The sequence below is a fragment of the Meriones unguiculatus genome, chromosome 17 (genome assembly GCF_030254825.1).
Source record: "Meriones unguiculatus strain TT.TT164.6M chromosome 17, Bangor_MerUng_6.1, whole genome shotgun sequence".
NCBI classification, from domain to species: domain Eukaryota; kingdom Metazoa; phylum Chordata; class Mammalia; order Rodentia; family Muridae; genus Meriones; species Meriones unguiculatus.
The window spans coordinates 10,056,086-10,632,801 of record NC_083364.1 but is presented as its reverse complement, the minus strand read 5'-3'; the positions used below and the strand labels follow the sequence as shown (position 1 = coordinate 10,632,801).

At 43.6% G+C, this 576,716-nt stretch overlaps 2 protein-coding genes and 2 long non-coding RNA genes across 13 annotated transcripts; 3 read left to right on the top strand and 1 right to left on the bottom strand.

Annotated features, from left to right (window-relative positions):
• Window positions 1–86,705: 86,705 nt before the first annotated feature.
• LOC132648738 (uncharacterized) lies at window positions 86,706–100,692 on the top strand. Its single transcript, XR_009587126.1, has 4 exons — window positions 86,706–87,068; window positions 98,889–99,002; window positions 99,427–99,677; window positions 100,358–100,692. It is a non-coding gene; the product is annotated as an uncharacterized LOC132648738 (long non-coding RNA).
• Avpr1a (arginine vasopressin receptor 1A) lies at window positions 87,468–92,332 on the top strand. The gene is made up of 2 exons (XM_021664112.2): window positions 87,468–88,687; window positions 91,031–92,332. The coding sequence occupies exons 1-2, from the start codon at window positions 87,703–87,705 to the stop codon at window positions 91,315–91,317; spliced, it is 1,272 nt and encodes a 423-aa protein (XP_021519787.1). The 5' UTR covers window positions 87,468–87,702; the 3' UTR covers window positions 91,318–92,332.
• Window positions 100,693–124,401: 23,709 nt separating the features above from the next.
• Window positions 124,402–156,122, bottom strand: LOC110566284 (uncharacterized). 9 transcript variants are annotated; one of them, XR_009587121.1, is made up of 7 exons: window positions 155,832–156,122; window positions 153,682–153,838; window positions 151,315–151,381; window positions 140,753–140,875; window positions 139,960–140,112; window positions 135,495–135,577; window positions 124,402–129,780 (listed from the first exon to the last, which is right to left on the bottom strand). It is a non-coding gene; the product is annotated as an uncharacterized LOC110566284 (long non-coding RNA). The 9 variants fall into 9 exon arrangements; XR_009587123.1 differs by lacking the exons at window positions 140,753–140,875; window positions 153,682–153,838 and having other exon boundaries at window positions 124,402–127,800; window positions 129,311–129,780; window positions 155,832–156,121; XR_009587124.1 differs by lacking the exon at window positions 153,682–153,838 and having other exon boundaries at window positions 155,832–156,120.
• Window positions 156,123–322,413: 166,291 nt separating this feature from the next.
• Ppm1h (protein phosphatase, Mg2+/Mn2+ dependent 1H) lies at window positions 322,414–576,369 on the top strand. 2 transcript variants are annotated; one of them, XM_021636507.2, is made up of 10 exons: window positions 322,414–323,030; window positions 430,997–431,159; window positions 441,908–442,252; window positions 452,033–452,145; window positions 486,412–486,496; window positions 502,856–502,974; window positions 532,462–532,525; window positions 536,804–536,911; window positions 554,202–554,353; window positions 571,851–576,369. In XM_021636507.2, the coding sequence occupies exons 1-10, from the start codon at window positions 322,786–322,788 to the stop codon at window positions 571,996–571,998; spliced, it is 1,542 nt and encodes a 513-aa protein (XP_021492182.1). In that variant the 5' UTR covers window positions 322,414–322,785; the 3' UTR covers window positions 571,999–576,369. The 2 variants fall into 2 exon arrangements, with proteins under 2 accessions (XP_021492182.1, XP_060226986.1); XM_060371003.1 differs by lacking the exon at window positions 554,202–554,353 and having other exon boundaries at window positions 322,593–323,030.
• Window positions 576,370–576,716: the final 347 nt, after the last annotated feature.

Below are 576,716 nucleotides of genomic sequence, written 5' to 3'. Positions count from 1 at the left end.
GGCCTACTTCTTGTTCTTTTCTGTTCTCTGCCTGCCAGTGCAATGTGACCAACTGTCGTGCTTTAATTGTAAGCCAACATAAACCCTTCTCTCCTTAAACTTACTCTCCTCAGGCATTTTGTCACAGCAACAAGAAAAGCAGCTAATACATCATCCTTGTAAAATATACTCTGGAATTTCTAAAGATAGGCGAGCAGATATTTGATTCTTTATTAAATGTTGCTCTAGGGAGGTTCCTTGTCATTCTCAGCATCAAAAATTAGTCAGAAAGTTCTACTATTTGAGCATAGGAGAGGCCACGTTGCAAGCTAGGCTGGAATGCCCCATGTGTCTCAGCTTAGCCTTGAACACATTATCTCCCTGCTTCAGTCTCCTGAGTGCTGGCATGGAATTCCAGGCTTGCTTCACCTATGCCTACTTCTAAGACCATGAAGGGGTTGGCATCCAGACTAGACATCAGTTGTCACAAGTGGGTCTTGTAGAATAGAATTTACTCAGATTTTCATAGCAAAGGGTAAAGTAAATATGGATTAGAATGTTAAGCCCAATACCATGGGCTCTCAGAGGAAACGTCCTGAGCCTCCTTAAAGCTTGTGGATCAGAATGATGTGTTCCAGCCCTTACTCTGAGACTCCAGCACATTACGGAGCCTTTTATGGCAGCTTCCCCATCTTTAAGACAGAGTTAGTGAAAGTAGCTGCTTAGCAGGTATTAAGTAAAAGAAGGCCAGTGAACATGCAAACGGCTTTACCTAATCTGTGCTGGATATAGCTGAAGGGATTAGCCAATGGAGCTAATGCTATCAACATTATTATCTAAATTTTATTGCAAGAATACACAAGTTCAGCAGTTTTGGTAGAAAGTACGTCACATGCCGAATATCAAAGAAGTCACGGAGATAGAAAGACCTGGAAGGAACAGGAGCTCCACAAGGAGAGCAACAGAACCAAAAAATCTGGGTGCAGGATTCTTTTCTGAGACTGATACTCCACACAAGGACCATGTATGGAGATAACTTAAAACCCCTGCACAGCAGTAGCCCATGGCAGCTCAGTGTCCAAAAGGGTTCCCCAATAATAAGAAGAGGAATCGTCTCTGACATGAACTCATGGGCTGGTTCTTTGATCACCTCCACGTGAGAGGGGAGCAGCCTTACCAGTCCACAGAGGAAGACAAAGAAGCTAGTCCTGATGAGACCTGATAGACTAGGGTCAGATGGAAGGGGAGGAGGACCTCCCCTATCAGTGGACTGGGGGAGGGGAATAGGAGAGGAAGAAGGAGGGAGGGTGGGATTGGGAGGGGATGGGAGAGGGGGTTGCATCTGGGATAGAAAGTGAATAAACTAATTAATACAAATAAATACAAAAAAAGGAAGAAGTCACAGTCTCTCATAGAGATAGTGATATTGAATCAGAGTTAATAGCTGTGTATCTTAAGAAAAATCATAGTAACAATCCCAGCTCAAATGTATGAAGAAAAGGTTATGGGTACCATGAAAGGCATCACACAAAATGAAAGATTAATTTTATTCCCTTACGTCAAGTACTAGACCTTAGATTTGTTTTGTTCCACTAGGTCGTATCATGTGTCCAAGGTGACATTTTGTTGTAAGACTTAGTTTGCAATATGCTTTAATGGGAGGGTGATCCTGGAGAAACATTTATTGACCTAACCAAGGTTGACAACATTCTTAAAAATTGTATCACACGGAATTTCATTATTTGTCTCGTTAAAGTGACCTTGAATGTTAATGATAATGTCCATTTTAATGAAGAGGTTATTTCCTTTGTAAACCAACACATGCTTCAAAAATGCAGACTAAATATAATTTTACAGTGTTTGCCTCTGGGCAGCTGAGGAATTGATGCTTCTAGACTTTCTGTTGAGATGAGAATGACTGGGTTTTTCACTGTGGATAGGGGAAAATTTGCAGTGAGTGCTTTCATAAGACGATGAGCAGGTACTGAGTGAAAGCACTGAGCATTATGTGATGTACTGCCAACGAACAGGCCAACTTATCCAGATGTCCGAATGAAGGCAGAGTTCACACTGGACACTTTGGCAATGTGGTATCGGAGCGCCTGCATTCTGGTGAAGCAGATGACTTAAAAAGTACTTGATAGAACTGATATGAAAAGCTAAAGCACAAACAAACAGAAGGATATTTCACCCTTTTTGATGCTCCACGTTGCTCACCTCATGGAAACAATCATCCTTTCTATTCCGAGTCTGCTGATTGCAAGTAAATTTATCTTAAAAGCCTGATATATGACTCTCATTAAGAAGTTTTAAATTATCACAAAGAAAAAAGGATGGTGATTTAAAATATATTCAGGTTATTAACAATTAATCAAGTAAATCCAACTTACTATTTTACGTCCTGATGAAATATTCATGAATGCCCCGTTTAGATTGAGAAGGATGTCACCAAAATGTTCCCAAAGAAAATAAGACGTCTGAAAATTAACCCTGCTTAGGAATAAGCTTTTGTTAAAGCGCATGAGCTTCACCGAGTCCCTGAGCATCAAGAGCTTTGTACTCTAAGTATATTAAAATCTTAAAGAAAGTGCAGCAAGTACTGAAAAGTAAAAGGCCATATAGGTAAAAAATATTATGTTGAGTGATATAAGATAAAATAATTAGTATCTAGTTTGTTTAGGAAGTCAAGTACATTGGAGAACAATTTAAATACTACTCATTAAGTATAAGATCTACTAATTATAGCATAAGATAGTTGGTTGATATTTATCCAGTTTGGGTAATAGAGACAAAAGCAAGAAGAAAAATAAAGGAAAAGAGCCTCTAAGAGACTGTGAAAGGCCATTAAGTGTGCAGAGGAGAATACTTAAAGAGAAAGGAGCCAAGACATCCTGAAATACGATGACAAATACAATGTTGTTTACTTAAGAATGTCAATAGAGTATATAGGGAAATGAAAAGGTATATACCTTAGACACATTGTAATTCAGTTATCAAGACAAAGAGGATCTTTAACATCACCATCAAAGAAAAGTGATTTCACACAGAAAGGCTAGTCAGTTCACTGTGTAGGAGGTGTATGACACATTCAAAGTTCTTGAAGATGAAACTGTTCACATAAAATTCTATGTCCAGCAAAATCACCCTTCGGAAATGGAGGAAAATTACAAAATCTTTATATTTTAAACAAAGGAAAATCTTTTATCGTTGACTGTTCCCACCGGAAATACCAAAAGACTCTTTCAGGCTGACATTAAAGGACATTAAGTAGTACCTTAATTGCTTACCTACGTATAAAAAGTGTTGTGGTCAAGGTACTCCCATAGGTAAAGATATGCTTATCTAAGCACATTTCTGTGAAAACCATGAATGTTTTAAAAGACAACTACAAGCCCGGCATGATGGTACATTCCTGTAGTCCTTCTATTCAGGAGACAGAGGCAGGGGGATTATGCATCTAAGACCAGCCTGGGCAACACAGTGACATCCTGTCTAAACAGCACAAACCCTAAAAGTTGTAGTAATTATTAAAATACGATTCAGCTCACCTGACGATAGACAGTTAAACCTGCCTGAAAATAAGGAATGTGAAGCATGTGGATGAGGGATCATTTGAATGATGGAGTGTGAAATAGGAAATAAGAAAATAGGTGTTAGAGTGGGAGCGACCAATAGCATAATACGCTATTATGCTCTGCTTCCTTCTGACATCCACTCTTATAACAAATATTGAGTTTCTCAGGTTTAAATCACATGTCAAGTACTGGGGCCCGGCAGTAAGCGCTGACACAATCCTGTTCTGAAGGGGTAATTGTGACAAATCATGGAGTTTCGAATATATAACAAATACCTTAACAGAAGACAAAAGTGTCATGATTGCACAGGGTAGGTGTATCTGCCCAGAACAGGGGATGAGAGAACCAGTGGCATGTGGGTGGGGACCAATGACATTATATTTGAGAGAAGAAAATAGGTGTTAGAGTGGGAGCGACCAAAGTTGAGGTTGGGAAGATGGAGACAGAACGCGTAAATGGTATAACAAGTCGTGCATGAGCGTAGTTTTAATTTTTATTAGATTCATCTCATTTTATGTGATTTGCCTATGCGCACGCATTTCTGTCTACTAAGTGTACACGTGGTGCCCAAAGAGCTCAGAATAAGGTATGGGAGTCCCTGGACCTGGAGTTATGGATGGTTATGAAGCAGCATGAGGGTACTAAGAACTGAACCTAGGTGGTCTACAAGAGGAACAGGTGCTCTTAACCACGGAGTCATCTTTCAAGCTTCAAGAAAATTATTTTTGATCCTGTTGTCAATAGGCTGCTGTAGACCAGTTGCAAAAAAAAAAAAATATCTTGACATAAAATCAAAATTGTAATTTAGAAATATATTCAGAGAAAGAAGTAGCAGAAAGAAGCCCAGCTATGAGATTTGGAGGATGAATCAATAGTCCGCTAGAGAAAGAATGGCTTTCCGACCCAACACAGCGCTGGGAGAGGAATGCTAGAATCTCATAAAATGCTTAGAATAAAGAAGGGGCAGGAAGTCACTACAGTCTTTGAAGATATATTCTTGAAGTAGAATATGATAAAAACCCCATCCCACCCCTCTCCTTCTTGGCTTATAATATTAAAGATTTTGTTCCACAAGACCCTATAGTGTTGGGCCCCTTTGACCAAGGCTCCAAACAATAAGATTACCTGATCTTGGACTACAACTTCCAGAGCATAAGCCAAAATAACCTTTTGTTTTTATAAGTCAGTTATCTTGGCTATTTCCTAAGAGTATGAGAAGTTGACTGATGTATGTTCCTATCATTTTTATTTACATGTCACTGAAGAAGAGTATGAATATTACTACCTTATGAGAAAATGTGGTTGATTTCACTGTGCTGTGACAATGAGTAATGCAAACGCCATTTAATAACAAAACTGATGATCATGAGGTGCCCAGAAGAGATTTTCAGAATGAATATATGTTTGCCATCCAGAATATAGTAACAGTAATCAAAGTCAGGGGCTGAATGTGATTGTCCTAAAACATAATAACAAAATGAGAAGAGCTAGGACCAGCTCAGAGAAACACAAACATGAAAACCAGAAAACCAGATGCAGCAGCCTGTGTGATGTCTTAGAAGCCACGTGGCCCCATTGAGCCTGTCAGGAGCCTTGGAGATACACAGGGAGAGAATTTTCAGGAATCAATATGCCACCCTATCATTGTTGGCTAGCCAGGTACTCAAATTGTGCCATCTTTTGAAAACATGACCAAAGGATCAGTACAGATACTTTCCTTACAATGGACAGGTATAGGAAAGGAGTAGAGGAAGTGGAGAGATGTGAGGGGTACAGGATGATCACAGCTGCAACACTGTAGGTGGAAGTCAGTAGACACTGAACTGTGGAGTCTGTGGAGACTGGGAGATTGCCCAAGGCACTGAGAGTTAAACACTTTTAATCTTAATTTTAAATTTTGGATTTTTTAAGTTTCATTTAGATATCATTTCATAACATCAAATTCATCCATTTTAAATTCGGCAAACACTTGTCTACTTGTAATCAATGTATTTTAGACCTCTTAAACAGTTTCATATTAAGTAGAGTAAGTCTGTGTTTAAAATTTTTGATCTTTTTTCCTACACATATTTCCACCCATTTATCCCCAGGTTAAAGGTTTGGGATTTTACATTAAATGGTTTATTACTAGTGTTTTCTACACTTTGGCTCATGGGATTTCAATGGTCCCCACATGGTGACAGTCTAGGACACCAGTAGCTGCTACTTCTCAGTATCACTTCTTTCACTGGTGACGTTGACAAGCACACCAACCAATGACCCCAGAGGTGCCCTTGGCAGAGTCTGAGCACTAATTATCGGGATAGTTCCCTTTCCTGGCTACTCTGTCCACAGATGCTACTCACCTTGGCAATATCCCCCCGAAGTTGCCTCAAGCTGAGAGCCTTACCCACAGACAGGCCCCCTTCCTTCCGGACCACACTCTACCATCATTACCCAACCTCTAAATGGCAGGGTTTCCCAGGCTTTGCACAAATTCTTCACTGTTTGCAACAGAGGGAAAGCATCATGGCTAGAATGTCAAACCTTTGATTCTTTTCCACATTGCAGGATTCTAAAGTAATATTCAAAAGTTTTTTAGATGGGGGCTACAGCTGGGATACAAAGTGAATAAACTGTAATTAGTAAAAAATAAATAAATTTAAAAAATTAAAAAGTTATTCAGAGGTTCTTTTCCAAACTAGGAAAACAAGGTGAAAGAGGGATGAGCATAAGGAATAATTGCAATAGGAATCCCCCAAATGATTTCATTGTTATTAAATCCATTTAAAGAAAAATATAAAATTAAGGAGTTGATTTGCGATGTACTTAGTGTTCCAAATTATTATTATGAATTTCCCCTGACCCACAGGCTCACACATCCAGGGACTTGGAATTATCAATTCCCAGAGCATATTTGACTTGGAAGATTTGCATACTAATTTAGTTCACAAGGGAACAATAAATTAGCAAAAATGCCAAACACATATTAGGGATAAATATGAATACATACCTTAGTTCACATTTCATTTCCTTCCCCTGTTGGTGTCACAGTTGAGAAGATGGTCTTTTCTCCCTGACTTTACATTTCCTGTCTATAATAGAAAAAATAACACTGTCTAACTTTGCAGGTCGTGTGGGGATAGCAGGAAATGGAATAATAGCCACAGGCAGGCCCGCACAGAGCCAGAGAGCAGGAGTCCTGGAGCTAGGCTTGGAGGAGTTCACATCTGGTTTCTACTCTGCCCTTTCTGGCTGACCTTGGGTGAGTCATCGAAATGTTTTTAGTTGGTGCGCCCACCCAGAAACGTAGATGAGAAGAGTCCCCATCCTAGCAAGATATTTTAAAGATTAAACCTATGTGGAGTGCTTTCACGAACAATCACCTCGCACCTAAGTTCCGGGCAAGCACTCTTGCCGTGATGGAACTCGCCTAGCCCGGGTTCTCCACAGAGAAAAACGGAGGTCTACCTACTGACCGAAGCACTCAGCCTCGACTTGTAATGAGCTGTTACAGTAAGTGAAATGAGCACGGAGCTGGGAAACCAAAGGGTGCAGATACTTTTAAAAAATAATAATAATAACAAGTTAACTAAATGGCTTCCACTAAAACTCTCAATATTTACAATATTTTCTTCCTTAAAACCCAGTGCTAAAGATAGGGACGTTATCATTCATGGAGTCATTAAACAGCATATAATCCATGGATCTGGGGTCAGTTAGTCCAGGATTGGCATCTGCTCATCCACAATAGCTCAACAAATGTCAGTTGTCAAGGTGGAAACTAACAAAGAAGCCTATCATGGATGCCTGTGTCACCTAGTGGGTTCTCTTTATAACAGGAAACAGCATGGAAACCAGATTGAATCCTAAAAGGCTTCGTGGACCTGGGGTTCACGCCGTGGTAAATAGTCCAGAAGAATCAAAGTTTCAGAACCAGGAGTATGAGCTTTGGGAAGTCAGAGAATAATGTCTACTGTGTTCACCATTACATATGCAGAACCTAAATAACGACTCATGAACAGTAGGTTACTCTGAATGAATAATTAGACATGGACAGACTTTACTTTGGGATCAACCAACTTTCTCCCTGGAAAATATTGGGTAGGCATTGCCAGGATATGCCTATGCCTTTGAGACTAAAATCTTTTTTTTTTCCCATTACTATCCTAAATGTCTTTTGATTGAGAATATTTTCCTTTAAATATTTTAATATATTCAGATTGATTAGGTTTTTTTTACTTGGCTCAATATTTATTCAATGTATTTAAGAAACATTTGCACTGACTATCACAAAAAGCTACAGTTGATTTACCACTTAAGACTATATTGTATTTACAAAAACAACAAAGGCATCATTCTCAGAATGCCAGAAGATAAAAATAAAAATGTTATAAAAAAAAGAAACAAAAAATATCAACCCAGATTTTCCAAGGTAAACATTACTCTATATTGGAATTATTAATATTTTTTAACTTTAGTCTGCATACCTCTCTGTATAACAGATTAGTTTCAGCACTGACACAGGAAAAGGGAACTCACTCCTGATGACAGATGGCTAGCACACAGTTAATATGCAGCTGCCAGCAAAGCCATCTAAAAGCAGCGGGATCGGTGAAGACCGGACCATGTAGCCTGCATAACTCATTCATAGTTATAACTACATTTATCATTGTTTATAGAAGCAATGAATCAAAGAAAAACCAATGTTATTTAAACTCAAAACTGCAAGCCAATGACTTCTAAACATTCAAATTGGAAACTCACTAAACAAGGGAATTTCAGATTCCTGACTCCAGCAAAACTAACTTGGAAGACATTCTCTGATATGTTGCAGAAAGATACAGAAAAAGAAAAATGCTATTTCACGCTAAACATAAATCTCCTACATCTTTGCTCCAAGTTCTTCACACACATAGATGAGGGGCTGTTGAATGTGACAGGGAGAAGAATCGTTTGGTGGATAGTGATCACCTTCTAAGTGTTAAATGCTTGCTGAGCATTGACCCCAAGATGCTCACCCATCCATGCTCTGGACTAGAAGTTATGAGATACATAACTCATAGAAGTTTATAGATATGCAAGTTTGTACTGTGGAAAAGGGGATCCTATTCAGATATTAACCTTAGTTTGTGGGTGATGTACACGCTCATAAAAACAACAGTAGATGACAACGTGGGTGTCTAGACAAAGTTCCACAGGTCAATGGTATATGTTCTAAGTAGAGCAATTCTGAAAACAGGGTACACAGTGATGAAAGGGTCTGTAGAAGCATGGTAGTGACTGAAATTTGAAGTAGGTCTTACAAAAAAAAAAAAATCTTGTAGGGACACTAGTCTTTCTTGGTAGCTAACCCCACCACTCCCCCCTCGCACAGGTCTTCCTCTGTCCTCTCGCATTCTGTGCCACTCTGAATACATTAATTAGCAGCATAAATTGCCCTCTCTGTGCAGTTCTTGTTCATTTCCTCTGTAATCCTCCACCACTGCTTTGAAGCCTTCAGCATAGCGGGTAGAATTGGTTTTGCATGACATTATTCAGCACACATGACGGTTGGAGACTACTTTGTTCATCAAAGATATTTCAATGAATGTAGTGGCAAAGTCAGTGAATTCTTGATTAGCACTGAGACAAATAAATTCTAGTCCTTTCCAGGCCAAAAGTCTGTTGTCCGTGACGTACTCTTAAAAAAAAAAAAAAAAAATGTCACTAGCGTTGATCACTTGCCTGCTCTGCAAAAACATTGAGAAGAGCAGCGAGGAGCTTTTGAGGAGTTTTGAAATTTGCGTAGGGAAGATCAGCATGAGCATATTGAGATCCATCTGAATAGTGAGACCTTAAGCTTAAGCTTTCCAGACTCTGCTGGTATTCAAGCTTGTCTGTTTACCTATTGAAGGGCTGTTCTGAATTTTTAGCTATTATTTTAAAGACCGACCATGAAAATGTATGTGCATGTGATTACATGAGATTGTGTACGTAAACAGAAGTGGGTGGCTGAGTCATGTGGTTCATGCATTTTAACCTGAGAAACTGTCAAAAGACCCTTGAAGCCACTGCAGATTTTCACACCCCTATTGTTTATGTATGAGAATCACAGTTGCTCATGCCAAGCTTCAATATGGTCTGTTTTCCTAAACTCCAGCTATCCCCTCCGGATGCCTCAGCATGTTTCTGATTTGCATCCTCCCTGGAGGCCAGCACATTGCTTTTTGCATTTCTTTAATCTATTGTCTTCTTTGGTGAAATGTCTATTCAATTACCATGATCAATTTATCCATAAATGATATTTTTAAAACTTTTAGAATGGGCTGTATATTCAAGACGCAAATTATCAGGTCATCTGTTATCTGTCTCTCTCATCCATCCATCTCTTCACTCACCCACCCATCCACCCATCCATCCATCCATACATATATACTTATATCCACTCCCCCATCCATTTATCTGTTTTGCAAATTTGCATCTTTGGCTGTAGAATTATCCACAGATTCCTTTTCTGTCAATATTGGCTTATTTATGTTTCAGACTGCTTCACGGTCCTTTGTCAGATGTTCATGTAAGTGTCATAGTTTTTATTTTTCACTTACTTTAACTGCCACACTCGCAGACTCAGCAGCCATAGATGTCTAAAACATGCCTTCTTGGGAAATCCAGATATCAGGTAGTTTTATCACTACAGGAGGTAATTTTGGGCAGTGGTGCCCTAGCTGGTGCCTAGGAGTATTTGATGCTCCCTTCCATGTAGTATTTCTCGCTTCACACACATCACTTGAAAAAAGATTTCTAGGACTATTTTGATATTATTTAACTCAATTTTGTAAAGGATATTAAAGAATATTAGCTTATATTAAACAAAAAATACAAACCCAGAAGCTTGTCGATGTCAGGTTTTCTATTTCAGACCATTGAATTATGTTTTAACATATGCTTGTTGGCAGCAAAATTAATTTAAAACTATCAAGAGATTATATAAAGAACACCCAAAGGAAACATCTCTGCTAGGGTTCTTAACATAATTAACCCAAATTATAGCCCTGAAACACAAAATAAGAATGATGAGAAAATGGTAATTTAATGAGTTGTTTTGAGATATTGAAAAGACCTACAAATTTTCAATTCAATGCCTTAAGAAAAATTAAATATGAAAACATCTATCTCTTTGATGGCAAAAGATGGCACAGTTAATATATAGTGTCTTCTACCTGCCCACCATTTCTTTCCTAGTAAGAGCTGAGATGCTTGAATTTTCCATCTTTAGAAATACTTGCTCAGGAAATATTGCTTCATAAGTCCCTAAGCACCTGGCATTTCTACTTATATTTACTGTTCTTGGTTGAATTTTAACAGGTTACAGCTAATAAGCAACAAAGTTGCTCCATCAAAATTTCCATGAACCGAGAGCTACTTCTTATGCAAAATTATCCAGCATTCATTATTTAAGAGATACATTTCATAAGCTGTAATAATTGACCAGCTTTGTGGCCTTGTAACCTTTTCAGATAAATAAATTGAATTGAAATTGTGAAAATCCTTTTTCTATTAAACTTCTTCTGTGAGTGGAATGTTGGCATGAGTTAGTCACATGACTGGGTGCATGAGTGAGTGGATGAACAAAGAGATAAACAAGATCTTTGTGAAGTCATTACTTCATTTTCCATATCTGTGTTCCCAAACTCTAATTAAATGTTCGCCAGAGACAGATAATTCACTTCTTCCAGAAGAAGTTCATTAGACTTTGCACACCCTAGCTGCCACAGATATTTAATGACCCGGAAGTTTTTCTCCCGGTAGTTTCCACATGTAGGGTCTGTTTTATTTTTGCAGGACTGCAGAGGACAAACCGGACTCTGCCTGCCGAGATACCTTTCTGATATTTGAAGGCACAGCAGAAAATATGGCACCCTCTTTTTCACAACCACACATGCGCTCACAGCAACATCTTTTTTTTTCTTTTTATATAAACTCTTTATTCTCAGAATTTCTTTATGTTGTAGACTCTAGGTCTCTCAGAGTCTTCCGAACACAAGTTATGTGTCCTTAAAGCATACATGCGAGCCAAAACACAAGTCTGGAAATGGCTGTGTGTCAGAGTAGGTTAAGGTAGGGCCAAGTTTTCCCTGTGCTATACTAGCTTTCTTTGAGGCCATGCTAGACTTTGAAGTTCTGAGCAATATTCTCCTGTCCAATCAAGGTTATTAATTATTTAGGTCTTCTCAAAGGCAGAAAATTCACTAATTAACTCGCTCCGATCCCCGTGAATTAAATCTGTCTCATTTGTCTAATAAAGTGTGAAGAAGCCATCCCTTGTTCATATGTGCTAATTGAATTAGTGAATTTTAATGTTGCTTGATAAAAAAATTGGCGTTCTTTGGTGGGAGTCACCTGCCTATTATCACATAGTTAAATACAGGTAGAGCTGAGGCTGGGACAGCACAGAACCCCACATCCCTGGGATTTTGCTTTCTCCATTACTGTTTTGCTTCTTAAATAACCAGTGGAAGGTCTGCATTAGCTCCTATCATGATTTTTTTTTCATGCAGCATTTGTTGCTATCAGAGTCATGTGGGTTTGGTTATGTAGTTAAATTGATTTGCCTATGTTTGGGATTTCTTTTTTACTGCAATAGTTAAAATTGCTCAAGTTTAAAGTGTACCCCAAAGCTCCAACTTATTAGACATACATTGAGTAGCTTCCAGTTTACTTGTTTGTTCTTCATAGTTTACTGTCTTGGATTTCCTCTCACATCTTAGTGGTAGGTTTTATAAGAATCACAACCGTGTTCTTATTCAAATGATCACTAAAACTATTTGACTTCGTGGAACCAAAAAGGAACCCAAGATTATAGAAAATGTCTCATCACAGGGACAGTAATTAAAAGATCATCAGGCTTTGATCTGTCAACTGGCTATAACTCTTCTCCAGCATGCTCTTCTCTCCTTTTGCCGGATGCATCATACCGCTTCCAGAGGCACGAAAAGAATCAGCAGTTTTGCCAGCTTCTTAAATTAAATAAAATAAGTGTTATCTGATATAGTATCAACTATAATGTAAAGAGTTTTACCCACAGCCTCTCTAGCCAAGCTGTCTGAGCCAAGCACTAGTGTTTTCCTGTGACCTGGGAGAATGTAACAACCACAGAACCTTGTCTGAATCCTCAACCAAGAGGTACCAAGCCAGAGCACACAGAGGAATAAGATCATTGCCTTGCCTTTTCATATAGACATTTTACTAAATGGAGCAACCTATAACATAACGGACATGCTTAATTTCTTTATTCTTACCTTTCTAGGACACCCCAAATGAAACGAACAATTAGAAACAATTCCAAAGAAGAAAAAAAGAATCTCAGAACACTAATTGGAAAAGACAGGACACAAAACGATAAAGATTATAGATAGATGATTATAGGTAGGTGATAGAGAGACAGATGACAGATAGATGGATAGACAATAGATATAGATAAATAAAATATATGTATTTCCATGCAACATAATGTATAAGTACAAAGTTATAGAAATGGAGATGTCTTAAAATACATTAAAAACATGAGGTGTTGGTGTTGCTGGTTGAGCAGTGGAGTGTCTTGCTCTTTGTTCCATTTCTAGCATCACAAGGAGATCAAACAAACACCTTTAAAAATCAGTGATGTTTAAAAATTCAAAGATTATGTAATATTTAAATAGATTGACTAAGTAGGGTCCCTGAGGTTCTAAATCATGAGGTGAGGAGATTATCTCGTACATCAGCTGCTGTTCTCCTTGTTATGACCTAACACCTGAGAAAAACCACGCACTGTGTGAGAGGATACTCTCCCTAGCGGTGGGAGGCGTCTCCCTGGCATTGGAAGTGCCAGTTGCTTGCTCACACTCAGAAGATCATGAAGCAGAGAAGGGGGATTCCTGCACCCCTCTAGCTTTCTTTTTTTTTCCTTTTCTACCCAATCCTGGACCCCAGGACATGGGGTAGCACCTACACGAGGGGAGATTTCTCCCTCAGTGACATCCCCCTAAACACATTCTCACAGATGCACCTACAGGTGTGTCCCCTAGGTAATTTCAGAACTCACGGGGACAGTGAGGTTTTCACATTTTTTGATGATTATTAATATTTATTATTATTTTTATATTAATTACAGTTTATTCAGTTTATTTATTATGTCCAGCTGTAGCCCCTTCCCTCATCCCCTCCCAATCCCACCCTCCCTCACTCATCTCCTTCCATGCCCCTCCCCAAGTACACTGCTAGCGGAGGTCCTCCGCCCCTTCCATCTGACTGTAGCCTATAAGGTGTCCTCAGGAGGCTGCATTGTCTTCCTCTCTGGACTGGCAAGGCTGCTCCCCCCTCAGGAGAAGGTGATCAAAGAGCCAGCCACTGAGTTCATGTCAGAGATAAAAACTGTTCCCATTACTAAGGAGACCACTTGGAGACTGAGCTACCATGGACTATATCTGTGCAGGGGTTCTAGGTTATCTCCATACATGGTCCTTGGTTGGAGTATCAGTCTCAGAAAAGACCCCCGGACCCAGAGTTTTTGGTTCTGTTGCTCTCCTTGTGGAACTCCTGTCCCCTCCAGGTCTTATTAACTCCCCCTTCTTTCACAAGATTCCCTGAACTCTGCCCAAAGTTTGTTTATGAGTCTCAGCATCTGCTTTGATACACTGCTGGGTGGAGTCTTTCAGAGATCCTCTGTGGTAGGCTCCTGTCCTGTTTCCTGTTTTCTCCTTCTTCCAATGTCCATCCCGTTTGTCTTTCTGAGTGAGGGTTGATCCTCTTACCCAGGGCTCTCCTTCTTGATTAGCTTCTTCAGGTGTACAGATTTTATTATGTTTATCCTATATGATATGTCTAATATCCACTTATAAGTGAGTATATACCATGTGTGTCTTTCTGCTTCTGGGATACCTCACTCAGGATAATCTTTTCTAGATCCCACCATTTGCCTGCAAATTTCATGATTTCCTTGTTTTTAATTGCTGAGTAGTATTCCACTGTGTAAATGTACCACAATTTCTGTATCCATTCCTCTATCGGGGGACATCTGGGATGTTTCCAGGTTTTGGCTATCATGAATAAAGCTGCTACAAGCATGGTTGAACAAATGTCCTTGTTGTGTACTTGAGCATATTTTGGATATATGCCTAGGAGTGGTATAGCTGGATTTTGAAGAAGTGCTATTTCTAATTGTCTGAGAAAGCTCCAGATTGATTTCCAAAGTGGTTGTACAAGTTTGCATTCCTACCAGCAATGGAGGAGGGTTCTCCTTTCTCCACATCCTCTCCAGCACGTATTGTCACTTAAGGTTTTTTTATCTTAGCCATTCTGATGGGTGTAAGGTGAAATCTCAGGGTCATTTTGATTTGCATTTCCCTGATAGCTTAATGGAAAACTATTTTCAAGCAATGCATCCTTTTAGAAGTAGTTCCAAATGTAAAAAAAAAAAAAAAAGCTAGCTACACCCTACTTATTACTTTCCTAGGACAAAGAACAGAAAGTGTTCAGGACAGAACACATAGTGCTCAGATATGGACAGTCGGGCCTGTACTTGCAGAAGTAGCACTTCTCCGCATACCCATAAGAATTTCCTTAAAGTGGATACAGAGGCTGGAGGCCCCATTAGCACAGCCTGAGACACTGCTTGCAAAGGGAGCTCAGGTTAGAGTCCACACAGAGGCGAACAGCAGGTACGCTTCCACGCTGGACTGACTCACCCCAATTGAGGGCAGCAGGGCTCACAAACTTAAGAAGCTTAACAAGAATTTAGGCTCCTGCATCAGGCTTCGCTCATGACTCACACAAACAAAATCTTTGATCTATCTTTCATGTTTTGTGGCATGAACTAAGTTCAAGTTTATGTTCTGTTATTGTCCAAAGTCTACATTGCATAATTCTCCTGGAATCTTCTCTAATGTTTTCTAAATCTCTAGGTCAAATAATCTATAAGCAAGTTGGGGGAGAAATTTGACTTTAGGTGTTTGTACTTAACTGTTGCTATCATGGACCTGAGTAAGAAAACTGTATACTCAGCACATGCTATGAAATTTTAAGAATTAGCAGATTGTTAAACTTAAAGAAATGGGAGTGAGTTCCTGTCTTTCTTTCCTCTTTGCTTTTCTGAATGTTTCACATTTCTAGAATGACTTCATATTGGTTTATTTAAATATGCTAATGGGATTTTTAAAAATCAGTTCTGCCATAGAGAAACCTACACATTAAAACGTACTTAAGAGACATATTAACTAACTCTTAAAATGGATCTTATTTGAATATTTAGTTTAACTACGAAGAGTCAATAACACTGTGAAATATTGGACATTTTAATACTGTCTGATTCTTTCAGGCTGTTAAGACTATTGTTTGTATTGATGCAATCATGGCCCCATGTTTAGAGTTTAGTGTCTGTAATTCAATATACTAAAGAACTGATGAAGATCTAAACTGTTTATAGAATTAGTATGGGAAAGAAAGTAGGTGGACATAGATCTAAAGAAAGTATGAGTATTGAAGCTGAGGGCAGATCTGTGGGATTTATTCTACCATTTTATGTTAAAATGTACTTAATATTTGCCACTAAAATCTTTTCCACTAAAACAAAGAAAATCCTGAAACAGTTTTCTAATATCAATTGAATCACTTTAATTTTGTCTTTTAAAAACTGATTTTTGCAATAACACACTTTTATAACTAATTTATTTAATCTTCTGACTCCTTGAATTCTACCTGGATATACCAAATAATTATTTCCCTTGGCTAAAAGGTCCTAAAAAGTCCTTAATCAATCTTTTTTCTGACACATTTCACAATAATATATATATATATATTTTCTGGTAATTTTTCACTACAAAGATTTTATTATCAAGTTCATTATCAAGAAACACCTAAAGCCATAGGTAATAAACCTACCCTCATTACAGTTCGCAATCAGAATTAAAAGAACCATGTATCCTTGAAATACAAAGCAGCAGTAATTTGTCCTGAAAATTATTTCCTTGGTACTTTTGGTCTGAGCTATAATTTGCCTGATTTTCTTCATCACTGTGAGCACAAACCTTCTACTTAGTGAATGTTGAAACAATGATAAAATTATAGCTACTGAGCACCCCTACATAGGCAGATATCTGGTGGAAATCACACTTTTAAATTTCAAAATTTGTTCCTGATACTTCCAGAAAAATTTCAGCCTAACGCAAACAACTTTGTATCCCTTAAAGAAAATTTAGCTGCCAGGCATGGTATAATCTATATTATATACTACAATATACATTATATATTATAAATAGTATGTAGTATGTATTATATTATGTACATGTAGTATATTTTATATCATGTATCATATATAGTATGTAATATGTTGCATATCTTATAGCATACATTATACACATGTAGAATATGATATATATTATACCACTATATGTACTATTTTATGTTTATTATATACTATATATCACACTATATAATATATATTAGACTATATAGTATATAGTATATTAAATATATATACTATAAGGATATAATATAGTATATACTATATGTACAGTATATGCTAATATATTATACTATATTATAGACTATATAATTTTAGTATATTATACTACGTACATGTAGTATATTATGTTATATACTGTCTATTCTATATTATATACTATATGTACAGCATAGAGAATTGTATGTATGTAATATTGTATATATAATAATGTACAACATAAAGTATATAATATATGTTGTATGTATATAATATCATGTATACTGTATGTTATTGTATATAGTATGTAACTCTCATACATTGTATATAGAGGTGGAAGCAGGAAGATGAGAGATGTAATATCAGTCTCAGCTTAGCAAGTTTGAAGCCAGACTGCACACACGTGAGGGGAAAGAAGAAGGTAGCTCACTGTCATTCTTCAGAATATCCACTCGATAGAAAACCAAGTTGCAGTCACTTCGACGATATGATGGATAAAGACAGGAGGTCTTCAGAAAGACCATGAGAAACATGAAAAGACACTACCGTGATACAGTGTCTATTATTATTAAGCTAATATGTTAAGACTTAAGGGTATCATCCAGACCGCACACAATATACTTTGTTATAGACTAGAATCTTTCATTGAAAATGTTTATAAATTTAATAAATTTCCTGAAAGCATTTTTTGAAAGACATTTTGACCCAAGAACCTCCTAGAAATAGAAGTTTACTGAGATAGGACATCAGTAAGGTGATGAAATAGGAGTTTCTAGAAACATCTATCTGAATAGTATCCATGCACAAAAATACTTTCACAGTGACAGTAGAATCTGGGTGGGAAATTGTAGCACCTGAGCTCAGTACGGAAAAGAGGTAAGCTGTGTTGATGAGGAAAGACAGTTTTATATCACCTGTGGCATGCGTTTCTCAAGCCCGTTCAACAGAGCACACAGAGAGATACCATTACACAGAGGCTTCAGAGCAGCCGGCTCCCACCCTGTGGGTCTCGGCCCCCAAGACTGCGTATCAGATATCATGCACGTGAGATATTCGTGCATGAGGAACTGTGTTAACAGGTTGCAGCATCAAGAAGGCTGAGAACTCTAGCGTGGAGTGAGTGCTCTGCGCAGCCTTGATCTCCTCCCCAAGCCTGACCCCATGTGCTCCAGCATCAGGTCATTTCTTGTGGCCTCATGAGGGGCTCCGTGCCAGGACAGACTTCCCGTGACTCATATCTACTCCCTGGATGAAAAATACGTAGGAGCCATACATCTGATATGAACAATATCCAAAGTATATAAGGAGAGCATGTTTAAAATATGTAAGGAACAAAACAATGCCATAGCAAGCACATAATAATGCAACTAGAAAATGGATGAATATAATTCAGAAGAGACATTTCTGAAAAGATGGTGTACAAATGATTAATGGATTTATGAGAAAATGGTCAAAACGGTTCAACAGAAAAGCACAAACTGAAACCACTATTTGGTAGCGCTTCACAATGCTTACAGTATGATGAAAAATATGAGGTAGCAAGAACCGCTGAAGAGAATGCAAATTGGCATTGACATCTTAAAAATTTATACCATGCCTTCTCAAGACATAATCAAGAGAGCCACCGCCTGATCCACAAACGGCATTTGTGCGTCTACATCTTAAGAATTGGCCTCATGTCAAAGAGGTGCTTATATATCTGTGTTCATTACAGTAGTGCATTCATTGTAGTCACGATACAGAATCAAACTGTTTCCATCAGCAACTAAGAAAGATCTGGTACATACACACAGTGGAGGGTCATGTCACCTTGAAAAAGTTCCAAAAGATCTAGACACAAATGTGTCATAAACACAAACACTAAATACTCTTTGTCTTCCCTAATGATGCTGGAGAAATATGCAAATTCCCCAAAGGGCTCTTGGAAAGAGGAAAACAAACAACAAAAATCTTGGTTCTCAAACAGTTTTTAATGTAACCCTGAAATACTCACATTGCCACCAAATGTAAAATTGTGCGTTTCTCTTGATTTCTTGATTTATTATGTACCTGGGTGCTTTCCCGCTGGTGTGTGTACACTACTTGCCTGGCTAGTGTTGGCAGAAGCCAGAAGAGGTGTCGGGGTCCCCTGAGGCTGGAGGGAGCCACCAGGAGTGTGCTAGGAATCAAATGTGGGTCCTCGGGAGGAGCGGCGAGTGCTGTTAACTGCAGAACTGTCTCTTCAGCCCAAGCACACAGAGGTTGCTCCAGCCTCCACAGCTAACAGTGATGAGCTACGGGAAGTAAGAAGGCAGTTCAGTTCACCATGACTCAATAGCCATTGCTGGTTCAAACTGTGGTAGTTTATTTCAGGCATTTTAAGCATAGTACAATTTGGTGAAAACTATTTTGGTAATAATTAACTCAATCCCACGTGCACAACAAAGCTTCCATAAATCTTCTTGAGGAACAAAGTAAGCTAAGTACAGATCAGACATGACTACATCAAAACCCGTTGTCAAGTCCATAAAGACGGGTTCTATAGATTGGCTGAGAAAAACAGGCTTCTGATGAGGGTTTGGGGGAGGATCCAGTGCCACTCCGATACAGCAAAGTAACAGGCTAACAGGAGCATCAACTCTAGCCTTCTGGGTGAATAACAAGTATTGTATTCCTTCTCTTGAAAAGGCAACCCTGCGTGTTTAGCATTCTAAGTTCCCCCAGTGCTTACCTGTGAGCACAGACATTCATGTTCTGTACACAGCCATAGTTTCTCTCTGTCTTTCTGTGTGTGTGAGTGTATGTACACATACATGTGTGTAGTTTTGTCTAAATTTTAGATTTTTTGAGACAAGTTTTTACTCTGGCCTGAAATTCATTATGAAGACGACCAGGCTGGCCCTAAAAATCATAGCCACTTGCCTTCTTCTGCCTCCCAAGTGCTAGGAAAAAAAGGTAGCATGTACCACTTTGCCCTGCTCTTTTTTTCTATAAAGCAAAATAAAAAGCCTATTAAAAACAGCATGGTGGTACATGCCTTTAATCTTAACACTAGGAAGGGCAGTGGCAAGCAGATTAGTTTGAGTTGCAGGACAGCCTGGTCAACTAGCTAGTTTCAGGACATCTTGAAACACATATAAACAAAGTTTCTTTAAATCCAACAATAAATTTAATCATGAGTATCATGAGTATCAGGTGTATGAGTGCTGTAACCTTTAAAGATACAAAATATATCTAACAATTCATATCTAAGCAGCAGAGTCTAAAAACTGCTGGAGAGACAGACACTGATTTCCTGTCCTTTCCCTCTCCCCGTACCTATCTGCCTTCTGACCAGAATACAAAGGTTCAAATTTGCTTAATTATTAACGTAACTTATTTTTGGTCTGAACTGGTCTTTTGAAATTCCTGCTTTGTTTGATGTGGACTCCAAGAATATGTTTGGGCAACAAATGTGATAAATGTTTACTGTGACACCACTCCCGACATGATGTAAGTTCTAGTAACCTCAGTGACCTAGTTATATTTCTAGTTGATGCTGCTAATTATTCCATGGACGTGGTACTTTCCATTTACCAATTCAAAGTCATGTGACCTTTACATTAAGCATTAAACATGATTTAAAATTTGTACACAAAAACTTTGTCCTTGAATCTTACTCTGTGTTGTGCTCTGGTGTGGGGGTGCATCTTTAGAACGTCTGACCCATTTTACCGTGTGTCCTATGTTCCTGCTGAAGTCTGTACTCATGAACAGCTGACTTGTGCCCTGAATGCCACTTGTTTTGAAATTCCAGCTTGAGAGTTTTATTTACTTGGATTCCAAGTGCCAATCTAATTATTGTTGGAAACAGAGGCATAAAAAATGTGTTCTTTTCTCCCTGGGATTTTGCATATTCCTTCTGGCTGTGATATGAGTGGTTTTCACTCATCTGAGACGTGCTCGGTGTTGAGGCACAAAGAATGTCTGTGGTTAGTACAAAATTTGAGGCTTGAAGAAGCGGATGGAGAAACTTGTACGGTCAGAGGCTCTAATGGAACAGGCACATCACACTAATAGCATTCCGCTGTGACGGTGGCCCTAGGCTATTTGTTCACAAGTGCTTGCCCAGTCTTCTAGGCACAGGTGTGTCATAAACCCTAAGTACTCTCTCTCCACCCAAACCCATGCTTGAGAAAGTGTGATAAACCCCCAAAGGACTCGTGAAAAGAAGGCATGTGGACCTACATGTGTTGAGAACATCATTCCTCACTATTCTTAAATATAAGCACTGGGTATTCCTATGGCGTAGTATTTTGTAGCCAAGGAGATCAACTTAATCAAGTCCATTATAAAGAATTGAAGAAGAGATACAAACTTTTGTAAATATCTGTGTAGTTTAACATTTTATTTTTTTTTTTGTTTTTTTTTTTGTTTTTTTTTTTATTTTTTTTTTATTTTATTTTATTATTTTTTTTTTCATTTTTTTTTATTTTTTTTTATCAGTTACATTTTATTAACTCTGTATCCCAGCCGTGTCCCGATCCCTCATTCCCTCCCAGTCCCTCCCTCCCTCCCTCCCTCATCTCCACCGTGCCCCTTTCCAAGTCCACTGATGGGGGGGGACCTCCTCCCCATTCATCTGATCCTGTTTTATCAGGTATCTTCAGGACTGGCTGCAAAGCCCTCCTCTGTGGCCTAACAGGACTGCTCCTCCCTTCGGGGGTGGGGAGACCAAAGAGCCAGTCATCGAGTTCCTGTTAGAAATAGTCCCTGTTCCCCTCACTTTGGGAAACCAATTGGTTACTGAGCTACCACAGGCTACATCTGAGTGGAGGTTCTAGGTTATATCCATACATGGTCCTTGGTTGAATGTCAGTCTCAGAAAAGACCCTGTGCCCAGATATATTTGGTCCTTGTGGAGCTCCTATCCTTTCCCCATCAGACTAACTCCCCTTCTTTCTTATGATTCCCTGTACTCTGCCAAGGTTTGGTCATGAGTCTTTGCTTTGAAAACACTGCTAGTTAGAGTCTTTCAGATGCGCTCAGTAGACTCCTGTCATACGTTCAATGCACATCCCATCTGTCTTTCTAAATGAGGATTGATCATCTTACCCCATGTCCGCTCAATTGATTGTCTTTTTTAGGTGTATAGATTTCATTATGTTTATCATATCTTATAGGTCTATATAAGTGAGTATATCCCATGTTTGTCTTTCTCCTTCTGGGATATTTCACTCAGAATGATCTTTTCTAGATCCCACCATTTGCTTGCAAATTTCATGATTTCCTCCTTTTTGATTGCTGAGTAGTATTCCATTGTATAAAAATACCACAATTTCTGTACCCATTCCACCGTTGATGGACATCTGGGTTGTTTCCAGGTTCTGGCTATTACAAATAGAGCTGCTATAAACATGGTTGAGCAAGTGTCCTTTTTGTGTACTTGAACAAACTTTGGGTATATACCTAGCAGTGGTATAGCTGGGTCTGTAGGAAGCACTATTCCTATTTGTCTTAGAAAGCGCCAGATAGCTTTCCAGAGTGGTTGTACCAGTTTACATTCCCACCAGCAGTGGAGCAGGGTTCCCCTTTCTCCACAACCTCTCCAGCATGTGTTATCGCTTGAGTTTTTCATCTTGGCCATTCTGATGGGTGTAAGGTGATATCTCAGGGTCGTTTTGATTTGCATTTCCCTGATGGCTAATGAGGATGAGCATTTCTTTAAGTGTTTTTCTGCCATTCGATATTCCTCTGTCGAGAATTCTCTGTTTAGCTCTGTTCCCCATTTTTTAATTGGATTACTTGGATTGCTGCTTTTCAGCTTCTTTAGTTCTTTGTATATACTGGATATTAGTCCTCTGTCAGATAAAGGGTTAGTGAAGATTCTTTCCCAATCTGTAGGCAGTCGTTTTGTTTTGATGACGGTATCCTTTGCTTTACAGAAACTTTTCAGTTTCATGAGGTCCCATTTATTGATTGTTGCTCTTAGAGCCTGTGCTGTTGGTGTTCTGTTCAGGAAGTTGTCTCCTGTGCCAATGAGTTCTAGGTTGTTCCCCACTTTTTTTTCCAATTGATTTAGGGTATCTGGTTTTATGTTGAGGTCCTTGATCCACTTTGACTTTAGTTTTGTGCAGGGTGATAAATATGGATCTATTTTCATTTTTCTGCATGTAGACATCCAGTTGGTCCAGCACCATTTGTTGAAGATGCTGTCTTTTTTCCATTGAATGGAATTGGCTTCTTTGTCGAATATCGAGTATTCATAGGTGTGTGGGTTTATTTCTGGGTCTTCTATGCGATTCCATTGATCCTCCTTTCTGTTTCTATGCCAGTACCATGCAGTTTTTATTACTGTTGCCCTGTAGTACAGCTTGAGATCAGGAATGGAGATACCTCCAGATGATCTGTTGTTGTACAGGATCGTTTTGGAGATTCTGGGTTTTTTGTTTCTCCATATGAAGCTGAGAATCTTTTTTTCAAGGTCTTTAAAGAATTGAGATGGTATTTTGATGGGAATTGCATTGAATCTGTAGATTGCTTTTGGCAGTATGGCCATTTTCACAATGTTAATCCTACCAATCCATGAGCACGGGAGATCTTTCCATCTTCTGATATCTTCTTCAATTTCTTTCTTCAGAGACTTGAAGTTTTTCTCAAACAGGTCTTTCACTTGCTTGGTTAGGGTCACACCAAGGTACTTTATGTTATTAGTGGCTATTGTGAAGGGTGTTGTTTCCCTAATTTCTTTCTCAGCCTTTTTGTCTTTGGTATATAGGAGGGCTTCTGATTTTTTTGAGTTGATTTTGTATCCTGCCACTTTGCTGAAGGTGTTTATCAGCTGAAGGAGTTCTCTGGTTGAATTTTTGGGGTCGCTCATGTATACTATCATATCATCTGCAAATAGTGACACTTTGACCTCTTCCTTTCCGATTTGTATCCCCTTGATCTCCTTTAGTTGTCTTATTGCTCTGGCTAGGACTTCAAGTACTATGTTGAAGAGATATGGGGACAATGGACAGCCTTGTCTTGTCCCTGATTTCAGTGGGATTGATTTAAGTTTCTCTCCATTGAGTTTGATGTTAGCTATAGGCTTGCTATATATTGCCTTTACTATGTTTAGGTATGTGCCTTGTATCCCTGATCTCTCCAAGACTTTAAACATGAATGGGTGTTGGACTTTGTCAAATGCTTTTTCGGCGTCTAAGGAGATGATCATGTGGTTTTTCTCCTTCAGTTTGTTTATGTAGTGGATTACATTGATGGATTTCCGTATGTTGAACCACCCTTGCATGCCTGGGATGAAGCCTACTTGGTCGTGGTGGATGATATCTTTGATGTGTTCTTGGATTCGGTTTGCAAGTATTTTATTGAGTATTTTTGCGTCAATGTTCATAAGAGAGATAGGCCTAAAGTTCTCTTTTTTTGTTGGGTCTTTGTGTGGTTTAGGTATTAAGGTGACTGTGGCTTCATAGAATGAGTTTGGTAGTGTTCCTTCTGTTTCTATTTTTTGGAATAGCTTGAGGAGAATTGGAGTTAGCACTTCTTTGAAGGTCTTGTAGAATTCTGCGCTGAAGCCATCTGGTCCAGGGCTTTTTTTGGAGGGGAGACTGTTAATGACTGCTTCGATTTCCTTGGGAGATATAGGGCTATTCAGTCTTTCTACCTGATCTTGACTTAGTTTTGGTAGATGGAATCTTTCAAGAAAATTATCCATTTCATTTAGATTCTCAAATTTTGTGGCATATAGGCTTTTGTAGTATGACCTAATAATTGTTTGGATTTCCTCAATGTCTGTGGTTATGTCCCCATTTTCATTTCTGATTTTGCTGATCTGGATAGTTTCTCTCTGCTTTTTAGTTAGTTTGGCTAAGGGTTTGTCTATCTTGTTGATTTTCTCAAAGAACCAGCTTTTTGTTTCATTGATTCTTTGGATAGTTTTATTTGTTTCTAGTTGATTGATTTCAGCCCTTAGTTTGATTATTTCCAGCCGTCTGCTCCTTTTGGGTGTATCTGCTTCTTTTTGTTCTAGGGTTTTCAGTTGGGCCATTAAGTTGTTTGTATGTGATGTTACAAATTTCTTCTTGCAGGCACTTAGTGCTATAAATTTTCCTCTGAGCACTGCTTTCAGTGTGTCCCATAAGTTTGGGTATGTTGTGCCTTCCTTTTCATTGAATTCTAGGAAGTCTTTAATTTCTTTCTTTATTTCTTCCTTAACCCAGCTGTCATTGAGTAGTAAGTTGTTTAGTTTCCATGTGCGTGTCGGCTTTTTGTTGTTTCTGTTGTTGTTGAGGTCGAGCTTTAGTCCATGGTGGTCAGATAGTATACAAGGGATTATTTCAATCCTTTTGTATCTGTTGAGGCTTGCTTTGTGGCCCACTATATGGTCTATTTTGGAAAAGGTTCCATGGGGTGCTGAAAAGAAGGTGTACTCTTTTGAGTTTGGGTGAAATGATCTGTAGACGTCTATTAGGTCCATTTGATTTAGGGATTCTGTGAGTGCTTTTATTTCCCTATTTGGTGTCTGTCTAGTTGATCTGTCCCTTGGTGAGAGTGGAGTGTTGAAGTCTCCCACTATTAAGGTATTAGGATCAATGTATGATTTAAGCTTTAATAATGTTTCATTTACGAATGTCGGTGCTCTTGTATTTGGGGCATAGATATTCAAGATTGTGATGTCCTCTTGGTGGATTTTTCCTTTGATGAGAATATAGTGGCCCTCCTTATCTTTTTTGATTAACTTGGGTTGAAAGTCTATTTTATTAGATATTAGGATGGCTACTCCAGCTTGTTTTCTGGAACCGTTTGCTTGAAAAACAGTTTTCCAGCCCTTTACTCTGAGGTAGTGTTTGTCTTTGTTGCATAGGTGTGTTTCTTGGATGCAACAGAATGTTGGATCCTGTTTCCTTAACCATTCTGTTAGCCTGTGTCTTTTTATTGGTGAGTTGAGTCCATTGATATTGATAGATAATAGTGACCAATGCATGTTAGTTCCTTTTGTAATGGAGTCGATGATCTAACCCTGATTCATTGCTTGTTTTCTTTTCATTTTTGTTGGGACATTATCTGTATGCCCTGTTTTCTTGGGTGAATTTGTTTTCATTGGATTGGAGTTTTCCTTCTAGTATCTTCTGTAGGGATGGTTTGCTGTGTAGATATTGTATAAATTTAGTTTTGTCATGGAATATTTTGTTTTCTCCATCTATGTTGATTGAAAGCTTTGCAGGGTATAGTAGTCTGGGTTGACATTTGTGATCTCTTAGAGTCTCCATGATACTTGCCCAGGCCCTTCTGGCTTTCATAGTTTCTGATGAGAAGTCCGGCGTGATTCTGATAGGTCTACCTTCATATGTTACTTGGCCTTTTTCCCTTGCTGCTTTTAATATCTTTTCTTTGTTCTGTAGATTTAGTGTTTTGACTATGATGTGACGTGATGTGTTTCTTTTCTGGTCTAGTCTATTTGGAGTTCTGTAGGCCTCTTGTATATTTATGGACATCTCTTTCTTTAAGTTGGGAAAATTTTCTTCTATGATTTTCTTGAAAATATTTTCTGGACCTTGGAGTCTGGAGTCTTCTTTTTCGTGAATTCCTATTATTCTTAGATTTTGTCTTTTCATAGCATCCTTGATTTCTTGGATATTTTGTGATTGGAACTTTTCTGATTTTACTTTTTCTTTGAGAGAAGTATCCATTTCTGCAAGTGTGTCTTCAGCTCCAGAGATTCTCTCTTCCATCTCTTGTATTCTGTTGGTGATGCTTACTTTTGTGGTTCCTGATCTTTTCTCCAAGTTCTCCAGCTCAAGGGTTTTCTCATTTTGTGTTTTCTTTATTGATTCTAATTCTGTTTTCATGCCTTGCACCATTTCTTTCATGTGTTTGAATTTGGATTCCTGTCTCTCTACGATGGCCTCTATTTCTTTTTTCATTTCCTTCTTATATGCCACTAATTTTTCCTCTACTTGTGTATCTATTTGTTTGGCTATGTTTGCCTGTGTTTCTTTAAGGATATTGTCTATTTCTTCTTTCTTTGCCTCCAATTGACTGGCCATCTCTTTGAAAGACTTTTTCATTTCCTCCTTATGAGCCTCAAATAATTGGGCAAGCATGGCTTTAAAATCATTTTCCTGTGCTTCTGCTGAATTGGTGTATCCATCGATTTTGGGGTTTGCTGGTGAAGTCATGATGTCCTGATTTATGTTGGAAGTGTTCTTTCGCCTACCTCTGGCCATTGGCTTATTTGAAACCTTCCCTGTTTGTTTTTGGATTCTGCAGATCAGACTGGTGCTGTCTCTCTCTGGTGTCTGGAGAGTTCTTCAGGAAGCTGAGCACTCTCAGCGTGTGCTGAGGACTAGCTGTACCTGTGGGAGGAAAGTACGCAGGCGCAAACGGGGCAAATGCAAGCGTGTGTGTGCGCGCGCGCGCGCGTGTGTGTCTGTGTGTGTAAGTGTGCGTGGATGAGTTTCTCGAGGGACAGATTGATGGCTAATGTTGAACCCTTGAGTGTGTGGGAGGGGCTCTGTACTGTATATGTCGCAGGCGCTAATGATGATCGCAGCACAATTTCTGGTATTAACTGTCTTAGCTCCTCAATCAGGCCCACAGGGCAGGAACTTCAATGTCCCTAGTGCCCCTCTGTTTCCCAAAGTGGGTATGTGGGTGGGAGGGGGGTTCGATGCCTGGCTTCTGATTTAGAAGGACCCAGGATCTGGGGAACTGCAGATTCTCAAGGGTGCACTCACTTACAGGCAGGTCTCTTGGCCGAGGTCGTGGTATCCGGGGCTCTCTGCTCTCTGGTTTGGCCCTGCTTCTTTGATGTGTTCCGCCAGTTCTGTGCTGCTGTCACTGCCAGGTTCTGAGGTCTTGCTGCAGCTGGAGATTTCAGGGTGGTCACTTCAGCAGGGATGGAGTAATCAGGCTCTCTGTTCTCTGGTTTGGCCCTGGTTAGTCTTAAACTGGAGGGCTGTGGTGCCCCGCCAGTTCAGTGCTGCTCCGCTGCCACGTCCTGCTGTAACTGGAGACTGGCTTGCTAGTCCCAATGCTTTCTGGGAAGTCCTGGGATCTCTTCGTTGTGCTCTCCAAGCTTGGGAGGCCCAGTGCCTGGTGTGTCCAGGTTGTATGACGTTTCTGCCTGGTTTCGGTGAGTATATAGCGTATTCTCTGTCACTGTGGGATTGGGCGGGTCGTACTGTCAGTGATGGCGATCCTGCGGAGCTAGTATGGTGTCTAGCAGATTCGCGCCCTGGGAGGATGGTGCAGCCGCTGCGCGAATCTGGGACTCCAGGGTACGTACTGCTGGCTTTTGTCTGCCGCTAAAGTGGTTGGGGCTCCGTCTCAGCGGTTGTATACCCCAGGCAGTTAGGTCTGCGCTGAGAAAGATGAGTCCGCTGTGCCGCTGTGCCAAGGAGGAAGGAGGTCTGGGGGAAGGGAGTGCAGCAAGAACAAAGGATCTTTTCTCTCCCTCCCCAAGCAAGTCTCCGGGTGACCGGAGGCCAAAGTTTTCACCTCCTGCGATGTTCTCTGGTGTTCAGAAAGCCTCGCTGTGGTTTTCCTGGGTTGGGGGTCCTTCCATTCTCCAACTCAGAAGATCAGGTATCCCACTGCTCAGAAACTGTGTGTGCTAGTCGCCATCTTGGCTCCGCCCGCCGTAGTTTAACATTTTAAACTATCTATAACCAGCCCTGAATTATTGGCTTGGTTTTCAGTACAAAGCATGGTTTTGTTGAGTGGGTCTCAAGATCATTTATAAAGCAGTGGGCTACCACCAAATCATGCATGCCACTGTTGCTCAGAAGTGGCCTCTCCAGCCAGCAGATGTAAGGAACAATGAGGGACTTAGATGTATCATAAGCATTTACCTCAGCTGGAAGAGAGAGGTGTAAACTGTGGTACCTGAGTTCTTTAAAATGCATCAGCCCTGGAACCTCTCAAGTGAATGTTTGAACCCCAACCCTGTCTCATGCTGTCTGAAGTTTGATAACTTTCAAGAATCATTATGATAGTGCAGTGAGGATAATCACATAAGCAATTAAGCTTTGAAAACGTAATCATCAGATACGGTCTTACACAAAGTTAGTTTGCTAATATGCGAGTAAATAATCTGTGGGGATATTAAATGGCTCCATAAATGTGGTTGTAGTTGTGCGTACTAGTTTTATGCCAACGTGGCACAAGCTAGAGTCATTTGGGTAGAATTCTTGAGAAAATGTCCTTGCCAGGTCAGCTGTGACAGTTTCTGGATTGATGTTTAATGTGTGAGGATTCAGCCCATTGTGGGTGGTGATACCCTAGGCAAAGAGCCCTGGGCGGCATAAGAAAGCAGATTCAGTAAGCAATGGGGACCATATCAGTAAGCAGCGCTCCTCCGTGGTTTCTACTTCAGTTTCTCTCTTCCGGCTTCTGCTGTGACCTTCCCCAGTGACGGACTTGAAAGCTGTAGGAAAATAAGCCTCTTTATCCCCAAGTTGCTTTTGATCATGGTGTTCTAGCAATAGAAACCATCTAAGACAAAACTTGGTACTGAAGCGTGGACTATTTCTGTAACCATGAGCTTGGGTAATAAAAATGCTGACACAGAACAGATGATGGAGGCATGAACAGTGAAGTTTTAGAGGTAGAGAAGCAATGTGAAAATCCCAACTTTCCAAAGTCTCGCCTTTAAAAAAAATCTAAGCACTTTAAGAGCTCAGTCTCTTTAAAATATCTGAAGTCTCTCTAAAATATTCATAATCTCTCTAACATATCCATAGTATCTCTAAATTATCAAGGTCCCTATGAATCTCCAAAGTCTCTTATCTGTGGGCTTCTGTAAAATAATAATAATAATAACAATAATAATAATCAAGTTAAATACATTCTTTTTTTAATTTATTTAATTTTCATTTTATGTGCGTTAGTGTGAAGGTGTCAGATCCCTTGGAATTTGTGTTACAGACAGTTGTGAGCTGCCATGTGGCTGCTGGAAAATTGAACCCTGGTCCTTTGGAAGAGCAGATAGTGCTCTTAACCACTGAGCCATCTCTCCAGCCCCTAAGAACTGGGGCTCAGTCACAAACAGATCAAAGCAGAACAAAGGTCCAATAGGGTAACTCTCAGTGTTAGATTTCTGGGACTTACAACTTCTAGACTCTGAAGGGCTTGGAAGTAGCTCTTCTCTATGTCTGCCATCCATAGCACAGGCCGCGTGTCCTCTAGGCTCAGGCCTGTTTCACTTCACAGCTTCTGCTGGCTTTGATCCTATGGTACTGGAAACTTCAAAATGCTGGGGTCTTCACTGCATCCGCACCTCCAGCATGGCCTCTCCTGGGCTCCTTTGAGGACTCTACATTTGACATCTGGAGCAAGTCTCAGCCTTTGTGTACGACACTTCAGTACTGGGGTGTACCCTGCCAAGAAGGCTGCACCTGTAACAATGCTCTCTCTTACCATCTTTTAGAATAGCGATAGAAACCCTAACTATGACACGGCAAATACGATTTTGATGTAAAATGTGTTAATGATTCAGAAAATAATTTAAAATGCGCAATTATCATCTATGTAATGGAAACTTAGAAAAGTGGGTGAGCAGAAGACAAGCAGCAGGGAGGAACATAAACGGTTGAGGGAGGGAAACGGGGGTTAAATACAATCAGATTACATTTTATACGTGTATGAAATTCCCAAAAAATAAAAACTGTAAATGGAAAGTGAGTGAAAGAATAGTTAAAGCAGAAATCCAAACTCTCCTATCAAAATGATTTTAATTAAGAGGATTCTGGGAACTGCCATGAATTCTTTCCAAGGGCTGAGGCAGGAAAGGAGGGTGTAGCTTGGCTTGGCAGAAGATCCTGTTCTTTTCAAGAAGAACAATTAAAACATCAATCAACACAATTGATAGGCTATGCCGAAAGTTCAGAAACACACGACTGTGGAAGCCCAGCTAACTTGAGCAAACATATGGCAATGTGATCTCATCACAGGGGTGAGAGACGCGGGTACAACCTTCACAGTAACAGGAACATAAAACTCCACTGCTCTGCACGTCAGTGCCCCAGGGAATCTTGTTCCTAGCTAACACTACCATTGTCATTAAACACAAGAATCTAACAGAAAATTGGAAAATACCTTAGAGATTGTATGAAGGAATTAAAACATGGAAGGAATCTTTACATTTGAGAGCAAAGCTCTTACTATCTATCTAACTCCTCATTTTTTTGAAAAAATTCACCCTTGTATACATTCAAAAACTTTAAAGTTTATTTATTTTTAATTGGGTTTGTTTTTCCAACAGTAAAGAAGATTTAATCCAGGAAAAAAAGAATGAAAAAAGGAAGGAAGAAAGGAAGGAAGGAAGGAAGGAAAAAGGAAGAAAGAAAGAAAGAAAGAGAGAGAGAGAGAGAGGGAGGGAGGGAGGGAGGGAGGGAGAGAGGGAGGGAAGAAGGAAGGAAGGAAAGAAGGAAGGAAGGAAGGGAAAGAAAGAAAGAAAGAAAGAAAGAAAGAAAGAAAGAAAGAAAGAACGAACTGAAGAAGGAACTGTAGCTCAAACAACCAAAGAGCTCACCGTTTGCTTACAGACTAGGGACAGTTACCTCACAGCTAGGGTTTACTGGCAATCAACCATGTACCACCAAATTAGATTAGCTCTCATTTATTTTCTTTCATTATCTTAGCGAAAAATAACAGTTTTAGATACTGGTTGAATTCATAGAATGATATCCAAATAAAGTAGTTTGTTCGCCCTTCCTTCCTTCCTTCCTTCCTTCCTTCTTTCGTTCGTTCTTTCTTTCTTTCTTTCTTCTTCTCCTCCTCCTCCTCCTCCTCCTCCCCCTCCTCCTTTTTTTTCTTCATCTTCTACATAAATTTTCATTTGTTCAGAGGTAGTTAAATAGTGATGGATGTGTTGGGCTATTTTTTAAGCATGCCTGTGGCATCTGTAAGGTTGTTCTCATTCACCTCCATTTTAGAAAGTATGTCAGGCCTAGAGAGTTGGCTCAGAGGTCAAGAGCACCTGTTGCTCTTCCTGAGGCTCCCAGTTCAATTCCCAGAACTCGCATGGCAACTCACAACTGTTTGTAATTCTAGTTCAAGAGGATCTGACATTCCTTTTACTTTCCATGGACACAGACATATATTCAGGTAAAACAACCCATAAGCATAAAATAAATTAAATTAAATAGTATCAATTTTGTTTGAAATACTCCTTATGAGGACTTATTTTGCTTTTTCTCTTTCAACAGCACCAATATTCACCTGCAAAATTGACTTACAGACTCCAAGTCACACTAGGTAAATTTACTGTGGGAGTTTGAATAGGAATGTCCCCCATAGACTCAAATGTTTGAATGTTTGCTCCTTAGGGAGTGGCACTACTTGAGAAAGATTAGGAGGTGTGGCCTTGTTGGAGCAGGTGTGGCTGTGTTGGAGGAAGCATATCACTAGGACTGAATTTGGGGGTTTCAAATGCTCAAGTCAGCACCAGTGTCTCTCTCTTCCTGCTGCCTACCTATCGAGATGTAGAACTCTCAGCTCCTTCTCCAGCACCATGACTGCCTCAGTGCTGTCATGCTCACTGCCATGATGGTAATGGAATAAATCTCTGAAACTGTGAGCTGGCCCCGATTAGTTGTTTTTCTTTGTAAGAGTTTCTGTGGTCATGGTATCTCTTAGAACACTGACTAAGACATATACAATTTCAATGAAATAAGTTAAATTTCTCAGACACTCAAATCCATCTGAAATCCATCAACCTAATGAAAATGCCTGGTGTACTGTGTCCAGACAATACCTACTGAGAGGCAATGCTTCTTAGCTATACTAAATCTACAGGTCTAAGTTCATTCTGAATCCAGTTCTATCTCAGACACATCATTTTTAATTCACTGTATCTCTAATGATGAATGTTTATTTGTTAAAAACTCATACATTATTTATATATCATAATAATTACAACAGCATTTAAACTATAGACGGTATATTAATTACATGCATAATATAATTATTTTTTGTCTGTTGTCAGCTCAGATTTAAAAAGTGCACTAGACTAGTTGAAGAAAGGAACTGTAGTCATGAACCTATGGATTAAGATGTAGAGTATCTTTCTTATTATGTTCTTTTAAGAAAAAGTTCTTTTTTTCTAAAAAATGAAGCTTTTATCAATCAGTAGGCACTGTTCCATGTGCTTTACATGTTTTATCACATTACACTTCTGAATATAGTTACTAATTAAATGTCATCATCAGGATCCAAGAATGATGAAATCAAGCCACAGTTTGGTTTGGTGTTAAGTAATTTGCTCATAATCATAACTTTCTTGTGAAAGTAGCATATTAATCCAGGTGTCTTGGTGCTGGGGAACAGTGTCTGGTGGAGTTCACAACTCTGTCTCCTACAGCATCATGGGATGAACACAGAGAGGGCAGATCTGTGATGGCAGCACCTACTATCTATCCCAAGGGCAGGGAGGATGAAAGGAAAGACTCTAGTCCTGTCCTCTTCCCCAGTGCAGACACTGGCCACCTTAGCAACAAAGACAAAGAGGAGAGTGTGTTGAAATACTCGAGTCCCTGATACAACTGGATCCTGGTATATTGGATCGTAAAACTAGTATGTGGTGCAGAATCTGGTATATGCACGTGTTTCCCCTTTCGTGTTGATCAGGAGGCTGCAGGGGGAAAAGAAGCTGAATTCCAAATTTGGCAGTTTTAAGTCTTACTATGATTTGAGGAGCTTAAGGCTAGACATACCAATATCCATGAAACACTAGATTGTATCATTCACACCTTGATCTTTAAATTATAGCAAGTGAGGATAACTTTTATATATCGTGTTATTATGAAGGTAAAAAAATCTGACTCATTATTAAAGTCTATGTGCAGCAAATAATTTAGGATGCTATACCAAGGGAGAAAGCTCTCATCTAAAGAGGGGGCGGTAAGGAAAACCGTGATCCAAGAAATCTTTCCCTTGTAACCTTGTACGATATAGTTTTCTGCAAAGTAGATAGATAGATAGATAGATAGATAGATAGATAGATAGATAGATAGGAGGGAGAGGAAGAGAGAGAGGAAGACAGACACACAAAAATATAGAGAGAAAAGAAAGTAAATATGGTGAATTATCCAAAACAAAACCTCTCAGAAGCAAAAGAATAACTTTTTATATATGAGTTCTGGGCTGATTTTCTGTTCATTTATCAACAATAATTGATTTGTAGTTTTCACTCTAATAATTTAGTTTTTAAGAGCTTTTAGGAAAAAAGCAGGACAGTTATGAGTATCTCTTGTTTGTATGATTTACTACCTGTAATAACAGATAGAGAAAATAACATGGAAAATTTTAGTAAACTTATAATCATATATACAAGAAATAGTCTAAAGCTAGTATAAACCATGTTGTGGAAATATCATTACAATGCAAATATTTTCATGTAAATCAAAAGAAAAACAAATATTTTTATGCTATTCCAATGGGAAAAAAGACAGACAGTGTGACTCACATTTTGTGTAAGAATATGTATGTGTAAAAGAACATGCATATATGTGTATATATGTGCATATGTACATGTTATGTTTATACACAATTTAAAGTAAATTATCAATGGGTAATATTTAACATCTTTAGATGATTTTTATTTTTTTAATTTTTCTGAATTACTCGATTTTTATGCAATGGAGGGATATGATTTTTTATATTAGAAAAATGTCTTAATAATTCATCTGATGGTCCTAGGATGAGCTAGCACCTATTCCCTTATCCAGTGTCAGACAATAAAGCATGAATTAAGGCTGTGTGTGGCGTTTCTGAGAGGTGAGGGAACTGGTCGTTCTGTCCTTTATAGATATATTGTGAGAGACTCAAAGACTGAAGTGTGACCACTCACAGTGTATCAGAAGTGAGTTTTTATTTTTACAACATGAAAATCAGCACTGATTTTTTTTTCCTTGAAAGAGTGTTAAGTTTACAACCATTTATTAGTAGCTGTTCTGGCTTCTTATAGCAACTGTGGGCACTGGCACTCACATGACAAAACCAATAGGTAAATACGTACCCATGTATAATTTAAAAAAATCAAATCAAATCATTGAAAAAACATAGATTTTAATTTTAGTGTTGATTTTTAAGCAACTATTCCTAAGAGCAATGCTAGAATGCTTAATGAAACTGAATGTTCTGGGTACTGTTAATGTCAGAAAGTTTTAAAGACTATAGCTTCCATGCAGTGAGTGGGAACTGTAAAATGAAGTAATTATTCTGTATATTAATTAAATGCTGGGAATTATAAATAGAAGCAGTTATTCCTAAACCAGCTACTTTCCAAATAAAAGACACAGAGACCTGTTAGATTTATAATAAACCTTAAAGCAGTACAGCTGGGCAGATATCAACTATCTAACCTATTTTGTCTGCTTCCCAGCCTAAATCCCCATATTACTTGCATTTAGTCCATGTGGACTGTTTCACTCCATTAACCCAGTCCTCAGAGCAAGCTGCTCTTGGCCATGTGCTCCTGGTCCACATTACCCCATGATGATCTCCTGTTCTCCTCTCAAGCCGCTGGTTCTCTCTCCTCATGGTCCTTCTGAGACCCAAAGCCAGGAAACCTTAGTTCCAGCTGCTTCTCGTTGGCCCTGCCCAGACTGTCACAACTTTATTAACCAATCAGGGATCATTCAGCATTCCTTACATCACATGGATGCAGGAGATGATTCAACATTCCTAACAATGCTATGGCATGGTGGTAAGCAGATCTCAGGGCACAGAAACCATCATCTGAAAACACAGTGTACAAGACCCTCCTTCCAACAGGCAGCTACTACTAGATGGCACAGCTAAGTTTCCAGTACCAGCCCCTGGTTCCTCATAGCTCAGGTGGGCCTGGCAGGTAAATAGCGTTGGTAAAGATATAGTGAAAAATGTTCACAGAAGCAGAAAGACCAGATGCTTCACAACTGGATGTAGGAAATAATGAATGAATACTGCAGAAACACTGCCCTTTGGGAGTTCCTGTGCCAGTCACTCAGTCATAACAGCCAACAAATATCATAGTTTCTTAAACTGACACGTTCCCTTAGGAAAGCCTTGAACCTGTAAGTGGGAGCTGTTGTGTGTGGGCGAGGAAATAATTGATCATGGTTATAGCTTAGCTTTGTTAATCAGCATACGAAGTGATAAGACTGATACTCACATTTTCATGTACAGTTTGTCCTGTTGTCTCCTGCCCGCCACTAATCCCCTGATGTCCTTTATTCTTTTCCTCCCACGCACTGTCCTTTCAATGTTCACCTTACATGTATTATAATTCCCCAGCTTCTCTTCATTTAGACACTCGTGACCCCTTTCATGTTCTCATTTTGTCGTTCCGTGGCCTATAAGTCCCTATAGAGCCATGTATAAAAAACAAAATTCAGGATCTACATATGAGACAGAACATATACTATTTCTGAGTCTGGGATAGTTAATTTCAATGCTCATTCACTTTCCTGCAAATTCCATACTTTCATATTTCTTTTCAGCTGAATACAATTCCATTTCTTTCCCTTTCCCTTTCCCTTTGCTGGTGGATGCTACTTTTAATTGTGCATCAGTAAACATGGCTGTGTCAGAGGCTTTGTGGTAGGACTGCGTCCTTTGAGTCTTTGCCCATAGTGGTACAGCTGCCAAACCCAGTATTTCCACTTCGGGTCTTTCGGCAAACATCCTTACTCACTTCCACAGTGTGTGGTTGAGTTTGCACTCTGACCAGCAATGAGTACGGGCTCCCTAACCCTCACCAGGATTGATTACCATTAGCCATTAGTTTCCAAGATGATAACCACCTTCTCTGGGGTGAGATGGAGTCGCAAGCAGTTTTACTTTACATTGCTCTGATGGCTAAAGATGTAGAACATTTTATTTTCAAGTATTTATTGACTACTTGCATTTGCCATTTTGAGAAATGTCTATTTAGTTAATTGGATCATTTGTTATTGCTTACTTTGGGGTATTTTGGTGTTTAACTTTTTCAAGATTTTTTGGGTTTTTTGGATCTTGGCTATTAATCTCCGAAGGTGATAATTTACTTCCTTATTCTGAAGGCTGTCTGGATTGTTTTCTAGGATGTGTAGAAGGTATTTGATTCCATGTAATCTAATTGGTAAATCCTTGAGGTTATTTTTTGTACTAGTGGAATCCTTTTCAGAAAGTTGTTAAAAGTAATTTCAGTGAAAGGTGGGCGATACAGATCTAGTTCCTTTGTCTGTGTGTAGATGTCCAGTTTTTCCAGAAAGGTTATTTTACCGGTGTAAGTTTGTGATGCATCTGTCAAAAATTAGGTAGCTGCATGGGTTGATGTCTAGATCTGTTCCGTCAGACCGTGTGTTTTTGCACCAGAACATGCTGCTTATCACTTTGGCTTTGTACTGTGATTTGAGGTCATATAACTGAGATGCTTCCAGAGCATTCTTTGTGCTTAGGATTACTTGGGTGTTCATGGTCATTCATGCTTCCATATGAATTTTAGATTTTATGCTTTTTTGTTTGTTAAAATAAGTCAATGGAATTTTAGTGAGATTACATTGAATCTGTAGATTGTTTTGGTAGTAAATCCACGTAAGTTCTTTCTAGTGTCTTCTTCAATTTTTTTCTTAAGTATCATATAGTATTCATTGTAAAGATATTTAACCACCCTAGTTAGATTTATTTTTAGTTTAATTGAGTGTAGGTGGAGGTATTTTTCTTAATTTCTTTCTCAGAAAGTTTATTCCTGGTACATAGAAAAGCTACTAAAATTTTAGATGTTGATTTCTCTACCCTGCAGCTATAATGAAAGTAATTATCTGATACAACATTTTCCTGATGGAGTTCATAGGGACATGTATATAAAAGCATGTTATTTGCAAATATGAGCATTTGATATATTTCTTTCCAACTTACAAGGGTTTTTTTTTTTGTCTTTATCTTATTTCTCTAGTGTTGTTGGAAATAAAAGCTGTTGGGCTAATAATGTGTGTTATTATCCCTATAATTATTACAGCAGTATTATCTGGACCGCTATCACAATCAATAAGACACAGACACATGTTAGATTTTATAATTGCTTTATAACACCTTAGGCTGAGCAAATAATTCCACCTATGCTGTCTCACGAACTTCCCCACCCACCTTCCATCCCTCATCCAATGCTATCTGCCTTAACCATTCCTAGCTGACCCATTTCCCAGCCAGAATTCCACAAATACTTGCTTATCCTTCATCTGGATTGCTCCTTTCCACACTACTTTTGGACTCCTTCCTCCTGGCCCACGTTGTTCCTTTTCCATGTTAACTCATTGTGGCTTCCTTCTCTCCTCATTTCCTGTTTGTCTGTTCTTTCCCTTGGCTCTTCTCTCCCAAAGCCCTGAAACTGGCCACGCCTACCCCATTCTGCCCTGCCCAGGTTTAAGCCTTTTAATCATTCAATCAGGAATAATTTCTTAGGCAATGTTAAACAGCAATATTTGGGGTACATGATAATTTGCTCATAAATATTAAGAATCTTGGGGGAAGGGCAGGGAAGCAATTAGCAAATACAAAGCACCAGACCATACTACAAAACTCTAGCTAAGACTTCAAGCACTATAGTGAATAAGAGCAGAGAGAATGGTCACCCTCATTTCATTTATAAATTGATAAAAGGGGCTAGGAAGATCATTCCATGGAAAAAGGCTCTTGCTACCAAAGCAAGAGGACCTGAGTTCAAATCCCCAGTCCACACACAAAAGTTGGACATAAGCATTATGAATTCCTCCTTTAAAATGTTTCTTTAACTTACTATTTGAAAAAAAAGCAAGTATCTCAATTTAGTGGTGTTGCACTATTTTAATTAATTAAATATATGTAGCTGAAACAGAAAGTATGTAAGACACCACTGGTAAGCAGTGAGTTTTTTAGAAACTTTGATTTTGAATATGTGGTGATAGTAGATCGCAAGGATACACTATGCACGGATGCTGGCAACTGGTAGCAAAAAGAACTTTTATTCAGGAGAGACATAGAGGACTATAATGATACAGTTTGTAAACAAACAAAAATGACTGATTCTAACTTGCTCCTGAGAAAGACATGACTCAATGGCCTCTCTCCGAAATCCAACATCTGCAAATGTTCAAGTCTCTTCTATAAAAGGGCCTGGCATTAGCATAAATTGTGAGTGTATCCTTCCACGTACTTCCTGCCATCTGTAGATGACTTACAGTGTCTAACACAATGTAAATAATTGTCCTATTCTTTTAAGGAATAATTGCGAGAGGACATGTCTGTGGGTGTTCTGTACAGATACAACTGTTATAGGCCTAACTACATGGGGCAGAGATGAAATGAAAGGCAAACAATGCTCACCCAGAAAGGCTGGAGAGACAACAGGACAGTGAGATGCTGGCTGACTACAGCAAGACATGCGTACTCACCGGGTCATCCACACAAGGTCACCGGCTGCAACAAGGCACACGGTCGCCAATTGCAGCAAACCGTGTGTTCCCCTGGCATGCACAGTTATACACAAAATTCAAAGTTTGCTTTTTGGAATATTCTGATTTTTTTCTGACAGTTTTGATACCTGTTTGATTGGATCTGTGAAAAGGCGCTTATATATGCAGACGATCAACTAAATTAGTACTAAACACCATCATTTTGGCCAGTTCTGGAAGGCATCATATGAATTTTGTATGTTATATTTACTTCCCTAATTTAAATTTGCTAAGACCAGTCTACGATCCTCTTCTATCTCCTGGGCTAGATGAACTTGCGTCAAGGGAAGCAGTCCTGCAGTGCAGGAGGCAGCAGGAGATGGCCAACAGCGGGTTATTAGGCGGTGACAAATGTCACAGATGTGTTCAAACAGTGCGAGGCATTTCAAGGGGGCTGAGCTGCGTGGGCAGCTGACTCTCAGCAACACTGGTTACCAAGTAACTGTTAGAGCAAACCGAAGGACAGTTGTAAATACCTGTTCCCTGAGCTTTCCTTCCACTCCCTTTTCTCGAAGCTGCTAACCTCCCCTCCTCACTATCCCCACATCTGATCCGACCCCTCCCACTTCCCTCCTCACACCGGCTCCCTCTCTACAGCCATTGCCACTGTCTATTCTGTTTTCCCATCTGAGTGAGATTCTGGGTTACCTCACTCAGGATGATCCTTTCTAGTTCCATACATTTGCCTGAAAATTTCATGATTTCCTTGTTTTTAAAAGCTAAGCAGTATTCCATTGTGTACCCAGCCTACAAGTCATGCAAAGATTAAGATAGATACTGAGAGAATGCCCAACCAATGCCTGGCCCAACCTGAGACCCGCCCCATGGGAGAGAGCCAACCCCTGACACCATTAACAATACTCTGCTATGTTTATAGACAGGAGCCTAACAGGATCTCCAAGAGGCCCTACCCAGCAGCTGATCAAAGCAAATGCTAAGACTCATAGCCAAGCTAGGTGGAGATCAGAGAGTCCTGTGGAAAAATAGGGAGAAGGATAGAAGGACCCAGAGGGAACAAAAATGCCACAAAAAGACCAACAGAGTCAACTAACCTAGACCCTTGGGGGCTTACAAAGACTGAACCATCAACAAAAGAACATGCATAGACTGGACCTAGGCCCCCTACCCATACGAAACCAATGGGCAGTTTGATCTTCATGCGGGTTCCGGGTGCTGTCTATGACATGGACTTTATCACTTCACCCTAATGGGGCTGCCTTGCCTGGCCTCAGTAGATGAGAATGAGCTCAATCCTGATGGGACTTGATGTGCTGAGGTTGGTTGTGGGGGTGGGGGTTTCTCTCCTTTCTTGAGGACAAGGGGAGAGGGTGGAGGAAAAAGGTAAGAGGAAGGTACTGGGAGGAGAGGAGAGGGGCTATGAACAAGATGTAAAGTGAATATATAAATTTAAAAAATATAAGTGACGCTGCATAAAATCTTGGGATGGGAAAATATGTGATTTAAAAATGCCATTGGGAGTTTTTACTATACTGCTAAAATAGATCAATGATAAAGGGGATTTATAAACAGTGAGGCTTCCTACATTCAGTGAACATTCCATAAAGATACAATATAAATAATGACTGTGGCTATCAATGCTTCTAATAAGACTTATTACATCCCCTGACCGCTTTTAAATTTTATCCTATAATCACTCTGAAGATTTGCTCTGCATTTCCAAGGTTGTCTGTGCCTGATAAAATCAGTTCATATAAAATAATCAAGTTGATTTTTTGTTTTGCCTTTTCTGGAGACCTAGAAATACAATTGTTACTTGTCACTGACATATTCTGTATGCATCTTGAAAGATAACATTTTAGTCTTTTCGGGCTGCTATAATAAAATACGGTAATTAGCTTATAAACAACAGACAACTGTTACATTCCAGTCTGATAAGGAGGCTGATAAGGGAAGCCAGCAGAGGTGGGTTCTTGTGAGAGTATATGCTTCCTGCTTCTCAGACACTGGTCTTTGTGCTATGCCTGTGAGGGGGACAAAGAATGTTCTCGGAGGCCTCTCTCATGAGACAATAATCCAATTCCAAAGGTTCAGAGCCCTCAATGTGAACACATCACAAATGCTCCACTTCCAGACACCTACACATTGTGATTAACTCTCAACCTATGGATTGGGGAAGGGAGGGCACAAGCATTCAGACTGCCACACAGAGGTGGCAGTAACAAAATTCAGTAACAGCCATGACGACTTGCTCTGCCTAGAAAGCGCTGGGAATAATGAGGTGTCTAGTTGTAATCTCTTCACCACGTCTCGTCTTTGTCTGAAATCGTTTCTCTTTATGATACGCAGAACATAAAGAAAGAAAAAGCTACTGAAAATAGACCCAGAAGGGGAAGTTGGGACAGTGTTATAAAGTCTGTTTTCAGTTTGAACTGGAGAGTCCTCGGAGAGCAGAGTTCTACTCTGTGGAGAGGCTGCCTTTGCCAGGAGGTCTGGGTGGAACTCTGTGAGTGACTAAAGTCTACCTTCCATAGAGTAACATGTATTGGAGACTCTGATTCTCCTTGAAATTCTTCTCCCCTCCTCTTTTTCCCCCCTCTTTCTTTTTATTTTAATTTCCTTATAATTTCTTGATTTCCTTCTTGTTTTTGTTTTCATTTTGAGTTGTTTTTCTTTGTCAGACAGAATCTGCATCATAACCGAAAATGAGCTGGCACTCACCACATGGCCCAGCTGCCTCCAAACTCTCCACCCTCCTGCCCCAGCCACCTAAGTGCTGGGATTGCAGGAATGAGCCACCATGACTGGCTTTGTTTTAGTTTCAGAAAAGACACAACTGATGTGCCTCACAAAGATAAACATTGCATTACCCATTCTATGTTGAATAAACCTATATTTCCATGGTGCAATCCAAGTGTCCATCAAAGACAAATTAACTAGAAGCACATTTTTCACTATTTTTCCTTTTTATTATTTTTTCATACAGTGTTTGATGCTTCCAGATCCTCACTACCCCCACCACCAAACTTGATGATCTTTCTCTCCCAAAATAAAAAACAAAACAAGAAAACCAACAACTTTCTATTTGAAAATCAAAGCAAACACAAACCATTAGGGGGAAGAAAAGCCAAACCAAAGCAAATAAAAAGAGCGAGTGTGTGTATCTGTGTGTACATGCACACACACACACACACACACACACACACACACACACGCACCATGAAGTCCACTTTGTGTTGGTCAAACATTTCTGTGCACAAGACACAGGACCCTGGAAAGTGGTTGATACACCCAGTGTCACTTCTTTGGCTCTATCTTCCACAGAGATAGCAATTGCAAAAGGCTTCTCAGGAGAGAGGGACTTTGTGTTCATTTCCCCTTCTAAGTGCTGGGATTTTGCCTGCTTTGCACCTGTGCCAGCCTTGTGCATGCTGCCACAGTTGCTGTAAGTTCCTGCGTGTGTCAGCCCTGCTGTGTCTGCCAAACACTGTTTCCGTAGAGTTCTCTCCCCACCTCCGTCTCTTACGATCTTTCTGTCTTGTCTGCTGCTTAGATCCCATGGGCAATGGTTTGATAAAGACATATATTTTGGGTTGAGTGTTCCAAAGCCTCTCAGTTTTAAAAGAAGGGCCCCGAAAGAAGGCACAGTCCATTACCTCACAGAACGATTTCTTTTCTTTCCCTTTAAATAGGTCTTAGCACTTAGGAACATGTAAAATCAAAGGGGACAAGCTCACTTAACATTTTGTAAACTAATCAAGATTTCCCAAGACCCAGGTTTATTTTCCCGAAGGGTGGTGTCATGTTCAAGATCATTGCAAATGCTTTGCAGACAGAAATGCTTCACAACAGAGAAAAATTAGTCACTTCAACTTGAGCACTAGACGTTTATAGGAAAGAAAGAACAGGGATGTGTGTAAATCCCACAGGAACCTTTTCTTTCCTGAGGAAGACTCAAGAGAATCATTTACTCAAAAAGACAAGAGCCTCTTCAAACTACAAATCTCTGCTCACCATCAAGGAGGCGTGTTCATTTTCTTGTCTCTTTCATGAAAACCATTACACTTTATCAGAAGTATTCAAATTATTTTCAGCATCACTGTGAAATTATGAGGTAATTGAGAACCTTCTGTGCGTCACAAACATTTCTCTTTTATGCTGTTACACTGTGCCTCCATCTTTAAATCTACTGAAAAAACCCACTGAATGTACAAATCTTGTTTACATGTAAATAAGATATGACCATTAATCAAAGCCAAACATATGCAATTCTTATTCCTATAAAAATTTGGTTTTCCTTATCACAAGTTAAATGTCTTTAAAATTTTATTTATTGTTTTGATAAATATTATTTGTATTTCTGTTATTACCATGACTGATTTAAAGATGGAACATAAAGGATACACTTTCTGAGCATGGCACACAGATTTAGAAAGGAAATTGTGTGTTAATATAGGGTTCATTTAGTCAAAAATTGCTAGTGAGGACCTTTTAGACACTGACATTCTTCCAAGGCCCCAAATCTTTGCTCCATGTGTTAAGTAGGGAAAGACTTTAGGGATAAAACCTTTGACAGCTAGAACGTCATCTGTGTGAGGGTAATCTTTGTGGAGAAGTCGTCAGGAAAGGATCCAACAGGGACATGTCCGAAGCCGGTACAAAGCAGAGAAGAGTAGCATGTGAGTATTTGTAGTGAGTACATTTATTAAAACAGATAAAAGACAAAAAGCAAGTCAGAAACAACAAAGAGAGCATGTGAGAAATACAAACAAAATGGTACAAAGTGAAGTCAGAAAGGCAGTCTTGAGTGTGACCTTACTAACACTCTGACAGTCACATGCTGTGCAGTGTTTCTAATAGAATATCGTGGAAATAATGCGACGAGGCTTTCCACGGGAGATACCAAGGAGGCTCTCGTCTTGCTCACCATCACATCACTAGCTTTGGGGGAAGGTCATCTGTCGAGTGAGTTTGGTCAAGCAGCCCATGTGATGAGAACGGTTCCTGTGATGAGAACAGAGACCTCTTAGCAGGAGACAAACTGCAAGCGTTGCCAGTCGACCTCAGATGGCCCTGCCCTCCCAGATGACATCTTCACTGCAATTCATCAAACGGCCCGAGTGTCGCCCAACCAGTAAAGGCCCTCAAAACATTTGACTCGCACAAATGGTATGAAGTAAAAAACGGTTATTGGTTGGGCATTTCCTCAATCACTGCTCTACCTTTATCCCTGCACATCTTGTAGGCAAGGTATATTTTGAGTTGAAGGTTTTGTGGGTGGGTTGGTGATTCCTTCCCCCTACTAGGAGACTAGTCTAGTTAGAGGGTGTCCTCTTCAGTCTCTATGGTCTCTGTTATGAGGAATCTCTGTTTGAGGCCCCCTCACATCCTCCCAGGAGCCTACCCTGACTTAGGTCTCCAGCTTGTCAGAGAGATGCCCCGACCCTCAGTAGCTCTTTTCTCTATGGGCTTTCTGTGAAAGGAGCTCCACAGGACCAACAGAGCCAACTAAAGAGGGCCCACAGGGGTATCAACCGAGGTCCACACATGAACTGGCCCTAGGCCCCCTACAAAGAGGTAGCCTATGGGCAGCTTAGGCTTCATGTGGGTCGTCTAGTAAGGGAAGTGTGGACTGGACTGCATCTGACATGGACTCACCTGCCAGCTTCTTGCTCACTTGCCCCTGGCGGGACTGCCTTGCCAGGCCACAGGGGAAGAGGACACATTCAGTCCTGATGTGACTTGATGAGCTGGGATAGATGGGAAAGGGAGCTCCCCTTTTTTTGAGGAACAGGGGAGGGGGAGAGAAAAGAGGAGGAGGGTGGTACTGGGAGGGAAGGAGGGATGGAGCTACAACAAGGATGTAAAGTGAATAAAAAATGAAAAATGGTTACTGTTGTTTGAAAGAAGTAAGTTTTGTTTGAAGGAAGTAAGTAGCTTGCAATGTGGCAACTGGTAACTACCATAAGTCTTTGCAGCTAGTGGGAAGGGCTTGAGGCTTGTTCTGAGAAGACAATGGAAGAACTTGGTCTGACAGAGTAACAAAGGCAGTGTTTGGTCTGTTATATGAAGAGTAGACTTTAAGGAGACAGGATGGCACAGAGGGACCAAGTAAAACATTTCTACAATGTCCCAGGTCAAAGTTGATCATGACATAAGCAAAAGAAAAAAATAAATAGAAGTTATCAAAGAGGCTTGATTTAGAAGATAGTTTTTTTAAAAAGGACTACAGAAATGTTCCAAATTTACTATTTTATATATATTAAAAAGTTCTTCGAAGTTCAAAATAGAGAATTTGCCAAAAAGCATACCACTCATGATTGATTCAGTCGCAAACCTCTACTCTTTACTATCTGATTTTTAATAGATAAACTGTGAAATTATTCAGTCATAATTGCTGCCTACTGAGTATATGGTAACATGTTGATACAATGACAAGTCATATGGTTTCATAGAACTTTATGATTCTGAATAACAACTTTGTCTGTGCCATGGAATAGAAGTCTTATTTAAATTGTGTCAATAAACCTATGCTACTAGTGTAAAATTAATGAAAACAATGAGTTATTTATATTAGTTTCTGTGGTATAAATGTATTCAGTGATAATTAATTTGGCATATGTGAATGTTGAATTGTTGTCAATTATTAAAAAACAATAAGAACTACTAGATAAAATTAGCATACAAGTGACTTATATTTTACCTCCCTGGCTGCTGTTTTCAAGGGAAAGGAAGGAAATGTTCAAGGAAGTAAGACAGAACTTGCATAAATAAACAGAAAGAATATAAATCTTTTTGATTTGCTTTTTTAAAAAATTGGCAATAAAACTGTTGATGTTACCTTAATATCTGTCTTTATCAATAAACTACCCAAGTTAACTGGGCCCATTTCCGTCAATCTGGTGAGAATCTATTTCATAGCCTTCCTTAGAGCTGCTTGTCTGTGAATGAAGTAAGGAGAACATGTCTGTGTGTAGTTTCTGTTCCACCTCCTGGGTGAGCTGGCCATCTGCCTCTCTACGTTCACCAAGAGAAATATAAGTGTAGACAGGAACCAAGGTTAGCCATGAGGGCAAGAACCCCATGTCAGACATGCCAAGACAGCAAGAAGGAAGAAATATGGATGTTCAGAAGCCCTTTCACCTTGGAATACTCATTCCTCCATAAACCTAGAGGGAAGAGGGAAATAATTTTCCATTCTATTGAAGCTGGTGCTACTAGCTGTCTTTGTTACAACTTCCTCTATAATCTAATTCTCAGAGTATAGAATTTTTTTTCTGACTTGGTGTACAAATCTGTTTACTCTTCTAATGAAAAAAACCCTTAAAGCTGGGTAACTGATGAAGAATGCGTTTACAATTATAAAAGCTGGGAATTCCTAGAATATGACAAAACTTTTTGGCAAATACTTACCCCCGTGTCACTGTAGAGTGAAGGGCATCATATGACAAGACACAGCAGCCTGAGTCCCTTTTCCTCAAAACACCATTAATGTCATCAAAGAGGCCCTACTCCCATGACTTCATGTGATCCTAAGCAATGACACCACCTCCAAATGTTATTTTTTCCCAACATAACATGTTTGTTGATTCTCTGGGAATTTCACATCACGCACCCTGATCATACTCATTTCTCATGTCCACCCCGATTCTTGTGACCTCCTTCAGCCAAAAAAAGTAAAAATAAAAATAAGAAATAAAAAGAAAACTGAAAATAAACAAGTCCAATTTGTGTTACCCATGTACTCACTGGTCATACTGTCAATGTCCTGCCCCTTAAATAGAATTCAGTCCTTTCCCTCTGGCACCCCAGCAGAAGCCATTAACTGTGGAGAGCTACCAACGTCTCCATCACACTGTTTAAGAGTTCTTTTCCGTGGCTTCCTGTCTAGGCTGTTATTTTTTTCCTCAGTGTGGGGTAGGGGCTGTCACAGAAGCTCTGCTGTCACACATGCCACAGCATAGGTAGCCTCCTTGTTCTTCACAGTCAGCGGAGTCAGGACCATGGGCCTCCACGTGGCCTCTGGTGACAGCACAGACCATGAACATAGCCCCTGGGTGTTCAGCATGACAGATGAAGACCAAGATCATACCACAGATATCAGCATGGCCTCAAGTGTCAACACCGGCCACTGAGATCAGTATGGCCCCTGGTGGCAGCACGCTCGTGGACACACAGCTTCAGGCAACAGCACAGACCATGGACACTGACGTGGCCTTCAGTGGTAACGTGGGCCATGGACGTCAACCCTGACCCTGGCTGCAGTGGGAACATGTAGATTTGATGTTTCCAGGAATGAACCCGTGACACATTTAAATCCTAGCAGTCTGTTTGTTTCTTGATCCTCCCTCAATCTCCATCGCTGACCTCTCTCTTTCTGTTCCGTTGTGTGTGTGTGTGTGTGTGTGTGTGTGTGTGTGTGTGTTTTGAGATAGGGTCTTACTCTGTAGTCCAGACTAGTATGGAATTCCCTATGTAGACCAGGCTAGTCCCAAACTAACAACAATCTGCCTGCCTCTGCTTCCCGAGGGCTAAAATTACCAGTATGAATTTTATATACACTATGTCACCATGAAATTTAGTTATAAGTGGTGGAGAAAGACAGTAAATCAATAACAGCAATAAACATATGAACAGCTAGTTGTGTCCTTCAGGGACACGCTTCTCAGTACTTCCATGCCATCCTGCAAATCTAAAATCATGACTCAAAATCTTTAAGATCAAGCATCTTCTTAAGTACAATCAGCTATATCCAAAATTCCTCTCACGACAGGATTTGAAGCTGTTTTACAATCATGAGTCACTCTAATATACTTACAGGCTAGGCATGCAAATGACCTAGTGGAAATTTTTCATAGATGTGGTCCAACTGGAATGGAGTTTGTCTATATTAATTTTCTGTGACTGTGATCACAAACAGCCACAAACTTTTTGGCTTAAAAAACCAATTGGCTTAACACCAGTTTATATCCTTAGAGGTCAAGGGTGATTCTGACAGGGCTGACATTAAGATGCTGACAGCATGGATGGTTCTATAGAAAAGTATTTGTGTCCTTGCTTTTACTAACTCCTGGGAGCCACCAGTGAGGAAGAGCCATCTACATGTCCACAGCCTTTCCTGCCCCTAGTTTTTGTTCTCACAGTATATTGTCTTTCATTTGTAGTATAATGCCCCTAATCCTCATTTTAAGGAAGATTCTCATAAAAATTACATCTAAAGTCTCCCTGGAGATAACGTGGTAGAATGTCCCTGTCCCAAATGCCTTTCTTTTTTCCCTTTCTATATGTGTATGTGACATATGTATTGTTCATCTTTTTGTGTGTGTGTGTGTGTGTGTGTGTGTGTGTGTAGGCCAGAGGTTCATGTACCTGTTTCCCTTGACCTCTCTCCATATCTTTCTTTGAACCTGAAGCTCATTGATTCTGCTGCTTTAGCTGCTGATGAGCTCCAGGGACCTGGGATTATAGACACACATCTGACTGCTTTGTGTAGTAGGTAGGAATCTAAATTGAAACCTCATGCTTGTGTGGCTTTACTTACTAAACCATCTTTCCAGCCCAAGATACTTAATCTAGCATCTACAAAGTGTTTATTGCTATATAAAGTAGAGGTAAGGGCTTTTTCTGGGTGGTCCTGGATTATTTCAGGGTGGGGGTTATTCAGTTTGAGTAGTTGTACGGTCATTCTAGTTCAGACTAAAATCCAATTTATTATCAGATAAAAGTTAAACTTTTCATGCATGTTATCATCTTCTTTATTCTGTACTTGTGTGCTTGGATGTTTGCTATCCACATGCAAAAACTGATACTCAATGCTCTCATTAAAATTCTGCTTGTTAGGTTTAATCCTTTGAACTGCGTGTGGAGAACATTCTGAGTCATTCTCTGTCACACTGAGCACCTTATCTGTTTACTTTCTGAGCTATGGCGTCAGAGCGTCTCTACTCGGTGTAGTTTATCATAGCATCCACAGGTCTGGTGAGATAACATGGCCATGGAGCACATTATCACAGCTGAATGGGTTGAGACCAGAGCTGAAAGGACGAACTAAACCTGCAGGAAAACTACCAAAAGGTGTTGCTGAAGGCCCAATTTACAGCTTCCAAAAGAGAGATGTCTTGGCTGCTGTGTGCCATGGAGTGTCACGTTAGTCTGTGAACCATGGAAATGGACTCCAGGAAGTCCCAGGCTTGTAGACGGAAGCTGGACCGAGACTGGTGGCAGGGGATTTCCAGTCTTTCCGTAGAAGAGACCTAACAAACTCTGAGTGAGAAATCACCTTAAGAATAGTTCAGACTAGCGTTCCTATTCCAGGGAGAAAGAATACGCAAGCCAAGCCGTGCTACTGGCTGATACATAGGGAGTGTTTTCATGTGCTCAGGACGTTCTGGACATTTTTCAGCATGTTAGGCTTTGTAAACCTAACAGCAACCTATGATGTGTTATTTGAAGACAAGTCAAGGGGGGGATTAAGACACATTTCAAGGAAAAGACTTGATCGTGGCACTCTGCTCCAGAAACAGCACTTATGCCCCCATTCCCCAAATTATGCTGCCTTCACCACTACACAAGTGTCTTCTTGTAGTCTTGTGGTGTCAGCACCTCGCACATCATCAAAAACAAACATCTGCTGGGCTGACAGATGACTAGGAATCAATGTGTGAGTGGAGGAGAAATGGGAGAAACCTCACTAGAAGACCAGCCTTCCTCCACCAAAAAGGCAGCGTGAGAATCCTTATCACTGCAATCTGGTCCCCAGCGAGAGCGAGAGCAGCAGCCTTTCACTAACACCAGCCCTTCGCCATTTCCTGCCAGCTAATGAATCCTGCCATGCTTCTGCAGCAAAAACCCAGCTGAACTAATACCATAAACATTAAGAGAAAGTCTGTGTTTTTAATCGCCAGAAGTGAAAAGATGCATTAGAATAAATGAAACAGGAATGTCCTGAGCCAAACATCGAAGACTGCCCCTCCCCCACCACCCTTTTGTTCTTGTGTCAAAGCAGCTCTTTAAACATTTATTATTTCACATTTCTAGTAACAGGGAGAGTGGTTGTCAAATTTCAACGTGAATGAAACCCATGGGAGGTAAAACAAGCTTTCTCACCAATATCTTTCATTCAGCTGTAATTTTTCATTATAGTATAAAATGAAGTCTAGAGCCATGTGATTTTTCTGGCTTTTATAATACTGGATAATGTACAGCCTTGCTACTCTTTCTGTGTCTCTTTTTAGTGCTGTGCTTGTACGGCCACCAAATGAGTCCCTGTTTGAGGTGTTCTGGACAAACAAAGACCTTTTCCCAAGGCTCTTCTAGACTGGGCACTCTAAGAACACATTTCTGTTTAGAGTCACGATTCTAATCCTTACAAGTGTTACCCTACTGGTTTCCCTGGAAATGGTCCTCCAGGTTGGAATCAAAACTCATTTTCTTCCAAGTTGGGAAGAAAATGTATAGAGGAAAGAAACCTGCCATTTCGTCAAGTATTTCGTCCAGATATTACTGACTTAGTCACTGGGTGCTTGGCACTATATTTGAACAAACTGAAAATTTGGGCCAGGAGGGTTTTTAAATAGCTGAAGGCTGCACAATGCCCTTCTTAAAATGTGCAGAGTCTTTGTGGACTGTTGAGAAGTCATTTTATGACTCTGGCTTCCAGCCCACTCAGCATAGGCCTTGTCTGGTCATCCAGTCCTATTTCCACAACTAGCTGATAGGATCGCTGCCAGTAGGATCTGCAATGCCTTGCAGCTGTCCTTGGTAGCCTTTCTATTTGCTCAGACACAGCAAAGGCAGGTTGTTTTCTCTGGGTACCCACTAATGTTGCCTTTAAGTTTTGTTTATACCCAACCGCAGTCATTCATAGACTGCTCCCTGCCCTCTCCGCAAGGTCTCAAGGTTGGGTTCCTAAAGTCAGCTGGTTCTCATTCTCTCACTCTCTCATTCAACCAGCACTAGTTCATTCACTGTTTCACTGAGGGTCAATCAAGTATATCTTATGCTACATAAATAAGTAGCTGCTGGTGCCTAGCCTTAAAGATTCGGAGGTCCAGTAGGGACGAGGGATATGTAAGTCCACTTAGAACATCGCATGCCATGTGTTTAAGAAGGCAAGTACGTGTAAAGAGGTCTCAGAAGAATGTGATTTGAGCCGGGAAGTAGGAAGCAAGGTAAGAAAATAACTTTAAGGATGTTCAGGGCCCGTTCTAACATGTTTGGAGAGGCTTCTCAGTACATTTCCTCTATTTCTGTCACCATTACATTATTTATGAGACAACACAACACACTAGGAAGAGAACAGCCATGAAGTCTGTCACTCACAACTTCGTGTCTTTGACAAATGACCGAACCCTGCTATGGCTGGTGCAGAAGACATTTGCCAGTCTAATACCTGGCCCACTTCTAGACTGTTCTTCATGCCACAGTGTTGGTGTTAGAAATTTGTGCTGTGAAAAATTAATGGTTTTCCCCACAGTGCTGGTCAGTCCCTCACGGCAGAGTTTAAAATGTCCAGCCTCGTTCAGAACATGGGACCCAAGACTTCTCTTGAGTGCCTGATAGTGGAGGTCAGGGAGGCAAGCAGCTACACTGTTCCTTCTGGTGCAGGATGCCCAGGGTCCAACAGAAAGACCATCATTTCTGCAGAGAGTCAGAATGGTGAGTTATCTTTACAATAACACATCTGAAGCTCCAGACTATAAAATATGATTATGCTAATTCTCTGCCACATCCTATGAGCCTTGCCTGCAACTCATGCTTAGTGAGAGCTGAGCTTATTTTATTTTCAGGCAACAACTACAATATTACTCAGTTTCCTTTAAAAATATAAAACATCAATTCTTGTCACTGATTTTTTTTTCAGATAGGAAATGATTTCTTGGTTGTTGAAAACAAGAATGGATGCTGCATAAGATGAACGTACAGTCTTCCCTTCATGGGCTCACAAGAATATGTCAAAATTATTAACTACTGAGACTCCACAAAGCACTACAGTTTCGAGATGATTGAGAAGTGAGCGTACCTTCAAGGAGTGTAAGAAATGACAGACTCCGCAATGAGACCATTGCATGATGTAGGACCCCATTCAAGGGTCAGGAGGCCTTTTCTCTCTGCCAATCCTAACCAGCAGCACTTGCTACCCTTCCCTCCCTAACCTTCCTCTTTAACATAGGCAAAAAGTGACATTTTTCAGGTACTTGAATTCTTACTTCTTCTAATTACTTTTGAGCTTGAATGTTCTGGCACATGTCAGCTATTCTCCCCAATATATATATATATATATATATATATATATATATATATATATATATATATATTTCTTCTATTTCTCTATTTGCTTCTCTTGTGTTTGCCTTTGGCTTAGGAGGAAATCATTGTTCATTGTAGATAGCAGCTCCTCATTCACTTTACAAATAAAAAAAATTTTCCAGGCTGCCATCAATAAACATCTGTCTGCAGTAGCCTGCTTTGATTAGAAATAATTTTGCTAATTTAGTCTGTGTGTGTTTGTGTGTGTTCACGCGCGCGCGTGCGCATGTGTGTGTGCACATATACTGGAGGTCAAAAGACAAGGGGTTGGTGCTCTCTTTCAACCATGTGCATCCCAAAGTCCAAATTCAGGTCATCAAGCTTGGGGGTAAGTAAATCTTTTTACTAAACAATCTAGCGGACCCCAGAAAGAATTAATTTTTATGTAGCAAGAGTCAACTTTGTGTTATAGCTGGAATCACACATATGGTATGTGCTTTTGAAGTTGTATTTAAAACCTCTTTAAACCTTTTAGTCACACAGATTTTCCATTACTTTCTTTTCTATTGGGTTTGTAATTGTATGCTCCAGGTTTAAATGTTTACCTGGTGTCGGCTTTTAAGATGGAGTGACACCTAGCTTACATTCTCTAAACCCCACTTAGTAAGCTTTTGGCGGAATCGCCTTTATTACCTGGCATGCACAGAACTCGAATTCTCAACGTTAAGCAAACATGCACTGAACTGACAAGTGCTAGGTGTTTTGTTCCTCTTCCTTATGGGCTGGGCCCCAGGCTGGTACCAAACTGTTTCTCTGTAACTTTGTGCTTATTGTTAATAAACAAATCCTCCCCTTTCTGATTTCTACTAAAATTAACCTCTCATAAGTCTGTCCTCTCCTCTGCCTTTCAAGGTTGCTTGTTGAGAGCACAGTGGAAGTTTGTTGTGATTAAATTAATTTATATGTATGAGTATTTTGCTTACTCATATGACTGTGCTTTGCATGTGTCTTACAGAGGCCATAAGAGGATGTCCTGTTTCTTGGGGCTGGAAACCTGGCTCCTCCAGAAGAACATTAAGTGCTTTCAACCACTGAGGTATCCATACAGGCCCTAGAAATACTTTTATGTTTGTTATAAAATCCTCAGAAGTCTCCACTCTTCTATGACTTTATTTAATCTGGGTTCTCATATTTATTTGTAAATAAATGTCATGTCTGTAGTTTGAGATCATGTTTGTGTTATTTGTTTAGCCTTATTTTCCCTTTTCATTTTGTATGTTTTATTTGTGTTTCCTTTTTAATAAACATGTCTTATAAGAGAGTCATTCATCTTACTAATACTTTCAGGTGACAGCATATAAAATTTTATAATTTCCCATCCATATACCCCTATTCCACACAGTCTACTAGCTCTGTCTTCATTTATTGAGATATTTTATCATTTCTTTAATGAGTTTCTCTTTGACTCAGAGTTTCATGGAGTCACTATTTTTCTCTTTTGCTTAATTTTCACATAATTCTCTTTTGCTGTTAGATTTTTTTTTTAACGTACTGCTAAGTCTTTGGATCCCTGCTCATACCTCATTAGGATCCTTCCATAGGCTGCATATGGCCCACCCTATGTTAGTGTTCCATATGTGCACAAAAGACAAAAAGCAAGGGTGACCACGTATATACACATAGGTATATAAACTCGGTGTATTAGTCAATCAAATAAAGAACTGTGGAGAGCAGTCCCAGGCAACATATCTACAGAAACATTCTCCACAAAGGGCCAGACAACACTACAGACAAGGGGGCAGGAAGATTGTAATAGAACAGGGAGTTTGCTGTGATATTGTGTCTCCTAGTAATGTCAAAAGCTGCACACAGAAAGTGTCACCAACACAATTGCTCAAATGTGAGCTGAACAAGGATTATACCAATGAACACGCCAAACTGGAAGGAGAAAAGCCCAATAATCCTTAAACTTATACAAAGAACTACATGCAACTGAGGAAACCTGCAACCAGGAGAGATGGCCTTCCCCAGGAAAGAGAACAATTGGCTGTCCAGTCATTACCAGACAACCAGTCATCCCTGAAAATATACACACAGATGGCATAGGGACTGAGTGGTGAAGCCTACAGCTCTCTGTGGTGTAGGCACAAATAACTATAGGTTGTTGTCAGGGATTGCGTTGGTTTGGTAAAATAGTGGTTGTAGAGCTCCTTCAATAACCATGATGTCACTAGCACTGAGTCTCCAGTACCAGCCATGGTCCTCCTCTTGTTGAGTGGATCTTAAGTTCAGTTAGAGAGCTGTTGATTACTGCCAAGGTATGTGTGCCAAAACTGCATCCATAGGGTTATCATACCATGCTGATCACTGTCAAGGTTCACAGACACTATAGCCGGGTAGGACTGTTAGTTGCCTCTGTCCTTTGCAAGCTTGCATGGTGAATTCTAGTATTATAATAGGTAGTCCACAGGTGGAATTCAAAACTTTCGTACTTAGTACATTTTGCGTTATTACATTGTACTGGAAAATACTTCTATGTTATGATTTTTGTTTTCTGTTGATACCTTTCCCCCTGCCTTCCTCAAAAGGATATTTTCTTTTACTCATTTGAAAAATTATCACTGAGCCGGCAGCCTTGGACATGCTGGGTAAGTAATGCTCTATCTGAGCCTTGTTCTCAGACCAAATATTAGTACCTTAAACATCTGCCTTCCCTCCAAGGAAGACTAGTGCTTTGACATGCTTGATATCTCTCTTCACAGCCACCACTTGTAATACTCTTTGACTTATTGAATGCTCTGTAATGCCAGAAGTATTCTTTGTTGTGGCCTCTGCTAATCCTCACTAAATCGTTTGTTTATCCCAGCCCTGCTGTGTAGTACACAGATTATCCTGGATTAGTTTCTCTCTCTTCTGTTATACTTCCTACACAAACACTTCATGTGCATGTATGTGTGTGTGTTTGTGTGTGTGTGTGTGTGTTTGTGTGTGTGTGTGTGTGTGTGTGTTAGACTTTCCAAAGCATGCTTGTTTGAGGGTATCTGTGATTTGAATAAGAAACCCATAGTCTCATATGTTTAATTGCTTGGTCCACATTAGTGGGCTGTGTGAGAAGGATTAAATTGCCATTTAATGACCTTGTTGGAAAAGGTCACTGGGGATAGGCTTTGAGGTTTCAAAAGTTCAAGCCGTTCTCTCTGCCTCCCTGCTGTCCTGCTCTCTGCCATGTGATGATGGATTCCAACTCTCCGGGACCATGAACACCAACAAACATTTTCTTTTATAAGTTGCTTTGGTTGTGGTGTTCCTTCAAAGCAATAGACAGGCAACTGAGAAAGAAGTTTGTGCCAAGAGTGGAAACAGTGCAAGAGAGAGAATTGCACTGTAGTCAGCAAAGCTGGTAGGATGATTTAAGAGCCATCTAAGCCCGTTGGTAGCAAACTTAGAGCGACAGGATTTGGAGTTTGCCCGTCTGTGCTTCAGTCTTGTTTTTGGTGAGTATTTCCTCCCCTTGACCATATTTTCTCTTTTGGAATGGTAATGTATATTTTGTTCTACTGCATCTTCGAAGTCTGTAATTTCCTTTTTGATATTACAGGAGTTTACAGTTAAAAGATGGCCTTGAGTCTTAGAAGAGAATTTGGAGTTTTAGATTGTGTTGACACTATGAAAAATGGGAGAATTTTTATAAGTGAATTTTGCACTAATATATGGCTGCAGGGATCATCACGTAGCGTAACGTAATGGTCTGAATGAGAATGAACCCCATAGGCTCATATGTTTTAATTCTTGGTCCTCAGTTGGTGGAACTGGGTGGTGATGACTAGGAAATATGGCCCTGTTGGAGACGTGTCACGTGGCTCTGTGGTTCCAAAAGCCCAAGCTATTTCCTCTTAGTGTCCTCTCTCTCTCTCTCCGTATGCCTCAAAAATTGGGGGTCAAGATATAAGTTGTCAGCTACTGCTCTAGCTCTGTACTTTTCTGTTCTCTGTGATGATGGTCATGGACTATAACCCTCTAGACCCATGAACGCCATGAACCTTCTCCTTTGTCCTGGTGTCTTTATAGCAAGAGGAAAGTAGCTAAAACACTATCTTTACAGAAAGTAACACTTAAGTTGTTGTTTAACGGGATATAAAATTCTGAGCTCAATTACTTTTTCTTTTTAGCACCTAGAAATTAATATCACCTTACTTCCTCTGACTCTGTTCCAAAATTTTATAACAACATTATTCTATTTTATGAGAATTACCTTGTTCCTTCTATCTTCAAATGTTAAGAATTTTATCTTTGGTGTCTTTGTATTTATAATAATTTGCCTTTGTAAAACATTTGTTTGCTGTTTACTCTTGTGACATAGTTTCCTGTGCCCCAAAGTAGTCTCAAACTTGCTATGTAGACAAAGATGATCTTCAGCATCTAATCCTTCCCTCTGTCTCTACTTCGTGAGTGCTGGGAATCTAGGCCTGTGCCACCATGGCCAGTTCCTGTGGTTCTGGGGAGGAATCCTGGGCCTCTTGTCTGCTAGGCAAGTGCTCTATCCACTGAGCCACGTCCCTAGGCTAAAGATACTAATTTCTCTACTCAATTTGATTCTTTAAAAGTTTGTCTTTATTTTTAATTAAATTTTTATTTTTTATATTAATTACAGTTAATTCACTTTGTATCCCAGATGTAGCCTGCTTCCTCATTCCCTCCCAATGCTACCCTTCTTTTCCCGTCTCCTCCCATTCCCCTCTCTAAGTCCACGGATAGTGGAGGACCTCCTCCCCTTCCATCTGACCCTAGCTTATCAGGTCTCACCTGGACTGGCTGCATTGTCCTCATCTGTGTCCTCACAAGGTTGTTCCCCACTCGGAGGTAGGGGGTGGTCAAAGAGCCCACCACTGAGTACATGTCAGATACAATCCCTGTTCCCCTTACTAGGATATCCACTTGGAGATTGAGCTGCCATGGGCTACATCTGAGCAGGGGGTCTAGTCCTTTCTATATAGAATTATAGTAATATGTAGATTAGTTTGGGATCAGTTCTTTCTTACCACCTTGAGGGTTTTTTCCCTCTGAAACTAAAATTTCCTGACTGCCTCATTAACAAAGTAGAATTATGTTATTTCTAATATTTATAATAACATCTTTCATTTTTTTCTTTTAGTGCAATATCTAATGTCCACTGTTTCCAACTGATTCATTTTTAAATGCATTTTGTTTATTATTATTATTATTATTGGAATGTGTGAATTATGGTGGTCACTCATGCCATAGTGAATGTGTGAAAGTCAAAGGACAATTCTACAGAGTAGATTTTCTCCTTCTTCTCTTATGCAGGATCTGAGGATGGAACTCAAGTCCTCAGCCTTATATGGTAGATACCTTTTCTCTCCTGAGCCATTTGCCTGGCCCAACTCTTCTTTGCATATTTGTGCTTCTTCTACATCTTTGAAGGAAATTTTCTTATGCTTGTTTTAAATTTTCACTTGATCTTAAAAAAAAAATTCTTCTTCACCTAGAGATGAATGTTCATGTCTTGTGTGTTCTGAAAAGTGGTGTGTGCTTTGTATGATGGTGACTGTTCCTGAGGACCAAAATCTCAATGGGGAACCTGCCACTTGGTCTAGACACCAGCAAAGCACTGCCACAGCACTTCCTCCAGGAGGACATTAACTGAACAGTGACGGGTACAGATTTCCACTCAGGAAATTTTTATACATATTCTTCATCCACTCACTGTTGTTTCCCAAAGCTTTACTCTCTTTCTTGCACATCAGGAGAAGGGAAAGAGATGGGTTGTGGGGATTCAGCATCCATGTGCCTGTGTTTCCCAGTTAGGTCCCTGGAGTTCTGATAATAGGCCAGCCCTTTTAGGTAGGTGGTACTTTTCTATTACCACCTTAGGGGCTCCACATTAAGGTATGTTATGGCTTTCCCACAGCAATGTGGAATTCTTTAAAAGAGAAAACCTTAAGGCTTCCTCCCATAGCCCATGACCCAGGTGTCCTTCTCTACCTCAGACTCTGCCTCCTTCCCATGGCCTGAGGAATAACTACCCTCCATCTCCCTGTTTCATCTTTAGTTTTCCAGGTTTCTGCACATTTGTGTCATTCTGAAGTTATCTCCCAGTGTTGGGCAGGAAGACAGAGCCTTCTGCCTCTGCTGGTCGATTATGGTGATAATGGTTCCATTCACTGAAACATCTCTTCACCATCATTCTTCTACACCCATCTTTATTCTGTCCTCAGAGCGAACACCTGCCTGGAGTGTTGTAAGTGATGGTTAATTTACTATTGATTTATCTTCTGATAATGCTGCTGTTAATCCTAAGCAGCTGTACAACCAAATCACCACACAGACACTGGGTTTATTTAGTTAACCTAGAACACAATGCTGGGCAATAGCTACTCCATCCTAAACCTCTAAGCCCTAATAGTTTCCTAACATTTAGATTTCCCACATTATACTTGCTTTTTGTGGTATCTTAGGTCCAATCCATCTCTCCACATAGTTCTAAGAGCTGTCCTGTAGCTCTCCCTCCAAGCTCTCCTCTCTACCCTTCTCCTCCCACTCATTTCCTGCCCTCTAGCTCCTCCCCTCTTTCCTGTCCTCTGGCTCCTCCCAGCTCAACATTGTGTTTAGTTGAGACAGGATGTTTAGAATAAGTATCACAATGTAATGTCCAGATTGAAACCAGAGAGTGGTTGGGGAGGAGAAATCAGCATTTGAATGAACAAGGGTAAGGTGTATACATTTCAAAAGAACATTATACCAACATTTCCCCCTTAAAGTCCAATAAAAGGCTCCTTTTCTTTCAATACAATAATAATTATGAAATTATGAAAACTGTTAGGTAAAATCTACATGTGCAATGTCCAGTCCATGTGTTTTTAGCAACTTAGGAGAAAGTATCTGATTATCCTATCTATCTTGACAAGTTAAAAGTTCTATACCTAAATTAACTTTTATCCTTATTGGTATTAGCTATATGAAAAGATTTCTTAACATCTAAACAACTCAAGCTTAATTGTAGCACTATAACTATTTGGTCTTCAACCCCATCAGAGACTTGAGAAGGAATAAAATTAGTTATGAGAGTAAATAGGAAGTGCATGTTAGCAGCTTCCAAAGAATAAAAAATTGACAGAGACAGTTTGCTGCTGAACAGTCACCCATAACTCTCTGTAACATTGGAGCATCATCTTCAGCCTTCTGGCTCAGAATATTTGACAGACATATATGTGAAGCAGAAACTATTTAGGATTTGCTTACCCTGTCTTGGCAGAGTTCGGCAGTCCACTTGTCCTGCATTTAAGTTTGCCCATTTTTGGCAGAAGTTGTCTGTCATGAAGCGAGGGCATTTTCATTTTCTTTACCCAAGTGGCTTGTTTGCCAATTTGAAGCCATCTCCATGTGGAGGTTCTTTGATGCTCATTATCTTTGTGGGGTGCTGCCAGGAAATGACTTGTCTCATTGTCAGAGAATCTTTAAAATAATAAAGACACTTTTAAATGCCATATTCTGTAGGTCTCTGAAGTTTTTGAAGACTACCTATCTTTATGTAATAGAACTGTTACAAAATCATATCTATCTGTTAAACTTAGGATGTATACTCCTGTGATAAATTAGACTAGTGTCTGACATGACTATGAGTTGAATAACTAGCAATTAGCTTGCATACTTAATATCCTAACCAGTTTTTAATAGCAGTTTAAAAGTATTGGAAGCAACCTTTACTTCTATCAATATACTAAAGCTTATACCAATGTATCAAAAATACTTATTTTGAATTAATATGCAAATCCTATACCAGAGTTGAAATTAAACTTATTTGAGAATAACAAATAAAACCCTAAGTTGAGTAGATTCAATAATTTACCTTTTTTTCTATTCCTATAAGATATCCCTGTATATTCATTGTTTCACTTTGAATAAGACCATTATTAATAAACATCTCCCAATGACAATAAAATTTCATAGCCATAGCAAACAACCAAAAACATAACCAACCCCTTTTAAGGAAAATTGGACGCCGTTCTCATGGATTTCTTCTAGCTGACATTTTGGACATGTAGAAATCCTGTAGGGGGCCCAAATAAAATTGAGAAAAATGGTTAATTAAGCAAGAAATAACATTTGTGGTCCAGTCTTTGAATGTTGAGAAATTTTAGGCTTAATAAAAGTCCTCTTTGGAATAGTCTAAAATGCTGGACCAATTAAGATTAGTAGCTTTCTTCAAAGTTCTTTTGGGAGCAGACCTTGATGAGAAAACAGCAATTGAAGCAGTTGAGGCAGGAACAGGCAGAATGCTGGAACATGCAAAATGCTGGAACAGATGTGTCAATGTCTCAGCATGCTGAAGAATGATTCTGTTAGGTTTGATCCAGCATCTCTGGTGTCCAGTTCTTTTGTTCTGCAAACATATAATTTCTCACAAGCATTATAGAGTTCTAAAATTATAAATGTATGAGATGTGCAGGATGAAACTAAACTGTAAGGCAATTTTATCTGTATCAATTAAAAGGTTAGCATGATACAATTTGAGGATATTATAGCCAAGGATCTATTGGCCAAGTATTGTTGAAGTTTTGGCTGGAGACATTTTTATGTCTCAGTCAATTTCAGAGTTGTTCCCATGAAAATGGATTAGCAATATAAGTTACCATTATCACTGAATGTACAATCATTATCATCAAAACAAGGTTGGATAGATTAAAATATCTTTTCGGGCTCTTGTGTGCCTGTTGTATTAGGCCAAGTTGCTACCTATTTCCCTAGAGAAGCCTCCCATTATAGAGACAAGCTGGTTGCCTTGAGCAATAGAAAACGCATGTTTTAAGTAAACTTTATATAAACTCCTTTTTAATTTAGAATATAAGCATACCGCATGTATCTTGTACCTGTTTTGAGGTTTAGCCCTAGATTTTTATATATGTTGTAGTTATTTGTCATATCCCCTTGTTTATATAGAATGGGCAGTTACACCTTTATAGCCAAACCTTACTTAAACTCCCTCTTACCTTTAGCATTTAAGCATACCCTAGGCATCTTGTACCTGGGCTTTACAGTGATAAGCATACTCTAGGCATCTTGTACCTGGGCTTTACAGTGATAAGTATACCCTAGGCATCTTGTACCCAGGCTTTACATTGATAGTGGCTATTCTTGGCTTGCCCCTTTTTAATTTGGGATGGACAGTTTTGTTTTTTAAACATATGAATATATTTTTTTTAGTTTTTAAGACTAAACTAGATTGGCATGTACTTTGCCATCTTTAAGCCTCTTGTTTCTTTTTCGCATCAGTATGACCAACATTTTTCCCCTGTGAAAATGTCTCACGGTTAAAAGGATAAGGCAGTTTTCAGAGCAGTGTGACATTATTTCTCTTTACATAAACCTAAAAATGATGTTAATCCAACCTTTAGAGCAGTAAGGACATAACATCTATTATTAAGAAAAAAGAATTTACATGGTAACCTTAAGGAAAATTTTGTCATTTTGAATCTTAGATTATCTCTGCAAATGGCTAAACAGCAGGAGTTGCCATCCTGGCTTTTATTATGTAAATAATCTTGATCCAGAACTCAGAGATCTGCCTGTTTCTTTTTACTTTGTGTTGGGAAGAAAGGCATGTGCCTTCACCAACTTGTTCAGACATTTACATATATATATAATTTTTTTTTCAAATCAGTATCATTGTAATTCAAAGCCTTTAAATGAAAATCAAGCAAAGAGACAAGAAAATTTTAAGTTTGGGGTCAATTGTGCCAATTTACTCTGTAACAAACAAAGCCAGTTGGTTATTTTAGTTGATGTTTCAGTGAATTGGTGGACCCTTACCAGAAAGAGCTGACAAGTATCTTGCAGCCAGAGAGCTTTGGATTTTAGCCATTATTAATCTAATTACTAGGAAGAGTGCCCCTTTTCTTATCAGTAACTTAGTATTCTAATCCTTGGCTTTTTCCCATTTTCTTTTTGAATTTTCTCAGAAAAGACATGGAGAAGAACCAACACCATTAAACATATTGCAACCAGATCCATGAATATGACAGCCAAAATGAAGCCAAAAGGGATTAAAACACTCTCTGCCATGGCAATTTTTTATTTTACATGCAGTTTAGGCCAAACTCTGTCTAGAGGTCTGTCTGCCTCCAGTTTCATTCTTTCTCACCATGGCTGTGGAGCTGAGCCAGCCACAGTATAAAGGAGCCATGCTTGTTTACCCTCAGTTAAACTGCAGCAGGAGCCTGTTTTGCTATGGAAGTCTCATGTCTGCCCATAGGAGGCTGTCTTTTGCTCCTGGGCCCTTTTAAGATTCTCTCTCAAAGAGACAGTAATTGACCTGGGAGTTTTTAGGTTTTAAGGTTGGGTTTTTTCACTAGGAGCTTATTTCCCCCAATAAATTATATTTAAGTATGATTTAAAAGGTGTGGATACTTAGGTTAGTTGGGTGCCATTTGTTGTAATCAGTGATTAATACTTGCTATTGATTTATCTTCTGGCAATGCTGCTATTAATCCTAAGCAGCTGTATAACCAAATCAGCACACAGAGACTGGGTTTATTTAGTTAACCTAGAACACAATGCTGGGCAATAGCAACACCATCCTAAACCTCCAAGCCCTAATAGCTTCCTAACATTTAGATTTCCCACATTATACTTGCTTTTTGTGATATCTTAGGTCTAGTCCATCTCTCCATGCAGTCCCAAGAGCTGTCCTGTAGCTCTCTCTCCAAGCTCTCCTCTCTCCCCTTCTCCTCCCATTCACTTCCTGCCCTCTAGTTCCTCCCCTCTTTCCTGTCCTCTGGCTCCTCCCAGCTCAACATTGTGTCTAGTTGCTTTATTTGGAAGTTTACACCAAGTTGAGACAGGATGTTTAGAATAAGTGTCACAATGCTGGTCCAGATTGAAACCAGAGAGTGGGGGGGGGGGAAATCAGCATTTGAATGAACAAGGATAAGGTGTATACATTTCAAAAGAACATTATTCCAACACTGGAGGCACACACATCCATCCCGATCAACAGCAATGAAGAAGAACACAGAATACATAAGGTGTGTGTGGAGAAAGAGGGAAATGGATTTATGTTGCTCTAGAACTTGGTGAGTCCTAGTCTGTGGACTACTTTCATTTTGACTGTGATCCTCAGCTGCACTCAGGGCTGATAACCACATGCCTTACCCAACTGAATATAATCTATCTCAGCACCAATGTGCTGGGCAGAGCACAGCTCTGGATATTAGAGATTGGCTTCAAGTATTTGTGATATTTGAAGACCATCACTATTAGCCAAGTTGCAGGGTTTTGAAAGAGCCAAATGAGTCTATGTCTCCCAGGGAGATAGTAAATCAACACAAACATAGGAAGAGAAAGTCATTTCTATAATCACACTGCATGCTAATAGATGCATGGTAGGGAATTTTATTAGGATATGGAAAAACACTGCTGCTCTGGCCTAAAAGAACATCCTTAGTATCAACTGAGCACACTTAAAAACCTGTCTGTAATGAAGAACATCTCTAGAAAATCAAATTAGCAGGCAATAAATTTATTCTCTTTGCCAAATGCAAAAAAAAAAAAAATATGATCATGGTAGTTTTGTCATTTTGAATCAAGAACAAAAATATTTCTCTTAGTTTTCATCTTTAAGGAACAACCTATTCACTTTATAAAATGCCTCGCTCTTGTTACATTAAAAGTGTCTGATACTTTATTTTTAATCTGTACAGAGTTCAAATGCCACACTGTTTGAGAAGCTGTTCTTGTGCATAGTGTCAGAATGTACCACCTGACCTTGCCTTTGAAACAATAATGTGTGAAAACAACATTAAAGTGTATCAAAATATTTGACTCTGTAGCTGAGAAATAATCAGCCTAAACAAAAGTAATTAGTTTGCTCCTAGATCCAGAAATTCATTTTGAGCTATATTAGCAAAATGTCAGCAAATATTTAGTCTAGGCTTGTAGTGTATGAGATTCCAGGCTAGAACTACACCCCAGCCACAAAACAGCTGCAATTCTTGAGTAATTCTTTCAATACGAATATGTGTGCTGATAGAAATTTTAATTTTATTGGATTAGCTTAGTCTTCTAGGTAAATATTAGATAGGTTGAATTTCCTATCAACAATGACTCTATCCACTCAAACACAGGTTCTTCCTCCTGGATAGTCTTTCAGATAGAAGCCAATCTTCCATACAGAAAAGGCTTTAGGACAGAGGCCTCCTATCCATCACTGCTGTTCCCAGTTGTGCCTACACGAGGCCTAATTTATGTCTCCTCATCCCTCTCTGGCAGCTGCGATAGCTCTTCTTCGGAAGCCCTGCAGCTGGGGAGATCTGAGTTATTTCTTTTCATGATGAGAGAGGAATTCCATTCCTGCCTCCTTGCTGAATCACCTCGTCTCTGTCATGCCTCTCATAAAAATGCAGATGCTTCAAGTTCACCCTCCAGCGGGCCCTGCATGTGTCCCTTGCCAGGCAGGCTACCGCGCCTCTCCAGGCTGGAGCACGCTTGCTGCTGCCAGCCCTGCCCACACCACTAAGAAACATCGAGAGGTCAGTTTGGAGACTGGTGAGATGAGTCAGTGGTTAAGAGAGCTTGTTGCAGAGGACCTGAGTTAGGTTCTCAGAACACTCACTGGGCAACCCCATCTCCTGTAACCCCAGCTCCAGGGAATCAGGTGTCTTATTGTGACCTGTGTGCCCGTGTATGTATGCACACACACACACACACACACACACACACACACATGCAGCACATGCACAAGACACACGATGAGGTTAACTGCCACTTAGGAACTGATCATGGAATAGCATGGCTGGTTCATCTTTGGCCTTTATTTCTGTCTACTGAGTCTTCTTTCCATCAACTATCATAGACCTTAAGCCACATGGGACCTCATAAGTATTTCAATCTTTACATCACCACACTTCAAACTATAGTTTGTGTTGATAGCATTTCTGAAAACTTCAAAGCTAATTTACAAATATAATGTAAGAATATATTTTACAAATGTAATAAATTACCAAATTTATGTTCACACATAAATATCCAGCTGTCCCTACCCTGAGACCAAATATCTTATCTTTCTGTGACATGTCTTCTTTTCAGTAGTATTTCTCCTGCATGGAACAGCAGTGTTCACTTGGCCTCTATCACGCTATGAGCTACACAGAAAAAAGTAATACATTTTAAAAAAAGATTTTAGGATTTTTAAAAGAGAAAGCTAAGACTGGTAGAGATAATTGGCCAAGGTCACACACAGCAACCTGAAAGCCAAGAATGAAGGCCAGAATTCCTGACTCCTTCTGGTCCATACCCAGCTCCAAGTCCTTCCATCCCACCTGCGGACAGCTGTTTGCTGTAGTGTTTTTATGACTGTGGAACACTGGGGTATCATCTTAGTCAAGGAAATGAGTCAGTTCTGTTTTTAGTTTGTATTCCAGTCAAATGGCAGGATGCCTGCATATTTCACATTAGGATCAATTAAGCTATATACATGCTACCCAATCATTGCATTCATCTTACTTAGAAGCTCCGAACACAAGACAGAAATGACACTTGTAACGAATGGCTAGTGAGCGAAAGCATGAACCTGTGCTACCCTAATCAACTACCTACACCCATGCAAATGTCTAAAATAAAGAGCTTACAATTGGAAATCAATTCTTTCATATTACTCTTCTATTGAGTTCAAAACCTCCATATTAAATCAGAATTTTATACAATGTAATATAATCTCTTTCAGGAAGAAATTATATCATAATTAAATCTCCCTTTTCATTTTACATCATTCCCACAGGATTCTTTGTCTCGTTGTGTTCTGTTCTGCCTGAGTTTTAGTTGGAAGGAAAGTTAAGACAATATTACTTCTGAACAATAAACAGAAATCCTTTCTTGTTTTCCCTCTCTACGTTTACCTACTCACAGCTGGAAAAAAAATGGACTATAAAGCCTCTTAGTCTGGCTTAGAGAAATGTCACGTAGGGGAACCATTTGTTGTGGCTTTAATGAAAAATTTCTGACCCTAAACATGGTTTGATGGAGCTCATTTGCTGACGTAATTATCTTAAATTAACTACGGAGCTGATGAATTGCTTACTACTTAAAAGTTGCAAGGCGGGGAGGAACAATGTGGGTGGGCTTGTGGGGAGAGAATGTGCAGGGGCTTTTAGCAGTAGAGCCCAGGGTTTGATGAAGCACTGGGCAGAGCAACCTCTTATATGCAGGCTTACGCACGCTGCGCCCTTTGACATTTGTGAGGACTGGACAGGTCGACTCCCCAGCCTAGACCCTAGCTTTCCTCATTTGCAAAGACAGAGCCTGTTCCAGCAGGCCTGTGAGGGCCTGGGCTGCATGCAAATGCAGTGAGGTTTTAACTTGTATGAACAGGAGCAACCTTCAGGCAGGGCAGCAGTGATGTAAACTCCAACACTTCCAGACAGCCTTCAATATTGGGTCTCCACAACTGTTTCACTTCACAACCCTACCTCGCCATCTTGAGACTCTGGTGGCCACCCACCTGGTGCCTCTGCAGTTTTCTCATTCTCCAACATTTGCAGAAAAAGCTGGAGTATCCCTAAAGATATATAGATGATTGTGCCTCAGCCCTGTAAAAGTCTTTCGGTCCTGTCTCTTGTACATCAGACTTGATATCTCCAATGTGGCATCCACAACTGACCATATGGTCCCTGTAAACCTTTTAAGTTTTTATTACTTATTACTTATTATTATTATAATCATGTATTAGAATTTATTCAATTTGTATCCCGGCTGTGGCCCCCTCCCTTATCTCCTCCCAATCCCTCCCTCTTCTTCCCCTAAGTCCCTCCCATGTCCACTGATAGGGGAGGTCCTCCTCTCCTTCTGTTTACCCTAGCCTATCAGGTTTCATCAGGACTGGCAAAACTTTTATTAATACTACAAAATAACCCTTACTTTCTTCCTTGAGAATCTTCAACTTTTTTTCTTTCCCCTCTTTTTATTATCTTTCTATTTTTCTGTAATATAAATATCTTGAACCACTGGATTTCCTGAATTATTCACACAAGATCATGAACATGCCAAGAATCAGTTTAAATTATCCTTCAGATAAATTGCTAACAATGCACTATAGTTATTGCCTGATTTTAAACATGTCGGCAAAATCCAATGTAGTGTGACTCCTGTAGCTGAGAGGCTGTCTTGATATTTCTAGATCTAGATTTATGCATATTAAAAAGTTAAAGTTGATAAAATAAAAAATCATATAGTATACAAATTTATTTTATTTTAATTTTAATTTTTTTCTCTGTAGAGAAATGTAGAATGGCAGAGAAACACTTAAAGAGACGCTCAAAATCCTTAGCCATCAGAGAGATGCAAATCAAAACGACCCTGAGATTTCACCTTACACCCATCAAAATGTCTAAAATAAAAATCTCAAATGACAACAGCTGCTGGAGAGGTTGAGAAGAAAGGGGAACCCTCCTCCATTGCTGGTGGGAATGTAAACTGGTACAAAGACTTTGAAAATCAATCTGGCGCTATCTCAGACAATTAGGAATAGTGCTTCCTCAAGACCCAGCTATACCACGCCTAGGTATATACCCATAATTTGCTCAAGTACACAACAAGGACATTTGTTCAACCATGTTTGTAGCAGCTTTATTTGTAATAGCCAGAACCTGGAAACAACCCAGATGTCCATCATCAGAGGAATAGATACAGAAATTGTGGTATTTTTACACAATGGAATACTACTCAGCAATCAAAAACGAGGAAATCATGAAATTTGCAGGCAAATAGTGGGATCTAGAAAAGATCATTCTGAGTGAGGTATGCCAGAAAGAGAAATGCACACATGGTATATACTCACTTATATAGAGCTGTAAGATATGATAAACATAATGAAATCTATACACATAAAGAAGATAAACAAGAAAGAGGACCCGGGGTAAGATGATCAATCCTCACTTAGAAAGACAAATGGGCATTGGATGTAGGAGAAAACAAGTAACAGGACAGGAGCCTACTGCAGAGGGGCTCTGAAAGACTCTACCCAGCAGTGTATCAAAGCAGATGCTGAGACTCATAACCAAACCTTCGGCAGAGAGCAGGGAATCATATGAAAGAAGGGAGAGTTAGTATGATGTGGAGAGTTAGTATGATAGGAGCTCCACAAGGACCAAATATTTTTATTAATTACAGTTTATTTGCTTGTATACCAGCTGTAGCCCCCTCCCTCATTTCCTCCCAGTACCACCCACCCTCCTTCTTCTTCTCCTATTCCCCTCCCCCAGTCCAATGATAGGGGAGGTCCTCCTCCACTTCTATGTGACCCTAGTCTCTGAGGTCTCATCGGGACTGGCTTCATTGTCTTCCTCTGTGGACTGGTAGAGCTGCTTCCTCCTCAGGTGCAGGTGATTAAAGAGCCAGCCCATGAGTTCATGTCAGAGACAGTCCTTGTCTATGAGGAATCCTCTTGGACACTGAGCTGCTATGGGCTACATCTGTGCAGGAGTTCTAGGTTATCTCCATGCATGGTCCTTGTTTGGAGTATCAGTCTCAGAAAAGACCCCTGTGTCCACATTTTCTAGTTCTGTTGCTCTCCTTGTGGAGCTCCTATCCCCTCCAAGTCTTTCTATCTCCCCCTTTTTTCATAAGATTCCCTGAACTCTGCCCAAAGTTTAGCTATAAGTCTCAGGATATGTTTTGATACCCTGCTGGATAGAGTCTTTCAGAGGCTCTCTGTGGTAGGCTACTGTCCTGTTCCCTGTTTTCTCCCTCTTCCAATGTCCATCCCTTTTGCCTTTCTGAATGAAGATTGAGCATTTTACCCAGGCTCCTCCTTCTTGATTAGCTTCCTTAGGTGTACAGATTTTAGTATGATTATTCTATATTATATGTCTAATATCCACTTATTAGTGAGTATATACCATGTGTGTCTTTCTGCTTCTGGAATAGCCCCCTAAAATAATTTATACACTTGCTTTAAATTGTTATTTGAGACTCTGAGGTTAAATTTACACAATACTCTTTGGAAAAAAAACCATTTGGTCTATAATCAGCCTATCATGTATTGTGTTCTTCATTATCTCATGAAGTGACCAAAGAAATGAGTGTCTAAAGACATCTGCAGACTTGGTGGCTTGCCAGAGAGCATCCTGAGAGGGGACCAGTGGACAGTCTACTAGGGAAACACCATATTATGCTAACTTTAGCTATGACATATTTAAATGATTATTTAATTCATAAATATATATTTAAAATTAACTTAGAGTTATGAATACAATCTCAAATAGTGGAGAACTTATGAATTCCCAAGAACAAGTAGATAGTCATTAAACATCTATTGGTGATTGAGAAAAGGAAAGGAATGAGGGATGAAAGCAAAGCCTCATGGTAGACCATACTGGAGTGATCCCAGGTCAGCTAAGCTCAGCTAGAACATGCTAAAACTGGCAGAAACAAAACAGCTAATAAGTTCTCCAAACTATCAAGGCACGAATAACTTTTGTTAATGATACAGATCAATCTGAAACTGAAACTCAGAGAAAACTTTTCTTTCTAACCATTAAATTAAAATAGTTGTTTTAGGAGAGATGTGACTAAAAGAAAATTAACTTTATCCATACAGGTGTAAAGATGTTTCCCCAAAGTCAACATTTCTTCTAAGGGGTCCTAACCAGAAACGTCACTTTGAAATTCCTGCCCTTTAAAGCCCATCTCATCTGTGTATTTTCCAAAGTCTTTATTTATAATTTACATAAAGCATGACATCTTATTACTGCAGTTCCCAGAACTTTTCTCTATGAGCAAAGTGCTTGTTTCCCAGCAATTATACTTTTGAAGTTGCTTGTTTTAGAAATCATTGTCTTGTCTTCTAATTTCCTTCACACGCACACCTTCTTTTTCTAAACTATACTGGAGAAATCCTTTGAAAACAAGGCACTTCAGCATCTTAGGTTATTCACAGGGACAATCCCTAAATAAAGACTGATGACATCTTTGAAAGAACACCAGCATAGCAGCCTGGCACACGGTTACACTGGCCCCGAAATATCTTCATTTAGAGACGGGGGAGTGAGATAGATAGCCTCTCACTGAACATGGTCAGAGTTAAGATCTTTAGGGACAACAGTGGTGTGTATATTTTCTCATTATACTGAGCTCAGTCAGCCTTCAAGAGTTTTCTCTTCTCACAGACACCAGAGTAAGCTATGGATAACATACACCCATGTGTTCGTAGTGCAACATGGACTGGTGTGGTTTTCTACCATTACATACAGCCCAGTAGCTCTAAGCAACAGGTTTACTTTATACATGGGTCTTACAGTTGAGGGAGAGTGGAAAGGCTCTGTGAGAGCTTGTCTGGGACTCCTCACCCAGGACAGCTGTATGGTCCTGAGTTTTAAATAAGCTTCCCCACTCAGGTAAGCACTCCCTTGGGATTCCTTTCCTCTGTTCCTCCCCACACGGCATCTCAGTGTGTAGGCTTCTCCACCGTACCTTGGGCTTTTTACAGTTGGTAGTTGGATGTATCACAGAGCGAGCAGCATCCGAGAATGTTCCAAGATAGAAAAGAGAACGCTGTTAGTTCCTTCAGGCCTGGGTCTGCAATTTGAACAGGTTCATTTCTGAACATTGCAACGTCAAAGCAAATGCATTGGGTCTGGATTTAAGAGAAGAGGAAAAGAGCCGCCTCCCCCCAATAGAAGGGAAAATAAAGAATGACATCCTTTAAAAATTGGCCACATTAGTGTACCATTTTCCTATTAAATGAGGCTTCACTGTGGGAATTATATGCATGGTTTGCCTTGGCATATGGCCCTTTCAGCTACAGTCCAAAGGAACACTGACGGTAATGTAAACAAAATCCATGCACAAAAGGTAAGCATCTATCTGGAGCATCTTTAGAGTGAGCACACCTGAATGTCACCTTTTTTGCATAGCTTCAGCCTACACTCAGCTCACGTTCCCTATTGCGGATACATGAACAGAGTCCAGGATTCTTACAGACTATACACCAAAGATATACAGTTACAGTTCTTTAAATTGTTTACAACCTTGTGTACAGGCATTGCTCCTTACCCACGAGTTCTTTCAAAGAGGTTGAGAATTATTCTACCACAGATTTCCAGGCTCATCTTCCTTTTCTAACTTTCTGTAAAATGCATTTGTGGTCAGTTGAAGGAGATACATGAATAATTCTCTGACAGGGCCAGTTATTTCCAGTTGTAGCTGAGCATTACGCATGCTGGTTGTGAATACACAGAAACTTGCTAATAACCAGTTGTGTCCATCTCATCTGAACATTGTTGGAAATTTAAATAAATCTTCAACAATCACTCACGTGGCTGCACTCCACTTCTATTCAAAATAATTTGTTGGATGTTACTGCTACAAAGCTTTCTTCTTGCTTTTTAAGAAAGTTGTTTTCTTGGTTTTAAATAACCACTATATGTAACAAATTTACTGGGGTAGCCTCCTCTCCTTCTTTTTTTATGAGGACCAATCTTAATTTTGAAGACTCCTTTTTCATTCATGCAATTCATGTTGGGCTGTTTTCATTCTTTCTCCTGTTCCAATGGACGGGCATGTGCACTAGTCACTTTTCTGTTGCTGTGATAAAACACCAGGGCATCTTTTGGGAGGAAGAGTCTTATTTGGCCTGTGGTTCCAGAAAGATAAGGATCCATCATGGAGGGGAAGCATAGCCACTGAGGACCAAGTGTCCCAACGCTACAAAACATAGTGCAGGTTGTAGCCGAATGTCTACCACAGTGGGCACGAGGAAGATTATACGGTCCATTCCAAACAGAATTTTAGAATTTTCTTTTGGGTCATTCACTGAGAAACAAACAAACAAAACCGAAAAATTGTGTGTGATCAATGTGTGATTTAAGCTGTAAGAATGTGTTTTGTTTGGTTGTTTTGTTTTGTTTATAAATGCAGGTGCCTTTGTATTTGGGGCATACATGTTCAGAATTGTGATGTCCTCTTGGTGACTTTTTTTTTTCTTGTATGAGAATGAAAGGTCCTTCCTCATTTCTTTTGATTAATTTTGGTTGAATGTCTATTTTATTAGATATTAAGATGGCTACTCAAGCTTGCTTTTGGGGTCTGTTTGCTTAGAAAACGTTTTTTCATCCCTTTACTCTGAGAAGGTGTCTATTTTTTTATGGTAAGGCATGTTTCTTGTTTGCAGTAGAATGTTGGATTCTGTTTCTGCAAACATTCTGTTAGCCTGTGTCTTTTTATCAGAAATTTGAGTCCACTGATGTTGAAGATATTAGTGACTGATGACTATTAGTGCTTTTTATTCTGGTGATAGTGTCTGTGTGCTTGTTTTCTTTTGGTTTTGCTGTTGTGAAGTAATCTATATCCTGTGTTTTCTTGAATGTAGTTGATCTCATTGGGTTGGGGTTTTTCTTCTAGTATTTTCCATAGGGCTGGATTTCTGAATAGGTACTGTTTAAATTTGGTTTCTCATGGAATATCTTGTTTTCTCCATCTATGTTGATTGAAAGTTTTTCTGGGTATAGTAGTCTGGGTTGACATCTGTGTTCTCTTAGTGTCTGCATGACATCAGCCCAGGCTGAGAAGTCAGGTGTGATTCTAATATCTCTTTCTTTATATGTTATTTGACCTTTTCCCCTTGCCACTTTGAATATTTTTTCTTTGTTCTGTAGAGTTAGTGTTTTGATTACTATGTGGCAGCAGGAGGAATTTCTTTTCTGGTCTAGTCTATTTGGTTTTTTAATCCTCTTGTATGTTTAAGAGCATCTCTTTCTCTAGGTTGGGGAAATTTTCTTCTATGATTTTCTTGAAAATATTGTTTGGTCCTTGGAGCCTGAAATTGTTTCTTTTCATCTATTCCTATTATTCTTATGTTTCATCTTTTCATGGTGTCCTTGATTTCTTGGATGTTTTGTGTCAGAAATTTTTCCATTTTAGTTATTTTCTATGAGAGATGTATTGATTTCTTCAGTTGTGTTTTCAGTGCCTGAAATTCTTTCCTCCATCTCTTGTGATGCTTACATCTGAGGTTCATGATCTCTTCTCTAGGTTTTCCATTTCCAGTGTTTTCTTTGCTGTGTGTCTTTATTGATTCTAACTTCATTTTCAGGTCTTGAACAGTTTTGTTCATTTCCTTCAATGTTTGATTGTGGTTTCTTGTTTGTCTTTGATGACCTTGATTTGTTTGATTGTATTTTTCTGTATTACTTCGAGGAATTTGTTCATTTCCTCTTTATGTTCCTCTAATAACTGCACAAGCATACATTGAAGATCATTTTCCTGTGTTTCAGCTGCATTAGAATAGCCATTGTTTGGAGGGAGGCGGTTCTGGTGGAGCCATATCTCCTGGTTTTTGTTCATTGTGTTCTTACTGTGCCTTTAGCCTTGTTGTTCATAGCCTTGGCTGTTTGTTCATGGTACCGGCTGGGTTTCTCTGCTCTTTATGATCAGGTGAGGACCTGCTGGTCTCCTCAGCTAGTAGAGCTGCAGCAAAGATTGGATTTGCCCGACTCTGGAGTCTAGAGTAGTCATCAGGATGGCAAGAGAGGTCCAGGGAAACACAAATGGGTGCTGGCATGTCGGATACCGTCTCACCAGGCTAGGTGTTGCAGAATAAAGGGATATGGAGTCTCAGGTGAGCACTGGCTTCTCAGATGGCAGCTGCTTATCTAAATTATGATATCTGTTATACGGAAAATTTCAAAACTGAAAAAAGTTAACATACAAGCAAAACCCAAGCATATAATACAACCACAGTGATAGGTATCTCGGTATTCCTGAGAAATGTATTTAGCCATCTGAACCCCTATCCTCATTTGCAAAATGGTAATTAGCATATCCTTTTCAACAATATGAGGATTTAAAAAAAGTCGATACATGCAAAAACCCTTATAACATTTCCTTCTTATTGTGTTCAATAAATACCATGAACTATTTTTTTCCTGAATAATTTTTAACAGCTCAAAGAACAGAAATGACAGTAAAATGTCTACCAAACAGTCCCAGTTTCATATTCAGCACTCCTGGATTCTGTTTGTAAGTTATTTAGAAAATTATTATCTTAAAAATGACATAGAATAATAACACACAAGAATACTCTCATTCTTCTGTTGTTCCCAGGAAACCTGGCCATGCCAATCACTGGCCAAGCTTGCAATGCCCAAATATAGCATGTATGAACCATGTAGGAACACAGGAAAGAAAGAAGAAAAGATAAACCACAGGGGATCATAAAAGTAAACACCCTAATGGGATAGCTATATTACAGGGTAAATTATGTGTAAATTACCAGGGAATCAATGTGCAACCAAATACAACTGCTGTGTGAGTTATGACTCTGTGAGGCAGTTCTTTAATGTTGACTGAAGCAAGTGAGTAAAAGGGATGAGCTGTATTTTCCAAAGGTGATGTTGTCTGTGGTTCTCTATGCCACCTTCAGCATTCCTTCTACCAAAGATGGAATCATATTTCCTCCCCAGCAGGCTCAATGGGACTCTGATTAGGGTACAGATAACAGATCAGAAAAGCAAAAATGGAAGGTTTTGTACAGTTTCCTCTTGAATCCAGTCACATCACCAGGAGGAATATGGAAGGAGAGGGCATGAATACATATCCCCTCTACAGCCCTCTCTGTGATGTCATCAGCTCCCACTGACCTGAGCAGGTGAGACTCCCATCATTTCTGTCTAGCCTTAAAGTCTCCTTGGCTGAGATCCCAAACTTCTATGAAACAAACATAAGCCATGCTCACTTTTATCCTCTGTGGTCTCTGATCCAAATAAATAGCCAAGTGAAATATCTGGAGTATGATTTGCTCTGTGGCAGCCATACTGGGAACTCACCTTTGCATCCCGTGTCTACTGAGATTTGCAAATGGAGAGTTCTCATTGTCCTGGGAATTCTTAGAATGATAGCTATTCTGGGAGTTTTAGATTACAGATTTTTTCAAAATGTGTTTGCATGAGCATTAAGACAGACGTATGTATGTAGTGAGAGAGCTATGGAGGAAGTCCCAACAGGCATTTTAAACCTTCCTGCTACATCTCTTGATCACCCCCTACATGACTGCTTTTGTGGGTAGAAAACTGAAACTAAGTAAAATTGAACAAAGGAAGATATCATTACTAAGAGATATGATGAGAGAATGATAAGAAATGGTTCTCTGTCAAAAGGGTAAAACAGGAACAAAACTATTAGCTGATAACACCAGTGATAAAGAACTCCTAGCGAGAAGGCTTAGAAAACAATGGGAGGAACAGATTTTAGAATTGTGGAAACGTGTTCTGGTTTGGTAATGACATATTCTGACATGAAGCAGCTTGTGGGAGCAGGTATTTGTTTTAGCTTACAGTGCAGCTCATGGTCCTTCATAGTCAAGGCAGTAGGAACTTACAACAGCTAATTCCATCGCATCCAAGGGCAGAGAGAGCATAAATGGGTGAATGCCTATGGCTCAGCTACCTTCCTCTTTACTTTTACACATCTCGCACCCAAAGCCAGGGAATGGTGCCACCCACAATGGGCATAACACTCACCTCAATTAGTGAACTCAAGACAATCTCCCAAACCCCCACAGACTGTCTTGGGAGCCAAACAGATTTGACAATCCCTCATTGAGACTGTCCCCAGGTGATTCTAGATTTTGGCAACTGGATAATTAAAACTGACCATCATAGCATAGAAATAAACCTTTGTTCTTTATAAGTTTATTGGTCTTGGGGGTAGCCCTAAATATAATATAGAGCCTCAATGATAGTTATAAAGTGGAAGTTATCTGAAGTATAGTTTATTTATGACTAGTAGAAGGCATTAAGTCTATCTGCAGAGCCACAGTATGACTCTGGCTATGACTACTCCTTACAGCACACCCACCTTGTCTCTCTAAGTAGACAGGAAAGCACACAATTAGACACGTGGCCTGCATTTATTCTGAAGCCCAGTTAATAGGCTTATTAAGAATAAGATTGATATTAGCCTTGCCTGAACTAGTTCATTTGCATAAAAGCCCTTTACATCATGCAAGTGTTGTGAAGACAAAATGTGGACTGTGTAGGGGAAGAACTTTGTGAATGGAAAACCACATTAAGTAAACCCCAGGCATCACTACATTTATCTCTATTAGTCTTACACACACACACACACACACACACAGAGCCTGGTAATTGTCACAGTTTTTGTTTGATGGTTTTTATGACAGAGAAGTTCTCAAATGGAAAGATGATAATGTTGTGAAATGAGGAAGGCAGGGGAGAGGACGAGGGGAGAGAGAGGGAGGAAGAGGAGAGAGGCACAGAGGGAGAGAGGGAGAGGAGGCAAACCTGTGCACTCTCCTGTAAATGCAATTTGTTTGAACAAACAGTGCTTAGCAGATTTCCCCAGATGTTCCCAGTGATAGGTGACATTTCTAGCATGTTCTTCCTTGGAGCTTGAAAAATTTTATCTGTAACTTTAACACATTAAAACTTTTTAAAATCAACACACTTACTATTATATATATATATATATATTTTTAAAAAGACTGTTTTTTGCTTCCCTTTAGTGTGATTTGTGATTTAATCTCAGAGAGGAATTTTAGCCTCTGAAGCAGGAAATTATGTGTAACGTATCTAAAGCTGTTGGTGACACTGGAGGAGATGACGCCAAGATCCAAGGGAGCTATGTACAGAACCACGACATCTGAAAATGACACTGGCTACTACTGCTCCCTACAGACACCCGCATTTCTCTGTAAGTGGACAGAAAGCATGCAGCTAGGCATGTTGTCCCCATCTAGGAAGCTCAAATTGGATTCTAATGTGCTGTTTTCTCAGAAAGACTGAGCCTGTCCCCCACATCTCTGTCATCTCCCACACTAGTAACCTCTGCAGATGCCACAGGAGAAAAGCACGAATTTGGTGGGCAGATAAGCAGGGTACAAACAAGCAGCCCTGTAGCTCTGATGCTGTGTGATCCTCAGAAAACTCCTTAACAACACTCATCCCCTGCCTTCCTATCTGTTAACACTGAGATCATAGCAACTACCTGAACGTTTACGCGTAGAAGAGCATCAATAAATTATGCATCTCAGGGTGCAGCAGGCATTCCTAAAAAAGGTTCTGTCTATCACTGTGATAGTAAGTATCCCAACCACATTGGAAAGTCTTGTATCCAGTCACCCACACTTAATTCTACTGAAAATCTTGGGGGAGAAGGTGGTTTTAAAAGCACAATTGATGCCATGACATTAAATTGAACTGGAAGTTATATTTAAATAAACACAGAACACCTCCAGTTTCACATTTCAATCTCTTAGCAAGCCTTCTTTTTTATCTAGCTCAGTGATTCTCATTTTGGTATATTTCTTTCTCTCTCTCTCTCTCTCTCTCTCTCTCTCTCAATGGTTTTATTGTTAAAACTGAGAAAGTGGCAAGGGTGCGGTGCTGCACTCCTTTAATCCCAGCAGGAGGCAGAGGCAGGTGGGTCTTGTGAATTTGAGGCCAGCCTGGTCTACAAAGCAAGTTTCAAGACAGCCAGGTTCATACAGAGAAACCCCGTCTCGAAAAACCAAAGCCAAACCAAACCAAACAAACAAACAAGAAACCAAAACCAAACCAAACAAAAAACAAAACTGAGAAAATGTCTGATGTAGATATTATTTTCTCAGTTTTGTTTTTTGTTTGTTTGTGGACAGGCACAGCCTGATCATCCTATGGTACAAAGCACAGAGATACTTCCCCACCAAAAACTGGGTTTAAGGAAACCCAATTTAGGCCATTTTTATTTATTCATTCAACAAATATTTGTTGGATAGTTATCATATGCCAGGTATCTTTGTCAAGATAAACCAAAGAGACAAATACACACAGGGTTTGCACAGTGGTAGAAAAGAAAAATAACTAAATATAGGGAAATGCTTTGATAAGTAAGAATTAGAAAGTCCCAGTAGTTCTAGGAATAAATAAAACTATCAATCAATGTCCTCAGTAATATATAACCAAAGAAGTGATCATTCTGATTTCTTCTAACCAATAAATGAGGTCTGTGGCTAGGGGAGTAATTCTAGGTGGAATGGCTTTTAAACCTGCTGTGACAGCTCATGCCACTGAGCCTATCTCTAAAAGCCAGTGAGCAATGGCTCCTACTCTGAAAGTCAGTAGTCAGGCTGACTCATGCCAGGAAGTTCATTTCTTAGCCTGGCGTCAAACCAGGAGTGCTTCTGTAACCGGGTCAAAAACGCTGCTGTACCTAAGACCCAAATTTGGGAAAGAATATAAACTCACGTCAACTCTGTTTTTGTGTTAAGAATTTCCCTTCTGGGCCTTCCAAACCATCTGTGCATTCCTCACTTAAAAGCAAACCCCTGCATGAAATTGTGAACAATGCTCCTTCTCAATCATCTTTTAACTCAAGACCAGTAGTTTTCAGCCTGTGGGTTACAACTCTTTTAGGGGTCAAAATAGCCTTTCACAGGGGTCACATATCAGACATCCTGCACATCAGATATTTAAATTACAGTTCGTAACAGTAGCAAGTTTGCAGTTATGAAGTAACAATGAAAAATAATTTTATGGTTGGGGTCACTGCAACATGAGGAACTATATTAAAGGGCTACAGCGTTAGGAAGGTTGGGAACCACTGCTTTTCAACACCAAGAAAAGCTCCCCTCCACCCTCCACCATCCTTTCATTCCAATTTGGTGTGCAATGACGCCTTCCAGAATGCTTCATAGCTTAGGCCAGTTGGAAGCCACAGTTCAGGAAAGGTCAATCACTTATGTATTGTTTGAAAATGGATGGAGCGAAGGTGGGCTGGTATTTGGGGTTAAGAGCTGAGATAGTTAAATGTCTTAGTCCATGTAAAAGCATAGAATCGGTACTCTGGAAAGAAGTAGAAAGACTGAGAGTTGACACTACCTTGGTGATATATTTTCAGAAAGAAAGAACTGAGATGCGCCAGTGAGTGGAAGACCATTTGGTGCTGCCCCTAGCCAGAGCCCAGATGTAAGAGGAAGGGGAGATTTGGAGTGGGAGTAAGGTAGATATTTTCAGATAAATCGAATTTGGGAGTCTTCAGGGAAAAATAGGTAATGTAAGAACATAACAGTGCATAATATTTAAGCCCAACTTAAAGCTACTACTACGTGGGCTGAAAAGGTCAGGAGGTAAATGCAGTAATGCCCTTGCAGAGGACCTACACCAGTGTTAGGCCATGCACAATATCCAGAAGTCCAGTTCCAGAGGACCCTGCTCCTGACCTCCAGGGGAACTGCGCTCACATGCACATACTGCACAGCAACCCCACAGGAATACACATAATTAAAAACATACGTCAGTAACGTAAGAGTCGTTGAGCAAATACTGAGCAGCGTTTCAGATGGCTTCTACTTACAGCGCTTACTTAATTTATACATAAAACATGGTCTACTTAACGTCACAGCAGGAGTCTCTTATAGAGAAGCATCTCTTGAGCATATTTCTAAACCCCGATATTGGCTCTCTCTCTCTGTCTCTGAGTCTTTGTCTCTGTCTGTCTGTCTGTCTGTCTGTCTGTCTCTCTCTCTCTCTCTCTGTCTCTGCGTGTGTGTGTGTGTGTGTGTGTGTGTGTGTTAGGTAATCTGTTGTAGTCCCACAAATCTGAGAGTTGAATGCATGCTTGGCCCATAGGGATTGACACTATTAGGAGGTGTGGCCTTACTGAAGTAGGTATGGCCTTTTTGGAGGAGTGGGAGTGGGGGTGGCTTTGAGGTTTCCTCTACTCAAGCTACACCCAGGGTGGCCCACAGTCTCCTTCTGCTTCCTGCAGATCAAGATGCTCTAATCTAGATGAACACTGCAAGTAGCATATGCCTCCCTCCGGTTTGCTCTGTGTTGTCTGAAGTAAGCTGCTCATGTGTGCAGCACTCATCTATGCAACGGGCTATTTTTTTTTTTTTTTTTTTTTGCAACGGGCTATTAATACTTCTTGTATTGTGTGGCTTTGTGTGGCTTAGAGTTATACGACACTCTGAAGCCTGGGTGATTAATATGAATTAGCTATATTATTGTTGTTACTCTTAACTTTTCACTGCTGGATTTTACTCCATTTGATTTCAATATACTTGCTAGAAACGGGTAAAAGGGTGGCTTGAGGCCCACCAACATTGAGACGTGTCCAGACATGCCCAGGCCTTACTGCCTAACGTAAGAACAGCCATTTTCCCCTAAGTGTGCAGTTCAACACTCTGATTTAGCTCAATACTTGCTGCTTAGACTAGAATAATAACAAGATGATAAATATATGTTCTGCCTGAGTTAATGATAAATGTATGTTCTGCTTCAGTTAAACCACAATACCCTGCTGTGTCCCCTTCTCATGGGGATGGTAAGGAGCTGGAAATTCCCCAGACCCCCGAAAGAGGAAACAGGAAAATCCCCAAAATTCCCTACCATATATCCCAGCTGAAATGCTTTGTCTAGCTACCTAGGCACAATGTACCTGGACCTGATTCTTTCTGCTTGGTTGTGGTTTCTCCTTCAAAAGCTCACTCTGAAAACAACTCCAAGTCACAGCTTGGCTCCTGAGTCCACTGTGTCCCTGACCATGATCAGTCTTGGGATGGGCACACAATAATTCATCGATATCTCCCTGAAATCTATGTCTAAGTGGTTTATTCAGCTGTTATTAGGTTACAACATTCATGGTGGAGAAAGTAGCAACAAGAGCCACTTATTGAAGACCTACAATGTTGGAGTCATCCTTCCAGGCACCTGGTAAATAAGACATTTTAATACTAAGAAAACCACTGTGCAATAATTACCTGCATTTCCTTGCCTCTACTCCCTGGCAGATTCATGCTGGATTCCACCTTCATTCCTTCAATAACTGGTTTTCACATCCATCACCAGTGATCCAGTTGTCACTAAATCTAAAAGGGCTATATATCATAATTTCCCTTAATCTTCTTGAGGCAAGTGGTAGTTAGCCACTGTCCCTTAAAATATCCAGGATTGTTTTGCTTTGATGCTGGCTTGTTATGTAGTCCAGGCAAACTTCAAACTCGGAATCTTTTTATCCCAGGCCTCCTAGAGCTGGGAATGCAGGCACTTACAGCATTGCCCAGCTCAAAACAATCCTTATTCTTGGCATTTATGATACACTACTCTCCCACATCAGGTCAGTCATCAAGATATTTTTTTATGTCTGTTTATTCATTTGGGTCAGGGGAGCACATGCCATAGCATGCATGTGGAGGGCAGAGGACGATCTGCAAGCACTGCTCCCTCTTTTCCACCAGGTGGGTCTACTGGTCAAACTCAGGTCATCAGGCTTGGTGGAAAGTGCTTTTGCCCACTGTAACGTCATACTGGGCCTCAGATTGCTTTTTAATTTTCTTTTCAGATTCAGTGTATGCATTTGTTTTCACACATACAACAAAATGAATTGGTCGGTTTCCATTTGCATTAAAAATTACTTTCTACGCAACCTGATATTTGCAAAATAAAAAATCAGAATTACAATCTAGAGGATGAGACTGTAAAATTCACTGCAAATAAAAATGTTTTAGATAATTCATAATAAAATAACACATTAAAATATAATAGATCATGGGATCTATTATATGGGATCACACACACACACGGTTATGTAATATTTTATGGTGGTTAAAGGCTTGTTATAAAAATCCATATAACAAGGGTTTTATTATCCACATGAATAAGTTATGCTTCCAGCACTTTAATTTGTTAATGTGGGAAAATAGCTTGTGATGGGTTTCAGGGAAGCTTCTGAAGAGAAAATGTTTGGGTTAATATTTTGTTACAACGAACATAAAAATCAAACTCTGAATAATTTACCTCAAATGATTGACTTATATGACAAAGCTGCCTGGATGTTTTTACTGCATGGTTTTAGAAACTTGTGATCCCCTGTCTACTGAAGCCTTTGTGGCACCTCTTCCATTCTGTGCCCTGGACACTGTAGGGGCTTGGGACAGTGTAGGGGCTTTGTTATAGATGTCCCCTTTGGGTATGAGCACACATTTGCTTATTCTCCATGTTTTGATTAGCTATTGTTCTCTGTCATGACCTCTGTCGGCTTCTTAATTTTAGAAGCTTCTCTGATGGGGGCGAGAAGTTCACTCCTCTATGGGGATAAAGATGAGCTTTTAGAAAGCAGCGGGATACTACTTCAGCTTAGCACTGGTGTGTATGGGGAGCAGCCAGACATGGAAGTTAGAGCTCTAACCTTCGAATGGTCCTGTCTTTGCCTCTTGCTCAGCCACTTGGAACACCCTGGCTTTGGTTAAGTTGCCTATACTCTGTAATCTTTGTTCTATTCATCTTTGAAGTGGGACCGTAATGGCTTACTCCATACACAGTTTATTGTGTTATCTCAAAAATCAGATGTAATGAATTTAGTCATTTTAATTCATGAATGGGAGATTAATTGGTACCCCTAATATTACTGTTCTGCAATTGACTATCAAAGAAGAAATCAGAGATAGGTAAAAAAAAAAAAAAAATCAGTGAAAAATCCCACACAATCTTCTAGGCTTAAAGGAGAGAATGCCATGTGTATACGGTAGGTTTAAATAATCAGTCAAGAGACTCCTCACATGCCTGTGAGATTGAAAAACAGGATCATCAGGCTTAAAGATGGCAATGTAATATAGGGGTCATGCTTAGAAACTGTTGGAACCAATGTCCTTGTGTAAGTTCTGATTGTATCACGGTCCAGCTTGTCACCCAAGGTTGATAATTCCTACTTTCATTACTACTGCTTCTTCTTGGGTAAGATGAAGTAGTAGCAATATGACCATCCTAGGGCCATATGGCAGTGCCTGTAACAAAGTGCTTAAAATATTTGCTACTATGATATTATAAATAAATATTTCTTCTTGATGAGCAACCTAAGACATAGCAATAAATATTACTAAGAAATTATTGTCAGGTACAAATATAAGAGCACGCAGTAAATCTTTCTCGATTTGCTAGAGGCAAAAATATGATTTCTGGCTTACACCATAATTAATTTAAAGCTGAAGTCATTGTGCACTGTTGATGTAAAATGGATAATACAGAGCACCTAATTTCTTCTATTTTTTCAGTAATGAGGGAGAAGAAGCCTGACAGGTTAAGGGAGACAGAGGGGAACACATTGAAAGCATCCATGGAAAGTACATTATGTAGAATTTTCCTTATCTAGGAGACTAGGTTAAATATTTCCTCAACCCCCATCTACTGACTCTGCTAAGTCCAATGGTGGTCCTCAGAAGGCCTAGACATCAAGTCCCCTTCCTCTGTGCCACTTAATCTATGCCTGTTGTCCTGCGAATTCTCATTGTGTCTCCATGAAGAAAGTAAAATGATTGGTGGACAGGCAGTTGGGTGTTGGGTAGGGAGTCTTTAACCAAGTTACTTTAGGAAACATTGACAGATAAAGTTGAGCAAATTTCTTTTCGGGGAGCTTCAAATCCTTTCTGTGAGTGATGTGGTGGTTTGAATGAGAATTGCCTCCACCTAAGCTCAGGTATTTGAATGCTTGGTCCCCACTTGGTAGAATGTTTGGGGAGGATTGGGAGGCGTGGCCTCACTGAAGGAGGTGTGTCACTAGGGAGCAGGCTTTGAGGTTTCCAGACTTGCTGCCTCCTACTTGTGGCTCAAGATATGAGCTTTCAGTTGCTGCTCCAGGCGTCCATGGAACCACGCCTTTGCTCTGCCATCGTGGACTCTGACCCTCTGAAACCATGAGCCAACTAAACACTTTCTTTCTTAAGTTGCCTTGGCTATGGTGTTTTATCATAGCAATAGAAAACTAATCATGAGAAGTAGGTTTCCAGACCCTCCTGGAAACCTGGGAGGCATACTCAGCCCTCTTCCAAGCATTTGACTTTAATCACTGAAAACATATTCAAACCCCCTGTTGAATACAAAATATTTGGGGGAGTGTTGCTTTAATTTGGAAGAAAAGTTTCAGTGACAAGACAGCAGGTAATATTGAGGATGACATATTAGAAAAATGGGATATTTTTGAATGCCTATGAGATTTCCAAAACTTGAATAATTGCTTATGTAATCCTCAAAGAAAATATTATAATATTTTCACCAGTATTTTACAGACTAAAGTATGTGAGGCTCAAAGATTAAAACAAAGTCCCAGCTAGTAAGGGGGGGACACTGCTGCTTCCATTAATTAAACATCAGCAGTTGCTGAATGGAAGAAAGAACAGTAATGAATGAAAGACAGTGATGAGCCCAGGCAATACAGGCTTAAATTTCCATTCTTTCCTTTACATCGTTTTGCTCCCATCTCCAAAACGAGCTAACTGAAATCCGTGGAGAGTAAGAGAGAAAATTCTTATATTTTTGGTTGTGAGCCTAGCCTTTAACGGCTGAGTCATCTCTCCAGCCAGAGAGAAAAATTCTTAATATAAAATCAACACATTCAAAGTGCTAAAAGAAAAAGCACAAGTTGCCACAGAAAATACGTCTGTGTTCTTTTCCTCTCCCAACTTCACAACTCCTTTTCCCATCTGGGGGAACTTCTGTAGGGGACCCATCAAGTTACACATATTTAATGGTCATATTTTCTTTTAAATATGAAACTAGAAAAAATGACATTGTTTTAAAAATATGTGAGTTTTAAAAAAAAGAACTGATTCTGGAATTTACATACTTTTTAATCTGATTACTAGTTCCTAGGCACCTAGAGAGTCAGGTAGATGCGTACATATCTGTGTGTGTATGTACAGACATACATGCACACAGTGTGTGTGTGTATGAGTTTATATAGGTATCTGGTAATGTTATTACTGAATAATATAGTATCTTCTAACTGGATCCATTGATTCAACCTAACAAGTTACTTTTATGAATTGGAAACTTGGGCACAATTTGATTGTTGTATCAAATTCTTAACCCTTTTGGTTTCCTGAGAAGCCCCATACGGTCTCTTTGGGCTAAGAACATCTGTCCTCTCTCCCAGGGAAACCTAAAGTCCAAATGTGCCAGCCCAAGGGCTGTAAAGCTTCCTGGCTCTGGCCAGTAGACAGTTCTTTTTTTTCTTCAGACAATGTTAACTCTTACACAAAAACAATTCATGGAGATAACCTAGAACCCCAGCTCAGCTGTAGCCCATGGCAGCTCAGTCTCCAAGGGGGTACCCTAGTAAGGGGAACAGGGACTGTCGCTGACATGAACTCAGTGGCTGGCTCTTTGACCAACATCCCCCATGGGAGAGAAGCCTTGCCAGGCCACAGAGGAAGACAATGCAACCAGTCCTGATGAGACCTGATAGGCTAGGGTCAGATGGAAGTCGGGGAGGACCTCCCCTACCAGCGGACTGGGAGAGGGGAATGGGAGGAGATGGGAGAGGGGCATAGGAGGAGATAAGGGAGGGAGGGTGGGATTCGGAGGGGAGGAGGGAGAAGGCTACAGATGGGATACAAACTGAATAAACTGCTATTAATATAAATATACAAATTTATTTAAAACACTAATAAAGCAACTTGTGCCTTTTTAAAAAAGTCATCACTATGAGACAGTGACTATAATCAAGTTGCTTGAAGGTTTTGTTTTCTTCTCAAACGAGTGGTTTGGAACCTTTCACTTTTGTATTTTCGTGGCCGTCTTGGAGAAAATAAACCCACGCACCACCGAGTTCCATTTTCACAGCATTTCTCCACCGGGACTTGGCTCACTTGATCCTCCCATTAACCTGGTAAATGAGAACAGCACAAACTTTCATTCCCAGTTTTAACACGCATAGACAGAGGCTTATAAGCCCGGTGACACCCCGCTGATGCTGTATCTCAGGCCCCTCCCTCTTAACGTAACCAACAGCCCTGAGGTTCTACAGGCAAACATTGGGTTACACAGCAAAGCTAACCGCACCGAAGAAAACCTTCTGACCATTAAGATTGTGCTTCACAAAAGAAAACATTTTTTTTTTCAGAAGCAATTTGACCTGTACCATTGCCACAGTATAGCCAACGTTCTGACCTTTAAGGTTCCTTTCCCTGCACCTCAGAAGGTGGACCGTTTCTTCCTTTACGGAAACAGCTCCCCCTGCTGGCCTTGGTAGCCTCGTTCGCCAGAGTTAAGACTGCGGATGAAGTCTAGGGGTGTTCATCTACCTGAGGGGTGCTTGTCTCCACAGCGGGACTCAGTTGTCCAGAGCAAATAATCAGTCACGGGGGTGACGGGGTAGCAGGTTTGTTTGTTTTGTTTTGTTTGTTCAAATGCGTCCTAGCTCATGAGCCTGCACAAACAGAGAGAGAGAGAGAGAGAGAGAGGGAGAGAGAGAGAGAGAGGACTGAGATAGACCAGGCACTGGTCCTCAACTCTCTGCGCTAAGTCCAGTCCGCGGGAGTCACTCATTCATCCGGTGATTCTCCGCCCGCTCCTGCAGCGGGGTTCGGCCGCCCTGCTGCTGTCGGGGTCCGGCTTTCCGGAGAAACTTCCGTCGCGGCCGCGCACCGAGCCCGTGCACGCACCAGGGACGGTACAAGTGAGTGTCCGCGAGCGAGGGCAAGCGACGAAGTCGCCAGACAGGGAGGTTAGTTAAGCCACCGGGCTCCTACCCCGGCGGGGAGGAAAGCCGGCCCCGTGGCTAGCCCGGGCTGCAGCGCGGGCCCGGAGGCGCGCGGGATCCCGGCGGCCGCGGGGCGGGTCCGCTCTCCCGCACCTGTTGCCGCGCCGCGCGGCTCTAACTCGGCTTCCCGGGGAGGCCGGGCTCGCGGGGAAGTTCGGGGCCGAGCGGGAGAGCTCCGCGCTGCAGAGGAATCCGGAGTCTCGGCTCCACCCCTGCAGCCGGGAGTGAGACGGACAAATCACGAGCCACTCTGGGGTTTGGGGGGGGGGAGGTAGGCGCGTGGGGACACTCTCCAGCCACTAGGATGTGAGGGGGCGCGTCCTGAGACAGCCCGGGACCGCGCTCCCGAAGCAGACGGCGCCGGGACTCCGCGAGCATCCCTCCCAGGGCTGCCCTCCGCGCGCCGGGCCGCGCCGCGCCGCCGAGAGACCGTGGGGAGGGAGGCCGGCCAGCCGGCGCGCGGAGCCGAGGACGCGGGTTCGGGTCCCCCTCGGGGGCGAGAGGGCGGCCGCCCCCGCGGGCCGGGCGCTCCAGGCTCTGCCCCGCTAGCATGAGTCTCCCGCGAGGCTCCCACGGCGGGCCGGCGGGCAACTCCAGCCCGTGGTGGCCCGCGACCACCGAGGGCGCCAACGGCAGCCGGGCGGCGGCGGGGCCCGCGGCGGGCGGCGGGCCGGCGGGCGACGTCCGCGACGAGGAGCTGGCGAAGCTGGAGGTGGCCGTGCTGGCGGTGATCCTCGCCGTGGCCGTGCTGGGCAACGGCAGCGTGCTGCTGGCGCTGCACCGCACGCCGCGCAAGGCGTCGCGCATGCACCTCTTCATCCGCCACCTCAGCCTGGCCGACCTGGCCGTGGCCTTCTTCCAGGTGCTGCCGCAGCTGTGCTGGGACATCACCTACCGCTTCCGCGGGCCCGACTGGCTGTGCCGCGTGGTGAAGCACCTGCAGGTGTTCGCCATGTTCGCGTCCGCCTACATGCTGGTGGTCATGACGGCCGACCGCTACATCGCCGTGTGCCACCCGCTCAAGACGCTGCAGCAGCCCGCGCGCCGCTCGCGCCTCATGATCGCCGCCGCCTGGGCGCTCAGCTTCGTCCTGAGCACGCCGCAGTACTTCATCTTCTCCATGGTGGAGATCGAGGTCAGCAACGGCACCACAGCCCAGGACTGCTGGGCCACCTTCATCCAGCCCTGGGGCACGCGCGCCTACGTCACCTGGATGACCAGCGGCGTCTTCGTGGCCCCCGTGGTCGTCCTGGGCACCTGCTACGGCTTCATCTGCTTCCACATCTGGCGCAACGTGCGCGGGAAGACGGCGTCGCGCCAGGGCAAGGGCGGCAAGGGCTCCGGGGAAGCCGCGGGTGCCCTCCACAAGGGGCTTCTGGTCACGCCCTGTGTCAGCAGCGTGAAGACCATTTCCCGCGCGAAGATCCGCACCGTGAAGATGACCTTTGTCATCGTGACTGCCTACATCCTCTGCTGGGCGCCCTTCTTCATCGTCCAGATGTGGTCAGTCTGGGATGAGAATTTCATCTGGACCGGTATGTACGGAGAGTATGGAGGGTGTGTGTGTGTGTGAGAGAGAGAGAGAGAGAGAGGGAGAGAGGGAGAGAGGGAGAGAGAGAGAGAGAGAGAGAGAGAGAGGGAGAGACAGAGAGAGGGAGAGACAGACAGAGAGAGAGAGAGAGAGAGAGAGAGAGGTGGATTTTTCATAGGACCTGCTCAATACTTAAGCTTCTACGTGCATACGATTGCAAGTCTTCCATGTCCACATCATGGAAATAAATGAGCAAAAGTGCAAATTCCTGGGGCCTCCGTCCCAGGTAGGTTGGGGCCCAGGTGTCAGCACCTGTGGCGTGTATGGCCCTCCCAAGGCCACCACCCGGGCCTAGAGTCACCCACTAGCTGCACAGCAGTAGTGTCATTTTGCCAGATGACTTGGGCTTCTTGGATGTCTTGCCTTCCAGCCCCCGTGGGGGCTCGGGGAAGGAGTCTTACTGTCCTGGCTGCTGTTTGTTGGGTTAAGGAGACTCTCATAAGTAACAGAAAACTTTGGATGACATGCTTCCAAGATCAGCCGTAGAGATGGAAACAGAAGGGGAAAGAATTTAAGAAGTCGCGACTTCTAAACCGGCAGTTCTGAACATGCCTCCTCCTTTCCTAAACCGTAATCACTTTCTCTTCCTGGCACTCCAAAGCAGGAGTGTTGATCAGATAAATATTTATCTGAGTGTTGATCAGATAAATCCTCCGGACTTTGAGCACGGATTTGACAGCAAAACTATCGACACCACACAAACAGCCCTGCGGTGTACTGTGAAAGCTCCCCGCCCCTCTGGCCAGTTTCATTTTAGTTACTTCACAAAGCCGAAAAACTCATCTCCCAGGGGGGTATTATTTAACTTTTCATCTTGTAATACATTTTCTTTTAATTAGGAAAAAAAAACAAAAACTCTTTTTCCAAACCAAGTGTGTTTCAGAAGTGTTTCTGATGAGAACTTGATGAGAACTTTAGACAGGATTTAAATATCTGGGAGAAGAATTCTTTTTTTTTTTTTTTTTTTTTTTGTAATTTTAAGATTGAGGCATGGAATACATGAAATGTATTTTAATACGCTATTTCTTAAATGTTCATAGGTTCCATTTAAACAAATACTTCTATAGGCTACACTGCCAGTAATGATAAATGAAGGCAGAGTTCTTTTTGTCAATGCCAACCAATGTTTAAAATTCTCCCTAGCGCTTTATTGAGATTTGGACACAATCAGAACTGTTTTCACTCTTTGAGGATTCGGTTATGAATGCGATGCCTGGCTGTGGTCACCTGCAGCACCTCGCACAGGGCGCTGGACGCCGTAGAGCCACGGTCCTCAACCTTCCTAACGCTGCCACTCTCTGATAGAGTTCCTCGTGATGTGGCAATGTCAACCACGAAATTACCTTCACTGCTGCTCTGCAACTGTAATTTTGCTACGGTTCTGCATCCTGGTGGGATAAGCAGACGGTCTGAGGTGAGCCCCGTGAAAGGGCCATCTGTCGTGACCCACAGGTTGAGAACCATGGTCTACAGTTCATTTTGCCACGAGGGAAGAGAGATGATCCATGTTTGTGTGGTTCTTATTTTTTAGTATCAGTTCAATAGTTTCACTGTGAAAAGTTGTGATATCCACATAGTTTGCCAGGGGTAGTTCACAGAATATTTCAAAATCTTGTTGGGATTTTGTTGCTGTCTGTTTTAATTTTGTTTTGTTTTTGTTGTTTGAAACAGGGTCATATATAACCCAGATGTTTTTCTTATTATAATTTAATTGTTTGAACTACAACCAAAGACAGTCTTTTAAAATCAAGCCAAATGCCTAATGATTCACAAAAATTCAACTAAAGCTGGCATTCTATTTTAACTGCTAGCATTCTATTTTAACTACCATCTTTCATAGAGTTTCCATTTAAATCTGCTAAACACAACCCATATGTCATACTCTGCCCAAGTTATTAAGATGAATACAAATGGGTGTGTGTGTGGCTATAAACACTTCAAATTTCCATTCTGCAAATGCCATGTCTGTTCCCAAAGGCTTCTGCCACTGTGCAGTGGACAGGGAGTTTTGTTCAAATAAATTAATCAATAACTTCATCTTCTCGGAATTCCTGTTCATTACACTGGCCTGTTCTAACAGTGATTGGTTTAAACTATTTGAGGTAAGATATTTTCTTTTACAACCAACTTCCAAAAAGCACTCATTTCCCTAACAAAGAAGATGTTCGTTTGTATACTAACATGCAACTTTTGCGTCATTAATCAGTAGGAAAATAGATTAGGCAAGTGCAGTGTGCAGGGTCTTTCTTCGTCTGTGTAAGTGACCTCTCGCCACATTTTCATACAGATTCGGAAAACCCATCCATAACCATCACAGCGTTACTGGCCTCCTTGAACAGCTGCTGCAACCCATGGATATACATGTTTTTTAGTGGCCATCTCCTGCAAGACTGTGTCCAAAGCTTCCCGTGCTGCCAAAGCATGGCCCAGAAATTCACCAAGGATGACTCGGACAGCATGAGCCGAAGACAGACTTCGTACTCAAACAACCGAAGCCCGACGAACAGCACTGGGACGTGGAAGGACTCGCCCAAGTCTTCCAAGTCCATCAAATTCATTCCTGTGTCCACCTGAGCCTCCTGCAGCCCGACTCTGAGCAACTCTGGGGTCCATTATCTAAATCCGGCTAGAGATCATAAGAGCAGAGGAGGTTATGTGAGATAGAAATAAATCAACTCAATATGTACATTGTTTCTAGCTGTGTTTTCCCGTTGCTGTGACCAAAAACTGAGTTCTTTTGCATAGAATAGTAATGAAAATGTGCTACACAGAAATGTGCAGGCCTGCTTCATAACCGTACTGACTTTCTATTTTGTGGTTGATGGTTTTTTCATTGTATTTTTATTTCTGACATAAGTGAAGCTTGATTGGTTTAAGCACTGTTTCCAACCGAAGCTAACTCATTCATGATTTAAAGGCTCGTGTTGCTGTCAATTTGTCCATAGTAAAATGTCAGCAAGAGGTATAGGGGGTTTGGTTGAGAATGAAAAGGAAGTAGGTCAACCTGGCAGTCCTTCCTTCACAGCCCTGATCTTCTATTGGCTCTTAAAAACATGCTTACTAAGAGGTTTGAAAACACTATGGACAGACCAGTAATTTGTATGAGGGCTGCTATACTTTATAGAGGCATAGGAGGAACACCTTCTCTTGAAAGATCTGTGTTTTAAACATCTGTTGACCAGCATCATAAGGTACCCTGAGCTATGCCAGATGTTAATGCTCAGTACCTATTTGGTGATTCCAGATTCAGAGATTTTAAAGTCTCCTAGAGTAATGCCACATATGATGTACTCACTACAGGCTTGGTTTAAACAGTTTATTCATTTCTTCTCATTTCCAGTCGACACAACAGGTCCAGAATCCAGAGGACCCAGAGATGTGGGGAAACAGGAGACAGGCAGAAAGGAAAGGGGACTGAGCCTTGTCTGAGTTCCTTCATTAAGATATGACTAACGATATCCTTAAAAATATGTAAAGCCTCAGTTTCTTGGCTGCACAGTGGCTTGGTAAAACTCACGTCACAGGGTTGTTGTAAGGATTAAATAAAATTAAACGCGTGAAGAGTTTTTAAAAACCATAAAGTAACATACATGAGCCAGCAAGTTGTTTTTAGTGTGCTCTTGGGATCTTCAGAACCATAGATTTTTCTTTTTCAGCCTGTTTCTCATGAACTAACATTTGTTGTTGCATGTCTGGAACATGAAATCCTAGCACTTAAATATAGATCTGCTGATTCATTGTAAAGCCTTGCCTGCTGCTACCGAGCCTGGCTCCTCCGTGCCACAGTAGTCGTCTGGCACTGAGCTAGAACTCACTTTCAGTGCAAATAAGACAGGGCCATTTCTAATGGAAGATAAATTACAACACTCATTGGCTGTGGAATTTGCATTTTTCATCAACGAGAGTTCTTTAAGATCAGGTAATGCTGGATGACACAGCACAAATATTTAGCAATTCTCAGCTGCTAAAATAGCTGCTTTAAATAGTATTATCGGCTTTCTTTCTCTCTCTCTTTCTCTCTTTCTTTCTTTCTTTCTTTCTTTCCTTTCTTTCTTTTTTCTTTTCCCTTCCTTCCTTCCTTCCTTCCTTCCTTCCTTCCTTCCTCCTTCCTTCCTTCCTTTCTCTCTCTCTCTCTCTCTCTCTCTCTCTCTCTCTCTCTCTCTCTCTCTCCCCCTGTAGATAAGAGGCCATCGGCTGGATGGCCCCACAACAACCTGAAACCATGGGCTTCACTTCTCTTCATTCTGTTGTATTTCCAAATTCTCAGCCCTCAGAGTCTCTGAGTAGATAGGTCAAAAACTGTTCCAAACATTCGGGAGAGGTCGTTTTCTTAGGTTTTAGAATTCTTCTTCCTAAAATAACAAATTGGGCTGTGATGTCATAAATCACTTGCCTTTCAATCAATATCTAACACTGAAAAATTATCATACCAAGTAAAAATTAGATGTATGTATATATATATATATATATGTACATATATATGTTGAACATACATACATCTATGTTGAAAGTGACAACTGAGCTATCAACTCCAGTAAACAAATCTTGGACATTACCCTGCATTGGATGGTCACTCCATTTGACAACAGCTCCCCGCACATATGCCACAGATGTGGAACTTGGTCTTTATGTGGGTCCCCTAACAACTAGGACAGGGACTGTCTCTGACTCTGTTGCCTGCCTTTGGATCCCTTTCCCCTGGCTGGGCTGCCTTGTCTGGCTTCAATGGAAGAGGATGCACTTAGTCCTGCTGTGCCAGGGTGGGTTGGTACCCATGGGATGGGACCTCCCTTTCTCTGAGGAGAAGGAGAACCAGAGTGAGGGAGAGGTGTGAGGAGAGGAGGGAAGGGGCTGTAAACAGGCTGTAAAGTGAATAAGTTATTTCATGAAAAAAAAAAAAAAACTAAAGTTTCTGGTTTAGAATAAACAAGATCTTACCCTTCTAAGCCCATTTCCAAAACATCAGTTTTTTGGCATAACTTCTGTTTCAAATACCAGCATATACCTTCAGGTTAAACATTTCCATCTGACCCTTTTGCTAGGAGCATCTCTGGATTCTCCTACTCACCAGGGTTCTCTCTCTCTCTCTCTTTCTCTCTCTCTCTGGAAAAAGTAACATGTTACCATATGGCAATCTGGCTTTGTTATAAATAGTTTTCAGTGTATATGCACATATTGGCACTGTGCTGTCTTTTTTTTTTAAATGTATCAAGAAATTAAGGAGAGGTCTGGGGCCTAGGAAGAGAAGAAGCAGGTGCCAGCTCTGCGATAGGCGGTTGGGCTCTTACACTGTGGTTTAGCTGAAGAAGAAGAAAAAACAACTACCTAATGCTAAACCTTTCTGATGTGGGTGCCCGGAGACATCAAGCATACAGCACCAGGCAACGGGCTGCATTGGAAGAGGCCATCGTTCTCTCTCAGAAGGAAGAAGCTGCAGGCTAAAGGAAGGAAGTGTTCTGGGACAGGAAGCTTCCCTTTCCTTGATGAAAGGGAAGCTCTGAAGTCCAGATTGTAGTCAAGCAGAAGTATGCCACTTTGTTTTATTTTGTAGTTTATCTGAGGGAGGGCCCTGCAAGTGCACAGCACTGATGAACCCGAGTGTGCATTAGATATTTGCTTGGTAATGAAGGAGGTCCACTGGGAGGGAGAAGTGGTTTACCGAACAGTTGATAATTATTAACAAGTGATGACAAATAAGCATTTTGAAGGACACATATTCAATACCTAATAGATTAGAACCAGACCATAAATTTTTAAAGTATAAAAATACTTGGTCTTTTCTTTCAGATCTTCTCTGAAACATAACTGCAAAGGAAATTAGCAAACTGTATATTCAACCTTATTACACAATTATTATTTTTGTTAACGAAGATTTATCACTTTTGTGACTAAAAGAAAAGCTGAGGAAAGGTGTGATTTCAGAAGAGAAATAAATCAAGGGCTTTTAGCAATTTGCTGATCTGTAGCAAGCATATAACAATATCTAGAGTGGAGAAACACTTGCGGTTAAAAATCACATATTTATCTGTTATTCTATAAATAAAGTAATATACTTAGCTTCAAGTTTTATTCTTCTCAAGCTCTAAAACCCAGAGTTTTAAATTCGTTTTAGCACTGGCAACTTATAACACTTGGCTCCACCTAAGACATAATTACATGTTACAATAGGGAGAAATAGATTCTAATCATTTATCTCCAAAATTCCAGAGATTAGGCTCCTCCTATAAACTGGCAAAAAGGGAGCCTTTGTCAGGACTACACTGAAGGCAGTAACTGTGTGAAAGACAGCCAGGGCAGAATAGGGAAATCATGATGCTGCTCCCTGAAGAACCGACTCAGCCGAGGTCCTGACCTTCCCCCTGCACGTGGGCTTTCAGTGTCAATCAGTGTGAGGCTTGGCGAGTAACACAGATCAATATCAGAGGGTGGTCCTTGATTAGAACTTGACCTCAGGCGGTTTGAGTCAATATTTAAAGATTCGTGACGGTTGCTTTCCAAGACAGCTTCAGTGGGCTGAAGGGTAAACAGTGTGGCTCCGTTTGCACAGGACACCAATTGCTCTAACACCCCTGGCCGTGCTTCCTAACCATGATGCTCGGTATTCACACGAGCGACCCATTTTAGCATAAAACATGTATTGTCACAGATTTTTTTAATTCCACACTTGGTATTTGCTGAGAGTCAAACCCAGGCTTGCCTCACACATTCAAGACAAGCTCTTCACTGTTAAATTGTATTGCTAGCCCCTTCTTTTCATAATTAACATGTGTGAATATATTGTCTATGTCATATTGGTTTATGACTTAAATAAAATAGAAGCAGAGTCTGATGCAATGAATCAAATAGTTTTTGTATTCTATGGTCAAACTGGCAAACAGAAAAAGTAAGTATAAATCTGACATGAGAATTGTTAGTAATCTGGAAAGATTAACATTTCTATGTAAAAAAACTAATTGTGCTTATATCACAAGATTTTCAAATTAAATATATTATTGGCTGACACTTTAAGCACTTTAAAAAGTTATTATGAACTAATATAAAACGTTTAGTATTTTATTTTTTGAATTTTTTTTCAAATATATTATGTCCTTCAACTTTTTATTCTGGGTAGAAGAACTTCAACCTATTCTTTCTGGGTTTAGTGTATAACTCTAGTTTCACATGGACATTGAAATATATTAATTACATTTAATATTTGGTCATTTATAAAAAAGGCTTGTGGTATATTATTATATTATGTATATTATATGCTACTATATATATTCAATTCCGTATGATATATCATATTATATTATTTTATAAATTATAGTATATATTATATTATATCAAGTAATATAATTATGTCATAATACATATTGCAATGTGAATTATATTATATATTATTTATATTAATATGTTATAATTATATTATGATATATTACACATTATATATTAACAGCCAAGTAGGCTTCATCCCAGGCATGCAGGGGTGGTTCAATACACAGGAACCCATCAATGTAATCCACCATATAAACAAACTGAAAGAAAAAAACCACATGATAATGTCCTTAGATGCTGAAAAAGCATTGATAAAATCCATCACTCATTCATGTTTAAAGTCTTGGAGAGATCAGGAATACAAGACACACATGTAAACATAGGAAAGGCAATATTCAGCAAGCCTATAGCCAACATCAAACTAAACAGAAACTTAAATCAGTTCCACTGAAATCAGGGACAAGGCAATGTTGCACACTCTCTCCATATCTCTTCAACATGGTACTTGAAGTTCTTGCTAGAGCAATGATAATGAAAGGAGATCAAGGGGATACAAATTGGAAAGGAAGTCAAAGTATCACTATTTGCAGATGATACGATAGTATACATGAGTGACCCCAGGAGCCTACCACAGAGGGACTCTGAAAGACTCTACCCAGCAGAGTATTAAACCAGATGCTAAGACTAATAGCCAAAATTTGGGCAGAGTGCAGGGAATCTTATGAAAGAAGCCAGAGATAGAAAGACCTGGAAGGGACAGGAACTCCACAAGGAGAGCAACAGAACCAAAAAAATCTGGGCCAAAGGGTCTTTTCTGAGACTCATACTGCAACCAAGGACCATGCATGGAGATAACCTAGAACCCCTGCACAGTTGTAGCCCATGGCATCTCAGTGTCCAAGAGGGTTCCCTAGTCAGGGGATTAGGGTCTGTCTCTGACATGAACTGATTGGCCTGTTCTTTGATCATCACCCCCTGAGTGGGGAGCAGCCTTACCTATCCACAGAGGAAGACAATGCAGCCAGTCCTGATGAGACCTGATAGGCTAGGGTCAGTTGGAAGGGGAGGTGGTCCTCCCCTATCAGTAGACTGGGGGAGGGGCATAGAGGAAGAAGAAGGAGGGAGGGCAGGACTGGAAGGGGATGAGGAGGTGACAGCTGGGATAAGAAGTAAATAAATTGTAATAAAAATGAAATTTAAAAATATAAAATATGTGCAATACATGATATAATATAATTTAATATATTATAATTTATGTTAGTTATAAATACATAATATATATAGGAATAAAAACAATTTGCAGACCTGCTTGAAATCATTATTTTACAACTCACGTTAGCAATGAAATGTATTTCAGGTTAATTGTGGTTTACAGTTGGCAAATGTGTTGAAGATGTAGCTAAGTTGTAGAATACTTGACTTACATGTCTCCACCACCAGAAAAAAACTTTTCCACAGTATGTGGTTACAGATAGGTTTATATTTGAGTACAAAAATGTTTATACTATTTGAGCATGGCAAGAGTAAGTTAAAGTCTTTAAGTTCCTTTCCACTAAATTATAATCACGAAAATAAGTAAATGGCATATTAAGTCACCCAAAATAATTGGAAGTAGCCAATTTCACAGTTTTAGCTGGTCCTTAAAATATCATGTATGCCCATTTATTTCTGAAAACAATATAATTGGCTTTGGGGCTCCTGTGGACTACAATTACTCCCGTTTCAGTCTTTTGTGTTATAATTCTTTTCCTAAGGCTAATAAATTCCAATCATATCAACTTCCAACCTATGTTGTCTAATGTTTTCCTTTTTATTTTTAAATTGAATCTTAACAGCATAGACTAAAAGCTAATTTGGGATTTGGCTTAAATTCTAGAAAAGAAGAATATGAAAATTCTATTTAAAAATACTACGAATGTTTTAAAGGCTTATTGCAAAACTGGAATAATAATTGCGTAGCATGCCAAAGACTCATAACGAAACACATCAGAGCAGGAGTTGTTCTCTGCTGTCTTTAACCCTTCCTGATCTCCAGCTGTGCGTTCCTTCCATCTGTTCTCCAGTTTCTGTTTACATGCAGTTCTGGTTTGCTTTTTGTTGCTGTGATAAAAGCCAATTTAGGAAGGGAAAGGGTTTATTTTATCTCACAGCTCCCAGCTTACAGATCATCACTGCCGCAAAGGAAACTTAGGGCAGGAACTGGAAGCAGAAATTAAAGCAGAGACCAGGGATGAATTATGTTTACTGGCTTGCTCCCCATGGCTTGCTCAGCCTGCTTTCTCATACAGGCCAGGACTGCAAGCCCAGAGGTGATAGCACCCACAGTGGGCTGGGCCCCCACATCAATCGTTGATCCGGAAAATGCCTCTTAGGCTTGCCCACAGGCCAATCTGGTGGAGGCAGTTTCTCAGCTGAGGTTCCCTCTTTCCAGATGACTCTGGCTTGCGTCAAGCTCACAGAACACCAAGCAGCACACACGCCTTCACTGGGACACACATACCTAAATGTTTGGCACCGTTAGTCTGTTGACCTATTTTGTCTAAGATGTTTCTGCAATGCTTGTCTTAAAAATAGGGACTGTGTTCTTTTTATCGTAACAGTTTCATGTCTGTCTGTAAAAAGCATGAAACTCATTAAATTAATATATTTAATATACATATTGTGTGTATATGGGTGTGTGCATTAATGTATAATGTTAAGATGTATATGTATAATATGTATATGTATAACATTAATGTATAATGTTAAGATACACTGTAAATTTGAAAGTAAGAAGCTTTACCAAAACAAAACAAAACAAAAAAACAAAACAAAACAAACAAAAAAAAACTTCATTAATTTCTTTTTTCTTTCTCTTCTTTTCTTCTTCTGTTGTTTTTGGAATACAGAAGAGAATCAGGAATTCCTGTTTTCCCACAACTTAGAGCAGAATGACCTTAGTGGAAATATTTGAATGACTCTGGATATCCAAGTAATGGCTTGTTTGACAAATGAACTTGCAGGTAAGCCTACAGTTAACAACGGTAGTGGAAAAATCACGGTCACAGAGATGGATACTTCTCCATAGACACTGCCCGACAGGACTCAGCAACTAACCCAAAGTGTTCAGCTGCCATCTTCCCCGCCCCTTAGATGCTCCCACTATCGCTTCCTTTCCAAAGCTCTTCATCCATTTCTTTCTTTTTTATTTTGACCATCTCTTCACCAGCTCACACAGAGGCAGCCTCTGTTCCAGTGTCTTACTTGGTAGTCCTAATTGTTTTTTGTTTTGCTGTTCTGTATTCCCACTGTAAAGTATCACCCCCCATTTTCCAGACTCCATTGCCCACCTGTGGTTTAACATTTAGGCAAGAACATCAAGTCACTCAAGGGGAGAAGAAAATGGCCTCCAAAATCTGAATATGGGTGCCATGTCATGTTCCTCAGGTCCAGTTCTCGTGGAAAATCCAGAATCCAGTACACATCGTGGAAGTATTTGCAAGACAACGAATGACCTAAACATAGTGAGAGTGCTCAGAAGCCTTAAAACCGCCAATGACTACTCAAAGGCAACGAAGAGCTTGCATAAGAACTTTAACTTTTGAAAAGATCCAACCAAAACATAACATTTGAACATTATTCTCTCCCTGTCCAAATAACCCATCTTTCTCCTGACCCAAAACACTGTAGACAAATGGGTAAGCTGAGAGGGGGTGTGTGTGGAAACAGGGACCTCAATGAGAAGGACAGAGGACAAAGGCAAAAAATAGTTCCACTTGAAAGGCTCTCAGAACAAAAGAACATGTCTTGGTTTCCTTGTTTCTACTGTGTTACAGTAGATCAAGTGAAGAATTCTAGAGTCTGTGTGTGTGTGTGCGTGCGTGTGTGTGTGTGTGTGTGTGTGTGTGTGTGTAAAGAGACCAGAGGTCATGTTAGGCATCTTCCTCTTCCTTCAAAGGGTATTCTTTGAGACAGCGTCTCTCACTAAACATGGAGATGAGTTCTGCTAGACTAGCTGTCCATAGAGCCAACCAGGATCTCCCTGTCTCCTCCCTCAACTGTCCCCTCCCAGCATCGGTATTACATGCCTCTGTGATATACTTTCACACGGGTGCTGAGTATCTGAATTTAGATGTTTGTGTAGCAAGCACTTTACCCACTGAGCTGTCTCCCTGGACTTGGCTTTAGGACATTTTATTCCTTAGATAAAATAGCTTCCTTAGATTGATGTTCTTACCACTAGATAAGAAACTCAGAGATCCTTGGAAAACAAAATAACATGATTTAGTCTTTATTGGAATAAGAAATTATTGCCTTCAGCATTTCAAAATTTTTTAAACTTACTTATTTTATTTTATGTGCATTGGTGTTTTGTTAGGTCCCCTGGAACTGGAGCTACAGACAGCTGTGGGCTGCTGTGTGAGTGCTGGGAATTGAATCCATGTCCTCTGGAAGAGCAGCCAGTGCTCTTTATGGTTGAGCCATCTCTCCAGCCCAAAAAGAGGTAGCAGATAACTGAACCTTAGACTCTCAGATTCAGGGTCAGGAACCTTATCAATTGAACGATCCAAGCCTTCTTCAAATATTCTTAACTAGTAAATTTCTCTGTAGAATATAAGTGTGACCAACTTTGTAGCTCTATTGATAAAATAAAGTTAAATGGACCCTTTTATGAGGTTTTTAAGCATAGTAAAGCGTTTATTCTCGTTTGGATGCTGTTTTTCTCCTTTATCCAATACAGAAAGGATGTCACCCAGCACAATTTCTTATGCACTGTAATGTCTTTAACCTTGAAATGATTTCCTGTTTCTACTTATGCTGTGCATAGTTTTCTCATTGACCTGTCTCATATTGAGCTGAGTTATGAACAGGGTCCTGGAGGAGTTAAATATAAGGCTTGCTCTTAGACTAATTCCTCAACCTGTGAAATTCTTTCTTAACCTCAGAAAGTGGCAGCCAGTATTGGTGAGTCACAGCTTTATAGTGGTACATTAAGCCCTGTGATGTAGCCCTCTGTGTTTTTAGAGGATTCTGTTTCCAGCCAGCTTCCTGATAAGCACAAGGAGATCAATTTCTTCCAGCGTGGCCTTCTGACTTTTCTTCACACACTCCAGCAGCCCACCTGTCTCAACATGCTGATGTTCAGGGCAGTGCATAAGATTGCTCAAATGCACACTGTAGTTCTGTAGGTCCTCTTCCAGAATGACCTGTGATTGTAATGAGGCAGCTGTGCTCACTATGGCAAGACTATGAATCCATGTAGAGGCCAAAAAGGTGCTGCGTGTGTGTTCTTCTGTGCAGGGATGATGAAAACTAAACACTTTAAAGATTTTGCTTCAGACCAAACTCCTGTCTGGTAGACAGCCTCTGACACGGTGAGGCAAGCTCAGTCCGGCTGCCCAGAGAGTGGCCTCGAAGGGTGCTCACTTTGCTGCTTGCAGAATTTGGTCTCCCATATTTCTATTTGCAGTTGGCAGGCTCTAAAGCTTTGAATGCAGAAAAAAAAAAGTCCTGATCTCAGAGTTGAAGTAAGAATAACATTCCTTAAGAGGCGAAAACAAAATCTATGATTTTGATAAAAAAAAAAAAAAAATTGTCCTCCCAGTCTAAGAATTCCTTTCCACAATTGTCCTAAAATCAAGGTCCTCACAGTAAGTCCTCCTGTTCCTCAAGACCAGGAACAGGTGCTTCTCCGAAGGCAAGATGGCTGAGCTGAGTTTTCATAATGTCTGGACATAGGTGCGAGATGACTAATGACGATGTTTTGTTTTGATAGCTTTCTCTCTACTGTGTTAATAATTATTTTTTCCAATTTAATTTTTCCTTCTTTCGCAATACAGTGCATACATAAGATCAGAAAACTATAGGACACTAAGAGGATAGAAATTAATCCAGCACCCCAAACTCCCCCATATGTCTATGTAAAATGGAACTTATTTTAAATTCAAGTAAATTTATTTGTCCTTGCTAACTGACTTCTGGTTAAGTTTTGGAAAATAGTATATACATCATCTTTCTTCCTCTAGCATCCTATTGTAGTTATACAAACACGTAAGCTAATTCATTGGTCAGTGTTCTGTTTTCTTCTCCGGAATCTAATTTGTGACATTCGGTCACTATAGCTATCCTTTAATCTGTGTTTTCACTGCACAGATTTTCTTTTCTACATTTCAATCTCTGTCTCTTTATGACCCATTTGTACTTTTGTACCTAAAGAGTGTTTTCTGCAGGGCTAGGATGTAGTTCAGTTGGTAGAGTACTTACATGGCATACACAAATCCCTAGGTTCTATTCCACCAGCCTCACTCTAAATGGGCCATGAGTATTCATACCTATAATCCAGGCACCCAGGAGGTGGAGTGGGAGTTTCAGGAGTTCAAAGTCAGCTTCAGATTCATTGGAAATTCAAAGACGGACTTGTGTAGAGATCATATTTCAAAAGGGAGGAGGCAGGACTGGAAAGATGGCTCAGTGGTTAAAAGGCTTGCCACAGAAATGTGGGGATCAGCATTCAAATTTTCTCATTCTTTTGTTTGCCTGGGAAAGTTTTATAAGATAAAGCATCGAAGTCTAATTGAACAGACTTTGCTTACACAGTCCTATGTTCCTGTACCATTGTGTTCTTGCTTCTATTGCTCCCAGTGATCAGTGTGCAACTACTTCTGTCTTCCTTCTTTGTATGAAATTCTTTGCCCCTCCCTTTTTGTGCTGTGCAGTAATTTCATCCTGATGTGCTTTGGCATGGCTTTCTTTTTACTTTTGCTGTTGCTTCATAAGCCTCTTGAATCTATGACTTTATAAGTTTTGTCACTTTTGCACAAGGATTCTTTCTTTTTCCCCTCTTTATGGGACTCTAGAACTTTGGGGATTACCCTACAGGTCACTTATAATTTGTTTATATTTTGGCCTTTTTTTTTCTTTTGTCCTTTAATTTATGTTATTTCTATTGCTGCATTTTTTTCCCATTTCTTGCTTTATTATGCTCCTAATTTTCTTTGAATATTGGGACACACCCATTGTTGCTTTTAAAGATTAATTAATTACATGTGTGTTGTGATATAACTATTTCATGTCATGCAACAGTTGTGGCACAAGGAAGTTTGCTGCAGAAAGGGCAGGGGAGACGGAGGAGGACTTACAGTCTGCGTGAGCCATGAGAGAAATCGTGTGGGAGAGCAAAGTGGGAGGGAGACAGACAGGCAGAGAATACAGAGAAGAGGAGAGAGAGAGGTGATGGGCCCGCTGCCTTGATGTGGCAGCTGGCAGGTGATGATATCATGTTGCTAAGCAACCTAGAGGCAGGCTAGCAGGGCTGCCTGTTTGCTAACAATGTGTGTGGGTAGTTAGCCTGCATGTCCTATGTCAATGCGCAGGGAGGACAGAAGAGGGCAAAGGAAGCCCTGAGACTGGAGTTACAGGCAATTGCGAGCTGGAGTGTGAGTGCCAGCAATCAAACCTGTGCTGAGCAGCCAGTGCTCTTGAATAAAAAGCCATTATCCATGGGCCCTCTGGCTTTCTACGACTTATTTTCGTCTGACTTGGCTTTCTTGGGCTCCTCACTGAAAAGTTAGTGCGTGCTGACTTGAGGTGCTCAGTCTTTACACTGAGATAGCAAACGGAAGTCAAGGAGCCTGGTTGTAAGATCTTAGCTCACTGTTCTGAACCTTGTTTTCGTAACGTACCTTTCCTTACTCGAATGAGCTGAGGCTGCTCCAACCCTGTGCTCTTCAGGGCTGTCGTGGACAGGTGTTTGACGTCTTAGGTTGCCTTCATGTGAGAAAAATCTCCCATAATTTCTAGGTGCAATGAAGCCCAGCAGTATGTAGCTGGTGAATGACTCGTGGAATTCTGTTTTTCCCCCTTAAAATCAGGTCTCATATAGTTCAGTCTGGCCTCAAAAGCTAGACTCTTGAGTTTTTAAGCCTGTGTCTACCTCCTAAGTTCTGGACTTACAGACATCACTACCAAAATCAGTCCACGTGATTGTGGGGCTTGAACTCAGGGCCTTGCATATGCTAGGAAAGGGCTCTACCAGCTGAGGCACTTCCCTAGCCTTCCCAGTAGGACTCTCATAACTAATCACCATCTCCTTTCTATGTGCTGAGTCTGTAGCTTAATTTAGTTTTCTACAGCATATGATGTGATGCAAAGATATAAAAAATAACAAAACCACAGATCAAAGTCTTGTAGTCAGTAAATGCAAGTTTTGATTGTAAAATGTCAGTAAATGAATTAATATATGTAAATGTGTATGCGTATCTAGATCATATGCAAATATGTAACATGATAATATGAATGTACAAGCAGTATATGACATATAGTGAGCCACCACCAGATGAGATTTATCACAAGAATGCAAAGTTAAAGCCTTTAAAATCAGTCACTGTGTAATTCACCATGTTAACTTAATTTTTAAATCCACACAATCATTTCATGGAATGCAAGATTCAGCACTCATGGCTAATAAAAAAAAAAAAAAAAAAAAACAAAACAAACCTCAGCAAACCAGAAATAAAAGTATTCTCCAGATGATTCCTTAGAATCTACTAGAAACACACCTATACACAGACACACATACACATACATACACACATTGAGACACATGCACACGAACATAATACTCACATACACATCAAACCCCTGCACACATATGTGTGTGCACACACAGCCACACCTAGAGTTAGCATCATACTTCATGGTGAGTGACTGAATGTTCCCCAAGATCAGGAACAAGCAAAAGTTTCTGTTTATGCTGTTATCATTTCACAGAGCACTGGAGGTCCTAGAAAACACAAGAGCTGAACAGGCACTGATGGAAAGCAGGAAGCAAATAGATCCTTGTTCACAGATGGCATAATGCACTCTAGGGAAACCATTAAAGCCCATAGAGCTAACAGGATGGTTTAGATAGCTCAAGGCACGAGGTCTGGATGTAAGAATTAACTGTTTTCTATATAAGAATAATTGGGAAATGATAGTCTATGTACAGGAGAGTCATTTTAGATTTGAGGAAACTTCAAGGCTGAATGTAAGAGATGAAAACAGACAAACAAACAAACAAACCACTCTTCCAGGGAAACTAAAACCAAAAGAAAGCAGTGGGCTATCTGACAAGATAGACTTTAAGTTAAAACTGTTCCAAGAGAGAGTGAAGTCATCACATAAGACAAAGTCAGTCAATGAAGACCAAAGAACAAATATGTTTTCATCCACTATCAAAAGAACCTAAGTAAATTAAGCAAATATTCCCCGGGTGAAGGGAGAAATAACAAGAAGCACTTTAGAGGAGTCTAATGCCTCATTTTCAGTGACGGGCAGTGTGTCCAAATGGAAAATCATTAAGGAAAGGGAAGACCTACGCAATGCTGTGGAGTGAGACCATATGAGCCAACCAGAAATTCCACCCACCGACAGCAGAATAAAGTCTCTCACAGATATCACGCACAAGGCCCAGACTAACAAGTCATAACCAAGTTCAGGAGACAGAATCACAAAAAAATAAAAAATTCTGTCACAGTGGAATGAAACCAGAAATCACTAACTGACAAAACAAAACAAAACAACCTGGAAAATCTAGGACACAAAAATTTAAACCACACTTTGGAACATTAAAGGGAAATTAGAAAATGTCATGAGACGAACAAAGAAGCTTCCTTACACACAGCATTGACAGCATGAGCGTCCTGCCCCGCTAGTGGCCTAGGGGTTCCTTGGTACTCTGGTAGTGTCATGAGATTAGGATTGAAAAAAAGAAATAATTCTGTGTTTTGAAATTTCACATTGAATAGAATCTTTTTTTAATTTAATTTATTTTTTTAATTAATTACACTTTATTCACTTTGTGTCTCCCCCTAAGCCCCTCCCAATTCCACCCTCCCACCCTCTTCTTCAGGCATGCCCCTCCCCAAGTCCACTGATAGGGGAGGTCCTCCTCTCCTTCGTTCTGATCTTAGTCTATCAGATCTCATCAGGAGTGGCTGCATTGTCATCTTCTGTGGCCTGGTAAGGCTGCTCCCCCCTCAGGGGGAAGTGATCAAAGAGTAGGTCAATCAGATTATGTCAGAGGCAGGCCCTCTTCCCATTACTATGGAACCTGCTTAGACACTAAACTGCCATGGGCTACATCTGTGCAGGGGTTCTAGGTTATCTCTATGCCTGGTACTTGGTTGGAGTATGAGTCTCTGGGAAGACCCCTGTGTTTAAATTTCTGGTTCTGTTGCTCTCCTTGTGGAGTTTCTGTCCTCTCCAGATCTTACTATTTCCCACTTCTTACATAAGAATCTATGCACACTGCCCAACAGTGGGCCATAAGTCTCAGCATCTGCTTTGATAGTCTGCAGGGCAGAGCCTTTCAGAGGCCCTCCGTTGTGGGTTTCTAGCTTGTTTCCTGTTTTCTTCTTCTTCTGATGTCCTTCCTCTTTGTTTTTCGGGATGGGAATTGAGTATTTTAGTCAGGGTCCTCTCTCTTGATTAGTTTCTTTAGATGTACAGATTTTAGTAGGTTTATCCTATATTACATGTCTATATGAGTGAGTATATACCGTGTGTGTCTTTCTGCTTCTGTGACAGCTCACTCAGGATGATCCTTTCCAGGCCCCACCAATTACCTGCAAATTTCATGATTTCCTTATTTTTCATTGCTGAGTATTATTCCATTGTGTAGATGTACCACAATTTCTGTATGCATTCCTCAGTTGAGGGACATCCGGGCTGTTCCCAGCTTCTGGCTAGAATCTTATCCATAAGAGATGTGTAGAATTTCCCTTTTTGCTTTATGGCCAGGTTTCTAATGGCCACAGAGAATTGGGAAGGTGCATGCAAGAGTTGAGTATGTGACCTGCATGGAAGGTTTCCCTTAGTAAGAACATTCCCCTTCACCTTCTCCCTTCAACCCACCAGCAAAGGCCTCGCTCCAGTTGATGACAGCTCTCTGGACTCTCACAGCCACTGGCTCCTTCTGGACCTGATATGGCTTAGGCTTGAGTTCCCCCTTCTGTATTGGGCTCTGGGGTCCTAGGGCTAGAAGCGACACACTCATTGTCCCAGAATTCCTAGTCAACTTACTGCCTGTTAGGCTCCCTAACAGGAAGCCACAGTGGAAGATAGCAGCTTAGGAGTGCTACGTGTGTTCCTCAGCTATGGGGATGAGAGTTAGCCCCGGATTCTGGGTCTCTCTGTGCTGCCAGCACTCCTCTCCCACATCAACAGTCTAAACACCAGCCAAGTGTTCTAAATTCCAGTACACCAGTGAAGGCGGTCGTCGTCCTACAAGTATACAGCCCATGCAAACAGCCCTTTGTAGAGGTCCAGGCCGAACTAGAGACTATTCCGAAGCAATTCCTCTCCTTTACCTGCAGCCTGGGATGCAATGGATGGTTCTAACATCTGTGTTATTTTCTTTGCTTGCTCATTTTTGCTCTCTTAGCCTTTTCACATGAATATATCTGATTTCCTTTCCTAGAATCCCTCTGAAATAGCTACTGTTGTTTTAGTTTCCTGATACAGGCACTGCAACCCTCTATGGGTCACCTGCCTCCTTTAATGATATAGCATCCCTTCTAACTCTCTCCTTTGTCTGTGGAGAAGAAACTATAACACACTTAACATCAATACTGTTTTGAAAAGAAGACCAATTTTCCTCCACTTTCCTACACACAAAAGGTAGAACAAAAAAAAAAAAAAAAAAAAGATCAGTTGCCTAAGCTATTTGAAAAATCTATTTGAGATGACAAATCTAAAAAATCATTTCACTCAATGCTGAATGTAGAGAGTCATAGTAAGTGCTGTTGACAGCAGTGCTTATTTCAGTGCTTATTCTTTTTATTAAGAAGTCTTTGTGTGTTTGCAAGCTCACATTGTTTTTTTCTGTAACAGATTTGACCACTGATTGCCCTGTTTTCCCAGGCTTGTTAAGAGTTTTGCCATTCTTTGGTGCTTTTGGGATTACAAGCTTCTTCAGCAGTATCTTTGACATCACTTTTTTCCTTACATTCTATCTGCTGTCAGTAACCAAATCTGACAGGAGCACTGGTGATTTAAAGGAGGGTGTGTCTCCAAGAAATGAACCTCAGCATAGGTGGTAACTCACAAAAAAATATTCTCAAGAACTCTGCACAACTTTCAGGTAGCTTGGAGGCCAGGCAAAATCTTCATGCCTAGTAATCATTACTGTTTATATAACCTAGGAGGTGGGTCTTGTGAATCTTGCAAATTTCAGGAGCTTTCTGAGCCTTGTAAGTTCTTTAGTTTCTTGAGTCTTGACTCTCTCCTCCATAGTGGGAAAACATTTCAATTTGGAGAAAATAATTACACAACAACACCTCTAAGAATATAATGTTCGAAAAAAAAAAAAAACTTCCAAAAGTATGGCTCAGCTATCAGCAGTTAAAGAAAGCTCTCTACAGCTCCTAGGTCTCAACTGAATTTTAAAGGATGGGTAAGAACTAACAGATAAATGTGGAGAGATTCAAGTAGCCACAGTCCACTCAAATTTAATTTATTTCTCAATATAAGAGTGCATTCTCTGGTGCTGTGCTCCCAGAACAGCCAGCTAATAACACTGTCTATTTAAATATATGGTTTTCTTACTGGAGCCAAAGAATCACCTAACTGAGATTTTTATGGGATTAACCCTTCTTGCCTTTTCTTTATTCTGACTGCCTTCAGCACATAGTCTTATAGCTAAACCCATAGGTCATGGGTCACATGCAGCAAATGATAACCGCATATGCATCCCGACACTAAATCATAAGCTCACTAAAGCATTATAATAGTCTTATTGCAATTTTAGTTTGAGAACATAAATTCACATTTCTCAAATGTGAACTTTGTAGATGACAGCATCACATTGTAATGTCACGCAAAATTATCTTACCTATTCTCTCATTATTTGTAAACATTCTAGTCTCAGTTCTTTTTTATTGCATACGTTTTGTTTACACATGTGTGTCCACACATATACGTACTCTATGACTCATGTATGGAGGTCAGAGGACAATGTGTGGGATTTTTTTTCTCCTTCCACTGTATGTCACACTGAGAAGCCAAAACTTGAATACCCCTATTTTAGAGGGTGGTTGGCTGCTCTGGGCAAAATAGTTATTCAGTTGTTTCACATGGTAACAGATTGTATTGTATGCACTAGTGCATTATTTAAGTAAGGAGGCAGAGGAGGAGGCCACTGAGATGTAGAAAATATATTTATGGGTGTCTGGTAACTATATGGAGAAAGAAGATTATACAATACAGCCTCCTTTTACAGTGTGGACCTTGTAAATCAGTCTGTCAGAGAGATTTCTCCCCATCTGGATCAATTACCCTGGTGATTACTCATTACAAAATTTTATTACATAAATTTACAGGATGTCTTCAGGAGTGAAACACCTCACACATGTGGCATTGTCCTTTTACGCTATCAAGATATTGCTATATTTTAGAAAAATATAAAGTGCAGTTCAAAAAACTGAATATTCTTACAAAGTTCATGTTATCACCTAAAGGACTTAAGGACACTCAGAGACAAGTTCATCTGCCAATAAGCAAGTTTCCTAAGAGTGTTTCACAAATAGAATAACCTGAGATAAGATCAAGCCTGGCAATATATGCCATGCCATCTTGCATGGCTGACAAGCATGGGCCCCACTTTTCAGCTTCTTGGGAAGGAAAAGGTGCAATTGGCTACAAGAGTCACAGCACTCATAAACTACAATCAAACCAGCCATTCCAGAACACACCATATTCTGAAACTCAGGAAAAAAAAATGAAAATTATCTGCAGTAGCTCTACTGTTTCCTTCCCGGGATTCTGACTACAGAGAAAACCCTGCCCGCCTCAGCTCTATACCAGATACTTAACTTTGTTAGGCATTGCACTAGCTTTACAGTAGTCCTGCAAAGGACGTTTGGACCATTCTTTACACGTAAATGGCCTCATATTTTACCAGGATAAATTTAGATGGGTTTTAAATGTTCCTTTGGAGCTTGAAGATGTTAGAAAATTTTTGTTCTCATTGTAATAAAAGCATGATGTCTCTCTTAGAGCACATTTTAGATTTAGAAGGTTTGAATCACAGGTCCTGCTTTCACTAACAGCATGATATCTGATGAAGTTTTGTTGGTTGTTGTTGTTGTTTTGGCTTATTATTATCTGAGACATGAAGGTATTCGAGGTGTGCTCTGAGAACTGCTCGATGAATCCAGTAGGGTTCTCTACAGAAAAACAACTATAAGGACATATATGCATACCACAAAGGGAATTTATCAAATTGGCGTCCACAGTGGGACTGGGCAGTCCCACCATGACCGTCTGCCAAAGACATGGCAGCTGCTCATTCCAAGAAGCTTGGGCGCTTCAGGGGTCAGCTCTGGTGCTGAGGGCCAAAAAGGTCACTGGGATTGTCACCATGTTGAGAGTCCAGAGCAGCTGGAGTCAGCAAGTCAGCAGGGCAGTGTAGACACCTCAGGAAAAAGCGAAGGTGCTGCTTGTTTCCTTCTTGGGCCTCTTTATGTCCGAACTGTCCTTGGAAGTTTGATCCAGTGCTTTTGATCTCTGAAGTTATCACAGATCAGTGTTTACTGAGTGTTGTGCTGGAATTCCTTCCCAGACACAATTTTAAAACTAGTTTTTCCCAAGGAAAAAGTGAACCCAAGGAAACAGAATTATTTGTTTGGATTTGGGGGATTTGTTCTGTTTGTTTGGGGTTTAATATATTTCTTTCAGATTTGATTTTGTGTCATATTTTAAATTTATTTCTACATTTAAAATTGATATAGCTGTAAATAGAGTCCACCACTATATTCATCAGTTACTGGAGAAAAATGAGACCTGATTCTTGCTGTATAAGGGACCATATGTAGCCTCCTTGATGAAATCTGTTTGAGTTTTATTTGAACAGCTTTAGGTTTAATGCAATCAAAGTTTGTTCCAGGCCCTGATTCTTAGAAGGAGGATATTAAAATGATTTTAAAGTAGCCTGAGAATGAAAGTTATGCCATTCCACTTGAGATAAATTTAAATCATTTCGTGATTTAAAGATAAATTTAAATCACATAGTCCTGAAAATTTTGGCCTAATGATTTATGGAGACGCTAATATGAATAGCCACCTCTGTCTCTCTGTCTTTCTTTCCCTCTGTGTGTCACACACACACACACACACACACACACACACACACACACACTTATTTATTTGTCAAACCAATGGTCTGTACTTATTATGTCAATAGGAAGAAAGCAGGAGTACTCACTTTATGTTAAAGGAAACACAACCTGTTTTATTAATAGATCCTAAATGTGCAATATAGTTTTTAAACTATGAAAAAATAAGGTTTTATCAAATAAATCGGTGCAATTGTATTGCTTCTTCTGCAGTCAATATACATAAATGTTTTAGCTTATTACCAGAATTATACTTACTCCTAGGAATTTAAGCATCTAATCCCTTAAGCAGACACCTGCAAACCACAGCAACCTAAAGGCCCTGGTGGAGCTCTGAGAGAGAAACAGACTGAGTTGCTACCTTTATCTCCTCCATGACTGCAGTGTGAGTAAGCTTTGTCTCTTCTGCACTGCAGTCATATTGCTGCTCTCCTGCCTCATACAAACTCCAGTAAAGCAAAACTACAGATTGCTTTCTAATATTCTCAGTGGCTTGACATTTTAAATGTGGCCTGAGGGAAGGCTGGGCAGGTAAATTCGCTTGTAGGATAAACCTGATAGCCTAAGTTCAGTCTCTGCAGGAAGGACAGAACCAACTCCCCAAAGTTATCTATTGACAATACACACACACATGTACACACATACATACTCAAACACACACATACATACACCACAATAATGAACACATTTTTAAAACTAATTTGGAGAATAGTAACAATGACTAAAATGTGTGAAGTATAGAGAATGTCAGCATGCCAAGCAGACAAGTGGACTGTATGGTGTGTGTGTGTGTGTGTGTGTGTGTGTGTGAGAGAGAGAGAGAGAGAGAGAGAGAGAGAAGGAGAGAATACACAGGTGTTGGTGAGAAAATCATGGCTAGCTTGTCTCCTCTCTCTCTTTTAAGAAAACTCAACAAGTAGGAAGGAATTGGGGAGGGAAGAATGACCAGACAACTGGCTCAGAAGCCACTTTGACCAGCTTTAATGTCCACTTTAAGTTCTAAGCCACCCTAGCAAGCCCTCTCCCTAAGTTCTCTAGAAATGAGCATCGCCCACGCAGCAGTCTGCCCTGTTCCTGTGTTACTGGGAGAAGCTGAGGTTGACTTCCATGTCTGTGCTGTGGCTCACGACAAGGGGCTAAAAAAGAGCGCTCACTCCTTGTAGCCTTGAAGGCTACATTTTCCCTGGTTATTCTGTGGAAATATTTAAAGGTGGGGAAATGCTCTGTTAAAGAAATAAATGGAGCCCAGTGTGATGGCTCAGCCGAAGAAGGTGCTTGCCACATAAATGTTATGACCTGAGTTCTATTCCCAGTACACACGTAAAGGTGGAAGGAGAGAATCAGCTCCCCAGAGTTGTGATCTGGCCTCCACATGTGGGCATAATATGTGTGCACCATTAATAATAATTATTGTTGTTATTATTATTATTATAGTTAGTTATTTTTATGAAATTGTGTTTGTTTCTGTTTCTCTCTTTTTTTATTTAACTTTTATTAATTACACTTTATTCATTTTGTATCCCCCCATAAGCCCTTCCCTCCTCCCCTGCCCGTCCCATCCTCCCCCCCCTTTCTGCATGCATGCCCCTCCCCAAGTCCACTGATAGGGGAGGTCCTCCTCTCCTTCTTTCTGATCTTAGTCTATCAGTTATCCTCAGAAGTGGCTGCATTGTCAGGGTTCTAGGTTATCTCCATGAATAGTCCTTGGTTAGAGTACGAGTCTCTGGGAAGTTCCCTGTGTTCAAATTTTCTTGTTCTGTTGCTCTCCTTGTGGAGACCCTGTCCTCTCCAGCTCTTACTATTTCCCAGTTCTTACCTAAAATTCCGTTCACCTGCCCAACAGTTGGCCATCAGGCTCAGCATTTGCTTTGACAGTCCGCACGGCAGAGGCTATCTGAGGCCCTCTGTGGCAGGTTCCGAGGTTGTTTCCTGTTTTCTTTTTCTTCTGATGTCCATCCTCTTTGCCTTTCAGGATAGGGATTGAATATTTTACTTAGGGTCCTCTCTTTTGCTTAGTTTGTTTAGATGTACAGATTTTAGTGGGTTTATTCTATGCTGTATGTTTATATGAGGGAGTATATACCATGTTTGTCTTTTTGCTTCTGGGACAACTCACTCAGGATGATCCTTTCCAGGACCCACCATTTACCTGCAAATTTCATGATTTCCTTATTTTTCATTGCTGAGTAATACTCCATTGCATAGATGTACCACAATTTCTGCATCCATTCTTCAGTTGAGGGGCATCTGGGCTGTTTCCAGCTTCTGGCTATTACAAATAAAGCTGCTACAAACATGGTTGAGCAAATGTCCTTTTTGTGTACTTGAGCCTCTTTTGGGTATATGCCTAGGAGTGGTATGGCTGGATCTTGAGGAAGCGCTATTCCTAGTTGTCTGAGAAAGCGCCAGATTGATTTCCAGAGTGGTTGTACAAGTTTACATTCCCACCAGCAGTAGAGAAGGGTTCCCCTTTCTCCACAACCTCTCCAGCCATTTATTAATTTTGGTTGAAAGTCTATTTTATCAGATATTAGAATGGCTACTCCTGCTTGTTTCTTGGATCCATGTGTTGTCACTTGAGTTTTTTATCTTGGCCATTCTGATTGGTGTAAGGTGAAATCTCAGGGTTGTTTTGATTTGCATTTCCCTAATGGCTAATAAGGTTGAACATTTCTTTATGTGCTTCTCTGCCATTCCATATTCCTCTACAGAGAATTCTCTGTTTAGATCTGTTCCCCATTTTTTAAGTGGATTACTTGGTTTGCTGCTTTTCAGCTTCTTTAGTTCTTTATATACACTGGATATGAGTCCTCTGTCAGATAAAGGGTTGGTGATGATTCTTTCCCAATCTGTAGGCAGTCGCTTTGTTTTGATGACTGTGTCCTTTGCTTTACAGAAGCTTTTCAATTTCATGAGGTCCCATTTATTGATTGTTGCTCTTAGAACCTGTGCTGTTGGTGTTCTGTTCAGGAAGTTTTCTCCTGTACCAATGAGTTCTAGGGTATTCCCCACTTTTTTTTTTCTAGCCGATTTATTGAGTCTGGTTTTATGTTGAGGTCTTTGATCCACTTGGACTTCAGTTTTGTGCAGGGTGATAAGTATAGATCTATTTTCATTTTTCTACATGTAGACATCCAGTTGGATCAGCACCATTTGTTGAAGATGCTATCTTTTTTCCATTGTATGGTTTTGGCATTTTTGTCAAAAATCAAGTGTCCATAACTGTGTGGGTTTATTTCTGGGTCTTCTGTTCAGTTTCCATATGTGTGTAGCCTTTTTGCTATTTCTGTTGCTGTTGAGGTCCAGCTTTATTCCATGGTGATCAGAAAAGATACAAGGGATCTTTTTTATGAAATTGTGTTTGTTTCTCAGTTTCTCTCTTTTTTTATTTAACTTTTATTAATTACACTTTATTCATTTTGTATCCCCCCATAAGCCCAATCTTCTTGTACCTGTTGAGGCTTGCTTTGTGAACCAATATATGGTCTATTTTGGAGAAGATTCCATGAGGTGCTGAGAAGAAGGTAAATTCTTTTTTGTTTGGGTGTAAGGTTCTGTAAATGTCTGTTAGGTCCATTTGTTTCATGACCTCTGTTAGAGACATTGTTTCTTTGTTTAATTTCTGTTTTGTTGATGTGTCCTCTGTTGAGAGTGGGGTGTTGAAGTCTCCCACTATCAATGTGTGGAGATCTATATGTGGTTTAAATTTTATCAATGTTTCTTTTACAAATGTGGGTGCTCTTGTATTTGGGGCATAGATGTTCAGGATTGTGATGTCTTCTTGGTGGAATTTTCCCTTGATGAGTATGAAGTGTCCTTCCCCATCTCTTTTTATTAATTTTGGTTGAAAGTCTATTTTATCAGATATTAGAATGGCTACTCCTGCTTGTTTCTTGGATCCATTTGCTTGGAAAGTCATCTTCCAACCTTTTAACCTCAGGTAATGTCTATCTTTGTGCCTTAGGTGTGTTTCTTGTATGCAACAGATTGCTGGGTTTTGTTTACATATCCATTCTGTTATATCTGTGTCTTTTTACTGAAGAGTTGAGTCCATTGATGTTGAGAGAGATTAATGACCAGTGGCTGTTAGATCTCTTGATTTTGATGTTGGCTGTGGTCATAAGGTTGTGTGCTTGGTTGCTTTTTGTTTTGCTGTAGTAAGGTTAATTATTTCCTATGTTTTCTTGAAAGTAGCTAATTTTTTTGGGTTGTATTTTCCCTTCCAGTGTCTTCTGTAATGTTGGATTTGTATGTAGGTATTGTTGAAATTTGTTTTTGTCATTGAGTATCTTGTTTTCTCCATCTATGAGGACTGAGAGTTTTGCAGGGTATAGTAGCCTGGGCTGACACCTGTGTTTTCTTAGGGTCTGCATGATATCCATCCAGGCCCTTCTAGCTTTCATAGTCTCTGTTGAAAAGTCAGGTATGATTCTAATGGTTTTGCCATTATATGTTACTTGGCTTTTTTCCCTTGCAGCTTTTAGTATTTTTTCTTTGTTTTGTATGCTTACTGTTTTGATTATTATGTGGCAGGAGGATTTTCTTTTCTGGTCAAATTTGTTGGGTGTTCTATAGGCCTCTTGTATTCTTATTGGCTTCTCCTATAACTTGGGGAAATTTTCTTCAATGATTTTGTTGAAAATATTTTCTGGGCCTTGGAGAAGGGAGTCTTCTTTTTCCTCTATACCTATTATTCTTAGGTTTTGTCTTTTCATATTGTCTTGGATTCTTGGACAGTCTGTATCAGGAATTTTTTGGATTTAACATTTTCTTTGACAGATACATCGATTTCTTCCATTGTATCTTCTACACCTGAGATTCTTTCTTCCATTTCTTGTAGTCTGTTGGTTATGCTTACCTCTGTAGTTCCTGTTTTCTTCCCTAAATTCTTCTTCTCCATTATTTCCTCCATTTGTGTTTTCTTTAATTTTTCCAGTTCTATCTTCAGGTCTTGATTTGTTTTGTTTACTTCCTTCACCTGTCTGATTGTATTTTCCTCTTTTTCTTTAGTTCCTTCAACTCTGTTTTTTTTTTTTTTTAATTTCTCAGTGATTTAATTATTTCTTCTCTGAAGGCCGCAAACTGTTTGGCTGCATCTTCCCATATTTCTTCATGGATGGCCATAATCTGCTTGTCTTTAACTTCCTCTATTTCTTTACGGATAGCCATGATCTGTTTGGTTTTATCTTCCTCTAATTCTTTACATATTTTATTTGTTTCCTCTATTATCCTCTTCAGCAGCATAGATGTAAGGTCATCTTCTTGATTTTCTATTATGCTGCATTGTCCAGGGCTGGGTTCTGGAGATGCCATATTGCTCTGTCTTTTGTTGGTTGAGCTTTTACGCTGACCTCTACCCATTGGGCTGTTTTAGGTGTTGGCTGTTAGTTTCTGTGCTTCCTGGAGTCCTGAGGTAGGGAGAATCACCTTGGCTGGAAGATGATTTTTCCTGAAGGAGTCCTCCTCTGTTTTTTTGGTTATGGTCACTGTATGGCCATTGTTTCTCAGGAATTGCCACTGCTCACCTCAGGTGTATAGCCCTGAGTAGTAGCTGTGGTCTGTGGTCTTTGTTAGGCAGGGAGGGCTCTCCTCTTACCCATAGAAGTTCTCAAGACAGCTGCCCCACTGCTGGGTTTCTCGTTATAAATTTAGTGAGCTGCTGCTGTTGTTACAGTTTTCCAGGTCTGTTATCCTGGGGCACACAGTTCTGTCCCGGAAAGTGAGAGGAGCGCCCAGCAAGTCCCTGGGGCAGAGGCCCAGTGCTCCGCTCTGGGCCTGGAGAATGTGCACCTAGGTTGAGTTGGTGCCTGGGGGCACTGCTCTGGTCTGGAGGCTGGTAACTGAGGGCTCCACTCTGGTCTGAAGGCTGGGTGCCTCAGTCTGGACTGGAAGCTGTGTGTCCCTGTCTGGGGTGTCGGCTGCAGGCCCTGCTCTGGTCCAGATGCTGTGGGTGCAGCCCTCTTGAAGGACCACGGATTCCTACAGTTTTGTCAGTCTAGCTAAGGGTAACTGGTTGATCCTTGGCATAGTATCAGAGGGCTGCTGTAATGGCTCTCAGGCTTTTGTAGGTCTGAGGATGCAGCTGTGTGCCCCAGTGCCCTAGGGGTACTCAATAATGGCGGCTGAGCACAGTGCTCCTGCCTGCATTAGAAAGCTAGAGCCTAGAGTCTGCGTGGATCCGGAAAGTCTTTTGGTGCTGGATGTCCTGAGCGTTAGACCTGATGATCCCCCCGCTGGGGGTTTCCTCCTGCCAGGAACACCCAATCTTTGCTTTGGGGACCGCCGTTCTGTCTGGGGTGGCGGCGAGTAGAACCTCCAGGCAGGCCGTTGGGAGCCTGGGCCTCTGCCTAAACTGGGTAATTTTCCTGAGACCTTTTCGGGGTGGTGGTATCAGCTGAGTGCTCTGAGATCAGACCAGCCGTTTCCCTCCTTGTGGGTTTTCACCTGACAGTGAAACTCAGCCTCTGGTGCCCTGGTGCCCACAGTTCTATCTGAGGTGGCGAATCAGGGGCACAGGCAGGGCTCTGTGCCAGCGCCTGGGTCCCCGGCTCTGGCTCCAGGCTGGCTCCTGGGGCACCCTTGGAACCCGAGTCTTTTCCAGGGTATGTCTGGGTGACCTAAGGTTGGTCCCAATCGTTTCCTGCTCCGTGGGGTTATCTCTCGACAGGAAATTCCAGTCTGTGATGTTGTGTTGTCCACAGTTCACTCTGGGACAGTGACCAGATCACGGTGGCGTGTAGCTCTGGGCTGGCGACCAAGCGCCTGGCGGAACCAGGGTCTCTTCCGAGGTTTAGCCGGGTGAGTTAAAGCTGATTGAATCTCCCACTGTGGGGTATCCTCTCACCTGGGAAACACAATCTCTTGTGTTTTATGGCCGAGAGTTCTGATTGTTGGTCACTGTGCCGATCCTGCTTTGCTGCTGTTTAGAATGAGAGTCCTCCCAGTGCCGCCATCTTGCCCCGCCCCTCAGTTTCTCTCTTAATCCAGCTATCACACAAATAATTGAGACTCCATTATAGCATTTTAATAACCTTTACAGCACAATGATTAAGCCGTTATTACTATGTTCTTACCCCTCCAAGCTAATCTTGTTTCCTCTCAGGCACATCCCAGAGATACTTGCACTTTGCAGCTTTTCTGCTCCAGCTCCTCTGTCCTGATGTCTCTTGTACCTCTCTGGTGGCTGAATCCCCTACCTCCTCTTCTAACTCTGCCTCCCCTGGCTGGCAGGAAGTACAACCCTATTCCTTCCCCTGCTCAGCAACTGGCTATAAACTGCTTTATTGGCATATCAAAGGACAATAGGTGGAGCAGTATTTACACAACACTGAGAAAGGCAAGTTTAGAACAAGGATTGCAACCAGATATGCGAGGGTACAGAAATCAGCATTTGATTACTCAATAACCTTATGCCTACAAATAACAACAACAACAACTAGGTTGAACAGGCTAAGAAGTCCCAGTAGGTAAAGCGCCTGATACACAAACATGAGACACTGGGTCCAGATTCCTAGTAACCTCAAGAAAGCTGAACATGGCAATGTGTGACTATTACCGCAGCACTGAAAGGGTGGAAGGGTCAAGGGGTGGCAGCATCAAGCAGACCCCAGGGCTTGTTAGACAGCCACTGGCCAAAATGGAGAGCTGCAAGCTCAGTGAGAGCCTTTGCCCATAAACAGATAAGGTGGAAATCAGTAGAGGAAAACTAGCAATGTGTTTGGCCTCCATGTGTACATATGTGGTGCCCACACAGGTGTGCCCACCTGAGAGTACAAATATTCAGCACACACACACACACACACACATACAGAGAGAGCGTGAGAGAGAGAGAGACAGAACTAAGTGGGAAGACAAAAATGCATTCAATTTAAAAACAGGTTTGACCATCATTACAATGACTTTTTAGTGATCACAGATGCACAGCACGCACACACACACACACACACACACACACACACACACAGAATGAAAAAAAAGCAGAAAACTACACAAACATTTCCCAAGATTTATTGAATGGAAACCAGTATCTTAGGGGTGTTTTATTATTTTTAAGTCGCCCTTAAAATTTCCAGAAACTCACATCTTTTAAAAAAACAACCTAAGTAAGTGACTTCTTTGTAACTCTCTCAATATACAACAATATGATTGTAAATTTTTCAGATGAAGACATACGCAGTAAAACACCTTGAGATAATGGGATGACTTTAGTTCCAACATGCAGAGAAGATTCTAGAGTTACAAGCTAACATCTGCCATGGAACTTTCACTTCATCCATCAAGAGGGGAGGTCATACCCCTCCCTGCTCTGGGATTTGCCTCTGTTCTTTGAAGCAGGGCCTACTTTAAAGTCCACAGCAGTAATAGAGTATAGGCTGCTTTGGTGGGGTGTAAGGTTATGAAGAGCATACAGGACACAGCAAACTAGTTCTGGGCCTTCAGTACACACTAGTTAACATCACATCATAGCTGACTCATCTCTCATGCCTTCGATGATGCTCAAATCCCTGAGACCCAATCTGAGAAGTTCCCTGTATCCCTGAATCTAAATATCTCAAGCAACTACTCCATCTTCCCTATCCTACAGCCTTTTTAACTACTCTGGGGAGGGCAGACGGGGGATGTGAGCGATAAAAACTCTCTTCTTTCTGGTATCCTGGAATCCAGCCATCTCAAGAGGACAGGATGCTAAGCAGGAATTTTGCAAGCAGCTGATTGGTACCTTAGGAGGCTGCTGTCGCTCACGCGGTGGGGTAGGAACCAACAACTGGTGGGAATCTGAAGTTTCGATATTCTCCTCCCCCTCCCATCCCATGCAGAGACAGCTGTTGAACATCTGTCTGCGCCTCAGAGCGTCCTTCCCTTTCTTTAGTTCTGTCGCTAAGCACTGAAAGCGTCTGCAGACTTCTGTCCTTCACGGCCTGCCGCGTGCCCCTTCCCCACCGCAGACAGTGAAGTGCAGAGCTGGCTTCCTTAAACTGCTAGGAGAAACAGGGAGAGGAAGAGCAAGCACACTCCTAGCCAGGTGTGGTGACAGAGACCTGCAGTCCCAGGAGGGGCAGGTGGGAGTGGCTTCTGATTTGAGTCCATCCTTGACAGCATAGTGAGACCCCACATCACTTCCTAAATACACTTCTAAGTATTGCCAGCCAGATAGCGTTGCTGAATTTACTTGATGGAGGAGGGTAATAAACTCAATTTTCTTAGAGAATACTGATATTGGTTTAATAAAAGTCCCTTTTCTGTGGAATAAGAGGGGGGAGAGGAAGGAAGGGAGGCTAGAGGCTAGGACTGGGAGGGAAGTAGGGAAGGGGCTATGACCAAGATGTAAAGTGAGTGAAAAATAAATATATACATTTTTAATGTAGGACCAGTAAAGTGGTTCAGAGGCTTTTATTCCCAAGCCTGACTTCTTGAATCTAATCCTCAGAACCATATGGTAGAAAGAGAGAACTAACTCCCCCAAATTGTCCTCTGACTGCTACAAGTGTGCTATGGCATATGCATACACACACACACACAACACATGCACACATACACACACATAGGGAACTAAATGAATATTTTTAAAGCATTAAATTAGGGGTTAAAATTGAAAATCTTATGGCTACAGATACATATATGGATTATAAGAAATCAAAAGGAATATTTCTAAAGAATAATTATTATATAAAATTATTTATAAAAATAAAGCATAAAATAATTTATAATAAATAAATTACTAAAATGAATTATAAGGAATATTATAAAATATTTTATAAGGAATATCAAAAATTATAAGAAATATTTAATAATGCATAACATCAATGTGATCATAAAAATAGAAATCAAGAATTCTGTAACTCAGTCCAATATTTGATTAAACCAAAAAGGACAAAAAAGAAACAGAAATCAATAACAGCATAACAGCGTGCTGATATCTTTTTCAGCATTTCAACTGACTGGGTAGTTTACACTCATCCATTCAACACACAAATACGGAATAAGACTGTCTGACAGTCACTGTTCTAAACGCAATGAACAGTGAAATCACTGCCTACCTAATGCAGCATTCTTTCTACAGGGTGAAAGTGCTTTCAGTTCCAATGTTCTGCTTTTCTTGAGTCTCTCCTACACAGACTCACTGCTGCACAGAGTGTGAGGAAATGCAAACAGGCTGCCCAGCCAGCTATCTCTTCTGCACAGCACTCATTTCACTAATGGAAAATTATTCATAATATCACTAACATTAATTTAAAAACCTGTCAGTGTCAAAAATATAGATGAGGCGAAATTTTAAAGCATACATATTTATGAGTTAGCATAAAAACATGCAGCATGTTGTATATATTGTATGTTTAAATTGTCACATTGAGCATCTATCCCTCAAATACTTATTATTTCCTTACAGCTACTTGAAATGTACAAGACTCTATTTTCCTTTTTTTTAATTCTTTTTTTATTTTTTATTTTAATCACAGGTCATTCACTTGTATCCCAGTCATAGCCCCCTCCCTCTTTCCCTCCTAATCCCACCCTCCCTCCCTCATCTCCTCCCTGCTCCCTTCCAAGTCCACTGATAGGCGTGGTCCTCCTCCCCTTCCATCTTATCCTAGCTTATCAGGTATCTTCAGGACTGGCTGCAATGTCCTTATCTGTGGCCTAGCAAGGATGCTCCTCCCTTGGGGAGGAGGGGAAGCTCAATGAGCCAGTCATTGAGTTCATGTCAGAAATAATCCTTGTCCCCCTTACTAGGGAACCCGCTTGGATACTGAGCTACCATGGGTTACATCCGGGTAGGGGTTTTAGGTTATATCCATGCATGGTCCTTGGTTGGAGAAACAGTCTCATAGAAGACCCCTGTGCCCTGCTATATTTGGTCCTTGTGGAGCTCCTGTTCCCTCTAGGTCATACTAACTCCCCCTTCTTTCATATGATTCCCTGCACTCTGCCAAAAGTTTGGTTATGACTCTCAGCATCTGCTTTGATACACTGCTGGATAGAGTCTTTCAGAGGCCCTCTGTGGTAGGCTCCTGTCCTGTTTCCTGTTTTCTCCTTCTTCCAATGTCCATCTCCTTTGTCTTTCTAGGTGAGGACTGATCATCTTACCCCTGGTCCTCTTTCTTGTTTATCTTCTTTAGGTGTACAGATTTTAGTATGTTTATCCTATCTTATAGGTTTAGTACCCACTCATAAGTGGGTATGTACCGTGTGTGTCTTTCTGCTCCTGGGATACTTCATTCAGGATGATCTTTTCTAGATTCCACCATTTGCCTGCACAATTCATGATTTCCTTGTTTTTAATTGCTGAGTAGTATTCCATTGTGTAAAAGTACGACAATTTCTGTATCCATTCCTCAACTGAGGGACATCTGGGTTGTTTCCAGCTTCTGGCTATTACAAATAAAGCTGCTACAAACATGGTTGAGCAAATGACAAGACTCTATTTTCATGTGTAGCCTTTGCTTAGGAAATAGAAGATCACCAGAATTTCCTTCTTCTGAGCGTTAGGGATCTACCCAAGATCTCAAGTATTGGAAAAGTGCTCTATCACTGAGACCCCTGCTTGTCTCACTTAAAGTCCCTTAACCCAGCCCTCTTTCTTCCCTTCCCCATCAGCCCCTGGAAACTCCTGTTCTCAGTCTACAAGGGTCCACTCAGTTTCTCAGTTGATATTTCTAAATGAAACAGTAACATGCAATTCCTTAAACTGTGGGTCACAACCCCATGTTAGGGATCATGTAACTGAAGGTTGGGATCAGAAAATGTAGCAACAATGAAAGATTTCTGAATGGACAACAGTCAAACATTAACCACAGCCAAGTGCATAATGAACCCAAGATAGGTGTTCCTGGCTGTGCTCACCAGTGTTGCACCGGGTGACTTCACTGCAGCCAGGACCTGAACACACAGCGTGGGCTAGCCAGGCCGTGAGCCACATAATACCAGCAAAGTGCCTCAGACACACTGGCTCCAATTTAAGACAATAGCATCTTAGGGAGTGCAGTGTTCTTAACGAGGGGGAGGGGGCACGCGCGTGCGAGCACACACACGTGTGTGTTAATATATTGTAAGTGAGGACAGGAGAAGAGCAAGAAAGGGCTGTTAAATGGATGAGAAATAGAGTGGTCTGACAGTGACAGAACATGGTCTACAAAATGAGGTATCCAATTTCTATTCCTACAGAAACATAATTACGGGAAACAAAGGCTTTTAGCGGAAGTCTAAAATGAATGTGTCTTTGGACAGTGTGTTACAAAGTTTGATTTTAAAAACTGCTATTGGAATTCCAACTTGGGTTTCATAAAAAAGTAAATAAATAATTTTTTTTTTTTTTTTTTTTTTACTGGGAGTAAGACAGGATCTCCAGGAATGTCTGAAACAACCTAAATATATTTGTGACATTTTCTACTGAATATTTACACACTCTCAGCATTAACAATTGTAAAAGCAAAATATTGACCAACTCTGGAAAAGGTTAAACATGCTTTATATCTTTCAGTTTCAAATATTCAAACAAGATATTATTATTTACATTAGTGTGCATATTTAATTTCATTTTAATAAATAATAAAATTATATGTATGCCAAAGAATTGTTTATATTTCTTTTTATTCAAAAAAATTTTAGACAGTATGTTCTGATCATGTTTCTCCCTTTTCCACAAAGAATTGCTTTAAAATAAGTTCATTTGTTACTAGTAAATGCTTAATTCGTATATTTATTTTAGATCTATATGCCTGAGGTTGCATAAAATTTTCGTGAGTACAGGGCAGTCATGAGTGGAAACGGTTCCATATGGTCTGCACGAGATCATTAAAACTGTGCACATGAACTGTAATGTTCAAACTCTCTCCTCCGAAGTCATCGCTCCTTTCTGTAGCTGCTGCAGGGCACACTGCATCACTGCCATCCGTGCTCACCTGCTGTGGGGCATCAGGAAGACCTCCCTGCTGAGCATCCTTCCCCATCCTCCTCTCATCCTTGTCTCCCCGGCTCTGCGAACACACACCCGAAACTCTACACTCATTCTCTTCTCAGCTTCTGAGAGATCAACTGTATCAGAGTCCACGTAGGTAAGTTGTGTGGTACCTGTCTTCCTGTGCCTGCTGTATTTCATTCAAGACGATGTTTACCGGCTCCATCCACGTTGTTATGAATGACAGCCACACTCTTCTACAGTTAAACAATATTCCATCATTTAGTGCACCCCACTTTCTTATCCATTCGTTGATTTATTGATACCGAATTATTCTGTTTCTTAGCTATGGAACAAGCATGGGAGTAAAGATTTTGAATTACAAAATCAGACAGTGATTTTATTTTCATTTTTTTACAACATCCAAATAATTTTCCATAATTGTTTTACTCATTTGCTTTAAAAAATATAAATGAAAATTGAATGGGCATAGTTAAGGTAAAGAGAGAAGTTACAAATGACAACATAGTATCTGGTTTCAGTCCTAGGAAACCAGTTTTAGCATAATAAAACCTGTTGTATAAAATACCATTACTCTGGATACACTCCATTTGGTAAAACCTATACAACTTTACAGCACAACGATTGAAAGTTAACTCACTAGAAAATAACCATTCAGAAGTAATGCAGGGGAGAATTTAGGACACGGAATATAACCTAATTGCAACCAAAGTCACTGAAGGGGTGGAGGGAACAGTGGCAATCTCAACAACCTTAGGGACTGATGAAATTTGTAATATTAAAACTAAAAGGGGGGTGAATAACCTGTGCTTTGATTTCTAAAACCATTTCTCATAGAAGCATGGGTTCACCGCTGACTTGAGATAAGCCAGGTCTCTCATTTTCAAACTGAGAATTTGTGGAAACGTAGGTAGACAAAAAAAGCTAAGTGTAATCTGGGTGATAAAGGATTAGAATTGGAAACGTCAGTGGGAATTCACATTTGGTTTACGTGCAGCTGCATGCTGTAGAAATGTTTATAGATACGTGCATAGATACAGATCAGCATGTGCATGGATATTTCCTTGCTGTGACTGCTGAGGAAGTCTAGCAGTGATTACATTCAGGTGCAAGGAGTGTCCCAGGCACATGGATTTTGATTTCTAATAGAATTCTGTGAAAGAGGAAGAGTAGGTAAAGGAGAGAAAAACAAAGAGGAAATGGAGGTGGAAGGGAAAAGAAGAGGAGAAGGAGGGAAGAGGATAGTCTAGGATCCTTGAAGATCTATCTAATTACAAGATTTACAGAAAAAAAATATACAATTTGAACGTGGAGCATCTATTGCTTTAGAAAGTAAAAAATTTATTCCAAAATAGACAAAGCCCAAACCACCTTCGAGCTAAACTAATGAGCATATGGGCTGGGGAGCGGAGAAGCACAACAGAATAGCTAAAGTAATACACTGTGTTACAATCCAAAACAGAAGATACCCATGAGGCCACACTCACATAGATGATTAAATAAATCAGCAACGAAGCAAACTCCCTGGGAAGCATTCCTTGTAATGTGATACTAGCTTTCCACTCTTAAGGAGCGCGAGAACTATAAGATCCCCACTCCATAAGTGTGGGCTGTGCTCAGTAATTACCATGGAAAAGCACCGGGGAGAAAGGGTAGCACGGATCACCTACAAGTGAGAATGCTGGCCAGGAAAAGAGGAACATCAATCAAAGCCAAGTTGAAGGTTCCTAGAAAATGACGAATGTGGATGACAGTTTCTCTGTGTTCTCCCTCCCACAGATCCATGGCCTCAGTCTTGTCACAACAAAAACACCAACCAGAACCAATGTGAGGGGCATTGGTGCTTGGACAGAACTCTTCAAAACTGTAAAGGATCAGAAACAAAGATAAATTATCACAGCCCAGAAACTACGTTGTGAGGACCTGATGTGTTCTGTATGGAACTCTGGAATCACAGTTATGATAAACTAAGGCAACCTGAACAAAATGTGCATTTGACTTAACACCAATAATCAAGCTTTGCTCGTGAGCCCTAACTAATGTGCCATATGACTGAGGATGTGAAGGACAAAAGTAGGCTTTATGGAAAACTTTGATACTCTCTACTATCATTCCTTAAAACTCCTACTGTTGGCCAGCAGGACGGCTCGGCAGAAAAAGGCCTCACCTTCCAAGTCTAATAGCTTGAGTTTGGCCCTTGAGACCCACATCAAGGAAGAAGAGAACTGACTACACACACACACACACACACACACACACACACACACACACTAAACATCCTCTGTTCTAAGCGTAAAAGTTTACTTAAAATAATTCTAAAGAGCCCTTTAAAAACAAATGAAGGTATCTTGGAGTCCCAAACCTACCACCTGAAGAAGAGAAGAAAAGAGTCAATGACTTAGATTTCAGCAGGCTTATGGGTAGTTCTTTCAAGCTAATAAAACGTCTTCTGTGATTTAATTAGTTCTCAGCGAAGACTCTGTGGTCTCAGGAGGTGTCTTAGAAAATGGCAGGAATAGTTCTGGATATCTTGGTTTGCAGAGAGGTTTCTGGAACTGGGAAACAGTGAGGAGGCGTAGAATAAAGAGCACAGTTAAACCTTGGGGCTGTCATTAAGGAAATAAGTCTCTTAGGACTCACATGATTTGGAAATGACTCACTCAATGAACTTTCATGTGGGTGAAAAGCCAGTTTGTTTACATGATTCTAGAACCTAGCTCCATTTTACATATGAATGCAATGTCTCTTATAGCATTTTTGCAATTAAGTTTTACAAGAGAACAACAATGAAAATAGAAAGAGAGAGATAGAGAGAGAGAGAGAGAGAAAGAAAGAAAGAAAGAAAGAAAGAAAGAAAGAAAGAAAGAAAGAAAGAAAGAAAGAAAAAAAAAAGAAAAAGAAAATACCATGTGTGTCTTTCTGCTTCTGGGATACCTCTGCAAGATGATCTTTTCTAGTTTCCACCATTTGGCTGCAAATTTCATTATTTCCTTGTTTTTAATTGCTGAGTAGTATTCCATTGTGTAAATGTACCACAATTTCTGTATCCATTCCTCCGTTGAGGGACATCTAGGTTGTTTCCAGCTTCTGGCTATTACGAATAGAGCTGCTACAAACATGGTTGAGCAAATGTCCTTGTTGAATAGTTGAGCGTATTTTGGATATATGCATAAGAGTCGTATAGCTGGATCTTGAGATAGTACTATTCCTAATTGTTTGAGAAAGTGCCAGATTGAGTTCCAAAGTGGTTGTACAAGTTTACATTCCCAGCATCAATGGAAGAGGGTATCCTCTTCAGCATGTGTTGCCACTTGAGTTCTTTATTTTAGCCATTCTGATGGGTATAAGGTAAAATCTCAGGATGATTTTGATTTGCATCTCCCTGATGATAAGGATGTTGACCATTTCTTTAAGTGTTTCTTTGCCATTCGATATTCTTCTGTTGACAATTCTCTGTTTAGCTCTGTTCCCCATTTTTTAATTGGATTACTTAGTTTGTTGCTGTTTAACATCTTCAGTTTTTTATATATTCTAGATATTAGCCCTCTGTCAGATATAGGGTTGGTAAAGATCCTTTCCCAATCTGTAGGCTGTCATTTTGTTCAGATGACAGTGCCCTTTGCTTTACAAAAGATTTTCAGTTTCTTGAGGTCCCATTTATTGATTGTTGATCTTAGAGCCTGAATTTATCACCTTGCACAAAAAATCCAAATGGATCAAAGACCTCAACATAAAACCAAACACACAAACCTGTTAGAAGAAAAAGTGGGGGAAGAGCCTTGACCTCATTGGCATAGGAGACAACCTCCTAAACAGAACACCATTGAAGATTTTACTGCACTTTATTTTTCTGTTCCAAACAATCATATTTTCAATGACATTTGTTTTTTGAAACACTGATACTACATATCTTCAATTTGAATTCATCGTAGTGATATGGCATAGATATAAGCATACATTATAGCCCATATTTTATAGGGTAAATATAATTTAAAAGCATCCTTATTTTACTGAAATCTGAAACTGAGGTTTTTGCTTTCAAATGGAAATAAAGTCTTATTAGTAAAATCACTCTATCTGTTTTTTCTAACTCAAAAATGGATCAATCAATATTGCATATACTTAAAAAAACCTCTATATGGTGAATAAAAATCTTTTAAATTATCATAAAACAAAGTCAACCACATAGTAACAGAGAAAAATGATCTCAATCAGAGGTCATAATTTAACAAAAAGGTTAAATAGTTTCTTCTCTTTTCACAATTGTTCATTCCTTTTAGTTGTGTGTGGTCTTGTGTGTACAGTGTGTGTGTGTGTGTGTGTGTGTGTGTGTGTGTGTGTGTGTGTGTGTAGATACGCAGGAGTGTGGGCATGCATTTAGAGCCCAGTTAACATTGGGAATCTGCTCTCTGACCTGGATTCTTTGGAGTCTGAGTCTCTGAAACACAGAGCTTACTAATGTGGCTGGCCTTGTTAACCAGCTCGAATGGGGATGCCCTATCTCTGCCTTCTGAGGTTTGAATTACAGACAAGCCACCATGCCCACCCTGCATTTATGTAGGTCCTGGGGATCTGAACTCCTGTCCTCTCAATTGGGCATCAAATGCTTTTGTCTCTGAGTCACTCCACAATATATTGTTCTGAGGAAACTCATTAAGATAGGAAAGATGTCATAATCTGCTATGTAATGAACAGCAGTTGGACAAGTTTGATTTATCAATGAAGTTGTATTGGTTGCATACCTAAGCACTGTGGAATAAAGAAATTGTAGAGAAAACCATCATTTCCCAAATTATTGATAGTTACAAGCAGGTTGTTAATGTTAAAAGACTTTTATATGGAAAAAAATACTTTTTCTAAATTTAGTGCCTGTGCAAGATACTACCCAAATACAGATATTTGGCAGTAGGATTTTTAAATAAATTTTCCTTTGAAAAAGACATGGAAAAGCTTTGATGACTATTGTATACATACATTTTTTTGAAAGAGGCAAAAATAACATTTCATGAATCATTATTTAGAGTGACTATACAAAGACATCTACCATGACCAAGCAAATACAATGATTCTATTAATGAACAAAGTAATGTTATAGATGCTGAAAATGTTTAAAAAACAGAAATCTGTACTCTTAACAATACAGATTGTTCTTTCAAATGTTTCATTTTGTTCCACCAATATTTAGGCATTCTGTGAAATATTGTGATATGAATTCTATTTTGAAATTATTAAATCTGGGGTATGATTTTTAAAACCTTACTTTCAAAATAGTCCATCACACACATTCCTGGTCATGTATTCCATCATGTTTTTTTTTTTTTCTTCCAAGGAAACATGTGGGAACTCCTGTTGAAGGCTTTGGTATCTGAGATCAGTTTTAGACAAATTGCAGCCTGTGAATAGAAAACAAAAGCTGTCTCTGGCTAGAACAAGCCTCCCCTCCCAGGACACCAACAGATGAGAAATGGTGGAAAACAGGGAAATTTTACAATGTGGCCACACTAGGAGAGAAAAGGGGAGGGGACAGTGACAACAAGACAGCCCTTCTGATATCGACTTACAAAGGGACAGGGGAAAGAGGTGAGAAAACTTTAGTAGACCTGGTCAAGGTCAAGCAAGGTACGGTCTGACCTCAGTCTCCCCTCAACTCCCTTCTTGGCTGAAAGAAGTCTTCATCTTCATCTTGTCCAGGAAAGAGCACACCAGCTGGTCATCAAATACCAAATATCCCTGAAAACATACGTATGAATAACATTAGATAGACTAAGCAAGTTATGGTTAGGAATATGTATGCATATACATATATTCCTATATATACATATACATTCATGACAAACATTAATGAGAAAAGACATCAAGAATTTGAAAGAAAGCAAGGAAAGATATATGGGAGGGTTTGGAGGAAGGAAACAGAAGAGGAAAATAATGTTATTATAATTTCAAAAATAAAAGGAACAAAATAAAATAAAGAAATACATACTACTTCAGGGAGCAAGGTAGTCCTCTGAAAATGGTTATTTTTGCTCCAAGGTGCATCTTGTTCTTATGACTACCTGCTCTCAGTGGGGGAGGGAAGCTGAGATCAAGCCATATTCTATTCTCATTTACCACATATTGTACAAAACAGTGTTTTCCAGACTGAATACTTTCCTAGGAGACTCCATTATACAAGAAACATCTGACTACATTTTGTAAAAGGAGCATGGCTACAGTGCCTATATGTGGACCCAGAAAGTTCATCATCTGTCATTCACTCTCAGCTAGATAAGTGTCCTACTCCTGTACATAGAAAGCGGCCACCCTGTAAGTCTATGGAAAAATGAAATTGTTAGAGCAAACAGACATATTAAAATCATATCAGAGGAACCAGGTCCAAGAATTTATCAGACACATGGGATTGAGAAAAGGGGGTATCTCTCTCACCTGTATCTCTCACAGGAGGAACACTTAGCCCTAGATGACATGGCCCCTCACCAGTCTACCTTATGATACACGGGTGTCTTTGTCAGAGTTCTGTTGCTGTAAAAAGACACCTTGACCATGGAAAGTTTTATGGCTCTGAGAAAAGATGTGGGAGGCATGAATATGATTAAAAGACATTGTATGAAACTCTCAAAATATATTATCCTACAAAAAAGAAATCCAAGGTGAATCAAAAGGAAAGGTTAAGGATGCTCAGACAAACTACAGGAGACAGACAAACAAAATGAAGGCGGAGCTGCCAGGCTTTCACCACGCCTTTAGTGACGCTGTGCATCCAAGATTACAGTCAATAGTTGACAGCAGCTTCTAATGCCCCTCATATAGAGATTGGTGGACCCACAACCTTTACTCCAGATTTATTTCAGTACTTGATGCCTTGCCTTCTAAGCCAGGGCCAGGCGTACACATTTGTCATTCCCCAGCTCCTCCCTGTCTTTCGCTCATAAATACTTCTCAATGCCCACCGTGGTACAGGAGAACCTTAAAAGAGGACATTATAATAATGCAGTGAAGATGTCTGGAAGACCTAAGAGCTAACTGGAGGTCGGTACAGTTGTATTCTTGTCTTCATCTGTGTGCTTTCTCCCACACACGGGCAGCCACATCAGCTGAGGTAATGTCAGGGGAGAGTCAGATTTAACCAAGGTATTCAGCCTGGTAATAAGGATTCAAAGAAATCAAGGCTGTGCACCAAGATCAGAATGAATATAATGACTGTAATTACTGTTCACAAACTATGACATCACTGCCCTTGCATTTGTCCAAGCTCTAGAATCAACATCCGTTTCAAAGGATTTGTGTCCATGAGCTCTAAACAGAAATTGACCTTCCGTTTGAAAAAAAGAAATCACATATCTTTTTTTCATAAGAAGGGAGGGGTGGGAGGAGGGATACTAGTTTTAATAGTGACCTCTGAACTTGCTTTTATTCTGTTTGTGTATAGCATGTGCAAAGAAACCTCTATGGACAATACCTTGCATTTTCATTATTCACAAAATTAAGCATTTTGAGCTTATTCAATATGAAGTTCTGTTGGTAAAGTGCTTGCCTAATGTAAACAAAGCTATGAGTTGGGTGCTCAGCACCACGTAGCCAGGAGCAATGGCACACCTCTGTAAGAACACCACTGAGGATGTGGAGGCAGAAGGATCCAACGGGCAAGGCCATCTTTGGTTAGATAGAGAGTTTGAAGCCAGTCAATGCATGGGACCTTGTCGAGAGAGAGACAGAGAGAGAATTTTACAGTGAAGGGCACTTAGGTGAGGACTGAACCACCCCAAGCCTTGTTGGTCAAGGTCACTTTATACTTTAGCAAGCTCCTAAGCAGGGAAAACAGACTGTCAGGATTTGAAGTCAGTGACCAGCCCAGTCCCATCCTCTTTTTCACAAAACACAGATTTGTTTTCATTTCAAAGCAAATAGACAGTTCAAGACAATGTTCGCCTTTATGCTTAATGACAGCATCATTATGAATGATTCCATTAAAGCCATCCTCTTGGCGAGCTCATTGCCAAGTTTATGTTTGCAGTCTTTATTGCCTCAGAGTGGGCAATTTGATCTCTTAGACATACACAACTGGCCCTAACTTCTCAGAGGCAGCATCAGCCAACTCACTAGTCAAATAAGAGATAAACATTTTCCATGGTAGTTAAACACAATGTAAATCACTTTTGTGCAAAGGAATGACTACATTACTGAAAAAGAATTTTAGTTTTCAGCATTAAGTGCACTGATGCATGAAGGAATTTTAGGTATAACATTTTAAGGAACAAAGCAGCATTTCTATGACCTATTGATTAACAACTGGAAGATAGTTTGAGGAGTGAAGCTCAATAAAGCTCAATTAATTCTTTGAGTTAATTTTTTTAATTTACATACAGAGCACATATTATGAACTTATTTTGACACTTAAGACGTTAAAACCTGTCACTTAAAAGCATTACAAAAATATTTTGTATTGAGAAGCGAATGTTATTATACTGTAATGTTAACACACTACAGTATACACAGTTGGCTTTGCATATAGGAAACTTCCCTGTCTGCTTTGGGGTGGTGCTATTGCCATCTGTATAGGTAAATAAAAAATACAAAAATCAAGTTACTGAAGTAAAAGTTTAAACCAGGGGAAAGGAATGGGACTGTAAGCACCTCCTTTAAAATGGAGAGGCTTATCAGGGAAATGCAAATCAAAACGACCCTGAGATTTCACCTTACACCCATCAGAATGGCCAAGATGAAAAACTCAAGTGACAACACATGCTGGAGAGGTTGTGGAGAAAGGAGAACCCTCCTCCACTGCTGGTGGGAATGTAAACTGGCACAACCACTCTGGAAATCTATCTGGCGCTTTCTAAGACAATTAGGAATAGTGCTTCCTCAGGACCCAGCTATACCACTGCTAGGTATATACCCAAACTTTGCTCAAGTACACAAAAGGGATACTTGCTCAACCATGTTTATATCAGCTTTATTTGTAATAGCCAGAATCTGGAAACAACCCAGATGTCCATCAACGGAGGAATGGGTACAGAAACTGTGGTATTTTTACACAATGGAATACTACTCAGCAATCAAAAACAAGGAAATTATGAAATTTTCAGGCAAATGGTGGAATCTAGAAAAGATCATTCTGAGTGAAATATCCCAGAAGGAGAAAGACAAACATGGTATATACTCATTTATATAAACCTATAAGATATGATAAACATAATGAAATCTATACACCTAAAAGAGATAATCAAGAGAGCAGACATGGGATGATGATCAATCCTCATTTAGAAAGACAGAAGGGATGTGCATTGAACATATGACAGGAGTCTACTGAGCGCATCTGAAAGACTCTAACTAGCAGTGTTTTCAAAGCAGATAAAAGACTCATGACCAAACCTTCGGCAGAGTACAGGGAATCATATGAAAGAAGGGGAGTTAGTATGATGGGGAAAGGATAGGAGCTCCACAAGGACCAAATATATCTGGGCACAGGGTCTTTTCTGAGACTGACATTCAACCAAGGACCATGTATGGATATAACCTAGAACCTCTGCTCAGATGTAGCCTGTGGTAGCTCAGTAACCAATTGGTTTCCCATAGTAAGGGGAACAAGGACTATTTCTAACAGGAACTCAATGACTGGCTCTTTGACCTCCCCACCCCCCAAGGGAGGAGCAGTCCTGTTAGGCCACAGAGGAGGGCTTCGAAGCCAGTCCTGAAGATACCTGATAAAACAGGATCAGATGAATGGGGAGGAGGTCCCCCCCTATCAGTGGACTTGGAAAGGGGCAGGGTGGAGATGAGGGAGGGAGGGTGGGAGTGGGAGGGAATGAGGGAGCGGGATACAGCTGGGATACAGAGTTAATAAAATGTAACTGATAAGCAAAAATAAAATTTAAAAAATGGAGGGGCTTTATATGTAGCTATTAGCCGTTAAATAAATAACATCCAAGCTACAACCTGCAGTCCTAGGGAGGGTAGGCATAGAGGAAGGGACTCGGAAGGACATATGGACCTCCCTGGCTGGGGGGAATAGAATAGATTTTATGGGTGTACAGGAGGGTAAGGAAGACAAGAACAGGAGGATCAGGTAGGTAGGGGGGAGGGAGATGGGGTTGTGGAAGAGAAGGAGAAACAGCTAGAATTGAAGGGCATTTGAGGGGTGTTTTGGAAATCTACTGCAGTGAAAACTTCCTATAATATATGAAGATGATCCTAATGAAGTCTCCAAATAATGAGGAAGACAGAGTCCCAACTGGCCATCTCTTGTCACCAAACGAAGCTTCCAGTGCCAGGCCTGGGTTTCATCCAATCGAGTTGTTAGCTGAAAGTGCCCTAACAATCCAGGGTATGGCCAAGATAATAGGTTTGTTCTCCACAAACTGACCCCATTGCTGAAAGATGACACCCACATAACTCATCAGTCATGGAGAGGGCAAGCAGGTGCCTACACAGAACCTTCACCCTCACATTCTAGTGTCCTTGACATGGAAAGGTACTCTGCAGGCCACCAAAAAAAGAAATATAAACACCAGTCCAACCACAAAACCTTTTATCTACAATCTGTCCTGCCTGCAAAATACACTGGGGCAACTGGGGCACAAACCTAGTGGAAGTAACCAACTGATGTCTGATTTAGCTCAAGGCTCACTCCATGAGATGCAACTCATATCTGACACTGCTTGGGTAACCAAGAACCAGAGACTAGATCTCCCAAAGACCTAGGATAAAACCAAATACTTCTGGTCTAAAAAAATTTTAAAGTAACGTTTACTTTTCAAAATACTTTTAAAAAAATATTTTTATTTTTTTTTCGCTTTGATCATAACAGCATTTATTCTTTTTTTTAATTTTTTATTTAACTTTTATTAATTACACTTTATTCCTTTTGTATCCCCTCATAAGCCTCTCCTTCCTCCCCTCCAGGCCCCACCCTCCCCCCCGTTTCTGCATGCATGCCTCTTCCCAAGTCCACTGATAGGGGAGGTCCTCCTCTCCTTCTTTCTGATTTTTTTTTTGTTGTTGTTGTTCTTCTCAATGCAGTTTATTCAGGAACCTTGAACAATCTTCTGACCCTGGGGAAAGCCAGCCCACAGCTTAAATAGCCTCTGGGTAGCCAACCCCAGCATGTCTCGTGGGCAATGCAGATAGGTCCACATACATGGAAGCAAGCCAGATCCTCAGCCTTAGCCAAATATAGAGTTGTTTGTGACAGAGAGCACTCACCATTGGAAAGTGTTAAGATAACACCACAGCTTTGTGTGAGTCCCATAGGGACCAGACACACCAGAAAGTGAAGAAATAGGTAGTGGAGAAATAGAAGATGAAGAGAAGCTGAGCAGTTCGTGTGCTATGAAGTGAGGCAGAACTGGGGGTGCAAAGGCAGTTGCTGTTCTTGCTCCTTGGGAAATGGTGAATCACACTGTCCACCAATAGAGCCATCAACAAACACAAGCACAGTGGGCCTGTACCTTTTTCTTTTGAGAAAACTAACTTCTGTGTGGGTCGCTGTGACTCCCGGAGCTTCCTCCTAGCGCGGGAAGAAGAGCAGCACCTGCAGAGTGGCAGACCATAACTGATTTGACATGGCTGTGTTTACTTCTTGTCATTGAACTATCACTAACCTCTCTGGTTGGTTTTGGTGGTGGTTCAGTCACTACACTGGATGGCTCCATCTTGAACTACAGTTTTACTGTGCTGCAGTTAACTTTGGCCAGAGATTTATTTCCTTTTGGAATCTTTGGGATTGGACAAACATTTGAAGACACCCAGAGACCCCACCCACTGTGTGGCTTGTACAAGCCACTATGACGTGCAAGTATGGAGTGGAGAGGTAGGCAAGAGAGTGCTATGAAGAGAGGCAGATCTGGAGACATGAGGGTGGAGAGGAACAGCCTTATGTTCCTGCAATGTTACCTGGGGCCATGCTAAAGTCCTGGCCCGTGCTGCTACAGAAAGCCATGTCTGGGTTTATGGCCGTGTTGATGCCCATGGCCCATATCGCCATCAAAGGCAATGTGGACATCCCCAGTCTGGGCTACTACTTGGAACCATGTTGATATTCAAGTGCTGCACAAATCTGGCCCTGCCCCTTCCTGACTGCATCACTGGGAAAGCAGACCTGAACATCACCCAGGCAGCGCAGAACTGTCCCTACCATGCATTTCCTTGGAAAAGGGAGAGATGTCTGCCCTCTATGCTCGCCCCTCGCCACCTGCAAGAGTCTCTGTTCCTCACCAACTGTAGCAGTTGAGAGAGCAGATCCCACACCTCACCTGGAAGCACAGTAGAGCTGGTCCCTGGTAAAGTGGGCATGGGTGAGCTGGCCCCAGGGGCATAAGAGCTGGAAAGCTGGCTGTGGCATTCGGTTAGCTAACCCACGCAATGTGGAGCAGTGTGAGAGAGCGCGCCCTGGTGGTGTGTGTTAGGGAGAGCTGTTGGGCTTACCAACTCAGCTATGGCCCAGACCCAGATTCAGGGCTTTCAGTCACCCACCCCAACATCTACCCCCCCCCACCCCATGAACTGCTGGAGTGTGTGAAGGGGGCCGGTCCTGCAGATCCAAAGCTTCAGGATCTCCATGACCCATGGCAACAACGGGGTATCCAAGAGAAGTCCAGGTGAGGACCCAGTATCAATAGTGTAGTTGAAGCCAGAGGCCTAGAATTAAACCAATGACTCAATGCAATGAATGTTTGAGAGAAAGACAGACAAACAGATAGAGATAGAACACACAACTTTAAATGAGATGTCTCCATCAAATACCTTCCCTCAGAGGTCAAGGAACCCTGCGAAAGAGGAGGCACAGGTGTGCCCCAGGTCCTCCGTATATTCACCATAGCTTTCAGTTTAGTGCTTTTGTGGGAGGCTTGAGTGTGTGAAGAGTGCATCTCTTATTCTTGTGCCTTCTCTTGGGGATCTTTTTTTTTTCTGTTGACTTGTCAACCTCAATATGATGGTTTTTGTTCTATCTCATTATGTTTTATTTTGTTATGTTTTGTTTATATCTTAGAAACTCTTTTCTAATGACAGACAGAAAAGGAGTGGATCAGGATGGGAGAGGACGTGAGAGGAACTGAAGAGAAACTGCATTCAGACTATACTGTCTGAGAAAATAATTTGTTTAGTAAAAGGGGGAATTTTTTTATTTAATGGGCAGAGCTTAAAGAAGGCATTACCTTATTCTTCATTAAGGAAGGCATAAGCCTTGAGTTAGGATAGTCTCAACATACAGTTGAAAACTTGCTGAAAACAACATTTATGTTAGAGAAAAAAGCAAAACTGTGTATCAAAGGGAAGGCACAGGTTAGGGGAGGATATACTTTGTGTACCTATGTGAACTTGTCAAAGAATAAATATTAAAATGAAAAAGAAAAACTATTAAAGGTAAGAAATGTTTATTAGATCAACCAAGTCTTATCCTTGTTTATTATACTTACTTCACATATCTATGATGTGCGAGGTATTATCTTAGGTTCTGTGAATAGAGTCATGGATAAGAAAGACAGAGCTCCAACGTTTGTGGAGTTTATAATCCAGGACAGGATGGGTGAGTATCTACCGCAGGGTCAAACATGAGGAGCCCTCTGTGAAGATGCACACTAGTAAATGCTTTAGGTTTGACCGACATCACAGCAGTCCGAAGCAGCCAGTCCGAAGGGTTGGCAAACAAGCCCAAAGGCCAAATTCTACCCAGTGCGTAGATTAAATGAATTAGTCACTTGGGTCAAACACCTAGTCATATATTTTTAATTCTTTAATTTGATTATGAAGAGTGTGACATAAAAGGGGAGATAACAACAAAATGCTATTTAGGAGAAATTTGTGAAGCTGTAGCCAGCCTTTAAAGACAGCTGCCTTCCAAAGGGCCAGCTCTTTTGTTTGAGCGATTTTCAGGCCTATTTAATTATGCAGAATGGACACCAAAGCATGAAAAGGATTTGCCAAGGTAAAGAAGAGAGAAATGTCTCTGAATATTAAAGTGCCATGATGTCTGTAATTTCCTTTTAAAATGTCACCAATGGTGCTGTCATGTGCAGTCATCATTGTACAAGCCTGTTACAGACTGATGCCTTAATCAGGACTTTATACTGAAGTGACAGGTAGGGGGTGGAGAGGTAGATAGGACTTTTTATCCAGAAGTCCCCACACTGCAGGGCCAACTGCTCTGACCAGCGGCCCATGTTTTACTAATTAGCAGAGTGAAATCGGTATACTCTTAATAGTAGGAGTTAAAAAGTAGGCTCTCACTATTGAAAATGGCAAAATGAAAGATCTGGGGGTTCGACACAGGTTTAAGTAGAGTTTAGGAAGCCCTGATACATGGACCCAGTTCAGCTGGCCAGCTAGGAATAGGTTTTTAAATGGTTTTTTTAAAAATTAAAGCAGAGTGCTTTTGACCCATGAAAATGCCATAGCATTCAGATTTCAGTGCCTGTAAATAATGTTTTATTCAATAAGGCACTGGAATGTAGCCACAAGTGTTTATGCACTGTCCACAGCTGGGATCTTGCGCTGGTAAGGGTAACACAGAAAAGAGTACAGGTTTTATAGGGCATATTGTCCCTGCCAGAGACTCACCTCTGCTGTTGAAGCAGAAAATTAGCTACAGACAATTACAGAACAATTGATTTTTGCTGTGCTCCAATGTAATTTTATTTACAAAAGCAAACAGTGGGTAGAATTTGGCCTCTGGGCTTCTTTGCCAACCCTGAGTCTATGACTATTTTAGACTGCACTGTCCAAAGAGAAGCCTGCAAAGCCTGAAACATTTACTAACGTGCATCTTCACAGGGGGCCCCTTCCTGATCTGGCCCTGAAGTATGTATTTATACTGTCTTCGTTTCTTTCGAACATAACCCCCACAGTTTTGGGGGGGTCCTGTCATTATTATTTGATGACTCTATCCACAGAACTTGAGATAAAGCCGGGTACATTGTAGACACTCGGGAAACGATTTGAACCACTCAAGGATGAGTACATGATGAACCACGCACAATTCTGACCCATTCAGAAACAGTCCACCAGGCACGCTGCCACAGAGAACAGCTAACAGGTCCCTCCTTCATTCTTCCACTGGAGGTTTCAGTCTTTGGCTGCCTACAAAAATCTACGTGTAGCTTCTTCAACTGCCCCAAGATGACTGATGTTTCTTGAATCGTCTCTCTTAACCAAATCCTGTAATGAGTAGCTGTTAACTCTCCCTTCCATGATGAAGTTTCTTAGTCATGTAGAAGTCCAGCTGGGCCTACTGAAGACCAGTCAGGCCCACAAATCTGTTCTTTGAATTTAAAACCTGACCCTGAGACACTGGGAACAAGAGGCCAGTGGGGCCGGAATGTCTATTTTGTCATTGTGACGCATGTGGCAACCCAGCTGTCCTTAGGGTCTGTTCCCTGGGATTACCTGCCAAGTGCTATTCTTGCACTAAAGGTATGCATTGCAGATTTAGGTTCCTCGCCATTTTATTCTTCGGATTCTGTTTGGATCTCTCCCAACTTTGGAGTGATACTGTTGACTAACTTCATATGTGAGTTTACTTGAAAAGTAACAACTATACAATGTAGGGGTTTTATTCGGTCTTTGGCATTTGCACAAATGCCATTTCTAAAACTGTGTTACACACCCCTGTGGTTGTATTGACTTCAAAACTTGTTTTTAAAAGCACTTGGTTTCTTTTCATTTGCATTACAGATCCTGTAACTATGCTCTATGCTTTACTGGCCCATTTATGACATTCTTAGAGCTCTCTCCCCCGCGGTTCTCTTAGGACTAAGGAACACTGTTAAATTTTTGCCTGTTGAGAGAGAAAATGGCATGTCTAATCTAATGGGACACTTCTAATATGCTTTTCCTGCTAATCAGAGTATCTTGATGGGCCATTGTAGCATATAATTAGCCGAGATGCACTGAAAAATACAGATATGTCTGCCTTACCTGGAGAACGAGATAGAATTTCAGGAAGCTGCCCAAGGCTATGGAACTCCAGCTCTAGCTTCTGTGCCCACCGGGCACTTAAATGTTCATGGCAGCCTAGAGCTCTGTTCTACTTACAGAGCAGGATGTTCCTGTGCTTTGAAGGTTTTTGTCCTGTATTGGGAAACAAGAGGGAAGGGAATGACCCCAAGTGACTATGTCTTGAAAACTCACTCTCCAGAGCTCCACTGTAGTGAACTAGTGAGCAACTCACTTCTTTAGAACTTTCAAAGACCTTAGAAAATCAAATTGCAACTTCACATTTCAAAAACTATGAGGCCTACAGGCAAGAATTTTGTCCTGGAACAATGCAGTGAGAAACACCTACAGTCTTGAAACACCGAGAGTCAACCCTCGGCCCAGCCCCTTGCTAGCTATGTGGCTCTCAGAAAGTGTCTGCATGGATTTTAGCCTCTTTATACATGTGTGAGGTGTTAGATTGACAAGGCAGTCACCAACCAGAGTCCCCTCATCTTACTTTCAAGAGCTGTGGGATGTGAGATGATATCTGTTAGTGACATCTGCAAACAAGAGAGAGGAGAGTGGCCAGGGATAGGGGAACATACCCGTCATCCAAGCACTCGGAATCTAGGCGGAAGGATGTCAAGTTGGGGGCTACCTGAACTGCACGGAAAGGTTCTCTAGATACACAAGAGTACGCCATAGTGTCTCAGGTAGAAAAATGATGCACTGTTCAAGGGCAACACATGATAAAGCTCTCCCAACTGCTCGGGGGCCAGCCATTCCTTCTTACCATTCTTCTAAATAACATCGCACTTTGTCTTCAGTGAAGTTGGATGAAAAACAAGGACTCAATTTTTGTTCTCCAAAATAATGTATAGTAATTCTGGAACGATGCCAGGCTTTATCTCAGGCTCTGTAAATAGAGTCATCGATAACACTGAAGAGGTGACAGGCTTCACCAACCCTACCCTGGGCTCCTGAGACCTGGAATGCCATCAGAGATTCATGTCTCCAGATTAAGGAATGTTGGAACAGTCAGAAATGAAATCTACATTTGAAAACCTCCGGGGTGATTCTCACATGCATTCCGAGCCAAGATCCTGTTTTGCTGGAACCCAGGTGACCATGGTCCTTCTGCTGAGGACAGCATGGGGCTGACTGAGATCACATGGGGCAGGAGACAGTGCTGAACATGAGATTTAGCAGCAAAGGTTTTGGCTTGAGTCTTTGTTCTGCACTTAAACTATGATCTTGGAATGTATCTGTAACTGTGGCTTCTTTATTCTATTACTGCTACCACCACAACCACTGCTACTATTACTGCTACTGCTGCTACTATTGCTAGTACTATTAGTAACAATACTGATAGTATTGCTACAATTAATAGTACTACCTAGCCAAACCCTATCAATCCTACTACTATTGCTAATACTATTAATTAATAGCGTTAGTGCTACCATTACCACTAATAGCAGTAGCAGTAGTGGTAGCATTGATAGGGTCTGGCTAGGTGGCCCCGGCTGACCTACACTTTGAAGTCCTGCAGCCTCAGCCTCTCGAGGGAGGGGCTTGCAGGCTCATGGCAGCACTCTCAGCTGATACGGGTACTGACGACAGAGTTCTCGTAATGTTATTGTTAGGGTTGAGTGGGAGACATGAAGACAGCTTGTAGTTTTAAAGCACTACGCAAATACCATTATTGTAGTGGCCAAAGGCTACAGGACAGTGACTCTAAGAAATGAATTATTTGAGCCAGAAATTATCTACTCCAGCCTTATACTGAAGTAATCTGAGGAGCTTTGTGCAAGCAGAAATATCTGTTCCTAAACTCACATCATTAACCAAGTTTTGAACAAAAACATCTCCAGGGAATTCTAATGTAACATTAAGACCAATGACTGGGGTTCTGAAGAAAGGAAAATGTCACTGGTTACGCATTAGAGGTCTAATTCAGGTATCTCCACACCCAACCCTGATTGATTAGGCCTGCAGAAGACACTCTGGGTCCCCATCACACATTTTTTCCTGAGGTTGTTTTTAGATACTTGGTCAGTTGGTTGGTCAGTTGTTTTGGTTTGTTTTTACTGAGTTTTCCAGTGTCTAATAGAAAAGAACTAATCCAACCTAATCCCTATTTCTTTGAGAAATGTGATTTTAAAGTGGTGTCTTTAAGCTAATAAGGAAATGGTCAAGAGTGTCAGGATGAGTACACCCAGATCCTGATTTGAGCCACTACTCTGAACCATGTACATAACTTGGCTACCTCTGAAAATAGCTTGTCATCTGCTTCCAGATGGATCTCACACCTCTAAACTTGTTAATGTTTCTGAGGAGTTTGGTTTCATCTTCCATTGACCTAGCCACTCTGAACAAGTTTTTATCATGAAAAATATGACATGGATTGAGGTTGTAGCTTCATAGCAGTGTGCATGCCTACTATGCTCAAGCTCCTAGGTTTGATTCTCCATACAAAGCATATGAAGAAGTGGGGAGGAGGGACACAGAGTAAGGAAGGAAGGAAGGGAATTTAATTTAACAAAATATGTTCTTCAAAATAACTCCTACCACGTACATTCTTGCACAATGTGATATCACCCGCTCACCAAATGGTGCAACTGCATAACTTGTCTGCTGAGTCTAGTCTGAATTTGGTGATTGTTTAACCAGTGCCTTGACGGAAACAGCATTCTTGACATCCAAGTCCAGTTCAAAAAAGTTATTGCAGCCTTTGCCCAGGCTTCACAGAATGTTTATTATTTTCCCAAGTGGGTCAAATTGACATTTGTATAATAGTTCATCCAATAATAGCACAACATGAATTTTCTCAAGCTCAGTTGGATGATGAAGCTGGACACGAAAAGACAGACTACATGGCAACTCTTACATGAGGCACAATTGTACTTGAGATACTCACACTTGAATCTCAGCTATCATGCAGCAATAAACTCAAGTAAAAACAAAGACTTATGTGTATGTTGTAGCCACTGTTCTATTGCCATGACAAGAGCCCATGACCATGCTTATAAAAGAAAGCATTTAGTTGTAGCTGGCTTACAGTTTCAGTAATTCAGTTTCAATAATTCGTAATCATTATTATCCTGGCAGGGAGAATGGCTGCATGCATGATGGTGGAGCAGTATCTGAGAGCTACATCCTGACACACAAGTTGAGAGAGAATGAGAGACAGACAGACAGACAAACAAACAAAGACAGACAAAGAGAGCCTGGGCCTGGTACCCACCCCCAGTGACACACTTGCTTCAACAAGGCCACACCGCCTAATCCTTCTAATCCTTTCAAACAATTCAAATATAAGAGCCTATATTCAAACCACCAAAGTACAGACACTCTAGCTCACACCCTCAATGGAGTTCTCAGATTGTATCTACATCAGCTCAATGAGCCACCAATGATCCAGCCTTCACAGTAGAGTGAAAACATATAATCTACACAGCCACAGAATCAACTCAGCAGGGCTCACAGTGGCTCACGGAGACTGAAGCAACAATCACAGACCCTGTATGGGTCTGAGCTAGGTCCTCTGCAGATACCTTATCATTGTTTAGCTTGGTTTTCCTGTGGGATGCTTAACAGTTAAAGCGGGGGCCATCTCTGTCTCTTTTGCCTATGCTTGGGAACCTTTTCCCCCTACTGGGTGGCCTCCTCCAGCCTTGACAGGAGGAGGCTTTGTTTTTGTTATTGTAACTTGTTTTGCCATGCTCAGTTGATATCCCCTGCGAGGCCTGTTCTTTCCTAAAGAGAGACAGAGGAGGAGCAGATCTATAGAAATGGAAAGTGGGGGAGGGGCAACACAGAGAGGAGTGGAGGGAAAGGGAACTGTGGTCTGTATTGTAATATATGGGAGAATAATAAAAAATATAATCTGCATTTAATTAAAATCAGAGTGTAGAGTTTTAACAAAAGAATCTTTAAATGTGTTTGCTGATAGCAAACTGAAATTTATAGACTAAAGATGTTAAGGATGTGATTTTAAAGTAAAATGTTTTCTAAATACAATTAGCAGATAACCAGTTCATTGTGCCTTATCTTATAGAAAGGACTTTGGAACCTCTGCTGTGAGTGATTATTGTGACCCTAGATGCTCCATCAGGACCAAGGACTATACAGACCTTTGCCAATAATTTCTATAGTCAGTTTCCTAGGGAGACAGGTAAATAAGAACCTTGAAAATGTCAGCTTTCCTATCTTCTGGATAAATTTGACCTTGTATCAGAAACTCAAGCTGTGACCCCTCACTTTCATATTTAGTATTCTTTCAAACAATAATTATACTGAAATTGGATTTGGATGACAATTGCTTCTGAATCAAAACATACACAAAAAGAATACTGCACAGATTATTCTTGTCCTATTTTTTGTCACAATACACCAATTCTGCAGTGATGTTTGCCTCCAAAATATATTTTAAGGGACACAGGTGCTGGCTTGCAAGACACATACAATACAGGTTAGTGGTGTCTGCTGTGCGACCTAGCAGCTCCCGTCCTCCAATTTTCACATCAACCACCTTTGTATTTTCTTATTAAATTTAAGAGTTTAAAATTCTATCATAATAAAACTAAGATTTGAAATTGGTATTTTGCATTTGTGTTACCTTCTCTCCCTCTCATAACCATATGTAATATCTTATAGGCATGTTTCACTAACTAAAAAAAGGAAAAGCAGAAAAAAGTAAGACTCGGGGTAAGCTATTATGGCTACAAAGAACAAACTCAAAACACAGGTGCAGGTGTGCATGGCTTGATGGACCCCAGTCGATCCTAGGCTGGAATTTAGCAGCCACTAACGATCTGAGGAAGTGACACCTTTAACCGGTTTATGGATGAGTAGTGGTGTCTTTACAAAAGCCGGTTGGTTACGATGGGCGTGGGTTTTTGACTACAGGGTGGGTTTGGTCTGACTTCTGTCTTGTGTGTGGTGTCTTTCCTTCCCGCTGTGTCATGATGCAGAGCAGAGGCCCTCACCAAATGCTGCCACCACACTCCTGAACTTCCCAGACTCCATAACCATGAGCCAAACAAGCTTCTCCAGACATTCCTCAGTCTGGTAAACTAAGGCAAGACACAGGAGCTTCTGGTCTCTGTCCTACCTGTCTTAGAAATCACAGGCAAGGATGGCTCTCGTTTATCTGAGCCTGTTCACAGCTTCAGAATTCATCCCAACCACTGCCACCCCACCATTCTGCTGCGTTTGCACTTGACACTAAGAAATAGCTTTATTTTTATTACTGCCTTTCTAAGTCTGATGAGCAGAAGTAAAAGCAGCCATCCTGGTGGCATTACCCTGAGGCTAGGCATTTTATAAAAAGGATTTTTTTTTTCCTGAACAGAAACTAATTTTCCCTGTGAAATTACAAATAGAGCGTCAAATAGTGTATGGCCTGCTTTCTCAGTAGTAGCTGAGATTAAAATTTCACTTAAAACAAAGGCCAGAAAGGCCATCAACTCTTAGAATTTCCTTCAGTTAAAGCAAAGCATTTTGCTGGATTATTTATTTTCTTGTTCCTTAGATGTATCCTATTAATCAACCACGCACCAACTGAAGCTTTCATAATAACAGTCTGGTATCATATCTCAAGCCAAGTTCAACCCAGTTAGAGGGTTTCTGGTGTCAGGATCAGCGCATGACCTCAGCTAAGTAAGCAGGGATCTTCAAAGTAGACGCAGGCAAATAAATCAATAGAAGCAAATGTAGCAAATGCTCTGTCAGTTATTTTCAAGGTTCCTGATTTGTCATTGTGGAAGCACACAAGATATAAAGTGGGCCCACAAGATAGCTCAGCAGGCAAAGGTGCTTGATGGTGACGCTTATGACCTGAGCTTGTTCCTCAGGACCCATGTGGTGGAAATAGACCCATGCTAGTTGTCCTCTGACTTCTCCATGCATGCTGTGGTACCAGAGCATATGTGTACATACACACGCACACACACACACACACACACACACACACACACACGGAAAAAGAGAGGGATTAAATCTAAATAAATGCAATTTTAAACGTTTAATAAAAATGGGCCTTTCCCTACAGAAATGTATAATAAATAAAAGAAAACATCCTTTGAAGAGTTAGATTATCTAAGGCAGCGTGCTGGTAAGCAAATGACTCACTCACACAAGCTGGTTTTTCTCAAAGGAACATATTTCCCCAAATCTTGAGATAAGCTAAGCATGCTGAGACAGTCCTTGGTTCTGTGACCCATGCAAGCTGACTCTGTGTCAGATACACAATCGCTCGTTGATTATCTGTGAGCAGTTGGCAAGTATGAGACCACAGAACACTCCCAAGGACTTGGTCCTTGTCTGCAATTCTAAGGACCAACCCACATGGCTGCTGTGGACTATAAGATCCTCCAGGAAATGGGATTGTCATGCTGCCCGTCACAGGTTCTCAGTAAGTGCTATATTACTCTTATATTGTGATACAGTTTTTATTTCGGATGCTGCCAATTTTTACAGCCACCAACATTAAAAACAGAGAAATCACAGAGGATAATATCACAACTGTGACTTGTTCGGAGGTCCTCAGATCATGGAAGACAGACTGCCAACATAAAGTTATATAATTTTTTCCATTAATAATCAATTCAATACATTCCACAAAAAAAAAAAACCTAATATAAACTAAGGTCAGCAGAATCTGAACATTATATAGTATGTTACTGTAGGGTTAGGGATAGTACCTTAATTGGTCCTTCACTCTTGTGAAGATGTTGGATGAGTCAAAAAGAAAATAGGAGCCAGGATTCTATGATGCTCCTGGAATAAAGAAGTGTGTGGAGAGAGCCGTGGGGTGAGCTGCGGAGCGCCAGGGTAGGCAACCTCTGGGCAGGTCTTAAATCCAAGGTCCACCACAAATCCACTGTCCCAGTGGAATTAGACTGGGTACAAAGCCCTCACCCTTTGCCTCTTGTTGTACAGGGCTTTAAAGGTTTTATTGGGAAGAAAACACATAGATAGCATGATTGCCTCTATGCAAAAGTTTCTTGGTCTTGGAACTAACGTGCCTACTCATAAGAATATCATAAACTGCCCATCACTTTTCATTTTGATAAAAACATGGGGAAAAAAATGCTTGTTTTTATATACACTGTGAAGAAAAGCCAAGGCCCGCAACCTCGTTTCATTCTTGTAATGAGGCAGTACTCTTCGGATTGGAACTTGTTTTTTTCTCTCCATAAAAACCTACTCAGAGGCAACGGGAGACGGACACCAGCAGCAGCCTTGTAAAACCCAAAGGAGGTAAACAGCCCTCTTCAAAATTAATTAAGGCAAATAAGTCAGCGCCAGGCAGATCAGACCAAACACCTTCCTCCCCGAGGGACGCGCACGTGTAAGGACCGTGTGCCGCTTCCCTCCCCCCCCACATCTAGCCCTGGTCCTTCCGCCCTGGCGCTTGGTCTTCGCTGTTCAGGGGCCCTTTCTAACCTCTCCCAGACTGGTCACGAGTGAGGCTGGGAGCCCATGGCCAGCGCGAAGCCTCGAGCTCTCAAGTCTTTCTGGCTATCTCCTGGAACCAGGCAAGACTTGGCTTAGCACATAGAAGCTAAAAAAGAAAAGGAGCTGCCTATGAGCACTTGCTGCTCTTGCGGAGGACCCGAGTTCAGTTCCCAGTCCTCACACGGTGGTTCACAGCCAGCAGTAACTACAGTTCCAGGGAATCCCAGGCCTCCTTCTAATCTCTGCGAGCAGCAGGCATGCGTGGTGACACACGCACATGCATGCAGGCAAGACACTCATATAAATATAAGCATAGATAAATCGTTTCTTAAAGATTTAAAAGCACAGGCCTCTGATGTAAAGCTGCAAGGTTTGAATTATAATGTCAGTATTAAGGTGAGGTCGTAAGTTATGAAAACATGCCCCTGTGGTACGGTAGGTAGATAGTAGGGGTGGATGTGCATGTGTGGGCTTGAGGGATACATGAAAGTATCAGGTAATTTCTCTGCCACCGCTGTTGCCTAATGTGTAGCTTCGGACAGAGTGGAAGGACTTGTGCCCTCTCCATAGCATCACACAGAGTGCTTGCTGCCTAGACGTCCTCTGCACCGCCTCCCCCCAGGCCCTGTCAGCCACCGATGGCGCCACTGTCTCCATGGGTGTGCCTTTTCCAGGATGTCCTAGCTAGACTCCTACCCTCAGACCAAATGCTTTGATTGTCCATCTACATTTCTCCATGTACCCATGTACCGCAATGTTCTGGTAGTTCATTACTTTTTAGCATTAAATAATAGCTTATTTTCTGGAAGCATCAGTTCACTTGTGCATTTTCCTACCGAAGGTCATGTTGATACCTATTCAGGTTTTGAAATTATGAATAACTCTGTTCTCTTACATGTAAGTTATTTAAAAAAAAAAAACAAAAAAAAAAAACAGTCCTTGAGTGTGTTGAATCATTGACAATGCTGTTCATGCCACCCAAGATTAAATGAGAACAAATGGGTACAAGATAATGGGTAAATGAAGAAAGAACTGAACCACTTTGCCCATGGTTTAGATGGATTTATAGGAGATATTTTATTTAATTCTTTCAAAAACTGAAACATAATATACTTGAGGGTCTTCTAAGAACACCTTTATAACTTGCACAGAAAACACATTACTAGTCCAGGCCACCTGGGGTGTTCTAAGGCCTCAAGTACATAAATACTGTCTTAGAGAGAAGGCATTCCAAGGCTTAGCTATGCCATCCCCAGAGTAGGGCAGCCAACACACACTTCACTTAGTAACATGCAGTGTTTGACCAGTGCAGACCTGCTATTAATCATGTACTGTACAATGCCAGGTTGGTACCCCGCAGGTGGAGCTGAGAGGAGGGTGGCCAGTCCACCTGGATGCCCTCCCTGGCTGAGCGGGATGGTGTCGATGGCCTGGACCTCCCCGGATGCCCCAGGGAATCCACCAAGCCGGGAGATCTGTCGAAGCAGGAACTCGGTTTATTGAATAAAACGGTCCTTTTTATAGGTTTGGGTTGGGAGGCAGGGTTAAGGAAGTGAGGTAAGATGACGTAGAGAGCAAGGTTAGGTAGTGCAAGGAGAGGTGGGCAAGTGACAAAACTCCATGTAACAGTTACCAGTCAGGGTTGATTTTAAGGCAGATTCGCTGAATCACTTTTGCCCGGAAGTGGCACCTCTTAAATCGGAAGCTAAAGACAGGTCTCCAAACTCAAGCCAGGCTCAGGTAGATGCAGCAGGCCTTATCAGGCCCAACAGTACAAAGAAATTCTTTTATAGCGAGATGGAAAGACTCAGTTTCTTTCCACCACACAGCAGATTGCTGGATTTGAATTACAGCATTCTGAAAGTCAAATCAACAATTGGAGATGTATCTAGGTTTCCTTACCTGTTGCTGTGTTAAAAATACTCAATAAGCAACTTAACGAAGAGAGCATTTACTTCAGCTTACCTTTTGCTGTAAAGTCTGCCCTGATGAGGAAGTAGAGGCAGCAGGAGCATGGACCAGCTGCATTAGTGCACAGGAAGAAGACAGTAATGAGCGGATGCATCCCAATGCTGGCCCGGGTTCACTACCTTTCACTAACACCCAAGATCCCCACCTGCGGAGTCCAACCACACCAATTCACATATCAAGACAATCCCCGACGCACGTGCCCACATGTCCGTCATCTTTCAGGTCAGTTCAGATGTGCTCAGGTTGACAGTTAACACTAAGCATTGCAACAGGACTGAGAAATTGGGCCAATAAGATTCCAATGCAAGAGATGGCATACATAAATCCATGTTCTAAGAAAACTCCAGAATCGTCCTTCAATATTATAAGGGGGAATTATTTGAGGAAAGAAAGAGATGGGACAGAAGCTAGCCAAGAGATATGTACACTATCCCAACGTGACAAAAGAGTAGTAGTCCCTCCCATATGTCTATACATAGCAGACTCCCAAAATCAGTGTTTTGGGATTGGGGTGTAGTGGAAGCATTAGGACACTGTGCATTAGGACACTCCGAAAGGAGGCCCTGGAGTCCCTGGAGGCATAGCTCACAAAGGGAATTGTGGTGCCTGGGCCTCTCACTCTTTGTTTCCTACTTTCGGCGTGAACTGTATGTGCAAGGTTACACTCTCCACCACTGCCATGCAGGGCCCTCACCACAGGCCCAAACCAATGGGGCTCCCGAGCCTAACTGGAACCTTCAGGAGCTAATATATGAGCTCATGAACCTTATCATTTATCTGAGCTAATAAACCTTTTCTCTTATAAGTATTACATGTACTTAGATATTAGATATTTCGCTGCAGTCATAGAAAGATGACTATTGCAGAGAAATCTATGGAAGACTGTGACAAAACAAACAATAGGGAGTTGTCAGGGACTGTGTATTTGGAAGAGAAGAAAGAGAGAGTAAAGGTTGTAACATGATCTGCTGTGATATTAGCTTGCGTTTTATCAGATAGCGCCTTACAGCCCTCACCCGGCTGCTCTAAGGTTTGCATTCTCATTCCATCTTCACAGAAGGGGAAACGGCAGCTCAGAAGCGCTCACCTGTCTGCTGACGCCTCAGAGGCAGCCCAAGAGCAGCAATACCTGTGTCAGAAAGCCTGTCCGCTTTCCTCATCACTGTGCACCCTGAACAACTGGGAAGAATGTTAATATCGCTGCCACAGCAGAGGAAGGAACCGACAAAGAAATCTGTTGGTTTGGTCTGGGATGTGCCCAGTTATAGATTAACAACAAAGCGGAGAGATTTGGTATGAATTAATTGACGTGACATTGTTACTAAAATTCCTGAAGTTCTATAGCTGCTGTTAATACATATATTTGTGGAGAATTTCGTTAATTGTAAAAGAGCTGGTAGCGGGGGAGGGCAGCATGATGTCTCAGTGGGCAAAGGCACTTACCATCAAGCCTGATGACCTGAGTTTTATCCCTAGAATTCATATGGCAGAAGGAAAGAACCAACTCCATAGAGCTTTCCTGACTGTTGTGGCACGTATGTACACACACATGCAATCACCATCATAAAATGTCTGAAGCAGAAAAACATTTCTGAAACTGCTATATCTCTATTTTGTATAATGTGTGTACCCTTTTAAGAGAGAAATAGCTTTCAACAATTTCATCTCCCTGCTATGCACTTTCCTGACACAGGTATTTGTTTTGCGTTGGCACGTTCTTTTTAACTTGGATTTTGTAAGTCATCAACATCTTTTGAAAAAAACTCACCTAGTTTCTTGTTACCTTTCTGGTTTAGTGAGAATAAAATCAACATTTGTAGAGGAATTTCAATTCAATAGCATGGCTACTCTGGCAAGGGAATACATCCGGAGACCTAGGTCTGTATGATCTGGCTAGAATACAGATATGCCCTCAGTACATACCTTTAATCCCTCTGGCTGGAATATGGACATGCCTTTGGCACATACCTTTAATTCCAAACAATGACATCTAATTGAGAGACAAAATGAAAAATCAGAAAATTATTTGACAAAGTAAGTCAGATATAGTATATGCCCAACTCAGAAGAACAAACAGAAAGGAGAAGCTATGTAAGAGTGCCACAGGGAGGATAAAGAGTGGTAGAGCACAGCACGGGAACACAACAGAGCTAGTGCAGTCAGCACGGTGCAATTCATAGCTCAGGGCAGCCCAGTTCATGGAGATCGGAAGCAGTTTTTCCAGGCAGAGCAATTCAGTGAGAAGCTGAGAGAAGCCGGTTTGAATTAGTCAGCTTGGAAAAAAATTTTGAGCCAGAACATCTGAGTCAAACCAGCCAGCCAGAGTTCAGAAAGAGCTAGAAAGAATGGGCTTATTCAGCAGGAAGTCTCAGAGTCTAAAAACATTCTAGGCCTAGTTTAGCAGATGGAGGCCAGAAGCTGAAGCCTTCAAGGTCCTGGCTCATAGGAGATTTGATTGTATGGAGGCTAGAAGCTTCCAGGCCTAGGCCTAGGATAGCTAGAGAAAAATACTCAGGGCTCAGGTCAAGCCATGTATTAATAAAGCTTGGGTATGGCTGTCATCTCATTGCGCCACAAGAGGAAATAAAAACATTTACTAACATTGTTTAAATTATGTTAATACACATCACAATCTGCATTAATACAGATGAGCATAATAAAAATAATATGAATTTTATAAGAATTAAACATTGAGCCCCAGAAGTGGCTCAGTGGATAAAAGCACTCACCATGCAAGCCTGGAAACTGAGGTTTAGATCCCTGGAACCAATATAAAAAGGCAGGTCCAAGAGCGTGCATTTGTAAGTATAGCACTCTTAAAGGAAGATGGAACATGGCAGAAAAAGAATCAGCCGACCACTCTTGGAGCGGCTAGCCTGGAGTATGCAGTGAACCAGAAGAGACAAGATAAATTCTGCCACAAAACAAGATGGAAGGCAAAAACTGGCTACTGAAAGCTGTCCTCAGACTTCTACATGTACATGTATCACATATACTTGGGGTGGGGGTGGGACACAGGGACAGGAGACAGGAAGAGGGAGGTGGAGAGGGAGGTATTTAAAGGACATGGTAAGGCACGCTGTTAATCTCAGCTCTCAGGAGGCAGAGGCAGGCAGATTTCTATGAGTTAGAGGACAGCCAAATCTGCATAGTGAGTTCCAGGCCAGGCAGAGCTATTTAAAGAGACCCTGTCTCAAAACACAAAAATAAATAAAATTTTAAAATAAATATAAATATAAGGAAAGTAATAGCCTTTCTAACCAAATTAGAAAAGAAAGTCTATCCAATTCCATATATAGCTGTCCCTGGAATTCTTTATCATGTGATTAGGTCAGTAGTTTCTCTGATTAAACCATTGTCTTGTCCATGGGAGAAAGTAAAAAGAATGAGGAAGATAATGTAAATTTTTATTCCAAGACCTTTGTCCTTCCTAATTTTTAAATTTATTTTCCAGTGCCTTCAATCTTTTGTCATTTGCTCTTTCACTACCCACCAAGCATCTTTTTATTGACTAATTACATATGTTTCCTATGCTCTGGTGATGCAGAGGTATATTAGCCATTTTTTTGTTAACATAGCAAAATTCCTGAGGCAGGCTACTTTATAAAGAAAGAAATTTGTTTTTAGCTCATGGTTCTGTGGACCCCGGGGAAGGGAGTCCCAAGCGATGATCACGAGCTTGCTCGCAGAATGCTAAGGCAGAGTAGAGCTTCACGAGCTAAGATGTAGGTCACGTGTGTAGCTGAGCCCTCGCTCCCTCTCCTTACATAACCACCAAGATTTCGCCATAGGGACTCCGCCCTGATGTCCTGTCTAATCACGGTTACATCCCAAAATGCCCACCTCTAACACTGCAGTCAGATCAAGTTTCTGTTCTCTCGGTATCTCATGGTAAAGATCCAATCTCAACAAATGAACTTCCGGGGGACTCTGAACCACGGGCAAACCAAAGCCAGGAAGCATGCAATCAGGCCCCTCCCCTAAGTACACAGTGAGCTGAAGACAACGGCTATCCTGTTAACACTCTCCCTCTTCTCCCTCCTGTGATTTTAGGGTGGGGGCTGCCCCGTTGATCACCAAGAGGCACAAAGCTGTACCCCAAATTCTTGTTACTGCATAGTGCCCCACCAGCCAGACCCAAAATTAGTAAAATAATTTTAATGTTTCAAAACTGGAAAAAGTGAGCGTTTCCCTAATGAAAGGTTCCCCCCCCCCCCCCAAGGTGAAGACACAGCTATTACAAAATTGACCAGAGACTAGCACACACATGCAGGTATGAGGCAGACATACCTGCATTCAGACAGGTGTGTGAACAGGAGGCGTGAGCCCCAGGAAGATGGAAGTATATATCCTTGTTCTCAAAAAGGTATCCGCAGTCTAACTCACAGCAAAGGTGTCCAGATTTTGTCCAGTTCAAACGCCCATATTTCCTCAGATAGTCTTAAACCTGAAAACCACGAAAGACCAGCTCCACAATTTTTGAGCCAAGTTTGAACAAGCTTTAATGAAACACTGACCGGGATGATGGACTCTGGCCAGTTCCCTTCCCAGTTTCCCAGAAAATGGCCATGAGTCACATTTTGCAGAGGATTAAAAAGGCAGACCCATAAGGCCACCATATTTCCCACCCCATATCAATCTGTAAATAACTAAGGGATCTTCAATAAGCAAGTGGGGAATTAATCTACGGCCCCTACAGACATTGAAAAAAAAAAAATCTGCCTGTCAGAAAAACAGAGTGGTAGTGGTTATTTCAGGAAAGTGACTGAGACAAAATTACCTTTCAGGAATGAACTTTATTAGACAGGGGACCTAGTGGCCAGGGAAGCTATGACCTGACCCAGTGTTGAAGTGGAGATCATTAGAAAGAGATGGCACATCATATCAGAGACGACATGACCGGCCTTAAAGAGGAGGGCTTCCCTTTAAAACATAGCAGCACCATTGTTTCAAAAGATAGCTTAAAATAAGAATAAGAGAATGGCCACATTGACAGGGTGGGGGAGGAGAGAGACAGCCTTCAGAGAAATCCCCTGAATTAAGGAAGTTCCCACACCATGTGATTTAACATATGGAGGTGCCAGGTACAATAATTTAGGAGCGACAGGGCCACCACCGCACCACACGACCTCTAAACTTTCTGTCCCAGAGACAGAGCTGGAGCCAGCCATGGCCTGGTTTCTGCTGCTGCCTCTACTGCGAGGCCTTGGATCGACCTCTGGTCCAAAAACGGGGACAGGAAATAACAAAAGGAGCCACAAGTGTCTTACAGGGTCAGAAGCCAAGTAATTGCTCAGAAGGAGGGAAAAAGACTTCATAGACATTTGCCAAAGGGTCAGGGAGCTCGAAAGCGTTCCCAACAGTCAATGCTAGAACAGTTTAAGCAATAAAGTAAACCAAATTTATAAAACAAATACTCATAAATCAGTAAATAGAAGGGAGTGAAGAAACAAATCTTTCATAGAATTACAAATAATTTATGATGCCCTCAAGGGGGCAGAATCCAAGTTCCCACTTCCTAAGTGTAGACTGAAAATGATAACTCATTCCCAAAGAGTGCATCGAGGAAAGAGGAAAGAGAAAGTTCACAGTAAAGAAAGTGTCTAAGCTGGATGGTTAAGGCAGAAAGCACAGTGATAAGTCAGGTTGATGGGCGGAGTGGGATGAAAATGGCACTCTCTCAAGGTCTCTGTCTCCCTATCCACAACTCCAGCACCAATAGACAGACACCCTGCCAAATGCCTGACAATACACTTCAGCACCGCCAAGGTCATCGGAAACAAGGTTCCGGTGAGGAACTGCCATAGGCAAGGGAAGGCTCCGGAAGATTGAGGATGAAATGTAATGCGTACCTGGGGCTCTTCCTACAAGAGTTTGTGTTCATTCAGTCATGGGCTAAGGAACTGTGAGGCACTGTGGGCTTCAGCTGATGTTCCATCCATGCTGATTTAGTAATTGTTTAAGACAAAAAGAATAAGTAGATGGAATGGTGGTAAATAGGAACTCCCACTGTCATTTCCATTTTTTTCTTAATAATTGGATTTATCAAGGAGTATGTTTTTGTGTGTGCATGTGTATGTATGTATGATGGGATGGATGGATGGATGGATGGATTCACACTGGCCAAAGTGTGGTCATACTAAGGAAATGTGACATTTGGTTATAGATTTGCTAATGTGTTTAAAAGCTATTCTCTAAGTACCACAGTGTTCTATATTTTGCACTGCTTGTGATTACAAGTATATAAGACAGTAGTTCTCGATAGACAAATATCACCTTAGAAACAAGTCATCAAAATAGAAAGAAAAGGGAAAATCTACTCAAAGATTCTCAGTATCAAGTGTTATCTGGAAATGGGAGGTGGTTAGAGAAGGTGGTTCGGTCAGTTAAAGATGAGATGATGAGATGGAGGAGCTGGCCCGGTCAGTTGAAGAGCTTACCTTGTAAACATGAGGACCTGTGCTCAGTCCCAGCGTGCATGTGTATGGTCACGGAGCGGTGGTGTGTGCTGTAATCCACTGGCTGGGAAGCAGAGACCGACAGATGCTTGGCGCCCGAGGGATGAATAGCCTCGGCTGCTTGGCAAGTGTCAGTCAGGCCAGGACAACAAGAGACCTTGGGTTTTTTAAAGGTTTTTGTAAAGGTGTGCAAGTCAAGCTTGTCCTTTGGCCTCTACATGTGTGTGTAACTGCACATGCTAAATACATTCACGTGTATACACACAAAAAGCACACACACACACACACATACACACACACACACGGGGGAGGGGTGGTCATGTTTGACTTTTTAGTTCCAAAGGTCAATTAGAGATGACATCCCACAGCGAGAGATTGGGAAACAGACAATGTTTGTTCCGTCTGCAGAGAACATGTTCCACTTCACGATCTTGGAACAGCGCAGACACTGACTCCACGCTAGGGTTTGTGCATCTAGCACTCTGAAAAGAGGCTGTCTTCAGACTTTCCTGGCTGCCCCACCCTAAGCCCAGTGGAAGAGAAATCCTCAGCGCTTTTGCTAGCTGAGGAGTCATTTCGTCTTGCGGTGTATTGTACAATATGCTGAAAGACTGAGAGTATTCTGGAAAAAAAAAAAAAAAAAACCTTTGTCCAGAAAAGCCCGTTTGGGGGACGATGGGGTGGCAATCAGGCAATCCTACTGATAGAGACTCTTGTTTCTCTGTGTGTGAGTGTCTCTCTGTGTGTCTCTCTCTCTGTCTAATGCTCTGTCTCTGTCTTTCTGTGTGTCTCTCTGTCCCTTTGCCTCTCTGTCTCTCTCTGCCGATTTATCTCTCTGTCTGTCTCTCTCTATCTCTCTCTGCCAGACTCCTCATCAGCCCACACTGAATGTGGCACAGTACTATTCTTAGACCTCAAGTGGAGGACAGACTCCACAAAAATCTTTGACATCAATCTGTAAATATAGGACAAGAAAGTTTTCATATCCAGGAAATCTCATAAGAGTGGTTTTTATAGGAACTATTGGCCCGCTGGGAAATAGCAGGATTTCTTGGATTCAATTTTTGAGTATGAGCCAGAAGTAGATCTGAACTAAGTGGAATTGATGATGAGAAATAAGACTTCCTTACTTTTCTTCTCTAAGACGATTTCTATCAAACACACTGCTGTCTTGCTGCTTACACTTAAGCTTCCAGCTCCAGGGGCTGAAGAGGCGGATGAGCAGTTAAGGACACTTGCTGCTCCTCCAGAGGAGACAGCTTCAGTTCCCAGCAGCCATGCCAGGGAGATCCCAACCCTCTGTAACTCCAGCTGCAAGGAATCTCACGCCTCTGGCCTCCTTGAGCACCTGTTTTCCTGTGCACGTACCCACATGCACACACACACATAAATATGATAACAATAAACATTTTTTTAAGTTTTTCGGGCTCTGCAGCATGGCTTTACACTGATGCATGTGGACCACCCTTGAAAGTGATACCAAGGTTCTGCTTCCGGAGGGTCGTCTCCAGCAGGACGAAGCCTAAGCGTCAACATGCAATGCCTCAGTATCTCCTGTGCCTCATCTCTGGTCCTACCCCAGTCCATGCCAAGTTGTAACCCTCAGACACTCAGTGGCCTCATCCCACTTCCCGCCGCAGTCTGGTGGGTCTCCGGCCTGTTCAACAAGTTTCTTCTTATGCATCCTTCAAAGTTCATCTCGGAATCACTGCTGTGGACTGTCTCCGCTGCTTCAACTCCCCTGGACTTCAATTGAGAAGTCAGCCCCCACTTTGCTCCAGAACAAGCCTGTGCTCACCTTCCCATAGGTCTGGTCCTGGGTCCCACGGGTCCATCACCAGGTCTGATACAGTGATTAAACTGTGGGTTCTCAGAAGCCAACAACCGTGTGTATTATTTCAGGATTCCCCCAAATGCTGTAACTATAACACGTGGCACCTAACTGTCACTAAAATGGATTGTGGAATGAACTCAGTTTTCAGAAAATGCCTGAAGGCCACAAATCGCCATGGGAAACTTAGGCACAAGCACAGCAGACACGCGGCGAGGAAGCCTGAACTGAATGTCAAGTCTGACTGTGTGGAAGACTTCTGTGCTTTTGGTTTCGTCCCCTCAGTGTTTCACTCTTCTGTGGAATGTGCCTTTTGAACAAAGCAGCCATCCTCCAAACGTAGCCTGGATTATGCCGTGGCCACACTCCTCTGCTTCCCTTTCACAGAGCAATGAGCTCATTCTTGCATACTATCTGCACACCTAGGCACTCAACCTGTTTGTTTAGTAAGTAGCAAAAGCCACGTGTCACAATACACTGAAAGCCTAAAGATTGCAGCCCAAGGGCAAAACCTTAGCTGGATTTAAGTTCAAAACCTACTATACACCAGTTACTGAATTAGATGCACACAGTGTGCTTCCCATCCCAGATCTGCATGTATCTTCATAGAAATGTGTGTGTGTATGAATGCATGCATATGCATATCACTGAAGTAAGCAGCTCATAAAATCATGTTTATCCTTATGTGCTGTGAACGCAAACTTCTCTGCCGCTTCAGTGTATCCCAGCTGTTAGTGTTCAATTTGAAAAACAGCTTTCTAGAAAAAGAAAGACTGAATGAACTGAGGAGCTGAAAGGGGTGGCCAGCCAACCCAAAGGACCCACACGAGGTGGAGGGTGATACATTAACACAACATGGTTATAGGTATTGACCCAGTGTCGTTCAGCTTTCGGGAGACTGGTATGGAGTAAGCAGAGGATGAGATTTTACTTGGTCAAGGTTTTCCAGAGACCTGAGATGAAGATCGAGACACGTATGCAAGGAGCTATAATAATATAAAGGCAGAAGATCCAGTTCCAGCAAGGCCATCCAAGGAAACCCAGAAGCAAAATAACAGAAGGCTAAAAGGTGATTAGATCAATTGTTTGGGGGTCCAGTGGCTTCGGGAAAGGAAACATCAGAAAGAATAAGAGAGGAGGAGGGACACAGAGCAGAGAAATGTGTTCAGGAGACCAAGGCCCTGTTATGGGTGTCCGTTTGGGTAACCACAGGAACAGGACTATGACTGGAGTGACCCTGAGAGGGATCACTGCAGTCAGAGAGAGGGTAGGTCCTGGAAAGGAAGGACCCTGAAAGGATCTGAAAGGATCATCTATCTGGATACTGAAATAACCAAAAAGGGTTTAGGGGAGTTCTGGGGGGAAATGATTCCAGCTGGAAGGTGGCACTAGTCTGACAGCAGCAGCTTTGGAGGTAGATGGAAGGACACTGGGCCTGTGACATAGTGATGGTGACGTCAGTACTTACACAAGGAGAAGCAGCCCTCAGCAACCATTGGAGGTGGGCCCCTCGTGGGCAGCCCTGGACCCCAAGTTTTCTTTCTTTTTTGTTTCTGTTTTTGTTTCTGTCAAGGCAGAGTCTCACTATGTAGCTATGTCTGTCCTATCACTCACTATGTAAACCAAGTTGGCCTTGAACGCTCAGAGGTGCAACTGTTTCTGCCTCCCGTGTAGTAGAACTAAAGGCTTGTTTCTGTAGCAAGGAAAACATCACAAATGCTTCTTCTTGAACCTACTAGTTAAAAACAAAAAATAAAACACTAGAATGAACCTCTGGCTGTGGATGGAGACCTGACTTTCTGATTGGCTCCTTAGACTGAGACATCAACACTGTTTCCTTCCCCCATCAGAGTTAAATCGGCTGACTTGTCAATCAACAGAGAAGAAACTACCCTTACCCCTGGAACTCTCACTCACGTAGGGGGAGGAATAATCATTCCCTGGAATAACGTGCTTATTCTTTCCTGAACCCCTACCTCCTATTGGCCAAGTCACTTACAGAGCTGGTCCAGTTTTCTTCACATCTAGCTCCTTTCTTCCTCTCTGTCTATCATTTGGATACTGACCAAAAGCATGAGCATGCCTCCTAGGACACTATGGGCTTTTCTACTCTGTCTCTGAATACTCCCCTACCCCTTCTGCCTTTCAACTGCTTGCTGACCTCCATTGCGGCTTCCTGGACTCTGTGAGGCTTTCTATCTTTCTCTTCTCCATCTCCCTCCGGCCGCTGCTAGGCGTTTCACCTCACCTGCTCTGTTGCTTCTTTTTTTTTTTTTTTATTCAGACCTAATAAAATGGCCCCCGCTTCCATCTGAGTTCATCTTTAAATCATTTTATTAGGATAACTAATGCTCCAAAGTGGATCCCTGATTTCTTAACTGTGATACGTCTGCCAGCACCAAATGTTCTTCCTGGTGCTAGGAAAGGAAGGCATGGAGGCAAATGCAGCTTGTTCCAAATTAAAGGAGGGGAAAGGGTCTCCAACTGAGCAAAAACGTGTGTGTGTGTGTGTGTGTGTGTGTGTGTGTGTGTGTGTGGTGTTGAGGGGGGCTCCAAATGGAGGGGAGAACAATGAGGAATTTTGCAGATGACATAGCCTCTCAGAGATGGGCTGTTTATCGTCACACAGATATTATCTAGTTAACTGAGACTTTGCCACAAATAACTAAATGGAAAGAACAAGAAGCCAAGAAATCTAGGCCAAATTCACCCACTTCCATGGTGTCTGGCCTTTGTCACTAAATGATGGGGGACGTTGCCTCACTGCTTTTCCCCCTACGTGGTATCGTGTGCCTCATGCTACACGTTTCACCTTTCCTTCTACTTCAAACAAGATTTTTAGTCTTTAACACTCTTGGTTACTTTTACCCAGAAGTAAATACAATCAAAGTTAACAACCTAGTTGAATTACATCAAGAGGGAAAAACATTCGCTGAACATTAACTCAAGAACCAAATGATTCCACTTTTCTCTTAGGAAGCAGTTTTAAACACACACACACACACACACACACACACACACACACACACACAAATACTAGATCTACTGGTTGCTTTTCTGTGTCAGTTTATAGGCTGCAAAGGAAATTCGAATATATCACACACTTAACAGAAATACCCAAATTTCACCCAGGTTTGGACATTTCAAGTCCTGCTTTACAGCAATTAACAAAATGTAGCCTGGGCTCCCCCTAGTGGGAATACGATGATGCTGCAGTATTGTACCAGCACTGGGAAATACTTTCTAAGAATTTCATACATGAATAATGTATTTACATGATTTCCATCCATTCTTCTCCATAGTCCAAATTCTCTCATGTCCCTCATTCTTTCTCAAGGGCAGGCCCTCCCCTTCCATTCGTCTTGTTACCTGTATGCACACATCCACCCAGCCTATCCAGCTCATTTAAGCAGCGCTCCCGTGTACACGCGTTTAGAGCTGACCATTTGAGGGCTCGGGTCTGAAAAAGAGTAATCCCCCTGTCGGTTACCACGCGAGTAGCCCATCATCAAGGGCTAGGATCTCGTGAAACCCGCACGCTTGTCTTGGCGTGCTGAGGGCTGCAGGTCTGGCTCAGGTAGCCATTTGATGAGCTTTTGTGGCTAAAGCCTGACAGTGTAGGTAGTAATGGCAGGTGCTATTTATTGATTGCCTTTTATGTACTGTCTTAGGCTTAACCCTTTAGAAACTTAATGAATGAAAACTGGACCAAAAGTCTTTAAATAAAAATAATAAAAATTATCAGTTTCCAGGAAGAAATTTTAATTTACTTAAAAGGCATGTCAGTCTCAATAGCCATAACAATACACACTCCTCATGTCCTTTATCCTTTGGCATTTTAGACGATTTATGAGTCTGCTCTACAGTCCTAATTTTAATTTTTAAAATTTCCCACTTTTATCCATCAGAAAAATACAAATCAGAACTACACTGTGGGTCCCAGGAAGGTGGTCCAGTGCTTAAAGTAGGGATGTAAGTCAGTACAACCCCTATAGAGCACAACATGGACCTTTCTCTAGCTGCAACCCAAGTCCCACACGCACAGTGAAGAAATGGACTCAGTGAACCAGCACACCTGTGTTTACTGTGCTCACAAAAGCCAAGTGATAGGTTCCTGTCTACAAAGGAATTTAAGGATGAAGGCAGCAAGTTTCACGTGTTCACAGCGAAGTATTAAAATGCAGCATGGAAGAACGGGATTTTGTCCCTTTCTGGGTAGACCTGGAGATCATCATGATAAATGATATAAGCCACACACAGAAAGATGTTTTCTCTTTTTTCTATTGTATGTGGAAAAGAAGACGAGCAAATAATCCCGATGATGTTCTGAAAGTAAAAGAGGGGTCGGTGATTAAGGAAAGAGAAGAAAGTGAGGAACAGTAAGAGAGGAGACAGGAAAGAAGGAGCAGACAGGGCAAACACGACCAAAACACTGTCTATACGCACACATACGTGAGCATGTGTGCGCGCCTACACACATATACACAATATACTTAAGCGCATCTATATATATGAAAATATTAGAAGAAACTTGATAATTTATACAATTAATTTGGTCACTGCGGTTTTTAAACTTCCTGCCATGCTGTTCATGACTGGGGAAGAGCTTTGCATCTCCTATTGTTCAATCTTTCCCCATCTGTTCTTTCGTTTTAGGCCCTGGACTTTGTGCCACAGAGCATTTGCTCACTGTCACACTGCTGGACATTTAGGTTGTCTCCACATTGTTTCTGTTGTATATGTGTGTGCTTGTCAAGTTGGGGGGGGTGTTTTTGTCTTTGTAGCTACTTGACACAAGCTAGAGTCTTAAGGAAGAGTTCCTGGGTGATTTCAGCGACGGACGCGTAAGCCAAATAAACAAGCTGTTTTCGTCATGGTGCCTCAGTTCTGATACCTCTCCTGTCCCCTACCGATAACATCAAACCTCAGAAAAGTATTCACTTAGCCCGGGTACAGTCACCACCACGAAAACTCAATAGCGCAAGCTTAAAATGTCAGATTTTTTTTAAAATTCGACTTCTTGTTGAGATTTACGGCATAATTTAACCAAGATAAAAGCATTCTCAGGTAACTACCTGCACAAACCATTTAAGGTTGTTGCCTGTTTTTCTTTAGAGTGCCAGATCCGTTCCTTTATTCGACAGACGTTAAATACAAAGCAAGTTTCCTGTGAGGAGAAGCGTGTGAGCTGTCCTCCACGTCGTCTGCTTCAGCGCGAGTCCCATTCCCTCACTGACTTGCCTAGACGCAGAAACTATGACCCAGGAGATGACGATTAAGCCTCTCCCAGCTTAGAGACAGTTTAAGGAGAGCTCTCCTATGGAGATATCAGTTACAAGTAGATGTTAAATCGAGATACTGCAGTCAGTGGGGGGATTACGTAACTCAGGTAAAGGGGAAAATAAGAATCACAATGAATCCAGTCTTTGTTAAGAAGTCTGAGACGATCTCTTCCATGTAACTGTGAAGCAGTAACCTAACAGGTGGTGGCGACTACTACGCACGGCTCCCTGGGGTTTCAAAACTACAAGTTTGCAGAACTTGATGTCCATGACTGCAAAGAAGGTGGATTTGTAATTTTTGGTATAGGGCAACAATAACGCTGCATATACTTGGTGTGTGCATCTCTTTACACTATGGGCGAGAGCACCGAGCCAGCAGCAAACAGTCCTCTGACTTGAGACCTGCCTCTCCCTTAACAGTCCAGCTGAAGGGTTTCCGGACTCCCTCCATCTATGCACTTTAGATATCCCAAGCACGGAAGCCGTGCTTTCTTGGACTGCGCTAAACCTGGGTTTAAAACAGTCCTTCGTCTCCAGATGTGCAAGCTTTCTTACTACATCAGTCCTCAGTTCTGATTTCAGAGTTTCTATTTTCAAAGGCTTCTCTCTGGTCCTCTGTGAAAGAAAACACTAAAGACCTCTAATTCATTGTTTGAGCAATGCATCCTCTTCTCATTCTCCTCCTCCTCCTCTTCTTCCTTCTCTACCTCTTTCCTCTTCTTGTTCCATACCATGCAGGTTGGTGTGGTAGAAGCCACAGTCTGGGATCAAGACCAGCATCTCGGACCCGGAAAGATGGTGAAGTAGATAAAATGATGGATGAGCAAGCACAAAGACTTGAGTGTGACTCCTTGGCAGCTGTGTAAAAGCTGTGTGCAGCAGCACGCATAATTCCAGCACTGCAGAGGCAGAGACAGGCAGTCCCTGTGACTTCACTGGCCAGCCAGTATAGTCAGTTGGTCATCTTTGGATCCACTGAAAGAACTGGTCTCCAAAACAAAGGTGGAAACCAATGAAGAGGATACTAGGCCCGGGTTCTGACATCCACATGCATGTGCACACACTATCACACACAGCATGCACACATCCATATGCACACATGAGAAAAACAAAACAATAACGACAACAAAACCTTGCCTCCCTGGTCCTTAGCTGAGCAACACTGACATATGAGTGACCGGCCTGAATCTCATTTCCGTTCTACAGTGTCCACCTTCCAGAGTTGCCTCTGAGGCTCTGACATGTATGTTGTCACACTCATCAACACCCAAAAAAGCTTCTATTCTGCTTATTGTGAGAGCACCGATCTCCATCAGTCCAGCACTGCCCTCCCAGCTGCATTCCCTTCTTCTCTGGCTGTTCATCCTCGCCCAGAACGTTCCCTGTTCATTTGCATCAATGGTCTGACCAAATTTGCCATGAAGGTTCTCGATTTATTTGTAAATGAGCAAACTGTTCATCCAACATAGGGTTCATAGAAAATGTTCAAGAAACTAGTTAAAAAACAACAGATCTGTCCCCCACCCCATCACATCAGAAAATTATTTGAATATCTCTGTTTCAAAAAAGACATAAATCACAACAGCTTTCAGATCAAATCTCCCCACTAGACTCCAGGCCAGTGAGAGGCCCAGGTTTCTTACCTCTGAGACACCAGTCTATTGTCAGCAGAGTCCACAGCGTCACCCCGGGGCTGCAGCTCAGGTTGTCCTGCCCACCCCCACTCCCTCAGAATATGGAGTTGGAACTGTACAGTATGCATCTATTGCTCTCTTGCCATGTTTCTGATTCTCCATTTTTGTTTTTTACCTGTCCTGTCACCTGTCTCACTTCCCAATGCTTCTCCTTCCTTCCTGGTTTCCTTCTTTCCTTCCTTTCCTTAGAGCATCATTTCCCCTTTTTTACCACAATACTTCCCATGCACTGAGACCCATGGAGAAAAATTTTAATTGACCATCTTGTCCCAGAACCCAGTAGTCGCTCTTGATTTTCAATATCCTAGAAGAAATATTCTATCTACAAACCACAGTTTTATTTGCTTCACCCAAATTCTTCACTGAAAATTTGTCAAAGGTAAGCGTATTAATTACCTTTCCTATTGATGTCACAAAATACCTGACAAAGAAGCTTAAGGGAGGAGCTCTTGGTTTGCAGGTACAGTTTGTCACAGCAGGAAAAGCATGAAGGCAGGGACATAAGGTCAGGAAGCAGGGAGAGATAAGTTCTGGTCCTCCACCATCATTTATCCTTTTTATTCAGAGTGGGATTCCAGCCCATGGAATCATGCTGGCCATATTGAGGGTGAGGGTGGCTCTTCCCATCTCACTTAAGCCTCTCCGGTAATGCTGTCATAGATGCGGCAGGAGGCAAGTTTCCTAAATCCTGTTAAGCTGTTGATCAAGATTGAGCATTACAGTGACTGTGATAAATTCTCCACATTGTAAAACTCAACTGTGATATCTGAGTGATCGATACTGTTAAGTTCCACTGTAGCAGACAAAAAAAGCAAATAGGATGAATAAAAACTCTGAGTATGTGCTGGCTGAAATCAGTGACAAAGAAAGAAACTTTCATGAGACTAGAGGAGCATTTGAAAGATAAGTACATAAATAGTTGCTAAGTGTGTATATAGAGTGTTGAGAAATGTTAAAGCTGGAATGAATACAATTTACATGATTTTTTCCAAAAACATGGTATATTCCAAAGCACTTTACTGATAAAGACACCATGATCAAGCCACCTCCAGACTTCATCAGCATTGTGCCAGCTACTTTCCTGTTGACTAAGGCAACTTATATAAAAAAGGGTTTATTCAGGCTTGTGGTACCTCTGAGTAATAGGCAATAATTCGGGGTCAGAGACAAAAGGCAGGCAGAACAGCTGAGCTGCAGCTGAGAACTCACATCTTTAACCTTTAACACCCAGCAGAGTCACCTAGAAAGGATGCAAGTCTTTTAACTCTCAGAGCCCGCCTCCTGGGACATACTGCCTCCACATAGCCACACCTCCTCAGCATCACCAAACATGCCTATCAACTGGGGGCCAAGAATTCAAATGATCAAGACCGGCGGGACATGCCATTCAAACTGTCACAGTCTTTAAGCTAACTGTTGAAGATTCATTTGCGACTGGCACATGGCCAACCCCAAAATGACCTCCTGTCTGTCTATGAACTGAGGAGCTAACGCTGTGTTTCCGCCTGTTTGTCCCTCGAAAAGAGCAACTGCGTATTGACTCCAGATGTTCATAGCTTGCTCAGTGCAGTTATTCAATCCCTGAACCCCCTAAACCAAAGTCCCATGGGGGAAATTTTGATATGAATGAGGATAAGGGAAAAGGAAAAAGACAGTGAGGGTCAGAGCATGAAAGAGAAGACACATAGACAGTCACACTGTTAACTGCTTTGGTGACATCATCCTTCTGTTCTATGTACACTATCTCGTATTTCTTTTCCCCCACTATCTGTTGCATGTTCTCAGTTGATCCCATAAAGCATGTGATCTGAACATTTTAACTTGGTCCATAAGCCCTTCTGTAACATGATCTTTCTGGGCCAGCTTCTCTCGGAGGAACTGGAATACTACCTTCACATCAAGGTGATCCCGGCAGGTATTCTCCTCCAGAATTTCTTTTGAAGAAAGAACCTACAGTTGCTATTCTTCAAAAACATTAAATTGGGATCATTTCAGACTACAGGACAATAAAAGCTTTTCCCACCGTCTTTCTGGCGAGTGCAGTTTTGATGGCTAGTGTTTGAAGACCTGGTAATTTCGTGTGAAATTGCTCTACTATCTGCACAGGTCGTCGTGTCTAGCTATATTTTCTGCTGTTGACTGAAGGTTTCTCCTTCTTGTCATTGTGGATTGTGTTGTTGCTTTTCTCTTCGATAAGTATCGGTATGCTTATGGTCACTATTACATTGACTGGGCCAGCACCACAGGAGGAAGATGCAAAGAGTGACAGCAGCCTATGCCTGGAAACCACTCCTGCTCAGACACAGCTGTCCACACTTTCTCTCTCTCTCTCTGTCTCTCTCTCTCTCTGTCTCTCTCTCTCTTCCATCCTTTCCTCTTTGCTCTTAGTTTCTGTCATTTCTTGCTCATATTTCTCACCTTCTGACCTCAGGAACAAGATCTGTGGCTCTGTCCAAAATCTCTCAAGGTTTTCTGTTCCTAAAGTTTTGTTCACTATCAGTTTTGTCTCCCAGACTTCCCATGAGAAACTTCCCTGGGAGGAGGTCCCAGGTGCCCTGTGCACTGGAACCCCTGCAGACCATTTACTTGAACAACATGATTCTACTCTGAGTTGCATGGCTGAGTCTTAAGCGCAAACACAAACCATTCACTTCATGAACATAATGTGGTGTCACGGCACTGAGGAAGGCCTTTAAACAGGGCTGTGGTCGGGAAAGGAGTGAAAGAACATTGCAGTCGTCCTCCTTTCATGTCCTGCCCCCTGGCTTTCCTTCCTGTTTTCAAGTGGGTGCGTGAGTAGCCTTTTGTTTTACCCTGCATACGTCCTAAGAGGGGTGTCAGATTCTTCAGAGTGTAATATCTACAAACTTTGAAAGCCCTTTCCTTGTGACGAGCAGAAGGGATAGAAGGGGGAAGCCTAGTCATTCCACAGCTAAGTTCAAGGATGGAGAATGGAGGTTAGTAGTTCTGAGTAAAATTAAGGACACAGAGCAAGCTTCATCATCCCTCCAGCCTCCTCCGTCATCCGGCACTCAGTCAAGGGATCACCTACCCAACAAGCAAACAATCCTCAAATTCTGAGAGTTCACAGAGGAGGCAGACAGGGGTCTGATTTGATCAGGACTGTGGCTCCATGGCTCCGCAGTTCGCTTGGCTCTCGTGGTCCTTGCACTGGTTCACTGTTCAGCCAGGCTGCTCCATTGTGATAAAGAGGGATGCCAGCAGCCTCACAACCACAGGGTCTGGCTGCTCGGCCATAAGCTTGTACTTCTTAAGAGAAATTAAGAGGCAAACTGATGGAGGAAAAAGAATTTATTTTCCTTTTTTGGCCAAATTGTTGAAAGAGAGACTCCTAGTTTCTTGCCACTGTTTCTGTAACAGTGTTACAATTTTAGACAAAAATGAAACAAAAACCAGGAACTATGAATACATTAACTTTTCATAATGCTGTGGAATTCTTTTTTGAAAGGTATATTCCTCCTCTCTCTGGAACCAGGGCTTCAGAACTTTTGTTCTGAATGGCTCTCTGGGGAGATTTTAGTTATTTGATGCCCATGGTTTCAATAGTTTAATTGCTGAAGGGAAGGACACAGGTGTCTCTCTTTAGAATAACTCCTCTCCTACAAGGGGTGATCACATGTCATCATGAAAAGGACAGTGACCATTTAGGGCAAAAGGCTCACACAGATGAGACTGTTCCTGTAGTCAGGATAATGTCCCACAGTGATTTGCGTAGAGGAGGAACAGCCGTTCCCTCTAGCCTGGAAAGCGAGATGACCCTGCCAGTGCTAAGCAGTTGAGGGTGGAGTCAGCTAAACTCAAATTCCAGGCTGGTTCAGCAGAGGTAGGACAGTGGTTTCCCACGGAGAAGTGTGCCTTTGGTTAGAATGAAGGAGGGAGGGGCCTGAGGGGATAGTGAGGATGATGCTGCCTAGGCAACAGGTGTATCCATCTACCCCGAGCATACGCTTCCACAGGTGATGAACGCTCATACAGCCCTGGTATATTTGTCACTACACAAATTTTCACCAACTAATTTCCTCTAAGTTTACTTTTTACATCCCAAATGGGAATGTAACTGAAAGTCATTACCTTAAGTACATTTTTTATTAGCTTAAAAAAAAACCTTTCTCTCTCTCTCTCTCTCTCTCTCTCTCTGTGTGTGTGTGTGTGTGTGTGTGTGTATGTAAGTCAGACAAGGTTCAGAAGTTGTATCTCTCTTCCACTTTATTGAGCCAGGGTATCTGTTATTTCTCTGCTGCTGTGTATGTACCCTGGGCCAACTGCCTGAGAACGGCTAGTCAGTTCTCCAGTCTCCACCTGTCTTCTCACCATGGAAGTGCTGGGATTGTGTGTGTGTGTGTCCATATTTTATGTGAGTTCCAGGGATCAAACTCAAGGCCTCAGATATGTGCAGAAAGCTGGTTTACCCACCGAACCATCTCCACAGACCCCATGTGACAATTTGCTCTTTCCCTCCCACCTTCTGTCCATTCTCCTCTCTCCAAACCTCAAGCATTTAAGACGATAAAATGGAATCATTTGGGGAGAAAAAAAAAAGCCTTACTTCCTGGTCCCTTTAATATTTCTGTGTACCTGCTGGTGGTTGAATTAAAAGGCATACCATTTCACCTAAAAACAAGGTCACTCCAGAAGTTTCATTCTCCGTTCCTTTTCCTCGGTTTCATTTCCCTACTATGCTGTCAGAGTTAATTTCCTGCTGTGGTGCCATGAAATGCAGCCTTCCAAACTTCAAGCTCATTTCTGCATGTTTTCCTCATTTCAATGATATTTTTCTCTCTGGGTTAAGTGGAATCAAGACTCGGGGAACATGATGTCCTTACATTGTTTTCTATTACACGTCTTTTCCCAGACTCCCGCAAGAGCTCTGCTGTGAATCTTACCAGCTCGTGAGCAGAAGGCTTCGCCATCATGATTTGTAACATTGCTTTCTGATGTTTCTGCTTTCACAGTTCATATTCAAGACATCAACAGGTTAAATTCTAGAGCCTCAACTGCTTTACCCCTCGTATGTATAGGGAAGTTCTTCCATATCCAGCAGTCATCCGCTTTTGGGTGGTTGATGCTTCTATAGTAAAAGCAGGCGTACCTCACACTTGGCTCCAGTCAAATGAGCAGAGAGATCATGAGGGTGTCTTGCACACAAGGCTCCTCTGAGCGCTGACCTTTGGCTGGAGCTGACGAGTGTTTTGAGCATGCCATAGAGATTGGAGAGAGGGAGGCGGACAGGAACAGGGGAGGTGCTTGCGTGCTGTGAAAAGGACCAGGCTGTGGGACTTCTGTTTGAGCAGGGCCCTTCCTATTTTTCTAAATCTTTCTAAAAATAATTGTTTATTTTTTGAAACGGTAGCATTATTTCCCCCCTCCAACCACTCTCATGGACAACCATCGCTCTTTCTCAGGTTGATGGTCTCTTTTTCTTTACTTGTTGTTTCCAACTTCACGTCCCCTCTCCTGGTCTCTAAACTGTAAGCATTAAATATGATAAAATGGAGTCATTTAGGAAGAAAAAAAATGTGCTCTCTCACACACACACAAACACACACACACACACACACACTTGAAATTACATAAACACAACCTCCCTATAGATCCTGTACCATGTCAGAGATGACCACTGGAACTGGATCACCATTTGGGGGCTCTTCCCTGGGAAAGACCATTTCTCCCACTGTCAGTATTCCCAGTTGCTCATATTTCTTGACAAGGTTTGAGACTCTTACGCTTTCCCCACTCCACACCAGCATTTCCATCTGCATTTGTTGTTGCTCAGGCAGCTATGTTAAGGAGAGTTTGTGGGAGTGGCTCTCTGACATTCCAGGAGACACAATCTCATAGCAAACTTCCTGTAACTCCGGCTTTTACAATCTTTCTGCCCCCTCTTCTGAAATCATCCCTGAGCCTTAGGTACAGGAATCATGATGAAGATATACCAGTTAGCCCTGGGTAACATGGCATCTCTTGTTCTCTGCACTTTGATCCGTTGTTGGTTTCTGCAATGGGGTCTGTCTGTTGCAAAGAGAAGTTTCCTTGATGAGGGATGAGAACTACATTTTATCTGTTTCTGTCCTTCTATAATCCTGTAACTCTCACTGCTACCAGGAAATTGGGTCCCCCTTACCCTCGGGGTTCACAGCCTCATTAACAAAAGAATTTTAAAATGAACTGAAGGAGAAGCTCAGAGACAAGTGTATCAGAATTGACAAGGGAATTGTCAGTGCAACAAACTTACACCTCAGCAGACGCCTGGGAAAGGAAGATGACAAGGAGGGGGAAGGCATGCTGTTTGAGTGGAGCCAGTGGAGAAGTCATCTGCGTAATACAGGGGCAGGTGCACTAGAGAAAGAGTAAAGCCCAAGGCACTAAAAAAACATGCTTAGGAAAGGAACAGAGGAATAGGAGAAGTCACATAATACTCTTCAGCAGCCCGCAGTCCTGCAAGTGACTGCACCTGGGGTTAGGAATTATGAGAAGAAAAAGTACATTATCTTATTAAAAGGATGTTTATTCCTCCTGTCTCTTTAGCGTGGCTTAAAGTAGATCCATCTTCCTGAGGGTTTGTGATTCTTAAGCCAGGTAAATACCTGGCCAGCTGGAATGTTAAGTCTCCACCTAAGCCAGAGATTTCAATTTCTTGGTCAAAAAAAGCTGTTGTTTGGTTTTATTTGGTTTGGGGGGTAGGGGTTTTAATGAGCCTGTACCACCACTGTATCACCAGTCCACATTACTCTCTTTTCACCAAATCCCTCTCACAGTAAAGCACTTTTGAGTCACACTCAATTTATAACTGGTACCCGACGACACGGGTATCAAAATGATTGCACTTTGGAGGCAGCCGCAACTGTGTGGAGATAGTTCTTCCACCTCCCACCATATTTCTTTCTCCCCATTACACAGGACAGAAACAAACGAGGGGAAATAACTACCGCTCACAAGTAAGCTTGGCCACCAGTGAACGTCAAGACATTTACTCTTTCACTGCAGCTGGTAAGGAGGGGAACAGGATGTTCAGCCCCTCCCCTTCCTCCTGCCAGCATTCAATCACCAATTCCTGCAGGTTTCCCCTCAGAAACAAACTCCGAGACCTGTCTCTGATTTCCCACAACCCCTACTATCGTAGCACAAGATCATTGTCCTCTCTCACAATGCTCACCCCACCTCTGATCTTTTTTTCCTCCTAATCTGTCCTCTCCATCTCTCAAGAAACCGTGTACTCAAAAGTGTAACACCCACTATGAGCTCACAGAAACAGACCCCTGAAGTGTTTCTCTCGCCTGCTGCAGGAACTCTCAGACTCGGCTTCACTGACCAGCATCATTAAAAAAGTATTAGACCCCTACGGGAGGATGCTAAGTTTGCACAATGCTAAGGAAGGACAACTTTTTAACTATCACCTCCCATTACAACCCTTTCATAATGCCGTACAATGATCCTAAGTTTCATACCCATACACTGTGGACTTGTCACACAAGCAGCCAGTGTCACTGACTGGAGAAATGTAACTGTGTGAACAATTCTGCCTGTCAGAGCATTCGTTGGTAATTTGGCCTCCCGCTGGTCCATTCTGCAGAGCTCCAGCTGTGTATAAGGTCTCTCTGCGAGTGGACCTCTGGAAGTCGTTCTGGCCCTATCTTTCCCCGCCGAAGTGCCAGGAACCCCACATTAGTCACAGTTCATCCGCACGTTGTTTCTCTTGGTTCCAGCTGTGTCTGTGGGCCAGGGCAAAGGACACTCAAGCACGACCCACTAAGCAACTGAGGACTTACCACAGCCTCCCATCTCTGTCACTCCTTTGCTCAACTAATTTTCCGCAACATGAAGCGTTCAGAAAAGGGCTCCCTCTTCCAAAAACCACTTTTCTCATTTCTTACATAGGCTTCTTCCTGTGTCTTGAAATGAGTTCATATATATCAAGACTGTCTTGTGCAAATCAGTAACAGGGTTCCTAGCATTTTTATCTGCCCTTCACCCCTTCCTTCAATTGAGTGAACATTCCTAAACCTCTGAAGCAATTGGTTGTGTCTTGTCAGTTTTACTTTGGTGGTACTGAGTACAGTGAGTCTGAAGCCAGCTTTTTTTACATAATGAGTTCGAGGCCAAATCGGCCTCTGTAGCAAGACTTTTTCTCAAAACAAATAACTCAGAAAAGAAAATCAAGCATTCTCATGCAGACATGAGCAGGTAAGCTGGGTCCACTGATCTGAGCTGGGCTCTGGACTTCAAGTGCAAGTTGCATCCAAATCTTCCCAGCCCAGTGTCATAAACATATATTCTCTGCATGTCATTGAAAGGTGTGAGAGAAGATGGGTCTACCACATAGCTGTGTCCCAGGATTCAGTTTTGATCATAGCTGTTGGCATCAGTTGACCAAGACAAGTTGATATGGCCAAGTCCAACATCAGGTAACTATGTAAAATTACCCACCGAGAGACCATAGGAAACAACACATTCTGTATGATATTATTCAGAGTGAAAATTTTGATCAGTAGTCTAATATACATACCCACCATACCATACCCCAGATGAGCAAGAGAAGCAAAGGAGAAATCCGTCAGAAACATGAAAGATGGGTCCACGGCTATGCAAGGGTGTGGCAGCACCAGTTAGTTGAAGAGGCTAAGAAATGTGGGAAGGAAACTCCCAGGAAAAGGAGTTAGCTGTGCAGCTTGCTTTGTATTTTATCTGAGAATACACTTCGAATCCATAAACCTTGAAGTCTTGGCCCTCACAGTAACTGCAGGTGCCCCAAACAGGGACCCTAATTCCCAATACCATAAACACGAAGCTTTTTTTCTTTTAAAGGAAAAATGCTTTCCAGATTTTTCCATCTCTTTCTAGTGTGTGTTCTCTGGTGTGGGTTATCTCTCGACTAATTGAGGCATCAACACTTCCAAAGTCCAGGCTTTGTTGGCTTCCAAAAACTAAGGGAGCTTTGCACTTCAATTTTTTCAATGTAAGTGGCAATAGGATGAAGCCATGGAAACCAATCAGTTCTGAAGAGTAACAAGCTTTTGAACAAAGGTTTCTGGAAGGAACCTTGCTTACAATGAAGCTTCTGAAAGGCTCACTAAATTCAGTGTCTTTCAGAAAACACTTAAAGTAGGAGCCAGTGAGACAGTTCGGGGGGGGAAGGCACTTACTGCCAAGTCTAATGGCCTGAGTTTGATGCCTAGGACACACATTGTAGGAAAGTTGTCCTCTCACCTCTACATGCTCACTGTGGCACTCACATGTCTCTCTCTCTCTCTCTCTCTCTCTCTCTCTCTCTCTCTCTCTCTGTCTGTGTCTGAGAGAAGGGGACAGAGGAAAAGATAGGGAAAATAAATACATAAATAATGTAACTAAAAATTTTTAATGCATCAAAAGTAGTCAAGCCACTATTTTGTTTTCTCTCGAAAGAGTTTTTGATAAGGCTGTTGTTCCTAGCTATTTCCCCATAACCCTTTCCTTAAGCTGTTTTCCATTTGGCAAGGAAATTAACTACTTGAAATGTAATATCACCTCATATACTCAATGGACAACTTTTAAGAATCTCAAATGTTGACAAGGAGTTCTGAGTTCTGTGTAAAGTGTCAGGCAGCATTTAATGCTGAAAGCGATTAGAATGAAAACGTTGGTTTGACAGTGGCAGTACAATGTTCAAAATTATCTTGAGTCCCACTGTTGTCCTTAATAACTGTGATTGTAGGCCACTTGTTTATATGGATTTGATACCAAGTACCTTCTGTAGAAATATTTTCAACCCTCCTGTCTACCCTTATCTCTCATTCTTCCCTCTTCTCTCCATCTTGAGGCCCTTTTATCTAATTGTTCTGGAATCTATCACATTTTTGGCAGGCCCTGAAGAACCTTCTTCATTTTGAGAGGATCTTTCTTGGTCTTTGCAAAACAATATGGCATTTCTTCTGATATAAATATCTTCATAGTGCTAGTGTGAGCACCCTTGTCTTTAATAAAGTAGCAAGTTTTACTTCTACTTGTATTAATCACTAATAATAATTTTCAAGAACCATTGATAAAATAAAAAAATAATTATTGTTTTGGTACCTACTATGTTTTGGCCTAATCTTGCTTGATTTTTTTATAACTTCTCATTCCATCCTGAAAACAGTCTATTAACTATGACAAAAATAAAAAGAAAGAATCTATGACAAAAATAAAAAGAAAGAAAAGAAAATCTCAAAGAGATTAATAAGTTGTTCAGGACCCAAATGTGTTTAAGTAACATTAAAATGATACCTAAATCTGTATCCAACTGGCTCCAAAACCTTTATTTGCTTATTCTCAAAAAAGGAGATTTAAATAGATATCTCTGAAATTCTTTGAGATCCAAATGTTAGTGTTTCTATTATGAAATAAAGGGTTAACTCAGAGGCCACTATTGTCCAAACCCTGTACATGCCAGATAAAGTGAGTCCAAGTGGCTTCTAGAAAATGGCCTCTAAGAACTTAAAACCTGAAAAAAAATGTTCTTACCTACATGAGATTTGGACCATCTGGAGAGCGTAAAGGCACCAATGAAAACCCTGGGCCCAAAGTCTCCAAAGAGTTTTGGTGGAAAATCCTTCGCACGTGATATGGCATGCTTTTTCTGAGAAAATTAAGCTCTCTCTGTCCAGTTCCCCTGGGATAATTAGGGGTTCATGTACAGTCTCCCCTGGATTCTGCCTTATGAGCCTATGTGAACAGTTTGCCTGAGTTTTACAGGTCATTCTAGCTAATCATATGCTTCAAAATGGTCTCCAGAATTCCTAGCTAGCCATTCTAACTGTGTGTTGAGAACTCAGTACTGTTTTTATGCAACCTGAAGAAAAATCAAGGACCGACATTCTCCAAAGTTATTCTCTACATTTTCTCTCCATATTATCAGTGAGCATTTTTGTGAGATTTAGAAGACAGAAGAGAAAGAGAAGCCAGTGTTTTGCCCCTGCAGCCCAACACATACCACAACTGTTTTCTGTAAAGGCTTAGCTAGTAATTTCTTCGGTCTTTTCTGGGCATATAATCTCCGTCAATTACTCGTTCTGCCATGACAATGCAAAAGCAGTCATGTGCAAGGTATAAACAAATGTGTGATTACTTTCCAATATATTTTTATTTATAGTCCCTGGAACGTCGTTTTATGATTCTCATATCACAAAATACTAGTTCTGTTAATTTTTAATCTTAGATACTATAATCAAATATGTGAGAACAGGTGATTTATGAAGGAAAGAATTTTTATTAGTTCAAAGTTCTGGAGGCTGTAAGTCCAGGAGCATAGTACCGGGATCTATGCGGGCTCCTGTTCTGTACCTTAATATAATAAAAAACAGGAAGGGCAAGGGATCATATGCAAAAGAGACAAACGGACAAAAGCATGAGAGCTGGCTTTGCTTTATAGCATCCCACACTGACTCTAAGTATTCTAGTCCTACAAAACCAAGAGCTCACTCACTGCTTAGAGAATTCACCCAGTCCTATGAGGGAAGAACTGGTTTGACTTCTGATTGACCTAATTATCCCTTAAGCTTCTCATCCCTTCTCATACCATTGCTTCAGAATGAAGGTCCTAGTTCAAGAACGTTAGGAGGTAAAGATTGCAGTGTCTTTAAAGGACCAGATCTGCTTTAGACTGCACAGTGAGCAGTTCTGTACAATTGTGCACATTGATTCTGCCCCCACAGAGACAGTCTCCAGATGCAAGATGCCTGGTCCCTCCCAAATGAACCTGTGGGGCCCACACACTTCCAAGTTTCAGGTGAAGACTCTCAGCTGAGAATTTTTGCTCTCTGCTAGCCTTTCTAGAGGTGTAGAGTTCTTTAAGTTGAAACTCCTCATACTTGAAAATGCAGCGTCATCTCTGCTCCAACAGCCAACTCTGAAACACAGATTGTTTTATTCTAACAGCAATGTAAGAAAACAGAAGGAGAGCGCTGGGACTGGTTCTCTGAGCTGAAGTTAAAGGAAGTAATGATCTCATTTTCATATACATTTGACTTGTATTCAACATATACACACTTCATTTGTATTCAACATGTAAGGCAAAACAATTTAGTAAATTTCCACTATCGGTTGCCTGGAATTTAGATTTGTTAGAGAGCTAAGTGTTGAGACCACACAATTGTTGCAAAAACGTTTTTTTTTTTCAGTCAAAAGCTTGACAAGGATTGTGGATTTGGATGGATATGTAAAACTGAAGCTTAAAGAATAAAAGTACTCAGATTGTCAAGCACAGAGAGCCCTTCTAGGACTTTCCTGAAAGAAATGAGCTTGGGCATTTCTGAAAGTCAAACCAAATTGGCAGTATGAACAATTGGGGTTGAGCTCCTGGTGAACTTTGGCATCCCTTGCTTTAAAAGTGTGGCGCTGGGTGGGAAAGAATGCGGCCTTGAGAACCAGGAAGAGGCCCTTGCGGGGGAGGGAGCAGAGAAGAGTGTCTCAGTTCTGTTTCCTGTTTCCTGTGACAGGAAACAAAAGCAACTCTAGGAAGAAGGGCTCATTTAGTCTAACAACTCCAGGGAGATGCAGGCCATCATAGGGAGAAGACATGGCGGCAGGCGGCAGGATTGGTGGCAGGAGCAAGAGACCGGTTGGTCACATTGCATCCAGTCATGAAAGGAAGCCTCAAGGAGACCTGTTCCCACTGACTTCCTTCCTCCATTCAAGATCTGCAGCTTGAAATTTCCGCAGCCTTTCCCAAGGGCACCACCACCTGGGGACCAAGGGAGCCCAGGTTCAGGTTCCTCGGCAGCTGCGAGCAGATGCTGAGCAGGTGAAGGAGGCACACTGGAGCATCAGCGGCCTCTTGCGGATGACCCCCATGATTCTCCTGGATACTCCCTTAGCACAGCTGAAGTCGGAGAGACATCCCATGTCCTTCCCCAGAGTCTAGCCCAACCTAGCAGTAACTCACCTTGTCTCTGGCTACCCCTGTGAGGACAGCAGCCTGGATCTAAGATTCTTCCAGAACGGGCTCTACCTGCCAGCACTCACAGGCCCCCCCTGGGCCACAGCCAACCTCTCTCCCCAGCCAAAATGACCTCCATTCTCTAGGATCTAGGCCCGTGAGTTCCCCCACTCTCCCCATCCACACCTTCTCCCGAGTGCACTAGATCAAGCCCGGACAGTGGAAAGAGCGCAAATCCTCGGCGTTACACAAATAAGAATGCTGATAGTGGGAGAGGCTTCCTCGCGGTATCCCAAATCAAATGGTCAGCCCTGAAGACACACACAGGAACAGCATTCCAGAGTCTTGGCAGATCAGGGAAGGGGAAGTGTAATGTAATGTAATTTAATGTAATGGAGTTACAGTAAAATCTCAAAAGAAAATGAAACAACTTAAAAATAAGTAATAAAAATAAAATACATACACAACACACTAAGAGTTTCAAAGTCTGCCATTTCTCAGCAGATGAGATTATGGATTTATTTATTTTAGTGGGTCTGAAATCATGCAACTTTCCCTACTTTCCAACTTGCATATTGCTAAACAGGGGAATTTTTCAAAACTTTAGATGTATTAAATTAAATTACGTGTTTCCCAAATTTTATGGTATAGTATTTTGGAGAAAGAACACCCTACTTCTATTGCCAAAAATATGTTCCTGGCTCTAGACAGAATGTGTCCTGATTTCAAACTAAATAGAAAAGCATATTTTCCCTAGAATTTAGCTTTCTGTGCTTAAGTCTTTGGAGAAAACTCTTTTTGAAAAATTTTCAACTGCATTTGTAAAGCTGCTATATAAAGAATAAGCTAGTGGCATATTTTGGGTTCCATAGTAATCTCATACATACATATACATGGCTTCTCCTGTGATATATTTCTTCAACTGCTAGGCAATTTTAAATGGGTTTTGCTGCTATTAAAGTTTTGGAAGAAATATAAGAATGTGGAACAGTACCAGTAAGCACTGGGAGGCATGCAAACATGAGCATGAGTGCAGGAGCCAGTAGCCTGAGGGTCACGCCAAAGAATGCAGAAAATAATGAGGAAGAAAAATAAATGCGTTAAGTCTAAAAAAGCAAATTGAGCCAAATGTGATGTGTTTCTTTCTAAACGTAGTACTGGCTGTTTAATCTCGAATTTCAAGTTTCTTTGCGCTGACAGTAGAAACCTTGAGGGTGGAATTGCATTTCCTTGGCAGTCTTACTGAGTCTAGACACTCTCACATAACCGAGGCCCTGAGAAGAGGATGAATCTGTTTCTGTATTGCAGGAGTGAGTTCTTCTTTCCTCTTTCATATTAACCTTTTTACTTTCCTTTCACTCCCATGCGTTAAAGGATACTCCAAATCTGCGAGGAAAGCCCCTTAATCTAAGCACCCAGCTTTGTCCAGCATGTATACTGGGATCTCTTTCTTACTGGCGCCCCCTCTTCCTTGAGCTCCCTCTCCACTTTGTTTCTTTCATCTGTCTTTCCTCAAGACCTCAGCAGCAGCATGCCCCTAGCTGCAGCCATCACTACAGTCTACTGGCTGTAGGTAATCGTTGTTTACATTCTCCCCTCTTCCCCGATCTCCCCGATCACAGTAAACGATCCACTTACTGTGAAACATTTTTGTGCCCATCTGCCTCTCTGTCCGCAACCACTAATCCAGTCAGTGCTTCTTTCTCTCGGGGTCTGACATCACTCCTGCCCTTGCAAAACCTGCACTCCCGGTGCAGGGTCTGTACCGCTCCCTCCCCCAAAGTGACTCACAGACCCCGGTTCGATGCAAAAGCAAGAGGCAGTTTATTCCGATCGCGATGGGGGTCGTCCCTTCAAAGCAGGAGACGACCCCGAGCATACAAAGCACAGAGTTTTTATTTCAGGCCTTTACATTGATTAGTTAGCAGAAAAGATAGCAGTTATGCGGTTGGCAGCTGTATCGGGGAACTCACAGCTCCAAGGACAGTCCTCCCCTCTTCTCCCATCTCTCGGTTCTGTAGCAGGCCGCTTACAGCTTCAAGGACAGTCCTCCCCTAAATTGCCTGACTTGCTCTTTCTTTTTAGCTGGCCCTTATTCAAGGTCCAGTTGTTTTTCTTTTTAATTTGGGATGGTCCCATTTCTCACCCTTCCCGAGCGCCATATTGTCTGCTCTTCAGCCAGAGACACATGGGAGAATTCAGACTGGATCAAGATTGTCTCCTACTTCACAGCCTCTCAAGGGCTCTCCTTAACACCTCACTTTACAGTGCCGCACCTTCATTTCCGACAGGCACAGGAAGAGACTCTAGGTCCAATAGTAGACTGTTGAGGTAGCTGTCCTTCAGACAGGAAGAAGGGAGAAGAAGCCATCCATGCACAGAGCTAACCAATTCATGACATTCCTTGGTCACCCTGGTTAGGATCCACATGCTCAAGCCAGACACGAGAATTAGATTCTGTTCCGTGTGAACCCAGCACATGTGTGTTGGGACACTGTGGTATCTGAACAGCAGGAATTTTTTTTTAAAGTTTAGGCTTGAGGACATGACTCTTGATATAGTACCTGCTTGGTACTCAAGGTCCAGGGTTTGATCCCAGCATAACAAAAATCTTGTGCTGCCCAGCCACAGGGGAAGAATCATATCTAAGATGATATTACAACTCTCTGGCCCACATCCGGCCTCAGTGGGCTATGGTTTTTACCTCAACCTGCTTGGGAAGATGACTCTGTTAGTTTGGGAGTGGGGAAAACATTTCCTTGCCAGGCACTACTGTCAATTGTGGGGGAATCACACCTCCTGATTCTGATTTTTACAACTTGCAGCTGATGTGAATTTGTTTAGGGGGCTATGGGTATAGACTTCGAGAATAAGCACCATCTCTCTCCAGAAAAAAATTAAAATACTTCTGTGTTAAAAAATAGCTGCTTGTAATTGATAGTTTAATCTTCATATAGTTCCTACTTAAACCATTTGTAATATTGAAGACAACTCTGTATAATGAACACCCAAAAGATTAAGCTTGTAAATCAGCAGGAAAGCACCAAGGGTCCGTTTGAAAAGACAATGTCAGTAGCAAAATTGAAATCATCACTGGACCCCAGAGGCAGAGAGGATTCTATAGGGGGCCCTGAGCAGCCCACAACTTATAATTGAAGGGTACAGCAGTCAGAAGTAGCTCAAAAAGGAGGAAGCCAAGGAATTAATACCCAGACCTCACTTTCCAATGTCTGGTGTGATCTTTTAATGAGCCAAACTCAGTGTATATAATATGTGTAGGTAAAGGAGCGAGGCTGTCAAGTGCATAACAGCAGTGAGGGAAAGCATCCGTAACCAAAACCAGGTAGAGTCTTGGACTACTAAGCATCTCCCTGTGCCTGTGGGGAATAAATTAACATCAAAAATAGTTGCTTTGGAGCTTGAGAGATGGCTCAGTGCTTAATGCTGCTCTTGCAGAAGACCTGGGTTCAGTTCTTAGCACGCACATTGGGTGGTTCACAGCCACCTGGATCTCCAGCTCTGGGGTATTTAGTGACATCTTCTGGCCTCAGTAGGTACCAGCACTCATACACTTACACACACACACACACACACACACACACGCACAGACACACACAAAAGAAAATAAAATAAATCCTTTTTAAGTAGTTGCTTATATTGTTGTTCACAAGGCCTGAGTTAAAACATGGTGTGCTAGTTGTGGTTTCTACTGTTGTGATAAAGCACCGTGAAGAAAAGCAACTCGGAGAAGAAAGGTTTTTTGTTGTTGTTGTTGTTTGTCTTTTTCTTATACTTCCATCATGAGAGGAAATCATGATAGGAATTCAAGGCAGGAACCTGGAGTCAAAAACTAAAGTAGAAGCTATAATGGAATGCTGCTTACTGGCCTTGATCCTCATGTATATATATGTGTGTGTGTGTGTGTGTGTGTGTGTGTGTGTGTGTGTGTACATATGTATACACATATACAGTCCAGGACTACCTGTTTAGGGTTGGTGCCACCCACAGTGGGATGGCTGGTTCTTTCCACATCAAGAATACATGGGGCTGGAGAGTGACTGACTGCTCTTCCAGAAGACCCAGGTTCAATTTCCAGCCTGTAACTTCAGTTCTGGGGGATCTGACACACTCATACGGACATTCTTAGGCAAAACACTAATGTACAAAGAAAAGAAAATGAATATGCCTTCAGTCTTGCCTACAGCCAGGTATTATTAAGGCATTTTCCCAAACAAGGTTCCCTCCACGTAGGTGACTCTAACCTGTGTCATCACGCCTGGCTAGAAATCTCTCAGCGAGAGGAATATAGGAGAATGGATGCATGAACTCATTCTTTCCTTTCTTAAACCATGTGTGGTGATGCAGATAAGTTGAGCAGTAAGCAGCCGACTGATCCTAAGCACAGCGCTTCCAGCGCTGCCTCCTGGCTTCCAGCCCATTCCATTCCAAGGACTTCAAAGTAGCTACTTCTCTACTATAGTATCTTCTCTGAATAGCCAGCATGGTTGCCATTGTCTGCCCTGAGCACAAACAGGAACAAAAGCCGTTGCAGGGACTGGAGGACAAAACTGAGGAATTATCTGTCTGATCTGATGGGACCCAAAAACAATAATTGTCTAGATACCATGAGAAATGAGACACTCATATGTTATTCAGGCTGGAAAATGTCATCTGTGGTTTCTTAGAACAAAGTGCCAACAGCACTGCCGCTTTTCTTGCAAATTAAAGTGGAAGTGGGGACCACAGCCACTGACAGACAGAGCTTAGGGAGACAATGACAGGCTCGGGTGGTGTGATTCTCATTTTCAGGCATGATAAGAAAACCAAGGATCCCTGCTGGCTGGCCTAAAAGAACCTGTAACACCTTTGAGCCGCAGGGCTCATTCACCAGAAAAGCGAGCAGAACATGGTTCTGAAGAGGATAGAATCGTATTTTTATTTCATGCAGAGGCTCACACGGCTCTGTGTAAAGTACAGGAGAATGACAAGAGCTAGAGCAAGATCACTGAAGATTTTTCAGTAGCCCAATCAACTTGGCACTTCTCACAGTTACGTCAGTTTTCTGTGGCGGTGGGACAAATGATCCCAAAGTTTAGGTTTCCAACAGCTGCCATTTATCACCTGATTTGTGAGGTCTCACTCAAGGCAGTAGTTAAATGACAGAGAGCTACAATCACCCAAGTTTCCACCATGAAGGGTTCCTGCCTATGTTCCTTTCCATGGCTGCAGGCAGGCTCCCAGGTTTTCCCTGGGGTTCTCACCCAAACCTTCTCCAGAGGAAGCTCCTACCATGGAATGTCTGAGAATGGTCATGTGTCAGCATGCATTCTTTGAGGACTTTCATATGTAGGGGTATAGGCACACATTCACAGGCATGCAGTTTCCACGTGTTATCGTTTGTCGTGCAGGCATTCATTTGTGCCTCTAGTTGTTTGTATGTTCTAGATTCTGTCATGTGGCAACTTGTATGAAAGTATTTGCATGCAGCTTCTGGGTGCTGTCAGGTTGGCTTTCATGAACACGTCCACATGTATGCAGTTTTCAGGTGCCCTGATCTGTCAGTGCATGTGTGCACTTTCACTCACATTCAATTCCAAGTACTTAATGTCAGTATCATATTATAAAAACAAAACAACAGGGATGACAGAGCCAGCATGTCACCCATTAAGCCTGTCAGTCCTACAGAGCTCCTCTCTAAGGAGGACTACCTACAAGAACCCTCACACACAGAATTTAAAAGAAACCATAAAATTCATAAAAGAATCTGGGGAACTTAGGAAGACATGAACAAACACTTTATTTTAACTCTATTATTCTGGTGGGTTTTCCTTTATATGTGACGTGTGTGTGTGTGTGTGTGTGTGTGTGTGTGTGTGTTTCCCTCTTGCAGCAATCAATAACTTTCTTTGTTCTGTATATTTGGTGTTTTAACTATGATGTGAGCTGGGGTGTTTTATTTATGGTCTTGTCTAGTTGGATGCCTTGATCACTGTTCTGTGCTGTGAGAGAGCATGACCAAAGCAACCCTCATAGAAGACAGACTGGGGTCTTGTTCACAGTTTCCAAGGTTTAGTCCAGTGTCTTACTTAGAATGTCTATTGCTTGGACAAAACACTGTGACCAAAAAGCAATTGAGGAGGAAAGGGTTTATTCAGCTTACACTTCCACATCGCTGCTCATCACCAAAGGAAGTTAGGGTGGGAACTCAAGCAGGGCAGGAACCATGGAAGGTGCTGCTTCCTGGCTTGCTTCCCATGGCTTGCTCAGCCTGCTTTCTCATAGAGCCCAGGCCCACCAACCCAGGGATGGCACTACCCACAATGGGCTGGCCCCTCCCCCATTGGTCAATTGAGAAAATGCCTGAGAGCTAGATCTCATGGAGGCATTTTCTCAACTGAGGGCTCCCTCTTCTCTGGTGACTCTAGCTTGTGTCAAGTCGACAGACGAAACCATCCAGTATATCCATTAGCATCCCTGTGGGAAGTATGGCAGGATGCAGGCAGGAGCTAGAGCAGTAGCTGAGAGTTACCTCCTGAACCTTAGACAAACAGGCAGAGAGAGACAGAGAGAGAATGAACCAATCTAGGACTGACACAGGCTTTTAAATCTCAAAGTCTGCCTGCAGTGATGCACCTCCTCCAACAAGGTAACACCTCCTAATCCTTCTAATCCTTTCAAACGGTGCCTCTCTGGTGACTAAGCATTCAAGTGTGTGAGCCTATGGAGGCGATTCTTATTCAAACTACCACGTTGAAATTCTGTGTGCTTTCTGTACCTATCTGTATGTGTGTACCTTTCTTCAGTTTGGGTAAAATTTTGCGACTGGACAAAACAATGCAGAGCTTCCTCAATCTTATATTCTTGCTGAGACCATTTCAGGTTTAAAGCAGAATTTGATCTCCTTGATGGATAATCTCATGGAAAATTATTCAGCTCTTCTAGAAATCCAAAGTCAAGATGCAACTAGCTAAATTATCTTAGCATCAGTTAAACTGCTTGCTTACAGAAAACCTCCCCTGCAAGTGCCACACAGGGTAACAAGATGTGTTCTTTGCCTTTAAAAAGACCCTTTATCTAAATTCTTCTTGCTACACTTGGCTCCTGAATGTACTCCCAACTATCTGGAATAAAGACTTTCAATGTCTGAGTGGTCATCTCTGGTGAGCACCCTGTAACATTTTGGAGGTTCCAATGAGATCCTCAGAGACAAGACCTCAACACTTAGGGACTTTGAGACTCCCAAGATCAGGGAAGAGTGTGGTAGCTGGAAAGTACTTCTAGCGGTGAGCAACCTGAGACATTCCACGATGCTGGGTAAATCCTCTCTTACTGACCTTAGCTGAGCACTTTGGGGGCACCCTGAGGCTTCCACCAAGAAGAATAAAAAAAGGAGGGGCAAGTTGAAAGTCATCTGGTCTGAACACTCTGGGAGGTAAGGACACAAAGCCATTGGCCAGGTTGCCTAAAGGAACTCAAAACTTTCACCTGATCTCTCAGCCTTCCCCCACCCTCCCATTCCAGAGTGCTTGCTTCCAGCTAGTTTGCTCACTTGATGTCCACTTGTGGTCCAGGATCCTGGTCCTGTATTTTGTGTGGAAAAGATGGGGATGCACCTGATCTCTCATCCAGGAGGCATCTTGCCATCTAAGAAGAGTGTATGCAGGGAGGAGGAAGTGGTTACCTGGTTTGATTATACTAATGGTTTATGTCTCCTCTGACTCACTGGGAAGTTATACCCACCCTATGTAGACTAGACTATGTTATCCTCTGAGTATCTCCCTGTAATAGAGAAGAGAGGACAGTTGATAATGGCCTTTACTCATTGTTAAGGTCAAAAGGGCCCCAATTATGGTCCCAATTCTAGTAGGGGCAGAAAGAGCAAATGCAAGTGCCATAGGCACCTCGGCCTTGATTGTTGGTAACAAGAACTTTGGGAACTCAGTTCCCAGGCAGACTGAGACTTGGGCTATTTGGAAAGTTCTATTTCCAGGCTGGGGAGCCACGTTGACTTCCTTGCAATGGTAGTCCTACAGAACTAAAGGAGACTAGAGTTTCTTTTTATTAACCAGGAGAAGCTTGATGTTTCTATGCCAACCAGTCAGGGATAATTAGGAAAAATCTTACCTTAAAGAAAGGGAAGAAAGGAGACACAGGTCAGATCATTGCTATTGGTCTGTTTACCTGGTCCTTGTGGCTGACCACCTGTCAGTATCAGCCTGACCAGTGTTTGGTTTTTTTTCTTTTCTTTTTGCTTTTCTTTTCTTTTTTTAATACTGATCCAGCTGATGGTGGGGCCCTGCATCCTCAACTGCATGACCAGATACATCAAACAGAGAGTAAATCAGTTAAGTTGATAGTTCATAGGACCAACTAGGCCTCCACAGAACAAGCTGCATCAATGATTTGACTCATATCCACAGAAAGCGGAGGCTGTGAGGGGACACGTTGGTACAGAGGTCCTTCCATCTTGTATTCTTGCTGAGGCCGTTTCAGGTTTAGCTTGAATGTGATCTCCTTGATGGAGAATACCACAGAAAATCCCCAACTCTATTCTAGGAACCCAAGGTCAAGATATCCTGCTAACTTATCTTAGCTTCTGTTAAAGTGCTTGCTTGTGCAAAACCTCCCCCTGCAGCTGCCAAACAGGATAACATCATGTGCTTTTTGCCTTTAAAAACTCTGTCGCTCTAAAAGCTTAGTGCTATGGGATTCTATATATCTGAGTGTAGTCTCAGATGTCTAGAATGAAGACCTTCAATGGGCTATAGCCTGTGTCTAAGTAGTCTTGTCTGGTGGGCTCCATAACAACTTTTCTGTGATCTTGTTGAGTGGTGGTCTGTGTCACTGTGCTGGGATTCTGTTCTCTCCTATCTATGTCTATACTTTGTAAACATTTGATTTTGTAGCCTAACCCTAAACATTACTCTAATGCTAACACTAAACCTATAGGAACTCTACTTAGAACCCTATTCATAAGCATAGTTCAAAACATAATCATGCCCTTACACTAAACCAAATGATAGTTCCAGCACTAACCATGATACTAAACCAAACCTGATCCCTAATCCTCACTGCTAACTCAAATCCTAAACCTAGACCTCTTCTAACAATCACCATAACCCTAAGCCTAACACTAGGACAATACACAAATAGAATTCTATCTACTCCTAATCATAACCCCAACTCTAACATTAACTGTAACAAAAGCCCTAATCCAGACATAAGCCTAGGTCTAAACCTAACTGTAACTTGAACAAAAATACTAAACTTAACCTTGACCCTAACACTAACCTGACCCTAGCTTCAACCTTAACCTCATGGGAATGCAGCTTCTGAACATAGTCACAAGGCATGTGTACACAAGTTCATACACTTGTGTGTTCCTGAAAGAGCTAGGATGTCTGCACATTAACAACTGCATGTATCAAACTCCATCAACAATACAGAGAAATGCCATGTTAAATGCCATTTATGCTAATTAACACATTTCTTGCAGGTTTAGATAGCAATATTAGAAATACCGCTGTCAGCCTTTTCTCTACAGTGGATTCTTCAAGAGACTCTCAGATGATAATTGCTCATTCACGGAATGTGGAATTCTGATAAAGACGCTTGAAATGTTAATGAATGGCTGCCGGCGTGTGGAGGCACACAGTTTTATTATTCCCACTTACTCTCAGAAGCATTTTTAAATGACTGGCAGTGGGCTTAGCAGCTCCTCGGCTCAGGCTGATATAATGAAGTCCCCCTTGGAGGAAGGGCCACTGACTATGTGCCACCTTGCCTTCCATCTCCAGCGACTCTTGAGCCGCTCACAGTATAGGACTCGGCCATTTCTCTGGTTTACGAGGTCTCACCGGCAGTGTGCCTGCCGTACTTTTACATTTGGCCATCAGAGGTCAGCATACCCCAGCTGATTCAGTATTTTCCTTTTCAACTCTTCAAAGGGGAATGCCTGAATAAATGGGGCATTTGGAGAGCCTTTCTCAGTTTTCATGGTGAAAAGACAGTACTCGGTCAAGTAAAATTAAAGGGCGCTCTCTGCACCCCCGTTTCCAGGCATTTAAGGTAATAATATGTTCTCACTTTAACAAGCCAGGAAAGCAACACACAGCCCTGTGCAGCTATCCTGATACATAAAATCTAACTATAGCATTTAACCACACACACGTATATAAGAGCTACCCCACACTCATCACAAAGCACCTTCCATCCTTACTACACCACACCTGTGCTTTATTTGTATTTTATTTATGTACATCTTTTTCCCCTTGATAATGGTACTGTAGGGTCTCTGAGATAGCAATCCAGTCTCTTCTCTATTGAACAGAATTAATCCAAAAGTGAATTTCCGATCAAATAAATAAATTAATTTTTTTTTTGGTCTCACTGTCTTTCCAGACGTGCTATAGCAGGCAAAGACTTGTGCATGAATGCACATACCCCCCTACACACACACACACACACACACATACACACACACACACACACACACACTCACGCACATTCACACACACAGAGAAAGAGACAGAGAGACACAGACAGATTTGCTGTGGAAGGTATCGGCTCCACCCAGAGAAACCCTCAACTGCACGGCAAATCTGAAAGATATCCCAGAACAATGAGTGATGGCCCTAGTCTGGATTCCAGCTCTTGGGAAGTAGAGACAGAACAATCAATAGTCCAAGGTCATCTTCAGCTACATAGCAAATGTGAAGCCAGTTTGAGCCACAAGAAACCTTTTCTAAAAAGAAAAGAAAAGAAAAGAAAAGAAAAGAAAAGTTCCAAGAATCTTTTCTATTCAGTTTTATATAGTGAGAAGTATATTTTTATCCACCAGAGGTAAATATTTACTTTTTCCAAGCAATGAAAACATATAAACACACAACAATTATATTAAAATGTACTTATTTATACATTGTGAATATTTGTAAATGTTTACTTTAATGCCCAACATAGAAGATAAATATGACACTTAAAAATGCTTAAGTATGGAGAGGGACAAGATGGTGGCGCCAGGAGAACACTGCATCTGAGGAGCAGGACAACATTTTCCATACAGTGACCAAGAGACTGAACTCTGGACCCTAAAACAACAGTGATCATGTTTCCCAGGTGAAAGGAAACCCCCCCATGGCATGGGAATCAGTCGGGTCCACTCTCAGTTCCCCCAGCCAGAACATGGAAGAGACACCAGGTCATGCAGGCACTAGGTCCCCAGACCAGAGCCACACACCTGCGTGTCCTGATCACCTTCCCAGGCTGAATGGTGGGCACAAAAAAACACCAGAGACTGGTAGTACCAGTCGCAAGAAAACCCCACAGGGAAGGAAGGAAACAGTACTGAGTTGGGTCGCACAGTCTTTCCCTGGAAAAAGTCTCGCAGACCGGCGGGTACGAGCTGCCATGACTGAACTGGGCTCCACCTGCTAGCACAGACAGTTGCTGTGTGCCCAGCTCTCTGACACAGACAGAGCTGTGTACCCCAGGGCACCAGAGACTGGGAGTCACTGTTGGGAGAAATCCTCACAGGGAACAAAGCAAATGGGACAGACTTAGGCCACCCAGTATATCCCTGGAAAAGGTCCCACAGACTGACCCAACCCAGGGTCCTGCTGTGCACCAGACAGCCTGCTGTTACCAGGAGAGTGGTACCCACCCGCCACAGATTACCGCTTGGGTACGGGGCACAGAGCTCCAACCTCAGACCTACAAAAGCCCAAAATCCCCATGATCAACCCCCAGATACTGCTCCAAGGGGCAACCAGTTATCCCTAATAAAACTGACCAAACCATGGGATACACAGGTTACAGCACCAGATCATTAAATTTACAGCAAGAAACACAGAAGCAGAGCAGCTGTCTTTAGGACTTCTCTGGGTGACAGGAGAACCCTCTCAACTAACAAGGACCACAGTTACCACACAGGTCTCTATGCCTGAGGTGAGCAGTGGCAACTCCTGAAAAACACCGGCCATCCAGTGACTATACCCAAAAAGCTGAGAAGGCTTCCTTCAGGAAAAACCATCTTCCTGCCAAGGGGATTCTCTCCACCACAGGATTCCAGGAACCACCAGAAACTAACTCCAAACACCTAAGATAGCCCAGTGGGTAGAGGCCAATGTAAAAGCTCAACCAACAAAAGACAGAGCAATATGGCATCCCCAGGACCAAGTTATCCAGGGGCAAATATCCCTGGACACCCCAGCATAATTGAAATTCAAGAAGATGACCTAACATTTATGCTCATGAAGAGGACAACAGAGGAAACAAATAAAATGCGTAAAAAAATAGAGGAAGATAAAAACAAACAGATTATGGCCATCAGTAAAGAAATACAGGAAGTTGTAGCCAAACAGTTTTTGGCCTTTAGAGAGGAAATGCTTAAATCACTGAATGAAATAAGAAACAGAGGATTGTTCAAACAAACAGCTGAAGGAATTGAAGGAAAATACAGTCAGACAGGTGAAGGAAATCAACAAAACAGCTCAAGATCTGAAGATAGAATTGGAAAATTTAAAGAAAATACAAATGGAGGAAATTGTGGAGAGAAAGAACTTAGGGAAGAAAATAGGAACTACAGAGGTAAGCATAACCAATAGACTACAAGAGATGGAAGAAAGAATCTCAGGTGTGGAAGATACAATGGAAGAAATCGATGTATCTGTCAAAGAAAATGTTAAATCTAAAAAATTCCTGACACATACTGTCCAAGAAATTCAAGACAACATAAAAGACAAAACCTAAGAATAATAGGAATAGAGAAAAAAGAAGATTCCCTGCTCCAAAGACCAGAAAATATTTTCAACAAAATCATTGAAGAAAATTTCCACAACTAAAAGGAGAGGCCAATTAGAATACAAGAGGCCTACAGAACACCCAATAAATTAGACCAGAAAAGAAAATCCTCCCGCCACATAATAATCAAAACAGTAAGTATACAGAACAAATAAAAAATACTAAAAGCTGCAAGGGAAAAAGGCCAAGTAACATATAATGGCAAACCCATTAGAATCACACCTGACTTTTCAACAGAGACTATGAAAGCCAGAAGGGCCTGGATGGATAACATGCAGACCCTAAGAGAACACAGATGTCAGCCCTGCGAAACTCTCAGTCCTCATAGACGGAGAAAACAAGATATTCAATGACAAAAACAAATTTCAACAATACCTACACATAAATCCAGCATTAAAGAAGACATTAGAAGGGAAAATACAACCCAAGAAAATTAGCTACTTTCAAGAAAACACAGGAAATAATTAACCTCACTAAAGTAAAACATAAAGCAACCAAGCACACAACCTTATGACCACAGCCAACATCATAATCAAAGGATCTAACAGCCACTGGTCATAAATATTCCTCAGTATCAATGGACTCAATTCTCCAATAAAAAGACACAGACTAACAGAATGGATGCATAAACAAAACCCAGCAATCTGTTGCATACAAGAAACACACCTAAGTCACAAAGATAGACATTACCTGAGGGTAAAGCGTTGGAAGACAACTTTCCAAGAAAATGGACCCAAGAAGCAAGCAAGAGTAGCCATTCTAATATCTGATAAAATAGACTTTCAACCAAAATTAATAAAAAGAGATGGGGAAGGACACTTCATACTCATCAAGGGAAAATTCCACCAGGAAGACATCACAATCCTGAACATCTATGCCCCAAATACAAGAGCACCCACATTTGTAAAAGAAACATTGATAAAACTTAAGCCACACATAGATCCCCACATACTAATAGTGGGAGATTTCAACACCCCACTCTCAACAAAGGACAGGTCAACAAAACAGAAATTAAACAAAGAAATAATGTCTCTAGCAGAGGTTATGAATCAAATGGAGCTAACAGACATTTACAGAACCTTACACCCAAACTCAAAAGAATTTACCTTCTTCTCAGCACCTCATGGGACCTTCTCCAAAATAGACCACATAGTTGGTCACAAAGCAAGCCTCAACAGATACAAGAAGATTGAAATAATCCCTGTATCCTGTCAGATCACCATGGAATAAAGCTGGACCTCAACAACAATAGAAATAGCAAAAAGCCTACACACACATGGAAACTGAACAACTTGCTACTAAATGACAGCTGGGTCAGGGAAGAAATAAAGAAATTAAAGTCTTCCTAGAACTCAATGAAAATGAAGACACAACATACCCAAACTTGTGGGACACAATGAAAGCAGTGCTAAGAGGAAAGTTCATAGCACTAAGTGCCTTCAAGAAGAAATTTGAGAGAGCGCATTCAAGCAACTTAATGGCTCACTTAAAAACCCTAGAAAAAGAAGAAGCAGACACACCAAGAAGGAGCAGACGGCTGGAAATAATCAAACTCAGGGCTGAAATCAATCAATTAGAAACAAATAAAACAATTCAAAGAATCAATGAAACCAAGAGCTGGTTCTTTGAGAAAATCAACAAGATAGACAAACCCTTAGCCAAGCTAACTAAAAGGCAGAGAGACACCATCCAAATCAACAAAATCAGAAATGAAAAGGGGGACATAACTACAGACACTGAGGAAATCCAACCAATCATTAGGACTTACTTCAAATGTCTATATGCCACAAAATTTGAAAATCTAAATGAAATGGACAATTTCTTGATCTATTTGAGTTACCAAAGCTGAATCAGGACCAGGTAAATCAATTAAATAGTCCTCTATCCCCCAAGGAAATAGAAGCAGTCATCGAAAGTCTCCCATCCAAAAAAGCCTAGGACCAGACGGTTTCAGCGCAGAATTCTACCAGACTTTCAAAAAAGAGCTAACTCCAGTTCTCTTCAAACTATTCCACAAAACAGAAACAGAAGGAACATTACCAAACTCATTCTATGAAGCCACAGTCACCTTGGTACCTAAACCTCACAAAGACCGAACAAAGAAGAAAGAGAATTTTAGGTCAATCTCTCTTATGAACATTGATGCAAAAATACTCAACAAAATACTTGCAAACCGAACACAAGAACACATCAAAGATATCATCCACTATGACCAAGTAGGCTTCATCCCAGGTATGCAGGAGTGGTACAATATACAGAAATCCATCAATGTGATCCAACATATTAACAAACAGAAAGAAAAAAAAAACATGATAATCTCCCTAGATGCTGAAAAAGCATTTGACAAAATCCAACATCCATTCCTGTTTAAAATATTGGAGAGATCAGGGATACAAGGCACATATCTAAACATAGTAAAGGTGATATACAGCAAGTCTATAGCCAACATCAAACTGAATGGAGAGAAACTTAAAGCAATCCCACTGAAATCAGGGACAAGACAAGGCTGCCCCTCTCTCCATATCTCTTCAACATAGTTCTGGTAGTCCTTGCTAGAGCAATAAGACAGTTGAAGGAGATCAAGGAGATACAAATTGGAAAGGAAGAAGTCAAATTATCACTATTTGCAGATGATATGATAGTATACATGAGTGACCACAAAAACTCTACCAGGGAACTTCTATAGCTGATAAACACCTTCAGCAAAGTGGCCGGATACAAAATTAACTCAAAAAAATCAGTAGCCCTCCTATATACAAAAGACAAAAGGGCTGAGAAAGAAATTAGGGAAACAACACCCTACACAATAGCCACACATGACATTAAGTATTTTGGTGTAACCCTAACCAAGCAAGTCAAAGACTTGTATGGAAAAAATTTCAAGTTTCTGAAGAAAGAATTAGAAGAAAATATCAGAAGATGGAAAGCCATGCTCATGGTTTGGCAGGATTAACATAGTAAAAATGGCCATCTTACCAAAAGCAATCCACAGATTCAATGCAATTCCCATCAAATTACCAACACAATTCTTTACAGACCTGGAAAGAAAAATTCTCAACTTCATATGGAATAACAAGAAACCCAGAATTGCTAAAACAATCCTCTACAATAAAAGATCTTCTGGAGGTATCTCCATCCCTGATCTTAAACTGTACTATAGAGCAACAGTTTTAAAAACAGCATGGTACTGGCATAGAAACAGAATGGTGGATCAATGGAACAGAATAGAAGACCCAGAAATAAACCCACACACTTATGGACACCTGATCTTTGACAAAGATGCCAAAACCACACAATGGAAAAAAGATAGCATCTTCAACAAATGGTGCTGGTCTAACTGGATGTCTACATGTAGAAAAATGCATATAAATCCATACTTATCACCCTGCACAAAACTAAATTCCAAATGGATCAAAGACCTCAACATAAAACCAGACACATTAAAACGGTTAGAAGAAAAAGTGGGGGATACCCTTGAATTCATTGGTACAGGAGACAACTTCCTGAACAGAACACCAACAGCACAGGCTCTAAGAGCAACAATCAATAAATGGGACTTCATGACTGAAAAGCTTCTGTAAAGCAAATGACACTGTCATCAAAACAAAACGACTGCCTACAGATTGGGAAAGAATCTTCAACAACCCTTTATCTGACAGAGGGATAATATCCAGTTTATATAAAGAACTAAAGAAGCTGAAAAGCAGCAAACCAAGTAATCCAATTAAAAACTGGGGAACAGAGCTAAACAGAGAACTCTCTGTAGAGGAATATTGAATGGCAGAGGAACACTTAAAGAAATGCTCAATGTCATTAACCATCAGGGAAATCAAAACGACCCTGAGATTTCACCTTACACCCATCAGAATGGCCAAGATAAAAAACTCAAGTGACAACACATGCTGGAGAGGTTGTGGAGAAAGGAGAACCCTTCTCCACTTCTGGTGGGAATGTAAACTTGTACAACCACTCTGGAAATCAATCTGGCGCTTTCTGAGACAACTAGGAATAGTGCTTCCTCAAGATCCAGCCGTACCACTCCTAGGGATATATCCAAAAGAGGCTCAAGTACACAACAAGGACATTTGCTCAACCCTGTTTGTAGCAGCTTTATTTGTAATAGCCAGAAGCTGGAAACAGCCCAGATGCCCCTCAACTGAAGAATGGATGCGGAAATTGTGGTACATCTACACAATGGAGTATTACTCAGCAATGAAAAATAAGGAAATAATTAAATTTGCAGGTAAATGGTGGGACCTGGAAAGGATCATCCTGAGTGAGCTGTCCCAGAAGCAGAAAGACACACACGGTATATACTAACTCATATAGACATATAACATAGGATAAACCTACTAAAATCTGTACATCTAAAGAAACTAATCAAGAGAGAGGATCCTGACTAAAACACTCAATCCCCATCCTGAAAGACAAAGAGGAAAGGAAACAAGTTAGGAACCTGCCACAGAGGGCCTCTGAAAAGCTCTGTCCTGCAGACTATCAAAGCAGATGCTGAGACTTATGGCCAACTGTTGGGCAGTTTGCATGGAATCTTATGTAACAAGTGGGAAATAGTAAGGTCTGGAGAGGACAGGAACTCCACAAGGAAAGCAATAGAACCAGAAAATTTGAACACAGGGGTCTTCCCATAGACTCATACCTCAACCAAGTGCCAGGCATGGAGATAACCTGCACAGATGTAGCCCATGGCAGTTTAGTGTCCGAGTGGGTTCCATAGTAATAGGAAGAGGAACTGCCTCTGACATAATCTGATTGGCCTGCCCTTTGATCACCTCCCCCTGAGGGGGGAGCAGCCTTACCAGGCCACAGAAGATGACAATGCAGCCACTCCTGATGTGATCTGATAGACTAAGATCAGAAGGAAGGAGAGGAGGACCTCCCCTATCAGTGGACTTGGGGAGGGGCATGTGTGAAGAAGGGGGAGGAAGGGTGGGACTGGGAGGGGAGGAGGGAGGGGCTTATGGGGGGATACAAAGCAAATAAAGTGTAATTAATAAAATAAAATAAAATTTAAAAATTAAAAAATGTTTAAGTTTATTTTTATTTCCTTTATATTGGCAGTTTTGATGGCCCTATAATATTATTTAAATAATATTTTATGATATTAGTATGATTAAACATTAACCTCCATGTTTATAATTTATTTAAAATTAAAAACATTTAAGAGAACTTTAAAATATTTAAGAACAAAATTTTTTAAATGATAAAGTATTTTAAGTAACTGGATCCTATTTAATATATATTTAATGCTATGTTTTTTTTTGTCGGCAGAGAATTCTTGTTCTTAGCTTCCTACAGAGCCTTTATCAAGTTCATGTGGACACTCATTTTAAATGACTGCAGTAACTAAGGCCAAAGCTTACAAAGGTGTTCACATCCACATTTCAAACACGTGATTTAGTGATTTTCACCAACAATTTCATCATCATTTCACATTTTAGACTAGGTTTTCATCCTTTTGAATCCTACAGCCTGAAAGAGAGTTTTCCCACCTTAGCGGGGAGATCGCTGGTGTTATTTTCTCACTGAGCAGTTATGCTGTGCTGTTACAGTTTTACAGTATTCCCGAAGCCACTCATTGGTTGGAGAAAGTAGGTTCCGTCTTCCCAAACATGCAGGGAATTCGTCACACGTCACAACACACTACATGCAAGGAAATGTCCACGGCAAGCCCGCATGCTCTGAAGGGGACACAAACACCATTACAACGGGGCGTGTAAACTCAACCAACAAATCTGAGTCTAAATCCAAGGGATTACTCATAGAATTTTGAAATAAAAAAAAAAAGTAAATGTATTTTAAATGTATTGACATGCCAAAACATCATCTCTTCCATATGTGGGACTGACATCTCCCTGCTGTCCCCACTTTAACCGCCGCTGGAACAGGGGCCAGCATGAGATATAGGGACTCTGTGTTTTTCCTTTTGTCTCTACTCTAGAAGAATAGAAAATGCTACTCCCTTTCTGATTGCCGCAAACAGTATCTGTAGCCTGGGAGGCTTGAAGCAGTGCTCTGGGCGTTGTCGGCTGTGCACAGGAGGCCGCTGCGCTCGGCTCCCGGAGGGCTTGCAGCGGTCTTGCTGCGGAGGATTCCACCTAGTGGCGGCTTCCTTCCTCACAGCCATGAAAGAAAGGCGGGAACTACAAACTTGTGGGATGTAGTCACATGATCACCAGCGCACGACCACGTGTTTTGACTCTTTTGCTTGGTCCTTGCAAGCAAGTCACAGACCCACCTGCACTCAAGAGGAAAAGATCACTCAGGAGCGTGACAACCAGGAGGTGAGGCACGCCAGCCACTCCCGCAAGGGTCTGCTTTCATTGCCGCCCAAGAGGGAGACACAAGAATAAACACTGGATATTAGCAGTTCCTACAGAGTTCTTAGCTCAGGCAGTTTCGACTGAGCACTGTGTAGAATACAAAGCAACCTCTTTCGGGATCTGATTATCTGTATTTTCTGTGTCATCTCTAAACTCCAGGACGGATTCAGGGCCAAAATCCACCAACAGATCTCCCTCAGGCAAAGTCTGAAGAGCAGAAGGAAGCATCCTTTCTCCCAGGCCAGTCAGACAGGTGGCTTCCATGGCTCATGGTGGCACTCTGCCCAACCCGCAGAGGGTCTCATGGCGTCTGGTAGTCCCTGCAACTTCCTTTCTCAAAAGTCAGCTTTGCTTGCCATCTCCACTCCTGCCCGTTACACTTGACTGCCTGATTTCAGACCTTTTCTAGTTGAATCAGAACAGTTTTCCTAGTGGAAATAGGACTCTAAGATAAAGCTTTTAAGGACTAGGATCTCCAATCCTGCCTAGCATTCTCCTGACCCAGGAGTAAATATTCTCCTCGTTTTGATGTTCAAATTGATAGAATATGAGACATGGAGAAGGAGAGAGACAGAGAGAAAAGGAGGAGGCAGGGAAAAAGCTGTTTCTGTGTGGTATTTCCAGCATCCAATGACACTGTTAATGTTCTGTTTATCCATTGGGTTGTAACAAAGCACATAAAACTTACTGATGTAAAACATAAACATTTATTATGGTTGCAGCTCTGGGGGTTAAAAAGCAGGACAGCTGTTCTATGAATTTTTCTGGGCAGATGTGAACAAGCAAAGCATTGATGACAGACCAAAGAAACAGTTCTACACAAGTCTGGCTTAGTGAGCCACTGAGATGATGGCAGTTACCTACACGAACACGGGTGACAGGGTTATTTGAGGGAGCGTGGGTGATTCTAAGGTAGTTGCCTCACCCAGCTTTTAAAAGTTTAATCTCTGAAGTTCTTGAAAGTTATATCCTTGTAGCTTCCTGTGGAACTCACAAGGAGCAAGGCTGGCTGACTCTTAGCAATTGTGTGCTGTGTTTATATCCTTGAAATGAGGCCTTATAAGGCCTGTGCCCTCTAAAGCCTTCCTGACATTTCTGTTCCTTGGCAGCTATGGCACATTTTAATGAGAGTGGACCCCTTAGGCTCCTGTCTAAATGCCTGGTCCTCAGCTGGTAGAACTGTGTGAAAATGAGCTGGAGGTATAGCCTTGTTGGAGAAAGTTTCAAAACCCCACACTATCCCCAGTTAATATTCTCATTCTCATCCTCTCTCTCTCTCTCTCTCTCTCTCTCTCTCTCTCTCTCTCTCTTCCCCTCTCTCCCCCCCATGTGGTTATCTCAACACATAAGCTCTCAGCTACTATTCTGATGCCATGCCTGCCTGCCTGCCTGCCTGCCTGCTGCCATGCTCCCGGCATGGTGACCATGGGATTGATCTGAAATTGTCAGCAAGCTCCGGACTCCACACTTTCTTCTATAAGTTGCCTTAATCACGGTGCTTTGTCACAGCCACAGAAAAGTCACTAAGTCTTAAGTTTTGTTAACCTCTCAGGTCTTCAGGGCCTCCCCCACCCCTCGGAAGGAATGTTTCATTTGGAGGAAATGCTTCATAACATCAGCTCTCTGCAGTGATGGCTTAGACCATCACCGGAGTATCCAGAGCCTCTCTGGGGTGACGTGAATGGTCAGGAACCCTCGGGATGAGGGTCATATTCCAAGGCAGTTATCTATACAGTATCTACGATGTCTATACATGATGGCTTCTTCATTCATGTGGCGTGTTCCCTGGCCTGGGATAGCTGGAAGAGGATGGTTTAGTGACATCCTATTCTCTCCAGATGACAGTCTGGAGAAAACAACTTCTTACACGTCAGACGAGGCTCCTGCACACTCGACGGAGGGCCACAGTGACACGAGCCAAGACTCTGAGGCAGAAACTGCAGGATTTTTAAGACTCAGCCTCACAAATGCCAAGATCACTTCTACCACATTTTATTTGTCAAAGAGTTATTAAGAAAAGCACAGGTTCCAGGAAAAGAGTAGGAATAAACTCAAGCTCTTGATGGGAGAAATGAACGTACATGCACAAGCAAGGAGCTGATGGAGCCACTTCGGGGTTACTTTGGGGTTGTTGCTTCTTTGCTGATTTGAGATCATTCCTTATTATACAGCCGAGGATAGCCTCAGGCTCATGATCCTCCTGCCCGAGCCTGTGTCTCGATGCCTGGTCAGTGAAGCCACCTTGGATACTTGTTAGCATCCGGCAACTAAAGTTTCACTCAGTGATGGTCTCTGAAGACCTGCCCTAGTTACTCAGATCTCACTCCTTCCTGCCAATTGCTACATGTTACTTGCTCACATGCTACAGGTTAGAGGGGCGTGGGGACATCCCTGTATTCCCAGCATGTGGGAGTCAAGCCTGAGCTACGTAGCAAGTTCATATCCGATCTGGGCTACATGCAGGATCCTGTCTCAAATCGAAATAAGTCAAACAAACTATATACTACAGTTTATTTAGATATGTGCTCCTTTGGGTACATAAGAGCAATTTCTGTTTTCCAACTTTAACATCATTCTTGACCATAATTTTTTGTTTACATTAAATTCTTTTTAAGGTGGATCCTGAAAAGTGAAATTATGTGGTTAGCCTTATGGAACAAGAACGCACCGAGGAAGCAGCACCTCCTTCCCTCAATAACCGGCTCAGCCAGCGTGCGCCTACATGCCCATCACATTTCCAGTTACTACACCAGTCACGGAGTGATATCACCCTTTATGAAGATTTCATTATTTGAATTCTGTGTGTGTGTAGGTGCATGCATGGGAGTGCAGACACCTGTGGAGGCCAGAGCACCCAGTTCCCTCTGCACCCGGAGCTCCAGGCGGTTGGCAGCTGCCCAGCATGGCTGTGGGAACCAAACCAGGTCCAGTGCAAGAGCACAGATGAACTCCGAACTCCCGAGTTACTGCCTCAGCCCCACTAAAAACCTTCACATGTGAACTGCCTAGAAAATAGTAAGCTAATCTTTTATTCGTTTCCACGTCTCTGTCCTGGGACTGCCCGTTCATCACTAAGTATGTCGGATGCGCTGTCGGTTTGTATTGTTTTCCCGTCTCCGCTGTAGTGTTTCCTGTTTCATTTTCTTTATAGAAATTGTTTGTCTAGTCTGGATCCTAATCCTCTCATTTTTACCTGTTCCGGAAAGATCTGGATGAAAGCCAGCATCCTGGCCGCAGGACCACAGGGAGGCGCAGTGCTACCCTGTTCATGGTCCAGAGTCATGCCAGCCACTCTGCGCAGTAACCACGTTACATTCAAGTGTGAGCCAGACTTCCAAAGATTCCAGGAGAACCTTATCCCCAGGGTTACACACTCAAACTTCAACAGTATTTCTCAAAAGTGTAGCTCTCAGTGAACGGCCCACAGTCGTGCGGGTGCTTGCTAAAACAGAGAGGTCTCGTGACCCAAAATTTCGAGATGTGGGTAAAGGGCAGAAGCTTGTATTCATAGCAAAGTGTTCACTATTCACCACTAGAATTTGAAAATCACCAATATGAGCACAGACCAATAGACTGGAAAGGAGGGCATTATGTATATGGCCCTGCCTTGTTCCATGAAAGAAAAATAGAACTCTGCCACAGAATTTGAGAGCTATGGACATCTCAGAGATCGCCTGTGGTTCTAAGCCCCTTACGTTATTAGCATGAGGAATTTATCCAGACCTCTGAAGTCAGACCTCCTGGAAGGCGGTTGGGATCTCTGCCTCACACAAAGCTCTCCTGTGTCCCAGGCAGCCAGAGCCCAGTCTGGACATCCTGTTCCATAGGGAAAGGAAACCCAGGCCAACAGAAAGTTCACATTTATGTCTTGCCTCAGCCCAGTAGTCAAGGGCTTGCTTGTTCTGACACACTCTCCAAGACTCTGCGTTATTTCACAGTTCCTCTACAAGGTAGGTTCTGTCCGGAGACAGTCAACACTGGAAAATGCTCTGATTACAAAGTGTTTTCACAAGGTTGGTAAGTGTTCTTTTCTAAAAATCAATACTACACTAAGTATCTGTTCCTCTAAGAACTAAAAGGGGGAAACATCCAGATCTTTGCCTGTGGCCATATTATTAACGAGGAGCACACCTGAAAGTGCGTGGGAAGCCCTTTCCGTTGCCCTTTTATTCCTCCAGTAGTTAAAGAAACAGCTGTACATCAACACACAAGTCACAGCTCAGGTTCTGGATATATGTACTTATTTTACAACACCAAACTAGCATGTCCTTAGAGACAGAACGGATCATAAAAAGTAACCAAGCTTTACAATTTTCATTCAGTCATTGGGGTTTTTTTTTTTTTTTTTTTTTTTTTTTTTTCTTCATTTTCATTCTTTGCTGTGCCTGCTCCCTGGATTCTCATTTATTTCACAAGATTTATAGCATACTGTAGAAGAGTCCGCACAGCCAGGGTAAATGAGCCAGGGTTTGAGAACAAGGAGTCCTACAGTCTACTGCTCTCTGCGCTCTGCTTGCCAAACACAAGCTATTCATTTATTCTCCTGCCTTCTCCTTTTGTAACATGGATAAGATGACCCATCTGTCTCCTAGGATTACAGTGAGGTAAGGTTGATAAAGGTGTTTTATAAGTATAGCCATAATCTCTTATTTTCCCTGCTGAGTTAAGAGGGAAGATATGGAAATAGAATATGGCCACTGGAAGCTACACCAAAGGGAGTTTCCTGAAATCACATACTTCACACAAGCTTCATTTTAACTGTAAAATTTCCCCAAAGGTACAATTGTGGAAAAGCTGCATGAAACTAGAGAAAGAATTATCTAAGGATACACACATACATAGATATTTTTAAGTAATTATAATTAGTAACATTTGTCAAATGGGATACTTTCCCTTGTACAGCAAGAACTCCTCTCACTATTCTTTGTCCTTTGGGATAAGGGAAAAGTGTACATTTTTTATTAATTATGAATGTAGCCTGGGTTTATAGAAAATAGGAAGAAAGTATATAAAGAAAACAGTAACATTAAGTAATATATTTAATGTAAGACAAAATTAGTATTTATTAACATTAGTTACACAGGAAAAAAATCTAAATTTTTCATATATTTTTCTTCAGCCTTTCTCTTATGCAAATAGACTAATACATTTGTGTATATGGTTCAAAATAGGGATGAAATTTTATTTGTGGTGTTAGATCTTAATTTTTGTTATAGTTTGTTTGGCTCTTTGTTCGCCAATTTGATATTTATGAGACAGGATCTAACTGTGTATCCCAGACCAATGTAGAATATGCTGTGTATTCCAGGATAGAATTAAGTCAACAGTACTCCTAACTCAGCTTCCCAAATGCCATGCCGTGATCACAGCATGTGTCCCCATACCTGGTACCATGTTTGTGTGTGTGTGTGTGTGTGTGTGTGTGTGTGTGTGTGTTAGGTTCATGTATTTTATATAATGTATCTGAGTGTTTTGCCTGCATGTATGTATGTGCACCACATCTATGCAATGCCGCCGGAAGCCAGACCGAGTGTTGGATCCCCTGTAGCAGGAGTTACAGATGTTTGTGAGCCTCCATGTTGGAGCTAGAAACCAATTGCAAGTCCTTGGCAAGAGCATCAAGTGCTCTTAAGCATTGAGCCATCACTCCAGCCAGTATGTTTATGTTTTTAAGTGAATGCCATCCCTCTGTGACTGTTAAGTGCCTTCCAATAATTTAAATCATGCCACTACTTCTTTACCTCGTGTTATGCCATGACGATTCTCTTCTTATTCACTTGTCTAGCCTGCTATTTGTTAACAGTCTACTCTAGTTAAATAAGTTTAACTACTCCAATTATTACCTTTTGCAACACCACAGAATACTTCCCTTTTCTGAGTTCTGCATACACCATCTTTGTTCTTCTATCCTCTGACCCAACTCTTCAGATTTTTCCTTGGGGTCAGTTGCTTTTACTATGATAATGAAATATTCTTGAGTAGATTTCCGCATGCCCTTCCTACGTTCGTCCAGAAGGACAAGGAGGGAGAGGAGCCATCCTTGAACAGCACAGTGAACAAAGGGCCATTCACACAGCAAAGTGCTTCCGGTGGCAGGATTTCCTTCATCATTTTCATTTTACTGATTTGAAAATTAAATCAATAAGCATACAGACTAACTTGCTTGCAGGGACACAAAAAGGGAGAGAGCTTGTTTTAATGCAGGTCAGAATCCTGGGTAGATATTGATTTTGTATAAAGACATTGCATAAAAGCATCTATGTCTCCCAGTAGACAGAAACCAAACGAAGTGAGCTGAGCTTCAATCATCTTGTAAGCAAATTTTAAACATCCTTAAGTAGGATTTTACCTTGATGCATCTGTCTCAGCAAGTAAAGTTTCTTCTATATCACATCATACTCTTCTGGCTGGAGTTTCAATTTATTGTTGATTTTTTTTTATCCTTTAATTGTTCGGTAGCTTCATATTTATATTGAAGTATCACCGCTTTCGCCCCTCCCAATTCCCCTTTCTCATCTCATTCCTACCCCCTCTGAAAACCATATCTCAGCAAAGTCCCCTTTATGCTTCCATGTCCCCTTTTCATGTGTGATGCTCAGAGTTTAATTCAAGCTTCCTGCCTGAATGAGAAGTAACTTACTGACACAAGGGCAACTTCTCATTTGCTACACTACTAAAGAAAATGACAATTGCTCCTCCAACAGAAAGAGACCTCATGGGTCCCTCCATTTATCTCTGAAGAAATGGCCATGTGCCCAGTCTTATGCAAGACTTAACTGCAGGTGTGGTGAGTACAGTGGCTTTTTCTCTGAGGGGGGAAAAAAACCCTTTTTCTTATATTCCATTCATTCGTAAAATTAGATCCTTCTAAGCTTTAAAATTACATGTTTATATGTAAGAAGCAAGACAAGTCACCATTACCAGATATGCTGGTCTGGATGAAAATGGCCCCTATCAGAAGCTGTGGCACTATTAGGAGGCGTGGTCTTGTTGGAGTGTGTCACTTGGGGATGGGCTTTGAGGTCTCAGATGCTCAAGCCAGGCCAGTGTCACTCTCTCTTCCTGCTGCCTGTGGATATGGATGTAAAACTCTCAGCTACCTCTCAAGCACCACGTCTGCCTGCGTGCCACCATGCTTTCTGTCATGATGACAATGAACTAAATGTCTGGACTGTAAGCCAGCCCCAGTTAAATGCTTTCCTTTTATAAGAGTTGCCATGATCATGGTGTCGCTTCATAGGAATGAAACCCTAACTAAGACATCAGATAAGAGAATCAAGAGAGCAATCATGGAAGCTGGTGGATTACAGAAGGTCCATTAAGAAAAATCATAGGCTTGATGGATGTAATCTAACAAGGTCATCTGTGAATATATAAGGTCGAAACATAATGGACTTTATGAACCAGAACTGAAAAGTCCGGCAGGCATGCAAGGAACCTCTTCCACCACATGGCTGGCTCTTTCTGGTTTGATGGCTGCAGGGAGGTTGTTCTTTTGTGTCAAAGGGCTTGGCTTGGGGATAGATGAACTTGATCTTCCAGTTTTCTAATCTCATAGCCCATGTTATTCAACGTGTTTCCTATGAGAGCACAGAATGAAAAGCTCTAGAATTATGTGTAGTTAATCCACTCCCATCTGTAGCTTCGTAAAATAAATTTTAAGTAATACATGCTTACAAGGAAGTTCAAAAAAGTCATGTTTCATTATACATTTCGACAAGCACAGCATTGTGCTTTTGAGAAACTCCATTAACGTGTTTGTAAGATTTTTATTTTCAAATAACAAAACACAGTGGGTACCCCCTGAAAACTACCTTCCCATCACCTAAAAGGGAAGGGAGAGAAGGTCCTTCCACTGTATATAAATCTTCTCTTAGAAAAGCCTCTAACGGATGCTACCTTCAGAGCAGCTACTTAAACCTTGACAGAAATGAGACTACCGTAACAGGAAAATAATGGGGCACACAGCTGAAGAAGATGGAAAGTGCAGCTTACGTCCATCTCAGGGTGGCTAGGGGATTGCCTCTTAAATAAAAGTGTGTGTGTTGTGAAAGGAAATGTAGCCACTGGTGCTTGATATCTTAACCTTCTGACACTTCATATTGAAAAAATAAAATTTATGTCAGATGTATGAGGCTCACCTAACAGAGCAGCGATGACGTGAGCAAAAGGAGCGTTTTGTGGGCAGAAAGTAAGAAAACAAAAGAGAGGCCCTACAAGGCATTGTTTCAAAGAGACAGCTCTTAAAAGGGTACAACGGAAGGGCCTGGTGGCACAGGAGGATTCTGCTAAAGACCTGTCTGTCTGCCCCTCTGCCTTTGTCATGTTACAGGAGAGAGTCTTCTTGAATGGAAGCGTCTCTTGTTGGCTATATGTTTAATCAATACAACTAGACACGCACCTAGGAAGTACGCAGGCAAAGCTATGAGAAAGGAATAGAGAAAAGGATCCTTGGAAAATGATTTGGATGGCACGGAATTTGCTGACCTTTCGAATGGCATTGTGTGGGTTCAGAGGAAAGAGGTATGGCTTATAGACACCAATGGCTGCTGGGGCACAGTCAAGGAAACGGGGGAGTGACCATTCTTGTGGGCAGGGCTCACAAGGCTTGATAAGAATACTCATTTAGAAATTCAGATGCAGCTCGTGAAAGAGTAGGACTGAGAAGCATGCTGAAAGACATCTGCATTTGGAGAACTTTAAGACTCAACAGCAGACTAGAACTTAAAAGACAAAATAAGAGAAGACATGGGCAGCTAGAGAGTTAGTATTTGCTCATGCACTGGCAGAATTAATATTGTTAAAACATACAGAGTGTCCAAAATGTTCTGTGGACTAAATGCAATCGCTATCAAATTTCCAATAACATTTTTCAGAGATAAGAAAACAAACAATCTTAAAACTCATACGAAATGCAAAGGGGCAAAGGATAAGTAGTTTCAGATTTGCAAGACGAATGAGTCCTGTATATCAGATCTGCAGCACAGCGGCTGCACTTAGTAACTCTTGGGTGCGAGGATAGATCATAAGTGTCTCAAAAGAAGTGTGGTGAGTGGATGACACCCTGGGTGAATATGTATTCTGAACTTAGTACCTTAGACCTACGTGTTTGACATAGCTAGGCTGTACCTTAGTCCAAGTACAGATCATAACCTACATGACTGAAACAGGAGACTGACAGTCTACAGAGAATCCCCTACAGAGAGTAGCTCACCCACCTGCTTGTTCAGCTGTGGAAAACGCACACTTAATTCTGTGGGAATGTCATACAATGTATTTAATCATATTCACTCATGATTAGTTATTTATTGCTAATTTATTTTATTATTAATTAATTTTATTTTCACATAGGAGCTTAATTGTGTTGTCGAAGGTTTCTTTCATTCCCGTTCCACAGAGTTATCATGATTGTATGTTGAATTTTGTAAATACTCTTTTTAAAATAAAAAAAAAAGAAAGACAAAATAATGCCAGTTACAAGAGCGGTCGGGGACCCTCAGGACCATCTTTGTGTAGACGCTCACCAGAAGCTACAGACTGGAAAGAAGACAAGGAAGAACTGGAGTGAGGCTTTGTGAGTGGTGCTAATCGTCTGAGGAAAACCGAGACTGGGGCTCAGTCTCTGTCGCCAACTAATAATTTCTTTGAAACCCCATTTCTTCATATGTAAAATGAAGGTAGCATTTCTAATCTGAAGGATGATTTTAACTGAGCTACTAACTGTTGTCAAAATAGCTAACACGTGGAGTACAAGTGAATAATTTTATTCCGACAAAGAAACCATAAACCCATTAAATGTACAAGCTGGAGGTGTCCGCGCATATGTCAGAGCCTTTGCATTTTTTGAGAAAGTTGAGATCCAGAGAGGTTTAGAGATTAGCCCTCCCACTCCAGAATACCAGGGGTGCCAGCTGCACAGTGGTGCTGTGTGTCCTCCTGTCTGTCTGAAGCCAGGCTGGAGGCAGACATTTCTCCTAAAGAAGCCTGGGTGTTTCCAGGCTTGAAACTGACTGCTTGAGGCCACCCACAACATGGAGGATAATCTGTTTCATTCAAAGTCTGTTGATTGAGTGATGATTGATAGATGGATGGATAGAGAGATAGATTATGGATACATGATACATACATGCATACATACATACATACATACATACATATCTAGATAGATCTTCACAGCAACATCTAGTCTAGTGTTTGGACAACTGGGCACAATAGCCTAACTATGTTAACATACAAAATTCACCATCCTATTTGATATGTGAAGACATGATGTATCTGGGGCAGGGGTTTTCTCTCACTGATGTTCTGTTTTTACTGTTCTTTGGGGATTTGGGAGATGATGGCCCTCCCTATCCCCAGGGATCTTTGTTTATATCCCTCCATGACAGCAAATGGAGCAGGGGAGATGGACAGAAGCCATGAAAGTTCAAACGGAAATGCTAGCACTCCAGGATCAGCCTCTAGGAGGCAGGTCAACTTTATTGCAGGGGTGAGGGGAATAGATAGAACTTTGGGGAAGGGGTGGGGAAATCCAGGGCGTCCAAAGGTCATTGGCTGAGGGGCTAGAGTACTGAGATGCCTCGTTTACATATGGAGGAATCCTAGGTGCTTCCTGAACAGGTTCCACCGGCAGAGAGGGAGTTGGGTCTGTAATTTTCCTAAGGTCTGTGTGACATTCCTCAGGTAGAGGGTGTAGGCATTCAGTCTCCACAGATCAAGCAGGGAAGAGAGAGCCCCGATAACAAAGGGAATCCACCATTTTGCACCAAGTCCAGGGCTTCAACCTTAGCAGCAGTGTTTCCTGACAGAAGATGTTTGTTTGTTTTACTGAGTTATTTTGAAATTAATAAAAATTCTAGGGAGCCCTAGACTATGGGCTCCACTCCCAAACCTGAGCATGGCCGTAGAGACATCTTTTAAAGACCTAAAGATGAACTCCTCTACCCATCTCATTTTCCTGTAAGTCAGCCTCTGGGTCATTTTCATTATTCTGTCAACTGAGCCGGTCTCAGACATTTCTCCTACTCATGGCCTCATGATATTTTAATGCCGTAAGTGCACTATAAATCTGTGTCTGTGCTTTAAGGAGAAGAGGCATAAGAAAAGCTTCCCTCCAGTTCCACCCACCAAGTTTCACCCCATTGGGAGGGAACACACAAAGTTTCTTCTGTGGCCTGTGAGTGTGTATGAGTCAGGGGTGGAGCCATTGCCTAGCATGTGACTGCTTAGGTTAGATGCCCAGTAGTACAAAGAAAAAGGGGGGCGGGGAATGTCTTTCCTATTCCCACCACGTGGCAGAATCACACTAAGAGTTCCTGTATCCAGCTCGAATCATAAATCAGAAGTTGCTGACAGCAGCAATCCATCTTCACATGACAGACAATAAAAAGAGGAAGATGGAGACTGAGAGAGAGGAATTTCCTAAGTGAGGTTTTACTGATAAGCACAAACCAAAGGCAAAGAAGTCAGTGGTTATGACTGGGAACTTGCGGCTCAGAACTGTCAGACCCAGAATCAGAACCCAGCCGTGGCAGAGACAGACAGGGAGGCGGCTCTTCAACCAGCAGGTGCCCCAATTGTGTGTGTGCACGCGCACTCGAGAGTGTATGCTCACACATATTTGCACGTGTTTATGTCTCTGCTTAGGTCTGTGTTAGGTCTTTACATACACACGACATACACACGCTGCATGTACATTATGAATCCATTAAGCACACTGTGGATGGTTAGTAGGTCTCTCTAAGGCAGCGGCTCTCAACCTGCGGACTGCCATCCTTTCGGAGGGCAGACAACCCTTTTACAGAGGGCACCTAAGACCATCTGAAACACAGATATTTACATTACGATTCATAACCAGCAAAATTACAGTAGTAGCAAGGAAATAATTTTATGGTTGGGGGGTCGCTGCAATATGAGGGACTGGATTAAAGGGCCGAGGTCCTTCAGGAACGCTGAGAACTGCTGCTGGAAGGCGCAGTTAGCTGCCTCCCGGAATCTTCGGCTTGCCAGGCTTGTGGAGCAATGTTCAAAATGACCTCTAGAACTAATGTTCTTATTGATGTCCCGGTATATTAAGTTTTATTCCTTTGTCAAATCCCCTAAGCTGATTTTTTTAGGAAGCGACATTGCAAATGAACATGCCAAGGATGTGTTAAATTTGCACTTGACATTTAACCAAAAATTATGAGAACCTGAGCGTTTGAAAACATTCCGTCACCACACCAACACAAACAGCTCCAGCTGGAGGTAATTAGCATGCGTGTCCATGGTTTTCCTAATGAAGAGATTAAAGCATTCTTGCAGGTCAGAATTTGAGGGCTAGTTCTGTCTGGTAGGGATGGCATGCGGAGCCGTGTGTTATCTCTCTTGCTGGCATTTTAGCTGTGTTGTTAGGAGCTGAATTTACAGAGCAACAGCAAAGGCGTATCAGTCGGTGTAAGCTGTATCCTTAGGCACTAAATCACACAACCTCGGATCTTCAAAGACCAAGCAAATCCTGAACCAGAAGCCAGGGATTTGGCAGCACGGCAGGATTAGTTTAACTGCCCTGAGCTTCTTGAAGTGTGAAGATCTGATTCCCTAGGCCTTCGGGCTTGCGTAAAGGAGGCGTTTGCTGGAGCCACTGAGAAGTCTCTGCTGCAGCCAGCTTCAGGCAGCAACTGAGGCGGGATCAGAGTGGCTCCAATTTGAGTTGTTATAAAAAGGAGGTTGATGAGGAGGGAGAGAGGAAGTGGATTAGCAAGCTCACATTGTCAGTACCGGTGGGAAGAGGACCGGCCGTTGCCCTGTGGCTGTTGGCAGCATTTATCCACATCCTGATATGGATATCCTGATATGATATGGATAGGCATATCTTTAGCCTAGCAGATGAACTTCTATACACATGCCATGAAAACTAACACTGAATGTTCTCAAAGACTTTAACTGCAGTACCTCCAGGTTCTGGTTAATGACTCTTCAACATTAGCTCTTTACTTTTTTTTTTTTTAAACTGGGTGGAAACGGTTAAGTTAAGAATGGCAGGTCCAAACACTTCCACATAGAGCAGGAAGTAAGTTATTTTATAAGTAAGATAAGCCAGCCAAGAAAGGACAAACACTGTGTGATGCTTCTTACCAAGGTGCTCAGAGCAGGAAAATTCATAGCCAGGAAAGACAGTGAGGGCTGTTGTAACGAGAAGGAGGAATGGGAGGTTGCTCTTTCCCTACTGTAGTGTTTTGGTTTTCAAAATATTTTTTTGAAGTGCCAGAGGTTTGCATAGCAATAGGATTTTTTTTTTTAAGTGGTTAAACAGAAAGTGTTGTTAGGTATAAATATACATTTTCACCATTAAAAATAAAATGCTGACTCTATTTCAAGGATGACCTGACCCAACACCCTGTAAAGGACCTCTAGGAGTGACTTTGAGCTGTGACTATCCACACGAACACGTGTTTCCTCTCCAGGTGATCTACAAGTCGGATTTACAAGATTGCAGGCTTAGACTGGACTTTCAGTTTTCATAAGCAAACGCAGTGAAGCATTGAACAGAACTGCATTGTGGCTTTGGAACTAAGACTGCACGATCTGGAGTCAGGCCAACCTGGATCTGAGCCTTTACTTGACTGTGACCCTTCACAGAGTCTTAACTGATTAGGATCTTAGTTTGTCTATGTAAAGTGGACATAACACTGCTCATCTATCACATGTATATTGAGAGCACTTAGTACAGATGCTAGCATACAGCGAGCTCTTACTAAACACCCTAATAAACAAACATACCTGGAAAGTTCAAAGCACCAGACTGTAATGAGCACAAGCCATCTGGAGACACCATCCAGGACAGAAAGTTTTTCAGGTGGAGAAAAAGTCTTCCTTGTGTTATTTCGGGGGGGGTGGTGGGAGTTAGAGAACGTCCTGCTGAGAGGGTAGAGTAGGCACTGTGGCAAACATGATATTACTATTGACAGTCTGAAAGCAAGTCAGTGCCCTTTGAAAGCCTAGAACAATAACTGAATCGACCCAGAGGGAAAACGGTGTGTGGGGGGGGGGGATGGGGGGAGGCAGGTAAATCTGCTAAAAGTGACCTGGGTGCTCTTCTGTTGGCTTCACATGTCTTTAGCATGCCAAGCTTTCACTTAAGCAGATCTATTCAATACCAGTTATCTGAAGAAAGGGAGCAGGGACCCAAGCCCCCAGACCAGGTACTTGAACTTAGTCACCTGAGCCATGTCATGTGGCTCCAAGTCTGGTGTTTGTCCCATTGGAATCAGATCCCACTTGTCAACCTGGCCCTGATCGTTCAGCAAAATGAATCTCAAGTTGGGAACTTGCTCTCCACCTGAGGAACGCAAATTCAGATGATGCAATGATCAGGAATGGAGTCGCTTTGCCTCGGGAGGCCAGTGACATCGACTGTTAAACACAGCGAGACAGAGTACCTCCAGCAAAGTCCTGATTCCTGCCACTATGCCCTGAGGGAGGCCCCTTCCTGCCTCCCTCAGAGCTTTATGAGCTGCCAATTTGAGCCCTTGGGCTGTTATGTAGAAACTGACTCTGGGCTTTCTCTGAACAGTTTCTGGGGGCAGCATCTGCGGTCTCCTCTTTTTCAAATTACTGAACAGGACATGCCTTTTTCCTCAGAGCCCAGCCCAATATTCCAGCCTCAAATTAATGTACAAAATGTCAGTCCTTCAGAGTCAATTGCATCATAGATGGATGGGAACAGGTGTTCATGAAACGAAGCTAAAACAAACAAACAAACAAAAACATTAAGTGTGTGTATTGGTGCTACAGTGCTGGAAGCAAAACCTATCTCCATTTATGTGGTGGACTTTCTGTTTTATTCCATTGTATTTTGAGATAGGGTCTTGCTATGTAGCCCTGCCTGGCCTTGAACTCACCATCCTGATGCCTCAGCCTAACTACTGGAATTCCAGATATATACTGCCACACCTGGCTGGCTCCCTTCAGTGAAGTTTGGATGGGGAGATCAGCTGGAGTCCAGCTCAGGACCCAACATGCACCAGTGCGGGACACTGAGTGAAATTTAGCCACCAAGCTCCAGTTTTCTCATCTGTGGTGTGGGCCCTGACAGTGGAGAGTGCTGTTGGTGCCTGGGACTCAGTCTGTGTGCACGGCTAGAGCCATGTCTGGACTTTTGTATGTTTGATGTCTAGCACTCATAATTAATCATTTGATGGAAATGACAAAGTTGTCTGTTTTCTGTCTGTTTTTCCTTTTTAAGTTGTGCTACAGGCCCTGATATTCTTAGTCCCCCTCTCCCTAAGCAGACATTTCTTTTGTGGAAAATGTGTTCTTGCTCTGAAGTCATGAACACATTCATTACTGAGACTGTGGTTTGTCCTCGGGGTCTCTGCAGAAACTACTAAAATACAGCCTTTCATGGCTATAATGGCAAGGTGGCTAAATTACATGATTAACTATTTAAAATTACTTTGTCTACCACATAGTTTACAACTTATCTGAGGTACAAATTTGCCTCTATTCCTTAATAAAGTCAGTCTACCGGGCTGAAAAACATACAGGCTTAATGTGCAAGCATCTGAATTTAAACCCTGTGCCTACACTCTGCTGTGTAGGTGACTCTAACTACACAGCTACTATGACCTTTCAGCTCTTCAACCACACAGTAAAGTACTTAGCTCCTTTAGTTGAATCTTTGTGATAGGATTAGTATTCCAGACTACCTCATTTTAATCATCAGCTGTCGCCGAAAACTTCAAGAGATAAACACAGCTATTGAAGATAATATATCCTTATTCGCAGTTACCAAGATATAGAAACAGCCTCGAGGCTCATCAACAGATGAATAGATAAAGAAATCTGGTATATAGACACAGTTTATTATTCTGCCATAAAGAAGAGTGAAATTATGACATCTGTAGGAAAATGGATTGTCATGTTAATTATAGAGATTGTCATGTTAAGAAAAATAAGCCAGATTCTCTCCCTGTCTCTCTCTCTCTCTCTCTCTCTCTCTCTCTCTCTCTCTCTCTCTCTCTCACACACACACACACACACACACACACACACACACACCCCAGAAGGATATAGATATACACACATATAGGGTACATATACATATATACATATAGGGTAAACACACTATATACATATAGGGTAGATATACATATCAAGGAGGGTAGCAAGAAGCAAATATGAACTAAGTACAAAATGTGTGTAACAAAATATAAAAATCCATATTTTGGCAGTGAGGGCTAAACCCATGGAAACCCATTATTTGCATACACTAACTTCAAAAGTTAATAAAAAATGGTTATAGTTGCTATTGTTGCTGGTATTTTCCATAACGATTCCCAGATATCACAGAGTTCTGCTGTGAACTGAGATGACAGAGTGAAGAGCCACCATTTTCAGATATGGTCGAGAGCATGCTCAGGGAGTGAGAACGATGCTCACCAGGCTCATCACTGGACGGAGCCGGTGTAGGCCGCTAACCGCTGTGAGGGTTTGCATGACACTTCGCTCTTGCTGCCCTCACCCCGCTCTGCTTGACCAGTCACAAAGTCTGTAGCCTTCTTGCCTTTGAAGAGTAGGTTCACAACAACGCCAGCCTTTAATAGTGTCTGCCTTTGACCATCAGAATCATCCTCATTGCTCCTCCACCTTACTTACTGTGTCCCGGTAGTTTCCCCATTTGGTAACTGGAGGTCACCTGGGCCCCTCTCTTCTCATGGCAACCCTGCTTCACACCTTCCCCGACCCAAAGGATCAGGGCTCTGTAGTTAGACTCACAGGGTCAAGAAAAGCAAGCAAACCCGAGACTTGCTCCCGGGATTTTAGGAAGCAGAAGTTCTAACTTCCTTTGACTCTGTGCAGCCAGGGGTCTACAAGCCATCTTCATCTGCAACAAAAGGCAAAGTGACATCAGTCTACCATCAATTTGGTAGAGCCAGGGTATGGGGACACTTGCTCTTCCATGAAACTCAATCACACAGACTTTTTCGAAGCCGCTACTAAAAATGAGATGTTGAGAACTTTTTTAGTACAACACCTTATTGTGGAGGCAGTGTTTGCCCACCTAGTGTTCAAGCTGCCACAAACACAAAGCTTCAGGCATGGGAAGAGAGGTTAATGAGGTGTGAAGAAGTGAAAATGAGCCATAAGGACTTAGACAAAAATGCAACTGGACCTGGAGAGAGGAGCTCACTCATTCCTGAAAAGAGGAATGGCCTCCCAGGGCTAAAATGACACTGAGAGACATCCATATCACTTACTCACTCACACACATACACACACATACACACACACACACAAACACACACACTGCCCCACAGCCCCCCACAATGCTTAGGGAACATAATGGAAGAGAGGCAGAAATAACGTAAGGGGATGAGGAGGAGCGCTGTGACTCTGTTCTCTGGACATGACTTAGCCCTTGCATATATGAAATCACTAGAGCTGTGGTTACCTGCACAAGATCAAGCAGGATAAGAAATTTCAACACGGAAGATTTAAGGGATCCTAGGGGTCCCCTTCCCAGCTAAGGAGCTAATTCCAGTTAATAGCTCTGGAGAAGAAGGGGGACTCAACTTTCTTTGGAGGATAGACACTGCTAGGTTCCCCATGTCCCAGCAATGATGGCACCCCATGGTAACACTAATTGTATTATTTATTTCCAAACCGAGAGCAAACAAACAAGCCAAAAATAGGACATTAAGTTGGTCAGGAAATGTGTTAGCAGGGTGGGGCAGAGGAGAGATCAGGGTCAACATGCAGACAGGACCACACCTTGGGGAGTAAGAAGGAGGGAGTGGGATGGATACAATCAAGAAACGTTTTATATATATATATAAAATTTTTTTAAGAAGCAAAATAAAGAGGGGGAGGGGAATACCACCTGCAGAAGAAAGCAGAAATAGGGGTGCCCAACTGTGAGAGCAATTTGGATGGTGGCCTCCAGCATGTTCCCTGATGCTTTTCCTTCTTCATCCCCACCCAACCCTGCCACCGGGCCTTGCTTCAGGGTAAGAGGGCTGTTTCCTAAGGTAACTCGCCACACACAGAGGAGCACCTGTTCGCTGAGTGTTCCAGTGAGTTAGAGTTCATTAAAAAGAAGAGTCTGCCTTTATGTTTGTTGGCAGGACTTAAAATACCATACGCCAAATTTATTATCAGATTTTATCAGACTGCCTGAGGGTGGGAACTTTATAGAGAACAGAAATGTGTGTCTTAAATATTTATTTTGGCTGGACACTGGAATCGGCTCAGCATCTGGCCAGGGTGTCGCTTACTGTGTCATAACCTGGCAGAGGGTACCACATGGTGGGACAGAGCTCAGGACTCTCCCTCTTCTTATGAAGCCGTTGAGATTATTCTGGTGTAAAACTCTATGACCTAATTTAATTTGAATTTCCTCTCCCAAATCCAACCTTCAAACATCATTAACATATCAATTTCAACCTTCTCTCCAAAACAGGAACTTTTGGGTGACCAGTCAAACCATGGTGTTTATGTATGACAATAAGAGTATCTGTTCAAGGAATGAGAAATCTCTTCACCTGGATTGGCTAGAGAGAACATGTACTGGAGAGATAACAGAGGGAGCACAAGGGGAGACCCTCAGCAAGATGGAGCCTTGTCTGGACCCCAAGCAAGAGGCTAATTCAGCCCCTTTGCACATTCAGTATTCTCCCCTTAAATAAGCCAGATCTTGAGTAATTGTCAGGAATCTCAATAAAGACAAGCAGGACAAAAGAAAAATCTTAATTTTAGAAGATACATTTTCTTCTGTTTTGTGTTTTTTTTTTTTTTTTTTACTTTGTTTATATTGAGAGGATCTTACATTGTAGCCCTCAATGATCTGATCTTACTAGGTAGCCCAGGATGGCCTCAAACTTGCAGCAATCCTCTTGCCTCAGCTTCCTGATCATTTTATTTTTATTGTGAAAAGTAAATATAGATCTATCTGGAAAGATGGGGTACATTATTGTCTTGAACAGTTTTATGTAAACTAAATTAAAGATAGAGTGATTTGAAAGGAGGGAATCTCAACTGAGAAAAAGTCTTCTACTAGATTCAGCTGTAGAGGATTTTCTTAATGAATGCTTGGTGGTGAGGGCTCAGCCCATTGTGGGTGGTGCCATCCTGGGGCAGGCGGTCCTGAGTTCTATAAGAAAGCAGACTAAGCAAACTATGAGGAGCAAGCCAGTAAGCAGCAAACATATATTCACATGTACACACACATACATACACACAAACACACATACACACTCCCATACTCACACAAAGAAAGAGGGGAGCAATGTCATTTAAAACAGCTTTGCTGAGGTTTCAGTTCTAAAGTCAGGCTGAGCAGCGCAGGTAACATAACTCTGGAGTTAGCCTGTGATTACAACTGACCACCACACCTTGTTCACTCCCAGAGTTAACTTCCTTTCAAATTCGACCCAAGTGTTGAAAACAAAATCCCCTCCCAGATAAACCAACAGAACAGCACGAACATGATCTTCCAGAAACAGATTGGTCTTACGCCAGGGAATGAGTGATCGTTAAGGAGGAAAGCAAATAAGAAAAGAACTTCAGAAGAAAGTATATGCTGAATACACATGTTGCCTCTTGAGAAAAATGTCTGCCTAGCCTTCTTTGTTAGCCTCTCAAAAAGGCTGTGTGCCTTGGCTCTTCAAGTGGCCAGGAAAAAGAATATACTGAAAAGAGTCTCTTCAAAGAATATTTCAAATGTAATTCTTACATTGTGAAAAATACTTGTAGCTGGGTGGAGCCACTCAGAGGACAGCTATGCTAGTCTCCTGTCTGCAAGCATCGCAGTGTCCTGATAGCGATCCCAGCCATCAACCTCAGAGCCGTCTGGCAAGCCTTTGGTTTTTTTATTCACTTTACGTCTTCGTTATAGCCCTATTCCTCTGCCCCTCCCAGTCCCATCTTCCCTCCCTCCCCACTCCCTCGTCTCCTTTTGGTCAGAAAAGGGGAGCTCCCTTTCCCATCCACCCCAGCTCATCAAGTTGCATCAAGACTGAGAATGTCCTCTTCCCTTGTGGCCTGGCAAGGCAGTTCCGCCATGCTGAAATGATCAAAAAGCTGGCAAGTGAGTCCTAGTCTGACGCAGTCCCCATTTCCCTTACTAGAGGACCCACATGAAGCCTAAGATGCCCATCTTCTACATCTTTGTAGAAGATGTAGGTCTAGTTTATGCACGGTCCTTGGTTGCTGCTTCAGTCTCAGCAAGCACCTCTGGGTCCTGGGTAGTTGGCTCTGTTGGTCCTTTTGTGGAGCTCCTATCACTTCCAGGTCCTTTTCTTTTTCCTCCCACTTTTCCATAAGACTCCCTATGCATCAAACTAATGTTTGGCTGTGAGTCCCAGCATCTATTTTGAGGCACTGCTGGGTAAAGGTTCTCAGAAGACAATTCTGACAGGCTCCTGTCTACAAGCTTAGCTGAGTGTCATTCCTGGTGTCAGGGGTTGGTGCTCTCCGATACAGTGGGTCTTTGGTAGGGCCAGGTGTTGGTTTGGGAGTTCCCTCATTCTCTGCTGTATCTGCTCTATCCTTATCACTGCACATCTTATAAATTTGGGGTCAAAAGTTTTGTGGGTGGGTTGTAATTCCCCTCCCTCTACTAGGAGGCTAGGCTAGTTAGATGGTGTCCTCTTCAATCTCTATGGTCTCGGCTACTAGGAGTCACTGCTTGAGGCCCCCTCATATCCTCCTGGGAGTCCACCCTGACTCAGGTCTCCAGCTTGTCACAGAGATACTCCCACCCACAGTTTCTCTTTTCTCTACAGGCCTTCTGTCCTCTCGCCCTAGCTCTCTCCAGGTCTGATCTCCACCCTCTCAATTCTCCGCTCACCCTCTCCTACCTAGTTCTCTCTCTTTAGCCACTACCTCTGTCTATTTTATCTCCCCTTCTGAGTGGGATTTACGAATCCTCCATGTTACGTATCTTCTTTGAGTCTGTGCCTTGTGGTATGCTTATCCTATACTAACCTGGCTAAAATCCACTTTTAAGTGAGTACACAAATTACATGTGTGTCTTTCTGGGTCCAGGTTACGTCACTCAGGATGATCTGTTCTAGTTCCATGTATTTCTTTGTTTTTAATAGCTGAATAGTATTCCATTGTGTACATGTGTCAGATTCTTAATCCATTCTTTGGTTGAAAGACCTCTCAATGTGCAAAGGCTGAAAAGAATTATAGACATACCCAAAATTAACCATATAAGCTCACAGTAACCATAGAATCTAAAGAGAAAGAAAATTATCTAGTAATAATAATTATCACTACATAATTATTATTTTGTGTAATTATACATAAATAATTTATGAAATTATATACTGTTATTACTACTATTATTATTACTGACCTTTGGGTCTTTCTGAGAATATCAAGATATAGTAAGTGAACAAGCCTTTGACTGTAGCAGAAAATAGGCCACCTGCAGCCTTGGGATGTGTTCCCATGGCTTGAACTAGTACACTGATACCACGAGCTGAATCTATCTGGATGGAGTCTTCCTGCACTGTCCTTCATCTACCCACAGAGAGGTTGGGACTTTCAGAATCACACTTCAAATCTGTACATAGATAGGATGCTAAAAATCCAGTTGCAACGGGACTGTCTCAGAATACTGACTGCTAATTTTGCAGGAACATCTCTTAATTACAGTCCCTTTATGGAGCCAAATTACGGCAACTAAGGGAGTATTCGATTGCTGGAGACTCTGGAACAAATGGTGCTGGTGCTTATTCCTGTGTCATAAGCTACTTAAACATATGCATGGAATAATGTGACCTCGTCTGTCTTCTGTGAGAGTATAATACAGAAAAAAAAATTCTTTTTTTTTACTGAGCTCTTCACTGCAGAATCAGGGTGAGAGTAATTGGAGACTGAAGGCCATGGACAGAGAGTGCATCCCCTTCAGGAACCCAGGAAAACCTTGCAGGAGAGCTGAAAGAAAGAAGGAGGGAGGGAGGGAGGAATGGAAGAAAGGAAAAAAGAAAGGAAAGAGGGAGGGAGGAAAGGAAGGAAAGAGGGAGGAAGGAAGGGAAAGAAGGAACAAAGAAAAGAAGCTAAGAAGAAGGAAAGAGGAAGGAAGGATGAGAGGGAAGGAAAGTAGAAATGAGGTAAAGGCAGGGAAGGAAAGCGGGGGAGGAAAGATTCCTGACACGTGGAATTCTTTCTACTTGTCTTGTGCTTGCCTCAGGGGACTCAGTAGTGTAAACTTTTCTAACAAGCTTTATGTTTTAAAGATTCTTCTCTGCCCAGCACAGCCAAAGATCCCTCACCCTCAAGCCTGTCTCTCTTTCCTTTTTATTATTTTATCAGGGGAACCGTCGGTCTCCATTCTGTGGGGTCCTGGATCTTGGCTGGGGTCCTGGAGCTCAGCTTCCAGACAGAGAACGGGGGTTCCGTTTCTCTTAGGGGCAGCTAGAGCACTGTTGAACGAGGTCTGAGGGTACTATGCCAGGTGTGGAAAAGGTTTTCTATAGACTGTTACAGTTTGGCTCTTTTAAGCATGAGATCGCTAGCAGCAATGGAAGCTCGGGTTCCAAAGCCTATGACAATACCAAAGTGTTACAGCTCTTAGTTAATAAACACAGCAGAGGTGTGGGCAGACCTGGTCGGCTTTCAGCCAAGACACAGGCCTGGCGAGGCACAGGCCCAGTGAGGTCCAGGCCCAGCGAGGCACAGGCCCCAGTGGCCCAGGGGGAATAAATGAGTCCCTGGTGGTCTTGAAGTGAGAAAGCATGTACCTTTATGCTTGTGAAATCGATTGGCAATATAAACCCTGGGTAGAGGGAGGGATTTCGAGGGTGAATGTGTTTGATTCGCTGGGGTCAGGGGGCTCAGGGATACTTAATGGCCCTATCGCAAGAAGGAAAATGCGGTACTTAATTATCATATGGGACGAGGATCTCACCAAGTACAAATGAAGGTCGCCGCTGGACTAGGATCCTTAGCAGGGTGGGGGTGTTTTTAGGAATTCCTAGATGCTTGCTAGAGCAGTTTCTTTATCAGGGGAAGGGTCTGGTCTGATGGCTATGTGACACTCCTTAGGAGACCTGAAATGACCCAGATCAGGGAATCCATCACCGTAGACCGAGGCTGTTGACTCCAGCCGTACGCAGCAAGGCAGGTGAATTGGGAGGTGTGCTCACGTGTACAGGAGCATGTGAAGGCCGGCGGTTGACACTGAGGTGCCGTTTCTCCATTTCTTTACCTTTTCTTTTCTGTCTCTCACTGGACCCCAAGCTCTGCATTTCAGAGAGTTAAGCCCTGAGATCAACCTGCCTCCCATCACCCACTCCCTAAACACTAGGGTTACAGCCACACACAATGGCATCTGGCTTTTACCTGGGTGATGGGGATTTGAACTTAGATCCTCACGTGTGCGCAGCAAGCGCTTTATCCACTGAGATATTCCGCCAGCCCTCCCGCTTTACTCTTGACTCTGACTTCCTGTACCTGATGGCATTACCTGCTACTCTCCTCTTCCTTCACACTCTCTTTATTTGCTGCCCATTTTCCTCCTGCAGGATGTGAGCGCTTTGAAGAATTTCGTCTGGTTAGCCACTGCTGTGTTGCTAGTGGTTAGAGCTGAGCCTGGCAGAAAATAGGTACCCAAATAGTGTTCCCCGCTGGAAGGACGGACAGGCAAACAAAGGCAGGAGAAGAGAAAGTGAAACACAGGAAAAGAGCCTATGCCCATTGCAGCTCAGGTCGGATGGCATCTGTTTTTTGTTGTCGATTTGTTGTTGTTGTTTTTTTCCCTGAATTCCATGGGACCACCTAGTGCAGCCTTAGAACCCTTCCTTCTGTGCAGACATCAGATGAGGACATCTGGCTGGGTGAAGAGGACTAAGGTCTCAAGCAGCAGCTTCCCTTCTGCACACTGTCTTTTACTTCCTACCCAACTGGGGCCAAAGTTTGAACTCAACGAGGGTAGACGAATGAACGCCACCCATCAAATCTGTTTTATATCTCTTGTTCTCTGGTTTAGTCTGCGGATGAGCCCCTTCCATATCTCATTACTTTAATTTCCTCCTCTCAGCTGCAGGACTAATGCAGTTATTAGGAGAATTAATGAGATGATGGCTCTGTGGTACTCAAAGGCTCCATAACAATTTTTTTTATAAACAATTATGATGCTATTTCTGTCTCTTCTTTTTCTGTTTCTAATTCAGAGTCTGGGTTTCCACCTCCTTCCTTCCTCCCACAAACTGTAGAAAGTCACTATAGTTGTTTAAACTCATTAAAGGGCCTCTGAGGTGGGCTTCTGGTTTGTAAAGCATTGCTCCTGCCCACTCTGGTGCAGACTCTAAGGGCTGTAATGGTGCATTGCTAAATACGGTGATGATAATGGTCCTGCCAGCCTGACTTCCCATGATGTCATTATTTGTGGGAGCCATCAGCTGTTAGATAGACCACACCTTTGGCATGGAGGTTCAGTAGACTCTGACCTTGAAAACTGCACCCTCATCAATGCTCTGCCCTTCTCATTATTTTTACCATTTAGGGGATAATCCAAGATTTCATAATTGTGTCTTTGCATCTATCTGTGAAAGCATGCTTCCAAGGATAAAATTATTATTGGTGTTCCTCACTGCCTCCATATCACTTGGCTTACCAATTGTGACATGTTCATGCAATTACATGCCAATGGATTTACAATTTGCTGAAAACTTCTGATAATGACCATGTAGTTACAAGCAGACCTGGAGTCCACTTCCTAAAAAACACTGTCAATGGAAATGGAAAGACAGCTTTTTGCTACCAGCTAGAGGTGAAAAAACTGATAGGTTTTTTCCTGATGGGCCTGCGGCTTCTCAGGCAGTTTATATAGTAGGTATACTAAACTTATCTCCACATGCATACATACTGTAGGACGTAAGGTTCTCAAACACACAAAGCATCTTCCTGAGTTGGGGTATTCAAATATGTTTGGTTTTCTGGTGATGGAATTTCTCTCTCTCTCTCTGCCTGGAAATAATCCCTTATCCCAAATCATGAGAAATTTCACTCCTATGAAAGTGACTATCTCCTGGAAAGCCTTTCTGACTGCAGAGGCTAGTTGAGTGTGGGTTAATAAGTATTGATTGCTAACCACAGAAGTTCCAGCTAGACTTATTCTTAGCAATAAGAATTTATTTACCCTGATCAATGTCGTATGCATGCTGTTCTGCGTTGACTCTGAGGTTCAAAGTTTTCTTAAAGCTGTGAGTGGGCGGCTGCCATTTTCTTGTTCTTTGCCTCATGATTTTAAAATGACTATCATAACATCAACTATCATACCCTCATCTTATACCTTAAGTAAGAAAGAAGAGGAGTGTTTCTTTCCAAACATATTTCTCTTTTCTATTAGGGAAGAAATCTTTTCCAAAAGGGTATCAGCACATACCCACTCAGCACTGAGCAGGAGTTATGCTTCTACAAAACTGGAAAGTGGAGGTCTGACAGAGTTGATCCGTAAAGGCAGTGAACCTCATGGGCAAGAGAGAAAGGCTTTCAAGTAGGTAATCATCAATGAGACAACAGCAGGCTGTCTCATCCCTGTGTTCTTATAACACACTGTGCCCTTCCTCTCTCCCATCACAATCTCTACTGTGCAATTATTCATGCCCAAATGGAAATTTGTCTGCCTCTCCTGTTCATCTTTATGCTTCTGTTTGCCAGATCCGGCTGCATAATCTTTGGGATGCACACCAAACAACAATGCAGGCCTTCCTGCCCACTACCACAATGAGTGCTGTTAAGACACTTCAGTGCATTCCTTCCGCAGTCTCTTGCCCTCCGTTTGTTTCTTTTTCCCCCTTTTAAATGGTATTATTGCTTCTTATGTAGTATAGAAACAATAAATTTTAAATTATTAGTAAGCATATTTTAAGCCATTTGTATATTGCCTTTTTCTAGTTTTAAATGCAAATATAAATGGGATCCTCAAAACTCCAGTGTGGGTGCCATGGCTCAACCAAACATATGCATAGTCTTTCCAGAAGAGCGAAATGCTACACACAAACTAATGCAACTACTTCAGTTCCTTTCTTGCTATAAGCCCATTTTACCAGTGCCGAGTACTTTCCGCTAACTAATGGATAAGAGATGGCTGAAGGGGAAGGAAATCACCTTTCCTTCGCAATGGTCTATCTTGCAAAGCTCAAAGTGTACGCCATCCCTCTTAAGACAGGCCTGTCTTTTTCTCCGTGCGGGAGGCAAGTTGTGATCATGTGGTGCTGTCGGCACCTTTACACATCTATTACACTCATCTTGAATTCCTACGGAGTGTCGCTAAACTCTCATACACCATGGATCTACTGAAATTTCGTACTCTTGAGTGTCCTGATGTGTGGCAATGGGGCAACTAGGAAAGAGGCAGTCACGTGGGTTGTTTGCATGTTTTCTGGTCAGGCATGTGTGCTATAGTCCCTCAAACAACTTACTTTTGAAACACATGTTCAACAACAACAACAACAACAAAAAAAACCCGTGAAGAACTTCAAGATGGTAACAGCAGAGTACTGAAATGAGCATGCACCCTTCTGAATATGAAACTCTCTCTGACCGCACAGTCACACAGCAGTGAAACTACGTTTGCCACACCCATCCAGGATAGTATCCGACAATTTTTGTTGAGTGAATAAACAAATGCAATTCATGTCTTTGCCCTTTCTAGGAACTTGTGCTTCTGACATTTCCTCTGAATAAGCTGCTCAGGTCAAGTCTTCTCTTGGTCAATACACCTAGTTCAGGGAGAAGCATGCTTAGACTCATGAAAATCCAGAGGAACAGCGAAGATTTTAAACACAGGGAAAAAAAAACCTTGTTTTTTGTTTTTTCCCTTGAAGAACTTTTAAAAGTCTAAGACACAGACCACTGAGGTATAGTAAACTAGGCTTATTAAACAGGGCTCCAAGAATCAATAGAAGACAGACAAGTGGATGGACAGACACAGAGGTGGATAGACTGGATGAAGGACAGATAGATGAAAAATAGACATATCGGAAATAAATTGAACATTGGATGTGTAGCTCTAAAGAATTCCCACCATTGGCCACAAACCAACTAAATAAAAACAACGATGACGACAAAACAGTGCTGTAACTGAGTCTCAGCCCAAAGGCTTGAGAAAGGTGCAAAAGGAGAGAGTCAAGAGACACATAGATGTAGTCCTAAATCCTGAGTATCTGTGAACATGGAGATCCAGTGTGCACAGAAGAGAGAGGATAGATGTCCCAGCTCAAGAGAGGAGAGTAGATTGACCATTTCTTGTCCTCCCTGGTACTATGTAGGGCTAGCAATAGATTGCATGATATCTGCATGTGTTGTTGAGAAACACCTTTAATCCTTCAGTTTTTCTCTCCAGGAAACTATCCCACAGGCAGTTCTACATACAATGCCCTACTAATTACCTGGTGTCCCATATCCTTGTCAAGTTGACATATCAATTATTCATCACAGTTGAGTAAGGCCCTCTGGTGTTCAGTGTCTGTGAAGATCCATCTCATACAGTAAGAGAGCTGAAGTAGGACTGGCCAACTGTGCAACTGAGATCCAAGTCTATAAATGTAAATGAGAATGCTTAAAGGTCAGAGCATTAATGATAACTCCAGAATTCTCTCACTTCTCTCAGTCAGTCTGTCTGTCTGTCTGTCTGTCTGTCTGTCTCTCTCTCTCTCTCTCTCACACACACACACAGTCTCCCACAGAGCTTGTGTGATTCTGCCAGGATCTAGCAGGAATAGACAAGCAACAATAAGAACTGAAAGTCAGGCCTGGGGTTCCCAGCATGATGGGTAAGCATGCAAACCATGAAGTGTTCAAGTTGGGATCAGCAAAGAAAGGGAACACACATCATTGGACCTTCAAGAATGACTGCAGGACATGCTTTTTCACATCAACCTCGGGCTTCCTTCCAAAGAGAGCAGGAAATTGTCCGTCTAGGGCCCTTCCACTCACTAAGTAAGTCAGCCAGGTGTCTGACTCCTCCATCCTTCCCTAACCCCATCTGAGAACTAGGTTAGTTTGCGCATTAAAGCCAATAGCTCTAACATGACCAAGATTCTTTGATTTCTTACTTCTTTTCTGAATGACCTATCTGACAAAACTTCAAAAATAATGACTAGAAAGAATCCAGAAATATCAAAACAAAAGGACAAGCAAAATTACAAAACACAGAACTATGATAAATGGTGGAAAGTACATGCACTTAACTATAGATTCTTTTTTTTTCTTTTGAATCTCTTCAAAGCTCATTAATCCTTAGATCTTTTTAAAATATGTTCTGTAAGACTTGCCTGCTATTTGAGGGACATCAATAAAATTTCCCCTCTGACTCCTGAAGAAAAGAAACATCACTTCTATTTAAAGAAATATTTCTAGGTATGAATTAAAATCTATCTGAAAACATGAGTTTTATATTGTATAAGTAAGTATTATATCAGTTTGTCTTTGAAAATTATTTTTTGTTTGAGAATTTCATGCATGTACACAATGTATTATAATAATGATTATATATACCCCCTTACCCCACTCCATCTCCCACAAGACCCTTCCCCAACACATCCTGCTTCTAGCTTAATGTCCTTTATTTTATTATTATTTTCATATACCCAGCTGCATACAGTTAGTGCTGTCATATACATATGAGCGCAGGGCTATCCATGGAGCACAGGAAATCTACCAGCAACCACAACCTCAAAGAAAAAAGACTCTCCCTTCCCCATCCACCACCAATTGCCCACAGTGCCTCAATTGAAGATGGAAGCTCATGAGCTACTCCTTCATCCACACTGGAATTTTGAATGGCTGAATTTTGAGCAGAACTCAGCTGCTCTGAGTTCTTGAGTGTGTAGCCATGCCATGTGGAGAAGAGAGCATTTCATAGTGCTCCCCACCGCTCACTGACTCCTCTCCTGTGATGTTTCCTAAGGTTTGAAGGGAGTGATGCAGATGTCCGATTTAGCACTGAGCATTCACAGCCATTTACTTTCAGCACATTGGCAAGCTTCAGATCTCAGCAATAATCATTGCCCACTGCCAAAGGAAGCTTCTCCACAGATCTATGGCTATAAAGATAAATATCTAGAAGGAGTTTGACAACACGACCATTTTTTAAATCGTGCGCGCGCGCGCACATACACACACACACACACACACACACACACACACACCAAGCCCAAAGGCCTATGACTATGCCGGAGCCAGAGCTTTGACCAAGTTTATATACCAGAAAAATTGCTTCCTGAGGTAGATCAGCCCTACTTCTATTCCCAAAGTCTCAGAGGCAATTTCTTAAAATGTTTTCACTTTATTACCTGAACAGAAAAATATTTTAAAGCCACACAAAGTACAATTTAAAATAAATTGTCAGTTTGATACAACCTAGAATAATTTGGGAAGAGGTTCTCAGTGGGAAACTGTATATTCCAGGTTGGCCCATGGGCCCATCTGAGGGTCAGGGCGGGTTGTCTCAATTACATTGAGGTGGGTGTACTCACCCACTGTGGGTGGTCCTAAACTATACAAAGTAGAGAAGCCAGTCAAGTACTACACATACATGCATATTCTCTGTCTGTCGCTCCCTCCCTCTCCTTTTCCTTCTCCTTCTCCCTCAGCCCTCCTCTGTGTGTGTGTGTGTGTGTCTGTGTGTCTGTGTGTCTGTGTATGTGTGTGTGTGTGTGTGTGTGTGTGTGTCTCCCTCTCTTGCTCTTTAACACTCTCACTCTGCTCTTGAATATAATGTGACTACCTGCTTCAGATTCTCGTACTGATGTCCCCGACATGGTGGACCATAACCTGGAATTTCCTGTGAATTAAACCGTTTGTCCTCTAAGTTGCTTTTGTCAGAAATAAACACAACGGAAATAAAACTAGGACACCAGATGCAGAGCACATCAATATGCTTAGGAGACTAAGATAAATGATCAAGAATTTGAGACTGTCTAGGTCCAGAGGAAGACACCTCCTGTCCCCCCAAAAGTTTTAAACAATGTAAAGTATTTATAAACTGACAAATAAGACTGCCAGTTTCCATGTATTTTCAGGGCTGACAAAAAGAAAAAACAAACAATCACTAAATATGTAAAATCTTTTCCTATGTTTTTATATAAATTGCAAATGTTAGAGCATTTCCCTTAAAAGTATCGCCTTAAAATATGCTTCTAAACCAGTGTTTCTCAACGTGTCAATCTCTCCCCTTTAGGTCTGAACGACCTTTCAGAGGGGTCAGCTAAAAACATAGGAAAACACAGACATTTCTATTACAGTTCATAACAATAGCAAAATACAGTTATGAAGTAGCAACAAAAATAATTTTATAGTCACCACAACATGAAGAACTGCATTAAAAGGTTGCAGCACTAGGAAGGTTGAGAACCACTGATCTAAAGAAAAGAGCCCATTTATTAAAATGAGTAACTAGAAGAGAATACAACACACTTATATAGACTTACACACGTCTCTCTTTTATAATTTGTCATTTCACCAGATTGTAAAAACGAGAAATTGGCGTTCAAATATTGAATAAAAATCACAAAGGCTGGATGTGTATCTCAGTTGGCAGAATGCTTGCCCAGCATGCACAAAGCCCTGGGTTTGAGTCCTAGCATGGCATGAAGCAGGACTTCGTGGTATATCCCTGTGATCCTAGCACTTAGGAGGTAAAGGGAGAAAAAGGAGAACTCAAGGTCAAGGTCATCCTTGGCCACATAGTGAGTTCCAGGCTAGCCTAGGCTATCTGAGATGCTGTGTGACACCACCACTTCCCAATAAGAAACAAACAAACAAAAAACCATCTGCAAAAGAACTTTGTCAGTGATATTGAATAGCCAGTTTGCTGACAAAGGGTCTTCTCAGCACGTAGTCCCTGTAATACTGACGTCTCCCTTCCATCATTTCTCTGCATGCCCACTGTCTCCACTAAGTAACTGTACCTCAATGTTGTGTAAGGCGAGATCAGATGTTTGGGCTATAATATTACTATATATGATTATTTTACCAAGAATGCTCAGTATTAAGAATTTTTAATTAGTATATTTATCATATTCATACAGGGGAAGAAATTTGTTTTTGACAGCCTTTGTTCCTTTGTCTGGTTTCTCTCTTGTGACAGATGGGCTATTGCTTGTTCTAGTTCCTGGCTTTTCGACTTCACTTTTAAAGCATATTCCAGTAGGCTGCAGTTGTACAGCTTGTTATTGTAAAAACGCAAGCTCTGTGAGGCTCTTTTGATTGCTTGTAAAAGTATGCTTTATGCGACCCTTACTGGGTTATACACTGCTATTGCTCTGCCTGACTCATTGGTGTTCGTACTGATGAGTAGCCTATAGCTCGCTGGGTTGGCAGCCACTGCTGTTAAGCGCAAATAACAAGAAGTCGCGCTACATTATTAACTTCCTAAGAAGGATTCTCCCCAAATTATTTGGCCTCTGTGTTTACCATTGTCGATACTAGTCAAGTTCTTTACATTTCTTTAGCTCAAAGCCCAGAGAATATATTCAAAAATGTCCTGCAGAGGTGACAGCAACATAACGAAAGGAAGAACAAATCCAAATGGCTTATTTAATTTTTTACTTTGTTTTATAATAAAGTTTGTTTTTACTTTATTTTATCATATAGTTTCAGAAGCTACACCTGTAAAGCCCGATCAACCTGAATATAAGCTGAACAAGAACAGTAGGCCTACTAAAATAGATAGAGGAAAGCTCAAGAGGACTCAGCCCTACACAAAGAACTACAGGCAACTAGGGAATGTTGGGGGTGAGAGAAACAGTCTTCCCAGGAAAGTCTCAGAGAATAGACACTAACTGGGTCAAATACCAAGTCAGGACAGCCCTGAAAACATGCATACAAGTCATATCATATAAACTGAGCAGGTTGTATTTAGGAATTATATACATATATGCATGTAAAAACAACTGATGAAAAAAAAAAAGAGGCCATGGATTTGAGAGAGAGCAAGGAGGGGTAAATGGAAGGGAGGAAAAGAATTTTTTTTTAATATTTTTTTTTCAATGCAGTTTATTCAGGAACCGTGAACAATCATCGGACCCTGGGGAAAGCCAGCCCACAGCTTAAATAGCCTCTGGGTAGCCAACCCCAGCGTGCCATGTGGGCAATGCAGATAGGTCCACATACATGGAAGCAAGCCAGATCCTCAGCCTTAGCCAAATGTGGAGTTGTTTGTGACAGAGAGCACTCACCATCGGGAAGGTGGAAGGCAGAAACCAGCTCCATCTTTAAGGCGCGGCATTACGCAGCTCTCTACAGTTCCCCCTTTTTGTTTTAGACACATCAGGCAAGAGTAGAGGTCTGATCTCTGACATTAGAAATAAATTGGGACTTTGTACCGATGTTCATTTAGGTGTCATCCACCCAAAGAGCATCAGACCCGACCGATACCTTTTTCTCAGAGGCGGGACCTGGGGCATCAACCTGCATGCAATCAGACTTGCTCTTCTCTGGGTCTACAGCGGCTGACCCTGAGTGCAGTGCTTAGCCTCGCATCCTGAGCATAACATTTTAGCTTTTTATGGTAGCCAACCATGCTTGGGGAGACTGTCCTGCTTCAATGGCTGTAAAGGCCTGAATGATCATGGCTGCATTACGCTGTTGTGAGACTCTAATCTTGCATATACACCACAGACAAACCAAGGAGACCAACACCAGAAGGCCTGCTAACACTTCCATGCCTGCCCATTCCTTCAGATGATTCATGGCTGCAGCAATCCATGATGATAATCCTGTGGCTAGTCCTGTGTCCACTCTGGTAGAATTTACTGTGATAATGGCCACTCTCAGCTGCTCCATCGTAGTATCGAATTCTCCAGTCCAATTACCTAAAATATAGCTAGACAATTGTTTAGACAGATTTGCAGCACAGGAAAAATTCTCATATTGTATGCTAGTGAAACAAAGTCCAGCATATTTTCATTGATAGCCAAGTTGAGCCATTTGCCATAGGGTATCAATTTGCTCCTGCATGAGGTCAATCCTCTGATTGAACACCATCAAGCCTCCTTTTAGTTGAGCATTAATTCCTTTTTGTACATCTAAGGCATGAGCTACATTGGCTAAAAGATTATTCAGGGTCTGAGCAGTCTGCACAGTATGACTCATGGCTAATGCCACGGTGGTAGCTCCAACAGCCGCCAATGAGATGGCAGTAACAGTGGCGGCTGTAGTTCCAAGATCCCTTTTCTGTCTGAAGAGAGTCATAGCCTGAGGGGCATCAACGGGCACAGGCACCCAGCGAGGCATGTGAGTAACCAGGGCATACCTAAATTCACTGGCATTCCAGCATTGGGCAAAAAAGCAAGTATCATCACCACAATTACTTAGCTCTATCTGGCTAATAATGAATAAAAATGGGGATATAAACAAACAGGTGTGGACTTATAGGAAATATTATGAGAAGCCTTAACCCCCTCGTTGGAACATCTTGCATCAGTTCTAGAACTAGCAGTGGTGGTGTCCGAGGTCTGAGTAGGTTCAGGAGACCATTGCCCCCAGGGGCAAGACATGCTCCATGTAAATTGACTAACTCCATGTTTTCCTCCACTTTTGAAAGTCACTTAAGGTTCTTAAATTATTTTCCCCCCTTTTTTTAAATTTTTCCTCAATTACACTTTATTCATTCTGCATCCCCCTATAAGCCCCTCCCTCCTCCCCTCCCAATCCCACCATCCCTCCTCCCTCTGCATGCATGCCACTCCCCAAGTCCACTGATAGGGGAGGTTCTCCTCTCCTTTCTGATCTTAGTCCATCAGATCACATCAAAAGTGGCTGCATTGTCCTCTACTATGGCCTGGTAAGGCTGCTCCCCCCCCCCCCAGGGGGAGGTGATCAAAGAGCAGGCCAATCAGATTATGTCAGAGGCAGTCCCTCTTCACATTACTATGTAACCCAATTGGACTCTGAACTGCCCTGGGCTACATCTGTGCAGGGGTTCTGGGTTATCTCCAAGAATAGACCTTGGTTGGAGTATGAGTCTCTGGGAAGTTCCCTGTGTTCAAATTTTCTTGTTCTGTTGCTCTCCTTGTGGAGACCCTGTCCTCTCCAGCTCTTACTATTTCTCCATTCTTACATAAAATTCCATTCACTCTGCCCAACACTTGCCCATCAGGCTCAGCATCTGCTTTGATAGTCTGTAGGGCATAGGCTTTCAGAGGCCCTCTGTGGTAGGTTCCTAGGTTGTTTCCTGTTTTCTTCTTCTTCTGATGTCCATCCTCTTTGCCCTTCCGGATGGGGATTGGACATTTTAGTTAGGGTCCTCTCTCTTGCTTAGTTTCTTTAGATGCACAGGTTTTAGTGGGTTTGTCCTATGTTGTATGTCTATATGAGTGAGTATATACCATGTGTGTCTTTTTGCTTCTGGGACAACTCACTCAGGATGATCCTTTCCAGATCCCACCATTTACCTGCAAATTTCATGATTTCCTTATTTTTCATTGCTGAGTAATATTCCATTGTGTAGATGTACCACAATTTCTACATCCATTCTTCAGTTGAGGGGCATCTGGGTTGTTTCCAGCTTCTGGCTATTACAAATAAAGCTGCTACAAACATGGTTGAGCAAATGTCCTTTTTGTGTACTTGAGCCTCTTTTGGATATATGCCTAGGAGTGGTATGGCTGGATCATGGGGAAGCACTATTCCTAGTTGTCTGAGAAAGCGCCAGATTGATTTCCAGAGTGGTTGTACAAGTTTACATTCCCACCAGCAGTGGAGAAGGGTTCCCCTTTCTCTACAACCTCTCCAGCATGTGTTGTCACTTGAGTTTTTGATCTTGGACATTCTCATGGGTGTAAGGTGAAATCTCAGGGTCGTTTTGATTTGCATTTCCCTAATGGCTAGTGAGGTTGAGCATTTCTTTAAGTGCTTCTCTGCCATTCGGTATTCCTCTACAGAGAATTCTCTGTTTAGCTCTGTTCCCCATTTTTTAAGTGGATTACTTGGTTTGCTGCTTTTCAGCTTCTTTAGTTTTTTATATATACTGGATATGAGTCCTCTGTCAGATAAAGGGTTGGTGAAGATTCTTTCCCAATCTGTAGGCAGTCGCTTTGTTTTGGTGATGGTCTCCTTTGCTTTGCAGAAGCTTTTCAGTTTAATGAGGTCCCATTTATTGATTGTTGCTCTTAGAGCCTGTGCTGTTGGTGTTCTGTTCAGGAAGTTTTCCCCTGTACCAATGAGTTCTAGGGTATTCCCCACTTTTTTTTCTAGCCGATTTAATGTGTCAGGTTTTATGTTGAGGTCTTTGATCCACTTGGACTTCAGTTTTGTGAAGGGTGATAAGTATGGATCTATTTGCATTTTTCTACATGTAGACATCCAGATAGACCAGCACCATTTGTTGAAGATGCTATCTTTTTTCCATTGTATGGTTTTGGCGTCTTTGTCAAAGATCAGGTGTCCATAAGTGTGTGGGTTTATTTCTGGGTCCTCTGTTCGGTTCCATTGATCCACTATTCTGTTATTATGCCAGTACCATGCAGTTTTTAAAACTGTTGCTCTATAGTACAACTTAAGATCAGGGATGGAGATAACTCCAGAAGATCTTTTATTGTAGAGGATTGTTTTAGCAATTCTGGGTTTCTTGTTATTCCATATGAAGTTGAGAATTTTTCTTTCCATGTCTGTAAAGAATTGTGTTGGTAATTTGACTTGAATTGCATTGAATCTGTGGATTGCTTTTGGTAAAATGGCCATTTTTACTATGTTAATCCTGCCAAGCCATGAACATGGGAGATCTTTCCATCTTCTCATATCTTCTTCTAATTCTTTCTTCAGACACTTGAAATTTTTTTCATACAAGTCTTTGACTTCCTTGGTTAGGGTTACTCCGAGGTACCTTATGTCATTTGTGGCTATTGTGAAGGGTGTTGTTTCCCTAATTTCTTTCTCAGCCCTTTTGTCTTTTGTATATAGGAGGGCTACTGATTTTTTTGAGTTAATTTTGTATCCGGCCACTTTGCTGAAGGTGTTTATCAGCTGTAGGAGTTCCCTGGTAGAGTTTTTGGGGTCACTCACTATACTATCATATCATCTGCAAATAGTGATAATTTGACTTCTTCCTTTCCAATTTGTATCCCCTTGATCTCCTTCAACTGTCTTATTGCTCTAGCAAGGACTTCCAGCACTATGTTGAAGAGATATGGAGAGAGTGGGCAGCCTTGTCTTGTCCCTGATTTCAGTGGGATGGCTTTAAGTTTCTCTCCATTCAGTTTGATGTTGGCTATAGGTTTGCTGTATATCGCCTTTACTATGTTTAGATATGTGCCTTGTATCCCTGATCTCTCCAATACTTTAAACAGGAATGGATGTTGGATTTTGTCAAAGGCTTTTTCAGCATCTAGGGAGATTATCATGTGGTTTTTTTCTTTCAGTTTGTTAATATGGTGGATCACATTGATGGATTTCCGTATATTGAACCACCCCTGCATACCTGAGATGAAGCCTACTTGGTCATGGTGGATGATATCCTTGATGTGTTCTTGTATTCGGTTTGTGAGTATTTTGTTGAGTATTTTTGCATCAATGTTCATAAGGGAGATTGACCTGAAGTTCTCTTTTTTTGTTGGGTCTTTGTGAGGTTTAGGTACCAAGGTGACTGTGGCTTCATAGAATGAGTTTGGTAATGTTGCTTCTGTTTCGATTTTGTGGAATAGTTTGAAGAGAACTGGAGTTAGCTCTTTTTTGAATGTTTGGTAGAATTCTGCGCTGAAACCATCAGGTCCTGGGCTTTTTTTGGATGGGAGACTTTCGATGACTGCTTCTATTTCCTTGGGAGATATAGGACTATTTAATTGATTTATCTGGTCCTGATTTAGCTTTGGTAAGTGGAATCTATCAAGAAAATTGTCCATTTCATTTAAATTTTCAAATTTTGTTGCATATAGACTTTTGAAGTAAGTCCTAATGATTGCTTGAATTTCCTCAGTGTCTGTAGTTATGTCCCCCTTTTCATTTCTGATTTTGTTGATTTGGATGGTGTCTCTCTGCCTTTTAGTTAGCTTGGCTAAGGGTTTGTCTATCTTGTTGATTTTCTCAAAGAACCAGCTCTTGGTTTCATTGATTCTTTGAATTGTTTTATTTGTTTCTAATTGATTGATTTCAGCCCTGAGTTTGATTATTTCCAGCCGTCTGCTCCTTCTTGGTGTGTCTGCTTCTTCTTTTTCTAGGGTTTTTAAGTGAGCCATTAAGTTGCTTGAATGCGCTCTCTCAAATTTCTTCTTGAAGGCACTTAGTGCTATGAACTTTCCTCTTAGCACTGTTTTCATTGTGTTCCACAAGTTTGGGTATGTTGTGTCTTCATTTTCATTGAGTTCTAGGAAGATTTTAATTTCTTTCTTTATTTCTTCCCTGACCCAGCTGTCTTTTAGTAGCAAGTTGTTCAGTTTCCATGTTATGTGTAGGCTTTTTGCTATTTTTGTTGTTACTGAGGTCCAGCTTTATTCCATGGTGATCAGACAGGATACAAGGGATTATTTCAATCTTCTTGTATCTGTTGAGGCTTGCTTTGTGACCAACTATGTGGTCTATTTTGGAGAAGGTTCCATGAGGTGCTGAGAAGAAGGTAAATTCTTTTGTGTTTGGGTGTAAGGTTCTGTAAATGTCTGTTAGTTCCATTTGATTCATGACCTCTGTTAGAGACATTGTTTCTTTGTTTAATTTCTGTTTAGTTGACCTGTCCTTTGTTGAGAGTGGGGTGTTGAAGTCTCCCACTATTAGTATGTGGGGATCTATGTGTGGTTTAAGTTTTATCAACGTTTCTTTCACAAATGTGGGTGCCCTTGTATTTGGGGCATAGATGTTCAGGATTGTGATGTCTTCTTGGTGGAATTTTCCCTTGATGAGTATGAAGTGTCCTTCCCCATCTCTTTTGATTAATTTTGGTTGAAAGACTATTTTATCAGATATTAAAATGGCTACTCCTGCTTGCTTCTTGCGTCCATTTGCTTGAAAAGCCATCTTCTATCCCTTTACCCTCAGGTAATGTCTATCTTTGTGACTTAGGTGTGTTTCTTGTATACAACAGATTGCTGGGTTTTGTTTATGCATCCATTCTGTTAGTCTGTGTCTTTTTATTGGAGAATTAAGTCCATTGATATTGAGAGAGATTAATGACCAGTGGCTGTTAGATCCTTTGAATTTGATGTTGGCTGTGGTCATACGGTTGTGTGCTTGGTTGCTTTTTGTTTTACTGTAGTGGGGTTATTTATTTTCTGTGTTTTCTTGAATGTAGCTAGCTTTCTTGGGTTGTATTTTCCCTTCCAGTGTCTTCTGTAATGCTGGATTTGTTTGTAGGTATTGTTGAAATTTGTTTTTGTCATTGAATATCTTGTTTTCTCCGTCTATGACGACTGAGAGTTTTGCAGGGTATAGTAGCCTGGGCTGACATCTGTATTCTCTTAGGGTCTGCATGATATCTGTCCAGGCCCTTCTGGCTTTCATAGTCTCTGTTGAAAAGTCAGGTGTGATTCTAATGGGTTTGCCATTATATGTTACTTGGCCTTTTTCTCTTGCAGCTTTTAGTATTTTTTCTTTGTTCTTTATACTTACGGTTTTGATTATTATGTGGCGGGAGGATTTTCTTTTCTGGTCTAATTTATTGGAATGTTCTATAGGCCTCTTGTATTCTTATTGGTCTCTCCTTTAAGTTGGGGAAATTTTCTTCAATGATTTTGTTGAAAATATTTTCTGGGCCTTGGTGCAGGGAATCTTCTTTTTCCTCTATTCCTATTATTCTTAGGTTTAGTCTTTTTATGTTGTCTTGAATTTCTTGGACGGTCTGTGTCAGGAATTTTTTAGATTTAACATTTTCTTTGACAGATACATTGATTTCTTCCATTGTATCTTCCACACCTGAGATTCTTTCTTCCATTTCTTATATCCTATTGGTTATGCTAACCTTTGTAGTTCCTGCTTTCTTCCCTAAGTTCTTTCTCTCCACAATTTCTTCCATATGTGTTTTTTTTTAATTTTTCCAATTCTATCTTCAGGTCTTGAGCTATTTTGTTGGTTTCCTTCCCCTGTCTGACTGTATTTTCCTGTTTTTCCGTCAATTCCTTCAGCTGTTTGTTTGAACAATCCACTGTTTCTTTTATTTCATTCAGTGATTTAAGCATTTCCTCTCTAAAGGCCACAGACAGTTTGGCTGCAGCTTCCTGTATTTCTTCACGGATGGCCATAATCTCCTTGTCTTTAATTTCCTCCATTTCTTTACGGATAGCCATGATCTGTTTGTTTTTATCTTCCTCTAATTCTTTTCGTATTTTATTTGTTTCCTCTGTTATCTTCTTCATGAGCATAGATGTTAGGTCATCTCCTTGAATTTCATTTATGCTGGGGTGTCTAGGGCTATTTGCCCCTGGATAACTGGGTTCTGGAGATGCCATATTGCTCTGGCTTTTGTTGGTTGGACTTTTACGCTGTCCTCTACCCATTGGGCTATCTTAGATGTTTGAATTTAGTTTCTGGTTGTTCCTGGACTCTTGTAGTAGAGAGAATCCCTTTGGCAGGAAGATGGTTTTTCCTGAAAGAAGCCTTTCCAGCTTTTTGGGTATAGTCACTGGATGGCCGGTGTTTTTCAGGAATTGCTACAGCTCACCTCAGGCATAGAGACCTGGGTAGTAACTGTGGTCCTGATTAGTCGAGAGGGCTCTCCTCTCACTGGGAGAAGTCCTGGAGACAGTTGCCCTCCTTCTGGGTTTCTTGCTGTAAATTTAGTGATCAACTGCTGTAACCTGTGTGTCCCGTGGTTTGGTCGGTTTTGTTAGGGATAACTGGTTGCCCCTTGGAGCAGTATCTGGGGGGTTGATCTCAGGGTTCCCGGTCTTTTGTAGGTCTGAGGTTGGGGCTCTGTGCCCCAGAACCCAAGAGGTAATTTGTGGGGGGTGAGTACTGCTCTGGTGTCTTGGGGCACACAGTTCTGACTGTAAAGTGTATTTGGTACAATGCAGGCCTCTGGGCTGGCGGAGCGTGCGCCCGCCTGCTAGTCTGTGGGAGCTGAGTTTCGGATCACTCTGTGCTCCCTGTTTGGGCCCAGATCTGTGATGGCTGGGCGTACTCACCTGTCTGCGATCTGCAGGCTGCTAGACTTTCCCTAGGTGACCCCAGCAGCACGGTTTCTTCCTTCTCTGTGGGGTCCTCTCCGGACAGGGGTTCCCCGTCCCTGTTGTACTGGGGCGCACAGCTTGTCTGTACCGCTGAGCTGAGCGCGCAGATCTCTGCAAGGCAGGAGCTCAGTTGTGTTGGCGGTGGGTACCCGCCGTCCTAGCGACCTTCCGGGGATAGACTGGGTGACCCGTGATCAGTCTGGCAACTTTGCTTCCCAGTGGAGTCCCCCTGAAAACAATTTTTTAAATTTTAGAGCCGTGTTATATTTTCAGAAAGGTTACAAAGAGAGTCCAGGCACCCTAGTGCGGGTGTTTTGCCGTGTGAGCGTCCCTAATGTGTCCCATTTGCCCTCTCAAACACACCAGTTTCAGTGCATTACAAGTAGGGAAAGCCCGTATTTACTTGGGTTTCCTTAGCATAACTCTGAAGTCCTTTCCTATTTGAAGCTCCCATCCCTGGCGTCACTGGAGTCCCAGTTAACCTGTCCTCGGCTCCTCTCGGCCGTGGTGTTTCCCTGGATCCCTGTCGATAGCTACACTTGTGCCTGTTTCTCAGGACTGCACAGGATACAGGAGTATGAAAGAGGTTGACCTCGGACTCCCAGTGCGTTTTCAGCACCTCTCTTCACAAATGTGTACATTGAATGTGATTCGTCACGACCAGTGAGGCTGATCACTGCAGACTTGAACCCTGGCCAGGCCTTTTCACTGCATGCTACTTTCCCCTACCCATTCCCAACTTTTTAGGTAAGAAGTTCCGTGTGCACCCCCTGGGTAAGGAGGGCATTATGTTATACCTCTTTGAAGGCAGGATACCAACACGAATTATTTGCATTCTTTTGCGTAGAAGAGTGGTTTGGTCTCCTAATGCTTAATCTATGCCCAATTATGTATTCTCGTCATTATGGACTTCATTCTTTGCCATGTAAGTCAGTACCCTGTTATTTATTTTGGTGCTCAGATTAATCAGGCACGGCACTATGATCCCTTCCCATTGGCTCCCCTTTGATAAAACCTCCTTCTATATTTCTGAGTAATATTTAACTCTCTGGGACTAAAGGCTCTAGGTTCATATTTTATATTTCCAGCTTCAGCCTTAGAGTGAGCTCTTTCTATAAAGAGCTCTGGTTCTTTCTTTCTGTAGAACTCAAAGCTGATTGGTTTATGTTTTAAATAGGCCTAGACCCTTGTTTGGTTGTTTGTTTTTCATCTTTGTGCAATGAAATCCCATTTACTTTTGGAGTTTATTAAGACTCATGAGCTGTCAGAACAGGTGAGGGTGTAACTCAGTGACACAGCACTTGTGTAAGGTAGTTACACAAAGTACCTATGACTGTGGTACTTCAAAGAAGAAAAGGTTTGTTTGCACTTAGGGTTCCAGGGGGATAAGAGTATCATCACAGGGAGACAGGACAGCAAGAGGCAGGGATGGTGGCAGGGGAAGTCTGGAGGCACTCACCTCGAGAGAGTGAACTAGAAAGATGCTGTGAGTATTTCAGTTACTCAAGCCCTCCTCCAGTGACACAATTCCTCTAACAAAACCACTTCTCTGAAGCCCCTCACCTCAAAAAAGACCGCTCATGGGGAAGCAGGCATTCAAATGCAGGGGACAATGGGGGACATTTCTTACTCTGCCACACTCGGTAGGTCTGAGGCAATAAACTCCATCACATTCTCTCCAAAAAAATAATAAAGCAAATCATATGATAAGAGAATTATAAACACTTTAGGGCTAAAGACTGAAAGCTTGAGCCTAGTTTAAAATGTAAAGTACATCAAGCCTGTGTTCAAGGCCCAAACTTCCTTTCCCTTCCTCCAATTTGGTACCTTAGACCTGCCAGGATGTTTTTAAAGTTCTTAAGAAAGTCTGAATACCACCCTCCACAGCCAAGAAGCCATTAGTCATATTTTCTGCTTATTTTCCCATTCCCCCTCACAACAAAGCCCCACTGCCCCCCCACACACACACATACACATACATACCTCACTAAATCCTACCTTCTCTGTCTTAGAATTCTGGGAGCCATCTACTTCCAAGAAAAGCACTCTACACCTACGTTTAAAGAGCAGAGGCTGATTAACAGAAATAACAGAGCCAAAGACCCAGGTTTTAATCTACTGGGCCACTCTTATAGTATGGCGAAAACATGAATTAAGGTTTATAGGGACCCCTCTAAACTCACACAAACATTGAAATACATTTGTTACATACATGGAAGCTCCAGGATGAAACCCTTGGAGTAAAGGACTTGTGCAAAGCATAGGGCTACATATTTAAAAATACCACGAGATTGATTTAATGCTTTAGTGCTGTCTTCAGAATTCTCTTTTCTCCTCAGGCATGGAAACTTAATCTAGCCAGTCCTGGCTTCTGGTGAGGGTAGCCCTTACCACCTTATCACCTTGGGAGCTCAAAGCCAGTTGTCAGCTATGATGTCATACTTTATGGAAATGACGTCCAGAGAGATGGAGAAGCAGGCAGAAGTTCTTTCAAGCAAGCTGAACATTGTAAGCTGGCTCCCTAGATCTCATAATGTGGCAGCAGAGAACCGACCCCTCCGAGCGGTCCTCTGACCTCTGCATTCGCATATTCACATGCCTACACACACACACACACACACACACACACACACACACACACATTTTTAAAAACTTGATGGAAATGAAGTATGCCTAGAGAGCACATGCATTTCTAGAATTTTTACTGTTCTGATGATGTATTTGAGCCCATCACAGTTAAGCAATCATCTTCTCAGGGCCTAAGTCCGCCTCTGAGTTAGATTCTTTATTTGACAATTTTACCCACTACCTGGATTCATTCAGCCCAGTGTGCTGCATAAGCCTTTGGCAGCTTGGATGATAGAGGGTCTACCCTCCTCTACTGACACAGCCATCTGTGAACCTCCCCTGGGGTGGCCCTGAGCTGTGGCACGACCTCCACCCTAACCTGACCCAGCATTTCTCTGTAGCACCCAAAGCTACTTAGAGGAGCATGGGGCTGAAGGGGTTACATGCCTGACTTACAGGAAACTCCCTATGGCAACACCAGGAGTACAGGCCTAGAGTCAGAGAGCCCATCGTCAAATCACAAGCCCACAATTTACCTGGGAAGTTGCTCCAATTATTCAGCTCTCAGTCTTATTTTACACAAATGGTTTAACTACAGGTATGACACAGGTATGGGTGTCATGGAAGTAATTGCGCTAACTAATATGCCTGCCATAAAGTAAGAAGTCCATTAATGCCAACTGTTACTCTTTAGTTATAGATGAAGTGCTTAGAGCCCAGAGAGGTCATGCAATTTATCTAACTAGCTGTTGAAAAATCCATGTCTTTTACTATGGGTTCCCATCTCTTGACTGTAGAGTATGTAAGTATTTATTAATCCTAAACTTAAGGAGTTCAACATAAAAACAGTACACGAGAAAGAAGACTTTTGTTATAGGAACTAGATCAAAATTCCATAAATGTTCCTTATAGTTATTTACTCCCAGCTGACAGGTGTCAGGATTTTTTAAGTTGCTAACTCAGTTGTAGACTTCATCCATAAGAACACTGTGTCTATCTATAGGAACAGGCATACTGTAAGCCTGCAGTTCATGGTTCCCATGAAGAATAAAGTAAAGCTGAGTTCATAACATGACAGCATTCTTTCATTTTTCTCTTGCCAAAGAGGAAGTAGGAGGGAAATGCTGTATAAGACAGGGTATGTTATACAAATAAGGCTAATTTAAAATTTGCTTTGAACCCATTTTTTGCAGAATTATATAAGCTATTGAAATAACAGGAAGTCATCTAGGATGTCACAAAAGTGTTGCTGGGACATGCAGACCTCACAAAAGGAAGACTTTCTCAGTACATGACAGAGTATCAGCACAATGTGTCCAAATACTATTGCCAGTAATTAGTCATGGCCCACCATCCCAACATTGAGTATGGCTTGGATGTGCTTCATAGCAAACGTCAATAGGGAAGCTGGGAGCAGTAACATTTCACATTAAAGTAACCAAATACTAAACTAAGTTTAATGCTTAATTACAATCCATTAGTTAGGACTGAGAAAAACACAGGCAAAGGATATCCCTTGTATCTGAGGATCACACATTGGTCATCTGGCTTCTTCACCTTTATCCCTCCTCCCCCCGGTCAGCCCTCAGCTATCACTGAGAACTTAAATCACTTAAGTTCTCACTACTCATTGCCACATCCTTTCTCTCAGTATTTCATGCTACTGACAAAGGGCAGGTGCCATTCTTGATCTTCGCCTCTATCGCCTTCCTCTTTTGAGATGTTTGCAATCGATGAAGCAAGCATGCAAACAGTAGCAGGAAGCAAGAAGCAGAGAGCTTGAGTAAGCTGACTAGATGCTTAGATCACAGCACTGTACCACTAAAGGCGTTAGCCATATGTCAGAATCAATCGGCTCATGAACCAAGAATAGAGAAGAGCAGGTATGCTTAAAATGTTGGGGGCATCACTTTGACTCCATGCCTATCTTCCTTCTTTCTTTTCTTCCTTCCTTCCTTCCTTTTTCTTTCCTTCCTTCCTTTCTTCCTGCCTCCTTCTCTTTTTTCCTCCTCCTTTCTTCGTCCATCTCCTTTTTCCTCCTCTTCTCTTCTTTCTCCCCCTTTCCTCCTCTTCTTCCTCCTCTTTCTTCCTCCCTTTCCCCTTCCTCCTCCTCCTTTCTCCTTTTCTCCTTCCTCCCTCTCCTTCTACCCCCCTCTTTCCTTCAGAAGTATTTCTTGGGAACTAAATTTCACACAAAAAAAAAATGTTTATGAAAAACACAACATTTCATCATAGTTGATAGCTTGGGGTGGTGGGAAACCACTGTTTTTTTTAACTGTTGTGATAGGATCAGCTTCTCACTAGCCGGTTATAGTTCTCAGCAAGCAGTGAACTGAAGCTGTACTTGCTGAAGCATTTCCCATTATCTGTGACAAATGACTTCAACCATCCTCCATTGCACAACTCCACCTGTTGTCTCTTCCACAGCTCTTTTCCCTGGCCATCAAGTGTCTCCTGACCTCTCATCAAGACAGTGCCCTGAACTGTGCTCATTCCCACAAGGATTTTCAGTTTACCAAGGGGACGATGCCCAAACATTTCCTGAAAAGAGGAAGATGACATCAGAAAGGGAACCTCTAAAACCACAGGACAAGTCACAAGGGATGCCCTGGGCTTCTTGGACCCGGTTCATTTCAGTCCCTAACAATAATGAGGGAGATTTTTAAAGAAATAGAAATGATTGGACAAAAGAACTACATAGGAGACTAAGCTGGTATACGGGGATGCACAGAATACCTGGCACAGCTTACAGCAGACTGTGGGGTCTGGAGATAAGGGGATGCGCTGTGGGCGGGGCACATCTGCTGTGTTGGAGAAGATGGCTCAGAGGGGCTGAGCAATGTGCGCATAGTTAAAGGGCTAATTCCCAAGCAGCAGAACAGGTGACAGCCCGTGGCATCCTCAGTTGCTGTCACGTCACCACCATCTTCACCACGCATTCAGACTAGCACATTGATCTTAGGGTCAAGGCAAACAGAAGCTCACCTAACCCTAGGTGACTTTATGTTCTGCTCAGTCACTTTAACAGGCTCTGTCTGGGTTGTACAAGTTCCCTGACTTTATAGTGTGTTCTTGACACTTTTGTATTTTTATTTATTTATTTATATTTTAAGTTTGTGTGTGTGTGTGTGTGTGTGTGTGTTGTGTGAAAGAAAAAAGAATGTAGGCAACTCAGTAAAGAACCCCCATGTGCTCCTCAAAGCAAGCCCAGAAATCTGTTCTCTCTTCTTGCGAACTGGCTTTGAGGACAATTCCAGAACCAAAAAATAAGAGAAGGAGGAGGAGGAGGAAGAGGGGAAGAAAGAAGGAGAGGAGGAGGAGCTCTCGCAATACACTGAAGGTCAGCTTCATCAGGTAACTATTAGCAGTTACTGTAGACCAAGCAGTGGCCTAAGTACTAGGAACACAAAGACGAACCGTGTTTTTAATACTGAGAAAGGGCCTCACTGTGTAGCCCAGGTTGGCTTCAAATTCTTGATCCCCATGTCTTAGCCTCCCAAGTACTAAGATTACAAGTGAACACTACCATTCCCTGACTCAACGGAAGACAATATGTTAAGTGTGTCTGTGAATGTCTAAAGCTAAAACTGCAAACAGTGCTGAGGAGGGCGGTCATCCATGACGCTGACGTGCCCCATCGTGTAAGTGATCCAGCTGCAATGGTGGAGGAGACAAACCTCATTCGATCTCCTCATGAGAACGTAATACGAACAAGGAGCTAGGAGGGCCCTCTTGGTGCCTGCCACCTAGAAAAACATCAGACCTGTGACATGCTTGCTTTCAGGAACCCAGGGCTGTTGCAAGGCTGGGTGTCTTTGAATTTATGCTCCCTTGTGTGACAGCTTTTATTTATCTTAAAAGAATTTTTAAGATATCTATCTATCTATCTATCTGTCTGTCTGTCTGTCTGTCTATCCATCATCTATTTAGAACTCCGTTCTCTTCTTAGACCCCAGAGCACACACCTACATTGTTAGACTTGGTGACAGGCACATTTACCCACTGGGCCATTGGGAAGGCCCTGGATCTTTCTCATACTGAGAAATAACAATGCAGAGAGGGATCAAAAGACAGAAAATGCATGACAAATAAGCATTGGGTCAGGCAATTTAAAAGGCGGATCTGTTTTGCATAACATCTGAGAACAAGATGAATCAGCTTGTACTGAAATGACAGTAGAAAAAAGAACTTGCTGTTATCCAAAACACAAGATTAAAATGTGATTTCCAGGGCTCAGACCTGACGTAGGAAAAATATAGAAGAAAAAAATATATAGTATAAACAGCCAGCACCAAATGAGCATCTCCAAGTTCCATCAGATGATCTCTCCTGTAAAGGAAAATCCACCCATGACTGATAGCTGCTGAATTCACTACAGGAAAGAAAATGGGAAGATGGTTGTTTCTATGTGCCAGTGACTTAGAAAAACTAAGATAACATATACAAATGCAGCTGTGAGTGATTAAGTCTTTGCACTGTTCCCTTTCATCTCAATTTATCACAGAGAGTTTTAAATTGCCAGGGATAGTGTTCCATTCGCAGGCATTTTAATTTTAAATAGCTGGTATCAACACAAAAACAGAACTCACCTCAAAGAGGGTGAACAATTGTTTATTCTGGAACCAAATATGAGTGAGCCTTGATGGAACACATATCCAGGTCACTCCAAATACCATGTTCTAATGTGATAACAGTTTCATGAAGCTTTTATAATTACAGAACAAAAGAAAACCACAGATCAAAGCACTAGTCAAAATCACTGGTGGAAACATCAGGTAGGAGCTACAGAGACACAAGGTCATGTCTGCTGTGGGTTTCAATTACCATCAAATGGCCTTCTTAGCACTTGTGTTGGTAGAACACTTTGGTCCGTTAACACATCCCAAACCGTTTCATGTGACTGACTGTCACAAAGACAGCAGTTTGCATGAGGTCATCCAGGAATCTAAGACAACCCGTTATTTAGCTCTGCATCTGCAATTTTCCAACTCTCCACACTCCCAAAACTACAATCAGACCCGTAGAATCTTTACCAAAGGTAAAGATTTTTATCTGGAGAATCAGCTCATGCCAGCATTAAGTTGTCATAAGCCCCAGGAGTGAACCTATAGCTTGTGTTTTGACATGTTGACAAACTGCTTTCTGCATGCTCATGTTTATACCCACAGCCTCAGCCCTCAGCCTTGGTCAGAAAAGCTTTGTTTCTGCAGCAAACAATAATGAATGCAAAGTCATGGCTGGTGAAGGGGCAGAGGATAAGTGATAAGTGGGTTCTCCGTGACTGGGTAGCATCCATATCACCCTTTCCAAGTCTTGAAGAACACCCAGGTAAAAGGAAAATTAGGAAGTAAGAACCAGGTAACAGGGGGAGGGCAAAATACTGTCTCCTGGGCATGACATGGCTGTTGCACTCACAGACTCCCTCAGCTCCAGTTATCTTCACAAGGCTGGCCCATGACTGGACCAATCAATATTTCAACCATGGGTGCTAGAGGGATTCATGGATCCTAGCCTCCCTGTGGAGAGCTGCTGGCAGTTAATGGCTGCAGGATGAGAGTGGGGCATCTTCAGCGGTGTAGCCATTGAGTTGCACATGCTCCAGTGGGTAAACTAACACTCCTGTCCACGTAGCAGACCCTGGTTTAAAAAAATCAGTAGATTACAAACAACAACAGAGCAACAGAAAAACAAAGCAAAGAGATACAATTGTGTGAGGGTGAGAGTTAGTGATGGTAGAAAGGAAATAAGACAAGAGTAGTGGCATGAGTATGACCCAATATACCTCTGAAACTGTCAAAGAATAAGCTAACTTTACAAAATGAAAGAAATGTATTTTTAAAGTTCTTTCACTCGGTATGTTTCACTGAGAAATCCACTCAGAGAGGGGAGAAAATTGGAGGTCTGCCATACGATTCGCTGTCCACTGCTCAGACATCAATTTTTAATATATCGATTCTATATGAAAGGTTAATAACAGAAACTGACTTTTCATGAGGTCTGATGGTAGAAAGAAGCCCCAAGTAAAGCTTCTTCTAAAACAAAACAACAACAATAAAAACTTGCCCTTATTTCAGCACCCTTGCTGGTAAGGCTGTCATTTCTTCCCTCATCTTCCTCATGTGTCTGCTGCTCATGCTCTGCTGTGGCCTCTTTGATGTTCTCTGAAACAGCATACAGGATAAGACATAAAGAAATTTAATATATCTTTAAAAATCTGTGCCAAAACTTAAAAACACCGAATTTGTAAACTTGAAAGCTAACTTGAGTTGCCAGCTCACTGTCCTAATTTAACAGGACAAGGAGGGTGAGACTCATGGAAATTGCCCGGCCATCACTCAAACTAACTGAGTGAAAGCAGAAGTTTAAAAATAAAACAAAGGATTTATTTCCCCTGGTATTTGCATTACCATTATTATAATACACCAGAAAATTCTTTCTCCAGTCGAAACTTTGTAAGGACAGTCATCTATTTTCTTTGACAAGACACTTTCAAATCAATGCCCTCCTCCCACTAATCCCGAATGAATGCAGAAGGACCTATGTAAAACAATGCTTCCAATACATGATCTCCCCACTTTAAGCAATCTGTTGTCTGTCCAATATAACATATAACAAGTGAAAAGAATCCCACTCGGTTGACTTCCACGACATCTGACGACATTGTTCCACAAATGTGTTTTGCTTCTCTGTCTCCTCCCCTAAGAGGCAAACTCTGCTTTGATGACGGTAAGGACTGTGATCTCCATTTTCATACTCAGAGTTTAGCACAGGGAACAGCCCCCACAAGATGTCAATAAACCTATTGAACACATGAATGAATCTATTTATGTTATCTTGTATAATGCTCACAAAACTATGAATGTCATTCTTTGGCATCTTGACTAAATACTGTCAGTTTCGTCTTGAAGATAACAGTTAAAATATCTGACATGGTTTCAATGATGAGCTTAAGACACTAATGCTTAGGGCGGGAAAGAGCTGGAAGGCTAAGATGGTGGCGGGGCATGACAAATGAGGACTTGAATGAATGCTCTTCCTCTCACCCACTTGTGCACTGAAATGATGCTGCACCCTGAATCTCACTGATATTCTGGTTGTGTTGATTCATTTCCAGCTTCTGTCTACGTTATTAAAATATCTGCATCTACTTTGAGCCCAAAGTACTTCTGGCCCTCACCTTTCACATTCAGACTTTTATTCTCCGGAGCGCTGTCAGCCAGGTTTCACAGCACCTCCCATTACATCTTTGAAGTCTGACAAGCACTCCGAGATGTGATTCAGAGGGAACAAAGGAAAGCACCCTGCCACTTACCTTGATGACTTTCATTGATCCTGTCAGCAAACGCATCAACAGATATGGAAAAACACGTAAGCAGACCTTGCCCTAGGATAAGAAACATTAATTCACCTTGAAATTTTGACAGGGAAAATGTGCATAGATCATGAAGAAGAGCCTTCAGTGAAGGTGAGATGTTTTTCATTATTGTTATTTTAGCTCCTTTGCTCTTTTCTTTTGTGGCACTGGGGATTAAACCTAGAGCCTCAGACAAGTAAAGAAGAACTCCCTGTCTCTGTACCCATGATCTTGTCTCACTTTTTGTTTGAGAACAGGTCCCAGCCTAGCATTGGGCTCCCTGTACAGCCTGACTAGGTCTAAAATTTGAGATCCTCCGGCCTCAGCACTGGAGGGAGACTTTTTTTTCTTTTCTTTTAATATAATTTTTTTATTTATTTTTTAACTTTATTTTTTATTAATTACACTTTATTATTCATTTTGTATCCTCTCATAAGCCCCTCCCTCCCCTTTCTGCATGCATGCCCCTCCCCAATTCCACTGATAGGGGAGGTTCTCCTCTCCTTCTTTCTGATCTTAGTCTATCAGTTCTCATCAAAAGTGGCTGCATTGTCCTCTTCTGTGGCCTGGTAAGGCTGCTCCCCCCTCAGGGGGAGGTGATCAAAGAGCAGGTCAATCAGATTTTTATTTATTACAATTTATTCACTTTGTATCCCAGCTGTAGCCCCACCCTCATCCCCTCCCAATCCCGTCCTTCCCTCCCTCATCTCCTCCCATGCCCCTTCCCCAATCCACTGATAGGGGAGGTCCTCCTCCACTTCCATATGACCCTAGCCTATCAACTCTCATCAGGACTGTCTTTCATAGTCTTCCTCTGTGGCCTGGTAAGGCTGCTCCCCCCTCAGGGGAAAGTGATCAAAGAGCCAGCCACTGAGTTCATGTCAGAGACAGCCCCTGTTCCCCTTACTAGGGAGCCCATTTGGAGACTGAGCTGCCACAGGCTACCTCTGTGCAGGGGTTTTAGGTTATCTCCATGAATGGTCCTTGGTTAGAGTATCAGTCTCAGAAAAGACCCCTGTGCCCAGATTTTTTTAGGTCTGTTGTTTTTGTGGAGCTCCAGACCCTTCCAGGTCTTTCTATCTCCCTGTTCTTTCATAAGATTCTGAGGAGAGACTTTTAAAAACCTGTACAACAACTCCTTTTCCCTTTACAAGTTGTTTTTCCGCGGACAACAACCATATACTCTAGAACCATGCTAGAACAGCAAGGCTCAAGCCTCTACCTGAAGCTTCAGCACAAAGGAAGCTACCAGCCTTAGCTCATACACAGTTCCCTCTCTGAGGATAGCTCAGTATTCCTGAGGTCTGAGGAAACAAAGGCGCTTCTCTAGTGAAACAAGCCAGCTAGTATTTCAGTGAGGCTGAGACTTAGGTACCAAAGGCTGAATCCAGCTTTCTTCTCTGGACGCGCATTTGATTTCCTGTGAGTGTTTCGCTTGCATGTATATATGCACACCACATGTGTTCCCAGAGGTCAGAAGAGGGTGTAGGACCTCCTCAAGCTGGACTTAGGGATGGTTGTGAACCATGCCACCAGGAGAACTGGCATGGAACTGGCCAGGTGCAGCATGTACAAAACCCAGAAATCTCAAACTGGAGATTTAGAAATCTCATCCTGAGATGGCAGGAGTGGGACGGCTCCCTCCGTGTTTCTGTGGCTGTCTCTGAGCACAGAGGCATGTCAGGCCCAACCAATGGGAGGTATTCAGCCCCCAAACCCCTCTCTGCTTTTCCCCCATGACACACACAAACACACACACACACACAGAGGAACTAGAGCTTTCATCAAAAAGCACATAAGTTGATTCACTAAATATCGTCTAAAAGTAGCTCAGACAAAGTTCCCATGCACCCCAGAAGCCAGGCACTCCCACCTGGCCTGGACTCCTGTAGGCCCTCCACCACCACATTGGTTCCAGACGGCTTCATCCTTCTTTGCTCATGCAGAACAACCATCCTGGGCTGAGACAGCAATGAAGCCATCAGGGACCTAATTGCCAGGGCATTCTTGGCATGTATAGTGCGCAGAGAAACGATATGATTCTGGGTGAGACTTATCAAGGAAAGTGTTACCAGGGAAATGAGCCACACCTTTTGGTGCTTCTGGTCTCATTAACAAAATAATTTTAAAGCAGATTCAGAAGAAAGCTTGAGAGTAATTCTATTAGAGTTTTAGAGAAAAACAACAGGGCAGGCAAACTGTCACTATAGCCAGGAAGAGGGAGATGAAGAAGAGGAAGAAAGCAAGCCACCTCCTTGAGACAGCTTGTCCGCTCACTAACAGAGGTCAGCAAACAGCCACATGGCAGATGAGGGGTTACACAACAGAAGAGGAGGGGAGCTTCAAAATCAGAGGCAGAGAAAGCTCTCAGTCTTCAGGAAAGCATGCCCAGGCTTTGGACAGTATTTGAAAGGTGAGATGGAAAAGAAGGAAAAGGAAAATGCTATGCTTTTCTGAGTCAGGACTTAGAAAAGCTACTAATAGCTGTACAGCAGGGGCTCTGCAAGTAGCTGCACTGACAGAGGGACTTCTGGGAAGGAAAAAGTACACTATCTCACCGGGCAGTGGCGGGCACGCTTTTGATCCCAGCACATAGGAGGCAGAGGCAGGTGGAGCTCTGTGAATTAGAGGCCAGGCTGGTCTACAGAGTGAGTTACAGGACAGCAGCAGCTATACAGAGAAACCATCTCAAAAAAAAAAAAAAAAAAAAAAACAACAAAACAAACAAAACAAACAAAATAAAAAGGTAGAATGGACAAGTACACTATCTCCTTGAGGGAATAACTGTCCTTTGTCTCCAGTCTGCCTAGTGAACCAGCTTTTCAAGTGATGGCAGATATAAAGGCCCCAGCCACCACTGCCACTACCACCCCTGCTCTCCCTAGTGCTCTCTCTCTCTCTCTCTCTCTCTCTCTCTCTCTCTGCCTCTCTCCCCCTGGCTGTTCCTACATTTTTTCTCTGTGTGTGTGTTCTTAGGTGCCCTCTTTCTCTCCCTCTCTGCCCCGCCCCCCAAGCCTCATGGCTCACTCACTGACTCTACCCCTTCTCCAGGCCCTCCTCCTCTCTCCCTGCTCCAATAAGTTTCCTTATACCAGATCTGTTGTGTGGCATAATTCCTCATGGCGCTACACCTTGGCATGGACCCCATGGCCACCCCCTTTTCCTCCTTCCCCAATGACAGCATCATTATAGATCATAATGACGTGTCATATTTGGGATGCTTTAAAGTGTCATTTCTCAAGGCTAGAGGTAGAATTTAGATTTTAGTCTTTTGAGCACAAGAAAGCAGTTTTGCCTCAGTGGGCCTCCAGAAAGCTCAGCCATCTCCACCTTTACACAGGCTAATTTAAACCCTAACGAAGGGCTATCCTCTCTGGAGGGGCCTGGGAAATGGGAGGTGGGATCTAATGTCCATGAGGGAAATCTCAATTTCTGGCAACCTCCAAGTCCACTAATGTTCATCTAGATCATGAACATGTCCCCCTCAAGAGACAAGACCCTCCCTAAACTTTAGGAAATAGGCATCAAGTCAACCTTCTCTTCTTCCAGATGAACTGGGGCATAGGAGGGTTTAGGGTCTCCGTGCTTTCTGACTTCCAGGCACTAGAGAATGATCAAGAGAACCAAAAAGACAGAGATAGATTGTTGGAAGAACATTTGAATATGGCCAGACGGTAGACAAGATGAGTTAGAATCATGATGAAGATTACAGCAGTCAGAACCCGTTCCACCATGACAATCCAAAGATCCAACTTGAAAGCTGGGATGGTGGTGTGTGGTGTGTTCTCAGCCTGATTTTGCAGATCTTGTAAGGTGAGAGAGGCATGAGCAGATTAGAATATTTGTTTATGATAAGGAAAAGCACAAGAGTACTTTCATCTGACATCCATCATGTCCATTAAACACTCCAGGTTTAATGGGGCGGCCTTAAAGGTCTGTTGTTTGTTTCTTTTTTAAAAACTTTAGTTTGGGGTGTTGTTTTGTTTTGTGTTATTGTTTTGGATACTTTCCTTCTAGATGTTTAAGACCATAAAAATGCCAAAATCAATCCTTTAAAAATTGTTAAGGACAGTTGAAGGTCTGGTCCTCAGGGGTTACTTAGGGCTTTGGAGGAGCTCCTGGTTCCTTTAGCTTTTTACCAGTGGTTAGTTAGGGTTTCCATTGCCATGAAGAAAACACCAATGAACAAAAGTAAGTTGGGAAGGAAAGGGTTTATTTGGCTTGCACTTCCACATTGCTGTTCATCATTGGAAGAAGTCAGGACCGGAACTCAAACAGGATCCTAGAAGCGGGAGCTGATGCAGAGACAATGGAGGGGTGCTGCTTACTGGCTTGCTCAGCCTGCTTTCTTTATTTTATTTTATTTGTTTTGTTTTGTTTTGTTTTGTTGTTGTTTTGAGACAGGGTTTCTATGTGTAGTCTTGGCTGTTCTAGACTTGCTTTGTAGACCAGGCTGGCCTCAAACTCACAGAGATCTGCCTTCTTCCGCCTACCCAAGCGCTGGGATTACAGCCGTGTACCACTGTGCCAGCTTCAGGCTGCTTTTTTATAGATCCCAGGACCACCATCCCAAGGATGGCCTGACCCACAGTGGGCTGAGCCCTCCCGCACTGATCACTAACTGAGAAACTGCCTTACAGCTGGATCTCATGGAGGCCTTTTCTCCGCTGAGGCTCCTTCCTCTCTGATGACTCGCTTGTGTCAGGTTGACACACAAAACCAGCCAGCTCACCAGCTTTCCCGTTTGCTGTGATCCTGTGACTGTGTCGTTTCCTTTGAAGCATTGAAAGCATTTTCCTTTCTGTTGACCTTCTTCTCTGTAGAAGGTTAGACTCTAATCTACGAGGTCTCCGTGGCCTCTGACCAAGCAGACATGGGACTTCCTTTAGCTGTAAGAGCCTTTGAGAAATGCCTGACAAAAAACTGATCTGGAGGTAAGGCCAAAGTTTTTGGTCTCTTTGACCTCTTGTCTCTATCATCATGACTTCCACGTCTGGTTGCTGGACATGCAGAAGGTATGTTGTATCAGTCTGGAAGAAAAGCATCGGACATCTGACAATTTTTTTTTTAATCTTTTGCAAAGCAGATCCAGCTGGGCAATGGTGTTGAAGCTTATGTTGTCAATTATCGGTTATTTCCTCTAACAATAGCCTGAAACTGGCAACATTAGATAGGACCAGTTAACTTTTGCCCTTTAAGGGTCAGAGTTCACACATTGCCTGGGAATGAGCTAAGCACATGAAGCTCTGCTCCGGAGTTTCCCTGGTTAGTGAGAACCGAGACCCTAAAGCTTACCGAGAATTGGAGTAACGTGTTCTCCCCAGCTCCAGGCATGGCTTAGTTAGCAAGGACGAAGCTGCTTGACTGGTGAGTCACGACCTACAAGTTGCCTTGATTGGTGAGAATCAAGTTTTATTCCCCCCTCCCAAAAACAAAACGTACTATTGACTCTCAGATAATGCAATAATTATGTTTGTATAAGACTCTGGATCTATCAGGAGGAAACCAAGAAAGAAAGGGCCTTCTATTCTGGCATAATGCGCTGAAGGTCCCTTCAGAAACCAGTTGGTATGTTAGGTAAAACAATGTCTCAAAACCAGAAGATGCTAATGGAGGCCTGATACAAATGACACAGGAAACATATAGATCTTCTCACATGTTAACAGAAACACCAGAGAACATTAAATACCCATAACCACATCTTTTAGATTAACATAAATTTAGCAGAAGACAGACCCACAGAGGGAGAGAAATCATCCAGGGATTGTAGTCCCAAACTAATAAAGTAAGGAAACAGACCTGAGAAGAATGGCGCGGTCTGAACTCACTGATGGGGCATCCGTGCGCCTGTACCACTATTTGTAACTGAGAACCCAACAGACGCCATCTTGGCCTGGTTTGGAACTTCCATCGGTTCCGAGGTTGGCTGAGAGAGACGCCTGAGAAAGAACGGCACAGACAGGGAAGTGTATTTAGGGTACAGCATCACTGCTTCGGGAGCATACGGAAGCGGCAAAAGGAAAGCACCCACTGTGTAACCTTGCCTCACACCGATCTGTGAGGGTGGCATGGGCCAAAGGAGACCAGAGGCGGTGCGCCCATCGCCACATTAGCTCAGCAGTCAATCAAGTCTAATGAAGCTGCTAAAAATAGTTGATCCTAATGCGTGGAGCCTGGCGTGGGACTTTCACTCAGAAAAAAGCAACTGCCCGCAGCCTCCATGGTTCCCCGCAGCGCTGGCGCCCTTCATTTTGGTCGGATGCCTGTGTACACGCGCCTGTTAAGCCTCTCTGTACGTTCTCCCTTCTCCTAACTTTGAACACAGGTCTCTCTGGCTCCAAGGTAAGAGGTGACAGGGAAAGGAGGTATTCTGTGCTCAGGGAGAATAGGTAGGGAGTAAAGTTTAGCACTGTTTACTTCGTAGCAGAAATAAATATGCAGGAAAACAGCCCAGATCCAGCCCCCATGCCTAAGGCAATGCGCCTGGAAGAGGAAGATAAAGTTCGGTCTTTCCAAGCCTATAGCACACCAAGGCAAGGAGCTTACAGACCTGCACAGGCAAAAGTTAGAGTCTGGAGACTGGCTGGCTCTCCCTGGGAGGAGCCTTAGCCAAAGGCTAACCATTACGCATGTGAGCTACAGAGGCATAGCTTCCCTGAATCTTAGACCATCATACCCACATTTTACTGGAGAAAGTGGGGCTCTCTTTTACGGCGCTTTTAGGTTAGCTTTAAGATTATTTTAACCGTTCATAACAAAAGGACGCCAGGTCTCAGCCTCCACTTTCTTCTGCCCTCAGAGTGGGGTATTATTAAATTCAGGTGAGGTCGTGAGTATCAACATGGAGCTTTGAATTGCTTCTGAACTTGTTCCACTGAGGCTGTTTCTTCCAGTTTAGTCCCAGGATGTCAACAGAGACAAGCTTGTGCAATCAAGAGACCCGCCAGAGCTAATAGTTGTCAGCTTCCTCTTGCTGTCTCGCTTTGCAAGTCTGCTGACACTTACTGTTTTAAAAGCTTGAACAGTTGCCTTGTGAGAGGCTCAACCTGGTATTGGAAAAAATGGGGCTTTCCATTTCCACACAGTTCTGAGTGCCTGACACTGCAGGGGATGATTCTAATATTTTTTCCCCAGTTTAAAGATGCAGCTCATTTGTCTTTCTAAATGAGGATTGATCATCTGCTTTCTTGTTTATCTTCTTTAGGTGTATAGGCTTCATTATGTTTATCATATCTTGTAGGTCTATATAAGCGAGTATATACCATGTCTTTCTCCAATTGGTTTCCCATAGTAAGGGGAACAGGGACTATCTCTGACAGGAACTCAATGACAGGCTCTTTGACCTCCCCACCCCGCAAGGAAGGAGCAGTCCTGCTAGGCCACAGAGGAGGACTTTGCAGCTAGCCCTGAAGATACCTGATAAAACAGGGTCAGACGAAAGGGGAGGAGGGCAGGGAGAAGCTGAGGGAGGGAGGGTGGGATTGGGAGGGAATAAGGGAATGAGATACAGCTGGGATACAGAGTTAATAAAATGTAACTAATAATAATAAACAATAATAAAAACAGATGCTGCTCAGACGATTTACATGATGTATCCAGAATCTCAGTGCCAATTGTGTTGGGATATAAATTTGGTCTGGCCTTGCTTGAATGAAATGTACGTGTCCAGTCATGGATATCATTGCAAAAGTGGCGTCCTTGCTCTTTGCAGTTATCAGAGCACAGATCATGGGCTTCCGTGTGGTTTCTGGCGACAACACAGACGGGAACCGTCAAAGAGAACTCTCTGAGAGTGTGATAAGGATGCGGAAGTGTAGCCCTCCACAGCTGACGGCTTCTGGAGGAGTGGGGGAGGGGAGGGACTCTGTTCTAGTTAGGGGGCAGGCCACTGAGAGTTTGACCATGCTCCAGCGAGTATATCGCTAAAATAAATTTGACTCTTTTCCATATTTTTAGTTTTTATTTTGGGGGTGGGGTCACAAGAGGGGGAGTACATGGAGGGCCTGAGAGTGTGGTAGGCGTGCACAATGTGAAACTCCTCAAAAATCAGTAAAAATACTATGTTGGAAAAAAAAAGTATGTTGAAGGTGCAAGATACTCGCCTGGGTAGCAACATGCCACTCGTCCCCTCCCCAGCTGTGGTGATGTAAATGAAAAATCTCAGACTCGGTGCTGTCTGGGGCTGTTTAGGAGCTACATACAGCCTTGCTGGAGGAAGTGCTTCATGGGAGGCAGAAGTACACCATGAGAGGCGGGCTCTAGACATTCAGGTCCCTGTCTCTGGTTTGTGCTTATGATTGAGGATGTGTTCTCTCAGCCTTCTCCAGCCACTTTGCCTTCCCCTTGCTGCCATAATTCCACGCCTTGATGGACGCTTATCCCTCTAGAGACACAATCTAAAATCAACTCTTTCTTCGGTAAGCTGTGTTTGGCCATCTGGTTTGATCAGAGCCACAGAAAAGTAGCTAGGACACCCTCTGAGCCTCTGCTGCTGAAAGACTGATTCCATCTCTGTACGCTAGCATGTAGGGTGGGTGTAAGGTCAGGCTCAGGATTTTAGCGTTTGTTTGCTTAGTCTCTGTTCGGTTGTGTTTATCTATTGCCTCTGTAAAAGCAGCTCTGCTGATGTCAGAATTCCAACCCATGTATTTTCCTTGGCTCCTCACATTGCTGAAATCTATTTTATTCTTTTTCAAGTACAGAAAAACCCATCAGTCAGGACAATTCTGCTAACTACAAGAAAAAAAAAATCACAACACCATAGTTTCAGGTCAGAGAAGTTGGTGTACTTAATTTGGCTAGCATAAAGGAAATTCTATGTCCCCAGAAGTGAGATCAAGTAGACCCAGAATGCCTCCTGGAGAAGCTGGATTAGCTAGGAACTAGCCCTGGCCAAATTCTTGGGCCTGCCAAGTTTGTGCATGTCCAGACTAAATAGATGAGGGTAGCAGGACAATGTTAGAGGTTGGGCGGGCATTACTGCCAAGAGAGTTGTGAAAGGAGCAGGAGCCCATCAGATGTCAAGCCGTAACAGTCTAGTGCCAAGGAAGACATGCGGTGAACAGCTGGTTCAGGATCCCCCGAATGGTGCCGCCTTTGAACTTCCACAGTTCACCTTGGCAAAGCTAGACCTTGTTTGTGTTGGTCTACAGTCAATGTAGTCAAGATAGAAACTACATTTTCCAGATATTTTCCCCATATATGGCTCTTGCTTAGTGCTGACTGACACTGACTACAGGTTTAAGTGACAAAATTAAATACAAGTTATTATTCTCTCAAGGTCTGTCAGGGATAATGGATGACAGCTGCTCATCAGGTTCCAGGTACCCTACTCACCTCTGTTTCCTGTCCAACTCTTCTTCCCAACTCCCAGCCTTGCTGCTTAGCAGAGGCCTCATGTCCACCAGTAGAAGCCTACCTATAGATCCACAGAGGAACATAGAACCAATAACTTCCCATAGACTTGCTACCAACTTCCTCCTCAAGTTCCAAAATCAGGGAGCATCTCATTTATAACGCACAGTGTTACTATGACATCTTCTAAGACTGATTCCCTCAAAGCAGATATCTTTGCTCCTAAGTCGGAGACAACATCCTAAGATGTCCTCCACAACCTGTTACAAAGCAACTAAGATTCATCATCAGACTTTGAGTAATAGTATTGACTATTTTTAAAGGAAAGATGGAAAGATGGCTCACGTGAAAAAGTGCTTAGCTATATAGCCATACAGACCTGAGCCTGACCCCAACACTCAGGGAAAAAACTAGGCACAGAGGCACACACATGTAATCTCAGCACTGGAGGGGAGACAGAGAGGATCACTGGCTAGCCAGTCTAACCAACTGACAAGCTCAAACAAGCTCTAGGTTTATTGACAGATACTGTCTCAAAAACCAAGGTGGAGGAATTAAGAAAGACGTCTGGCAGAGAGCCACAGAGCTCTGTGAGTCCTGCAGAAGAGGGAGAGGAAGGACTGTGGGAATAAGAGGGGTTGGGGACACTGCAAGAACACAGCCCATGAAATCAGTTAAGCAAGGCTCATAGGGCTCCTGAAGACTGAAGCAACAATCATGGAGCCTGCATGCGTGTGATCTAGGTCTTCTGTTTATACATTATGGTTGTGTAGCTTGGTATTCTTGTGGGACTCCCTAACAATGAGAGCAAGACTGTCTCTGACTCTTGCCTGTTCTTGGGACCCTTTTCCTCTTTCTTGTTGACTTCTCCAATCAAGGAGATGAGAGGAGATGCCTTGTCTTACTACAACCTGATATACCATGTTTGGTTAATATCCCTGGGAGACCTGCCCTTTTCAGAAGTAAAATGGAGAAAGAGTAGGTCTGGGGGAGAGAGGAAGTGAGATATGGGGGACACTGAGAGGAGAGGAGGGAGGGGAAACTGTAGTTAGGATGTATGAGAGAAGAATAAATAATTTTTAAGAAAGGAAGGAAGTAATCTAAAGTCAATCTCTCTCCTTCATAAGCATATGTGTCCACATACCCACACAAACACACACACACACACCAGAATATAGCTCAGTTGGTATTTGCCTAGAATACATGAAAACCTGTATTCATTACCCAGCACTGCATCAAGCTGAGTGAGGTGGAGAATTCAAACAACCCCAGCCCCAGCAGCTGGGGACAGAACCTCAGAAGTTCAAGGCCATCCTCAGCTCCATAGCAGGCTAGATGAGAGCCTGTTACACGTAAACACAATTTAATTGCTGTACATTTAAAAAGAAAATAAGGGAACAAATTAGGAAATCAATTTCATTGGCACATTTCTGAACTTCAGCTTCGTGCATCTAGTTTCCCAGCATATTCCTCATACAAATTAGTGCCCATAAACAAATGGTAAGAAGTTTGAACCTTACAGCTCTCACACTGGGCATTTTCTAATGGTAGAATGAGATCAATTTTTTTTCAAACAAAAAAAAGCTAAATCTAGATCTGGGATACTTATTAAGTTGAAAAGTGATTGTTCTTTGAGCCAAATCTCCAAACAGGACTTCACATCTTTTGTTTATTTCTATATTCAGACATAACCTAATTTCTAAAACATGGAAGTCAAGGTGGTTAGAAAGTCCTATTTTTGTACAAACTTGATTTGTGAGCTTCACACGTAAAATTAACCACTATGTAGAAAGGAACTATATTCTGTGACAACATTTAGGGGCCTTCTGGAGTAAGTCCTTCTACCACTGCCCACACCCCTGAGGAAGCCCCTCCCCCATCCATGCTGGGATTTAACTTCCTCCCCTACTCTCAGTGTTATCAATAGGAATTGTGTTCTGTGGCTGCTACATACATTGCTTGAATTTAGCTTAACATATATATTCTAGATTATCTTCTCCATCAGGATACTGCATTTTATGACTTTATTAATTTATGTGCAATGATTAATGTTATTTACTCTTTTCCATATATATATGTGGTATGTGTGCATATATGTATGCATGTTTGCATGTGTGTGAGTGCATGTGTATACATGTGGGAGAGTGTGAAGGCCACAGGTTGGTGTTGAGTGCCTTCCTTGAACAGTGCTTTCTGCACTACTGAGACAGGCTCTCTCACTTGAACCCAGAGCTGAGCAGGTCAGCTAGTCTGCGTAGCCAGTTTGCCACGGGATTCCCTTCTCTTTGCCTCTTGAGCACTGGAATTACAGGAAGTATGGTTCTAGTTTGGCTTTTATGTTTGTGCACACCGTTGAGTGGCAAGAACTTACGAGCTGAGCTGTTCCCAGCTCCCATTGGCTTGCTTTCTGTTGAAGTTGGGAGGGAAGAATCAAGAAAATACGGGGGAGATAAGGAGGTGAAAAATGGGGGTATATTAGATCCAAGCACATTATAAATATGTGTACATATTAAATATTTTAAGTAAATAATAGTAAGAGTAGGAGGTAAAGCTAGCAAGATGGCTTAGCGAGTAAATGCACACAGAGCCAAGCATGATAGCATGGAACCTACAGTGTTGTGGAAAGGACCAACTTCTGACCTCCACATACGAGTGCCAGAAAAAGGGTGAGTCTTGTGATTGTTTAAATGAAAGAATTGCTGGCTTGCTATTGGCCCCTGGACTTGATTCAGTGGGGAGAGAGGAAATGAAATCTGCAGGAAGAAAGCAGCGAGGTTGGTGAGACAGGTGAACTGATGCACAGGTGGGGCCCAACTTCATCTAAATGAGCCCACAATAGCAGGAGGGGTGATAGCTGGTGGGAGACTGTGCTGGCACCATGAAGGAGCTGGGACACTGATGAAGGGGGACATCAGAGGAGAGAGGAGTGATATATGGGGCTGTTTTATCGCTCACATCCCAAACGGAACCTATCACTAATGCCTATTATCATTACCTGTGATTTATATCCCGAATGTAGCCACTTTCTCAGCATCTTACTGTCACACTATCATTAGCTGCACAGGCTTCTGTCTACCTCTGTGCTCGTCCCATTAGGATAGTCCCAATACACAGCCTTTTAAAAACATCAGTCAGATCATAGTCCTTTTGTGTTTACAATTCCCCAAGGCCTTGCTGTCTTGCACAGTGTACAAGTCAGGCCCCTTCCTGACAACATGGAGCCCTTTCATCTACCCTGCTGTCTCACCTCCATTCCTACCTTGTCCCATTAGCCTCACTTCAGCCGCACTGACCTTCCCTAGCTTCCTTGAAGACTGCCGGCATGATCCCACCGTAGAATCACCACTCCCTCCCGCTGCACTGCTCAGGCTCAAATGTCTGCGCAGCTAGCCTCTTTCCCCTTTCAGGATTTGAAAAGTTACATCCACAGAGGCTTTCCCTAGCTCCATTGTCTAAAATAGCAACCCCTTCCTTGTCTTTGAATGTCCCATTGAATTGTCCTGCTCCATGTTTCTCCTTAAACACTCATGGCCATCTAGCATGTTAATTCATTTTCTTAGCTGTCATTATAGCTGAATGTAATGAGTTTGCATCTCTGTGCACACACAGTTAAAGCAAATCTAGCCAAGAAGTGAAAGGGTGGAGAAGGGTTTATTAGCACAGCAGGTAAGGCAAGCATGAGGGTTGTTCTCACACCAGTGCTCTTCGAAATAAAGGAGTGTTACGTAGGAAGCTTTTCACATGTATGTGGAAAGGATTTTAGGAGGCCGGAGCATGCTCAATTTAACGTGTAAATTACTGAGCACACTCAGCTCAAGGAAAAATGATGCCAAAAACACTTCTGGGCATGTTTAGCTTGTATCACAAAAGTGACAGGCAGGAAACTTCTGGCTACACTTAGCTTCTTCAGCCCCAAAAGATTTTTACCTGCAGCCAGAAGAAAGGAAACGTTAAAGACATGTTAAGCCAGGAGTTTGTTTCTAAGGATACCCAGCTCAGTTGATAGCTAGCACCATGCTAATTAGTATGCTTCCCTCAAAGGCAGGTTCCATAACACCTGGGACTATTACTGCTTTTTTTCTCAGAACCTGGAATAGTGTCTGCTCACCAGACTCATATTCGTTGACTGAAATCATATATAATATCTTGTAAATGTTGTTTTATTTCCTCAGATGAGTGAAAGAGATGAGCACTGTGCCCAAACTTTATAAATACGTGGCTTAGACTGAGCCCTTGGTGTTACGTGTAGGCCTGGAAGCTTCTAGCCTCCATACAATCTAATCTTCTGCAAGCCCAGAACTTGAAGACTTCAGCTTTTAGCCCCCATCTGCTAACCTAGGCCTGGAATGTTTTCTGCTTTCAAGACTTACTGCTGAATAAGCTCACCCTTTCTAGCTCTTTCTGAGCTCTGGGCTGGCTGGTTCAACGCAGCTGTTCTGGCTCAAATACCTCTCCTAGCTGAATGATTCAAAGTGGCTTCTCTCACTTCTGACTGAATTGTTCTGCTTGAAAAAACTGCCTCTGAACTCCACGAACTGACTGTTCTGAGTGCACAGATTGAACGTTACCGAACATAACTGCATGGACACTCCTCTCTCTCTCTCTCTCTCTCTCTCTCTCTGCGATGCTGTTATTCATCACTTTGTATGCCCCTCAATCAGACATCCTTGTTTGGGATTAAAGGAGTGTACTAAAGGTGTTTCAGAAGGATTAAGGGTATGCATTACATACAGAGGGATTAAAGGTGTCTATATTCTTGTCAATCACACAGACCTACGTCTTTGGATGTGATGATTTTTTTTTTTTTTTTTGCCTGAGTAGCCATGTTGCTAGATTAAAATTCTTCTATAATATCTCTGTTTTATAGACTAAGAAATTGATTCATAAAATCGCTGACACTGGGATGAGGAAATAAATCAGTAGAGTACTTGCCATGAAAACAAAAGAACCAATATTTATTGAACAAGAGCCTGGCAGAGTAGAGCCCACCTGTAATCCTGACATTAGAGAGGCGGGGAAGGCGGATCTCTGGGGCTTACTGGCTGGCCACTTGTTCGGCCAAGTTCCAGGACAGTATCAGGACGTTCTCCACTGTTAAGACTTAGAATCTATTCATGAATGACTTTCGACACTGGTATAAATCAGCTACAATGAGCAAATAAGAAACCCTTTACCACAAACTGGCGCTATTCATACATACATTTGAATTACTGTTTTGTATTTGTACAGCATGGCCTAAATTTAGAAATTCCGAAGTGTCTATCAATAGAAAACTTATTAAATTAATGAATTTGCTTTCAAAGTATTGAGAATTTTAGTAGACATAAAGGAGATTTGGACAGATTCATAGTACCGATTTGTAAATTTTATCTCCAAGAATATGATCCATGATATCTTATCCATAGTGGGGAAAAAAAAAACTCTAGAAACTAAAGGACTTGCTATTTTTTAACTTGGTGATGAAACCTGGCCAATTCTAAACCCACTTGGCGGCAGATACCGACATGAGAACATGTAAAGGCCTAATTTATCTTAGTTGGTGTGAAGAGATTATTCTTAGCAGTGACATGAGCAAAAATTTAAGCTTTTAATTACTGGGTGCTCCTCAATCCCACTAGTAGGGCTATGTGATGTTTGCTAAACCCCTGTGTTACACCCCTGAAACTCCCTTTGTGTATAGCTTACAAAAGTGAACAGACAGATAAAGAATCCTGTCTGCGGTGTGATCCAAATTACATCACTGGAAAGGTTATACTGGGGGCTAGAGAGGTGGCCAAGTGATTAAAAGCACTGGCTGCTTTACCAAAGGAAACAAGTTCAATTCTCAGCACCGAAAGGAAACTCACAACCATCCATGATTCCAATTCCAGTGGATCAAATACCCTCTATGGCCTCCATGGTCAACAGGCATGCAAGTGGCCAAACACCCATCACATAAAATTAGAAAACTGAGAATGAAAGGATGTACTTGTATATGCCTGGGAATTCTGAAGGGGGCATATTTTTTTTATGGAGAAAGCATTTACAATGTTGATTGGCAATGCAGGTCAAATTTCCCCCAAGAAAAGCAATGTTGAGAGAGACAGGAGATGACCTGCTGGGCAGACAGGAGCAGGTGCATGGGACAGGGTCTAACGTGACCATTTCTGCCACTAATCTGCCTACTTGTGAGTGGGTGTCTTAGTTACTTTTCTAGTGGTGTGAAAAGACACCATGACAAAGGCAACTTACAGAAGAAAAGGGTTTTCTAAGGTTTACAGTTTCAAAGGGCTAGTGTCCATGACCATGATGGCAGGGAGCATGGTCTTAGGCAGGCAGCATAGTGATGGGCCAGTAGCTGACAACTCACATCTTGGAACAGAATTTCAAGGGAGAGAGAGAGAGAGTATCTAGGTATGGCATGAGTCTTTTGAAACCTCAAAGCTTGCCACCAGTGACACACCTCTTCCAGCAAAGTCACACCTCCCAATCCTTCCCAAACAGTTCAACCACTCAAATATATGAGCCTGTGGGAGCCCCTCTCATGCAAACCACCACAGCGAGTAAACCCTTCTTGCACTCCAGCTCTTGTTTCCTACCTGAAAAGTGGGAGGCTCTTTTGGCTATCAAAGTCCTATATTTCTGATGGACTCAAAACAGTATGTCTCCAACTTATAAATGTATATGAGTCATCTAAGTATGTTGTCTAAAAATAATACAGTTATGGAGCTGAGATATCTCAGCTGATAAAGTGCTTGCCATGAGGACCTAAGTTTGATACTCTAGCACCCATGTAAAAAGTTGGATACAATGAAACATACCTGTAATCCCAGTTTTTAGGTAGTATAGATAGAAGGTTTTCTGGATCTTTCCAGGAAACTAGTTTAGCTGAATGGTCAAGCTCCAAGCTCAGTAAGACCCCTTATCCCAAAAAAGTAAGGTGGAAAGCAGTTGGAAAAGACACCCAACATCAACCTCAGGCTTCCACGAACATAGGCACATTCATGTGCATGCACACACACATACACAAATATTTACTCTTACACACACGAAGACAGATTGTTATTTGACAAGTCTGTGGCAACCTTAGTAAGCAACTAGGTGATGGCAAAGTTGAGAGCTAACCAGATCACTGAGCTCTGCACAATGGCCTGCAGATGGTGAAGCCACTTGGCTGAAGAAGGCTAACTGTGCATTTTAAATGTTTAAATGTTTACTATATAATGGCAAAACACTACTCAAAATATCCCTGGTGATGCAATATATTACTATTGAGTATCTTGAAACGAAGCTCAGACATGATCACTAATGGGGTTTATCCATTGTTAGGGCAAGTGATCCTGGTCCATCATTAATCAGTACCTTAGTGCATCTACATGTTAACTCCCTAAAGCATTACCTAAGGGCTTTACTCTCCTCCAGGTTTGGTACTTCAGAAATGAGTGTTCCCATGGCCCAGCGTCCATCCATACAAAAGGCAATTATTCCTCATGATTTGCATGAATCATGTAAACTTTACAGAAACATTTTCAAGCTGTAGGCAATCCATTGTCCAATAGTAAACAGGACATTAACCAGAAGAACATAGCTCTTGTGGCCCTTGAGGACAAGCTAGGTTTTTATTTATGTCTGCTCAGAGTTAAGTATGCAGATGGGTTTTCAATGAATAATTCATTATAATGGAACTACATTATAATGTAGCACTCAAAGATTCATGGAGAGTTTACTTGAGACTGTGCCTACCTTAGGAGGTCAAACTTTCCTCTGATAAATTTGATAGTGTTTAGTCTACATGAGGTATAATTTTAGAACTACTCTCATGTCAGACATTTTCCAAATTACACTTTCAATCTAGAAACCACATCAGAAAACTGAGTTGGTTGAAACATTAATTACTTTTAACATTCCCTGCCAGTTTTCTGTGTGTTCTCTCATTGGCTCATTTTGAGAACACAGGAGAAAGAGAGCCAAGCTGTCTTGACAATTCTTGAAAGAAAAGAAAAAAAAGTGTTTTTAAAACTTTGAACACCTGACTTTTTTTTTTCAGTGCTCAGGTGCTATGTGATAGCAGACAGTGGGAGGTAAGAAGTAGCTGTAAGGAGAGGGTTTCTAAGAAAGAGAAGTAAATGTTTAATATGGCTTAGCCTGGAATACAAACTTTTCCTCTTTTTGCCCCTCTATCCCTCAGCTGAGTTTCTGGCTTGAGTGTTTCCCAGAGGGCCCATGGGTATCTGTGGTAACCCAATGGGGTCTGGCTAGAAAGAGAGAGAAGCTTTGACACATGAGGGCTGGACACAGATGAGGTTGTCAGGTGTTCAAAATGTGAAATGTTCACCCTTTGTACCCACAGGACTTTCAGCACAAAATCCTGTAGGAATTTGAGTATTTCCAAATGTTTGTTTTTCTTCTAGGGGACCAGTGGTTGGAGATGGGGTTTCTCTAGCAACTCAGTCTGACGTCAGACTTGCCATCCTCTCCCCCAACCTCCTGAATGATGAGATCAAAGGTATGAACTACCACACCAAGGATGCAAACACCTATTTTTTTATGCTTTTTTCATAGAACTTTTTTTTTTTTACAACATAAGTTATGGACCAAAAAGAGTCAAATATTGTGGTTTGAACAAATCGGGTGTTTAAAAATATTTTTTAATCATCTGGGGAAAGTAAGTAACATAAGATAAAATAACAGTGAATAAGGTAAAACCGTAAAACCGTTGGCCATCTATCTTATGAAATGATCTAATCACATCTAATGAAAAGATCAAAATCCCAAGTGATGCATACCAAAAAAAGTCTAGTGGATTTTTGTTTGAAATACCTCACCAAAAAAAAAAAAAAAAAAAAAAAGACAAAAATACAATTTCTCAGTCCCATTTTTTTGTGTTGGCCTGCTTTCTCCCACTATACCGAACATGAGATAAGGCAGCTTAGGAGAAGCACATGTCCAGTAGCCTATGTTTTCATATGTTCCCAGCCCTTAATATTTCCACCACCAACAAACAGATTTTGGAGACGCACACATCCAAACCATAGCATAAAGAAATATTATGAAAATTATGTCCATAAATTTAATAGCCTAGATCAGTGGTTCTCAACCTTCCTAATGCTGTCACCCTTTAATGCAGTTCTCATGTTGTAGTGACCTCAAACCATAAACTTATTTATGTTGCTACCTCATAACTGTAATTTTGCTACAGTTATAAATCATAACGTAAATATCTGATATGCAGGATCTCTGATATGTGACCTCTGTGAAAAGGTCATTTGACACTCCCCCAAAGGGGTCATTGGACACTGCCCCACACACAGGTTGAGAACTGCTGGCCTAGATAGAATGGGCTAAGTTTTTTAAAAACACTATCAAAACTTACACAGGAGAAAAAGACCAAAAGTGAATAGATTAGAATAAAATTAATAACTATTAGCACTGCAAAATAGCTTGTTAGAGCCCTTGCCTACCCTGCATAAAGCTTTAAATTCAATCTCTATGACAAAAAATAAATGATAGGGAGAAGGAAAAGGAAAAGAGGAAGGGAGTGGAGATACTTCAAGCTCAGATCCTAGAATGCATATATTTCATAAATTTTCTTTTCTCTTGCAGTGACTATTTTGAATGAATAATTAAACTATTATGATATTGAGATCACATAATAATGTAAATTAACATATGCATGGACTTATGAAAACAGAAAAATCTCCCACAGACTTGTCTTTCTCTACTACAAAGTAAAGACTCGGGGCTCGTGAGACGCCTCGATGAGTAGAGGCATTTGCCAAGCTTGAAAACCTGAGTTCAGTCCCTGGGGCTTGCAGGGAGAGAGCTAACTCCCAGAGGCTGTCCCCTGACTTCTGCATGAACACATAGCATGTACAGTCCCCTTCCCCCAGACAATAAGCAAATGAATACCTAAGAAATAAATCAATGTTTGGGTTTTTTTTTAACAGAAGAATACAAAGTAAAAACTCAGCTTGGTACGGTGGTACATGCCCAACTTCCCAGCTATACAGGAAGCTGGGGTAGGCAGATCGTTTGAGACAGAGGCCGGGGGCAGATGCAGATAACATAACAAGACCTACTTTCTCTAAAATGAAATAAAACGTCTCACATTTGTCTTAGGAAACGTCTCATCCACTTCTACCATGTGCTGGAGTATTCAGCAGCAGAAAAGAGTCAGCCATCAGTTTATAGGATCCTAAGACGCGCTAATAGCACGTAGAGTGCAACAAGATCAGTTACAGGAATAAAAATAAACCAGATACGTATAGGCATAAAAATAAACCAGGCGCCTTTTGGCTGTATCTGAGGGCAGCCTCACAAAGCTATTGCAAAGCCACAGCGTCATTGCCTCGTGGTTTGCTTCCCCAACAGTTCCTACGCCGGTGGCTTGGACTGTAACTTAACCATGTTGGGACATTAAGAGATGGAGTCTGGTGCGGTGCTTTGGAGTCATAAGCGCACCGTCTCCAGAAAGAGTTAATACCATCTTGAGGAGCCTCTGGCTTGTGGGCACAGGGCTGGTTGTCATGAAGTGGGTGAGCCCCCTTTGCCCATTCCCCTTCACAAGCTTCACCTCCGCTAACACGTTCTGCGAATTCCCAAAGCCCCAGCACGTCCCCGTTTTCCACACAATCTTAGTGGCATCTCATTGTGAATCACACACATGTAATGGATAGCTCAAGGGGCAAGCTGTAAAGAAGCAGCGCCTGTAATCTGCTCAGTCCATCCATTCAGTGAGGAGATTTAGTTGTGAGGTAAAAGGTTAGCGAAGAAAAGGTGAACTCACTGCATGGCGTGGATGAGAGGAAGCTGCAGATCTAAATGCATGGGCGTTCGTGTGGACGTGCGCTACATTTCAGCACCTGCGATGCTGAAGGCTTGACACATCCTCTTTGCTCTGCAACCCATCTAACAGGTTAGTTTTGTATGATTTCTTTGATCAAGTCACTCTGAGTTTTAAATGCCGTCAATCCCATTGCCACCCACTGAGATACACAATCGTGTCAAGAAGTTCAGATTTATTTATTCTTTTGCTTGTTTGTTTTAGTTTTTTTCAAGACAGGGTTTCTCTGTGTAGCCTTGGCTGTCCTGGACTTGGTTTATAGACCAGGTTGGCCTCGAACTCACAGAGATCCGCCCGCCTCTGCCTCCCCTGAGATTACAGGTGTGTGCCACCACACCTGGCTCAGGCTAAATTCAGACTAAGCTAGATATTACTGAAGGGTCAATTTTACTGAAGATTTAGGAAGAAAATTTTCCATTTCCTTTCTTTGTAATTTCCATTCTTTGAAATGCTAAATACTTTTTTCTGTTACCATCTTTTAGGGTGGTGGCAATTAAACCCACTGCTTCATACCTGCTAAGCCACCACGTTATCACTGAGCTATGCTCCAGCCTGAGAGAGAGAGAGAGAATATCAAAGTGGACATACTCAAGTTAGGATTAGAATAAATTCTCACTGAGTTTTAGGCTAAATTTTCAAAATTCTGAAAAAATTGATGACTCTTCAGTATCACTGCCTCCACCATTTCTTTCTTTTAAAGAATACAAGTAATAGAAATTTTATTTGAACATACTTCTAGAGGCTAAAAAATCAAGATCAAGGTGTGAGCAAGGACCATGTCCAGTGAGAGCCAACCCTCTTCTATGGTACTTTGACTACTGAGTCCTCAAATGATGGAAAATGGAGGAGGAAGGGCCATATTCTGCATGAAGCCTCTCTTCTCAAATTCTCAGCAGCACTTACATCATGACATTAATCAGGCCGCACCGCCGACATCTATCACAATAAACATAAATGTGAGGAGACACTCGGACAGGGAAAATGACAAGAAGTGGTGTCAGGGTGGGAAAAGTTGAGGGTGTTCTCGGGTTCTGCCAGTTGGGAGAGGGGTGCAGTCAGAGCATGGATGGACGATAACTCACTGTGGTGTCTTGCTCCTCTGCACATCAGCCTAAGTCATCTAAGACTGCACAGGCTGCCTTGAACAAAGCACAATAGGAAACTTTATCATATCGTTTCTAAGTAAGGGCATCGTGCTTGTTAGTGTACAGGGAGTCAGCACCACACTGAGCATCCTTTAAAGGCAGCCGGGCTACATCGCATTACTGCGTAGGAGGATTTGAGTGAGACAAGCCTAAACCTCAGAAGACACCCAAGCAAAGATGTTACATTTCTGAAATAGTTAGCATCTTCAACAGAGTCACTTCTTACAACTTAGAAATAAATATAAGGCAAAGGGACACTAACTTTCAAACATTCCCACTGAAGTTCCCAGATAATAGAAAAAAAAAAAAAACAAACAAACAAACCTAAATGTATTTCCAATGAAATGGCAGAGACTGAATTCACACCAACAGATGCAAAGGAATACATTGAGATTTCTTTGTTTTGAGTCTGTTAAGAATTACTCCTATAATTTGAAAAATATCCAATAAAAATTATTTCCCAGAACAAACTTAAGGTAATTTGTAAAAAGTAAAAGGAAGCTGAGCACGGTTGTGTACACCTTTAATCACAGCACTCGGAGGCAGATGGAGCTCTGTGATTTTGAAGTTAATCTGGTCTACGTATGTTGTTGATAATTCAAAAGTATGTCTTATAATTATTATGGTGGTATTATCTAACCCACTCTTATAATCAATGAAAAACACAGACAGCTGATCCATTTTAGAACAGCCTTTTTCACCTGGAGCATGGCAGATATTACCTCCTAAGCTACCTTCACCTGCCAAGCCCCCATCCCATGCTCTAATAATTTCTATCTGGGCTATCTCCCATCCATGATCCCAAAATACTTGCTTATTCTCTCACCTGGACTGCTTTCTCCATCCATTCTGATCCAGCCCTGTGCTCCTCTCCATGCTAAGACATTGTGGCTCCTCTCTGCTCCCTTTCTCTTTCCATAACTGTCTCCTTCACCTTCTCATGATCCTCCTCTCCTCAAAGCCACACCTACCTATTCTGTCCTGTTCATGTGTGTAGGCATTCATTCAGCCAATCTGGAATAATTGGGAAAAATTCCTTATCATCACATGAGTACAGTTTAACATAACAATACCCATGGCAGGGTAGTAACCAGCTCTCAAGGCACTGAAATCAGCATTTGAAAACACGGTTGGACCTTCCTCTAACATATATAACAGGTTACAGGCCAGCAAGGGCTACATAGAGAGCTCCTGTCTCAAAAAAAAAAAGTGATTGTACAAGTTTACATTCCCACCAGCAGTGGAGGAGGGTTCCCCTTTCTCCACATCCTCTCCAGCATGTATTGTCACTTGAGTTTTTGATCTTGGCCATTCTGATGGGTGTAAGGTGAAATCTCAGGGTCGGTTTGATTTGCATCTCCCTGATGGCTAAGGATGTTGAGCATTTCTTTAAGTGTTTCTTTGCCATTCTATATTCCTCTATAGAGAATTCTCTGTTTAGCTCTGTACCCCATTTTTTAATTGGATTACTTGATTTGTTGCTTTTTAATTTCTTTAGTTTTATATATTCTGGATATTAGCTCCCTGTCAGATATAGAGTTGGTGAAATTCTTTCCCAGTCTGTAGGCTATTATCTTGTTCTGACGCATAGCGCTTCCTCAAGATCCAGCTATTCCACTCCTAGGCATATATCCAAAAGATGCTCAAGTACACAACAAGGAGATTTGCTCAATACGCTCTTATCAGCTTCATTTGTAATAGCCAGAACCTGAAAACAACCCAGATATCCCTCAGTTGAGGAATGGATACAGAAATTGTGGTACATTTACAAAATGGAATACTACTCAACAATTAAAAACAAGGAAATCATGAAATTTACAGGCAAATGGTGGGATCTAGAAAACATCATCCTGAGTGAGGTATCTCAGAAGCAGAAAGACACACATGGCATATACTCACTTATAAATGGATAGTAGACCTATAACATAGAATAAATATACAAAAATCTGTACACCTAAAGAAGCTAAACAAGAAGGAGGACCCTGGGTAAGATGATCAGTCCTCACTCAGAAAGACAAACGGGATGGACACTGAAAGAAGGAAAAGGCAGGAAACAGGACAGGAGCCTACCAACCACAGAAGGCCTCTGAAAGACTCTACCCAGCAGTATATCAAAACATACGCTGAGACTCATAACCAAACTTTGGGCAGAGTTCAGGGAATCATATAAAAGAAGGGGGAGTTAGTAAGACCTGGAGAGGACAGGAGCTCCACAAGGAGAGCAACAGAACCAAAATATCTGGGCACAGGGGTCTTTTATGAGACTGATACTCCAACCAAGGACCATGCATGGAGATAACCCAGAATCCCTGCTCAGATGTAGCCCATGGCAGCTCAGTATTAAAGTGGGTACTCCAGTAACGGGAACAGGGACTGTCTCTGACATGAACTCAGTGGCCTGCTCTTTGACTACCCCCCCCCATAGGGGAGCAGCCTTGCCAGGCCACAGAGGAGGACATTGCAGCCAGTCCTGATGAGACCTGATAAGCTAGGGTCAGATGGAAGAGGAGATGATCTCCCCTATCAGTGGACTGGGAGAGGAGCATGGGAGGAGATGAGGGAGGGAGGGTGGGATTGGATGGGAATGAGGGAGGGGGCTACAGCTGGGATACAAAGTGAATAAAATGTAATTGATGTAAAAAAATAAAATAATAATTTTAAAAAACTAAATAAATAAAATAAAAACTAAAGATCCCAGTGAGCTTACCTCATTTGCCCCCAGGTTAGGACACTATGGAAAGACAGCAGCTCCAACTCAAACAAACAAACAAAGAAACAAACAAACAGAAAAGGAGGATTAGGACCCAGTCTTCACAGCTTAAGTGTAAAAATATACTAATAAGGTATAGATAGGACATGAAACAAAATGCATCAGTTATAGGAAAGTGCACTTGGCCTACCCAGCAATGCAAGGGAGGATCAATACCCTCTGACCACCTTAAGATGCTTCTGTCTTCTTGTTACTGTTCCTTCTCTGATCTTGGTTAACTTGGAAGAAAGGACTAAGGCTGCTTGTCTGTTGCCGCCTTCTTGCCTGTGTGTGCGTAGACTTGTCCCTGGCTCTCTCTTACCAAGCTTCTCATTCACTGCAGCCCAGTCCCATGTTACCATAACATGATTTTGGGGAGAGGAGTCTGGGGTTCCCAGAGTGGCCCATGACTCAGTGGACACATTCAGCTCTGAGGTGTAGCAGCAGCCCACCTAGAAAAGTGGCACACTCCAGTCTAGCATTTGCCAGTAGGTACTTATCTAACTCCTGTGTTCACCTTTCACTTGGTCGACATCGAGGAACAAGAAAGAGGAAACGTTCTGTATAAGGATGCTTTTAATTTTGGATTTTCTTCTGCTTCAGGGCTGGGGATGTAGCTCAGTAATAGGATATTTGCTTAGTATATACAAAGTCAGTCACAGCACCATTACACACAAATAATAACATACGTCATTTCCAAAAGGTATTTCCAGGGGTCTACAGAGATTGTCCATTAGTTGAGAGCACTTACTGCTCTTGCAGATGACCCAGGCTGGAGTTCAGCACTCACATCAGGCAGCTCACAACAGCCAGTACCTGCAGTTCTAGAAAATCTAGCCTCCAAAGGCACTTTGTTTAGTGATGGTGCACATATAGGCAAGTAAACACACATACAATAAACATACACTTTTTAAAAATTTAAAAAGCAAAAGGTATTTCTATTATCTGTGGAGAGCTGTTTGTTTGTCAGGCTGCTTTGTTCTTGAACTCTCAGCAGAAAACATGTTTTCACTCTGGCCTTCACCTGGAGACAGAGATAGGCAGGATATTTTGCCAAGCTCACTTCCTTTTGTTTGTGTAAGGATCACACAGACAGGTGGTCAAGGTAAACAAGTTTGACTTCTCAATGAACCACTTCATTGTATTGAGGTGCTTTGCTCTGACTATAAAAGGGACTGTGGGATAAACCAATGTGACAGTTTCTACTGGCAGCCCTCTTGAACAGATCTCATGTGAAGTGTGTTGTTTTTTTAATTCTCTTTCAATCCTCACTCCCCACTCAAGAACTCTTCAACTCTGCTGGCATGCTCCAGCAATTATCAACAGTAAAAGTCATCTCCTGTATGGATTTTGAGGTTATCTAATACCCTCCACTCACCATTATTTCTGCTCCAGGGTCGGAGGGAAACATTCACTCTCTGAATCTCATTCTCTCCAGTCCGCTCAACAAACCATTTCACCCACCTCTTCCCAGCCCTTGCATGTGTCTCATTCTACTGCAATCCTATTCAACCTCAAAGTTCAAGTTCTGCAATATCCTCAAACTGGCCATTGCTATAAAACCATGTGAATGGCCAAATACACTGGTTCACAGTCACTAGGGCAGTGACAGCAAAATGAGAGCTTAGAAATAGTTTGCTTTCTCTGTTGGAAGCGCTAATTAATATTCACTAATAATTATCTTTTAGTAATGCTTGCTGTTAATTCTAAACATCTATGTAACCAAATCACCACACAGAGACCCTGATTTACTTAATTAACCTAGAACACAATGCTGGGCAATAGTTGCTTCATCCTAAACCTCCAAGCCCTCATAGTTTCCTAACATTTAGATTTCCCACATTATACTTGCTTTTAATAATATATTAGGTCCAGTCCATCTCTCCACGTCGTTCTAAGATCTCTCTCCCAGCCTCAGTTCTCCCAGCTCTCCTACCCTTCCCTCCCACTCTTTCCTGTCCTCTGGCTCCCCCCCTACTCCTTTCTCTCTATTGCTAAACATTGTGGCTGGTTGTTTTATTTTGTCATGTTTACACAAAGTTGAGACAGGTGATGCTTAGAAAAAGTATCACAATGCAATGTCCGGATTGAAACCAGAGAGTGGGGGAAACAAATCAGCATTTGAATGAACAAGGGTAAAGTGTATACATTCCAAAAGAACATTATACCAACATTTCTCTTAACTGGTTGTGATATTTGATACAGTTATGTGAATGATGAAGTTGGAGAAAAAAGCCTGGTGTGGAAGAACCTCAGGTCTGTTCATAGCAGTTGGTCTCAAAGTATGGATTGTGGACACACAGCCTCGGGATCACCTGGGAACTCGTGAGAAATGCTGAAACCTCAGGCCCCACCTCGGATTTGTGGGGAGTGTCTGAGAAAAGCCTCTTGGAGGGGAATAGCGAGGGAAGCATCAGTGACTCCTATAACTCCTCAGAAGGTCCTGATCCACTGCACACAGTGTTGATCTACTAGGGACTCCTAGCACACTAGTGAAGTCTCAAAGTGTATCCAAGGCTAGGATGGTGACTGCTCCCCCTTCTTCTTTATGGAAGTCTCCTAAGGTGACTTTGCACACCCCACTTCCTCCACATTTCTTTATAGTTGCACCAACCTGATTGATTGTTACTGGTGCTTGCGGTTAGCAAGGGATGGTCTGATTGGCCTTTTAATCATTTAAAGGCTGTTATACTGGACAATAAAGTTAGATCTACACTTTGAGTCTGGTTTCCTCAGTCTGATTCCCCAGATTGGGTGTGGGATTCACCCCCTTCCCCCAGTTCTAGATCCCCAAAACTACTCTTGATGGTAGCACAGTCCTCTCTGACTCCACAAGACACACATCTGAAGCATCTAGGAGTAGAGATAGGCTGGTTTACAATAAGCTAAAAAGCTATGGCATGGTGGCACATGCCTTTAATCCCAGCACTCTGGGAGGCAGAGGCAGATGGATTGCTTAGAGTTCAAGGCCAGCCTGGTCTATAAATTGAGTCCAGGACAGCCTTGTCAGAGAAAACCAAAAAACAAACAAAACAAAAAAGCTAAAAGCCAGGGGTATGCTAGTTACTTTTCTGTTGCTGTGATTTAATAAAATAAAATTAATACCATGGCCAAAAGCAACTTATGGAAGAAATTTGTTTTGGCTGATGGCTTCAGAGAGATACAAACTCATCATGGTGGGAGACACGGCAGGAATGAATGAGACAGGAACAGAGAGACCACATCTCGACCACAACCATGACACAGAGAGTGTGGACGAGAAGTGGGTGGAACTGTACACTCTCAAAGCCCACCCCATTGATGCTCTTATTCCAGTAAGGCCATCTCTCCTCTGCCTCCCCAGACAGTGCCACCAATCAGGGAACAGAAGCCTGTGGGAGGACATTTCTCATTCAAACCACATGACTCTAAGACAGTCAGGAATGACACACACTTTCAGCCATCCTTTCCTTAGGAGGGAATGGAGATATGTTGACAGGTGAAATACTTTCTCGTGTTGAGATAAGCTAGATTAGGCACTGCTATTATGCCTGTGGTGTGACTCCCAGACTATCCAGTCGCATTAGTCCCACTTTTCTGGATAATAAGAGACGGTCTCTCCCGTATGGATAAGGGTGAACGTACGATCCGTAAACCCTTCACCCATGCCTCGTCAGACGCCTCTCTTCCTGTGCGCCCCGGCGAACCCTACAAATATTTCTAAGCTGTCATTTATCACAATGATGATGTCTGTTATCACGCAATCAGACCGAGACTTCTTCAACAGCAAAGACCCACCACTATTCTTTATGTCCCCAGGACTGGCGAGGTGAGATCCAGGTACAGTTTTTATTCAAAGTAAATGAGAGCAAGCTGTTTGAATGGGTGTGAGAAACTGCGGTCTGTGTGGCTCTCATTTCCTCTCACTGGGCTCACTGCGCATCCCAGCAGTATTCACCAGCACTCCCATCTCACTTTGTGTAAAGTGATGCCCACATGTCAGCACTCCAGAACATGTATCCTGCGTGCTTCGTTACCTCCATAATGACTTGTCTGTCCTTGTCTGTCCTTGTCTTCACCTTTCTTGGCCAACTTCTATGTACTTTCTCTCATACCCAGTGAGCCAGAGAAGGTCTCTGCTTTTAATCGCTTCTGTATACATTTCCTATACTTCCAAGTTCCTGCACTTCCAAGTTCTTCTCTGGATATGTGACCGTTTTTATCCTCTATCTGCCCACGCATTACAACATTATGAAATGTGTGTGGTGTCCTATTTGCTCCCTGAGGCCATTTCACACCAAAAGTCCTAATTCTACTGTTTGAATATTGCTCCAGGGATGGGGGTTGTGGCTCACCAATCTGTTCTCATCAGCGTGGGGGCCACAGTAGTAAATGACTTGCCGAATCTGTATGAAATTCTGCCCTGCTCCCTGCTGGTCTGCATCACTTGGCTGTTTCTCTCTCCTTTAATGTCATCTGCCCACAACCTGTCCACTGTCCTTCATCCACTAAACCCAGACCTGGCTTCATTGTTTGACCTTCACACCTTCAAGTCATCCACTCTGGAAATCAGACCTTAGTTGGTCATTACCCACATGTGAAAGTCAAACCTACCTTCCCTGTGAAATTATCTCTCTCTATCAGTTATCACTATCAATTATTGATGTTCAGCCACCCATTAGCCTTCCTGGTGTCTCCAGACCTCAAACCAGCAGCATCTTAGCCTCTGCCTCCTTATCCTTTATGTTTGTGTTGCTCTGTCTTTAGTAACACTGGTCAGACATCAGCCCTTGTCCTGCCCTCTCTCATGTACACATATCTACTAGACAAGGTCACACTTCAAATTCATAATCACCAGTATCAATGGGCCATCCATTGATACTGAAGCATTTACTTTGGCAACCTAGCCTCCAACAGAAAATTTCCAAATTTTTTCCACAAAAATCACTTCAAAATGTCTATTCTGCAGGCTTCTCTTCTCACCCTCAGAACATAACTTTTCCTTCTACTAAAGAGGTAGAAAACTATAATGTAAAGATGCTTGTTAGAAGCTCAGTCATGGGCACTGAAAAGTACTATGCTGAAGTCCTAACTCTTGGTACCCCCAAATGCAATTACCCTTGAAGAGTAAATGTGAGTTCCTCCAGCAGGGGCCTGCCTGGTTGTAGGACACCCAGTCCTACTCCTGGCTGCTGGGAAGGAAGGGTCAGTTTTCTCTAAGAGTGTGGCCTCTGGTAAGTCAACAATGCTTCAGTAGAAGACCACAGAGCCAAAAATATTTGAAACAGTACAAATTGGTCTTAAAGGGATTTTTTTTAAGGTACAAAGTTGGGTGGATAGGTGAGAATGGGTGAATCTGGGGAGAGTTAGAAGGGATAACCTAATCAAAATACATTGCAAAAAACTCTCAATGAATAAACAAACAAAACATGATATCCTACAAATGTGCTACATATGTAAGACCTGAGCTAATGTGACCGGTGTCCTTAAGAGACGATCACGATGTGTGTGCACATGGAACGGATCCTATGAAGACACAAGATGACAGCCATCTACCACCAAGGGAAAAAGTAAACCTGCCATCAACCTGAGCTTCCAGAATCATGGGGAAATGAGCCTCCACGTCTGTAATATTTGCCGTGCTAGTCCTGGTAAATCTGTATAAATGCTCTCATCAGCCCATTGTTGGATCACTCCCACTCCCTTCTTCCTCCTGATACTATGCCCAAAGTCCTTCTTATAGAAACAGCAAACATCTTTATCTCCTACACTCAGTATCCTTCCTGACTTGACCTTTCCAAGTGCCTTCCCCATCTCTAAACATCTCTCATTTAATATGACAACAGCCCCATTTAATCTAATGTGTTTCCTTCCAGTCTCTTCTCTTTTCCCTTGAGTTGTCAGACAGAGAAAAAGCAAGCAAGCAATCAAAACTGTATAAAGTGTCTTAATTTCATCACATCAGCCACAAATCAGTGTATTTTCATTTTCCCCTATCACCCAATTCGTCAGGAGTGGCATGGACTGTTCAATAGCTCTCTCTATATATATCTATCTATTTAGCTAGCTAGCTATCTGTGTGTATTCACGTGTGTGGTGTATGTGTATGTGTGTTTTCTAACATTCTCTGTTTTAATCATCATTTGCATGTCATCTCCGTTGGCCACTCTACTACGAACGTTCTTTCTCTTGTTTTCAGATGTCTAGATGCATGCTTTTCTCCCTGCTATTCTGGTTGCTCACCTCTTCCCTCTTACCATCATCCTTTCCTGATTATTCAGTAAGCTGGGAGCACCTCAAACTTCTGTCCTGAGCTTTTGTCTTTTTTTCCTTGATTGTGATGATCCTGTTGTTTTCTTTATCAAGCCTATGGTATCTTCCACTGCCCACAGAAAGTTAAGTAAGGCCCTGCATTTCACCACCACCCATTTCAGCTTCATTTTCCCTCTCATATTACTCATCATATTGGCTGTGCAATCTTAAAATTGACTGTCTTGATGCTTTCCTGGAGTGTTCTTCCAAGCCCACAAATAACCCTTCGCTCCATCTAACATGCTTCTATTTATGTCTCACCACCAAATTCACTTATCATCTCCTGAAATCTCATTTTATGTCTGCTTCTCTTACTTTATCATTTTCTCAGTGCCAGCCCCTGAAAACTTCTATTTTATTCTGATCCTGAAAATCACCCCTCAAAATGACTTCCACTCAGTAGGAGTAAATGACTACCAAGATCTCCCAGTCAGGCTATAGTGAGTTTATTTTCTTTATGGCAGCCACTGGTGACCCTTTATTATTATTTTATAGATTCGTGTGATTGGGCCAGCTCTGCTAAATATAAATGCTATTTCTGAACAAACTGATATCCGTACTTCTATATACACTCCACCTGAGTGTTCCCAATCCCCCAAAACTTCTTTTCACAGAGGAGAACCTATGATGCCTCTGTTTTTTATAGTTTCTAAATACATCCAAATGAACCAGTCTATGTTCATGCTTGCTAAGGACCCTGTATTAATTTACCACAGTAAATTAAAGGACAATAGTGTTAGGAAAATCAAAATGTCTTTACATTTTTAAGTAAATAAAATGGTATTTAAGTCATGTTGATCAGAGTGGGAAATGCCAAAGAGGTTGGGGAAGCACGCTTCTGCCTGGGTGTGTCTTTGGTGTCATTTACAGGTACAATTAGATCTTGAAGGCTCTGACCTGATCACTGGACCAACCCCTCTGATGGATCTGTATTGTGAAAGTATTATTGGAAGGGCTGAAAGCTGGGAGGTGGAACCTAGCTGGAGGTGCATCTGGCCCTGGCATCTTCCTTATTCCCTTCCTTTGTGCTTCTTCTCCAAGTGAAAGAGCTTATACATGTTTCATTGCACTCCTGCCAAGGTTCATGATTCTCTCTGCAAGCACAGGGAGCCAAGTAAATGTGAGCTGAACTTTCTGATGCCATTAGCCAAAGCAAACCCTTCCCTGGTGTTATTTCTGTCAGGTATTTTGGTCACAGTGACACCAAAGTAACTAAAGACGCCAATATTTTTAAACAAGGTTTTTTATTGTTATTATTTTAATTGCTTTTTTCTTTCACAGCATGGCCCATAGGTTAACAATCTCTCAAAATGGAACAATACAAAAAACACTGAAATACCTCAAAGAAAAATGGCCTGTGAGTGAGTCTGCAAACCTGCCCTTGGTTTGTTGGTCTCCTTCCCTTGCAGTCTCTGCAATAACATGGAAAACTATTACAGAACAGACCCCAGGCAGCTATTTGCCCAGTTGGTGCTTTAAGTAACTGGTTTTTTTGTCCCCTGCCCCCCTGTGACTATAAAAACTGAAACTTAGTCCCAGTGGGAGACCATTTGAAGCAGGAGAGGCAGAGTGGGGAGAAGTCTGAGTGCAGCAGCTGAGCAGCCTGCACGAAAGGAACTTTCCATGGGGCCTTTGCCACAAATCTGCCTCCGGGAAGTTTCCAGATCCCACTGAGACTATCCAAACCTTAGGTAGGACAAGAAAACTATTTGGCGATGTCAGCGACTATATAATACCCTTGAAATACAAATATCATGGAGAAATAAGAAGTAAAACCTGAGAGCCTGCCTCTGAGTTCATGCCAGAGACAGCCCCTGCTCCCCTTACTAGGGGACCCACTTGGAGACTGAGTCTGTGGGCTAAATCTAAGCTGGGGTTTTAGGTCCTCTCCATGCATGGTCCTTGGTTGGGTTATCACTCTCTGCAGGGCCCCCACGGCCTAATTGTTTTGGCTTTCTTGGTCTCCTTTTGGAGCTCCTGTCCCCTCCAGGTCTTTCTCTCTCCCCCTTTCATAAGATTTCCTGCACTCTGCCTAAAGTTTGGCTATGAGTCTCAGCATGTACTTTGATACCCTGCAGGGTAGACTCTTTCAGAGGCCCTCTGTGGTAGGCTCCTGTCCCGTTCCCTGGTTTCTCCCTCTTCTGATGTCCATCCCATTTGCCCTTCTGAATGGGGATTGAGCATCTTCCCTAGCGTTAGCTTCTTTAGGACTATAGATTTCAGTATGTTTATCCTATATTATATGTCTAATAAGCACTTATGAGTGAGTATAAGTATGTGTGTCTTTCTGCTTCTAGGTCACCTCACTCAGGATAATCTTTACTAGTTCCACATTTGACTGCAGATTTCATGATTTCCTTGTTTTTAACTCCTGAGTAGTATTCCATTGCGTAAATGTACCGCAATTTCTGTCCCCATTCCTCCATTGAGGGACATCTGGGTTGTTTTCATCTTCTGGCTGTTATGAATAGAGTTGCTATAAACATGACTGAGCAAATGTCCTTGGTGAATAGTTGAGCATATTTCAGATATAGGCCTAGGAGTGGTATAGCTGGATCTTGAGGAAGCACTATTCCTAATTTTCAGAGAAAGCACCAGATTGATTTCCAAAGTGGTTGTACAAGTTTCCATTCCCACCAGCAATGGAGGAGAGTTCCCCTTTCTCCACATCTTCTCCAGCATGTATTGTCACTTGATGGGTAGCCATTCTGATGGGTGTAAGGTGAAATTTCAGGGTCATTTTGATTTGCATCTCCCTGATGACTAAGGACACTGACCATTTCTTTAAGTGTTTCTCTGTCATTCGATATTCTACTATTGACAATTCTCTCTTTAGCTCTGTACCCCACTTTTCAATTGGATCACCTCCCCCTGAGGGGGAAGCAGCCTTGTCAGAGGAAGACAATCCAGCCAGTCATGATGAGAACTGATAGTCTAGGGTCAGATGGAAGGAGAGAAGGTCTTCTCCTATCAGTGGACTTGGGGAGGGATATGGGAGGACAAGAGGAAGGGAGGGTGGGATTGTGAGGAGATGAGGGAGGAGGCCACAGCAGGGATACAAAGTGAAAAAATTGTAATAAATAATAATAATTTTAAAAAGAAAAAAAGAAGTTAAAACTGAAAGGTGTGAAGGAAAGAACTGTTTCTTAAATTGAATAGGCTCAGAACTGTAGGTGTTGTGAACAGATATAAAAGGTTAGTGTTTAGACTTATATAATGAATCACAAAGCACTATTTTTAACTATTTCTCTCCTAACCCATTAAAAAAAAAAACAAACAAAACAAGGAATACGTATTTTAGCTTAACAATAGAAGACAGAGTTAAGTCCATGATGACCCAAGAGACTCATGGCTATAAAAATTAAAAACTGGGCTCTAAATCATATTTGAATAAAATTTTACCTCCACTCCTTACCACACATGACTTTGGTGACATCGTTAATTTCTCCGAATCTTGGTTTCTCTGTTAAGATGATGACCCAGTGCCTGGGGTGTTAGCCGTGTTGAACAAATGGAAAATGCTTTTGTTGTCAGCAAGGAGAAACAAGTGCTAATTCTTCCTGAATGTCATGGGATAGTGTAGCTACTGGAAAGCAAAGGAGAGTTAAACATTCAATTTATGTGATGTCAAACTAGCCTGACTGCACTTTACTGACTTATTTGATATTTGCAGTTTGCTAAATTTTGTTTTGTTGTGGAACGCGAAGTACCTGTATCCATGTACGCTCAAATCAGTCTTCCACACTCATCCAGAGCAGCCTTACTCCCATTTCTTCAGAAGAAACCCTTAATAAATGTGTGTAGACCTGAGCAATACCTATAACCCATGGTATCATGGAAAATAATAAATAATTTATTGTCAAGTCTACATAGTTAGCAGTAAATGTTTGCTTAGTTCTCAGAGGGTGTGTAGCATTTTCCTAAGCTCCTTGAAGTGCAATCAGAGTTGTGGTTTCAGCCTCCTAGAGGCTTAAAATCCTTTCAGCCAGTTTCATACATATATACAAACATACATACGTGCGTACGTGCATACACACATACATACATAGCATTCTTAAAATAAGTTGTATATATTTTAAAACATACAGCTGGATATGTGCTACCTGTGAGACCACCTCCAAATCAAGAGAGTGAAGTCTTGCTTCACTGCCAACTTTTCCCCCTGTCCCTCTGAATTCTTGTGTCCTCCTTGGATGCTCTGCCCATCTTCAGGTGGAAACTGCTAGTCACTATGTACTAGTTCACAACTTTTGAGATTTTATTAAAGGAATTACAGAAAATGTACCTTATAGCAAACTTATTTTGAGAGCCTTGCATATTGTTTCATGTATCAATAATTCATTTCCTTTACTGTAAAACACTCAATTGCATTTATAAATGTGCCATAATTTGTTTATTCACTCACTTGTTCATGACATTTCAGGGTTTGTTTGTTTTTTTTTTTGTTGTTGTTGTTTGTTTGTTTTTACCTCCTTTAGGTCTACTGTGACTAATATTTCTAAGAACATTTGTGTACAATTTTTATTCTTTCATTTACTTGGGGTAAATGTTTAAAGAGTGGAATGACTAAATCATAAAATAGTTACATGTAGAATAAAGATAATGTGGAAATATTTTCAACATATAAAGTAAAATTTTACAGTCCCAGGAGCAAAGTATGATAATTCCAGGTACTCCATATTAGCACTTGGTGTGGTCACTGGTGCTTTTTTTTTTGAAATATTTTATTAGTCATTTACAAATTCCCATCATTTCCAATGTCTCCCATCACTTCTGCTTTCTCGATGTGCAATATATTTTAGCAAAGTGTAATATTTACATTTATCCCATTTTTATTATTTATTTATTTTTATTTTGCCCTTTTATCAAACATAGATTCTTTTCTTACACGGTACATCCTGATTACAGTTTCCCCTCTCTTCCCAGCTCCTCCCCACCTCTCCTCCCATCCGGATCCACTCCCTTTCTGTCTCTCAATTCAAGAGAACAGGCTTCTAAGAGAGAGCAACCAAAAATGACAAAATAAAACATAATAAACTGAAACAAACAAACAAACAAACAAACAAAAAACCACATCATATCGAAGTCGGACAAGGCAAACCAGCAAAAGGAAAAGAGCCTCAAGATACATTGTTGTATCACAGTTTATTTTTGAGTATTATTTGGTTTTGGTGTGGGGGATGTGAGTGGCCCATGAGAATGGAGTAGAAGTCAGAAGGCTCCACTGGCATCTCCTGTTGGTCTCCATCTTCTTTTTCGAGAAAGGTTCTCTTTATTAGTCCTGGATCATGATGCTTCGACTAGGATGACTAATTGGTAGAGTCTCCTATTTTGCTTTTCTTCTGATGCAGAGTCTGTCTGTGTAGCTCTGTCTTGGAACTTGCTATGTAAACCTGCCTCGGCCTCCTGAATGCTGGGATTAAAGGTGTGTGACAAAGGTATTTTATCACATCAACAGAAAAAGAAAAGAAGGTATTATTTGTTTCCCAGAAATCTGCCCCAGGGCTCCAAACCTTTGCCCTAATTCTGAAATTATTTAAGACTGCAGCCTGGCTCTTCTAATCTGTACACACTCTTTGCTACACACTATGTATTGTGCCTACTGATTCTATTTAAGGCTTACTGCCTGTGCCTGGTGGTGACTAGCTGCTACTAGTCAGACTTTGTGACTGTTTATTCACTGATATGTTCCTGTACCAAGCACAGGCTTCCCTGCACACAGGCGCCATATTTTAAACATTCACCTGATGAATGTACAATGATGCATGCAACTTACCTGGCATGGTCTCTTATATATACAAGTACTTATTTAATGTTAGTCTCAAAGAAAACAAAAACAAACACACGCAAAAGCAGGGTAAGGATAGCTTTGATGCTGATAGGAGGCCAGGCACAGCAGCTGGCACAGGTCTTGAAGTCAAATAACACTGAACCCACAAGCAGACACTAGCCAGGACCAGCTGTAGAGAGTACAGCCACAGCAAATAAATAATTAAACAAACAAATAAAGCGGCCTCTGCACAAACCTACTTTGTAGAGTAGGCTGCATTTTATTCCACCAGCTCTGCCTTCCTTTATGATTCTGCTTTCCTTTAACTACGATAATTTGACCTCACTTAATCTTTCTACAAAGGCACAGCTTTGGATCTTTCATCTTTATGTCTGTGAAGTGAGCTCTCACACAGACTTTATAAATAAAGGTGAAAGTCACGGCGAATACTGGAAACAGATCACGAAACAGCCCTCTCTCCCGTGGAGGCTGCATCAAGTAGGCCTCTCCGGATTTCACTGACTGGGGAATAAAGACACAACGCCCCTCTCTATAGGCGACAAGATGACTTACCAGAGGAAGGATCAACCTGGTTGCGGGCTTTCAACATTTAGTCTGTGCGGCTGGAGCAGAATTGATAGGGAGAGTGTCCCTTGACTGAGCATGGTAGTCCCAGGAATGGGATGCTGAGGCAGGTAATTAATTTAGCCCGGGAATGTGAAGATAGTCTGAGCAAAAACGTAGCAAAACCCTGTCTCAAAATCAAATAAAACAAACAGGAGACACACAAACAAAATGAAAATCCGGGCTTGTTTCCTAGACTCTACAGGCATCACAGCACTGTATGACAAACACCACACCCCTCTATCACTTTTCACCCCAAATGGCTTTTGTAACGTGTCTGTTCGGCTGTGGTTCCACAGACCATTTGTAAATGTTTCTCAGGGACAGGATGGGAAGGCAACGAAGTGACAGGACTGCCTGGTATACACGAGGCCCGGATTCCATCCACATCTCCAAATGATGAAGTTAATCAGACAATATAAGGGGGTGGATCTCTAACTTAATTCAGTAAATTATACAACAAACTATAACTAGCTTTCTTCATTGAAAGGTTCTGAGGAATCCCATGGGCTGATGGGCAGCTCTGATTGACCAGGAAGGCGGTGTGGTATGTAGCGTTTCATTAACTCAACGGTGATGCAAGCTGTTAGGTCACAAGCCGATACCAATAACCTGCCTCTGGGTTTGCCTTGTAAGTAGATGTTAAAATGTTTCTCAGTGTGCTAGATCTATATATATACATCCAGTCTTCTGAATAGATGGAATCAGCCTCTCTTTCGTGATGTGTACTCACACTGAAAATCAAGATAAAGTGGGCGTTTGCCCCTTCTACTTCACGGAAGGTTTCTGCTTTCCTGAGCTCACCTCAAAGAGAGCTTACGTTGTTGACTCAAAATAATTTTCCAAGCCTCTACTATGCTGTGACACAAAGATATATGTCTACCGCCTTTTTCTAAAGATTATATTTCACTGCAGATTACAATGGTGATGCTGACATATTTAAAGCTTGTCTTCTTTGAAAACTTAAAAAGGATTCTTGTAAGCTACAGGAAAGCCGCCTGACTCCACCTCTCAGGTCAAATGGACTCCAGATAGGTGCCAATCAACAGCCTAAGTGTCTCACATACTGCCTGTTTCAGAGGGTAGGATTTCTCCCCCTTTCCCTAGTTTTGGGACTCTCCTCACCCAATTACTAAAACCATGGGTCCGAAAGTTTCAAATGTGCACCTAAGTTGTTTTTTTTTTTCTCCCTAACTTACTTAACTGTGTCTTCTCCTATATGTATGTTCCAGTGTCCTGCCAGGTTCAGGTTTCCTATGCAGACAGGGCCAAAGCAGCAACCCATAGGTGCTCAAGTTTCACCTCACAGATAGGGTCAACCCAGACCTCCATTTTCCTTCCTAGCCACAGATGTTCTCACAGATCCTGGACACAGCAATGAGACAGCTGGCTCTCCAGGACTTTGCCAACACACTCTTGGGTCCCCAAAGATCTCACTGTCCCCAAGTCAGCAGGTAGCAGTCTTTTCTGAACATAGCGCCCCATTCCCACCTCACCACCCCTTCAAGTTTGCCATTTTTAATTAAAGAAAAAGGAGGAATGTTAGTTCACATGCTGATTCCAATGGCCTGCCAGGTTGCCTACCAACCTGATGTCATCACCTGCTGCTAACTGAAGACACAGGCCAGACCAAGGCAGAAGCCTGACACTGCTCTCTCCCTCTCTCTTTCCCTCTCCCTCTTCCTCTCCTTCCCTCTTTTCCTCTCTCTTGCTCTTGCTCTGTCTTGCTGTCTCTCCTTCTCTCTGTCTCTCTCTTCTCCTTCTCCCTCTAATTCACACTCTTTTGCTCTCTCTCTCTCTCTCTCTCTCTCTCTCTCTCTCTGAGGTTCCACCTTCTCTCTCTCCTATGCTTTCTCTCTCCCCTCCCCCTTTCTACACTAGATTTCCTTCTTTATACCAAATTTGTTGTGATGGGGTTCTTTTAAATTATTATTCATTATAATTTATTCACTTTGCATCCCAGCTGTGGTCCCTCCCTCATCTCCTCCCAATCCTGCTCTCCCGCCCTCTTCTCCTATGCCCCTCCCCTAGTCCACTGATAGGGGAGGTCCTCCTCCCCTTCTATCTGATCCTAGCCTATCAGGTCTCATCAGGACTGGCTTCATTGTCTTCCTCTGTGGCCTGGCAAGGCTGCACCCCCCCTAGGGGGTGGGTTCTTAATAATTATAACAGAAGCCCTTTGCAAAAGAGTCCCTGAAAGACCTACTTAATTTACTCAACAAGGACTTATTAAATAAGTACTGTGTACAAGATTCTGTGGTATACAGTATGCACACAGTCCTTGTCCTTAGGGTGCTGAGAACCTAGTGGAGAAGCCACATGTGAAAGTTGATGAATATAATAAAAAATAGAATAAAGGATGTAATCAGATCATTTAAGAGAGGGTCATGTTTAGTAACATGAACTTTAAGAAAAGCCAATCTGTTTCATGAATAAATTTTATGTTTATGTAAATAATTACAAGATGACTTCTAATGTACCGTGTCCGCAGTGCAGCATTGGTGACACTGGGAAATGCAGAGGCATACAACATGAACCTTGCTTTTAAGCTTCTCCAACTGAGCTAAGGATCAGTAGAAACAAAATGGACCAAACAACATCAACTACAATAAAATTACGTGTAAATTTGAATGGTTCCATTGCCCATTAAAACACTTTTCTCAAGATCTATAGAGTTTCATTGTTCTGGGAAATCCTCTCTCATTTCCTAATAGCCACTGCTAGCCAGCCTTTCTCTTGGCTTAGCTCACACTGCCTTATAGGAAAGTGATTTGTGCGTATCTCTGGTCCAGCTAACCTTTGACTTTGTCTTCTATACAGAGTTGAGCTGTGGCTTGGGGGAAAAGCATTTTCTAGCATGTTCAAGGAAAGTCTTGGTGTGCTCCTGAGAACCACAAACAGAATTTGGCCCATACATCTTTACACATTCAGATCCCTCACAATCAGTTTGGAACCAGCAAGTTATGATTATGAGTTAAACAAACAAACCTTGCCATTATAGATTGGCCAAAAGCTATCATTGATTTCTTCTCACTTGGGGTACCTTGAGCCCTGATTTTCTTGTTTATAAAGGAAGTTATAATACTATTATCTACTTAATCATGTTATTGTTTTAGCAAAATGACACATAAGAAATGATTCAGTCTCTCACATAGTAAGTTCTCAGTCTTGAGAGACAGTGCTGTTAGAGCTGCTGTTACTGCTCAAATCCCTGCAGAAAGGACTTGCATAGTACAGGAGCTGGGAGTGAGGAAGGTCTCGCTTTAGAGGGCTTAGTGCATTGCCTCACCTGACCCTCATGGGTTCCCGTGCAAATAGAGATAGAAGATGTTTTAAAATAGTTCTTTAGTCAGACCAGCTACTTACAATGGACTGAGGCCAAAAGACAGCAAGAGGGGATAAATAATGGACAGGCAGGAGAAAGCCACATGATGAAACAAAGGGAGAGCCTTGAAGCATGAGCCACAATGTTCAGATATGATTGAAAGGTATCCGATACCTAAAGCAGAATGGAAGGAGAAATTATTTTCTAGAGAGATTGCCTTGTCAATAATGATCACTAGGAACGAGTGAGCATGAAGGAGAGCCTAACGAATGTCAATATGAGGATCAATATGAACTAGGCAGAATGAAGTGGAGTTCAAAGGATATCAGTGATAGCTGCATAAACTAATAAAGTTGTCAATGTTACACAGATGCTTCAGGGTTGCATACCAATAGGATAGTTCGTTAGTTGTGCTTGGGCCTAGCCAGGGGGGAGCTAAGCCAGAAGTTACTGTGTTATGTTCAAGACTGCTTGCTTAGCTAGGTATGACACCGCACTCCTATAATCCCAGCATTTTGGGGGTATTGACAGGAGGATCAAGAGTTCAAAGTCATCCTGAGCTATTAATACAGAGTGAGCTCAAAGAAGCCTGGGATACATGAGGCCTTGTCTCAAAAACAAAACAAAAACCAAGTGCCAGCAGGATGGCTCAGTGAATGAAGGCATGTCACTATGCTTAGTGACCCGAGGTCAATCCCCAGGACCAACATGTTAGAGGGAGAGAAGTGACTCACACAAGTTGTCCTCTGGGCTCCACAAGAAACCCCTGGTACACGCACACCTGTGCTCACGTATGCCAATGCAGAGTTCACAGACACACCCAAATAAGTAAATGTAATTTAAAAGCAATTCAAATCTCATTTTAAAAAGAACAAAAACAAAACAAACAAAAAATAAATAAAGCAGCTAAAGTTTAGTTAGCATGAACTCTAAATGTCTCTTACACAATTCAAGATGACATGAGGCCTACCATGAATCAAGTAGTTCCTTATAAAACTATGTTTTTCTGTAAGTAAAAAGCACATGGTCAATTTGGTTCTCAAACAGACATTATTTACACAGGTTGACTTAACAAATGCAAAAACAAAAACAGAAAAAACTTGTTGGTTTGGATACCTTGCATGACAAACCAGTAAGAAAAGAGCTATGGAGTGGAAGGTTTTGTTGTGTTGTGTTGATGTATTTTTGCTGTGGTCCCAAGTGTGGGATCCATGAATGCTTTTCCACCTTGTGAGTGGCGGGTGATCTTTGTGAGCTGAGAAACAACCTGGTACAGACTCTGAGAAGGTATAAATAGGGGCAGAGAGAGAGAGAAGCTCTGGAGAACTCTTCCTGGTACTTCTTCTGAACCCTGCTGCTGCTGGTAGTGGTGGTGAACCTTGCTGCCTTTCCTAATGCCGGATTGCTGGTTTGCTGGACTGTTGTATATCCTGGCCACAAAGAATAGAATTGCCCCCAAGGAACTACATCTAAAGAGGTCTACATCTCTTGTCTCTTCCAGCCTTCTTTCTCTTCTACCTAAAATTGTGAGGTTGGAAGGGAGGTAGGGGCTTGAGGAACCACAAATAAAGTACGTTTGAAAAAGTCAAAGCCTACAGAGTTAAATCTTTTTCCAAGAGCCTCTTGGAGGACATTCAGATTTCAGACAAAGAAATAAATAACCAAAATAAAATAAATAGCCACTTTTGGTTTTACATTTTTTATATTAGGAAAATAAATACTGAAAATAGTGACTTGAAAACATAATAATATAAGTGTTTATTTTAAAATATCTATATTATAATCCTTAAATAAAATACTTTGGTCTTGTTATATTCTATTGGTTTTCTGAATTGACGAAAATTTTGATGTTTTGTTTTTGTTTTTTTTTTTTTTCAAATCCACCTCTTCCATTCTCCTTCATGCCAACCAGGAGAGCTACATTCTTAAATATCTTAGTTAAAAATCTGAATACACTTTCCAACTGAAAAAAAGAATGCTAAAAAGGAAAATGTATGCCATACTTGAAATATTATTCATTCTATATACTAAGGGTCTCATTTCTAGACTAGTCCCCAAAATGTCACTCAAGCACAATTTGTCTCTTTGTCTTATTAGAACAAATAGTAATTTGTTCCTTTATTTTCCTTTTATACCCTAAAGGTCCGTTTACTGTGTGCCTCCAACATGAAAAGAAGCTTCTGCTAGCCTCCAAGGAAACCCCAAAAGTACAAATTTAATTTTGCTCTTAATTAACTAAAATCTAATTGGGCATAAAGACAAAATATTAGGAAATTAAATTACTGTCACAGAGTTACATAAACACAAAAGTTGTATCAGCATGCATGATTGTCCATAGATTGAGCTATTCAGACAATATTCTGAATACAGAAAAGACAGAGATTAGATTTAAGGGGTCACAGAAGCCTTCAGAGAAGGTAGGATTTAGACCTGTCCATCTGAATATCTACTGAATATTTGTGACTGCCATTATTTTCCAGAAACTATGTGATACCCTAGCAATTTAAGGAAGACATATGTCAAGAGCCACAGGCTGGTGATGACAAGGGCAAAAAATAACGGGAGGAGTCCACATGGCATGTGTGGGAACAAGATGACTGGGATCACTCTGAAGTAAACCAAGTGTATAGAGCACAAATTTTAAAATGATTGTTTTTTTGCTTTTGAGATTATAATATAAATACACCGTTTTCTCCTTCCAAGTCCTCCCATTTATTCATCTTGCTGTCTTTCAAATTCACAGGCTCTTTTCTCATTAATTACATACATAGATACTTATATTAATATGTAGGTGTGTGGTGACTATATTCCTAATTATAGCATGTTCAGTCTATATAATGTTATTTATATGTGTGTTTGGGGAGTTGATTTTATTTGGTATTGGATAATCAATCAGCATGTTCTTGTCCAGGGAAGATTATTTCTTCCATTCTCAGCATCCCTTAGTTGCCTATAATTCTTTGTTCAGGGTTGAGGCTTCATGGACTTTTCCTCATCTACTTTTGTAAGACCTGGGGTCTCACAGCTCAGGAGTTCAAGATCGCGCCCTTCCTAGAAACTCCCCCAGACCACGACTCATTGCAAAAGCAAGAGATTTATTAACCATTGTGCAATGGGGTCACCCCTGCCAGTCAGCAAAGAGTGGCACCGGGAGACAAAGGCCTTCAGGTTTTTAAAAGAAAAATTGCGGGAAATTTGAAGTTGCAGTTTTGGCAACTTAGGATTGGATGAGGAAGCTACAAAGTAAGATAATTGGTTAGTTTTAGGTGCTCAAGCTTGGGCAGTCCTGCCAAGTGTGGATGCAGCTGCAATTTAAGGTGGGGGTGGTTAGCTCATCCTTGAAGATTAGGGGCTGCAGACTTTTGGCTGGAGGTCAAAAGTCAGAAGAAGTCTGGGTTCGTTGCTAAGAAACACTATCTCAAAGACAGGAGTTTTTCTTTTTGCTGAGTGAAGGTCATTGCTTGCTTGCCTTTTTTTTTTTTTTTTTTTTTTTTTTTTTTTTTTTTTTTTATCTGTCCTCATAGATAGGGTCACATTTTTCCATTCTCTGGAAAAGTACTAAGAGGCTTTAGCTTAACCTGAACCTAAAACTCAAAACTATAGGCTCTAGAAGACATACAGGTTACAAAGTTAGCCTAACCCTTTCACTTCAGCATGTCTATTGTTGTCATCCCCTTTTTGCTCAAGTTTAGGCAGTCATGTTGGTGACACTTTATGGATATAGCTTCTGCTATTGCTAAGAGACACAGTCTCAGAGCAAGCATTCCTATTTTATCGCTCTTACAATCTTTCTGTCCCCTCTTCAATGTTCCCTTGAGCCTTATGTGTGGGAGTTGTTTTGTTGATGTATCCTTTGGAACTAGGCTTCAAAACTCAGCATTTTGATTGGTTGTAGTTTTTGGTAAAGGTCTCCATCTGCTGCAAAAAGAAGTTTCATTGATTAGGGGTGAGGACTGCACTTACCTTTGTGCATAAGGACAAAATATTTACTTGTGGGTTGTGTTGTTTTCATTTAAGTTGTGCTTGTTGACTCTACTCAATGACCCAATGTGTTCATACCACTGTTGTACCTGAAGGGTTATCATGTCAGTCTAGTTACTATGGTAGAATACAAACTTTAAGGAAACAATTGTTCTATTGTTCTTGCAAGCATAGAATTGGCATTTTCCTTTACCTGAGAGAGAGTGCCTCCAAAAGTGTATTCTTTGGAAACTTCCCTTCCATCTAATAAAGTAACCAATACTATTTAGCCATCTTCCCAAGTCTAAGTATAAAGTAAACAACAAAGAAAAACAAACAAAAACTAGTGAGCTGAATCTGAGTAAAATTTAAATGCACTCCTTAGTTTATCCTGAGAATGTTTTCACACATTCCTGAGACTCAGTTTTCTCATCTGCCAAAGCGCTTTTCAAATTGTGTTCTGCATAGAACATGGACCCTTCCGAAATAGAGAAACAAACAAACAAACAAACATGGCAGGTAGGAGGCTGAATGAGGCTCTACCTCTTTCACTTTGCTTAAACCTTTTCTATTAAGTTTTCTTATTCACCCCAGATAAGGCACCAAGAGTATATAAAAGATATGATCGCATCCAAGTTTGTGAACTGAGTTTAACTGGGGTTATTTACTGAAGCACGTGTGAAGGATTACCTACAGCACATGGGAAACTTAGAATCAGCTGTACCACTAGAGAAAGTGTCCCCTGCACCCAGCAATTGCTAACTACTTAATCTCTAGGGAAAGTCAGGACCTTGTGCATCTAGTGGGTACCACATGAACCGCTCATGCACTGCCTCATGAGCCTCCCTTACTCTCCGTGAGGGGACATTAGACAGCCTGATTTTGTGAGGACTTCTGGTAGATAATAACTCTGGCTTAAAGACAGGCATGGTGGCTACATGTAGGAAGGACATCATTCCTTAACACTCCAGAGGTTCTTCCTGCTCTTACAGTCTCTTCTGTAATGTTCCCTGTGCCTTTGAAGCAATAGGCTAGTGTTAATGTTATTCTTGTACAGTTCTGTTTGTTTCTGAGTTTCTCTCTTAACCCAGATATCACCTAGATAATTGAGAGTCTATTATAGTATTTGTTAATCCAGCTTCATAGCACAATCCTCTATCATTACTATATTCTTAGCCCTCTCAGATAATCTGTTTTTCACCCAGCATAAATCCAGAGATACTTGCACTTTGTGCCTTTCCTGCTCCAGCTTCTCTCTTTGATGTCTCCTGGACCTCTACCCTGGCTTAATCCTTTACTTCCTCCTTTAACAGCTTCTCCCCTGGCTGACGAGAAATCCATCCCTATTCTCCTTCTTGATCAATGATTGGCTATAAGCTGTCTTATTGGTATCAGGGGGCAATGGGAGAGCAATGTTTACATAAAATTGAGATAAGAGATTCTCAGAACAAGGATTGCAACGAGATACAGGGGGTGCAGAAATAAGCGTTTGAATTACGTGCTAATCTTATTCCTGTAGGAGAGCTTTACCGTTTAGAACTAGACATTCAACAGCCACTTATTCTCAGCATTTCTTGACCAATTGTGAACACAGTAGCCACTGCCCACTGCAAAAGGAATCTTTTCTGACCAATACTGTTAACAGAAAAAAACCCACAGGTATAAATATAACTATTTAAAGGACAATTGGACAAAAACATCATATCAATTTGGAAAAATAAGGGCACTAACTTCCTAATAAGGGCCTAGGCGTCTTCAAGCAACAGGTGTTGGTTTTTTCCGTTAATTTATTTAATCACTTTATAGCCTGATCACAGCCCTATCTCTCCTCTCCTCCCAGTCCCACCCTCACACTCTCTCTCCCCATTCCATTTGATTTATTTGAGAAGGGAAGACTCCCCCCCATGGGTACCAACCCACCCTGGTACCTCAAGTCACAGCAGAACTAAGCATATCCTCTCCCACTAAAGCCAGACAAGACAGTCCAGTTAGGTGAAAAAGATGCAAAGAGTCAACAGAGTCAGAGATAGCCCTTACTTCCATCGTTAGGGGATCCACACGATGACCAAGCTGCACATCTGCAACATATGTGTAGGGGGCCTAGGGCCAGCCCATGCTCTTTGGTTGGTGGTTCAGTTTCTCTGAGGCCCCATGGACCCGGGTCTTTTTGTGGTGTCCTTGACCCATCAGGCTCCCTCAATTCCTTTCCCACTCTTCCACAGGACTCCCTGAGCTCTGCCTATTGTTTGGCTGTAGGTCTGTGCACCAGTTCCTATCAGTTCCTTGATGAAACCTCTTAGAAAACAGTTATTTAGGCTCCCATCTGCAATCATAATAGAGTATCATTAATAGTGTCAGAATGGCTCTCTTCCATGGGGTAGGTCTCAAGTTTGGCCAGTCATTGGTTGGCCTTCCAACCAGATTTACAGTACAGAATATAAAATCCCTTCTGTGGAGTAAAGGAAGAAGGAAAGTAATTGATTACATCCATAACATCTTGCCACTCCTATCAGTGGACAGATCTTTACTGGTATATTGAGAGTGTCTCAAGGGTAGCTAACTTACTGAGTTTCTCTGCCTCTGTGGCATTCAGACTGTTCCCATCCACTCTCATGTCCAACAACCTCACAAGCCAGACTCTTGTGACACACTCTATGACACAGACTCAGACTCTAAGACACACTCTTCCTTTCTGTTTTCTTGTTTAAAAGTCTTTCCGAATTCATGGAGTTCAAGGGCAGAGCACCCCATGCTCCTGTACCCCACAGTTTCTGGTACTGGAACATTATCAAGGGCCCCACCCACATGCTGAATCATGGATTTTTCTCTTCCTCTGTATTAAGCTGGACCTGAGGTACAGCTTCTACCATGTCTTGATCATTTTCTCCCTCTTCATTGTCTGCTTCTTCTTATGGGTTCCAAGTCTTGGGATCCCTAGAGAAGCTATGTAGCATAGATCTATTTGTGCTCTCATTCCTCTCCATACCTTAGCTATAAGGAATGGCAAGGCAAACGCTCCATCTTCTACTTTTTTCTCCTACCTCCTTTGTTAAATTAGTATGCTAATATCTGCATATCCTTTTCTTTTGAAGAGAAGAAAGACCTGGGTGAATGGAGTGTGGAGTGAATGTGTTCTATTGACATAGGCACTGTCACATCAAGGACTCTCGACTCACACTCACCGGCAAATGGTAAACCCTTCCCCTCCTAGGGTGAAGCTCAGAGTAATGGCAGTGTTCCTCTGGTCCCTGTGCAGATGCTGATAGAGTATAGAGAAAATATCCACCATAGTTCACCTCCCCCCGGATTTATGACGTAAAGACTGATACCCTACAGAGACTGCTGCTACTGAGATTAGCCAAATGGTTCTTCATCAGCCTGAATACCACAACCCTACCTCCTTGTTTATCTGTATGTAATAACTCATCTCCTTGTTCAGATGTATGCAACAAACCCACCTTTTGGTTTAACTGTATAAAATTAACACACTGACCTTCTATGGCTCTTAGGTTTCTTTATCAGAGAGGCCAGATAACCTGATCCTTGCTTTTCTGTCCATGTGTCCATAGGTCTGACTTTTCTTCATTCCCTCACTGCTCCAGTCAAGCCTGGCCCTGGAGCTCTACAGAACATGGCATTTTCTCATTAAAATTGTCTTTTGTGTGGGTAAGTTCTCTCTAGGCAAGCAGCTCAGCCTCAATTGCATCTCCTGTCACCCACAGCAATGACCACACAGCTAATGCCACAGCCTGCTTATGATCCCATTCCCCACAGGCTATTCTGAGAAGTTGTAACATATCCTTTAGGCTGTCAGCTACCTTGGAGGCATCCCTATAATCATCTAGTAAACCCTAGTCATTAAGTATGTTTGCTACTTTATATCACATAAAAGAAGGTGGCCCTCTGTGCTTCTTCCACAGACACTATAACCTCAGATGGAATGGCCTTCACTAAATGCTTTTTTTTACCCATGGCAAAGACAGTGTCACAGCTATTACAGCAAGAAGGCATGCTGTCCCACTTTACATGGGTGAAGGCATAATTATCAGGATTGGCTGTCTGAGCTTAATTTTTATATCTCATCACCCAAAGCAAGGACACTGCTTCCTTCTAAACTCATCTTTGGTTCTCTCAAGGTACTGAGGAAACAACAGGCCAAAAGAATACTTCTACTCCAATCAAAATGCTTATTTATAAAAGACAGAACAGGCGGGGGTTAGTTGCAGGAGTATGGGTGACCTCAAAGCAGCCCCATCACCAAATTCTCTCCCCAGCATGAACGATGACCTCCCCGTGGCTGGGTGAATCCTCTTCATTTGACCTTCCACACACTACACCCTCTAGCACCTCTGGAGGCCACATGCAGCTGTGGTAGAAATCCTCAAACCTGGGAAGCGGTACAGAAGGAAGTGGGCAGAAGCTTCACCGAGCGCGTAAGGACCCTCCTCCGTGCCTTCTCTATGAGGAGCTGTCAACAGTCCTAATCTTAAGGACTTGTTTTGGTAACCACAGTTGCTCTGCACAAAGAACAGAATTCCACAACAGATGTCAAACTTCTGATGGATTTCAGATAATTCTTATGCATTTTTTAACATATACATGCTTTTTTTTCTTTTTTTCCTTCTTTCTTTTTTTTTTTAAAGAACACTTAGAAAACTCAACTATCAAACTGACCCTAGGTGATCACTAACACACTTGACAGTTCCATATGATAGACCTTTTTATGAGGAATCTGGTTTCTAATTAGAGCCACTGGGGACAGCCTCGACTATAGCCAAAAGGTAGTAATGAGTTCTATCTACGGCTGATTCCTGTCAGTCCTACAGTGAGCACATGAGGTCACTCCTTTGGTAAAATGCTGATGACTTTGGGAGAGTTGTGTGGAGAATAGGAGAGCAGACCTGGGAAACCAGATCAGTTTGGTACTGATCTAGAAATGCAGCAATACTGTCACAGGACTGTAGCCATCTCTAGCTGTTCGCCTGAAATGTCACTTAGTGGATGGAATGTTACAAAGTATGCATGGTACTGGCTGAGCAGTCTGAGCTAACTTTGTGGTTAATATATTACTTGTTCTATTTTAAGAGCCAAGTTAATTGTGTTTTAAAATCTCAGGAGACTTGGCAAACATCCTGAAAAGATAATCAGACAGGACATAGCTGGGATAAAGCAGTCTGGCTCCTGTCTACAAAGTAACCATGTTACTTAAGTGATTGTTTAGGATCTGAGTTTGGAAACATAGCTATAACCAAACCCACACAACAAGGACACTTGCTCAACCATGTTCATAGCAGCTCTATTCATAATAGCCAGAAACTGGAAACAACCTAGATGTCCCTCAGCTGAGGAATGGATACAGACATTGTGGTACGTTTACACAATGGAATACTACTCGGCTTTTAAAAACAAAAAAAACAAAAAAAAAATCATGACACTTGCAGGCAAATGGTGGGAACTAGAAAAGATCATCCTGAGTGAGGTAATACAAACCCAGAAAGATATACATGGTGTATACTCACTTATAAGTGAGCCATATACTCATATAGCACAAGATAGACATACTACAATGCACAGACCCCAAGAAGATAAGTCTGATGGACATCTTAGCCCACCAGTTAGTGGAGTAGGGGACATCTCTGACACAGACTATGTTGCCTGCTTTTTGATCACTTCCCCCAATGGAACTTCCCTACCAGGCCACAGGGGAGGAAGGTGAACTCGGTCCTCATGTGCATAGACAAGCTGGGGTATCTGGGGAGGGGGGCTCCACTATTCTGAAGAATAGGGGAGAAGGAGTGGGCAAGGGAGGGTAGGTCTAGGAGGAGAGGGGGGAGGGGCCTATGACAAATACGTTTTTTTAATTTAATATTTTATTTCAGATTATTTACTTTACATCCCAAAGGTGGTCCCTCCTTCCTTTCCTCCCAGTCCTCCCTTCCCCTCCTTTCCTCTTCTCCTCTCCCATTCCCCCTTCCCCTTTCCATTTCTGACCTTCCCCTCTCCCTTTCCCCCTTCCTCTTTTCCTTCCCCCCAGAAAAGAGGACCTCCTCCCCCATATCAACCCCCTCCAGCACATCAAGTCACATCAGGACTGAGCATATCCTCATCCTCTGAGGCCAAGCAAGGCAGCCCTGCCAGGGGGAAGTGATCCAAAAGCAGGCAAAAAAGAGTCCAGGTTAGAAACAGCTCCCCCATTCTACTCACCAGGCACCCCATATGAAGAATAAGCAGTCCATCAGCCACATAAGTGCAGGGGGCCTATGTCCAGACCATGCATGCTCCTTAGTTGATGTCTTAGTCTCTGTAAGACCCCATGGGCCTAGGTTAATTGTCTCTACTGGTCTTCTTGTGAGGTTCTTGTCCCCTCCAGATCCTTCCATCTTCCCCCAAAACTTCCACAGGACCCCAGAGCTCCACCCCATGCTTAGCTGCAAGACCCAGCATCTGTCTCCATCCACTGCTTGCTGGAGCCTCCCAGAGGACAGTCAAGTCAGGCTCCTGTCTGCAAGCATAGCAGAGTATCATTAATAGTGTCTAGGGCTGGCCCTCTACTATGGGGTGGGTATCAGATTGGACCAAAAAGTGAATTAATTAAGAGAGGGAGAGAGAGAGAGAGAGAGACTCTGTGTGTTTGTGTTTGTGTGTGTGTGTGTGTGTGTGTGTGTGTGTGTGTTCCTGGCTCCAAATTCTAACTACAAAGAATAACCTTAAGTTTTAAGAACATGGAGAACAAAGCTGCCTTGATAATGAGCATCAGCTCAGGACCCAGAATGATAGAAAAGCCTCAAAAAGACACACATGGAATATACTCACTAATAAGTGGATATTAGACATATAATATAGGATAATCATACTAAAATCTGTACACATAAGGAAGCTAAATCAAGAAAAAAGATGTTCAATCTTCATTCAGAAAGACAAACGGGACAGACATCAGAAGACAGAGAAAACAGGGAACAGGAGAGAAACCTACCTGCTGAAAGACTACTCAGCAGGGTATTAAAGCAGATGCTGAGACTCATAGCCAAACTTTGGGCAGAGTGCAGGTAATCTTATGAAAGAAGGGGAGATAATAAGACCTGGAGGGGACAGGAGATCCATAAGGAGAGCAACAGAACCAAGAAATCTGGACACAGTCTCTTTTCTGAGACTGATGCTCCAACCAAGGGCCATAGATGTACCCCATGGCAGCTCAGTGTCCAAGTGGATTCCCTAGTAATGGAAACAGGGATTGTCTCTGACATGAACTCATGGGCTGGTTCTTTGATCACCTCCACCTGAGAGGAAAGTAGTCCACAGAGGAAGACAATGCAGCCAGTCCTGATGAAACCTGACAGACTAGGGTCAGATGGAAGGGGAGGAGGACCTCCCCTATCAGTGGACTGGGGCATAGGAGAAGAGGGAGGAAAGATGGGATTTGGAGGGAATGGGGAAGGGGCTACAGCTGGGATACAAAGTGAATAAACTGTAATTAATAAAAATAAATTTTAAATTTAAAAAAAGAGGACAAAGAGAAGCTCCTAAAGGTGTTCACTTAAGGGGTTTGTACTTCCTGTCAGCATTGAAAAGTGTCATCTGAGACAGTATAATCATGTTCCTCAGTGTTTCACATAATTGAAGAGTACAGTGACTCTCACAGATTTGGTGAAAGTACTAGTATTATAAAGCTTATGACAGAGTTCTTCAAATTCAGACTCTTAATAAAGTATTTGAGGGGTTTTTTTGTTTTGTTTTTTTCAGTATATTTCAAGAATATGATGATGTGTTGGTTAGGCTCTGGTTTGTTGTTTGTTTGTTTGTTTGTGGGTTTTGTTTTTGTTATTGTCAACTTGACCCAAGCTACAGTACAAAAGTAACTTTTTCGTCTAATGTAATTGTCAGCTTGAAGGTGTTCCAGTGAATAAGCTCGCCCTTTCTAGTTCCTTCTGAACTCTATTGGTTCAACTCTGCTGTTCTGGCTCAAACTCCTCTCCAAGCTGACTGATTCAGTCTGGTGTCTCTGAGCTTCTCACTGAATTGCCCAGCTTGGTTTCAAACTAACTCTGGCAACTTCTTCTAATATTCTGGCTCCTTCTTATTTTCTGGCTTCAAATGCCTCTGCTGACTTGAATGGAAACGCAAGCACAAACAAAATTCCCCTGCGCTACACTGACTGGAAACTGACTCAACCCCCCTGAACTCCCTGCACTGCTCTCAAATAGCTTCTCTTTCCTGTGCGTATCCTATCTCTGACTCATCCTGACTCATTCTGTCAAATCTTTCTCTGATTTGTCACTTTGTCCCTTGATTAGACGTCACTTTCAAACATGATGGCAGCCTCCTTCTACAAACTAATTGAACCTTAAAGGTATGTACTAAGGGCACGTCTGCATACCAGCGGAAGGATTAAAGGTGTGTGGCATGTTTGCATTCCAGCCGGATCACACAGCCCTAGGTCTTCAGATGTGATCCTTTGCCAGCGCAGCCATGTTGCTGGACTAAAATTTCTCTGCACTAGACTCATCTGAGAAGAGAGAAACACAAAGAGAAAACGTGTTCATCAGCTCGGCCTGTAGGCAAGCCTGTGGGGGCATTTCCATGATCGAGGTGGGAGGGCCTGGCGCACTGTGGGCAATGGCACCGTGAAGTGGTCCTGGGTTATATAACGAAGCAGGCTGAGCAAGCCACGGACACTGAGCCAGTAAGCAGCACTCCATGGTCTCTGCTTCAGTTCCTGCCTCCAGGTTTTGGCTTGAGTTCCTGCCCTAGTCTCCCTTAGCGATGAGTTGTGACATAGAAATGGCAGATGAAGCCTTCCCATTCCAGGTTGATGTGGGTTAGTGTTCTACCACAGCAACAGAAAGCAATTTGAACAGACGGAAACCGTAAACACATACCTGTCCTCGGGGTTAATCCAGTTAATGAGAGTCATAATTCACAAGGAATCACAAGTCTTCCACTGGGTCCTACAGCATTAGCACCATGCTGAATCAATTTCATATGAAACAAAAATAGAAAAGATAAGGGATTTGTATTTACTGTCCCAAGACTGTTACAAATATGGGGGGTTTTATGAATACATACACCCATCATATATGATGGGAAACAGTCATATTAATAAAACTTCAGCCTTTTTTCCAAAACCAGTTTCACTTAGGGACTCATCAAGCAATTACCTGTTGGGGCCACTTAAATTCCAATGCCTCACCTAAAGTAATAAACCCAACTCCCACTACACACACACACACACAACACACACGAACGCACACACTCAAAAGTAAGAGATCTAACACACACAAAAAAAATGCTTATTTGTGGTCAAATTAAATAAAAATGCAACAGGAAGCTAGAGTAAGAGTGTAGCTCAGTTTTCACTGGGACGGTAACCAGAGTGCTCAAGCTACAATGGGACGCTCTGCCATATCTCCACCACCACATGGACATATATAAAGAAATAGAATCACCCGACCAAATTTTGCACATTTGACTTCGAGGGCTAGCCTGGTGGGACTTCCTGTCCCTCCCATTCATATGCCCTCCTCCACTCACAATAGCTAGCTCAGGTCAGCATCCAGTGTCTCAGCCATTCTTACCTGCTCCTCAACCGACCTACAGGATTCTAGAAGGACCGGCCCCGCCTGCTTCAACCCACAGGCCCTTCCCATGCCACACCCACCCTCTCCACCAAGCCGTATCTACCTCACTCCCTAGACGTGGACTAGGAGACATACCCTTTACACTGGTAGAGTCCCCTCTGCCCGCCTGACTTCAGTCCACCTCGCCCATTTCCAGCCTCTAGGTTAAACTGTCTGTACATCTCTTTTCTGTCCCAACCTGTTCTGTCCATATGAGAGTTAGAACTAACAAAAGGAGTTGATATGATCAGATTTAACCTCAAAAATATGAACAGTAAGAAAGATCGAGCCAGTATATTCTCTCCAAAACCTACCAGTCCTGTTTGTGATTGATAATTATGATGATTAACCCTAGACTTGTAATTTAAACAATCAAAAAAATCATCAAAGAATTCAAGTAGTTTAAAGAAGACACAAAGAAACAGCTCAGTGAAATTAAGGAGAAGGAACTTAAGAATAAATGCCTGAAAATACAAACACAAGGCTGCATTTCCAATTTCATTTTTTTTAAGAAAAATGCACCACTGGGTTAAAAGACACAGATAAACATCAATAAATTAATAACAGTTGATTTAAACACTTCACTTTCACCAAAAGACATGTCATCTGAACAAAAAATAAACAGAGAAATATAAGAAATAACTGACATTAGATATCAAATGGATATCCACAAATATTCTACTAAAACCTAAAGAATACACATTCTACTCATTAGCACCTGAAAGCTTTTCTAAAACAGTCTGCATCCTGGGACACAAGACAAATCTCCACACATTCAAAAAGCCTGAAACAACTCCATGAATCATATTTGACCACAATGAAATAAAGATTAAAATTGACAGCAAACAACTCTCTAGCAAGTACATAAGTACATGGAGATTAAACAACTCATGACTAAATGATAAATGGGTCAAAGAAAAAATCAAAACATAAAAATTGTTCCTGGAACTAAGAAGATGAAAACACAATGAAACCTCTGGAACACGAAGATATTTATAGCTCTAAGTACCTACTTTTAAAAGAAATCAGAAGGAGCACAAATAAATGACTCATTAATGCAATTTTTAAAATGTGGAAAAACAAGAACAAACCAAATCCCAACCCAGTCATCAGCGAGAAATAATAAAAACCAGAGCAGAAATCAGCGAAATTAAAAACAATAAGAATTCCAAAGAATAAAATAAATTAAACACTGGTTCTTTGAGAAGATAAACAAGATTGGCAGACCCTTTGCCCAGCTAACTAAAAGAAGAGATGACTCAGATACACAGAATCAGAAATGAGCAGACAAACATTACATGTGAAGAAATTCAGGATATTATAAATGGTATTATAAAAAAAAATTAAGTATTACTTGAAAAACTTGTACTGCATTAAGTCAAAAACCCTAAAAGAAATGGATGAATTTCTGGATTCAGCCAACCTATTAAAATTAAACTGAAAAGTCATCAACTTAAACAGAGCTATAAAAAAAATGAAGAAATTGAAATAATAATGAAGAGCCCTCCAGAAAAAATTTAAAAAAAGTGCAAAACCATGTGAATCCACAGCAGAATCCTAACAGGCCTTCAAAGATCAGTAGCTTAAACTGTTCAAAGCGTCCAGCAGCCTCATCTAGCTTATGAACCACAACAATGGTCAGCATGCCATGATAACTCTAAGGGTGCATGCAGTAGTGGCACCTATAATTTGGTAACCAACAGCTCTTTAAGACTCCATCAACAAGGGGGAAATCATGCCTGGTACTGGAAACCCAGACGACGCCCAAGAGCAAGTGAAGTCAAGTCTCTTGGAGGAGAACTTATACCCACCACTCTACTAAACAGTCACAAGCCTCCCTACCTTCTAAATTATTATCCTTGTACCACAAACAAACGGAGTCCTCACCCCTGATCAAGGAAACCATTACAGAAAACCACAACCAACCAGAATACGCAGATGTGGAGTCCAGGGCCAAAGCATAAATCTACAATACAACTCCCTTACCTAAGGTTCAGTGGTCATTGTTGGGGGAAGAGAAAGATTATATAAGAGCCAGAGGACCAGAGAGTTTGCCGTAAGGGTTTGTGGGCTAGGAATGGCAGAAGCAACTCTCATAAAGTCTCACCAAACGACTTCCCAAAGATGAGCTGAATACAGACAACAGCAAAACACGTGGTAACGTGGACATGGGAAAAACCCATGAGGCTTTGTTTCTACACGAAGAACTATAGGTAACTAAGAAATGCCAAAAGAAATCTTCCCCAGGGAAGAGCACATACCCTAATGATAAGCCCTGAAAACATAGAAGTAACATTATTCAGACTGAGCAAGATATATATATATATATATATATATATATATATATATATATGTATGCAACAACAACTAATGAAAAAAAGGCCATGGATTTGAAAGAGAGCAAGGAAAGTTATATGAGAGGGTTTGGGAGAAGAAAAGGGAAGAAGGAAATTATGTAATTATATTATACTCTTAAAAAAAAAAAGAAATTAAATCAAGAAGTCTTTTTGCAGCCCTTGGACCCTTGGGCAAATGAACAGTGCAAGGACTGTGGATAGAAAGTGAGTTCGTAGATAATCACATTTGAAAGGCTGGAGAGCCTGAGCGGTCCTTCCACCCTGGATGAGAGGTATAAACAAGTAACCAAAGCTTACACACTACAACTGCTCACAGTACTGTGCTCCCAAAACTAGAGACAAAGCTATTGTGAGAAAGTTTAAGGTCTCTGGATAGAGGGCCCAAATCCTAGACCTACACAGAGAAAGGAGGGGCCAAATACTAGAAAATATAAAACTGCTCTATTGAGTAGAGGTGGTTCACTGCCAAAGACAAGTCTGCCAGACTGTGTTGAGTGTTGTTGCCTAGGACAATCTGAGTACCTGAGCTGACCTGCAGGCAGAGCCGAAGTGAAGCCATTGACTGCCCAGGAATCTGCAGAAGTACAATGATTTCCCATCTTCCCAGACCAGGGTTCTGCATGAACGAAAGAATAGTGGGCAGAGATGTGGCCAGCAACAACTGTCGGCTGTGCAGAAGCTCTGAAGCCCGGAGCCAAGCAGGTCCTGCCTAACCCCTCTGCATTCATGCCACTTCCCTTTGACCCAGCAGACTCCTCTCCTAGAGCCCTGGCTGGAGGAGCTGAGACAATTAAATTTGACTGACATTATAGTTACTGGATTGAAACAGCTCTCACCAAGTGTCACTAGGGGACTTTTAATTCTCTGACAGTGATCAGAAAAGATCTGCCTGGTCCCTGTCTTCTCCCGCTTCTGATGTCTATCACATTTGACCTTCTGAACGAGGATTGAGCTTCCTTCCTAGGGTCCTCCTTATTGTTTAGCCTCTTTAGGACTATAGATTTTAGCATGCCTATCCTATATTATAGGTCTAATAACCACTTATAAGTGAGTATATACACTCTGCTCCTGAGTCATCCCACTCAAGATGATCCCCTCCAGCTCCCACCATTTACCTACAAATTTCATGACCTCCCCATTTTCAATAGCTGAGCAGCATTCCATTGTGTAAATGTACCTCAACCTCTGTATCCATTCCTCCGCTGAGGAACATCTCTGTTGTCTCCAGACTCTGGCCATCATGAACATGGCTGCTATGAAGATGGTTGAGGAAATGTCCTTGAAGTATAGTTAGCCCACCACAGAGGGCCTCTCAAAGACTCTACTGATCAAGGTACTGAAGCAGAGGCTGAGACTCATAGCCAAACTTTGGGCAGAGTGCATGGAATTTTATGAAAGAAGGGTGAGATAGAAAGATCTGGAGGGGACGGGAGCTCCAAAAGGAGACCAACAGAGCCAGAAGGTCTGGGCCATAGGGGCCCTGCAGAGACTGATACCCCAGCCAAGGACCACACATGGAGAGGACTTAGAACCCCTGCTCAGATGTAGCCAATAGACTCTGTCTCTGAGGGGATTCCCTAGTAAGAGGAGCAGGGGCTTTCTCTGGCATGGACTTGGTGGCAGGCTCTCTAATCACCTCCCCCTGGAGGGTGCGGCCTTGCCAGGTGAAGGAGGAGGACAGTGCAACCAGTCCTGGTGAGACCTGATAGGCTAGGGTCATATGGAAGGGGAGGAGGACCTCCCCTATCAGTGGACTGGGGAGGGGCATGAGGGTGAGGGAGGGAGGGTGAAATTGGAAGGGAAGGGGTGAGAGGTCCCCTGCTGGGATGCAGAGTGAATAAATTGTAATAAGTAATGGAAAAGAAAGAAAAATCAAGATATGCCTGGTCTACATTGCCATTCAAGACACAAAAATAAATAAACAAACAAATAGCAACAAAAACCCTCAGTTCCCTCATACCCACAGAGTAAACCCATGTCAAAATAAGCTTAAGCCACTGAGGAGAAGGGTCCAACAGCACTAGAGAAAGGATTTACAGACGCTGTGAAGAGAAGGCCTTTCAGAGGAACAACCCACTACTTTGTGTTTTGTTTTGTTTATTTTCTATCATGAAGAAACCATTTACATCCCAGTTAGACACAAATATAAAAGTAAATATCACGTGTGTTAGCTCCATCATGAAATGTGGGTCATAATCAATGAAAATGAGCAATGGCATATTTCCCCCGGATATTAAATCTGCCCTGCATGATGGCTCTGTGACAAAGTCCCAAGGTGGCACAGAAAGAACATACAGCTATTTCCCTGCCTCCCTCATGGTTAATTGACAAAGAATCTCATACTTCCCTTTATGTTTATCATATGTATTTACGTGTGTGTGTGTGTGTGTATACACTTGCATATGTGCATGGCGGAACACATGTGGACAACTTACAGGAGTCAGTTTGTTCTGTTCATCCTGTGGGTCCCAGGGATGGAACTCAGGCCTGACAGCAAACCCTCTGAGCCATCTTGATGAGCCTGCATTCACATTTACACCTTCTAAAAATCAGTGCCTACCCCAGAGGGTCCTGGACCGCATAGCAGACGGCTGCTCTGCTAGCAGGAACAGGTACAGGCCCCAAGCATGTCGAGCAGATGTTCAAACCCTCGACTCTAACCTCAACCCCGAGACAGGCTTTCTCATGGTGCATGTTTTTAATAATAGTTCTTTTAAAAAAATTATTATTATTTTGTATATTTGTTCATGAAGTACATGTTTGGTTTCGTGTTCTGTGGCATACATGTGTATAGGTGGAGGTCAGAGGTCAGAATCAGTTCTCTCCTTCCTCTTGTACGTAGGCGCCAGTGCTCACGGTCATGTCAGCAGGCTTGTGCGGCAGATGGCTCTGCCCACTGAGCCTTCTCAGCAGCCTTAATACTAGGGAATGGAGAAAGAAAGCCCTCCTCTGCCCGCTAACAGGAAATAAACGTCAGATGAGAAAACAAAATAAAAGAGAGAAAGAGAGCAGGCTCACGGCTCACAGTTAGGTCTTTGTGCTTATGTTTTTCTTCCAAGATGAAGTAAGTGTGCAGGGAGGTGGTCACCACCCCTTTGCAGGGGGAAAGATTGCATCATGCATTTATTCAAAAGACTCTCAATGAAAGCAAAACTTTATTTATTCCACAGACATGTTGGTGGTCCTTGAATTAAGAGAGAGTGATAACCTGGCAAAGGCAGGGCTGAGTTGAAAACGTTGTAAGTTGGGAATGGGTTTAATATACAGGACCCAGCAAATGTCACCACTGCGTGACAGTACATTGCGTTGGACCAAGAGCTTCTCCTTCAACCGTACAGCTGCTGGCTGCTGCAGCTTGCTGCTGGCATTCGGCATCTCTAGAGAAGATTTTATAGTGCAAATACGTAGCTCAGGGCAAACCTCAGCACTCAAAAGTTAAAGTATGCTTCCTACTGAATGAGTATAGTTTTCATGCCAGGGTAAGTTGGGGCTTGCCTCTCCTGGCAGTTTGGGCTGTTACGTATCTGTGCACATCAGATATTATCTATTGGTAGATGTATGTATCTATTGGTATTGGTATATCAGAATCAAAGCATTTGTTTTTAACTGTTTTTTCTCCTTTATTGTTCAGGCAGTACAAGATTAATACCTGAAAAGTATAAGACTTTTGATTTTTTCAGCAATGAAAAATGAAAGCAAACATTAACTTGAAGATTTTAATTAAAATAGGCAAAATAAAGCTCACCATGAATGGAAGATAAAGGATTAAGAGACGTCTTAGAGGCAGTAACTCGGTGGATAAGAGCGTTGGCTCTGCAAGCGCGAGGAGCAGAGTTCCGATCTAAGCACCCACGTGAAAAGGCTGGGCATAGCGCATGTGTCTGTAACCTCAGCTTGGGGTGGAAATCTCTCTGTCTGGCCAGCCAAGCCGAAACAGCAAGCCTCCAGTTCTGTGACAGATGTGTCCCAAGACAAGTAGGAGATTAATGGCATCCTGCTCTGGTACAGGCACCAGTCTTCATGCAACACACACATACACACACACCACCACCACCACCAACAACAACAACAACAACACAAAAAAGCACATCATATTTTTTTTTAACATCTGCTAATTTTCAAAGGCAAGTATATGAACACAAACAAGTAGGTTTTCTTTGCTTCTTCTTGTTTTGTTTTGTTTACACAGAGGGTCTCACTGTCTCAGGCTGGCCTCAAACTTATGACCCAACTGCCTCAGCCTTCTGCATACTGAGATTGTGCACACTCCCATACACAGCTGCTTTTGAAAGGCCAGCCTTTGAAGGCAAAACTGCAATTTTGAGGAATTTCCCTTTAAACTAGAAATAGCACACCTGTTGCTCCTCTTTTAAAATTGTTTGTTTGTTTGTTTGGTTGGTTGGTTGGTTGTTTGGTTTGGTTTTTTGAGATAGGGTTTCTCTGTGTAGCCTTGGTGGTCCTGGACTTGCTTTGTACGCTGGGCTGGCCTCAAACTCACAGAGATCAACCTGCCTCTGCTCCCTGAGTGCAGGGATTACAGGTGTGTGCCACCACACCTGGCCTCCTTTAGCAGTTTTTGAAATCCCATTCATGAAGCAAATCTGATCTGTTTACTTTTTGATGATCTGGATAGAGAGGACAATGCTTTTTTTTTTTTTAACCCGATTCTCACTGTGTTCTCCGCATTCTCTGTATTAGCAAAGATCACAATTTTAAGAGGACTTCTTCCCCACTCTCTTCTGGACAGGGTCTGTCATGTCTTCTCCTCTTGTGGGCTAGCTTGCTGTTCTTCTGGCTGCTCTCCCGCAGTCTTCTAAGAAGACAGTTTTCTCTGGAAGCACATACTTGCCTCTGTTTGTTTTAGCTCGGGAGGATGGGGTATCAGCAAGCAATACTGCTTAGTCAGCCACCCAGTTCCAGGGTTGGATGAGGAGCATGCCAGACCATAATAGTAACCAACTGTCAGCTCTTTGAGGCCTTGTTCAAGGATCTGTGACAGCCAGGAAAGACTCTGGGTCAAGGAACAGTTTACTAGACAAAGGCACAAAGGTCCTTTTGGCTACTGCACATCATTTTGCTTCTCAGAGGGAGAAAAAAAAAAAAATCTTACATCTGACCAAAGAAAAAAGTGTCACTATCTTAAATAACCATCGTGACCCTTGGAATTCAATGCCACAAAAATGTACATCATGTTAGAATGCGTCGCAGAGGGACACTGCTATGTGCAGTCTGTTGGTTCTGAAAAACCAAACAGAGTTATGTCAAAGCATTTGCTTATCTTGGATCACAGAGAATTCCCATAATACAGCAGATTGTTTAGTTAGTTTCCTGCCAACTACCAGATTAAACTAAATGGGCATCAAAGGTTTAATCAAGTAGATAGTGTGCTGATTTTCCTTAAGGAAACACTCTCAGGTTACTTGGGAAAAAATACAGGCTTTAGAGGAAAACAAGCCACTCCTATCCCTTCTTTAGAAAGTTTGGAAACAAAAAGTGAGGTAGATCACATGAGTCCTTTACAACCCCCCTTAGCCAAGATTCATCTCTAATCCTGGCTTTGGAGACTAGCTTGCCATGAATTCCTGTCTTCCCTGCTTCCCTGGCCAATTATTCTGTGTTTCACACCTTCCTTCTTCTTTCCGCAAGGTGAAATCAGACTTACCTCACAAAGTCAAACCATCCCGCGTCCCACATTTGACTAACAAATCTCTGCAAAGCTAGCTCATTAGAGAAAGCCATATGCAACCTTCTGGTGCCTGAAAATGCACCCAGGACATTGAATACCAACTCCTACACATCATTCTTTCCCTCCCTTCCTCCTTCCCTTTTTTCTTCCCTTCCCCTCTTCCTCCCTCCCTTCCTCTGTCCCTCTGTCTATCTCTGTCTCTACCCTTATCTGACTCTCCATCCTTCTCTTTATCTGTCCCTCCCAAAACGCCTTCCTTCTTCCCTCTATGCCCTTCTCCCTTCTCCCTCCATACTACGCTAAAGCAAGATGGTTCTGATAAGATCATTTCCGGATGGGACAGTTGATCTTCAACTTCCCAGGTTCCAGAGCTCAGAAAAGTAAATTCTTCTGTTTGTGGTATTTCATCACAGTGGCTCAAAACGAACTAAGACAAGACCTTCCTGAAAACGGTAGGTGAGATCTACCACATGCCAGGCACACTGAAAGGACTTTATGCTGTTTCGGAATATCTCAATTAATTAAAAACAAACAAACCAAAAATTATTCTAGAAAGTTCTAGAGCCCGAACGTCATTGTTGGGGAAAAAAAAAAAGAAAAGCAACAGAGTAAGCGCTACAGCCCCTCAAATCCTGAGCTCTTGGGGAGCCTCATCCTACCGCAGCTCAAAGCAACCACGTTAATGCTTTTAAAACAGAAGTTGGCTTTTAACTGTCTTGCTTGACAACTTTGGTAGACTCTAAAAGTTTTTCTACGAACAGCTGTGCCAAACGAAAAACAAACCTTTACCAGGAAAGGTGAGCTTTGGCTAGAAACCAGAAAGAGGCAGCGTTCTAGCTTCGTTGCTGTCGCCGTGATAAAAAACACCTTGGCAAAAGAAATCAGTGAAGTCTCTGGACTCAGTTAACTCAGGGTAGACTCCGTGAGAAGGCTGGAGCAGAGCTTGAACGGCTAGTCACATCACAACCACAGTCGCTAGCGGAGAAAGAAATGCACTGCATGCATGCTCAGTGCTCAGCACGCGCTCCCTGCTCACGCAGTTCAGGCCCTAAAACCAGAGAGCGCCACACACCTACATTTCAAGCCTTCCCACATCCACTAACCAAACACGTCCCGGCAGATGCATCCCATAGGCCAACCTCTTCCCTCATGACTCTACTGGGTTGTGTCTAGATGACAAGTAAAACCAAGCACCGTGACAGGTAATGTTTGTGAAAACCACAGTATTTATGAAAACTGATTCTGAGTTTTAAGTTGAATGCTGAAGAACAGTTATTTGTAGTAAGCAAGAGGCCTTCACAATAGGTTCATTCAGAATAGCATACCATGCCAGCTGTGAATTCTTTTCAGTACCTACTCTGAAGTATAAAAGCTAGATGATACAGTAATCATATCTTTAATTTTTTTTAGTAACTGATACAGTGTTTCCCATAGCAGCCAAATGACCATATCTCCCTGTATCATCCAGCACTGCAATACCACCCTGCCAACAGTATACAAGGCTTTGAATTTCATTGTCACCTCAAGGAACAGTTGCTGTTCTCCAGGTAGCCATCTTAAAGGGATGTGACTTTGTATCAACAGGTAAGCTTGTGTTTGCCTAGTGATGGGTGATGATAAATACTTTTGTGAGTGCTTACTGGCCGTTCTGTGTTTTCTTGGTGTCTGATCAAGCCTTTGGAGCTGGATGGTTTGCTCTGTTTCACTTGTTGTTTTACCTTTGTTTTGTTTTGTTTCGTTGAGACGGAGTCTCTCAGGTAGCCCAGGCTGGCCTCAAGATTCTAACCCACCCACTTCAGCGTCCTATGTTATTGAAATGTGTCAACACACTTGCTCTATTTTGCCTCTTTTCTTTTTAATGAACAAGATACCTTCCACCATATGATGCTCTAGGATCCTGTTAAAAGATGGCGGGACTGTAGCTCAGTGGCTGAGCGTATTCCAATCTTACATAATGCCTTGAGTTCCATCTCCAACACCACATCTTTCAATGTTATTTCATTCCATTTGTCTATATGTCTGTCTTTGTGCTAGTAGAATACTATTTCCTATAGTACAGTGAGTATAAAAAAAGAAGTAGCATTAATGCTATTCAAATTTTTGAGAAAATTTTGTCGTACCCATATATTAAATATTTTGACACATAGAAGCAACTGACTTACATGACAACTATATTAATTCAGGTAAACTCCTATAGGAAACAATATTAAGAATTCATGGACACCAGGCTAGCTTTATGAACCTTTTGCATTTATCTTCTTTTGTTTCTATAAAAGACAATTAACATTTTTCTAATTTATCTCTTAAATGAGAGAGAACTAGCATTTCAGTTTTACCATCATCATTTAATGAATGATTTTACTCAGTTCTTATTTAATATGTGATACATGTTGTAAATTCAAAGACAAAAAGAAAAGAGCGATAAGCTCTGTTTTCAGTTTGAGAAATCACAGAATTACAGTGCAATGCTTTGCCACATAATTATGGATATGATTATGTAAAGGTGCTTTAGGAACAGCGAAAGGGAAGTCTTTGGCTGCTGAAGGATGGGAGGAATATGGAAACAATCAGTTACTGGGGTGTGTGGAGGGGGACAGAAGAAGGGGGCTTGCAACACTTCCAGAAGAGGAAAAGAAAGATAGCTTGTAACACAAGGAAGATGAAGGCATGGGCTCGGATACCAGCAAGTAACGGGGAAGGTCGAGAGACAGAACTGTTGGAGTGAAGGAGACGTTAACCTGTGCCTGCAAAGGGAGCCAAGGACTAGACTACCAGGGATGATAAGACAGATTTTAACCAAACAGCCAGCTGACGAGTTTAAAACTGGGAGAGAAATAACACCACTGAGGCTCTGTTCTATAAAAGCAACACCAGCAGGCGTCCAACCTGGAAGTCTGGCATCATGAGGAGCTGAGTCAAATTATCACCGTGGAACAGACTTGAGGAGAGAGACTGGGAAGGATGACTCAACGGACCTGGGTGATGACAGGATAGGGGAGTGTGCGAAGAGGGTAGGAATGAAAGGTCCTATCCTGATTTCTGGATTAGAAAGTGGGTGCTGACGTCATCATTTGAGATGACAGCATGAAGAAGTGTCATTGTGTTTACAGAATAGTGAATTTGAGGGGCCTGTGGACTACATACAAGGCAAGGCTTAGAGGCAGATGAAAACCCCAAGAAGGGGGGGGTCACCTTATTCCTCATCAAGGAATCTTCTCAGTGCCACAGAGACCATTCCAGGAAACCACGATGAATCAAAATGAAAACTTGTGGATACCAGTCCGTGCACACCCACCTACAAAACACTTCATACAGAAGACCTGGGAATATTGTGGAATAAGGGGCAGAAAGACTGTAAGAGCCAGAGGATCGGGGAGTTTGCTCCGGGCCTGTGATCATCCCTGAAAACCATCTATAACATACAGACTGCACAGAAGATACGTAGAAACACATATGGATATAAGTATACATATAAGCATAAACAACAATTATTGGAAGCAGAGGCCATAAATTTGAAAGAGAGACAGGAGGGGTATGGGGGAGGCTCTAGAGAACAGAAAGGGCAGATTTGAAGCTTGATCTTCATGTGGACCCCCAAAACTGGAGCTGGGTGCCCCTCTCTGACTCTGATGCCTCCCTTTGGATCCCGTTCTCCTAACTGGGCTCCTGGCCTGGCCTCAGTGGAAGAGGATGTGCCTAGTTCTGCAGGGACTTAATGTGCCTGGGCAGGTTGGTACCCATAGGGAGCTCCCCCTTCTCTCAGGAGAAAAGAGGGGAGAATGGCGAGGAGGGTGGGTGAGGGGGGAAAATGAGGAGAGGAGGGGGCTGCGATTAGGATGTGAAGTGAATAAATAAATAAGTATTTTTTAAAAAAAGAAGAAAAGGGAAGGGAGAAATGACAAAATTATGATCTAAAAAACAACAACAGTCAATCAGTCAGTCAGTCAATAAATAAATAACAAGAGGTCCCAGGCATTGAGCATTTACATCAAACAATGTAACAGCATAGAATAAAGGGAGGTGTGGTGACCCACTTGCCCTTCCAGGGTTGGTATAACAGGTACTGCAAGGCAAAGATTTTTGAGATTCACCAGATGCAGAGAGAAGCCTTCAGAGTTTCCCTGGGGGACTTATAAGCAACCCGGGGAAGTTCAATTGTAAGCAACAAGCTAGCCTTCAGTGAGAGCTGCTACCCCTCAGCACAACTCACATTTGCAGAAATATCAGACGCAGAGAAGCCACTCTGACCTCCTTCCACCCTTCTCTCCAAAGCAGGTCATTCTCTGACCTATCTGAAGCACGTCCTAAGACCCACAATGCATAGGTGCCTTGGCTATGTAAAAAATGTAAGCAATGTCTTAAGATACAGAGACGAGGAGAAAAACAGAAACATACCTCACGTCCCTCACATTTCACAACCATCACAGCACATACACACCCAACTGTATTCAGACCTAGCACAAAGCCACACAAACAGCTTTTGTGCTTCTTCACAATTTTTGTGGTTTTGTGCTTCTTCATTTACACAGCCAATTTTTATCACTTAAAACTTATATTATTTATCGTATGTATGTACCTACATGGACATATTTATACCACATGTGTGATGGTACCTTTGGAGGCCAGAAAGAAGGTGTCACATCGCCTCAAACCAGGATTACAGTTGTTTTTGAGCCACTATGTGGATGCTGGGAACTGGAAGGGGTCCTTTACAAGAATAGCCAGTGCTCTGAACTGCTGGGCCATCTCTTGAACCCTTCTTCTATCTTGTTAGTCTGTCTATCAAACTAGGGATAATGTCCACGGACATACAATGGGCAGAGAAAGAACAACCTTCTCTCCTGCCCCACCCTTCCCTGTGGAGAAAGAATGTTTTTCCTATTGCTCATCCCTGAGTTCGTGGCTGAGACCTCTGTTACCCGGCAGATCAACAAGAGAGAAGCACCGAACTCTGCTAAAGCCTTTCATGGAATGGGCGAATTCATAAGGAAAGATAAAGACCTAACGAGATGGGCAAGCCTGCATAATTTGTATGTTAAACGTGATGGGGAAAAGAAAGGGTAGGCGTGGAGAGTCTTGGGGTTAGAAATCCATGCTCAGATGGTAGTTCTCTGTGTCTGCAGAGGCAAGGGCGTTCTCTTCCCCCACGAGAGAGGAAATGGGCAGCTGGAAGATGAGGCTGGCCTTTCGGCATTCATGTCTTCCAAGGCCACGGGGCTGTATTTTGAGGATGCATGTCCTGAACACCCCGCCTCTCTTTGGAGAAATGCCAGCTGTGAAGATCACTCAAGCCTGCAGAAGCAGGAAAATCTGAGAATTTCCCCCATCTTCTGTTGGTTCTAAAAAATCCATCTTTCTTTCATAAAGAGACCTACTCACCTGACCCATCGAAGAGTTGTATCTTCTCCCTCCCCACGATTCAATTAAGGAAAAACCCTGAACATAGACTGTCCTCATAAGTGCCTCATGAGCATCTGAACACACCTTATTTCAAGTATAAACTATTTCCTCTTGCTAATCTGCCTTTTTTTTCCCCTCAACTTAATTTTCCCTCAATTATAAAGATGAGATGACAGGAACTTTCTTAAAAAACTTACTGGCCATGCTTACAAAAATTCATTTCTTCACATATATTTATTTCACTCTATATTTAAATTACACCTAATGTACATTTTTATAAGCGTGCTTAAATATTTTCCTGCCCTTTTCTAATAAGTTACAGAAAGACATGCCTAGAGGAAGTGCCTGCTGTGTAACTCACTCCAGGAAGGTGGTCCTGAGGCAGCAGACACATTCACAGGTCCCATCTGCTGAAGAATTCAAATATCTGCCCGCAACAAGCACACACCGGCTATTCACTAGCAGAGGCCCACAGAAATGAGAGAAGGGGACGGGCCATATATTTGCAAATAGATACATTCGGTGAGGCTCATTCAGTGTAAATATATTCTGCCTTCAGAGTGTGTGGAGAGCACGCCCATGTCTGCCTACCCAGTGTCCCTCCTCATCTCTATGTGTGGATGCTTCTCAGCTGGTCTGTAGAAAAGTCACTCAAAGGGCTTACCAAACTAGACACTGGGTTCCACCCTAGGGACCTTCTTCAGCTGGTCTGCAATGGGACCAGAGGGTCACTTTTCTAACAAGTCTGCAGCTGATCCTGCCCTGCTGCCTGTGGTGGCAGACAGTGGAGGGGACCCCTCGGCCAGCTTTCCAAAGGTGAGCCAATTAGAAGAGAGCTGAGACAATCACCCAGGTACATTGCAAAATCTTTTTCTTTTTAACTACTAATGCAGGGGTCTTATTAACACCAGGATGTGTTCATAACAAGAGCCAAACTGGGGCTCATGCCATCCTGCTTTTGAATAACACGTGAGACTGAATTTCGGTTTTGTAGAAATTGTCCTAATATATTTACAGACAAGCATAGAAATCGCTGTCACTCTGTTCAAAATACAGTGAATGGCAACAAGGACAAAGCCACTAATTTTGCATTTCCATGTGTTTAAGACAGCTGTCATCTACACACTGAGCCAGGAGAGAAGAGCAGGTCCTCAGGGACGAAGCTGCCTTTAGGTGCTTGCTTGCTAAGTCTTGCTAAGTAAGACCATTTTTCTGAGCACAGAAAGATTTTGCCACTGAGAAAACAGCCTTCATTGTTACTTTAGTGAGCTCGCTGTTACCACAAAGCAGTAATCCTTATTGCAGTGATTTTTAATGGCAGCAGGTGGGGAACAGGTAGTGTTAAAAACAGAAGTTAATGTGTCATGGCTTGGAAAGAGATTGGTAATATTGTAGTCATTCTTATAAAGATGTTTTCAAGTAAACCGAGTTAAGAATTTCTACATAATTTACAGCATGACCCAGGCTGCTCCCAACTTTGAAACAAGATATCCAATCTAAAAACTTCACCTCCAAGTCCTTACTCTTACTTTGAAAGTACCCAAATGATAATTGCATTTGCCAGTGTATCCAGCCAGCCACCTGAAAGCCACTGTGGCCCAGGATAGCTATAAATGAGACCCAATACAAAATCATCAACTTACAGAAAGCATGAGGGGTTTTTGCTTTTGTTTTCTTGCAATTTTTTTTGTGATTTAATTATACAATTCTTGAGCCTATACTTTGTGGTTGGCATCATGTGGCACTCAAAATGCACACATAACCTCTACTTTATGGTGGCATGTGGCTTGTGGTATGGTATCCTCCTGGGCAGACAATGGAATCTGCACCATCCAATGTTACAGGCACTCATGGTGACTCGGTGAGTGAATAGCAGCAATAATGCCACCCATGATTGCATTTACTGTTGTTTGGGAACCAGCAAGCATTCTGATTTAATGATGAAGGATGCTTCCACGCCTGGTGCCTCACGTGTGGCCGACCATACAATCAGCCCTCTATTTCTAACACATCCCCGGCTGAGACATGGAACAGCTTTCTATTTTCTCTCAATTTTCATAACAAAGGTAAAGACTTAGTGTCTTAGTTAGAGTTTCTATTCTACAATGAAAACTCCATGACCAATAAGCAAGTTGGAGAGAGAAGGGTTTGTTCAGCTTAGATTTCATCACTGGAGAAGGCAGGACAGGAACTCAAGCAGGGCAGGGACCTGGAGGCAGGAGCAGAGGCCATGGAGGGGTGCTGCTTACTGACTTGCTTCTCATGGCTTGCTCAGCCTGCTTTATTATAGAACCAGGACCACCAGCCCAGGGATGGCCCCACCCACAGTGGGCTGTGCCCTCCCGCACTGATCACTAATTGAGAAAATGCCTCAGAGCTGGATCTCATGGAGGCATTTTCTTGACTGAGGCTCCTTCCTCTCTGATGACTCCAGCCTGTGTCAAGCTGACACACAAAACCAGCCAGAACACCTATTCTTTATCTGATTTTCAACCCCAGAATTGTTTTGACAATGTCGCAACAGAAAATAGAACCATAACAGAGAAAATTCAGGATGACGGAAGCTGTCTCAGTGAGAGGTGAGAAGAATGAGACAAGTAGTAAGTATCCTGCTTAGTTTCCCCAAGAATTGTGCATGCTTTCAAAGACTGTGGTTTGGAAAGACAACATACGCAAAAGCATGCTGTCAAACTCGGTGTCTATCAAGGATTGCCACAAAGACCAGATAGCATAACTGCAAAAACATCTATCTTCTCTGCAATATCATTTTTAAGTTGCAACTCAGATTTGGTTGAAAAACGAGTTAGGTGACAGAATTCCTAACAGCAAAAAGCCAAAAAGGTGTCATGATAGTGAGCTCATTAAATAATACGTAGATAGTGTAGCAGGTGTTATGTGCCCTGAGAAAATGGAGGAGGCTATTCTACAATCAGCCTGTCTCACCAGACAACGGCCACGCGAACTGAAGAAACTGGGGAGACATTCGGAGGGAAGAGCACATACTTTTAAATCTACGCTGTGGCGATGGATAGCAGCACTGAAGCTGAAGAAATGTCATACATTCCGTGTTCTGTTTTGTTTTGTTTTTAATAGAGGAATTGATGACAATGTAACACGAGTGAAGAAATGGTCTCATTAGCATGAGTAAAGCACCCAACTACATCAAGAGACTCATACAAGGTAGTGAAAATATGTTAAAGTGACTTCGTTTGTCTGTTGTCATGTGAGTATATCTGGTATAGATAGCAATGAGTAGAGGAAAGAGGCCTATACAATTAATAGAAGACGAAGCAATCGCCTGAAACTCATACCTAATGTAATACCATTGCCTAGTGCAGTAATGTGGGCCCCAAGCAGGAAACGTGGGCATTATGCAAACCACCAAGACTTTGACTCCTGAGTGACAGGGATGAATCACGGAAGGCTCCAGGAAGTCCTTCAAAGTACAGACGCTGCCTGTAGTGACATCACTTACTTTTCAGAAGACAGCAAAGTGGCGTCCCAATAGCAAGAAGATTTTGTGCGTGCCCTGTGATATGCTACCAGCTGGCTTATGGCATCAAAAATAAAATCTGTCCCAGAACCTGATGAGGAAAACTGGCTTGCATATGCAGCACTTTTAGTGGACTTAACCACTCGTTTTAGTCAAACACGACTCTTTAAGGTAAAAAAGTAACTCATCAATACAGTGTTTCAAATCATAACTTGGACTCCAATTGAAACTGAAATTGTGGCAAGCTTGGATTAAAGCAGACTGTTTTATACATTTCAACATGTTGGCTAAATGAAGAGTAAAAAATGTAGCATTTTTTTCCAATTGATACAAGAACTTGAAACATATTTCAAGATTGCTGAGAAAATAATATTTTGGTGTAATTGTGACTCCATTTTCTGTCCACATAAACATATTACTGACTGGCCAGCTTTCAAATAGAATTCTAACAGCTGAGAGCTAACATTGAGCTTAAAAAAGTTTGGTCATGTCCCAGCCCTATCTTCCAAGAGATGAATAGCCTGCGATTCTCAGTCACTTCTCAACCATGTCATCATGGTTTTGGTAGCACTTACATTTGTGAGGGACTATTTTTCAGAACGAAGCAGCCTGGGAGATGGCTCAGTGGTTAAGAGCATTGGCTGCTCTTCCAGAGGTCCTGGGATCACTTCCCAGCAACCACATGGCAGCTCAGAAGTGTCTGTACCTCCAAACAGCAATGCACATAAAAGGAGGAGCAGAAGGAGGAGAAAGAGAAAGAGGAGGAGCAAGAACAAGCAATTTAAGAACAAAAATGAAAGCAAAGTATCTAATGAGCAGCGTGAGACCTACTAAGCATTTCCGCTGCTTCTGTCAGACACACAGTGAGGCTTTAGTTTCTCAAATACAATGCCAAATGCCCCAGCAGTTATTTGTATTTAGTTTAAAAAATATTACATCATTACCCACTCTTCCCTCCCATCCTTTCCATGTTCTTCCTCTGTATACTCTCCCAAATTCACTGCCTTCTCCTTTTTCAGCTATATCTATTACATATAAACAAATAAACATGGAAAAACATCCTGTTGAGTCTGTTCAGCAGAGTGTGCCTAGCGCTGACCATTGTATCACATAGCCAACAGCTTTAGTCTGCCCTCTCTTATCTTTGTAATTAAAAGAAAAAAAAGCATTACTTTTTAATTATTTAAATATGTTAATTTTCTTGATATTGCTGATTGAAAACTTTGGCACCTCATGCCCAGGAGTAGCTGATCAAGCAAAATGAACTTCATGGTTTTGTTTTGTTGTGGGCTTTTTGTTCCATTTTGGCCTTTTTTTTTTTTCTTACTTATTTTGTGTTTGTTTGTTGTTGTATTTTGCATGTGTGTTCTTTTTAAAGAGAAAAAGAAAGAACATCAAGTTGTGTGGGTATGGAGGTGGGGAAAAACTGGGAGCAATGGGGAAGGGGAAAACATGATCAAAATATATTAGATGAAAAATATTTTAAAGAGAAAACAGATCAAGGAAGGAAGAAAGGAGGGACAGAAAGAAACTTAGGATCTATTTAACTGTTTTAAAGACTCAGTGTGGCACTACACAATTAAGATTATAATATGAGGATATTTTTGCTTATCTGTAGTGGTATCTACCACAAATAGCATTTTTCTCACCAAATTTTATTAGTGTTTGTTAATGTGTCCCAAGACTATTCTTTTTATTAAACTCTTTTTATTAAATTTATTCATTTTTATTTTAAAAGAATTTATTCATTTTTATTTTATGTTTATGAATGTTTTGCCTGTATGTATGTTCGGCACGTGTGTGCTTCATGCCCATGGAGGCCAGAAGAGGGCAGCATATGCCCTGGAACTGGATATAGAGAATGTTGTGAGCTGCTATGTATGTGCTGGGAATCAAACCCAGGTCCTCTGCTAGAACAAGTGTTCATAGTTGCTGAAACACAACTGTGACTCATGGTACATGACCTAGAGAAGACAAAAGACTGGGCATTCCCCATCTAAGATTTTAAGTGAATTTTGTTCGTTTGCACCTTTTTATTGAAAAACATTTTCATACAATATATTTTAAGCTTGTTTCCCCTTCCCCAAATCCTCCCAGATCCTCCCCACCTTAACTCCCTAGCCACCCAACTTCATGTTTTCTCTCTTCTCCTCTCTCTGTCTCCCTCTTACTCTGTCTCTCTCACTCTCTCTCTCCCCCTCATTCTCTTGCTCTCTCTTTAAAGGAAACCATTAACAAGAAACACACACATACACAAAAACGAAAATAAAAATTAACACACAAAGAACAAATAAGGAGAAAAAAAGGCCAAACAAAGCAAAATGAAACAAAGTCTACAAAAATATCATTGAGTTTGTTTCTGCTTTTGCTAACTATGCCTGGGCATGAGGCCTTCCTTGAAGAATGATTAATTTGCCCAGGAAAGATTTACTGGAGAAAACTGATTTTTTTTTCCTTTGCCAGAAGACATCAATTGCAGATAAATTCTTGGCTCCGTGTGGGAGCCTGTGTCTAGTTGGCCCTCTCAGAGCTAGGGCCCACCTGGCTTGAACCTGTGCAAAGTTTGTGCACGCTCTAACAGTCTCTGTGCCTTCGGTCCTGCTCTTTCTGGAAGACACTGGTTGCTTGGAGTCACCCCTTCACCTCTGGTTCTTACAATACATCTGCCTCCTCTTCCATATAGCTCCCTGAGTACTGGGGGAGACATTTCATAGAGACATTCCATTTAGGACTAAGCACCCCAAAGTCTAAATCTCTGCACACTTTCCAGTCTTGTGACTCTGCGTAAGTTCCCATCTAGTGAAGGAGGAGGAAGTGTGTTGAGTGAGGTGTAGATTTCTGGGTAGAGCAATATACCATGAGTCATTTTATTGCTTTGTTCCCTTAGCATAATTATAGTATTAGATTTTCCCCTAGAGCCAGGATCTTAGCCATTTTAGCAATGTCAGGTATGTGTTTCGTCTCTTGGAATGAGCCTCAAATCCAATCAGAAAGTGAGGAATTGGTCCAATAATGTCAGTGCTACTATTGTATACCTCACAGGCATGTCAGTGTTCTAGGTCACAGGTCTGTAGCTGGGAGATGCTGATGGTGGCCTTTCTCCTCCTGCAGCCTTCAGACTACCTTGCAGCACCGTGAACTCTGGTCATTAAGGCTGGAGCTTTTAGTCAGGTGCCAGCTCAACACCTCCATGTTGGATGAGTTTTCTATCAGGTTGTGGAGAGTGTTTCCATGGGGCCCGTCTGGCTACCAACACAAGAAGATGTAACCTGTTCCTGGCTCTGGGGGGACTTCCCTGGCGGTATAAAATGTTAAGTTAGGGTATTGGCTGCCCCGTTATTTGGTGCTTCCATTTCCATTCCTCTCACGTGTGTACATGTTTTAGGAAGCTTCCACAGTGGCAGGTTTCCGTGTGGTTTTTCACATGGCCTTTGGCATCGCCTCTCCCTAGATTCCCTCCGTTACTCTTCCCATTTAAAGTTTATAGTTTCCTCTTCCTCTCTCTATGATGTTTTGTTTCTCCCTCCTGCCACCTCTCCCGTCAAGTTAATGTCACTTGGAACGACACTTCAGTTGTCGCTGAGCCCCAAAGGTTCCTGATTCGAGGCTACTCCCTGGTTAGGTATTTGTAGAACATGCTGGGTTTGTGTTTTTGACCCAGGGTTTTTCATGAGTATAGTGGGCTAAGGAGACTAGGAACGCCGCCGGTGGGGTGTGAATGTATCTTATATTGATGGCGTTAACCTTTAATTATCTGTTTACAGTGATGACTCCCAGGTTTTTACAATGTCATTGAACATGGAGAGGTTGAGCTGGTGCCCATCTAGAAGCTCCACCCTTAAAGACTAGAGGTCATGGTGCTGAAAGATAGTCTGCAGGCTACAGGAGGAGAAAGGCAGTCAGCATCTCCCAGCTACAAACCTGTGAGGCTCTGCAGGGCAAGGCCCCAGGGAAGAACTCCCTGCCATGATTCTAGGCACTGAAGACAGGAACCACTGGGGCTTATCCAGGCTTAAAGGGCAGCGTCCCTTTCTAGGGAGTGCTGGGCTTCCCTCTCTCCAAAGCCTAGGCCTCCCTCTTCTCCAGCACTTGTGCCACACGCCTCTCTTCATTCACTAAGCATGCTGGCCTGGATTCCTGTACTCTTCCTGCACTTCCAAGGTTGCTCCTCACAGCTGAGCTGAGCACGGTCTAGTTCTACAGAGTCTTAATAGCAGGCAAACATCGGAACACGACTTAAAACAGTCTAGCATGAACTGGATACCTGTCCTGTTGCAAAAGTCAAAAAAAAAAAAAAAAAAAAAAAAGCCAAACCAGTATTTAACAAATGTTACCGTGAAGAAGCACATTTATTATCCTAAAGACATTTAAATTAACCTACGATCACTAAAATATATTTTATTATAAACAACTGTTTGTTTTTTAGTTTAGCATTTAACTCAGGGGCTGTGTTCTGTTTTTCTTCAGTTTTCCACGTGCCCTTAATTTTTTTTTTTTTTTTTTGCGCAGTTAAAATCCTGCCATAGTTAAGATACACCTGTCCCTGTATTGGAGGAAAGAGTGTGTGTAAATTCGTTCAGCTGTGCTTGTTTGTTTAAGTAGTGCCTGTTCCTGGCTTCTTTTGTTTTCTGTAGGAAAAGTAGTCGACATTCAAAACAAGGTACGTGCCACGAACAGTGAAAATCAAAGAAAAAGGGAGAGTGATTCTCTAGCTGCCTAGGAGAAAACTTCCCAGGATTCTTGTGTACTCTCCAACATCAGGGTAGATCTGCTCCTTTCCACCCCGGGACTGGGAGACCCTACCACCACGACTGCACCTGTCTCGGCCAAGTTTCTTTTCCGGAGGTCAAAGGCAATTTTCCTCCTAAGCGCCTACCCCTCCTCTGGCTTCTCCCAGCTGCCTGACGCCATGTGACAGCCCCTAACACCTGTACAGCCACCAGCGCACAGCGCCCCCATCCTCCTTGCCAGGTACCGACCAGGCCAGGCTCGGTCTTCCTCCCGAGGTCACGGTCTCTGAGCTAGCCGGGCTCGGCCGAGAGGGGAGGGGCTGAGCCTGGGCCAGAGCCGCAGCCGGAGCCCTTGCAGCCTGATTATCACATGACTCGACGGCGGTAGCCGTGGCAGCTGGAGCGGCGGGTCCGCGGGCTCGCGGGGTGGGCTCGGCTCCGCGCACGCCAAGGCGCCCGCTGCAGCCGCCGGCCGCCCCCGGGGCTCGCGCTGTGTCTTCCGAGCCGCCCGCCCGCTCCATGTCGCCCGGTTGCGGAAGTGTCGCCGGGAGAGGTGGCGGCGGCGGCGCCAGGGAGCAGGGGAGGCCGGGGCTCGGCCCCCTGCAGCACTGAGCTCCGGGAGCCGCGCGCCCCAGCGGCCCGGCGGCCCGTGCGCCCCGCGCCCGCCGCAGCCTGCATGCCCCGCGCTGCGCCTCGGCCCGGCCGCCGCCTCCTGCTCGCTCCGCGGCTGCCCGGCGCCGGGATAATATGCTCACTCGGGTGAAATCTGCCGTGGCCAATTTCGTGGGCGGCATCATGGCTGGCAGCTCCGGCTCCGAGCACGGCGGCGGCGGCTGCGGAGGCTCGGACCTGCCCCTGCGCTTCCCGTACGGGCGGCCGGAGTTCCTCGGGCTGTCTCAGGACGAGGTGGAGTGCAGCGCAGACCACATCGCCCGTCCCATCCTCATCCTCAAGGAGACCCGGCGGCTGCCCTGGGCCACCGGCTACGCAGAGTGAGTGCGCCGGCGCCCCGCTCTCCCAGCGGCCCTTTCCCGCACCGTTCCGGCCCCTGTCGCTCCCGGCTTCGGGGCTGCCCACCGGCTCTGGCCTCCAGGCCTTGGCCTGCGGGAACCTCTCCACTGAACACTGCCTAGTTCCTCTTTCCCCTCTTCCCACAAAACCCCGGGCATGGGCTTTCGGGCCACGCAGTGGGTGGCAGAGGGCACCGCAGCGGCGCAGGACCGTGGGAACGCCGAGCCTGGACCGGTCTGGTAGCGAGGGATCTGCGACGCTTTGGGGGGAAAGTGGGTGAAACATCTCTGCTGAAGTTGCAACATAGTAGGATACCTGGTATCGGCGTGCATCCCCCCCCCATCTTTGTGCCCCCGCGTGGACAGTTTGGCGAGGAAGATGCTTGCGGGATGTGTCCCGGCTTGGGGCGCGTGACTGTGTGCTCGGAAAGGTCTTTCTCGGGAGCTCATTGGGCTATAAGCAGGTAGTGGGCGCTGCGCGACCAGGGACTTCCACGGTCCTTGGGGGAGATAGAAAACTTACTCCAGGTGTCGAATGCAGCATTTTAGTAATCGGCTTTTGCGATTACGCGAGCTCCGGGGTGATTTGCTATTTTAAAAACCGACTGAGTTAGGCTAACGGCCGGGCGCGGAGCGGCGTCCCTTGCCCTACCCCTGCTCTGCGGCCGTTGACTATGGATAATCATCGTGTGAACGATGGGATAAGTAATGTTTTCTCCCACTTTTTTTACTGTGTATCTTTGTGGAACCTGAAGAGTAAGAAGGAAGAGGGAATGTAGACCTAATCCCTAGGTTAGTGACCATGGGTCCAAGATCACCCCGAGCCCTTGTGTCTGGCTTACCTGCCCCTTTCCCTTTACACCCTTTCTGCAATCTTAGCCATCCCCAACCTACGCAAGGCTTCTCTCTTTCTCACTGATTGGCTCACCCAAGAGCCAATGAAATTCCCCTGTGCCTGGGCGCCCTGGCTGACCCGGTTCTGGTGGCCCAGATCCCCCTGGCAGGCGTGGTTCACTAAGGAGCTGGGTTCCGGTGCAGGAAGTAGGTGGCTAGGAAATCGGGACGCCCGGAATCTCGAGTTCTCTTCCCTCCCGCGACATCCGCGACATCCTGTGATCGTGACTCCACGAGCTTGTGTACAAACGGGGATGGATGACTGGCATGTTAGGAGAGGAGCGCGAGGATTGGGTGTGTGGAGTGGGCGGGTGGGTGTATGACTCGGGCAGACGAGCGTGAAAGAGGTGCAGGAGGAACAGAACAGCCAGTGAACCTCCAGCAGGAAGCCTGTGTGAGGAAACCTCAGGGAGGGGAGACGAGGCTGCTAATTCATGCCGGCAGTTCCTTGCCGGAGAAATAAGTTTAAAAGCCATTGGATCCTTTGCAAGGTCAAAAGCAACTGGAGGTGTCCGGCCCTTTTCCCTGCTAAGATCCTGTGTTGTGGGGGTGTGGGAGGGCATGGCCCCCTGAGGGTCTGGGAGGTGCGCTGAGAAACGGTGAGGTTGCAGAGGTAGGAAGATAGCAACACCCCCCACCCCCTGCCGCCTCCTGCACAGTGAAGGGGAAACCTCACAAAGGGTGAGGAAAAGGAAAAGAAAGAATTTTTCATTGCAAAGTAGGAAAGACAAGTTGGATGGTTCTACTTTTTATTTCCTCCCGCTAAGCCCATTCCCCACATTGCATACAAAGATCCTCCTCCCCTCGACCCCTGCCCCAGCAGCTCCAAGTTTGCCATGCGTGCTTTCCCAGATGTGTTTGGATGCACCTGTGAGCACTTCTGTGTTCTTCCCCAAACAGGCTCCTAGTCGGTGTTCTTCTGTAGCGTTTTCATAAAACACTGTATCGGGGCATCGTTCCAGGTCAGTGTGGTAGAACTGCGTTTTCCTCACTGCCCTCAATTTTACACAGTTCTCGGTGTATATCCAAGACTACATGGAATACCTGTTTGCCCTTCTTCAGACCCCTGAGAAATCTCATTGTTGTCATATTAATAATGTTAATAGAATTCATGCCGTATGTTCTTTAGTATTTTCACGTTCTGCTGGGCCATTTAAGTATCATAACGGTCTTATTTCTACTTCATAGATGAGAACAGAGGTATGAAATTGTTAAGCAAATGACCCATGTTAATACAACTGTATCTGGACACAGACGGTCCAACTCCAGGGCCCCTGACACCAAAGTCCCCCTCTACAGTTTCAAATTACGATACATCCATCTGACCCAGGGTATGTCCTTAACAGTGTGATAGGACTAACTCTCCTCATGCCTGCTTGTACAAGCCACTGTAATGTTCTTTGTTTTCAAACCTCAAACTGTCATTTTTCTTTTTAATTCTGGCAATGATAAAATTTATATATAAATATGGTAAAACTATTACAAAGAAAAGTTGTGGTTTTTTTTTTTTTCAAAGATGCATCCTGAGTGGTAAAAAATGGCTGAAACAGAAGGAAGAAGGAAGTGGGGAGATGAGCAAAGGTCACTTCCTCTTCCTAGAGGAGGAACTGGGAGATAGGATTCCTCTTTGTTCTAGAAGGTTGCTGACAGGGATAGACAGTAGATGGGAAGACTGTTTAAATAGTGGAAATAGAAGAATGCCATTGGAGCTGTTCTCCTAATTCTGTTTCTAACAAAAGTTTGACATTAGGCCTAGTGGTACAGGCTCTAATCACAGCTACTTGGGAGGCAGAGGCAGGGAGATCTCACCTATCCAGGAGGCTACAGGAAGAGAATGCATAACTAGTTACAGAAGTCTGCTTGAGGTAGAGTGAGTTCAAGTCTACTTGAGGCTGAGCAACTTAGGGAAACCATGTCTCGTAACTAAAAAGTAGAAAGAAAGCTAGAGATATGTATACCTACACACATAAACACATGCAAACACATGCACGTTTCAGCGGGAGAAGAAAGCGTCTGGTTGACATCCCATGTGACAGGATTGCTGAAGAAAGGACTTTGAGCTGTAATGTCAACAGCCCAGCCTTTTGGGTGGTGGAAATGGTCTGTTTTAAGAAGAGGTAGTCTGTGTGTGGCTGAATCTGCAATAAGCTGTCCTTGTAGTCTTGGGGTGCCAGGACTGAAGACCCTTCCTCCATTCTAACACTTACTAATGGGGTTTTCAGCTCCTTGAAGAGTTTCTTATTGTGGGGAAAATGTAACCACCAAATGAGCAGTTTTCAACCCGTAGGTCAATACCAAACACCCTACCTGTCAGATGTTTATGATTCATAACAGTAGCAAAATTAGTTATGAAGTAGCAATGAAAATAATTTTATGGTTGGGGTCACCAACGGGATGAGGGACTGTGTCAAAGGGTTACAGCATTGCAAAGCTTGAGAAGCACCACACTAGACTAAGGGGCGTTTGCCAGGCTCTGAAGCTCTCTAAAGCACTGCAGGGATAGACAGTGTGTTCTAAAAACATGCATTTGCAAGTTCTGTTTTGAGACTTGGCTTTGAAGTCACTGGCTTAGCCTGTGAGGTCTACCCAGAGAATAACCAGGGGAAGCCACCATCTGACCCAGAGATGACGGGACAGCTTCTTCCCTCCAGTTTAAACACCACAAAGGTAGTCCCTGTGGTGCAGGCACCTGAGGTCGGCTGGTTGTTTTAATGGCTTAGTATATTTGTCAAAAAACTTTTTTTTAAACTGTCAAATTTTTCTACCATGAATCAGTGGCAGACTCACACATGCAGGCAAGCATGGAGCTTGTGCCTTAAACTGCAACAAATGCCAAAGAATGAGCCAGCGTTTTTGAAAAACACAACTTGGTATATTTAAGTTTTACTAACGGAATTTTTCAATAATAATAATAATTGTATAATTTTTGCACATTTGTAACTGAATGTATTTTTATTACATATTTTCTTATAAAAGCAACCCTGGACATGGGCTAAAAAAAAAAAAATGTCTTAAAACATTGCTTTGAGAACCTCTGTTAAATGAGCATTAGGTATTCTTTGAGTCACATGGAGTTGTAATTTATAAACTTTTAGGTAAAAGAACATTAAAATAAATACCAACTCACAGGTGTTTGAGTTTGTTTTAGAGTCTGTAGGCCATTCCGTCTCTCAATCAAGGCCACTAGCTGCCAGCTGCCAACAAATAGCCATCTTTGAAATGAAATCAGGGATCACACAGTTGGGGGAGGTTATTTGTTGTGGCTTTAGTCTTTAATGCGTCTGGGCAATTTTGAATCTCAAAACTTAGATCACATGAGGGAAGCAAAGTATCTTTTATTCGCCACATAGGTTTGTGATTAGCTCTGTTGCCAAACGTCCCACGGATTTTGTACATAAGCACTATAAAGAAAAGGGCTCCAGAAGTTCTGTGTTGCCGCATAGCATTTGCAGCCACCTCTGGATAGCCGGACTGATGGCTAGGGAGTTGAGTGAAAGCTGCCAAGCTGAGCTGACCTAGCAAGATTATTGCTAGAAACAGATTGTCTTTCAAAGGTGGGGCGTGGAAGCTTGATCAGGTAGCAAGGCTGAGGAATGCCTCCTGAACTTCCTTCGCTGGATTCTTGCTAAGACCCCAGGGTGAGCGTGAAAGTGCTGCAAGAAGAGATCTTAGTTGGAGAAACAGTCTCAGAAAAGACCCCTGTGCCCGGGTATATTTGGTCCTTATGGAGCTCCTGTCCTCTCCAGATCATACTAACTCCCCCTTTCATACCATTCCCTGCACTCTGCTGAAGGTTTGGTTATGAGTCTCAGCATCTGCTTTGATTGGATGTAGCCCATGGCAGCTCAGTATCCAAGTGGGTTCCCTAGTAAGGGGAACAGGGACTATTTCTGACATGAACTCAATGGTTGGCTCTTTGACCTTTCCCCTTCCCTGCCCCACCATCAAGGGAGGAGCAGCCCTGCTAGGCCACAGAGGACTTTGCAGGGGACAGAGTCCTGATGATACCTGATAAGCTAGGGTCAGATGGAAAGTGGACTTGGAAAGGGGCAGAGGTGGGGATGAAGGAGAGAGGGTGAGATTAGGAGGGAATGAGAGAGGTACCTACGGCTGGGATACAGAGTAAATAGCCTGTGATTAATATAAAAAATAAAAATTATTAATAAAAAAAAAGAAGAGACCTCAGAGCAGCAGCTCCCATCCTGTGGGTCTCCACCCCTCTGGGGATAGAACTACCCATCCACAGGGGTTGTGTAAGACCATTGGAAAACACAGATATTTATGTTATGATTCTTAACAGTAGTTACGAAGTAACAATGAAAATAATTTTATGCTTGGGGGATCACCACACCGTGAGGAACTGTCTTAAAGGGTTGCAGCATTAGGAAGGTTGAGGACCACTGCCTTAGAGGAACCTAGCTAAAGTTTCATCAAGTATAGTGTTTGTGATCCACCCCTGCAGATGGGGGGAAGGGAAGAGAGTGGGAAGATGGCAGTTAAGTAGCCATGCTTTGATTGTGATTTATAACCTTGTCTCTGCGACCTTCAGTTGTTACCGTGTTCCCTACTGGTTGTGGATGGAATGCAAAGTGGGTAAATACGCAGGATAAACCTACTGACATCAACTGATGCTAAGGGCAGGAGTTGAGAGGCCTCTCCTAAGTGGTCCCTTCAGTGATCTTACCAGCTTCTAATCTATTTTGTCATAGACGCTTTGAAAATAAAAGGATGGCGTCTGATGTGCTTGGCCCATTTCCACCACCACCCCCATTAGACACGTTTGCATTTGCTCGGTACAGCAGCTGCGTGTGGAGATGTGCCTGTGTGCATGCTTTTGCTGTGTACTCTCCATGTGAATTTAATTAAGCATGTCAGCACAGCCGCTCTCAAAAGCACACACGCCTTTTAAGTGGCAGGCGTCCTAAGGCCCATACTCAGTTCTCACTCCCACCTCTGATGGTTTTACCCTGTCTTGTATTTCTTCCTTTTTGATTTGTAAATAACACATGTTCTTTAACTCCTTACCTACCTCTAACAACAACAAAACTTTAAAAAAATATAACTGTAAAATATGTTGTTTAAAAATTTAAATAATATATGATTTGCTGAAAGCTGTAGAGAACACAGTGAAATTGTAAAACCAATAACCATTGTTAATACTTGAGATATCCAGACTTAGTATAACTTAAAAATTAAAAGTGGATCACTTGCACATGCCTTTGAAGGCATCTTCTTCATGAGTGGGTGTTGGACTATAAGTCAGTATCCAGGGTGATGTCTTATATTCCAGTGGAAGGTTTTGTGTTAACGAATCACTGGCCGAAGCCCCGCCTGGGATTTACATTTAGGCTTTTAAGATTTATTCTGCTCCACTAATTATTTCCTCAAGGACAGTTTCTAGCTGTGGAGAGCTCGGGGAGGAGTCATGCATGTTCATCACTGTGATTCTTGTTATCAGATTGGCTGTAGCACTTCACGCTGTAGTCAGCCGTGTGCGACTGTAAACTGATGGAGCAGTAAAGCCTTTGATGTTTGCTAATTACCAAAAAGACGAGAAGTGCTCCATTAAAACTTGAGCTTGATGAAATTAGGTAGTCATGCATATGCCTCTATCATATCTTGGCCACTTGGCTTATTTGTCTTTCTGATCTGTGTAGTTTTCTCCTCTCTTTGGAGATAACTATTGTTTTGTTTGTAGGAGCTTTTTATATATGAGGGGCGTTAACCTTCAGCCTAGCACATGGCAGCATTTTTCTCGTATAGCCAGTGTATTACCTGACAGAAGCGGCCTGAGGAAGCCCTGGTTTGTTCTGGCTCATGGTTCCAGGCCAGAGAGTCCCTCAGGGTGGGAAGTCATTGAAGCAGTTGCTTGAGGTAGCTGCAGTCAGGAAGCAGAGTGAGAGGTGCTGTCCCACAGCTAGATTCCTTCCTTTTGTTTAGTCTGCGAAGCCAGTAGAGGAAGTGACGCTGCCTGTGTGTGGGGTCAACCTCAGTACAGTTGTGCAGCTCCACTGAAACTATTTTCCTCACCTCTGGTTTCTAGGCAGTCCTAGGCTGGCCGAGACATACTATGTCAGTGGGTGTCTAGTGTGTTTTGTGACATTCCATTTATCTTCTGCAGCCTCTTTTCTTTTTAATGTTCCAATGTCTGTACCATTTCCTGACAGTGGATATGGGTACAGTTTGATGAGCTGCTCTTATGTATTTGTTTTGTAGCTCACAGGTTTTCTCAGTACATTTAAAGTCTGAGGTTTGATAGTGGTTGCTTTCGTTTGTCTCGGATGTCATGCTGAATCTCCATATAGTAAAAGCCTGCAAAGGAGAATGGCTTGTCTCATAACGTTCTGCATAAAATTTCATGCTGTCCATTTGGATATGAGAAAATAAGACAAACAGATGATGGTCTTGTGGGGGTTGGGGCTTAAATTTGCATGTCCTTATGCTCTTGTGTTAAACTACGTTTTCACAAGTGTGGATGGATGCTTACTGTCAAAGCTCAGGAACGTTGCCGTAAATGCTGAGAATGGGAGCCGCTTTTTTCAGCACACCACAGAAAGGCCAGCCAGCCAGGTGACTTACCCTCTCGTCCCTGTGTGTGCAGCCTCGGTTTTGTTCTTAGATGGGCTGTAACGTCAGTCACCTCTCTGATCTCTGGAGCAAAGGACTTGCCCAGGACTGTAGAGGGAGCTACTATTTCAGTTCATCATAGTTCTGGCCTCTGTTTTTTTTGTTGTTGTTGTTTTGTTTTATTTTCTTATAACATAGAGAGATTGGATTGGATTGGTTAGTTTCCATAATTTTCATTTTGTAAACTTACTCCCCAAATACTGAGAAAACCAACATAGGATTATTTTCATTTGGCCAGAAGATATTTAATCTTATCATCTCTCACCAACGTAGTAATTAAATTTTAAAGCCAGAAGTATAGAAGTATGTGATCTCAGGCACAAGAACAGTTTTTAAATCAGGTACTTACAGTGTTACTGTGAAATTGCCAGGGTTTTTCTAATTTTTATGGACCCATAAAACTATGGATCAACTCTTCTTGGAGATTGCCAAGGCCCCTTTCACTTCTGAACTCTGGGTCACTTTTTTCTTCAGACTAAAAAAAGTGTGTTGCTTTCCAGACTGAGCATTGTTCCAGAGAGACGTACGGCATCCTCCATTGTGACTTTTTTTTTTTACATAAACTTTTTTTAAAGATAGATCGGATTTCTCTTTTTTTAATATAAAAAAGACACTGCTGCAGGAAACTCACAGTGGAAACCAGGCTGGTCTGGAACTCAGGGAGATCTGCCTGCCTCTGCCACCCAAGTCCTAGAATTGTACGTGTACACTACCAGGACTCAGCCCCTTACAAAGAGTTTGAAACCTGCAGAAGAAAAACGAAGCCAGTATGTGCCAGTAAACAACATCCTCACAATCTTGATTCTGTAGTTCATATCGTGCTACATTTGCTTTGTGGTTATAGTTGCCTGTGTCATCATTCAAGCCATCCTTGAGTTATTACAAATGTATTTTCCTTATTCTGGTTACTTTATGCTATTCCTTGCACAATGATTAAAAAATTTGGACTGAGTAGTTCTGATCTTCTCAAAAGAAAAAAAAAAAACCCGCTAACGGTTGGGTGTTGTTGTGTGTCGGGGACACCCCACATTGAACTTGTGCATCATTGGCACCCTGAAAACACCTCCTCAGTCTTTAAATTTTCTGTGTCAATGAGTCATGACCCCTTTTGGGAGTTGAATGGCCCTTTCACTGGAGTTGCCTGATACCATTGGAAAACATAGCTATTCACGGTGCAGTATATAACAAAAGTAAAATTACAGTTATGAAGTAGCAACAAAAATCGTTTTATGGTTGGGGATCACCACAACACGAGGTTCGCGTTATCAGGAAGGTTGAGAACCGCTGTTCTGAGTCTTAACGTTCATGTCACTTGGAGCTTTGCAGGGATAAACTTGGAACATGTCTCTGTGCTGTGCTCCTGTTGAATTGCATCATGAATGAGTTATTTGAAACTTGAGTCACTCTTCTAGCCAGGGGCTGATCCTCTTTACTCTTTAATAAAGACTCCAGGATGGAGTCTGCATAGTGCTCAGGGTGAATCAAGACATCTTGGCCTCTGAAGTAGAGGTTGTGTGCTAGGAATAGGAAGGTCAAGGTACCTACATGCTCAGTGGCTTCTTTTTTTTTTTTTTTCTGGGGTGGGCAGGCCAATTGTGCCATGTAGATCCGTAGTATTTTTTCACACTATCTCAGACTTCTTTTTATTTATGGCAGTGGTTCTCAATCTTCCTTATGTCGTAGTACTTTGAAACAATTCCTCATGTTTTAGTGACCCCCACCAATAAAATTATTTTGATTGCTACTTCATAACTTTAATTTTGCTACCGTTGAGTCATAATGTAAATATTTTTGGAGATAGAGCTTTGCCAAACAGGTTGTGACCCACAGGTTGTGAACCACTGTTGTAAGTGACTGTACAATTTAAATACTTATAAGTGATTTCTAGGTGTGGGGTTTATGCTTTCTTAATGTAATAAATGTATAACAACAATGCTCAATTATAACTGGCTATGGATGGTTGCTAAGGAACTGCATGAGCTCTTAATATAAACATCTTCATGGTTCTCTTTGTGTCTCTTTATCTCTCTCACCAAGATAAATAAAAACAAAATAATAAATGAGGGCTGACGAGAACTCCAGTTATCTCAAGTTGTCTTTCGATGCCCGTGCTGGCTACCGAATTGCTGAAACTGGCTGAGCGCTGTGCGACCAGTGAGGTGGCTTAGTGGATAAAGACACTTAAGTCTGGTGACTTGAATCCCATTCCTAGGACCCAGAATGTGGAAGGAGAGAATTTATTCCTACAAGTTTTCACCTGAATCCCATGCATGCTCCATGGCCCACAAGATGAATAAAATATAGTTAAATAACAGCAAAAGGTATCATATTCTTGTAAACAAATTACCATGAAAAGAAGTTTAATTTATTTATTTATTTAGCCACTCAGAAGAAACTACCAAAGCCTGATCTTCAGGGGCTTTAAGTCGGATAAGGGTAAAGTGAGCACATTAGTGTTTTGAATAAGATGTTTTTCAAGAACTTTAAAATAATTTCATTGAATACAGCAATCTTTCTTAGTTATACTTTTTCTTGGTTTATGTGCATAAACTAAGCATAGCAGTCTGGGGTTTGTCAAATTACCATATTTTTCTTGACTAGAAAGTGCTTTTTTGGTAATGTAATGTCTTTGGAAATGCAGTAAGCCTTGAAACCAATCTGTCCTCTTTATGTGATAAGTTAAAAAGTAGATCATGCTACTCGGAAATTTGGAGTTCTCAAGAACAGGACTCAAATCATAAGTCAGATTTTATGAGAATTTTTTTTTTAAGTTTCGAAGATATTACCTGAGTTCTTAACTAAGCAGTCACATTTTAAACACATTTTAATTGTGTTTCATGTTAGTGATTTGGGGAGCAGCCAGGCTAGCAGCATTGAACATAGTGTCCCCACCAGTCTTTGCTGTCCTGTAACCATCCTAGAGTGTATACATCTCCATCGAATACTTGCACAAGCTAGGCCTTGTGAAAGCTTACTGGACCACCACTGTGATTAATCATTGCAGGGCTATACACAGACAGAGAGATCAATTACTTGGTGAGCTGAGAGGGCCAAAGTGGCTTGTAGAGTGTCCTTTTAGGGGACGAAAAATAGATTTTTAAGCATTAAAAAAAAAATGCCTTTCTACCATCTGACCTTTTCTGTATAGGAAGGGGGGAAAACCTCACATAGTACGTTGATTGTTTTAAAGAATAGAACTGTAGCAGGTCATTGAATTACTTTATTTCAGTGGTCTGCCCTGGTACACCAGCAGCCATTCCTCCTTGCTTAGGAAAGGTGAGCCTTGACAACGCATATTTAGAATACAGAGGTGGCAGAAACTCCACCTTCCACACTGGGGTGTGAGCGTTGAAGGTGGAGTGAATGTGAGGGAAGGCCCTGCTAGGAAATCAAGCTGGCACCAATACAGAAGGAACTGTAGCTCTCTTCTCAAAAACGGGAAATAAGTACAGTGCTTGGTTGCAAATGAGTAGCCTACGCAGGTGATGGACTGCGGAATGTGTGTTTGAGGGAGAAACAGCAGCTTTATCCGTCCTTGGGGTAGTGTCCCTCCGTGATGCAGAGGATGGAGCAGAGCCAGCGCAGATTAGATGGCCTCCTGGCACCTCTCCCTGTGCTTATTAACAGCCACAGCCACCAAAGGCCAGGCTGCCGTGTTGCTGGAACCAGGTGTCCAGAGTGAGCGCGGCTGGTAATTCAGTGCAGCCACAAATAGGAAGAAGACAGGAATTGGCAAACTGGATTGTGGCAGCTGCTGTTTATTTATTTAAATAAGCACCCCCATGGGATTTCACAGGCCGTGCTTGAAGCCCTGCCTCTCTCCCTCCTACCTCAAGGCAGCAGGTGAATACTTACAGGGGCCACGTGGCTGTGCTAGCCCTTACATCCTTTGTATCCACCGGAAGTTGCCTTCCCCCTTGCCGTCATCCTTAGAGACTCCACAGTTACGGCTCTTCTTTCATCCCGAGTACCACTAGGACCAGTGTATTAGCTTTCCGTCTGTCCCATCTCAGACAACATGCCCACGATAAATCAACTCATAAGTGAGAACATTTTATGCCACTCACAGGTTTGGAAACCTAAGTCCAGGGTGGCCTGGCCTTTGGCCTGTGTGGCATAGTACATCATGGTGGTCAGAGGAGAGGGGGGAGAGTGGAAGGTGGAGGGAGAGGTGTCCCAATATTTCCATCAATGGGTGCCTTAGTGACTGAACTGCCTTCAGCTGGCCTTGCTTCCGAAAGGCTCCAGGCCCTCCCCTTAGCACTGTAGTCCTGAGTGTGTGGCCTCTGGGGGACATCTCAGGGTGTGAGCAAGTGCTCTGGACTCCTGAAAAGTTTGTTTCCTAACCTTTGACCCTTACAGGCTATTGTCATTGTCGTCATCTTCACAGCGGTTTTAAGAGTGGTTGGAGATTTCCTTGGTAAGCTGTGCAACACGCACATTGAGTTTCCTACATGGGGGGGGGGGGAACCCAGACACATCAAATCCCCATGGCTTCATGAAGAGCGCTATCATGACCACCTCGGACCAGTCTGCTTCAGCCCAAGGGAAAGTGCAGCGTCCCACAGGTCCCAGTGTAACAGCTTAACCACTCCGGTGTTGCCTTCCCAGGGCCTGTCGCTGCAGTTCCTCCTCAGTCCCAGCAGGGCTGGAGTTTGCACATACACCTTAGGGCCTTTCCCTGCCTGTGTGCAGGTCAGTGCCAAGACCCCAAGATCATTGTGTTTGGAATTTAAATGCTCATCACCTTCCTCAAGCACACCACTCCGGGAAGTTTCCAGTGTTCTGTTCCTTGTTGAAAAACTGCCTCATAATGGTTTATTTTCTTGGCTTTTACAATGCTGCCAAGTTGCCTGATAGGCCTTATGCTCGTCGGCTGCAGATTTAATTAAACTCGTGCTGAGAATAATATTTTTCTAGCAGAGTTCAACCCTAGGGCAGAAGTCTCTCTTGTAAAATTTTCTGTCATTTGCTAACTACGAATGAGAAGAACGTACAAATATCTGTAGATGTCTGCTAACGTCTCAACAGGGGGAAGTAGCAATTAATTAGTCAGGAACATAGAAGTGATTTCTGCTAGTATACTTTTTTATTGGAGGGTTGATAGGCTTGTTGTAGGCACTTCAAATTCTTACAAACATTATAAAAACATAGTTACGTATAAACGTTATTTGTTGATAAAATTATAATGGCTATGTAGTTCTCAGTATGTATATATTTATGAAATTGAGGTAATTCTCCATACTTAGTATTTTTATTTTTTAAAATATGTATTTTTTGTGTGGTTGTTTCGTCTGCACGTGTCTTCACATAAGAAGAGAGCATGAGATCCCATGCCATTACACTTATAGATGGTTGTGAGCCACTATGTGGGTGCCAGGAATTGAACTCAGGACCTCTGGAAGAGCAGCCAGTGCACTTAAAGGCTGAGTCATCCCTCTAGCCACTCACTACTTTTCTCCACCTTAAAATGAATGTTTTTCATGTAAATACAAATATCATATTCTTTTCTTTTCTTTCTTTCCTTTTGAAATAACTTTTAGTGTACAGAGTAGGCTGGCATGAACTGGCTACGGAGCCAGACTGGTGAGGTGTGCTGTGATTTTCCTGCCTGTCTGCTGAGTGCTGGATTACAGATGCGAGCCACCACACCTATCATTTTTAGTAACTCCATGTAGTCTGTTTTTATAGCATGTCTTTCCCCGCGATCATGATATATCCAGATTTTTCATGTTGCAAACAGTTCTGGTTTGGGGAGGGTGCATCTCATTGTTAGAACATTTCAGTAGCACATGAGAAGCTTTTGGGTTGATTTCTAGCAAGAGGCACTTAAGCATGTGTGTGTGTGTGTGTCACCGATTCTGGTATAAGCATTTTTGGCATTCTTGTATATAAATCCATGTTAAGACATAATGTGTAAAGTGACTTTTTTTCCAAATGGGAATTTTGAGAAATGTCAGATATGTTTTGTCTGTAATTCTTTTAGTAGTGTAAGTTTGCTGAGTTATGTGTGCTGGGTTAAGGAGCTTTTGACATTTGACTTCACTTTGACATTCAGGTTTAAATTTTGAATTTTATGTAACGTTCTTTAAGGACCAATTTAAAGCCCAGCTGGATGATGCTTAAGCACAAAAGAAACATCTTGGCTATAGGCATTTGACAGTATAAACAATGACATCATTTGTCCCTATTGTATTTTTTAATAATCTTGAAGTGTTACAGTTGTTGTTCATATATATCCCTTCCATACTTACCATAAAATCAGTACGCCGATGATCAAATGTAAAGTTGATCTACTAGGAACATAATACAGTTCTCTTCATTGTAAATGAAGGGAAAGTCACCTTTGTCCTACAGGCTTATGTGAAACTGTGTATTCAGCTCCTGGGTGCCGCAGCGCCTGGAGGTTTCAGATTCACTTGGCAACTGTTGTTCATTGGCAGAATGGCTTAGTGTGTTCTGCACCTGCACTGCCCAGTGTGTGGGTCACAATTTTTCCTGGGAGACACCGCTCACCCCAGATAAGGGAATCCACGACAGACCAAAGTCCAACTTGGTGAACTTGGTGAATGAGTTTTATTGGGGTAACTCACAGGACTGTAGGTGAAGGGTTACATACAAGAGCAGATATGACTCAAAGACGGCTGCATCTCCAAGGCCCACCCCAGGGAAACAGCTCAAAGATCTGGAAGCCTGGAGCACACTGCACAGGCTGCAGGCAGCTCAGCTGTTTGGAGAGTATCCTTTCTTGGTGAATCAGCGCGTCTAGATCTCTTCCTGGTTTCTCCTTGAGAATGAAAAGCTGGCTGGTGTCAGAGTCTCCCTTGCAGCTTAGCTTCGTCGTCTTAGGGGGCTGAGCTTTGATAGCTTACTCAGGGAGGGCTTGGCCTAGGAAAACTGGTAAGTTTCAGGGACTTCCTGAAGCCCTTTTGAGTTGTTTAGCTTCCCATTTAAAGAGTGTCCTGGAGGATGGAATGTTTCAATTTCAAGAAAACTGTTACACAACATCCTGTTGGGAGAAAGGAAAACTAAGAGCATTCAGCTTTCCTACCCTATGACTAGAGGGAAGCCCTTAAAAAGCCACTAAGAACAAAGAAAACCCCCCTTTGGAGAAAGTAGGTTTCTCAGTGTATGTGAAGGAGTGGCTGACAGAGAGGTGTGTCTTGTTACCAGTTCAGAAACCATCGCAGTTTCTGGGTATTGTTAGTTCTATCACCGCTTTCACCTTTTGAAGTTTTTCCCTTTTTCCTATGCATTAATCTTGTTACATTGTTTTAAAAAAATTTTTTGGAAGAGTGTATAGTGATTTCTCTTTATCCCTAGCTACATTCTGTGGCTTCAGTACCCACTCTGAAAATATTAAATGGGAAAATTAAAAAAGAAGCGATTCATAAATTTTAAGTTGTGCACCTTTCAGAATAGTGTGATAGAATCCAGGGCTACCTTCCTACATACACAGATCATTCCGTAGCCCAGCGTATCTACGCTGTGTGGGTTACTCACCTGCCTGCTTAGCTGTTGGTACCAACGGGACCGCATTAAAGTGCCTGTATTCAAGCATTTCTTATGTATCAGCCCAAGGCTGTGCCACGATGCCTGCATCATTCACCTCTCGTTACCAAGGATATGTCACGATCCCTACCGCATTCACCCCTCTTCATCAGTGGGCATCACGGTCTCACATCCGCAGACTTGTGAGTGAAGTCTGATAACCTTTCCTGAAACATACTGCTTCGCCTAATTTTTATCACATATATTGACTTTGCCTCACTGCTGGCTATTGTTTTCATCTTTACTAGGCCTAGTTTTAAAATGAAGCTTTATCATAGATCTGCATAGGCAGGAGACATGCAGACTTTGAAGAGTTTGATTCTGTCTGCACTTGCAGGCATCCTCCGAGGCCCTGGAAAACAGTCCCTGAAGGTGAGGGAGGAGGGCTGTATTACAGATTGCGTGCTCATTAATCCTTTATGTGTCAGCTGGAACATTATTGAATTGGTAAGGGGTGGAGTGTTCACGCTGACATTTGCTGTTCACATTTGATACAGAAGCTCAAAGCTATCCACTGTGCCTTCTCCATCCACCTTGTCAGTGCATTTTCATTTAAAATCCTGAGCCTGCAGATATAAATGAACTAAAGACAAAGAAATTCTGGGTTAAATTGAAGTAATTAGTATCCACTCTTGTGCTAGCTTTGCTCCGCGCTGACCCCGAATGCTTTCATTCTTGTTGCCTATGCCTGATGTTATTTAATGCATTTAGGAATCAAAACAGAACATTTTAAAATATGTATAAATTCACTTAATAAACAAGTTCATTGTTTTGTTCTTTTTATTGTTGTTTTTGCTCTTTCAAAGTTTTGGCCAGCGTGGCTAGTCTGGCCTAGAACTTCCTAGATAGTACAAATTAGCCTTGAAGTGATGATTTTCCTGTCTCACTAAACATATTCTTAATTTTATTAAGTTATTATTAATTTACCAATAAATTAATTCTGAAGCAAAGATAGACCTCGTTTGTTCATTGAGAGTCTCAGAGACCTCTAAGTTTCCCCAAGACTGTACTCTGGAAACTGCTGGTGTGGCATTCACTATTTTGAGTCGGCACAACTTTTAATTTTATTTCTTGAACTACGTTTTATAGATACAAAAAAAATACTACTATAAAAAAAGTTACAGTTGAAAGCAATTCTTCCACTTCTGACATGAAGACAGATTCCTGCCCTCCCTGTGGTCTTTTGTCCGCTGAGTGCTTGATCTCCTCCTGAGCTCTGGTGTGGCTTATATGCCTGGGCTGTTTATTAAATGGTTGTGTGGCGTTAGTACTGTCTGGCCATCGTTAGTGATAAAGGCGGTAGGGCCAGAAATCATTAGTCAGAGATAAAACACACATCTTTTGGGCACTGTGGGTTTTTGCATTTCCCGGATCATTCAGTTGGTATTCCTCTCTCTCCTTATTTGCATCCTTCGTGTGTGCCAAGGGCAAAAGAGGCCGAGCTTTTAACCTTAGGGGCTTGTGCTCTTGCTGGGAAGATGGAAGCCTGCACACAGCAGTGCGGAAGAAGGTCTGGTGCTGGGAAACCACGATGGTCGCTGTGCAGTTGAGGAAGCCTGGGGTTGTCTCGGCCTGCTGTCCACCCCCAACGGCTGCAGCGTTTGCAGCTCTCCGTTAGCTGCTAAGTTAGGCCATTGCCTCAGCCGCCACCAGCGTAACCACTGACGTCTTAGAAGTTGTGCGCTGATTAATTTCTACTGGCTTTTAAACACTATGCCGTAGTGTTCATATAAACGCCATGGTTTGTTTTTTGTTTTGTTGGGTTTCTTTCCTCTTATGATGGATCTTAAATACAAGCTCTGAAGGGTCTGCAGGCCGAACGTGCACAGTGACAAGCACTGGGAGGTCTAGTTACATGTGATAGAGTGGTTTGCAGTTCTCCAGAAATAATTAAAACCCAGCTGTGGCGTGTTGGTAACTAACCCTCTCGCAGAGGGCCATGGTCTGTTCCCTCCTGCCCTTTGCAACGCTGAAGGAAAGGGCACCAAGGGGGACCGAGAACACCGTGTCTGAGAATGCCACAATTCTGATAAAAGCTTATTCAGCTTTAGAAGGAGCTAAAGTTGTGTGAGCCCCACCCCCAGCTTGGTAATGTTGCAGTTAGTGTTTTGTCCAAGAATGATGGCAGCATTAACTGAAAGGAGGACGCTTCATCCTGTTGGTGAGTCGTGAGTTCTGTACCACAGTTCTAGCCAGGTGGTGGTAATTTGCCCATGTCTGAAGAAGGCCTACTGAAAGTTTAAAAAAACAAAAGTGGTTGAAACATCTTACTGATCTTTCCTGGAATAAAATAATGGAGCTCACAAATATCTGTACACTTAATGCCCTTGGGTAGTCTCAAGCCATGCATGGGTAGGTGACAAAGGATGTCTGCCTGGCTCTCAGCTGCCAGTTAAATTGCTGTGGGAAGCGGCTGCACTTGATGTAACTTTAATCAATATGTTGTACCTTCATGTGGCCCCAAAGCCGCCACATCTCCGTGCTGCTCTCAGCGTCTGACCTGGAAGGAGGTTGGTGTCTTGCTTGCAATTTTACTTGGAAAGTCACAAAAGTCAAACTGTGTTTTTAAAGTATCAGGAAACTTGTAACTTAATATGTCAGTGTGTGACGTGCTTTACAGTGTTCAAAATAGTGCTCTACGTCTTGATTTGTTTTTTCGGACTTGAACTGTTGGGCACTGTGTTTCTGAAGTGATAGTGGGCTGTCTCATGACCAGCAACAGGCATCCATACATCCTTGAAGGTCATCGGGGGCAAGTGGCTACAGAGGAGGAGTCTGGACTCCGCCCACATTAGCTTTCTCTCAAACGTGCTTTTTGATCCTGTTATCTGATTGATGAGCTTTGCTGTCAGTGCTTTTGCTCATCCCATACCTGCATCGCCATCCATCTCTACAGAGCCAGCCTGTGCCCTGGAAACAGTGCGCTCACAGAGGAGGCACACTCTTGGTGTTTGAACTTAAGTAAAGCATCCCTTCCTGCGATACACTTCTTCTCATCTCCTCTCAGAGCAGTGACTTGCCTTAGGCTCTCATTTGTTTTAGGAAGTTTAGGAATTTTCTCATCCTTTTTAATAAGTATATAGATGGCTAGGTACTTTGAGAAAGAAGGAAAGCTATTTCTGTTCCACTCCATGACATTCAGACTTTTCAGACTGCACTTTCACACACCCATCAAAACCAAAACAAAGGAAAGTGGTAAAGCTGGGTCCCGTTAGTAAGTAGTCTGCTGTGGCCACTTTATTCTCCGTGCAGATTTGAGTCAGTGCTGCCGGGTGCTGCAGCCAGGTAACACCTGGGCCGTCTCAGCGAGGTTGGCAAAGAGTTGGGTTAATTCGGCTCCAGCTGCTTAATATTATTGCCCCTCCACCGAGCATGAGGTTCTGAAGGTTAAAAAAAATAACACATGCCGTATCTTCAGGGGCCCACAGCTTAGGAAGAGGGGTGTTAGGCTTATGACTCTCGTACAAGTGAGCCGCAGTGACGAAGGATTCCAGCAAGGGTAATGTGGGTAGTAGAGGTGCCGAGGTCAGCCGAGTTTGGGGGAAATGGGGAGATGCTGCGCGAAGCTGACCTTGAGGAGCAGGTGGAGGTGGAGAAGGTCTGTAAGGAACAAGGACAATGAGTTCAAGCTTAGCTGTGAGCAAATGGCTATTTCAAGGAATTGGAATAATCTTTTTGTGATTAACTGTCTGTTGATTTGCATTTTCTGGGGACCATCAGTAAAATTCCACACACCGAGCCTGAATCACTTGGCAGTAGACGTGCAGCAAGCCTCCATCCGAGAGCAGATGTGGGGGTTGGTGGCATTTTAACATTTAAGACTGCCAATATGGCTATGGACTTCGCTTTTGTGGCAGGAGAAGGAATCACCTCTAAGTGATGCTCTAGGTGAAGGCTTGCTGTTGGGGTGTGTGTCTCCACACTGTTTATTGAGGGTTGAAGGAGAAATGGCAGTGATTGCTCCTCACACAAAACCTTCTTGGCTTCATTGCAGGCAGAGGCCTGGGGTAAAGTCACTGTTGGCCCCTTTGAAAACAAACAAACAGAAACTACAGAAAGCAGTAATGGGGAGTTGCCTGGTTTGGTGGCTTGGGTGTTTCTTGAAGAAACCACTTTGCCACAGCTGTGTTCCAGCCCTTCTGGTTGAGTCACCAACCATCTGAGCTGTCTTTGAAGAGCAGGGCTGTAACTGAAGGCCCCACGTGAGGTAGATGGCGGCAGGTGCTGCAGATGGTGGCTATATTTGTCCCCCAACCCCACCCCAAAAAAGTAAGAACAAAAGTAAAAACATAAGAAATCGCAGAAATCCAAAGCCAGGCTTTTATGCTGAGATTTCTGACTCATTACAATGAAAATCTCTCTCTAAGGTCTCCTAATGTACTAAATGTCAGGCTTTAAGAACGAAGGAAAGGATGTTTGGGGTCCTGGGACGAGCGCAAGAGAAGGACTGGGCACACATGCTAATACATTGTGTATTGTGCGAAGGAACCATACATGATAAAAGCTTTTTAGCAAGTCCTGGCGACGGCGTGCGATCTGTGTATGGGAAGCAGCCGGTGCTGTGGGAAACTGGTGATGAAGAATCATGAGGCTAGGAGGAACTGCTGCAGGGGAGCGCAGATGCAAAGCTCACGGTGCAGGGACTGTTTAGGTGATAAAGACTGCATCAGCCTTAGCAGGCTCACTTCCCTGGACACGTGAGATTCTTGGTTTCCTCCTCACTTTATAGGTGGATGGGTCCTAACCGTGCTGGACTGTGAGCAGAAAGGCGGGATGACCTTCTTCCTCTGGTCGAATAAAGGGAGACTGTAGGTTTTGTGGATCCTTAGGCAGCTGAGCTGTAGGAGAAAAGGTGCTCCTGCAGAGTCGTACCCGACAGGTCAGCACTCCCGTTAGCCACTGCAGTCTGGGGATGTTTGTCACCACAGCTCATCCTTAGCTGATGAATTCATGGTGGTAATTCCCGGCGTACGCCTTATGGATGCTGCAGGGGAAAGTCTTCCTTGTTGTCTGTCATTAAGTATTTATAGGCTCCATCAGACAAAAATGCACAGCCCTGACTGCCTAGAGTTCAATAGGCTTCTGAGATTTCTTAGACATTTCAACAGAATGGGAGGAAGGTGCGTTTTTCATACGCTTATCTAAATGTAAAATCCACCCCCCGTTTCTTGCTTTCTTTGGCAAGCGTTCTCTTTACCACTTTTGAAAAACACTGGAAAATGTGGACCTACACACGATATGGTCTGGGAACAAAGAGAATCTGTGTAAACCGAGTCCTGGGCATGTTTCAAAGAACAGTCTACAAAACAGGACTGACTCTGTGTTGGAAAGGTGGTTGTGAGCCAGAATAAACACTTCCTTCTTTAAGCTGCTTCTTGTTCTTCTGTTTTGTTGCAGCAATGACTAAAGTAGCTAAGACTAAGGAGGCCACACTGAAGAGTGGGTAACTGCTTTCTGCTTGATCTTGGAGCCTCCCTGCGCCTTTCTTGTCTTCCTCAGCTCTTAGCTTCATCCCTGCCTTACGCGCCCACACTCTTGAATCCAGTGTGAGTTCTCTCCTGTCCACACTGGGATCTCTTTGAGGCTGCCTTGCTGTGTCGAATGGAGAAATGTGGTGACAGAAATGCCGACACTCACTCATACATCCCATACACATGCGTGCATTCATGAACGCTCCGGCTTGCTTATATCTTTTACGTCCTGTGTTTGTCATCCCAGTAGCTGGAGTCTCTTTCTCTTTGTTGCTGTTCATAGCTTAGATGTGCTAAGTCTTTGCTATGGGTAAATCAGCATCCCTTTTCCTAGGCTGCTAGGAAAGTCCATGAGTTGATCATTTTGTTGAGCTTTTGATCACTTTGTTGCCTCCACCTCCTGTATTTCCTCCTTTATAGCTACATTTGTCAAATGTCTACTCTGAGCCTTTATCAAAGGTGTACATTGAATTAAAAACTGCATCTGGAGATAAAGGACACAAAAACCCTTCCTTCAAGTTGTCTGGGAGGGTTCCACACACCTCAGCAAGACACTGCTGTGGATTGGCGTGCCATGCTCCTGTGGCAGCACGCAGCCTCCCTGTGTCCTGGACCTTGGCTGGGGGAGAAGGTTCCCCAGTGGATCTGAGGCTGGAACTGAGCCCTAATGAAGTGAGCAGGTGCTGGAGAGGCAGACCAGAGGGTGCATGGAAGGGTGTAGTGGATGAGTTTCAGAAGCACCGGGCATTCTAAAGACCAATTAATGAAGGTCCCTCGGTCTCATGCAAGGAAAAGGTCTCTAGAAGCCATGATAGACTTTCATGTCCAGATGTTTCCCTGGCTTTCCTCAGCCTTCCCCATCCTGGGACTTCTGCCAACGCCTTTCCTCAACATTCTTATCTTCTTACTATACTCCCTTTTCTTCTCAGATTGCCTTTAAATGACTTCCCCCTTGGGATTTCTAGTCCTTTATCTTTTTCTCCATTACCAGTATTATAGAAAGCTTTCCTTGGACTTTTGAGTTTCTCTGCTGGATGGTCTGTTCTGCTGTGGGTATCCCCTCATGGTTATGTCTACTCCAGTCTGAATTTACATCCGTTTGAAACATGAGTGCAAATTACAGGCGTTGTAAAAAGGATGTGGTGCATCCCCCCTGCCGTGTGTCATTTGCAAGCTAATGTTTTCTGACAGTGCCAGGTGGAAGCAGTTGGAAAGCACGGGGTCTCTCTGCATCAAGACCTAGGAACAGCTGGGAACAAATCTGCTCTGAGTTTCTAGGGCCACATTGGCCTATTAATAAAATTCTGTTTTGCAGGCACTCTGTTGGGGGAAAGATAGGTTTCCTTCTTGTCCAATTATGTTTGGTGGATGCTCTCTTGGGAAGTTGCCATGCCTGTAGTTGATATGTAGCCTCAGCCATATCTTCATTGCTAAAACAGGGAACTAATTGAGTTAACCTTCCGGGGTGCCAGAGGTGGAAATTTAACCACTCTTACTCAGTGCTTCGGTTTCTGCCACACTCCAGCAATCTACTACTGCTCACCAGTTACTTCACACACTCGCTCCCCAGTGCCAGCATTGCTGACCACCCCTCCATTCCTCCTGCTCCAGTGACCCTCTGGTTTGTAGAGGCTCTGGTCAGAAGGACATGCAGTCACCTGTGTTACTGCACCATAACTGTGCACAACTCAACATTCCTGTCGTCTTGTCACAGATTTGTTGGTACTTGAAATGTATGTGGTTACCTGGGAATTGAAGTGATTTACATTTTGTAACTATGTCAGACAGAGAGTTGAGACCATGAAGAGTATTCTCTTGTAAATCCGTACATTGTCTGCTTTTAGAAGCACATCTTTACTATGTGATCTGTATTTCTAATTAAAACCCTTTCCTCCAGTCACCATTTTATTACATTGCAACGTCATAACCCTAGTATTTTGAAATAGATGCCATTCTCCCCCCCCCCTTTTTTTTTAATTGGAAAATGGAAACACATGTATCCCTCCAATTCCATAGCGATACTCAGAAGAGCTTAGGAGGACTTGGAACTTAAGTGATCAAATCTCAACATGGTCTATGAGAGCTTCATCCTGAAGGTGTCTGGGTGGCTAGGAGAGGAGGTTGGAGTTACTGGAGTGAAAGCAGTTGTTAGCCGCCTGACCTGGGAGCGGGACGCCAAACTCAGGTTCTCTGTGGATGCTTGTTATGAACTGCTGAGCCATCCACCCGGGCTGAGCCACGAGTTGTCAGACCCTGACTCCGTGCTGTGTGCTGTGATGGATGTTGAGAGTGCGATATAGAACTGTGGTCTCTTCCGTTACAGATGTTACAGTGAAAGCTGAGACCTGAAGGAGAGGGGTGGCGATGAGTGGGCTGGGGTGGTTTCTGAAAATGAAAACCAGTGTGCCAAGGCTTGAGAGTAAAGACATGTTGGTGCTGGAAAATAAAGCGGAGGAGGAGCCAGGCTTCTGTAGACAGAGGGCAGACACTCAGTAAGAACTGCTCACATACTTGTCTTAGCTAGGGTTTCTGTTGCTGTGAAGAGACACCATGGCCACAGCAACCCTTCCAAAGGAAAACATTAAATTGGGGCCAGCTTACAAATCAGAGGTTTTGTTCATTGTCATCATGGCAGGAAGCATGGCGGCACCCAGGCAGAGTGGTGCTGGAGAAAGAGCCGAGAGTTCTGTATCTGGATTGGCAGGCAGCTGAAGAGAGAATGCTGCCAGGCCTGGCTTGAGTATCTGAGACCTCGAGCCCACCCCCAGTGACACACTTCCTCCAACAAGGTCACATCTAGTGCAGTAAGACCACGCCTCCCAATAGTGCCACTCCCTTTGAGCCTCTCCAGACCACCACACTTGTTAAGTACTTCTGGTTGGCCTACCTAGGTCATCAAGGCTGGTGTTTAGAGACTTGTACGAGTTAGCAACTGCTTGAGCGCCATGTTGACTAAGAAGCTTGTTCCGTGAAAGACAGCGAAGAGAACTTACCACAGGAGAGGGGTTCTGATGAGAAATTCCGATCCCACATGAACCTTTTCAGGGCTTGAGTTTGTTGCTCTCCCCGTGCCTTTCAGTCCTTGTGAGGGGTGGTGAGACAGTAACTGTTGGATTTCTGTGTTTTGTCTCTTGTCTTTATGTCCTGTTTGGAGAGCCTGGCATGGTATATGGCTACTCAAATGTTTCTCCTGTTTCCAATTTTATCATCTTGAGTCTTTATGTAAAAGCTTTCTATTCTTTTAGGCTAATAGACTTTTTATTGGGAGGGGAAATAAAAGACTAGCACTTGCAGCTGGGAATGGTCATCAGTTATAATCCTAACAGCCATGTAGGGTGCTCTGTGGACTTTCTAATATTGTTTAGTATTCTAGCTGGGGGTGTTTCGTTCTTTACTTTCCATGCAAGCTCCCTTGTATGATCTTAGGCTGCTGCTATTGCCAGTGGTTTAGTTGCTTTTTCAGTGTTGCTAATGAGAGAGTGTTACCCAGTGCTGGTGTAAAATAAGGCTACCGATAGCAGCCATTTTCATGATCGCTCCACGTCCTGAGGCAGCCACTTAGCCTTTCACTGGATAATTCCTGTTAACGGGTTAGCCTACGTAAAGTGCCGTGAGTCACAAGGACATGGACATCATTGCAGTTTCTTGTGAAAACTGTCATTACAGGTGTCAGCTTTCTGAACCCAGTGTCCTAAATTACTTTTACACGAATGCCCTGCGTGTTTCAAATAAAAGTGGAAGTAAAGAAAAATTCCAAAGAATTTATGTCCCTTTCTCCTTGAATGGCTCCCTGTAGCACCTGCCCTTGCTGTGTCCCAAGAGCTCCTTTGATGGATTGAGAATTTTCAGTTCATACAGATTGCTGCTGAACTTAAAAAGGATGAGAACCCTAAGCCGATTAATATAAATTCACATAAACATTGGACGTGGTTTTTTTTTTTTTTTTTTTTACTGTTTTATTTGATGATGGTCACAGCACTTCGAAAGCATGTTCTGTGTGTCACACCTCCTCACCACCACCTCCTCCAGCTTCCTGTGCCTCTGCCATTCTCCTCATTCCACATACTTAGGCACCAGCATTCTTTCTGGTATGGGTCATCTATGTGATGACGAATGGCCTTTCTACCCTCTCACCTGGCCAGTTCCTGCTTAGCTTTCTTCCTAGAGGGACCCATACCCAAATCTCAGGGTCCATTACTCTCTCCTTCAATTATGAATAGCTCCTGAGTCTTCACAAGGATATTTATAACTTAAATTGTTTTAAAATGATACCAATTGTAGTACCTCAGTTAGGTTTCCTTCTGCTTAAATACTCAGCCTTTGACTGCCATCTCTCAGGTGGCACTCCCTGCCCACCTTGAGCTCTGTGCTAGTTGGGGAAGCAGAGAGGAGGGAAGATGCAGAAGGAAGAAAGATGTCCACATTCTTTAACAGGGGTCATCGGGGAAGGCCTGTTGGAGACTGAATTTTCACAGTGAAGTGACAGAGTGGCACATGTGAGCACACGGGTGGTGGGGAGGACCCTGAGGCAGCAGAAAGCTGGCATGCAAAGGCCTCTGGATGGGCATATGCTTGGTATGACCTGTGACCAGCAGGAAAGGCCTGCAGCGAATGGTTGGAGAGAAGAGCGTGTTGGAAGAAACAGGGCAGAAGAAGTCGGGAGCCAAGGTGGGGAGGGCAGGCAGTGGGAGGCTTTGAACAGAAGATGGGAAGCTATTATTTTAGAAGGACAGTTTTGCTCACTGTAGGGAGTAAATTCTAGCCACCTAGAGTCAAACTGGGGAAAGCAGGTGGGTACTCCTGCCTGACTCCTGATAAAAGATGATGTTGGCAGTAGCGGGAGTGGGAAATGGTGGAAGGATTTTCCAGTTAGATATATGAGAAAAGAGGAGCCAGAGGTGCTCATATGTGCCACCTAAGAGACTCTGTGAGCAGTGGACACACTTTAAATAGTAAGACTCAGAGCTTGTGTGTGCTCACAGGGGTGGGCTCCGGTGCTCCTTGGCTCCCGTTTCTACCTGAGGTTTAGCATGCATCCCTTGTCTGCAGTCCAAGTGGCTTGTCACTCACAAGGTGCGTGGGATGGCTAAACACATGGCAGAGATCATGCATCATAGGGTTGAGGAAATGCTTACAGAACTTACTCCTTGTGCCTTTTACAGTATGTTATATCACGGATTAATAGCATTTAGAGGTTGAGGATTTAGGACAGCAGTTGGGATTGTGTGAGCTCAGGAGGGTAAGCTGCTCCTGGTAAGGCTCATAGTGCCTTCCCAAGAGACCCACTCTGGTCCACTACATGTATTTCCATGCAGTGCCCTCCCCATTGCTGTGATGGAGCAACACGGCCCATGGCAGATGCCAAGAATACGCCGGGCTGGTCACATGTTCTTGGATTCTACCTCTGCAGCAGGAAGCCAGTAAGCCTCTTTTTAAAAAGTACTTCATTGATCCCACATATTTTGCTATGGCAACGTGGAATGGACCGAGGCGCGTGGCAAGGCGTTGTTTGTGACTGCAGCGTCCACCCACAGTTTGTTGCTTTTTCCACGACTCTGGCACAGAGTGGGCTTAGAAGTCCACAGCTTCAGGTGGCTGCCACCATTGCCTTAGGACACAAACACACTCTGGCTCCCTAGACAGACCCACACCCACCCCACCATTTACAGCCTTTGAAGTTGTTTTCCTGCCCTTTGCAGATAATCGGAGTCCAGGTAGTCAGTAAAAATGTCTTCCTTGCCTCTTCAGATAGTTGTTGTTTTAACAAAAGAACAATAAGCAAGACTCATTCCCCCTTAGAGATGCATGAAGCAATCCAATAAGCAAATTGCCCTCTGCTTGTCCTCAGAATTTATATTCCTCTTATGTTTTACACTTTAAAACAAACGGAACATTAATTTCTTTCCTGCCTTGAGCTTTAAAAAAAAAAAAAAGGTCTTAATTGATGTTGTTCTCATAGCCTCAGAGGCTCGTTTTAAAGTCTTTACCCTCTGACCTGACAGAATGCAAAGGCAGGGTTATAAGGACAGTGATGAAGGACAGGCTGGAACAGAGAGCTGGTCACATGTGCTGTCTGGCTAGAACATTCAGGATGACCATTTGTGCCACCCGTTGTCACAGGTGCACAGCCAAAAATCCTCCAGGTCGCACAGAGAGCCCTGGGTAAGCAGAAGGGACCTGGGCTAGGATCTATTGGTGCTGATATTTTAGGTCTGAGTTTCAGATCAAGGTGCTTGACTTGATAATTGACCTAAGGGACGGGGTAGGAGGGGCCGACAGCAGCAATCCTGAAGGCAGGCCAGGTACAAAAAGTAGGACCAAGAACTCCTAGCCAGCCCAGGTCAGTGGAAGAGCATGCAGGTTTGGTTGGCGGACACTGCATTCTCTGATGACGTTATGCAGTTTGTTCATTTTCTTAGAACCTCGGTTTCCCTGTCTATAAAACAAGGGTGGTGATCCCCAGCTTTCAAGATCCATGGTGATGAAATGAGATGCTAAAGGAACTCTCCCCCCCTGCAGAACTTGGCACATGTTGGCGAACAGTGCCTGGATATGTCTCTCTCTCTCTCTCTCTCTCTCTCTCTCTCTCTCTCTCTCTCTCCTTTTTCTGTCGGCAAGCATCCAGACTGCCTGTCTTAGGTGGAGGAGTGGAGGAGGAAGGGAGTGTGAAGAAATGAGGTGCGGCATTTCAAAGGGCAGGTAAAATGTTATTTGTTAGGGGAGCGGCTGCCAAGAGTGTGCAGACCTAAGAATTTGAAGGTAGAATGTTTGATTTAACCCTTTCAGGAGAAGTAGGTCTGGGGAATTGTGCTTTCTTTCAGCAACACTCAACCCTCTTCACACCTAAAATGTCACCTAATTGTTCTAGACACATTAGCATTCTGTATAACTCCATATTCATTTTATTCAAAGCTGAAGCAAAAGCAGTGGATGCTTTTCTTTTGTACGTCTGATTGCATTTGTGCAACAGACTGAAGCTGGGGTCTGCTGCATTAATTTCCAATTATCCCCATGTCCTACTTTTAATAAACTATGGAGGGATCTGGTCATAACATTTCCTCTCTATTGTTAACTTCCTTTTTTTTGTTGCCCCGGGGACATTGTAACGGACAAAGTAGATGAGATTATTTCTGAATAGTTTTTCATGTGGAGAAGCACACTTTCCATCGTCTGGACATTCTGTTGGTGACCCACTTTAGGTATTTGTTAGTGTCCAAGGCATTTTGTCCACAGGGAGCACCTTCTGTTACTCTCTCTGCTGTGTTGCTCAGGTGTCTAGCTAAAAATCTGAAAGGCAGTTTGTAACTCTGAGTAAACATGGTTTAGCAGTTTAAACCCTATCTGTTTCTTTTGAACATCCCAATATTGGAAACGGTATGGAGGCCCAGATTTCACAAGTTGTTCCGTGCGTGGAAACCTGTTCTCAAATACCACACTGCAGCAGTTTATTTGTGGACTTAAGCCTGTCCGTCTGTTCTCCTAGCTTGGTGGTCCCATATGTTTTGATAAACATCTTGCTTCTGTGTCAGAGCAAGATGCACTTGAAGACTGTTGGGGGGGGGGAGGTATGATGCAATAATAGTATGTGCCCACAGTTTCAGAGGGCAGATGTAATATAATAATAGTAATAATAGTAATAATAATAATAATATATGCTGTCCACAGTTACAGAGGGCAGATGTGATATAGTAATGCTAATATGTGCCCATAGTTACAGAAGCCTTTGGGATTAGGGAACGTTATCTGACCAGCTGAGATAAAGGATCTAATTATCAGCTGGTTTGATTTTTACTCCTGTTGAAGTCATCTAGTCTAAGCTGCTGATCATCTGCCTGTTTTCATTTCACATTTGTGTCTGTTTTGTTAGTTCAGACAGATTTGGGAGCCACCGTTTGCGCACAGGTCCTAGTTGTTCTCATGGTTCTTCTCCTAGAATGCATCTGCTTGCAGTTGTTTGTTTTTTGTTTTTTGTTTTTCTGGGCTGTTATTTCGTAGACCATTGCTTGTTACGCTCATGTTGGCCTGGCTCTTTGCACAGGTGGAAGCTAACTTATGCCGTATCACTACCCACCTCCAATTAGTACGGGCATCTACAGAGATCATCTCCTAGGATACAAGCACACCGTCAACACATTAAGCCAATTCATCACTCTGACACACTGTTCACTTTCCTTTCCCTTGGTCATTCGGTATGTTAAGGCCTTCTGTTCCCTATCTTTGCTAGAGATGCTATTACTGACAGCGCTTCATTCGCCTTCTGTAGATGGACAGATGAACATTTACTAGAAGCAGTTTTCCAACAGCCTTCTGCTTACTAAGGGTGGAAACCAAGTGCAAACTTCTCTTGTTCCTTTTGTGTGATGACGCCCTGTGGCACACTTTGTGCTGTCTTTTGTTCTGGTGTCCTTGTAGAGGTCATGTCTTTCACACTTGGGCTGACTTTGTTGTTTCGATGCTCATGTTGCCTGCACGCCCCGCCTCTTGGTCGGTGCTCGGCCCTGTATCCACTGTCTCTGGCATCCTGTTCGTCTTCTCTTCTGCTGGTTACAGTTCAAGGCTCATCAGCTGTCATTTTCCTTGCCCCATGACAGACAGTTATTTGTTCTCTTAAAAAAGAAACAAACAAACAAACAAAAAAACCATCTCTGGTTCCTGTTAGGTGTGATGGAACATGTTTGTAACCCCAACACTTAGGAGGTTGGTGCAGAAAGATCAAGGCATGTAAATCTACAGCAAGCCAGCCTGAACTGCATGAGATCCTGCCTGGGACAAAACAAACCAGACAAAAACATTGTTCCTTCTGAGAGAAACAATTTGTTATCACCCGCCAGACATGGGGGTGAATACCTTTAATCCAGCACTTAGAAGGCAGAGGTAGGCTGACCACTGACCCAGCTTCTTGGGGGAGCTTGGGAGTCTTTCTGCCTGCCCATAGCTGTTGAGCTGCCAAGAAAGAAAATATTTCTTGTAAAGTGAATAGGTTTGTATTGATTTTCTCTCAAAAAAATCAATATTTCATATACTAAGATATCAGTTTTGTATATATTAGTGTTTTAGATATAAGGAAGTTAAGAGAGACATTGCTAACCTCACTCTGACAACAGAGCTCATGCTGACACTGAAGGGTGAGTATAGATCACCCCAACTTTTTTGACTCTAAGCCACTCCAATCTATTGTTTTCATTCCTTAGCAAGGGAGGCAATTCTTCCTGCCTTTGCAGCCTTTCTGGCCTGACCTCAGAGTACAACGTGTACATTTCTGTGTTGGTGCTGATGGTGGTGGTAGTGGGTGTGCTCATGTCTGTGCTGTGCATGCTGTGGTGTGTGCACACAGGTTTGTGCATGTGAGGCCAGAGTGGCGTGGCCAGGTATCTCTCTGTTTGCCTTGCTATTTTGGCAGAGTCCCTCATTGAAACTGAAGCTTGCCATTTCAGCTAGGCTGGCTGGCCAGCAAGCTCTAGGATTCTTGTCTCTGCTACTCAGTGCTGAGGTTTGCCTATATGAACTGTGGTAAGCTTTGTGTCAGATACAGGGATGCAAACTAGTGCCTACTGAGCCATCTGTAACCCCAAATCATTGTGTTCTCACAAGCTTCCTCTCTTAGGGCCCCAGAAGTAGGCTCAAGACATTATCAGCATTCATGGTCATTTATCCATAGGGTATTTGCCTTCTTAGGAGACAGTTTTGGAGCCCACAGCTTTATTTTTAGACCTTTCTCTACACAGTCTGCTTTTTGAATCAATTATGACAAATAGTGCCTTTTGAAGCCTTTTTTCTTATTGGTTCTGCACAAGGAATACCAATAACGTACACAATGCATTGAATTGGTAGCAATATATGAACAGTTTCAACGAACTCAAGTAGGTATTATGTTTCCATAATTCCAAAAGAAACAAACACTTTCAGAGATATATTACCCAATAATTATCTTGAGTATTTGAGAGTGGCCCTTGCATTTTTCAGTTTACATAGAGACACTGCTGACTTCTTTACAAGTCTGTTTGGACTAATGTTTCTTTAAGATCTAGTTACCTTAAATCAATCCCAAGAAATCAGGGACAAGACAAGGCTGCCCATTATCTCCATATCTCTTCAACATAGTACTTGAAGTCCTAGCTAGAGCAATAAGACAACTAAAGGAGATCAAGGGGATACAAATTAGAAAGGAAGAAGTCAAAGTATCACTATTTGCAGATAATATGATAGTATACCTGAGTGACCCCAAAAATTCAACCAGAGAACACCTTCAGCAAAGTGGCTAGATACAAAATCAACTCAAAAAAATCAGAAGCCCTCCTGTATACCGAAGACAAAAGGGCTGAGAAAGAAATTAGGGAAACAACACCCTTCACAATAGCCACTAATAACATAAAGTACCTTGGGGTGACTCTTACCAAGCAAGTGAAAGACCTGTTTGAGAAAAACTTCAAGTCTCTGAAGAAAGAAATTGAAGAAGATATCAAATGATGGAAAGATCTCCTGTGCTCATGCATCAGTAGGATTAACGTAGTGAAAATGGCCATCCTGCCAAAAGCAATCTACAGATTCAATGCAATTCCCATCAAAATACCAACACAGTTCTTTACAGACATTGAAAGAAAAATTCTCAACTTCATATGGAGAAACAAAAAACCCAGAATTTCCAAAACGATCCTGTACAACAGATTATCTGCAGGTATATCCATCCCTGATCTCAAGCTGTACTACAGAGACATAGTAATAAAAACTGCACGGTATTGGCATAGAAACAGAAAGAAGGATCAATAAAACCGAATAGAAGACCCAGAAATAAACACGCACACACCTATGAATATTTGATTTTTGACAAAGAAGCCAAAACCATTCAGTGGAAAAAAAGACAGCATCTTCAATAAATGGTGCTGGTCCAACTGGATGTCTATATACAGAAAAATGCAAATAGATCTATATTTATCACCCTGCATAAAACTAAAGTCCAAGTGGATCAAAGACCTCAACATAAAACCAGGCACATTAAATCGGTTAGAAGAAAAAGTGGGGAAGACACTAGAACTCATCGGCACAGGAGAAAACTTCTTGAACAGAACACCAACAGCACAGGCTCTAAGAGCAACAATCAATAAATGGGACTTCATGAAACTGAAAAGCTTCTGTAAAGCAAAAGACACTGTCACCAAAACAAAATGACAGCCTATAGACTGGGAAAGGATCTTCACCAACCCTACATCTGACAGAGGGCTAATATCCAGTATATATAAGGAACTCAAGAAGTTAAAAAGCAACAAATCAAGTAATCCAATTAAAAAATGGGACACGGAGTTAAACAGAGAACTCTCTGTAGAGGATTGTAGAATGGCAGAAAAACACTTAAAGAAATGTTCAACATCCTTAGCCATCAGGGAGATGCAAATCAAAACGACCCTGAGATTTCATCTCACACCCATCAGAATGGCTAAGATCAAAAACTCAAGTGACAATACATGCTGGAGAAGTTGTGGAGAAAGGGGAACCCTCCTCCACTGCTGATGGGAATGTAAACTTGTACAACCATTCTGGAAATAAATCTGGCGCTTTCTCAGACAATTAGGAATAGCCATTCCTCAAGACTCAGCTATAACACTCCTAGGCATATATCCAAAAGAGGCTCAAGTACACAACCAGGACATTTGCTCAACCATGTTTGTAGCAGCTTTATTTGTAATAGCCAGAACCTGGAAACAACCCAGTTGTCCCTCAGTTGAGGAATGGATACAGAAATTGTGGTACATTTACACAATGGAATACTACTCAGCTATTAAAAACGAGGAAATCATGAAATTTGCAGGCAAATGATGGGACCTAGAAACAATCATCCTAAGTGAGGTATTCCAAAAGCAGAAAGACACACATGATATCTAATCACTTATATAGACCTATAAGATAGGATAAATATACTGAAATCTATACACCTAAAGAAGATAAACAAGAAAGAGGACTCGGGGTAAGATACCCAATCCTCACTTAGAAAGACAAATGGGATGGACATTGGATGTAGGAGAAAACAAGAGGACAGGAGCCTACCACAGAGGGCCTCTGAAAGACTCTACCTAGCGGTGTATCAAAGCAGATATTAAGACTCATAACCAAACCTTGGGCAGAGTGCAGGGAATCATATGAAAGAAGGGGGAGTTAGTAAGACCTGGAGAGGACAGCAGCTCCACAAGGACCAAATATATCAGGGCACAGGGGTCTTTCATGAGACTGTTCCTGCAACCAAGGACCATGTATGGATATAACCTAGAACCCCTGCTCGGATATAGCCCATGGTAGCTCAGTATCTGAGTGGCTTCTCTAGTAAGGGGAATAGGAACTATTTCTGACATGAACTCAATGGCTGGCTCTTTGACACACACCCCCTCCCAGCCCCCTAGGGAGGAGCAGCCTTGCTAGGCCACAGAAGAGGAAATTGCAGCCAGTCCTGATGAGACCTGATAAGCTAGGGTCAGATGGAAGGGGAGGAGGTCCTCCCCTATCAGTGGACTTGAAAAGGGGCAGGGAGGAGATGAGGGAGGGAGGGTGGGATTGGGAGGGAATGAAGGAGGGGGCTCCGGCTGGGATACAAAGTAAATAACCTGTGATTAATGTGAAAAATAAAAAAGGGATAAGCTGAGATACAAAGTGAATAAACTGTAATTAATAAAAATAAAATAAAAGATCTAGTTACCAAGTTCATACACACACACACACAAGTGGATGGATTCATGTGTGGATGGATGGATGTGAGGAGCTTGTGTATCCTGATAATGGCATTGAATTCTCTCTGTAGACAAGGATGACCTTAAACTTCTGCTTCTCTTTCCTCTACCACCTGAGTGCTGGAATAAGAGACATATACCACACCCCCAATTTCTGCAGTTGGGCAGGTTGAAGTCAGGACTTCATGCATGGTAGGCAAACACTCTGATAACTGAGCTACATCCTTAGCCTACCATGAGTTAGTAGTTTCAAAGTAGTGAACTTTTAAACTCTGTGGCTTCACACACAGAGAGACAGAGAGGGGGAGAGAGATACAGTTCTGTTTAATCGGTATACACCAGATGTGCACATCTTCGGCTGACTTTTCTTCTGGTTCTCGGGACTGAATTCAGATCCTCAGTCTTAACAGGCCAGTGTGGTACCACGGGGCTGCAACTCCAGCCCTTGTGTCCGTTCTTCATGTCTTTCTTCTTCTACTAGAGGAACTGAATGGGTTCTTCACTTTCTTTTTTGTTTTTGTTTTCATTTATTCGAGACAGAGTTTCTCTATGTAGCGTTGGCTGTCCTGGACTCACTTTGTAGACTGGGCTGGCCTTGAACCCCTTGAGTGGCGGGATTATAGGTGTGCACCACCAAGCCCAGCTGGGTTCGTCATTTTCTGTCTGACTAGATCTAAAATTTTGGAGAAAGTGCTTACCTTCACAGTTGACCATCAGGCCTAGCTTATTTATTTGTTGTTGTTGCTGTTTTACCAGAATTAATAAGTTTTACAAAAGCATTAGAGACTACACGCAGTGTCAGCCTTAAACTGCAGACCTGGGGTCTTTCTGGTCCATGCATGCGCTGGGCTTCCTGTTGCTCTGCCTCCAGCTAGCTCCAGGCTCTCCATTTAGAGTTTGGCCGCTGATAGGCCTCCTCTCCTTCACCAGCTGTTCCCATGCTAGCCTTAAAGCAGAGGGTTGCAGACTTGGTGCTGATGGCATCTAAAGAAGGGGATGGCTCTGGCTGCTTCAGATGGGGAGACCTGGAATCTAGGGATCTCCAGAGGCAGTGCCCATACAGTTGGCTCCTCACAGTGAGCAGATCTGGTGGACGTGGTGACATTGTCCTGTTACTACGCAGCCCAGGTTGTCCATGTGGACAGCATGATTGGAGCCTTAAAAGGGTAGCAGTCTAGGAGCTGCTGAAGCACCCTCTGAAACGTCACGCTGAAATACTGAAGGATTTGTGTATCCCACTTGCTTTATCTCCCTTGGCCATAGGAGGTGGGCTGTGATGGCTGCTGTGTCTCATCACCAGCATGAACCGCACAACTCAGTTGTCAGAGGATCCATTTCCACCAGCATTTTCCTCTTTCTCTCAGCAGTAATAAACGTCACGGCCAAGTGCCTAACCAGTCATGCTCACAGGCTAGCACAGGGTCATGGCTTGTGTATCATCTCCATTACTCATCAGACTGTGTTTGTGTCAGCTTGTCATCCCAGATAAAGGGCTGAATCTTGGTTAACTGACTTGTCCGAGGCTCCGTCCAACGTGGTTCTGAACCTCAGATGTAAATGTAACTTTTATTCAACAGATGTAATTGTCATCTCGGAGACTACCGCTGAATAAACTCACCCCTTTCTAGATCTTTCTGAATTCCAGCTGGCTGCTTCAAACTGCTCTCCAAGCTGACTGATTCATACTGGCTTCTCTCAGATTTTCCTGAATTGTTCCGCTTCTGAACCCCATGAGCTGAACTGCACCCAACTGCAGAAACTCAGCTGAGCTCAGCTGCACTCAACTGAACCACACCAAACTGCCTGCACTGTCCTGACCTATCCTGAACTCAACTCCACTGTGTTGCCTGTTCTACTGAACTCTTTACTGCCTTGTTTTCTCCACTGTCTCTCTACTGTACCCTACTCTCCTGTATTGTCTGAACCACCCCATTAGAGCTTTGCTGCTTGCTAGACAGTGTTGAAAAAGACTAGGAATGTGTCTGGAAAATGATATAATGTTGGACAGTCACCAAAAAAAAATGGCAAAGCATCTCTGTTCTGTAAATGTCTTTCAAAATTCTTTTTTTTTTTTTTTATTTAAAGTATTTCATATTCTGGTTACTTATTTTCCTGGTCCCTCTGCAGAGGAAACAACTAAAGCAATAGTTCTCACACCTGTGGGTCATGACCCCTTTGGCAAACTCTATCTCCAAAAATACTTACATAGTGGCTTGTAACAGTAGCAAAATTACAGCCACGAAGTAGCAATGAAAATAATGTTATGGCTGGGGGTGTTGCAACATGAGGAACTGTATTTAAGGGTGGAGGTGTTAGGAAGGTTGAGAAGCACTAAAGCAAGCAAAGCATACTACAGTTAGATTATCCCTTACTTAAGGTGTTAGGAAGGCTGAGAAGCATGCCCCAAAATAAGCAAAGCACACTACAGTTATAACTGAGTATCCCTCACTTGCTCCTAATCTGCCACCCCATTGAATTCAACTGTTAGAAGCTCAGGTCACAATTAGGCACTGGTAGACCTTGTTTCCCTCACCTTCACTTGCAGCTCAGAATTCCCATCACCACAGATTTAGGGTGGATGATGTCCAGGGTCCCAGGCGTCCTCAGAGCAGAGCTCCTGCTCTAACCCTCCTGTCCAGTCATTAACTACTCATCACATTAGTATTTTCTTGTTAGAAATGTGTGTCACTTGAGTATCTCTGCCCTTGGAATTGTGCCCAGTTGCCTTAATGGTGAATGTATGTGTCTTCATACGCTTACGCTTTTATAGAGACAGAGTCTATAAAGATGTCTACAATTTTGAAGCAAATGCTACTGGCAGTTCTCAACAGCACGAAAATACAATCTCACCCAAAAGGCCTCCGTTGCCCGAGGCACAAACTGCCAGTTTCTTTTTTGGCTGGCAGCAGATTTCGTATGTGAAGTGGCAAGCTTTCCATGAAACTAGACAGTGAGTTCCATCGTTAATGATTCGCAGTCTTTCCCTCTAATTCAAGAACTGTAAAAATAAAAAGATGAGAACGAAGTGGGTTCCGTGGCGGATAATCGTCACTGCTTCATTACCAAGGTAAACTCCCCTCCTAGGGGTTTCGTAAGAGAGGCTCTGAGATTTGGCTGGTACCCGCTGGCAATGTGTGGTCGCAGTGACTGCAGAGTGTAGCTCAGCCCTGAGAGGCACAGCCTCGGGGGACTGGAATCTTTGCTCTATCCTGAGCAAGCTGCATGGTAGCAAAAATACGCCACTTTGTGGGGAAATAGAAGTGAATGACCCCTGACATATTAGCCTCCAGATTCTCTCACCCCCGAGCACTATTCTGTACGGAAGGAAGGTGTGAGGTCTGAGGGGAACTTGGGTGTGCTGTGATAGCACATGGAGATCGGAATGTGTGGGCATGCTGGGGGTGCTCGTGTTCGCTCCAGGCCTCGGAAACAGAATTTCTGAGGGCAGTGTGGCTCTTCAGCCAGGGTGCTTTGAGGCCAGGCGCATAGGAATTAATCTCTGTCCTTCCTCCCCTGGTTGAAAGGACTACGAGAGATTGTTTGGAGCACACCTGAGATACAGGCAATGATCGGGAGACATTGGCACATACATGCACACCTCGCCAACCCTCTCCACGCACAGCTCCCCTCTCATCCTCACGAAGAAGAAAGCATTCAGAGAAGTTTTGATCCGGCCCCCAATCCCAGCCCTGAAACGTGCTTCCTCGAGCAGATTGCACCCCCTACACCTCCCCAATCAGCACCACCTGAGACTAGGAGGGGCGTTCTTGCCGAAACCACCACAGCCTCCTGGGTTGTCTCGCCCCGGCTGCAGACTGCTTCTCTCTCAGTGGCAGGCAGACTCTCTTGCCTTCGGCTTGCCTTCCTCGTGTGTGCGATGCAGAGGCAGATCACAGACTTGAATGTGTGTGGACTCAGCCAGCAGATCCCCACATAACCACAGGTGGTGAGTTCTCAAGTGTGGGTGAGTCACCCAGGCGTTCAACAGTTCATGTCAGGAAACTGTGGTAAAATGTGGTTTGATCATTACCAAATAAATTTCTACGTCTGGCTGGCTGGTTTTTCTTAAGGTGCCCCCTTTCCCCCCTGCTAATTTTCTGAATTTGGAAAAATCTGTGTGTTTGAGCTCTGAAATAAAGGTAGTCTCTTAGGAACACATAAGGACTGGGGTGCAAGCTGGGGATTGTGCTGTGATTTGTGTGTGTTCTTAGTCTTTTGAAAAAATGACTCTGCAGGTAAGCCTACACCTTGTAAGACTGTTTACATTTGATAAGTTTAACTTTTAAAAAAGAATGGCAATTCTCTTCATCCCCACCACACCCCCACACTGTATATTCTGCCCACTTAGAGAACATACTCGGGCATTCGTAATCAGAAATTAATTGAAAGTACCTGCTTGAAGGGCTTTCTGCTCCATACTTAGTTAACTTAGGAACCATTGCTTCGTAAGCCAGTGGGTTGTTTTTAAAAAGGAAAGCAAGAGTTTACCCTTATTTTATACATGCACAGAAATCCTTTTAATTAAGCCTGGAAGCCTTCTGCAGCCATAGCACATCTGTAGACCAAACAATGAAGAATATTGACTGTTCTGTTTTTTTAATATAATTTTTTATATATTACAGTTTATCCCAGCTGTAGCCCCACCCTCGTGCCCTCCCAATTCTTCCCCCCCCCCCATCTTATCCTCCCATGCCCCTTCTGCAGTACACTGGTAGGGGAGGACCACCTCCCCTTCCATCTGACCATAGCCTATCAGGTCTCATCAGGACTGTCTGCATTGCCTTCCTCTGTGGTCTGGTAAGGCTGCCCCCCAACTCAGGGGGAGGTGATGAAAGAGCCAGCCACTGAGTTCATGTCAGAGAGAGCCCCTGTTTCCCTTACTAGGGAACAAACTTGGAGACTGAGCTGCCACGGGCTACATCCGTGCAGGGGTTCTAGGTTATCTCCATGCATGGTCTTTGGTTGGAGTATCAGTCTCAGAAAAGACCCCTGTGCCCAGATATTTTGGTTCTGTTTCTCTCCTTGTTGAACTCCTGTCCTCTCCAGGTCTTATTGTCTCCCCCTTCTTTCATAAGATTCCCTATACTCTGCCCAAAGTTTGGTTATGAGCCTCAGCCTCTGCTTTGATACCCTGCTGTGTAGAGTCTTTCAAAGGCCCTCTATGGTAGGCTCCTGTCCTGTTCCCTGTTTTCTCCATCTTCCAAGGTCTATCCCATTTGCTTTTCTGAATGAGGATTGAGCATCTTACCCAGGGTCCTCCTTCTTGCTTAGCTTCTTTAGGTATACAGATCTTAGACTGCTCTGTTTAAGGGGGAACGTGGACTTAGTCCCTTTCCTTGTGAGCAGTAGCAGGTAGGTGCGCGTCACAGAGAATAGGACTCCAGTAGAACTGTCTCCTAGGCTGGGCCCCCTCCCAAGCATCTGGCTGCTTTAGCAGGCTACACCACCTTCCTGCACACAGTAGGCCTTGTTTCCCAATACCTCAGTCTTCACCTGTGCAAGGCAAGTGTCTCCTCTCCTTCATCTGCTCTTGGCTCTGCAGCAGTCCGTCACAACTTCGAGGGGGGCTACCAGAGAACTCACTGATGGGGGGGTCAGAAGCTCCACTTTGTATGTTGAGTCTGGAGAGAGACAGTCTGCTGTATCCATCTGACTTATTGAGTCCAGCCTCAATGGTCACTGGCCATTTGCACCACCTAGGTTTTATTGTTGTTGGTTGAGATCCTACCCCAGTCTAGTTGTTCAGGCTGGAGGGCTCAGGGTTTTGCACATGGATGCAACATGAGGAGCTGGCATCAGGATAAGCTATCTCCCTCCCTACCCATCCCATTTTTCCACCCTGTTGCCCAAGCTAGCTCCAGATCCCTAAGTTTAAGTTACCTTTCTGTTTTAGCCCCCAGAGTAGCCCTGAGTGCTGGCCGGGGCCAGTGATTGCACACTTTGCAGGGTGTAGACACCTGCTTGATAGGATGGTGAGTGTCCTCAGCTCAAGGTTCCTGTGACTGTCTGTCAGATGGTTCACAGAAATAATTACCTGTCGAGAAGAATTAGGATTAAGCTTTTTTATTATGCAGTAACAATTGGTATCACTTAAATTAATCCCACAGATACTCAAAGTTGTTAATAGATGCAGAATGATGTGGCTTTTATATATATACACACACATATATATACATATATATATGTATATGTATATATATGTATATATGTATATATATGCAGAACTGACAGGGAAGAAAAATCCTTGCAAATTATTTTATGCTTAGAAGCCATCACTGGAATAAAAGCCAGTACTTCACCTCTTAGGAAGTCCTTGATGAAACAAAATAATAAAAATTTCCTTTTCACCATCACTTCTAGTTGACACAGATAAGACTTTCCCCGGGCCATTGGTTTCCAGACTTTGCTGTATGTGAGAACAGCCTACAGGGCTGGTTTTGTTACTGTTCATTGGCCAGGTCAAAGGTGGGACAGCAGATTTGGTTTTCTGTCCCAGGTCCTGTGGGGGCTGTTGGTCTAAGCACTGCACCTGGAGGACTCTCCTTTGTCCTTCCAAACATAGGAATGTAGGCAGGGACATTAGTCACATTTGTTCCCTCTGGGACATCGTTCCCAAGTGAACCTTCTCTTCTATGTTGGCATATGGAAATCCCATTGAGAAGGAGTCATTCGTAATCCTTCTGTGAATTTTGGCCTACAGTCTCTCCTGTATACAGTAGGCATCCAGTACCTCTTGTCTACCAAGCCATCCCTACACTCTGCTAGAGTCAGTGAGGACACACGGTAGAACTGCAGGAACTGTGCCGTCGTAACACAGAAGGAACAGGGCTCTTCACGGCTCCTTCTTCCAACCCTGTTCTGTCTTTCATTTCTGAAAATGGGGATGATGGCTGGGAAAAGCAGCGGAAGCTACCAAAGGCCGTGAGATAAACACATAAAAACAATCATGCATATGCACTTACTTTTATAAAGTTGCTATGCATGGTTCCATAGGAATTGAATTCTTATATATTGTGATGTTTTATTTCATAAGGCTCTGTGTCTTTTCAAGGCACACGTCCTATTAAACTGGGGCTTATTAATAAACTTTTCAAATGGAGTGGGTATCCTAGTTGGCTTCAGCTATCGACTTGGTGTGGCCTGAGAAGGGATTGCCCAGATCAGGTAGGCCTGGGGGTGTGTCTGTGGGGGTTTATCATGACTATTCATTGATGTTGCAGGGCCTTGTTCACTGTAGGGAGCACCGTTTCCTGAGCAGATGGCCCTGGGCTGTGGAAGATTGCTAGTTGATGACGCCTCCCATGTGGCAGCAAGCAGCATTCCTCCGTGGTCTCTGCTCGAGTTCCTGCCTGAACTTCCATCAATAATGGAGGAAGTATAAGCCACATAAATCTTTTCCTCCCCTAACTTACTTTCAATCCTGGTGTTCGTCACATCCACAGAAAGGAAAGCAGAACAGTAGGTGTTGCCATTATTTTAGAAACACTGAGACACATACAGAGTTGTACACCTGCTATTTGCCACTTCATTCTTGATGTCTGTTGTGTTCGCTCCTCTAGTGGTGGATTGTGTCCCCACTTTATGGATGGAGAAGCAGGGGAACATCTGGGTGTCACCAAAGCTACTTGGAGATGTAACCTAGGTGTTTCCCAGGAGTCCACTTGGAGATGTAACCTAGGTGTTTCCTAGGAGTCCACCTGGATCCTGTGCATCTTATCAGGCTTTACCTAACCTTATCTTTATCTTTTACCCCAGCTTTCCCCCTTATTCTTACCTCCATTCTTTTCCTTCATTTTGTTCTGTTCCCAGGAGTTACCACCCTGGGGCCTCTGCCATGAAAGCTGTTCTGTTATCTATTGCCGTGTAAATGCATCCACAACTTGATGACTTAACACTTGACACTGACTGTTACAAATCTGAAGTGTGGGCTGTTGACGTGGCTTATCTGTGTCCTACATAGTGACTACATTCAGTTGGGAATTTGGCTATGACTGGACCATCGTTGGTAGCTTCTCTGGGATGTCTTACCCTGAGCCTGGGTGGCTAGACTAACTACTTGATCTCTTTTCTTTGAATGATGCTTCTTCAATATTTGTATATTGAAGACTTAACTCCCAGTGCCTATGAACGTTATTTTATTTGGAGATAGTTCTTTAAAGGAGAGATGAAAGTTAAATGAGGTCACTGGAGTGGTCCCTTGAGACCGGCCTCCCTGGGAGAGATTATGACATGCACACACTGAAGGAAGATCCTGCGAAGATGATGCTATTCAGGGCAGGGAGAGAGGCTGCAGAGTAATCCTGATGACATCCTGACCTTGGACTTTTACAGCTATAAAGGTGCAGTGGCTGAATCAGCCTTGTTTTGCCTGCTGTGCAATATGCCAATCACCTAAATGACTTCTGAAATCAGTGATGGCAGCAAGGACCTAGACATTTATCCAGTGAATGCCTCTGGCTAATGAACGCTTTAGGCTCTGTAGACCCACAGGGTTTCCGCCATGATTGTTTTTTTTTTTTTAAGTATATAAATAGGTCTGTCTCCATGTTGGACCTGCTGCATGACATTTTGCTGTCTAGCTCATAGCGAGGGCCCCACCCACAGGGATGCTAGGGATCAACCCCGGAGCCTCATGCCCACTAAGCTTGTTCAGCATCGTGAGCGACACATTCAGCCCACCCTGAGCATTGCTCAGTGGCTAGTTGGTGGTGGTGATCAGGTCCCCAAGGAGGTGACTGTGGAAGAATTTTTAAGATTTGAACTTGATGTGTGAAAACCTCCCTTCTGTCGCTTTCAATTTATGCATAATCAAATCCTGTTATCTCTATAGTCCTGAAGTCAGGAGGTATCTCACTGTCGATGTGTTGGTGGTATTTCATTAAAATTGGCTAGGGTCCACTGATATGTGTTATTCCAAGTTTTATACAAATTTGGACATAGAGATGTGTGTGTGTGTGTGTTCTAATAAAAATGTTTTTATTTTATTTAAAAAGTCTTTTAACATTTTTAAAACCTGAAGACCTGAGGATGTACCACAGAGCCTAGTATGAATGAAGCCCTAGGTTAATTCCTAGTCCCAAGAGGAAAAACATTTTTTCTTCTAGGACAGGGATATGGCTCAGTTGTTACAAAGCTTGCCTACCATATGCAAGGTTTGACCTTGGCACTACACAAACTAGTGCTGACAACACACTCCTGCAGTCCTAGCACTCAAAAAGCAAAGGCAACAAGACTGAAGGTTCAAGACTGTCCTTTGCCACGTAGCAGGTTAGAGGCCAACCTGGGCTACATGACTTTTAAAAGTTTTTTTGAAGTTCTTCTATAAAATTTATTACAATTTATTGAAACAAATTAAAGAATGATTTATCACTAAAACAAAAAAATACATGAAATGAGAAGGTGCCATCAGTAAAGTTTTATTAAAGGAATGGCCTCAGTTGCTCTGAGTTTGGAAAAAACAAATGCCAAGAACTTTGGGGAAATAAGACAGGAAATAAGTCCGAGAAGCTGAGTTACAGAATTGTAGCAAAAGTATTACTTTTCAGATGACAAATCATGTACCTCAAAGTAGGGTAACTTGGTAGATTCATTCATTCAAAAAGGTAAAAGGAACATCAGAGCAATGCTCGCCAGCATGTCTAGTTTATAAGTCCCAAGGACCCTTGTTGAGGGGTAGAGCATCAATCAGTTTATCAGACTTCCTGCCGGCTTTGAACTGTTGTGGCTGCATATTTTCCAGTGATCTGTTATTTAATTGAGGAAAAGTTTAGCTTAGCCAGATAGGAAATGCTGATTAAAGTCCTAAGCTTCTAAAACCATTCTGAAGTACTTAATGTGTGAGCAGGTCATTTGCTATGAACAGCAGTTGCTCCTGTAATACTTGCACAATTGTCGATGGCTAGAAGTTTCTGTGACTTAAAGTACAGAACACAACCAAAGAAAGAATTCTCCTCAAGTATGTTTCTGCATTCATACCTGCATGTGTGCGCGCATACGCACAGACATACACACACAAGCTAAATTTAAGAAGTAATTCAAAATTGATGGAAAGGATGCCACATAGCCCTGTAAAAGCTCTCCTGAATACAAGTTCTTACTCTATGTGTGTGTGTGTGTTTGCCTGTGTGCATCTGCACCGCCTGTGTGTGTGGAACCCACGGAGGTCAGAAGAGACTGTGACACTGGAGTTACGGTTGTGGACTGCCATGTGAGTGCTGGAAATCAAGCCTTGGTCCTCTGCAAGAGCAACAAGTGCTCTTAGCCACAGGCCAGTCTTCATCCCCCGTGGAATGGAGTTCCCGGTAGCTTTCCGGGGTGAGGATCTGAGTAAAAGATGAACAGACAGGCGTGTGGCATGACCTGCTGCACTTCTGCCCTCATAGCCAGACTTTGCTGTCCTTGTGACACTTCAGCCTCAAAGATCTGAGTCTGGGTTATCTAAAGAGCCTTGTGATGTGACACAAGGTGAAAGGAGGGTGCCAGTCTCAAAGCCGCCATACTGAGGACCAACTGGGTGCTGGAGGGCACTCCCAGAAATAGAAGAACGACAGACAGAAAATGAAGGGTGTCAGTGTCTCGCTTGAAGTGACTTAGCAGAGTCAAGATGGAGCATGTGAAGAAGTGTCATGAGTATCTTAGGCAGTGTATTTTTATGTAGGTACGTGCTTAACCGACTTATGTAAAGGCTCTTTAAGTGATTACGGTTGAGAGTGGCAAGGACGCATCCCATCACCGTTTCCTTGGCAGCCTTTTCTCTTAGCCGTGTGCAAACTGGCTCATCGTGAAATGGAGGTGTCCTAGATGGGAACTTGTGACAAGCGCGGGGCCCGAACTTGCTGCCGCCCTGGAATTTCTAGTCTAGGCAGTCTAGGTTCCAGCAGAGCCCTGCGTTTTCCTAGAGAGCATGTGGGAGCCCATGCTGTCATCACCTCCCTAAGAAAATAGGCTCTGCTTTGCAAACAACCAAGTCTGGCTATTAGACTTACTTCCTTGCTAGTTCGTGTGTGTTGTATAGATTTCATGACTAACAATTAACGCTTCCAAAGTAAACTGGTCTTCGGTTAAAATCAGAGCAGCCCACGGGAGCTGCTGAAACACATTTTTTTTTTTTTCTGGTGACAGTGACTAAACAACAGCACATGTTCAAGAACCTTTTTTAAAAGACCATTTTTAGAGTTTATAACAGAATTGAGCACAAATATCTTCAATACCAGCCCCAGTTATAGCTTCTCTGTCGCCTACATTTGCTACAGTGAACAGACTTACACCTGCTTATCACCCAAAGCCATCGTTGACATGAGCCTTCAGTGCTGGTGGTGCCTGTCCAATGGGTTGGAGGATGTACAGTGGCACGGTTCCATCGTGCTGTCAAGCAAAGTGGTTTCACTACTCTGAGAGTCCCCAGTGCTGCCCTTCAGCCCTCTCCTAAACCCTGCAACTACTGGCACCTTTATTGCCTTTATAGCTCTGTCTAGCATGCCATGCCATTGTATGCCTATGTATATTGCATTCTCAGATTAGAGTTTTATTTAATAATACGTGTTAGGTCTCCGCATGGCCTTCTGGATCGTTTCTTAGGTAACTCATTGTTTGTGTTGTGGTTTATTTTTCTGTTCATCTATTGAAGGGCATCTTTAGTGTTCCCAAGTCAAGAATTAAGAGCAAAGCTGCTTTAAACACTTATGTACGGGGTTTTTTGAGTGTGCAAGTTTTCAGTTTCGTTGGTAGATAACAAAAACTACATTCTTAAATAGCACGCTGACATATTTAGTCTTGTAAGAAGCCAGGCTGCCTGCCCAGGTAACTACTTCAATTTTGTGTTTCTGGTGAGTAGTAGACGGGGTTCTGTAACTCCATAGTCACACTGACCTTGGTATTGTCAGTGTGCTGGCTTTGGCTCATTGGATAGGTGTGTCTGTGTTTCCCTGGTGGTATATGATGTGGAATGTGGATTGTTATGCTTCTTATCACCTCTGTGTCTATTCCAGTAAGTTGTCTGTGAAGGGCTTTGCCTCATTTTACTCAGGTTCTTTTGTTATTGTTAGATCTTAAGGATTCTTTTGATACGGAGATAGATATGTAGATAGGATAATGTTATATGTAGATTAATTTTATGTATAAAGATATGAATATACTGATTAGCAGATCTTTTGAGAACACTTCCTGCAGGTCTGTAACTTCCTATTCCCTCAACAGGATCCTTGGCAGGGCACAAGGTTTAATGAGGTTGGCTCGGAGTTCACACTTAGGTAGTTTATCTTCGCCAGCGTCTGTGCCAGGTATGTTTCCTCCTCTGTTGCCTCTCCAGAAGGTTCCAGCGTGAGTTATTTTTTATGAAATGCATAAATCTGTCAATATTGGTTTTTTACGTAGGTGTCCAGTTGTGTCAACATTACTTGTTGACCATCTTACATTTGTTTCATTCTGTTGTCCTTGCTCCTTTGCAGAAAAGTCAGTTGATTCTTTTCATGTGGCCCTGTATTTCCAGACTGTTCTGTTTGACTTGGTCTAATGAACCTATCCCTTTACTGGCTCCACAGTCTTGATCTCTGCAGCTTGACAGTAAGTCTTGACATCGGGGAGTGTCACGTTGCCACTTGTCCTCCCTCAAATATCTTATTTGGGGTCTTCTTCCTGTCTATTCATACACTAAGAAACAGCTTGTCAATAATCTGCAAAGATAAGTTGAAACAGTAATGATTGGTTTTGCATTAATTTGAAATTCTGACTCCGAGGGGCTGGCAAAGTGGCTTAGGGGTAAAGACACTGTCACTAAACCTAATAAGCCGAGTTTGAACCCTGAGACTTGGGTTAGTTGGGCTCCATTTGTATGGATCACTTACCCCGGCTGCCTTGTGTACTTCTGCCTCTATTCCACTTAGCTGTATGGCTTGTTCCGATCCTCCCTGCCTCGCCAGTGAGACCCGTGACACTTCCCTTGTTCTCTAGGCCCAGGCCACACTCAGCTTGAATGAAGCTCATATGAGTCCCCTACCTCCACGCTCTTAGATCTGTTCAGTATCTCGCGCCCTGTCCCCTGGACAGTATCTTGGCCGTGTTTCCGGCTAAGATGATAACTGACAGGTAGCCAGACTGGTCTTTCTGTCCCATTGCCCTCTTGCCCACCACTCTGTCAGTCAACATGCTAATCAGCTTTCTCTCACTGTGATAAAGTCCCAAGATAAGCGACTTAAAGGAGCATAAGGTCTGGCTTGAGGTTTCACAGGGATCAGCCCATAGTCCTTTAGCCCTCTTGCTATAGGGGCCTAAGGCAAAGAGGAACCATGTGATGGAAGCCCACGGGACAGGAGAGCAGCTTGGGTCTTGGTAGCCAGGAAAAAGAGAAAGACAGGGAGATAGTATAGTGAGGAACAAAAGAAAGCCCTAAAGATCCACTTTCTTCAAGTAAGTACGCTCTCCCAGGTGTCTGTCACCTCATACTAGCGCATCACATTATGACTTGAACTCATCGGCCAGTCCATATGCTCAGTCGCTCCTCCACATCTTAGTGCTGCCTCTAAACATTGCTGTTGTGGGGCACATGAGCCTCCGTGGGACACTTCTGACTCTTAATTACCCCCTTTGTAAATGCCAGAAAGACCCTCTTCCATATATGTGTATGTCTGTATACATACACACAGATCCTATCTGCCACCTCTGATAACTGTCTTGAGTAAAGTATTAGAAATTTTGTGAATGTATTCTGTTTTGTTTGATGATTCTGGTAATACCTGATAGCAAGCAGCGTGAGAAAAGTAATACTTTGTGCTCTGGTAACTGTTGCTATGCAGGGCTGTAGGCATTTCGTACAGTGGCTGCATACTTTGGTGCCACGGGTAAGTTTCCTTGCTTATTGTTTAAAAGTAATATAATAAATGTAGTCAAATACAAACATGTGGCTGGGCATGGTGGCACGCAGCATGCTGCATTGCTGCTTTCCTTGTTTCTTTTTACCTGGCTAGAAAATGTAATGTAGGGATGTAATGTATTCTGACTCGTGTCCATCATAGGGAGGAGCAGGGAGCATGGCGGCCAAAATGGAAGGCACTTGTCAGCCTGTATCCATAGCTGGAGAGCAGAGAGAGCTGCGTGCTGGTCTAGCTCTCCCCTTTTCATTTAATCCAGGACATCAGCCCCTAGAACGACACCTCCACAGCCAGGGCAAGTCCCCACCCACCTCCCTGGAAACATCCTCACAGACACATCTAGAGGTGTGACTTAGGTGATTTGTCAATGTTAACGGTCACACCTACAGTGTGACCACTTGGGAGGCAGAGCCAGGAGGATCATGAGTTAGAGGCGAACCCCTGCTGCATAGTCTCAAAAAAAAGTAAAGATAATAATATTAACAACCAGAATAACAACTATCTCTAGTTATGTGGCTGTGATCAGATGACCCAGTTTTACTAAAACTGAAAGTGATTTGCATTAGCCCCTTGCCTTTGATAGTGTGGCATGCATAGGATTGTGTCACAGCCAAAGCAGACACTGTCTCTAGCTAACAGTTGATACTCAGCAATGTCAGACATACACCGACACAGAGAAGCAGAAACTAAATGAGGTGTAAAGGAATGCAGAAAGTATCCACACAAAATGATTGACTACTGTGTATGATATGCTTTAAGTGGCCTTTTTGGAAGGGTTGTCTTAAACTTACCTTTATCTGTAGGTAAAGCAGTGTCATCATGGTGCTCTGTAATTCTCATCCCAATAATATGATCTGGTTTATGATCTCAGAGAAGTGTTACAGCTTTGCTGTAGCTGCCTTTCCTTTTTTCCTTTCTGTAAACTCAGTATACACAGGCCAGAGAACAAGATGGCAGAAGTTCCCAAATTATGGTGTTATTTCCAAATATGTGACTTTTGTTTCATGTTTTAAGTTTTCTCATTTGGGGTTTTACAAGCCTTGTAAAAACAGTGGTTTTCCTGATTTTTTCCTGTTGTTGGCATCTTCTGTAATCATAGTGCAATGATCAAATGTAAGCTATTAGCATTGCGCCTGGAGTAGACAGAATTATAAGTTGACCACATGTTTTCTGGTGCACATGTGCCATGTAACATCATTCCCTGGGTAGACTTGCACCCTGATTGTGGGAACAGCAGAAAGGCTTCTACACCTGTGCAGAAGGAATCTCTTGGTGTTGTTGGGATGTAACACCTGTCAGTTAAAAGACCTGTAGCCTGTGGCTGAGTCAGGAAAGGTGGAACATGCAGTAAGCAAAAAGGATTCTGGGATAGAGCCAGACACGAGAGGTGCAGCCGGCAAAATGTAAGGAAAATGTATGCATGGTACCTGAGGTAACCCAGCCATGTGGCAGAATGTGGATTAATATAATGGGTTATTTTAAGTTATGAGCTAGTCAGAGAAGAACCTAGATATTTGTATAATATTTAATGAGTCTCATGGGTCGTTATTCCGGGAGCTAAGGGATGGGAGGAAAAACCAACCGAAGCATAAATGGCATCTTACTACACGGGTGTGGTCAGGATCCGAAAACAATCAATGTTTGAATCATTAAAAGGGAGTCCGTTGCGCTGGGGGCATAGATCAGTTGGTAAAGTATTTATTTACCAAGCGAGCATGAGGATCTGACTTTGATCTCCAGTGCTTACGTAAAAAGCCAAGTGTGGTGGTGTGTGCCTGAAATCCCAGTTCCTGAGAAGGCAGAGACAGGAAGGTCTCTCTGTGGCTTGCTAGACATCTAACTTACCTCGATCAGTGAGCCCCAGATTCTAGAAAGAGGCCATATCCCCAAAACAAGATGGGCAGCTTGTGAGGAACACCTGCAGTTGACCTCTGGCCTCCATACACTCATGTGCTTACAGATGCATGTGTAGCTGTACGTGTGCGCCTGCGTGAGCACACACACACACACACACACACAACACAAGTTTGTTCCAGTCAGATGAGCCTTGATGAGAGGCGAGAACCAGCAGCTGACCCTTCCTTCTGACCCAGCAAAAGCAGAGGGCTCTCCTGTGTACTGCGTACAGAATCCATGACAACTCTGTGTGTATGCCATGTAAAGAACCCAAGTGTCATGGCTGGTCGGTTTGAGCTGGGACTGACCTTGTCTGACAACCAGCAGAAAAACAAGAACTTCAGTCATACTACTGAAAGAAAAAGTTCCCCCAGCAGTGCCAGTGGGCTTGGAGGTGTAGGAAGATCTCCAGATGAGATCCACCTTGCCTCAGCTCTGTGAGATCCGCCTGCAACATGCCCAGATTTCTGACCTACAGAAACCGGGAGTGAGAAATGTGTGTTACTGTATGTCTATGGTAATTAGCACATGATGCCAAGTTTTAAACTGAAATACGGCTTGTTTGGGTTTTATTATTTTTCCCCACTGTGACCCTTTATCTGTTCCAGAATCCAGAATTCAATCCTTTGTCCTCTTGTTCCTAAATAATGAAGTAAGTCAATATAGGAGATTTTCAGAATACCTTTTATTTGTTCTTTAAGGATTTCATGCATGTATCCAGTGAATCTTGATCATACTCTCCCCCAACTCTTCCTTCTGACTACCTACAATTATGTCTAAGGCAACCCATCTTCATGTCTTCCTTCTTTAACCCACTGAATCCAGTGGTGCTACCTGCTGGAATGTTGGCTCACCTTTGCTGGTAACTGTGGCCTCGGTGAGCTCATGAATGCAAGGACCATGTCATATCCAGAGACAGTGTTTCACTCTTGCCCATCCTCCAGCCCTTGCTTGCTTTCTGCCCCAACTTCCGTGATGTTCCCTGTCTTGGAAGGCAGACTGATGTAGATATCCCATTTGGGACTGAGCACTCAACATCCGCTTGTTCTTAGCACTCTGTCCAGTTATAAGGCTTTGCATTGGCTGCTGTCCACTGTTAGAGAAAGCGTCTCTGGCCAAGGTTGGGAGTAGCACTGATCTAGGTACAGAAACGTTAGAAGGGTTGACACTATGCTCATTTAGCAAAACAACAGTGGAGAGTCTTCCCCTACTAAAGCTTGTGACTTCCCAAGCAATGGTATGGGCATGAATTCCCTTATGCCTCGTATCTAATAAAGAAGCAATTGGTTGTCCTCTAACAGTTACGCTGCCGTTGTACCAGATGTGCTTGGCAGGTGAGCATTACAGAATTGAGAATTTATCTGTGGGTAATACCATTAATGACCCCCCCAAACCTCCCAGCAGCCTGCATAGCTCCTTTCAGCCCTTTAAAAGCTAGCCAGCAAGGAGGAGATTTTCAGTCAGCTCCAGCTTCATTTCTTTATGTCCCACAAAGAGAATATTGTATCTTCCGCGATCTTGCTCTTGTAGGCAACCGAGAACAATGGCAATCATCTGTGTTGTTTTGGTGGCTGGTTTGATATCCCTAACCAAAAACTCATAGGGGAATATTCCATGTGAGGCACTGAGATTTTTATTTAACAACCCATGTCTTCTGGGGAAATGATGTTCACCTGTGTAGAATACCGTGTTTTTTTAACTCATGTTTTTTACTATGTTTTTATGTTACAGAAAAGTTTGAATAGTTGTTGGGTGGTTTTTTTCCTACATCTTTTGTTCTGGCTAACCTATACCCTACCTCTTTCTTTCCTTGTGTCCTCACTTTCATCCATGTTTATGGAATAGAATAAGGTAGAAAAGACCAATTATTAGATACTGATTTATTAGTGATTTACTTGAAGCATTACTTGTGCTACATATTTGACAAGCATGACCTCACTTGGTACCTGGGACAAAATAACCTAGAGGAGTAGCTGAAACAGAGGTTTCTCCCCTTAGCAACCTGCTGACCACCTCTTGGTTTCTGTGAAATCTTGCTTGCTTGCTTCCCTGCCCCCACCTTGTGGTTTTAGCATATAAAATAAAAATACAAATGAGACCGGAGATCGACGCATTTCAGGATCTGTCCTGGCTTTGGTCCACTAATGACTTCTCTTCCACTCTCACTGGTGTCAGAGTGCTTACTCCAGAAACATCTGTACAGCACTTAAACCCTTAACGCTCAGGATCCCCTCTCCCGGATATTTTTACATCACTTGTGCTCTGCTATCTTCTGCCTCTTAAGGCCTCTTCCCCTCCCCATCTTAACTTGAGACTCACTCATCTTGTCAACCGAATGTCTGCAAGCAATCTCCTCTCACTAGCAGTCTCGTGATTTGCTGGTAGCGGCATAGGGAGGACCAGTGTAATCTAAGCATTTACGTTCCTCTGTGGTTCCATTGCCAGTATGGGTGACATGGTCCCTCCAGGACTTGATGTCTTTGTCTGTGGCTTCAATCTCTGTCCAAGTCCCTCTCCAGGTGATTTCTCAGGTGCAGGAAACCCACAGCAGAATCCTGGAGTCTAAGACACAGGCATAGACCATCGTGTCCCTTTCCTCTTAATTACACAGAATCCAGCTGTCTAGAAAAGATGAAATTAATGAGAAAATGCTTCCAGGACACTCCAGTGTGCCAGCTTTGAGCTGTTGTTTCAGAGCCTGGGTGGATGTTTTGAATGTTCAAACTGCCAAATAACCAGGATGGCAGCCTTATTCTCCGTGTCTCAACTTCACAGGTGACAAGGTGGCAGCACCGGGCACACCAGCAGGTTCCCATGAGCAGAATCTAGGACTTCTTGCTCCTGGTATGTCATTCTATCAGTTAAATTAGTCTTTCACATGTTTTGCCATATGCTCCTGCCAGAGATGGAGGGAGCTGTTTGGGTGCTGTTTGGATGGAATTTATCCTAGGAGCGGAAACATCCGTATTGTAATCTGCTGATAATGTGTGCACTGCAAGACTCCGGAAGGTAATCTTTGTTTCTATGAGAAACTTCTGATGTATACAGCGCTGTCATGCCACACAGAACCAGAGGCAGTGGAATGGGAACCGGTTCTGCTGGGAGCCATGGGCTCCTGCTTCATGAGACCCAGCCACCCGTGGCTGGGCGTGGTGGCCCATTGCCTCACCTACTCAGGAATGGCTCAGCAGCATCACCTCCAGCATGTCTTCTTTGAACATGTTTGGAGAGGAACAGGAGTGAGCCAAGTGGGGAAAAGGAGTGCAACTGGAATTTCTTTAGTCTCTTTGCTTATGGTTTGCAGGCTCAGTGTGGATGATAGCATGAACTAAGGTCATAACAGTGTTAATGGAGGGGAAGGATTATATTAGGAAATTATTATATTAAGAAGACAGAGTTAATTGGAGTTGGCTGCAGTGAGGGAAGAGGTAAGCTTAGTGTCAGGTTGGGCCACAGAAACAAAACAGGAAGGCAGAAAGAGGGTAAGCAAGTATCTAGATGTGCACATATTAAAAAGATTTATTACAAGGAACTGTATTATGCCGTTGAGGGCTGGCTTTACAAGCTCCAAGCTAGAAAGGTGATGGTTTTACTAAATGGCATCACATTGTCTTTGCTTATAGCTTGTTTTGTGTGTATGCTGATGTACACAGATGCATGTATAGTTGTTTCTCTAAACAACTTCCCCTCTCCAGTAGCATTGACAGTAGCATTCTTAAATCAGGGTAAAACTCCTCTTTACTTAGGTCCTCCCAAAGATCAATTTTTTTTTTTAAGTTTTTCAGTTTGAGGAAATAAAAGTTCCCCAATAATAAAGTGTTTGCAGACCTGTGGGCATTTCTTCTGGCAGAAATACCCATAGCATAGATGGATCCAGTCTCTTTGTCCTGACTGTCTTTCTTAGTGGCCCATGGTATTTTCCAGATGCTACCTCCCAGAGATTCTAGCCTGACTAATCACAGAGAGCCTTGCCAGCAATACCATATTTAAATGGCAGATCATGTGTAGTCCCTGGGGAGAAAAAAGAGAGACAGAAGAGCCACCACAGGCTCCTAAGAAAGATATAGAAGGAAAAAAAAAAAAAAAAGCAATCCCCCTAAATGATCAGTCATTGGAACTACAGAGACAGACTTTAGAACAAGTGGGCCATACCAGAGTTCAAGCCTAGCCTCCAGCAGGACACAAGCCACTTTGTCATTCAGTCAAGAGGATGAGGGAAAGCAGCTTTTAAATATCTGTTTTATATATTTGGGGGCTCTGCCTACATGTATGTCTGTACGTGGTGTGTGTGCCTGATGCCCTTGCCTGCCAGAAGTGGGCATCAAAGGCCCTGGGGCTGGAATCATAAGTGGTGGTGGGCAACTGTGTGGTGCTGAGAAATGAACCTAGGTCCTCTGGAAGAGCACCTGTTGCTCTTAGTCACTGAACCATCTCTTCAGCCTGGAAAGCTTTGTTCGGTTGGTTGGTTTGTTTGGTTGTTTTTTTAAAAAATAAACAAAAAAAAAATAACCTTTATAGGTAGCTTCAAAGAGTTGTTTTTCTTTAACATAAGCATTAATTTAAACCAGATCTTGAAACTATAACTTCTGGCCTGCAGCCTCCTGGGACATTTCAAACCTGTAAAGTTCCTCAAAATACGGTTTAAAGACCAAAGCATCGTGTGCTAAAGTTGCTTCCGTCTTTAGTAAAAGCCAAAATTAGCGAAAGTGGTATCAAATTGAAACCAGCTGCTTCAGGCCGCCCCAGCAGCCCATGTCCAATTATTTCCTACAGAGGTTTCCCCCTCCGAGTCCCCGCCAGAGTAACTTCCATTTTTACTAAAGGTCACACTTTGACATTTGATAGCAGTCTAAGAAGGGAAGAATTAACAACAGAACCAACCAGCCAGGGCCCAGAGGGATTTGCTGAGACTGAAGCATTAACCAGAGACCATGAATGAACTGGTCCTAGGCACCCTACAGAGATTTAGATGATAAGTACCTTAAGCTTCACCTGGGTCCTGAGTAAGGAAAGTGGGGACTGCATTGGACATGGACTCACTTGCAGCTTTTCGATCACTTTCCCTGCTGGGACTGCCTTGTCAGGCCACAGAGGAAGAGGACACTCAGTCCTGATGCAACTTGATGAGCTGGGGTTGATGGGAAACAGAGCTCCCCTTTTCTGAGGAAAAGGGAAGGGGGAGCGAGGGAGGAGGGGACCCACAGGGGAGAAAGGAAGGGGTTGTAAGGGTCTAAAGTAAGTAACATTAATAAATGAGAAAAAAATAAATAAGAAGGGAAGAATTTCCCCCTTGAGCATAGATAGCATCTCAAGAAATAAAATAGGAAGTCAGGTGTGGTGGCAGATGCCTATAGCTGCAGTGCTGGTGTGGGGAGCTGAGGCAGAGGATTGCCGTGAGTTTAAAGCCAGCCTGGGCTATATGACAGGACCTTGTCTTGAAATAAGGGGGATGGGGTGTCAGACTATAAGGAGGACAGAAAAGAATATGGAGAGAGGAAAGGAAAACTGTGCACTAGACATTAAAATTGGGTGCATCAAACCCCTTTTTTTCTTGCTGTTTTAAATGTCTGAGAGTGGCAAATGACGGCCATCTGCTATGCTCATGCCTGGGAATTCACCATCTAATAGAGCAAGTTTCTGTTGACTGCTCTTATGTGTGCCCCATTCTGCAGGGGAGAGCCACTCCTGTGCCTGGTGTTGCTATGCTAGGCTCAGGAGCGGCCTGCCTTCGTATCTTGGTTACCCTGGGGTCTGAAGGGTCTCTGACCAGCTGCCTGGCCTTCTGAGTTTTCTTCCTCTCATTGATGAGAATCTTTATATATGTTTCATGGCAACTTGGGGGAATCAAAGGAGACAATCCACATGGAAGGTTGAGAAAAATCCCAGCGTGTGGAGAACTCTGTTGACACTAATTACACGTATTGATGATACCTCGGGACAAAATGCCGTCTGTCCTCTGACACATTGAGAAGGGCGCTGAGAAGATGGGCGCTGTGAAGATGGGCGCTGTTTGAGCTCGTATAGTAAGGGCTGTAAGTCTGTTCCATGCCCATCTCTGTCCTAGAGGCTGAAAATGCAGTAGAACTGAATGATGAGAGCTCTTTCTAGAAGATTGGTACCACTGAGGTGGCTTGATCGGGAGAAGAGAGACAGAGAGACAAGAGGGATGCACTGGCATGGAGCAGCCCTATGTGGGAGGGGAACCAGGCTCAAACAAAAGCAGAGGGTGTGAGTGTTCGTGGAATGGTGGGTGAGGGCCTGTCAGTGGAGGAGAAGGGAGGCAGTGAATTGGAACGGGCACTGAGACCTTAGCCAAGAGTGTTCACTGCTGCACAGGTGGGGGTTGGGCGCCATTCTCTGCACAACCATCCTGATACCTGGCTGAATCAGGACGCAGCAGTGTCTTCTAGTCTTGCAGATGGCACTGGCACATGTGCAGACAGTCACGAATACTGCCCAGAATAGCAGGCTGTGACACAGCCAAGACTTTTAAAGATCGGACCAACAACACACCTCCAGGATGGCTATCTGCAGTGGAGCCTAGACTACATATCTTGATATAAGAAAGTGCACGAAGCTTGGGTCAGGGAACATATAGATGGTATCTGTTTGGGAGGTATATATGATAGCAAAAAATAACACCAGCAAAGGCTCATTTGTGGAACCATTTGTTCAAGATGGGCGGAGGAATGGATTCTTGTCTGGTACTAAAAGGAGACTTTGGCAGGCAGGGGAGTGTGGGAAGTTGTAGGTGGCAATTACATCATTGGAATTGGCAGCTTCAGCAGCTGGGCGCCACTTGGGAACTAGTCCATGAATGGCATGTTGGGTGTCTAGGCAGTCCTCGCCATGTGATTTCTGCCAGGTCGCAAGCAGCCTCTATTTGAAACCTCAAAGGATGGTGAGCTCAGAATAGAGAGTGGTCCTATGCTACCTGGACAGCCAGCTGGTCTCTGCTCTTGGGGCTGCATTTAAGTCATGGAGTCATGGCAGCTGAGATGTTTCTGGCACTGTCGTTTTGGGCACATCTCCCGTGCATTTCCTTAGTTGAGTGTCTCTGTGGAGTGTGGTTTTAAGAACTTTTTCTTTTGGGGGGGTTATCACCTTAATCACTTGGCAGTTTACATTATTTTTTCTCTTCCTTTTGTAAGTGTCAAAAAGCCCTATGTGTGTCATTCAGTTAATGGCTTGATTTGCCATGAATGTGGCTGCTTTCTGCATCCTCCACTTCCTTCCCACGTGCACCCCTCCACAGGTGCTTTGGTGCCAGCACAGTAGTTATGTCCCTGCTGGAGCCAGTGCACATAATGGTGCCGGGTGGGTTGGTGGTTGAGCGTTTCCGAAGTGTCTGAGCTCCTTCCTGTGTTTGCACACTTTCTACAACCCAAGTTCAGACCTTTTTATTTCATCCCTATTTTTTTTTTTCCCATCAGCTTCTAAAAGTGATCAGATTCCAATTCAAAGGGGCAGGAATTATCATCCCCAGTTTCCTCCCAATGTGGATATGATAAGCTTTCCTTCCTTATCGCCCAGTGTTCAAATCACAGATCACACTCCCCCGCCCCCCAGGCAAGGGCAGAGTAACAGGTCTTGGACAGAGCACTAGCCAGTCTCAGCACACACGGTCGTACAGCCTGGTGAATAAGACTGTCAGAAGTTTCTTGGAGACACAGGGTAGCTGCCTTCTCCCTAATTTCTTGCTCAACCTTCTTCATCAGTGTGATGGTAACTGCTGACTGCCAACTTGTCAGTCTAGAATCCCCTGGGAGACAGGCCCCTCTGCACATCTGAAAGGGAGTATCTGGGTTGGGTTAATGGAAGTGACGGACCTGAGTTTGAGTGGCACCGTGCCACGGGCTGGGGTCAGCACTCTGTTCTGTGGCTTCCTGACTGTGGATGCAGTGTAGCCAACCGCCTCGTCCTCTCTGCCTCAGTGAAGTGGCAGCCAGAGCGGGTCCTTTCTCACTCAGGTTCCCCCCATCTCGTGCTTACTCACAGCAAGGAGAAAAGCAGCTATCGGTGGATAACCCCCAAGCTGTTGGAATGAAAGATAGAGCCACGCCAGATTACATGACTCATGCTGAACCAGCTAACTGCTGTTTACAGGGTTGTTGTTGTTTTTTTAGATTAATTTTAGATTTTCACTTTACCTCATCAGTATTCATCTGCTCTTTTCCTGTCTAAGCAAACTTTTCTTTAGAATATCAATATATTCTCTGTAATAATTACAAATTCCCTGTAATCCTGACCTAAGAAACACTCCATCTTTGATCATGTTATAGTGAAATAAATACATGTGAAATTCTAAAATAAAGTTTTAAAAATCATATCTTCCTTAAATATTTTCAATAAAAGTGAAGTTCTTTTTTTTTTTTTAAATGGATGTATCTTAATGTACTATTTAGGTTTACTATTGCTGTGATTAAACACTGTGGCCAAAAGCAAGTTGGGGAGGAAAGGGTTTGTTTGGCTTATATTTCCACATCACAGTTCTTCACCGAAGGAAGTCAAGACAGGAACTCAAGCAGGGCAGGAACCAGGAGGCAGGAGCTGATGCAGAGGCCATGGGGAGAATACTGCTTACTGGCTTGCCCCTCATGGGTTGCTCTGCTCACTTTCTTAAAGAGCTCAGGACCACCAGCCCAGGGATGGCTCCGCCCATAATGGGCTGGCCCCTCCCCCAAGCTATCTTCAATTTAAAAAGTGGCCTAGAGCCAAATCTTACGGAAGCATTTTCTCAGTTGGGGTTCCCTCCCTTCAGGTAACTCTATCTTGTATGAAGTTGATATGAAACTAGCCAGTACACTTTTTAAAAAGGCCCATCCCTAACACCTCATGTTTATTATCTGTTTGATATCTTCTCTTTCTATTTTCAAACTTGTTCTTGCTATGTAGCCTAGGAGCTTATGGTCCTCCTCCTGTGTCCCGAATCCCCACCTCCCAGTGCAAGGATTGAAGGCCCTGGGGTCAGTCACCATGCCTGCTAGCCTCTGGCTCTCTAAGGAAATGTTCTTGTCCATGCCACCCTCCTGCAGTCACCATGTCTGCCTTTCCTTCCTCTGCCTGAGGTTCTGTGTCTCTCTAGCATTCAGCACAGCCTTTTACAATCTGAGCAGTCTTGCTAGTTTCCATGGCAACATCCATTTCTTTTTCTTCTCACTAGAATTTGAGGGAATTGTCTAATCAGAGCACCTAACATTAGCCAACACTTCTGTTTTAGAGTTCTGTGTCCTATAGCCCTATTGTGTGTGATCTTCCAACGTAAGCTTTAGCAGTCTTTGACTGTATGACCTAAGGTATTTTCTTAACCAGCCAGGTGCAGTAAGCCTTTTCCGGGCTTGCATCCATATGTGTAGATAAGAAATTGCTCATCAGCTGAGGTACAGAGAAGCCACCTCTGCCCGAAGCTTCTGCTTGTGAGGACTCGGATCTGGCTGTAGGACTCTTCCTGTGTACACATGACAGGTAGCAGGATGTGACAGTGGTACAGGAACATGGATGGTACAGTGTGGCACCTGTAACTCTATTCTGGCGCGTGCTCCCCTTTCCTTCGCTCACACCTTGTAGAACCCAAGGCTGAGTATTGAGAAGTTGCAGAATACATCTAGAGGCTTCCAGTGGCAAGGCGTGTTCACGTTCTTCCATTAACATGGAGCACAGGAGCTGTGTGCATGCTGATCTTAAGATGATGTTATCTATTTGAAGCATGCATCCATGGGAGAGAAGGCTTCTCACTTTGGATCATGGACTTTTCTAAACTAGAAACAACTCCTGACTTAGGAAATGGTTCTTTGTCATCTTCCACCAGCTGTGGCCCAGTTTCTAGACATCAAGCCTTGGAAACCACTCAGAGAGGTTGAAGCACCAGTCTGCTAGAGTGCGTGCTTCCTATATTTGGCTCCAAGGATTTTGTCAACAGCTCACCAATAAGAAAGGTAGCCAACAGCCTCAGTGAGTTAGAAAACCTTCCTGCTTTGTCACATTAGCTTTGTGGCCTGTTTTTCGATTTTGATGACAGGATGTCAAAGACTTAGCCTCTCCAGTCACTGTTCAGCATCTGGATCCGTTAGATTTGTTAAGTCAGCTTTGCTCTCCTTTCATGGTCAGTCCTGTCCATGACTGTTGTCACTGTTCTCTAGTGACCAGCATCTTCCTTGGGATTCAGTGATGGTCTGGTTTCCATACTGTCATTCATCTTGTTGTGCTCTCTTGTGCTCTCTCTCCCTCCCTCTCTCTCTCATTCACCACTGCCATTCTTGTCTCCCTCTAGTCCACCAGCAGCCGGAACTATCATTTAAGAATATAGGTCAGTTCGCAGTGTCTCCTGGCTTGGAACCTCCCAGTAGTTACCTCACACATCCAGGTGCAGAAACAAAACTTCATACCATGTAGAGTGAGTCCATGACACACCTCTGGCTTGTGTCTTCGGCTGTATCTCCTCACACAGCATCTTTCTTTGGACACCATCTGGCTCAGGCCCTGTGCCTCCTCCCCTCTGCAAGGACCACTCTTGTTCTTCTGTTCTCGCCTGGTTGACCCGTGCGTACACTTAGGTGTAACTTCCTCAGTATGTCCCCTCTATCATTCTCATCTAAATCCATCTTATATGCTTTATTGGATTTGATCCATGGTTTCTACTTGTAATTACCTCCTTGGGTCTTTGTTTTATCAAACTGTGACATTTACAGTGCTGGAGATTGTATTTTTGCTATTCATTTGTTTTTTAGGCTATCCCACATAATTTTTATGTAGGCTGGAAAATAGCATGTGATTAGACATTTGTTGAGTGTTGAGGCAGGCAATTCAGATGAGTGCTGCATCATCAAGCCGAATTCAGTGAAGATAAAAAAGCATAGACACAGCATCGAGGAGGTGTGTGCACTGGGCTCTGTCACACCGTTTAGCAGCTGTATAGTCGGGGACGGAGCTTGTGACCTGTTGTCCTCCCGCTACCTTTTATTTAGCTAAGGATAACTTCTAGACCTACTGAGTGAAGGCCTAGACCTGCCGAGTGGAAGCCATATATTGAACAGCAGTGAATTATTTTGGAGGTGAATATTCTTGTGTGCCTTCTTGTCCTTTAATGTCATTGCCTTGGGATTATCCATCCATGGCTGGCAGAGGATGAAAGGTACGGAAGGACCTGGAACTCAGCCAGCACAGTGGCTTGAGCACAGTACCAATGGCTGCCGCTAGAGCAGGGGCATGGTGGAGCTGCATGGCCTCAGCAGCCTTTGCCGTGCTCTGGGATGTTCACTCTTGTCAGTTTCTGTCCCGTTTCCACATGAAGCCCATGTTCTGTTCTGGGAACTCTCAGCTCACAGTGACCTGTATTGAAATACATGCCTGACTTCACTGCAGAACAGGCTTATGGCCTTAGAAGCATTTCCCACATAGTTGATTTCCTTATTCTGAACTATAAATAAAAACAATGAAGTTATCTCCTGTTAATCTTAAAGAGTTAATGTGGAGGAGGACTTACTAACGTAGCACGCAAAAGACTTAGATGTGTGTGTGTGTGTGTGTGTGTGTACTAGTAAATGTAGAAGAGTGTTTTAATTAAAAGTTGGAATAATCTGTCTAGTAACCAGAAGACTTCCTTGCACACATATAAACTTTGGTAATATATTTTTGCCAAATAATTTGTTGCTTGGGGATGCAGTAATTTACAAACGGCTTGTAAACCATTTGTTAATTTCCACATGTCCTTTGGTCTAAATGGGCTAAATTATTTGAAATCCTTGGATTTCTAAGGTCTAAAATATATAGACCATATTCCATATGGTCTAAAATAATTAGCCTATATTCCATATGGTCTAAAATAAGTAGGCCATATTCCATACAGTCTAGAATTTTGATTAGTATTTGCTAGAAATGAAGTAACTCACTATGTTTTCATACTGATTGCTAAAATGTATGCAAATATAATTATTCTTTTCATCACAGAGAAATCATGCCTGTAAGATATGAAATACCTTGTAATGAGACTAAACTAGAAAACGTGCCTCCAGCTGACACCATCTGAGTAGTCTGTCTGTTGATGATATTAATTGGTTTAAAAACTGAACCAAAATTTTAATTACAGTGACATATTCAAATAGGTATCATTGCATTTTATTTTTTCATGTCACAAATAAATATTAGAAAAATTAGAATCAGTAACATTACTTATCTTTTCTCCCAGTGACTTGGAAGTTAAAAGGAGCCTCTGGAGTCATGGGCAGGTCCTGCATTCTCCAGAACGCTTTTGTTGATGATGATGGGCCCTGACGTTGCTTTCAGCACTTGTAGCGCTTCCGTCCCCTGTTACGGATTAAGATGGCTTACGTCATTGCCGTTGTGTTCTTCCAGTTAACATGTTTATACCTCGTCTCAGAAATTCTAGTGAGATTGCAAGAGCCACATGTTTTAAATTCACAGAGAAACATTTGGCAAGAAACTAAATTCTGCATTGATTTCCAGACTTCTAGACTTTAAAATTTTGGCAAGAACTTATAAAAGGGTTTTGTAAATCTTGGCAATTAATATTAAAGTCTATGATCCATATAATACAAGTTGTAGATGCTTTAGGTTTACTGTGTGTAATCCACATGGGCTTTGTAAATTGGTACGTGGGTGTCAGAAAGCATACAGTCCTCTGGTTTTCGGTATACTTACTGGGTTGTGCAACCATTGCTGCTAAGTATAGAACCTTCCCATCAGTCTGGAAAGGAAAGCCAGCAGCTCCTGAAATACCTCTCCCCCAGCCCCTAACCTCTCATCAACATGCTGTCTCTGAATTTGCCCTTGTTCATCAGTTGGAGCACTTCTCCTTTTTGACTGCTATAAACAACACTGCTGTGAACATTCACATGCCAGTTTATATGTGAATACAATGCTTCTAGTCTTTGTGGGAACGTGTCAGGTGTGGAACTGATAGATGCTGTAGCTTAAGGTTGGCAGTAGGAGAGGACTTGTAAAAATTGAGCAGAAATTAGCTAAGAGAAGAGTGGGAAACAGGACTGATCTACACATGTGAAACCCTTGAAGTGTCTAAATAAATAAATAAAACAACCATGGTGTGTTTGAAGAAAAATATCAAAGACTAGAGTCTGAAGATGTTCTCTGTTGCTGGTAAGGGAGGCACGAGTGGAGATGGTGGGCAGCTGATTCAGGGGTTTTATGCCAAGTTAACACCTTTAAATTTTATCCCATATGCAGTGGGAAGAAAGCCGTCGAACAGAAGATGAGCAAGGCACGGCCTTCTGCCCCATCCCTGTGGCAAGTCAGGATATCTGTGGGTCTTTTATGTAGTATCGATTGAGAGGGCAGTGGGGCAGGCAGACAGGCCTTGTGGTCAGAGGTCACACACAGACTCTGCCTCCATGGCGCCTCCTTCTCTGTGACCTTGGGAAGCTTTACTGAGCCTCTTCAGGCCTCTTTTTGCACATCTGTTAAGTGAAGTCATTTATGTTAGATGTCATTTGAGTTCAGAAGACTGAGTCAATGTGTCTGTTACTCCATTTTGTTTCTCTTCCCCACTGTGACAAATACCTGGGGGGGGGGGAAATTATTTAAAGGGCCAAAGTTTATTTTGGCTCCTAGTTTTAGAAGATTTGGTCCGTGGTCATTTAGTTCTATTGCTTTGGGCCTGAAATCAGAGCAATCAGAGCATCATGATTGGTGGCATGGAGCAAAGCAATGGTGGACATGTGAGTAGAGAGACGGGCACTGACATGAGACATGTCCTTCAAGGGTACACCCCCAGTGGCCTATGCCCTTCAACCCTCCTTCTCTAGTAACACTTCAGCTGTCCAGCCATCAGTAGTTAGTCCATAGCATCCTCACGATGTAGTCCAAGATGAAGCTGGCGCCCTGTGGTCCAGCAGCAGCTGGGACCAGGCTGTCCCTATCTGAGCCTTTTGGTAAGCACTTCATAGCCAAACCACAATGTATTCAAAGCACTGAAAGCAGATCTTGGCACTGGTTAAATGTCAACTGCCAAACTTAAAGAGAAGTAAAATATTTTAAAGCAATGGTTGTAATAACCTAAAACAATGTAATAAACAAATTTAAAAAGCAGTGAAATAAGAAACACAATAAGAACTAAACTGTGGTTTTCAGTCCATGGAGCCTCACACATCAGTTCACTGCTGAGATTAGAGGCTACAGAAGCAGTTGACAGTTGACAATAAATACACAGTCTGTAAGGTGGTGCTGGGCCAACTCCAGCCTTGTTTTTAGAATTCAGCCATGGGGTGATTATGTCTTTAATTTAGAGGTGATGCAGAGGTAGGACAGGAGGAGCAAAGGTGGGGCCTGTTGTTCCAAGGCCCAGGTTCCTCTGTCAGAGCTGTGGGACTACATCCAGAGTCAGGAAGTGCCTCAGATGCCCAGGCCTCCCCATCATGCAAAGGCACCTACTACGTGTTCCTGAGTGGTAGTCTGTCATGCATCTGTAGGCTCTGTCGAGGATGCCTAGACCGTGGGGAAGATACCGATGGTCTTGTATGTCTGATTTTTGAGATATCTGATTGGCTTGAGCTGCTTGTGGTGGCACTGAGGTTTCCATCAGACCAGGGCAAGAGAGCTTCATCATCTATTTCATAGCTTTTCAGTAAGCAACACTACACCCAGAAACCCACAGTCCTCTAAGACGCTGTTGTTAGGCATGGTAAGAGAGTGATGCCGTGATGGCAAAGTAAAAACAGATTCAACCCTTAGGGCCACCCTGAAATGTGGCATGGGCCTGTGCAGCAGCTCAGGGTGCCCCACTGTGCTGGCTGGTTTTATGTCAGCTTGACACAAGCTAGAGTCGTCTGAGAAGAGGGAGCCTCAGCTGAGAAAATGCCTCCTTAAGACTGGGCTGTAGGCAAGCCTGTAGAGCATTTTCTTAATTAGTGATGTGGGAGGGCCCAGACCACTGTGGGTGGTGCCATCCCTGGGCTGGTGGTCCAGGGTTCTATAAGAAAGCAGGCTCAGGAAGCCAGAGGGAGCAAGCCAGGAAGCAGCATCCCCCCCTCCCGTAACCTCTGTATCCGCTCCTGCCTCCAGGGACCTACCCTGTTTGAATTCCTGCCCTTGCTGTTTTTAATGGTGAACTGTTAAATGAAACTGTGAGGGAAATAGACCATCTGCGCCTCCCCACGTTGCTTTTGGTGTTTCATCACAGCAGTCGTAACCCTGACTAAGACACCCATCAAGGTGTCTTAGCTGGTCTAACATTGCTCTTTGGGTGTCAGAAGCAAAATTCTGGAAGAATACCTTTGTTTTCCTCGCTTGCTGTATGTGCTTATGAACACATTTCAGTAAGAGGAAGTTGTTTATAGTAACAGTTATGATGGTGTCCTAGCTTTTATTTCCCAGGAGATTTGTTTAGCCCTGATTTGGGGTTATGGGAAGAGTCAGGAAGGTCACCTTAGATCATTGATTCTCAACCTTCCTGATGCTGTGACCCTCTAATACAGTTCCTTATGCTGTGGTGACCCCAACCACAAAATTATCTTAGTTGCTACTTCATAACTGTAATTTTGTAATATAAATGTCTGATATGTGACCCCTGTGAAAAGGTCATTCAACCCCAAAAGGGGTCTCGACCCACAAGTTGAGAACTGCTGTGTTAGAGGGGGATGGTATGTAAATGAGGGCAAAACTATCAGAAGGGAGAGTATTTAAAAAACTGAAAGGACATTGATTGGGTGTAAGATTACTTTTACTCCTCCTGATATGGAATAGTAAAGGATAGTCTGTCGTGAGCACCCAGGAGAAGAGGCATCAAAGCTCTGAGGTAGTGTTTAATTAGCACCCAGGCGTTAAACGTCTGAGCCACGTTTGATGCCCTCTGCAAGCCACCTTTAATAACAAGGCCTTCTAGAGCCAGGGTGTCCACTAAGTACTGTGCTCTCCCATACAGTCTGTGAACCCTTGGGGTTGACAGTTTTTTCTGGGTTGTGAATGGACTGTAGCAAGGCTGAGGGTGTCACTTGATGGGACACTTGAGGAATGGCCACTGCCTGCAGCCCTAAGAAAAGGGGAAGGCCAGCCTGGTGGTGGGAGCAGGATGGGACAACAGAGTAAGACTGACCTGGCTGGCCCCCAAGAGACAGCTCAGGGAAAGGAACACTGGGTGGCGTTCAGCAAACGTTTACCCAATACACTTCTTAAAATAATAGTCCTTACATCATACAGTGCTAGGGCAGGAACCCAAGAGTGGCAGAGTCACACCGAAGGTGCTCATGCAATTTGAACTGAGACTTATCAGTGGCTGGAGGCGTCCTGCCTCGTGATTCACTTATGTGGCTAGCAGATCGGTGCCAGTTTGGGGCAGGAAACCTCTGCTCCACTGTGCTGTCTTGGTAGAGAGGATGACTTCTCAAAGACAGATGATGCTAAATAATGAGCAGAAGAACTGGGACTCCTCTGTTATCTGATGATGGTCTGGTTTGAAATTTTTATGTTTCATAGATTGTAAGCAAGTCTTATCTTCATGTGTGTGTGTGTCAGGGGAGTGATTGAGCTTCTCCTTTTGGAGGGATGGATGTTGAGAAATTGTAGACAGATATTTAAACCATCAAAGGTGCTATATACAGGTGACTGGAAGTGCCAAAGCCCATGCTTGGAGACAAGGGCAGCTGTTTATGTGTCAGTGGGTAGGTGTATCAGAAAGACGGTTGCATGACAAAAGAATGCCCATGTCCACTCTCCCCGGATAGGGATCCCAGGACAGACCAAAGTACAGATAGCACCGAAGTCCAACTTAGCAGACCACTTAGTTCAATTCGTGTTATTACAGGAGTATGGCTGAGGGGTTACTTACAGGAGCAGAAATAACTCAAACAATGGCATCACCTAAGCCCACCCCGCATGGATGAAAGCTCCCAAAGCTAGGAAACTGGTGCCCTCTGCACAGCCTGCAGGCAGCTCAACAAGTTGAAGTGACTCCGTTGATCTAAACGTCTTCCAGGCAGCTCTGCTGGTTTCTGGGTCTCCCAGGCAGCTTGTCTGGTTGCAAGAGTTTTTATAGCTGGCCGGTCTGAGGGTGACTCCCAGCAGTCTTTATAGCTCACTCTGAGAGAGAGTGGCCTGCTGAATGTGCTCAGTTTCATGGACTTCCTGCAGCTGTTTTGTGTTGCTTGTCTCCCACCTTGAAGAGCTTCCCTGCAGGGTAGAATATTCCAGTCTCAGAGGAAAATGTTACACGTGTTCTGAGATTGAAGGAAGAAGAAAAAAAAAAAAAAAACAAAAGGCTTTACAAATCTTTGGCTTTCCTTTTAGCAAATCCATACTGTGATGACAGCTCCTTCTCCTATCTGATAGGATAACTACACTGCTAGGGAGGAAAGGAGCAGGGAAGGAGAAAGGAGATAAAGAGAAGGGGGAGAAGGGGCAAGGGAATTAATTAGTAAAGTTGGGATTCTTGTACTGACTTAGAAATTTAGATTATCGGAGAAACCAATGACCTTGTTATAATTGTGGCCATTCCTATTCAACCCTTTCTATTCATATCCTAGATAGTTTTTGATGTTTAAGAACCATTTTATGCTTAGTTAGACTTTTTAAGTCTGAAAACAGACTCAACATTTATCTCTCGGCAGAGAGAGGAGCCTGTCGGCATGAGAGCATCCATAATCCAGAGGAAAGGGGAAAAATAGCATAAGGCCGGAGTCAATAAGCCAGAGGGATGCAGCAGGAATTCAACCAAGCAAGACAATGGCAAGGTTAGGGGCAGGGAAGTAAACGAGGCATAAACCACAAAGACCGCATGGGACCTCAGGCCAGAAAGGACGGGCTGTTGGACATGGGGTGCAGAGCAGAGGGAACTCCAGATGGAGGCTCTGTGGCTGCAGGCCAGCTGCCTGAGCACAGAAACCCTCCAAGGCAGGCTCCGCAGAGCAGGTGAGAGCTTGCTGAACTTTACACCTGATCCCCATCTGGCTACCAAACTGAGAAGCTGATGCTTTTGGAGAAGGGGTGCTTCTGGAATTTGTTCCTGGGGACAGGCAGATCCTCCAGTCTTTTTAGAAAAGAATTGACAAAAGGAAAAGGCCAGCTGAACAAGGAATGTTACTCCTCCTTGCCCAAAGATCATCTATTTGACCCTGATAGGAAGTGAATATTTTTCTAAAATATGAGCTTCGTGCTGCCAAATACTTCGATTGTTGGTATTTATCACTTCACATAATGGGTGCTCAAATTATCATCTTAAAGCTTAGCCTGCAAAGAAAAGAAAAGACTAAAATAGTCTGTTGAGGCTTTTTAAAATCAAACATTATCTTCAAAGGCCATGCAGGGGAGGCAGCTCACTCCAGTTTGTGCCTTTTCTTCTAGGCTTAGCATCCTTGACTACTGCAGTCACCAAATGTTTCCCAAAGAAAAATACAATTTTGTGCTCATATTGCACTAATATGCAGGTATGCCTTTTTTTCCCAGGATAGCTCTGACCACATGGAGGATCAGGAAGGGGATGGTTGCTTCGTGGTAGAGCTGGTGTTTAACATTTGTAGAGCTCTGGGTTTAGTACCAAGCACCAAAGAGAAAAGGGGAAGAGAGAGAGAGTTGGGGATGGATATACCATAAGTCGTTCTCAGTAGAAAAAGATGGTTTACGGTTCTCAAAATTCCAACAAGAATTTCCATTTTAAGTTTTTATATGAGATTGCTTTACTACTGCAAAATAAAAATAAATTGGCTACTCTAAATTTATGCAAACAATACTAAATATCACTGAGAGAGATCTGAGAAGCACATGTGGCCAGGCAGCTCAGGGTCAGTGAGTCAGGTAAAGGTATTTGCCACCAAGACTAGCAGATGAGATAGAGAGAGATAGAGATGGTAGAGAAAGAGAAGTCCTTTATTATATCCCCTGACCTCCACGTATGCACATAGCATGAGTGCGCGCGCACACACACACACACACACACACACACAGGCACGCACCTATGCATGCACTCAGGAGCACACACACAAGTGCATGCATGCAGGTTGCAAAATAAATACATGTAATTTTAAAATAAACTATAAAACTCGGTGAGTAATTCCTGGTGCGATGAGGATATGATGAGTTCTTAGATGTTCCTGTTGTGGGTCCTTGTCCTCAGATCAGGAGCCGCGCTTCAGCAGGAGCACCACCACCCCAGTTCTTAACTTGCTGTGCACAAGACACGCAACCTCCGTTTCCTACCTTTGCACCCTCATTTCTCACCAGAGCAGTACCGACCTTCCTAGGGGAGGAGCTCTGTGGGGAGTGCTGTCCTTTGGAACTTTTTGCCTTCGGCTACATTCAGACTGCAGAGGACCTCTAATTCTGTAAGCCGGTTGCTGACTGTCTATGTCCTGTGGGGAGTGGCACCCTTGACTCCGTTGCTACACCGCTTTGCATGGTGCTGACATGTGAACATGTAAACTGAGGCCAGTGCATGTGGATGGCTCTAGAAAAGCCCTTGTGTTCCGTGATTGGGTAGGTTATTTTGTCCATTTCTATCAGCGGCTCCTGTGATGGACATCTTGGGGAATAAGTCATCTCAGTTGTACTGATGGGATGTGAATAAGTCATCTCAGTTGTACTGATGGGATGTGTTTTGGTTGTCATCTTTGTTTGTGACTATTTCGTGTCTCTATCGAATTAGAATATATCCCAGAGCCTTTTCCAACTTCAAAAATCAAGCCTGTTTCTTCCCTCAAACCTTTAGCCGTGTGCCTTTTCATTTCCTTTGCCTGGAGCTATGGCAGAGAACAGCTCTGCGGTTGAAGATACAAGTTGAAAATGTCCACAGCCTGGTGTTCAGAGTGCGATGCCACCATGTTCATCCATTTGTTTTGTTCTGCACAAGGTTTCCCTGATGGATGCTACAGTACAGGAGAAAAACTGGCTGAGAATTTACCTTTTTGATCAGCAGCTTAACCACAGGAAACGCCTGTGTTTTGAGTGAGCAACCCTGAGTTAAGACAGGTTAGGTAATAAATTCTGTATCTGCGAATGATGGTGTGTTAAATTGTACTCATTTTTACTTAAACAGTTAAGTATGTAAAAATCCATTTTTGTGCAATGAAGTTTTGATGAATTTAGAGCTTTGAAAAAATTATTTGGGACTGTTTGATCCTGTGCTACCTTGGAGAACAAAAGAGAATCTTCATATAAAATGTATTTTCAGTACAGCATTTAAAAGATTGCTGTGACATGTTTTAAGCTCGACACTAAAAGATAAATTGCTGCCTTGCCTTTCAAATATGGGGAAGTGATTGGCATCATGACAAGTGACTTTTCTCAGCATAGGCTTTAGGGTGACTGTTCTGGGACTCATATTTACTAAATAAAACATTACTGTATCTGGCTTCCCTTACTGCGTCTAGGTTTATTTCTTCAGGGAAGGTCCGTCTGTACATATTTATAAAGGCTGTACTCCAGGCTCAGGAAGGCTTTTCATATTTCTTTTTATTCAGAGTTCCTTTCGATTTTTCCCTTTCCAAAATGGTGCTTTGAAAACCAGCGTCTTTGAAGGAGACATAGAGCTCATCCATCATGGATGCGTCTGCAAGCTTTGAAGGACTGCTCTACAGCCAGTTTGGCCATCTCAGACATCTAGGATTATTTGGGTCAGAGGCTGATATGTGGATGAATGACCTAGTATCTGTTGGTTTGTGCAAAAACCTTTCCCTCTGGTCTCATCTGCCCCCTAATAACTCTGACCACCAGCTTGTGACCACAGGACCCCCAGCTGTCACTGCTCCTAGACCCGCTGCCACCTCTTGCATCCTAACCCCTGCCGCATTCATTCGCCTGATTTCTGGTGAATCTGCCCGGGATTTCACCTTTCTATTTCAGCAGCCCATGCTTGGCCCCTCTTCACCCTTGCTCCCTATCCACCTTTTTGGGTAAAAACCCCCAAGTGGCATTTATTTCCCAGCAGTTTGGTAGGCCATCTCTCAGAGGACGTAAAGCCACACTGAGACCAGTTTTCACACAAGCATGTTTTGTTTGGCTCACAAAATGTTTTCAGAATCTATAAATGTGTAGTCTTATATATAATCTAGAACATATAGTCTTGGCTTTTTCTGAGATGCCAAGAGCCTTGGCAACTTGGAGCCATATTCCCATAATCCTCTGGGTACAGATTGCCCTCCTTCTGAGGGCTCATGCTCTCCATATTGCCTCAAGCAATGCTTTACCCTAGATACACATTCTAAGTAAGGAAGTGATTGGGAATAAGCCCACTCGGAGGGGCAGGGACCTATTATTTCCTTCTTGAGAGGAGTCTATTCCTAACCAGCTCATTCTCCACATCCGTATTGCTTTTCTTATGAAAACTGCTGCTCTGAGTGAAGTGGAAATAAGACTTCCACTTTAGTTCACATATCTGAGGACACCAAGAGCATAATGCATTAGTTGAAGGGGAAGCAGCTTCCAAAGAGCAGTCGCAAAATCAACTCAGCAGCAGTAAGACAGGTGTCTGTGTAGGCTGTAGTAAGCTACTTCCTGTCAAACCCACACGTCAAGCTAGCAGTGGTTTGATGAAGCCGTTATCTTACGTGGCTACAGCTCCTGTGACCTGAAGCTGTGGTTTGTTGCAGTATTTACTGTGAGTGAGTGCTGGTGGGCATTTGCTTGAGGGACTGATGTGTGCCAGGTTCTTTGCCAAAGCCTGGAAACATGAGGAATACAGTCCTTTGAATCCTGAAAAGAGAGAAGATCCTGTAACTTCCTTTGCCAGAAAGGGGATAAGGTGGGATTTCAGGGGAGTCTAATTTGATTTTTAAATTGATGTTACTCCCAATAAACCACACTGCCAGTCTTTGTAAGTTTTCAGTTGTTGAGCTGGTTAACAAGGAGGCCAAATGCTGATTTTTGTTGTGGCTTTGTGGTTTTTTTCCTATTTTTTATTATATTTTTTGTTTTTATTAATTAGAGTTTATTCTCTTTGTATCCCACCTGTAGTTCCCACCCTCTTTCTCCTCCCAATCCCACCCTCTCTCCTTCTTCTCCACCCATACCCCTCCCCCAGTCCACTGATAGAGGAAGTCTTCCTCCCTTTCCATCTGATCCTAGTCTATAAGGTCTCATCAGGAGTGACTGCATTGTCTTCCTCTGTGGCCTGGTAAGGCTGCACACCCCTGAGGGTGAGGTGATCAAAGAGCGGGACAATCAATTTATGTCAGAGACAGCCCCTGTTCCCATTACTAGGGAACCCACTTGGACACTAAGCTGCCATGGGCTACTTCTGAGCATTCTAGGTTATCTCCATGCATGGTCCTCCGCTGGAGTATCAGTCTTAGAAAAGACCACTGTGTCCAGATTATTTGGTTCTGTTGCTGTCTGTGTGGAGCTCCTGTCCTCTCCAGGTCTTTCTATATCCCCCTTCTTTCATAAGATTCTCTGCACTATGCCCAAAATTTGGCTATGAGTCTCAGCATCTGCTTTGATATTAGGCAGGGTAGAGTCTTTCAGAGGCCCTCTGTGGTAGTCTCCTGTCCTATTCCCTGTTTTCCCCCCTCTTCTGATGTTCATCCTCTTTGCCTTTCTGAATGAGGATGGAGCATCTTACCCAGAGTCCTCCTTGATTAGCTTCTTTAGGTGTACAGACTTTAGTGTGTTTATCCTATATTATATGTCTAATGTCTACTTATGAATGAGTATCCACCCTGTGTGTCTTTCTGTTTCTGGATACCTCACTCAGGATGATCTTTTCCAGTTCCCACCATTTGCTGCCAAATTTCATGATTTCCTTGTTTTTAATTGCTGAGTAGTATTCCATTGTGTAAATGTACCACAATTTCTGTATCCATTTCTCAACTGAGGGACATCTGGATTGTTTCCAGCTTCCAGCTATTACAAATTAAGCTGCTACAAACATGGTTGAACAAATGTCCTTGTTGTGTATTAGAGCATCTTTTGGATGTATGCCTAGGAGTGGTATAGCTGGATCTTGAGGAATCATTATTCCTAATTATCTAAGAAAGCGCCAGATTGATTTCCAAAGTGGTTGTACAAGTTTGTTTTGTTGTTGTTGTTGTTTTTAAATCTGGAAAAATATACTTCTCTTTTTTCAAGATGTTTAGGATTATTCATTAAGAGAAAGTACCTTGAAGTGCTGGGTGAACAATAAAACTCTTAACACTTGAGTGAAAGGCTGTAGGTTCATTTCCTCACATTTAGTCCACGTTACTCCCTGAACTTCTAAGGGCCACACTATTTCTGGGACCAGGAACCTTCCCAGCCATGACTCAGGTAGACTTACAAGCAGTGGAATGGGGAAGGTGTGCCCCCCAGCAGGCAGGGCCGTGGCTCTACTGAAGAGCTCATTTTTGCTTGGAGTGCTGAAGGCTGCTGACCCTTGCAACAGTAAGTGGCCCCAACAGCATGAAGCAGGAGTTAGTACTCCATAGCCAGCTTCGGTCCAGCAGTTTCCACAGCTCATCTGAAAGATGAGACCGTCTGTAATAACCGTTTCCAAAGCCCCAGTTCTGGTGTCCATAGTCTCTGCTGTACATGACAGGGAGCCGCGTGCATGTTTCCTTAGTTTCTTGACTTCATGCGGACTGTTGTCCAAGGCCTTTCGCTTTGTGGGGAATACTTCCCTTCACAGGTTCCTGTTGTTGGCTCTCTTCAGCAGCCTTTCCTCACCTCCCCAGAGAAAGCAGAGCTCCAGTTTCTCACTTTATGCCTCTTGGGCTCAGGAAGTTTTCCATTTGCTCAAGCTTTGTTTATTTACTCTTAATTCAATGCTTCTGACTTTCGAATGTCCTTCAAGAACTGGAAGATTATGCTCCCAAGGAAACTGCAGGGAGGAGGTGACACAGCAGCCACTCCCTCCTCTGTTGCAGTAGGACCCTTGTCCCATGGGACTCCAAGGACCTGGTGGTGAGCTCAGGCACCCCACGGTCGCTGTGTGTCCTTCTAGCTTCTCGTGATGTACTTCCTAGCTTAGCGATGTCCTCGTGATGTACTCTCCTGATGTACTCCTTAGCTTCACATTTTTGGATGCAGGGCATCAGTGGCAGCTTTTCATTTGTGATTGTTCCATAAGACAATGCGCAGAGCAAATCTGGGAGAGGAATTAGGCCGTGATGGGCTGGCTGGTGTGAATGGACAGCTATTCGGAGCTCAGATGACTAGCTGCAGATGTGAAAGGATCATTTTCTGTCATTTGCTGAGACAGTTAACTTCCTCCCAAATGTGGCCAGTGCTATTATTAAAGATAATGCTCCATGCTGTTCAAAATGCAAGGCACTGCAGGGTCCTTTTGCCAAATACCAGTCTGAGCATGCTGATTTACCTGAGTGCTGGCAGAAGGGCAGAAATGTGAACAGATTGGTGATCTCATAACTAGTTGTAAAACTGTGTCCTCCCTGGTATGGAGACCCAGCCTGGCTTAGTGCACCCCAACCCTGCTGCTTTCTGGATGAGTGTAAATGAGGAACTGAAATGGAGGAGCACATGGCTTCTAGAGTCTTGTTTCCTAACGAGCCACTTCCCGAAGACTCCCCTCTCTTACACAGATGTCTTGTGTGTTTCTGTGGACACTCACTTAGTGTGCCTGTGCGTGCGGTTCATGCATTTCCCATTACAGTAACTGCCAGCTGCTACGTTAGCTTCTGTTTCACAGGGTTCTAGTTTACTTATATCTGTACACAATTAGAGGAAAACTTTGAGAAGTTCGTGTTACCTCTTTACATGTAGAAATTAGAGGTGTCAAAAGGCAAAAGTGCAACAGATTTTAGTTACGGACATAACACACTTCTATTTGATTCATCAATTAGAACAGTCTCCATTCTGAAGATTAAAAGTAGGAGTGCCCAGACAGCAGCAGAGCAGTGGGGTTTGTTCAGGGACAAGAAAACAACAATGGAAAAGCCCGTTGACACTGGGGACTTGATTCCCATGAGGCTAGAAACAGAAGGGACCCCTTCGTCACACTGACGTGATGGACCCAGGCCCTCCTGGTATTAGGAAGCGCTGGACAGCTTGGGGACCAGTTTACTTCTGTGAACTTTTGCTTTGATTGTGTAACATCTGCCACAAAGGACTATTCTGGTTTGGTCTCTTTCGTTGGGGTTCATCACAAGAGCCCAAAACAGTGACACGCACACACACACACACACACACACACGCACGCACACACACACACACACACACACACACACACTGTAAATTTTATTTAACAGACATAAGGAAGAACAAAATGCTTATTTTGGGTTTTAGATTCTCCTTACAAGTCTATGAGTTAAAAGCAAAAGCGTGTCATCACAGTCGCTCATCATGGTCTATCAGAGTAGACGTACATGTGAGGTGGGATGGGGGTAGGGAGGTATAATTAAAAATTCTTTATTTTACCGAAGCACCACTTACATCACAAAGGTCTAATAGCTAGGGAGCAAAGCCTTCTACAGTCAGTGAATGATAAAGGCCTATTTACCTGCAGCTCCCCCTTCCTGTTAAAACTTGAGGGAGGTTTAGATGGAACCACTTCCTTCTTCCTTTCAATTGAATGATAGATCCAGATTTTGTTTTTAATGACTGCAAAGCTTTTAAGCCATGGGCAGATGTAATGGAACATATTGGAAAGGAAGGCCTACCCACTGGTTCTTCTGTGTCAGAGTTAGGGTCCACCCAGGAGATGGCATATTTGTAAGTGGGTGCTAAAAAGCAAACATTTAGAAAGTTGTAGAGTTAGTCATGAAATGTGCATAAAACAGGGTTTTCACTTTATAGGAAGCCAGGAAATGAGCAGCAAAACTAAGCCAGCTGTGCAAGAAACACTAGGGAAAGGCTTGCCCTCTCTGTAGGTGCCTAGGACAAAGACCAGCAAAGTGTATTCATTTAAACCTGTGTAGCACTCTGGGCACAGCTTACGGGTTGGGGCTAGAGGCATACAAAGATCAGTGGGGCCGAGCTCTAACTGTGCAGGAGTGTCCTATTTTTAGTGGGGAGAGAGATAACCTGATTGTGTGCCAGTGACTTTTCTTGTTGCTGGGGCAAAAATACCTGTATAGGAGCAAGTTAATAGGATTGCTGGATTAACATAGTGAAAATGGCCATTCTGCCAAAAGCAATCTACAAATTCAATGAAATTCCCATCAAAATACCAACACAATTCCTTACAGACCTTGAAAGAAAAATTCTCAACTTCATATGGAGAAACAAAAAACCCAGAATTTCCAAAACAATCCTGTACAACAACAGATCATCTGGAGGTATCTCTGTCCCTGATCTCAAGCTGTACTACAGAGCAATAGTAATAAAAACGGCATGATATTGGCATAGAAACAGAAAGAAGGATCAATGGAATCGAATAGAAGACCCAGAAATAAACACACACACCTATGAATACTTGATTTTTGACAAAGAAGCCAAAACCATTCAATGGAAAAAAGACCGCATCTTCAACAAATGGTGCTGGTCCAACTGGATGTCTATATGCAGAAAAATGAAAATAGATCTATATTTATCACCCTGCATAAAACTAAAGTCCAAGTGGATCAAAGACCTCAACATAAAAGCAGACACATTAAATCGGTTAGAAGAAAAAGTAGCGAAGACCCTAGAACTCATCGGCACAGGAGACTACTTCCTGAACAGAACACCAACAGCACAGGCTCTAAGATCAAAAATAAATAAATGGGGCCTCATGAAACTGAAAAGCTTCTGTAAAGCAAAAGACACTGTCATCAAAACAAAATGACAGCCTACAGACTGGGAAAGGATCTTCACCAACCCTACATTTGACAGAGGGCTAATATCCAGTATATATAAGGAACTCAAGAAGTTAAAAAGCAACAAATCAAGTAATCCAGTTAAAAAATGGGGCATGGAGTTAAACAGAGAACTCTCTATAGAGGATTGTAGAATGGCAGAAAAACACTTAAAGAAATGCTCAACATCCTTAGCCATCAGGGAGATGCAAATAAAAACAACCTTGAGATTTTACCTTACACCCATCAGAATGGCCAAAAACTCAAGTGACAACACATGCTGGAGAGGTTGTGGAGAAAGGGGAACCTTCCTCCATTGCTGGTGGGAATACAAACTTGTACAACCACTTTGGAAATCAATCTGGCGCTTTCTCAGACAATTAGGAATAGTGATTCCTCAAGATCCAGCTATACCATTCCTAGGCATATATCCAAAAGATGCTCAAGTACACAACAAGGACATTTGCTCAACCATGTTTGTAGCAGCTTTATTTGTAATAGCCAGAACCTGGAAACAACCCAGATATTCCTCAGTTGAGGAATGGATACAAAAATTGTGGTACTTTTACACAATGGAATACTACTCAGCAATTAAAAACAAGGAAATCATGAAATTTGCAGGCAAATGGTGGGACCTAGAAACAATCATCCTGAGTGAGGTATCCCAAAAGCAGAAAGACACATATGGTATATACTCACTTATATAGACCTATAAGATAGGATAAATATACTGAAATCTATACACAGAAAGAAGATAAACAAGAAAGAGGACTCGGGGTAAGAGGACCAATCCTCACTTAGAAAGACAAATGGGATGGACATTGGATGTAGGAGAAAACAAGTAAGAGGACAGGAGCCTACCGCAGAGGGCCTCTGAAAGACTCTACCTAGCGGTGTATCAAAGCAGATATTAAGACTCATAACCAAACCTTCTGCAGAGTACAGGGAGTCATATGAAAGAAGGAGGATATAGAAAGACCTGGAGAGGACAGCAGCTCCACAAGGACCAGATATATCAGAGAACAGGGGTCTTTGATGAGACTGTTCCTCCAACCAAGGACCATGTATGGATATAACCTAGAACCCCGGCTCAGACGTACCCCATGGTTGCTTAGTATCCGAGTGGGTTCTCTAGTGAGGGGAACAGGGACTATTTCTGACAGGAACTCTATGGCTAGCTCTTCGACACCCCCCCCCCCTCCCGAGGGAGGAGCAGCCTTGCTAGGCCACAGAGGAGGACATTGCAGCCAGTCCTGAAGAGACCTGATAAGCTAGGGTCAGATGGAAGGGGAGGAGGTCCTCCCCTATCAGTGGACTTGGAAAGGGGCAGGGAGGAGATGAAGGAGGCGGGGTGGGATTGGGAGGGAATGTAGGAGGGTGCTACAGCTGGGATACAAAGTAAATAACCTGTGATTAATATAAAAAATATTCAAAAAAAATAAGCAAGTTAAAGAACAAAGATTTGTTTGGGCTCAGGGTTTGCAGAGACACAGTCCATCTAAAGCAGGGAGAGACTTGGTGGTCAGACCATGGTTCCATTGTGTCCACAGCCAGGATGTAGAGGGCAGGGGATGGTGGGCCTCAGCTGCCTTCCTCCTTTTACCCTTTTGATGCAGTCTGGGACCCCAGCTTATGGGGTGCTGCCACCCACATTTGGCTGGACTTCTCTCCTCAGTTAACGCTCTTAGAAACACCCCCACCACAGGCTTCCCCAGGTACGTTCTAGGTGATTCTCCGTTGACAGCCAAGACTCACCATCCTACAACGTAATTATAATGCCAGCTGGTCTGTGGCTGCCCCCAAGAGGGATGTGAAATCTGTAGGGACGGTACAAATGAGGTAGATTCTCATAGGTTCAGAGTTGGGTGAATTTTGGGGAAATATTTTTGGAAGCATTGTAAATAAGCCTTAAATAAAGCAGGAGAGAACGGGGAGTGTCCAGAGGCACCACCATGGAGTTGTCGCCCGCCGCTTTCTGACTGTGTTCCACGGAGTTAAGCTAGCGCCGCTCTGTTGTCCCTGTAGCCAAACAGAACACTTTGCACAAAGACAGCAGAGTCCTTAGTGAGGAGGAGACACACAGAAGACATTTTGGGCGTTGTAGTGCGATTGCCCCACACAGATTTAAAAATTTTTAAATCTCCCTCTAATTTTAAATTAAAATTTCTCTAGGTAGGAAGGATTTTCAACCTAGTTTGTCTCCTTGGGAAACCAGTAGTAAAAAAGATGAGGGAGCTCTTCCTTTTCAGTTCCCCTCCCCTCCCTCCTCCCTTCCCTCTTGGGTCTAGCACAGGACTAATTATTCTCCCCTATTGAAAGTGTGCTGTGTTTTCCAATATGTATTAAATGGAAAACTTGTAATAATCAAATTCTTTTCCAATAACCGTGCCCCAAATAAAACTTGAGACTATTTATGGGCAATATAAGACTTAGAATGTCTAAAAACACTAAACATGCAAAGAAGCAGGGATGGGACGTTGGACCCAGTTTGGGGTTTTGACGTGACAGTTCTCCCACAGGTCCAGAGACCCAGCATGTTGGGGTTTAAACATAAGGTTCCTCTGCTCATGGATTTGAACACGTAGACCCCAGAGGGTGGCATTGTTGTGGGAGATTGTGGGACCCTTAGAGGAAGAGTCTCACAGTGTGACTCTGTTTCCTGTGCCCTCTGCTTCCTGGTTGCAGGCACATGCTTCATACGCCTGCCACCATGGCTTCCCTGCTGCAAGAACAACCCTTTCCTCCCTTATGTTACTTCTCAGATCCATGATGTCAGAAAGGAGGAAAGTGACTAGTACAGGCACATCACGTGGGTCTCCCCATCTTTCCACGGAGGTCTGAAAAGCTAGATTGTCAACACTCTGGAAACCCGCGGGATCTGAGGTATCAGCTCAAAATGTACGAAGTTGTCCCCTTGAAGGTTGATGCCTAAGAACATCTTTTCTCAGCATTGGTCCTTTGCCATCCTGGGGTCTGGAGCATGGTCCTGTCTGGATGCATCTGAATGCCAGTATGCTCCATTTCTGCCTCCTTCACCTTCAGACCCAGCATTGGGCATTCCGTCTTCATCTACGCCAGTCTCCAACCGAAAACTCTACCAGTCTCTGTCTCTTGGGGCAATGATTTACGTGAGGAACAGATGTGGTAGGTAGGCTTTCCGTAGTCCTGTTAGCTGGAAACCCACAGTGCAGGAACCACGGCAGCTGGGACACCTGGGCAGCATAGCTGGAGGCCTGTTGTACTGTTGGTGGGAACTGTCTGTTCCTTCTAGTGTGGGGACACTTATCAGCGTCATCCTTGACATAGTAGCTTTAGGTGAATTTTCATTTACCTTGTTAGTGCCTGGTTTAGAGGCCACTGCGTTAGTTCAAGAGGTGCCTTGTCCTTCCGGTGAGGGCCAGGGACCTCAGGACCACATACGTCTTGGCTGTTACAAGAAAATATTGTTCTGAACCCACTCTTTAAAAAAAAAAAAAAAATCTCAAATTTTTATTTCAGTTTTTAAAAGCACCGTTTTAGAAAGTCATTTTGCCTTCCAGAAGAAAGATGAACCTTTACTTATTTTTGAGGGATACAGAATAATTTAGGAGGTACATTATTCCAGTATCCATTAGGAAAAAAGTTCTGGTGTGACACATGTAGTGTTACTGTGTCTGAGAGAGTGTATACCAGGCATTCACGGGGGCAGGGAATAGGGCTAAATGCTAAAGTTCTCCTTATTTTGAGGTAACTTGTCAGGATCATCTTTGCCCCTCATCCTGCTCCAAGTGATCAGAAAGACAAGATGGAGGAGCTGAAAGGATGAGGCTGTTGCAGCGTTCGCCACTGAACTAGGGAGATTTTCTAGACTCTTGATCTACAAGAAACCAAACTGGCTTTTCTGAGGCATGCAGCTCCTGCGGTGTGTGATAGGGGATGGGAGGCTATCTGTAAGGCCTTTGCCTGAACCCTCTAGTCTTCCGGGAAGTCTGTCGGCTCTTGTACACTATATACACCCTCCAGAACAGGAAGTATTGAACTGCTCACGTTTTGTTTTGTTTTTTTTTTATGCCCCCACTACAAATTTCTGCATATGAACAACAAACAAAAGATGAAGATTTTAATTTACTCCTTCAGTTTTTGTTGGTTTGCAACCCAAGTTTTGTTCTTTGGTTTTTGTTTTTGTTTTTTTGTTTTGTTTTGTTTTTTCCTCCAAAAATGATCCTGGAACAAATGGTACTTTCAGAAAGTTCACAAGTAGCATGTTCTTTTCTGTGAACTTTGTCTTCCCTCATTCTTACCTGTGTGCTCCACCCAAGGGGCTTTCGAAGCAAGTGGTGTGGGAAGGGAACCACCCCCTTAGCATAAGAAGGGAGAAGGGAATGCTTCACATTACCCTTGTGTTTACGACGGGAAGAAAGGAAGCTAGTGTAGCCTTCCTCAGAGGAGGACCAGCGTGAAGAGGAGTTAGAAGTGGGAGCCTTGAGTGATGGAGCGCGGTGACCCGAAGCACAGTTCCAGTTGGCTGTGGCAGAGCCCAGCAGCAGTGGGCATACTTCTCATGGGCTCCAGTGAATACTGAAGCCAAGCCTCTGTGTGTGAGAATTAACTTCATGTCAGCCCACAGGCATTCCAACTTATCCCGTCTTTCATCTTTTCTTTCTTTTTATCATTGCCCTGAACTTCACTTTGTACTTTCTTATTTCATGCAGAAATTAAAGCAAGAAGTAAAATCTTTTTAACAACTTTTCTTTAAACATATCAAACACGAAGAAATATTTTTAAAAAATTAATTCGCCTGAACTTAAGGTACTGACATCTTACCAGTTTGCCTTATCTCTCAAAATATACATATGTTCTCTGAATCTTTTAAAATATATACTTAACCTTTGTTGGGTTTCAGACCCAGGAAAAGCAGCTGAAGTGCCTGTTTAATATGTCCAAGCAGATCTGGGCTCTGGGTTCTCCCAGCATCCCTCAGTCCCTGCCTGTTACAGGGCATAGTGGCATACCCCACCCTCTAAGCTAAACTTTCCAGCCCAGGGTGAGCTTCCTCTTCCAGAGGCTCTTCACCATTTCATCCAGGCATTGTGTTTTTCTCTCTCTCTCCTCTCTGTAGGTGTGCACTCTTTTCTTCTTTCTTCTTCCCCCTCCCCAGCCCCTTGTCTGTCTCCCTGCCTATGTGGTGGCCCTGTTCCTTAGGACTAGTGAACCTACCTGAGAGCTGCCAGCAAACAAACCTGTCTTTTTACTTAAATTTGGCTTGATTTGGTTTATTTCGTTGGTGGAGAATACCTATCAGTCCTTACAAGCATATTCCCTATATTAATTGAAATTACCCCAAAGGCTTTCGTTGTTTTCTGTGCCTGGGTATCTGGCTTATCATCTGTGCCTGCATTTGCTCAGTTATCCTGGAAAGTCGTCATTTATTTTGTTCTCTTGGAACAGGGTCCTTGAACATGCTGTATAACAGAAGGTGACCTTGACCTCCTTACTCTCTTGCCTCCACCTCTCAAATGCTGTCACAAGAATATATGGTGTGGATTTGTACACAAATGGTGTGCGGTAAAGAATCGCCTACATGACTGCTCCATGGTGTGGTTAAGGGAAAGGTTCTTTGTTTTGAGAGAGAGAAAATATGCAGAGGCCTCTGGCGGAGTCCAGGCAGAGAGGAGAAGTAGAATGAGCATGACCGCCAGAATGCATGGCCAGAGCTGCCTGCGAGAGTGGGGAGAACAGCAAGAAACAGATAAGGAAAGCATAGTGAGACTAACAAGATCCAGAACCAGCTAATAGTGAGAATAGCTGGTTATAAGGAAGGTGACTAGCTGAGGGAGAGAAGCCCAAAGTACCGGCACGGAGGCTTTGAAATGTGCAACCAGTACTCGTAACTGAGGAAGCCTGGAGGCCAGCTGGACCTTGATACACCGGTAGGTATAAGTCCATTGGAGAGCCATATGTCCCTGTTGCTCGAGGGAAGGGAAACAGCTCCTTTTGGCAGATGGAAGCTGGTTCCACAAGTCCCGGAGGAATGCTGCCTTTTATGTAATGGCCAGAAATCCCCTGATAGCCCAGCTTGAGTGCGTTTGTCTGTTTGGGCTGCCTTTTGGAGTTTGGGTTGTTGGAGTTTCCTCTGGACCCGATGGTACCACCATGTCTAGCTTTATATGTATCTTCTGGCGGGGGGGGGGGGGGGGAGGTTGTTCGTTTGTTTGTTATAAACTGGAATGACTTTTTGAAGAATGCAACTAGTTGTTTACATTCTTTCAAGTTCTTCTGGTTATCTATCTGTGGTGCTGTTTAGCCCAATTCTTTGTGTATCTTATTCTGGAATTTATGCGAAAGGCTTGGTTAGACTTTAAGCAGCTGTGACAAAATGCCTCATGCAAACACCTTAAGGGACAAACCCTTAATCCTCTGAACCGTAAACCCCAATGAATTCTTTATTTTATAAGTGGCCTTGGTCATGGTGTCCCTTCCCAGCAGTAGAAAAGTAACTGAGACAGGCATGCTGTGTGGGTCATGCTGTATCCCATCAGAGGGCCTGTCCACTTACAATATCAGCTGCCCCTAGAGAGTCCATACTGAAGCCATGGGTTAGCTTCACCTTGTGAAGGTATGCTTATCTCCATTGAATTCCTAACCTGGGAGGCGATAATGTGACGACATCCCAAGCCTCTTTCTACCATCTTTCACCTAAATAGTTAGGTGGCGTCTGGGCTTTATTTTTATTTTTTTTCTTCAGTCTAGTTACATGATTGAGGGTTGTGTTGTCTTCTAAACCTATAAATTCTTTGTACTCTATAGCATTTTTCTCTATACTTTAGTTCATGCTGCTGTAACAAAGTAACAGTAGTTTTAAAACAAAACAAAAGAAAAAGCTTATTTCTCAGGCAAGAGTGGTTTGTGTATGCCTTTAATCCCTGGCAGATCCCTGAGTTCGAGGCCAGCCTCCTTTAGAGTGGGGATTGCAGGACAGCCAGGGCTACACAGAAAAACCGTGCCTCAAAAAAGATAAAACAATTACCAAAAAGTGCTTATTTCCCACAGTTCTGGTAAGTTAGAGAGCAGGAGATCAGCCTGGCATCACCTGAGGGGACCCTCTTCCCAGTTGTACATAGTTGCTTTTCTAGCATGGTCATGACTTATTTGTTTCTGAGATTATAATATAATCCTTCCCTTTTCTTCCTTTGAGCCCTCCCAACATACCACTTGCCACTGACCTTCAAATTCATGGTCTTCCTAATTGCTATTGCATGTACATATGCATTTGTATATATGTATGTATTTCTAAATATAACCTATTGAGCCCATATAATGTTACTTGTGTGTATGTTTTCAGGGCTGACCGTTTGGCACTGGGCAACCACTCAATGTGTTCCTCCTTGGGAGGGCCACCTCTCCCCCTCCCAGCTTTACTCAGTCACCTGTTTTCTTTGTATAGGGTTGATGATCACAGCCTTAAGGGGACCCCCTTCCTGGTTGCACACAGTTAAATTCTGGCAGGTTCCTGTGAGGACCTTCCAACTGGCTGCACAGAGCTGACTCCTAGCAATGTCAGGTTCCTGTGGTGACTCTCCTCCTAGTCACAATTAGTTGACGTGTCTCTGCATGTGTTTAGGAGAAGACAGCTGACATGTTCTCTGAGGTCTGCTGTATGGAACCACTAATCCTTTCTTTGAGCTAATCACCCATCAAAGGCTCCTCCTCTTAACTCCTGTACTGCTGAAGGTCACATGCCTGCCAGCCCCCCAACCCCCTGTATTGCGGCTCATCCCCGCCTGGCTCCACTTCTTCCTCCATTCATTTCTTTCCTTTCAGGAAGAGATTATACTGCAGCCTGGCTAGCCGTGACCTCTCTCTCTGGCTCTCTGCGTGCTGGCCCCCGTAGCCCCTTGGTGCCGTGCTTGGCTTCAGCCTCACTTGACAGCATCACATCGGGGTTAGGATTTTAACGTATAGGTCGTAGTTAATGACAGACATTTACTCCATGGCAGTTACTGGGACAGAGCTAGAGCCCTTTTAAGCAAGATGGAGTTTTTGTTTAATTTCCTTCTGCTGGATATTTTCAGAGCAAATAGCCAGTGCGATCGTTACTTCGAATGGCTATAGCTTAGTTTAGTTTTTGTTTTTATTTCTTTTTAACTAATTTAGAGATTTTCCTCCATGCTAAAAGCCATTTATGTGTTTATTCCTAATGTTGAAATTAATCTCCTATCGGTTGGATTCCAGTCTTCAAAACACAGACTTTGTCCTTCTGAAATACTATCTTATCTCTGAGACTTAAGCATTTTTTTGTTTGTTTTTGCCCTCCGCCCAGCAGTGGCCTCTGACTCCCTTTGTTCTTTGACTGTGTAACTCTTAGAACTGAGCTGTGGTTTGACCTGTTGAGTGCTGGGAATGCTCCCTGGGAATGGTCTTCTCTCAGGCCCTCTGATTGGACAGTTACAAACTATTATTTTCAACAGTTGCTTTCATGTTACAAGGCTTCTCTTAACTTGTCTTATACTAAACAGGTGTTGTTTCCTGTATCCTAGCAGTATGTGTGCGACATGCCTGTTTTCCTACAGTGACAGGGCAAGGGATCCTCCCAAGGCTCTTATCCTCATTCCCTCTGTTGGGTCATTGGGGGGGTCCTCACTGCCCCCACTAACCCAGTTCTGGTACCTCATGCCCATCCTCACCCCACACGCGTGTAGATGCCCCTGCAGCTCCGTGATCCCCTCTGATCCTAGCATTGTCTTCCGCTTCTGCCCCAGCTGTGGTAACAACCACTTGGGACTTAGGAGGCAGGAGTGTCCTACTCTGTAGAAGAGGGCAGGGAAACTGCAGTCCCTGCCTGGACCAGAAGGACCCTGCTTCATCCGAGCGAGCGTTGGCTGTGTATGGTCAGTGCCTCGGGCAGCATCTCCGCTGGGGAGCTTTGCAGACCTCTTAATGTCTGAGTCTCGAGTTGAGCCTGGAAATTATGTTTTAAGGAGTCCAGGGCACTGGTAGGCACACTCAGGTTAGAAAGCCATCCTAAACAAACAGAGGTTGGACTTCGCAGTGCAGTCTCTCCTGCGGAAAAAGTGTCATGGGGTACATTTGTAAGCATTTGGTGTACTTTTTAGGGTAACAGGTTAATGCAATTTCCAGGTAAGTCTATTAGTGGGTCAGCTACTGTTTTATGCCTGTTTTGGCAAAACTGTTGCTCAGATAAACCAGGGATCCTATTCACAATGCTTTTCTGTACCTTTTTCTGGAATTCATTAGTAAGTTAGGAAGAATTTTTCAAACATAGGAAAAGAATTTTATAACTAGTCTCATTATTCAGTGATTCATTTGTACTTTTTGCCAGTGTAAAAAGTATGTATTGTAACTAATATTCAAAACTCTTTGCAACTTAGAAACATAATAAAAAATACCCTTCCTCATGCCCTTTTTCTGAAAGCCAATGCTTCCGGCTTCCTCTCTTAGGCTTCTGGTTCTGCCATTAGAATTGTGTCAGCAATTGAGAGCCAGTTCATTATGGCAGGCAGGGCCCTGGAACAATGAGGTCTATTTTAATCTCCAGATTGAAATGTGGCACGGAAGGTAAACCGTTACCTCACTTTGAATCTGTGGAATTTCCATTGGCTTCTAAGACTAATGTAAGTTCTTCTGTTTCTCAGGGTCAGGGATGTTGACTTATTTTCCACGGCTGATAAACTCCTAATGAGTGAGCATGTTAGGTCTCTTGGTGGTGAACCTCAGGGACTGATTTTCTGCATGAGGTTAACATCTGTTTGTAGGTTACAACTTAGTATTGAATCTTCAAAATAAACCATGGTTACCTTAATTGATAAAATATTTAAGGCGTTGAATATTTCAGAACAGCAGCTCCCGGATGTATTCCCCGCTGGCTTTTCTGGCTTTTACTTAAAATCTGGCTTCTCTTGGTTGTCATTCCTTGTAATAGCTTCTCTCCTGGTTGCTGTGCCCAAACATCTGCCTTGAAACAAGTTAAGAGAATTAATTTATGCTCAGAGTTCAAAGTCACAGCATCCATTACAGGGAGGAAAGGACAAGAGTGAGCTGTGGTCCATGGTGCCAAAACCATGAGAAAAGGGAATGCTGTGCTCCTGGATCTCTCGTTCTTTCCTCTCATGTCTGGGTCCTCATTCCGCCATTTCAGGGTGAGTCTTTCCTCTTCAGTTAAATGTCTCTGTATCTCTTAGGTGACTAGTGAACAACAAAGATTGTCACATTCTTTCACCACTGCACAGAATTCTATCTACAGATGTTTAGGCTTTTTGAAGGATTTTAATTCTCTCTTTTTGTTAGTTTATGAACTTCATTATTTAAAAAAAAAAAAACAAAAACTTAAAGCTAACAAACAAAAATCACACACTAAAATTAACCAGGTCAAAGTCAATACATTTCGGTGAACTTCTGTTCAGTTAGAGTAGCCATTAGGGACAGACACTGTGGATCTTCATACTGGGTTTTACACTTTGTGCATTTGTCTGCTACCAAAACCAGAAAAGTCCCCAACAGACTTAAAACTAGGAAAACAGCATCACACGCTCTGTGGTCACTCGTGTCTGCTCACGCTCGGCCCTTCATCATCACCCAGTGTTTATCTCTTCTTGTTCTCTTTTCTACACAGCCTACAGTGCCCACATTTGTTTATGTAAGTACCTAGATTAGGAACGTGAGGGAGAACATGCTTGTTTTCTACTCTCTAAGCCTGTGTGATTTTGCTTAGTGTACATTCTGAATTCATCCACTTTGTGGAAATTTTGTGATTATATGTTTCTTTAGTGATGAATAGTATTCCGCTTTTGAAATGATACCAAATTTCCATTTTCCATTTATCTTTTGATAAATGGAAAGTTCTTGGCTATAGTGAACAAAGGAGCACTAAACATTTGAAGTTGCTGTTTCTCCCTTGAAGTGTCTGAATGCCTGGTTTGTATCAAGCAGCATGCTAGTTCTTGAGGACACACAGTCGAGGAAGATTCTACCTGCCTTTGTAGTGCTGATGGTTCAATATTGGTCATACAAATGAACATTCCCTGAGAATCGAGTGTAGTTAGACCCTTTAGCATGTGATTGGCAGCCACCAAATGGGGATTTTATTATCAGATATTGAGGTCTCAATATCCTGTATTTACACATGAGTCTTGGGAACAACTAAAACCTGGATTGTTTCTAATCTGTAGTCTTCTTTTATATGCTGTGCCTCTTTTCTCTGTCATTTGCCCCTGTGCCTCTCTTTACCCCAGTTTTTTCCATATTTATTTATTTTATTTAGTTCGTTTGTTCGTTCATTAGTTATGGTCTCTTAATGTAACTCAGGCTGGCTTTGAACTTGTGATCTTGTTGCCTCAGTCTCCTCACAAGATAGAGAGCTAAGAAGGGCTCTGTCTCCTGGTCCCACAGTCACCTTTGAGGACATACTTCGAAAGCTCTAGGACCTAGGATCTCCCCAACAGTACCACCGAGAAAACCACAGTCTTGTGCAGAGAACAGTCAGTCTCCAAGCTCTGGTAGACAGCTGCACTTGCCAGACAAGACCACTGCACAGAGCAAAGTGCACATGGTCCAGAGTCCTCAGGAGCAATAGAGAGCTGTACTTAAACCATAAGCAGTCATGGCCAGGGATAAGTAAGTGATCAGAGCAGGCAGGGGAAGCAAGGGCTCCAGTTAGGGAGATTGTTTGTAAGTGAAGGAATTTGAATCATAACCTAGAGTCCTCAGGAGTCCATTTAATGGGCGTTGAACCTGAGAGGGGCGTGGGAGCATTCATGGTTGAGAAAGGTCCATATGGTCATACAAGGAAGGCAACAACAGGTCGGAAAGTATGTGGTTCGGCGCCGGAGGACATGATGAGGGACCTGACCAGGTGTGGGAAGTGGATGATGTCAGTCACAAGAATGAAGCAGCATCTACAGGCTGAGAAGGGTGTGGGCACAGAGAGGGAGCTGGGAGGCAGGAATATCTCTGTGCAAAGAGCATCCGAAGGAAGCTGTGTTTGAAATGTGAGGTAGGCACAAGAAAGCTAGCGCCGGCTTGAACAGCTTGAATGTTGCCATAGTGAAGATGGTCTGAAGGCATTTGGACTGGCAGCGAAGACACCCCTGAAACCCACACCAAAGATGTGAACTTGGCTCCATTGCTTGGCAGGACTCAGTGTTTGAACCTCAAACTTAGCCTGGGAGTAGAGACGGTCTGCCAGGAGAGTTTGTTTAGAAAGAAGAGAAGCAAGCCAAACTCCAAGCCCCAGGGAGCAGCTGCTCAGGAGGCTGGGTTTTTACATGTGCACAGGTCTAGTTGGAGAGAAGTTTGACCCAATAAATTTCCAATTCCTTGTGCCCTATCCTTTGTTGAGTGTGGCTCACTAGGTACCAATTTCCTCAGTAAAGTTATAGGAATCTGTGTTATCTGGGAAATTATTTTCACTCTGAAAGCAGTTTAGATTTTAGATTAGGCATGGGAGTTGGTGAGGACGGTATGGGGAGACGGACAGACTTAACAGTTGGGGAGAGGCTTTTACAGACTTCTACAGAATGCACAGGTGCCCAGAGCCTCAGAAGGGTAATAAGCCACCTACTGTGCATTTCTAGCATGGTGAATTCCTGTAAAGGGAGTTCATCGCTTTGCTGGGCCTCTTTAGGCCCATAGGGTCAGAAATGCATTTCTTTGGCTTCTCTGTCTCCCTTCGGCCCTTGAAATTCTGCTGCCCACAGCAGTTGTTCTATGTTTTAATTTTAGAGCTGTGACCGCTGATTAGAATGAGCACTTGGCTGTAAAGCAGGCTCCACGGTGAGATGCCCCGGGCTGTGACCCCTCTTATAGCTATGCCTCTGCTTGAGACATTTGGAGCTCATTCTGCAAGTCTTGTGCCCAAGTTCAATTTCTGCTAGAGGTCCCTGTGATGCAGTACAGTTTTTCTTTGGATGGTAGGCTTGCTTTCCTTCAATTTCAGGGCCTACATTTATGGGAGGCCATAATCTTCAGACTGGTCAGGTACCCCAGACCACAGCAGACAAATCAAAATGATGTGGCCCCTGCTAAGTACTGAGGGAGAAAACTGAAACTTGAAGGAACATGAAAATCCCCAAGTAAGAAATGAGCATCAGGAAGTTCAGTTGGAGCCAGTAAACCTGAGCTGGCACAGTAAGATGTCCCCTCCACTTTAGCTCTAACAAGGATAGCAACCTGATGTAAACCCATCCCTTTTAGGTTGTATATTGCACTATTTTCCCCCCTCTTTGGGCAAGCTATACCCACAGCCATTCTAACTCAGTAAGGACCCTTTGTAACTTGTGACTCACTCACTTCATATAAGCCAGTTCAGTCATTGCCATCAGTTTGATGACATTTTGCTTTTTGAGACAACTGATGAGAAATCCCACTTACAGTGTTTTAAGGTTTAAGTAAATAAGTAAGAGCCCATTCACTCTCATGGTGTGTCGGCGTGATGAAGTGGAGTTCATTTGTTCAGTGCATTCGTAGATTTTGATTAACATTATTTTGATAACTGAAGTGTGTGCTGTCAGATCCTGTGAAGAATCCAGTTGAAGAGTTTGCTGTCTGTTTGTCTTACCTAGCACACGTTCCCTCTTCTGGAGAATACAGAGATCAGTTTGTCTAAAATGGAACCTAGGATGCCTCTCTGGGGCCTCCAGGTTTAAAGTGTCCTGTTCTGCCCCTTGTCCGCTGAGGAGAATTGGATTGGTAACTGAGCTTTTCCCTGGGTCTGTGGATAGAGCTAAAGATGTCCAATCAGATAAGAACCCTTTCCAGAGGGCTGTGGAACATGCTGTTTAGGATTCTAACCTGGAACAGAGCATGAAACTTTGTCCCACAGTTAGTTAAAATGCAGGTGTGAAGGTTTTTCCAAGACACATTACTTTTGGATGTAGTGTTTTTAAACAACAGAAAGCAGAGACTAAAGTCCTGAGGAGGAAATTAGCCACTGCTCTCCCAGCACGCTTTGCCGAAGTACGGCTGTTGGTTTTGATAAAGTGTTTGGACCACTGCAGATCCCAGTGACAGTCACTAGCCCTCCTGGGTTCCACTGGCTACTGAGCAGCCCACCTCAAGAGCATCACTTGGGTGAACACAATATATTACTTTAAAAATGACAGGAGCCACCACAGAGGGCCTCTAAAAGACTCTACCAAGCAGGGTATTGAAGCAGATGCTGAGACTCAGAGCCAAACTTTGGGCAGAGTGCGGGGAATCCTATGAAAGAACAGGGAGATAGAAAGACCTGGAGGGGATGGGAGCTCCACAAGGAGGAACAAAACCAAGAAATCTGGGCCCAAGGGTCTTTTCTGAGACTGATCCTCTAAACAAGGACCATGCATGGAGATAACCTAGAACGTCTGCACAGATGTAGCCCTTGGCAGCTTAGTCTACAAATGGGTTTCCTAGTAAGGGGAACAGGGACTGTCTCTGACATGAACTCAGTGGCTGGCTCTTTGATCACCTCTGGCTGAAGGGTGAGCAGGCCACAGAGGAAGAGGATGCAGCCAGTCCTGATGAGACCTGATAGAGTAGGAAAAGAAGGAGGGGAGGACCTCTCCTATCAGTGGACTTGGGGAGGGGCATAGGGGGAGAAGAGGAAGGGAGGGTGGGATTGGTTGGGGACAAGGGAGGGGGCTGTAGCTGGGATACAAAGTGAATAAATTGTAATAAATAAAAATATAAATAAATAAAATGACGGTTACCGTGAGGAAATGGCAGAATGGCTGGTCAGACAAAGTCTTACCTCCTGCATTATTTCATGTCTGACACTGATCCATTGAGTGGTGACAGCACTCGTCTTACGTCTAAGGGTGTGAGCTTTAACAGAGACCTTCCAGAAAGGCGTTTTAAAGTAGCTCCTGTCTAGCAGCTTCCGTGTGTGGGAAGCGCTTTGTTTCTTCTCCACGTTACTCGTGAGACACTGAGGCATGGGAACTGGGGTAAAGGAACTTGCTGAAGGTCGCCCAGTGGCAGGCTGGGACTCAAACCGAGGCTGTGTGTCTCCATTCCCTCCGAGTTTACCTTTTTATTTTAATTTTTATTAATTACACTTTATTCACTTTGTATCTCCCCCGTAAACCCCTCCCTCCTCCCCTCCTAGTCCCACCCTCCCTCCCCCTTCTCCACGCTTTTTTTTAAATTTTATTTATTTTATGTACATGAGTGCTCTGTTTTCATGTACACCAGAAGAGGAAATCAGATTCCACTATAGATGGCTATGAGCCACCATGTGGTTTCTGGGAATTGAACTCTGGACCTTTAGAAGAACAGCCAGTGCTCTTAACCTCTGAGTCAACTCAACTCTCCAGCCCCCCTGAGTTTACTTTTTATATCAAACCGCCTCACAGCTTTCCATCAAGGCCTGGCCGCTGCTGCCATGTGCTCTGTGTGTAGCTGGTATGCCCTGTATATGTAAGCATGCACACCCATGAAGCACACATGCAGCAGCAAGCCAGTGGTCAACTTCTGGTGTCCTGTCTGTCCTGTCTTAGAAACTATCTGTTTGCCTTTTTTTTTTTTTTTTTTTTAAGATAAAATCTCCCTCGGGCTTAGATCTTGGTGGTAGGCAAGATTTGCTGGCCAGCAATCCTCAGATATTACCTCCCCAGCTCCCCACCTCTCAACACCTACCCTATCCATCTCCACCTCCTGAGTCCTGGAATTAAAAATGCCTGGGATCCAAACTTCCCCGCTAATGTTTACCCAACAAGTACTTCACCAACTGAGCCATCTCCCCAGCTCATTAAAGTTATTTTCTGAAGCAAGGATTAAGAAATCCAAGCCAGTGGGAAATAGTAGATCTGGTGAGGACAGGAACCCCACAAGGAGAGCAGCAGAACCAGAAAATTTGAACACAGGGGTCTTCCCAGAGACTCATACTCCAACCAAGTACCAGGCATGGAGATAACCTAGAACCCCTGCACAGATGTAGCCCATGACAGTTCAGTGTCCAAGTGGGTTACTTAGTAATGGGAAGAGGGACTGCCTCTGACATAATCTGATTGTCCTGCTCTTTGATCACCTCCCCCTGAGGGGGGAGCAGCCTTACCAGGCCACAGAAGATGACAATGCAGCCACTCCTGATATGATTTGATAGACTAAGATCAGAAGGAAGAAGAGGAGGACCTCCCCTATCAGTGGACTTGGGGAGGGGCATGTGTGGAAAAAGGGGGAAGGAGGGTGGGACTGGGAGGGGAGGAAGGAGGGACTTATGGGGGATACAAAGTGAATAAAGTGTAACTAATAAAATAAAATTAAATTAAATTAAAAGAAATCCAAGCCAAATGCCTTGAAGACATTTCATCTTATCTGATCTTGGAAGCTAAGCAGGGTCAGACCTGGTTAGTTTTTTGATGGGAGAATTCCATGCAAGATAACTAATTCAAGCCTTCTCACTGCCAAATAACACTGCATGGCACTGCCTCCCTATTTTTTGTGTAATATTTATAAGGAAAATAGCGAAAATCTAGATAGTTAATTCTTTATTCAACAACAAGACTAACAACAAACAAGATTTATCCAAGGTTGTATGTGGGATTTTTGAAGGATATTCCAGTTTTTAAAAAATTATGGTAAAGAGATGGAGAAAGAGGATTCCTTCCCTACTGCTGGTGAAGCCATGGTAAAAAAATCAGTATGAAGGTTCCTCAAAACATTAGAAATACAACAAAGTCATGAGCTAGCCATATCACTGTGGAGCCTATATCATACCACAAAATTACTCAGTCATCTGTATGTGTTATAGCCCTGGTGTCCATCAGCAGATGGATGAATCATTAAAATGCTGTGTACAGTGGGGTCAAGCTATAAAGGAAAACAAAATGATGAAATTTGCAGGAACGTGGATGGATCTGGAAAGTTTATTAGGTGGAGTGACACAGACTACATTCTCGCTCATGAATAGTTCCTAGCTGTGATGCCCATTACGTATGCAACAGTGTGGGAGTGAGCTGTGAAACTAGTGTGGACAACACAGAGCAGGAGAAAGGTGCTGGGGGAAGAGAGGAAGGCAGTGGGGATGTGGCGTGAGAACGGGAGGCTGTGGAGGAGTGAGGGAGGGACAGGATGGTGAGGAGGAGGGGAGCATATCAATAAAAAACAGGAAAATTGCTGAACCTGCTATCATAGCTGGGATTGTATGAGTTTTATTGGGCAAGCACTTGACTGCCCCTCCCCCCTGCTTCACACCCTAGGTCCTTAGTATTTATTTAAAAAAATAATAGCCAAACAAAACACTACAGTGACTACTGAAATATCAACATAAACTTCAGAATAACAAATGTTGCTAGTGACAGAAATGCCAAAGTGAAACTTAGTACTTTTCATGATGATATTCAAAATAATTATTTCAAGAGGAATTACATATTTCTCAGCTGGGGCTGTAGCTCATTGATAAAGTGGCTGCTAGCGTGGCCAACCCTGAGTTTTAGCCAAGATAGTAGGAGCTGGAGGGGTAGAGAGGGGTGTGCTGGTCCTTGTCATTTAACACAACCCTAGATGCTCCTGAGAAGACAGAATCTCAGGGGAAGAATCAGCTCCATCAGGATATGTCGGGGGGCTTTTTCTATATTGCTGGTTGATATAGGAGGGCCCAGTCCACTGTGAGCAGTGCCAAACCTTAGGCAGTTGGGCCTGGGCAGGGTGAGAACCCAGTAAGTGCTGTTGTTCAGTAGTCTCTGCTTCTGTTCCTGCCTCCAGGCTCCTGCCTTGAGTTCTTGCAGTGGCTTCCCTGAATGATGGTCTGTAACACTCAGTGGAAACAAACCCTCCCTGCGCCCAAGTTGCTTTTTGACCTTGTTATAGAGCAGCAACAGAAAAGCAAGCCAGGATAATGTGCACGACTTGATATCTGTTGAGATTACAGGTCTTTATCTTTTGGGTTCATATTTTATTAGTTTCAAGGTCCAGTTTTGTTTTGGTTTGGTTTTTATCATTTCTCTCACAAAGAGAGATCTTTATAAAAAAAACATTCTGCATTGCCTTTTTTAAAAAAGACACCCAGTAAAAGCTAATAGCTATCTATGTTATTGCGATCTATGTTATAACGTTGCTCATAATCTCAAAAAAAGAAAGATCTTGTTTGTGTTTTAGCTTGGAAGTGCAGATCCTTTTGGAAAGACCCCGTATCTCCTCCACCCCAGAGTGAGTCTAACATTTTAACAGAGCCTGAACCTTTCCCCTTTAAATACAGAGGTTAGACCTTGTTGATATCAGTACCTTGTCGTGAAGACGATTGAAAGAGAACACCTAAGGCGACTTTGTAATGTTTATTTTCGTTATACTAAAGTTTATTTCTAAACAGTGAAAGTGAAGAAGAAAATTCCTATCTAAGTCCCTGTGAGGTCTATAAGCAACATCGGGTCTCCTGATTTTCATTGTGGGTTTTTTGCTTTGGGTGTTTTGTTTGTTGGTTTTTGGTTTTTGGTTTGGTTTGGGGACTTTTGGTTGTTGTTGTTTTTTGTTTTGTTTTATGGTGTTTTTTTTTGTTGTTGTTGTTTTTTGTTTGAGACAAGTTTTCTCTGTGTAGCCTTGACTGTCCTGTACTCACTCTGTAGACCAGACTGGCCTAGAACTCACAGAGATGTACCTGCCTCTGCCTCCCTGAGTGCTGGGATTAGAGGCATGTGCCACCATACCTGGGTTGTTGTTGTTGTTTGTTTGTTTGTTTGTTTTCATAGTCATTTAATTATTCTGATGAACACAATGGAAACTAAAGGGGTCTCAGAATCCTTGTAGCACAGTTCTGCTTGCTGCTGCTACCAGTGAATCAGGCACTTGCTTAGCTCCAACAGAACCTGCCCTCTCGTCACCTGCATTTTGGGGCAGTTCTGTGGTAGTGATGGTGTTTGGCTGTTTTGGTCTTAAAAAGACGAGTTCAGAGAACACAACCGAACAGTTAGGTTCAGGACTCAGGGCTTGCTTCCTCTGAAAGGCCCTGTCATAAGTAGATTGGCAGGCAGTCTGTGTTAGCAGAAGCCTGCCACGGAGAATGGGTCAGGGAACAGTATGCATGTGTTCCAACAAAATGTTATCTATGCACATGGAACTGGAATTTCACTTGCTCTAAATATGTCCTGATTTTTTTTCCCTCTTTAGACTATTAAAAAGAAAAAAAAAAGCATATTTAAAAAAAAAAAGTCGACTGTTAGCTTGTAAATCACAAAAAACTTGATCATTTTTGGCCCATAGGCCATAGTAACTCAGCAAGCCCTGGTTAAGCTGAACTTGGCTAACACTATCTTTGTCATTTCGGGTATCTTAGAACTTTTTGTTCATTGACCTAAAGCTACTTTCATTATCTCATCTTGCAGAACTTTGCACCCCTAAGCCTCATTTCACCTTCCTCTTTCCTTTCATGATCTGAGTACCCTATTGTGATGGCTATCAAGTAGACAAACTGGGAACCCTCAGCTGAAGAGCTGTCCCCACCAGACTGCTCTGTGGGCTTGTCTTGGGGTGAATCTTCTTGATTGCTAACTGATGTGGAGGGCCCAGCGCACAGAGAGTGGAACCATCCCTGGCAGTTGGGCCTGGCCTGTATAGAAAAGTAGATGACTACAAGCCTGAGAGCAAGCCACTACGCTGCCTCCCTCCGTGCTTCCTGCTCTGACTTCCCTCAGTGATGGACTGTGACCCAGAGGCCTAAATTGGAATAAATTCTTTCCTCCCCAAGGTGGTCTTGGTCAGTTTTTTGTTTTGTTTTGTTTTATTTTGTTTTGTTGTTGTTAATTCACAGCAGCAAGAAGCCAACTAGAACATCTGTTGATCAATTTTGCCATTTTGGAACCTGAGAATCATCCTTAATGTTCCCTTCCCTAAAACCCATGTCTCCTGGACTTCCCAGGTCCCCTCAGTTCGTAAGCCACCTCTGAACACCTCCTCTTCCCTCTGCCCAGAGCCAGCGGTTGGTGCTTGGTGTATGACAGACCCTTACCCAGCGTCTGCCTCTGTTGCCTCCTCCCTCATCTACCATGAGGCTCCTACCACTGCTTTCTGGAGCCACTGTTAGTATCCCAAGCCTTTGGTGAAGCAGTCTTCGTTTCCTCCCTCGGGACTCTGTGGGGTGAAGTTCCTGGAGAATGTTCTAGTACTAAGGTAATCTTCCTCACCACGCCTATAGCTACAGCCTATAGTTAGCTCACACCTGGGGCGACCTAATAGAAGCTTCATCTAGCACTGTTTCGTCAGGCTGCTCCTCTGCCTGGAGACATCTTTAACTTTTCTCCAAGTGTTGGTTCCCTCTTCACTCAGTAAGACTGAAGTCATAAGCTGCATCATCAGTGACGCTTTCCACAGCTCTTTTATCAGTCACCCTACTCTGTGTTCTTGGAGCTTTTGTGACACGGAAACTCTGTTGTCAATCTGAGGAAATTCGCAGTTTTCTAAGAAGGTTCAGTAGGCTGTTGAAACCTAACCCCAGTGTGACACTACTAGAACAGAGGCTTTCTGGAGGTGACGAGGGGATGTGGGTGGAGCTCCCATGAGTGGGATTAATAGTCTGATATCATAGAGTTAAAGAGCTGCTCTCCTTTTCTCTGTCCCTTCTGCCATGTAAGGTTATAACAAGAATATTGCCAGTACGAGCCAGGAAGATATAGCCGGGGTATGTCATCTCCTGTCTTGCCTGCGTCCAGCAGTGAGAAGACATTCTGTTTCTTTGGGTTGTGGTATTTTGGTGCAGCCGAGATACCACATCTCTTGTAGACAGCTGTGGCTCCTTCATGGCCAGATGCTATGTGCTGATCTGCTGGCTTACCAGCTAGGTTTCCTCCTTACATTCCTCTGCTTACAGTTAATCCTGTTTGGTTTCCAGAGTGTGTAGATTACAGGTACGTGCACCACTGCACTCAGATTTGTGTCTGCACACGGGGGTAGAGGGCAAAGGATGGCCTTCGGTGTCGTTTCTCAGGCACCATCACATTACTTTTTGAGACAAGGCCTCTCACTGGCCTGAGATTCGCCTAGCAGACTAGCCTGGTTGGCCTCGAACTCATAGAGATCTGCCTGCCTCTCACGGGATCAAAGGTGTGCACCACCAGCTGTGGCTGTTTGTGTATGGGCTTTAGGGAAACAGCTCGTGTTCTTATACTTATAAGGCAAACACTTCATCAACTGAGCTATCACCATGGCCCTGCAGGAAATACTTGCAGTTACTCCAATCACTGTTTCCATGTCTAATCATTTTCCTCTCTCCATCTAGTCCCGGGGCTGTGACATCAGGATTGCAGATTCAAATGTCCATGGGACCAGGCTGTTAGACTAACAGGCAGAGGTCAACACAGGAAGATCTGTAATAAACTAGCAAGGACTTACCCACTCTTGGGAACAGCCCCTCAGGGTTGCCCAACTGTGGTTACATAGTACGTGACTGCACGTGGGCAGACACAGTCTTTGTCAAGAGAAGCTGGAATGGGATCATTTTAATGTAAATATCCCAAATTTTAAATATAGGCTACAAACTACTTATTTAAAGAAAACTCTACTTTGTGGACAGGTTTGTTTTTATTTAATTGTAGCTCATCCATAGGATGGATGCTGGCTTGGAAACCCATGATTGTCCACTCCTACCCAGCCCCTAAGCCTGCCACTGGAAGGAATGGCAGAAGGGGTGGATCAATGAGAGATCTACCACATCTTGTGCATTCTGCCTTCCCCAGGCTGCCCCTTCTCAACCTGTGCTTCACCTTCTGAAATGCAGAAGCCAAACATGGCAGAAGCTTTCTTTCTTTTTTAAATTTTTTATTTATTATTTATTACAATTTATTCACTTTGTATCCCAGCTGTTCCCCCTCACTCCTCTCTTCCCAATCCCACTGGCCGTCCCTCCCTCTTCTCGCTCTAAACCCCTCCCCCAGTCCACTGATAGAGGAGGACCTCCTCCCCTTCCCTCTGACCCTAGCTTAACAGGTCTCATCAGGAGTGGTTGCATTGTTAGGACCAATGAAATGATGATGTGCACAACATATTTTATGAAAGAGGTTTATTAGATGGAGATGAAGAGAGGGAAAGAAGGTGAGAGCAAGACATGATAGGGGGAAGGGAAGGACTGCCCGACAGAGAAAGGAGAGACAGCAGGAGAGTGAGAGAGTAAGAGGGCAAGAGAGCAAGAAAGACAAAGTGGCGGGTTGATCCTTTTATGGAGCAACTGAACCACGCCTGCCAGGTGTGGCTACGTGGCAAGCGACACGTGATGATGTAATAGGTTGCTATGCAATCCAGAAGCAGGCTGCCTAAATACTAACATTCCTCCCTTATTCTATGATTATTTAATTATAATTCTATAATTAAAAATTGAGGCGATTGGGCTCCTTCTCATGTAAGGCAAGTCAAAGTATACAAATTTAGGTTCTTTGGAAGTAGCTCTTGGTTGCCATGCAAGGAGGTAAGAGAGAGAGGGAAAAAATGGCAACAAAATGTCCAGATTACATGGTCAAGAGGAGGAGGGGAAGCCCCTGCCCTGGAAAGTTCAGGGTAGAGGGTTGCCAATGGAGAGTTGCCAGCCACACAAGGCAGCAGGTAGGGACTGAGGAATGCTGGGAGAACTTGGAACTAGTTGGTTCCTGGGCCTGAATCACACCATTTCAGCCTTTTATTAATAATAAGTGAATAACGGGCATAGATTCTCTTCTGGCTACTTCCTGCTGACACTGGAGGCGCTGTGGGGAGGTCAAAGGGCTGAAATGCTGGCCAAGTCCAGGAAGAACAGGCTGTTTCGATGCTGTCCAGGGTCTGTAAGAACATCCATGACTAGGAGGGAAAGTGCAGGTCCAGCTTGACGGAAGTCTGTGAGGTCAGACTGGAACACCTGTGGTAGCTGCTTTGGCGATATTGTGGATATAGGAAACACCTGGGTCTGGCAGGATACTGAAATATATATATATATATATATATATATATATATATATATATATATACACACACATATATACAGAAGACACTTTTGGGAGAGTGAACAGAGGTGGAAGGTTTGGATCAAAGAGACTTGAACATAGGAACCTCCATTTACTTGAGGGAACCTCCATTTACCTGAGGGAACCTCCATTTGCCCAATCACTGGCAGTAATTAAAAAGGCTTTGCTTTGGATCTGTCATCTAGGGAAATTGAGGCCAAGTTTGGTTACAGAACTGTGTAATCTTAGAGGCCCTTAAAGCGGGTGGTAGGTGTAGAAATCTGAAATTCTCCAGAAGACATCCCAGAGAATCTGGAGATGGATGGACTATATCCATTGGGCAGGTAGGAGTCAGTGATATGTCAAGGCATCCCAAGAGCAAGGTTTGACTCAGTAGATTGGTGCAGTCTGTTCTAACAGCTCATCAGTGTTGGCCAGAGACCAAGGGCACAGTTGCCCATAGCAGACATGGTTTACCTAGCTAGGATTTCATAGAAGAGCAAGAGGGGGAAAATCTTACCCAGGAGGAGATCCTAGATGAAGGATTTGGATGTTGGTTGGCGAGAGCGGTAGGAAGTGTTTGTGCCAACCAGAAGTGAAGACTCAAGGATTGGCTGGTGTTGGATATATGAATGTAGCAATCAAGTAGCCAGGAAGGGGAAGTTCCAAAACCAGGGAGAGGGGAGGAATCCCACCCTCTGAGATAGGCAATAAGTGCAGTACTTATCTGGAGCCCAATCGACCTGAGAGGTAGAGTCAGGTGGATTTCCTGCAGCTTACAAGAATTACTTTTAAGTTTCACAAAGGAAATAAAACTTTAGACATGTTAGCATCACAATTGTAATCTGCACTGAAGTATACATTGTAGAAAAGGCAGTAGACATACACATTTGTGTTAACAGCGTAACCATTCTTCAAGGTGAGCTCTGAAAAGGCAGAAGCCTTTGGTGAGGCAGAAGGGACAAAAGCTCACTTGATCTTAACCTTTAGTATGATTACACATAATGGAGCTTTAAAGGAGATTTAAGATCTTGAGCTTGGAACCATGATAGTGGGTGGTATAGTGGAAAGTTTTGTATTAGAGTTAGATTAATAAATCAGAGCTCTGTTGATAAAGATCAAAGCTCTGGACAGTCAATATAACAGTAGCATAGCAACAGGAGGAAATATTAAGCATTTTTACTTATTTAGGATAACTTAAATCACCTTAGACCTTGCAACTTTTATAATTTGTGTTTACCAGCCTTACAACACTTTCTTAGATCCTCAGACATTTATAACTTGTGTTTACTAACCTTGTTTCTTAGACCCACAAACAACATTTTCTTAGGCCTTTGTATCTGGTTATTTACCATGAGACATAGGTGAGACTGCTGTGAACATTTACTGTCCTTTAGCTAAAGGGATGGTAAAAGGTTACATCTGAGGCCTGTTTCTTGAGTCTGACAACAAGGTATATATTGTGTCTAGGCCTGACAATAGCAACTCTAGTAAGGCCTGGGCTCCTGCATATGAAGAGAACTGAGAAGGCACCCCAAGTCTCCCAACACATTGGCAACATGTCTGTGGTGCCCGAGTGTGAGGCCAAAACAGACCTGCAATGTTACCCTGGGCTGGGCGAGGGTTGTGGAAGTCACTGAATCTGGGACCCATTTGTCCTCCACCAGACCAAGGAGCTTGAAAGCTAGAGGTGTCTGTGACCCTTGTGCAGGTTGAGCCTCCATGGCTGGGCACAGAGGACAAGCCTACATGGGAGCATTTTGACTTCCAGAAGCCAGTCTGCTAGCAGGCAGCCATAGTTTGTTGAGGCAGCTGCGGGACCAGCATCTCCTTTGGCTGCATTTGAAACAGTCACCTGGCAGAGTTGACTTTTGGCCATACCCCAGTGGGATGGGGACCTCTTGTTTTCTGTGTGGGAATGCCAACAGCGTCAGAGCAGCAGCTGAGGTCTGGAGCCTAGTTTTTGCTGTAGATGAGCCAGTCTGGAAGGCTCCTCTCATTATTTTTACCAACTCCTGTATGGTGATTCAGGGACCATCATCAGCTGTATATTATAGATGGCAGTGAGACCATGTCTGCATCTGTAAGACTATAAATATATTTTTGGGCGTGTTAGAGGATTTGATCATCTATGAGATGACTATTTTTTATTTTTATTATTAGTTACATTTTATTAACTCTGTATCCCAGCTGTATCCCACTCTTTCATTCCCTCCCAAGCCCTCCCTCCCTCCCTCATCTCCTCCCTGCCCCTTTCCAAGTCCACTGATTGGGGAGGACCTCCTCCCCTTTCATCTGACCCTGTTTTATCAGGTATCTTCAGGACTGGCTGCAAAGTCCTCCTCTGTGGCCTAGCAGGACTGCTGTTCCCTTCGGGGGTGGGGAGGTCAAAGAGCCTGCCTTTGAGTTCCTGTCAGAAATAGTCCCTGTTCCCCTTACTATGGGAAACCAATTGGTTACTGAGCTACCATGGGCTTCATCTGAGCAGAGGTTCTAAGTTATATCCATACATGGTCCTTGGTGGAGTGTCAGTCTCAGAAAAGACCCCTGTGCCCAGATATTACTTGGTCCTTGTGAAGCTCCTGTCCTCTCCAGGTCATATTAACTCCCGCTTCTTTCATATGATTCCCTGCACTCTGCTGAAGGTTTGGTTATGAGTCTTAGTATCTGCTTTGATACACTGCTAGGTGGAGTCTTTCAGGGCCCTCTGTGGTAGGCTCCTGTCCTGTTACTTGTTTTCTCCTACATCCACTGCACATCCCATTTGTCTTTCTAAGTGAGGATTGATCTTCTTACCCTGGGTCCTCTTTCTTGTTTATCTTCTTTAGGTGTATAGATATCATTATGTTTAGATGACTGACTATTAACTTTCATTCATTAACCATTAAGTATTAAGACTTTTGGTTTTGTCCATGTTAAGTTGGAGCCTTAAAAGTTATAAATACAGTCCATTAAAGTCAGAGCATAACAGTTTTCTGCATGATTTAGTACATAAAAAGTTCATAGCTTATACTATAGAATAATAGTAACCATTTTTAGAAAAAAAGTCCAAACATATTTTAACCTTTTGATAATGAAGATATAGCACAATGATTAAGTTTTAACATAAATAAATGCCTCTAAAATTAATAGATCTTAATTTAGAATTTTGGTAAAAATTTGTACATAGTAACCCCTGAGCTATGAGTTTTAAAACCAACAATATAGTATAACAGTATAAACCAATTTTAAAATTACACTTGAATTTATTAAAGTAAACTTATTAGCCAGGAAGCCTGGTGGTGAATCTGGATCATAAGCAGATCATGGTGGGAGAAATAGCATTTATTAATTTAGGAATTGATAAGGACATAGGCAGTTAGACATACATATTAAATTCGCTTAATTTGAATAGACCTTTATAACTTTGAAATTTTAGCATTATATAAAAATTAGTTTGAACCAGAGTTGAATCATATATATTGTAAAACGTAACTTTAAAGTTTATGAAAACCCATACCAATTTAAAATGAGACTTGTTGCTGTCCTAGTCTAAAAGGAGATAAAATAAACAGAATTATGATGAAAATTGTTTATACCACGTGGTCACCTTAAGGTTTACAGTTTAATTTTAAGATTTTTTTAAGAGTATAGAAAGAACCAGAGAGTATATTTAGTAAGATCGCAGGCAGATAAAAACAGACAAGATTTTGAGAAAAGAGAAATAGGGAATTGTCTTTTGCTTCACGGATCACGCCCAGAGTTACTGCATATTCGACATTTGAGTAGGACAAATACCGGTGTAGAAGCCAGAGGTTTCCTTAAGAGGAGAGAATATGAGGAAGCTGCTCCTGTGAATGAGAAAGGGAAATGGAAATGACCATGTGGCTAGTGGTTTGTCAACCAAACAGCTCGGCAGGTCATGGGCTTAGCCTAGCTAAGCCTGAGAACCTTGGTGCCTGGTCCCAGGGCTTTATCAGCAGTAAGTTCTCCTAGAGGGACTCTCATCCCCAGGAAAGGATAGGGGCAGATAGACAGCTTTAGAATTGAGGTAAGAAGGGGCGCAGTGGCCTTTTAGGGTCTACAAGAGACTGCAGTTTTGCAGCTCTGGAAACAGTGGGGCAGAAAGAAAGCTGTAAAAGCAGCTGGCGTGGGGGAAATCACAACATTTTTGTTTGTTTGTTTTTAATAACCAAGATGGCTGCCAATCATGTGACTGCTTCTGATTGCTCTAAGTTAAGATGGTGGTGAAACCATGTGCTTGGTCTTAGTGGAGATGGCAGTGAAGCCGTGTCTCCATCCTCCTTCTCCCAGAATCAACATGGCGGCTAGCCATGTGCAGTGCATGGCCGTAGCAGCACAGGGAGACCAAGTGCTTGCTGGTGGGATGGCTGTCCCGGCCTGGTTTGTAACACTCTGCACACTCATGGCACAGCTGATCAAAGTCTGAACACCTGAAAACCCTTCTCTGCAAGCCAGCCTCTCACAGCAGGCGTTTGGTGGGAAGTTAAAAACTTCACCCGTGGGGCCTGAGGCAGCAGCACAATCTGAAGCCATCTGTGCGCAGGGTCCCCAACAATTGCTTACCTAACAGCAATAGGTTAGAAGCAGGCTGTGTCTGTGTATGAAGTGGCAATTTCAGCGTCTGGCTTGAGTGTTTTAGTTTCCCCAAGCCGATTTTGGCAGTGTGTCTGTTGTGTCTCCAGTGCTTGGAGCACATGGCAGGAGTCTGAGCAGCTGTGAACAGAGGGACAGATGTGCACGGTAAGGACAGGGCAGTTGACAGACAGTGTAGGTTTTAAGGCAGAGGTGGTTGAGTGGTGGTTAGGGATAGGTGGATCAGAAGAGAAATCTGTTGCAGGCATCATAGTCAAATTAAAAGGGTCCTGGCATGACCAGACCAGGTGCTACCAGGAGAGCCCTTCCCGGTCAATGCACCAGTGTTATGACCAGTGAAATGATGATGCACATAACAGATTTTATATGAAAGAAGTTTGTTAGATAGAGATGAAGAGAGCGAAGGAGAGAGCGAGACATGATAGGGGGATTGAAGAGGGTGCCCTGACAGAGGAAGGGGAGAAAGCAGAACAGTGAGAGAGTAAGTGGGCAAGAAAGTGACAGAGTGGGGGGTTGATCCTTTTATGGAGCAACTGAACCACGCCTGCCAGGTGTGGCTACATGATGACATCATAGGTTGCTAGGCAGCCCAGAAGCAGGCTGCCTGAATACTAACATGCATTATTTTCTTCTGTGGCCTTGCAAGGCTGCACCCCTCACCCCAGGGGGAGGTGATCAAAGAGCCTGCTACTGATTTCATGCCAGAGACAGCCCCTGTTCCCCTTACTAGGGAACCCACTTTGAGACTGAGGCTATGGGCTAAATCTGAGTAGAGATTTTAGGTCCTCTCCATACATGATCCTTGGTTGGGGTATTAGTCTCTGCAAGGCCCCCAGAGCCCAGTTTTTTTTTTTTTTTTTTTTTTTTTAGCACTGTTAGTCTCCTTTTGGATCTCCTGTCGCCTTCAGGTCTTTCTATCTCCCCCTTCTTTCATAAAATTCCTTGCACGCTGTCCAAAGTTTGGCTGTGAGCCTCAGCCTCTGAAGCTTTCTTACTGTGCTCTTTCCTTCTGTGATATATGGTTACTGTTGACTGCAGGGATGGAGTGGGCTTCTCTTCCCTGCCCTGCTTTGGGGTAGCTGTTTAGGGGAGTGTCAATCCTGATAGGTGTCCGTCCCATTCACCATTTCCCCTGTTTTGCTGAGGGCTGTTATCAGGCGATAAATGTTCCTCTAGCTGTAGCCTGTCTGGGCAGTCAGTCTTCACTGCAGAGAGCCTCACCAGACACGGGCCTGGAGGTTACCTAGAGAGGAGAATGTTCCAAACAGGCAGCTATATTTGATCTCCCATAAATGATTCATTTTCCCCGGACAGCAATTTTCAGTCCACCTCTCAATTATATATGAATCAGCAATATATCTATCTCGGTTCACCTGATGTCCTATACAAAATATCTTAACCAGTGGAATTACTGCCTTCTGAGAAGTGTAATCATTTGATGTAATTTTTTTTTAGTTTAAACCACCTAGGGCTTCATACTTCCTTTAAAAACAAACTCAGATGTTGCAGCTATTATGTTGTTCTTCTACATGCTTAAAAAAAAAAAAGCGGTTGTAAACTTTGTGTATTGAACAGATAGTAATTCTCCTTCATCCTTTTTCTTTCTTTTTTTTTCTTTTCCTTTGAATTTAAGTTCTAACTTAAAAATTTCCCAGTTCTTTAAGTGAAATCCTTTAACACATATCCTAGCGACTCAGAATTTAATGCGTGAAAAGCAGCTGAGGACCTGAGGTGTGCGTAGCAGTAACTTACTTGCTCTCTGCCACTCGTTGACCCCTCTGAAAGGCTCTCACAGAGTTGGCCAGAGGACGCAAAGGGGTGATCACTCCTAGTGAAATGCCTACCGCTCGCTCTCTGGCACAAAGACAGAGCTCAACAAATACGCCATTCTCCTCACCAGGAAGTGAGCAGGCGGAGGCCGTCCCCCCTCACTCCTGCATTCATTCAACACTACCTGTTCTGCGCCGGTCCCTGGGCGAAGCCCTCGCGCCTGACAGCCGAGGTTCATTGCTCGCAGGTTAGTTTCAGAGGACGTTTGCCTTCGCTGTGGGAGGTTGGAAAACACCAAAATGGAGACGGTTTTGGCCCACTAGCACTCTGTTTTCAAGTGTTCAAAATAAGTGTGCTGTGCAGGCAAGGAGTGTGCTTCTTGACCTCCGGTGTGCGCTGGCGTTATTCGGGGCAGAAGGCAAGGGCTGGCGTCATGTGTTCACGAACTTGCAGCTAACACAAGCTGTTCTGGGCTTGGGAAACCAAGAGTTTCTCCATTTTCTTGTTTTTACCCTGTGGGTCGCGACCCCTTTGGCATATCAGATACTTACTCATATCATTACTACTCATAACAGTAGCAAAATTACAGTTATACTGTAGCAACAAAATAATGTTATGTTTTGAGGTCACCACAACGTGAGGCAATGTATTAAAGGGTCGGCAGCATTAAAATGGTTGAAACCACTATTTTAGTGGAATCTAGTTCCCTTTTTACTTGACAGGTGTACATTTGATTTGCCTTTGAGGAATAAAATACAGTGTTTAAGTTGCTAGACATTGAAATTTTTAGGACCAGAGTAAATAGAAAAAGAGTCAAGTGTTTCTACTAACCCTGTGTGAGATATTGAAGGTAAAATGATGGGAGGGAGGAAAGGCGTGGCTGGAGCTGGAGTGCAGTGGAGATGCACGTGGGCCTGGGATCTATCCCTAACGATGCCAGAGAGCAGGCGAGCTGGAGAGACAGCTCAGCAGTTAGGAGTGCTTGCTGTTCTTCCAGAGGTGCCAGGTTCAGTTCCTGGCACACATGGGGTTGGGCTGTGACACAACCATGTAAGATTCTAGTTCCACGGGATCTGATGCCCTCTTCTGGCCTCTTCATGCACCTGGTACACCAAATGTAGGCAAAATGCTCGCATACTAGAACAAAGCTGCTGTTGTTGTTTTTAATCTTTTAAAGAAAGAAAATGGGGGGGGGGTGTTCTTGGTTTTTTTGGTTGTTTGGTTGGTTTGTTGGATTTTTTTTTTGTCTTGTTTCTGGGGTTTGGGTTTGTTTGGTTTGGTTGTGCTGTGGTCATTGCTTTACCACCTGGGCAATACAGAACTGTCTGACCAGGACAGTATTACAGCCTGCTCACCAGATTGACCTTTCTGACTTTTGAGCATTTCACTGGGTTATTCACAAGCTGACTCAACATGAAATGGCAAAGTAAGGTCACCCGTAATTGTTCTTTCACAGCTCCCCTGCTCTGATGAGTCAGTGCAGTGCGGACCTCTGAACCGTGTGCCTCCAGGAATAGATGCACAATAGGAAAATAACAGCCTGAGAGCCGAGGCCAAGGAGCGAGCTCAGGACCCACAAGTGTGTTCACAGCTCAGCTGTATATTTAGCTCTGTGACCTTGTATTGGTTGTGGCAGTCCAGGGTCCTAGACCTCTCGCGTATAACACAAGGGTTTGGGGACCTCCTAGCAAAACCAGGTCAGCTTCAGAAATAATGCCTGTAAGGGAAGATTGGAGACCGATTTCAAGTTCATGATTTAAGTAATTATAGTAGTTTTATGGACTCCTGGAAGCCAGGAATGGCCGATGAGTCAGCCTTGCAGGGAGCTATTGAAGATCTGCAAGGCTTTTGCTGTTACTGTTTTAGAGCAAAGTGACAAAGGACAGCTACAGCGCAAGGTTGGGCCCTAATGGCAGAGGGGTGCCGTGCTCTGGGAACTGAGACTTTGCCCAAACGGTGCTGTGAAGGAACTGTCATCTTCAGCTGGCTTCCCAGCTGGACCTCCACTTCAGCCTTGTCTGGGAAAGGGGCTGTTTTGGGAAACCGTGGCAGGATAGCATTGTCTTTCAGTAAATACTACACTGCAGGCATGCTGCTTGGCCAGCGGTTGACTGAGGAGAGCAGTTATTTCCCGCCTCATTCTCCTACCCTCCTGGCTTGTTTCTCCAGGGGCAAACTTGAGAAGCATGCATCTATTGAACCTGTCTGTCCTGAGCCTCAGATACAGCCCCACCTGGTGTGAGTGTGTGCATGTGTGCCCACTCAAAAGGTATAAAATATAGGAACCTGCACTAGGCAACGGCACCGGAATGGTGGAGCACATTTTCCTGAAAGACTCTGATCCTTCTGACATTAGAAACTAGACCAAAGCCTTGCCCACATGCCATGGCACTTTATAGTTTGTCTTCACTGTCCAAGTCAAACCGCAGAGAGGAGAGGAGTGATTGATTATCATTCTTCAGGATAAGAAACAGAGCTAAATATGCTCTGACGGCAGACACACCTTTGATCTAGACACTGATCTGTAAATGGAGGGGCCACACACGGTGAGAGACGGTTCTCTCTTCCCTTGGACTTCACCGTGTGATGTAAATTGCTGCCAATTTCAGAACACTCTGATAAGATGGATGGTGACTTTGTTCTTTATCCCTTGGGAAAATGGGACGGAATTCTCCGAGCCACCCTGTCTGTGTTGTAATTACCAAACAGCACAGCCTCGAGACCACCCTAAAGGAGTGGCTGCTCCATGTGCTTTGACTAGAGGGCCATCATGGGGCTGCCACATCTGACAGACACCTGCAGGGGTGAGCTGCGCTCGGAATAACTCCCTTAATGAGGGTGGCGGGGGTGCTAATGCAGTTCCGTTCTCAGCAGCTGTTTATTCAGGACGTGAGATTCGGAGACCGCAGGTCCCCCGAGTCAAGCAGTGTAATACCAGCTGTGCAGTCTCCTTGGCTGACCCTTGAGACAGAGACCAGGCAGGGAGCTTCCCAGAAACCGCCATCTGATTGGCTTTCTCTGGCTTCTTCTCCAGGGTTATCAACGCCGGAAAGAGCACGCACAATGAGGACCAAGCCAGCTGTGAGGTGCTCACGGTGAAGAAGAAGGTGGGGGCCATCACTTCCACCCCAAACCGAAACTCCAAGCGGAGATCATCCCTTCCCAACGGGGAAGGACTGCAGTTGAAGGAGAACGCTGTAAGCACCGTCCCTGCCTTGGTGGTCATGTGCTCCAGGCCCTGCTGGAAGACGCCAGGGCTAGCCTGGTGGTGGGGGTCCACACCTTTGATTCCAGCACTCAGGAGGTGGAGGCGGGAGGACCTCTGTGAGTTCAAGGCCAGCCTGGTCTACAGAGCGAGTTCCAGGGCAGCTAGGGCTTAGTGGGGGTGAGAATGAATGTGGGAAAAGCTAGTCTGCGGTTCAGTGACACACACAGGGATTGTCACCCACTCTACACTGCAGGTATACATGTTGGGTGAGCTGGTGTTCTGGTTTTTGGGGTGTGTGTGTGTGTGTAACAAAGTAGACACAACACTACCACTATAAATAGTTTTGTTTTAGGAGCCGATATATATAATCTCTGGTGGTTTCAAAGAAGCCGATTTTTGTTTGTGGAGGAAACGGCCTGAAAAACCTCTTGAGAGGAGGAGAAGACTCTAGCTGTTTGCTCGGAGCCCCGCCGTGCTGTGACCCTGGCTTCCCCTTCCCTGTCCATTGTACTTGGCCAGTTGGAGCCTGTTCCTGGCATTCATCTTCCTTGTTTCAGTTGGCTGAAGGCCCTTGCAGCCTATGGGGTGGCCTGGCAGACCGAAAGCCCTCCTGTTGTCAAGCCACAGGGTACATCCCCTGTCTCCAGTGTCTGGAGAACGAAGGAGATGGCCCCTCAGAAAGAAGCCGTTAGAGAGGAAGGGGATTGTGGGTCACCAGCTCTGTGGAGCTTCAGGTTGTTCCACCCTGTGGAGAGGTACCCCGTGGGGAAATTGGGGCAAGGCACGTCAAATGGGATGACCCAAACGTGACTACTTGTTTTAGTACATTTTTATATGAAATGAAAAGACTTTTGAAAGATCTACGAGTTCCTTCCTAGCCTAGAAAACAGTGTCTTGTTTCATTTGGGCTCAGAGAATAGTGAAGTATTAAGATCAGTTCAGATGCAGGAAGTGCAGTGATGGTGGGTTCTTTAGCACTTGTTTCAGCGTAAGGAAGCATGGGCTCAGGCCTTTCCCAAAGAACCAAAGCTAGGGCCTTACAGGAGAGGACAGAATGATGGTGGTTAAATGTGCGTGTTTTGCCGCGGGACGGCTCAGGCCATCTAAGACTTACTAGCTCATTGGTGCTGAGACACTTATTCCTTTAGCCTTTGTTTTCTTGTAACTGCCAAACAGCAAAAGGAAACTGGTCGGAAGTAAGAGATCTAGTGCTAGTCTGTGGGAAAATGTTGAGCCAGTCACTAATTGGAAATATTTAACATAGGACTGGAGAGATAGCTGCTCTTACAGAAGACCCTGAGCTCACAACTGCCCATAGCTCCAGTTCCAGGGAGGGGAGCCGCCACCCTGCTCCGGCTTCTGTGGACACTGCATGTATACATGTTCCTACACATAAAATAAAGTGCTTTTTACTCCTTCATACATGGTAGTTCTCACTCTCCTAAGGGCAGTTCCTCTTCTGTCCCTGTGTGTAAGCCTCACCGAACTCTGTGTTTATTCGGTTGTGAGTAGGGAGTTAAGTAGTTCTTTCTCCCAGTCGATGGGATTATTTTGAGTGTGGAGTTACTGAGGGGTGGAACTCACAACCTGAGAGTCACTGCCGATAATGGAATACATGGACATTTGTCCTAAGGCCACTTGGTAGTGCATTTTCTCTTACTGCTCAGCTCCTCCTACAAGTGGAGCCTGAGGAGGTATGTCCATTGGGACACTAAGAACAGGCAGTGTGTTCTTGGGGTGGTGTTCTAAGCCTCCTAGTTTCTAATCTTTATGTGCTCCTGGAGGGAGCAAGGATGAGCCAAACAAAGTGGACATAGCTAGCCCTTCATTTCCAGGCTTCGATCTCTTTTATTCACCTCCTTTTGTGTCAGGCTCCTTGTTAGAGTTTAAAGCGGCATTCAGCCCTTTGTTTTTATTGTAGTAAAATGTAGGTAACACAGCGTTTACCATCTTTACACATTTTTTTAAGATTGCGTCCTCTGTTTCTCTGTAACTCAGGATGTTCTCTGAAAGCCTGAAAACGATGATATCAGTCGCTGAGCTCTTGCTGTGTACCAAGAATGAGATGTTGAGGACTCATCAAGGGGCATAGAGACAGAAGTACTTACTCACGAGGCATTCACATTTTCTGAGAGAAACAGTGCGAATGTCCAGGATAGCTGGGTGTAGCGGCGCACGCCTTCAACCCTAGCGGAGGCAGGCGCCATTCTCTGCACTTGAGGCTAGCCTCATCTGGAGGACAAGTTCCAAGGCATCCAGGGCTACGCAGAGAAAACATAAACATAAACAAACAAAAAGGAGAGTGTGCCAGGTGGTAAACGCTGTTGGGAAAAAGGCGGAAACTGTCGAGGAGGGAGATAGCAGAAGGGCGGCCATGGAATGGACCCCCGAGAAGGTGCGGAGACTTGTGGGAGAGGAGCGTGTTGGCGCTCTGCAGAGACCTGGGTATGAGAGCAGGTCCCGGGTCCTCACGGTCCAATGAGGATGCTCCAGTGACATGGCAAAGAGAGTGTGATGCTGCATCGGGCAGGACCATGAAGGTCACCGCTGCGACTTTGGCTTGAACTCTCACTGCAGTGTCCTAGCTGCTTACACTGATTTTAAAAGGTCAGTAATTTTTTTCCCTCATCTAGAAAACATCCCTTAAGAGTCAAACTCACATATTAGCACTTTAGGGAGCAAGTGGGAATGTAAGGTCTAAGCTTACAGCACACTTGGAAACTGGATAATGTATAATACGCTTCAGAAAAGCTGGAAGGAAGGATAGTGACAGTATAGGACCTACAGCCAAGAACCATCAATGGGAGACAAATGAGGCAGGCTCTGCGTGTTCCCCTGTGCCTCTCTCCCTTCACCCTGCAGACATATTGATAGCTGAGTCACTGTGCTGAGTCCTGGGGTGTGATGAGCTCAGCTCTGAAGGCTCCACTCCTGCTAACGCCGGAGAATCTCGAAGCAGTGATGGTCCAGTGAGGCCAGCACAATGAAGGTGAAAAGCCCAGTTTGTATGGAAGCCTGACACAGATTGGTCACCGCTCGAAGGCTTTCTAGAGAAAGTAGTGTTTGGACCGTGACCTTGAAAAGTGAACAGGAGGTGATCCCGATGATAATGGGGCGTGCCGTTACTCCCCACTCTGAGGAGGCAGAGGCAGGCAGATCTCTCTGAGTTTAAGAGCAGCCTGGTCTACAGAGCGAGTTGCAGGAAACCAGGACTACACAGAGAAACCTTGTCCACAAAAAAACAACAACAAAACAAAAAAAGTAAATAGGAGGGAGTGAAACTTGGTGACAGATCATGTGCCTGGCACACATACATTATGCTTATCATAGATTACATCCCAGTATTCTAAAAAGAAAGAGAAAAGAAAAAGGATGAACAGGCAAATACTAGAAAGGGATGTTTCTGATTAAAGCATTAGTTTGCAACCTGTGGGTCACGACCCCTTTGGGAGTTGAACGACCTTTTCACAGGGGTTGCATATCAAATATCCTGCATATGAAATAAGTTATGATTTATAACAGCAAGATTGCAGTTGTGAAGTAGCAATAAAAAGTTTTATGGTTGGGGCACCACAACATGAACTGTATTAAAGGGTCACAGCCTTAGGAAGGCTGAGAACCACCGGATTAAAGGAATGTGTGTGTGTAGAGATAGACCGCAAGAGAGCCCATGAGGCAGGGCGTGTGCACTTTGGAATGGAGCATCAGTTTAATGATGGAAATGGTACCTGAGTTGTCAGGGTCCGAGCCTGGGCCCTGAAGCCGTAATGAGTTAGGGTCAGCCACGCATCCTCAGTAAGCCAATTAAAGAGACAGAGTAATAGTGAAAAGGTAGGAGGAGGAGACTTGTTCAAGATGACCACACTAGGAAGCGGAAGCAAGGTCCAGTGACTCCCTCATGCTCCGCCTTGGGTCCGTCGTCGGAGTCCTGGTATGAAGTTAAGGTTTACACAGAGGGTATCGAGTGCAGATAACTGAGCAGCACCCTAGCCGTCACTGTCTCAGCTTCAGGATCTCCTGTCCTGACAAGCTGTCAGAATTGCATGAAATGTTTTCCTCAGACACAGGCTTCTGATTTGGCTGGCATGAGGACTTCAGCTTTTCCTTTCTACCCGAGGGAGATTCCTGGGGAAAGTCATATTCCTTTTGGTACTTTGTCTCCATCATTAGACTGTGGAAGGGAAAGGCAGTGTCGCTTTAGAATACCTTGACTCCTGCCAGGACCATTACAATAAGACAGGAGCCGCATCCATCAGACCTGACATTTCTCAGATGTTTTAGTAAGCTGGGACTTTAACCAAATGGATTTAGCCATGACTAGATGAATTAGGATGATGGGTGTTCAGAGGACACTGGGATACCAGCTACAAGGCTCCCACGTAGCAGGTAAGAAATGATGAAAGCTTAGAATGAGACAAAGTTTATACTGAGGAGCCATCCAGAAGAGCTGATAGGACAAAGAATATCCAGAGTGGCCAGAGCACTGACTGCCGGAGGTAAGGAGTTGATCCCACCGGACTGCCTTCCAAAGAAAGAAGTCACCCTGTGGGCATCTAAAAACCTTAGTATGAAGAAGTGTGTGCCAGGCTGGGCACAGAGGCCCAACCCAGAAGCAGGTGGATCTTTGTGATTTTGGGAGCCAGTCTGTTCTGCATAGCAAATTTCAGGCTAGTCAGAACTACCTAGAGCTGCAAGCACGAGGCCCCTCATTTGAAATGGGGATCGTTTTGAGCTTGAGAGTACCTGTGGGGACACATGCACTCTAATGTCATTGTCTTAAGAGCACCTTATGTTGTTTAATTTGGGGGAAAGCAGATCAGCACATGTGGCTTCAGTGTCTGTTAGTTCAGTGTCTAATTACAATAACAGGAGATGGCTGTGTCAGCACCCCGGAGTTCAGTGGTGGGGAGAGGAGCGCTGATTATCTTTCTCAGCAGAGGGCTGCTGGGCAGGGTGGGAATTCAAGGCATGCAGGAGCATAATCCAAGAGGAGCTGGGGAAGGAACAGAACACAAGGCCTGTTGACTCTGAGCTGCAGGCTGCCATTCCTTCCACCCTCGCTCTGAGAGAGCCCCCTCCAGCGTAAACAGTCAGGTAAACGTAGCTTCCGGTCCCACAGTTCTTTGGCGCTCTTGGTGCTTTCAGCAGTGTGCTCCCTGCAGCTTAGACAACAATAGAAATGGCCTTCAATTCTGCACATGTCAAATAAGTAAACTTTCTGTTTATCTGCTTAGATTTCCTTTTTTTTTTTTTTTCTTGAAGCGGGAGGGCAGCAGTTTCATTTAAAACATTTTGCCTGTTAGTCCCAGAGACAGAACTCTTGGCAGTGATCACCAGGTGTTGAGAGGGCTGATGTCATAGGAATTGTGGGGCGTAGGCTTAGACTTTCCAAACGCCTGCTCTACTTAAGGGTCCTTAAAACTTCCGCCTCCCTTCCAACCCCCCTGGGAGCTTAGCAGGGAAAGGGGCTGTAGACCTCTTCTATCAACTTCCTGCTGATAAGTGTTGATGGGTCCTTAGGGGATTAGCAAACTCAGTCATGAGGGTACCAGCAGTCTAGTCAGATAGCAGAGTAGCAGCAACAGGTCGGCAGCAGCAGCAGAATGATTCAGTAGAAGCAGTGAGGCTCCTCCAAAGCAGCCTGAGAAGTTCTCTGGAGAGGTTCTCTCTTGGAAAACCAGCAAAGCAACGGAAACCATTCCAAAATGGAGAGATGCAAAAAGCACTGTCTCACTGTCTGTGGGTTTCCATTTATCCCATCTTAGAGTCCACATGAGGGTGTTTTCTACCTCACAAAAGACACATCCCCCAAACAAGGTAGTTTCTAGCTGGGAAACATCACAAGCCTTTTCATGGAGGCTGTTTTCCGCAGGAGTCGGGGGTTGGGGATATTCCCACATCCCACACTTGGAACTAAAACAAAAAACATATTCACACGACACTACTGAGTTTCAAGAGAAACCAGAAATTTCCACTTCAGCGAAGGTACCAGGTCTGAGCTGAGACACATGTAGTGGCTGAGAACTCATTCTTCAGCGGTCAGCGCGGCAGCTCTTAAACTGCAGGGAGCTCTCTGGTGCTCAAATAGAAGCTTTCCCCTCACTATCTCAGGCCAGAGAAACAGCATCCTCACTCTAAATTGCTTCCCCCAAGAACAGGAAAATACCTGAGTAATCTTTGTAAAAGAAATATAATGAAAAACAAATATGCCAAGACTGTAAATGGACACGAATGTGGCCTCAGGTAGACGTGAAAGGAGTTACTCAGTGGCCCTCATGCCGCTTCATTCACACCCGGGGTGTTTCTGTAAGGGCGATAACCATAGGTTGAAAGCCCCAGTGGACAGACTGGGTGCCAGAGCTGCTCTGGACTCTGAATTATCGTGCTGGCTCTGAGGTTATGAAAACCGGCTGAAATACTATGAAAACACATCACGGAAATCAAACCATATGGAGTGGACTATGGGAGAATGTGACCTCCACGTTCCCTGGCGGGAATAGCGATGACAATGGAGGAAGGCTCTCCAGGCTCATGCTCTGCTCAAGCAACCGTGGAGCTTCATTTGAAGCAGGAATGCAGGCGTCCACATGCCCGAAACTCCGTCCATGCTCTTGGTGTGGCCTCGCCCCAGGCTTTATAAGTATGTGAGTCGGTTACAGGGCAGGAGGAAAACAAATATCAAATGTGCAGAACACTGCCATCCAAAGAGACGCCACTTCCCCTCGGGACAGCTATTTCCAGGTCAGTACTCGCCCGACCATCTGTTAAAAATAATGTTTTTGTAGCACTCGGTAGGCAGAGGCAGGTGGCTCTCCCAAGTTCAAAAAATCAAATACACACACACACACACACACACACACACAAGTATTCTCAATGTGCCTATTTATTGACATATAATCATAGTACCATATACCCATATAGAATATAATTATTTTCTAATCATAACAATCAATTTTTCATTGTTAAAGGCAATATTTTAAAATAGTAACAACCATCTATTATGTACCGTTAGTCCCATGCCGGGCACTGTTCTGAGTGACCAAGTCTTGAGAAGAACAAAGACTTCCTGTTGTGATTAGCTAATGTGTCAGTAGCAGCGAGTGCAAGCGCGAATCCCCGCCCTCTCCTGGCTTGCTTCAGCCCTCAGCAGTATCTGACTGTTATCAGATGTGGCAGATTGTCCTTACTGGGAACAGGCCATCGTTGGCATGGGCTTGATTGCTTGTGTTTTCTGTTACCTGTTTCCCGCAGAAAAACTTTTAACTCTGAGGAATAATTCAGCTTAAATTTCGGTAATATCATCCACCACACCACACCGTTTAGTTGAGGACACAGGGGCCCAGCAATGAAACGCATTGTACCAAGGCGCAGGGATGTTTGTGGGCGCCACGGGGCTGTCCCACGTCCTGCCACACGAGGGCGCCAGTGTTAAGCGTCTGAGAGTAGGAGTGCTGGAGTGTTTCCTCCCTGCACTGCCTGTTTGCTGTGACTTCCCTTCTGTACTCCCTGAGGAGAGCATCCTGGGGGAGAGTAGGGGTGAATCAGATACTTCTGGAACTCTGAGTGAGTGAAAAGGCACAGCCTGCCTTTCTCTGAGCTGTGTAAACAAAGCCCAGCACATCCCGGGTTCTCACGTGCTTCCTGCTGTGAAGTCCGGACGTCTGCGGGCAGCACAGGAAGTGTTTGCGGTTGTGTCTGAGTCCTCCCTCCCTTTGTCAGCACCTCAGGGAGGTGGACCCCTCCTGGCATCTTTGTGGTTGTGTGTGTGTGTGTGTGTGTGTGTGTGTATTCACCAGGATGTCAGCGCACGTGACGAGGGCACGTGGAGGGCTTCCGTTGTGCCATGCCCCAATCATGCCCCATCAGAGTGTGCAGTCTGCTTCTGTCTGAAACTACCCCAGCTTCCTGTTCGGTGGATAGTTTCGTTTAGGGTCTTCTTTTTGTTTAAAGAACCAAGGACACTTTTAAGCTAAGGCCCACTAAGTTCTAACTTTACACATGAATAGAGGAGAGAAACATTTTGTTTTTGGCTTATGGAGACTGGGTTTCTCTGTGTAGCCCTGGCTGTCCTGGAACTCTGTAGCTCAGGCTGGCCTTGAACTCAGAGATCCACCTGCCTCTGCCTCCTGAGCACTGGGATTAAAGGTGTGCACCACTATGCCTGGTAATAATCAATATTAGTAAAAGTTGGTGTCCAAGCACTTTTGAGAAAAGAGCATGACTTTGGGCCTAAAAGGGAACTGTGAACCGTTTGTTGCCTCCTGGAATCTTCCATTACGAGTGTGGAGAGTCCAACCCCAGGCCACTCACATTGCTTTACCATGGAGCCAGACCCCACTCTTTTCCTAAGAAGAAAGGTGTGGTTGTGTATGCCTATATAAGTTGCATAGCAGATTGTTGCTGATCCGTGAAATAACTTAGTATATAACTGAAATTGTTTGTTTTTAAAATATTTCACTTATTTAATATTTCACTTAGTTTACTTTCACTAATATTTTTCATGAGGCCTAAGTGATTTTTACCAGATACCACCATTTCATGTCGGGAAAGGGCTTCATTCTGTTTGTCTTGGTAAAGTGAGGTTGATTCCAGCCTATCTCTGACAAAAACAGGCGAGGCATGTGTTAAAATGGAATGTTAAGACAGCCTCTCAAGAGCATGTAAATCAGCATGGGTTTTCAGGTGTAAAACTTGTATGTTGGTCTCAGGAACATTTTCACATGCTACCAAGAAAGCAGTGCAAGACCACTGGCCAAGCAACTGACCCTCAGGGGAGAGTCCAGGACAAGTGCCATTGCTACTAAACAGGAAACAACTTGAAATAACACAAGTCACGCTGACCTGTAAAGTTAGCTGAGTAGTAAGCAGTCACACAGAGTTGTCGAGTTGTCGGGTAACAGGGAGTTTGCAGATCCAGGTTGAAATCCTACCTCTGCAGCACAGCAGCAGCATTGCTGGAACAGCCTGTGTCCCAGTGTCAACCCTGGTGAAAAAGAGTGGCCACGTTACGGTGGCCTTAGCGAGATTAACTGAGGCTCCAGTGTGTGTGTTCCTGTCTCTATTTGATAGAATTCTTTTTAGGGTGCAGATTCCTAGCTGGAATCCTATCTTCACAATACAGCTTAAGTGACACCACCCCCACGAATGGCCTTTTGGGACTCTTGGGGTTAAAGGCCGAAACCCTTCGAGTATACAGTAGGACTCATGCAGTGGCAGTGGCCTTGCTCTCCTACCCTCCTGAGTCACATGACTAGTGTGGCTTCCTCTTACCTGTGTGCTTCCTGCCACAGTCGCTGCACTTTGCTCTCATCTGGCTTGCGTTCCACTCCCCATCTTACCCGTGACCTTCTCTGCCGCTCTCAGCCTAGGCCTCAGTACCAGGAACCTCTTCCTGTACCGCTCAGCTCCTGTTGATGCCGCTTTTAACCAATCTTTTATCGCAACTGCCCTCCGTAGTGCCTGCTACGTACATCTCGCCCCTGTGTGTTTGTGTTCTAGGGGCTTCCTGATCCGCCTACTCCCTCATCTCAGCCTTCCTGTGCTTGGCCTGCCGGTGTCTGTCACCGTGCCTGGAGGTGCTCATCTTGAAAGCCACCAGCAGGGGGAGCAGAGATGGCGGGGTGGGGTTACAGTGTTGTGCGAGCGTGGAGTCCTGAGTTCGGATCACCAGCTCCCACGTAAAAGGTGTGCCTGGCGCCGTGTGCCTGCAACGCCAGGAGCAGAGGGGGGCGGGGTGGGACCTTCTGCTCGGCCGGGTTAGCTATAAAACCAGCTCTACCTTCCTGCAAGCTTCAGGCTCAGTGAGAAGCCCAGTCTCCGAAACTACAAGAGCTGGCTCAGCACTTCCGAGTGCAGATATAGAACCCAAGTTTGGTTCCCAGCCCCCGATTCAGGTGCCTGACGATGTCTTGTTAAGTGCGAATCCGGAAGGATCTGACCTCTGGCCTCTGGGCATCGCCACTCATGCTACAGCCATAGACCTGTAATTTAAAATCAGTCTTTTAGAGAACGTTACGGTGGACATCCAACAGAAGGGACCCAGTGTCAGCTTGCAGGGTCGGTATGTGTGAGTTCACTCACATCCACGCGCGCGCGCACACACGCACACACACCCAAAGGCGAGGCGCACACACGGGGTGGGTGTGGAGGGCGCTGGCATGAACTAAATCCGTGATACGGGAGGGAACAGTCTGTTCGAGGATGACATCAGTTGGGGACTGAGGGAGAGGGAAGCGGGAAAGCAGACTGTGGCCAGCTGCAGATCGGGACTGCGTGGGCTTCAGGCTCAGGGGAGACGCAAGTCTTAGGAACCCGGGATGTGCAACAAGGAGGACGGGGCAGTCCCAGGGAAAGCGCACCGAAGGGGTAAAGGGTCTCTTTACTACTTGGGGAAAGGGCTTTCTCCAGGGCCCACCCTAGTCTGGGACTGCGGCTTTAGGAAGGTGAGAAGTGAGGTGTGAGGGCGGGCTCCTCCTGCAGGCCTCACCTTTTTCATGAGCTTCATCACAACCCCTAGGCGCCCGTTGGCAGTCACGTCCCCTCCTGCGGCGACCGGTTACTGGCTGGATGGAGCCCCAGTGGGCGGGAGGGCTGGGCCCGCTGCGTCCCTGGGTGTTGGTCGCCAGTGACTAACCCAAGGGCCCAGCTTTTCACCGGGTGTAATGACTCCATGGTTATCAGACGGAAGACAGACTTCCGACCTGACTTTCCTGTTGCCCCCTCTCTCTCCCTCCTCAGGAGTCCGAGGGCATCTCCTGCCACTACTGGTCTCTGTTTGACGGCCACGCGGGCTCGGGGGCCGCGGTGGTGGCGTCACGCCTGCTGCAGCACCACGTCACGCAGCAGCTGCAGGACATCGTGGAGATCCTCAAGAACTCGGCCATCCTGCCCCCGACCTGCCTCGGGGAGGAGCCGGAGGGCACGCCCGCCCACGGCAGGACCCTCACCCGCGCGGCCTCGCTGCGAGGGGGCGTGGGGGCCCCCGGCTCCCCCAGCACGCCGCCCACGCGCTTCTTCACCGAGAAGAAGATCCCGCACGAGTGTCTGGTCATCGGGGCCCTGGAGAGCGCCTTCAAGGAGATGGTAGGTCCCCGGGGCCACTCGGTGGCTCGAGCCGAAACCACATTGCGCCCGCACTTTTTTTTTTTTTTTTCTGCAACACAGCTTATTGGGTCAACCTAGTTGCAATGGGAGCACGGGCCGCTGTCCGTTTCACACGTGTGCAAAGTCCAGGCTTTCGGGAAACCGTGTTTAGTACGCACGAGTACCCTCCCTTTAAAAGTGGGCACAGACGCGGGGCAGGCATGATTAAGCCCGGCACTTGGAGGCAGAGGATCTCCAAATTTGAAGCCAGCCTGGTCTACAGGCCAAGTTCCAGGCCCGCTAAGGCTACACGGTGAAACCCTGTCTCAAAATAATGGGATGAAGCTGGGCGCGATGGCACGGGCCTTCAATCCCAGCACTCAGCACGCAGGGAGGCAGAGGCAGGCAGATGGATCTGAGTTTGAGACCAGCCTGGGCTACAGAGTGAGTCCAGAACAGCCAAAGCTACAAAGAGAAACCCTGTCTAGACATTTAGAAAAGAAAGTGGGGCGAGGGGAGGGGCTTGGTGGGTGGTGTCGTTCGCTGTGCTCAAAGAATAGTGATGGAGAACAGCAGTGGGGAGGGAGGAGGTCCGGTGGCAGGTTTCTCCTCCCCCCACCCAGCCCGGATTCCTCTGCTTCGCTGCCTGAGGCGGTCCAGTCAAGGTCCTGAGCGACCCCGGCGGCCCCTGTACCTGGGAGGAGGCCATGGATACTTCCTATCATATGACTTCCTTCCAACCTCGGCCTCACTTTCTCCTGAGGCCAGCGTTGAGGCTCCGAAGATTTTTCTCCCCAGAGCGGCAACCTGTGTGCGAGGGTGGAGAGTGGGAACCGCTGAAGGGTGTTTAGAACGACCTGCCTGGGGGGGGGGGGGGCGGCAGTCAGGAGGGCCCTTAGCACCTGAAGGGGAGAGTGGTGCAGGCCGTTCTGTAGGGGTGGCTGGCAAGGCCTCACCGGGAGTGAACCCTCTCAGGCCGGGACCTTAAGGCTTCGCGCTGGGTCCTAGTCGGGGAGAAAAGTGGACAGCAGCGAGTGTGGTTCCGGGTTTGTTGATGCAAACTGTTTCTTATAAATATATCAATGTATATAATATATAAATATAAATATATATTATAAATTATATTATATATTATATTATTATATATATTATATATTATAAATATATCACCTCAGGTTTCCCTGAGGTCCAGCCCATGCCTTTTTGGTCCGTTTTAATCTCTGAACACATATATTTACCCTTCGGTTAGTGAGGAGGAAAGGTGGGAAAGTTTGACTCCTTGTTGGTGAATATGTCCAGACACCAGTGGTGCACAGAACTCTGGACATTTAATGGCAACGGCGTGCCAGAGACCTCACGGAATCAGAAAATGGACTGGGGGCAGCGTGGGGATTTTAATTCCCTTCAGTGGTTGCTGGGGCTGCAGAACGCCTTTGCCTTGGAACTGCTGTATTCCCAATTCCGTCCACTAGAGGCCAGTGCCACATTGGTAACGGACCCCCTTGCTTGTCTCCGCTTTTCAGCTTCAGGCAGTTTCACTGCCTGAAACTTCTTGTGAAAAGTATGTGTGTGAATACGTACCTAAGATACGTCACTTGCGTGTAACTGATTCAGTCAACACACACTGGCTGAGAAACAACTCTCTGTCAAGCCCAAATGGGAGTGAAATAGAGAAAGTGAGGCATTCGACAAGTGAAATAAAAGGGGGGGGAGAGCAAGAGAGACAGAAGGAAAAGTCGGGAGAGCAGGCGCGTGCTCTGTAAGGGAGGCTGCCGAGACACTCCAGCTCTGCTCCCAGGAATGCTAAGCTGATTAGGGGGACAGTTATTCCACCCATCCCCTTAGCATGTGACTCTGGGGCTCGGCTCCTGCCCAGATGATTGATTGACGGGCCTGGCTGGATCTCCTCCGAAGGGAGTAGTGTGTAATATTCTCATCTTTGAAGCAGAGACGGAGATAGGTTTCCATCCCTTTGACCAGGAGGAATAAGGAAAAACAGAGCAGTTGTTTTATTCCTTTCCTGCTGTTCTCCAGGGAGAACAAAGGTGGCACCCATTCCTCTGTGGCCTTAAAAGCTGCTAATTCCTATAGCAACGTGCCACATACCACTTCCGATGGTGCTTTAAACCATGTCAAAGGAGGTAACAAAACGATGACAGCAGTCCAGCATAATTTGGAAATCCCAAGCCAGAACAAGGAGCACTGGTCTCTAGGGCACATGGGTGGTTTTCACAGAACACAGAGCCGCAGAAGGAAAAGGGGGCATCGCTTGACCCAAAGGCGGTGATGGCAGTTCCGGCAGAAGCTTCTGCTTCTCTGAGATGGGTCCTTTGCATCTTTAAACCCACCGTGTGAGGTGTGGGGACAGTGACCTCTGGCCACTCGTCCAACACTCAGTACCAAGGCTGTCGGGGACAGGGTTAGCTCCACAACTCCTTTGTTGTATCACATCTTGGATCTGATTTCTACCGGGGTGGCCGTGTAGCTGTCTCCTCCTATTTACATTGTGGAAAATTGTGGATACCTGCTCTGGCATTATCCATGCAATGGATATCCTTTAAGTGGAGAAAAGGCTCGAAATGTCATCACCCACTGTCTGGAAGCATGGGCTGCATGGGGTCGTCCCCTACAACTAAAAACAGATAATGGACCAGCATACACCGCTCAGAGCTTTATGAGTTTCTGTAAACAAATGGAGGTTCATCTTAATCATGGACTCCCTTATAATCCACAAGGACAAGGTATAGTGGAACGTGCTCACCGCACCCTTAAAGAATGTCTGCAAAAACAAAAAGGGGGAATAGGCCAAGGCCGAACCCCTAGAGAGAGACTATCACTTGCCTTATTTACTTTAAATTTTTTAATTCTGGATGTGGAAGGAAAATCCGCTGCTGATCGTCACATGTTGCACTCTCCTGCTAATAGAGGCTTTGTAAAATGGAAAGATGTCATCACTGGAGAGTGGCAGGGACCTGACCCAGTCTTAGCGTGGACGAGGGGGTTTGTTTGTGTGTTTCCACAGGACCGCCAGGACCCTGTGTGGGTGCCAGAACAATTGACGAGAAAAGTTCATCATGAAGATATTGCTGGCACTGATGAGTGTGATCTTTCGTTGGCTACAGGCTACAATGAATCATCTCAAGGAGTGGGCGGGCATTGGGGCGGTAGCGTGCCTTCTGGTGCTGACCTCCCTGGTGGGCCTGTGGGTTTTGTGTCGGATGAGGGTTACACACAATAGAGACAAGGCCATGATTATTCAAGCATTCACAGCAATTGAAGCTGGACAATCCCCTCAACCATGGCTTGCCGCCATGAAATTTTAAAGCGTCACGTTCAGGCTGCACGGCTGAGCACTGAACGTGAGGTTCACTGACTGCTGATAGTGATCTCATGGAGAGCATGTCTGATAGCATGCGGGTTTGTACCACCCTTCCCCAATCAATTCCCTCTCTGCCTCCCGCCTCCGAAAAAATGGTACTGGACGGGTTGGGCTCGGGTTGGGCTGAGAGGCCTGACGCAGAGTCCGTACAAGGTCCTGAGTTGGTTGCCGGAGATCAGACCTCTACTCTCACCTGTTTCGTTCTAAAACAAAAAGGGGGAACTGTGGAGAGCTGCGTGTGCCCCGCCCTAAAGGTGGCGCCGGTTTCCCCCTTCCGCCATCCGGACGGTGAGTGCTCTCGTGATAAACAACTCCTTATTGGCTGTGGTGTGTCTGATGATCTGCCGTCTACCTATCCGCACTTCCTATGTGGCTTCCTGGGATTGGTTGGCTCCAGGGTATTTATTACTGGGGAGGGCTCTCCCTGGGGTCAGAAGATAGCTCAAACCTTCCTGAATAAACTACATGGAGAAGAGTTTGTGTGCCGCGCCTTCCTTGCTGGTCGAGGTGGTCGCGACAGAAAATGAACGGTGATCTCCTAAAGGAATCTCGGAAACTTAGCCACAGAACTGACAGCATAGAAACTATGATAGTACCCTCAAAATAATATCCTGAAAGTTACTGTCACCTTATACAAAATCATTTTTCTATCCCAGCTTCTCCTGGGAATAGGTGTTTTGGGGATCCTCTGTCTCAAAGATTTTTTTTTTTTTTTTTGAAGTGCTAAATGCAACCTTTTTTTTAAAAAAATCTCCAATTTCATGGGTTCAAGTCCACTTGCCAACACTGATTTTCTAACAGTGCCTGGCTCGGTAGCTAAGCTGTTTCCTGGCCTGGGATGCCAGGTGTGGATGAGATAAATGTTCTGAGTCCTAGTTCTACATCCACCCTCTAAAAAGAATGTTTTTGCTGACTAGACAACGTTAAGACTACAGGGGAAGTTATTTCCACCACTGGGGTAGCTGTCAGGGAACCAAGCCAGCAGTGACCTATGCCAGCAGCTTACCACCCACAGGATTTGAGCTCAGGATAGAGCTAAGAGTATCTCAGAATCCTCACCTGCTTCCTTTCAGCGTTGTTGGGTAGCTAGCTGGACAGGTGTGCCTGGGCCTTTAAAGAGGGACTCCCTCCCTTGTGGCCAACTTTGGACCTCACCTGCCATTTCCTGGTAACCCTAGAAAGGGAAAAAACAAAATTGCAACAACTCCCACCCTGGTAGAATTTTAACTTATTATATAAAAATATGGAGGTGCCAGGGTTTTCTCGAGACCTATTAAATTACTTCGACTTGGCCAAAAGAATGGAATCTACCTCTGGCCCAGAGAGTCGACTTGACATCCTCCTCTGCTCAGAAAATTAGAGCATTGCATGCATTGCTCCTTCCCTTGGAATTACCCAGCCGGAAGTGCCAAACACCTGTCTCCCAGGAAATATGATCCACCTGAGGACATGCCAAGGCTATGGAAGGAATAATTATCCACCTAATTAAATTAACAGAAGCCCTTCCCTCAGTCCAGGGCCGTACGGAGGCTCCACGGTGCAGCCTGCCCACTCTTCCACCTCCTCCTCTCTTCCTCAAGTCTCACTGTATTTTCCCTGACACTCTGGGCTTCCTCACTCTTCTCTGAAGCTGACCTCCCCTTCTGCCATGCAGCTGTTTGCCAGCCTCCACAGCTGAACATCCTTGGATCCTAACTCAAGAAGGCATAGATCACCGTCTTCTGATCCCTCACCTGCCAAGATTTACAGCTTGCCGGCCCTGTTGTTCTTCTCTCAGTCTAAAAACAAATTGTCCTGGAGGTTCCTTCTTCGAGTCTGTTTCTACCTCCCTCATTGAGGAGACAAAGAACCCAAAAGGAAACCCCAGTGGTATGCAAGTGAGGTTTTTGCAACAAAGAATGTCCTAGAAGCTTTTCTAAGGGAGGGAAAAAAAAAAGCATTTGTGTTTTTTTTTTTTTAGATTTGTTTGTTTGTTTATGTGTATGGGTGTTTTGTCTGCATGTATGTCTGTGTTCCAATATGTGCAGTACCCCCCGTAAAAAGGCGTCAGCTCCCCTTGGAACTGGAGTCACAGACGGTTGAAAACAAACACCCCGTGGGTGCTGAAAAGTGAACCCCAGTCCTTTGGAAGGGCAGTCAGTGCTCTTAACCAAGGAGTCATCTCTTCAGCCCCAATGCTGGCAATATTTTAGCTTGTAAAATGACTATACATCTCTATTGCTGGCAGATGTTTCGGGGCGGGGGGGTGTCAAATAATAATGTAATAAAAGTGTGAGAATAAGAATCTGATTTATGATTTATGAATTCTAGATTTCAGTTAGTGTGTTCCTGATCAGTTTAAAGGGTAAGCTTCTTTATTTAAGCTTAGTTTTGTTTAGTCTTTATTTTTGCTGCAACAGGAAGGTCTTTTAGGAAGGGATGGGCCTGTAATTACACATTAGTCAGCAGGTGGCGATATTGGAAAGTCCTGGTTTTTTAATTTTTATTTTTTAATTTTTTTTTCCTCCTCTTGGAAACTCATTGCCTAGCTGGCAGATGGCCTTGTTCTCAGAATAAGCCAGGAAGAGACCAGATCCTAAGAGCATGCTGAAGCTTATTATTTGTGACTGACACTGTTAGCAGTGTGCTCAGAACCATATGATAACCCAGCCAGGTGTATTAAAACTGCTGGGCGCTGGCTCTCCTCTGACCAGCACTGCTTTCCTTTCTCAACCTGGGGTTGGTGAGCAACCAAGACTGGGCCTGGAGTTGCGTCATCTCTGAGACTTTCAAATCAGTACAGTCATTCTGGGTAATAAATATGTGTGTGTGTGTATATATATATATATATATATATATATATATTTCCCTACAATTCTTTCCTGTTGAGTGAGTGTTATTTCACACATGTCTCTGCGTCTTTTCTGTTCCCCCTCCAACAACAACAACAATAACAACAGAAAGATCAAATCAAGCTGCCTATCACAAGAATTGGCTCTGAGATGAACCTCACCCAAATGTGCCGTTTAAGCAATTGCAACTCGGAATAACTCATCTTTGCTCTGTAGAATGTTTCCTTGGATGGTGTCAGGACTGGGCTGAGCAGTCCATGAATCAGCTCAGTGGTCCTTTGGCATTTAGATGACACATGAAAGGAATGATAGCATGTAGATGTTCTGCTAGTAAGTTGTTGTAGATGACATTGCGATTTTTTTCTTTACCTAAAGTGTATAGCTTAGGCTAATTTTAAAGATTGAGGATTTTGAAAAGGAAAGGCAGCTAATTCCACAGTAAATGCATCTTATTGACTGCATTTATCTAAATGTTTAATCTCATAGTAGAAAAGCCACCCAGATGGCCTTTTAAATGTGCCTTTTAGTACAAAGATTTTCTGAATCTTCTGGAGAGGAGTAGGTGGTGTGTAGGAAAAAAAATAACTGTGCTATTTTGGCTTCTAGGGAGGAGGGGAAAGCAGCAATTATTTTTAGAATCTGTTCTAGTTGCACACAGCTTTAGAAGCTATGGGGAGTGTGTGTTCAAGTCAGCGAAGTGTTCAGGGGCATGAACTCTGCTGAAACATACCTTTCAAACCCCGTGATAGCGCTGGGGGAGAGCACACTTCTCACTACCGTGTGCACATGTGTGCTCCCTCACAGGCGTGTAGGAGGGCTGGTCAGATCCCGCATGTGGGAGCAGGGTTCCTTGGATTAAACAGTAGTTAGATTTGAGTCTGTTCTTTATAAGTATCATTGCTTATTCAGAGGGAGGTACTGAAAGAATGTTGAAATGTAAAAAAGGAGGAAGGAGCAAATTAAAGTGTGTGCGTGTGTGTAGTGTCTGTTAATTTATATTAAGGTATAAGCTCTTTAAACTAGCCAGAATGATCCCCAGCATTAAAAGTAAATATGAACTTTACCGTTGTAACCCAACAACTTACTGTTGAATGCTGTCTTGATCCTCCCGCAAGGATTAAATACTTTTGAAATTAGACATTCTTATGTAGAAGCCACGATAAAGAGTGCCCCCAGTTACAACCCAGAATAAACTTCCCTGCCCCATTCCCTAGGGATTCTTTGCCATAAAGCCCTTTAATGTGGAATCATCGTAGGGTTTTTCCCTTCTGGGTTGCTCTACTGCTTCACTTAAGCCTATCAGACATCATTCCCAATCCAGTCCATATGCGCCATACAAACACTTGAATGCGTAAAGAATTTTTAATAAATAGTGTCTTTCATTCAGACTTACATATTCAAGCAAATATTGATTGCAGCTATGAAGGGATAATTTTCATAGCAAGAGCAGTGATTTTCAGCATACTAAAAACAGTCGTGTTGGCTATGGAGTGGATATACCGATTTATTGTACATTAAATGTACATGTAGTTACTATATTTAAAATGTACTTATTTCAACCTTTTTAGTCTTTTGATGCAAAAAGTTAACAAGGCCCCTCACAAAAGGATTCTTTATATTCTTGAAGCTAAACACAAAAATCCAGCTCTTGTGATGTTATCTGTCTCCTCTCTTCCTTGAGAGACTCTTCCCCACCTAGCCGCTTATCCCTCCTACCCTTTGCTGTGAGCTCCCTGCCCTCCTTGGCACGTGATGTCATGACCCTTTGCTCTTGTTCCCTGGCAGACAGCTGCAGCGAGGGCCGTGACCTCGCTGGTGTCTTACTGTCCTCTGCCTGGTGGAATGTGAAGAGTTAGCCTCCATTTCTCCTGCCGTGGGGAAGGAAGGCAGTAAGAAAATGTCTGGGAGATCCAGACATGTTTTAAGAGTGGTTTTTTTCATTTGTCCATGTAACAGGCATTTACTAAATCCAGTGTTTAACTGGCCTGATACAGAGGTGAGGGTTCACAGGGGACAAGAACAGCCATGGCTCTCATTTGTGAAGTTTGTGGGCTGCGGGAAGGATCCTGTGGCTGTGGCCCCATCCCCACCGTGCCACCTAATTTAACCGTCTTAACGGTTTATAGACCATTTAAGTAAGTAAATGCTAAAACGTAACGTGGTGCACTGAGCGGCTCTCACGCTTGGCCGCTGGAGCCGTGGAGCTGCTCTCCTCTGCGGCAGACTCCTCAGTTTCCCTAAACTCCCCCATCCCGCTTCACCCTTGCCATGGCTCCTCAGACCCTTACCCAGTTCTCTTCCAGTACGTTGGCTCCTCCGTCCTGTCTTGGTACGGCTTTTTTCCTACTCTATATTTACCTTTATTTGTTTAGACAGGGTCTTGCATAGCCCTTCTGCGTCATGCTCCTACAGGCATGTCTGACCAGATCCATCTTCTGCCTGTTTTTTTAAGCAGTTGCTGCTCCATTCTGTGCCCTCGGCTTGGGAAACTACTGATGGTTGCTCTGCCATCATTCCTAACACCTAGAGCTGGTGTAGGTGACTTAAATGGCCTCCCTCCTCCCTTGAGGGAGCCAGCTGAGGCAGCTGACTCCAACTCCAAGTCACAAAAGTACCCAGGAGCTCACGCTGCAGAGAGCACTGTCAGAACAGCCAGGGCCCCGTTTCCCGCTCTTGTAACTTTTACCCAACCAGCCTTCTCTCTCATGCTACCTCAACAGTGGTTGACGTCCAGCGTAGAATGAAAAACACGCTTCACTCCTATTTTCACAGAGACACAGATCGTTTGGTTCTGTGAGCAACACAGACTTGTCTTGGAGCTGTCTGTCAGTGGGAGTGTTGGTCTGATTTTCATTTCCCTGAGGTGCTTCATTCTCTGGCAGGTACTACAGGTTTGGAGGAGAATCCATTTTGGACAGGGTCTAATCTCAATCCAGGTAGAGACAGGCAGTGGCCCCATCGCTCTGCATCTGAGCAACATGTTGATAATGATGGCCCTGAGGCCACAATGAAATTGCACATGCAATGCTCTTAGCCCAATCCCTGATCTGGAGAAAGTGTGTGTGGGCCGCTCCAACATCGGTACATCGGGTGTGTGTCCCGTTGTACCTGTGGCTACAGAAGAGGAAACAGAGTTCAGAAGCACCTGTGTTGAATAGTGGACAATTAATTCACTCTTTACATCACCTCTTTTTTTTATTGAACTATAAAGACTGTTACTTCAAGGCTTTGCGTTAGAAACATAGCTGATGTCCAGGTAGTTGGCATTCCTAGGTTGATTCCTGTCCCACATGGCAACTCAGGCAGCTCGTGCACAGACAAGATTTCCCGTAAGCTGTGGTATCTATTAGCTGAGGCTTAAATTTGCCTCATCTCACGTTTGCCCGAAGTATCGGTGTGTCCTGTGGTCCTGGGTCTGCTCTCCAGTGGTCTGGTAGGAAAGCAGGTTCTGAGGGTTGTCTGGTCCCTTCTGGAAGCACACCAGACTTAAGGCTGTGCCAAGTGAAGGGCAGAAGGCTTTCCATAGGCACAAGTCCTGCACAACCTCACTGGTGTTCCCTTCTTTTCCAGGACCTGCAGATAGAACGAGAGAGGAGTGCGTACAACATATCCGGCGGCTGCACAGCCCTCATCGTCCTTTGCCTTTTGGGGAAGCTGTATGTGGCGAATGCTGGAGATAGCAGGTAAGCAAGCGAGCTCTCTGGTCCTTGCTAGCATCCAGTTCCTCTGACAATGTCTACCTGCTCCTTAATTAAACGATTGGAAAGAAAACTGTTTTGGTTGGGATTAAATGTGACAAGCACAAGTTTCCTGCATTTGGACAGAAATGCGTTTGGTTGTTTGGTCGGTCGGTCAGTCGGTTGCTTTTTTGAGCAGGGTTCAAAAAAGGGTTGACACAGGGTTTCTCTGTGTCACCCTGGCTGTGCTGGAGCACTCTCTGTAGAGCAGGCTGGCCCTGAACTCAGAGGTCTGCCTGCCTCTGGCTTCCACAGGCTAGATGTGCGTTCAAGAACAATCAGGTCACTATTGAAGGGTTTGTGACTTGTTCATACTCACAGTTGGGGCATGCCCTGAGTCAGTCTACACCAGGAGTGCTCAATCCCGGTTGATGGCTTTGGAATTTGATTGTCAGTAAAAAGCTTAGCAGTGTAAAATTTTGCCTGTAAATGGCAGGGTATTTAAGACACTGTTTGTCCCATGGCTCCTGCTCCCCTGTGGGCATTGAGGTTCATCAGCTGGGATGTCTCAACAATGGATGAAGAAATGAATGGGGACCAACCAGGTCCTGAGTGGCCTCAGGAAGGAGCTGGCCATCCTGGCCTTACAGGGGCAGGGCAGGGAGTACCACTAGTGTGTAAGCAGTAGGCCAGAGCCACAGGAAGCCTTGAAGAAAAGCATTTTCCTCTCCTGTGTCTCGCCAGGCTTTTTACTGGTTGAGCCCACTTGGCTCTAACCAGCCAGCAGGTGGCACCGGGACTGTATGGAGGTGAGTATGCCAGGCACAGACAAGGTCAAGGCTGGGCCAAGTGGAAAGCAGTCACTTCCTTCCTTCTTTGCATACCCAAAAGTTTATCAGCTTCTGCACAGAAATCAGTGGCTTGTAAATGGGCACGGGGGGGGGGGGGGGAGGCTTCTTGTTCAGTTCTAGAGATGGCAAGCAGAAGTGGTGGCTCAGTTCCGCCCTGAGAGACTGCCTGTGCGAGTCGGCCACGTGCTCACACTCCCCTCTCGGCTGTGTGTCTCAGCCCTAGTCTATTAATGTTAGTCCTGGTGCCTGACAGTCCAGGCCTCAGCACCTCCTTCCAGGTGACCTCAGGTCCCGATGTTGACTCCATGTCAGTGTCCAGAGTGTCTCCAGCTCAGATAATCCTTCTTCATAACTGTGGCTCTTCCTTAGTGCGAGCCATGCTCTTTCAGCCACGCCTAACCAAGTGATGGCTTATGCAATCCCAGAAACTCCCTGCCCAGGACCTTGTCAGTTCCCAGTGTTCATGTTCCCAGTGTTCAGTCCTTTTTTTTTACCATGAGTTTCCAGACCTTGGTTTTCACATGCATAAATGTACTGGCTTTGGACCACATGACATCTAGAAGTTATGGCTTGCTAAAGGTTAATCTAGGGGAACGATACTTTTGAAAAGTAAAGTCATGCTACTTTAGCCAGTCTTTGTGACATTTCTTTGTGACATCTTTCTTAGAGCCTGTTGTTAAATTATTAATGTAACCAAGGCCCCATTTTTCTAAGTGCCCATAAAAATGTTTTACATTTATTTCTAATTTTAAAAGCCTAATAAATACCCATTTTCTTAATAAAGCTATGATTCACAGAGTAAAAATTATTCTGCAACCCAGGAAGCTTAAATTATATTTGTGGTTCTCAGACCCCGGTGTCCAAATACAAAGTTGGGGTTTTATAGCTAATTGGTTGGGTTTGGTACCCACATGTGGAATGTAATTCATAAAGGACAATAGGAACTGGTGTGTTATTAAGCTATTCAAATGATCATTTATGGAATACTTACTCCTTGAGATGTTGCCTGCATCTTTTTCAAGAGTGATAGAAACTGGAGTCATCTTAGACTATCATTGCCTACTCTATATACTAATGATATATCTTAGGTTCTTCAGCTGAAAGCACTGTTACTCTCAGGAAAGAACTACAATGTCATCATCTTCATATCAAGGCTGTAGGTTATCATTTGTGAACAAGCAGTCAGGAATCCAAAGATGAGGAGGAGGAGGGTTAGAGCTGAGAGAAAATTCTGGCAACAGGGCCCTGATTAATTAAGTGCTAATTTTTTCTATTGTTAGATAATAACCGTCATGTGTTTATACGTTAAGGCTTAACAGTTTGTAGGGTGAAAACAAACCTCTGTTGTGTGTTCCCTACTGTGTAATTACCTTCAAAGCAGAATGAAAGAAGTCGTGCACTGGTTTGGTTGAGGCCACCGTGGTCAGAGTATTTTCTGGGTCACTTATCTGTATGTCATCTGCTTTACTGTTGGGCTTTGAGTGTGCTCCGGGGTTGTCTTCAGGAAATGCTGCTGGGAGTGTCTGTGGTTTACCAGTGTCTGACTCAGTGGCATCCTCCGTGCACAGTGGTGGGTGACTCACCCACGGTGGGCTGGCCCAGAGAAGACACAGACTTCCCTTGGCTGGTTAGCCAAGCTCACCAGCCATCTGGAAACATGCAGCAACCACATGATTCTCAGTTCCTTATCTCTCCCAGCAAAGGTAGTCAGCATCTCGGGATCCAAAGGGATTAGCAGAGAAGCAGGTGGTGGGCAGATTTTCACTCTGAGCGAAAATGAAGCAGGAGCATGGAGATGTCATGCGAAGCAGCGTGCAGACTATCACCCGTTGTGTTTGAGTCATCAGCTCTTTGAGGTTGTGCTCTTCTTCAGTCTAGGAAGGTGCTCTGGCTCCATTTTAGAGGATGACTTCATTTCATTTCTAGAGAACTAGGCACTGAGGAAGCAAAGCCATTACTGCTTATTTCAAACAATGTCTAAAGGTTTGGCAACTGAGACTGGGTGAGCTCATTCAGACTAAAGAAAGGCATTTAAGAATCATTAACGTCTTGGTTCCTTGCTTGCAAGGATTGTAGTAACAGGCAGCAGTGAGGCAGCCAAGTGCTAGGCACTTGATTAATACTAGAACAAGATCACATTTTTTAATTCTGTCAATAGTAGAGTGAAAAGCAGGAAGTCCTAATGTCAGGTACATGCAGTTTATGAGAAGCAGTTTTCTCAAGATCCCTAGCTATTAAGGAGCAGAATCCAGGACTGGAGTGAAAGAGTCAGGTCCTCGGGTACTGCATTCATCCTCCCATCTGTCCATCCGCACACACTAAGACTTAATCTGAGCACCGCTAAGGCAAGAATTTCTAGTTAACATTTTAACTCCCCGTCTATCTCTTGAAACACACTTCATAACCAGCAGTATCTCTTGAGTTTACCTAGAATGGATTATACATATAAGTAATTGGATAGCTCCATTTAGAAACTTTTCTATTTTTTATTTTGGAGACTGAGTCTATGTAGCCCAGGCTTGCCTTTACCTCATTGTCCTGTCTCTCTTTTCTGAGTTCGGGGATTATGATAGTCATACATCACCATGCCTAGCTCCCAGAGATTAATGTTGCATTTATCTTAGTTATTTTTCTATCACTGTGATAAAACACCATGGCCAAGACACCATATAAAAGAGTTTATTTAGGAGGTTTTGGAGAGGTCAAGTCTATGACCATCGTAGCAGGAAGTGTGGCCTCAGACAAGCACGGTAGCATGGTGCTGGAGCAGTAGCAGAGAGTGCCATCTCCATCCGTAAGTAGGAGGCAGAGATCGAAAACTCAAAGCCCAACCCCCTGACACACCTCCGCCAACAAGGCTGCACCTCCTAATCCTTCTCAAACAATTCTACCAACTAGGAATCAAGTATTCAGATACATGAGCCAATGGATGTTCCTTCAGATTGAAAGAATCAGACTAACTTTGTAACCTGTGTTTCTTTAATTGCCTTATAACTTATATTTTCAAGTTTTAGGCCCATGTTAATTAAAGCCTCTTAGTGCTTCTCCAGAGAGCTGAGGAATGTAAAAGTTCCTGACATTAGCCATCTGTGAGGGCAGAGATAAGGAAAAGAACAAGCAGAGATCTCTACTAAATGGAGAGAAAATCACCAGTTGGCGCCTGTGAGATGAGCTTTGTTTGGAAACTGGGCCAAATGGCCTCAATCCTTCTCCTGAATAGCTCCTGACCTGTGATCCAAAGCCTGTAACCCCCACTCCTCAGAACAGACACAGGATGAGTTAATCACTCTTCCACCTTTAACTGTGGCTATATCTCATATGGCAGGAAATTCTAAACTGACTTGAAGATCAGATATTTACGACAAGGCTGACCGGACCTAAGGGTGCCCAGAACCAACCAATTATTTTAAAAGTTAAATACCTCATCCAATCACGAATTGCCAAGAAGGCAACCCCTGGAATTTCCTGTGCCTTGTCTTTTAAAAACCTAAGGTCTTTGTCTCCCGGTGCCACTCCTTGCTGACCAGCAGGGGTGACTCTATTGCGCAATGGTCAAACTAAACAAACCTCTTGTGATTTTGCAGCAATGATTAGTTTTCAGGGTTCTTTTCATACCTTCTTATATTTAGGCTCATGCTGGGCCTAACAAGATCACCAAAGCAAATAGGCTTTGAGTAACCCAGCCCGTCCCTTCATAGTAGTGTAGAGAAAGATGTTTTTCAAAACAAGAACGGTCCAACTTTCTAAAGGTCACAGTGCTGAGACCATTTTAAAAGTCGTGTTTTCATTTTGAAGATGGCCTGTTGAATCAGTGTAACTTGCCTCTCAACCTCCAATACAATTGAGTTTTTAAAAAGAAACAAAGAAAATCACATGCAAAAAAAAAAAATCTGATGCTGTTTTAAGTAAGTTTGTGACTGTGTTGACAGTGTTGACAGTCTTCCTCACTGGGTACAATCCACCGGGGCCTGGGTTAGACACATCATTCTAATTGCATCTTGGAAGTTTGGCCAGCATGGTGTGCTTTCAGTTTTCCTTTCGCTCGTTTTTTCAGTCTGCAGAATTTCCCCATTTAACTTAAAGCTTTCTCTGGTAGGTCAGAGGTGAATTCCTATAGCAAGTCTGAGCTTTCTTGAGGATAGGATTTAGATTATTAAACAAGACTTACATTTCTAAATTCGAAACCAATTACACATACGTGGCGTCTTCTCTCCCAGGCCTCTCCCCTCTGCTGCTGGAAAGATAATGAAACGTTAGGTAACTGCCTCGGGCCCTGGAGACAGTGAAGGACCGCACAGTCTTATTTCTCTGTGCCTGCATTTCACCAGTGGGCAGTGCAGCCCTTTCACCAGCCTCCTTGTTGCTTTAAGTGCCTCATCTGCCCATGCCCACCAGCCTGCCCCTTGGATAGCAGCCTTTCTCTGAGTGCGGAAATACACAGGGTCGGCCTCCACTGACTGCTTGGGGTCTACTACACCTCTCATTTTCTTTGACATAGATCTAAAAAACCAGCACAGAACCAAGATGAAGCACCATTCTCCACTGTGCAAGTTAAATATACTGTTTCTGCCTTTTTTTTTTTTTTTTTTAAATCTTAGCACTATCCAAATCCTGTAGAAGGGATTAGGAGTAAGAAAATAATACAGTCAGACGAGGACAGATGCACACAGAGGCAGACCTGGGTTTTACCTGTCGAGGCCTTGCAGCCCACACACAGGGCTCCAGGACATGCCCCGTCTCCTCAGCATGTGGTTCCCTAAAGCAGCAGCAGTACTTGGGCACGTGTGCAGAAGAGCCAGTTACTGCTCTGCCGTTGGCATCCCGTGTCAGAAACCCCAAGGCAGGCAGCCTGTAGTCTGTGCCATAGTGAGTCGTCCGTGTGGTATGGACGGGTGCTGCTCAAGGGTGAGAGTCAGGACTCACTCAGCCTGGCCTGGTTGGTGCACAGCTGCAATCCCAGTGTTTGGGAGGCTGGGGCAGAACGAGCGTGTGTTCAAGAGCAGCCCGGCTACAGAGCAAGACTCTGCCTAAGAACCACTGCCTTACAGTCTGCTCCGGGCCTCTGAGAGAGTGAGGAAAGAGTCACTATGTCCTCAGGGTCACAGAATGACAGCTCCTCCTGGCTGGGCAGGGGAGGTGTGAAACTCAGTAGGCACACATGCAGCTGTGTGTTTCCTCTTCCCCTCCAAGGTGCTGCTGCCTGAGTGGGAAGGGCCAGCCCACAGCTCTGTCCTGTGGCTTGGGGTCTCTTAGTGACAACCTGATAATCTAGAATATGAGTCCAGTCATCCAAAAGTGGAATTAGAGTGGAAATTCTTGTACGACCCAGCCCTCTTCTCAGCCACAATGCTCTTAGCTGGGGCGAGGCAGTTCCCCAAGAAACTGCTGCTGCAGCCTTAGCTCCTCCTCTGTGAGTCCGATGTCTTCTGTCTTTTCTCAGCCTGCTGGGAGGCTGAGCCAGAAGTCCTATGGTATTTATAGAAAAGAAGTGTTTGCATGGGAAAGTGTTAGCACCCGGTTAGGTTAGTGACCATTTTGATCCATTTATTCTTGGCACTAGTGATAGCCATCACAGTGCAGTAAGGTTGCCACCAAGGTCGGAATCCACTGTAACAAGTCCTGCCTGTGGTCCTCTCTGTTGTATTATTCTGCAGCATCATTGCGGTTATGAAGAGTGCCGGCAAGCTAGGTTAGCATTTTGGGTCATTTCGTGGTACAAATACTTTGGTGAAACCCTACTGTTTTCGTAAATGGAACCTTCCCTGATCTGTCCTTAGCAGGAAGTGGTACATGAGGCCTTAAGTGTTTTGTGATAAGGTTTTATATATCTGCCAAACAGTTCATAACTGGTTTTCAGATGGTCCCTTTGTCCAGGAAGTTATCTGGATACTCTGGGCATTGGACCTTCCTCTTTGTTCTTTACTAAAGAAAGGCAGGCACCAAATGCCAGGAGTAAGTGTGGTGTGGGTGTTGGTAGCGAGCAGGTAGGAAGAAAGGCAGCCTTTGTAAGTGAGCCGCTGTGGCAGAACAAAGTTCAGCAAAATAGAAAAGTTCAAACCCTGGAGTGTGGAGAAGCTGGTCCTCTGGAGAAGCATCTCCTCACCTCTGCAGAAAGCATTCTGTCTCACTGTTAGTGTGTGTCCTTAGGATGCCGCACAGCTGGGAGATACTGCTTCACTCATGTACCAGTCACAGACCTGCTGATCTTCACTCATGTACCAGACACAGACCTGCTGATCTTCACTCATGTACCAGACACAGACCTGCTGATCTTCACTCATGTACCAGACACAGACCTGCTGATCTTCACTCATGTACCAGACAGACACAGACCGACCTGCCGCATGCGTTGTTTGTCACAGGCTTGAGGACGTGGCCATGATCTGAGCAAGCCCAATCTTGTACAGGTCGGGAATGGTGTTGAGGCACAGCAATAGCATGTTGAGGGCTGCCTGGGGATGATGACTAGAGAGAAAGTAGAGACAATGAGACCTAAACCGCACAGAGAGGCGGGAGTTGCATTTTCATATGGGGCAGAGTGGAGAGGTGAGCAGAGGACTAAAGGAAGTGAGGCCCCAGCCACGCTAGCATCTGGGAGGAAGTCTGGTGAGCAGAGAAAAGTAGACCAGGTTAAGACAGTGCTGGAATGGGAGATACGTGTTCAAATGAGTTAATGCATTAATTCCGTTCACAATGTACTTGCATACCTACTATGTATCCCTGGAAACCAGAGATCAGAGTGATGACGATGACAAAAGCCTTGCTCTCATAGAGTTTACACCGTCATGTAGGAGAGGAAGCCAGGATAAATAAAATAATGAAAATGAAAGCATATCACTTGTGTAAAACCACCTCAGATTAAATGGCAACTGGATGCTTTTGAAGTGCTGGTTCCAAACGCCTCCTTGCTGTATGGTAAGCACCCAGTAAATCATAGTTATGAGTAGTGACTCTCCGTATGTTTCCTTGGTTTGCATCTACTACAGACAGAAAGGCTGCACCTCTGCTGTATCTTAGTTTACAGTCAGTGGGGTGTGAAGTCAAATTGTGTGTTACAGAAGAAACGGCTCGAAATGGAAGGGGTATGTGAGCTCCTGTGCAGATGTAGCGAGTGTGTTACAAACTTTTGTGCTTGCCTTCTTGTCTGCTGTGGGGCTCAGTATAGACTATCACTCGGCCGGTATTGCTGCCAGATGGACGTGCTGGACCCTGTAATGCTGTTCTTACCTTACTGGATCTGAGCAGCATCCTGACTTCAAGCCAGAGGTCCTCAGGATGCTGCTCAGATCCAGTAAGGTAAGAACAACATTCTTGGCCTCAGCTACTTTTGTGCTCTGTGACCTTGAGCAGAGTGCACATCTCTGCCTCCTCCTCATCAATACTCTAACGGTATCAGAGACTTTTTCTAAGATACATGTATCTGAGTGAGGTGCTCCAGGACAGCCATGTTTGCTCTCACAGACACCAGTATTCTCCCTAAAAGGCTACGGGAGTGTCCTTTGCCTCCCCAGACAAAGCACCTGTCCTCCTCCTGCAGAGTGTGATGGGCAGAGCCTCTCAGAGGTGGTGTCACACCAGGAGGCACTAGGGCACCTTCTGCTAGGTCCCCGTTCCTGGCAGCTGAGGTGTAATTGCATTAAGCCACGTGTTAATTACTGTTTCGCTACATCACCAGCAGGCAGTCTGCAGGCCCAGCCAACATTCCTGCAGGGACTTTCAGGCTCACTGCCCTGCAAATGTCCAGCGGAGCTTGGCAGAGGAAATTATACTCAATGAGTTTTCCTATCTGTGTATGATGTCAGTATACAAGTATATAAAAATGTACTATGATCTGTGCAAAATATGTCCCAGGATGAACTTAAAAGAAATTGGACAAAGGGCTTGGAGGACAGCCAGACGCCAGGCCCCTCTTTCCTTAACACTGGGTATTTCCAAGGCTTCGCACCCCGCTCTTTTCAGTTCCAGGGAGATGCAGACTTCTTCCTCTATTGTGGTTGGTCTCGGCGCCTCTAAACCACGTCTAGCCCCACACATCTTCATCCCCGCCCCCGCCCAGCTTCTTCACCTTCGCCTCCCTGAGTTGTCTCATCTTACACACATGACTTCTTGCTGTTTTGCCTTCCCCCAGCTGGTTTCCTTCCTCTGCAGGGTTGAGCTCCATGCTTGCTCTTCCCGTCAGTCCCTGTTTGCTTTGTCGTGTTACCTGCTTCCTTGTGTTACCTCGTGTTACCTGGTGAATAGCTCTCCAGCTGTTCTTCCTCTTCCCCTGGCTCCTGAAGGCTACCTTCCACGGCCACATTTAGCACAAGGCTGTTTGGCAGTTTCAGCCAGAGGATGTGAACAGAAGAAACTTCTAGCCCATAAACCCTCTTACACATTACAGATTGAAGTAAGTGTGTGTGTGTGTGTGTGTGTGTGTGTGTGTGTGTGTCACACCAAATGGTATGTTCAATTCCAAATCACCAGTATCTGTGAATGTGGCCTCATTTGGAAATAGGATCTTTTCAAAGCCAGATGAGGTCATATGGATTAAGGTCTGCCCTAAATCCAGTAACTTTGATCTGAGTAAGATGGTCATGGAGAGACAGAAGGCAAGGAACACCAAGGTATGCCAGCACTCCCATAAACCGACAGAAGCAATAAGGATGCTTCCCTGCAGCCCTAGGGTGACTGTTGACCCTGACTCTGCCCTTCTGATCTCCAAGACCAGGAGAGACTCAATGCCATTGATCTAAGGCACTGGGTTTCTGGTGACGTGTCACACTGCCCCCAGGAACCTGCAACCCATCCTGCTCCTCTTTTCCCCTCCGAAACTAGAAGTTGACAAACAAGCATGGCCTCTAGTATGCTTGCTGGAGTGGGCAGAGCACCTGGTGGCCTCTCCCCGTCCCTGTGGACAGTGGAGCCTCACGGCACTGTGAGCTAAACTGACATCATCATACCCTTACAGGAAGTAAACATGCCCTGTGTGAAGCCTTTGGGACTTTTAGGGTTTATCTATTCCAGCTACTATTACCCTTAACTTAAGTACTACTTAAGAGCACTTAATGGTGACTGCCCTTATTACACACTCAACTCTTTTTCTTAGAGGTAGGGTGAGATTGAGACAGGGCTTAACTCTGTAGCTCAGGCTGGTCTTGAACTGGTGGTCAGCCTCCTGCCTCAGACTTGGAGCTCTGGGATTACTGTGAGCCACCTTGCTTCAGTCAGCTTTGGACTTCACCCTCCCTCACCAGAAGGTCTTATCACACCTGCCCAGTGCTCACACCTACCCAGTGTACCCCAAGGTTCGTCTTCAGTCACTTTCTCCACATCCCATCCTGAGCATCTCACACACCTCAGCAAACTACCCAACTGAGTTTCCACACGGGTCTGACCCCACAGCCATTTCACTCACTCCACCCTCTCGTCTCTGCAAAATGTCAGAAGCCTTCCAGAAGGCACACGGCATCACTACACTCTGTCCTTGGCTTTGCCCATCCCACCGCCCCGTGCCCTGAGGCAAAGCCAACCCACCAGCTTCTGGCTCCTTTAAGTGTTTATTAGACAAGGTGACTGTGGATTTGCTGCCTTTGGTTTTTCTAAAGGATTGTGTTGAACGTGGCAGTGTAGGAGGGATTTCCAGTTCTCACATCCAGCGTGGAGGATCGGTAGTCACAGAAGGGTGCTGCAGAAGCATTGGTTCATTTCCTTTCGGCTTCCTCCTCTGAAAGTGCTACACAGGAGGGAGTGATTCCTCCTGTGCATGTTAGGGAAAGGCTGGCAGTAGGGGTGGTATGGGGTTTTCCATTTTGGATGGTGGGTTAGACAGCTGGCCCTAGGGTAGAGGCCTTTTTGAACTGCTTCTACAAAATCTAAGGACATTACAGCACTTGTCTGTCTGTTTTGTTTTTTGCATTGACTTACTAATTCCTAGCTTCTGATCACTCCAGTTTTGCTCTCCACATAGCTTCATTTTTTCATTTTACTGTACATGCATGTATACATCCTCATGTTCAGTCCTGAAAACTCAAGCTTAAAATGCTCAGAACTGAAGGAATTTCCCCTTCCTCAAATGGTGTCTCTTCTCCTGTGTGCCCAGCGTTATTCCAGGGCACAGCTGTAGTCATTACTTTTCTCAGTGCTGTGACGGAACACCTAGAAATAAAAAGCTGAAGGTTTCCTTTGGCTCACAGTTTTGGGAAATGGGGTCTGGGGAGGGATGGCAGATGGAGCAGGGCCTTCCACAGCAGCCTGAGCGATGGGCTAGCACAGCTTGTTCATACTGGGGCAAATCAGGAAAAATGAGCACAGCCTGGAACCAGAAGTATACATAACCCGGAAGTGCCTCCCACACACACACCTGTGACCCACTGCCTCCAGCTAGAGCCTGCGTCCCAGCAGGCTCCTCAGCCTACTGAAACAGGCCAGCTTGGGACCAACTGTCCCGTACATGAGCCTGTGGGGGCATGTGTCACATTCAGACCATGATACCACCCAAACCAAAAGCAAAGGGTAGTTGTGCTGCCTTCCTCCCTCCCCCCTTTTTCCCTCTACTTAGCAGCAGCAGGTACTGTCGGTGGCTAATGTATTGTTCCTGGCCTGTGTGTTTTAACTTCATGTGGGTACCGATCTAGACAGTCACCAAGACAGATGAAAAACCCAGCGGCTGTAGAACTTCCCATGTAAAGCCCTTCTCCTGTGCCCCCAGAATCAAGGCCAGGGTCCTCAGCCTTTTTTGTCCAGCACTCCCTCCCTCTCCTGTCACTTCACAGCCTCACTCCCCAAGCTCTAACAATGCCAGACCATGCGCTCAGAGCACCCAGGACTAACGTGCTACTTCCCCTTCTGAGCCTGAGCGGTGCGAGTCCCCTGCTTGTCCCTGAATCTTGGGATGGCACCCAGAAACTTCAGCATAAGCATCACTTCTTCTCGGAGGTCTTTCCTGCCTCGACAGTGTCATCCCAGACAGTCCCCATTCACTGGCAACGCCCCCCCCCAACACACACACCGAGTGCACAGGTCAGGCTCTCCCTGAGTGTTGCTTAGCTTTCACACTCAGCATAATTGGGTCTCTCTCTCTCTCTCTCATCCCTAATGGGCACCAACTCATTTGTGACAAGAATCAAATCTCACTTTGTATCCCTCAAAGCTCTTCTGAAAGTAGGCTCTCAACTCCTCTCAGAATTGCTTGTGACTGGGATTTCTCCTTGAACAGTTTGTGACAGTGTTGGCACTGCGTCAGGCTTGGCTGTGGTCATAAAGGAGCTTGGGCAGGTAGGCGCACTTTGATTTGAGACAGCACTACTAAGAGAAGGTGCACAAGTCCTCTGGAATGTTACAGAGATGGTCAGTTAGGATCAGTCCCGCCTCCAGTTTGTCCTCACACACTCCCTGCCATTTCTGACTCCAAATCCCACGTAGAATACAATGTCTTTTTTTACCTCCATCCCATTTGGTCTAGCACCATCTCTGTACTGAGCTTCAACAAATGCTCTGGTGTCCCTCTTCAGCTCTCTCTGGCACCAACCTGGCTTCTATCCACAACAAGGATAACCTTTGGAAAAAGGATAAGCCCCTTGCCCGAAACCCTAGGGAATCATTTGTTGAGCTCATCTGTACTCTTTAAAGAACATTTAAGATCCTCCCGACTTGCCCCAGCCCTCCTCTCCAGTTTCCCCCTGCCTGTCCTGCCAGAGCCAACACCTAGGGTTTGCCCAGCTGCTCACACACACTGGAGGTTCCCCGACCTTCAGCCCATACTCATACAAACGTGTCGGCCTGAACGGCACCCCTTAGGCTTTCTGGGGGCTCTCCTGCATTACTATGCCCGCCAGGACCTCCTCGCTGCTCCTGCCTACCTCCCTAGGCAGGCGTGCCTCTTCCCAGGGTCACAGAGACGTGCCTGGCAAACCCTAGTGCTTACGGAGTATTTGCCACAAGGGAGGAAAGGACTCAGAAGTCCTGATTTTGACGGGTAAAATTGTTGATGTGGCTGACGCTTCCATTACACTTAGGGTCATATGGATCCAATTGGAGTCAATTTTTATGGTGAAAAACTTTTAAATTGCTCTGAAGGCCGAGCCCTCCATATGCACAAAGTGTTCTCGCTCAGTACAGCCCAATGTTTCAGACAGATTTGCTTCAGATTGATGCCCAGGCTTTGTCTAGCATCCGAAGCCGTGATCTCTGCTCACTAATTTAGGGCATAGCTAAATTTGCAGCACGTTTCCCCTCGGCAATGTAGGACGTCAGCCAGGGGACTTGGGTGTCCCCCGATAGCACCTCTCCACAGGCTGGTCCCAGAGTTAGTGGTCTCTCTGGGTATGTGCTCTCTCTTCCTTCTGGGTCACTCCCGTTTGTTCTAATTTCACTATTTTTGTCTCTGGTAGTTGTCTGAATGGAAATTCACTGGTTCAACATTTCCAGCATTTCAGAAGGAAGGCTACTTAGCTGCAGGGGATATGTTCCAAGCTTCCCAGTGGGTGTCTGAAACCCGAGTCCTGCAGGACCCTGAGTACTTTGTTTTGTCCTATGCTTTATACCTGTGAGAATGATAATTTGTAAGTTGGGCACAGTATAGGATTAACCTAGATGAAATAATTCTGACGGTAACATACAGTTACATATAGCACTATATCTGACATATAGCATATGTAATATACATAATACATGATATATATTGTTACATATAGCATATATAGCACGTGTGTATGCATATTATTATATATAACACTGTATATATGTATATACACACACATATGTTTACAATAATGTTAAAACATTATTTTAAGCCTTTGAATTGTTTGTTTCTGGGATTTCTGTTTAATATTTTGGAGCAAGACTGACCATGGGTGTCTGTCATGGCATAGAAAGTAGACAGCCGTCCCGGACTTTACAAGGGGTGGGAGACGGCGTGCTTCTCACTAACATGAGGCAGAGTGCGTGTAAGCAGAAGAAAGGTTAGCAATCAGGCCGACCTTCCCAGCAGGGAGCAGAGTGCTCATGCACCGGGACATTCAGAAACAGCTGGGAGTGTGGCGAGCAGTGACGGTCTACGTGAACGGAGGGACACACAGGAGAATGAAGCAAGCGCCGTGAGGGAAGTCTGAGCACAGCTTTCCCTCTGGCCCAGGCACTGACCTCCCCATGTCCTGGCTCCTTCATCCCGGAAATGAAACTCTGGCAGTAATGAGACTGAAGAGCTGAAGGATTTCTCTGAAGAAATGGCATTTACCTCCTCTCTGAGTTATGCACCTCTCATTAATGGTTAATGATCTGTGATGGGTTTTGGAGTCACTGTAGTGATTTGAACTTTCTGTATTTGACAAGTGTTCTCTTTAATTATCCACGGAGAGCAAAGGAGCTGTGGGAAGAATGAGCCAGAACTGGTGAGAGGTTGTAGCAATTTGCATTATACTTTCACCTGCTTTGTCAAGCAGCGAACAATTAGTCTTCCCTTGAAAAGCACACCCAAGGCAGGGCAAGTCAACCGCTGTTCCCAGCACTGCACCCTCCCAAGCCACCCACCCCACCTCCATGCAGGGTTCCGCCCTGGGCTGACACGGACTCCTTAGAGCTCTGTAGCGTGCCATGCAGCAGGTGGTCATGTACTGTGGAGGAGGAAGGCTGAGTCTTGTGGAGCTTCGAAGAACCAGGCCAGAGTTACAGGGGACAAGTGGAGATGGCAGCTCTCAGCCCAGGCCCACCTATCTCTCCCCAGTCAGACCCCACGTGGCCCAGCACCGTACCATGAACGGACTTGCAGACCTGAAAGGACCAGGGCTCTTGTGTGACCTGGAGTTGTATACACTTGAGCCCAAGTAAACGTGTTCCTCCGTCCTGCTTGGTGACTTGAGGCACATTGCTTAAAGACTGACAGTGCTGTTCATGGGCACAGTAAAGATAATACGTGTCACCTCAAGCTGCTAAGGAAAAACTAGGTCCGTTTTATAGCAGATGTCTCTTTAATATGCAGAACAAAACAAAAGCATGAGTTGGTTTGTTTTGCCCCTTCAGTTAGAGGAGCAATTGATCCTGCCATATTCTTCAATCCAAAGGTGTTCTCTCCAGAGGCTTTCTCATCATCCTGTTTACTTATGCTGTCTCTTTTGTTACATCTAGCATACACACACATATTGTTACATATAGCACATACATACAGTTACATACAGCACTATATCTGACATATAGCATATGTAATATATATGATACATGATATATATTGTTACATATAGCATATATAGCACGTGTGTATGCATATTATTATATATAACACTGTATATATGTATATACACACACACATATGTTTACAGGTAGTGCATGTGGTTATATGTGCTCTTTTTATCCTCCAGCAGAATCTGCAGTTGAATGACTGGCCAGGCTGAGCACGGGCAAGCCTCTGTGCTTCCATGGATTTTGTGGCTTCTTAAGCATGGGACATCAGTTTGACTGACAGGAGGCCAGCGGGTGGTAGGAAGGTCTTGTCTGTTGAGCTCCTTGTCACCTGTTTGGTTCATGCAGACACAGCTTTAGCTACATAGCACTAAGGCTCTCTGGGCAAGCGTGCCTACCGATTGCAACCACCACACAGAGCCAAGTACCAACCTGACCCTACCTGTGATAGAAACTCTCTAAGGGGCTTCTCTGGTGAGCCAGACCCTGGTGGGCACCAGGTGGAAAACACTCCTGGCATTTGACTGAGTCTCTAAAACAGGGACACAAAGCTTTTGGCATGAGCAGTGCAGTCAGGGCAGGAACATGGGAGCCCTGCCTGCCCAGGTCTCTGGGCCAGCTACAGTATCATGTCCCAGGAGTGAGTTCCCCCTGCCAGGAGCCATACCCATCACTTCATACTGTACTGAAGTGAGCCATCGTTGCTAAGTTCCGGAGCCCTTGCTTTACCATCCGCTGTGGCTAAGATTAAAGTGAACCGTATCCACGGGTATGGTGTCCTTTGGAGGAGATGGCTCTCATCCATCCTTTGCCCTGCAGTAAGGATGCCTTCTCAGCAGTGTGCCTCTCCTGACACAGGATATGTGTACCACTGTCTTTCAGGGGAGTTTCCAGACTCTACCTGGGGACAGTGAGAAGCCTGAGATAGGCATATCTCCACCTGGTATTTTCTGGCAGTGTACGGAGATCTCTATCCTAAGTTTACGTGATTTTATTTTATGTGTGTCATATTTCTTACAGAAAATCCAAATAGGCAAAAAGAGGTCCGTTTTATAGCAGATGTCTCTTTAATATGCAGAACAAAACAAAAGCATGAGTTGGTTTGTTTTGCCCCTTCAGTTAGAGGAGCAATTGATCCTGCCATATTCTTCAATCCAAAGGTGTTCTCTCCAGAGGCTTTCTCATCATCCTGTTTACTTATGCTGTCTCTTTTGTTACATCTAGCATACACACACATATTGTTACATATAGCACATACATACAGTTACATATAGCACTATATCTGACATATATACCTCCTCCTGACATATTTACCTCCTCCCAAATTCCTAGTAAGATATTGAGATGCATTTTTCCAGTCTTTTTACACTCATAAGCCCCTCCAAGAAACCATATTCCATAGGTTGTTTAAAAACTAATTTGTCCCTTTCTTTATAAGTAACTGGTTACATAAAAAAATAATTAAGTATGTCTTAGTGGCTCCAGAAAAGGAATATAAAATTCCATTACTTACTCTTCCGTAATCGTGATCTTCTTTGGACTTTAGTTTTCTGCTCTTGCTTTCTTTTAAGATTTTGGCTATAGCCTGGAGCAGGGCTGCACGCCTGTGATCTCCGTACTCACGGAGTCAGAGGCAGGCAGATATCTGTGAATTTGACGCCAGCCTGGTCTACAAAGTGAGTCCTGGACAGCCAAGGCTACACAGAGAAACCCTTTCTCAGAAAACAAAAATTTTGGCTACATGTTCTATTTCTTGACAACTGTTCCAGTTGCTGTTAGCTGCTGTCAGCTAATTTGTTTGCATGGCATAGCCTCTTCTGTCCCTTCTGTGTTTATTCCAGCAGGTTTCTTGATTTGAAGATGGTGTAACCATTGTGTCTGCAGTATGGGTAAGCTGTGAGTCAATGGGATCTAAGTCAGGGATTGTAGTAAAATATTCAAGGTGTTGGTAGGCCATGGCTGTTCATACAATTGAATCAGTTTCAAACCCTCAAAACTAGTGTAAGTCATTTGGCCATTTCATTTTCTTACAGGTAAAACAATGTTTAAAAGGTATTCCAAGACATGCCCACACCTCCACATTGCAGAGAGAAATTTCCTTAGCTGTCAAGTTTCCTGGCTCTGTAAGACCTCTGCCTGATAAGTTACACACACACACATACACATACACACACGCACACACACACACGTTTCCCTCGATGCTTAAAAATTTAAACAAAATATAGCCAGTATGGAGAATGAGGTAATTACAGTTGTGTAGATGAATAAAGTATTTGGCGCTTTGGCAACACATGTGTCCCACAGAAAAGGTACAGCAAACACTGATTATGTGAACAAGCTGAGTTTGGGGTTAATTCTCCATTAGTACACACTGTGGCTCATCTTTCAACCCCTTAGATTTATGAAAACAGTTTAAATACAAACAAACACAGGAGCAGTGTAAATACAGAAAACATCACACATGCAGGGACCTCCCTTTGGTGAGAAAGCTGTAGGCAAAGATGAGTCACACTCGCATACTTTGCATCTGTTAGACCTCAAGGCAAAAATAGATACCCTTCAAAGGCCTTCCAGCTTCCAAGAATGGTTCATGTGGAAACCAAATGAAGATGCTGGTTCCTGTGACAGATGCCTCACAGCTACAACAAAGGCTTCTGAGTGACTCCAGCTGAACACAAGACAGTGTGGACATTCTTTGTGTTTGAAAGATGCAACTATAGTTTTATGGAGTGTGTGCGTGCACGTGTGTGTATGGAGACCAGTGGTCAGTGTTGGTTATCTTCCTTCATCACTACCCACCATGCTTTTTTTTAAACAGGGTCTCTTACTAAATCTAAAGCTCACTTGGCAATTAGCTAGACTGGCTGGCTAGCAAGTTCCAGGAGTGCTCCTGTCTCCGCCTCCAGGGCACTGAGCATTGAGACTTCAGATGTGTGCTGGAGATTCAAACCCAGGTCCCTGTGCTTGCGTCTTAGCACCTGAGCCAACCCTTCAAGCCCCATTTTGCTATGCTTTTAAATTGTTATTATTTTGGTGTTGCTGGGAACTGAACCAGGGGCTTTGCGCGACAGGTAGGTGCTCTACGCTGAGCTGCGTCCCCACAGGGAATGTGGTTAGTTAGGACACATCAGGTTGTTAAGATGGTGGGGGTGTTGATGTCATTGTTAAGCACTGCTTTCAGCGCCGCACTGTACCGTTCTGAAGATCGCCATCTACCATGTGACAGGGAATCGGATAATTGTGTTCTAGCCTCTCGTTCTGTGGAGTGTTTCGCTTACTCTGCCTGATGTTAACCAGTCAAAATGTACATTTTAATAAGCCCATAGATATTGGACTACAGAAACATGGGACTAGAGAGGTTCTGCAGGATGCGCCTCTCCTGAGTGTGTTCTGGAGGGGTGTTGTGGGAAGAGGTGCCTCCAGTGTGCAGTTCTGAGGACATCTCTGGAGCTTCAGCCTGGTTCGTTGGGGGCAAGCACTTGACATCAGATCTAGGGTGATATGTGTGGGCTTCATTTACTAGACTGTGTTTTCTTTCAGTGGATTTGTGTCTTCAGTGATTCTCGCTTTCTCCCTTACTTCTCGTGAAATGTGCAGGTATGAGTTTATTTCCGTCTCAGGATTTGAGGGAAACATTGCAATTTTAGGTAATTCATTTTCTAGATCGTAAGATTCCTTTTTGGATGTGCTGGTCCATAGTCTAATTCCTGCCCATTCTTGTGTTAGAATATTAGTCTGATCACTGTTCCGTGGACGCTGAGCTGGGCATGAATTAAATCTCACAAAAACAGAAAGAGATTCCTTAATCTTATCAAAAGTCAATATTGGTTTTATTGATAGTGTCCTCCTGTCTTGTCCCATCCCCACAGATAACTTAGGTGCACAGCCAACTTTACCAGAGCATGAGGAAGTGTGTGGATTAAGAGGCAGCCTAGTTGTGACATCTTGTAGACAGACACTGCCCATGGTTCCCATTCTACCAAGGTTGTTTCTGTGTTCCCATGCTCTCACTCCGTCCCCACCTCTATTTCCATCTGGATCCATCACAGCATTAAGTATTTGTATGAACTCTGGAAGAAATACTCCTTTCTTTTTCCTCTCTAAGCCCTTGGGGAGACTCTTCTTGGCTTTGATTACATCTATGCTGACAGCACAGTCGCCTGGGTTCTAGTTAACTAGGGTTTTAGTTTAGAAGTCTCAATCTCCCACTCCATTTCCTCCCATCTCTGTAGCTTACAAAAGCAGTGTTTTGGTTGGTTGGTTGGTTGGTTGGGGGGGGCGGTTGTTTTGTTTTGCTTTGGCTTGTTTCTTGGGAGTTTTTCCATGAAAAGGGTTGGTTAATTTTCTGTGTTTCTTTTACTTCAATTTGCAATGCAGGGGAAGGAAGCAGATCCTTGTGTGTGCTGGACAGGCACGCCACCTCTCAGCTACAGTGCAGCCAGGGGCCCACAACCAACTCTTTCAGTGCTTGTCGCCATTTCCCCAGCAGCATCCCATAGTGCCAGTGAAGTCTGGCTGCCCACTCGCCCTTTCTTTTTTCTTTGTTTCACAGAGAAAACCTTTACTTGTCTTTTCCATGTCAAGGGCCACCAGCTCAGTTGAGCCTCAGTATTCCCTAATGTGGACCCCTGGTTTATAGATGCGTACACCCTTTTCAGGAGCTTGTTTCTTATATTTATGTGCATAAATATATTACATAAAATATTTTTCTATTTAAAAGCCACCTTTTTGTTATGCAAGATGTATATATGGTTTGCATACAGGTTTTAAAATACAATTAGGAAAAGAAACAGGTCTTACTCTTACCACGAACAGGGGCACTTGCTCTTCCAACTGACACTGCTTCAGCCATCAAGGGGCACCCCACCAGTTCCCTCCCCAGGCCACTTCATCCCTAGTTTCTACCAGCTAGACTTAAACTATTTGAGTCCCTCTCCGTGGGTTCTCTGTCCCAAGCCCTGTTCTTGTGGTTTTTCTAGGTCACACCTGGCACCTCCCAGAACTAAAAGAGCTCACGCCCACCGTCTCAGAAAGCCAGCCTCAGGCCTCCTTTACGTCCCTGAACAACCTTGCCACAGAGCTGGGTCGCAGTTGTCTTCTATGTCTAAAGGCTTTAGTTTTAGGAACATTTCCACCACTTTTAACCTGCTGGTTTTTAGTTACTGTAACCCCTGTTCTTCATTGCTAACCAAAGATCCTGAAGGATTCAGTTCTTTCTAAAGTTCAAACAGATCCTGTGCCTGTAGCCTTTCTCTTCCTTGGGTGAGAGGAAGGCTTCGGGGGAAGGATTGGGAGTGACAGGACTTGGTGTCTCCAAGGACCGCACAGAGCACAGTGACTGCAGTTTTTCTACAGCACGGAAGCCTGTGTTTAATGATCTACACCGACAGTTTTCCCAGATGGGTGTCAAGTCTGCCCTTCTTAGCTTGTATGCTCGACTGTCATTTTTATTGAAAACTGGCCGTGACTTGCATTCCTGTCATCTATGGATACATCTCTTCCCTGTCTCTCTCTTACATTCTTCATAGAACCGTGACAGCCTCCTTTTGAGAGTTTTTAGAGCCCCAAGAGGTGACCTGTAGAAGCCAGGGGACTTAATTCTTTTAATTGTGGCATATTCTTTCTCTGTGATGTTTTCGTCTGTCCTGAGCTTTAGTTTTACCTCTAGCCATTTGCTCCCACCCTTATTCTGACAGAGAAAATAGAAAATAAAAATGGTCCTGCATTGTCATCCATCAACAGTACACCTCTGCTTTCCAGAGTCCAATTAGTCCCTTCTTCAATCACTTCAGTTTGCAGATGAGACTAAAGAAGGTCATATCTATTCTGGGCTGTAGCTTGTGAACGTTTTTCTTACGTTGGTATTACTGTATCCTTGGCCATTTTCTTAGAAGCAATGGAGTCTTCAGACAACCCCACACGAGTATTCTGAGTGATTGCACATGGGGAAAATATATTGCCTAGGACGTATTTTTTTTTCACTTGTAAATGTCAAAGATGTTCCTGTGTGTGAAGCCTTCCCACGAGGAAAGCATTAGCGCAGCAGCATTCTGCAGAGATGAGAAGAAACTCTGCCTGGCTTCTGGAAGGTCAGGGAAGGAATAAAGACCTGTGAAGTTGAGACGTAGACACTGATTTTCAGATGCATTCTATAGGTCCTGTCTGCTAAGCTAAGAAGTAGAACAGGGAGAAGATATGGATGGGATAAGGCACAGGACCATATTGTATTAAGTGATAAACTCAGGCATTAAACCCCAGTGCAGGAGTATGTCAGAGTGAGCTGGACTGGGACCTGTCAGGATCTTTTATCTAAATTGAAATCAGACCCAGGGTAAGGGACTAGAATCGTCCATTTGCCTCTTTTCTTGTAATCCTAGTGATGGACAATTGTCCCAGAGAAACAGTAAACACGCACGTGAAATGAGACTCAGAACAGGGAAAGGCCCAAGTTTCACATCGGTGTGGCGGTGTCAGACAGCAGGTGCATGCGTACCTCAGCCCTCTTGCCTGACAAACTCTGAGGAAGAGAGAGAGGGAAGCAGGAGGAGAGGCAGCTCGGCTTCTCCCAGGAAGCCACGTCCCCAAGCTCAGATCCCTTTGTTTCTACTTATACATCTCAGAAAAGACAGTGGGATCCAAGGGAGCCTGGGGAGCCTTTTCCCAAAAAGGAGCACCCGGTCTTCCATCCCACGAGACTTCGGCTGTAGGAGATAAGGTTCCGGAGAGAGAAACCCAACTGTGTTCACTGTGTCTCGTCTGAGTGCCTGGACCCCTGACTCTGGCCCATGTGTGGGAGGATGGTTAAGAGACGTTAGGAGCCATCCCCACACCCCAGTTCTGCATGGTGATCATCACCTGCTGCCTGGCCTTGCAAGACTATACCTGTTTGTGCACTGAGTGCTCAGAAGAGAAACACTGACTTATTTGCCAGTAGATGAGAAAGAAGGTGGGCGAGAGACAGAGCCGTTCTGTCCGTCCTTGTTCTCTGGGCTATGGTCTCCTTCTTTTTCCAGGAACACCTATTTCAAGCCCATAGTTTGTTGTGTTGGTGATGGTGGGCTCTCTCTATATATTCTTTCTTTCTTTCTTTCTTTCTTTCTTTCTTTCTTTCTTTCTTTCTTTCATTTCATTTTATTTTTTGAAACAGTCTGTCTGTATAACTGTGGTTATCCTGGAACTTGCCATATAGACCACCCTGGCTTCAGACTCGCTGAGATCACCTGCCTCTACCTCCCAAGTGCTGGGGTTAGAGGCGTGCACCATCACAGCCAGCTGGGTAAGCTCTTAGTTCTATCCACCACTTAGACATAACTATTCAGATCTTTTTCTAGTGCTGCCCTCATTCCCGGGCACCAGCTCCACCTTTCCTGCTGTGCCTTCGCTAGCCTTGCAACCTGGCTTCAGCCTCATGCCCTGAGTAATGCATGCCCAGCACACACTGTCCCTCTCCAGCCTGGCCTGACTTCCTTGCCCCTGTGGTGCATGGCATCATCGTCCAGCTGAGAATTAACAGGTCCTGAGGCTCATATTGAAAAGGAAAATTACATATTTTATCTCTTGGAGAGTCTTGTTTTCCAGATATATTCCTGGATTCTTTCTCACTAGGGTTTAAGAACCCTTGGGTAAATTGTGGAGTGGAATGGTAGCAGGGAAAAGAGTGTTTGACATTGGAACCTTTTATATCTGTGGACTAAAAATTTAAACTACAGATGTGCTTGGGAAAATGCTATTATTCATATGAATGAGAATTTTTAAGGCCTGTGATTAAGGAAAGCAAGAATGTCTCATTCTCCCCTTCAGGTAACCTGTCTTTGAACTTGTGGGGTGATCTCAAACATGAATGGAAATAACAGTAGAGGTCATCATACTGTATTAACATTAAAATCTAAGCAGGGCCACTAAACACAGTTTGGTTTTTCTTTCATAAAATTCTTTAAAACCCAGCTATGAACACCAATTACCATTGTGTGCAAATCCATAGAATTCCAAACAATTGGTTGTTGTGCTTAACTTTTATAAGTGAGTTTCCCTCAGCATCACTAAAAAGCAGTATCGAAAGTTTGTTTTGTTTTACATATCTACTCATTTAGCTCAAAGAGGTAGTCATGGGGGTGGGACAGGGGATGGCGTTGGAGCTCAGTGTCTAACCTACTTTCCAGCATAGCTGATAATTTGAAGTCATCTTTAGACTCTAATCCCTGATTACTTTCCACTCCACCCAAGCCAGCTCCCAAAATCGAAGAGTGGGTCGTATTCAATGGATGAGCAACGCTTTTTCCTGGGGCTCTGCTATGCCTGGGGGTGACTGTAATATGCAGAACCAGAGGGAGGCCCTGCAGGTCTGGATGGCAGCAGCATCGTGTCCAAGTGGCCTGTCTGTGAGTTCATGCTTTGTCTTCAACTGTGCTTCCAGTAGTAAAGAGAATGACCTGTTTGATGTCTGGAGTTTTAGGCCAGACCTAATAGTTCATGGATCTGCCTTTGCCAATACAACTAGTTCCTGATTGATAGTATCATAAAGAAATAACAGTGGAAGACCCCCTGAGATTCTTGTCAAATGAATATAGACAGAGTTCTTCCTCCTGAAGAATTACAGGATGGGCAGCCATGGCTTCTGTCAGGTGTGTAATGAGAACACCAAGAAATTCATCTCGCATTCCCCACCACATAGTCTTACTGGAGTGATTTAAATAGCATTTCCTCTTGTCTATCTTCTTCTGAGCATGAAGAACTGGTCACCCACAGTTCTCTGTGAACAAAACCATTTCAGACGTGTTAGGGAAGATGCGATCCAATCACCACTTCCTTACTTACCTCAGGCGAAAATGCCACAATTGCTTTAACGGCCCTCAGAACATCTATTTTCTACCCCTTGAACTGTTTTTATTTCTTTTCTTTGAGGCTCTGTCCAATTGCTCCCATTGCACTGCATTTTTACAGTAAAGAGGCCAGAAATGGACACAAATCTAACAAGGGTGTGACTAATACAGAGAATCACTAAAGATGCTGCCTCAGATTCTGCCTGTCATACCTGGCTTGGCACATTCATAGTAAGCTATTTGTAACCATACGTTGAGGGAGACAGAAAAGAGGGAGAAAGAAAAGAAGAGAGAGAAAGAAGAGGGAAGGGAGGAAGAGAGGGAGAGAAAGAGATCTGATTATTTCCCATGAAGAGAAAAATATATTGAAGTGGTTATGCATATTTGTGCCTAGGAACATAGCAGTGATACGTGAATTTTAGGCATTGACCCTACACTTGAAAAAAAATAATCTGTAGCCGTGGCACAAATGGTAAATAAAACGTTGAGTGTTCAGTGTATACACGGAAATCTAAGCATATAGGCTTGACTTTTCCACTATAGTGGCTGTAAAACAGTGCCAGGTGAGAACCCACTGTGCGGATTTCAGAAGTAAATTTATCTTGAACTTGTAGTCCTGTGTGAGAAAACCCACCAGTTGGGAGTGTAACATGGCACAGTCCCTTTTGGAGAACTGATTGGTGACTCTTCACAAGGTTAAATTAAAGCCACCATTTGACTCGGGAGTTAACGCTTACGCATAGAGCCATGAGAACTGACGTGTTCTTACAGAAACTTGAGTCCGTGTGGTCACAGCCCCACCATTCACAGGAGCAAAGAGAAAGGGAGGAGACAGGAAAGGACAAGGATGAACCCTGAAAACAGACACTTGGGGAGTGGAACTGTTAATAACAACCACATATTGCTCGAATCCGTTTATATTCTATGTCCCGAATACATCAATCCATAGAGACAGAAAGTAGATTAGCAGTTGGCAGAGCTAGAGAAGGGGAAAATGAAGAATGATTCCTAGTTCCTGCAAAGACTGACTCTTTTGAGGTGATTTAAAAAAAAAAAAAAAAGTCCTAGAAATTTAAAAATGGTCATGGTCATTCAATCTTGTGAACGTACAAAAATCTGCTAAGATACGTATTTCCCCGGGTGGAGTCTGTAGGTTGAAACATACCAAACTACTCCTAAAGTTAATACAGGTGGAGCCTTTCCTTTGACTTTTCCCAGTATTAAGCACCATGAAAACTTTAAAGCCATGAAGATTTTGCTCTGGTCTGGAAAATTTTTATGCTGGTACATTGGATTTGCATGTTGCTGCTGTAGCAAAATATTTGTACAAAGGAGCTGAATGGTGACATTGAGAAATTACCCTGGGTGGTACAGGCACAGACTGGGTGGCTTGTGGGAAAATAAATAAATAAATAAACAAGGAACATGGGCTCAGTTTTTCCTCTATGACTGGCCACTTATTTATGCTGCTGCAAAATGGTCTCCCTGTCCATTTCTTAGGGGCATGTTTGCTAAAGAAACTTACGTGCTTGAGTCTTTTTTTTTTAATAAATAAGTCATAATTTTTGCATACTTCTTCAGTGGCCATTCTGAAAATGGAATGACTAGGAATACACCCAAACCAGTTCTCAGCTCCTGGGATGATTTTTTTTCTCCCTTTCAGCTATTTTTGGTACCTCTAATTAGTGTGTGCAGCCTGGCTGTCCTCTGGCAGGGGCAACCCCGTCAGCTGCCCTGCTTTTTCTCCCAGCAACAAATCTCTAAGGCTTCTGAAGGGAACGCTGCTCCTGCCACGCCAGTGAAAGGTCCGCTGCTTCTGGCAGAACGGGTGCCTTTCCTTCATCCTTCGGAATTGATACACACTGTCAAAAAGGTTTTTCTAAATGGTTTCTCTTTGTCACCTTGTACTAGCTTTTCCCCTCTGTTCTGGAAATGGGCGGTTTAATGTTGCGTTTCAAATCACTTTCAGCTGAAGAGTGTGTAATGGAATCAGGCCATCCCATGAATACTCAAAGATGCCCCTTGTCTGGGGTTCTGCCTTCCAAGGGGATGGGTGACAATGCTGAAATGGCACCTGGGGCCTTGCTCAGTAATGGATTCCTTGTCCTTTCTGATTTAAAGCAGGCATGAAGGGGGGCTTCTGAATTTGGTTGTGATTACTAGGATCTAGGTTGTGATGATTCCCACCGCCTGAGAAGTGATGAGGAAAGCACCCAAAGGCACCTCCCTACCCCACCTGTGTCTGGCTTCCTTCCCATTTGACTCGCAGGTTAGACTGATAAGCACCCGAGCCCCCAAAGCCACCACTTCCTTTCAAGACAGGGGCACCAAGGCCCCCAGTTAGACACTTCCATGAACAAGATAAAGACATTGTGCTCCCTAGGCCAAGGCTGCCTCCACTGCAGCACACAGCCTTCTCCCTGCCAGTTGCTCACGCATACCCAAGCTTCCCCCAAACCCTGAATTGATCTGAGCTGGAAGAAGACTTAACTGTTAGCCTTTGTCCCTGGCCTATCATTTGAAGATTCTGTATCTAAGTGCATTTGTAACTTCCTGTGTGAACTGTCAGCCTTTACAACCCACCTAGGCCTTGTGTTACAGACCTGTAATCCCAGCCACTGGGAGGCTGAGGCAGGAGGATTGTAAATTCAATGACAGCTAGGGTTCCAGAGTAAGTTCGAGGCCATGGAGGGCAATTTAGCAAGACCTGGCTTAAAAACCCCTAAAAACTTTAAAATGGACTGGATGGTCTTGCCTAGCATGTGTGAAGCTCTGGGTTCAGTGCCCAGGTCCACCACCACAACCACCACCAACAGACACACGTGTAACTGCACATATGGCTCGCTTCCAGACGCAGGGTCAGGGTTGGAGATCCCTTGATGGTTAGCAGTGGCAGGGGGTTTCCGTCCTACCAGGATCCCGTCAGACCACAGCGTCACAGCGTCTGTCTTTGCTGTCCACAACCTCCGTGGTCAGAGAGGAGGAATCCACGCATAACAAATCAAAACAATTTGGTTTAGATTGTAACCTCAGGTCTGAGCAGAGGCTCGTCCTTTGTCTTGCTTGGAGGGTTCTGATGCCACTTGTTCTGTGGAAACTGGAGTCTTAGACACCGTTATCTGCCTCTTGGACCCAACAACCTGGCCATTTTACACTCCTTTCCTATACCTGCTCTTTAGAGAAACAACTTCTAAGCTGGTTGTATACATACACACTTACACACCAAACACATACATGCACTTACACATCGTACATACATACATATACACACACACACACACACACACACACACACCTAGACAAAACTTTGTTTTGAAGGTGGCAAGCAGTGTACATTTTAAGTGTTCCATGCCACACTGTATTTGTAGACTGATTTGATTGTGAGCTGGGGCCAAGGGCAATGTTTGCTCCTGGGATTCCTCAGGCTTCAGGAAACCCTTCAAAGGACTCCTGCATCTGCCCACCTGACTCTCCCAGCCTCATCTTTCTGGGAACTCTCAGCTTGCTGGGACTTCCCTGAATCTGGAGCTTTTGTTCTCGCTGTAGTTTATTAGGTCTATAACTGACTGAGGCAACTTCTCTGTGAGAAGGAAGCCCCTCTTCACACCGGAAGGCACCCTCGGAGGCTAGGGGCCGCTGCGCTGCTGCTGACTCTTAGCTTGCACCTGGCAGAATCACCCGTCCACACCCACTGGGATGGCCCCTATGCCACCTCCTACAAGATACCCAAGTCTGAGTTATGTGTAATCCTGGGCATACCCTCTGTATACTTACAGTGTCTAAGTGGTACGTAAACAGTTATTTAGGGAAGAACTAAGTCTGTACGTGTGCAGTTTCTGCACGTTTCCCCCACCAAATACGTTCTCTCCACAGCTGGCTGGGCCTGCGGAGACAGACACTGTACGGCTACAGTACAGAGCTTTGCTTGCCCCGGAGCCAGGGAAACAGCTTCTAAGCAAGGAAAGTGTAGCTTGCTGTTTGGGACTTCCCAGTGAGACTGTCTCCAAGACCTCTCCTCCCACGCCCTTAGCGGGAGAGATGCTCCAAGGGCAGGGGACAGCAGTAACTGAGTCGAAAGCTGAGCTGCTTTTGTTTCGCTTTATTAGCATTACCGAGGAAACTTCTCTGTGGTCCGGTAAGTCACACATGGATGTCTGCCCCCAGATCCACAGAGAAGGAATTTGAATCAGCCCAGAACAGAGCCCTCAGGCTACAAGGTCCTGACTGTACAACCCTTCTTGGCTGAGGCTGAGAGCCAGCCATAAAAAAAATCAGCACCAATCTTTGAGACTTTCTTTTTGTACTGGTTGTTTGTTTGTTAGTTTGTTTGTTTTTGTTTTAGCACAGTTGCCAGTTCTGAACCCACTCTTGGAAAGTCCTCTCCTAAAACACAGTGATGGAAAAAAAAGTGCAGACATTTCCAGGTTTGGCCACTTCTTAACAAATACTTTATCACTTGTGCCTAAATGCCAGGTAATCTGAAATAGGTAGCCAGGCCATTGCACAGAACCCGTGGACTGCTGCTTGCTGCACCCAGAGCCTAAAGACTGATAGTTTTGCAGGATGAGTGACTATGAAGTTTGACCTCAGTAACATGCCATCAAATCTGAGCAGAGACCTCCCTCTCTGGGTTCATGAAACATTCCCTGTTATAGTCTAATATATAAAGGGCAGTTAGCAACCTATCCCATATCCCTTCCTCTCCCATGGCTCACTCAAACATAATTATATACGATTACCCTGCCAGGGGCCACTGTAATCATCAGTACTTTATTCACTAAACAGAGTAAGAAAAAAGAACAGAACTTTGCCAACTCATGTCCCCTGTCGGGTGATAACCAGGTCAGAAGCAGTAGAGGGTCTGATATTCAGGGGGTGGCCACCAGCTGAAGGAATACTCCGAGGGCAGGAGCTCTGAACCAAAAGCTGGTGCCACTCAGTTGAGCAGGGACCAGGGTGAAAGGAGGAAGCCAGAGGACTAAGAAGGGAAAGTACTGAATTGGTAGAGAGAAGTGTCTCAGCTCCACCAAGCTCGAAGTGCTCAGCGGCCTCTGTACACCGACTCACCGTACACTGTCCGCCAAGGCTGGTCAAGGAGAACCTGCCAGGCCAAGCCTGCGCAGTTGCCTGTGGTTGGCCCAGGAGAATCACACGCGAGGCTGGAGTCAGAGTCGGTGTATATGGAGAAATGTGTCCATAGTTTCTGCTGTCACAAGACACATGTATACACACATTACTGAGCAACTGACTTGTCTTTCTTACCGTGTCAGAGCTGCCTCTGGGAAACATATACTGTGTCCAGACCAGTCCACCAGCGGTTCTTGTCGTGGAGTTCAGGCTGTTGCCAGTCTTGGCCGTAAGAAGTAACATCAGTGCTTGAATTCTTCTGTGTGTATCCTGTGCATTGCCTTTGAATTTTTTAGGCTGCATGTCCCAAAGTGATCTGGCTGAACCGTGGAATGTGTAACTATAATTTTAATAGTTTTTAGATATGTAACTGTTACATTAATTACAAGAATAACTGTTCTTATCCCCTTTGAAAATGCCCATATAATACTGATTATTTTTACATGTTTTCCTACATAACTTTGTCTTTAATACGCATGTGTTTTCACAGCCTTTTGAGAACTCAGTGTCTTTTCATGTGTTTATTCAGTGCTTGAAATTTCCATTGTGTATGTTTCCTGATCCACTTTCCTTGGGTCTTACTCTATCCTGTTGTTTGTTTTTTGTTTTGTTTTGTTTTGTTTTGTTTTGTTTTGTTTCTTTCTTTCTTTCTTTTGCTGGTTTACCAAAGGCCTTCTGGGGCTTTTGACAGTCCCATCCTGAGGACATGCATCACAGTCACACTGATGTGAGATATATCAGCACTCACTGACTGGTCTCCCTACGAGAAATCACAGAATCAAATGACGGTTTAAGATGAATGTCCCAAATCCCTCTCTTGTTCCCTTTTGACTGATTAAATATTTCCCTCATAAAAAGAGGGCAGTTTTTTGTTTTTTGTTTTTGTTTTTTTCATTCTAAAATACACCTTTGGAAGACCGAAGACACAGCAGTTTCTAGAAACTGAGTAGAAATTCCCTACCGGGTAAATCACCTCAGTCCTTTCATGTGGAGGGGATGGCACCTAAAGCACTGTCAGGTAGACTCATAAGAACTTAACTATTAAACAGGGTCATTCGGCATGTCGTAAATAACACCTACGCTGCAGCGCAGGTGCAGATTTCAGCTGCCTTGTGGATGAGAGCGTGGCCCTAACATGGGGAAACATTTTTAAAGACCGTTCCCTCTCTGGAGGGGCGTCGAGATCTCTGGAAGTTTCTCACCTAATCCACTGACTGGAATATCACTTGAGGTGATGGCCAGAGGAGTAGCCCCACGTCCAGGCCCGAGGCTCTAGCACAGTGGTTCTCAGCCCTCTTGATGCTTCGACACTTATTACAGTTTCTCATGCTGTGCTGACCCCCCCAACCATAAAAGTATTTTCCTTCCTGCTTCGTAACTGTAATTTGCTACTGTTATGAACCATAATGTAAGTATCTGATATGCAGGATACCTGATCTATGACCCCTGTGAAAGGGTCATTCAGCCCCCAAAAGGGTCGCAACACACAGGTTGGAAACCACTGCTCTAGAAGGAACAAAAGAGGCCCAGTTCTCAAGGGCCCTCATCGCAGATTCAGCTTTTCTTCTGTTTTGATTTTGATTTTCCTTAAGGAAATATCTGGTGAAATAATGAGGAAGATATAAATGTGCAGGGCTAGGGCTGGAGAGATGGCTCAGTGGTTAAGAGCACTGTTCTTCCAGGGGTCCTGAGTTCAAGTTCCAGCAACCACATGTGGCTCACAACTATCTATAGTGAGATCTGGTGCCCTCTTCTGGCACACAGCTGTCCATGCAGACTGTGCATGCATACACATAAAAATAAACAAATGAATAATTTTTTAAAAAGTGCAGGGCCTGTGGTGAAAGAATGTAGCTTTAGCATAGGCCTCCTCGGCTCTTTTGTTGAGGATGAGATTTGCCTATCTTCATACCTACTCTGCTCCCTTTGAAACACCTCTCCCTGTGCTGTCCAAAGCCATTGGAGACCAGCACTCTGGCTTGTGAATCCCAAGATCAGAGTGATGCAAGAGAGAGATCAAAGGAAAGGCACGCATCACAGAGGAAGGGGCACCGCAAGGTGGGAACTGGACAAGTTGGCAGCCAAACGCTCTAACCTGTGGGTGCCTCGTGAAGGAAGGGTGTGGTGGTTCAAACAGAACTGAAGACTTGTGTATATAGAAGAGTTTGTTTAAGATTACGTACTCTTAATAGGTGAGGCTTTGTAAATTTTATTACATTTTCATCTCTTTTGTGTGCACGTCTGCATGTGTGTGTGCACGCGTGCACATGGGGGAGAGCAGGCCATAGCACACAGGAAGCAAAGAACAGCTCTTGAGAGTCAGTCCCAGGAATTCAGTTTGGATCGTTGGGCTTAGTAGCAAGTCTGTTTACCTGCTGGGTCATCTCACAGCTCAGACTGCACAATTAATGATGCACTTCCTAAGAAAAAAAGCCAGTTAGAGATTCGTGTCTGGATACTTCCACCGAGGCCCAGGTCACCCTCTAGTTATGTAGTAGCTTTTCCCATAGCTTCCTGTCTGTCGCATGCCAGGTACCTAAAACGAGACACTCGGAGAAAGTGAGTGAGCGCCACCTGGAAAGTGTCCTCAGTGCACTTAGAAGCATTGCCGAGACCAGCGTTTGCATTTGGAACTGGTAAAGGCTGTGGCACAGATAGGCATGGGAACTGCTGGGGTCCCAGAGAAAGGGCACCGAAGGTAGCCTGGGAGGACAGTGGAGACGTTCTGAGTTGGCTTACAAAGGAGTAGGTGGGCCTTTGAGAGATATGAGAGGAACAAAGAGTGAGGTAAAAGCTAGAAATAGAGGCAGGAACCAGATGGTGGGAGAAAATGGAAATGCCAGGAAAGGGAGGGGATGTGACATGAAGACAGTGATCCTTTAAAACTGCCTGATGAAGCAGGTGCCTGTAGGCCCAGTACTTGAGAGACTGAGGCAGGATGATCATATGCTGGAAGTCTACCTGGGCCACACAGCAAGACCTTACACACACACACACATACCATATGTGGCGTGTTCTGTCTTATTCTTGTGAAATCAAAGAAGAGGAGGAGGAGACAAACAGAAAGATACAGAATAGTGCTAGCAGAGGTTAGAAAAGACAAGGGAAGGTAGAAGAAGGGTCCACGGGTAACACCAGGCAGGAGTCTGTGCTGATGTTCTGTAACATAGCAAGATAACTATGCGTCAGGACACTGAATATTCAAAATCACTAGCAGAAATGATTGTGAGGAAGCCTGGCACAGTGGGGCATGCCTTTTATCCCAGCATTGAGGAGCAGGGGCAAGTGGAGCTCTGTAAGTCCCTGTGAGCCTGGTCTACAGACAAAGTTCCAGTACAGCCAGGACAACATAAAGAGACCCTGGAGAGAGACAGACAGACAGACAGACCAACAGGCAGACATGATTGTTGGTGTTCCCCTCACAAAGAAGCAGGTAGGTCTGCTGATGAACATGTAATCTTAGAGTTCATTTTGTGCAGTTTTCAGCGTGCTCTTTTGAGAGTGGTCTTATACTGTGCCAGAGGTTGTAAGTGGAGAGAGAAGTTGAAAGTTCAGGAATGGAAGCAGTGATGTGGAGGGGTGAGCCAGAGGAGAAAAGATAGCAGTGGAGTTTGCGAGGTTCCCTTCTGGCAGATCTTCCCCACTGATAATTAAGATGAAGACCATGTACAGTAATGCACAGTGACTTGTGAGGGGAAGAGAAATGATTGCACTTACAGTAATGTTTTTTCTAAGAAGAAATCTTTATTTTATCAAATTTTAGGTAACAAAGTAATTGATAAGGAACATCACAGCAAGAGATACCTTACCAGAATTAGCTTTCCTAATCTTTCTTGTTTCCGTAATTTGCCTTCCAAAGCCATAAATTCTCTAAAGGCTCTAATAATTGTCTTGTCCCAACTGGTTCTTATGATGGTGGCCAATGAGACACAGGGAACAAGGAGTCAAAGATGGAGTCGTGGTCGGTAAAGCCATTCATGAGGGTTGTTTCCCAGATAGAGAGTGACTTTCCAAGGGTGTGTTGGTGGAGAGTCTGCCCGGTGTCCCCCAAAGCCCAGAGAAGTCAGACTCAGGCTTCACCCCTCAAAAGCATGTCAGGACATAGTTCAGTGGTAGAGTGTTTGCCTAGTATACACAAGGCCCTGGGTTCAATCCCCAGTACCAGGATATAAAATGAGCTTAGAAGTTGGTCAGGTCTGAGACCACAGGTCTCTGGTCTCTGTGCCAAGGAGCTGTGAGGTCAGTATACAATGTGATTCCCCACGACAATTCTATTTGTCATAAAAATGGCCACCTGCTGACACCACCAACCACTAAAAGGGCTGCCGGGAGCTGGGATTGTGTCTCAGCGACAGAGTGACTGCCTGCTGTGTATGAGGCCCTCGGTTTAGCTCCTACAATGAAAGTACTGGGCACAGAGGACAAGGAGCACTGCTATATCCAGGAACGGCATTGTGCACCTGGCAGCCCTGCAGCCTCTTTTCAACATCTGCTTTGCGGAGCTCTCCTCTCCCTCGCACCCGAGTAGGCAGCAGCTCTTGGGCATGTGTTTTTGGAGTTTGAGTTTTATGAGCCTTAAGATGGTAAAAGTGGCTTTTTCTAGACCCCAGGTTATAAACCTAGAAACTCTAATGTAGACCAGAAGGGTCTAGTTTCTGACATGCTTCATGAGCTGCTTGGGAATCTAATTATGGTGACAGTTCTGATAAGAAGCCTGGAGTACAACCTGAGACCCTGCATTTTCTTCCGTGCTCCCACATGAGGCCAGTGCTGCTGCTCATCGACCCTTGCAGTCCCAAGTCTACATTTGCACTGCCCAGCACGCTAGATACAAGCCACATCAGACTACTTTAGGTTAAATGCCATTATGAATGTAGTTTCCGGGCTGTAGGTTAATCACAAATCAAATGCTTAGGATCCACATGTGGCTGGGGGCAGCCATGTTGGATTGTGCAGAGAACATTACCATGGTTACAGAAGGTTCAGCTGGACAACCTTGGGTCAGAGTGGGAACTGTTGCAACATTCATTTGTTCATTCCTTCATCTACTTAGTCCTTGAACATTTGCTCTATGAGGACCTGGATACTTGTTGTTAGAGCATTAAAGCAGTGTATCCAGGTAGCAGCAAAAGAAAGAAACATCATTCTTTGCTAACTGTAGAACTCAGAGATGCCTGCCACATGGCAAGGGATACAGAGAAGGTAAGCATGAACCTGCTGGGCAGCTGGTTGGCAGGAGAGGGCATCTTGAGTGGTCTGTCGGAGGCTGTCACTTAAGTCTTTATGATTTAGCTGTTGATGATGAGTTTTTCCCATTTCAGGGCCATAATCATCAGGAATGGAGAAATAATCCCCATGTCTTCGGAATTCACCCCTGAGACTGAGCGCCAGCGACTTCAGTACCTGGTAAGAGTGTCACATGGGTCTGGTAGAGGGTAGTGGTGTTGGGGATGGGTGCCAGAGCTGTTTGAGAGCAACGCGTTGCTGTGGCACGAAAGCAGCCCCACCCACCACAGTCAAACGACATTTGGCATTAACTCCCACACACAAGCCTTCTGGATCCCACATCCTGGCTCTGTGTGATGACACACCCCACCTCCATGAATTAATTATTGCGGCTAACCTCCCATCTGCAACCGACTGCAGGCAGCACGCTCTGCTCCTTCCACCGGCTGAGCGCTCGCTCGTAGAGCGAGGGCCATTCGGAAAAGCGCCATGCTCCTTCCTTGTCCTGCAGCTTTGTTGAGCTCATGCAGGGGTCGCTGTCAGTCACATGACCGGAAGGAGCCTCTTGCCATAGCGGCTGAGATCCCTGATGGCATGCCACAACTTCTCACTCAAAATACATGAATGTAGCAAGGCTTAGGTACCTTAGGGACCGCACAGGCATCAAAAATGTGTTTCTACACTGAAAACAAAGTCACCTGGCAGACAGTCCTCTTGGGGGTGAAGTAATAGGGATTAGGAGAACTGTGCACCCCTTAAAAACTGACATTTTATGAAAATCAGAATAAAACACTCTTTAGTTGTCCTCAGACTCCAGAAACAAGGTGTTAGGCATAGGGTATCAGCTAAAAGTAAGTTGGGGGCCGTCCCGTGTACCATGGTACATTCCCTGGGCATGACCCAGTGAGTGGAGGTCTGTGGAGACAGTACTTTCCTGGCAGATTTCTTTCAGCATAGTAAACCTGTAGCAGTCATCTTCAGCTCTCCCAACGGACTGGTCCATCCCACTCACAAAGTTCTTTTCTGTGTGTCTCAGCACTGTCAATACTTAGTTGTTTGTTTGTTGTTGTTTTTTTTTTTTAATCGAGCATTTAATCTTTTTAAAGGTTTATTTATTTAATGTATTTGAGTGCTCTGACTGCATGTACACCTGTACATCCGAAAAGGGCAACAGATACCATGGTTGCTGGGACTTGAACACAGGACCTCTGGAAGAACAGACAGTGCTTCTACCACTGAACCATCCCTCCAGCCCTCGAGCATTTTTCTCTACTGTGTGTGAGTGTGTGTGTGTGTGTGTGTGTGTGTGTGTATCTATCTCAGAGGACAACTTGTGAGAGTCAGCTTTATCTCCAGTGTGGGTTCCAAATATTGAACTCAGTCATCTAGCGTGGCATGGGTGCCTTTGCTTCTGGGCCACTTTCCCACACTGGTAGGATTTGATCCTTCAGATGTTTTAGAAAGTAGTCATGTGCTTCCCTCAGTTCCCCAGTTGGTATTTTATATTATAACTCCGCAACATGACAAGCAGTGGTTGTACACCCCTTTAATCCTTACATTCAAGAGGCAGAGGCAGGAGGATCTGGTGTACAGACTGAGTCCAGGACAGCCAGGGCTACACAGAGAGACCCTGTCTCAAAAAGCCAATAAACAACTCTACAACATCACCTTTACTAGTTACCTGACAACTAGCATAATAAAATACATGCTCTGTCTTTTACCCAATTCATGTTTTGTTTGGTTGGTTATTTTAAGAAGGAGTTGAGACAGCCCAGGCCGACCTCAAACTTGCAGCACCTCACCCCAACTCTTTCATTTCTGTCTTAATGCTTCTCTTGTTGTTATGAATACTGAAACATTCCAACAAAAGCACCTTGATGAAGCAAGGGTTTATCTTGGCTCACATTCCCAGTATACAGTCCTTCTTGGCGAGGAAGTCACAGGGGCAGGAGCAAGAGGCAGCTAGTCACATGATGTCCACAGTCAGGAAGCAGAGAGGTGTGGATGTTAGTGCTGGGATCACTTTCTTCACTTTATTTTATCCATCTTCCCACCTCCATCAGCCTAATCTACAAAGCCCCTCCTAGACATGGCCATTGGAGACGTGGCTTGTCTCCAGCCCCTCTCTGAGAAGGGGGCTGGAGATGTCATCCTGATTTCTAATGCCATCTTCCTGTGTTTGTGGTAGAATGTTCTTGAAGCTGCCAGTGGTAGAGTCCAACTTTCAGGATGCTCGCCCTCAGCCCCAGCTCTGGGATAGCTTTGTTCAGGCCTTCTAACCTTTCTAGACATTGATTTGTCACCAAGGAAACAGGAGGGTCACCAAGGGCCTCTGAGATACAAAGGTCATCCCCAGTAGAGCTTACAATAGCTGGCCTCTCTGCCACCCGTATGGCTTTCTCTGTCACCCAAGGCCATGAAAATGATCTTAGCATAAGCCTTGTCACTTTCTACCTAAAGCTTTGAGCTGCCTACCACGGAAAGAATGCATCCAGACTCGCTCACTGGCAGACTCAGACCCCCGCCCACCTCTGCTGCTACTACCACTACCCCCCCCAACCCTCCTACCCCACCCCGACCTCCAACCGGTGCTCCAGCCAGATCACTACCTTCCCGTGTCAGCTCACACTGTCATCTCTCTGACCTACATCCCTTGGAAACATGCTCTGTGTAGACAGCTCTTCCTGTCTCTGCCAGAAGAATCCCCCCTCATTCTTTTTGATGCCAACACAAGAGCCGCTTCTGAGAAGTGTCCTCTAATTCTCCCAGAGAGCCAACGTCCGGCGCTGGTTCAGCAGCGTGTCATGGCCTGCAGCATGTCTTTCAGGATATTATACGTACTGGGTTTTTTTCAGATCTCTATTTCCTCTCCAGAATGAGTTCTAGAAGACAAGGCTCTCACCTTAGTCACCGCACGGCAGGACTCCTGGCCGCACCACCTACCAGACTTGGGGTCAGTGTACATAGAAGAATGCTGGGTCAGCAGGAGACAGAGCCAGTCCCTTGCCCTCTGTGCACGTGACAAGAGAGCATGAGGGGTCTCCATCCTTTGCCTCTACTCTCAGCTTCTCTGTCCCTCCACATCCCCCACTGAAATCCACTTCCTGGAGGCAATGAATAATAAAAAGTTAATTTCTTGCAGTTTTAAATTTTAAATAACATATCTTCCTTATTTAAAAAAAATGAACATGGGGTTCAATGTTAAGAGAAAGTAGGAATGGCTGAAGTTATTTGGGGACAGTAAGGTTAAGGCTTACTGTGACTATGATTTCCACGGGGAGCATCATTGATCGCTAATCATCAATTATGGGGGTAGAAAAACTTCACAAGACCTTGCAGGGATTAAACAAAATGATATGCAGAGTTCCTTTGTGTTATCCAGTCCTCATTTAGCTCCTGTTTGATAAATCCAAGTCCTGTTGGTTCAAATATGTCTTGGTCTGTCTGAGCTGTTAAAACAAATTGCTATTAGGTAGCTGGTTTATAAACACCAGAAATGTATCTCTCACAAGCAAGAGGCTGTAAAGTCTGGGATAAAGGCCCTGAAAGTTTCGGTATTTAGTGAAGGCATTCATCCAGCTTCTTAGAGATGAAATTTTTTTCTGACCTCATATGACAAAGATGTTCTGGGAAGCCTCTCTGCTCTATCCTTAAGCTGTAATCAGGGCCCACGCACATGGCCTTACCTCCTCTGCATCCTCACATAGGGATTTGGATCCAGCATGTAGAATCTGAAGGTGTATAAAAATTTATTCTAAAGCAAAATTCTCAGGCCTGAAAGCTGTTTTCTCCTGCCTGCCTGACTTTGCACTCACTGCTGATGTAGCTAAGATGAAAAGCTATTTATTTTGGAATGTGTTTTGACCAATCAGTGTGGATGCTATTTGTCCACAAAACTGGGCCTGATGCTTAATTTCTAAAAGATAAAAACACTGTGTTCTTAATGTCTGTTCCCAAAGCAGAGAAGTCCATTTAGTTTATAAGTACAACCTTCCTGCCTTAGACATGAGGAGTGGGTACAGCCAGGATCTAGGTCACGCTGATCACTCCTTCTATCCCTCCAGCTTAGGAATATGTGCTCTGGAATGGCCTGCTCGGGCCATAATAATCACACAATATGACTGTCTGTAGCAGAGCATTTGAGGTTAAAATATTTGTAAATTAACATGTGAAATCGTTATGATCAAGTATTAAAATTAGGAGGTTGGTAGTGTGAAGTTTTAAAAATAGTACCAAGTGTGAAAGGAAAATCATCAGAGTATGGAGTGGACGTCTCTCAGCCCAGCCTAATCGTGAGCTGTGAACCTCAGTCCTCTCTCATTACTGGGTCCGAAACAGGAGTGAAAAGCAACAATACAAAACATAGACATTCTTCCCCTTACAGTGTGGCTATGCCTACTTCTAAACCCATCACAACTGAACATACCTAAGTCAAAATATCTAAGCAATATCTAGCCAGTATATCTAACTCTCCAAGCGTTCTAGCTAAGCCTTGCCCAGCTTCACCGTGTCCAGCTCTTGTTCATTAGCCTGCACCCCCAGCAAGCTGAGTATGGTGTCGCATGTCTGCAATCCCTGCACGTCTGCTCACAGAGGCAGGAGAATTACAGCCAGATTGTGGCCAGCCTGGGCTATAGAGTCAGACCGTGTCTCAGAAAAATAAATACAAAAAAGTCATCAGCAATCTGTTTTGTAATATAATGAAGTGTGGCCATCTCAATTTTATTGCATGTGCTACTGAGTGTGAAAACTGGAAGTGCTGTATGAGTATGCTTTATGCTTTATGGAGTTAAAAAAAAAATCCCTAAAGTCCCACCATAGTCAGCCAGCGACCATCTGTGCGGTGAACCATCCTGTGGTTTTAATTGCACGTGCTTCTGCTGAGTTTTGAACATCCATTCCCCGATCTAATTATGAACGGCTGGGGCGAAGATAGCTGGAGTGTCGTTTTCCTTGATCTCACCCAATGATAGAAAATCAAACATCTTCTTTGTTCGTGCAACACGTCAGACTTTGTGTTCCTATTGTGTGAAGAAGAAATATTTAGGATGGAATCATCAGGACGGCAAGGCCCTTAGCTGCTTGTTTTGAGTAGCTGTCTGCAGTCCCAGGGCTCTCTGGCTCGGAGAAGCGGATAATGAGCTTTGAGGAGTGGGAAGGGTGGCCAGAGCCTTTCGTGCGCCAGTCTTTGAGATCTGCAGTGCAGAGGAATGTTCTTGGTATGTACGCCCAGAGGCTCAGGGCTTGCGGAGCTGGAAGCTTGTGAGATGGTGAAGGGGGCAGGCGTGTGAATTCTGTCTGGTCTTGCATCCTGACCTCAGGGGCCCTTCACACAGCTCTTGGATGACATGAACTTTGTTTCATGGGTTCACAGGGGAGGTGACTGACGGAGCAGGCTTGGGGGTTTGGCGCGCTCGCACAAAAAAGTGGCAGGTGTATGATGAAGGGCTTGGGAGGCTTGTATTCTTACCCCAGCAGCCGGGGAGACCCAATGAGCCTCCAGGCATGGATAAGCCTGGTTCCTCTACAGTCTTTGCTTCTTTGTGGGTTGGTTTTTAATGTGATTGAAATAAATACCTGAGGGAATCCATGAAGCTAACGGTGTTCCGAGAGAGTCAAAGCACAGCTAGGTGAGAAGGGGATCTGGTTACTGGATGTTTCTCAACAGAATTGAGTATGTTGTGGCTGTGGCCTTTGCTGCAAGAGACGGCTAGAAATGAATCACTCTCAGGGACCTCTGTGGCCCTGAGATATGAGAGAGAAGGCTCTCCCTCCGTTCTACCTAGACATCTTTATAAACTCCGATTTGAGTACACCAAGATGCGATGCTGCCATGAAACCGTCAAATAACGCACTCCTGTCCGTGGTTGCTCCTCAAGGACAGCATGCAGACAAGATGAATGAATGCAGATACACACTTGATCCAAGCAGTTCAGCGTCATCTGGGGTGACTGTGGTGTCTCGGAGCTACCCCAGCCTGCTCGGGCCCGCTCCTGTTTGCCTGCTGTCTCTCTGGCGCCGGGCACGGCAGGGCTTCTTCCATGTTCCTCAGAGCTCGCTGAGGTTTTATTCATGCTCGAGTTATCCTCGCAGAGTATTCCCTTCCTCTGCTGTCAATGAGGTGGACAGCCTTGGCTCTGCAAGCACCACCTCACCCAGCTACGGTGTGGCTGTCACTGATTGCCAGCGGCCTGACTGATACTACTCATTCCATTTTGACCTTAGATTTTCTATCCTGATAATTCGTCTGGAATTGTACTGCTTCTAATCTGATGGGAATTTTCCCCCTTTACTGGTAAGAAAATAGAGAGATTGCTCAAAAAAATTTTTTAAAAGGAAACAGAAGATTTTTGGTAGCCAGTGAAATTCTATCTTTCAAATTGAGAAGTCTGGAGATTATTCACACACACACACACACACATATGTATTATTAATCTCAAAGCTGTAGTTACAATTATCAGAACAGTGCCTGTGGTGGAATCTGCCATTTTGTTTGATACGTGTTTTGGCTCCCTGTATCCTGCTGGTGGAAATGGAAACTGAAGGCCGTTCTTTAAGAAGGGTTTGGCAGACATTCCTGAAGCAGAGTCTGCCATGGCCCTGCAGCTGAGTCCTTAGGTGTCTACTTCAGAGAGTTGTTTGTGATCATCTAAACTGGTACCTGTCCAACTGCCCACAGACAGGGGAACAAGTGGGTAAATCGTGGCCTCGTCCAAGCATGAGATACCATATGGCGCTAAGAATGAAGCAATTATGTCTGTATGTAACACGATGACTCTCAAAGACTTTTCTTCACTCCTTTTCCCTGACCCAGGACTGGGGACTGAACCTAGGGCCTCAGGCTCAGCAGGCAAGGGGTCTGCCACAAACCTATGTCCTCAGATCTAATCTGGGACCACAGCAAAGTACAAAAATGGGGTTCAGGATTTTGCTTAGTGGGTAAGAGCGCTTGCTGAGCAAGCTTGAGGATCTGAATTCAAATCCTAGAACCCACATAAAAAGCCAGGTGTGACTACATACGCTCCTGTAACCCCAGGACTGTGGTGCACAAAAGCAGGAGGATTTCGGGCATTTGGTGACTGCCAGTGTAGCTCTAGGCTTAATGTCAACCCAGTCCTGCTGGGCAAGCAAAGTCTCCCTCGATCCAAGGAGGGACTCCCAGCATTTGTGCTCAAGAGTCTTGCAAGCAAAGCACTTTTCACTTTTATTATAAAAGCAAGCAAAACATGAGGTGGTGTTTACAGTTAACTTAGACAAATACAAGTACAGCGAGGGAACACACCTGGTGTAATGTCTTGTGAATACCATCTTTGCTCATGTGAAAAACCAAGTGTATTCTTCCCAGGCCTCTGCCTTTGCCACAGAGGACATGTGGACATGCCAGAGCATTCCCTTCGTGTCCTTGCCTGTGCGTTTACTTACCATGGTTCATGCCGGCCTCTCTAGAAGGGACCCTGTGAGGAGAACTTTCTGCACTCTGACCCCACCATGGTTCCCAGTAAGGTCGCAGCTTTCTTACGCAGTCCCTCACGGTTCAGTGAGAGACCCTACCTCAAAGGATAAAGGGAAGAATGGAAATAGAACAGGACACTGGTCATTGTACACACAGGCACATGTATGTACACACACATGTCCATACATGACACACACCCACATACATATGAACACACGACATACAAATATAAATTGAGAAACTATATAATTTAACTGTTGAGTATGCTTTTTAGGAGGAGCTTGTCAGTGTCCCTCAGGAAGCTACACTCATGTCACCTCTTTGCTCTGCACCACATTCTCTTAGGGACACCTCTCAGACTCCTCCAGACACTGAGCTGTGCTCTGATTTCTTGCATATGTGGTCTGCACAGCACCTGAGCTCCTTTCAGAATTTCTGTCTCTGTCTCTCTCTCTCCCCCCCCCCCCCCGCCTTCTCCATTATGGAAACCCCACTGTCTCTACGTAGTCTCTCGGTGTAGTGGCCATTTTGCTAGCAAAGCAGTCCCTCATCCCCCACCACATTGTGAGCTCCAAGCAGCGGGGCTCTGACTTACGACGGAGCTCATGATCTTCTATGTAAATTCCTTTGTCTTGATAGCCCCCCAACCCAAACCTTATGCAGTGTCCTTCTTGCCTGACACCACTCACAGCTGACCACAAAGGAGCAGGAGAAAATTTCAGTCCAAAGCAGAAGGAGAAGGGGGAAAGTATATTGTCTTCCCAGCAGGCAGTTCTGATTGACGTCAAGGCCACCTGTCTGTCCCCTGGAAGCCTAGTGCTCAGTACTTAGCATTTGGGTAGAACCTTGGTCTCCTTGTTTTGTCCCTGACACCAGTCCTGTTTCCCCTCCCTAGCATCTGCGTTAGCCGAAGTCCCCAGACCACCATGTGCTGGAGTGAGGCAGGCCAGTGTGGGTATGGCATGGATGTTCTAGCATGCATGTATCTAAATAACATCAATATATATATATATATATATATATATATATATCAGATAAATACAGGATGTTCAGGAAAGTTTACAGAGATTTTGTTTAAGGGTGGATATGGGTCCTGTGTGCTTGAGCCCACCTTGGGTTTGCTCACAGTTTTGTTTTTGGTTTTTTGTTGTTGTTTATCAGGACAGCATTGCTCTGGGTAGCCCTAGCTGTCCAGAAACTCACCCTGGACACTGGGGTGTCCTCCAACTCAAAGATCCACCTGCCTTTGCTTCCCAAGGCCTAGGGCTAAAAGTGTGGGTCACCACACCCAGCTTTGGTCAACATTTTTAAACACCATGAAATGCACCCTGGGGAAAAAAAAGTGTAGTAACATATCCGTACTTATGAACTCCCCAGGTGTGGGAAGTGGAGTAAACCATGCCAAAATTATTCATGATTCTTACAACTTAAGAGCCAGGAAGTTATTAAGTTTTATTGCTTGGGGCAATCTAACAAACTTTCCCCACATTTTACAGATTTTTAAGTGCTGGCGCTTGTTGCTTAGAGTGAAACTGAGATTAAAAAAATAAAAAAAGAAAAATTACTTGGGGAATACTTGACTCTAAAATGATGCTGTAAAGCATCCTTCCATCGAACCAGGCCAATGCAAATGAAGCCATCCCTTGGGTAGTGGTCAAGCTGGCAGAAGTTTCCAAACTCCCAACTTGTCTGGCCACTGTGCATTTGCCAACCAAATGACTTCCTGCTGTCCTGTTAAGAATTTACAGGCTTCCCCATTCCCTCATGGGAGCCAGGCCCCTCCCAATGACTCTAACTTTCCCTAAAATCATTAAAACAAGGCTCGGTGACACTCCTCCCCATGCTTGAAAACCGTGTCTAAACCTTGGGTTCTCCTAAAACACCATCATTTTTAGGGGTTTTTGTTGTTGTTGTTGATTTGTTTTTAATGAAATGAATTGGTGATAGAACACTTCCCCATCACGCCTGACAGTCTAAGATTGTTCCAGAGCAGAAATATTCTATTTAGTTTAGTGTTAACCTTAGTTAAAAATATTAGCTTAAAAGAAATTCTCAGATAACATTTTTACAATATGTTGATGACTCGGGACAAAGATGCGTTCAAGACTTGTGTTAGTGATTGTCACCGTGACACAAACAAGAGTCGCCTGGGAAGAGAGAACCAGCCGAGGAATCATCCACCGTAACTGTTTCCCTGTCTGTGGAGCACCTCCTTGATTGACGATTGACGTGGGAGGGCCTAGCCCACAGTGTGAAGGGCCTGGGTCATCTAAGAAAGAGAGCTGAGCAAGCCATGGGAAGCAAGTTCAAACTGTGTTCCTCTGCGGCTTCTGCTTCAAGTTTCTGCTTGTGTTCCAGCCCAGCTGCCCTCAAGGACAGACTATGACGTGGAAATGGAAGCCAAATAAACCCTTCCCACTCCAAGTTGGCTTTGGTCCATGCAGCCTCAGGAAGCAAACTATGACACCGGCGTAAAGTGTGTAAAGTGTAAAGCTTTAGTGTGACTCCTGGTAACTATAGAAGTGATACAAGTACAAGCAGAAGCCCGGCCTCTGAAACCCAACAGGTGGCTCTTTGTTTTAACCCACTGTGGGTTTTCTGTGTACTTTTAGCCCTCATTTTCCCTTAGACAGCCATGTTTGTGCTGCTCTGTGAGCCACACTGGCTTAGCACCTTCTGCTCCAGAGGTCTGCGCAGTGTAACTTAAGTGTGCGTAGTTCTGTTTGGGACCATTGGGTTGACCAGGGTGAGGTAAGTGGTGACTTTAAATAGCAGTGGGTCATAAAGAAGTATCACGGACACAGACACTTAGGTGCTTGCTGTATGCCCCCAGAGCAGGCATGGTTGTGACAGAGAAGGCACATGTTAAGGGTGCTGGGTCAGTTATCAAAAGAGGCAAAATAATCAGCAGAGTGATAGCAAAATCCAAAGGCATAGCAAGAGTTTCAATGTAGGATCAAATATAATATTTCCTCCTAACCAGGATTCTTTCCCACACGCATTTAACTATATATGAAGTTGGAATATTTTACAGATATGACCATATGCAAGCATAAATGGATAGACATATATAAAACAAGGCAGGTTCTTCTCTCCTGTAGGAGGCCTATGGTGAGGACCCTCTAATGAAAGGTAGATTGACAAGAGATAAGACAGAAATGTATCTAATGTAGATGTTACTGGACACATACAGTGTGTCAGATAAAGGGGCATCCCTTTGTAAGAAAATAAAGATTCAAAGAAGTATGTAAACATGAATTTTTCTGCACAGATCTGATAAAAGGTAAACATTTGGGGCTGGAGAGATGGCTCTGCCTGTACCAGGTCCGGGTTCAGTTCCCAGTACCCACACTGAGTGTCTCACAACTGTCTGCCACATCAGTTCTAACCAACACCCTCTTCTGGCCTCTTTGCACACCAGGCACACACATGTGGTGCATGCACACACATAGAGGCACCTCCCATAAACATAAAATAAATCAAATAAAGGAAACCATTTCTCTTAAGGAGCAGGCATTCATGGGAGATTGGCAGTACAGTTATCATCTAATGGGAGCAAACTAGGAAAATTTGACAAGACTTTTGAATTTAAAAAAAAAAATTAAAGCTTATGTGTGTGCTTTATTTGGAGTGTGGGAATTTAAGTACGTGTGGAGGACAGAGTCAGTGCTCTGCTGCCACCTTGTAGGATCCAGCAGTTGGACTCGAGTTGTCAGGCTTTGTCCTGTTGCCTTCTGAGTGTACCATATTCTAAGATTGCGTGTCTGACCCTGTCATACCAACAGGGTGGTTGGCAAGCATGTTGGGGTAAGTTTCTCCAGATGAAGAAACCATTCATTAAGCTTCTTTGGATCAAACTGTTTCTGTGGTAGGAGTGGGCAGGGCAGGAATCGGACTTGTTTAGCTACATTCCTAGAGTGGGAGTCAGTGAGCCAGCTGTAGCTGGTCGTGGAGCTTTGAGGTGTTCTGCGATGATGCTCTCATGAGACACACGTGGACTGTGTCCTGTGACCTTCTTGAGTCTGAATAGAAAAGCGGTGACAGCTGTTGAATGCTCAAGGTGCAAAGGTTTGGGGAAGTTTTAAGCAGTACACAGATGGTCATTCGGTGGTGGGTAGGGTTAGGGCTTTTCAACCTGAGGGCAGTGAGAAAGTGGCACAGTCCATGGAAACCATACTTCAAATCTTAAACTCTGTTTCCAGATAGGATGCCACCAGGTAGTGCATTAGAGGGTCCTCACCATAGGCCTCGTACAGGAGAGCAGAAGAAACTGCCCTGTTTTATATATGTCTATCCATTTATGCTTGCATATGGTCATATCTGTAAAATATTCCAACTTCATATATAGTTAAATGCGTGTGGGAAAGAATCCTGGTTAGGAGGAAATATTATATTTGATCCTACATTGAAACTTTTGCTATGCCTTTGGATTTTGCTATCACTCTGCTGATTATTTTGCCTCTTTTGATAACTGACCCAGCACCCTTAACATGTGCCTTCTCTGTCACAACCATGCCTGCTATGGGGGCATGCCTGCTGGCCTGGAAAGTGGGATCCCCCTGCCTCAGCCTCACGTGCTAGGATCACAGGCACAGACCGCACCCAGCCGAATTTGAGTTTCTGTCTTTTTCCAAGCTAGAGCTATGTAGTATTGTTCTCTCATGATGCTGGGCGGCAGCAGCAGCAAACCCCAACTCCCTGGCAGCCATGAGATCCCTGGGGTTCTCAGTGGAGGATCCATAGAGTTTTGTGCTGCTCTGCTATAGTGTTCAGTAGGTTAAGACTGTCAAATGCCCTTCAGCTCCACAGTGCGTGTACTGGGGCTCTAACCCTATCAAAATGTAGAGTATCTGAACTTCACACACATATGTACATGCATACATATCTACATACATGCATGCATGCATGCATCCCATACTGTGCATAGAGCAGCCTGGGAAGATGGCTCAGTGAGTGAAAGCATTCATACCTGAGTTTGGGTGCTCAGTACGTGTGTAAAATGCCATGACTATAAGTGCTTACTGTAGCCCTGGCCTTGCTGGGTGGAACATCTGGGTCCCAGAGTTCACCATCTAGCCAGACTCCCTCAAGTTCCATTCAGCGAGTGACCCTGTCTCGGGGCAGTGAGGGAGAGTGACAGAGGGAGGCAGTGAAAGCACGTGATCTGAAAAGTGTGCTTTGGATGTGTCCTGTCTGTTACTAACACACATCTGTATCTGCACATACAAAAGGTCATAGAATTGGTGCTACGGTGACAGAGTCCCACCGACTGGGTAAGTTATAAAGAACAAAAAGGTTTTATGCTCCCAGTCCTGCAAAGTCTAAGAGCAAAGTGCCAACATCTGATATGAGCTTTTTCCTACACTCTCACAAGTTAGAAAGGAGGAGGGAAAGATCACAGATCCATGCCTAGAACCCCCTATGGCAGCACCAGCTACTCATGGTTGCAGAACCTTAATGTCCTAAATACCTCCCAGAAGCCTGTTCTCCGAAGTGTTAACTGCGGGCGAATTTGAGGAGACACATGCAGACCACAGCACACATTCATTTACATAAACATATATGTCCTAGATAGCAATAGAACAACATGCATTAGACACATGCAGACCACAGCACACACTCATTTACATAGACATATGTGTCCTAGAGAGTAATCGGTGCATCCAGAACAACACACATCAGCCTCTACACACATACACCTGCTTCTTTTTGCTTTTCCTCTCTCTCCTTCCCTCTCTCTCTCTCTCTCTCTCTCTCTCCCTCTCCTAGTTTTTCAAGATAGGGTTTCTCTCTGTAGCCCTGGTTGTCCTGGCACTCACTCTGTAAACCAGGCTGGCCTCGAACTCAGAGATTCGCCTGCCTCTGCCTCCTGATTGTTGGAGGTGTGCACCACTGCCACCTGGCACACACCTGGTTCATAATAACCTGATTTTTACAGTTAAATCAGGTCTGTCATTGCATCTGTGATTTTATACTAGTTTGTGTCTTACTTAGTGGTTTTATCTATTTTTGTTTTGTTTTTTTACTGTTAGTCCATGCTACGTGTGGGTCTGCGTTGTATTTCTTTTTACCCGCTGTTTCAGAGCTAAGAGCAGAAGATAACAGGCCTTTCACGGGCACACTCACTGTTTGTGCAGTAAACGTGGGGGAGTTGACAGTCCCCACGGAAGGGGTGAGAGTTTTAAGGAGGACCTTTAGCTTAGGCCCAGAACCACCCAGTACTAGCTGGTGACCCTGGCTTTGGAGCCTTAGCTGTTCTACGTCCTCTGTTGTTGTTGTTTGCGTTGTTTTGTTGTTTGTTTGTTTTGACTAGCTGTTAAATATTTGGAAATTAACTTTTTTAATGATTCATTTATACGTTATTCTGGGTATCAGTGTTCTGCCTGCATGTATGTTTATATACTACATGCATTCTTAGTACATGCAAAGATCAGAAAAGGTCCTTGGCTTCCCCAGAACTGAAGTAATGGATGGTTGTGAGGCCCTTTGTGGGCGCTAGAAGCCAGGCACAGGCCCTGAACAAGACCAACAATTGCTTTGAACTGCTGAGCCATCTACCCAACCCCATTTCCTTGCTTTTTAGGTTGTATCAGAAGCTCTGTGGTATTGCTGAGTGAGATAGAGAGTGTGAAGCACTTGTATAAAGCATTGGGTAATCTTTAAGTCAGTCAGTCCAACCTAGGGAGAGGAAATGGACCAGAACTCCATGCTGGTATAGCCTCAGAGTTAAGGAAGAGGGTGAGGTTACATGAAAGATGCTCCTGTTCATTCCCCCCTAAACTTCTGTTCCTTAGTTTCTAACAGTAGATCAGTGCTAACAAGAAACACAATCCTAACTGTCCTCTGGACACGGCTCCTGCGTGGGCACACCACAGTGTAGTCACACGGGGCCTGGTAGTTAGTCTGTGCGCTGTGTCCTGTGTTGATATACACTAAGTAGTCACTTTGTTCTGGGTCCCACAAATTAAGTAGTGATTCCTCCTGACCTACAATGTTTGGAGGAGTGTAATGAGAGAACTCAGAAAGCACTGAGCATAATAATCATTAAACTGATATAAAAGTCACCTCCCCTCTGTGTGTGTGTGTATGTGTGCTCGCCTATCGATGAGGGCATGCCATAGTGGGTGTGTGGAGGTCAGAGGTCAGGTGTCAGTTCTCACCTTCCACTCTGTTTGAGGAAGGGTCTCTTGTTTACCGGTGTATCTGGCTGGGCTGCAAGCTTCCAAGAATTCTCCTGTCTCTTGGCCTCCCACCTCAGTGGGAGAACAGGCTTTGCAAACACACAGTACCATGCCCGGCTTTATGTGGCTTTAGGAACTTGAACTCAGTCTTCATGCTTGTGCAGCAAGTACTTAACCTGTGTAGCCATCTCTCCAACTCCGGTTGTTCTTCATAAGCAAAGAAACCACGATGAGTACACGCAAGCAATCTAACTACAAAAATGTCAGTAATAGCGTCACTTTAAAGACAATGAAACCAAGACTCAAGAAATTAAAGAACTCATTAAAATCACAGAGTTCATGATGCCGGTCTATGGCTTCTAACACCGACCTGCTCTGTTGCGCATTAGTTTCTTCCTTCCCGGGGCAGCTTGCCTCCAAGAAGCTATCCAAGCTTCCTGGTTAGCTCTCCGAGCCTCTCAAAGTGGTCAGGCCAGGACTCCCACAAGATCTGGATCCGTCTGGAGGGTGGACAGGACAGGAAGACTCTTCACCCTCAGTCATCCTGCCTGTCTCCTGCCATCCTCACCGCTCTGCCCGGGACCACTGCACCAGAGCTGCTCAGCCTGGTGACAGTTCAGCTTGCTTCCTTCTTTGCTGATAGCCTGAGCTTCTGGTGCCCGGCACTGTCTGGTCCCTCCACGCCATCATGAGCGTCCGTGGAGATCTGCTGCTTCGGGAAGGAGGCTGTTGTAGGTTGATCACCCCCTGTCCCCAAAACCCCAAATCTGAAATGCTCCCAAACCTGCTGACCCAATGCGGTAGTGGAATGCTCCACACCTGACCTCGTGTGACAGGTTGTAGTCACAACATACTGAAAGTATGCCTGAAATCGCCCTCAGGCTGTGTGTATAAGGTGTTCTGGAAACATAGGAGAATTTTACATAAACTGAGTCTCACCCCTAAGATGTCACCCACCCACTCCTCCAACACTTCCTGCCCTAAGCATTTCAGACAAGGGGTGTTCAGCTTGTTCCTGTTAACTGAGAATGCAGCCATCTGCTCCACCACAGGGACCCCTTGCCTCCCTACAGTGGCTGGCCATGGTGCGTTCTGCCCTCTCTTCCATAAGGAGAGCCAGTCTCTCGTGCAGGAGTTGGGCATGATGTGGGAAGGTTCTAACACAGGCCTAAGAGTTTGTGACTTCAGCAGGGAAGTTGGACCGTGACCAGTCCGTCTCTTGGGTAGCTAGATTCACACTTTGACTGTAACAATGAGACTGTTGTTTCAAAGCAACCCTAGATATGGCTGTTTGCTTGAGGCTTTTTTAATGAGAATAGAGATTTGCAGGGAATGGGAGAAGCCATCTGTTCAGGACAATAGTCTAGCAAAAAGACTACAGAACAAACTGCAGAAGGGCCGTCTCCAGCAGAAGGTTCCTGTTGTGTAGTGTAGCGAGTCCTGCTGTGAGGGAGCTGGCGTGAGTGTGTTCTGGAGACTCTCAGGCAGCTCTCAAAGGCAAATCCACCGGAACTACTGGTAAGTGAGAAGGACAAGGGAGGAGGCAGGGAACCATGGCACAGCCTTCAGTCTAGCCAGCATGCATTCCAGAAAAGGAAACACCTTGGATTTGACCTAGAAACTGAACTTTGAAGAAGCCCGTTCTCATGCCTAAGCCATTGGCTGTGTGTGCCGTTGATTACAATTAACTTATCAAATGTAACAGTGACAGCCCTTGTAAATGTGTGCAGGGTTTGTATTTATTCATCTTCTCGGAGTTTAAATTCTGAAGTGTATTTACTTCCCTTAAAAGAGGAGACAGTTTTCCCATTTTTGAAGGCTTGTCTCAATTTGTAAAACATACTCCAGTTTTATTTTGTCTTCTAAAGTCTGTGTGTGGCTCCCCTCCCCCTCTTTTGCTCTTAGGCATTCATGCAGCCTCACTTGCTGGGAAATGAGTTCACACATCTGGAGTTTCCGAGGAGAGTGCAGAGGAAAGAACTCGGGAAGAAGATGCTGTACAGAGACTTCAATATGACAGGCTGGTAAGAACGCACCTCACCCCACCTAACCGCCACCAACATGACACTAACACAGCCAGGGGCCTGGGCTCCTGGTGAAGGACAAGAGCCGACAGCCACATAAGTGCTCAGAGCACCTGTTTCTTTGCACCTCCAATTTTCTGAAGCCCTTCTTAAGGAGGAAAGGTGCCGTGAACCTGACCTAATCAATTTCTTCACGTGATACAGTCAGTTGGAGGCCTTTAAAGCACATACACCTATACACATACACACGCACACACACACACACACACACACAGCTTTATGTCTTTAGACCAGGGTGGTCAAAGGGATAGAACGGTGCAAGGGAATGTGACCTGGTGAGCCATGCAGGCTTGGGGTTGAATTCCAACTCTTGATTTTCTGAATGAGCAAAGGTGGATACCCCAAGATCTTTTTTTTTTTCTTTTTTTTCATGGAAAAAAGGTATCATCTTTTCAGAGTCATTGAGAGGCCTGAGGGAGATGTATTTTCTTTACAGGTGCCCTTCAGTATCCTAAGAGATTATTTAGCTCCAGGATCCTCTGCACATGTCCAAAATCTGAGGACGTTCAAGTCCCTTATACAAAACGGCACAGTGTTTGCATTTAGTCTGTGCATCTCTCCCTTTATGTTTCAAGTCCTTAAAATACTCAACCCAATGTCTATGCCATCTCCATTGTTATATCATTTAGAAAATGATGGCAAGAAAAAAATCTGGGCATTTTCACTACACGTACTTTAAAAATATATATTCTCCATCTGTGAATGGCTGAATCCACACGTATAAAGCCCACAGACAGCTGGGATATGTCTTATCACATTCAGAGTGAAGTTAGAATTCTTGACATGGGGTGCCGAATTCCCCAAACACACCTATGCAAGTGCCAAGACCGTGGTCTAAAGCTGACCAGTCTCTAATGTTGACTAAGGATGATGGAGCCATACGGAATGAGGTTAGTGTGAGAAAGCACGGCCTTGTACGTTGAAGTGATTGTGTGTGATGATGTGTTCTTCTGCCCTGAGATCCTAATGAGGGAGCCTCTTGCCAACCTCAAGGACAGTAGAAGATTGGGACAGTTTGCTCTTTCTTCACCGTGGTGAAATGTATTATCTCTTCTTTATTGATCAAAACTGTTGTAACAGATGATCATAGTCCAGATTGCCATGATGGTGACGTTGAACCTGGGGGTCTGGGACACATAGTGTCATGAAGGAACAAGTTCAGCCACCCAAGGAATACGGAGACTGGTCTGAGGGACTTCTGATTGTCCTTTGTTCTGAAGGATTTATTTATTATTTATGCGGTGTTCTGCATAAATAATATGCAGAATAATATGTGTGCCTGTAGGTCAGAAGAGGGTACTCAATCTCATTATAGATGGCTGTGAGCCACCATGTGGTTGCTGGGAATTGAACTCAAGACCTTTGGAAGAGCACAGAGTGCTCTTAATCTCTGAGCCATCTCACCAGCCCCTGTCCTTTTGCTTCTACTAGGCGGAGAAGCAGGTCCCAACCCCAACCTCCCCTTCCTCCTCTCAGACGAAGTCAGTAAACCATAGTTGAGGAGCCAATGTCTGTTCACCACCTGTGTCTGTAAATTATGGTTTTAAACCAATACATCTGCTTGCTTCAGCACTGTGGCTGCTTCACAGTGCCACAGGGTACTGTGTGTTACGCAGTCACAGGAGACTCTGTGGCCCACAGAGCCTAAAAAGATTTTTCCCAGTTCTATAACAGGAGTAGATTTTCAGGAAGAGCTCATAATATTTAGAGCTATGAGTTTTTACGTCCTGGAGTCATTTCTCTTACCTTTTCTAATCCACTTGTGTCCAATCAGGAAAATGAGTGCTTCTTGTTAAAAATCAAGTATCAGGTAAAGGTGAACACAGTTCAACAACACACGAAGGAGTTTAGATATAAATATTATTTTGGAAATACAGCAAGAAGGGTGAGGAGTCATGCAATTGAAAGCATAGGAAAGAAGAATCCATCTAAAATGATAAGGTGGGCGCTATCTAAACATAGGCAGAGATGATGGGAACAGACTGAGGTTGTATTGAAGGAGACGTGGGAAGCCAGACAGCAATTCAGATTTACTGTGGGACAAAATAAGCTGCTCTTGTGTATTCCTGGGGATGATGAAATGGAAATGATGTTTTCAGTGGGTTATATTAAGGGAAGTGTAGGGTAGTCTGACTTCAGAAAGCAGACTCAGGTACCCAGAGGAACACTGACATAGAGGTCTCCTGACCTAAATATAAGGTGGGAAGCAGAGAATAGTAAGAACAGAAATGAACAGGAAACAAAATGACTTAGGTATAAATGTGAGGAGTAAGTGAGAGCAGCTTCAGGGAGCTGTTTAAGCGTCTTCCCAGTCAGTGTGTACCAGGTGCCCAGACCAACGCATGTCACGAAGCAGCATGTATCACAGGATGAAGAGGGGGGCGGGATAATGAGTGTGCAGATGGTCAGTAAGAAGTCCAGGACTGAGGTTGTCTTTGAGATGTGTTGAAATCGAGGCTGTTTGCTTTTACTCTTTCTAACCAGAATTAACAATCAGGCGAAAACCCTAAGAAAACATATCATGCCTCCATTGTCCTAGGAAGGGTTTCCTGTGGCAGATTCCTGGTGTGTGTGTTCATTCAGGGCAGGAAGGTAGGGTCATGTTTCTTCCCTGCTTTGGAAAGTACTTTGGAAGCTAGGCACCATCATTTTAGTGGGCAAGATGCTTTCAGAGGCTGTAACTATTCACTCAAACTGTGATGAGGTTACAGTTTTTTTTTATGTTCCTTTTTCAGTCTCTTGAAACTAGACTTAATTTTTTTTTAAGTGGGTCAGATCTCTTTCTCTTTAACCAGACTATAGTGCCATCGTTTTGTAATTTTTTTAAACATGAATCCAGGATCTCTTACATCAGACTTTAGATTCACTTTACCTAGCAGTGTGTGGGCAGACCCTTCGGTAGACGGGTTTCAGAGAGATGCTTTCTTCTCCTTCCCCCTCCCCTTGTGTGTGAGCCTGGTGCTATACAGAGCAGATGAGCTGTTTTTAATTGTGTGGAACTTCACTGAAGACCCTAAATAATTGAGTAGCCAAGATGAAAATGGCTTCAGCCAGGCAGGATTTGATTGTTTCCAGGGCAATTCCCAGTGTGGCTGTTGACTTACAGGCCTGGCTACGAGCAGGATTTATGTATGCCTTTGTGAGTTTCCTACCTGTTCTTTCTTTTGATTTGAAAATGGGACTTGGGGAGAAGGAAAACCCTTTATGTCTTTGTTAGAGGAACTTGGGAAGTTTAAACCCCATTTATACCATAGCCAGTGCAAATACCATTTCCGCCCCAACTTGAATGCATTGCGTTTTAGAGTGCTTTCACCTTCTACCCAAAAGCTTCAGATCAAGCATTGTCATTTTGTTTTGTTTTTGTTCTGTGTGGCTTGCTTGTTTGGTTTTTGTTTTGTTTTGCTTTTATGGTGGGGAGATGTTGGAAAGGGTCTCACGTAGCCCAAGTTGGCTTGGAACTTACAGTGTAGCTAGTGATGGAAGCCGGGACCTTCTACATCATAAGGAAGTCCTCTGTCACGAGCCACAGCCTGGGGGGTGAGGGGGTGAGTTTAGTACAGTTCACCATTACGGCTGTTCTGCTGACCTTTGCTGTCTCTTCCTCTCCAATGCTGGGACTGTAGGTGTGTGACATGGCCCCTCACTTTGCAGTGCTGAAGACAGAACTCAGTGCATAAGCACCCTACGACTGAGCTGCATCCCTGGGCCCCAAGGAGTCGTTCTGAAGCATGCTGTCTGCTATCTTTCACAGTCGTCCATGGAGGGGAAAGGTTTCAGCATTACTTTATGAGCAGGTGGAAGGATTTGCAGCCTGTTTCCTTCCCCAGTAAAACTCTCAATGACTACCAAGTGGGTGGTAGTGGCTGCAGGTGGACTGCAGAGCCTTGGGAAGTTCTTCCTGCTCTGCTCGGGACACAAATGCTTCTTTACCTCCCCTTGCCTTGTGTTTCTTGGCTCCTGAAGTAGCCTTGGGCCATGAACTCCGAAATGGCTAACAGAAGGCCTGCACACTCCTGTGGTGTTTAGTCCTTGCAGGAAATTCCTAGCTATGGAGGTTTGTTTTTTTTTTTTTTTTTTTTTTTTCACTTCCCCTATTAATCATGACAGTAACAGCTGGCTGACAGCTATTTCAAGAGCTAATGGCCAAGCCCTGTGGTGAAAGCCTTACCTAATTCCTCAGATTTTGCTTTTAAAGTAGCCCAATGTACCCAGAACGTCTAACAGGAGAAGAAATCGAGACAGGTTGACCATTGGCCAGAAAGGAGTAGGATGCGGCCGAGCCACGTCGCTTCAAGTGTGGGCTGCTGTCTACTGCTGTTGATGTAATAACGAGTTCCCCTTGTTTCAGTCTCTCACCTGAGCAAATCAGGACCTCCGATTTTCAGGTTGCTCAGCTTTCACCAATACACAAGTCTCAAAATACGGGCTGGAACCCAGGTATCTATCTCTTACTCCTGGACTCCTGCTTTTGTCACATGCCAGCCAGCTTTCCCTCAGACAGTGGTTCTGAACCTCGTTAACGCTGGGATCCTTTAATACAGTTCCTCATGTTGTGGTGGCCCTCCCCAACCCTAAAATTATTTTTGTTGCTACTTCATAACTGTCATTTCACCTCTTTTGTGAATTGTAATGGGAATATCTGATATTCAACCCCTTTGAAAGGGTCCTTAGACTCCCAAAGGGGTCACGACCTTCAGGTTGAGAATCACTGCTCTAGGGTAAAAGCAGCCATCTTTACTTGGTTTTGAGTTCTGGTAGAAATGTAAGTGGTAAACCTCCATTCACAGTGCAGTCTCCTCAGCAGTCCTTTACGAATGGGAGGGCGAAAGAATGCGTCTCAGGAAATGCAAGGCAGTGACTTTTCTCATTCCCAGTGTGACCCCATGGGCCATTCATTCGTCAAATTAAACTGGGATGCTTCACCCAGAGTCTGTGCATGCTTTTTTTTTGGGGGGAGGGAAGGCGGGGGGAGGCGGCGGTTGGGCTGTATCTCCAAAGAACCGTGCATAGGGAAATTGATGCCTCTCATTAGGGAAGCATCCTGCCAGCATTCTGTGGTGTGTCTGCAGCAGGGAAGAAGTGTGGGAGAGGATGTCAGCTCTGGGAAGCCTTGTCTCATAATTAAAGATAAGTCTGTTGCCTCCTGACAGGGACCCTTTCTCTCCCGCCCTGGTGCTTTCGTGGAGACTGTGGAGCAGCTTGGCAGGCCCAGATTGTTTAGAGGACAAAAGGTTATTGTCACCAGGCCCTTCGTAATGAAATTGGTTGCTTCCCTGGCTCCCCCTCCTCCCGCCTTCCTCCTCTCCTCTGATAGTTTGCTCAGCGGCGTGATTTACAAAGCCTTTGTCTAAGCACAGCGTTGTGTTGGTCCCTGGTGTGGCCTTCCCTGGCTCTCCCCATCACCCACTCAGCTCTCACCTTCTGTGCCTTGTGTCATTGGTCCTAGTGCCAGAATCCCCAAGCAAGCGCCCCTCCTCCCAGCCTTTGTGTGGAGCTGATCTTGCAGGGTGCACCCTGGAGTTGGCATTGTGTCAGCTCCAGAGCTCCGTGGCCCAGCCCACAGCCCTCTGAGCTGTCTTGGGCTGTAATTTGCTGCTGAGCATCTTTGTTACTGACTTGAAACAACAGCTTCTCACAGCTGGTTTTGCAGCACCAGGTCCTTGCTCCCCTGATGGCTGGTGATTTTGCTTTATCCTGTAGGGATGGGTGTTCTTCATGCCCTTCATCCAGCCACATGGGGTACTCTGCCCAGGATGACATTCGTGTGGGAGGGGGCTGTGACTTCACCCCTGGCTTCAGGCCAGGTTCTCCAGCAGCTGTTCTGGGCTGATGGGATTTGTAGAGAGGGCAGGGGTCAAAGAAAAGTCTATCATGCAAATGTGAGATTTCTTCCAGATGGTTCTGAGGATACACAGTGTCCACCAGGCCTCTTCCTTCAAGCAGAGCCTTTCTAACTACTGTGTTCGCGATGGTCCTGTTGAGGAGGCAACACCAGGTTACATGGCTCTGGGTGATGGGCATTTTGATATTTCGCTCTGCTAAAGTTTCTTATTTGAAAAGGTTTCTGTTGCCCATTGCTGCCAACCTCTGTGTCTGGAGGGGGCTTGGGTAAGCTTTGCTCTGCTGTATGAGCCTCTGGAAGAGGCAGAATCCAGAGATCCTAACCTTTTATTCTCATCTCTTGCAGCCCTTAAACAACTAATGGTTCTAAGTTAATGATGTGTCGGTATAATTTTCCCCTTCTCTGTTTCCTTAAAGCTATGAGCAAATTGGGATTTTCCACTGGGAAGCAAATGGAAACAGCCTTCATTTTCTTTGTCAAGCACTCCCTGCTTTGATGAAAGCAAAGGAAACCTCTCTCTTTTCCTATTCTCTCAAACACAATACCCAGCAGCCACATGTGGCCACTTAAATTTCAATTAGTTAAAAATTAAATAAAATTAAAAATTAATTCACCAAGTCTCACTGGCCACATGTCACTTGCTCAGTAACTACACCTGGCTAGTGGCTACTGAATTAGATGCTGGAGATCAGAGCATGTATATCACATGGAGAGTTCTATTGGGCAGAGCTGTGGTGAGTCTAGCCAGGCCGTAGAGTAAGGTGCGGGAGTTGCCTGCAGCTGGCCATCCCAACAAAGATAAGGTACCTAAGCAGCTGGGCAGGGAGCTAGGGATGCACGTCAGTTGGTAAAGGGCTTGCCTACAGTGTATGAAATTCTGGGTCTAATCTCTTGCACCATATCATATCAACTGGGCATGGTTAGCACGTGTCTATAATCCCAGCACTTGGAAGGTGGACACAGAAGGGTTAGAAATTTGAGATCATCCTCAGCTATATTAGTGGATTTAGGGCCAGGCTAGGATATATGAGATCCTATCTCTAAATCAATTAGATGACAGACAGACAGACAAAAAGATGGATAGAGAGAGCAGGGAAAGCCCAAGGAAAGAGCCCTTATGTTATGCCTTGTGGCCTCCCTGAGCCAGACTGAGGCAGCTGGGGGATGGGCTTCATTCCACCTCCGAAATGTCTAGGGGCTTCTGTGATGCTGTTTAGGAATGGCTAACTCAGCCCCAGCTGTCCTTTTGCTGGGTAGGAAAAGAAGCTTCTTGCTGCTCATCAAGACAGGAAGCCCAGCTCGTGAAACCATGTCAGTAGCTTCCTCCCTCTTGTCCTTATCCTCTCTCTGCATTCTGCGAAGGATCCCCCCCCAGCCTATCCCCACTGCCACCTACCTATGCTGCGACCAGATGTCGCTGCCTGCTTTCCCACCTTTTCTTTCACTTCTTGGGAAGTAGTTCAGATCCTGAGGATCTGATTGAAAAAGAAAAAATGAATAAGCTCAGTTCCAAGCCTTTTCGGTTCCTTTTCGGGTGACCTTTATTCACAGTCTACAGCCTGGAGCGGAGCTCAGTAAGGAAAAGACCCAGCCCCATAGCCTTGGGCTTTTTACCAGTAATCCAGCCGTTTTTCTAGAAAGAAAAGCCCTCCGAAGGCAGCCCGAGCAGGTGCCATCCTCTGCCTTCTGCTCTCCTCTGGGCCCTCCTTGGTACATTTAGGTAGAGCATAGAAAAGGGAGTGAACAGATGAGGAAGGCCTGAAGCCAACTCCAGAGCAGCAAATTGATTTATTGAATCAAGCCAGAAGCCCTGTTACAGGAACCCCAGGCTTTCTCCTCCCTCGTCCCACCTCATAAAGTTAGTTACTGACACTCCTCATTAGCTTGCCCACTGATCCCCAGGCAGCTTTTAAAGGGACACTGCCCTTCTCTGGAGCTTGGATTTCTATGTTGGTCATGCCTGTGGGTCTAATTAGCTCAGCATTATTAGTCTTACTTAGAAAGCCTGCGTCTTCTAGCGGCTTGACTCTTGAGTTTCACAGAGTAATTGAAAAATTCAAGCTCTACTTTTCTTTCTCTTTGCTCTTAATCACCCTTAACCCAATCTTTGGAAATTCACTTGCAGATGTCTCTGACTGGCGTTTTGGGGGTGCAGAAGGATTTCTCAGTCCCACTCTGTTGCAAATCCTGACATTTCTGTTATGCCATGGACCACACTGGGAAGCTTTGTAGGCTCACCAGAGAAATATCACATTCTAATTTTATAATTACTTCAGAAGAAAGCAGGCCTTTCCCTAGTGAAAGCTGGTATTCATCTCCTCCCAGCAACTTGTGTTTTCATAGTTTAACGCTTATGGGCTGGCTTAGCAGCAGTCTGACTGCTGAGAGCACTGTGAAAATCTTAAACTCTGCAGAGACCGGGGTAAGAGCTTGGCTATTGTGTCAAGGTACTTTGACCCCAAACCTCTGTAGATTTGGGGGTACTGAGGATGGCCCCTCAAATGCTTCCTGTTCTGAGTTCTAGTCAGGGAAGGGAGGCTGGAGCCATAGTGAGAGTGGGTCAGCTTCGTGGGGAGAGTGGCCTCGCCCTGGCCCACAGAGCCACTGTGATGAATGGTTATTTCCAACGTGCATGTTCTGCACCATCTCAGAATCCACAGCTCTCTCCGCAGGAGCAGCAGGAGAGAAAGCCATCCCTGCTGTGTGTAGCACATCTCCTGACAGTGATGAATGTCCCCACTCCTGCCCCATGCAAGGAGGCTAGCAGAAGCTATGGGGTCTTTACAAATGGCCGCCATCCAAGACAGACAGGCTTTGTCAGGCCACTGGATAGAGAAAGAAAAGGGATACCTCAACCAGCCTGCTCCCTGTTGATGGGACACATGTGTACACTCACACATATACACATGACCCTCAGCTTCTATAACTTTCCATTCTATCACTTTCCATTCCAAAAGTGGCCAGGCTGCCTGCCAGCCTTTCTTCTCCTCAGGGCCTCTGAGGTGTCGGGGCATTTATCTTACCCATTCCATACCCCTACTCAGAATGTATCTTCTGGCCATCCTCCATGAATGCTAGCACAGTACTCTCACACAGCTTCCAGTCATCTGAGAGAGTCTGGAAATGTCACAGGCCCTCAGAAATTTCTGTTGAAGTACACAGGATCAGGGGGCCACTGAACTTCCGGGACCCTCTTTTTGTATTTCACAGACCTATACTGTATACCTGCTACATGTGAAATGGTGCATTAGGAATATGGTGAAGCCGTGCAGCCTCGCTGGGTCAGTTCTCACCTGTGTGGCTTTTGCAACTCATGCCTCGGCACTCAGCTGCAGTTCCTCTTTTTGTGATACGAGGGTAATTGTAGTTATATAGTGGCGTATAGTGGTTATATTGTGAACTTGTAGGCCAGGTACCCAGCAAAACTCCTGCCTTGTACTAAGTGCGGGAGGACTGTCTAATGCTGTAATGCTCTATTATCCAGAATGCATTCAAGTGTTTGTTTCCTGAGATAATGAGAAGCTAGAAAATAAAGAGAGAAGGAAGGGCAGGCATCTGAAGCAAAGTCAGGATCTGCTGGCCAGCTCTGCCCCACAGTGGGGAAGGTGAAGAGACAGGGGAAAGCATGGCAGAGGTGGCATTGCACTGTGAGAGAGATGCCGTCAGTGCTGCCCAGCACTGGGGGCCTGTGAGGGAGCGGCTTCCCTGGCATGGAGTGGCTGGTGTCTTTGCCGACAGGGCAGTCTGAAGCAGAGGAGACAAGGAGTTGTTGAGGGTAGGGAGGGCATCAGAGGAATTTAGCAGCTCTGACTCTAGCAGTCAGGCCCCTTGTGTGGCTCTGGCTTACTAGCAGCCAGGTGCTTCTTTATTTGTATAAGTTTCATGGAACAAAGACTAATGATTATCCAAGTGGTAGAGAGTACATGCTTGATTTTTTTTTTCATTACATGTCCAGGGCTACAAGTTCAGTTACTGATTAGAAAATAGAAACAGAACTGATTTTAATATTATTATTAGCCCTATTACTCCAATTTAAAGAATCTAAAGAATGTTTCCTCCAAAGCAAACACTTAAAATAAGACAGCCTGATTTTAGACTGGCAGTGTTTGTAATTTGAGAGCACTCCGGACAAACACAAAATATATGAACTGGTCTTTTTTTTTCTTTCTTTCATGGGTTTAACCCAAAGCATGTACTTTTTTCTTTTTTTTTTTTTATTAATTACAGTTTATTCACTTTGTGTCCCCATTGTAGTCCCCACTCTCATTCCCTCCCAATCCTACTCTCCCTCCCTTATCTCCTCCCATGCCCCTCCCCAAGTCCACTGATAGGGGAGGTCCTCCTCCCTCTGTGGCCTGGTAAGGCTGCTCCTCCCTCAGGCGGAGGTGATCACAGAGCCCACCACTGATGAGCCATCTTTTTATGAATAGCAAATAGTAATACCTAACTTCTTTTATAGTATGTTTCACCATCTACACAGTAAAGCAGGAAAAGTTTATTTTAGTCAATCTAACTTACTTGGTGAATTCTATTCTTCTAGGGGTACACTCTATATGGCCTCCTATCTTTAAACCATATTTTCAGAGAGGTCTAAGCCTATAATAAAAAGAGACCTTGAGACTGTAACCTCTTCTTCTGGCCAGTCAGAGTTGGTCAGTTGTTTCTGTTTGCTCTGTACCAAGTATGCTGTTTGAGTTAGGTCAGGAGCAGATACCTCAAGAAGATTCCTGAAGTAATGGCCTCATTTAGCTATGTACTTATCTGTGCTTAATGATCTCCAGGGGATAAGAAAGCTTTCCAAATAGTGGGCAGATAAAGTAAATTGCAGGATTTTCCTAAAAAGACTCAGATACAAGTTTCCTCAGGGAAATACATAAATTGAATAATAATGCAGAAAATCCCTAGTAATGCAACACTCAGGGACCAAAAACCAAAAGTTACAGATAGAAGGACAATGACCATAGCAATCCCCACAGCTTTGCCAGAACTGTGTCGAGTAGCTGTGGTGGCTTCATGGCTCTCATCGTTTCCTGTGGATATGGCTGCACCAGCCTCGACCCTCCCCTCAACCTCTCTCTTCCTTTCTACATATTAGTTACGGGAGATTACCAACAACAGTGATGACTAGCTGACACACACCAGTTTAACTGTGTGAACACTGCAATAGTTACACACTGACTATGAAACAGCTGGCTAGGCCCAGTGAATCTGCTGTCTGTCCCCAGGAGAGTGCCCAGGATGCTGCGTCATTAACTGGGTGCTTTTTACTGTACAGGATGGTAGGTCCCTGAAGTGATACTGTCCAGGCCCATTCCCACAGCATCAGGGAGCTCCTCTGGGAGGGAGCTGATCGCATCCTCCTGTGGTGGTCGACAGGAATGCCAGTGTAGCCTGGAGTTTACCGTGTTGATACCTAGAGGTTGTTAACAAGGGTGTGAAGACAAGGCCAGAAGCAGTAGTGGAGGAAGCAGTTGTTGGTGAGAGAGGAGCTTGGGTTTGGGAGTGACTCTGTGCAGAAGGGTGTGTCCTAGAAGCTGAAGACCTAGATCCGGACAGGGGTCTCAAAGGGCCAGCGCTACCAAGATGTGCATTGTTTGCAAAGAAACAGCAATAAGCAGAGGCCAAGGGGGGTAAGATGGAAAGTATGTTCTGAGAACTTAGAAGCCAGAGGTGATATTCAAAACATTTTAATAATCAATGTGGAGGACACAGTCTCAGCCTGGCCGATGCAAGAGTCCTGTAAATCCCCTGCTGTGCTAGGCATTAGTAAGCTTTTATTGATGACTGCATCTTGGGGACACTTCAGAGAAGCCAGAGCCAGACAGGAGATTTGTGGGGCCTCAGCTAGTTGTTTCTCAGCCAGGGTGTAAGTGTTTCAGTGTTCCACACAGTTAAAATGGTGTGTGTCAGCCAGGCATCGTCATCATCGGTAGAGGCTGTGTCACATAACCAACATGTGGGAAGTGTAGAGAGGAGTGTGCACAGAGTAAGCGTTGGACGCACAGTAGGACAGAGCCACGCTCCCGGAGAACTGTGAAAGCCACTCTCACAGTGGGATGACACCTGTATGTTTTTACGCTTCCTTCTGAAGAGCACTATAAAGGAAGACAGGAACATGCGGAGAAGACACACCACCTGGGGTACTGAGGAGAAAATAACAGCCAGGCTTTGGCCCGTCAGTAAGATCCTATTTTGAGCACACACCGTAACGCTCTTACAGATGTCCCAGGTACTTGATCAGCCCCCCAAGGAAACGTTCCGGCTCCGGCATCTCTGGAATCAGTGGGGCAGAGTGCTGCTTTACAACAGCTGAGAGCTGAGCTCACCCCATTCAGAGAGCAAGAAAACCCCGACTTTAGACCCTAAAAGTTCTCATCCTTTCACTGGGGTCCTCGTAGTCAAGTCCAAGGGCATGCATGGTGAAGGTAAGGTTTTGTGCCCACCCTTGCTGAAACTAGGTGCAGATCTTCCTGGAATAACTCAAAGTGGTTAAGAAAGACGCAAGGGCTGTTTCAAAGGCAAGATTATCAGATTTTTTTTTTCATTGCTGTAACAGAATACTTGTGATGAAAGGACAGATATGCTCATGCCTTCAGAGGGCTCAGAGTGGGGGTTCTCAGCCCTCCTAATGCTGTGACCCTTTAATACAGTTCCTCGTGTTGAAGTGACTGTCCCCATCATAGAATTATTTTCATTGCTACTTCATAACTGTAATTTCACTACTGTTAATGAAATATCTGGTATGCGGGGTCGCGGTTCACAGGTTGAGAACAGCTGGCTCTGCACAGGGGCTTCTTGCCTGGTAGCACCTTAAGCCTCTGTCAGGCAGCGTGTCAGAGCAGAAGAAAGCTATTCACCCCACAACGGTCAGAAAGCAGAAGGATAAAGGGAAAAAACGGACGGCAAGATACCCCCTTCAAGAGCATGCTTCCACAAACTGGACATGGTAGTACACCTGTAATCTCAGGGCTGAGGGGATAGGAGGAGGAAAATTAGGAGTTTAAGGCCGTCCTCAGCTACTTAGGGGGTTTCAGACTAGTGTGGGATTCATGGATAGAGAACAAACACAAGCTGCCGGGGCCAGCTTCCTCCAAATAGGCCCCACCTTCCCCTGATGAAATCTGAGCCCGCAGCTCCACCTCTGTATATGGCGTTGATGACCAAGCTGTGTCATACATGGACTTTAGGAGGCTATGTAAGATCCAAACTGTATGTCCTTTTGGAGCTATCCCTTCCATGCATGGTAACCATCAAGTGCTACTGGACAGATGCAGGTGGTTTATAAAGGGTGACACATCCATTCACAGTTTTTCCACCTTGTTGCTATGGAAAAGGTAACAGTAGATGCCATAGGTTCAGCCTCCGCTAGGGTTGGCTCAGCCTTGGGTGTTTGAATGAAGAATGAGGCACTCTGTGAGTTCATCTGCTCACCTGTTACTCCGTATACCAGGTATGCTTGAGCAGTGGAAGGTCAAAGAGAGCCGTGTCTGGCTTTGTGTGAAATCGTGGATGCGTGGTTAAGAGTCCCATGCAAAATTGGTAGCGGGGCTGTCCATCATACAGCAAAACTGTATGATGTGGAGTAATATTAAAACCTTCTTAGCTGGGTGTGCTTTAATCCCAGCACTTAAAGGCAGAGACAGGTGGGACATCTGTGCGTTCAAGGCCAGTCTGATCTACAAACACAGTGAGACCCTGTCTCAACCTCCCAGTCCCCCCTAAACAAGCAAACAACAACAAAATCTTTCTGGTTCTGCCCCTCCTTCTGAATAAGAATCTTGGAATCTGCATTTTTAAATAAAACTATAAAGTGAATCCTGTATGTCTTTAACCTCAGGCATCACTTAACTGCAGATATGACTGGTTAAAGAGAGCAGGCCAGTCTGTGACGCCTACAGCACTGGAGACATTCACTTGCTTAGGCTTAGGAGCATTTTTGTCGACTTAGAGTGAGCCAAAGGCTGTGTTTAGAAGGGGCTGGTGTGGGCGGTGGAAGATGAGAACACTGATGGCTGAGGTAAGCCTCCCTGCATGTGCCTTCCTGTAATCCTGACAGTCCAGGCTCTAGGCATGGGGTAAGTACCTCTGGGGAGTGAGGCCTGTACTCCTGTCCAGTGATCAAGAGCCCATACCCTTCAAGTTGCTGATTTCACATATGTGTGCATCATGTTTGTCTGTTTTGCCTAACCCTGTAGTTGGCCTTTGATCACCCTTTGGAAACCTGGCACCTAAGTTTGAGGCTTTGGGTACTCCTGGTTCATTGCATGGAACCATTTGAAAGCCAGACCTCACATGATACCCAAGTCTGCAGTGAACTCCTGCAGCTGTGTCTTGCCAAAGGGAAAAAAGGTGTTAAGATTGTGATGTGTTCAGCCTTCCCCACAACTTAGCACTGAGGAAAGCTGAAAGGGGGCAGGGAGTTAGGGGAAAGACTTTCAGAAATGTTAAATTCAATCTGGTAAAGGAAAGTAGTAATTAAAATGCTCTTGCATCCTGTGCCATTCCGTGGTGCGCACACAGATCTGCAGCTCTCCACACATAGCAGAGTAAGGCACAGAAGCCCGAGGCAGACCTGAAGGAAGCATCTCTCTCTGAGCTGGGTGGCTTCTCCACGCCTGCACTTATTTTCATTTCCTGATTTGTTTTTGTGTGCAGTTTGCATGTTTGTGTGTATTTTTCCGTGCATGTGGGCGAGCATGCACATGGGTACACAGGCATGTGGAGGCTTAAGTTTGATGTGAGGAACCATTGCTGGTCATTCTTCCACATCACTCACTGAGGCGCAGGGTCTGTCAGTAAAATTGAGCTCGAAGATACGGCTCCACCTTCCAATGCTGGAATTACCAATGAGCTGCCATGCCTTCTGTGCCCTAGGTAGGTTTTAGGGGATCCAAACTTGGGTGTTCACATTTGTTCTGTAACAGTTTCAACCACTAAGCCATCTCCCAACCCTGTGCATGCATTTTCTTATTTGTGTAATGACGAAGTGCGTTGTCATCTAGATACCTAGATACCTTACTATAAGAATTATATATGTAAAGAATTGCATTGTCTGGAATAAAATGAGGGTACCCCAAGTATAGCAAAATTTTAATTCAGAACATGGCTGTTCTGGCAAGAAATCACATCCAAAGATCTTCTATATCTGTGTGATCCCGCTGGAAAGGAAACATGCCTTTAATCCAGGAGACAGAGGCAAGTAGATCTGAGTTCAGGGCTAGCCTGGGTTAAAGCAAGTTTCAGGTAAAAAAAAAAAAAAAGCTTAGGTCAATGCATGGAGGTACACATCTTTAATTTCAAACAATGAAGGTAAACAAAGATAGTGTGTAGAAAACAGCACTCATGTTTGAAAGTGATATCTAATTGAATGGCAGAAAAGGTGACGAATCAGAGGAAGACTTGACAGAATAGGACACACCCAACTCTCATGAGAAGAGAGAGGAAAGGGAAGCCACTTAAGGGGCAGTGCCGAGAGTAAAGAGGCAGTTTTACTGGGACAGGAATAGAGAGAGGGGTTGCAGAGAGAGAACACAGGTGAAGATGGAAGGAGCCGGAGAAGGAGAAGGAGCCAGAAGAATAGAGCAGATTGCTTGAGTTCGTTTGAGGCCAAGCAGGGCAATTGAGAGGCCTAGAGAAATGCCAGACTGAATAAGTCAGCTGGGAGAGGAGTTTGAGCCAAAACAGTTGAGTTGAACCAGCCAGCCCAGAGCTCAGTAAGAACAAGAAAGAATGAGCTTATTAAGCAGTAAGTCCTGGGCTGGAAACGTTCTAAGCATAAGTTAGACTACGGAGGCTGGAAGCTTCCAGGACTGGGTCTAGGTTAGCAAAAGGAGGCAGTCAGCCTCCCAGACAACAACTGAAGCAGACAAATAACTTTTGCACCCAGTCTAGCTGTATAGTAACCTGGGAAGCGTTAGAAGTGGGTGATCACAGAAAGGTAAGCAGTTGCTAGCCCTGCACCCTGTCCGCTCTAGCACTGGTCACCTTGATGCACGAGCCAAGAGTGTGTGTTACTCCCCTCAGTGAGGACAGACACCTTCACTCAGACCCATGCCTCTTCCCTAGGAACCAGGGTGATTTGGAACCCGAAGGGCAAGAGTGTCTCGCTGCATATTTCTTCAGTTTGGCATAGGGGTTATCTTGCCTGTTAAAACAGAAGTTGATATGTGTGGACATATCCAAAGGTTTATGGTGCTTTAAGATCCAGCAGAAGACTTGGAAAGGGACCAACACACTGTCTGGGCTGCTTGGGCTCTGCCTGTATGGTCTGATCAATCTAAGGTCCTTCCGTAGAAGATCATCTGCTGTAGTCCCCAAGTGTGGCTTCTCCCAGGAGCTTCAGGGCTCTGTACTCCATTAGTGCCCTGATGCCAAGGTGAGAGAGGGCCCTTGTGAGGGTCGCGAGGGCTGGCAAGGAGGCAGTAGCCTGGGCCGTGGGACTCTTCCCCGTAACTAGAAATCTCCTGGGTTGTTTTCTCCCAGCCATTTGTGGCATAGTCAGTTTTGATCGTCAGATTTTATATATGTTGACATGATCTCATACATAACAGGCCAGTGTCAATGAAATTAATGTTTGTTTCAGAATTAATGGTCCCAGTGAAAGCTGAAATCACTCTCTGTTAGTGTGTTCATAAAAGTGAGGATCTTTGATTCAAGCCTGTGGGGAGACTTAATGTTATTGATTAGAATATGAAGCTCCCTTGGCCAGGTGCTAATGTACACCAAGAAAGCATGAACCAGAAATAATTTCCAAATCTGGAATTTCCCTAAGTCATTCAGAATGATTTGTCCCGAAATAGCCCCGGTTCTCTTTTACATCCTCTTGATTCTAGTTTTCAAAAACAGATTCTTAGCATTTTTCATCTTCTATGCAATCACTTTCTGCTACTTAGCTTGGGGCTGTGAGTCATTAAATGACCTTTGCTTTTTTTACTTAAATTAGCTCCATATTCCAGCACCTGGGCTAGATAGAGCCTAGTCCCCAGAAAGATAGATTCTTAGCATACATGAGGAATGAGTACAGCACCTACTGCTTTTATCTGCTCAAAGCCTAAGCTGCTGGTTTGGACACTTCTGAACAGCTTCTGTTTCTTTACCCAGAACTCACTGTGGGCAGGGGGCCATTCATAGATTGGGAAGCCAGATAGCTTACCAAGGTAAGAATTTTCAAGAAGCCAGGCGTCAGGTGGTAAGAAAATACTGACATCTATATTGTATATAATAATAAATGTTTCCTTAACATGTGCTTGTTTATACCAGAGTTAGCAAGATTGAGCCTTCTGATCCCAAAGCACAATCTTTTCTCTAATCAGGTTCTCTGGAGTATATATTTTGGCCAGTAAGATAAAAATTCAGCTCTGCTCCCTCATGTGTGTTTGTCTTATATGCGTGTGTATCTATATACGTGAGTGTGTGTGTGTCTATATCATGAGTGTATGTTTGGCTAGGTATGTGTGCTCATACCTGTGGGAGTTAGAGGTTTATGTCAGGTGTTGTCCTCAGCCTTGCTCTCTGCCTTACATTTTGGAAGTGGTTCTCTCACTGAACCACTTGCCTTTGGCTACATTGGCCTCCGGTGAGCTCCAGGAATCCACTTGTCACGCTACCCACCACCACCACCAATCAAGTCCTCAAGCTTGTGCAGAATCCAAGTTTGCTTCTCTGTTGCTGGGATAAAAGCACAACAAATAGGACTTGAGGAGGAAAAGGTTTATTACATCTTACACATTGGGGATCACCATGAAGGGAGTCAGGGCAGGAACTAAAGACAGAACCTGGGGCAGGGACTGAAGCAGAATCCATGGAAGGTGCTGCTTCCTGGCTTGTTCCCCATGGCTCCCTATGGCTTCCTAAGCCTGCTTTCTTATAGAACCCAGGACCACCATCCCAGGGATGACACCACCCACAATGGGCTGCCCCCCCATATCAATAATTAATGAAGAAAATACCCCCATGGACATGCCCACCAGCTAATCTGATGAGGTGATTTCTCCAGTGAGGTTCCCAGGTGACATTGTGTCAAGGTGACAAAAACTAACCAGCACATGCAATAAGCACTTTACCTACGGTGCCATCTCTCCAGCCCTTCTGTTGCTTCTTTCCGTAACAGGCCTGGTAGGAGAAAGGAGAACGTTCAGTGCCGTGGTTCTCAACCTGTGGGTCATGATCCCTCAAATGACCCTTTCACAAGGGTTCACCTATGACCATTGGAAAACACAGATACTCATATTATGATTCATAACAGTAGCAAAATTACAGTGGTGAAGTAATAACAAAAGTAGTTCTATGGTTGGGGTCACCACAGCCTGAGGAACTGTATTAAAGGGTCACAGCATTAGGAAGGTTAAGAACCATTGCTTTAGGCCAAAAGAGCTGTGATTACCACTCCCAAAACCCCTGGAGTGGTCTTGTCCCAGCTTACTAATGGGTGAAAGGATAGTGGGGATTTTTCCATAGGGTTAGCTGTCATCTGGAAGATTTCCTTTCTAGCACCAGACCTTAACCCCCACTGTGGGAAACATTACTTGAGAGACCAGGAGCCTCCTTTCTTATGTGACTGAGATGGGTAAGTTTACCTCCTGACTTTGAACCTAGGCAATGCCAGCTTGGGTTGCCAGCCCTCTTCAGTTTCTCACCAAATGTGAATCATTTTCAGACTTCGCAAACTTGGTGTTTATACCTGGTTCAACGGAGATGCATCAGCTGCATATTGGCTTACCACAGTCTTCTCTAATATAAAAGAATTAGAAAAGATCAGATTTTTTTTATTGACCTTACCAGGGGTCATGTAACTGAGTATCTGTTGAAATTTGCTGCAAGCACATGAATTTAGGAAACCAGTGAACCAAACAATCATGGTTGAGCAAGCACGCATGTAGGCTCGCACACACCTGCTCACACGCAAGCTCACGCACAGGCTCGCACGTGCACAGCATAGATTTGAAAGTAACTCAGCCCTGCCATGCAGTGCTCCGAGTACTAGATATTTCTTAGTTGCCTCAGACTCTCCCCAGGGTTCCATCCTCCACAACTCTGATAAGAGCCTGCTCTCCTTAAGCGTGCCTCAGACTCAGTGTCCCTGACTGTCTGGCTCCATCTTTCTAGTGGGCCAACTTCCCACTCACTTGCAGTCTCACTGTATATCTGAGAATTTTCTGTAACAGTTTGAAGACAGGAAAAAACAAAAACAAAAAACTCTTCAAAGATAACATTTGAAAAATATTAGTAAGACTTGAATACCAAATCTTGTGTGAGCGTGCATTTGTGTCTACACATGCGTGCGCGCGCACACACAGAGCACACAATGAGAGTATGAGTTGGCTGCCTGCTAGCACCATGCCAGGAGCAGGAAGCTGCCTCCATTTCCGCAACTCTGTGGTCAGGCTCCAGGCTTGATGCCTTTGGAAATACAGATGGCTGGCCGATAAAAGGAAGCATGAGGTGGCTGCCAATCCCACATTGCTTTTTCCAGGAAGGTCTAAAAAGAGCCGGGCTGGGGGATGGGGCCAGGCCAGTCATAGGAGAGTCATGATAAATTCCAGTATTGCTTAATTGGGGTACTGCCAAGCTCTGCTCCCACTGCCATTTAGGCTTCTATCCTGGGGTGGTGTTTCCTTCTGGGCCTTGTGGGATGCTAGTCACTGTTAAGTAGGGAGGCAGCAGTGAGGACCTGGGATCAGGATGCTTCCTCCACTACCATCCATCCAAGCACACTCAACCTGGTGAAGAGTGACTGTGCTGTGAAGAGGCCATCTGTGGCTTCGTCCTCCCTCCTGGAGAGGCAGTGGGCTTCCACCTAAGACAAGTCTCCCCTTAGATTGCTGTTTAGATCTTAAGTATCCCACTGGGGCCAGGGCTTGTTTGGATAAAGGTGCACACAGGCTTGTGTGTCACTGGTTGAAAGCAGATTGGACTCAAGTCGGGTGGTTTGGTTGCTTAGATGGTGCCCACATGGGCTGCCTCTGGTGGCCAGTTGCTTTCCTCCATGTCTATGCGGAGGAGAGAATGAGGTTCCTGGCTCATGCTTCATTAGCAGGCTAGCTTTCATAAAGGGCATAGTAGTCCCTGCAACTAATCCTATCAAGTATCCAATTGAAGCAAGTTCAGGCATTTCGGGGATGAAGCCAGTCCACGTGAGGACTGCAACATGCCTTCCAAACCACTGTCTCCAAGCCTGCTGTCGTAGCTCGCCACAGTGCGCTCTGCCAGGAGGGAAATGCGTCCAGGAAGAAAGATCCTCAAGGGAAGACAGACGCCCAAGGCGGTGTCGAGAGGTTAGTGGAAGAATGTGACTCAGTGGTGTGTGTCGCTGGAGCTCATGGGGCAGCTGTCCAGACTAAGCCATGCCCAAAGGGAAACAGTCCTTCAGTCCCTTTGAAGGGATCGTGTTCTTTTTAAATGACGTGGAAGTCCTGCTGAGGAAATCGTCTTGGGGATGCGAGCCATTATTCTACTCCTCTTTTCAGAGAAAGAGGAGATGGAGACCGTGGAAGTCCTCTGCGTGGATAATGTCCAGTGTGAGCTCTGCGCCATGAGCGAAGAAGTCCCAGCGGCGGGCTGGGGAGGTAGCTCAGTTGTAGAGTTTGTGCTATGCAAGCATGAAGACCCAAGTTCAATCCCTGAAACCTCTGTTGTAATCCCAGAGCTAATGAGGCAGAGATGGGTACCCTAGGGCTGGCTGGCTAGGCAGCTGGATTACCTGGTAGACCTCAAAGGTGACTGACCCCCTGGGGAGCGACAGGATGTCCTCTGCCCTCCACACAGGAGCACCCACACTTATGCACCCACACTGACATGCATCCTCTGCTCCTCCCTACCCACATCAGTGAATGGGAAGGAGTCCTAGGGCTGGGCATGAAGGACTCCCCAAAGACTTTTTTACTTCCTCCCCCCCTTCCCCTTCCTGCTTTCTCCTCTCTCGTCTGTCTCGTAAGTCTGTTTTGAATTTTACTTCTCTTAAAGTCCTTGCTGTAGCCATTCTCTTGCCTCTGCCCCTGAGTAGACGACTAAAGATAGACATCACAATGTATGTGTTAAGAGTCTTCCTCAAGTGGGAAGCATATCTTTAAACCAAGTTAACATAGAATATCATGTACGTCAGTTTTTTTTAAAGATTTGTTTATTATTTTATACAGTATTCTGCCTGCATGTACACCTACATGACGAAGAGGGCACTAGTTCTCAATATAGATGGTTATGAGCTACCACGTGGTTGCTGGGAATTGAACTCAGGACCTTTGGTAGAACAGCCAGTGCTCTTAACTTCTGAGCCACCTCTCCAGCCAATGTATGTCAGTTAATATAAACTGAAGTTAATGTGGTGTCTTGGCAACACCATGCAGTGTGTGGAATTGTGGTTTTTAAAAACAACCATCCCAAAGAATATGTAGGAATTACTTGGAGAAAGTAGTCATTTGGAGAATCGTTAATGGCTTTTTAATTATGTTGTAACTATCTATCTGTGTGTGTATGTGTGTGTGTGATAAAAAGAGTACCTAGAATTTCAATATAAAGAGGTAAACAAAAGCCCTACTGATAAGAACTCAGCTTGGACTTTTAGCTGGGAAAAAAGTCTGCTGAAGGCAGCACTAAGACAGTGGCATGTCGTTTTAGAGGTAGACACACCTCCACTCATTGACTCACATGCTTAGCTAGCGTCTGGGTGCTGCCCACTGTATGTCTGCCTGCATGCACTCTTACAGGTGTGAAGAGCACAACCTGACACAGAAGTTGCTGTCATCATAGAACTAATGTCCGAAATGGAGACAGAACATACACAGTGAACTAATTCACAGGTTCGTTTCAGACCTACCAAGTGCATGCTGTGAATGGTAGGTATCGTCAAGCTGGTGGGCAGCAGGAAGCTCTGTGCTTTCAGTGGCCAGAGGAGGCATTTCCCTCTTGGATTAAAGGAAGATCTAGAGCACTGGTTTTCAACCTGTGGGTTGTGACCCCTTTGAGAGGGTCCTATATCAGATTTCCTGCATGTCAGATGTTTACATTACAGTTCATAAAAGGAGCAAAATTACAGTTATGAAGACGTGAAGGAAATAATTTTATGGTTAGGGGTCACCACAACATGAGGAACTGTATTGAAGGGTCGCAGCATTAGGAAGGTTGAGAACCACTGGTCTGAGGGCAGTGCAGCCAAAGGACAGGGAACAGAGTTCCATGTTGTTAAAGAAACAACCACCAGAAAGGCATAGCAGAAACGAAGAAAGCATCCTGGGTTGTCAATGCCCGATCAGGAAGGGCTTCACAGACACTTCTGTAAGATGAAGGTAAGCCAGGGGTTGGAGTGGGGGTGGGGAGCTAAGCTGAGGAGTGATGCTCAGAGATTTGTTAGAGGCCACCCAACCAGGATAAAACTTGGGAGGTTTTTCTGATGAAAATGACAAAAGTGGACCAGGGGTCGGATGTGTTCTTGGTGAAGGGATCTGTTTCTGTGGCTACACAGAGATGCCTTGAGTTCAAGTGTTCCGGAAGGGTCTGCGGCTGCAAGGATTGGCACAGAACCTGCCGAGCCACAGGAAAAGGATGAAGGCCTCGCCCCTGAGACTGTGAACTCAGAGGAAATACAGGGAAGTCCTTGGCTTCTGTTCTGAAAGGGAAACTAGAAGAGGAAGGTATACAAAGCTCTGCTTGGGGATGGTAGACCGCATTGGTTTGCTTATTTGGTCAAGAGCTTATTAGGCACCCATTATGTCTTGAGGTACCAGCAATGTTATGGCTACCCAACCAAAAATGCCCATTCGTACAGAACTCAACTTATTGTAGGAGAGCTGTAGAAAAGAAACGCATTGTGCGTCGCTCTGACTGAATGCCTGACAGCAACGCAAGAGAGGGGAAGACTTGATTACTTCATGATTTCAAGATGGTTGCCATCCGTGATAGCAGGGAAGGCAGGGCAGAGTAGCTCAGTTCATTGCAGGAGTGTGTGGTAGCAGCTGTCACTGTCACATGGCTGTCACTGAGGAAGCAGAGAGCAGCTAGAACTGGGGCCTTGGCAAAGGCTCAGCCCTGCGACTTACCGCCTGTAGCTAACAGTCCCACATTCTAAACCATCCATAGCCCCCAGAATAGTGCCACGAAGAAGGAGAATAGTCCAGATCTGTACTCTAACACAGAGTAAGGGAAAGAAGTCTGTGAGGTGGTAGACGATATTCCGTGGAGAAAAATAACAAGGTCAGGGGATTGAGGGAGGGAAGCAATTTTCGCAAGGCTATTGGATTACTTTATGGTATTGTGGGAAGAAGCCATTGGAGGGCCTGAGAGGACAGTGGCAAGATCTGACGGAATAACTACACTGATTGCTCTAAAAACAGGGTAAGTGTGGGACAAAGCGGAACAGTTTCAACACCCTTGCCGCCCTGAGCCTAGAGACATCGTCCTGGCACCATTGTCTCTGTCCTTCATTGTTGCGTGGAAGTATATTGAGCCAGTTACCGTCATATGGTTAAGAGACGACGGTCCTTTGTACTGTGATGGTAGGAAGGTGACAAAAGTGACTGTGATTTGTAATTTATTTTGACGGTAGGGGTAAAAATATTTAGCCTCATGTTGATAGAACATTCAGTTCTTGTTCTACACATTTTTCTACACAGAGGGTGAAGCATTCTAGGCTGCTGGCAAAAAGTATCAAAATATCTGAACAGAATTACAAAGAAACATAGCTAAAAGTAGTTAGAAGGAGAGTAGGACCAAAGGAGGAAGCCGCTGATAAGCCAAGCCAGGGGAGGGGGACCACAGAAGGAAGCCGCTGATGAGCGGAGCGGGGGTAGGGGATCAGAAGTGATGAACGGTGTTCTGGGTGTAACACCCCCCTGGACCAGGGTGCTCATGAGAACAGAGAAACATGTTCATCACAAAAGGCCAGAAGTAAAACCAGGATTTCTCTGAAATTGCTGGAGAATACATCAGGAGTAGAAGTGGAAAAGCAAGCTGAACCTAGGGTGACGACATGGTGGGGAAAGGCCCTAAGACAGGTGTGAGGACAGATGGGTAGCTGAATGGGGCAGTGTAGAAACTCCATCTAGAATAGTGGGACCAAAGAGGGGACTGTAAGTACATCTCTTGCCTTCACAGTAAGAGGAACTGGGGGAGCAGCAGCAGTTGGGCACGGAATCAGAGGGTGCCACCTTGAGTTCACTGGAACATGAACTCAGTCTTTGCTCATCATCTTTCCTTTTGGGGCAGGATGTCAGACTGCTAGATGGGGCACTGTAATGAGGCGCTTGACCTTTTAAAGATTCTCATCATTTTGTAGCTCTTTGGCCAAGAGGGAGAAACAAAGGGAGTTTGAAGTTGCTTTCTGTGCAGCCTGAGAACTAGCTTAGAGAATCCCAAGCCACAAGGAGACTTTGCCTGGATGAGTGCTTTCTCAACCACTGCTTATTCGGTTGTAGTTCTGAGTCCCTTAAACATTAATCTCGTTGTTCATCCTCCGCTGTGGAGTCCACCTTTACTCTCTTTCCAGCAAACCAGATTTCAGTCACATGCCTCCCCATTGAATGTTTGCATTCAAAAGGACGCAGAGGGGCTGGAGAGATGGTTCGGTGGCTAAGAGCAAGAGCTGCTCTTCAGAGGTCCTGAGTTCAATTCCCAGCGACCACATGGTGTCTCACAACCTTCTATAATGGGGTCCACTGACCTCTTCTGGAGTGCAGGTGTACATGCAGTACTCATACGCATAAAATGCATAGATAACAAACCTTTAAAAGAAAAAGAAATCAAGCCAGCTGCGGTAGCACATGCTTTTAATCCGAGTACTCTGGAGAGAGAGACAGGTAGCTCTGTATGAGTTAGAGGCCAGCCTGGTCTACATAGCAAATTCTTGGACAGCCAGAGCTATATAGTGAGACCCTGTCTGAAAACAAAACAAAATCTCTCACTGGTTTAGAACAGGAGACTAGAGTTAGCAAGGTAAAATTAATAAGGGCAATGGAATCTTTGTTCATAGTAAGCTAGCCATTGTCCCAATGAACTAGAGGAGACTTCAATAAGAAAATATTTTTAGATCTTTTTCTTGTGGACTGGGGCCTGTTTTGATGGCAGGGAAGGAGTGGGGGAGGGGTTATTGTTTGTTTGAATTCATTCATGGTCTCAATATGTGTCCATAAAGCCTTCACAGGCATGCATACACAGTGCAAATATTTCATTAATCTTTTAAGAACAAGGCCCAAATCAAAAGAATAATTTCATTCTTAATTAGACCAATCTCAAGTGCTTTGACTTAAGTGCCAAACTTTGAGTACACAGACAGACCAGGAAGCCCACAGAGGGTCCTTGCCACAGTCTGGGATGTTTGACTAACATCAAGTGTTGAGTAATTGGTGATATGAGTAGGGATATATGATCCCCAAGGTTCTGTGAAACATAGGTGAAAGATTAGGGAAGCGGAAGCTGAAATAGCTCATTCCAGATGTCCTCAGAGCTCTCCAACATGGAAGGTTGTTTGAGATTTTGTTTGTTTGTTTTGTTTTTTTGAGACAGGGTTTCTCTATGTAGTCCTGGCTGTCCTGAAACTCAATATGTAGACCAGGCTAGCCTTGCAGTTACAGAGATCTATCTGCTCCTGCCTGTGGATTGCTGGGATTAAAGGAGTTTGCCACCATGCCTGACCTGAAACTACTGCTTAAACTTATCTGAGGGTAATGCTTCTAAGGTAGGGAAAGCCAACAGCAATGCGTTCATTTTGCATCTCGTGAATATTCATAAAGGTGTTGACCCAGTGTAAAAGTGATCTAACAGTTTTTCATATGCCCTTTAGTTTTGCTGTCTATAATATCTGTTCAGTTATATTATTATACAGCCTGTGGGAGTAATCTGATGGCTTAAACAGAATTTTCCAAATCTTAGAATTTGGAATAAGGGAATTAGTCCTATGGCCATGTGTTCTTGGTTATAACAGCAGATGCAAACAACCTCGTCGTCTTCGTCTTGGTACTCTCAAATTCCTACTTCCTCCTCTATCCTCTCAAGCCCCCGGCCCCACCAGGTGAGGAAGAGGGGAGCTGTGGACAAACTGGAAGCATGAATGCAATAGTCTGAATGAGGGTGCTGAAGGACTACACTAGGCCTTGGGAGTGGGCCAGACCAGGAGGAGGCGCTTACCTACCCAGCAGGTCTGAGGTTTCTGTCCTCTGAAAGGCAGGGATGAGTGGCCTTTTGTGGCTACAGATGAAGTGACCAGGGATCAGACACAAGTGTGCGGACTTCCACTATTTACCCCACCCCCTTCCCCCCTGCAGATTTCAGTGGTTGCCAGGCAATGGGTTTATTCTCTTGACACTCAAAAAGTGTTCTGCCCTCACTTGCCAGAAGTTATCTTTTCCTCATCAAGCATTTGCTGGCTACCTGCTCAGAGTGGTCTCATTTCAGGCTCACTGGCCAGAAGGTTAGCGCCAACGGCCTCCTTCTTTGGAGTGTTTTCTGGTATAGGGTCATTCACTTGATGTGTGACACCTCGGGAAAGTAAGTTAATCTCCCTGACCCTGTTTCCCCATCTGTAAGATGGAGTCTCCAAAAGTGTTTTAGAAACCATACCTAACTATCAAGTTCAGTATCTGTCCCAGCAAATTATATCTGCTGGAATTATTCTTAGCCCTAAATCTATATAGACTCCCATATGGTTTCCATTTTTTAATTCTTGAAGGTTTTTGTGTTTGTTGTTTGGTTTTTGCTGCTGAGATTCACACCCAGGCATCACTCATGCTGAGTGTGCACTTTCCCACTAAGCAACACCTCTAGTCCCAAGTATTTTTGTTATTATTCAAGATTTTCTGTCCATACAGGGAAGTCCACTTACATAACGAACTCTAGTTGGTGCCCAGAAAGAATGAGTGGGAAAGGGTTGCTGTGTGTTCTCTCAGTACAATGGTTACCCTTGTTTGTCACTGGGGGAGGAGGAAGGGTTTGTGTCTTACTGAAAACTAACACCAGTGAGAACAGAGTAACTCCTTCTTTTCCCAAGGTCATCATATGTGTTCTTATTCATTTTGAAATAGGGTCTCTTGAAGCCTGGGCTGGCTGGGAATACACTGCATGTCCAAGGACGGCCTTACTCTCCCTTTGAACTTCTGTCTGCTCCTGCCTCCCAGCTGGCTGCTGGCATTGCAGCTGTGCTTCAGGGCTTCATGCAATCTCCCTACCAACTGAGCTACCTCCCTAGTCCTTATTTCTATGTTGATTTCTTTGTTCTAAGGGTGAATTAATAAGTCAAAAGAGAACATGAAATATTGAAGTTGCTTTGGTATGGGAATAGCAACTCCAAAGGCAGTGTGTCTGTCTTTCTGAGCTGTGTAACATGGATTTTTGTCCTCTCTATCCTGAGAGGATGTGACAGCCTGAGCTTAATGGTGGAGTTAGAACAGTTTTCTCTCTGCCTTCCCAAGCTTGTTGAGTCTCATAGCTGATTCCTACAGAGTACTGTCCTGCCCTTAAGTCTAGATCTGTTGCCCTCTACCTCCTTTCCAGTTCCAAACTCCTGTGCTGGATTCTCCAGCCCAGCCATTCCCTGCATGTGACTCTTAACCACATCGCCTCTCTAAAACTGTCTCCTCACCCACACAGCATCTTGAATGTCTGCTCATGCTCATTTGAGAGCCATTTTCAGCCCATTTCCTTCCCCTCCTTGAATCCATGCAGTCTCCTCTCTCAATAGCCAAACTGATGAGAAAGTTATTGCTTAACTCAGCTCCAGTACAAGCTTGCTGATGCTTGCTCTACGAAAGAGTCAAATATGGCTGTACATCAAGATACTGGAAAGATTTAAAAACAGAACACCTGATGCCCAAGTCTCTCCCGGAGACTCTGCTTTCATTGCTCTGTGATGTTGGCTGGGACTCAGGATGTCATAAAGCCCTTGCAGGTGGTTCATTATATAGCCGAAGTTGAGAACCACTCAACACAGTTGGTCCCTAAGCCAGAGCTAGATTCTAATAATAGCTTTATTTGTTCACCCAAGTGGCTCGTGTACCACAGTGTTTAAAATGGTTCATGTGAGTATGTTAAACACCAAAGTGGCTAATTTCCTCTTTGTGTTTATTTGATAGGCTTAAGGGAAGGAAATAACTATGGTTCTTTTACTGAAAATTTGATTTCTGGGTTACTCTGGGCTCACATGCAGAAGCCTTTCTGAGCACTGAATGCTGAGTTCTCTGTACATCATTGTTGACTTGCCTTGATTGATTGATGAAGATACTGAGGTCCAGAGAATACATCCACTTACTCCATGCTAAACTTGAACCTGAGTGGATTTGATGGCAAAAATATCACCCATTCTCTACCCATTTGAAGGCGTGTGCAAATGGTTTCTTGGGCAACAGGGCATACTTGCTTTTCATCTTGAGGATGCATACTTTAAAACAAAACAGAACAAAAACCCTTAATTTTTAGAATAGCATACTGCAGATGCATTCCATCATGGCATGTTTATCAGGTGTTGTCATACTTTATTCTTAATGCTTTTTAATTCGGGTTGCACACTTTTATATATCAAGAGCATCCAGGAATTTGATTTTACCTTCACTTTCTAATTGCCTGAAGTATAGGTCTCAGAAGCTATTTGATAAACAGGTTTCTCCGTGCATTCTATACCTCTCCTGCCCTATTTGTACTTCTTCCTAGTAACTTTATGACCTTTCTGATTAAGGAAGTCCTGAAGCTCCCAGCACACACTCATTCTGGACTGGTGACTAAGTACTAATATCCCCCCATTTTGCAGAAAAGGGAAGTGTTACACCAAAAATTAACTGCTGCTAAACACTACTAAGAGCTCCCTTAATTGGGTCCTTAATTAGCAGGGGCAATGCGCTGAGCCCCTTGTAGCATGTGGATCATCCTCACTTCATAGATGAGGAAGACAGAAGCAGAGAGGTAGATCTGCTTTGGCCAAGGGACACAGCTGCTAGGCCTGCTTGTTTTATAACTTGTTTATGGGTAGAGTTGGGACTCATGGCTTCATTTGCTGGCAGCGACATCTTGACAGCCATGTCTGGCATAATCCCATAAAGCAGATTTCTGTGTGGTGAGCGCCCTCTGAGAGCTCTTGTGAAACAGTTTTCTGCCAGCCTTGACTCTCATCCTAAGGTCAGATGAGTACTGCATCATCTACCCACAATCATCCCAATAGAAGATGTTTGATGTAAGCGGCCCCTGAAGGTGAGAGCTGGCTGTGGGAGGAGTTGCACACTCCATTTACCCCTGAGCACCAACGTTTATCACAATTGCAGACTGCAAGAAGAGCCCTGTGGCCGGATCACCTCGATATCTATCGAAAAGCAGAAAAGGAGAAACGGCGCTAGGAGCAGAATTCCGTCTCCCCTCTCCTTAATGATAAGCTTCTTTCTCCTTTTTAAGAATACAAAGTCTTGACATTCCCTGGCTTACCACAGTTCACACACACACACACACACTCATTCATACAATTCTGGATGGAGAATGGAGAATGACTATATAAACAAAGAAAGACAATGTGGTGATTGGATGGAATCCCTAGGAAATGAGGTTCCTAGGAGCCCGTGTCAGGGCAGAGGGTCACTTATTGAGTACAAACCTGTTTGAAAATGTTGTTTATCCCCCTACAGGGCATACAAAACCATTGAGGATGATGACTTGAAGTTTCCCCTTATATATGGAGAAGGCAAGAAGGTAGGCTCAAGTTCATCCTGGAGTGAGAGGAGGTGCTGTGCTCTGCATAGCCTGTGGCAGTCTGTTTTCTTCAATTAGCCGTTTGGGATTTTATAGCCTTGGCAACTTGAACACATCCATCAGTCACCTGTCTGAGGGTCCAGAGAGTGGAAGGCTGTGAGGGGCGTGGGCAAGCACAGAAGATGAAAGTCAGCTTTGTGAAAGTAGCATCCCTTTCCCTGTCTATTTGAGTCACTCTTCACAGGTTTAAACACGACCTCTGCCACATACATCATCTTATTTTATAGATGACAGGAAGCTCAGAGGCAGGTCCAGCTGGCTGTGTCACCTCTGTTTGGTAAACAAGGCAGCTGGGACTCCAAGATTAGAACAGCCCAGGCAGAACCACACAGCAAAGTACAGCATCCAGTGTGGGACGCCAGCTTTCTGTTCTCACCCAGTGTTCTTCATCCACCATTGAAGTTCAGACCTTACAAACTAGCTTTTCTGCTTGCCCCAACGAAGGGACTCCAGAGCATCATTGCAATTACACTACAGGATCAAGAACCCGGACTGAGATAGCAGAACCATCATTGGGTCCGGTGTCCTAGTCAGAATCAAACGCTAAAAAATACAGCTGAATTCCATTCGGGCTTCTTTTCCCTCTCCCAGGAGGCCCACAACCTGGCTGGTGGCTGCGGAGAGGGAAAGAAGCAAGGGCAGAATGGCTGGGGGTAAAAGAGACCTCAAGCAGCCATGAGCCACAGGAAAGACTCTCTGGAGACAGGCTTCAGTGAGACAGCTTGTTTACTGGGAGAACAAAGTCTGCTTAAACATTTAGGGGTGGGTAGGGGCTTTAGGGCTAATTGTACATCATTGGCTGGGGCCAGGGTTCTGGAGATGCCTCATTTGCATGAGGACGAATTCCAGGTGCAGCTGGACATGAACTTATAAGGAGAGAGGACATTTAACTCAGCTATGTGCTATGTGACCTCCTAAAGGGCCCAGGGATAGGGGTGGGAGTGGTGGTGGTGGTGGAGGGGTCTAGGAGTGTGGAGGGGTACAGGGTGCAGGCCCATGGCAGGGAGGGAGAGGTCCTACTTCTTCAGATCTCAGAATGAGATCCCCAGGGTTTGGACACATCTCAACCCCATTCTTACTCCCGGCCAGCTCCCTCCCCACCCCCATCCTACAGCTCCCCGACCCCACAACTGAACTCAACGAAGACTGTAGCATTGAGATCTGTTAGCTGATTTGGAGGAGGTTGAGAGGCTAGCAACAGAGATGACATGAAAGCTCAGAAATGACATGAAAGCTCAGAAACTATGCTCAGTTAAACCAGATACCTTCGAATCCTTCTCTTCACACAACTTACTGCAGTTCAGAGCTAAGAGTTTCAATTAGAAGTGCACAGCGTGGCCACATGAGCAAGATTTTTTCAGGTGAATGCTTTGTCAGCATTAGATAGTCTTTATCAAGAAGCATGACTCACAAGAATATCAGCAAGGTCTCCCGATTGGCCCAGGACTGTCTCCGTGCCTTGGTGCATATGTAAGTACCAAGTTCACTGTTCACTTACAGTCACTGGACTCTCCTGGGCAGGAAACTGGACTGCTGTCTTTTTTAGAAGGTGATCAGCAGTGAGATTGTTGCTTTTATTGCTGCTGTTTACATCTTTTTTTCTTTTTAAGAATTTCCTACGCGTATACAATGAAACAGGATATCGGTCTCTCCCCACCGATTGTCAGCATACCCTCTCCCAGCCTCATGCCTTTGATAACCCACTTGAAAGTATCCAGGTAGCCCTGCCCTTATGTTCATGGTGGGAGGCCATCCCCCCCCCACTAGAGCGGAAGAGATCTACCAGTGGTTACAACTTCAGAAAGGGGTGCTGCTCCTCTCCCAGCAGCCCTAGCTGCGCTCTAATGAGGGGCAGAGCTTGTGCTGGAAGCCACAGCTCGCTGAGGAGGGCGGCCCCGTGGGAAGCAGCTGGCAAGGTCTGCCCGTAGCTGTTGCTGTGCAAAGCCACCCTAAGTCTTCCCTCACCCTGGAGGAAGGTGGCACACCATCCCGATCTGAGTTGCCCTGGGTTTCTTGGAGTCCCGAAAGGTTTTCATTTTTCCTTTTCCTCTTTGCAAACTTCTACAGGCAGGTCAGTGTGTTTTCAAGGTTGTTACTTTCTTCTGGGTGCCCTCTGGGTGACACCTCAATGTGTGGAAACAAGTTCGGTTCCCTCCGATGGCTTTGCTTTCTTTGGTCTGAAACACAGGCTTGTGATTTTCCCAGCCAGACAAGCTGCTGTTGCAAGAAGACAAAAGGGCCATGGGGGACTCAGAATGTCCCCATTTCAAGCTGACCACTGCTTGGTTAGAACAAGATCTGCCCAGCCCCCCAGCCCAGGAGAGAGGGCTCCTGAAGTCTGTCTGGCCACAGGTCCCTGGGCTTCACATCCCAGGTCTATATTTTTATACCCTTTGAATCTGGGCCTTAAATGTGGCACAGGGGCCATTGAGATGACTCAGTGGATAATGTCACTTACCACCAAGCCTGATGACCTGGGTTTGATCCCTGGGACTCACATGGGGGAAGGAAAGGACTGATTCTTGCAGAGTATCTTCCGATTACACACCACACACACACACACACACACACACACGCACGCACAGAGAGAAAGAGACAGAGCATGGTGGCTCAAGTCTGTAATCACAGCTTTCAGAAGACTGAAGCAGGAGGATTGTAGGGAGCTGAAGGCCAACCTGAGCCTCAGTGTGAAATCCTGTTTCAAGCTGAGCCACAAAAAGTGTCATGGTCTCATTTTGACAGTACTATAGACGCTGTCTGCCTTCTAACTTGAAACTCTCTCAAACCCACAGGGCTTCAGACGGACAAGGATGATGATACTATGTTGGATTTTGATGTGTTTTTTCTTTTCTTTTTTACTTTTATTTATGAGCCGCAATGCTTGTGTGGAAGTCAGGGACAACTTTTGGGGCTCAGATCTTTTCCTCCATTGTGTGGGTTCTGGGAATCAAATTTTTGTTTCCTCTAAATTTACATATTCCATTGTTTATGAGCCTTCCAGAACTGATGCACACTTTATTATATATTAGTTAGATATGTGACTCTTGCCTCCTTTGCCAAGTTTCTTCATAGTAGAGATGAAGCTTGTATCTCTCCTACATGGTGTGTGCACATAGTAGGTGTAGATATTAATGCAATATCTAGAAGCTGGCTGTGTAGATATTAATGCAATGTGTTAATTCCATAAACCACTAAAACCAAGTTTAGAAAAAGTGTGAGACTACAACCCAGAAGCCTGTGCATAGATGTATTAGTGACTTTTTGTTCCTTTCCACCTAGAGGGAATTTCTGTGAATATTGAGGCACATCATGAGGTAGCTAAAGACTTATTTACTGTAGCTATAGCACTTAATATTGAGATTTGCAAAGGCAAGAACTGCCAAAATGGTTTCTTTTGTTATGGCCCCTGATATTGCTAAGGACATAGCTAGTTTCCAGCAAAGACTTATAGAGTGAGTGTGTTTGGAAGGATGGATGAAGGGAGGGAGGGAGGGAAGAAGGGAGGGAGGGAGGGATGGATGGATAGTGGGTGGATGGGTGGATAGATGGAGGGGATGGATAGGTGGAGGGAGGGATGGATAGAAGGATGGAGGGGATGGATGGAGGGATGGTAGGTGGATGGTTGGATGGAGGGAGGGGTTAGAGGGATGGAGAGATAATTGGTAGATGGAGGGAGGGAGGGAGGGAGGGAGGGAGGGAGGGAGGGATGGAGGGATGGTGGGTGGATGGAGGGAGGGAAGGAGAGAGGGGATGATGGATAGATGGAGGGAGGGATAGATGGAGGAGGGAGGGGGGATAGATGGAGGGATGGTGAGTGGATAGAGGGAGGGAGGGGATAGATGGAGGGAGGGAGAAAGGGATAGATGGAGGGAGAGAGGGATAGATGGAGGGATGGTGGATGGATGGATGGAGGGAGGGAGGGAGGGGATGGATGGATAGATGGAGGGAGGGAGGGATGGATGATGGGTGGATGCTCCTGACTTAGCATGAACTGATAACACTTAATCTGTTTCAGCACCCTTCTCTCTGGGCTTTACACAACAAAGCTAGGACAGAGAGCAGCAGCCCAGTCAGCCCTAGTGGTAGTTTGGTGAGCCCTTCCTTAATGATACTAATCGCCACCCTTAACAGCCAACAGCATGGGAAGATAGCAAGAGGAACTGGGACAGGATGCTGTCACTGTGTATGTTTCTGATAACTCTCTGCTTATACTCCTAGGCCCGGGTAATGGCAACTATTGGCGTAACAAGGGGACTCGGGGACCACGACCTGAAGGTTCATGACTCCAACATCTACATAAAACCATTCCTGTCTTCAGCTCCAGAGGTACATTGTGATGTTTTTGTTTATGTTTAGTATGATAAAATATTTTGTGCATTATTCTTTCCCTGACCTTTCACACATCCGCACAGTCGGCAGCGTGGCTTACATGAACTCACATCTCTCGTGCCACCCTGTTCTCCCTTGACTTCCTGGATTCATACCCTCATCGCCTCCTTCAACGACTCCCCCAATTGCCATTCCAGGCCTGCCATTTGATATAGCTTTCTAATCAGATCTTTGTTCCCCTGCACAAACCAAGTGAATTCAGTTACTGCACATGACCTTCAGTTTCTCACGCCTGTTTACACCCAGTCCTGCCAAGAATTCCCTGCTCCTCATCCACAGCAACCAGTTCTCCCTGTGGGTTAGCTCAAATGTAGCACCTAAGCAGGTGGTTCTCAACCTGTGGGTCGCAATCTCTTTGGCAAACCTCTGTCTCCCCAAATATCTGCATCGTGATTCATAACTAGCAAGATTACAGTTATGAAATAGAAGCGAAAATGATTTTATGGTTGAGAATCACCACAATATGGGCAACTGTATTAAAGAGTCTCAGCATTGGGAAGATTGAGAACCATTGTCCTAAGGGGACATCCTGATTTCTGTCCCTTAAACAGAAGTGTTATTTTTGTCTACTCTTCATACACACAGGGAAGAATTTCTGAGTCATTTCTGCTCAATGTCTTGTAACTCAGCTATTCACCTATGTATCACCTCTCACTTGGTTTTATTTAACCAGAGAACTTGTGTCATTCAAATGTTGTTTGGTGTATTTAAGTTAAAAATATATCTGTCATTTTGTCTGTTAAAATCACGCAATATTTCCTACAGTACTGGAAATACTATGAGGTTGTATGTTGGCTTTCATGTGTATTATTTAGAAAAGATTTTTGTTTCCGTGTTAAAGAAAAGTGTAGTAATAATGAAAATCTAACAGTAAGTGACGCGCGTGTGATCCTAGCACTTAGGCGGAAGCATGGAGGCCACAGAATGTTCGAGTCAGCCTGGCCCACAGGCAAGCTCTCAGCCAGTCAGGACGACATGGGGAGACTGTCTCAAAGAACAAATGGAGTGGGGCATACTGGTGCCCACCTTTAATGCCAGCACTTGGGAGGCAAAGGCAAGTGGGTCTCTGAGTTTGAGGCCAGCCTGGTCTATATCGTTAGTTTGAGGCTAGCAAGACTACATAGTGAGACCGTGCTGGAGAAAAAAATTAAAGAACCCAGGTGGACTAATGGTTTAGAGATGGATTTTTCTTGCACAGTAAGAAGGCTGGACTTTGTTCTGGGCCCACATCTTTGCATTTCTCTGGCTTTTCTCTCAGTGGTTACTGGGTGGAGGCAATTGCTCCAAGCATTTTAGGTTTTCTTTGTTTTTGTTTTGTTTTTGTTTTTGTATGGGTTTTTGTTTTTTTTTTGAGTTCAGGCTTTGTTTTTGGTTTGGTTTGGTTTGGTTTTTTTTCTTTTCAAAAAATATATTCTCTGAGAATTTCATACATGTACACAATATATTTTAATCATTTACCCTCAATTCCCCCCAGGTCCCCTTCCTACACTATGTCCCCCTCTTCATTTCATGCCCTCCTCTTTTCTTTCTTTCCATTTTTTCAACTAGTTAATGTTGCCCATATCTGCAGGGGTGCCCATCCACAAGGATGAACAGCATCCTGGAGACCATACCCCTAGAGCAAAACGGCTTTCCCTCCCCCGGCAGCCATCAGCTGCCAAGAGCTCTTCCGGTAAGGGTGGGGCCTCACAGGTTCCTCCCACAAATAAGGAGGAAAAAGTGCGAAAACAGGCTCCATCCCTTCAGTTCCTCACTTCAATCACATTGGTTAAAACAGTGTCACCCTTCTAGCGGCAGAAGAGGTTGGGGGAGAACTTTACTTCTTAATTTCCGTGGCAGAGAAGAGCAAGTCAGACACTATACTTGCTTGTCATACTGTGAAAAACAAACTGAGCTGTTAAAGCCCCGTGTGAATACCGGAAACGTCCAGAATGTGTAACTGTAGCCCCAGATGCACGTTCTGCCCAAGAGTAGGTGCTGGGATTAGGGGAAAGTTACATATTGGAGGTGGCAGTTCATTGCATGCTCTACCACTGAGACGCACACATATGTGGGAGTGATGTGCGCATGCGCGCACACATACATACATACATGCATGCATGCATACATACATACACACATACATGCATACATACATACATACATGCATGCATACATACATACATACATACACACACACACACACATGCCTAGTATGGGATGGGGAAGGGAACTTGAGACAGGATCTTGTGTTGCCCAGGTCGATTTCAAATCCACAATCCTCCAGTCTTGTCTTCCCAAGCGGCAAAACTATAGGTGTGACCCTGTACCCTGCTCACTCTAGCTCATTTTCATTATGGGAAATACAAATTCACTCATAGTAGCCCCCAAAAAGGACGTGTTTAATTATATGGGAAGGCATATGTCTGGTGTCCGCAGAATGACTGTTTGCATAACCAGGCTTTGTGAGAGTGCTCCTGGAATTGACAGCAGAGCCACCTCAACAAAACCTGGGAGAGGAGCTGAGCTTTTCTGGTAGGCAGCCCATCTCCACACCCACACATCTGAACTGTAGAGAGGAGCTTTGATGGGCCCAACTTTCCTCTTATACAAGGCTACAAGTGACGTTCAAGCCTGCTGTTTGACCTTCACACCACGTGCCCACTCCATTATCCTGCATGGGCACAAACAGCCGTCCAGACCCAGCTCCTAGGCAGAGCTCTAAACCAGGATAATTCCTTTGGAGAGTAGCAGAGTTGGCTCTGGCATGGAGATGCCTAGTGACCATTGGGCCCGTGAAGTTAGCCTGGTAAGAAGTGTGGAGGGTCCACATGCAGAACCTGCAGGCGTCTTCTTTCTGAGCAGTTCTGCATCGTAAGGACCACAGCCGGACAGTGTCCAAAGCCCCCCTGGAGTTCCTAATCCCTCCATGCTGGCCGATATTAGGAGCAGGAATTACAGCTAAAACTGCTTCTCCCCAGAGGAAAGTAATAAATTCTGAACCCTGAACTCATTTCCTTTGAACCGCACTGCGTACAGGGTCTGTAACTGGGCTCATAAAACTGTGCGTTCTCCCCGGGGGTAGGGGTAGGGAGCATTCATCTAGCATGTTAAATGGTTCCCTCACCTGCCCTTTACAGAAGCCTCCCTGCAGACGCTCAGGAAACACTAATTAAGCATTTTTGCTCTTTCAGGCAGCATTAAAGAATCCTCCTCAGCCTCTCTCCCCATGCACACATGCAGACATGTTTTTACATCCAGGGCAGCATCATGGCTCAGGGTGGCTTGAAGGATGGTCACTGCGGTCCAGCTCCATAGAACTTCTGGCTATTGTGCTGTCTTAGCCTGAGAAAACACTCTGAAAAGGCTCTCAGAGTAGGAATCTGTGGGGCTGATTGTTGGCTGCAGCCGTCATGCTGAGATTAGGTGTCCGAAATGTGTTTCTCCTGTTTTCCCGAAACTTTGTACTGTCAGAATGTCTCCCTGTGCCCCATCCAGCATACTTAGGATTCTACAGGCAGCATCTCCTTCCTAACAGAGCTCTGAGGTCAACACAGTTATTGTACCTATCCTGTACACTGGCCACTGAGACTCAAGAAAATAAGAGAGCACCCCAAGGTTGTACAGCTGTCAAGTAGCAAACTGGCACTTCTAACACACACACATCTGATTACAGGGTCTCTGTGGTGAGAGCTGAGGTCAAGAAATATGTGCACTCAGGCTCAGAGTGACTCGCCACGCACTGGCTCAAGGGGCTCTGTCAAGGGCGCCTCTGTCGTGAGCACACACAGGATCCCTTGGTCTTAGTACCTCAGCTGCCAGGGTTTCTCAGAGAAATACTGTTGGCCTTAGACTCCACTGAAGATGATGGTGTGGTAGGGAGGGTAATTGGGAACGACAGTAATGGCCTCTGTGTGTACATAAACCCAGGCCAGACAGAATTGTGTAAAATGTGATTGTGTGCCTACAGTTTAGCTTAATGGATAAGTAGTGTATATACCACGATCTCTCGCACAAGATTAAATTGGTTAGACATTCTAAATGTTTCCAGATGGAGGGCCTGCCTCAGCCAGGGCCAGGAGAGGGGGTGGAGGGCGCAGTTTGAATCGACTACTGTGGAGGTTAGAACAGAGAGAGAGAGAAAAAAAAAGATATCCCCGCAACTCATCTCCATTTCTTAAGGCCAAAACCCTTTACTCAAGAGGATGGTGATAAAATCATACCCAAGAGAAAAATGGCTGGGAGGCTTCAGTTGGGGTTCCAGAAAGGCAGGCTAATGTATTTAAGCCATCTAATGAAGAATCACAGACTCCCTCCCCACAGGCAAGCACCCGCCCACACTCTCTGCGACCTCCTCTGAATACTTTCCTGCTGTGCTTTGACTCTGCCAAGCATGGATCTTTATTTCACATTTGGGTTCTAAATTTCAAATCCAGTTTACTCTGGTAGTTTTAAGGCTGGAGGTGGGGGGAGAAGGTGAAGAAATGTGATTTAATTCTAAGAAAAAAAGGCTCAAAAACCTTCTTGGAAATTACCATGGTTCCCATTCATCATTGTAGCTCCTAATTTGATTTGATGAATTAAATATAAATAAATCAAAACCATGTGTATCAAATTTATGTTTTTTTAAAAAAATGCGCAGGGGTTTAAGAATTAGAGAAGGGTTGCTTTCTAGCCAAACACATTTTCAGTTTTGCTGAGCACAAGGCCCTGGAAAAATCCTGAGTTTGCCAAACCTGAAGAGCAGGGGCCAGGTTTCCGGAGCCTCTCTCAGACCTTCTGGCCAAGACCTGAATTCCACAGGAGGCCCCGGCGGGGGAGCAGGGGTCTGCTAGCAGGCTGCAGGGGTGTGTGGGAGACTTTCACTCTCTGGTCAACAGCACCCCGCTTTCTTTGTGTGACTGAGGGGGCTGCAGCCCCCTCCCCAGCCATCACCAGCCAGGTGTGCCTCGTGCCTAATTAGGAAGCTCAGGGCTCAGGATCCTGAAAAGTGCAGAGCGGAGGGATGTGCGAACACTGGTGCCGGGGCCCTCTGCATTGTCCTCTTTCCTAGGTTTCCCCACTTCCAGCCGGCACACAGCATCCTGCTACTCACAGCTTGGCACAGGCCTGAGGGCTCGGCCTCCAGATGTTCCCTGCTGTCCTCCCCTTTGGGCCTGTGACAGGCCCCCTGTGGAGCTAGGATTCCTAATTTCACCGTCTTTTCCGGCCTTCGCTCCAAGACTGTGCCCCAGTTTGGGCTCCTGGAAGAACAAGGCCTTTTTCTGTCTGGGGGCTGTTCTGTAGAGCCAGCTCCCTCCCCCGACTCCACAGTCAGTCCTGTCTGCTAGCCCAGCCAGACAGAACCACAACGAGGCTAATTTCCTCTCTGCTTTGGTTCTCCTCTCTTTGGTTTTCAGGAGTCCCTCGGCTGTTTCTTATAACGCCAACTCATTTAGCTCATTCTTGGGATTGTTTTTTTAATCTAGATAACTCTTTTTTTTTTCTCACCCGAAACACTCCTTTCATAAAGGCCCAAGAAGTCTGCATCTAAGATCCACCCCACGTACACCAGGACCGCAGCCGTTTTTCCTTCATCTCGGGGCTTGGCATGGCCTGGACTGATGGATTATGGGATGGAGCAAATAAGAGCATCAGTGAAATTGCTGGCACGAGTCCTAGTGTGTGGTTAATGATGATCAGTAATGTTCTCCCCTTCTTTCCTACTGGCCTCTGGAAGGCCCGTTCACACTTCGGCACTTCCTGTGGCCACGTACATATCGAAAGGGAGTATGTTTGGGAGTCCTGGTATTTCCCGTGCAAACACAAAGGATATTTATGGCCTTCTATTTACATTTTAACATCTGTAGCTTTCTGATTCTTGGTGATTTTTTGTGTTCCAGGCTACAGCTCCCATTTGGGGAAAGAGCATGTTTTTCTACTCTGTGCTTCTGCAGTCTCCTTTATAAGAAACCAGGAAAAGGGGAGGTGATCGTGCAAGATAAGAACATTTGTATGTCCCTGAACATCTGCAAGTCTTAAAAGGGTCCATCTGATAAGAGGGGGGAAAGTCTATTTAAAACAAAAAGCACTCTGGCCATAGAATCTTTAATCCAGTACTCAGAAGCAAAGGCAAGGGAATGTCTGACTTGGAGGCTAGCCTGGTCTAAGTAGCAAATTCCAGGGCAGCCAGAGATATGTAAGAGAGAGAGACAGGGTCTCAAGAAAACAGAAAAACATGGAGGGAATAATATGCCCCTCAGAAATTAGGCTTTGGGGCCATTTACAGAGGAGGCTAGCTGAAGAATAATTAGCATAAGCCCTGTCACTTGCTTCATAAGGGATAGAAGCTCCGATAAGGAAGGGAAAATGATGCAGCAAAGAGTAAGTAGGACAATTAGAAGGAAGCAAGAGTGCAGATGGATGTGAAATGAGATTTGCCTTAGAGTCACTCTCTGCTAGGTTAGCTAAAGGACTGTTAGTACTGGACCTGAAGCAGGAAGGGGAGCTCCCGCACGTGTGAGGAGCTGCACACATGGCAGGAACTGTGACCATGAGGTGAATTGAGGTGATAATATGAAAGCTAAAGGAGTCATGTCTGAGAATTTTTTCATGTAAAGTAACAAAGGCTCACCTGAGGTCAGACTTAATTTACAGAGTGAAACAGAAAGATGATTTCTATTTCATATTTTTAGGCACAGGGCTGGGACTGTGGATTAATGGTGAAAAGGATGACCCTGTCTTTGCATGGCTTCAAGGGCTGGTGTGTCCGTGTCCTCCAATACACACACACATATACACATATTTTGCTTTCTAGACTGAAAGAAAAGAAGAATTATTAGTGTCTGAAGAAGAAAATAATCTTATTTCTTTTCCTTTTGAGTTTTCTGAACCAATTTTAAAATAGACATGAAAGTGTGTAGAGTCAAAATAACTTCCTATCATTTAGGTTGGGAACCATGGACAGCCCTGAATTCTAGAATTCTGTTATCCCCATCAAGGGAGAGCTTTCTTACTGCTTACTTGCTGAAGGCAGAAACAGAAATCATGAGTCCATGTCCCGGAGCCTCCTGGCAAGGTCAAACAGTTCTTGAGTGGAGAGTGAAGATTGAAAGAAAATTTAAAAAAACCAACATACTACACATGGGATCAGTTCAAGAGGGCTTCCTGTAGAAACTGTCACACAGGTTTATTCCACAATCCCTTTTAAAGTCAGAGCAAAGCACCTCAGTACAATGAAGGAGTTCATGGAGACATCAAACTTATTTACCTCAACCACCTGTCTGTGTGATCCTCACACAAACAAAAGGAAATGAACTTGGCAAAACCTGCTTATCCCTCACTTTAGGTGAAGGCCAGGGTGAAAACATCATTTTGCTGAGAGCTCAATAACAAAGCAGCCTGACAAACAAGTGGCTCTCCACATTTGTAGACGGAGACCAAAGAGAAAATTCCAGGTAATTCAGTGTCCCATTTTAACCATACAGAGCAGTGGGTCCCAATCTGTGGGTCACAATCCCTCTGCTAAATTTCCCAGAATATTTACTTCATAAAGTAAACGGTAACAGTAGCAAAATTACAGTTATGAAGTACCAACAAAAATAAGTTTATGGTTGGGGGTCACCACAACCTGAGGAACTGTATTAAAGGTCTCAACCTTAAGGAAAGTTGAGAGCCACTGGTATAGGGAGTTGGGCCTAGACTTTTTTGCCTTTTGTTGACTGTAAAGAGATCACTTTCAAAACTATTCACTCTCATGTTCTATGGTTGTTAATGTTTTTGATTCAGTGGTCCACAGAATGGGTCTAGCTGAGTGGTTTCCACACGCCAGCCCCAACCCTTCCCCATCAGCATCCCTCATATGTTCCCAGTCAAATGTTTGGCATCTGAAGGCAGAGCTAGGCTAGGCTGGAAGTCTAAGATGGTCGCTCAGCAGGCTGGCAGTGTGGGCTCTCAGGTGAGAGTTTAGCTTAGGCAGCAACATGTGGTATATCCAAATTGTCTCAGAGCCTCAGAGCAGGGCACACAGTCTAGAGAAACTGTCCCAAGAACAAGTTGTTGGGGTCCTAGGCAGCATCTCAAAGCTTCAGAAGCTCTGAAGCTGTAGACCCATGCCTCTTCAGCATTTGATGATAGGGGAAATCTCTGAGATCAGTGCACATGGAGGGGCACATGTGTTGTGGACATGATACTAGACTCTTAAGGGCTTCTCTAAGAGTTTTGGGGAACTGTGGCGAGTTCCCCCAAAAAATCAAGACAGAGACCTCTTGGATTTATGAAAGCTTTAAAGCACAGTAACTGGGCAGATATCAACCCTGAAAGCTATTTTGCTATTTCCCATCCACACACCCCCTGTTATTTGCCTTAATCATTCCTGTCTGGGCTGCTTCTGTTCATGGCCCAAAATAGACCATAGTGACATCCTTCTCTCCAGCTTCCTTTCCTCGTGTTACATCTTCTGCTTCCTTCCTCCCCTCCTGCCGACCTCATGGTCTCTCTCAGAGCCCACACACAGAAACCTAAGCTCTACCTACCTCTTTTCTGCCCAGTCACAGGCTTCAGCATACTTATTAACCAATCAGCTTTAAATTAGGTAGAGCAAGGTTTACACAACAAAGACAGGTGTACATGAGAATATGCTCATCTGGACAGCAACCAGATCTTGGGGGCCAGTAATCAGCATTAGAATATACAGCGTAGACCAACCCCCAATGCACTTGGAGGCTGTCAGTTGATTTACAGTGAAAGTGTTTTGCCAAAGAGAGAAGGACTCCTGGCTGCCATCTTGGAGTCTTATCGTGATTTTCCTGGAAAGTACTTTCCCTGCTGTGAACCCCTGATAGTTAAGGGCAAACTAATACAACCTGATGAATTAGCTGTGCAGTGAATTACGAAAGGACTGCTAATAAAAGCAGATTTACAAATGACTTCTGCTCAGAGCAGGGCCTGTGAGTTCTGCCTCTTACTAGAAAATGTAGCCTGTTCTGGATAGAAAGTAAAAAGCAAGTTTGCAGTCCAGACACAGCTTTGTATTTGTATAGTTCTCAAAGAGAAGCTTAGTGTTCAAGCTTCCAGGAGTCAGTCAATCTTTCTTTCTTTTTTCTTTCTTTCATTTCTTTCTTTCTTTCTTTCTTTCTTTCTTTCTTTCTTTCACCTTCCTTCCTTCCTTTCCCCCCCTTCTCTCTCTCCCAGGGTTTCTCTGTGTAGCCCTGACTATCCTGGTAACTTAATCTGTAGACCAGGCTGGCCTTGAACTCAGAGATCCATCTGCCTCTGCCTTCTGAGTGCCAAGACTGAAGACATGCACCACCATACCTGGCTCAAAGCACTTGTCAAAATTATTCTATACTTTATTATTAAATGGCAACATTTAATAATCTTATTTCCCCCTAAAATAAGATATAACACATCATACACACAGAGAAGCTTTTGATACTACAGGGCACATGGTGTCTTCAGCATTTTCCAGAGTTGATCAATGTTTGATCTTAGAATCTTGAGAGCACGTCACATAAATATGTAATTAAAAAATAAAAAACATGGCAGAAATAGGTATAGGGCAACTTCTGAAACTGTTAGAAATTCTGCCTTCATCCCAAACTGAACTTTATATAATAGTTTTTATGAAATCAGTAACTCAAACATCAGTTATTTTTTGTTTGCTTGGTTGGGTTTTTTGAGTCGGGGTTACTTTGTGTATCTCTGGCTGTCCTGGAACTCACTTTGTAGACCAGGCTGGCCTCAAAATCAAGAGATTCAACTGTCTCTGCCTCCTGAGTGCTGGGATTAAAGGCATGTCCACCACTGTCCAGCTCAAACATCACTTCTTATAGTCAAATTCTATATTATGATACAGTCCAAAGATACATTAGTTTGACATTTACATGCTAAGGAATGCTGGCACAAAAATGTTGCAAGTTCTGTTTCCTATACTGTTTCTATAAGAGCAGAAAACTTTGTAGCAGGCTGTAGTCTGTAATCTGAGCTGTGGAGTTTCAGGCATATTGGCTGGCATGTACAGTGTGGTGGTGTGCACAGTGCTGAGAGCATGTGTTGTATGTTCAGAACCAAAGCTGCAGTGCAGTCACAGGATACAGCCAGATGTGAGTATGAGATACAGCCAGATATGCAATGCAACTTAATATGGGTCATATTTTGGATTAAATTGAGATTTTGTGCATTCATGAACCTTTGGTTGTTCCCGGATTTTTCACAACTTCCACATTTAGTAATAGGGTCATGACTTATAGTTGAAGAAGTGTTGCATTAAATCTTGGATGAACTAGGAATTTCCATCTTTTATATATATAAATATATATATATATTTCATCTTCATTTTGAGGACTCGCACTCTATACCCATGATAACCTAGAATTCACTGTGTAGACTAGGCTGACCCCAAACTTCTAGCCATCCTCCGGCCTCAGCATCACAAATACTGGGATTACAGGCATGAGCTGCCACACCTGGCTCTTTGTGGAGAATTCTTAAAAGCACCATTCTACAGCATTTCTGACTGTGCTTTAGGAACTTGTTTTGATAACCCTGGTGTGGGCTTGGTGTGTTAACGTCACCACACTTTAGTCCTGGAGAGTGGGAGTGATTCCTTTATGTCAAGCCAGGCAACAACAGAGCGAGTTTTCCATTTCCCCACAAGTCTGCTAAGACCTGGGCGTTTTGTTGTGCAGTTTTCCTCCCCTGATCCTCCTGCACAGTGAACTGTGTATTTTGCCTCTTGCTCACTTAAGGCTTCTGAAAACCTACCCTTTGTGAAGAGTCTATGCTATAGTGACCCACTGGGTTCTTCTTGTTCCAGTGAGTAGAAGTAGCCATAGGAACCAAAACTTATAATCATTTCACTGCTTACACATCAGTTATCATAGTAAGCCAAGAGGACACAGTTAACTTTCAAGCTGGAACGCAGGGCGGTTGTCTCCTGTAGCCTCAGGCAGAGGCAAGTGGATCTCTGTGAGTTTGAGGCCAGCCTGGTTTACAGGATGGCTGGAGAATATGTACACACAAAGAAACTATTGTGTGCAAGCCAGTTGCTCTTACTTATAAACCTTGTATCCTGAACTGACAACTCCTCCTATCTAAGCAGCATACTCGCAGGCTGGCATTTCCCCAGGTCCTTATCCCCAGCAATGAAGAGCTTCTCCTCAAATGATGGCTGGTGTAGATTCTGTCCAACTTGTTGTCTAACTTACTGAACAAGGCTTTCACTTAATGATGAACCTGCTGTTGGACAATCAGAAGAAAGAGGTGAAGCATAGCTGTGTCTGAGCCCATTCATGGAGCTTCTTCCTGTACCCCACTGGTTATGAGCTGTGGAGAAAATGGAAGTCCTGTGTTCTTGGCATTGGCTACATCTTCAGGCCGGGTGTAACTCTACCAAATATTTTAGCTGATTTTAAAGCATTGGGAGCTGTTAAGTCTTATCTGCTCTCTAAAAGTCAAATTCTTATTTTGTCTGTGGACTTCAGAAGAAGAAACTAAAAGCCACAAGAATATCTGTGGTATATTTCAAGTCTAGAACTATCCTTAGCCAAAAACAAAACAAACAAACAAAACGAACCTAGCTTCTTTTGGGTAGTCCTTATCCTCTGCAACCACAAAGCAGAAATCCTGTTCTGCAACCAAACCAAATTAGGAAAAGCTCTCTAGCACACCCACCCTCTCCCACCTCCGGCTCTGGCCCTGCTCTTTCTCTGTAATTGAAAGACTGTCAGCGTCCAGCTTCTCCTCCTGACCCCACTAATGCTGTGGACCCGGTACACCTCTAATCAGCATTCCTACCGCTTCTCAGAATTGTAAAAGAGCAAAGTGATTTTGCTGAGGCGGAAGTGCGTCTGAAACCCAGTTCCCCTGCCATCAGCTGCGGTGTTGGCCTCCTGACATGTAGGGTCTCTAGAGAGCAGCAGTTTTCAACCTCTGGGTCGCAAATCTTTGGGGTTAGAATGACCCTTTCACAGGGGTCACCTAAGAGCATCAGAAACACAGATATTTATGATTCATAACAGCACTAAGATACAGTCATGAAGTAGCAGCAAAGATAATTTTATGGTTGGGAGTCATCGCAACCTGAGGAACTGTTTTAAAGGGTTGCAGCCTTAGGAAGGTTAAGAACCACTGGTCTAGAGAATTTGGATGCAGCCCTGAGAGACAGGACACAATGTCAGCCTTAAGACAATCTGTTTGAGTCATATGACCACAAGGAAAGGGGCTGGTACAGACACCATCTGAGTTTGAGTTTGGGGTTGACTAGAAGCATAAGACTTCATGTGTCTTTATCTCCCACTATGCTTTGGGGGTCTTTATCTCGTGAACTGTCCCTGGCTCTCCTGCCAGTGACACTCCTGGGAGCCCTGATCACTGTTCTTGTAACTGAGTATTCAAGAGAAGAAAAAGGCTTGACCAGTTTGCTGAGATGATAAAAACTTAAACGTTGTGAAGATTGCTGAGGAGTGGCGGCTCACATCTCAGATCCCAGCTCAGGCTGTAAAGGTATCCGAGAGAAGCAATGGAAAATTGATGGATTCACCTCTTAAATTAGCTCAGGACTCCTGAGTCAGTTTATAGGACTGTGATCTCTTAGCGTGCCACCAAAATATCAGCAACAGGACAAAGAAGGGAGCACACACCACACAAATGCTGAACCAGCAGCCTACTGCTGGGCCCTACATGGAGGTGCTGCATTAAAGAGTCACACACCCTTGTGTCACCTGTGTGGCCGTCGCTGATGGCAGCTAAGGGCATCTCCAAATGCTGGAAAGCTAGAGCCCTGTGAGCTGTCAACTCTTGGTTCATGCAGGGTGTATTAGCCAAGGCTCTGTCCTCCCGCTCACTCCCCTTACCCTGTGCTGAGTGAGTTTCTTGAGTATGAGAGAGGGAAAGACTGCTTAAAGAGCCTGATGCATTTTGGTGACTATTTGGGCAGGTCAGCATTAGCAAGCTATGCCTGTTGGATCACACTGTCTTATGAATGGGTCTGTAGTTTAGTTATTTTGGGGTATAGCGCCATAGCAAGTGCTCACTATGTGGATCTTCAAGGGAGAGGAGCCTGTCAGCTCTGTCTTGCGACAGCCTGTGCCCAGTAGTAGCCAGGAGATGACTGGAATGATCCCTCTGCTGTTTAGATAGTAGGTGGCTTTTGGCGTGGCTGGTCTGATAGGAATCATTTCCTGTGATGACTGTGTTTGGATCTGTGACCTGGCTGGAGAGAGGGATGCAGTGCAGTGTGTGGCAATTCTCTCCCAGTGCTTGGCGGTGGCCCTGGGCAAAGCACCTGCTCAGCCACAGTCGCAGGAGAACTGCCCGGCTGTGATGTGTGTAGAAGGTTCATGGGCACTAAACGCATCTTCAGCCTACCATATCTTCAAGTTAATAGTGGCCGATTGGGACCTGACACCTCAGTAAGTCAGGGGAGATCTGTGCACTGCTCTGACTTAATGCAAGCCTCCCAAAGCTCAGTGGCCCCTCTCGCCCTTCTTGATCCATTATGACAAGGAGGGGCAGCTCTTAGGAGCATTCACATGTTTTCCTTCTCCCACAAGGTGCTCTGATGTGCACCTCCCAGTTCACCCCTCGGGGTGGGTCCTGCAGCCACACTCCTCCAGAGGTCTCAGTTCTGTGGAGCCTCAGAGTCCACGAGCTTCATGTGAGGCTCCCAGGAACATTGAAAGCTATTTCAGGAAGTGAGCAGAGGGATCTTGGGAGAGGACAGCCTCTGCCTGAAGGAGGCCGACAACAGCTTCAGGGAGGGAAGGTGAGGTCCACAGGGAGCACTGTACTCTGCTGAAGCCCTGCTTGCTGGCGAACATGAGTGCTGAGCGGGATGGCTTGCACACCAATCCAGTCTTTCTGAAAGCATTTTCACAGAGTGTTCTACATCATAGGTTAATGTACGAGACACAAGCTATAAGTGGAAAGTTGGCAAAGTCCTTTGGAAATTGGCTGAAGGGCAGGAAACAAAGGATAGCTGTAAAAACCTAAAAAGCTGTTAATTGAGGAGTGCCTCAGGGAATGGGGTTGCTACTGGCTTTGTGTTATTTACATAAAAATTATGTGGAAAATGCTATTGAAAGGGATTTTCATGCTGGCTAGTGAACTGCATTAGTGAGCTGTGAGTAGAAATGCACATAGAATTGGTGAAGATTCCAATTATTGATGAAATCAAACAACAGCATTTTTCAACCATGTTGGTATGAACCCACAGGGTTCCATTGGCTGGATTTTTACTACTGGGTAGACTAATTTCAGATCAAAGGAATCAACTTGCCACTTTTTGAACCAACAAAGAGCATTTTGAAGCCTTTTGGGCACTGTTCACAGGGTACATCCTGAGGTGGGTATTGTCTTCAGTCCTGAAAATACCCGTTTTAGGGAGGGCAAAGGCAGGTGGAAATGCCTCCTCACTACAGATGTGAGACTGAGCCACCTGGCGTTCTCCACCTCCCCCGTAACTTAATAGTTCCTGTTCAGTGGGACTCAGGTGATCACAGTAGCAGCGTATTGTAGATCAGCCCCAGTGGGAAGCTCTCCAGCTCTCATTTAACACACCATGGGATTAACGTGGTGAGGGAGGACTTGAAGATGGGAGCCCGGGAGAAACGTGCACATTCCTTCCCACAGTCTTAGGAAAGTAGCTGTGTATGGCATCACAGAGTCTAGAAACCCTTTTATTTCCAGGCCGTAGGACCCTTATAGCCCAGCTACTCAAAGAGCAGTGTGGTCCAAGTATTGGCACCACTGACATCGCCTGGAGAACTGCAGGCTCGCATGCCCTTCTCTAGGACTTAAGATGTATTTGTGACTGCCCACCCTCCCTGGCTGACTGGTTCACACACCAACGTTAGAGGAAACAGTGCTCCAACACACCCAGCAACCACAGAAAGTAAAGCAAAAGGGGGTTGGTTGCTTCCCATCAAGGGAAAATAAGACATGGATAGTTTGAAAAGGGATATCTGAAAATTCAAGTTCTACCTTTCTAGGCTTCACTGACCTCTCCTCCACTGGTTGGGAAGGTTCAGTGCCTTCAGAATGTCAGCTCAGCCCTATGTGAGCATACCTTTTGAGGAAAAAAAAAGTATCTAAAAGCTGGTAGAGTATGCCCTTGAGTGTTCTTCCCTGGAAATGGCTCATGTGCTGGGTTATTAGCTAATTGTTACTATCTTCTCCACAGGCCATCAAGGCCTGGCACCTGTGGCTGCTTTTCATTTGCGCTCATTTTCCAAAGTTAAGCATTCTTTTGGTTTCAGCTACCCCACCAGGCTGGCTGCTAACCCATAAACCCAGTCTCTTAAAGGATGTCCCTGGCCTAGACAAACCGGTTGTTCTAGAACAAAGCCTGGATTTGAGCTATCTGGTAGACCTCTGAGAATCCCATTGTCTGTGCCTGAGAGGGCCAGATGCCGCCAGGAACACCTGAGCAGCAGCCTAAGCTATATTCTCTTTCCTCTTCCCACCCTTACCCCAGCGTTTTCTCCAGGCATGCAGGGGAGCAGAACTGAAGAGGGGAAGTCGATGAGTCATTAAATTGATGTTTGTCCTCAGTCCTACCCTAAGGAGACTTGGTTCTTAATTCTTTCTAGTTTTCCAAGGATGACCCTGTCCTTTCTAAGGAGTTCATTAGAAAGTGTTGAAATATCATCATCATTCAAGACATTAGATGAGAGACAGTGTAAAACTTTTCTGATAGCACGCTTCAGAAATGTAACTTTGCCGAGGGTGGCACACTCCTTTAATCCCAGCACTCGGAAGAGAGATGTAAATGGGTTTCTGTGAGTTCAAGGCCGCCTGGTCTACAGAGTGAGTTCCAGGACAGCCAGAGCTACACAGAGAAATCCTGGCTTAAAAAAACAAAAACTCCAAAAAACAAACAAAAAGGAAGGGAGGGAGGAAGGAAGGAGGGAGGAAGGGAAGGAGGAAGGGAAGGAAGAAAGAAAAGAAAGAGAAAGAGAGAGAGAGAGAGAGAGAGAAAGAAAAGAAAAAGAAAGAAAGAAAGAAAGAAAGAAAGAAAGAAAGAAAGAAAGAAAAGAAAGAAACCAAATTTTGTGGGGCTGGAAAGCCATGCAACTAGAAGAGCTAGTCTGGAGCAAGATTAAGGTTGAGACATGCCCAAACCCCCAAAATCTTATCCTAAGACTGACAGGAGTAGGACTCTTCTGTCCTTGCTCTGGGCCTGAATGTCCTGGTGCATGTAGCCTACACAGCACCCCCCAATACCTTTGCCACCCTTGAAGTAGTCAGCTGATAGCCAGGTTTAAGGTTAAACCACCCCCTTCCTCATAAGGACATGTCCAGCCAGCACCTGGAATTCCTCCTGCAAATGAAGCGTTCCTGCCCTGGCCAATGATGTACACTCACCCCGAATACCTCTGCCCACTCCCCAAGGTTTATATAGCCCTGTTCTTCCCCCAAAGAAAGCTGTTTCACTGAAAACCATCTCAGACAAGGCAGACAAGGCTGTTTGTCCTGCATTCACTGCCAGCTCAGATCCCGCCTAACCTACCGGAAGGGCTAAGCTTCATTCCTTCCAGCCTGGTGTGCAACAGTGCCAGGTTACCCTGAGGCCAGAAGCAAACCCAGCTGGCATAGCTTGAGTTGTTATCCTTTGTAACTTGCCCAGGTAGGGGTTTGTCAAATATCAGAGCCTCATCCTTACCTGAAGCAAGGGATGGTTGTTCTGGCCTGTTGGGCCTTCGAGGATATAGGCAAGAAGGATTTCAAATGAGTTCAAACCAAGTATGTCTCCTTGGTCCTTGTCAAATATGTATGGAGCCATTTCTTAAAACCCCATATGGCCTGAGTGTTCCTTAGAATGAAGGAATCTTTTTTTTTTTTTTTCACTTTATATTTATAATACTTGGGAAAGGATAGGCCCTTAATATACACAGAAGAAGAAGAGCAGGCCAGCCCTGTGTTCATCCCGGCTCGCACAGTGCTCACATGTAAGCCATCATCCCTTCAGCTGTATCCCAAACATTACATTTTCAACTCAGATCTTTCTTGTCGATCATTGAGCCCTTTCTGGCCTCATTCACGGCTTTGACTAGGCCTAAGTGTCTGTAAGAAAGTCTCAGAGAGAGGTTACTAATTCCACGAAGCTTGCCATGGAATCAAGTACCTTAGAGTGCACCCATGAAAACTACTAGGCAAGACAGGAAAAAGCAAGGAATCGGAAGCCACGGGGTTAGAGAGAAGGTACAGTTTGTCCCCATCCCCACCGCTGCCCCTGTTTCTCACATCGCAGTATCCCTGCTCTTTTCAGGTCAGAGTCTACGACCTCTCCAAATACGAGCACGGAGCAGATGACGTGCTGATCTTGGCTACTGATGGACTCTGGGATGTTTTGTCAAATGAAGAAGTAGCAGAAGCAATCACTCAGTTTCTTCCCAACTGTGACCCAGATGACCCTCACAGGTTTGTGCCTTTCTAAGCGCCGTGTGGTCTCACTTGGATGCATGGCTTACAGCAGAGGCTGTAGGGGTAGCTCAGCAACCAAACTACAAAAGGGAGCACATCGCTTATCAGAGGTACTTTTGTGACTACAGAAAAATCCTCCTTAACTTCATCCAAGATACAGATGCTAAGAAAAAAGTCTACCAACAGGAGCTGAGGATGCTGCTCAGTTATCATGAACAAGGCCCTGGGTGCAATTGCTAGCACCTCTTCAGCGGGGCCTGGTGGTACATGCCTATAATCTTAGCACTTGGGATATGGCAGCAAGAGGGTCAGAAGTTCAAGGTCATCTTAGCTAAGGAGTTTGAAGCCAGCCTGGGCTGTGTGAAACTCTATTTAAAAAAAAAAAAAAGATTTCTTTTTTTACTTTTACTTTTTTTTCTTTCTGATTAAGATTTGGGATTCAGACAGGTCCCAGGATGTAATGCTCTCTGGCCTAGATCTCACTATCTAGACCAAACGTGGAATGTGCCTCCTGTTTCTGCCTCTGCATGCTGGGATTGCAGCAGGCGCCTTCACACCTTCCTGTGTTCCCGTGTTCTTACTCAGGTTAATTTGGCTTTTGGTGGTGCTCCTAAGAAGGATAACGGGGCCTCTCGGTCATTGATCACCCATTAGGAAAAATTTTGTTTGAGAAGTTCACAGACAAGAGCAGGAGGTTACAGTAGAGTTTCCCTTGTAGCAGCACCAGTGGGTTAATAACCCTAGCAGTCCTGGAAGTCTCAAAGCCTCTGAAAGAAAGGCAGCTTCAGCTCCGACCCCAAGGAATGATTCACCGTGAGTAAAAGCCAGCAGAGCAACAGGCAGTAGAGATGGGCCTGCTAATACTCCCTGACTGAATGGTTAGCAAGAACATCAAAACAAAACCCTTAACTTGCATCAGAACATTGTAAGAGCTTTGAAAGCATTACCAAGGATGAAGCAGGCTTGGTGGTTCACGCTTTCATCCCAGTACCTGGGAGGCAGAATCAGCTAGATCCCTGAGTACAAGATCAGCCTGGTCTGCATAGCAAGTTCCAAATGGCCAGGGCTACGCAGAGAAACCCTATGTGCAAAAAAATAAATCAACATCTAAAAAAGAAAAGAAACTATGATAAAGGAAAGGAGACTAGAAAAAATTACTATGTAGTTTTTTTAAATATGTAAATATGGAGCTGGCGAGATGGCTCAGTGGTTAAAGAAAATTATAAATCAGTACTTACATTTTTTTTAATCTTTAAAAACTTACTTTTATGTATGTGCACAACATATATACAGTGTGCACACAGGCCAAAAGGAGGCATTGGATTCCCTGGAACTAGGGATAGAAATGATTGTGAGCCAACTTGTGGGTACTAGGAATTGAACCCAGGTCCTCTGGAAGAGCATCAAGTGCTCTGAATTGCTGAGCCATCTCTCTAGCCCCAAATGGGTACTTCTTAAGAAACTAAAGAACGTTAGATGCAGCTCCCTCAGAGATGCTAAGATGGGTGTACACAGAACTAGCACTTACACTTAATAACAATCTTCTCAAAAGCAATGGAAGAGCCAGGAGATGGTGGGATTAGCGAACAGCTGTTAATCGAGAGCAGTGACTCTCACCCTTTGATTCGTAACCCCTTGGGGTCGCCTATCAGATATCTTGTATATCAGATGTTTACGTTACAGCTCTTTTTTTAATTATTTTAATTTTTATTAATTACACTTTATTGACTTTGTACCACCCCATAAACCCCTCCCTCCTCCCTTCCCAATCCCACCTTCCTTCCCCTTTGTCCACGCATGCCCCTCCCCAAGTCCACCGATAAGGGAGGTCTTCTTTTTTTCCTTCTGATCCTAGTCAATTAGGTCTCATCAGGAGTGGCTGTGTTTTCTTCTTCTGTGGCCTGGTAAGGCTGCTTCCCCCTCAGGGGGAGGTGATCAAAGAGCAGGCCAATCAGTTCATGTCAGAGACAGTCCCTGTTCCCATTACTATGGAACCCACTTGGACACTAAACTGCCATGGGCTACATCTGTGCAGGGGTTCTATGTTATCTCTATACAGGCTACTTGGTTGGAGTATGCGTCTCAGGAAAGACCCCTGTGCTCAGAGTTTTTGGTTCTGTTGCTCTCCTTGTGGGGTTCCTATCCTCTCCAGATCTTACTATTTCCCACTTCTTTCATAAGAATCCATGCACTGTGCCCATCAGTTGGCCATAAGCCTCAGCATCTGCTTTGATAGTTTGCAGGGCAGAGCCTTTCCGAGGTCCTCTGTGGCAGGCTCCTAACTTGTTCCCTGTTTTCTTCTTTTGATGTCCATCCTCTTTGCCTTTCAGGATGGGCATTTAGCATTTTAGCCAGAGTCCTCCCTCTTGATTAGTTTCTTTAGGTGTACAGATTTTAGTAGGTTTATCCTATATTATATGTCTATATGAGTGAGTACATACAGTGTGCATCTTTCTGCTGCTGGGATAGCTCACTGAGGATGTTCTTTCCTAGTTCCCACCATTTGCCTGCAAATTTCATGATCTCTTTGTTTTTTATTGCTGAGTAATATTCCATTGTGTAGACATACCACAATTTCTATATCCATTCTTCAGTTGAGGGGCATCTGGGTACATTATGATTCTTTTTTTTTAATAATTTATTTAATTTTATTTTATGTGCATTAGTGTGAAGGTGTCAGATCCCTTGGAATTGGGGATTGGCATTACAGACAGTTGTGAGCTGCCATGTGGGTGCTGGGAATTGAACCTGGATCCTTTGGAAGAGCAGACAGTGCTCTTAACCACTGAGCCATCTCTCCAGCCCCACATTATGATTCTTAACAGTAACAAAATTTAGGAAGTAGCAATGGAAATACTTTTATGGTTGGGGGTCACCACAACATGAGGGTCACAGCGTTAGGAAGGTTGAAAACCATTGCTCTAGAAGATTTTTCCTACGGCAGGAAAACTATCACTAAAGAAAATGAATTAAAGAAATATCAAACATAACAAAAACTGAGAAATGTTATTGCCGAGCAATCTCTGAAGAAAATTGTGAAGGATGTACTCATAGAAGAGAAAAAAAAGACCCCAGATGAAAGACCGAAAAAGTCATGTGGATTATTAAGCTGAAGTATAAGGAAGTATGTAGGTGAGAATAGACACACACTGTCTGTATTAGACACCAAGAGAGCTAAGGTTGTTAGAACTAATTTACTGAATTAAAATAGCCTATTGGCCAGGTATGGTGGCACTCACCTAAAATCCTAACACTTGGACATCAGAGATAGAAAAATCACAAGTTCCAGGACAGCTTGAGGTACATGGTGATGCCATCCCCAAAACAAAGAAACTCAGCAACAACAAAACAGCATGTCAATTGACAAAGCATAGTAATCAGCTAAATGGGCTGTGTTTATTTAACTTCTGAGCTTTAAGTAAAGAATAGTGTGATCCCTCCATTGAGGGTGCGGGGAACCCACATGCAGTAGAGCCATATTTCTGAACAACTTAGAACTCAAGGAGAAAAATTACACTGAAAACTAGAAGCAAAACTGGGTTTGGAAAATAGTGCAACATGGAAAGTGTAAAGGCTGGATTTTGACCCTTCTTGTGTGTGTGTGTGTGTGTGTGTGTGGTTTATGAGCTCAGCATAAATCAAGGCTGCACTCACCTCTGACTTAACCAGAAGTGACTGCCTTTCCTCCATGCCATACTCTATGGAGAGCTTCCCCTGTGCCCTAAGGCTGTGTCCCAGCTGTACCCTTGGCATTTTGACCAAAGAAGAACAAAACAAAACAAAGACTGAAAGAAACCTGGAATCACAGAGAAAGGTGTGCCTTGGTGTTTTTAGCGTATATGTTCCATATAAGCACGTACAAAAGAATCTATCTAGGTCCCAGGCTCTCCAGAGCCAGAGCGGGGAAGCTGTGTCCTGTGTGCTGCAGACTTCCCCTTCCAAGTCCATGGTGCTCACTGCAGTAAGAGCATCTAATGCCAGACGTGGAAGCCACAGCATAAAGCCAAGGAAAGGTGTAGAAGGAAAAATAAAGGGCAAAAAGACAACATGTGCACCAAAAGGATAAGTTATAAAGACAACATTTGCCTATTTGAAAAAGCTAACACATTAGAGAAACACGAAACAAAACTGCAGTGGAATTCCACTTCAGACTCACACAATGGAAGTAAGGCAGTCTCCCAAGTACAGACGTCCTGGAATTCCAGGTATAGGTGGGATTCCTCTGCCCAGGGTTGGAAGGCGGGACGGTGGGAAGTTGCAGGTGGAAAAGAGGAAGAAGCAGATGAGACTGATGGTTGCACCACCGTGCAGATGAGCACTTTGGATGCAGACGTTAAAATGGTAGCTATAGTCAATCTCATCTTACGTATATTTATATATAATTATATATAATATATAACAACATATATTATAATATGATATATAGTATATATAATAATATATAACATAAAAGTATTTATATAATAAAATCAGTTTAAAAAGGCAAAAAAATAAAGTCAAATTTTTTAGAACAGTAATAAAAATGGGTTGCAATTAATAGTAGTAACTCAAAATAGTAATAACTCAGGTGCAGCAACAATTCAAATACAAGAGGCAGTCATCAACATTTAGGCTGTCCAAAGTCCTGCCCAGCTTGATAATAAGATAAGAGTAGGCATAATTAACATAGTGGGAAATTAAAAATTGGCCCTTAGCTCAAAAAATAAGCTAAGAGTAAGCCCCAGGTGAAGTAAGGCTTACTACTAAAAAGCAAAAATTAATTAATTTTTTTTTAGAAAACACATAGATTATCCTATGACCTTGAAGTTGGGAAGGATTTCTTAAAAAACACAAATGGGTTTTTGTGTTTTGTTTTGTTTGTGTTTTAAGACAGATAAGGGTGTACAGATTTTCTCAAGTTTATCCTATATTATATGTCTATATGAGTGAGTATATACCATGTGTCTTTTTGCTTCTGGGATAGCTCACTCAGGACGATCTTTTCCAGATCCCACCATTTACCTGTAAATTTCATGATTTCCTTATTTTTTATTGCTGAGTATTATTCCATTGTGTAGATATACCACAATTTGTGCATCCATTCCTCCACTGAGGGGCATCTGGGCTGTTTCCAGCTTCTAGCTATTACAAATAAGGCTGCTACAAACATGGTTGAGCAAATGTCCTTATTGTGTATTTGAGAATCTTTTGGATATATGCCTAGGAGTGGTATAGCTGGATCTTGAGGAAGCGCTATTCCTAGTTGTCTGAGAAAGCACCAGATTGCTTTCCAGAGTGGTTGTACAAGTTTACATTCCCACCAGCAGTGGAAGAGGGTTCCCGTTTCTCCACAACTTCTCCAGCATGTGTTGTCACTTGAGTTTTTGATCTTAGCCATTCTGATGGGTGTAAGGTGAAATCTTAAGGGTCATTTTGATTTGCCTTTCCCTTATGACTAAGGGCGTTGAACATTTCTTTAAGTGTTTCTCTGCCATTTGATATTCCTCTATTGAGAATTCTCTATTTAGCTCTGTACTCCATTTTTTAATTGGATTACTTGATTTGTTGCTGTTTTGCTAAAATGCTCAATTCCTATCCAGAAAGGCAAAGAGGATGGACATCAGAACAAGGAGAAAAGAGGGAACAAGTCAGGAGCCTGACACAGAGGGCCTCTGAAAGGCTCTGCCCTGCAGACTATCAATGCAGATGCTGAGACTCATGGGCAACCTTTGGGCAGAGTGCAGGGAATCTTAGGAAAAAAGTGGGAAATAGTAAGATCTGGAGAGGGCAGGAACTCCACAAGGAGAGCAACAGAACCAAAATATCTGAGCACAGGGGTCTTTCCTGAGACTGATACTCCAACCAAGGACTATGTATGGAGATAACCTAAGACCCCTGCACAGATGTAGCCCATGGCAGTTCAGTGTCCAAGTGGGTTCCATTGTAATAGGAACAGGGACTGCCTCTGACATGAACTGATTGGCCTGCTCTTTGATCACCTCTCCCTGAGGGGGAAGCAGCCTTACCAGGCCACAGAAGAAGACCAGGCAGCCACTTCTGATGAGACCTAATTGACTAGGATCAGAAGGAAGGAAAAGAAGACCTCACCTATCAGTGGACTTGGGGAAGGGCATGCTTACAGAGGGTGAAGGAAGGGAGGTATTAGGAAGGGAGGAGGGAGGGAACCACAGAGGGGGTACAAAGTGAGTAAAGTGTAATTAATAAAGAATTAAAAAAAAAAAAAGACAGATAAGGGGCCGGAGAAATGGCTTGGCACTCCCCTGCTGCTCTTCCAGAGGACCCACGTTCAGTTCCCAGCACCCACACTGAGGCTCATAACTCCATCTCCAGGGAAATCCAATGCCCTCTTTTGCCCTCCAAGTTCTTCTGCCCTCTAAGGGGTTGCACACACACGACATATACACACTTGTACACATAAATAAAAACACACAAGTCCCTTTTCTTTTTTAAGATTTATTTATTTATTATTTAAACAGTATTCTGCCTCCATGTATGCATGCAGGCCGTAGGAGGGCACCAGACCTCATTATAGATGGTTATGAGCCACTGTGTGGTTGCTGGGAATTGAACTCAGGACCTTTGGAAGAACCTTCGGATGGCTCTTAACCCCTGAGCCATCTCTCCAGTCCATATGAATCCTTTTTTTAAGGTCACTGTTACTACATTAACAATCACAAGCTTTGGTTCTTGAAAATGCTAAGCCACCATCTAAGGGAAAGAAGATGCATTTGTGTCTGTTCCATATAAAGGTCTTTCATGGAGCAACAGAGCACGAAAGCTGGAGTTGTAGCTCAGTTGGTTAGAGTACTGGCAGGCGGGAAGCTTTGACCTTGGTCTCCAGAAGAGCATGGTGTGTTGGTGCGTGCCTGCAGTCCCAGCAGTGGGGGGAGAGATGCAGGGGAATTAGATGTTCAAGGTCATCCTTGACTAGTGTGTATCGACCAAAAGGAGCGAACCAAAGCTGTTGCTCATTAACAGGAAGATCTAAAAAACGCTGAGTTTAGTAACATGTATGTGACATGCTTCTGTTTTCATGACATAAAAATTGTTTAGATACTATTTTATGTAGGTGTTAAAACTCTGGCATGAAAAAGGCAAGAGAATTGCCCAAAAATCAGGACTATGGATATCTTGAGAAGAGAATTGGCAGAGATTTAAGGGATATATCACTGAGGAAGGGCCCACTGCACTCCTGAGGTATTGACTGTCTTGTTCTGTTCCTTTGAGTGATATGCCACACAGTACGTGTTACTTTAAGACTATAAATGTCAAATGCATCTCTTTGTCCTTAAACTTCCTGAGTTCAAGTTTGAGCTTCTTCTTGTGTTCCTGTGGCCTGTGGAAATATCTCTGTACTCTGTCCCTTGCATGTGAAATGAAGATCCAATAGTGCTAGCCTCACGTTAGCTAGAAGGTGAAGAGCTTCTGTCTAGCAGAAGCGTGTACTGGGACCGGGAGAGGTGGCTTCAATGGGAAGGTGTTTTCATGCAACCATGAGGACCAGAACCCCCTTTTTACAAATAAAAACACACAAACAGAACAGGTGTCATGGTGCATGCTTTGGGGGATGGAGTTAGCAGAAGGTTTGCCTAGCATGTATACGCCCTAGGTTTAATCCCCAGTGCCCAGTGAGGAGTCAGAGACTGGCAAATCTTTGGAGCTTACTGGCCCTCCAGCATAGCCTAATTGGAGTACTTCAGGCCAACAAATGAGAGGTCCCATCTCTAAAACCAGGTGGATGGCTCCTGAAGAAAGACAGTGTAGCCCCTGAGGTTGCTGTCTGGCCTTCATATGTACATGAACATGTATACAGATTCACCTACAGGAACATGCACGCGCACACACATACACACACACAGAGGGAAGGAGAGGGAAAGAGAGGAAGAAAAGTGTATTATGGTAAATGTCGTGATTTATACAGCAACAGAAAATGCTTTCAGGAAACCATGAGGCTAAGTTCTCTCTCTCCCCCTAGAATTATTTAGTATACTTGTGCACAGGTCAGAGCTATTGATGGCACTTTAACAGTCCTTCCCTTTGACTTTCAATACGTTCTTCCTCTTTGACGTCTTTAATTTTCCTCCATGTTATGTATCGTACGTGTTAACATGTCAGTTTTCTTTCCTGTGATGATTTCTATAAAGTGTTGTAAAGCCAGCTACCAGTTATGAGTTATAAGGCACGTCATGCTTTTTACATTTCTCCAGGCTCTGGCTTATTTCCTAGCTCATCTCTCTCCATGGCAACAAATGTGCCCACCCACCATGCAGTTAAAACCTGCAGACAGCATATCTTGAGATATCTTGAGTGCCCAGTCAGAGTGATCACATAAGGTGCTGGAGAACTTGCAGGGTCAGCAATTATTATTATTATTATCATTATTATCAAAGTTTGCCTCTCAAAAAGAATGTCCAGGTCAGTGATAACGGGCGGGGGGGGGGGGGGTGCCAGGTTGTAGCTGGTTGGAAGGCTGCCTAGGATGCATAAAGCCCTGGGTTCGACCCTTATTACCCCATAACCTGGCTGGGATGGTGTACACCTGCTATCCTAACTCTCTACATGTGCAAGTTTGGGGCCGGCCTGGGCTAGCAAATAAGAAAAAATAAGAGAGAGACTGTTGGGCTACAGATAAGAAAGATTTGAGTTGGGTTTTAATGGAACATAGGGGTCAGATGGGCCAGGCTTTTGTACTGTATGTGATTGCTCCTATTTGGATCCATTCATTTGGCAAACACTCTGAGGGCTTTATCTAGTGAGCCAAAGCCTATCAGACACTAGGATCTGTGAGGTACAGCAGACTCATCTCCGTTCTCTTACAGTCTGAAGCCCAAAGGACGCTACAGACACCTCCAGAAGTTACCACTTAAGTAGTTAAAAGGAGAATTCAGGTGTGCATGGAATCTTATGCAAGAAGTGGGAAATAGTAAGACATGGAGGGGACAGGAACTCCACAAGGAGAACAACAGAACCAGAAAATTTGAACACAGGGGTCTTCCCAGAGACTCATACTCCAACTAAGTACCAGGCATGGAGATAACCTAGAACCCCTGCACAGATGTAGCCCATGGCAGTTCAGTGTCTAAGTGGCTTATATAGTGATGGGAAGAGGGTCTGCCTCTGACATAATCTGATTGGCCTGCTCTTTGATCACCTCCCCCTGAGGGGAGAGCAGCCTTACCAGGCCACGGAAGATGACAATGCAGCCACTCCTGATGAGATCTGATAGACTAAGGTCAGAAGAAAGGAGAGGAGAACCTCCCCTATCAGTGAACTTGGGGAGGGGCATGGGTGAAGAAGGGGGAGGGGAGTTATGGGAGGATACAAAGTGAATAAAGTATAATTAATAAAATAAATCATAAAATAAAATACAAAAGAGTTAGAGAGAGAGAGAGAGAGAGAGAGAGAGAGAGAGAGAGAATGAGAGAATTTTAGCCTGGAACAATGGATGTTTAGAATCTGAGGAATTTAACTCAGCCTGAGGCAGGCAGCATAGTCCTGAGGCAGAGATTCTGGGAGGGAGCCCAGCACTCAGTGTGGCTGTTTGTGCTGGCATGAATGTGTCATCAAACAAGGTGTGAGCAGCCGTAGCATCCTCTGGGCCTTCTGAATTCACAGTGTTAATGATTACACCCTGCTTTGTAAGGGAGGAGAGCCTGAGGTAATGAAACAAAACTTGTGTGGTTTGTTCCTTACGAAGCACGGTCAGGAGACCTTGCTGAGCTAGCGTGCTGGGATTGCTCCTCCTCCCTGTGTGTGCCCTAGTAATGGAAGCTGCGTTGGGAAATCAGGGACTTAATTTGCTTCGAGCTCTGGAATTATGTAAAATGGCATTTTCTTGTCTTTCGTGTGTGTGTGTGTGTGTGTGTGTGTGTGTGTGTGTGTGGCATTGTTGCACATAAGCTGTATAATTTGGCAGGAGGACCCCCAGCCTTAGCCTGTCTCCTTGAGAGGCCACCACTCAGGCACTGTCTTGCCCGGAACCTCTTCTGTGCTGTAAAATAGAAACTGAAGAGAAAGTTGCCCTAAAAGGCCTTAGCCCCAGTCATAGTTAAAAGCCCAGAGTTCCACAGCCCCTTCTCCGAAGGTAGCCCAGGTTAGCCTATGGAGTCATGATGTGGGAGAAGTGGCTGTGCCAACGCCTGAGGGGGCTGACCAAATGGGGCCAGCCTAGACTGTTTAATTCAAAATGAGAAATGAAAGAAAGATGTACTCCCAGGACGGGAAGTCTGGAGACCAGAGAAGAAGTAAAGCGAAACAAAAGAACTCGTCTCTGTAGGCCTGTCTCCCCCTGAGATATGAGCCAGCTTTCCCCAGCACCACCTGGAAAGGAAGCCAAGAGGAAGAAGCAGGGCCCAAGCTGGCTAGTGACAGGCAGGAACATGGGGTTTCTGGACAGCTGCCCATTTGGTTGTGTTCTGTTTGCGTCTCCTTTTATTTTTCCTTTGCTTCCTGATGACAGCTAGTCTAAACAAATTGCCAGCATTGTCTTCCCTTGACCGCGTCCTCCCCCAAAGAGGAGTGTAAAACGGAACCCCTTCCCCTACAGCTTTGAGGGATTAGCATACCGCTGACTCTCACACCTTCCTCTCAGGCAGGCAGTGGGTAGGAATGCACCCCAGCTCTTCCTCTTTTGGAACTGCCTCCACAAAGGAAGCAGACAATTACAGGGTGCCTTTGCAGCAGAACCAGAATCCACGTGCAGTAAGGTTTGTTCCTCACCTTCATTTTATTGGTGTTCACCCTGAAGTGCCGCAGAGTCACAAAATGAACCTGGCAGAGGAAGCACATCGCGCCAGCCTTCTAGGGAGAGGTTGGTGTAGGTCGCAGGGTCGGGGATACACCGAAACCTTGCTCCTATAACTCTGGTCAGATGCTCTTTTACAACTTAAAAGTAATGCTTGCTCCCTGCAGATAGAAAGAAGACTGTCCAGAGTCCAGTGGGGTCTTAAAGTTCCACTGTCTGCACCAAAACCCCTCTCCCTCAAGCACAAGACACCTTTTTGGTGGTAAAGGTGTAACTCCCTTCTGCCTTCTGATTAGCTAACCGTGGGCCTTGAGAAGCAAAGGGAAGGCTAAGGGTAAAAATCCCACCGACAGACTGCAACCTTAACGGGTTATTAAATGCCAGGTTTTAACGGGTTATTAAATGCCAGGTTGTATCACCCCGATAATATCCAACTCATTTTGGCAAAAGACAAAGGTTTTCTCTTTCTTTCTCTCTCCCTCCCCCTCTCTCTTTCTCTAAGTTGGTTGAACTAATTTTCAACAGTACCGTATGCTCTCAGAAACTGTGCCTCAAATGCAAAGTGGAAGTGCTCCTCCTCCCCTCCCCTTCTTTATCGCTTGCAGGTTTTAGGAACAAATTTGTGAGTGTTTGATCTGGTGTTTGTAGACTAGATAAGAATCTGCATTCTTGTTCCTTGTGCACTGTTTAGCATATTCAGATCCGTGGGAATTTGGAAGGCAGCCTGGATCCTGGCCGCAGCCGCCTAGGCCCTGCACAGGCAGCTGTCTCTCTGCTGTTGCCGGGGCTGGCAAAGCAAAGCTGTGTGAGCGCCTAGCTGTGTAGCCACATCAGCGAATTTCAAAGAGCTTGCTAGGGAGAACTAAGAAGGAGCCAGGTTTTCATTCTTCCTTGTATTGAAAGATTGCTCTTTAGGACATCCACCACTGAGGACACCAAGGAGCCTAGCCACCGTAGGGTACTGAGAGGTGGACAATCTGGCAGTGGATAGCAGGGTCTGGGGATTTTCATCCTTCCCACGGGGTGGGGCACTCTCTCCAGCCTGAAGCCGTGTTCTAGTGTCTCGGGTTTCTTGGTCTAAGTGGGGTCCTTTGTACCCTAAACTGGTGTCAGGAGTCCATAAGGAGCTTCATGGGTTGGTTCGGAGGGGTGGCCCAGCTCCCATTACTTCACTTAATGTATGTGCTTCCTCTCAAAACAAATGACCACTTTCTAAGCACAACAAAAGCCACCTCCAAACCAACCCAGGGCCCTCCACTCATACCATAGAGCTCTGCCAGTGTTCTGAAGCTGGGGCATTTACTCCCTCTTAAATCTCAGCGACCTGCTCAGAATGGAAAGGGGAGTCCTTCTTTCCCATCACATTGTCGTGCTGAGGGGGTAGCAGCCAGCAGATGGAGGTTGCCTTTTATATGCAAATGTTTGGAACCCATTAATTCTCCAGTTCTTGCCCAATCTACCCTCCCTCTGAGAGGACCTTTTCTGCGCCATCCAAAAGGCTTGTAGCAAGTTCCCATCCAGCTATGGCTACTAATGATTGTAAGGATGGTTAGCCTGAGACCTGAAGTTGACTTATTTTTGACAGTCCCATACTGGTGCCAAGATGGTCTCATGGGAAATGGTTTCTGTAAGAGTTAAATGACTTAAGGCAAAAGCTTGTGGGAAGGAGAAAGGCATTTGAAGTCTGATGATGGGAATGATAGCTAACTCTTTTGATCTCTGGCCATGGCAGGCCACCATATTGAATGCTCAAGGAAGAAAATCTTAGTGTCTGCGGAATCCTTGAGGTTTATCGTATTACTACCCCGGGCTTACAGGTTAAGGAAAAGAGGGGCCCTGGAAGCTAAGGAATTCTTCCAGAGCCATACATCTGCGTGATGTGAGAGTAAAGATGAGCTCTGGGTAGTCCATATCTATTGAGGCCCTTGTTCGGTGAGAAGAGGTAACAGAAGCAAGAACTGCCACACAGCAGGGACCACTGATGGCATCTGGCCTTCCTCTTCTTCAGAGTGTAGCTCTATGCAATTTCCAAAGTCCATTCCTTCCTTGGCAGCCATTTCTTTCAGCAGAGCTTTGCTGATCAATGTTGAAAGCTTCATTCAGCCAGGGAAGAAAAGTATTCTTAAAATTCAGCACATCTCCCGAGAAGACTCTTGCTTTAGAGAGAGTGGGTGCTTCCGATGACTGCAGGTCACTAATGCTTCCCCGGCAAGCTTTTGTGAGGAAGGCATTGGCAATGGCCTGTGTCCGTCCCACATCCAGCTTCCACAATTGTCGGCCATGTTAGGCTTCAGGCCCCAGGTAGCCATGTGCCTTGTCTTCAGCCTGCCCTTTGCTGAGAGTTTTGTGTCTGTTTCATGTTCTGGCCGTGCCTCGCCGTCTGTGTTCAGTCTCAGCACCAGTTCTTGTGCTTCCTGTTTCATGGCCACAAGACGCATTTCTGCTACTACACCTTTTAAAGTTATCCCTCTTAAGTTAAGTCAGGATTTTCATTGTCCAAAGATGATGCAAGCTTATCTCTGCAGCACTGACTTCCATAACAGGAAGCAAGATCCAGAGCAAAGAGTGGCCTGAGCGAAGAAAAGAAGTTTGCATGAGTGTGGGTTCACGTTCATGCCCAAATAATAATAGTGACCAGAAGAGGCTGAAGGCCAAGGCAAAACTAAAGTACTACACCATTATACAGAGGTGAAGGAAGGTGTTCTGATGTCATTTTAGTTTTTAGAAATAAGGCAGAATGGTGAACTGTATATTAAAATTTAAGTGTAATTGCCAAATGAACATAAATAAATAATATCTCTAAATCACCTATGTGTGTATGGGGTGGTGTGTATGGGGTGGTGTTAGAAAAGCTGTCAGTATGGTAGAATACAAGAAGAAGAGAAAGAAACATGGGTGAAAAGCACAAAGTAAGCCTTCGTGTGTGTCTGTATGTCTCTGTTTATGTGTTTATGTCATGGTGAGAGCGAAAGCTCATGTATGCCATTTTATAATGCGTGTTATTTTTAACAACTGAAATTGGGTTTTCTTTTTATTAGCCATGCACAATTAAAGAAATGATACATTTAATACAATGAGATTTACAAGTCCTACTTGCCCTTGTAGGCCTTGTAGTTGAATATTATCAAGGTAAGAAGGCGGCGCTGAGAAAGACTGTGATTTCCTGCTCCAGGAATTAGAAAGTCACTGTTTAGGGGTGATTGATGGAAAGTGACACATTGGAGGCAAAAACAGCTGAACATTGACTGAGTTCTTCCTAAGCCATGACTGGGGCCTACAGAGAAAATTGACAAGCGTCAGGAGAACAGGTGCCATGTGATCCAGAAACTGAGACACTGGTGAGCAGGACCATGTCATACATAGATGGCCGAAAAAGACAAGGATGTTCAAGAGGAGATGCCAAGGTTAAAGAACACAGACAGCAGGGTATGTTGAGTGGGATGAGCTAGAGAAGTTGTCTTGGGATTGGGATGTCAGAGGACACTTTGGGAGGTATAGGGCATTTCCCCATAAGAGGCTTAAATAAAAAGAAAAAAAAATGAGGGAACAAGAGTGGATTTCTGTATCAGGAAGTTCAAAACCTGGGGAGAAGCACACTGGCCTAGCATCCCCAATGCTATGGCTTCAGTCTCTAAAACCACATATAACTAGGCACAGCAATACACAGGATCCTAGGACTTCAGAGGTAGAGGCAGGAGAATCAGAAGTTTAAGGTCATCTTCCAGTTTAGCCTGCATTAGAGACTCTGTCTCAAAATACGTGAAGCTCACAGTCTGGGGAAGGGCTGGAGAGATGGTTCAGCTGTTAAAGGCTTGCAAAGACAAAGGGATGGATGGTGAAATCTCAAATAATTTATCTTGCAGTGAGTGACAATGGTATTTCAAAAAGTAAAACCTCATTGGGTGGAACCCTTAGGACCTAAGTTTCATAGGGAGGCATTCTCTCCCCAAGTGGCCTAGTATTCAACTTTTTTTTTTTATTTTAGTATTCAACTTTTAAAATGTCAAAGCCCGTGTGTGTGTGTGTGTGTGTGTGTGTGTGTGTGTGTGTGCGCGCGTGCGTGCATGATTTCAGTACCTTAGGGCTGAGGTGGTGGAATTTTGGCATGTGGGCAAAGCTCTGTCCCCACAGACTAAAACAATGAAATACCCAAAGTCACAAGCAGTAGCCTGCATTCTTGCCTCTGTGCTCTTCTGACTAGTGTTGTCCTGGTCCCCAGCCATTTCTCATGACTGCCAGACCTGGTCAGGCCTGTTTGCCTCATGACCAGACAGCCATCAAGAGCTCTGTCTGGACTTGCCAGAGCTTCTTTTCCTGACTTTGTTTTTTCTTTTACATCTGTCCTTTCTTGTCAGCCATGTTTTCCCACAGTTTACCGTGTCCACATTTCATCTCCTCTCAAGCTGGTTTAAGGTGTGCTTAACACGAATGAAGGAAGCAACTCACCGAGTCAGCAAAGTTTCCCTCTTCCTTTCTTGAGACAGGATCTTTCAGTGTAGCCCTGGTTATCCTGGAATTCACTTTGTAGGCCAGGTTAGCCTCAGACTCGGAGATCTCCTTGCCTCTGCCTCCTGAGTGCTGAGATTGAAAGCATATGCCACTGCCTTTACCATCATTGGTCAATCATCGGGGTTAACATGACCCTAATGTTACGGGTGATATCATTATTACTGTGCTCGTGGTTATGCTTCACATGTATCATACAATATAAACTAAGAAGAACCTCAGGCGAGCATCTGAGAGGCTGTGCTAAGTCTGGAGCTGTAGGCTGTGGGACTGAGGTGTTCATGTAGCTCTTCAGCCTAAAGCCTCCGTGAATGCCATTCTTTATTTTTTTCAGACTTATTTATTTTGTGTGTGTGTAAATGGTTGTGCAGCACATGCCTGCCCTTGACCTCCATAGAGGTCAAACGAGGGCATTAGATCTCCTGGAACTGGAGTCACAGATGGTTTGAACTACCATGTGTGTACTGGGAGCTGAACTTTAGACCTCCTCAAGAGCAAAAAGTGCTCTTAACTGCTCTGGCAGCCCTCTCTCTAGCTCTGTCCTTGTTTCTTGATCCCAGGAAGAGACCAGGTGGTTGAATCTTCCTTCAAGCATGACAGGCTTCCACGTTCAGCCAGCACTCCTCCGTGCAGTTAGGAAAGGAGGCAAGGAGGTGGAGGAGTGTCTACGACACTGCTGGCCACGAGGGCTGTGGGAATAGCTAATTCTTAGAGGCCGGACGACGTGGAATGGTCCCAGCCCTCATCATTTGCTGCAGCCCTTGTTTTTAAAACGAAGTCTGTGTCAGCCTGAGCACTCTACCTTCTTAGGAGGATTAGGAAACACATGGGAAGGCATCTTCCCCAAGATTCCAAAGGTAAAGCTGAGGTACCCTGAGCAGGGAAAAGGTCATGGATGCCTTATAAAAAACACTATAGTCACGCTTCCAAAAGGCCTTATGTAGGTGACATTTATTTTCTTGGTGATTTATCACAGTCTGTCTCATAGCTGTTTAGGTTCCAAACGTGATTTAATCATGGTACAAGTCTCAGATTTGTTATCAGAGCTGGGCTTTCCTTAACCCAGTTTACAAAACTGATCTTCAAACCAAAATGCCAGTTGACATACAGAGAAATATAGCTGACTGATATTTTCAGAGCACATAAAGCAGCATATTCTTTCCTGGTAGCCAAGCACGCAGGGAGGCAGATCAAAATCCGAAGGTTATTTGGTGAACATGAAATTGGGGGGAAATAGATGAACTGCTTGTTTCCTGGCACAGACTTGGAACATAATCCATCGAACTCTGTAGTCCAGCCCTGCTGGACCTCTTTGAAGTCTCTCAGCTAAGACTCTCTGCACCAATCAATATTTGGGGAGAAATCTGCCAGTGTTTGCTTTCTCACAACTAACAGAAGTCCATGCCCACAAATAACCCATTACATCACACTTTCTTCTCCTATGTGTTCATGGTTTCGCTAGCTCAGTGTCATCCTTTCTCATTAAGCTTACCGTTTGAATCTCAATGAACAATCATCTTTTCAAATTCTTGAGTGCTCCCTCATTGTCCTTACATGAACTGTAGGAAAACGTAACACCAATAAAGGCGCATAGAGAAACCACCCACACCAGGGCTTATCAATCACTTTCACCCTTCACCCTTCACCCTTCATGTGGTATTTTCCTATACCACATGAAGTATTTTTCACATCTTTCTTTAAATTTTTTGAACCTACTTTTCAAGAAGGTTTACCACAACCATCAATGGAAAACAAACTACCCTTTGATTTAAAAAAAAAAGGAAAAAAAAAGATAGCTCTTAAAACTAAATACATTGAAGACAGAAGTTCCTGTTTTGCTTTTTCCTTCGTGTACTTATTGAGCCAAACACTGTTTTGTCATGGAAAACTGGGCTTGTGTGGATCTTTGGTAAGGTGTAAAAACACTGAACTAGGATTCTTCTGGATCCTTTGCAATACGTAACATCTAGAAAGGATGAACAGTGGAATAATGTAAGAGATATTTAATGTAATACCTAGCTCAACTACCACCCGAGACATCCATCAGGCCTCATGCTTATGAGAAGATGGCTCTAGCTTTATTATTAGTAGCAGTAGTAGTTATACTGTCATTAATGGTATCAATGTTGGATTTTAAAGGTCACTGGAAAATGTATGGCCATTGTGATGTCTCCTTTCCAGCCCCTCAGCCTTGTGTCTTCCCATGCTGTTCTAACTGTCTCATTCCTGCTTTTTCCTGCACAGGTACACACTGGCAGCTCAGGACCTGGTGATGCGTGCCCGAGGCGTCCTGAAGGACAGAGGATGGCGGATATCAAATGACCGGCTGGGCTCAGGAGATGACATTTCTGTATATGTCATTCCTTTAATACATGGAAACAAACTGTCATGAAAGTGACCCAGGGGACTGGGAGGACAGACGGGAAGAAAACTGGGATGCCTCTGAGGAGGGCGGAATTGGGGAGTGCCTGGGCTGGATTCCAGGTGATGCAATTTCTTCCCAGCCCAGATGGGGAATTTTCTGCCAAAAAGCCTCTGGCTTTGCTTCAAGGCAACCCTTAGGTTTCCATTTCTTCTTTGGTAACGGGTCTGGACACTGAATAAGAGCAAAACACAAAGCCTGCTACTGAGTGTTATATTTCTCTTGGTTTCTACTGTAGGGCTCCTAGGTGGCTACTGCCTGTTTGGGGGCACAGGCATAAATTTATTTATTTTACCTAGAACAGCAGGGACAGCCATTCCAGGTGTTACTGGTAGGAGACTTCTGAGCCTGTGAGGCTGCCAGGTTCTCTCGGGTGCAGGGCCACGCTGGAAAGTTGGAAACCATGCCTCAGAGAGTATGAGCACTCATCGTTGTATGCTCAAGTTATTTCAGGGATTCTGCCTTGTGCTTCCCCTTCCTTCTCCCCGCTCCTGTCTCCCTGGTTGTCTCTATTCTTTTGTGGTAATAATGGAGGCATAGACCTTTTTTTTTTCCCTTCCTGACATTCCTTGAATCTTTCCCATTCCCCTCCAATAGGACTTTGCAATTTGTCACTAGACAGTTCCCGTAGCAGAGACTAGCCCAATCTGGCGTGCCCCATGTCTTGTGTCCCATACACACGATAGTTTTGTCCAGAGCCACAGCCCATGTGACAGTTTCTTTGCTGTATAACATTTACCCACAGAGCTGTGTTTTCTCACCAGATCATTGTTCGCTTCAGGATGTGGGTGTTTCACTGGACCAACAGCTGTTGGTTATCCTCTGTTATCTTTAAGGTCCCTCTCTCTGTCTGGAGATGCTGCTGGGAGAGGCTGAGTTTTCATTTCTGGCACTGGTGGTGCTCTCCCACCTTGTGTGTCCTGGAGACTTATAGGAAGCAGCAGCTTGCTGCTTAGGAAGTCCTTGTATCCATCAGTCAACCATAGTTCATTAGGGAAGAAGGTGGGATTCAGGCTCCTTGGCCGCTGACTGTTCTCCAGGCCTCCCACCCGGGGTTTGAGCATCACAGTTCCGCTAAGAGGCGGCTCTTCCTGTCACCTCTGTGCAAGGGTAAATGGGCTGACACTTGGATAAAAGTAAGTTTGAATCAGAGTTAGTTGTCCACCGTAGTCCTCAAGGGAATCCCGAGAAACCGATGTGCCGAGACCCCTTTCCCACTGCGCATCCACCACTACGCATGCCTCGTGAGCGAAGCGGCGGCACGCATGTGGGCGTGGTATCTGCCTCCTTCCTTGCCGAGAGGAACAGCAAAGTCCAGTTTTAAAATCGCCCATCTCTTGGGTTGGCTGCTGCCCTGCCCAGAGACCACAGAGTCCTGCCCCTGTAGTCTTCCAGGACAGAATCGACTTTATGATAATTTGGTGTCATTGGGACACACTTCCAAACCAGTAAAGAAAGGGACTCATGGTGTAGTTTTTCCCTGAAATGCTTGAGAGGCAGTTACAGCGCTGGTGTTCATGAGGATTCCTCCCCAGAGGAGAGCAGAGGAAGATTTCCTCGGACTGACAAGTCATCCGCATTCCTGGTGTTGTAGATATTTTCTTAGGAAAGGCCTGGTGCCTTCCGACTCAGGAACAAAGTCACTGTGTAGAAGCAGTACCCCGCCTGGCAGGTGACGTACTGTGAGTGTGTGCCAACCCGTCGCCTGCAACCTGGGCTGCAGCTGCCGTGGTGTCAGGACCGTGCATCCCCCTCCTTCAGGGAGTCTTTCCACCCAAGGCACCTCTGGGGAGTGGCCAGTGGCGACCACTGGCTTCCGAGGCAGCCTGTGAGGCTCTGGAAAACTGTTCGGACGTGCTACAGCAGCGTGGTTCGCGGCTCCTGCCCAGGTCTCAGACTCACGCACAGATGGGAACTTGAGAAAGCCTTGAAGGCTGTGGAGGACCTGAGCCGCTCTCTTTGGAATCATTTCCAGGTTCCCAATGCCTTTCAGATTTCTGCTTTTCTGAACTCCCTGGGTCTCACCTTCTCTAATTACACTCAAGCCACCAGAGTCAGAATTCGAGTGTGAATATCTTATAGGTATCGTGACAACATTCTCCCAATTTGTTTACTGCCGAGACACATATCGACAAAACAAAATGAAATCTGGAAAACCCAAATTCACATTACCCTAAAGCCTGGAGCCAGCTTGGTTTTAGTTGGAAAGGTATCCAGGAATTCTCTTCACGAGGCCCCATGTGTGGAAAGGTCTTAGTCCTAGGCTAACAGCCTGTTTGTGTTAGAGGCGGGAGGGAGGGAAGAAGACTACAGATGAGATAAATAAATGAAAAGGGGAGAGTGATTTGTTAATGGCCACGGCAGGTCTGCCCAGCACTGATACTGCTCTGTGCTTTGGGCTTTCTTTGTGCGGGTCTCATTGTCCCCTCAGGCTCCAAGTCACCCGGTCCCAAAACAGAAACAGTCTGGATAACAGGTACATTCCTGGAAAGGTCAGAAGACAGACTACACATTCAGGATTCTGCAGAACATACTGCGATGCGTTTTTAGAAATCATGTATGTCTGATGTAGAGCCGGACCTGCTTGCCCCATAGCCTCAGAGGAAGCCTTGTGTAATGAAAAACATTTGATTTCCTAGTCAAGTCATTATGGGTGTCTTGGGGGTTTCGTGACTACTTCCTTTAATGAGAGCCTCCCGCAACCCTAAATCTCTCTGTTCGGCCAGCCTCTGCCCTTCCCCCTGGCGGTCCCTCCCTAAAGAGTGTGAACTCTGCAGCGCTTTACCAGGTGGAAGCTAAAGCCTTGTTCCTCTGACACACAAAGTCAGCAGCCAGAGACATGAAAGGGCGTGCTGGGGTTGTGTAGACCCAGTGACTGTCCTCTGTGGCAGACAGGGAGTGCTGACAGTTGGGCTAGGCCAGATGCGCAGCTCTTTAACTGGGGCGAGCCAGAGAAGTCGGCAGTTCAGTTATTTTCCACAGTTTTCAATTTTGGAGGGTTTGGAATGTTGAGTTTTTTAAATTCCTCGCATCTACCCTCCATGGGACTGCACGAAGCTGGCTGTGTCTTCCCACCATGCTCCTCTGCAAGTCCCTTCCCAGAGGGGAATTATACCCAGAGGTGTATATTGATGAGCAGGAGTAACAGTCTCAGGAGCCAAATTTCACTCCAGACCTTGGCCATTTGGGCAGGGGGTTCAGTATCCCCAGGACATCACTAGTTTACACTCCCTTTGGGAAGCATCTGTTTGTAAAACACTGACTCTCCTTGTGCTCCCTTCCCTTGCTCCTTTCTCGTGTCTGCTGTGTTTGCGAGGGAACTAGCAGCAGATGCTGCGGTGTGTACAGGTTTGAAGGTATCACCTTTCCTTCGGCGAGCCAGGACCTCTGATGTTTTCAAAGTCTGTGTGCTGTGATGAAATGCTGGCTTCAGTGAGTCAGTGCTCCTAGGACAGCTGGAGAAAGCAATGAAATTGTCTATGCAAGGAAAGAACAAGACTGACCCTCCCAGATATGCAACGGACTAGGAGAGTCTTCAGCCACAGGACAGAGTTTTGTGTTTGGAGCTCACAAAAGTAAGGGCTCCTAAGTACAGAGAAGTATGGCAGCCTGTAGACCACAGCCCACCTCTGTGAGCAGACTTTGGGTGCTATGTGGCATACGTGTGCACACTGGAACTTACAGAGGACACTGCAGGAGCAGCCTGAGTGCCTGGCCTCTTCTGTAAGCCTCGTGGCCCTTTGTCAGACGTGAATGCCTTTCGAGGGGTTCTGCTTCTTCCTAATTCATAATGTTATCTGTGTAAATAGCTTTAGTACTTCTTTTTTGTGCCCTAGGTGATGTTTTGTTCATGTAGATTCAAGTTCAAAGTGACCAAATAAGGCTGTAAATGAACTGTTTGTTTTCAGCGATAGGTATGCTGAAGATGGAGGCTGTGACCCCAGCTTCTCCACTCTGTCTTTAGATGAGCAGTTACCCCTTCACTCCTGTTCTGCCTCTAATTTCCTTTGTTTCTTTGGAAATCCCTAGTAAGGATCATTTGTGAGAATCTGTATGTGCAGTCCGGGTTTCCGAAATACTCTTCGTACAGTGACTTGAGAGAATTCTGCCTGGAAATTGGTTACCGAACCATGTATCTTTAGGCTTTGTGATTGTGAAGTATTGACTTTTGTAAACCCCCAAATGAGAGCTGTTTAGTAAAGGGGATCTATTTTGTGTGTTTTGAAACTTAGGTGCAATGTCCCCTGGAAAAAACTCAAAAACTGTATATGCTAAATGACATTTTAAATAAAGTACTATATATGTATATATAAATATGTATATAGGACATCTTTAGAAAAACACTTGTCTCTTGGCTTTGAATTTGGCGCGCAGTTTCCTTCCTGAGAAGTGATGGAGTGACAGGGCGTCATGGACTGATGTGAGGTGCACAGCTGTCGGCACCCACGCACGATCCAAAGGGAGGAGTTGCCAACATCCACGCCTTCGAAGGACTGTAGCGGGCCTCCTAGATTCCTTCCCTGCCTCGAGGGAAGCTACTGTGGGCAGTATGTGCAATCACACAGAGATTCCAGAGGGAAAGTTATTCCCAAGAGCATGTTTTCCAATTTGAGAATTCCATAATGTATTTTAATTCCCTTCGCCCCTACTCCTTCCCCTAACTCCTCCACATCCACACATAACTTTGT

Coding starts and splice junctions, on each gene's coding strand:
- Avpr1a (XM_021664112.2), top strand. CDS start 87,703: ATGAGTCTCCCGCGAGGCTCCCACGGCGGGCCGGCGGGCAACTCCAGC. Junction 88,688..91,030: donor TGAGAATTTCATCTGGACCG/GTATGTACGGAG, acceptor ATTTTCATACAG/ATTCGGAAAACCCATCCATA.
- Ppm1h (XM_021636507.2), top strand. CDS start 322,786: ATGCTCACTCGGGTGAAATCTGCCGTGGCCAATTTCGTGGGCGGCATC. Junction 431,160..441,907: donor TGCAGTTGAAGGAGAACGCT/GTAAGCACCGTC, acceptor CTCCCTCCTCAG/GAGTCCGAGGGCATCTCCTG. Junction 532,526..536,803: donor TATATGGAGAAGGCAAGAAG/GTAGGCTCAAGT, acceptor TTATACTCCTAG/GCCCGGGTAATGGCAACTAT.